This window comes from Homo sapiens, chromosome 4 (genome assembly GCF_000001405.40).
Source record: "Homo sapiens chromosome 4, GRCh38.p14 Primary Assembly".
Classification (NCBI taxonomy): Eukaryota; Metazoa; Chordata; class Mammalia; order Primates; family Hominidae; genus Homo; species Homo sapiens.
Genome location: NC_000004.12, coordinates 113450022 through 114011940, shown reverse-complemented (window position 1 = coordinate 114011940; position 561919 = coordinate 113450022). Strand labels below are relative to the sequence as shown.

General features: G+C 36.4%; 2 protein-coding genes and 3 long non-coding RNA genes across 68 annotated transcripts, besides 20 other annotated features; 3 read left to right on the top strand and 2 right to left on the bottom strand.

The window, feature by feature from the left end:
• Positions 1-13738: 13738 nt before the first annotated feature.
• Positions 13739-31046, top strand: LOC124900762 (uncharacterized). The gene is made up of 3 exons (XR_007058237.1): positions 13739-13809; positions 19406-19468; positions 30977-31046. It is a non-coding gene; the product is annotated as an uncharacterized LOC124900762 (long non-coding RNA).
• Positions 30413-32128, bottom strand: LOC107986305 (uncharacterized). The gene is made up of 2 exons (XR_001741794.2): positions 31955-32128; positions 30413-31571 (listed from the first exon to the last, which is right to left on the bottom strand). It is a non-coding gene; the product is annotated as an uncharacterized LOC107986305 (long non-coding RNA).
• Positions 32129-32293: 165 nt separating this feature from the next.
• On the top strand, positions 32294-111657 carry ARSJ (arylsulfatase family member J). 10 transcript variants are annotated; one of them, XM_047416157.1, is made up of 7 exons: positions 32294-32485; positions 38137-38229; positions 40994-41111; positions 41431-41466; positions 105196-105245; positions 108266-109632; positions 109729-111657. In XM_047416157.1, the coding sequence occupies exons 5-7, from the start codon at positions 105196-105198 to the stop codon at positions 109752-109754; spliced, it is 1443 nt and encodes a 480-aa protein (XP_047272113.1). In that variant the 5' UTR covers positions 32294-32485; positions 38137-38229; positions 40994-41111; positions 41431-41466; the 3' UTR covers positions 109755-111657. The 10 variants fall into 10 exon arrangements, with proteins under 10 accessions (XP_047272113.1, NP_001341140.1, XP_047272111.1 ...); NM_001354211.2 differs by having other exon boundaries at positions 32294-33504; XM_047416155.1 differs by having other exon boundaries at positions 108266-111657.
• Positions 92210-93409: an enhancer, noted in NCBI's record as "BRD4-independent group 4 enhancer chr4:114839688-114840887 (GRCh37/hg19 assembly coordinates)". NCBI's record gives its function as "activates an origin of replication core promoter dependent on BRD2, P300/CBP, MED14 and CDK7 cofactors, and independent of BRD4, by STARR-seq in HCT116 cells {active_cell/tissue: HCT116}" and the evidence as "EXISTENCE:reporter gene assay evidence [ECO:0000049][PMID:35650434]".
• Positions 126892-127393: an enhancer, noted in NCBI's record as "NANOG hESC enhancer chr4:114805704-114806205 (GRCh37/hg19 assembly coordinates)". NCBI's record gives its function as "activates a minimal SCP1, AML or CMV promoter by ChIP-STARR-seq in naive H9 embryonic stem cells {active_cell/tissue: H9 hESC(naive)}" and the evidence as "EXISTENCE:reporter gene assay evidence [ECO:0000049][PMID:30033119]".
• LOC105377375 (uncharacterized) lies at positions 134856-140195 on the bottom strand. The gene is made up of 3 exons (XR_939087.3): positions 140119-140195; positions 138248-138358; positions 134856-135386 (listed from the first exon to the last, which is right to left on the bottom strand). It is a non-coding gene; the product is annotated as an uncharacterized LOC105377375 (long non-coding RNA).
• Positions 141701-141860: an enhancer, noted in NCBI's record as "active region_21839". NCBI's record gives its function as "activates an Ori minimal core promoter by ATAC-STARR-seq in GM12878 lymphoblastoid cells {active_cell/tissue: GM12878}" and the evidence as "EXISTENCE:reporter gene assay evidence [ECO:0000049][PMID:35858748]".
• Positions 222809-222868: a silencer, noted in NCBI's record as "silent region_15648". NCBI's record gives its function as "represses an Ori minimal core promoter by ATAC-STARR-seq in GM12878 lymphoblastoid cells {active_cell/tissue: GM12878}" and the evidence as "EXISTENCE:reporter gene assay evidence [ECO:0000049][PMID:35858748]".
• Positions 248936-249474: an enhancer, noted in NCBI's record as "H3K27ac hESC enhancer chr4:114683623-114684161 (GRCh37/hg19 assembly coordinates)". NCBI's record gives its function as "activates a minimal SCP1, AML or CMV promoter by ChIP-STARR-seq in naive H9 embryonic stem cells {active_cell/tissue: H9 hESC(naive)}" and the evidence as "EXISTENCE:reporter gene assay evidence [ECO:0000049][PMID:30033119]".
• Positions 249475-250013: an enhancer, noted in NCBI's record as "H3K27ac hESC enhancer chr4:114683084-114683622 (GRCh37/hg19 assembly coordinates)". NCBI's record gives its function as "activates a minimal SCP1, AML or CMV promoter by ChIP-STARR-seq in naive H9 embryonic stem cells {active_cell/tissue: H9 hESC(naive)}" and the evidence as "EXISTENCE:reporter gene assay evidence [ECO:0000049][PMID:30033119]".
• Positions 250007-250416: a silencer, noted in NCBI's record as "silent region_15647". NCBI's record gives its function as "represses an Ori minimal core promoter by ATAC-STARR-seq in GM12878 lymphoblastoid cells {active_cell/tissue: GM12878}" and the evidence as "EXISTENCE:reporter gene assay evidence [ECO:0000049][PMID:35858748]".
• CAMK2D (calcium/calmodulin dependent protein kinase II delta) lies at positions 250203-560909 on the top strand. 55 transcript variants are annotated; one of them, NM_001321571.2, is made up of 21 exons: positions 250203-250937; positions 252527-252621; positions 350169-350228; positions 402735-402789; positions 459845-459910; positions 464225-464297; positions 474498-474600; positions 480642-480725; positions 494284-494378; positions 496750-496872; positions 498028-498111; positions 498571-498613; positions 502266-502303; positions 506906-506965; positions 508964-509005; positions 511430-511478; positions 546337-546412; positions 551700-551794; positions 554378-554606; positions 556120-556215; positions 557426-560909. In NM_001321571.2, exons 1-20 carry the CDS (start codon positions 250873-250875, stop codon positions 556184-556186), a joined length of 1602 nt encoding a protein of 533 aa, NP_001308500.1. In that variant the 5' UTR covers positions 250203-250872; the 3' UTR covers positions 556187-556215; positions 557426-560909. The 55 variants fall into 55 exon arrangements, with proteins under 55 accessions (NP_001308500.1, NP_001308498.1, NP_001308502.1 ...); NM_001321569.2 differs by lacking the exon at positions 464225-464297 and adding an exon at positions 463212-463284; NM_001321573.2 differs by lacking the exons at positions 464225-464297; positions 506906-506965 and adding exons at positions 463212-463284; positions 503673-503705.
• Positions 318818-318887: an enhancer, noted in NCBI's record as "active region_21838". NCBI's record gives its function as "activates an Ori minimal core promoter by ATAC-STARR-seq in GM12878 lymphoblastoid cells {active_cell/tissue: GM12878}" and the evidence as "EXISTENCE:reporter gene assay evidence [ECO:0000049][PMID:35858748]".
• Positions 365745-366249: an enhancer, noted in NCBI's record as "NANOG-H3K27ac hESC enhancer chr4:114566848-114567352 (GRCh37/hg19 assembly coordinates)". NCBI's record gives its function as "activates a minimal SCP1, AML or CMV promoter by ChIP-STARR-seq in naive H9 embryonic stem cells {active_cell/tissue: H9 hESC(naive)}" and the evidence as "EXISTENCE:reporter gene assay evidence [ECO:0000049][PMID:30033119]".
• Positions 365844-365988: an enhancer, noted in NCBI's record as "145 bp enhancer 297 fragment used in the MPRA reporter construct; PK_construct_1420". NCBI's record gives its function as "activates an SV40 promoter by MPRA in K562 cells {active_cell/tissue: K562}" and the evidence as "EXISTENCE:reporter gene assay evidence [ECO:0000049][PMID:23512712]".
• Positions 365910-365921: a transcriptional cis regulatory region, noted in NCBI's record as "FOXA motif; enhancer activity is reduced when this motif is scrambled". NCBI's record gives its function as "necessary for full MPRA enhancer 297 activity {active_cell/tissue: K562}" and the evidence as "EXISTENCE:site-directed mutagenesis evidence [ECO:0005528][PMID:23512712]".
• Positions 368094-368388: a silencer, noted in NCBI's record as "tiled region #15168; HepG2 Repressive non-DNase unmatched - State 23:Low". NCBI's record gives its function as "represses a minimal TATA promoter and a strong SV40 promoter by Sharpr-MPRA in HepG2 cells {active_cell/tissue: HepG2}" and the evidence as "EXISTENCE:reporter gene assay evidence [ECO:0000049][PMID:27701403]".
• Positions 418132-418181: a silencer, noted in NCBI's record as "silent region_15646". NCBI's record gives its function as "represses an Ori minimal core promoter by ATAC-STARR-seq in GM12878 lymphoblastoid cells {active_cell/tissue: GM12878}" and the evidence as "EXISTENCE:reporter gene assay evidence [ECO:0000049][PMID:35858748]".
• Positions 418194-418488: a silencer, noted in NCBI's record as "tiled region #13729; HepG2 Repressive non-DNase unmatched - State 16:ElonW". NCBI's record gives its function as "represses a minimal TATA promoter and a strong SV40 promoter by Sharpr-MPRA in HepG2 cells {active_cell/tissue: HepG2}" and the evidence as "EXISTENCE:reporter gene assay evidence [ECO:0000049][PMID:27701403]".
• Positions 423396-423565: an enhancer, noted in NCBI's record as "experimental_72247 CRE fragment used in MPRA reporter constructs". NCBI's record gives its function as "activates a minimal promoter by MPRAs in K562 erythroleukemia cells, with activity observed for both the introgressed and non-introgressed 4:114509617 variant alleles {active_cell/tissue: K562}" and the evidence as "EXISTENCE:reporter gene assay evidence [ECO:0000049][PMID:34662402]".
• Positions 450210-451409: an enhancer, noted in NCBI's record as "MED14-independent group 3 enhancer chr4:114481688-114482887 (GRCh37/hg19 assembly coordinates)". NCBI's record gives its function as "activates an origin of replication core promoter dependent on BRD2, BRD4, P300/CBP and CDK7 cofactors, and independent of MED14, by STARR-seq in HCT116 cells {active_cell/tissue: HCT116}" and the evidence as "EXISTENCE:reporter gene assay evidence [ECO:0000049][PMID:35650434]".
• Positions 454002-454171: an enhancer, noted in NCBI's record as "experimental_72235 CRE fragment used in MPRA reporter constructs". NCBI's record gives its function as "activates a minimal promoter by MPRAs in K562 erythroleukemia cells, with activity observed for both the introgressed and non-introgressed 4:114479011 variant alleles {active_cell/tissue: K562}" and the evidence as "EXISTENCE:reporter gene assay evidence [ECO:0000049][PMID:34662402]".
• Positions 464029-464118: a silencer, noted in NCBI's record as "silent region_15645". NCBI's record gives its function as "represses an Ori minimal core promoter by ATAC-STARR-seq in GM12878 lymphoblastoid cells {active_cell/tissue: GM12878}" and the evidence as "EXISTENCE:reporter gene assay evidence [ECO:0000049][PMID:35858748]".
• Positions 464129-464298: a silencer, noted in NCBI's record as "silent region_15644". NCBI's record gives its function as "represses an Ori minimal core promoter by ATAC-STARR-seq in GM12878 lymphoblastoid cells {active_cell/tissue: GM12878}" and the evidence as "EXISTENCE:reporter gene assay evidence [ECO:0000049][PMID:35858748]".
• Positions 559105-559652: an enhancer, noted in NCBI's record as "NANOG-H3K27ac hESC enhancer chr4:114373445-114373992 (GRCh37/hg19 assembly coordinates)". NCBI's record gives its function as "activates a minimal SCP1, AML or CMV promoter by ChIP-STARR-seq in naive H9 embryonic stem cells {active_cell/tissue: H9 hESC(naive)}" and the evidence as "EXISTENCE:reporter gene assay evidence [ECO:0000049][PMID:30033119]".
• Positions 560910-561919: the final 1010 nt, after the last annotated feature.

The window sequence follows — 561919 nt, the reverse complement described above, 5'->3', positions numbered from 1 at the left end:
ATTGATCAAGCATATCAGAGGAAGAAAGGATATCAGAGATAGAAGATCAACTTAATGAAATAAAGTGTGAAGACAGTTAGAGAAAGAAGAATTAAAGGGAATGAACAAAGCCTCCAAGAAATATGGGACTATGTGAAAAGACCAAATCTATGTTTGATTGGTGTACCTGAAAGTGATGGGGAGAATGGAACCAAGCTGGAAAACAAACTTAAGGATGTTATGCAGGAGAAATTCCCCAACCTAGCAAGACAGGACAACATTCAAATTCAGGAAATACGGAGAACCCCACAAAGATACTCCTCGAGAAGAGCAACCCCAAGACACACCATTGTCAGATTCACCAAGGGTGAAATGAAGGAAAAAACATTAAGGGCAGCCAGAGAGAAAGGTTGGGTTACCCACAAAGGGAAACTCATCAGACTAACAGTGGATCTCATTGCAGAAACCCTACAAGCCAGAAGACAGTGGGAGCCAATATTCAACATTTTTAAAGAAAAGAATTTTCAACCCAGAATTTCATATCCAGCCAAACTAAGCTTCATAAGCGGAGGAGAAATAAAATCGTTTACAGCCACGCAAATGCTGAGGGATTTTGTCAACACCAGGCCTGCCTTACAAGAGCTCCTGAAGGAAGCACTAAATATGGAAAGGAAAAACCGGTACCAGCCACTGCAAAAACACAAACATGTAAAGACCATCAACATTATGAAGAAACTCTATCAACTAATGTGCAAAATAACAAGCTAGCATCAAAATGACAAGATCAAATTCACACATAACAATGTTAACCTTAAATATAAATGGGCTAAAATGCCCCAATTAAAAGACACAGACTGGCAAATTGGATAAAGAGTAAAGACACATTGGTGTGCTGTATTCCCGAGACCCATCTCATGTGCAAAGACACACATAGGCTCAAAATAAAGGGATGGAGGAATATTCATCAGGCAAATGGAAAGCAAAAACAAGCAAGGTTTACAATCCTAGTCTCTGATAAAACAGACTTTAAACCAACAAAGATCAAAAAAGACAAAGAAGTGCATTACATAATGGTAAAGGGATCAATGCAGCAAGAAGAGCTAACTATCATAAATATATATGCACCCAATACAGGAGCACCCAGATTTATAAAGCAAGTCTTTAGAGGCCTACAAAGAGACTTAGACTCCCACACAATAATAGTGACAGACTTTAATAAACCACTGTCAATATTAGACAGATCAATGAGAGAAAATTTACAAGGCTATTCAGGATTTGAACTCAGCTCTGAACCAAATGGACCTAATAGACATCTACAGAACTCTCCACCCCAAATCAACAGAATATACATTCTTCCCAGCACCACATAGCACTTATTCTAAAATTGACCATATAATTGGAAGTAAAACACTCCTCAGCAAATGCAAAACAACAGAAATCATAACAAACAGTCTCTTATACCACAGTGCAATCAAATTAGAACTCAGGATTAAGAAATTCACTCAAAACCACACAACTACATGGAAACTGAACAACCTGCTCCTGAATGACTACTGGGTAAATAATGAAATTAAGGCAAAAATAAATAAGTTCTTTGAAACCAATGAGAACAAAGACACAATGTACCAGAATCTCTGGGACACATTTAAAGCAGTATTTAGAGTGAAATTTATAGCACTAAATGCCCACAGGAGAAAGCCGAAAAGATCTAAAATTGACACACTAACATCACAATTAAAAGAACTAGAAAAGCAAGGGCAAACAAATTCAAAAACTAGCAGAAGACAAGAAATAACTAAGATCAGAGCAGAACTGAAGAGGATAGACACATGAAAAACCCTTAAAAAAATCAATGAATCCAGGAGCCAGTTTTTTGAAAAGATTAACAAAATAGACAGACCACTAGCCAGACTAATAAAGAAGAAAAGAGAGAAGAATCAAATAGACACAATAAAAAATGATAAAGAAAATATCACCACTGATCCCACAGAAATACAAACTACCATCAGAGAATACTATAAACACCTCTACACAAATAAAGTAGAAAATCTAGAAGAAATGGATAAATTCCTGGACACATAAACCCTCCCAAGACTAAACCAGGAAGAAGTCGAATCCCTGAATAGACCAATTACAAGTTCTGAAATTGAGGCAGTAATTAATAGCCTACCAACCAAAAAAAGCCCAGGACCAGACAGATTCACAGCCGAATTCTATCGGAGGTACAAAGAGGAGCAGGTACCACTCCTTCTGAAACTATTCTAAACAGTAGAAAAAGAGAGACTCCTCCCTAACTCGTTTTATGAGGCCAGCATCATCCTGATACCAAAACCTGGCAGAGACACAACTAAAAAAGAAAATTTCAGGCCAATATCCCTGATGAACATCGATGCAAAAATCCTCAGTAAAATACTGGCAAACCAAATCCATTGGCACATTAAAAAGCTTATCCACCAAAATCAAGTCAGCTTCATCCCTGGGATGTAAGGCCAGTTGACACGCCAACCAATAAATGCAATCTATCACATAAACAGAACCAATGACAAAAACCACATCATTATCTCACTAGATGCAAAAAAGGCCTTCGATAAAATTCAACAGCCCTTCATGCTAAAAACACTCAATAAACTAGGTATTGATGGAACATATCTTAAAATGATAAGAGCTATTTATGACAAACCCATAGCCAATAGCATACTGAATGGGCAAAAGCTGGAAGCATTCCTTTTGAAAACTGGCACAAGACAAAACCCTCACCACTCCTATTCAATATAGTATTGGAAGTTCTAGCCAGAGCAAGCAGGCAAGAGAAAAACATAAAGGGTATTCACATAGGAAGAAAGGAAGTCAAATTGTCTCTGTTTGCAGATGACATGATTGTATATTTAGAAAACTCCATCATCTCAGCCCAAAAATTCTTTAAGCTGATAAGCAACTTAAGCAAAGTCTCAGTATACAAAATCAATGCAGAAAAATCACAAGCATTCCTATACACTAATAATAGACAGAGAACCAAATCATGAGTGAACTCCCATTTACAATTGCTACAAAGGAATAAAATACCTAGGAATTCAACTTACAAGGGATGTGAAGGGGTTCTTCAAGGAGAACTACAAACCACTGCTCAGGGAAATATGAGAGGACACAAGAAAATGAAAAAAATACCATGCTTATGGATAGAAAGAATCAATAGCGTGAAAATGGCCATACAGCCCAAAGTAATTTATAGATTCAATGCTATTACCATCAAACTACCATTGACTTTCTTCACAGAATTAAAAAAATACTTTAAATTTCATATGGAACCAAAAAAGAGCCCATATAGCTAAGGCAATCCTAAGAAAAAAAAAAAAAAAAAAAAGCTGGAGGCATCATGCTACCCGACTTCAAACTATACTACAAGTTTACAGTAATCAAAACAGCATGGTACTGGTATCAAAACAGATATATGGCCCAATAGAACAGAACCGAGGCCTCAGAAATAATCCCACACATCTATAATCATCTGATCTTTGACAAACCTGACAAAAACAAGCAATGGGGAAAGGATTTCCTATTTAATAAATGGTGTTGGGAAAACTGGCTACCCATATGCAGAAAACTGAAACTGGACCCCTTCCTTACACCTTATACAAAAATTAACTCAAGATAAATTAAAGACTTAAATGTAAGACCTAAAACCCTAAAAACCCTGAAGAAAACCTAGGCAATACCATGCAGGACATAGGCATGGGCAAAGACTTCATGACTAAAACACCAAAAGCAATTACAACAGAAGCCACAATGAATAGATGGGATCTAATCAAACTAAAGAGCTTCTGCACAGCAAAAGAAACTATCATCAGAGTGAACAGGCACCCTACAGAATGGGAGAAAATTTTTTCAATCTATCTATCTGACAAAGGGCTAATATCCAGAATCTACAAGGAACTTAAACAAATTTTAAGAAAAAAAATCCCATTAAAAAGTGGGCAAAGTATATGAACAGACACTTCTCAAAAGAAGACATTCATGTGGCCAAAAAACATATGAAAAAAAGCTTATCATCACTGGTCATTAGAGAAATGCAAATCAAAACCACTATGAGATACCATCTCACGCCAGTTAGAATGACGATCATTAAAAAGTCAGGAAACAACAGATGCTGGAGAGGATGTGGAGGAATAGGAATGCTTTTACACTGTTGGTGGGAGTGTAAACTAGTTCAACCATTGTGGAAGACAGTGTGGTAATTTCTCAAGGATCTAGAACTAGAAATACTATTTGACCCAGCCATCCCATTACTGGGTATATACCCAAAGGATTATAAATCATTCTACTATAAAGACATGCGCATGTATGTTTATTACAGCACCATTTACAATAGCAAAGACTTGGAACCAACACAAATGCCCATCAACGATAAACTGCATAAAGAAAATGTGGCACATAAACACCATGGAATACCATGAAGCCATAAAAAAAAAAAAATGAGTTCATGTCCTTTGCAGGGACATGGATGAAGCTGGAAACCATCATTCTCAGCAAACTAACACAGGAACAGAAAACCAAACACCACATGTTCTCACTTGTAAGTGGGAATTGAACAATGAGAACATATGGACACAGGGAGGGGGACATCACACACTGGGTCCTCATGGGGGGTGTGGGGCAAGGGGAGGGATAGCATTAGGAGAAATACCTAATGTAGATGACGAGCTGATGGGTGCAGCAAACCACCATGGCACATATATACCTATGTAACAAACGTGGACGTTCTGCTCATGTATCCCAGATCTTAAAGTATAATTTAAAAAAAAAAGAGAAACAAAAATTGAATCAACAGAACATAAAGTAAGAGAGGCGCAAAGCATGGTCAAAAGGTATAAATCTGTTTAGTTGGAGTCCTGAAAGGAAAGGAGAGAATAGGGCAGAAGCAATATTTAAGGAAAAATAGCCTATTCCACAACTTTTTCTCTTTATTTCTGAATTCAATATTCTGTCCTTCAATGACAATTTTTGCCTCAAGTGTGATATCTGGTATCTGGTAAACATTCTCTTCTATTTTTGAATGGCTGCTGTGTGTATTGAGTAAATGGAAGAGCTGAGCTTGAAGGACAAGTCTTGCTGATGCCGGAGTTTAAGGATTGCCCTTTCTCCTGTACCATGCTGCATCCTTCTCACCCTCTAGCCCCTGCTCCAATGCTATATTCTCTCTCAGCGACATTCTTTTCATCTATGCAAATAGAAAGGCATCTTTTCATTTGCCACATTCCTTTCTTTTCTCTCAGGGATCACTGTCCTGTGCTGCTTCATGTTCAATATCTGAAAACCAGTGTTTTACATACTTTGTTTTTCTAATTGTTGCTTAAAAGGATAAATCTTGTCCCTATTGTTTTATCCTGGTGGGAACTGTTCAAGTCCATGTACATAATTTTTGTAACTACAAATGGTTGTTTATACTTTGTAAGGACTTCTTACAAATGGGGTATTTCACATAAAGTCAGTTCATGTAAAAAAAATCCAAAAGATATTGAACTGGTACCTGCGAATAATTGTATAAGGCAATTTCTTGTTAAAGTGATCATGCTTAATAAGTATTACACAATCAGATAAGGTCTGGGCAAGCCTTTCACTTGTCAGACTTAAAAGAACATAGTCCTACTCAGGATGTTAGTGAAGGCACACATCTACACTCAGGTGTGGGATGGCAACCATGCAAATTTCCTGAAAGAGGGCTTTAGATCATTCTTTGCCGGTGCTTCAGTGTTTTCTGGCAGTCTTTTCTATTTGCCTCTTCTACAGGGAACAGCAGAATTCCATGCATCTCACTCATAACTTTCAAGGTAGGTCTGCTTACCATTTGCAAAAAGAAAAAAAAAAAAGTAATTTTTTAAAAGCTACTGCCAAGAGTTTTAGAACATTTACTTAGAGCCAACTGTGAATCACAGGAAGTCATTTTGTGGCCAAAGTCTGACTCTAACAATCTAACTAGGTTAGTAGGTCATTGAAATTTTTTTCCTTTACTTGAAGCTGATCTTTTTGGTGGAAGGGCAGTGGGGGGGAGAATGCCATAATCAAATGTCAACAGGATTCATTTTTAATAATTAGCTAGGAAAGACTGACAGTCTATGAATTACATTTTAGAGTCTAAAAAGAAGCCCCCATTTTGCCCATCTCTTTCGAGGTATGCTGCCAATGGTAGTGTGACTTAGGGCTCTTTTTCTAGCTCCTGTCTTCCGGTAACTTGCTATCTTCACTGAACCAACTCACAACATAGGTAAATGTATAGTCTCTACTTTTATTTTACCATGACAATGGTGAAAATTCCTGAATTTTCCCCTCAGTGCTTCTATATTCATCTGCATGTTTTAGCACTGAGATGCATGTTCTTAGTTTTTCTATTTACACAATTCAATTTTGAACAATTGATTTTTTATTACTTCAATTATTATTCATTTCCAATTTTTAAATGTGAAGTTAAAATTCTTTTGTTTCTTTCATTTTTATTAAAAGATAAAAGTGCCTAGAAGAGAGGAAAAGGCAGCAAAATGCGTTAGAAGTCGTAGCGGACAAGAGGGTAAGGGACCTGAGTCTAAAGCCCCTCATTCATTCAGATATTCCATAAGAGTTTCTATATCTCAAATTCTTTGCCAGATACTGGAAATACTATTGCGCACAATACTGTCATCATTCCTGCTCTCATAACACTAACAGTCTGATGGGGAAGGCAGGAGGTAATCACATAAATCACAAAATAAAAATGTAACTAAAAAATGTGATAAGGGCATTATAATGCAGAAGAACTTGAGAGAGGTTAAAGAATGCTTCCTGGAGGAAGTGATATCTAACCAGAGATATAAGATATAAGGTGGAGAAGGGAGCAGGGAGCAGGGAAGACTGGTCCAGGCAGAGGGAAGAGTTTAAGGAAAGGCCCTGAGCCAGCAGAGTGGTTTAAAGTAAGAATGAGAGTGGTTTAAAGTAGTGTGTCCAGAATTGGTGGGTTCTTGGTCTCACTGACTCAAAGAATGAAGCCGCGGACCCTTGCGGTGAGTGTTACAATTCTTAAGGCCGGCGTGTCCGGAGTTTGTTCCTTCTGATGTTCGGATGTGTTTGGAGTTTCTTCCTTCTGGTGGGTTCGTGGTCTCGCTGGCTCAGGAGTGAAGCTGCAGACCTTCGCGGTGAGTGTTACAGCTCTTAAGGCTGCGCGTCTGGAGTTGTTCGTACCTCCGGGTCGGTTTGTGGTCTCACTGGCTTCCGGAGTGAAGCTGCAGACCTTCGCAGTGAGTGTTACAGCTCCTAAAGGCAGTGTGGGCCCAAAGAGTGAGCAGTAGCAAGATTTATTGCAAAGAGCGAAAGAACAAAGCTTCCACAGTGTGGCTGTCACCTCTCAGTAGGTAAGGGGAATAGAGGTTCCAGACAGGACAGGAGAAGTCAGATCTTGCAGGACCTAATAGGACTTCTTAGCGATTTTGGTCATAAAGCTAGCAGCATTTCAAAGGAATTGAATTGATGTGATTAGATTTTCATTTTGAAAGAATTCTTCTGCCCACTCTGTGGAGAATAAATTAGAAAGGTGTAAGAGTAGAAGTAGCAAAGAGACTTTGCAGGGTTTCAGAATGTAGCCTGTGGTCCTTTAGGATTTCATGATGGATTATATATGTAGTGAATGAGAGTGTCAGCAGAGACCTGCATCTTGCCATTAACTGAAATGAGGAACATCTTTGTAAGGGAATATCATGGGTTTGGGTTTAGACTATTAACACTTTAAATATCTTTGAATGATATCTTTGAAACTGAGGCTTTCAGGGATTCACTTTCTGTATCTATAAAATGAGAAAGTAAGTAAATCACCTCTAAGATACTTCTTTTTGCTATCTACTTTGACTTTATTCTGTCTCCTTTAATTCTTATCCATAGAAGAAACTGAGATACATTGCCTGATTATAACCAGAAAATTTTAGAATTGGAAAAGAAGGGACTTTATGCTAATCTTGACCAAGTATATTTTCAAAGTTAGAAGAAAAGATGTTCGGGGTCCAAACTGTCAACTATAGTTTATTGTTCTTGTCTCTAAACTGAATACGACATTAAATTCCCTATCTGATTTATTTGCCACCTGTTCTCAATCGTTACAGGTCTCTTTTTCAAAGGAAGTGTGGGTATGTTAGTTTGCTCTCACACTGCTAATAAAGACACACCTGAGACTGGGTAATTTATAAAGGAAACAGATTTAGTTGACTAACAATTTCACATGGCTGGGGAAACCTCACAATCATGGCAGAAGGCAAATGAGAAAAGATACGTCTTACATGGTGGAAGGCAAGAGAGCTGTTCAAGGGAACCCCCATTTATAAAACCATCAGACCTCATTAGACTTGCTCACTACCACAAGAAAAGTATGGGGGAAACTGCCCCCATGATTCAACTACCTCCACCTGCCCCATCATTGACATGTGGGGATTATTACAATTCAAGGTGAGATTTGGTTGGGGACACAGCCAAACCCTATCAGTGGGAGAACCCCAGTTATACCAAAGAATTTTTAAAAGAAAATGCCTTTAAAAAATAGTTAAAAGGTAGTAAATACACAAAAATAAAAGATCGATAAATAAATTTTCAGGTCAAGTCTACAAATGCATTCATTAATGGTGCATATATCTCAGAACATCTAAATCATAATTAGCTCAAGAAAATACTGCATTTGCAGTGATAATACAGGATTCTTCCTGAAAATAGTGGCAATTGCAGCTACCTACATGGGAATGCTGAAAGTAGGAATTCAGCTATTGTAGCAGGCAGCCTCTAAGATGGCCCCTAATGATCCTACCTCTTCTCATTTACACAGTTCAATGAGGGCTATACTTACTGACTCTCTTCTAACAAACAGAATATGGCAGAAGTGATGGAATGTCATTCCAGTATGCAGTCTTAAAATCTCAAGGGAACAGCAAAAAATTTACCCATGCTCCAATCTCTCCCAAATTCCACCTCAGGCAAGTCTTCAAACAACATTAAAAAATCAAAAGACCTTAATTTCTTGAGAGACCTTGACCTACAGGCAACCAGCCAAGACATGCTGGGATTTTGTACTCAGAAACTGTGACAGAATACATGTTTATTGTTTTGAAACACTAAGTTTTAGAGTAATTTGTTATGCAGCAATGGATAACTAGTAAAGCTACGGGAAATATTCACCAGACTTCATTATAAAACACTAAATTAGATTCTTCATGTAGTAGAACCATGCCAGTTTGGTTCATGAAAAACAAAATTTTATTACTCTTAGTAACTCATTTTGCTGTACTAAATCATCCTTCGTTGTATTAAACCATGAGTCTGTAGAATTCCCAAGCCATTTTTCCATAAGAAATAAAGAGAGGATGTGAATTTCTGAATCAGTTCTTGATTGCTTGGCTGACAATGACTGCCTACCAGTCATAAACTTTACTTAACACAAGAAATAACCAAAAACAAACACTGATCTATATCATCTGTGCTTCCTTTAAAATAAATGCAAAGTGGAGAATCTTGGGCTGTGGAGATCAGTATCTTCTGATGGGATTATCACTTTTAGTTGGAGATTGAGTACAGTTTAGGAAGAACCAAATTAGTGTGTTTCCCCAGAGAGCAAGATAATATCAAATGGAAATGAAGGAAGAAGGCCACACTTCCACTTAGGATGTACAAATATAGAAAAAGGGCATCACTCTCAATATAACAGTGAGAAAAAACTGGATAATCTATTATGTAAAATAGTCACTTTAATTGAGAGCTTACATCTCAAGGCAATCAGGTGAACTCCATTCCAAAGTGTGCCAAGCTACTCAGGAGAAATAGGACACATGAACTGTTTACCTTTGGCAGAGTACAGGAGGAAGAAGTGACAGTCACAAAAGCAGTTAAGAAAAACTCTGCAAAAATTGTTATAAACTGACAGTTGGCTAGCATGAGCATTTAGAATCTCTGGGAGCCCCAAACACAAGGGGAGCCCCTATCCATTCATTAGCTCCACAAACCTCCTCTAGGTGCTCAGAAGGAAGATTGGGGACAGGGCAGGAGACCTGAGAGACCCCTTCCTTGGTAGCGAAGTTTTAGTACCTGCCAAAGTCTGAGGGAAGAACAGGAATACCTAGAGAAGCCCATCCAAACTTCAGGTTCTGCTGCTGGGAGACAGAAACAAAACCCACCTATGCTCCAAACTTTTCTCAGATATGAAGCAAAAATACCAGAAGAGCAAGAAATCCACTCATGCCCAGGATCTGACCATACTTTGACATGAGGCCAAAGGTGTTTGCTACAGTTATATGGGCATTCACACCTCTCTTCTTTAAAATCTGTTCTTACCAGATTTGCATTCCTTTCATGTTATTGAAGTTTTCATTCTGTTTTTTTTTTTTTTGTTTTACTTCCTCCATTAACTCCAGCAACTCTCCGATCTCTAGAGCTGTGCGATGTGTGAAGAAGTGCTCCTTAAGCCCTTTTGCCTTCTCAAATGTTCTCTGAGGTCTGTTTATGATGCTGATGTTCACCTTTGGCAGGAAGGAGCACTCTCCCGCCAGCCACCCAAACAGCCTTCCAGCTTCCATCCTCTTTGTTAGGGTTGACATTCCTAATGAAAACCTTTTTTCTTGGGGTTAGCCCTTAGCAACTTGCTTGGTAAGGTGTGCAATAGGAAGCAAATGCATTGTCTTCCACTGAAGCTGATTTGAACAGGGCTTCACTGTAAGCTTCCAGAGGGAGATGGAAACTCTGCCATGTGGGTGGTGGGTTTTATTTTTCCACATGGGCCCCTATTCCTAAAGAGAAAAGAACATCTGCTGTACCAGGAAAATTGCACGTTAACTCTTATAACCACCCTTTGGAAAGGAAAAACAGTCCTCCAAAGCAAGACAACCTCTGATCAGGGAAGGGGGCCTGTGGGCCAAAGTGTAATTGCATTTTGCTACAATATTGCCATAGGTGAAACAGGACTTGGCTAAATGGTCAAAACTCTATTATCCTTTATTCTAGTGGCTGGTGTGACATACTTCTTTAATGTTTGTCGAATAGAAATGGAAGAAAAAAATAATAAATACAAGAGTTATGTTATTTTAGTGTTCTTGTGAAAGGCAACAGCAATCATTTTTCAGCCAGACATTTGGTAGAATTTAGCAGCAAGAAATAGCAACAAGACATTCCCAACCAAGCTTTCATTTCCAAAAGTGGGAGAGTGGGGTTATTCAATGAGGCATTTTTAGAAGCTAAGAAGCAATAAGAAACATGCCAGAACTTTCATATTCGCTGAAGATACTTAGACAATGTAGGAAGGACTCTGTTTCACGCAACATCAATTTCCGTGGTCCCTTTTGATTCAGCTAATATTTATGAAGCACTTGCTATGGAACAAGCATGGTGTTAGGCCCTGGGACTAGAACGGTGAACAAAAACTGACCTAGTCCTTACTCTAGTGTGTGTGCTGGCGGGGGTGAGTAAGGACAGGAACTAATCAAATGCCTACACTATCTTTATAAACTGAAATAAACATTGTGAAGAAAAGAAACATGGAGAAGATAAAGGGCAGAGCTGATGCATGGTCAAATATATGATGTTTTAAAAAACGTAATTGCTGATTATAGAAAATGGATTGGAGGAAAGTCAAATAATTACAGACCTCAGTAAGCAGTAAAATGTTCTGATGTCATTTTGCAAGAGGATTGACTTTTATATTAGGTTAATAAAAATATACATAGAAGGAAACTCTTGCACTTGTCTGAAACTTTGTAAGACAAACTATATTCTACATGGGAAAGCAGTAAATTGGGCAATGTTCATGCAGAGTTTCTCTATGTTCTTAGTGCTTTTGATGTGTTATTATATATTCTTTTCATGCATGTCTTAACTGGAGTAGGGACTGAGTGGGTGGTAGGCAAATACCCTTAGTTAAAACTTGTTCTAATTATTTGCTCCAAAATACAGTTCCCAGTGAGACCAGATTCAACTAGTTGTTTGTTATTTCTGAATCAAAGAATTAGGTCAACAACATGAATCCTTAAAAGAAATCACAATACAATATATACCTCTGTAAAGTAGATCCCTCTAGCTATGTCCTGAAAATAACATTGGTTTATAAAATGCAACTGATAGACATGACGTAGAAATGTTAAAATTAAAATAGTATATGAAAATGTTATGCTTTTATTGAAAGTTATTTAAATAAAACATTTCAAAATGTATAATAAGACAACTATCACATTTTTATCTTTCCATCTACAGTATTCTTTCAATTTTATCTTTTCCTATATAACCTAGAATTATTTAAAACACCACTATTTGCTTACTATTCCCTATCCAGTCTTGAATTAAAAAGGCTTCAAGCATCATAAAGAATTTACTTATTTTCCTAGCACTTTGGCCTTTTACTGTTTCACAAGATATGAGCAAAAAATTCTTTCATTTCAAACATCTTCTAAGTTGACAGCAGTGCAAAAAAAAAGAATAATTAACCAAAATCAAAATTTTCTACTTAATAGTTTATGAAATTGAAAAGCTCCCATCCCACTAGCTATACACATATAATTATTGATTATTTTATTTTAAATTCAAATACATGTAAGTTAATTGGATGATTCCCCAAGGAGATACTATATATTTAAATGTATATTTACATGTAATTTTTTTTTTTTGCTAAAACTATTAACATACCCTTGTAAAGAAAGTACAGGTTTCTTAAATTATTTCATACAAAAAGAAATTCATGAAAGTTACAAAACTAGTTTCTGTGTGGCATTAAACTGAAACAGAAAAAAATATATTCAACTTATTCCCAAGGGTTTTTAAGGTGGATATTTTTAATTAAACTTAAGTCAGACTTTGTGGCTCAGAATACTCAATATGCTAATAGAAACATCTGCAGAAAATCTGTTTTCTTATTTATTGCGGCAAGAAAGCACAAGATAATCACAAGGGGAAACATTTCCCATAAATTTATTTCTATGAACCAGATCTTTGATATTAAAAGGAAATTATATCAATTACAGTAATATTTAAATCAATGAAGTAATCAACATATTTCTCATGGGATTATTTTAATATAAAAATTTGACAAGCCACATTTTAAAATATGAAATACTGTTTTAAAAAGTATTTCTAAAACCTTATCAGCGAAATAAGCATTCCCTAGTTTGGGCAAGAAATGTTCTAAAACATCTGCATTTGTTTTAGTGTTGCCAAACCACAGTCTTATTGCTTCAGTTGACCCAGTGATTTAAGATTAAATGCTTCCTAAGAGGCTGGGATGAGGGGCTGAACAGGGAAGGGAAGGAGGGGTACTCCCCAAGACTTTCATCATCATAGAAAGCATATTCCTTGACAATTCAACTTGCTTTTTGAAAATTAAATTCCTTCTGAACTAAGTGTAAGAATTGACCTAATAATTTACCTATAAAATGCTGTGCTTTAAATTTTTTTCTAAATTAAACTCTTCTGGTTAATATATGATCACATAACAAGGAAGACACGTACTTTAAAATAATAATAATAAAAGCATGACATAATAAAAAAGCAAGCATGGAAGCCAAGGCAAGAGGCCCATACTTTTATTATCACTTAGGCAATGATTTGCTATATACTTCGAGAAAGTCACATAACAATTCCTAGCCTGCCTTTGCTTATCCTGAAGCAGATACATGGAAATAGTTACCAGCTGTTTCCAGGTTTAATGAGTCTGGGTGGGGTCTTCCTACATTACATAAGTACACTCCTGCTGCTAGGCCTGGCTGGGCCTGTACGTAGCAAAAAGGGACAAGCTCGATCACCAGAGAGCATCAGGCCCAAGCCAGAAACCACACAGGATGGCGCCAGGCAGCTCAGGTGAGTGTGCAAAGATCGAGGCTGAGCATCCTGGGAGACAGACTCTCTTTCAGTCACTGCAGAATCATGAACAGAGAGGGCAAATAAGGGCAAGGGGCAAAAAGAAAAAGGCAGGGCACACAATCAGCACATTTTGAGCACCTGCTGTAAAGTGCAAATAGCAATAGTACCTTAGAGAGAAATTATGAGAATTGAATGACTTGACTTTTACCCATTAAAACCTTAGCAAATTCCTCAAATAAGAAGTACTAAAAAATTGTTGGTTTTTGAGGAGTGGCTTGGAAGCCACACTGACTGGGTTCAAATCCCTATTCCAATACATTAGCTGTGTAAATAACTTCCCTCTGGCTGAGATCCCTTAATTATAAAATGGAGGTAAAGATATTACCTATTCATAGGGCTGATGCAAGGATTAAATGTGTTAATACATACATAACACAAAGAAAACAGTCCCTGGCACCAATAAGCCATTCAATACTTGTTAGAGGTACAATGAGCACATCACATCCTGCCAGGTACTGTGAATGATGCTTTTACAACTGCATCTCATTCCCTATGCCCAATTAGTGTTCTCTGGGGGGAAAAAGTCTATATGGTAATTTGAACTCTCTTAAAGCAAGATATTACGAAGACTGAATAGTGTTTCCAACCCAAATAAATATGATATACAATATTTTTAAATGGAGAGTATTGCACAACTTACTATTACTAATCTTGGAGTATCCCAGTAGAAACATGTCCATTGAATTCACTTCTTTTCCACAAATATTTACTAAATATCCACCATGTGGCAGATGTGGGTTGAAACTCTATATATCATATTAAAGGAATCTCTTTCAAAAAAGGATCATTTTATTATTTTACAAAGATAAAGATCAGAACAAAGTTTCTTCCCAGTTCAGTATGTTATTACTTCCATTCCCAGAAGCCTTTTCTCTGGATGGGATTTTTCATTTGTCTTACAAGTTCTTCTTTTTGCATCTTCTTTCAAAGGAGTTTTGCATCTACTTTCAAAGAAACCATTCCACTCTATTTTCTCCTCACTCTGGTCCCTGGAATCAGTTCTTATTGGTATTCCCCTTCTCACCTCAGGAGGTTCCTCCTTTAGGATGAGCCTCCACCGATGCTGACCCTTTGCTGTCAGGTAGATGTCTGTGTCGTAACCTGGGCACAGCCAGAGCCAAACTTCCCACTCAGCAGGAGGACGGGTACTGAATAACAACCCCACCCAAGCTGGGCAGCGTAAAAAACCACCAGTTTATATGGTGATTCTGTGAGTAAACAGGGCAATTCTTCTACCCTGGGCCAACTTGCTGAATCTCTCTGATCACCTAGTGTGACTCAGCTGGGGTGGTGGTCTGGGGTGACTTCATTCATAGCCATTAGCAGGCTGGCTAGGCCTAATGAGCCTCATCTCTGAGACAAGGGACAACTCATCCATGTCTCATGTTGTCTCTCATCCTCCCATAGGCTAGCCCTGGTTTCTACCCACAGTTGTCTCCAGATTCTGAAAAACAAAAACAGAAATGCCAAATCTCAAAGTACAAGCACTTTTTAAACCTCTACTTGCAAGTTTACTCATGTCCCATCAGCCAAAATGAGACAAATGGTCAAGCCCAGATTCAAGAAGTGGAAAAATAAATGCCATCTCCTGACAGGAGGAGTTTTGCAAAGCAGCTGCACACAGAGATGGGAAGAATTTATAACCAGTTTGCACAGGAGACAAAGCCAAAAAAAAAAAAGGATAAGATGTTACAAATCTTGAAGGGAAAATGAAATTTTTGATATTTCAAAAAGCATTTATGTGGTTATAATGGAAAAATCTGCACTTAGTTGAATTTCCTTATACTTATGATGGCACAGTATCTTGATGTTTTAAATTACATATGGAGCAAAGTTAGGCACAACTTCTTTTCATTACTTAGAAACTCTTTTAGTTATCCTCCTTCTCTTCTCCCTCCTCCTCTTCTTCTTCTTCCTCTTTTCCCTCCTCCTCTTCTCTTTCTTCCTCTTTTCCCTCCTCCTCTTCTTCTTCCTCTTTTCCCTTCTCCTCCTCTTCCCCACTCCTCATTCTCTTCTTTCTTAGTATCCATAGTTGATACAGTTTTAGAAGAAGCAATTTCAGAGTAAACTTAAAACTTAACAGCTCATGTTAGTTTTATAGGTCAGTAATATTAACATGGATCCATGATACATTCTTAGCATTTTAGGGTCAGAAGTTCTAGTTCTATTGCATTATTTCATATAAGCATAAGCAGGTAAAAAATTTATGTGTAAGCAATTTACACTAAAACTATAAGAAAATGATTTTAAAAATCAGAATGTGGCCAGGTGTGGTGGCTTGCACCTGTAATCCCAGTGCTTCAGGAGGCCAAGTTGGGAGGGTCACTTGAGCCCAGGATTTCCAGGTTTCAGTGAGCTATGATTGTGCCATTGCTTTCCAGCCTGAGTGACAGGATGAGACCCTGTCTCTAAAAAACGAAAACAAATCAGAATGCCAATTTGTTATTTGGTAATGGATATGTCTTTTCAGTAGCCAGACAGATTGCACTTGCTATTTGATATGGTTTGGCTGTGTCCCCACACAAATCTCACCTTGAATTATAATCCCCATAATCCCCACGTGTCTAGGGAGAGAGCCTGATGGGAGGTGATTAGATCATGGGAGCGGTTTCCCCATGCTGTTCTCGTGATAGTGAGTGAGTTCTCATGGGATCTGATGGTTTAATCAGGGGCTCTTTCCCCTTCACTCTTCTCTCTCTTGCCGCCATGTGAAGAAGGTCCTTGCTTCTCCTTTGCATTCCACCATGATTGTAAGTTTCCTGAGGCCTCCCCAGCCATGTGAAACTGTGAGTCAATTAAACCTCTTTCCTTTATAAATTACCCAGTCTTGGGTATTTCTTTATAGCAGCGTGAGAACGGACTAATACACTATCGAAGGTAACTGCTTTTTATTTTCCTTGTACTATGAATGCTAACAAAAGGTCAATTTATATGAAATAAATCAAGACAAATAGATGTGATGATTCTTAGGAGATATTTCACTAGGCATAGATAGAAGCTTAGAGTAGCAAGGCTCCAAAATGAGGAGAAAAACAAATCTGTGTGTTCTCTGTATTAAATTTAGCTATATCCTTTTGGTATGAGATTACCACATGCATGTAAGCATGAATTACATCACAGCCTATTTTACATTGATTACATTTTAGCCTTTCTTCTTTTTTTCTTAAGATGAAGTTTAGCTCTTGTTGCTCAGGCTGGAGTGCAATGGCGTGATCTCGGCTCACTGCAACCTCTGCTTCCCAGGTTCAAGCGATTCTCCTGCCTCAGCCTCCTGAATAGCTGGGATTACAGGCATGTGCCACCACACCCGGCTAATTTTGTATTTTTAGTAGAGACAGGGTTTCTCCATGTTGGTCAGGCTGGTCTCGAACTCCCGACCTCAGGTGATCCACCCACCTCGGCCTTCCAAAGTGCTGCGATTACAGGTGTGAGCCACGGCGCCCAGCCTTAGCCGTTCTTTAGTTCTTACAAAACCTGTGAGAGTGAAACTTCAAAATCATTAAGTAGCAAGGACGACCCAGCTGTGATTGAGTAGTAGCATTAAATCAAGGAATATGCAGCAGCATGGAAACCAAAGTAAAGGAAATAGGATTGTTTACCTAAAGTTGAGGTGCAATTGCTCCCACATTATGTTAGGACCCTGTTTTAGACTCTCATATAACTTTGTACATCACCTTCACAGCACTCATCAGAATTGTATCTAATTACTTAATATCCATTCCCCCAGTAAACTGTGATCTCCATGAAGCATGGGCCATGTTTGTCTTATGTCCTGCTGTATTTATCTCCAATGACTGACTCATGGTGGACCTTAAATGGAAATAATAAAATGAAGAGCAAGGTAGGAGGAAGAAAAGAACAAAGACAGCAGCATATCTCAGAAACTGATTGAGAGAGTTTGGGGAGGGTGTGGCTGAGTTGAGTGAATGCATAGCAGAAAGGCCTGCCTGCATAAGTTAATAAAGGAAATATCATCCACTGGTCTGATAGGAATGAAAGTAGAGGAAAGGCATGAGCAAAGATTTTCCATTTTGAGAGATTAGGAGGCCCAAAGTGAAACTGAGCCTAAGGGTGGTTAAAGTGGAGCTAAGTAGGAGGTTAAGCAACTAAAGAGGTTAATCAATTAAGGATCCAGCAACAGGACTTTAGACTTGGGCAAGAAGGACACTTGCCCCATGTCCCACCCTATAGAGGGGCTACTTTCTGTCCCTCCTCCAGTCCTGTTTCTCCCCAGAAGGCAAAGAGCACAGAGTAAACATGCCGCCTTCTAGATCACATTTTTAATATCTGAGACTCCAATATTTTATACACAGTTCCCTTTTCCAGGTCTGTCCCCCTGAGAGGGACCACACAGCTATTGTCTGCTCCCTGGATCAAGAAGAGAACAAGAGGGGACTGTCTGGGGCAGGGATGGTGGGGTGGTAGGAAAGTTTGGACATGTGGTCTAGGTTATGTTATGCCTTTGGATCCAAAGGCCTCAGGAGATGCAGAGCAGGGACAGAAAGAGAAAGAAGTGAGCATGGGCTGTTGCCCTACCACCGGAACCACCAACTCATGATGTGGAACTCCAGCAAGCCCAGGTATTTGAATCTTGAACCAGGCCTCCAGATCATTCTGAAGGGAAATATACCGTCCCTTTCTTCTAAATATACCATCTAATTCAAACTAGAATTTGAACTTGGTCTTCAACAACCCTTTTATTTTTCAATTAAGGAAATAAGTGATAGCTTTACAAAATGTGAAGGTTTCTGTTAACAAAAAAAGGTATGTAAATGTAGGTGAATACATATATGTCATTTTACCATGAGACTATGATGTGTTAGTCTTTGAAAAGATCAATTTCTCAGTTGGCTTCTGTTTGAAATCTCTCTGACTTCATCAGTGTAACTGGAGTCCAACTGGCTTCTGCCCTAGAAATCCTGCACTTTCCTTTATTAAGGAGAGAGAAAGGAATATAAAAGGAAATCAAAGAATATAATTTTAAGGCTTGAATTCAGTAACTCTTTATATTTACTTGAGGTCACTGAAGTTCAGAAAAGTTAAGTAAATTGCCGTATATCTCAAAGACATAAAACAGAGAGCTGGGCCATGAAACCACATCAGATTTAGAATTCTCAGGTTTCCCTTTTCTCTGTGTCCTGTGAAACAAACTTCACCCATCCAGTGAATTTTATTATTTTTTCCTTACGTTTGTATCATCCCCTATTCTGTTTAACACTGTCTCTGCCAATTATTCAAAATTACCAATTTGAAACTATATATATCTCAAGTAGAAATAAATATGTATGTCTTATATAGTTAACATATATTTAATATATGTTATAGTTCTGATATACAAAATATCTTTTTCAGTTTCCATATGTATTACATTATAAGCATATTTTAGGTTTGTTTATTCAAAATGATCACTTCTAATGGTCATAGCATCACATCAAATTAATTCATTTCCTATTATTTAATATTAAGGTTACTTCTTTTTTGCCATCTTAATGTTTACCAAATATTAAGGTTATTTCTATATTTTCTATTATAGATGGTTTAATCATGACCACATTCATGAATATACCCTTGAATTCTGCTGAATCATTTTCTTGAGGTAAATGTCAAAGGATGTTATTACTAAGCTAATGTATAGAGATGTTTGTATTATTTGTGATTATTGCTATGTTATTTTTAAAAGGACTGTATCAAACCAATGTTCTCAGTAAATAGTTGGTTTCACTCCAATATTACCAGTATTACATATCATATACCATTATTTCTACTAACTTACTAGATATAAGTATATGCCATAAATTTGCTTATTTTATATTTCTTTAATTATAAGATACATATTTTTACTTTTTTATTCATTTCTATTTGCATTAATTGTTTGCTCAAGCTCTTTACATATTTATTGTGGTTAAGATATTTTTCTTATAAATTTAAATGAATTTTTTATGAAATACATATTAAACTCTTTGTTAATTTCCTGGAAATATTTTTCCAGTTTATTTTCCTTTTTAGGTTTAGTTTTTAAATTAATTTTCATACAACTAAAAACTTTATATCTAATTGTTACACTGAACAAGCAAAACCAGTTATTTGAGCATCTTTGTTTTTATTTCTCAATGTCACACTAAATTCTGTGGGCCTGACTTCTCTGACCTCTGAGACTTCTGGAGTCACTCTCAACCAACAAATGATCTCATGGTTGCTGAACATCACAAAACCTGATCTCAATTTAGAATTCGGATGTCCAAAAAGATATCATTATAAAAACTGTAGAATTTAGTTAAAGTAAATATTTTATTCTTTCCCAGGTCAGTACTACTTCAGTGTGGAAAACTAGAGTATGTCTACCTTTCTCTGCCTAGTATTGCTACTCCTCCTTCCCTAGCTTGACAACCTCATGAGGAGCCAGCCAGCTTCTGTAACTGCCTCTCTTCCTCTGGTTCATCAGCAGCCAGTCCTGAGGCTTTCCTAGTATTTCCTAGCTTGTTAACTTGAACTTCTCCTCCTCCAGGATCAATGTGCAGACAGAGACAAAAGTTCTTATATGACCAATATGGTGCACTCTGGGGCTGGTAGGTGTACAAAGGTGATCTTTTGAATACAGGCTCCCCACCAACCTCTGAGCATCTCCTATCTACAGTTCCCTTGAAATGGGACAAGGTATCTCCAAGCATATTCTGTGGAGTCAACACTTTAGAGTGGAGAACTACCCTTGATTCTCTTTGTAGAGGTCTGTTCAAGATTGCAAGAAGCCCTCCTGCACAGGACCGAAGGCAACCCCAGGCCAGCTTTTTTCACATGTGGCCCACACCTGGTTTCCAGGGAACACTCAAGTATCCTTCACCCCGACAAACTCGTGGAGAGCTACCCAGCTTCTGTAACCTCCTCCCTTCCTGTGCTTCAGCAGCAGCCAGTCCTGAGGCTTTCCTAGGCAGAAGCCAGATGCCACTTGAATTTCATGGGTCAGGTCAGCACCTTCCATCTTGGACTATGTAGGCAGGTGTAGGTGTACTCAGGGCACATTAACTTTTAAAAAATGTCTCTCACAAATCCTCTGTGATGTGACCCTTTTATTACCTTGATATGAATAGGAATTTTCAGAGTTGTCCAACTGGTTTTTAATAATCTTTGAAAATTGGCACCTTGTTCTGGCACACTTCTTTGGAAAATCACAGCGTTGAATCTTGGCACCTCAGTTAAGACTTTTGATTTAATAGTCTATTTAATGTATTTTATAATCAATCATGTGCTATTGAAATTTCTGTATCATTTAAAAACTGAAAATAGAACAGTTTACCCACATATATTTCAATTAAATTTTCTGTTGGGTTTCTTTAATTTGATATTTTTTCATTTAGCTTTCCAATTTCAACTAGATATGTTTTTCTTTTGGCATGTGCTATAAGATGCGGATCAATTTTTTTAGGATAAGGTCTCTGGGAATAGATAACTAATGCTTTTTTCTTATATGTGAATTCACAGGCATTAACAAAGATACAGTTCCAAAGTGTCAAAGTATTAATAAGTACAAATGAGCTTGGAAAGAAAACAGGGCTTTACCCTGAAATCTACACAATTATGCAACACATATCAACACATTTATTCAAATGTTGTTTATTACTCAGAATGCTTACCCTTTATTTCATTTTGAAAAGTTTATGTTCACATATTATTTTCATATAGCATGAGATTTATTTTTTGTCTCTCCTTTCTTTCATTAACCAGTATTTATTATTGGTGTATAATATGTTCTACTTATCAGCTTGAGGAGATTTTGGGCTGAGATGATGGGGTTTTCTAGATACACAATCATGTCATCTGCAAACAGGGACAATTTGACTCCCTCTTTTCCTAATTGAATACACTTTATTTCCTTTTCCTGCCTAATTGCCCTGGCCAGAACTTCCAACACTAGGTTGAATAGGAGTGGTGAGAGAGGGCATCCCTGTCTTGTGCCTGTTTTCAAAGGGAATGCTTCCAGTTTTTGCCCATTCAGTATGATATTGGCTGTGGGTTTGTCACAGATAGCTCTTATTATTTTGAGATACGTCCCATCAATACATAATTTATTGAGAGTTTTTAGCATGAAGGGTTGTTGAATTTTGTCAAAGGCCTTTTCTGCATCTATTGAGATAATCATGTGGTCTTTGTCTTTGGTTCTGTTTATATGCTGGATTACATTTATTGATTTGCATATATTGAACCAGCCTTGCATCCCAGGGATGAAGCCCACTTGATCATGATGGATAAGCTTTTTGATGTGCTGCTGGATTCGGTTTGCCAGTATTTTATTGAGGATTTTTGCATCAATGTTCATCAAGGATATTGGTCTAAAATTCTCTTTTTTGGTTGTGTCTCTGCCCGGCTTTGGTATCAGGATGATGCTGGCCTCATAAAATGAGTTAGGGAGGATTCCCTCTTTTTCTATTGATTGGAATAGTTTCAGAAGGAATGGTACCAGCTCCTCTTTGTACCTCTGGTAAAATTCGGCTGTGAATCCATCTGGTCCTGGACTTTTTTTGGTTGGTAAGCTATTGATTATTGCCTCAATTTCAGAGCCTGTTATTGGTCTATTCAGAGATTCAACTTCTTCCTGGTTTAGTCTTGGGAGGATGTATGTGTCGAAGAATTTATCCATTTCTTCTAGATTTTCTAGTTTATTTGTGTAGAGGTGTTTGTAGTATTCTCTGATGGTAGTTTGTATTTCTGTGGGATCGGTGGTGATATCCCCTTTATCATTTTTTATTGTGTCTATTTGATTCTTCTCTTTTTTCTTCTTTATTAGTCTTGCTAGTGGTCTATCAATTTTGTTGATCTTTTCAAAAAACCAGCTCCTGGATTCATTAATTTTTTGAAGGGTTTTTTGTGTCTCTATTTCCTTCATTTCTGCTCTGATCTTAGTTATTTCTTGCCTTCTGCTAGCTTTTGGATGTGTTTGCTCTTGCTTTTCTAGTTCTTTTAATTGTGATGTTGGGGTGTCAATTTTAGATCTTTCCTTTGTGGAAGGATCCTTTAGATCTTTCTCTTGTGGGCATTCAGTGCTATAAATTTCCCTCTACATACTGCTTTGAATGTGTCCCAGAGATCCGGGTATGTTGTGTCTTTGTTCTCGTTGGTTTCAAAGAACATCTTTATTTCTGCCTTCCTTTCATTATTTACCCAGTAGTCATTCAGGAGCAGGTTGTTCAGTTTCCATGTAGTTGAGTGGTTTTGAGTGAGTTTCTTAATCCTGAGTTCTAGTTTGATTGCACTGTGGTCTGAGAGACAGTTTGTTATAATTTCTGTTCTTTTACATTTGCTGAGGAGTGCTTTACTTCCAACTATGTGGTCAATTTTGGAGTAGGTGTGGTGTGGTGCTGAAAAGAATGTATGTTTTGTTGATTTGGGGTGGAGAGTTCTGTAGATGTCTATTAGGTCTGCTTGGTGCAGAGCTGAGTTCAATTCCTGGGTATCCTTGTTAACTTTCTGTCTCGTTGATCTGTCTAATGTTGACAGTGGGGTGTGAAAGTCTCCCATTATTATTGTGTGGGAGTCTAAGTCTCTTTGTAGGTCACTAAGGACTTGCTTTATGAATCTGGGTGCTCCTGTATTGGGTGCATATATATTTAGGATAGTTAGCTCTTCTTGTTGAATTGATCCCTTTACCATTATGTAATGGCCTTCTTTGTCTCTTTTGGTCTTTGTTGGTTTAAAGTCTGTTTTATCAGAGACTAGGATTGCAACCCCTGCCTTTTTTTGTTTTCCATTTGCTTGGTAGATCTTCCTCCATCCCTTTATTTTGAGCCTATGTGTGTCTCTGCACGTGAGATGGGTTTCCTGAATACAGCACACTGATGGGTCTTGACTCTTTATCCAATTTGCCAGTCTGTGTCTTTTAATTGGAGCATTTAGCCCATTTACATTTAAAGTTAATATTGTTATGTGTGAATTTGATCCTGTCATTATGATGTTAGCTGGTTATTTTGCTCATTAGTTGATGCAGTTTCTTCCTAGCCTTGATGGTCTTTACAATTTGGCATGTATTTGCAGTGGCTGGTACTGGTTGTTCCTTTCCATGTTTAGTGCTTCCTTCAGGAGCTCTTGTAGGGCAGGCCTGGTGGTGACAAAATCTCTCAGCATTTGCTTGTCTGTAAAGTATTTTATTTCTTCTTCACTTATGAAGCTTAGTTTTACTGCTTCCTGGATGCCACATCAGGCACTTACTCTTATGGATTAGCCTGACCCTGGATTCCACATCTGTCTAGACCCATTGAAACTAGACAGCAGCCCACTTTAATCTCAAGAGGTTGGTGCCTCCCACCTCTGGCCCATGCCACAAGGAGAATGCCAGGAATCTTGCCTAAAGACTTCACTTTGGAGCAGCTGGATTTAGAATTTAGCTCGTTTCCTGGTCTTTTGTTTGAATGTATCTGAATTCAGCAATGCCTGCATGGACTGTTGCCTCTGGCATCCACCCACTTAGGCTTTAATGCCTCTCCCTTCTTTTCTTGATCCTGGTGACTTGGCCATATCTCAACCTTGCTGCTTCCTGCCATCTGACAGAAATTAGGTGCTCAGCCCTCAGATGTTTCGACTCTAGCTTGCCCATTTGTTTTTCAGCTGTTTCTCATATTGCATTTGGTAAATGACTCCGTCTTTACCAAGTAAGCAGTCCAATTAAAACTTTTTCATGATTTAAATTGTAAATCAGTGGTTTTCAAAACTCAACACACACAGGATCATCTGCAGCACTATCTGTAACATAAATAGTTGCAGACTATGGGTATTTTGATTTAGGTCTTGGGTCTGGGAATTTTCTTTTTTAAAAAAAGATCCTTAGGACAGACATGGTGGCTCACTCCTGTAATCCCAACACTTTGGGAAGCTGAGATGGGCAGATCACCTGAGGTCAGGAGTTTGAGACCAGCCTGCCCAACATGGTGAAACCCCGTCTCTACTAAAAATACAAAGTTAGCTGAGCATGGTGGCGGGCACCTGTAATCCCAGCTGCTGGGGAGGTTGAGGCAGGAGAATCACATGAACCCAGGAGATGGAGGCTGCAGTGAGCTGAGATTGCACCATTGCACTACAGCCTGGGCAACAAGAGTGTAACTCTGTCTCAAAAAAAAAAAAAAAAAAAAAAAAAAAAAGATCCTGAATGGATTCTAATGTCCAGATAGGTTCAGGACTTGATAGTCTAAACAGAAAATTTCTATGTAAATAATATAGAATTTTATTTACAATTTAAGCAATAGGAGTGGATTTTTAAAATGTAGAAATTTTAGGATTTTCTCATCATAAAAATTTTGTTTAAAAGTCTGCTTTTGGGTAAAGATGTTTGTTGAATGAAAGAAAGATCTTTTTGACAGTTTAAATTGTCTGAGTTTCTGATGTCAAAAACCTTGCTGCTTTTGGGTAGCTACATTTATACATGTTTGGAACTTTAATTCTCCCACATCATTCATCTTTTCTTGACAAATTATTACTGTTACTAATCAACAGAGACTTTCCAAAAAAAGGAAGCTGTATTAGTCTATTCTCATGCTGCTAATAAAGACATACCTGAGACTGGGTAATTCATATAGGAAAGAGGTTTACTGGACTCAGTTTCACGTGGCTAGGGAGGCCTCACAATCATGGCAGAAGGCGAATAAGGAGCAAAGTTATGTCTTACATGCCAGCAGGCAAGAGAGTGTATTCAGAGGAACTCCCCTTTATAAAACCATCAGAGATCATGAGCCTTATTTACTATCATGAGATAGCAGCACAGGAAAGAGCTGCCCCCATGATTCAATTACCTCCCACTGGGTCCCTCCCATGAAACATGGGAATTATGGGTGCTACAATTTAACATGAGATTTGGGTGCGGACACAGCCAAATCATATCATTCCAAACCTGGCCCCTCCCAAATCTCATGTCCTCACATTTTAAAAGCAATCATGCCTCCCAACAGCCCCCAAAAGTCTTAACTCATTTCAGCATTAACTCAAAAGTTCACAGTTCAAAGTCTCAACTGAGACAAGGCAAGTCCCTTCTGCCTATGAGCCTGTAAAATCGAAAGCAAGTTAGTTACTTCATTCAATAGGGGTACAGGCATTGGGTAAATGTAACAGTTCCAAATGGAAGAAATTGGCCAAAACAAAGAGGCTATAGGCCCCATGCCAGTCCAAATTCCAACAGGACAGTCATTCCATCTTAAAGTTCCAAAATGATCTCATTTGACTCCGTGTCTCACATCCAGAGGACGTTGATGTAAGAGGTGGGCTCCCATGGCCTTGGGCAGCTCCACCCCTGTGGCTTTGCAGGGTACAGTCCCACTCCTGGCTGCTTTCAGAGGCTGGCATCGAGTGTCTGCAGCTTTTCCAGGCACATGGTGCAAGCTCTCAGTGGATCTACCATTCTGGGGTCTGGAGGACGGTGGTCCTCTTCTTACAGATTCACTAGGCCATGCCCCAGTGGGGACTCTGTGTGGGGGCTCCAACCCCACGTTTCCCTTCCACATTGCCCTAGCAGAGGTTCTCCCTGAGGGGTCCATGCCTGCAGCATCGAGGCATTTCCATACATCCTCTGAAATCTAGGTGGAGGTTCCCAAAGCTCAATTCTTGACTTCTGTGTACCCACAGGCCCAACACCACGTGTAAGCCACCAAAGCTTGGGGCTTGCACTGTCTGTAGAACAGCCTGAGCTGTATGTTGGCCCCTTTTAGCCACAGCTGGAGCTGATACAGCTGGAACACAGGGCACCATGTCCTGAGGCTGCACACAGAAAGGGGGGCCCTGGGCCTAGCCCAGGAAACCATATTTTCCTCCTAGGCCTCCAGGCCTGTGATGGAAGGGTCTGCCACAGAGGTCTCTGACATGCCCTGGAGACATTTCCCCCATTGTCTTGGTGATTAACATTCTGCTCCTTGTTACTTGTGCAAATTTCTGCAGCAGACTTGAATTTCTCCCCAGAAAATGGGTTTTACTTTTCTATTGCATAGTTAGGCTGCAGATTTTCCAAACTTTAATGCTCTACTTCCTCTTGAATGCTTTGTGGCTTAGAAATTTCTTCCCCCAGATACTCTAAATCATCTTTCTCAAGTTCAAAGATCCACAAATCTCTAGGGTAGGGGCAAAATGCTGCCAGTGTCTTTGCATAGCAAGAGTGACCTTTACTCCATTCCCAACAAGTTTTTCATCTCCATCTGAGACCACCTCAATGAGGACTTCATTGTCTATATCACTATCAGCATTTTTGGTCAAAACCATTCAACAAGTCTCTAGGAAGTTCCAAACTTTTCCACATTTTCATGTCTTCTTCTGAGCCCTCCAAACTGTTCCAACCTCTTCCTGTTACCCAGTTCCATAGTTGCTTCCACATTTTCAGGTATCTTTACAGCAGCATCCAACTTTTCTGGTGTCAATTTACTATATTAGTCTGTTCTCATGCTACTAATAAAGACATACCTGAGACTGTGTAATTTATAAATAAAAGAGGTTTAACTGATTCACAGTTCCACATGGCTGGGGAGGCCTCACAGTCATGGTGGAAGGCCAAGGAGGAGCAAAGTCATGGCTTACATGACAGCAGGAAAGAGAGTATGTGCAGGAGAACTCCCCTTTATAAAACCATTAGATCTTGTGAGACTTATTCACAGTCATGAGAACAACACGGGACAGACCCTCCCCCATGATTCAATTATCTCCCACCAGGTCCCTCCCATGACACATGAGAATTATGGGAGCTACAATTCAAGATGAGATTTGGGTGGGCACACAGCCAAACCATATCGGAAGCAAACTCAACTTAACATTTACTAAACCAGCAAGTTAGCCATCCTACTTGGTCGTGATCAGAAAGTGGATGTTGCTTGTGATAACTTAATGGCTCAAAGCAGCCTAAGTTCCATAGCCTAGTAAAGAGTTAATAATACTTAATAAGGAGTTTATTATATGTCATGTCATATTATATCTCATGTCAAAATGATCATATTAGGGTAAACATCTGTTTTAGACTATTTGTGTATTAATTTAAACACAGTGACATTCCTTCATTTTGAGTATTTAATGTACTTATAAATGCAACCAAGCAGCAATCGGGTTTTAAATCTTTTTAATAGTCTGTAAATCTCTGGATTGGCTGTTTTCACTATTTTTAAACCTACACTTAGCTGTATCTTTTTGAAATTTGAGTATATGTTTAGCTGAAAATAAGTACCTACAGAAGAAATGGGAATGGTGTGGCAGGCATGCTGTCCTACTAGGCATACCTTCAAATATTTTTTTAGGTATATGAAATTCATAAGCTATTCAGTCCATGCATATTGGGAGGCTGTGGGAAATGTCATTTTAACGGTGAGATTTAACATCGATGTTTCAAAGAAATACTGTTTAGCTACCCACTTTACTGCTTGCTTGTGATTTTCTTAGCTTTTATGTTGACTGACAGGCTCCCCATACCCAATCCGTCACTCCACCCTCCAACCTCTGGGCATCCAGTACCCTTGGTCTGTCCCTTGAGGAACCCCGGGCACCCTGTTGTGCCTTATTCATACCATCCCTTTTTGTTAACGGCCATTCTCCCAATTTAACCTACTCATTCTTTTCTATTATCCAATTAAACAAGGTCCTATCTTGGGTCCCTTATTCTTTTGTCCCTTTTGCCCCCCTCTTAGTTGATTAAATCTAAGTTTTTAATAAATGCTCTTCTCCCATCAGGTAACAAAACCAAAGCATAGTTTTTTAACCTAAGGAATATTTTGCTGTACAGTTTTTACACACCGTGGCAATTGTGTGATTCTAGTCTTTACTCCCTCAAGTCTCTCCCTGAAAATGTCCTGGGAATTCTTTTCCTATATTTTTCATCATGTCTTACTCTAATCAAGAAAAAAAAAAACCCAATAAGAAGTCAACAGGTTCAGTACTCTCAGAGTAAAGTTACAACTCTTCAAATTTTGATGGACTGAAGCAGCTCATTTGTAACTTCTATCCCTATAAATCCATCCCAGAAATCACCTCACTAAAATAGTTTGTCATGTTATGTTCTACTCAAAGGATTTCATTCCTCCTAATGACCTCAGAATCAAGTTCCAGCTCTTCATACTTTTTCAAAGTCCCTCATATCTGGTGTCACCTGAATTTCCTAACATTGTTTCCCATAATCTTCCAATCCAAACATGTGTTCAGCAAACTGGCTTTCTCTTTTCTTTAATTTGAAATATCCTTCCTTTAACTTTCTCTCCTCCTTCCTAAATTTTTATCATACTTTAAGGCATAGCTTCACCTCACCTCCTGATTAACCCTTACTTGAATACTCAGTCCATACAGATTTCATTTCTAGGCAATTCTATTTTTCTTTCCTTTTTTTTCTGAATCAAATAACAGCTTAAATTTTTATATAACCATTCCACAACTACAGTTTATGTGTAATATAAGCATATTCAAGCTGAAATAAGCCTAAGGGCAGCTGATGCCTGAATACTAAAATGCTGATTCTAAAATCAGGAAAGATCTAGTAAGTTACAGAGGGTCTTTAACTGGACACTTCATGAGAACACTAAAACTGTTGCTTACAGCGCATGAAACCCAAACCTATAATGAGAAATGCAAAGCATATGTACTTATAATACCAGTATATAAACTATAAAGCTTAGGGTGTTCAATAGACTCTGATGTCATTCCCCGTGTCTTCCTCAGGGATGTGAAATAAGTCCTACCTACTGTGGGTAGGGCACTCAGCTGACTTTGATTTTCCTCTTTGAGTCACATCTCATTTGGTCTACTGTGGCATGGCCATTCTTGTTTCTCGGCTCTTATTACTAATTGTTAGTAGTTCTTAGTCTTTCTTAGGGTTAGTGCTGTTTAATCCAGAAATGACCTTTTAGGGCCTGAATTCAGTCCTTCTATCCTGAGCGTAGAGTGTCTGCATGCCTCATGTGGGGATTAGAATTCTAACTCTGGCAGCTGTGTTGTCTCTGTGCTATGTGGCTGGCAAAGACTTTAAAGCCCATTTGTAGGAAGAATATCTTTTGTAAACCATCAGCTTTGAAGTCAGATTTCTAAGTCTAAATTTTCTATAGAAAGCCAACGGCAAACAAAATAACATGCCCTCAGTTTAAATATCACTCCCCTGAACCACCTCACCCAGTAATTGTACCCAGTCTAAATCGTTTTTTGTTTTAAAATTTCTTTGAAAATGTTCCTTTTTTCAGAACATTTGTATAGTAAGTAATACAGTAAGTAACTATTGGAGTTGTAGGGTGATTCATTGATGAATGTATTTCTTCTTCACTCTGGTGTATATTCCAACAGAGCAGAGACTGATTTATTGCATCATTACCTTCCTGTCCTCTAGCATTGGCCCAGCTCCCCAAATACTTGTTGAGTGGAAGAATACCTCATAAGGTTGATATAGATGGAAAAGAAATAAACTGTATATAGCACTATATAAACAAACATACCCAGTCAGTCCTCTGTATTCGCAGGGTCTACATTATGGGACTCAACCAACTATACACTGGAAACATTCAAGGAAAGAAGAAAAAAAAATAACAATACAACAATAAAAATAATACAGTCCAACAACTATTTTCATAGCATTTACATTGTATTAGGTATCATAAGTAATATAGAGATGTTTTAAAGCATAGAAGATACATTAATATGTAGGTTTTATACACATAGTGCACCATTTTACATAAGGGACTTGAACATCCATGAATTTTGGTATCCCTCAGGGTTCTGAAACTAATCCCTGATAGATGCGACTGTATATGTGTGTATGTATCAGTATATAGAATACTATGGTTAGCACATGGTAAGTATTCCATACATTTTGATTGTTTTTTATTATTATTGCTTGGAACCTCAACTGAAAATGTGTCTCCTTCTTGCACAGAACATGGATACTTCTTGTGCTATGTCACAAGAAGTCACTATCTCCCCAAATAAAAGGCTAGATTGACCAGAATGTTTGCATCTTTCCCATTCAAGCACCTGGCTAGGCCCATTAAGCCTAGGGCCCTACCTCTCAATGCTTTTCAATCCCCTGACACTCAGTACTCTCATTACATATTTGGTGACTTAATTTACAGAATTGCTAAACTCACATTTCTGAACATGGCTTCTAAAACTGACTATCTCTCCCCAGCTTAGCCAGAAGGGCTGCAAGGAAGAACAGAGACCAGAAGGCCTACAGCAGCTAGCAAGGTTAACTTCATGGAGCACCATCGTGCCTTTCAAAGTTCCCATTTCACAAAGTTTTGCCTGGGAACTCAGCAGGAACTTTAGCAACAGGAGAGAATTAGAAATAAATGGCTAAATGAAACCTAGATTTATGTTTCAGTCAATTGAGAGAATCTGACATGTTATGTGCCAGCCCACAGTAGGTATTCAGTAAGTAACTGTTGAATAAATTTGGTGGTAGAAAAAAATATCTCAGTGGCTCTTGGCATTCATTGCCTCTTCTATAGAGACTATACTATACATCCCTCTGCTGCCTTTGAGCAGGACTTTAAAACTCTATGACTCTAGTAAAATCAAGAGTATTTTCACAACCAAGATAAGTTTTTACAATGGTTTTCCTCCACATGGTAAAAAAGAAAGAAGGAAAAAAAATGATGAAGCTCCCTGAATTACTGGATGGGAAACACTGGCTTCTTTAATGCAGGAATGCAGACTGGCTTCGGGGTTCTTGAAGGAGAAATGCATAACTCTTCCTCTCCAGGCTTTTGGCTGGAGACACCCTGTGGGTAAGTTAGGGGAGAGGTAAGAGGGAGCGGGCAATTCCAGTATTTTCACATAGGGAAAGGGTAACGAAGAATCAGGCTGTAAAAGCCAGCTATTGGGAGAGGAAATAAAACTTAAAAATTTGTCATCGTTACTGAAAAAAAAAAAAAAAAAGGTAGGGACAAAAGGAATAGGAAAATGATGGGGGTGGGGGGACTAGTAAAGGAAAACCTGCAAAGGAAGTTGGAAAGAGGAAAGAGTGTCATACGCATTTTGTTTTTATTCCTGCTCCTTCTCTCTCACTCCCTCCAGAAGCTAGAAAAAGTTTGCAAGCGCAACTTTAGGGATGGGAGACGGGGCTCTTCACCAACAGCCCCACGAAAAGAAGTGCCCGCTTTACCCTTCCCCATTCGCGCCGCCGTCCTTTCCCTCTAGCGGGGTGATGGGCAGGAGGCGACACTCTTGGGACGCGGTAGCCCAGGCGGATCCCCCGGAATCCCGCTGGGCTGGAGCAGCACGCAGCTCTCTCTCTGGCAAAGCCTCCTCTGCCTTGGCCATCCACCTCCCGGAAAAGAAAAAGGAAAGATCGAGCCTCTAAACAGTCCTTTTCCCCCACCCCCTCTTCCCGGGGGAGCTCAGGAAGAAAGTACCGTTCTGTGATTCACTGGAGAGAAAAGAGGGAGGAGGCAAAAGAACTCGGAGTGCCAAAGCTAAATAAGTTAGCTGAGAAAACGCACGCAGTTTGCAGCGCCTGCGCCGGGTGCGCCAACTACGCAAAGACCAAGCGGGCTCCGCGCGGACCGGCCGCGGGGCTAGGGACCCGGCTTTGGCCTTCAGGCTCCCTAGCAGCGGGGAAAAGGAATTGCTGCCCGGAGTTTCTGCGGAGGTGGAGGGAGATCAGGAAACGGCTTCTTCCTCACTTCGCCGCCTGGTGAGTGTCGGGGAGATTGGCAAACGCCTAGGAAAGGACTGGGGAAAATAGCCCTGGGAAAGTGGAGAAGGTGATCAGGAGGCCGGTCCACTACGGCAGTTTATCTGTCTGATCAGAGCCAGACGCGACGCGTCCACTTCGCAGTTCTTTCCAGGTGTGGGGACCGCAGGACAGACGGCCGATCCCGCCGCCCTCCGTACCAGCACTCCCAGGAGAGTCAGCCTCGCTCCCCAACGTCGAGGGCGCTCTGGCCACGAAAAGTTCCTGTCCACTGTGATTCTCAATTCCTTGCTTGGTTTTTTTCTCCAGAGAACTTTTGGGTGGAGATATTAACTTTTTTCTTTTTTTTTTCCTTGGTGGAAGCTGCTCTAGGGAGGGGGGAGGAGGAGGAGAAAGTGAAATGTGCTGGAGAAGAGCGAGCCCTCCTTGTTCTTCCGGAGTCCCATCCATTAAGCCATCACTTCTGGAAGATTAAAGTTGTCGGACATGGTGACAGCTGAGAGGAGAGGAGGATTTCTTGCCAGGTGGAGAGTCTTCACCGTCTGTTGGGTGCATGTGTGCGCCCGCAGCGGCGCGGGGCGCGTGGTTCTCCGCGTGGAGTCTCACCTGGGACCTGAGTGAATGGCTCCCAGGGGCTGTGCGGGGCATCCGCCTCCGCCTTCTCCACAGGCCTGTGTCTGTCCTGGAAAGATGCTAGCAATGGGGGCGCTGGCAGGATTCTGGATCCTCTGCCTCCTCACTTATGGTTACCTGTCCTGGGGCCAGGCCTTAGAAGAGGAGGAAGAAGGGGCCTTACTAGCTCAAGCTGGAGAGAAACTAGAGCCCAGCACAACTTCCACCTCCCAGCCCCATCTCATTTTCATCCTAGCGGATGATCAGGGATTTAGAGATGTGGGTTACCACGGATCTGAGATTAAAACACCTACTCTTGACAAGCTCGCTGCCGAAGGAGTTAAACTGGAGAACTACTATGTCCAGCCTATTTGCACACCATCCAGGAGTCAGTTTATTACTGGAAAGTAAGTGTTCCTACTTCTTATATTTATTCCTTGGAGAAATCTTAAGCATTTAATGAAGATCCAGCTCCAAATTTAAGGGAGTAACAGAAAGTATGGGGAACAACTGAATGAATGAAGAATGAATGAATGATGTATGGTATTGGGGTACCGTGTTAAAATGGATACAATGTTAATGATCTTAATTTTCTAGTCACTAGTGTAGTCTAGTTTTCCTTTTTACAGAGCCAATTATAAGTTTCTAAATGAGATGAGAACGTATAAATACCCACAAACCAGAGATTTCCAGAAATGGTCTCCTGTTTCAAATCTATTCTACTTTTGAGCATGCTCAGATTTTGTTTCAGATGTCATACTAGAATTCACACTCACCATCACTGATAAGAAAGATCAAAAATTTTTTTTACTCTTGGTGCATTCTTAAATCTAGAATTATCAGAGAAAATGAACCAACGAAACAGATATAGAGTAATGTAAAATATGACCAGTTTATGTATGACTCTGCTTCGGTCTTTGATGGGTCATTTTCTCTTATGAGACCCCCTAATGAAGGCCATATTTAATTAGCAAAGCAGTTCTCAAAATGCAAGGAAATACAATGGTAAGTGCTCAAGAGGAGTCAAACTTCATCTGCAGTTTTCTGTTGCTCTTCACAGGTCTGGAATTTTCTGACTAACCAACAGAAATCAGACTATTTGGATGCTTAAGTAAAGTGCTTTTCATATTGTTGCTGCTTTGCTAAGTAGCTAAATCTTCTACTTAAATTGTTCAAACATTTTCATATTTTTACTCTATCCTATCAGAACACAGGCTACTGTAATTGATTTGGATGTACAAATTCAGCCTGTGGAACGAAGATAAACTAGGAAGGGCAGGGGTTAAGCTGGACAGAGGTAGAAGAAAATCCTTAGCCATTTCAATCTATGTCTTGTGATTTCAGTTGCAGGACAGGGAACCCTTGCTTCTGTGAAGTTGTTCTTGGAATTGGATCCTATAAAAGTAGCCAGTATCCATTGGAAAAATAAAGACTATTTTGTAAGAATCTCTGTCTCGCAGAGACTTTTGCTTACAGCATGATTTCCACTGCTTAGCAAACTGTCAGAACTTAGCATCATTGCCAGAAAAGAAAAAAATTATTGTCCTTCCCTCTCCTGAGAATGAGAAAAGTCTCACTGTACTTCAGGGTCATTTTAAAGGTTAACTGTGGCATCAGAAAATCAAGGGTATTTGATATTTATAAAGGAGTAGATTATTGGCTGGAAAATAACTAGTCCATCTGGTGGCCTAGAGGTCAAGTTCTTCATGTCTGATTCCAAACACCCTTATATATGGCTCATGAAATAAATGTCTCACAAAGCCTCACTGGACCTCTTCAACTAACTTATAGAATTTAGATTTACACAGATAGCCAACTGTGGTTGAAAATAAGTAACTGAACTATATGAATTTATTTTTCACAATAAAGCATATGTTCAAGGCTTTTCACCAAACAAGAAAATTTGTTCTTAAACATTATCTTGCACTGAAACAATATGTAGGTTTTATCTTTTAACCATTATGTTTACTTAATAAAATGAAAGAGAAACTAAGCTGGAAATATTTCCTAATTTTTCTCTTTGGTGAAAGATTAACGTCTCTGTAATTTCAATGCAATCAAACATCTGATGAGATTTCTTTTCTCATTAAAAATTTTTATTTAGTGCAACAGGTTGTATAACTTTTATAGACAAAAAGTACAAATAGCTACTGTGATTTGATTTAAATTTCTATTTGAATTAAACATTTGAATACTTTTTCACTTGCAATTTCTCCTTTTAGACAAATTGCTGGAACCTTCATTTAAATGAACACAGATGTAAGAAATAAAGCAGTTATGGAAGCCCAGTTCTGGACTCATTATTAACCCATTTATGCCTGAGGTTGCAATGTTTTGAATTTTTGCAATCAGCCCCTGGCAATGATCTTGGGCAGTAGTATATAAATTACTCCCACATGCTTAGAATTCCAATAATGGAACACTAGGCATAAATGAGTTAATAATGCAGGTCCCAGAGAATATGGTCATTTGTTCTCTCTATGAACACATGTCTATGCCTTGTGGATCTTCTAAATTAAAAAAGGAAGCCATAAAAAAAAACTGAAATGAACTAAACTATTTTAAGGGAAATAAAATGGGTTATGTGAAGTGTGACATGATTCAAATATCTTCACATGACAAAGAGTTTACATAATTGAAGCTGAAGTTACTTTTGATTCTATTAACAAAACAGCCCTCCCTTTATATTTTTCTGGAGTCAAAAATTAAAAATCCATTTTCTTTTACTACACGAATCTGTAACAAATTGCAGATTCCCTTAATAATTTACATCATACTAGTCTGGCAATATTGATTATCAGTCAGCCTGTCAATAAGCGTTCATGTGTACAGACCCCTGCATTGGAGCCATGAAGAAGAAACAAGAAGTGAGCCCTAATCTCTGGATAGTAGTTCTCAAGTTGTAGTGTGCAAAAAGAATCAGTCCAAATGCTAGTTAAAATGCAGATTTCAGGGCCCTTCAGCTTTGGTAGGTCCGGGGTTGAGTCTAGAAATCAATAGTGATTTAATGAGCATGTCAGGTTATTGTGATGATGACATCATCAAAAATAAATTAAGACTGTTAGTATTAAATGTTAGCGTCTGCTGAGCAGTCACTGTGTTCTGGGGTAATGAATTTTATATGCATTGTCTCATTTAATCCTTGCAACAACTTTAGATAGTTGCTCTTGTCATGCCCATTTTATATTGATGTGGCAACAGATTCTAAGAGGGGTAGTGATGTAGGGATTCTATGCACTGGGCTTTGAGAAACAGCATTCTAGGTGTTCACAGTTGTCCTGATGAGATAAAAGGTTGATTGGGAAAGTGACTGCCTGTGTTTGATTTATTTCAAAGTAATTTACTCACTTCTTTTTTTACAGTTTTGCAAATAAAGATATGGATTAAAAATATCATTTTTTTCTTAAAAGAGAATATAGTGAAGGCTTCATAAAGTGAATTATAAGTTTTGCAAAACCTAGACATGTTTTATGCAGACTTTAGAGGAGGAAAGGTTGACAATCTGAATTGAATTTGTATCTTTGATAGTAATTTTGTGTTTTTACTATTTTGTTACTCATTTATCCCACTTGAAATACCATGATGATCACTGTTAACAAATGTGAAGGAAACTCAAATAATGTTTATTTCTAATAGGATATTTGATAAATTCACTGTGCTTAAAACAACCCCCTACCCAACTGGTATCCCTCACCATGGATAATCACTCTCCCAGTTTCTCATACCTTAAATTAATTTTGCCTGGTTTTGAACTTTATACAAATGGAATTACAGAGAGGGTACTCTTCTATGTCTGGTTTCTTTTAGCATTATGTTTGTAAAATTTTTCCATGTTGTTGCCTGTACATACTCACTATCATTGAATAGTATTCCTTTGCATAAGCATATTACAATTTATTTACCCATTCTACTGTTAATAGACATTTGGGTTGTTTTCATAGTTGGGTTATTATAAACAGTGCTACCATAAAAATACTTGTATATGTTTTTTGTGAACATAGGTTATGCATTTCTCTTAGATATCTATCAAGAAGTGGAAATCCTGGGTTAAAGGGATGTCTGTGTTCAGTTTTGGTAGATACTGCTCAAGTTTCCCAAAGTGATTCTACCAGTTTGTACTCTCACCAGTAACTGTATGGAATGTTCTACTTGTTTCACATCTTTGTCAACATTTAGTATTATCTTTTTTCATTTTAGCCACTCTGGTCATTATGCACTGCTACATCATTATGGTTTAAATTTGCATTTTCCTGACAACTAATAAAGTTGAGCATCTTTTCACATTTTTATGGACCCATTTTATATCCCCTTTAAAGAAGTATTTATTCAAGTATTTTGCCTAATTTCTCTTTAGATGATTGTTTCTGCCTTATTAATTTGTGGTAGTTATATATTCTATTCCTTTGTTAGATATTTGTATTGCAAGTCTCTTTTCCCCTACTGTGGCTTGCTTCTTCACTCTCCTCAACAGTGTTTTGGTTTTTTAGTGTATGTTTTTTAGTGGTTTTGGTGTGTTTGGTTTTTTTTAGCGATTTTTCATTTTTTTTATTAACGGGAGGTTTTAATTTTCTTGTAATCCATGTTATAATCTTTTTCTTTTTATGTCCTATTTAAGAGATTCTCCCTACCCCAAGATCATGACCATGGTCTTTTATCCCTAAGAGTTTTATTGTTTTGTTTTTGTATTTAGATTACGATTCATCTGAAATTAGTTTTTAGTATGGTGTAAATGAGAGTTCAAGATTATTTTTTCCATGTGTATACCCATTTGACCCACACTGTTTATTAAAAAGACCATACCGTCTCCATTGCACTGCAGCATCACCTTTTCATAAATCAGATGAATGCACATGTTTGATCTGTTTCTGCACTTTTCCATTCCAATTCTCATTGTTTTCGCTATCGATTTGTTGTGTCAATGCTATGTTCTCTTAACTACTATAGGTTTATAATAAATATTAATATCTTGAATGTAAAACCTCCTGCTTGTTCTTCAAAATTGCCTTGGATATTTTTTACCAGTTCATTAATTTTCCTAGGAAAGAAGAGAGAGTATAGATGTACAGATGCAAATAGCTTGGAAGATTTGGTTTTGGGACTCTGAAGTAATTCTCTTCTGAATTATCCTACAGGTAATTAGCTGAGAAGGAAGATCTGAAGGTTTAACGAGAGAGGGCGAGAGATACAAAATATCTGCTAGGAGAGTAAGAAAGTGAATTGGGTAAAGAAATGCAGTAAAAATACTGGGATGTAACGAGAGCCCACTTGAGATTTGTGGTCATAAATTTTAACAGACACCAGGCATTTTTTGTTTGTTTTTCTCCCACCCTGCTTGGTGCTTGTGTGCAGAAGTACAGTTGAAGAGGTGGAATTAACTAGTTTTTGAGATTTGCCAAATAATTAGCATGGTGGATCATGGACCCTTTGCAAAGAAAGGGGGAATACTATGGGGGCTTATGTTCTCTTAAAAAGTGCTGAGGTCAATAAATTAACTGTCTGGATGTCATTGAAATGAGAACACCATAGTAAACTTGGAAAGTTGAAAACATAGATAATAGTGATTGGGAAAGTATATGCAGGGGATCAAAATTTAGTTATGTAGTACAGGTTTTGAAAATTATATGGTAATGAGTGCTAAGGTCAGATGGGGTAAAACATCTTTGGAAGTAAGGAAGGCAAAGTATTTCAAGGACAGAGTGTTGAATAATCACTCCCATGGATATCCATTGAGAAATCACTGAGAATAAAAAGAGAAATAGTAGCAAAGACGACAGCGAGCCAGTGCTGGGATCATCTGTGAATGAGGGATCAGGTTCCGGAAAGGCCTGAAATTGGATGAAGGACTCTAACAGCAAAGATAATGAGTCTATTGTCTGTTGCCTTACTTTTCAAAGGCATTGAGCTTTTAAAGGGAGACAAGAGCCAAAATTGTCTAGAAGTGCCAGTGAGAAACTAAGAGAGCACCCATACCTGCTCCAGGCTCTGTGAATATTGGGATGTGAGTAAAAGCCCGGCCCCAACTTGAAAATATGGCAGGGACAGCCAGCAATTAATTACAGCAAAAAGGTACAGGGGCTGTCCAGGGAAGAGATGAAGTTAAAGAGGATTTTGCTTTGAGACCAGACTGCACAACATAGTGAGACCCTGTGTCTAAAAATTAAAAATAATTAGCTGTGTGTGGTGGCATGCACCTGTAGTCCCAGATACTAGGGAGGCTGAGGTGGGAGGATCCCTTGAGCACAGGAATTTGAGGCTGCAAAGAGTTATGATTGGGCCACCGCACTCTAGCCTGGGTAACAGAGCAAGACCCCATCTCTTAGAAAACAAAAGTTTTAAGGAGGATTTTGCTAAATAACAGTGGGCATATTGGAAAGGGTTAGGGAGTTGGGATGGGGAAAGGACTGAGTGAGAGTAGAGGAGGGACATAGACATATAGATATTAGAATCTGAATGAAAGCAAATATATTGGAAAGTTTGAAATTTTGGTAAAGACTTAAATAAATAGGGATGAAAATCATGGTGGGGTTTTTTTTTTTGTTTTTTTTTTTTTCCAGATCATCTCTTAGAAAGTAATGAGTTTCTGGTTTTAATTATAGCCTCTTCCTGGAATTGCCTCAGCTGGGCCTTGTCAGCTATAGCCACACTGTACAGTCAGGCACTCAGTCGGGAGCTCTGGTGGCCTAGTTTGGTCTAGGAAGATAGAATCCAGATAGGCCTCCTCTGTGGATGGTAGTGGCCTGTCAAGGCAGGGGAACGTGTCTTCCAGTTTACAAAATACTACAAATATTTTAGATATTAAATTTTCAAGTTATAATTGTCCTAGTGTTGGAAACCCTGAAAAGGTAACTGAATTCTTTCAGCCACTCTGATAGGAGAAGGAGTCAAGTAAGCTTAGGGCAATAGAGTTTGATTATTTCATTTGATAGGCATGTGTGTACACACACACTCATTTCCCATCAGCTTATTGTAAACATCATGGTCATGCATGCTTCCTCTTCCATCCACTTCTTTCATTCAAGGCCTAGTTTTAAGCAGCATGTTACATCCAGACAAGACTCAATAAATATAAATTACATTAGTTATATGAGTTCAGTCATTACTTTCATATATATTTAGTTGATACTTAAACATTTAGAAAAATGTACATGTTTACTGTTAGAAGTTCAGGAAAAACAAGAGTTTTCTTCAAGCCTTACTTTGACTCTGGAAAATGGATATAACAAGTGGAGAGGGTGGCTTTGACACCTCACACATCCATTTCAAAAAGAATGGCTCAATAGTCAAACCATTTGACAAAGAGCTGCCAATTCCTATTTGACCATATGGGCTTTCTGATAGTAGAATTATGGTCAAATAAACTATTGGCACACTCTTAAGCTCAAAGTCCATAATTTTAAAGAGTCTTTAAAAAAAGCCATTGAAGTGAATTCCTATTTAGATAATTCTATTGAGTTTCCGAAATAGCTGTTCTTAAAGGTGGAAATTATCCAGGCGCAGAAGGCTGACGATGTCTTGTGTCATCCAAATGACAACTCTTAGAAATCAAAGATAGGAGAACCAAAAGACCTAGGGCCCCTGCCTTTAATATGAGCTCAGTATAAAAGTCTTTTTATTTCAAAGTTTGGTTTCATTCAGTTTTTTCTTATAGCAATATTCTAAAATTAATTTTGATTTCATCTTTTTTGTAAGACTTTACCTTGATATAATTAGAGTTTGTTTCAGTGTTCTTTTATAATTCTAGTTATATTCCCAGTGGTGTTACCTCATTGAGGCATTTTTTTCCATGCCCTATTGTAAAAAAAATAATAAAAATAAAAGACTTTCTGCTTCTCATCTTTTAATCTCTCTCTTCTATTTTATTTTTTATTTTTATTTTTTTACTGTTTTTTGAGATAGGGTCCTGCTGTGTCGCCCAGGCTGGAGTGCAGCGGCATAATCATGGCTCACTGCAGCCTCAACCTCCCAGGCTCAAGTCATCCTCCTGCTTCAGCCTCCCAAGTACCTAGGACTACAGGTGTGCACCATCATGCCAGGCTAATTTTTGCGTTTTTTGTAGAGACAGGGTTTTGCCATGTTGTCCAAGCTGGTCTCTAACTCCTGGGCTTAAGTGATCCACCCACCTCGCCCTCCCAAAGTGCTGGAACTATAGGAATGAGCCACCTTGCCCAGCCCCTCTCTCCTCTAATTTACCCAACACATTTGCTTTACTAAAACAGACTCTCATGACATCACCATCCTCAGCGAACACCCTCCCAGGTCCCCCACTGGCTACCAAAGAATAGGAAAAGAAATAATTTTATGCTGAAGGCCTTCTTGTGCCATTTGTTTTTCAGACATCCTGTTATTTGATCTTCACATTCACGCTGAAGGTAAAATTATTTTTATTTGAAAAATATTTCTAAAATATTTCACAAATGTCCACATTTTATGGATGGCATATGAAAATTTTAGAGAAATTATATAAATTGGTTATGGTCACACAGCTTCTTAAGCAGCAGAGCTATTTAAACCTAAACTTATGTGACTTAATTATTTTTCATCACCCCATTCTGCCTCCTATGAAAATTATAAACACCTCAGTCCAGTCTTTAAACAATATTTTTAGCCAGATCTTTCTCCTTCTACCTTCAAACTCTACTCCAGGGAAATGGATGATTCACAGTTTCTCAAGAACATCTCAATTTCCTCTCTTCTTTGGCTCATTCTGTTTTCACTCCTTGGAATGTACACCCTATCTCTCTTTGCCCAAATGCCAACCACTCATTAAAACTCACCTAAAATACCACTTTGCTTATACAGCTTTCCATGATTCCTTAGCCAGAAATGATTTATCTCAACGATGAGCTTTCTTACTCCTTTCTGTAACTGTCTCATTAGGCATGATTTTCCACTCCTTCACAGCTATTACTGAACCTCTTCCTTCCCTTGCTGGTCCCCTAAGCAGCAAAGCTGATTTATAATCTCCATAAATCTCACAGCACCCAATCCAGTGCTTTGTGCTAATAGGCACTAAGTAAATGTGTGAAGAATGAATGAATGGATGAATAGATGAATAAATGATTATTTATTTCCCCCTGGCAGGCAATGTGATTGAGAAGAAATAGCATATAATTTATAGTAAGGAAATCTGAATTACAGTACAGTGCTGATTCAACAAATTACTGACTTTGACCTTGAATACATTTTTTGATATTTCTGAGATGCATTGTTTTCATCTATAGAATCATAGTAATGTTATTATTGACTTACCAATCTTAAAAGTTATTCTACTCATCAATTGACATAACATATGTGAAAGTACTTTGAGAATTTTACATATTATGTAATTTTAAAGTAAACATTATTTTAAATTTATAGTTATGTCTTCGCAATATTAATCATATAAAAACCTTACAAGAAGTGGCTTTTATTCTTTTTAAAGCTTTCTGTAAGTATAGTCATAGCTCTCATCCAATTTTAATCTGTTGATTAAAAAAAGGGTTAAAATTAAACCCCATGTGTTTTAATTTTAATATATTTTATCTGGCATGGTGTTCTGCATGATATTGTTAGTTCTGAGATGTCCAAAAAGGTGACTGGGGTGTATTTTTTAAGGTCTCTGCACTTGCAAACTGTTTTAGTTGTTGTTGGTTGTCATGTTTGGCAGAATCTATTGGAACCCTGCTAAGCCTGTGACAAGTGAGAGGAAATGTGTATTTAAACAGTGATGTTAAAAGTATAACACTAAATGAGAAATTGGAAATAGGGTAATGGAAAGGCCAGTGATTAATTACTTCAAATTCCTTCAATCAAAAATCTCAAGACATGTTATTGAATATTATTAATATATCTTATCCAGCTTTGAATTCCAACTCACCCCTGGGGCTACAACTTAGAAGGTACATAATAGTTTTGAATTAATATATTGTTTTAGGGTTCATAGGTATTGAGACATCTGTGCTCTATTATCACTATTTCAATAACCTCCTAAATGATTATATTGCTTACAGGTTCTGAATCCACCTCTACAATAAGACCTGAGTAAAATTCCTACAATAGTCGAAATCATGACACTTCCCTGCTTAAAATTTTTAGAAGTTTCCACTACTTGGAGACTAAAGCATAATTCCTAAGCATTCCATATAAGGGCCTTCAAAATCTGGCCTCTGCCAAAGTTCTGTTGCAATCTCCCAACAATTTTCCATTTATACCTTCTTTGGATTATCACTGCCAGAGTACTTGTACTTTCCCACTAGGCCCGCATCCTCATTTTCCTGTTTCCTTCTAAGCAGGGCTTCCTTTGGTAGAGTGTTCTTCATTCATCTCTGGGAAGACATCATTGCATCTTTCTAGACTCTCTACCACCCTCATCTCCTCACCAATGCTTTTCTGGTCATTTTCTCACCCCACCTCAGGCAGAGTCAAGTGCATTCTGCTCTGTTCCTACCGTCTTTTCTGCATACTTCTGTTTCAGTTTTTATACTTACTTACTTCTTTCCTCTTAATCCCTGAGTGTACAAGAATACACTAAATTATAAACTTCATATAGTCTAATTAAAAAATACATAAATATTATATGTATATACATATCTCTCATATATTTATCACAGTGATTAAAAGCAAAGAACTTATGTGACATCAGCCATATAACTTAAACTATCTATCCTTCAGTTTTTTCATGGGAAAATGGGGATGATCATTATAGTACCTCATGGGGTTATTATGAGGATTAAGTAGAATTGTGTACCTAAAGCGTTTAGAACAGAGCCTGCCACATAGAAACCCATATAACCTTGATAATCTTGGTTACCTCCAGGCTGGGAAACTTTAACTTAGCCCATAAATAGTTAATGAATGTTTGCTGATAAGCAGACTCTCAATAAACATTTATGCAATAATTAAACCAAGTGAAAAGCTCTGAAGGAGAAAATATTCAAAAACTATGTTAAGTGTTTTATGACTGACATATTGAAAATGTCAGAATGACATTTTATATTCATTATGAATTTTAGGAGCTTTCAAATTTTTCATCTGTTAGTACAATAGCTTAAAATTTAAGAGGAATGTTTTGATTTAAAAATTGTTAACATCATATTACCATTGCTCATCAACTGAAATATGATGCCATATTTGATAGAGTTGGATGAACATAGATATTTAGATTGGTAGCAACCTTTAGTAATTGTTCAAGCATAATTTTAAATTATATCATATTCAGAGAAAGCAGTTATTTTAAATGGAAGTTATTTGAGAAGCAGGAGGCATAGGATTGTACACCTATGTCTAACCCCAGCTCCACACTTCAAGTGAAACCTTAGGTTACTTAAAGCCTGTAGATCTCCTCATCAAATGAGAGTAGTAGGAACTTAAAAGACCATTCTTTCTTATCTTATTAAATAAGACCATAGGGGCAAAAATACATAGAGCATTACCTGGCATATAATAAATGCTCAATACATTCTAAGTTTTAGATTTAACTGAATTTTCAGGGAATTTATTTTGAATAGAAAGAGAAGAGTATTTCCAAAGTCTCAACTACTCCTATAAATTTTGTTCCAAATGGGCATATGTAGAATCCATATCAGAAATGACAGCATACTTATGAACCTTTTAGGTTTACCTTGTGTAAGCTTTACACACTTTTTCTTGGGTGTAATAAGATGTGGCAGCCAACAAAGAGTGATAGAATTTTTAGAGCTCAAAGAGATGTTGAAAATTATCTTTCTCAAAATCTTCATTTTATAACAATGAATTCTCTCTCCACTGACTGAATATAATCCATAATAAAATTTCTCTATCCTATCACCCACACCAAACCTACCAACCAACTGAGCCTCGTAGGGAGACATGCCAGAAAATAATCACTAGGTCATTGTCCCCTTCCTGAGGAGATACCATGATATGCTTTTCTTGAAACTTGGTTGTTCTCAAGCTTGGTAGAGAGGGTAAGGACCAGCCATAGATGAGAAAGAGGATGTGGTAACTGACTGGACCCTGTCAGAGTGCTGAATTGTTCCGTGCACAAAGCCCAAATGGGCTTGATAGGCATGGTTTTGCAACATTCAGTGCCCAAGAAGGTGCAGCCAGCAGTTGGACACAGCAACAAAAATGTGGGTGGCAACCAATGTTTGATTAAATTAAATTCATAACCACAAATCTAAAATAGGCACTAAAAATGCCAGCAGTTTTTTTACCTTCCTATATTATGTGTCCCATTCTTCAGAACTACTATTTCCAAATTTCTCATCTCCTCAAACTGCTAATATCCTTTCATCAGCTCATTGCCTTACTTCAAAATTCCATTGAGAATTAGAAGCAATAATAAATTAGCCCTTTCATTACCAACACCAAATTTACCAACTGACCAGCATTGACAGCACATGTGCAGCCTTCTTCTTCCAGTAGGCATTGAGATAGATGCATCAGTCAAAAGACCCATGCCTCCCCAAGCCACTTTTTTCCTCCTCAAGGACTTAGTTTTTACAATTTTACATTCTTTCTTTGTCATTTTTTATCTCTACTAAAGCATTTCTACCATCACATAAATGAGTATAAGTTCCTTCTATCTAAAAATAAACCAAAACAAAGTGCACAATTTACTTGACTTAATTTTTCTGCACTTCTACCTAGCAAAAATTCATGAATTATATATACTAACTCCATTTCAATTATTAAGCTATAATACATTAATACATACTGTAAATTTGGTAGCATACCTGTATTTTAATATTAATTCATCTCTACTATAAATTATCTATTCTATAATTGAAATTTTTAAAATAAATTTATAATTTATTAGAAATTTATTTAAAACATTGTCCCTAATCTTCAATGTGAAACCAAATAATCTTTACATTGTTTTATCAGATTTTTTAAAATTACCTTTGGAGTTGAACATTATGAGGTTAAAGATTGTGTTAGATCCTTTGAACACACCAGGTTCTTGCACAGGATAAGATCATAATGAATGTATGTGAACAGAGTGATTCAGACTCAAATTAAAATTTAATTTGGTTTAGATATTTTTAAAATACTTGAAAATATAAACTGAAACGTTTGAAATCAATTTTTTACTTTGTTCCTAGTTTGGCTGTCTTTGTAACTCTATAGTTTAATCATACATTTTTCCTAAATAAAAGATTTAGTTGAGCATAAAGTCTTGTTAATAGCAATTTAACATTTATTTGGCATGTATGTGCTAAGAAATATACCTTATGTACATTACCCTCTAATATATATTCTTAGTACATCTATCTCTAAAAATTATATTAATCTCTCTATATATGTGTATATCTATATCTGTATCTCTTTTATATATTCTCCAAGTCTTGTAACTCTAGAGTAATTATTATTATCCACATTTTACACTTGAAGAAATCAAGCTCAGAGAAGTAAGGTATCTTGGCCAAGATGTAAGTAATGAAGCTAAGATTCCAACTCCAACACTAGGATTTTTCAATGACATTATTCAGATGGCTGACAGGATGGGTTTGTTATCCCTGCACAGCTTTCTTTAGAGTAGAAAACAATAAATATCTTTTGTTATTAAAGTAAAGCAACAGCAGGCTAAGTAGACATAGTTATTCTACAAACCAGAAACTCATATTCAAAATTGTTTCCCATACAGTTTTGGGAAGTTGGAAGAAGTTCTTGTTTTTCATTTGTTTCATATATAAATTAATGATGTCAATATTACCTTTCAGAGTTTCTAAGAATACTTAACCTATTAATCAAACTATGTTTCTCTTATTGAGAGATGAAATGAAGAACTTAAATATTCCATAAGTGTAGATGCCACAAGGCATTTAAAATATAATTCCAGTTCTATTTTTGTTACAGTGTTTTGAAGTAATACCTAGTTCCTATACAATCTTTTGTTTAAATTTGACTGTGAAAAGTTTTTATAATTTTTTTCCACATATATTATTGATCCTAACAAATATTAACAATTAGATATTTAGGACTGTAAGATGTATATAATAGAGCAATGTATAAGAATTACTCAGAGAACTTGTTAAAATATTATGCCTCTGGTCCTACCCTAATATTTCAGAAAGGCTAGGGTGGGGGTCTTGGTTCTGCGTTTCCAATAAGCTCTCTGGTGAAGGTGAAGTTGCTGGTCTGGGAACCATACTGAATAACACTGCGGTAGAGTTTTGATCTTTAACGCTCCATGGTGATTTATTGCCATCTTTGTCTCTTTTATTTTTCTCCCAACTGTTTAACACCTGCTATATGCATATGACTATTTAATTCAAGTACTATCTTAGAATCAAGTCAGTTGACCTGTGTTTTTCCTCCTAAAGTCTGCAGTTGAAAGCTTATTTAAGGTCTCATAGAGTTCAATCTTGGAAGAAACATCCCTATTAATGCATGTCTGTTCTCTCATAAAATAAGTTTATATATTCTTATTTTAGGCTTAGTAATTGGTTCAAGAGCAAAAAGCAACTGATAACTGAATAATGAGTTTCTGAGAACTGTATCATGAAATTAAAGGTACTAGGAGATGTAAACATTTTGGAGTATAGTTCTTTTTTATGTGCTCCTTTTCTACTACAGTGTGAACTTGAAGAAAACAAATGCTTATTTCAGTGTGTTGTTTAAATCAGGAAGCTATGAATTTTATCTGGTTTTCATCAGTTTCAGAGTGTGTGCATATACAGTATATCATAATTTTCTAAAGTGTTATGGCCATCTTAGCTAGATAATTCACTGTCATTATTTATCTCTAAAAGAAAAATGGGTCAATTGGATCAATAGTCTGAGATTTGCTAAAATTAAAATAATTCAATGGTTCGTTTCCAAGAATAGAGCTTTTTAGATCTGTTTTCTTTTCCACTGTGTCTCTGAATGATTCCAGATGTCAAAATAATAAAACAAAAAAAAAGCAATTTAAAATAGTGTTTTAAGATCAATGTTAATACACTGGATTATGTCATTTAATCCTCACCTCAAACCCATGATGTAGCTGAGTGTGATTATTTCTTAATTACATAAAGGAAACTCCCAAGGTTAAATGTATACCTTTAGAAATTCTAAAAGGAAGAAAACTATTCATCGGCTAATTTGTAACCCTTGTGACACTCCACTACCAGCTAATCATTCATTAAGTAATGGCCCTTGATTTAAGTGGTGTCGTTTTTATTTCCCTGAAATTCATCCATCATTCATTCATCCATTCATTCAATATTGAGAACCTACTCTTTGCCAGGTGCTGTTCTAGACACTGGGTGATTATGGTTTGGCTTTGTTCCTACCCAAATCTCATCTTGAATTGTAGTTCTCATAATCCCTAAGTGTCCTGGGAGGGACCCTGCAGCAGGTAATTGAATCATGGTGGCGTTACCCCCATGCTGCTGTTCTCATGATAGTGAGTGAGTTCTCACAAGATCTGCTGGTTTTATAAGGCGCTTTTCCCTCTTTTGCTTGGCACTTCTCCTTCCTGCCATCATGTGAAGAAGGACATGTTTGCTTCCCTTTCCCCCATGATTGTAAGTTTCCTGAGGCCTCCCCAGCCAGGTGGAACTGTGAGTCAATTAAACCTCTTTCCTTTATAAACTACCCAGTCTCAGGCAGTCCTTTATAGCAACATGAGGATGGACTAATACACTGGGAAATATATAAGTTGACAAACCTATAAAAATCCCTGTTTTCATGGTGTTCATATTCTAGTGCAAGAAGACACAAATAAGAAAACTATATAGTATGCTAGAGGGTGACATGCTCTAAGAAAGAAGATAAGGCAGGAAAGAGGATTGGGAGTCACAGAAATTGAGAGGACAATATTACAAAGGTCACGGAAGACCTTGATAAGAAGGGAGGCAAGGAAGGGATCGTTGTATGTAGCTTCTCCAGGCAGAAAGAAGAGTGAATGCATAAGTATTACAACAGGAACACCCCTGGTGTGTTCAAGTACCATTACAGGACAGCCCCACTAAGCTAGTTCAGAGACAGACCAGGAGAGATTAAGAGGAAATGGGGTCAAAGCAGTTAAAGAAGCCAGATCCTGTAGTGTAATGTAGGCACAGGCAGGGGCACTGACTTTCACTCGACTAAAATGGGATCCACTGGGAAGCTTGGAGCAGAAGGGGAACCTGATCTAACTTCATTTTTAACAGAACTGCTTTAGTGGCTGTGTTGAGGATAGATCATGCAGGTCGGATGGAGAGCAGGTGGATCTGTTAAAGAGACCATAGCATTAACCTGTGTGAGAGATCATGGGACAGAGGGAGGGGTGATGGAAAGTGATGGATTCTGAGTATATTCTGCAGATAGAGCAGACAAGATTTTTTGATGAACTACAAATGCAACAGGAAGAAAAGGAGGAGTCAAGGACAAATTCAAGTTTATTCATTCAACTATTAGAAAAAAAAAAAAAAAAGGTGCCTGCTCCAGCAGACATGTATCACAAGTTACAGGAATCTCTTTGACAATTATATTTCACATTTCAAAGCCTACCAATAAATAATAGTCTTTGTTTCTCCCTTCTTTTTCTGACTCCCTTAGGTTTTATATTTTGAAGGATTGCAGTTATAGATTTTTTTTTCTTTTATCATAGTAAGTGGTGTCAGAAGGTCTGCATCTGAGTTCTGGCTCAGCCACTCACTAATATTTCAAAAGAAAGAAAAAGCAGCACAGGTGAATGTTGGGGCAGGGTGCTACATTAGGGCAAGCATGCTTGTCTGGCCTCACGGCTGTCCCAGAGTTGAATGAACTGGGTGAATTCACCATTCTCCCTTACTTCACTACGTTGGACTTGTAGCCAAAACTCTGCATGTTATTAGTCCATCCATATGGTCAGATGGTTGATGATTAAAAGAAATCAACAGAAAGAGCCAATGTATGCACTCAACATCCCTATTTTCATCAAAATGAAAATGTTGCTACTTCAGACTATTGATTGCATCAAATATCAAGTGTTTACACACACACACACACACACACACACACACACACACACACACACAGAGAGAGAGAGAGAGACAAACACAGGCACACATACATGTTTTTCCCTTTCTCTTGGATTAATGTCAAGGCAAAAGAGTCTGAGCAGTAGTTGGTGGTCCTGCACTTACATTTTTAGAATTATAATTTTTAAGGATTTACATCTGGCAAGATTTTTGTTAAAACTTGAAGTCCACCTATTTTGCTTCTTATTTTAAAATAGCTAAAAATAGGTCATTTGCTTTAATTTATAGAACATTGTCATTTATTACAACTTTTCCACATTGGTGATCTCTTCTTTTTGTTCTCCAAAAGCAAAGTACTCACTAAACAGTTTATGGGCCAACCTGCATAAGTTGTATTACTGCTGGCTTTTGATGCAGTTTTCTGGGCCAAAGAGTTAACAGCTGTGCAGACATTGAGAAAGATTTCATTGAGAGGAATGTTTGTTTTAATGCATTCACCTTAGTTACCACACACAGTATTGAAATCAAAACGTCCAACCTCCATCTGATGTAACATGTTAGCCCAAACATTCCCTTTCTTAGATTTTAAGAACAAGCACTACAGAACATATCCTGCAAAAGAACATTTGTGATTGTTTATTTTTTAAAGAATAAGAATCTCATAATCTTTTACAAGTTCAAATCCCTTCTCTAAGCCCCTTTATTTTAAATCTTAAAGTGTAAAACTTTAGGCAACCCAGGTTATGTTGTTGGGTAAGTGCTACTTCACTTCCAACGTGCTGGATGCCTCCTCCAGGTGTGATCAGAGTGTGGGTGTCACTTCTCCATGGTGTCTGCTCAGGATCTGCACTGTAGTCTCTCTCTCCCATTACTTATTTTTCACCTAGAGGAGCTGCCCAGTTCACGTTACCTATGTTTGCCAAAGGTAAATTGGTTTATTTCTCTGTTGGACTTGAAACTTATTCTATAATTTTTCAAACTCTTTTTCAATGTGTCACTTTTCAGTCAAATGAATTTCTTGATGGAAAAGAAGTCCAGCATATAAAACAAAAGAAAGTAGATCTGCTAGTGCAGGTTCCAGCCTCAACCCCTTCCTTCTAAGGCAGGCTCGGGGCACTTCTGCCAATCTCCAGGGCTCCTGGGTCATTGTTTGAAAAACACTGCCCTATTCAATCTACTTTGAGGGAATTTTCTTAACATATCAAGAAAATAAGTTACTGACTTAATGCTACAAATAAGTAATATGTTAATAAGGCAATCATTCTCAAGAAGTACCAGCATCAAGTTATAAAATGTAAAAATAATGAATCAGCAGCAGCAATAATAAAAAGCTACAGATCTATTAAACACATCTTTTATAAGAAAATTCTTTGATTCTTTTTTTTCTACAAATTATAGCTGTCATTTTGATGAATACACCAGAATCAATTATAGCTATTAAAGTTGAGGCAGTTCACTAATAATCCTGCGGTTTTATAACACCACCATGGAGATGAAAATGAAATACTTTAACATTCAAACCAGGATACTGGAGGTACACAGAAAATAATTATAAAACAGCAAGGTTTGTGAAGTAGAGAAGCTTTTTCAGATGATCTCAAACTCTCAAATTTTTCACTTGTCATCAAATTCAATAGCCCAGTAGTGAGGAAAGCATACAAGGAAACTATTATTCAATAACTAAGCTGTAGTTAGGCATACCAGAACAGGTATAGGGAACCACACATAAAATTTATTCTCGATCAATGTGTATTTTGTAAAATGCCCACTACAACTCATTGTCAATACCTTGTTTTCTTATCGTTTTATCATTGCCTAATTGTATTTTATCCATGTCTCATTATTATTTCTCCAACTCTAAAACAGGGAAACCAGTAGGAAGCTGTCTGAATGAGAAACAAAATACTGAAAAAAAACCGTAATGATAACACTAAGAATGGAAAGAGAACAATAATTCAAGAGAGAAGCAATGATAGAAGGTACATTACTTAATACCCCAATGAACATAGTCTTGAAGACAAGAGAAACTAGAAGGCTTTCAGAAAAAAAATCTATTGGGTGGCTGATAGATCACAGTAAAATTAACTAAAATACAAGGTTGGGAATATTCTGACTTTTAGCTCTGCCATTTTGTTCCATACTTTCATTCCATTTTTCAGAAACCAAATTCCATTTGATAATATGCAACCATATAAACACATTCTGATGAAACAGTTAATCTCATGTTGATTATAGTTGCCAAATGTTCAAGAAAAAAACATGTTTAATATACACAAAGTAAAATATACTGTCTGTGAAATTTGTATTTTAATGCTACACATGATCATTGCAATCTCTGTAAATAAAAAATCATAGAACAGAGGTTCTTCTAATCAATGTTACAAATTCAGAAAAGATAAGACATGAAAACAGGGAAGTGCTGGTTCTCTCTTACCCAGCTTCTCATAACAGCTAAAAATTCTTTCTTCAGGCTGTGAAATCGTTCACAGGTTTATATATGTCCCTAAAGTTCAAATAGTGAAGTGTCTCGAGAGCTTTATTACTCTGACTCATGTTTGGCCAGATGACTCATTATTAAGGAATTGGTTTACTAAGTCAGATCTAGTGTGTGCATTTGAAACATTAAACAGAAAATTTTTGAAAGGAAATGTCATGCATATTTAGAGGTAGAGCTGTTAATGGGACAGAACACTGAACTGAGGGTAAACAGAAATTATTCCCCCCACAGTATGCTGTTGGCTTTTAAGGTTTATGTTCTGTGTGAGCCATTCAGAAAAATGTCTACCGCAACATGAAACAGATTACTTAATTTCACATTTGCCTGAAAAGAAATGTTCTCTTCAGACAGCTCTAGTTATTATTTAAATTTTATCGTGCTTTTAAATTGCTATTTTAAGAAGAAAGTCATCATTTTTATCTTCCCACCCCCATCCCGCTCCCAAAACACAAATGGTTTGATTCTGAAGAGGTTATTAAAAGGGTTGGTAGAGTAGAAATGGCAAGAGTGGGTGTAGCCTGCGTGCGGGGTTTAATCTTGCAAGAAAGGAAAGAGAAATGTGGCAATTTAAAAAATAGCGGGTTCCAAGAGAGGATATTTTCAAGATAGAGAGAGACATATGCTTGAAGGTGAAGGCTGAGGAGAAAATATAGGGAAATTAGTGGAAAGTAGAAGATTAAAGAAATGAGAGAGGTAAATTTATACCACAATCACCCTCTTCTCAGCCTATTTGAAATTTTATTTCTCTTCAAAGAGCTACATCAATGCCACATCCTTCTCCCAACCTTCCATGCCTTAAGCTCTGTTATGTATCTATTTGTATATATGTATCGGCTAAAGTCAAAACATGCAGGTTAATATCCATAGAGAAAAAAATAACCAATCTATGATGTAGGAGCCTGATCTTTATCAAAGTTAGGGGTTCAAAGACCTTCTTTGGTTATCATAGGTGTCTAGTTTGGAGAACATAGTGCAAATAGAAAAATAATTAATGGATTCTTTCATTTTTCTACAAATAGGTGAACATTAGACACCATGCTGTCTTTAGTCATAATATTGATAATGCCTTTTGTGCTGCTGGTAATGCACTTAAATTTTTTAACGTTAATTTTGCTTCTATACCTCTGTCCTTAATTCGACTGAATTTTCATTGTACATTTTATGTACAGCAACATTTAATAAGGAGGCTGATTTTTTCATCTCCTTTTTGCCAGACTGCCTAAATCAGTTCATGTTGCGTCAGGCAAGAGAACTGGTGTTCAGCTTGCTTTTCCATGGTTTGTTTGGAAGGAGAGAGTAAGAGGAAATAGAGGCTCCAGGCAGTGGCAACAGCTGGAAGGCATCTCTAATTAGATTCCAAGCAAACTTGGGCTCCATTTATAACTTTCCATATGCTGGCTTACAGTTTCTTTTAAAAGGCTCCCAAAACAACATGCAAATTTAAAAAGATTTGCTGCACTTGTTTATGTCACTCAATATGAAGTTGTTTTTCTTGAGCACCTTAGCATAGAACGTAGACTAGTAATCACTCAGTCCTAACTTTGAAGATGTTATCCAGACAAGATGGTCTCAGAAGGTGTGTGTGCTTGACTGATTTTTTGTTTGTTGATAAAAATTTTTAGACTGCTGTTACATCATAACAATTAAGAGATGTTTTAAGCCTTGTAGATGAAATTCTGTCTCACTTTTAAGTTTGTTCCTACATAAGCAATTTGGAGTCTTTTTTGCAAGTTAATGTTACTTTTTTTAAAGAAGCACAAAGGAAGAAAATCATTGTGTTCAATACACAAATCAGTCACCGTGAACTATGAAAGTAAATGTTGTGCATTTGTGATTTTGGTTTTGTGCTCAACAGTAGAGAGAGAGCTCAGAGTTGATGGGTTTTGTTTTTTAATGTTCTATCCTGGAAAGTTTGATTTAAGATTTTCCCACTCAATGTAACAAAAGACCACATTTGTTTCAGAAAAAACGACTTTAAAGACTTATTTCCATTTTTAAATAAAAGGTTCTCTACTTATTTTTATATTTTTTCCCAATACAATGTATTGCTTATTAGCTTTGCAAGCATAAAGAGTTTCTTTCTATTTTTTTCTCAGGAGAGGTCTCTGAAATTAAGTTTTTTAAAAGAAGAAGAAATCCCTAACATATAAGGATGCTAATAGAGATATTTAAATAAAATGGTGGAAATACTTTTTGGAGAGCTAAAACTAAAAGAACTGTCACCATCCTAAGACATCGGACATCACATTGAAGCCTTTATTCCTATTAGCTTACTATATAATGAATCTTCCTCAAGGCCTTCCTCCCCAAACCTGCCCTTGCTTGAAAACGTTTTATATTATGAACTGCCTACAATTATTAACGGCATTGATTATTCTAAAGTAAAATACACCCTCTAATTTAGGACAATATACATAATTCTATAGGTCCATCTTGCTGCTACAGCTGCAACAGCCTATAAAATACTGCATTGCCACCAGTCTCTTCCCACATTAAGCCACCGGAATTGTCTTTCTAAACTGCACATTCCATGGTGCTATTGCCTGCCTGAAAAGCATAGGCTGTTGGCACCCTGGAGCCTGCAAAGTCACTACATCTCGTCGTGTCATCAAAGACCCCTCTCAAACCGGCCCCTGCAGTCTTTCAGACTCCTTTCTCACCACTCGTTCAAGTACCCTGTGATCTACTTGCAGTGACCATGTCACCATTGCATGAACTTAATCTCTTTCTCATACTTTTATGCCATTGCGTGAGCTGCTCCTTTCCAAATGCATTTTACCCATTTCTCATCCTGTGAAGATACAATTTATCCTTCAGAACTCTAATTTAATTTTACTTCCTTTGCTTATTCCTGCAGACAAGTTTCTCCTTCTTAATTCAAACATTTTATTCATTGCTTTCTTCTCCATTGCACTTTGAGCTCTTCAAAAAGATAGGCTTTGTCTTCTAAAATTTAAATTTCCCCAAGTATTTGGCATTATATGATACATAGTAAATGGCCAGTAAAGATTTATTAAGTGAATGTGTGGTCCCACCGATTTCTAGTTTATTTAAAACATTTCTTCCCATTTTTGCTTTTAATGTCGTAGAACCCCTTCTCCTAGTCTTCCTGTTAAGTGATTAACAATTAACTCTTTATGTTCTAGGGGAATATATTAAATATTCCCTATAAGGAGAGGTGGCGTGGCTCTTTATTATTATGGGTTTAAATCCTAATCTATTTTATTCCAAGCACATGTTTCATAAAGTAGGCTTTATCTAGCTTGCTTTCGCTTTCAAAATCACTACAAACTCTTTGAAACCAGCCTAGGCAACATGACAAAACCCTGTCTCTACAAAAACTAGCCAGGCATGGTGGTGCATGTCTTTAGTCCCAGCTACTCGGGAGGCTGAGGTGGAAGGATCACTTGAGGCAAGGAGGTTGAGGTTTACAAATTAACCAAATAACAGTTTTTAAATAGATTTCAATAATGTTTTCAAATGTTCAGTTTCCATACTACAAATAACTCAGAAATATGACCTCATAAAATATTAGCTGCTGTGGCTGGAAGATACTAAAAGGCAACATTTTCTAAAAATTACATTGAAAGGTATAATCACAACATTATTGTTGTTAAAACATTTTCAGAGAGGCACCACAAGGTAGCAGAAGCTCTGGATTTGGAATCAAAAAACTTCATTATAGAGTCAAAATTTATGGTTTAAAAGTTTTTTGCTGTGTGCTCTTAACTAGATCACTTTACCTCCCTAAGCCTCAGTTTCCTGAGCTATAAAAGAGGATTATAACAGTTATGAAGGTTAAACAAAGCAACATGTAGACCGGAAAGCACTCTACAGATGTTAGTAATTATTATGTGCATGGTATTTATTGAGTTCTACCCATATGGATTTAGTGCTTGGAAAAACCAGTCCGACTGCATCCTAATAGTAGTTTCTTTTATAATAAAAACGGTGGCACAGCTCCTGCAGATGGCATGGAACCTGGGCTTGAGTATTGCCACTGATTCTTTTTTTTTTTTTCCTAAATATCCTGATTGGTTATACAGTCATTTGGATTACCATGAGTCCATGCAAATTTACGACCTAAAAGAAGCTGGCAAATTGGGTTAATATTTAAATAATAACCAATCTGTTCATTTATTTTGATATATTTTATTTAGAATTTGGGGTGAGGAGAAGGTAACTGTATCTGCAATAACTGCTAATGGACTTTCTCAATCTAGATTTATGGCAGTGCCATTGGATCTATGGAAACTCTGAGAAGTGGCTTTAGTTTACTCCTGACAGTGTCTCTGGTTTTCAATTTTTGTTCTACCCTTTCATTATCTTCTGCTGATGTTAAAAGTGCCTTGATCTTCCTTTTCTCAGATTTCTCCAATAATTATTTTCATCCATCTGGTATAGGCTTGGAAACAGATGCTGTATGCTCACATATGCTCAAAAAAAAAAAAAAGAAAAGAAAAAGAAAAGTCAATAAATTGAGAGGGAGAAGAAAGGACATACTTCTGTTTACAGCAGGGACAGAAGGAACCAAACCAAAATAAGACAAGACAGATAAGTGCAAAGAAAACAGCAAAGGGAAAGATATGACTGTATTAGAAAAAATAAAAATCATCTCTAAGAGCTTCCAGACATCTGGCTCAGACTACAGGTTTAGAATGCCCATGGACATTTTAGAAACAGCCCAACTTTTATAAGATTCCATTTTCAGCAAGTAGGACATTGCTCAGTAAGTGCCCAGTGTGAGCTGGGCTCATCTATCCTGCTGCTATGAGATAAATTATCACCTATTGGTTCCTTGTGCATCAAAAAAATGCCATAATAACTATGTAAATCTTTGGGACAATTTGTACAGCCCAAGTTAAGGGAGATAGATGTGAACTTTTAAAGCACACTTCTATGTTTAACCTTAAATAAAATTAGAATGAAATTTCAAGTTTTCGAAATACAGGGCTTTCCAGGTATTTGGATTGAGGCAGAATTTAAAACAAACATCCCATTTATTTTTTACAAGTATTTAAAATCTGTATTTTCAGAAAAGATGAAAACATAACAAATAATATGAATTATGGGTCTCCAGTCTATAAACCTGAAGTTGTTTTCTATTTCATATTCCTTGCAAATTACTTTTTTTGGATCAGAGAAATCTGCTAAGAAAACATTATTAAGTTTAAGGAAGAAATTTGTATTAATTGCAAGGAATCTTGTATTCATATATGTTGTGGAGGAAGAAGACAAACAGGAGGGAGATCATTCTTAATAGGTTTAAACACATTGAGATATGTAATGGATATATTCAAATATGTACTGAGATGTCGGTGACTTGAGGAAACCACAGGAAATCCCATCAGAAGACCTAACATAGATTTTGATGGTAATATATTATTTTAATTACCTCTGTCTTGAGAAAAGCATTAGAAACCCAGAACAGGAAAACTATAAAGAACCATGCTTATTACTATAGTACTCTAGCTTGTTTTAGAATGCTTCCAGTATATTTAGAAATATTGCCTTTTGAACCTCAGATTTCTTGAAACAATTTTATTCAAACATATGTATACATCCTTGAAATCAGGGACCTTATCGCTTGAGCTATCTTGTGAATCATTTTTTGAACTTTCTCTTTACTTCCATTGAGTTATTTAAGGTTCAGTGCTTTTAAAATCCTTTTATTATGCTGCTACTGATCATTTTATCCCTGAATTCATTTACCTGTTCACCTAATATTGGCTTTACAGATGCTAAAACTGAAAATTCTTTTACCCCCTATAAACATTTGCTGCCTTAACTACTTAATATGCATTTTTACCAGATAGATCTGGTGCCATGTTTATGTGGCCAGTATTTCGGCCAAGAGGTGCAGATCCTATTGGAAATTCAAATCCTATTGGAAATTCAAATCCTATTGGAAATTCAAATTGTCACTGAGAATTTTCACTGTACTAAGTTTGTATCCATTACATATAACTTTTAAAAAGCCATACATTATGTTTACAAAGTATTCATTTGCCTTGACTTTAAAGAAAATGAAATGTATTAATAGGATATATTTTGTTTGCATGGTCCTAAAAAAGCAGAATGAACTTCAAATCTGTGAAGGACTGATGAAATTTGATTACAGAAAATAGAAGCCTATGATAAGTGAGAAGATGTGTCCACTCACCGCAAATTCTAAGACAGAAGGCCTTAGAGTTGAGGAGAAGATTGCTCCAAGCTTTTCCACAGCTCTCTTCCCAGAGTTCTAATTATTGAATCAGAATACGGTATTGTCCAGTCTTTCAGCATAGTGAGTACATGCCTTGCAGCTCAACTAATCTCTGTTGAGATCCCAGTTTTGCCACTTAAATTTCTTAAATCCTGTTCTTCAGTTTCCTTTTTGTGAAATGGGGAAAATATTACTTTCCAAAGCTTGTTCCAAGAATGGGAGATAATATTGGTTCATTGCTAGATATATAGTAGACAGTCAATAAATTGTAACGATTATTGCTGAATTGATATAATTTTGATCTTAGCTTGGACTGCAGATTTCAACCATGACACTAAGACTCCTGCTTCAAGGTCATTTTCTGGCATTGATATCAAACTTCCTAAAAACCTTGTCATTGATGTGTCTTCCAACTGAGTGCTGACTGGCTGATCTGTCTTGATTGCGTCCCAGCTCTATCTCTGTTCTTATGTGAACCATATCTAAAGTGGAATTTCGGGGTAAACCTGAGAGTAGCCTCTTCTACAGAGGTTTAGCCTTCTCCAGCCTATCGTTCTCTTGGTCCTTCTAACCAGGGGTCGACCATTCCTGTACCTAGTTCTCAGCCCTCTATTTCCCTCTAGTGACTGCTTTCAGCATTACCTCACCCAAGCGTTTAACCTTGTATTAAAGCGCTTGGTTTCATGGGTTAACAGACTGTAGGAACAGTTCGCTAAATTGAGAACCCAGAGTGCATTACATTACATGCCATATTTTAAATATTGATATGCGTATGAAAATATTTTAAAGCATTCATTGAAGACTCATAAAAAGCAAGGATATGGAAGACTAGTATCTCAATGTCAAAAAAGAGAGAAGTCTGGATTTTAGAAATAAAACTAATTAATAGGTTGACTGTGGTTCCCTGATTTTAAAAAATCAAGTTGGCTGGGAAGTTGGTTTTTATTCAGTAAGTTACTACAGGAATTGGTGATTATTAGAAGTGGTCTTAAATTGTTTGAAAATAATTCAAGCCCAAAATATATCACTTAAATTTCTTGCAGTGGTGCCAGCTACTTGAGAGGCTGAGATGAGAGGATTGCTTGAGGCCAGGAGTTTAAGGCTGCGGTACACTATGAATGCACCTGTGAATGGTCACTGCACTCCAGCTTGGGCAATATAGTGAGACCCTGTCTCTTAAAAAATGAAAAAGAAAAGTAAATTTCTTCCAGCATGCAAAATCCGGGGAGGTTATACATATGCTATGTCTCAGTTTCAACAAGCCTTGTAGAAAAGACAATCCTTTTAATCAGAAAAAAAATAAACTGAATGATAAGTAAAAAGTTGAACGTGACATTAAAAAGGGAATTGAGTAACAAATCAAAGTTAACCTAAGGGCAGTTATTCAATAACAATTTATAAGGCTTTGTTCTGAGTTAGTTCTGTCCCCTCAAACTCTTAAACGCATGATTCAGATGAAGACACATATTTACCAGAATTAACAGGAGGGATAGCTAACATATTGAAGGACAAAATTAAGTATCTTCTAGATCTTTAAAGAGCAGGAAGAATGAGAGAAGGCGTCAAGAAACAAAACATTCTCTCTGTAGATTCATAAAATAAACTCCTCTTCTACGAGAGAGGACAACTGGCTTAAGAACAGTGAATATAGAAAAAAGAAATAACTTGGGGTTTTAGCTGCCTGCAAGTTCACCGTGTGCCAACAGTATGACGTGCTGCCAAATAAGCTCGTGTGAGTCTTAATAAAGTGTCGACTTCAGATCAAGAAAGGGAGTAGTCCCATTGAACTTTACACTGTCCAGACCACATCTGAAGGATTATGTTCAATTCAAAGTGCCAGATTGTAAGAGGGACACTGACACACTGAAGTGTGTGCCAAGGAGATCTGGCAACCAGAGAGCATGAGGATTGGCTGAAATAACTGAAACAACTCAGAAACGTGGTAACTGTCTTCACATATTTGAAGAACATTAACATAGAAGAGATTCCAGATTTGTTAAGATTCCAGACAAGAAGAGCCTGGATTAATCCAAATGAGAACCTTATATTAGTAAACTCTTCAGAAATAAAATGAGCTGTCTGGTGAGATATTGAACTTCCCCATATTGGAAGCATTTTTGACAGCTGTACTACTAAGTAACAAGTATGGGCCTTTATAGCTGTACTGCCCTGGGTTTCTAATGCCTTCTCATAAATCTTTATCTTTTATGATTCTGGTTTCTATTTGTTTCTTCAAGCATTTTTAAAACTTCCATTTATTTCCCTTTATTCCCAATCCTTTCTCCCAATTCTTAGTCTTGGGCAGTGTTGGCAGTGTTTGGTGCCATAAACAGAACAACAGGACACCACGTCAGTATACCAGTGCTTCAACTGTATGCAAATTTCTTTAAGAATAGGGTGCTGCCTCATAACAAACTCCAGAGAAAATAATTCCCATTCTTATGCCTAGTCACGGTATAATCAGGAAAGCATACGCTCTTAATGTGCAAGACTTAATAGCTATAAAAATAAAGAGAATACAGTCACTTTAGCATAAGTTTAAGGGGCTGATGTGTAATATTTTAATATTCACATTACAAAACCAAACAGAATTTATATACTTCCAGAATTTGCAGGCCTTTTGAAGCAAAATTACTATCTCTCCCCTCTTCCTCTCCCTCTCTTTCTTCCCTTTCCCTCATCTTATATTCACCCTTTTTCCCTCTTTCTCTCTCTTTCAAGATTTGTCTCACAACTGTTGGATAATGTTTCTCAGTGAATAGTTCAATGTCCCTTTCCCATGCTTCTCTTGAGCTGTTTCCTCATTACCAAACCAAACCTACTGCCAGCTCCAGGGCTCATCTGGATGGGGCTTCCTACATCTGCTATGCTAGGAATAGCTTTTCCCTTCACCAGCCAGTCATAAAGCAATGATGAGGTTGCAGCAGAGGCAGGTATTAGGGGAGCATAAAAGGAAGGGGGAGGGTTAGAATAGGACTATTCTTTCTTTTCTATGATGGATTTCCTTCAGGGCAGCTCTGGGCAGCTGAAATCACTTCAAAGGGAGGGAAAAGGAGAAGCTGTTCTTTCAGAAACAGGTTTCTCCTTTCAGACAGTCCCACATTATTAGGGCCGTGTAATCACTTTTCAGTACATTTTATTAGAACTTCATTTTATTTCCCGAGAACCATATAGCTTACATCTGTATAGCATCTATTTCTATGAACCCCCAGAGCCTGGGCTTCTACAGTGTCTGCCTCCATTTCCAGATTAAAAGTTGGGGGGAAACTAGAGGAAAGAACATCTCCAACACCTCTTTTATGTCCACCAAAGAGCTTTTAAAATTAAGGGGAAGACAAACTGTGTGCCATAGCAATGCTCTTCTACTTCTCAAGGGTGTTCCAAGACATAAGGATCTAACAAAATATACTTGGAGTGGAGTACAGATCGCAAAAGTGCATTAACAGTGAAGAGATCATCAGTTTTCACTCTTTTTGCCTTCATTTCTTCATATTCAGATGACACTAATATATCTATCCCATGGGGCAATGAGGAGCAAATAGGGAAAGGGAGGTAAAGTCCTTAGTACAGAGACTGGCATGGACTAAATCCGCAATAACACTCAGCTAGTAACATCATCTCTGTCTACGTTTAAGTTGGGCCTTAAGGGAGCCATCAGTAAATACCTATGGAATGATGAAAGGCTAGTCCTTGTTCACTGGGTACAGATTCTTGAACTTCTTTCGGAAATGGCAAGGTCCAGCGTCCACCACCTCAAGTTGTGTCCATGAGCCTTTTTTTACCGCCTTTGATGAAAGTCAAGCATAAAGGAAAGAGATAGTCTCTGGTACTCACCAGATCTTCAATTCTAGCCAGAAAAAAAGTGCTAGGGAAGATGTAGCATATTTCGTTTTGTTGTTGTTGTTTTATTATTATTATTATACTTTAAGTTCTGGGATACATGTGCAGAACGTTCAGGTTTGTTACATTAGGTATATTTATGCCATGGTGTTTTGCTGCACCCATCAACCGCCATCTACATTAGGTATTTCTCCTAATGCTATCCCTCCCCTAGCCCCTCACCCCACCCGCAACCCCCTGTTATGTTCCCCTCCCTGTGCCCATATGTTCTCATTGTTCAACTCCCACTTATGAGTGAGAACATGTGGTGTTTGATTTTCTGTTCCTGTGTTAGTTTGCTGGGAATGATGGTTTCCAGCTTCATCCATGTTCCTGCAAAGGACATGAACTCATTCTTTTTTTATAGCTGCTTAGTATTCCATGGTGCGTATGTGCCACATTTTCTTTATCCAGTCTATCATTGATGGGCATTTGGGTTGGTTCCAAGTCCTTGCTATTGTGAATAGGATGTAGCACATTTCTTAAAGGTGGATTTTAACAAACTCTTTGAGCATCTGTTGCAATGAAGAGATACAGAAAATTCCAAGAACAAAGCCAAATACCAAGAGGCCTAGAAGAGGATGTGGAATGGCTACAGCCAACTCCTCCATGTCACAGTGCTGGATTGTTTCCTTTCAGCTCCTGCACTAATATAATTGTTAGGTTTTCCAATATGTGCTATGAAACTTGGTTCTAAAGTATGATCACTTAGACATATACATATAGCTAAAATCAGTGAAGCATAATAAATGACTCAAGACCAATGATAACATTAACAATGTGTCTGGAAAAAAAATTCTAGAATATAGTACGCTTGCAACTATTATCGTAGCATAATAAAGGATAAGTGGTTTAGTTTTAAAATAAATAAAGCTGCCTAGATACTGTAAAATATGACACTTAATATACCTTTAGGGTTCCAGAGAATACTCAAATCTTTGTTAATGCTAAGAAAATTTCTGAAGAAAAGAATAACAATTTTAAAGTTTTTCCTGATTCAAATTTCCTGTTGATGTCAGTAAACCATTTGGATTTACTGATCTATAGTTATGAGAGAATATAAATTTCAACAGGTAATTTCCTACTCAGGCTAATATAAATAAGACAGTGGGTTGAAGCTGTAAATAACTCACAAGCCCACTACTTCCTAATATAATAAACAAAATACTATGTTAATTTTTTTTTAAGACAGAATCTCGCTCTGTCACCCAGGCTGGAGTGCAGTGGCACAATCTCGGCTGGCTGCAACCTCCACCTCCTGGATTCAAGAGATTCTTGTGCCTCAGCCTCCCAAGTAGCTGGAACTACATGTGTGCACCACCACACTCTGCTAATTTTTGTATTTTTATTAGAGATGGGGTTTCACCATGTTGCCCAGGCTGGTCTCGAACTCCTGGCCTCAAGTGATCCACCCACCTTAGCCTCCCAAAGTGCTGGGATTATAGGCACGAGCCACCATGCCTGGCCAATGTATTTTGATTAAACATTTAAAAGCTTACTTTTGAAAATGCCGTAATTAAAGAAAATATCCATATTCAGACAAATTGGATAATATGTTTTGCCATACTACACTTAAAAAAGTATATAATTTCTCAAGCTTAATGAACAAAAAAGGGTAAAATTTATGAAATAACTTATAAAATACAGTCCATATACTTTTTAAATTTTAGTTGCTCAGGTAGATTATTCTCTACCCAATGAAGATAAAAGTTATTTTTCAATTTTTTCTCCTTCCTTCCTTCCTTTCCCTTCCTTCCTCCCTCCCTCTCTCTCCCTCTCTCCTTCCTTCCTTTCCCTTCTTTCCTCCCTCCCTCACTCTCCCTCTCTCCTTCCTTCCCTCCCTCCCTCCCTCTCTCTCTCTTTCTTTCTTTTTTCTTTCCTCTTTCTTTCTTTTGAAACAGAATCTCATTCTCTTGCCCAGGCTGGAGTACAACTGCAGAATCTCGGCTCACTGCAACCTCCAACTGCCAAATTCAAACGATTCTCGTGCCTCAACCTCCCAAGCAGCTGGGACCACAGGTGCATGCCAAGATACCCAGCTAATTTTTGTATTTTTAGTAGAAATGGGGTTTGCCATGTTGCCCAGGCTGATCTCCAACTCCTGGGTTCAAGTTATCCTCCTCCCTTGGCTTCCCAATGTGCTGGGATTACAGGTCTCAGCCACCACATCTGGCCTATTTTTCAATTTTAAATCCCTATTGGAAGACCTAAATATCACAATTTAAAATATTTGACTATATATGTCTATATTACAAAATATCTTATTGGCAAAAACTTAATCTAATGGTTTTTACCTAGTTTATGGAATTGATGAGAGGTAATACTTACAATTATTTTTTAGTGAATCATCAAATATTGGATATATTGGATACCACTTCATTTTGCTGATGCCTCTCCTCTAATGTATGAAGGTTTAAACATCAGAACTTCTAAATTATATACATAACCTGAACTATTAAAATACCCTTAACATTTTTATAATTGATAAAGTAAACAAATTTTAGAAGAGAAAATAAGGAATTAGAAATCACTATACAGAAAAACAAAACAGCTGTAATTCAAGTCGCCAAAATAATTTTAATACTGCCTTTGTTTCCTCATGGAACGGCTACTGAACTCAGCTATAATAACGTGTGTGAAAATAAATTGCACAATTTATGCAAAATATTATAAGTGCATTATTACTATTATTGAGGTCAAGGAGAAATGTAGATTTATGTAAATTAAAATAGAACTTGGAGAGTCTGGCATATCAAATATATAAATCATACTTACTGACGTGTGTGTGTGTGTGTGTGTGTATGGTGTGTGTTTAAAACCACTTCCATTGCTTTTTTTTTTTCCTTTTTTACTTTGAAATTCTCATTGGAGACAACGTGCAAAGTCAGGGCTCCTAGTCCACTGTAACACATGGTGTTTTAAAATTATCTTTAAGATCTTAACATTCTTTTCTTTTAGGCACAATTTTTTATGCACCTAAAAATGCCGTTTGATGTGCAAAGGAGTCCTCTTGGTGTGAAATTTCAATGTGTGCCTGCATCATTGTCTTCATGCATGGTGATTTGCAAGTCATTAAAACATGGGGGCTACATTTAGGATTTCTTTTCATTTTAACTTTGGAGAGCAAGCACAGCCCCTAGTGTCGACAGTTCAAGAAAAGCATAAAGCAGGCAGATGAAAAAGTGAAGAAAAAGACAACTAGAAAAGGATGAAGGGATAAACTCTGGCTTTCTTTTTACTTTGTTTCACCCAGCCAGGGGAACATAGTTAAAAGTGACTTACAGAAGTGACTCACATCCCAATAACCACAAAGCAAATTATTTTTATACCAAGAAGAAAAAGCAATTCTTAAGGAAAAAAAAAATGTTTAAAGAGAAGAAGAAAAGTATTTTATGAGAAATTGCTTTCCTAGATCACTCTGCTTGAAACTATGAACAAACTGACATTTTTAAGCCCTCAGGAATCCTGTCAACAACCAAGATTGTTGGTTCAAATCAGAAAATAAGTTGTGTGGAATTACTTGGGAGAATTATTTTTCTTTTCATCAGGAAGCAAGGGAGAAGAAATCAAAGGACAGACAAAATACAAGTATACAGTGTACTTCTAAACAATGGTTGTTATATCTATTATATAAATGTCAGATACATAAAAGTAAACTGCATTGGGAATTTTAATATGTAAATGTAGCAACGGAATTTATGACAGCAGTTAAGCTGGTTTTCTCAGAGCTGTTTATAATGCCTTTTATGAAATAATGAGCTCCCTCAAAAAAAAATTCCCCTATAGGATGAATGTCTTAGGATCAATTCTATTTGTACTCAAATATTATCCATAACTCTACCAATCAATTTTGATCCTAACTATTAAAAGTTTACTTACTTCTGTCCTCTCTTGTGTCATTGTCAGGAATTAGCATTTGAAGAGACACCACAAAAGGGCCACGTATGGTGGCTCTCACTTGTAATTCCAGCACTTTAGGAGGCTGATGTGGGAGGATCACTTGAGCCCAGGAGTTTGATACCAGTCTAGGCAACATAGTGAGACCCCCATTGCTACAAAAAAATACAAACAATTAGCTGGGTGTGATGGCACACACCTATAGTCCCAGCTTCTAGAAAGGCTGAGGTGGGAGGATTGCTTGAACCGAGGAGGTCAGTGAGCTGTGATTTCACCATTGCACTCCAGCCTGGGTGACAAGAGTAAGACCCTGTCTCTTAAAATATGTATGTATATTTTTAAAAAGAGACACCAACAAAGAGCATATAAGTTTCTATTTGGACTTCAAAAATGTCTGCACTATTTTTACTCTTGTTAAAATGTAACTTCAAAAGCTAAATAAATTATTCCTATTCAGATATAAACACGCCAAATATTTTATTTATTTAAGTCATTAATTAAGGCCAGAACAATTAAGATGCCAATACAAATTCAAATGGGAATTTGAAGACAGATAGATAGATATACAGATACGGATATATATATATGTATACAATCAGGAATGTTAAAATGAATTTGTTAATAGTTACAAAATGTTAATATTCATAGGCAACAAAATATAATGTTAGGACTCATCTTTTCTAGAGGGTAGAAATCAGTTGTACCTCTACTGAATAAAATTCATTTACATTGCTATGGCAAAAATCATTTGTATTACTCTCATTCTTCTACCACTTAACTTCTACACCTATTAAGCTGTAAAACAGTCTAGTCAATCATAAGACTCACAACCCTATAGAGTTGATAATCCCCTGAGAGCTGCTAGAACACTCTACCTCCTGGCATTTTCCTGAAAGGAAACCCAGTTATCTCTTTTGCCCGTTTCTAGATCTTCGACAATATGTTCTCGACACTGCATATAATTTTATTGGACATGTTGTTTCAACTAATTTTATTGTAGTTAATAGATCTCTTTTGGTAACTAGATGAGTCCAAAATTATGAGATCATTTTTCTTGAGGAAACCTAAGATACCTGCCTACCTGACAGGGAACTATGAGATTAATGTAGTGGTCTCAGACTTTTAAGAGAGCTATTCATTTCTCTTTCTTTTTTTTCCATCATTGGCTGAGTTGTTTAAACAGGAGTCCTACATGTCATCCTGCCTCTTGTACATTCATCTTCCGCAGCCCAAACACATAGATCCATACAGATTCATAAATAAACACACACATATACACATGCATCCCTTATCTGGCCCTGTCACTTCTACCTGCAAATCGTTTCCTAAAGATCACTTCTCAGAGTTTCCTGGTTCGAAGCCACAGCCCAAACCACAAACATCACTTGCTTTTGCAGCAGTGTTCATATTGTTTCCTCTTTGCTACCAAAATTCCATTCTCTATAAGTCAGCCAGGGAGATTTGGAAAACTTAAATTAGATCACATTTCTCCCCAAATTTTTCAATGTCTTTGCCATTTCAATGAGAATAAAATCCAAATTACAAGACTCAGCCTACAAGGCATGACATACTCTCATGCCTGCCTACCTCCCTGGCCTTGTTTCCTGCCATCTTCCCTAATTCTGTTCTCCAGCCTGTCTTTCCCTCTGTTCATGAACATACTGATCTGATTCCCAGCTCAGGATCCTTATGTCTATCATTCCTTCTGTTTGAATGATTTTTCCCATATCTGCACTTGACTGGCTCCATCTCATTACTCAGGTGTCAGCTCAAAAGCTACACCCTCAAAGAAGTCTCCCTTCCCACCTAATTTAATGTAACTGCCTTCTGTCACTCTCTTGATTAGCTTATTTTGCTTTTTCCCATAGCAGTTATCACTACCTGAATTTTCTTGGTTGCAAAGTGGTTTAATTTTTTTATCATCTGGCTCCTCCTGTGGGAAGTGAGAAGCCCTGTCTCATCTATACTAGTACCTGGCACAAAGTAGTGTTCACTGAATATTTTTTAAAAGAAAGGAGAGGTCAATCCCAGGAAAATGTATTTGAGATATTTACAGAGGAATTCTGCTCAGTTGGGGAATCCAAACTGCTTCCTGGCATGTGATGGAACATCACAGAATGGTACTCAGGGCAGTCATGATCCTAGGCCCCTGTGTCGCAGGAGAGCAAGAAGTGTGGCAAGGATTCCTGCACAGGGCTGTGGCAGATAATGTAGGAGTAGGAGACACAAGTCAAATCTTAAGATGTGAGCTAAGATATGAAGCACTGATTCAAGGACATATGATTCCCAAGAGAAAAACAGGAGCAAAGAGGGTTGAAATTGGAGCCTATGGCACAAGCTGGCTCCTCTTAATTAAAGTTGTCTAAGCAAGTTTCAGCCCACAGTGATGTAGTTTGGCCAAAAGGAGGTTAGTGGCTTCCATATAAACCTTGACACTGATTGGGTTTGAGATGTATTGGGATCCACCAAAGAGATTCAAAATCTACCTTTATGAATGAATATCTTGGAATTCTTAGGAGACAGATGTTTTGCACTGCAAGTTGTTACTTTTTTTTAATAGCTAGGTAAATTTCTGTCTCATAAGGCAAAATATTTTCTTCACATATGTCTATTAGCTGCACCAAAGGGATAACAATTATTCTTGGTTATGATAGAACATACATCATGCATCCTATTTAGTAATTTTAAAAGAAACGTGGTAAATTTTCTTCATAATTTTAAAATCACTTTTCCATTTTAAGAAAAACCTCTGAAATTCTAGCAGAACTGTTTGTTGTGCGTATGCCAAGTTAAAAAGGAAATCTGGAAAGATCACTCATAACCACTGCATGCTGAAATTGAAGAACATTCCAAGTTCTTGTTGATTGTATACTACCTTGTGCTTAAAGGAGAGAGGAAAGTCCATGACAGAGATGGCATTCGAAGTAGCCTTTAAATATGGAAATGGTTCCAGATCAAAGATTTATTCCAAATGAAGTCCTAGGAGTGATATTGTTTGGAGTTTATTTGGAACAGAGAGGAAATAGGCATTTGTGACTTGAGTTTGTGAAAGGTTGCAGCCATAATTTCAAGAGCCTAGTATTCTGAGATATCTATATTTTAGGTACTTTGTAGGTTAACTGGTTTTATTTAGCAGTAGGATTATATCATTGGGCTTTACTTATAAAATATTGATCTGGAAGCTGTTTGTTAAATTAATTTGAGCAGAAGGACATGGGAAATGAGAAGTAGGAGTGGAAACATAAATTTAGATGCTATTAAGGTAGTTTATATCTTCAAGTCCTGCCATGATCTGACCTTTCTTTGCTTTTCCAACCTTTATCACTCACTACTTATTCTTTACATTCCAGTTAACTTGACCGTTCTTACACTCTTGGGCTCTTCAAATTCACCTCATTTACTTAACAAGATTCCTTGTAACTGGAATCCAATCTGCCTTCCTAGGTATCTTAACATTCTAAACAGTCTAGTCATACTTCAGGGATTTCAAGTGGTTGATATCTCTGTCACCTGCTCCACCCTCTACCCCTGAACCTCTGCTTTCTGGAAACATGTGCTTCTTACATGTTTTCACTTTCTAAAACTCTAATTTCTAATCCATAATAATAATGTTATCTGCCTCAGAATTCTGCTAAAGTAGATAATGAATGAAAAGATTTTTAATCATTCTTGTTTTGAATTGTTGCATCTTAACTTGGCAATATTAATTTAACATTTTGCCTTGCTGACAGTAATTTGTATATATAAATCAGTGATTTATCTAGATCATAATTTAATTAACATTGGAAATTGTATGTTTATTTTTGTTTCTACTGCAGAGTTTCATTTGGTGCCTTACACATTATATATTTAATTCATGTGTTGAATTTGAATTAAATGACATTTTGTAATTTTTAACAGCACATCTATCTCAAATTATTATTTTGATAATGTTCTTAAATGTTCTACAATGCTATTAAATTATGATTTTTAGGGGATTCTTGGCAACACACTGATACCAGACACAAGTTGTTTGAGGACCTATATGCCATGCCTCCTCATCTTTGCATTCTCCTATTAAATTCCTAGTAGATTTTCTTCCATGTGGTAGAAACCAAATAAACATTTTCTGAATCAAAACGTGAATATAAAGAAGTGACTCTTGTATCCTTTACAATTACCAGAGATACCAAAAAACTACACTTTGAATTGTTCATGTATGTAACTGCAAAGTGTTTGTTTTGTTTTGCAACTTAGCAATGTCCTTAGAAACTGAAAAGTGCATTGTATTTTCAGAATATGGAGTGTGTTCTCATGTTGCTGCACATATCACGTTTACATCTAGAAAGAACTCATTCACCCTCTTTAAAAATATATTTGTAGCCTCTGCAATGTTCCCAGCTCTGTGAGGAGTGCAGAAGTTTAGCTATAGAACCAAATAGAAAGATCTATTTGCTCTCCGAGATAACTCTTTGAAGGCTACTCAGCTACCTGACCACCTTCTTTTTCTCTGTAACCTGGAGGTTTACTTCAGAGAGGACATTGAAGAAACTGGAAGAGAACAAAGAAATCAGTTGTGTAGAGGACCTCTAAGACCTTACCCTAAGAGTAATTTGCCTTAACATATATGCCCAGACTCAACAAGTATGCATGTTGCCTGTAAAAAAATTTGAATTCAAGATGAAAAAAAAATTATCTTATTTTAAAATTTTAATCCATGTTGAATTTACTATTTAATATAACTCTTCTTAGAGCCAGTTCTAGACATAGTTTTAAAGTGGGCGAAATCCATCTTTGGTAGTTCCACCTCCTTCTCTGGATACTCTGTCTTTATACACATTTTTTTTTTTTTAAGTTCCAGGGTACATGTGCAGGATGTGCAGATTTGTTACATAGGTAACGTGTGCCACGGTGGTTTGCTGCACCTGTCAAACCATCACCTAAATATTAAGCCCAGCATGCATTAGCTATTTTTTGCTGTTGCTCTCCTTCCCCCGACCGCCCACTCCCTATAGGTCCCAGTGTGTGTTGTTCCCCTCATTATGTTCATGTGTTCCTATTGTTCAGCTCCCACTTGTAAGTGAGAACATGCACTGTTTGGTTTTCTGCCCCTGCATTAGTTTGCTGAGGATAATGGTTTCCAGCTCCATCCATGTCCCTGCAAAGGACATGATCTTATTCCTTTTTAAGGCTGCATAGTATTCCATGTTGTATATGTACCACATTTTCTTTATCCAGTCTATCATTGATGGGCATTTGGGTTGATTCCATGTGTTTGCTATTGTGAATAGTGTTGCAGTGAGCATATGCAAGCATGTATCTTTATAACAGAATGATTTATATTCCTTTGGGTGTAAACCCAGCAATGAAATTGCTGGGGCAAATGGTGTTTTTGGCTCTAGGTCTTTAAGAAATCACCACACTGTCTTCCACAGTGGTTGAACTAATTTACATTCCCACCAGCAGTGTAAGTGTTCTTATTTCTCCACAGCCTCGCCAGCATCTGTTGTTTCCTGACGTTTTAATAATTGCCATTCTGCAACAAAAGCCAAAATTGACAAATGGGATCTAATTAAACTAAAGAGCTTCTGCACAGCAAAAGAAACTACCATCAGAGTGAACAGGCAACCTACAAAATGGGAGAAAATTTTCGCAACCTACTCATCTGACAAAGGGCTAATATCTAGAATCTACAATGAACTCAAATTTACAAAAAACAAAACAAAACAAACAAAAAAACAACCCCATCAAAAAGTGGGCAAGGGATATGAACAGACACTTCTCAAAAGAAGACATTTATGCAGCCAAAAGACACATGAAAAAATGCTCATCATCACTGGCCATCAGAGAAATGCAAATCAAAACCACAATGAGATAACATCTCACACCAGTTAGAATGGCAATCATTAAAAAGTCAGGAAACAACGGGTGCTGGAGAGGATGTGGAGAAACAGGAACACTTTTACACTGTTGGTGGGACTGTAAACTAGTTCAACCCTTGTGGAAGTCAGTGTGGCAATTCCTCGGGGCTCTAGAACTAGAAATACCATTTGACCCAGCCATCCCATTACTGGGTATATACCCAAAGGACTATAAATCATGCTGCTATAAAGACACATGCACACGTATGTTTATTGTGGCACTATTCACAATAGCAAAGACTTGGAACCAAGCCAAATGTCCAACAATGATAGACTGGATTAAGAAAATGTGGCACATATACACATGGAATACTATGCAGCCATAAAAAATGATGAGTTCATGTCCTTTGTAGGGACATGGATGAAATTGGAAATCATCATTCTCAGTAAACTATCGCAAGGACAAAAAACCAAACACCGCATATTCTCACTCATAGATGGGAATTGAACAATGAGAACACATGGACACAGGCAGGGGAACATCACACTCTGGGCTCTGTTGTGGGGTGGGGGAGGGGGGAGGGACAGCATTAGGAGATATACCTAATGCTAAATGATGAGTTAATGGGTGCAGCACACCAGCATGGCACATGTATACATATGCAACTAACCTGCACATTGTGCACATGTACCCTAAAACTTAAAGTATAATAATAATTTAAAAATAATAAAAAATAATTGCCATTCTGACTGGCATGAGATGGTATCTCATTGTGGGGTTTTGATATGCATTTCTCTAATGATCAGTGATGTTGAGCTTTTCTCGTATGGTTCTTGGCCACATAAATGTCTTCTTTTGAGGAATGTTTGTTCACCTACTTTGCCCCATTTTTAATGGGGTAGTTTTTTTTTCTTGTAAATTTGTTTAAATTCTTTGTATATTCTGGATAGGTCTGTAATCTACCTTTGTAGATTCTGGATATTACACCATTACAGATGGACAGATTGCAAAAATTTTCTCACATTCTGTAGGTTGCCTGTACACTGTGATGATAGTTTCTTTTGCTGTGCAGAAGCTCTTTATTTTACTTAGATTCTATTTGTCAATTTTTGCTTTTGTTGCAATTGTTTTTGATGTTTTCATCATGAAATCTTTGCCCATGCCTATGTCCTAAATGGTATTGCCTAGATTTTCTTCTAGGGTTTTTATGGTTTGGGGTTTTACACTTAAGTCTTTAATCCATCTTGAGTTAATTTTTGTATAAAGTGTAAGGAAGGGGTCCAGTTTCAATTTTCTGCATATGGCCTAGCCAGTTCTCCCAGCACCATTTATTACATAGGGAATCTTTTTCCCATTGCTTGTTTTTGTCAGGTTTTTTGAAGATCAGATGGTTGTAGATGTGTGGTCTTATTTCTGAGTTATCTATTCTGTTCCATTGGTCTATGTGTCTGTTTTTGTACCAGCACCATGCCGTTTTGGTTACTGTATCCTCATAGTATAGTTTGAAGTTGAGTAGCATGATGCTTCCAGGTTTATTCTTTTTACTTAGGATTATTCTGGGTATACCAGCTCTTTTTTGGTTCCATATGAATTTTAAAGTAGTTTTTTTCTAATTCTCTGAAGAATGTAAACAGTAATTTAATGGGAATAGCATTGAATCTGCAAATTACTTTCATCAGTATGGCCATTTTCATATTGATTCTTCCTATCCATGAGCATAGAATGTTTTTCTATTTGTTTTTGTCCTCTCCAATTTCCTTGAGCAGTGGTTTGTAGTTCTCCTTGAAGAGGTCCTTCCCTTCCCTTATTAGCTGTATTCCTAGATATTTTATTCCCTTTTTAGCAATTGTGAATGGGAGTTCATTCATGATTTGGCTCTCTGCTTCTCTGCTGTTGGTGTATAGGAATGCCTGTGATTTTTGCACATTGATTTTGTATCCAGAGACTTTGCTTAAGTTACTTATCAGCTTAAGTAGCTTTTAGGCTGAGACGATGGGGTTTTCTAGATATAGGATCATGTCATTGCAAACACAGACAATTTGACCTCCTCTGTTTCTATACGAATACACTTTATTTCTTTCTCTTGCCTGATTGCCCTGGCCAGAACTTCCAATACTATGTTGAATAGGAGTGGTGAGAAAGGGCATCCTTTTCTTGTGGCCGTTTTCAAGGAGAATGCTTCCAGCTTTTGCCAATTCAGTATGATATTGACTGTGGGTTTGTCATAAATGGCTCTTATTATTTTGAGTTATGCTCCATCAATACCTACTTTATTATCCATATTTTCTACTCATCTGGAGCTTTCCTGTGGCTTTGATCCAGCAGGATCTAATTCTTCCTAAGGGTTCGTGTTCTTACGTGTCACTACAGGATTATTAGCATGATTTGAACAATTATTCGTGGTCAGAAGTGGTGGAAAAAGTATAACCTAAATAATGTGTGAGCACTGAGAATCTCTGGCCCTTGCATAGAGCAGATATTGAAGGAAATGAATCTTCCCAGTACCACTGAAATTACAACCAGAATATATTCATAATCAGTGAATATTACTTATTGAGTGAACACAGTTATTTATTAATAAATAATGGCCTATACTTTTCTATGTTGGTTAACTTTCTTTGAAAATAGTTTTGTGTGTTTTTTGAATTTTACAAGATTGCAGGCTCTTAGCTGCAGTAATGTTCTTGTGTTCTCAGACTCGGTACAATACAACTAAAAGCAAGGATGTGAACATATGAACAGATGTTAAAGACACATTAATATTTTATTTGAAATAACCAAATGTTTATTGTATTCTCAGAGGTGATTTTTTTAATGTTTTGCTTCATTATTATTCTGCTTTTATGAGTTCCAAAATAAAAATAGTTTGGTAATTGAGCTATAATAAAGTAGCTTCACCTTTATGATTAATGACAGTGCCCTTCCAATTATTTTTAGATTAAGGAAAGCCTACGATGAATCTGATTCTGATTTGACAGGGATGCATGCTGCCTTTTAAAATATTTTTAATAACTAATTTTGTGGTTAGATTATTTTAGTGTAGTACAAAAAGTAGAACTAAATTTTTTTTAAACTTAGTTCACTATTTTTCATTCTAGCTGTTAAAAATTTGTCTTCTTTACATAGCAACATTCTCTAGTCAAATCAAAATGTTTAATGAAAAACTATTTTTCTGTCTTGATGGCTTATAGTGGAGAAGATTATATTGTCTTCATTTTATGAATATGAATTATAAACAAAATCTATAATTTTTCATATTCTTTTTCTGGTTTTTAGTATTTAAATCCCATATAGTATCCTGCTCAATGACACATAAACCATAAAAACTCAACAAATATCACTTATCAGTGATGAGTCTGTTTTTCAAGGCAAATTTTCTTGTTTATAATAGTGAATTTTACTGTCTTCTCCACTCTGCCATGCTTCTACATTAATGCTTTTACTCATACTGCACCATTTGAGTTACACTATGCATCGGGCACTGTACAATACATGAACAATACAGTGATAAAGATGCCAAAAAAGGCCCTGCCTGCATGGAGCCTGACATCCTAGTGGGCAGCAAATGAGGGGCAAGTAACAATAGTATGATCATTTTAGAATATGCTAAAATGGAAATGAACAGGCTGATTTGATAGCAAATACTGTTTAACATTCAACCTTCACTTCTGCATATATTTATACATTTATTTGTTGAATAGCTATTATGTACACCAGAAATTACACATTCAAGTGCCTATATATGAAGTGTGGGAAGCAGCTACCTAATGGAAGTTGTACATGTGTTTTTCAAGTGGTCTTCATTTCATATTTTACTGCTAAATCAGATTCTCCCTTGGAATACATCTGACCCACTTCTGGTTACACAACATGCAAATGTCTTTTTTAAGAGGGTAGCAGATACATCCTTTTTCTTTTGAATGGCAGCCTGTTCCGTGGACATACATATACACAAAATGCATTCATCTACTCATTTACTCATACATTCAATGACCTTTTAAGTGATAACTTTATTTCAGAATGCATGTACAAAGGGGAGAGCCAGAATGGTAAGACTCAGATACTACTCTTTACTAACTTATAAGCCTCATGACATGAACCCTTTCCTTATTTTTCTGTATAGTCAGCCAGAAATAGGTTCCTCCTCTTTAGAACACCCAAAGGGTTTTCTGTCTTGTGTACATTTCTATGTCTTGTCCTTCTTATTTAGCTCCTTTTTATATATCTTGACATTCCTCATGGCAACAAAAACTGTGACTTACTCACAGAAGTTGCTCAATAAATGTTTACTATATGAATGAGGAAAAGATCAAACTAAGTCAGAGCTGTTGCCCATATTATCACAGTGCTTTTTGTAGGTTACAGAATCATATTTTGCATTTATTTACATTGCAAATTATCATGAGGATATAACAGACAGCACCTTCTCTGATTATTTGGTTTTCTTTGACATTTAATTTCCTGACTAGCTATCTTTAGTTAATTACTTCAGTGTTGAAAGAATGTTTAAAATACATTTTAAAGTTTTATGCAGACTTTCAGGAGAGTAATTTGAAATCCAGACATTGCTAATTCCCATTTTAGGGAAAGTTTGAGAATCATAGTATATACTTTAGGCTAAATCGGAAAGCAGAGGAATAATTGACCAATCCATCAAATTAAGAAAATAGATTAATTTCTAATTCAGATTTGCACTGGAAAAGTGGTTTAGTTTGCTCTTACTTCTTGGGTCAATTCATATTCCAGTGTAGTAAAAGATGAATCCCAAGGTTTAGAATACACGATTTTAAATTATTAATTAAGAATTTTTTTGTTGATACCTAGTAGACATACATATTTTCAGACTACATGTGACAGTTTAATATAATTTCACATGTACCCTGAAAATATGTACATCTAATAGGTATCAATAAAATACACTCATATAATCCAATCAAGGTAAATGGGATATTCATCTTAAATATTCATCTTTTCTTCATAATAGGAACATTCAAATTATTCTCTTCTAGCTATTTGGAAATGTACAATCAATTAATATTAACCATAGTCACCTTACTGATCTTACTTGTGGTCACCAATCTACTTCAATCTCAAAGACATGATATTTTTTAGCTCCCATATATGAGTGGAAACATGCAAAATTTATCTTTCTGTGCTTGACCTCTTTTACTTAATATAAAGACCTCCAGTTCCATCCATGTTGCTGGAAATGACAGGAGTTAATTCTTTTTTATTGATGAATAATATCCCTTGTGTGTACATATGTACCACTTTTTTTGTCTATTAATGAACACTTAGGGTGATTTCATATTTTGATTATTACAAATATTGCTTCAGTAAACATGGGAGTGCAGATGTATCTTCAATATATTGAGTATACACCCAGCAGTGGAATTTGCTGTATTACATGGTAGCTCTATTTTTAGTTGTTTTGGAAACCTCCATACTGTTTTCCATAGTGGCTATACTAATTTATATTTCCACCAGCAGTGTATGAGGTTCCCTTTCTCCACATCCTTGCCAGCATCCGTTATTTACTGTCTTTTTGATACAAGTCATTTTAGTTGGGATGTATCTTAATTTCGTGTCCTGCAACTTTACTAAATTTCTTCATCAATTCTAACAGTTTTTTGATAGTCTTCAGGCATTTCTAAATATGAGACCATGTTGTCTGCATACAAGGTGAACTTGACTTCTTTTTTGCCAATTTGGATCGCTTTTCTTTCTTTCTCTTGCCTAATTGCTCTGGCCAGGACTTCCACTATTATGTTAAATAAACATAATTCTATAAAAATGCTAAAAACAGGAATTCTTGTGCTGTTTCAGATCTTAGAGGAAAGGCTTTTAATTTTTCCCTGTTCAGTATGATGTTGACTATGGGTTTATCATATGTATCGCTTTTATTATTTTAAAGTATGTTCCTTCACACCCAGTTTGGTGAAGGTTTGTCATATGTTGAATTTTATCGGAAGCTTTTTCGGCATCTATTAAAATTGTCATATGGGTTTTTTTCTTGCTTCTGTTAATGTGATGTAATTTATTGTGATAATTGTTCTGTTAATATAATAAGTAATTTATTGATTTACTTATTTTGAGCCATCCTTGCATCCCTAGGATGAAATCCCACTTGATCATAGTGAAAACCTTTTTAATGAGGAGTTGAATTGAGTTTGCCAGGATTTGTTGATAATTTTTGCATCCCTGTTCATCACTGATATTGGCCTATAGTTTTCCTTTTTTGTTGTGTCTCTGTCTGGTTTTGGTATCAGAGCAACACTGGCCTGGTAGCATGAGCTTTAATATATTCCCTTTTCTTCAATTTTTTTTGAAGATTTTTAGTAGAATTGGTAATGGTTTTTCTTTAAATGTTTGATAAAATTCACCAGTGAAGCCATGAGGGTTTTTCTTAGATCAGAGACATTTTATTACAGTTTCAATCTCGTTACCTATAGGTTTGTTGACATTTTCTGTTTCTTCATGGTTCTATTTTGGCAGGCTGTACGCATCTACCAATTTATCCATTTCTTATAGGTTTTCTAATTTGTTGGCATAAAGTTGTCTGTAATAGTCTCGAAATATTCTTTGTATTTCTGTGGTCTCAGTTGTTATGTCTCCTTTTTTGTTTCTGATTTTATTTATTTAGGTCTTCTCTGTTTTCTTTTTAGTTAGTCTAGCTCAAAAGTCTGTCAATTCTGTTTCTCTCTTCAAAATACCAACTTTTCACTTAAGTGAACTTCTGTATTGTTTTGTTAGCTCAATTTTACTTATTTACAATCTGATATTTATTATTTCTTTTCTCCTATTAAGGTTGAGTTTAATTTGTTCTTGCTTTTCTATTTCTTGAGGTAAATCAGTAGATTGCTTATTTGAAGTTTTTCTACTTTTTTGACATAAGCATTTATTGCTATAAACTTTCCTCTTCATGCTGCTTTTGCTGTATTCCATAGACTTGGGTATGTTATATATCAGTTTTCATTTGTTTGGAGAAAATTTAAATGTTTCTTCTTAATTTCTTCTTTGACCCACTGGTCATTCAGGAGCATGTTGTCTAATTTCCATGTGTTTGTGCAGTTTCCAAGGTTCCCCTTGCAATTGATTTCTAGTTTTGTTCCATATTGGTCAGAAAAGATATTTGATACGATTTCTACTGTATTGGATTTGTTGAGACTTGTTTTGTTGTCTAAGAAATGGCCTATTCTGGAAAATGTTCCATTTGCTGTTGAAAATAATATGTATTCTGGGTTAAACATTCTGTATATGTCAGTTAGGGCTATTAGTCTAATGTCTAGTTTAACTTTTATTTTTTTGTTGTTGATTTTCTATCTGGATAATTTGTCTATTACTGAGAGTGGGGTGTTGAAGTTCGCTACTATGATTACATTACAGTCCATCACTGCCTTTGGATCTACTAATATTTGCTTTATATACATGGGAGCTCTGGTGTTCAGTGCATAGATATTTATAGTTGTTGTAGTGTCTCGCTAAATTGACCACTTTATCATTACACGGTGACATTTTTTGTCAGTTTTTACTGTCTTTGATTTGTAGTCTATTTTTATCTGATATAAGTATAGAAAGTATAGCTACTCCTGGTCTTTTTAAGTTTCTAGTGCATGGAATATCTTTTTCCACTCCTTTGCTTTCAGTTTATGTGGGTCATTATAGTTGAAGTCTTGGTTTCTTATAAGCAGCATGGAAGTATACAGTTCCAGTCATAGTTTGTGTATTTGTTATGAATTCTCACCATTCTTTACCGATTGGGATTGTTTCATTGCACCTGTGTTTACATTTTGGTTTATTTTGATTCAGGTATTAAAATTACATTTTAATGTCTCCTGGATCAAGCGTTTCTTGTGTTTCCACTTGATTCTAATGGTTTTTATTATTTTTTATATCTATTATTTATTTGGTCTTGCAATTATTACTTTTTTCTTGCAAATACCCTGAGCCCCTTGACATGAGGTCCTGCCTGCACGTAAGGCTTGCTTGCTCAGAGGAGAAACATACTTAACCTCTCCGGACTCCAAAATAATTTGAAATGTATTTTTAATCATAACTGGTAAAAATAGTTTCTTGAAGACATTTATTGTTATAGAAATACTAGTAACATAAAATGAGGCATGGAGTATGGGAGATTACATCTTCTTTGTTAAGGGTGGCGTTACTCTATTGTAAGCAGGTGGAAAACATAGCTGCTCCTTTCATAGCTCAAATAACCTCCTTCTTCTGTACCCTTTATGTTTTGGTTATCTCATTAATTCCTTCTCCTTCTTCTTTTCACTTAATCTTGGATCACAGTAGGTCCAAGAGGAGAGTAAAGTTGTTAATGAAGAAGAATATTCTATTCTTGTTTTTCTTCTTGCTTAAAATGTAGAATGTGAGCCAAAGTAAAGGAGGCTGAGCCAAGGGTAGCCTTTTATGTACATTTATTTATACTTTTTTTTTTCTATTTTTTTTTAAATTATACTTTATGTTTTAGGGTACATGTGCACATTGTGTAGGTTAGTTACATATGTATACATGTGCCATGCTGGTGCGCTGCACCCACTAACTCGTCATCTAGCATTAGGTATATCTCCCAATGCTATCCCTCCCCTTTCCCCCCACCCCACCACAGTCCCCAGAGTGTCATATTCCCCTTCCTGTGTCCATGTGATCTCATTGTTCAATTCCCACCTATGAGTGAGAATATGCGGTGTTTGGTTTTTTGTTCTTGCGATAGTTTACTGAGAATGATGATTTCCAATTTCATCCATGTCCCTACAAAGGACATGAACTCATCATTTTTTATGGCTGCATAGTATTCCATGGTGTATATGTGCCACATTTTCTTAATCCAGTCTATCATTGTTGGACATTTGGGTTGGTTCCAAGTCTTTGCTATTGTGAATAGTGCCACAATAAACATACGTGTGCATGTGTCTTTATAGCAGCATGATTTATAGTCCTTTGGGTATATACCCAGTAATGGGATGGCCGGGTCAAATGGTATTTATACTTCAAAATTTTAGAATTAAGTTATAAAAAAAATGTTCACTTTCAAACTGGGTGCTATAATAATTTACTAAGAGCAAAAACTACCAATTATTGAATGCTTATTGTGATGGTTAATATGGGGTGTCAGTTTGATTGGATTGAAGGATACAAAATATTAATCCTGAGTGTGTCTGTGAGGGTGTTGCCAAAGGAGATTAATATTTGAGTCGTCCAACCCACCCTTAATCTGGTGGGCACAATCTAATCAGCTGGCAGCAAATATAAAGCAGGCAGAAAAACGTGAAAAGGTGAGACTGGCCTAGCCTCCAAGCCTACATTGTTCTCCCATGATGCATGCTTCCTGTGCTCCAACATCAGACTCCAAGTCCTTCAGTTTTGGGACTCTGACTGGCTCTCCTTGCTCCTCAGCTTGCAGACAGCCTATTGTGGGACCTTGTGATAGTGTAAGTTAATACTTACTAAACTCCCATTTCTATTAGTTCTGTCCCTCTAGAGAACCTTGACTAATACAGATTTGGGTACCAGGGATGGTTCTAGAGGAATAGAATATTAAGGATGGAGTTCTTTCACTGGTTTTGGGGTTTCTGGAGTTGGCTGCTTAATATGATTAGACCCAAAAATGCTAAGGACTCTACTTCTAATAGCATAGAGAACACTGATAGCCCTTGACATGAACTGTTTAGAGAGTTATGCAAAATAAATGCATTTGACACCCTGATTCACTCACTGCTTGTGAGAGGCAAGGAGCTTAGTGACTCTATACATAATACCTTTGACCATATGTGGAGAACCAAGGAACATAATGAAGCTGGTTGATTGTTCCTAAGTTCCGTTGAAAAACTGATGAAAGAAAATGATGAACTAAGAGATTCTGTCCCATGGCTTCAGAAGCAGATACTGAGCCTCAAATCTGCTAAGATTGCCCTGAGCGAAACAGAAAGAGCTGAAATTGTGGAAAAACAGACACAAGCTCTTATCATGTGAGTGGCTGACCTGCCAAAAAAGGTGCCTGCACAGCCTCACCAGGTGTCTACTGTTAAAGTGAGGGCATTGATTGGAAAAGAACAGGACCCTGCAACTTGGAATGGGGATGTGTGGGAGGACCCTGATAAACCTGGGGACACTGAGTTTGTAAACTCTGATGAACCTTTGTTGCCAGAAGGGACAACTTCCCCATCCCCAGTAGTGGCAACATCCCTCCTGCCCCAACCCATGCTTCCATCAGCCTTTCCACCTTTGTCTGAGGAGATAAACCCTGTGCTGCCTGAGGCAACAGTGATGGCCTCCCCTGAGGCAGTTGCCAGGAAAGATAATGATTCTCCTCAGGAGCCACCCCAACACCCCTGTTTGTTTCTAGGCCTATAACTAGACTAAAGTCCCAGTGGGCCCCTAGAGGTGAGGTTGAGAGTGTAACCCATGAGGAGATGCTCTACACTCAAAAAGAACTTTTTGAGTTCTTTAATTTATATAAACAGCAATCTGGAGAACAGGCATGGGAATGCATATTAAGGGTATTGGATAATGATGGAAGAAACATAGAGTTGGATCAGGCTAAATTTCTTGATTTGGGCCCACTAAGTAGGGACTCTGCTTTTAATGTTGCAGCTCGATGAGTCAAAAAATGTTCTAATAGTTGATTTGCTTGGTTAGCTAAATATGTATTTAAAGATGGCCCACTGTGAGCAAGCTGGAAATGCCTGATCTCCCCTGGTTTAATGTACAGGAAGGGATCCAAAGGCTTAGGGAGATTGGGATGGTGGAGTAGATTTGTCACTTCAAACCTACTCATCCCAACTGGGAGGGTCCAGAAGACATACCCTTGACCAATGCCTTGCAAAACAGATTTGTGAGGGAAGCACCTGCATCTTTGAAGAGCCCTGTAATTGCTCTTCTCTGTATGTCAGATCTAACAGTGGGAACCACAGTGACTCAACTATAAAATGTAAATACAATGGGAATAATTGGATCCTGAGGTGGCAGGGGCCAAGTGGTGGCACTCAACCATCAAAGGCAAGGTGGGTGTAGCTCCCATAATGGACAGCAGAGACAAAGCAGCAATCAGAATGGCCTGACTCATGTAGACCTCTAGCATTGGCTAATTAATCACAGTGTTCCTAGAAGTGAAATTGATAGGAAGCCTACTGCATTCCTACTTAATTTATATAGTGAGAAAACTTCTAGGTAGAATGGACAAAAGACTATTTTGAATTATAAAAACAGAGAATCACAGCTCCTCAATCAATTTCCAGACTTTATCCAGTTTACAGACCCCAAACCCCTTGAATGAAGGGGAAGCCAGTTCCTCTTGAGGAAGGACCCCACTATATTACCGACATTTTATGCAATGAATCTTTCTCCCATCCTTCCCCAAGAAGACCTCTGGCCTTTTACAAGTGTAACTGAGCATTGGGGAAAGGGAAATAATCAGACATTTCTGAGACTACTGGACACTGGCTCTGAGCTGACATTAATTCCAGGGAACCCAAACATCATTGTGGTCCTCCAGTTAAAGTAGGGGCTTATGAATGTCAAGTAATTAATGGGATTTTAGCTCAGGTCTGACTTACAGAGGGTCCAATGTGTCCCCAGACTCATTCTGTGGTCATTTCCCCAGCGCCAGAATGCATAATTGTCATAGACATACTTAGCAGCTGGCAGAACCCACACATTGGCTTCCTGACTGGTAGGGTAAGGGCTATTATGGTGGGAAAGGCCAAATGGGAGCCATTAGAGCTGCCTCTACCTAGAAAAATAGTGAGTCAAAAATAATATTGTATCCCTGGATGGATTGCAGAGATTAGTGTCACCATCAAGGACTTGAAAGACGCAGGGGTGGTGATTCCCACCACATCCCCATTCAACTCTTCCATTTGGCCTGTGCAGAAGACAGATGGATCTTGGAGAATGACAATGGATTCTCCTAAGCATAACCAAGTAGTGACTCCAATTGTAGCTGCTGTACCAGATGTGGTTTCATTGCTTGACAAAATTAATACATCTCCTGGTACCTGGTATGCAGCCACTGACTTGGCAAATGCATTTTTCTCCATTCCTGTCCATAAGGACCCCAGAAGCAATTTGCCTTCAGCTGGCAAGGCCAGCAATTTACCTTTACTGTCCTATGTCAGGGGTAAATCAACTCTCCGGCTTTGTGTGATAATCTTATTCAGAGAGAACTTGATCACTTCTTGCTTCTGCAAGATATCACACTGGTCCATTACATTGAAGACATTATGCTGATTGGATCCAGTGAACAAGAGGTAGCAAACACACTAAACTTATTGGTGAGACAGTTGTGTGTCAGATGATGGGAAATAAATCCAACTAAAATTCAGGGACCTTCTACCTCAGTAAAATTTCTATGGGTCCAGTGGTGTGGGCTCCAGTGGAGTGGGGTCTGTTACGATATTCCTTCTAAGGTGAAGGATAAGTTGCTGCATTTGGCCCCTCCTACAACCAAGAAAGAGGCACAATGCCTAGTGGGCCTATTTGGATTTTTGAGGCGACACATTCCTCATTTGGGTGTGTTACTCTGACCCTTTTATTGAGTGACCCGAAAGGCTGCCAGTTTGAGTGGGGTCCAGAACAAAAGAACGCTCTGCAACAGCTCCAGGCTGCTGTGCAAGCTGCTCTGCCACTTGGACAATATGACCCAGCAGATTCAATGGAGTTTGAGGTGGCAGTGGCAGATAGGGATGCTGTTTGGAGCCTTTGGCAGGCTCCCATAAGTGAATCACAGCAGAGGCCTCTAGGATTTTGGAGCAGGACCCTGCCGTCTTCTGCAGATAACAACTCTCCTTTTGAGGGACAGCTCTTGGCCTGTTACTGGGCTTTGGTGGAAACTGAACGTCTGACTATGGGTCATCAAGTCACCAGATGACCTGAACTGCCTATCATGAACTGGATGCTTTCTGACCCATCTACCCATAAAGTGGGTTGTGCACAGCAGCATTCCATCATCAAATGTAAGTGGTATGTACATGATCTAGCTCTAGTAGGTCCTGAAGGCACAAGTAAGTTATATGAGGAAGTGGCTCAAATACCCATGGTCCCCACTCCTGCCACCCTGCCTTCCTCCTACCTCCCCCAGCATGCACCAATGGCCTTATGGGGAGTTCTCTATGATCAGTTGATAAAAGAAGAGAAGACTAGGGCCTGATTCATAGATGGTTCTGCACAACATGCAGACACCACCCAAAAGTGGACAGTTGCAGCACTTCAGCCCCTTTCTAGGACATCCCCGAAGGAAAGAGGTGAAGGGAAATCTTCCAGTGGGCAGAAATTTGAGGAGTGCACCTGGTTGTGCATTTTGCATGGAAGGAGAAATGGCTGGATGTGCAATTATATACTGATTCATGGGCTGTAGCCAAAGGTTTGGCTGGATGGTCAGGGACTTCGAAGAAGCACGATTAGAAAATTGGTGACAAAGAAATTTGGGGAATAGGTATGTGGATGGACTTCTTTGAGTGGTCAAAAACTGTGAAGATATTTGTATCCCATGTGAGTGCTCACCAATAGGTGACCTCAGCAGAGGAGGATTTTAATAATCAAGGGATAGGATGGCCCATTCTGTAGACACGACTCAGCCTCTTTCCCCAGCCATCCCTGTCATTGCCCAATGGGTCCATGAACAAAGTGGCCATGGTGGCAGGGATGGAGGTTATGCATGCGCTCCACAACATGGACTTCCACTCACCAAGGCTGACCTGGCTACAGCCACTACTGAGTGCCCAATTTCCCAGCAGCAGAGACCAACACTGAGCCCTCAATATGGTGATCAGCCAGCTACCTGGTGGCAGGTTGATTATATTGGACTTCTTGCATCATGTAAAGGGCAGTGGTTTGTCCTCACTGGAATAGACATTTACTCCAGATATGGGTTTGCCTATCCTGCACACAATGCTTCTGCCAAGACTACCATCTGTGGACTCATGGGATGCTTCATCCACCATCATGGTATTCCACACAGCATTGCCTCTGACCAAGGCACTCACTTTACAGCTAAAGCAGTGTGGCAGTGGGCTTCATGCTCGTGAAATTCACTGGTTTTACCCTGTTCCCTATCATCCTGAAACAGTTGGATTGATAGAATGGTGGAGTGGCCTTTTGAAATCACAATTACAACGCTAACTAGGTGACAATACTTTGCAGGGCTGGGGCAAAGTTCTCCAGAAGGTCATGTATGCTCTGAATCAGTGTCCAATATATGGTACTGTTTCTCCCATAGTCAGGATTCACGGGTCCAGGAAATCAAGGGGTGGGAGTGGAATAGGTACCATTCGCCATCACCCCTAGTGATCCACTAGCAAAATTTTTGCTCCCTGTTCCTGCGACATTACCTTCTGCTGGCCTAGAGATCTTACTTCTAGAGGGAGGAATGCTGCCACCAGGAGACTTAAAGATTCCATTAAACTGGAAGCTAAGATTGCCACCTGGACACTTTGGGTTCCTCCTACCTTTAAGTCAACAGGCTAAGAAGGGAGTTAGTGTTGGCTGGGGTGATTGACCCGGAATATCAAGGTGAAATCAGTCTACTACTCCATAACGGAGGTATGCATGGATACAGGAGCTCCATTAGGGTGTCTCTTAGTATTACCATGCCCTGTGATTAAGGTCAATGGGAAACTACAACAGCCCAATCCCGGCAGGACTACAAATGTTCCAGACCCTTCAGGAATGAAGGTTTGGGTCAGTCCACCAGGAAAAAAAACCACAACCTGCTGAGGTGCTTGCAGAGGGCAAAGGTAATACAGAATGTGTAGTAGAAGAAGGTAGTCATCAATACCAGCTACGACCATGTGACCAGCTGCAGAAACGAGGACTGTAACTGTCATGAGTATTTCCTCCCTCTTTTGTTAAGAACATGTTTGTGCATGTATAACACTTATGCTAAGAAAATATCTTCATTTTCTTTTCCTTTATCATATGCCATAAGATTTATTGACTTTCTATCAGCTTTTAAGTATTGTTGAAACTTTATGTAATAGTATTTGAGTGGGGATTAGTGCACTTCTGGTTGTATGAAGGAAGTTGTATTATGTTAGGTGTAATTATGACCTTATTATTGTCTTTATTTGAAAATTATATATCATCTCAGGAGATGTGTATGGGTTCAAGTTGACAAGGGGTGGACTTGTGATGGTTAATACCAAGTGTCAACTTGATTGGATTGAAGGATACAAAGTATTGATCCTGGGTGTGTCTGTGAGGGTGTTGCCTAAGGAGATTAACATTTGAGTCAGTGGGCTGGGAAAGACCGACCCACCCTTAATCTGGTGGGCACCATCTAATCACCTGCCACCGAATATAAAGCAGGCAGAAAAACATGAGAAGGAGAGACTGGCCTAGCCTCCCAGACTACATCTTTTTCCCATGCTGGCTGCTTCCTGCCCTCGAACGTTGGACTCCAAGTTCTTCAGTTTTGGGACTCTGACTGGCTGTCCTTGCTCTTCAGCTCGCAGACAGCCTATTGTGGGACCTTGTGATTGTGTAAGTTAATACTTAATAAACTCCCCTTTATATATATATATATATATATATATATATATATATATATATATATTTATATATATTTATATATATTTATATATATTTATATATATTTATATATATATATGTAGATTCTATAGATAGTAGATTCTATTTATTATTATACTATCTATGAGAAAACTAAAGCACAGAGAAGACAAATTCACTTGATAATTAGCTCCAGAACTAAATTTGAACCTATGCAGTCTTATGCTAGAGAAATGTGATCCAATAGAACTTTTATAGGAATTTTATTTTTATGGAAATTTTATTTTATAGGATAATTTTATTTTTGTAGGAATGTTCTACATCTTCACTATCCAATACAGTACCCACTAGTCACATATGGCTATTGAACATCTGAAATATGGCTAATATAACTAAGAAACTGAATTTTCATTTTATTTAGTTAAATCACTTCTCCCTTACTTTTAAACATGGACAATGGCAGTGCAAATAGGATGTTGGAAAGGATGCTGGAAATGTATACACCATTGAAAATATTTGTTTACTAAGAAAATTTAAAAAGAAACTAAAGAACAAAATCTTTCCTGTTTACTATTTTATTGAGCAATAGAGAAAATCTAACGCTAATTAGAGAAACTTGTTTACAACTTTCAGTGTGAAATAAAAGTTTTTTCCTCTTTCTTAATTTTTGTCTCATATTTTCTTTTGAAGAATAAGTAGAATTCAGTTTACTCTGATCTACATAGGCTGAAATCTAAGAGCTATTTTCCTCAAAATTTTGCTTCTATATTATTTTTTATTCTCTGAAAGTTCAAGAAATATTAAAGGCATTCAAGAATAATGTATTTCTAAGACACTTTAAAGGCATCTTTTATTATTCCAAGAAATAGTTTGTATTAGTCTTCTGTAGAGAAAGAGAACAGCAGGATGTATATAAACAGAAAGAAAGAAATTTATTTTAAGGAATTGGCTCATGCAGCCATGGAGACTAGCAAGCCCAAAATATACAGGATAGGCCTGCAGGCTGGAGACCCAGAGGAGAAAGACCCCAATGCAGCAGTGCAAGTCCTAAGGCAACCTGCCGGCAGAATTCCATCTTCAGGAGACATCAGTCTTTTTTCATTAAGGCCTTCCACTAATTCAGAGAGGCCCATCCATATTATGGAGGGTAATCTGTTTTACTCAAAGTCAACCGACTTAAATGATAATCTCATGTTTAAAAATACTTCCACAGAAACATCTAGAATACTATCTGGTTACCATATCCTAGCCAAGTTGACATATAAAATTAAACTTTACATAGGTCATTTAACATTTTTGTATGTAGTACAACAAATTGCACTGTTCCATGGAGTACACTGGAAAGAATCTGACTTATACTAAGAAAATTGCTTTCATATAACCAAGCAAAACTGGCATGTTTAACAAATCACCAGATAGAGCATTCTAAATTGTTACACTGTTTCATATTACTGTAAATCTTTTTGATGCTATCTAATTACTATCAAATAGTACTTTCTTGTTTTCTGTAATGTATAAGTAAAAGCATGAAGACAGCTGTAAATATTGTCATTTTCCAGGTAGTGAAAATATAACAGTGATTGGTCAGAGTTGAATCTACCATTACTTCCATCAACTGCAGAACATGTCTAATATATTTGGGGGAAATATATTGCATAGCAATAGAGCTGATGGGATGATATCATGTTACACATTTCATAATTAAACATGGAACAATAGTTAATCATGAAAGAATAATTAGAATATTTGTTAGTAATCCTGTTTACATATCAAATATGAAAATTAAGTGTTAAATTACATTTCTTTGTTGATTACAAACTCTTAGTAATTGAAACTTTTTAAAATTGAATAACAATATTTGATTTGGGCTGGTTTGTAATTTCACACCACGAATTTCAGCACAGTACTTTTCTAACATAATATCTTTGACTAAGGCATAAGATTTTACTTAATCAGAAGATGTCCCTTGGGAAGAGAATTAGAGACAGAGATATTTCCTTGATTTTTAAAATGTTCTTTCTTGTAGTAGACATTACTTCACCTTCCTCACAAACTATGATGTTGATACTGCTGTCTTTCACATTTGTATGGGGAAGTTGGATCACAAGGTAAAGAAACAACTGCCCTGTCCATGTTGTCCAAGCATGATGGCTGTTATTTGATTTCTTCTTAGAACTATTTGAGAATTCCTTACAAATAGACTAAACTATTTGCCCATTTATTTAGACTCACTGTCCACCTGAAGTTTTCACCAAGGTATTCCATTCTTGGTTGTTGTGCCCAGGTTGCCTGCATGTGACTATTGTGAAAGATGAAATTTTATGTCATATTTGGCCGAGAAACTGCTAGGCATAGTCTTTATTTCAGCAGTTTGCAAAAAAGAAAGCTGGCCTCAAAGTGCAGTAGCATTCTGACTAAGAAGAGAAGCTAGGCTATGTTACAAGTTGAATTAACACAAGGCTAGTGAGATTATTCCTAAAGTTAATATTCACTAAGCTGGTGGCTTCATTTACAGCCTGGGTGAACAAATTTCACCATAACAAGCCACTGAATCTAACTGGCTTTGTGAGATCTAGAGCCCAGAGCCTTGGTTAAAGGTTACATTCCTTATGCTTTTAAATAAATTTTGTAGTTTCAGGTGAATAACTTTGAGAGCCTTTGCCCCTTCTCAGTCAACGTTAAAACAGAAAAGCTATCATCCAAGATAATAAGAAAAAGAGCTTATATAAGCAAAAAGAATCTTAACTAAGGAATCTTAACTAAGTCTTGTACTAACACACATCCCACCCCAAAGTCTTAACAGATCTGTTCTTTGTAATCTTCCTTCTCTTACTGAAATGAGTAATACTCAGCACAGTTTATGGAAGTTGCAAAGCACATATGTCAGCAAGATTCTTTTCTCTCAAGGCTTGTAATCAATTTTTTATGGGCCATACTTTTATTTAAGTTTGAAGCTTATAATTTTTAGCTATTTATTTCGGTTTCACAGTTATGATTATTTAAAGTGTGTGTGTGTGTGTGTGTGTGTGTGTGTGTGTGTATTTCAGGGAATTATAAACAATATACTGCACTCTCTCTTTGTTGGATGAATCTAAATCAACTCCATGCAGCACCTATACAGTCCAGCTATCTCATGTCATGTAGCAAGCCCAGCTTTAATGTTCCAGTCTGTTATTATTAGCGCCATTGCTCTTTATTTAATGTATTCTAATGCTTGTCAGTGGTTCAGATTAAATTGTTCGAGAATATGAATGTGACATTTCTGGTTTCCTGGGCCTCATTGATACTTAAAACTTCTAAAACTTCATTTTTACTCTAAAATAGGATGATGTATATAAAATGCTTGCCAAACTGACTTTCTCATAGTTGACACTCAAAGTAGACAATGCTCAGAACTCTTGTCCCCTCATGGACTTTAATAATAACTACGTGCCACACTTCTGTCAGCCTCCAAAGAGACATGCAGCCTTCTGAATTCTTTAAGATTTGTCTTTTTAAACAAAGGTTTCATTTTAGGAGAATTTAGTCTATATTTCAGCTTTTAGTGGCTAAAAAAAGTCATTGACTTAGAGAATGTTAGAACTGAAACCCCCTTGAAGCTCCCTAATTTCAGACTCCTCATTTAATAGAAGAAATTTTGTTAGTGTTTTGAAGAGTTTTCTTAATATTGACTGGTATGTTTCTTTAGGGTATCACCAATAGTTATTTGGACTTGTTTCTGCAAACATATTATTGTCCACAGTGTATAGGGATGTTGCAAAGTGATCTGGATGATTTTTACTTTTACCGTTGTGTTTTATGAATGTGTGGTTTAAGTCTGCTCATCTGTACCTATTACCTACTGCTGCTTTTCTATAGAATATTTTATATTTGAACACTCATGCAAACATGAATACTCTGTGGAAACGTTTTTATCCTCACCAAAATCATCTTGTGTAAGAGTTAGAGAACAATTACAATCTTTGGCAAAACAGTGTTTTTAATTTTTTTAACTCTCAGAAACTATAACTGTCAGCTCTAAGGTCCTACTCCAACAAATACATGAGGGAATATTAATCTGTCCCCTATTTTATTAAAATGTGAAGGGATAGACAGCATGGTATACAATACACAAGAAGGAAGTGCTTTATTTCTATAGAAGCAGCTTGTTTCTAGCTCCTGCAAAAAAAAAAATCTTTAATAAAAATTGACCATACTCACTTTACAAGCAGGGTTCCTGCTAGGTACAAAACTGCTTCAACACCCAACATTTCTTAGCCTTTTTCAGGCTGCCCTCCTGCATTTACGCATCTTTCAGGTTCCTCTCCTTGTCATGCTGAGTCATGAGCCTCTTCTTTCTCCACAAGATTCACAGTGCTTTTCTAAGGCATTACTAATTTTTCTAAAAACATGGGGTTATGTTGCAGAGCAACAAGCTTCTGCCATCTCTCTGGCTCCCCACCTCACACACTGCCCCTTCCCAAAGCCCACACCATCACACATGTCCCTTCTACCTCATATGGATACAGAAATCTAGGTTTAGAAAGGATAAGCGAAGGAGCCAAATGATGGAACATGACCTGAAAGCCATGTGGTCTGACTACATTCGGGGCTCCTTTGGTTACTTTCACAATATCAACAATAACAGTTAGTTGAGCACGTTATAATTTATATAGATATTTCATTTACATTAACACATGTAATCTTTTAAAACAACCCTGTGAGGTAAGTATTATTGAGCCACTTTACAGAAGCAGATGTGAATACATAGAGAAGTGACTTACCTAAGTCTGTGGTGTAACCTTGCTGTCACCTTGGTTCGGCCTTTTCTTTGAGATTTCACTATATAAGACTGGTTTCGATTTCTAGGAGTCCAGTAGTCTTTCAGGGATTTCAGTTTATTATTAGGATTTCACAGCCTCGTGGTCACTTCTTTCTGCAACTGAGCCCTTGGTCTCAGCTGAATCTCTTCTTCTAGTCTAGGACTACACATCTCTCAGCTTCAGTGCAATCTAGATAGGAAAAAATGGTATTTTTATATTTATTTATTTTTAACTTTTTGTAAAAACCAAAGCCAAATACTCTAGAAGTTGAAGAGAGCAGTATGGAAAAATTTCACCACTGACATGAATTATGCCAGGATCAGCCCAATATTTTGGCATTAAAGGTAATTTAAAGAAAAAATGTTCTGGGCATGGCGACATGCGCGCTTAGTATCAGCTACTCAGGAGGCTGAGGTGAGAGGATCACTTAAGCCTGGGAGGTTGGGGCTGCATTGAACTGTGATAACGCCACTGCACTCCAGCCTGGGTGACAGAATGAGACCCTGTCTCAAAATAATAATAATAATAATTTTTTCATCTTACTACAGCATTAGCAATGGATTCAGTATTGGAATTTAAAATCCAAATCTCATATTCTTTTTACTACAAAACACTGTATCATAAAATCATTTGTTATTTCGGTTTTATAATGTGAGATTTTTGAAATTTAAAGAAAGAATGTTTGGCATAAATTGGCATTGATTAATATATCTATTCAGAAAATTTTAACCATAAAATAATTTAAAGAAATTTTAGATGTTAGCAGTTCTCAAACTGTTTGGCATCAGGATCCGTTTGTATTCTTACAAATCACTAAAGACCCCAAACAGCTTTTGCTTATCTGAGTTACATCTATTGATTTTTACCATAATAGAAACTAAAACTGAGAATTTTCAAAAATATTTATTTACTCATTCAAAAGTAATAACAAGCCTTTTACACATAACATAAATATTTTATGAATATAAATATATTCTACAAAATAAAAGATGAGTACTGAGAAAAGTAGCATTATTTGTCATTTTTTCAAATCTCTTTAATGTCTGCTCTAATAGAAGATAGCTGGATTTCTTGTTGCTAGTTATTGTTTCTGTTGAAGTGTGTGAGGACAATTCAGCCTCGTGGATATATGTAGCTGGAAAAGGAAGATGTGCCTGAGTCATGTTTTCTGATAATTGTGATATTCTTCTTTGTTACTGCATCAAGAGTTGACCAAAAGTGGTAGTTTATTAGAGATTCTTATTACTCATTGGTTAGGTAAGAGCAGACAATAACCAATAGGTTGGGAAATGTAAGGCTGATAAAATTCTAACAACCATATTGAACTCCGTAATTTCTTAAATATTGTGTTTCTATGTGCTAGGCATTATGTTGCGTACCTCACATTTATAAGCTCATTTAATCTTCATGGTAACTCAGTGAGAAAAGTGTTATTATTAATCCCATTTCATGCAAATTAGGAAACTGAGGCATAGAAATTCTTTGAAATGGATTTGCCATTTTGATTTTCAGCTATATTGTTTTACAGGATAACAATTCAAAGTAAAATAAACCTAATATAAAGGATGCATAATAGAACTTCAGAATTATTGGTAAGTATTCATATTGAAGAATCATATTGAAGATTCATAAGGATCATATTGAAGAGTCTAATAATATGCTGGTAAATTTCAAAGGGAAATAGTGTAATTCTCCTTTAGTAGGTCAAATCACTTATTATTCTCTTAATATTCTTCTAACTATATTGTGATGAATGATTTATTTTTAGCTTGTGTTCTAATATAATTTTTCTGAATGTGACATATAAGAATTGCATTAATATGGCTTCTGAATATAATTTTTAGCTAATCCTTGCACTTTTACATGCATTTTCACTTATATTATTATAAAATATCCTTAAATTAACTTTCAGAATCTGTGTCTTGTATCTTGGTAAAGAGACAGCTAAAACAACATTTTGCTTTCCAGGATTGCAAAAGCTCAAGAATATGGAGGTGACAGTTTTGGATGTTATAACAGAAATTTTGGAAGGAGGTGGCAGGCAAGGCATACCATGAGGACACATGATTCCTCTCATTGGTACAGGAAAGGGGGCAACAGGCACTAAGAGAAGCAACACTGTAAGAAACAACTTTGACTGCAGTGAATTTTAATGGTACTTTCTGGATGCTTCCCAGAATACAATCAGCTGAGAAACCTGTGATCAAAAATGGGTATGCTTTCCCAGGTTAATAGATACAGTATTTGTATAATATTTTGGAAACTTACCTGTTATGATATGAGTAAAGAATAAGAAAACAATTGGATGGAATATCCCAGCTGAGATGTATCCGTCAGTTGGTTTTTGATTATAAGTAATTACAACACAGCATACCATGAATATTCCTTTAGATTCAGCACCTATCCTCCTTGTTACAAAATTTTCTGTTCCACATATTTATTGTTTTGTAAAAATAAAGTTAATTGGCAAGGTAACATGTGTCTCCCCATAGAGCACTGTGAATTATTTCTTTGCATTCCTCCATAGACATTTAAAGAACTGACACATTAGTCAAATAAAAGGAAAAACAGAAAGCAACTCCATGGGTTGAACTTCAGTTTGGCAATTGGAAATTCCAATCTGACTACCAGGAAAAAGAAAGAGAGTGGGCAAGATAGTATTTCATGAGACCCAAGCAATGGTATCATGTTTTGCTTTGGTTTCGTTCTGATTTCACCACTTGCACACAATAGAGCAGAAGGGGGAGGAAGACATGGAGTTGAAGAGATGATGTACCAGAGGACAAAAAAAAGAGAGAACGTGTAGTAACAATTAGTTATAACTAGCATTTTTATAAAATTTTACAATTTGCAATTTGTTTAAAATATTTTATTTCACTTTATTCTATACCTCACCACCCAAAAAAAGAAAAAAATCCTGTGGCATTGGTGTGCTGCTATCATTAATATCGCCTTTATAAATGAAAAGACTGAGGTTCAGGTTGAGCGGCATGCTCAAGGTTACACAGCCTATAGAGGCAGAATTCAAATCCAGGCATTCTGATTTCTGATATTGTGGGTTCTCTCAATAGAAAAGGTAGGCCGGATTGTTTCCACAATACATGCTGGAGAAATTCCTATGATGTCAAGTCATTAGGCAGAATGTCCAGAGATAAAGTAAGCCCTCTACCAACCTCTCTACCCACCAGATTTATAACAAATATAAAATATTCATTTTCTCACATACCACCCAGGAAACACCCTGTGAGACATTGGGCTATGGATTCAACCCTGACCATAAGGGGCAAACTTTTCGCAGAAAATAAGAGAGTTGCTAGAGAGCATGTGAGATTAAAACTGCGAGCTTTCCAGTTAGTGTCCTTTCCAGTCTATAAGCAGTGAACCCTCACTGGAGGGAAACAGTCTGCCTAGGCAGTGATCACTTTTCACTTTACTTGCAATTTTGGGATGTCTTTTCTGGGAACAAAAATATGATCTCTATTGTTGTAGAAAGAGTGCAGACCATCTGCTTTTCATATTCAGTGATGACAGAAATGAGGCAAGTATTTTACCTGCAGCAGATGAAGGGTAACTGTGATACAGATGTTCTGATCCAGAGGTAGAGTGGGGAGAATTTCATCCTGGAGGTATTTCAAGGCAACACATTTTATTTATTAGAGATCTTCAGGGTATATTTATTTTTTCTTTTTATTTCTGGTTTTGAAAATTGTTATCCCTACAGTATATTTCAGACAAAAACTCTGGGTATTTTTCTACATAAAGGAGAAAGTTAAATGAAAATAATTATATAAAATTAAGTCAGCTATAACCATGCTACTGTACATGTAGTAGAGGAGGAAAGATGATCTATAATAAATATCAGGGCAGAGGGTCCATTTTAATTTGCTAATTTTCTTACTCTCTAAATGAGAGTAGCTTTAAATAAGCTACTTATAAAGTTCACTTCAGAATATAAAATGTTAATTCCATATCTTGATCTGCCAGGACTAATTGCTTAATAATACCGCCATTAATAATAAATCCTAAATAAACTATTCAAAATAGCTCAATATCTGTATTAGAGACAGAGCCAATAACCCTTACCATTGGAATTTAGAAAAGACACTAATAAAAGGGCAAAGTCACAGATAGATTACAAGTTCAGAGATTTATATTTTAGGGAAAGATATCTAATACCTGTTAATTGGGCCTATATACTGTTTTAATGATACCTGCAGCCTACATTGATAGTATCAATCAGGTATCACTGTAGCCTACAATGATACCTAGATGCCTGTAGCCTTGGGAGTCTGGTCATACCAAATTAATGCAGTGTTTACTCAATAATTCTCTTTATTTTTAGCTGAAACTGCTTTATAACACAGAATTATAAATGCCCTTTATAAATAATGAACGGACAGTGTAGGAAACTCAACTGTTTTGAAGAATAAGCAAATATATTCTCTTCTCAGCTTTCTCTAAATCATAAAAATTATTCTCTACTGTGGATATATAGTATACCACAATGTTTCTTACAGAGTTATTTCTCATAAACTCTCACTATTCTTTATGTTTCTCCGCAGTACAGTACCTGGAATAATGTGGGTACTTAATAGACTTGTGATAATTTTTTCTGGAGACTGCCTCATTTTCTCTACTAAGTTGTCTTGGATTTCAGTTTGTTGTCACATGGCTTGCAGCTAAGACACTGATATGTCCATATGAATTTGACATGAAATACTTTCATCTATGTGTGGCTAATTGCAGGTGCAAAGACACTCAGTTATTTGACAGATCTTTCCTAACCATGGCTAAAAGAAGGCAATTCTGCTCAAGAATGGGAGAACATTACCATTTTTTTTGTTGGGCTGTTTTCTGGAAAAACCACTTGGTGAATATAAATATGAAACTTTTGATAATTTTTCTTTCTTGAAAGTCAAAGGTACAAAGAAAATGTTAAACTTCTTAAATATGGCAGTCCTGTCCATATTAGGATAACTAAATATTAATGGACCAATTCATGTAAAGCAGAGTGAGAGATCATGTTTTCAAAATATTGAAAGGGTTTTAGGCCGGGTGTGGTGGCTCACACATGTAATCCCAGCACTTTGGGAGGCTGAAGCGGGTGGATTATGAGGTCAGGAGTTCGAGACCAGCCTGGCCAACATAGTGAAACCCGGTCTGTAATAAAAATACAAAAATTAGCTGGGCGTGGTGGTGGGTGCCTGTAATCCCAGCTACTCGGGAGGCTGAGGCAGGAAAATCACTTGAACCCAGGAGGCAGAGGTTGCAGTGAGCTGAGACCGCACTATTGCACTCCAGCCTGGGTGACACAGTGAGACTCCATCTCAAAAAATAAATAAATAAAAATTTAAAAATGAAAGGATTTTAAATTCTCTATATCTTACGTTGAGGATTCTAACTAATATTACGATGATATTACTTAAGGATATCTTCCTTAACATTTCCTGTCTATAGGGCAAAGTTGGTAGTATCAGGAATAGTTTAGTATTTAAGCTACTCCCTAGTCTACATATCTAAGTGCATTTTTTGCTTGGAATAGAGGAGATGAAAACTTGTACATTTGTTTAAAAATAATTTTACATTATTCTGTAGTCATATTGAAAATAGCAAGAAAAATACAAATATTATTTTGGCAGTGTGGGTACACTTGTTTTATGGAGTGTATGTATCCTTGAAATAGTCTCTATAAATTAGATAATTTTAAAATGTACCCCTAGAGTTCCCTCTTACATTTTATTCTGTAAGTAATCTTATAAATGAGAGATTCATTAATTACATAAGTGAATATTCATGTCAGTAGGTATTTGGTAGTTTGTAACTTATATATTAAATCTTATTTTTTTGAAGTATGGGTCTTCAAATAAATAATTCCAAAAAAGAGAAAAGAACATGAGATAATAAGAGTCAGGGAAGACTATCTAGTAGGAAAGAAACTTACTTTTGGATGAAAACTATTTCCAGAAAAGAATCACTTAGCGTGTTATTTGTAGCTGTGTTTCCAAAGAGACCAGGAAAATTGTAATCAATGTAGAAAAAGCTTTGGTGTCCTGAAGGTTCACCGACAGTGGATGAGTAAGGCAATTGCAAGGACAAATAGCAGAGACTAGGAAAGATTATCCAAAGGCAGAAATTTTAAAAGTTACTTGACAAGTTTCCTTATCTGCTTGTGTAGTGAAAGGAGACATTTTCTCTGGATTTGAGGGGTAATTACAGATTTATTTAGCTGATTCCATCCCCTTTTGTCTAGTCCGAAGGTAATCTCCTGAGTAGATGTCCCTGCTAGGCAGAACAGGAGATGAGTGAGTGTGTCCATTCATTTGACATTTATATTTAATCCTTTTTATTTCAAATTAATTAGTTGCCTTGATACAATTAGTCTGAGTAGAATAAGCTAGTTTTTTTGAAACCTAATCATATACATTTTATTTACATGTAAATTTACATAACAAGTTGAAAGCTTCTCCTCCCACAATTATTATGTTCCCAGAAATAATCATGTTCAACAGATTGTCATATATGTATACATTTTTTCTTTATCTTTCTCTCTTTATGCACACACACACACACACACACACACACACATTCTCATTTATTCATTCAACAATTGATGTGCTGTTATGAGCCACGTATTGTTTCAGGTGATATATATATACTAGTGAACAAAGTTCCTGCCCTCATGGAACCTATACATTTTTTTGTAAAAATGTAATAATACAATAGATATTCTGCCATAGCCAGATGGTCTTTTACTTAATAATACATCATAAACATTTTTCTACATCAGCACTTATAGTCCCACCATATTCTTTTTTTTTCCATCTATATATCTTGAAATAGTGTATGCTTACCATCTATACGTTTTCACTTTCCATTCATGTCTCAATCCACTATAATCTGGTTTCTTCCCACACCATTCTACTAAAGAATAGCTTATAAGGTCTACATGCTTATTGCCAAATCCAGTTGATGCTGTGCAATTCTCACTTTTCCTGGCTTCTCTATAGTAAGTGATGCAGTTGACTCTAAAACTCTTCTCCACTACTCTAGCTCACAGGGTAGCTGATTTACCTCAGACTCTTTTAATGCTGCTTCTTGCTTTTCTTCTAAATGATGGTATATCCTGGGCTCCATCTATGGCCTTCTCCATTTTGTCTTTAGATGACGACATGAGTTCCCATGAATTCGCCTACTGCCTAAAAGCTAATGAGTCTCAAATCTCTATTTCATAATTAAATTAACTGCATTTTTATGGTAACATTGCATTCCACTATTTGTCATTAAGAAATACCTATCATCTTAACTTTAATGCAGGTGAAAAACCTTATGGTGATCTAATTTCGGTAGCACACCACTCTTTTCTTTTAAATACATTTTATTGTATATATTTAAGGTATACAGCATGATATAATGGGCTAGCCATAAGTACTAAATTAGTTACTATGGTGAAGCAAATTAACACACTCATCATCTCACATAGTTACCCTTTTGTGCATGCATGTGTCAGGAGCAGCTAAAATGTATTCGTCAAATATTTATTTTACTTTATCCTATACATTTCCAAGTGGATATCTGACAGGTGCCTCTAGCTAAATGCAGGGCAGGAATCATTGTCTTCCTATTTATTCCTATCCCTTTTCTGGATTTCTTAACTCAATGCAAAGATTTCCTTACACCCGGCCACCCAGACCAGACACTTTGGACTCATCTTTAACATTTCCTTCTCCCACACTTCCCACATATAGTCTGTAACCCTATCAAATGTCTCTCTTTATAATATCTAATCTTCCCTTTACTGCATCCTCACTGTAACAAATCTCAGTCTTGGATATCATCCTCTATCTCTTAGATTAGGCCACTTCTCCCTGCCTAGGTCTTGTTCCACTCCAATCCATTCTTCACACTACAACCAGAGTTGATTTTTCCAACGCAAAGCTTCGATTGTGTCATTCTCTTTTCAAAAGTATTCTGTGACTTCCTGTGACCTTCACATTAAGTAAGAAAACCTTAGTACAGCTCTATCCTCTAATACAGCACCCTGTCATTGAGCACCTACTTACCTCTATAGACTAGTCAAGATATGTCTGAATCTCTCCCCTTATATTCTAATATTCTAAATTGTTGATCTACAGAGACCCAAATTCTCTCTCACTTTTTGCATTCAAACATTCTGCTTCTCTCACTGAAACACTTTGTCTTCCCTTCAACTCTTCACCTGGATGGCTCCTCCTGCTGCAAAAATCATCTCAGATTCACCTTCCCTTGTGAATGCTCTTTTGTCCAAGTCGTTTCAGCTGCTTGCACTACCTGCTTTCATTCCACACTCACCCAGATACTCCTGAATGCACTGAAACTCAAATGAAACATGGCCCCTTCTGAGAGGTGTCCTGACTCTACTATGAGCACTTATAAAATGCTGTGGTTCTCTACTCTAACACTTAGTCCTGTCATAATAATCCTCTAATGGCTTGTCTGTTTCTCCAATTATACTGAGTTCCTTGAGAGCAGAGACCATCTTATTCACCTGTTGTAATCCCCAAAGCTAGCACAGTGTAGGAGAAGGAGTGTTAAACAAGCAATTAATTCACTTATTCATGAGATTAAACAACTAGGCATATATTTGTTGCCACAGCCCGCCCCACTTTCACCCCTTTCCAGAAGATATAATTAACTGAAAGATAAAATTAAGGCCCATAAATAGAATTTATTTATAGACAAGAGAGTCTTTTGGAAGGCAGTCATAAGCAAACACCTTTCAGAATATGGAAAATTAGTTATATTCTTCCTACATAAATATCCAAGTGATATTTGATTTGTAAACTACAGTCTCTTGCATTTATTTCCTTCCCTTCAAAATATGAATTTCTACTCCACTATTGGCCTATTTTTTACTCGCTAACCATTCTGGACTTTAAAGTCTGCATAAAAGTATTAGTATTCATATTTTATCCCACTTACAAGAGTACATTAAATATGTAATTAGGTTAAAACAATAACATCTTAGACAATATTTTCAGACAAAGAAGAATTCATAGACTATAGTATCCAGCACCCAGTAATACAAATTAATACAAAAAATTATATACCTTCACATATTCTAATGCCAAGCTGAAAGGTCTACTTAGCATTTTTCTTTTAAGTTGGCAGTAAAGTGAGAATGATGGTGATTGCTTTTAACAGATTTGGCAACAACTCTAGGTTTACTATTATTCATGTGGAATTTTCTTCACATGGTAGCCAGACTGTGACAAAAAAACTTACTAAATTTCAAAATTATTTTATTTTTTAGCCAAGGTAATACAAGCATTTGGAATATATTATATGAAAAATCTATTTTTAAACTAATTTCATATTATACAAATAAATGTTAAATATATAATCGATGTTTGTGGAATCTTCCCTATGAAATATCTGTAAATGATATTATAAACTTGGTACTGTGAAGCTGTTCTGATGTTAAATGGAGACGCTTTACTGACACATTGAGCAGTAGTCTTTGACTCATGGATTCTTATAGTTAGGAAGAAGCTTAGAGGTGTAGTACTCTGTTCTCATGCTGCTCTAAGGATATACCTGAGGCTGGGTACTTTATAAAGAAAAGAGGTTTAATTGACTCACAGTTTCACAAGGCTGGGGAGGCCTGAGGAAACTTAACAAACATGGCAGAAGGGAAAGCAAACACATCCTTCTTCACATGGCGGTAGGAGAGAGAAATGAGAGCCAACCGAAAGGGGAAGCACCTTATGAAATCATGGGATCTCATGAGAACTTACTATCACGAGAATAGCATGAGGAAAACTGCCCCCATGATTCAATTACCTCTCACCAGGTCCCTCTCACGACATGTGGGGATTATGGGAACTACAGTTCAGATGAGATTTGGGTGGGGGCACAGCCAAACCATATTAGAGGTCATCTAGCACTTCGTTTCCAATTCAGGAATCCCTTTTACAAAATCCTTGGCAAATGCTTATCTAGCCTGTTTACTATTTTTTTGTTTGTTTATTTTCTTTTTTAGAATGTTATTTTCCACAATGGGTTGAAATCAGCCTCTTTATAATATTGACCATTAGTCCTAATTCTATGCTTTGAAATAAAACAGAGAGGAGTTGAACTATCCACCACTCTCCAGGTTATAAAAGCAACAAATCTAGAAATCATTCCTAATTCTTTTTTTTTCCACTCCTTCTGTACTTCTCTCACTGATTTAGTCCTATCAGTTCTAAATCTAAATATACATTTCATCCATCTACCTCTTTCCATTTTTACTGCCACTAGATGGTAGTCCAAGCCACCATCATCTTTGACCTAGACAAATCTAAACAATCTCTAAACAATCTCTTCTAAACAATTAGAAGAGATTGTTTAGAAAAATTCTTTTCTAAACAATCTGTGTTTCAATTCTCATCTTTCTAAAATCCACTTTCTATACCAGTGGTCTCCAAATTGGAATACATACACCAAAGGGTAATGCAAGATGATTCATTGGGATGCAAAAAGAAATAAAAGAAATTCTACTTACATTTATTTTTATCTCATCCCCTTTAATTTCTATTCTGTGTAAGTTTTATAATGTTCCTAAATTAATACAGTATGCATGAGTGTAATTTATAAATAAGTAAACGTGCATATATTAGGGGAACATGCTTAAATATTGAATACTATTTTTCAGATGTGTTCTAATTAACATAATGGGATTATTACTCGTCAGAATTTGCACACTGCCTTTATATAGATTAATTACAACTATAGCTCTCATTTGTCTCTTGCTTTTTATTAAATTTGTAGTCTGATATATTCAACTTCTCAGATCCATTTATGTAGTCTTATATAGCTGACGTGTAAAAAATGGATTTTTAAATAAAATATCTTTTATTTATCCCAGTTAGATTTTCTTACATCTTGTTTTAAATTTTGAGACAATCTTATAGAAAAATTGCAAGTGCAGCACAAATAGCATTTTTCCTGAATTAAGAGTTAAGAGCCAACGTGATGTCCCATCACCCTCAATACTTTAGTATTTCCTACCAACAAGAGTATTCTCCTGTGTTAGCCACAAAACCATCAAAATCAGGAAGCATTGTTATTCCATTTTAATCCTGAGATCCCATTTAAGTTTTGCCAGTTCTCTAAATACGTTCTTTATTGAAACTATTCCAATTCAAAACCACATATTGCATTTAATTGTCATGTCTCCTTAGTCTCTTTCTTTTAATTCCTTCCAGTTTTTATTTTAGGATCTAGGGGTTTACGTGCAGTTTTGTTACATGGATAAATTGCATGTCACGGAGGTTTGGTGTACAGATATATCGTCACCCAGGTAGTGAGCATACTACCCGATGGGTAGTTTTTCAAGCCTCACCCTTCTCCCACCCTCCATCCTGAAGTGGGTCCTGGTGTCTTTTGTTCCCTTCTTTGTGTTCATGTGCAATCAAAGTTTAGCACTCACTTATAAGTGAGAACATGTGGTATTTGGTTTTCTGTTTCTGTGTTAATTCACTTAGGATAATGGCCTCCAGCTGCATCCATATTACTGCAAAGGACATGATTTTGTTCTTTTTTATGGCTGTATAGTATTCTGTGGGTTATACGTACCACATTTTCTTTATCCAATCTCCTATTTATGGGGATTCAGGTTGATTCCAGGTCTTGCTGTTTTGAATAGTGCTGTGAGGACTTATTTTCTGAGTTGTTTTTCTTTCTTTTCTTTACTTTTTTTCAACTAAATGAAACACTCCTACCTGCCCCACAGACTTGTGGAGGCCAGAGAAGAGCATATCAGTAAAAAAAATTTTCATATTATATTCACTTTCATTAAAGTGTAAGATTATCATTCTTACCCCCAACTAAAGTGCTAACATACAGTTGATTTTTCATTATTTTATTGAAAAAGAATAATAGGCAGCCCTTTCAAATGCTAAATCATTCCTAAGCTATTTACCTAATGCTGATCCTTTTTAAAAAAAGACAATGAAGCTAACTTGGCAGGACTTTTCTTTTTTGACTTTGTCCCATTTGTTATTTTTGAAATGCTTACAAATCACATACTTTAAAAAAATCATTCTCAAATTTTTCTGGGATCAACATAAGTCTCACTATCCGGTTTACAAATCCTTCCTTTCTTTAATTGGAAAGTTAGAACAGATTTGCTTCTCAAGACTTCTGGCATCTTTCCTCTGCTCCTTGATTTTTCAAAAAGTACTGATATTAACTCTTAAAAAGAACAGAGAGTGCATCGGACTTTGCCACTGTTGATCAAGAATCAGTTTCACAGCCTGGTGGGGCAGGTTGAGGGTGCTGGGGAGAAAACCACAACTTCTCTACATCTCTATTTTCTCATCTATAAAATGAACTTAAAAAATCTGACTTCTCACTGTTGCAGTGAAACTTAAATGCAATAATGCATATAAAAAATCTATAAATTAAAAAGCGTTATGCAAATGTTAGTGACACCGATTCAGCATTCTGGGATAATTGTTAAAGCTATCGCTGAATAAATATACCTTCCTTACTAGACTCTGCTCCCTTCCAATGCTTGCAGCAACCCAATATGTATTATTATCCCTATTTTACAGATGAGGAAACTGAGGATCAGAGGGATTAAGTACTTCCCAAAACCATACAGGTAATAAGCAGTGGAGCAAATTCAAACCCAGGTCTGTTTGATTCCAAAACCTACACCCTTAACCCACACCCCAAATTACCTGAAACTTCCTCCTATTCCACCATAGAGGCTGGAACTCATTTAAGCAGGAGCTGCTCTGAAAACCTCTTCCCTGTTATAAGCTGCTGTCAAACTTTTATGTTGCTGGTTTTAAATTTTCCAATTTAAAAACCATTCTACTTTCTAGAGAAGACAGAAACCTCATAGTTGATTAGTAGCTCTGAACTCCTATTTATCTGCAGACGCTACACCATTTTCTGAAAGCAGCAAACCTCTTCTTACTTTCTTTTTTTTCTGCAAACGTTTCCTGTATTTTATGTTTTTCATAAGCCTCTTTTCCTGTTGCCTTTGCCAATAGGTGAGAAAATGACCAATTTAGTTAGAAATGCTTAACTGGTTTACCATTTGATGAATTAAATAGACATTCCAGTCAAATCAATTTTCTGCATAATTATTTTGTTAATAACTGATCCCCATAAATGATTCCCAAAATTTTTACCCGTATAGATGTTTCCCTTTTTAATTTCCTCCAAGTTTCCATTAATGGGTATTTACTAATTTGTCATGTACTTGTGTGAAAAATTAGTTTTTTTTCTAATTTTAGAAAACATTCACTTGTGTCTAAAACATTCACTTGTTAAAAAATTAGTTTTTTCACAATTGAATGTTTTGGATCCTGGACTGGACCAAAAATTATCAAGAACAGGCCAGGTGCAGTGGCAGTACTTTGGGAGGCCAGGGCAGGTGAATCACCTGAGGTCAGAAGTTCGAAATCAGCCTGGCCAACACAGTGAAACGCTATCTCTACTAAAAATACAAAAATTAGCCAGGCTTGGTGGTATGCACCTGTAATTCCAGCTACTCGGGTGGCTGAGGCAGGAGAATCATTTGAACCCGGGAGGCAGAGGTTGCAGTGGGCCAAGATCGTGCCACTGCACTCCAGCCTGGGTGATAGAGCGAGACTGTCTAAAAAAAAAAAAAAAAAAAAAAAAAAAATTATCAAGAACAGTAACAATGCCTTCTAAACTTGGTACTTATGATGTTTATGAAAAGATTATTTCTTTAGGAATTTCTTACATTTTAAATTACCACAATCATGACTATTGCAAAACTGACAGCTAAATGATCAGTGGAGTAAACAGGGTCCATGTGAATGCTGCTTTGCAATAGTGATCAGATATCACTCCAGTGCCCACAGAAACATCAGTGTGTGTTGCAATTAACACTTCAAAAAGCTCATAGTTTCATCATGCTATCATTAAAACATTAAAAATAAATTGAACTATTCATCCAAGGCATGTATAACATGTTGGCCTTTCAGGTTAAATCACTGTGAAAAAAGCTGCTTTTGACCTCAATATTTTTTTTGTAATTTGATTCCAAGATTATTTACATATTTACCCTAACAATTTTCTGCAACCTTAATTTTATTTTCATTTTTATATTTTCTATTTTAAAAGTGTTTTTCAACTTATAACTATAGAATCAATTTTTAAATGTCAGAAACTAACTAGTATATCATGGCCCAAGTGAAAATTCATACACTTGTGTAATAATAACCCCTTCTTGGAAAACGCCCTTGGCAAATACCACTGGAAAGAGAAAAATGCAAGAAATTAACATTCACTTAATTTTTAACATATTAGAAAGTGTTATGCTTTCTTAGACTATTTTATAAGTGATTATAGTTTTTTAAAAAGAGACACTGTGGGAAACATACATAAGGACTTATTACCTGTTGTTTTTGGAAAAATATAATTTGTAGCACTAGCTAAAACATTTATTCTAAAATGATTTTTAAACAATAATGTATTGTGTAGTCAGAAACCTCTATCTCGTTTCAGAGATCTAACAGATTAGAGATTAAGGGCCAGGCACTGTGGCTCACGCCTGCAATCCCAGCACTTTGGGAGGCCGAGGTGGGCGGATCACGAGGTCAGGAGATCGAGACCATCCTGGCTGCTACGGTGAAACCCCGTCTCTAATTTAAAAAAATACAAAAAAATTATCTGGGCGTGGTGGCAGGCGCCTGTAGTCCCAGCTACTCCGGAGGGTGAGGCAGGAGAATGGCGTGAACCCGGGAGGCGGAGCTTGCAGTGAGCCTAGATCACACCACTGCGCTCCAGCCTGGGCGACAGAGCGAGACTCCGTCTCAAAAAAAAGAATGAACTATTGTTTTACAATCAAACAGGAGATTTTTCTCTAATTTTTCCTTGTATTTTTAGTACTTAAGAGTTAGCTTGAAATAAATGATCTCAGGAAACTAGGAGCTAATGATTTAGAAGGCCCCTAGGTTAAAAGCAATAATAATAATAACACTCTGATTCCGTATATCTTTTCTCTTACCTTGTCAGTTTTCAGTCATGTAATTAAGAGATTAAAGTGTATTCAAATTAATTCCACTATAAGAACTTTAAAAGACTTTGAGGCTGGGCACAGTGGCTTCGCACCTGTAATCGCAGCACTTTGGGAGGCCAAGGCAGGTAGATCACTTGAGGTCAGGAGTTCGAGACTAGCCTGGCCAACATGGTGAAACCCTGTCTCTACTAAAAATACAAAAAAAAAAAAAATCTGGGCATGTTGGTGCATGCCTGTAATCCCAGCTACTGGGGAGGCTGAGGCAGGAGAATCGCTTGAACCTGGGAGGTGAAAGTTGCAGTGAGCCGAGATCACGCCACTGCACTCCACCCTGGGTGACGACTAAGACTCCGTCTCAAAAAGACTTTCGAGATAAGTGGCAAAATTTTACTTTCAAAAGTACTGGCTTAGATTGAAATGCATTTCAAATGTTAAATAGGAAGTTAATTAGAGTAAGACTTGTGAGTAAAGAGCAGAAATGCTGAATTGGTCATTTATCATTGGGGTCAATTATAATTTAACAATGATGCCCATAGAAACATTTTTTAATTTAGGGATCATTGTTTTATGTAGAATATCTCTTTTATCCTGCCCTGATAACAATTTTTTTCTCTTTTCTTAAGGTATCAGATACACACCGGACTTCAACATTCTATCATAAGACCTACCCAACCCAACTGTTTACCTCTGGACAATGCCACCCTACCTCAGAAACTGAAGGAGGTTGGATATTCAACGCATATGGTCGGAAAATGGCACTTGGGTTTTTACAGAAAAGAATGCATGCCCACCAGAAGAGGATTTGATACCTTTTTTGGTTCCCTTTTGGGAAGTGGGGATTACTATACACACTACAAATGTGACAGTCCTGGGATGTGTGGCTATGACTTGTATGAAAACGACAATGCTGCCTGGGACTATGACAATGGCATATACTCCACACAGATGTACACTCAGAGAGTACAGCAAATCTTAGCTTCCCATAACCCCACAAAGCCTATATTTTTATATATTGCCTATCAAGCTGTTCATTCACCACTGCAAGCTCCTGGCAGGTATTTCGAACACTACCGATCCATTATCAACATAAACAGGAGGAGATATGCTGCCATGCTTTCCTGCTTAGATGAAGCAATCAACAACGTGACATTGGCTCTAAAGACTTATGGTTTCTATAACAACAGCATTATCATTTACTCTTCAGATAATGGTGGCCAGCCTACGGCAGGAGGGAGTAACTGGCCTCTCAGAGGTAGCAAAGGAACATATTGGGAAGGAGGGATCCGGGCTGTAGGCTTTGTGCATAGCCCACTTCTGAAAAACAAGGGAACAGTGTGTAAGGAACTTGTGCACATCACTGACTGGTACCCCACTCTCATTTCACTGGCTGAAGGACAGATTGATGAGGACATTCAACTAGATGGCTATGATATCTGGGAGACCATAAGTGAGGGTCTTCGCTCACCCCGAGTAGATATTTTGCATAACATTGACCCCATATACACCAAGGCAAAAAATGGCTCCTGGGCAGCAGGCTATGGGATCTGGAACACTGCAATCCAGTCAGCCATCAGAGTGCAGCACTGGAAATTGCTTACAGGAAATCCTGGCTACAGCGACTGGGTCCCCCCTCAGTCTTTCAGCAACCTGGGACCGAACCGGTGGCACAATGAACGGATCACCTTGTCAACTGGCAAAAGTGTATGGCTTTTCAACATCACAGCCGACCCATATGAGAGGGTGGACCTATCTAACAGGTATCCAGGAATCGTGAAGAAGCTCCTACGGAGGCTCTCACAGTTCAACAAAACTGCAGTGCCGGTCAGGTATCCCCCCAAAGACCCCAGAAGTAACCCTAGGCTCAATGGAGGGGTCTGGGGACCATGGTATAAAGAGGAAACCAAGAAAAAGAAGCCAAGCAAAAATCAGGCTGAGAAAAAGCAAAAGAAAAGCAAAAAAAAGAAGAAGAAACAGCAGAAAGCAGTCTCAGGTTCAACTTGCCATTCAGGTGTTACTTGTGGATAAGCACAAATATTTCCTGTTTGGTTAAACTTTAATCAGTTCTTATCTTTCATCTGTTTCCTAGGTAAACCAGCAAATTTGGCTCGATAATATCGCTGGCCTAAGCGTCAGGCTTGTTTTCATGCTGTGCCACTCCAGAGACTTCTGCCACCTGGCCGCCACACTGAAAACTGTCCTGCTCAGTGCCAAGGTGCTACTCTTGCAAGCCACACTTAGAGAGAGTGGAGATGTTTATTTCTCTTGCTCCTTTAGAAAACGTGGTGAGTCCTGAGTTCCACTGCTGTGCTTCAGTCAACTGACCAAACACTGCTTTGAATTATAGGAGGAGAACAATAACCTACCATCCGCAAGCATGCTAATTTGATGGAAGTTACAGGGTATACCATCCGCAAGCATGCTAATTTGATGGAAGTTACAGGGTAGCATGATTAAAACTACCTTTGATAAATTACAGTCAAAGATTGTGTCACCTCAAAGGCCTTGAAGAATATATTTTCTTGGTGAATTTTTGTATGTCTGTCATATGACACTTGGGTTTTTTAATTAATTCTATTTTATATATATATATATGTTTCTTTTCCTGTGAAAAGCTGTTTTTCTCACATGTGAACAGCTTGCACCTCATTTTACCATGCGTGAGGGAATGGCAAATAAGAATGTTTGAGCACACTGCCCACAATGAATGTAACTATTTTCTAAACACTTTACTAGAAGAACATTTCAGTATAAAAAACCTAATTTATTTTTACAGAAAAATATTTTGTTGTTTTTATAAAAAGTTATGCAAATGACTTTATTTTATTTTTATTTCCTGCATACCATTAGAATAATTTTATTTCATTTCTTCAAATTACCAAGCACTGTAATACTATAAATTAATGTAATACTGTGTGAATTCAGACTATAAAAAACATCATTCAGAAAACTTTATAATCGTCATTGTTCAACCAAGATTTTGAATGTAATAAGATGAATATATTCCTTACAAATTACTTGGAAATTCAATGTTTGTGCAGAGTTGAGACAACTTTATTGTTTCTATCATAAACTATTTATGTATCTTAATTATTAAAATGATTTACTTTATGGCACTAGAAAATTTACTGTGGCTTTTCTGATCTAACTTCTAGCTAAAATTGTATCATTGGTCCTAAAAAATAAAAATCTTTACTAATAGGCAATTGAAGGAATGGTTTGCTAACAACCACAGTAATATAATATGATTTTACAGATAGATGCTTCCCCTTGGCTATGACATGGAGAAAGATTTTCCCATAATAATAACTAACATTTATATTAGGTTGGTGCAAAACTAGTTGCGGTTTTTCCCATTAAAAGTAATAAACTTACTCTTATACAAAGTGGACACTGTGGGGAGATACAGAGAAATGGAAGATACGGATCCTGCCTGGAGTAGGTAACCTTGCTTGGAAACCCCACATGCAAACGTCATGAGGAGAATTAAAGGAGTATTATCAGTAATGAAGTTTATCATGGGTCATCAATGAGCATAGATTGGTGTGGATCCTGTAGACCCTGGTGTTTTCTTTGAAGTGCCCTCTCCTAATGCAGAGGCCTTGAAGCTTACAGTATACACTTGAAAAGTCACAGATAGCTAGAATTATGATCTTTGAAGTTATAACTGTGATCTGAAAATGTGTGTGGTGGTATGACAGCATACCATTAAATACATTTACATCACAGCTCAAAGGACTGTGATATAATCCATTTATATCACAACTCAAAGGACTGTGATATAATCCATTTATATCACAGCTCACAGTTTCTGAAAATGTATAAAAGAATCTATAATCTAGTACTGAAATTACTAAATTGGGTAAGATGATTTAAATGATTTTAATTTTAACATTTTATTTCTAGAATATATGGCTCCATTTTATTTTATAGTGTAAAGTTGTATTTCCTAAAGTTTGTGTTTTGTCGACAGTATCTTTTAAATGAGTCTTAAAAATAAAGGCATATTGTTCATGTTTTTCTTTCCTGGTGGCACATAAATGACATGTCTTAAAATAGATGGCATCTTATACATTTTTTAAAAATAGACATCTTTACACTAAAAAAGAGTTCTGAAGAAAGTAAGTTTGGGAGATGCTGGGTTAAAGAACGTCAAAGGAGTCACTTTAATGCAGGTTTTTCTTTTAGAGGAGTTTTTAAAATCTTAGCTTGTATTGTAACCCTGACAGAAGGAAAATGTTATACAGTATTTCATAATTTCACCACAAAACTGCTGTCTGTGGCACAATGCACAGGACTAGGGTTCTGAGGAACTATACTGTTATTGGAAACATAGTGTAAACATAGAATCTTCTAGAAGTTCCTAGAAAGACAAAAAAAGAAGCAAAGAGGCAAATTAGGATTAAGAAATACCAGTAGGCATCACCTATTGTGATGTAATTCTAAGTTCTCTATAAATGATTATAATCTTCTCAGTGAAAATAATTTAGCCCACAGTGTTCTACTGGAAATGGCTTCATGGATGTTGATCACTGTTTTAGAGAGTACCTGCCACCTGCCCAGGGCTCTAGGCAGGATGTGGTTTACAAGAAGTCTCAGTGTCTTGCCCTCAAGAAATTAAAATATAATCTAATAGTCATGTATAAGTCATGAACAAAAATGTTTCTAAAAATGCTGGCAGCAAATCACTAGGGATTTCAAGATGGCCAGGAAGGAAAACACTGTGTCCTTGAGTTTTGTGCCCTAATCACTGATGCCATGTTAATATGAGGAATTCATTCTCAGGTGTTAGCTTCCTAAACTGTGATCTTCAGGATGTGTTTCTAGGCTGCCTGTGGTTCTTTCAAGTGTCAACTGCACCTCTTTTAAACCTCTGATCTTTCTTAGGGTTTCAAAAGAAACTCTCATTAGCTTTGTCAGAAAATAATTTTTGAATATGGCTATGTTTCTGGGTTGAGAAGGGATATAAAAACTTTTTTCCAATGAAAACATCAACAACAAAAATATTTGTAGTACCTTTCAGCCAGTGAAAACATCTACCTCAGGTCTGTCAAATTTCAAGTCTAACTAAAGAACTTGTTTCATCTGTTTTTACATACTCTTTCTTCCTTTTTTCTAAAAATTGAATGGATATTTTTGTTTTCTTGACCAGACCCCTTTTAAAATTCTTAAGAACAGAGGAACACTGTCATTGATAGTTGAATAATAATACTTTTTTGTACTTTCAACATTCCTCTCTGAGAATATACCATATTAGTGCGCACATCTCCACATTATTTCTTTATATTACTGAACAGTATTTTATTATATAGATATGCCATTTTTTATCTTTTCACATGTTAATGGACACTTGGGTTGTTTCCAGGTTTAAGCTAATATAACTAAAAATGCTATGTATTTTCAAGTGCAGGTGTTTCTTGATTTTCTAAGGCACATGAATTTTGCATCAGGATCAGCTTCCTAAGCATTTTATTCATACCATTTTTGAACATACAAATTGTGAATTTGTCAGTAGCAGAATGTGTGATGTTGGCAGGAAAAAATTTCCTTGCCAAAAGCAGCACAATTCCTCTATGGTAAACTAATAGCTAAATTGTTTCTTCATACAATGACTTCATAGAATTCATTCATTCATTCAACAAATACTTGCTGAATCTTACTCTCTCAGGCAATGTTCTAGGATCTTGGGATATATCAGTGTATGAAATGAATAAAAATTCTTACCCTTGGGCAGGTTATCTTCTAGCTGAGTGAAGCAGACAATAAATAATAAACATAACTAATTATAACATTATATACCATATAAAGTAGTGTGAAAAAAGAGTAGATCAGGATAAGGGGAGGATTCATTCTACACCAAGTTTATCCATCCATTCTTTCAGCATTTGTTAAGTGCCCCATGTAATGGTGTGCATCGGGATGTGATGGCAAGTGACATCACGCAGAGTCCTTGCCTTCGGGTAGTGCCCCTACGTTCAGGTGGTAGTGCACATTCTCCTAGAAGATGCAGCCATGAACCCAATAATCAAACACTTCATCTCCACCATCCTCCCACCATGGCTACCCCACTTTCCTGCTTGATCTTTCTCATTAGCATTTAATATCCTTCAGAGTTTACTCACAAGTTTTCCTTGTTGTCTGTTTCATTCCCCTAGAATATAAACTTCTTAAGAAAAGTGACTTCTGTAAGTTCTGTTTACATATGCATGGCCAGTATATAAAATGATGTCCTACTTATACTTAGCACTCAATGTTTTTGAGTGAATACATAAGATAATCACATTTATCCATATGTTCAACCACATTTGCCTAAGTTTCCACTTTCTATTTCTGGTACAGGGATTTCATTGTTGAAAAATAGAACTAATCATCCTTAATACCTTTAACAGCAATGATATGAAATGCAGAAATTTCTAACACTATAAAAAACTAACTCTAATAATGTATAGTTATAGCAACAGGGTGTTACAGCAAAAGTGAAGCAAAAATTACACAAAATTGAGAGCAAATTTTATCTATCATCTTTATTACATAACAGGATAGAACATGATTATTCTAACACTACTTGGAATATTACAGAATACATTAGCTTAAATGAGTTCCCAGAAAAAAATAGATGAGGGCTTAAATTGTCAATAATTTTTTGTACCAAATCGTGAAAGGAAAAAAATATAATTAGAAAATAAACCTCTATGTCTTCATAGAATTATAAAGCCAAATGGAATATACCTCACATCCTTGGGTATTTTATTACAAACCTCTCCAATTTGGCAGAGCAGAAATTCTGCTTTTTTTAAAGATATATTTTTCTTAAATATTTTACTAGTCATAGCATCTCTATGAATTTGGTTGATTCATTGGTTAAACATGGTATTATTTAAAGCACAGAACCTGAATGTTGCCTTTGGGGATTAGGTAGATTTGAACATATTTATCTAACTTTCAATTTCATATCTATGATTTGAAATTGCCTTATGCTCAAATTTACTGCAATCCTATAACATTTTTTGTCAGATGTTTTATGCAATATTAGATAAAATCAATCCCAATAATTGAAAAACAAACAAGAGAATAACAAAGTCTTATTAGAAATGTCTACCTATCCACTCTTTGTAGAAATTCTTCAGCCAATAATAAGTAGAGAGCATCTTATTGCATAATCAAAGAAAAGTAAAATTTGTCTTTCAGTATAAAAATCCAAAAATAATTTTTAATATCACTTCGGTCATATTAATCTCTCTAGAAACAATGCTTTAAGAATTAAAGTTCTTCAACTTTGAGAATTATGAACAGGGAATACCTTCAGCTGACCTTCTAAATCCTAAACAACTGTGAGAAAAAAACCTTTTTATAACCAAGGTTTTTAAAAAACTCTTGATTTAATTTAGTATCTGAAACCATATTTTTTATGTCATCATCACCAGAATTTCCAGAGGCTCCCTTTGGGCAAATAGCGTTAAGTCCTCAGTCAGAGAGTTATTCTGTCTCTAAGGCAAATCCCACTAAAACTTATCTACCTGTAGCTATTCTTAATTAAATAATCCCCTCTAGCACCTATGAGGTGGGGAATTACAAGCATAAAAAGTCCTGCAATTATTTCTACTATACAGTCAGACATAGTAGCAACAAAACAATACAGTGTTTTACTAAACTTTTTTTTTTCTTTTCTCCAAGTTTTGCTCTAAGTCCTAACAGTTAACATAGTGTTTCAGAGATTAAGGTCACAGCTGCTGAGGAATCCTGCTCTCTCCCAGCTGGGAGCAATGGCGGCTGCAGTGGCAGTGGAGACTAGGTGAGGCGGGTGGGTGGAGAGGTTTTTCCCCTTACCTTTTTATTTGGCCCCTTGCCTCTGCACTTCTCAGCATCCTGGCTGTGCTAGGGCTATTTCTTTCTGAACTCATATGCAACCATAACTCCGCATTTTACTTTCTTGGCACCCTTCTCCATACCTGAGTCCCACATCCGTTTCTGCCACAGAACTAGGCACATTATACCTATGTCCAACAGAGGTATCAGCAAGTGAATTCCTCCCTTCCAAAGTTCTCCCAGCATAAAGCGATGAGTGTGTAGAGCTATCTCCGCCTTCTGGTGACGAGAAGGCCTGAGCCCCACCCCAAAACCTTCAAGGAGCTGAGATCAGAGTGGAAGTGAGCGATCAGGAAGCCAACAAAGTGTTCCCACCTGAGTAAGTGAGATACCGCTCCCTTCAGGTCCAAGCAGTTTAGCAGCTGCAATGTCCAAAGCCTGCTTCAGCTTTGGGAACTAATTAATCCTTTCTCTTTCTGCCTAGAAGAGAGAGCAGTGAACAAGGTAACTTCTATTCGGGACCTATCCAAAGCCTACCTTGGGTATTTCTTCTCTTACATAGAAGAGTGAACAACATAGATTTCTCACATTCTCTACCCACCCACCCAAAGCCCAACGTTGAGAATTCCTAGATCCTTTCTTCTCTTGCTAGGAAGAGAGGGCAAAAACTAAAAGCCTTCTCTAAAACCTAAAACCATTTGGGCTGCTTGTTCCAACCTACCCCCAGCCTTCGACCAACAATTGTCTTCCAATCTTTTCCATCTGTCTGCTGTTGGCTCTTGCTGTCTTCTTTCAAATCCTGTTAGCCTGGGGGCCATCCTCTATGTCTTTCAGAAAACCACGTTTCAAACAGGATCTCATGCTTGTCAGTAAACTTGGTAAGTTTTTATGATCTGTATTTATTCCTTGTTATCCTGAATGCAAGCATGAAGTTTCTGGAACTCAGAGTCATCATTGTTCATTACAGCAATAACTGCAGCAGTGTCGCACAGGTGATGCAAGGAGAGCCACATGTTTAGGACTACATGTACAGGGGTCGCATCATAGGAGAGGAAACCTAAAATTATGAATCTGGAAATATATATATATAAAATGTCCTCCCTCTCCTCCCTTCCTAAGAAACATTTGCTCCCTGGTCTTTTACAATCCTTTGGACTGTAAATGAATGTTCTGAAGAAAAGAGAGGGGAAAGTACCCCAAAATGCAAGCTGTTGGCTCTGACAGAAGTTTTATTACTCTTTAAGAACAGATAATTCCCTATCTAACACCCTTTAACATCCAAGCTTGTCCTTTAACCCAGGTGCCAGTAACATTTGTCAGAAAGTCCTAACTATGCAGAAACATGAGAATATTCACTTTCTGACATAGATCAGTGGTTGCAGATGGAAGTTGGAGCATGTACTGACAGAAAACAGGAATGAGGGAAACTTCAGGGTGAAGGAGGTACCTTAAAACTGAATCGTAGGGATGATTGCATAACTGCATAATGTACTAAAAAAATCCCTGAACTGTATAGTTACAATGGGCAACTGTATGACATGTAAATTATTCCTCAGAAAAGCTGCTAAATGCAAGCCACTGGCTAGAATAATTATTCACAGTAAATATAGCAAAAAGTCTCCAGAATATATAATGAACTCCTACAAATCAATAAGAGAAAATAATGGAAAGGATCCTCACAATAGGTGATACACAAATGCACAATAAATATATGAAAATGTGCTCAAAATCATTAGGCATTAGAGAAATGTAAATTAAAATCGTAATGCTATGCCACTACATTTATATCAGAAAGGCTAAAATGAAAAAGATAATACTAAGTGTTGGTAAGTATGTGGAACAACTGAGTGGGAGTGTTGGTGAGAGTGTAAACTAATATAACCACACCAGAAAACGTTTTGGCTGTATCAATGAAAGTTTAACATTTATATCCCTATAACCCAGAAATTTCATTCCTAGGAATATACCCTGGAGAAATGCTTGTATAGATATTCACCAAAAGTTATGTGAAGGTATAATTCATAGAAGCACTATTTATAGTATCCTAACACTGAAAAGCACCCTCAATTATTCATCAGCAAGAGAATGAGTAAATAAATTGTGATATTCTCATATAATGGAGTGTTATTCTATTGAGGGGAACGTGTTGAGGGGTTACTAGAAGGGGCACAAGTGGGGCTTCTGGGGTTCTGCTAATGTTTTTATCTCCGTGCTGCTTGTGGGTATATGTTCAGTTTTCTAAAATTCATTAAGCTATATAGCTAGAGTTTATGTACTTCCCTGTGTTTGTTATACTTCTCACCACTACCGGAGTGTATATATATATATATATATATATATATATATATATATATATACACACACACACACATATATATATATACACATATATATATACGTCTATATATATACATATATATACACATATATATATACATATATATACACATATATATACATATATATACACATATATATATACATATATATATACATATATGACATAGCAATTCCACTCCCAGATATTTGCCCAAATCCAGGAATAAAACTAATACATGCCTAGCAGAGTGTCTTGCACACAATTAACATGAAACACAGAACAAAAAGGCCTAATTTACCCACTCTATGTTTCTTTTTCTTTTTTTTTTTAAATCATATTAACCAACATGCAGAAATTCCTGGGACCTAAATATCCAACCCCAATACATGTTTAGATGACTACCAGCAGGGGTCATGCTAACAGGTTTGTTTCAACAGGTTGAAGCTGAATGTAATTAATTTTATAATTTTTAATAGTTCAAATCCAGTTTTTTAAAATTAAATTATGAAACAAAGGTGATGTGAATAATCATATTGAATGGTAAGTGCAATAAAATCTGCATATGCATTGAATTCAGAATTGAGTCATGTCCAATATTACAGTCTAACCTCAATTCCTATCAAATAAATTAAAAAATAGTTGGTCCCATATTTATGGCTTTCTGATTATAGGGTCTTCTATGGAGGTAACATTATTCCCCTTGAATTCTTCTCTATTGTTCTTATCTTTGCAGTGACTATCCTTGTCTGTCTCTGCGTTGCTCCACTCCACCCCATCCCTATTTCCTCTGCCTATTCACCTCTCCCTGCTTCTCTGGCTCTTTTCTCTTTGTCATCTTTATTTTCCCTCCTCCCTCGTTCAGTAATTATAATCTCTTTAATATTTTTAAAAACCAAACTCATATGTTGAAATTAATAAATTAGAGTCTCTGTACCTATCATTAAACAAATCTTTGGGCAAACTTTTATACTAGGATGCATATTTCCACATAGCCACTTATATTCCAACCTAATCTAAGAGTGAAAATGACTGTTGACCAGAAATTAATACTTTTACCAATAGTCAAAAATAGTGATCATATTTCAACAATAGATAACTTTATTTACTATTGCCAGAAAGATTCATAATTATCTTTGTGTGTATATATTTAATTATAATCACACTTGATTGGATTACAGTTTCCAAGAACTAATTATGGCTGTTAGTGGCTATTAAATAAGAAAATGTGTTTGCAGCTCAAACATTTGTCTTGTTATGTTTCCTAGTGGAAAAAGGCATATACTGACAGGATGCCAATTTGTTTTAAGTGAATTCATGTTACTACCCTGCACAATAAAATAATATACAAGGCTGTGCTTTGTGAATTATGAGTTATATTAGTGAATATCATTTTCTGATTGCCTGCATTTTTCCTATTTTATATACATGATCATTTTTGTAAGTAAAATTAATATAAAATTTAAATACTTGTGAATAAAGAGATGTAGCACTGTTTTCTATCAAACTACACTAATCCTTTCAAGCAAAAAGTAGTTTATTAAATCATATTCCACTAATTTTAAGGTGTTGATGCATTTGTCATATTACCTAATTAACACTGTGTTATGGGAGAATTTTTGTAGCATATATTTTGAATTATTATTATTATTTTTTTTTTTTTTTTTTTGAGACGGAGTCTCGCTCTGTCGCCCAGGCCGGACTGCGGACTGCAGTGGCGCAATCTCGGCTCACTGCAAGCTCCGCTTCCCGGGTTCACGCCATTCTCCTGCCTCAGCCTCCCGAGTAGCTGGGACTACAGGCGCCCGCCACCGTGCCCGGCTAATTTTTTGTATTTTTAGTAGAGACGGGGTTTCACCTTGTTAGCCAGGATGGTCTCGATCTCCTGACCTCATGATCCACCCGCCTCGGCCTCCCAAAGTGCTGGGATTACAGGCGTGAGCCACCGCGCCCGGCCTTGAATTATTTTTAATTGTCTTAAGATAACTGACTTTGAAGAAATAATAGCTATTTGTTATCTAACTTCACTTGTAAATTTTGCCTACTCATTCTTAATAAAAACAAAGTAAAAATTTTAATGAACTTCAGGTTATTAATATACTATATTTCTCCTTTTCCCTCTAATCACCTTTTGACCATTATTTCTACTATAAATTATTCTGTTTTCTTTACAATTCATAAATAAATCTTGCTTTTCATCAAGATTTATTTGTTGTGATCAGTTCATTATGAAACAGTGAACACTGTGAAAAATGTTCTAATTTCCTTATAACTTGTTATTAATGCTAATTTACTCCACGATTTATTTAACCTTTAAAGCATCTTTCTCTTTTGACATTTATCTTTAAAATCCCTTTGTAAGCAGCTGTTTACTGAGTTGAAGCATTTTATTAGCTTATTTGCATGCTGTACATGCTCATGAAATACTGCCAAATAAATCCTTGAAAATTTACCTGGTAGTTGCTGTCTTTTCTTTTACACTAAAAAGCATTGTCTATACATTTCTGAAACCTGACTTCTAAAGTCTGTCATTTCAATTAACTATTCTCAAATGATCTAACGTGCCTTTATCCTAGAAAATGTACTGTTAGTAGTGTTCCTATTATTATTTATTTTTTCTTTAGAGAACTTTGAAGTATCCTTCAAGATACGATTCTACTATAGCTCTTATAAATAATAGCAATAGAGTCAAATTTGTCCTATTTTAGTCATTCACCTAGCTCTCACCTCACTTTCACAGCATGAGTTGTCTTTGAAATTCTCTAGTAGCAGGGATTAAGCCAGTATTACAGAATGAACTCCATATAATTGTGTGTGAAAAGAGAGAAAATGCCAATTACATAAAAACATCAATAACTTCATTTCATTTATTTTGCTCCCTTTCTCCAGATCAAACAGGCAATCTTGATATATAAGAGAAACCAAAATAGGAAGCTAGAGGCTTCATGTTGCTGGTGTGTATCCTCTACAGAGAAAAACAACAATAACAAAACACCAGTGTTTTATTAGTCAGACCAGGTTTTTCAGGGTTTTTTTAAGATGAGAAAAATGACAGCTTTGCAGGAAAGCTGTGGTGCTCTTAGACCAGCCATTTGTACAGAGGCTTAGTTTTCTACAAAAAGAGAGAGTTGGACTAAATCAAAACAAGGCAGCAAAAGGCAAAATTGATTTTTCACAAATCATAATGTTTAAAAATAAATGTCACTGATCCCCTCGAGCTTGATGCATCCCATCTGAGTCCCACCTGAGACTAACCTCATCCTTTGGCTGTAGGTGGTTAACAGAGCAACAAAGAATAAAAAGCCTGAAATCAATCAAATGATGAGTTCAACCTTACTTCTCTCCTCTCAATACCTCACACTTATTCTCCAGCCTGGAGAGACTCAAAGCCAGGGAAGTTGCTGTACCTAAGTGTTTATAAAAATATAAAATGATAAGTACCTAAGTGCAAATTATGATAGACTATTATTGCTAATAATAGAAATATATTATTCTTATTTACCATAGTTAATAAAAGTACAATTGCTAACAGACATATTTAAACATATCATGTTAAACACATTACTGTATAAGAGGCATTAGCTTAAAGTCATTAAAGCTCATGAGTAGATTAAAATGTTTTTAAAACTGCTATAGGTGACTAATTAAAGTTACTGGGAGTCAAATTTCAGCTCAGAAAGAACTTTCCAGAGAAAGTGCAGCTTTCGGTGGAATGCGGTGTCCTCTGAAGACAATGTGTTTCCTCATACTGAAAGAAACCTAATAGAAGTAGAATCATTGTATGCCTGGAAGATATCCCGTCTCCACATGCTAATAAACTAGAGAAGCATCCAGAGCATAGACTGCTGTGAGACCTTGAGTCAAAAGCCGCCTTACACAAGCAACCAGAAAAAAATGAGCTCCCACTGTTTCCAGTTGGAAACGCAGAAATCACCCGTCTTCTATGTCGATCTCGCTGGGAGCTGCAGACTGGAGCTGTTCCTATTCAGCCACCTTGGAAGCCCCAACCACTTTTTAATTTGAGCTTTTTCCGTTTTTTATATGGTTTGGCTGTGTCTCCACCCAAATCTCATCTTGAATTGTAGTTCCCATAATCCCCATGTGTCACGGAAGGGATCGGGTGGGAGGTAATTGAATCATGGTGGCAGTTACCTCCATGCTGTTCTCATGATAGTGAGTGAATTCTCATGAGATCTGATGGCTTTATAAAAAGCTTTCCCCCCAACTTTGCTCTGCACTTCTCCTTGCTGCTGCCATGCGAAGAAGGACATGTTTGCTTCCCCTTCTGCAATGATTGTAAGTTTCTGAGGCTTCCCCAGCCCTGCAGAACTGTGAATCAATTAAACCTCTTTCCTTTATAAATTATCCTGTTTAGGGTATTTCTTCATAGGAGTGTAAGAACGAACTAATACAGTTTCTGTTTTTTGGTTTTTTTTTTTTTTTTTTTTTTTTTTTTACGGAATTTCACTTTTGTTGCCCAGGCTGGAGTGCAATGATGCAATCTCAGCCACTGCAACCTCTGCCTCCCAGGTTCAAGTAATTCTCCTGCCTCAGCCTCCCAGGTAGCTGGGATTGCAGGCACCCACCACCATGCCCAGCTAATTTTTTGTATTTTTAGTAGAGACACGGTTTCACCATGTTGACCAGGCTGGTCTCAAACTCCTGACCTCAGGTGATCCACCCGCCTCAGCCTCCCAAAATGCTGGGATAACAGGTGTGAGCCCTGGTGCCCCACCTGATACAGTTTTATAATGGAATCATGTCTGCTTTAACAGACAACTTCTTTGAATTTAATTTAATCATTTTTATTTTCTTTTCTGATGTTACCTTATACACTGGGTCCTGAGAAGCCTTCTCACAGACCAGGGCCTCCTCCCCAGCCTTGCCCTTTTCCATATCACCTCTGATACTGCTGAAAGTATTCTTGTTTTTGAAAACATCAAGATATTTAAAGCCCATTCTTATTTATCTGATCTTAAAACATTGAATCAGCTATACTTCAAAAAGCCCAGGTTTTTAGGAATAAAGAATATGAGAAACCATGATATTGACATTAGCTTATACATTAAACCCTTCCAAGACTATAGGTGGCAGGAAGAGGGACACCAGATGACCCAAGAAGTGTCTGCTTGAATCATTAAAGCATGTTGAACATTGGAATAGGAAAGTATGTTCACAAATAACATAATGATGTACAATATTTTAGCTTTTCCAAAATGATAAAAAATGAACAAAAGTGAACTTTTATGACAGTAATGTTTTTTAGCCTATTGAAATGAATCATATACGTCCACTAGAGTTTTCTGGAAAAGAAGAATAGGAAATCAGTTAACAATAGTGTTTGCCAAAAAAGAATTCTGCATTCTTCTTTTATATATTCAAACCTGAAGAATGCAACTTGAGGAACTTAAATTAAGATTTGTTTCTTTCCATGAATGATAGGGTTTTTAAATAGGTGGGTTGGGAAAGAGGTCCTATGCATTTTAATCAGTTAATTACTTTAGAAAAAAATGCAAAATTACTAATTTAGGGAACCAAGATCTCAGGTGACAATCTAAAATTCTGTGGTCATAAGTAATATCCCACCACAAAGATAAATCAACCATTGTGTTTTTATCACCACACAACGGTTAAAATCTAAGCCTCTGTCACATCAATTATCTGGCCAAATAGCCAGTGGAAAAGTAAAAGGTCAAAGTAATTTGAAAAGAGTTTCACGAATGTTTGCTTTTGAATAATACATAAGGTAACAGGTATTTTCAAAATGAAGCTCTAGGAATGTATCTTGAAGATACATTTCTTCCATAAAATAAAACTTTTAAAAATGATTTCTCTTTTTCAGGGTGTGGCTTTGTGGAACTGTGAAAAGTATTGCCCTTTGTTTTAACTTCATCTGGAAACTTCAGGAACAGACCAACTATTGCTAATCCAGCTGGAAGCAATATATATGATACAGATACTTGTGATAAACCCTCCCCAGAGAGCTTGTTAAGTTGTTGCACCAGGCAAGAGTCATACATAAACCTTAGCTGTGTTTTCAAGAGCTATTGTTTCTCCCAATTACATCAACTACAGGTTTAATAAATTCATTCATAGATATATACTGAGCATTACATCAATCTTCACTTTGTTCTAACTACTCTTTGCTTTTCAATAATCGAGAATTTTGTCAATGGATAAGGCTCCTGTCATAATTTTAAATTAGAATTTCTCAATTTCTTTCTGTTTTCTAAAGAAATATAATGGTTTTGAAAGATACTGGACTTGACATGAATTTGAGTAGTTCATGTATACATCAATCTTAAAAGACAAAAGTCTGAAATTAACTATTAGTATGAAATCAGTAAGAACTCATGAATAAATAAACATTAAGTAAAAACAAATCTTACTAAACTTTGGCCATCAGATGAGAAGGAGACCTTAAATTGATTTTTTACTTAATTATACTTTTGGATCAATATTCTATGTGGAAGTAGCTTGCCGTTTTCTTATACTAATATATAGAAAGACTGGATTACAATACTTTGCATAGCTACCCAAAATTTATATTATTATTATACTAAACTGGTTAAGAAACAGAGACACTAGAAATGAAAATTTAAAAAGATTTTTCCCTCTAAGTTCAAAGTAGTGTAGAATAGGATACATCTCAGAAGCATAAAATTGAATTCATAAAGGAAATTAACACCCCAGAATCTCTCAGTTTGAATGGCTCTCTTCACAACTCATTCAGAACAATTGTGCAACTAGAATAATGATCTTACCCATTGATAGGATTTGGCTGTGTTCCCACCCAAATCTCACCTTGAATTGTAATAATTCTCATGGGTCAAGGTCAGGGCCAGGTGGAGATAATTGAATCATGAGGGCAGTTTCCTCCATACTGTTCTCGTGGTAGTGAATAAGTCTCACGAGATTTGACGGTTTTATAATGGAGAGTTTACCTGCACAAGCTCCCTTGCCTGCTGCCATGTAAGTTGTATCTTGTTTTCCTTTTGCCATAATTGTGAGGCTTCCTCAGCCATGTGGAACTGTGAGTCAATTAAATCTCCTTCCTTCATAAATTACCCAGTCTTGGGTATGTCTTTATTAGCAGAATGAGAACAGACTAATACACCTATATTTAACTGCACAAGCCTTACCTTTATGGTTCATTTCTGATATTATTTATATTTTTATACTATTTCCAACAACCAGTTTTCCATATTTTAAAACTTAAATTGTCATTACAAACGTTAGTTTTAATATGGTACAGATAATTCAATGATGTTACTTATATGCTAATATTTATGCGAATGACAATTTTTGTTCTTTGATGATAAGTTATGTTACTATAGCACTGTTGTAGAATACTGGTAGAAAACTTTCTTATTGTCCCAGAATTAATGCCTAGAATCCACAGTCTAAAGCCAAATAATGCAAATGCATTTTCTTATTTTCCCAGAATTGATGAAAGAATCCACAGTGTAATGTCAAGTAATGCCAAATTCTAAAGTCAGAAAACTACCGGCTGTGGGCTCAATCACATTCAAGAGAGGCTTGCTAAGGGGCACTATTTCAGCACAGTTGGAGCTCTTCATCATTCCAACCCTTTACTTCCTGACTTCCTCTGGACTGTATAAAATGAAGGCAGGCTAGAAGTCGTTATTGACGGGAATGAGAATTTGTGGAGCAGCTTCTCTTACTCCTCCCATTGGTGAGAAGCATCCAGTATATTCTCTGTCATCCTACAAGATGGAGGTTGCTAAAACCATTACCCCTTTCACTAAGTTGTGACTGCTGATCATCCCTTGTGTGAAATTTCCTAACTACTGAGCCAGCAGGATATCGGGTGCCCTAGACTTACAGCTGCTGATGAGAGAAAAGAAAGTCAAGAAAGATGTCGAGGAGAGAAAACAGCAAGGAGAAGGTGGGGAGGTAACCTGTATGCCTGTTCTGTTGTATGGCAAGGATACAGATATTTCTGACAATCACCTTAGGTGCTGGTTAGAAATTAATTTATCAGGCCAGGCACGGTGGCACACGCCTGTAATCCCAGCACTTTTGCGGGGGCCGAGGCGAGTGGATCATGAGGTCAGGAGTTCAAGACCAGCCTGGCCAAGATGGTGAAACCTCGTCTCTACTAAAAATACAAAAAAAATTAGCTGGGCCTGGTGGCAGGCACCTGTAATCCCAGTTACTCAGGAGGCTGAGGCAGAGAATTGCTTGAACCTGGGAAGTGGAGGTTGCAGTGAGCCGAAATCACACCACTGCCACTGCACTACAGCCTGGGTGACAGAGCGAGACTCCGTCTAAAAAAAAAAAAAAAAAAAAAGAAATTAGTTTGTCAATAAGATAAATTAATTCACTTCAAGAGAGCTACTAGAAGAGAAAATTCTCAACACGAAGTAATAGAATGCCCCTCCCACAGCAGAAATGAGCAGGTTAAGTGGTTAAGCCTCAGCTGACTCTCCCAAGCTAGGGAACTATAAAGGGTAAGGCTTCCTTAGAACCCTTCACAGAACCAACAAACATCTACCCTTTAGAAAACCAGCAGTTGAATGCCTACCATAGAAGTGTGGCTGCAAAAAACAGAAAAGGATAAGTAATCTACCTCATGGTGGGTTTGCTTAAGTAATGGAAGAGCGATTTCAACGAACAAAATAAACATCAGCTAATCAACTATGGGCAGTTGCATATGGAAACGGCTTTTTGACCCTTCTTCCTTCCCCCCACTCCCAGCACCAGAGAACTAAGTCCTGGAAAAGGAACAAGGTTGTGAGAAATTGTTTTCTCTACCTCCACCATAAGCAGAAGTTCCAAGCCACTGGGCCCTGAGGAAAGGAGAATTTAATTTGATTTGATTTCTGCTAACTTTGTTTATGACTTATTTCTTCATGTTTTTAATGGTATTTTGTTGTGAGATGATACTCACTGGAACTCTAAAAATTGCCTGGAAATTGTTTAAGTTCTTTCCCCCATAGCAGATTTGTCTCCTTTTGCCAAGCTCATGGGGCCATCACCAATCCAGAATCACTTTAACTTAATTATTGACTTGGGTTTTGAAGTCACATGGCAATGTGATTCTTGCCTCATACCTATGTATGTAAGGGCTTCTGGTTAGGAGTTTAAAGGATTTTCATTGTTCTTGTATTTGTTTTTAATTTTACATTCTGTTCTACCCAAAGCCAAGATGTTTTAATATGTACCTGGGATTTGTTTTAATCAGGTATGATAAAATGACAGACATGGAGATAACTGCCTTGAAAGAAGAGTTTATTGCTCACAGTCCCCCAGAGGATAGGGCATGCCACACCATGCAAAGCCACTTGGGGAAGCACCAGGGTCAATTAGGGGACAGAAGGGACAAAGGGAAACATGGACAAAAGCCGTGATTGTGTTCTTTCTTTCTTTCTTTGTTTTCAGGAACAAAGGGAGTAGGCAAGCTGAGCAAGTACAAGATTGAAATTGTTTTTAAAATTTCAGCAGGCCTTGGGCTATAGTGGTGGTCTCTAGTTACCTAGTACCTGGTTGGTGATTTAGAGCAGGGAGAATATTGGTATGGTGTGTGAGAGTTAATAAAGGAGGTGGCTGAAGGTAGAGACAGGATTGTTTGGCTTGCATATGAAAGGTATGCTCATAGGCAAGTTGTTCGCTATCTCTAGCAATTAGCTATCCTTGGAAGGGACAGTCTCTCCAAGATCAGCAAGACCCCAAGATGTCAAAGCATGATAAAATATAAAAATGCATAATTAATATTGCAAGAAGACAGACAAGTATTAACATTTCCTCCGCAAGGGTGTTTTCCCTCAAGTTCAGTCACTGAGGGTGTTGCTGTCTGGGAAGAGCAGTCTCAGATTTTTGAGGTTATCTCCGATCCAGCCTTCTATGAAACTCAAGTTCATACTATTAGTACTTTCTTTCCAGCCTCCATGCATGCAGGCAACATTATAATTCAGGCTCAAGGTTACCAACTACTGGCAGATGCTGTTCAGGTAAACAGCAAACACTGACTTCAACCTCATCTATTTTGGATTTGTGTTTTCTTATCAGTTCTGCCCTCTGATGGTTTTTCTTAATTTATCATCTTTACCATGACTTTTCAAAAGATTTTCACTTTTAATCTATTACTGCAGAGATTCCATGCTGGGATGGGTTTACCTACTCAGCTAGTCAACCATTTTCCTAAAATAAAAGTCTTACATTTACATGTTTAATGTCTCTTTGCTTGTTGAAAAATCATTCTCAATGAACTCTATTAAAACCAAGAAAAACAATCCTAAAATAGTATCTAATGAAATGTCAATCTTGGATTTTCTAGCTTTCAGACAGTTCTCTACATTTTGAACAATTGCCATTAAAGTAAAAATTACTTAAGATTTTTTACCATATACTTTGTAATTTTTATGTTTTCTAAGAAATTTTAAACCTTTCCTGTTATAATCTGAAATCTAATTTTAAAATGTGAGAATGTCAGTCTTCCCTTTTCACGATTTAAACTATTTTTGTGAGGATGTGAATATTTCTTAATGTACAGACGTTATTTTCTAGTTCACTGATTTAGAGGATAGAAGCCATTGACCCTATCTTCAGAATATGCAATATCCTCTAAATGGACAGTGGAAAAACATTTTAAAGGCCAACCAAAGAAGACTTAACTATGCATTAGACAAGAGCATAAATGTGTAGTCCATAAATTGTATCAGAAAATAAAATTTGAATTGGATAGAATGTTACAATTAAAATATATTAATTTCGTATCACTTTGCTTTCATTTTTGAGATCTGATACGCAAAAAGAAACAAAATAATTAGATAATTCAATAATCCTAAACCAGCCATTGGTATGTAGACTTTTTTTTTTTTAAGACAAAGTCTCACTTTGTCACCCATGCAGGGTGGTACAATCACGGGTCACTGCAAGCCTCGACCTTCTAAGCTCAAGCAATCCTCCCACCTCAGCATCCTGAGTACCTGGGACCACAGACACACACCACCATGCCCAGCTAATTTTTAAAATATTTTTTGTAGAGACAAGGTCTCTCTATGTTCCCCACACTGGTCTCAAACTCCTGGGCTCAAGCAGTTCTCCCACCTTGGCCTCCCAAAGTGCTAGAATCACAGGTGTGAGCCACTGCACCCAGCTGACATCTACTTTTGATTATTCAGCAGAACAGTTTGAGTTTAACTTATTGTTTCATTTTAATTTTAGTTAAACTGGAAGTTCATGAGTCATCTTAGCATGTTTTATGTCACCAAATAAACTTGGGAATTTAAATAACTACCATCAATTCATCATATTTCCATTTTCTTAGGAATCAAGCCAGGTTTGAGACCTAGCTGGTAATCAGGAAGCTTGGGAAATGCCTGCTTAACAAAAGAGATATGGACAAACATGTTTTGTATATAATGACTACACCAAAGTCATTTGCCAGTTAAGTTATCTGCCTTGTGAGAATTATTCTCGTCTGTTTATATGAAGATAAACAGAGAAAAGAGGAAGAGTTCAGAATAAACAAATACTTCTTTAATGAGTGTTGGTTCAATCTCAATACCAATCAAAAAGAAACACAATTTGAAATAAGATATTTTTCAATTATCAGCAGTAATGAAAATGGTATCATAATAACCTTATACAAGGGGGGAGTGAAATAGATGTTTCATGAACTGTTGGTTTACATATAAATTACTACCAGTCACAGGAGGACAAATTGGCATTACATAGCATCAAAAATCTTTTAAAAAAAGTATATACTTTAGCCAACTAAACTTTCAGAACTTTTCTCTTTAAAAAAGTGCAAAGATGTAGGTATATAAGTGTTTATCACAATTTTACTTATAATTGTGAAAATTTTGACAAGAATGAGGGCCTTTACTAAAGACATGGGCTAAAGAATTTGCATAGTTCTGCTCCTTTAAGGAAGAATGCACCTTCAAGCCACCTCAAACCAAAACCTTTCCTTACTAAGGACTCCCAGTAGCCTACCTACACTGTGGTTGAGTTTTCTGACTTTACTAAACATTGATTTCTATGGTTCAGCACCTCAAAATTGACTTAAAATGTATTATTAACTTGTATAACATTTATTCCTAAGTTTTATTCTAATTTCATTATTCTTATATTTTGGATTTTCTGCCTCACTCTTATTTTTCTTTAACTTAAATGGTGACTCCTACATTTTTAATAAAAACAATTTTACTTTATTTGTACATTCTTAGAAACTACTTTTAGTCTTAATAATCTCATTCATAACTTTGCTTTTTAGATCTAGCTTTTTATATTGCACATATTTTCAAACTTTATTGTTTTAAACTTAGTTGCTTTTTCCATATTTTAAAATTAATATTTTATTTTTAGAATAAATTTTACCTTAAAATTATATTTTGTTTCTGTTTTTTGTTTGTTTAGACTCATCTCTTTAAATGTCTGTTTTCAATTTATTATTTTTAATTTCTGTTTGGTTTTATTATTATTTTTTGACAGTTTCTTGCTCTGTTGCCCTTGACTTCTCAAACTCAAGTGATCCTCCTACCTCAGCCTCCCAAAAGTAACTACACCCAGCTAATTTTTTTTTTCTTTTTTGTTTTTTGTAGAGACCGGGATCTCACTATGTTTCCTAGGCTGGTCTTGAGCTTCTGGCCTCAAGCTATCTTCCCACTGTGGCCTCTCATAGTGCTGGGATTATAGTCATGAGCCACTGTGTCCAGACGATTATTTTTAGTTTGCTCTTCTGTTGAACAACCTGCTTCCATGACTCATATTCAAGACAAGAATCCTGGTCCAGCCCTGCTCACCAATGATTTCTACACCCATCTGAATGAAGAGGTTGGTTAGCTTTCTGTTCTTCTTAAACTCAATTTTCACAAGAAGTCAATTCTCCTTTTCAGTCCATTGAAACTTAACTGTGAGTTAACTTGAAATCTAACTGGCAACATGTTATAATTGCAATCTGCTTCTTAACAAAGGTACACTTTAAAGATGCATAATTGAGGACTGCCTAAAAGATATGCAATCCTTCCAAGTCTCTCTAGGAGCTTCAATGTGAGTGCATGGGTTAAGCCAGATTATCAAAAAGCTTGTACATGAGTACATAGTTTTCTGGCCCCATATAGATTAATTATATAAAATTACGTTTTGGTGTTCATTTATTGGTCTAATTTAAAGAATCATATAAGAAATTGCCCTATGAAAAGTACCTATATATTTACTGTGGAGAAATTACCGGTAACATAGTTTCTCTGGAGCAACTGCTTTGTTTTGATTTTGTGCTTATTGACATGATCAACTTTATTTTATTGACCCTCTGAGTTGTATAACCCATTTTTTTTCCTTTTTCATTGGCTGTTAAAGCACGTTGAGTTGAAATCGTGGCCTGTATCCAATAAGTACACAGTATCTCTTGGCAAGCAATTTACTACTCACTTCTAGGTTTATTTTATTTTTCTTATTTCAAGATATTTCCCTGAGTTATTTTCCTAGTTATATATTTTTAATTTGTCTGGGCACATTATATGCATTGTTACACTACACCTTAAAGAATTTTGAAACAAATACTCTGAAAGAGAAACAAAGGTCAACATTATAACCCCATTTTATGCTTAAGAAAAACAGGACAGTGTGATAATAATAGGCAGCCAGTCAGCAGTGAAACTAAAATTGGAACATCCATCTTTGAGTTACAAAATGACTTAAAACTCAAGAATCCAAAGCCATTAGACTGTATTGCTGTGTTATTATTGCCAGACTCCTATCAACACTGGAGACCAACCAACAGTCAGAAATAATCAAATACATTGTGCTCAATTCTCTACTTTATTTTGAATAATATTAAAGTTCCAGAAATGTATCAGCCCAGGCAAAGCCAGTGAGTATGAGTAACTGAAAGCATCATCTCCCACCTCTTCACCATATGCTCAGAAAAATCTTAGACAAGTTCAACTGGATATTTTGTGAACCACCCATCCAGAAACACTGTAGCCTTTAGGAGGTGGGGTTTTGTGGCAACTTTAAGGTACACAAATTTAGTCAAGTATATGTAGATGAGCATAACACAAAGATACATTTTACCATGAAGATCCATTATTGCTATTAATATTTAATGTTAAAATATTTAAAGAATATTGATAAAATATTTCAAATTGTGTATACAGTTATTCTGATGGACCCTATTTCTTTTCTTTTCTTTTCTTTCTTTTTTTTTTTTTTGAGACGGGGTCTCACTCTGTCGCCCAGGCTGGAGTGCAGTGGCACAATCTCCACTCACTGCAACCTCCACCTCCCAGGTTCAAGCGATTCTCCTGCCTCAGCCTCCCGAGTAGCTGGGATCACAGGCACGTGCCACAATGCCCGGCTAATTTTTTGTATTTTTAGTAGAGATGGGGTTTCACCATGTTGGCCAGCCTAGTCTCGAACTCCTGACCTCAGGTGATCCGCCTGTCTCAGCCTCCCAGAGTGCTGAGATTACAGGCATGAGCCACTGCGCCTGGCCTGACAGGCGCTATTTATAAGCCACAAATTTTAAAACTCAACCTCGCTCTATAGAACTTTATATTTGGAGCTCAATATTGAATTAATATCACCCAGAGATTTTTCTAAAGCCCTTCATGCTTTGTTTTGCTTTGTGATTATTAAGTAATTCTTCTCATTGTAGAAAATTGAAGAAGTAAAAAGTATTCAAAAAGAACATGAAAATCAAAACATTCTTCATATAAATGTTTAATGCCAACATTTATTAGGCGTTTACTTCGTGTGAGCACAAATCTAGGCATCTTATACATATTTTCTCTGCCTCCCAACAGCCCTACAAAGTAGATACATTATAAACCCTATTTTATGGCTGAAGAAACAAGGTGTGGTGAGACGAATTAAATTATTAAGTGAAATGATCACTAATAAAAGTTCTCCGTGGCATTGGATGCATTTCAGTTTTCATTCATTAATTTATGACAGAAAGAGAGAGAGAGTTATAGATCACAGGGTCTTTGGCCTCCCCTGTAATGGAAATTAACACGAGGCCAAGCAGATTTCCCAGACAAAGCTTTTATTTTGGGGCTTGTGCTGAAGTGCAAGGGAGACAGCAGAAGTGAGGTGTAAGAATCCTCTGGATGGCTCCTTAAAAAAATCCAGTAGGGTTTTTTGTTTGCTTGATTAGGCAAAGCACAGGAATTGACATCAGGGGTAAAACATTCAGGCTGAGCTGGGCAAAGCACATGATGGGTAGGGTATGCAGGTCAGCGCATCTTGTTGCTATGGTTATCTTGAGTAATGGGCCACCTGGTGGTCTGGCCAGCAACGACAAGGCTGTAAATCAATTGTTCAGCATTCTTTCCCGAGGTGGGACACTCTGCAATTGTGGTTCAGTGTTAAGATTTCCTAAGTCCAACTTTTAGAATATTTTAAATAAAAGGTGTGGTTAAACATTATGAGAGCACAGAAGAATGACTGTTTTCTATGTGTGACTAAAGCCTCAGGATTAGTTGGTATAGCATCAGCAAGATAGTGCTGTGGATTTTGTGAAGAGAATAAAGAAGAAAAAATATGTGAAGAGGGAGCCACATCCCACTCCTATTCTATCTCAGTTCCTCCCTGAGAGATTATATTCTCCTTATTCTTAGAGAGGGCCAAATATCTCATCTTCTGAAGCTACTTCCTACTGAATAGGATTGTCATCCCTGCCTAACCTTGGAGGGCATGGAAATTTTTCACTGACTGTTCTAAAGATTAGTAGGAACTAGGATCCTCCTGTGATGGTAAGGGTTGGACTCCTTGGGCCATCAGTAGCGTGACTTGGAATGGCTGAAGCCTGAAGACATAAACTTTAATTATCTGTACCCCTGTTGAATATAATAAATAATTATTTTAAAAATCAAATAGCACCCAGTGATTAATAAAATGCTTAAGCCCAGTTTAACAATGCTTATAAGAAGAGATCAGATGCCATTTGAAATGTAAGTGAATTGACTGGAGAACCAACCTCCTGTTGTCAAAATATAAGACAAATAGACTTTTAATAAGAGGCATTTATATGGAACCAGAAGAAAAACAAACATTAATCGTGGGCATAATCTACCCAGACGTTACACTCAAAGCATCTTTAGTTACAGAGGAGGAAGATGCTGGCAATCTGACACATTTTTCTTGCCTGTGTTATAAGAAATAAACTTTAGTCTGCAGGGCCTTAGAAAAGAGATACTAGCAATTTTATTGTGTTTAACTCAGAAAAATGGAAGAAAAACTTGAAAATGTTAGCTTGGATATTTGTTGCATAGAAAATAATATTTTAAAACTCAATAACAATGGACAAGACTAGAATCTAACAACAGGTATGTTATGGTCTTTTTGTCTCCAGTTTCACTTTTATCAAAGACAAATCATGGTAGTACTGATTTGTTTGCAATTAAGTTTTAGTCTTATTATACTTGGCCTGATTATTTGCATAAAGTGCAGCAAGAATAATTATTTGTCGTATAGACTCTCATATATATATATTTTTTATTTTGCGGGAACTTTGTTCTGTAAGGAACCTTAGCTTAGACTTTTTAAAGCCTTGAACCTAGCCACTGATTTATCTGTCCCTATAAATACTTGTATGAATTGTGTGAATTCCTCCCCTCTTAAGGTCCCAATACAACTTGGAGTTCCAGAACCTGTTAGAAAGTGACATTTTTTACTCTATACAGGGACTGCATAGACAAGGTATGAGGCCAGTTTCTCCAAGGGGCTTTTTATCGGCTTTATAAGTCAACCTCAAATTTTTAAAGCAGTTGGAAGCATGCCATTTCAGTCAAAAGCCTGGTAAAATAGCCAGTGTCCCCACTTGTGTTCTGTTACAAAAGAAAACAGATTCTTATTGAACTTATGCAAATAACTATATTGCCATAAGTTAAGAATAGTCACAAATAGTTTCCAAATTCTAAAGAAATCAGGTAGAAAGAAACATGCTCCAAATTTGCTTATAGGAATATATAGTAGTTAATTGTTAAAAGATATAACTAGTTCAACAGGAAAAAAGTTTTCTTGACTCTGAAAACCAAAACAAAAAGGATCAGCAGAATTTCAGGAAATTTATAAAAAGATTATTTCGATTTTCTATTAGTTTAGTCCATGCAATTAACTCTTGTTCCACTCAATATTTATTAACATGTAACATCTCCAGGAAAGTCTTAGAAGTTTTTTCCTCTATTCTAATAGTCCAATCTCCAAAGTTATCAGAGACTTGCTTTCAAGAACACCTGTCAGAGTTCTATAGCTGATTATAAACTGCCTTTTGAAAAGAATCAAAACAAGATAACAATTGTCTGTGGATGGCAAAAGTCTTAGGATAGCCATGACTAATGACACAATCAACAAGAAAATCTGGTAATCAGGCCGGGCGTGGTGGCACACGCCTGTAATCCCAGCACTTTGGAAGGCTGAGGCAGACGGATCACCTGAAGTCAGGAGTTTGAGACCAGCCTGGCCAACATGGTGAAACCCCATCTCTACTAAAAATACAAAAATTAGTGGGGTGTGGTGGTGCATGCCTGCAACCCCAGCTACTTGGAAGGCTGAGGCACGAGAATCACTTGAACCTGGGAGACAGAGGTTGCAGTGAGCCGAGATTGCGCTATTGCACTCCAGCTTGGGCAACAAGAGCAAAACTCCATCTAAAAAAAAAAAAAAAAGAAATCTGGTAATCTCTGTGGCACACAATAATTTAACATAACAATCACAATTATTAATAACATATAGTGAGGCATATCAGAATTATAGGAATCTCATATAATTTTCAAATACATATTAACACATTTATAGGAATATAATCTAATGAAGGTTAAACAACATTTTTTATTTAACAATGTTTCTTATATGGGTTTAATATACCAAATGAGCCAAAAATATCTCTTTTGGACCTAAAAGTACCCAATGCTTAATTTGATCTTGAAAAGTTTGTCAGATATCAAAAGGTTTAAAACACTTGATAACACAGAACAGAATCCCAGGCTACTATAAGCCATTTATTTAGCCAAAGTGATAACTCTAAAAATTTTTTAAGCCAAAAACCTGTACTCATTGATAGAGGGGAGACTCAGCTTTCCAAACAATAAGACCCAATAAAGACAGCATGAGGCCAGTTGAATTTATTTCCTCCTCTCTCTTTTTTCTATAGTTATTTAAAAGGTAAAGAAAAATCTTTTGTTTTCCATTTTAGGCGATTAGTCTGTTGACTACCTGTTCCCTGTCCTAAGCAATTGTCAGCGAGGCAAGTCTAATTTGTATATCTAAAGGGACAACTCTTAGGTGAAATAAGATAGAGAATTTATATTTTAATCAAACCAAGAAAATATGGTTTGAGTAAAAGTTCATGTGAGATCGCCAGGAAAAGCAGATACTCTTACGCATGGAGAGTTGTCAAGAATCCCATTTTTACACTGAATCTTGGGTCCCAAAAAAGAGACACATACTATGGGATGGGACATTGCAACACTTTCACAGTGTATTTCATTGCAAGGACATTTCTCCAAGGCTGGTGGGCAACCCAACTGCAATCAGCCCACTCTGTAATCAGCCCATCCCCCATTCTATACCTTCTAGGTGCTCAAGAGCATGTTTTTCTTATCTAAATGCACAAAGAAAGGAGTACCGGCTTGTAGTAGTAGCTACTCACTATAAACAATTGCCATTAGACATTTTTAAAAGTATATCTCTTATTTAGCTATTACAAATTAAGGTTTTTTTTTAAATAATGCAAAGTAATTTCTGATGCCCACAAAAGTCAAAGAGGTCGGGTAACACAATGCAGTGCAAAACACAGCAGAGCCTTAGGTTTTGAGAGGGATCTGTCCACTTAGAATTATTTGGGTTCCATGAGGAAAACAGATTTCTCCCAAAACAGGGCCTGTGAGACCTCCTCTGTTTTTCCCAAGGCTGTCAGAAATTACCTTAGGTCCTCTCATGTGAACTTGAGGGTAGCAAGAGGACAGACAAAAGTAAATGGAGAAACAATTCAGTCAACTGAGAAGAAAAAATATATATATAATATATATATAATATATATTCAAAAAACAAGATCCAAGAAGAGAAAAAACATAACGGCCTTTTAAGTATGCATATAGCTTTGATATCCCCTTTTAATTAAGCTCACTTCTAAGCATAGAGCTCTTTTATTTAAAAATTCTTTTAAATCTTTTATTACGAGACTTTGGCTGGGACAAACAGCTGACACCTCTAGCTTTTAAGCCTTTTGTTTTCCTAAAGGTATTTTCCTGAGTGAAACCAATAAGCCTTAAGTAAGGTTATGACTTAACCACAGAATCACAGGTTGTCTCCAAAAAGATGGCAAGTGGTTTTTACAAGAGCTAGAATTGCCCCAAAGATAACTCAGAGAAAGAAAAATTCAAGAGACAAATTCAGAAGCTGTTCATGGAGGAGAAAAGAATCAATAAGTATTAAAGGTTACATAATTATCAAAACAAAAAGAACCTATTCCTTAAGCTGAGAATTGAACCAAGGCCACACACCTCATGAAAGGGCAAGGTCTATAGCTACTGAGCTACAGCATATGGCAGTTGCCACTGCTCTTCCCAGAAGGAGCCTAGAGCAGTCATGTTTTAGGTTGCAAAATATTTTTAACTGCTCAATATAACTTTTTACTTTCTAAAAAATTTTGCATTTCACTCTGTTGACCAGGATGCTCAAGATCATTTTAAAGGCTAGCTATGACATTATTACACGTCCTTCTTTTATTTTAAACCATTTTTTCTTTAATTGTTGAGAATAAGAGATCTCTGAAGTCCTTTTTTTCTGTTGATGGTGTACTTAGTTCCAATAGTGAGTGAATCCAAAAGCCTTTTGAAGTTCAGATAGTAATTTTAGAGGTTTTTACTATATAAGCAAAAGGTATATCTAGAGGGAGTAAAGGAGGCATCTACATGGTTCCCAAGAATTCATTCTCAGAAATGACCTAAGACAGCAAAAGACAACTAAAGCCACATAGAAATGGGACCATTTAAGACAAAACTCACCCAAGGGCATGACACATTCAGGACAAAGAGTGTGCTGATGCAGCTCAGACTCCAAGTCCTTTCAGGCTAGCTGCCTGACATGAACCTGAAAATTCCAGCCCTCCAGATGGTAGAGACCAGGAGAGGTACCCCCACATGGTCACAAGGTCAAGCTCCCAAGGACGTAAAACAAGATGAGAGGGAAACCTCATCTGGCTTTTTTTTAAGGGACCAACAGCAAAGTTTGTAGCTGACCAGTCTGCAGGGCTGGCTTGCAACAGAAGGCTTACAGAGGGCCTAGGCTCGTATTTTATCCTATGGGGCCACACTTTATGACAGAACAACACAGAAAGACAAATTTATATAGCTCAAAGTACACAAGATTTGCTACAGCTGAAGACTAGTCTCACAAATCCCTTTTCCCATTAATCAAAACCTTGCAGGGGAGACAAACAGTGATTTTCACATTTCATCAACTGGTTTACACAGAGAGGCCAGGAGTCTGGCTGGTAAGAAATGTTTACCTTTTCTGGCATGTCAGGTTTTAGGGTTCCCTCTCTCTGCAGCTTCTGGAAGAGCAGAGTGGATTTTGATGACCCTGCTCCCTGTGCCATAGCTGTGGGGGCCAAGCCATGCTACAAAAAAAAAAAAAAAAAAAAAAAAAGCACATCTTTTTCTGTTTTATGGAATCATAGGCAAAAGTCTCTCACTTTTTACAAGATGCCACCCAACAGGAGGCATAGGGGAATATGTTGTCAAATCAAACAGGGAAAAATGGATTAGGAAGTCAGTAGCTCAAACTCTGGAACCATGTGCTGTCAATTCTCCCCTCAAAAGGCAGCACCCACAGTCCATAGGATAATATGCCCGAAAAGATAGACAACAGAAAAGCCCACAGGCTTCCCTTCCCCGTAGGTGTGGGAAAGGGAGGAAAAGCGCTTAGCAGACTTAAAGATGACAGTCCTACCAGCTGAACCAATCAGCCATTGCAATCTGTCCTGCACAGGTGTCTATTCAATTTGAGCTGATGAAGTTAATGAAAAGTGAAGGAAAAGTAGGAGGAAAGAGGAAGGAAAAAGACACAACAAATAGGGGACAGGAGAAGAGAGAAGCATTGTCTGGCAGTCTCGGGGAGGCAAGAAGAAAACTCACCAGTTGTGGCAATGCTGAATCAAAGATTCAGGTGACCACCTGTCACCCATGAAGGAGGCAGGCACACCCCGCCATCATGCTGGCTCACAAGCCTCCTCCTTGGAGAAAAATGCTCACCACGTCCTATAATCCCGTCATGGTTGCCAGAGAACCTGTTACAGACCACAGGCTCTTTGGCTCCCATGTAACAGAAGTTAACACAGGGCCAAGCAGATTTCCCAGACAAGATTTTTATTTTGGGACTTGTGGTTGAGCAAAAGGGAGACAGCAGAGGTGAGGTGGAAGGATCCTCTGGCTGGCTCTCTGAAAAAGCCTAAAATCTGCAAGAGGTATTTTTTTATTTTTATTAAGCAAAGCACAGGAATTGACATCAGGGGTAAAGTATGCAGGCTGAGCTGGGCAAAGCACATGAGAAGTAGGGTATGCAGGTCAGCGCATCTTGTTGCTATGGTTTTCTTGAGTAATGGGCTACCTGGTGGTCTGGCCAGCAGCAATAAGGCTATACATCAATTGTTCAGCATTCCTTCCCAAGGTGGGACACTTCACAAGATTCATTCAATGTTTAGTTCTCCTAAAGCCAATTTCTGGAATTCTTTAAGTGAAAGGCATGGTTAACCATTATGAAAGCACAGAATGGCAGCTATTTCCTATGTGTGACTAAAGCCTGGGGTTAGTGGGCATAGCATCAGTGAGATAGTGGTGCGGGTTTTGTGAAGAGAAGAAGAAGAAAAAAAAAAACTACATGAAAAAGGAGTAGTATCCCATCCTATTCTATCTCCAGTAGATTATAAAATAGACAGACAGAAATGGATACTTTTCTTACTGTTAGTACCATTATATTTGTAACCTGAATCTGCTATATACAATTATGTCATAAATTTTGTAAAGTCTTAAAATTCTAATGAAAATTTTAAAATCTGCTGAGTCCATTTAAATTACATTCAAGGGCAAGGAACAACAACCGTAATAGAAAAATTTAACATGCAAACATTTAAGTGCTTATTCAACTACAAGAATTCTATGGATAGACAGAAGTGAGGAAAGCATGGTAGTTCAGGGATGTCATTAGCAATGTCATTAGCATTGGCTCTGGCTCTCTCTCTCTCTCTCTTCTCCACTATCCTTAACTTATAGGTCTTCATCCTCGTGCTTTTCATTTCTTGATCATAAAATTGCTGCTGCATTTGCAACAATCCTGTTTCAGGAAGGAGAAAAAGAAAGGAGCAAAAAGAAAAAAAGGTACCTGCCCATCAGCTCTGTGCCTCAGAAGCTCCTCTCCTCATTAGCCAGATCTGGTTCACACAACATTTCAGTTACCTCCTATTGTATAACAAAACACCACAATACTTAATGGTGAGGACTAAAATCTGACCTTTTCTTCTCTTGCCAAAATTCCCATCTAAGGGGCCTAGAAGGTATTGCCCTACAAATCACAAAATCTCATTAGATGTTTATTATTAATCACATATAATGTGGCTTGCTTTCCAACCTGACTCTGGTGTAGCATCACATGATAGATAGCAAATCCTGAAGGAAATCAAAATATTTCATCCCAAAATACTTTTATTTGATGTATTTAGAAATAACTACCACAGGGCCAACAAATTGAAATGGCCCTGCAAAGTCATATTTTGTGGGAGAAATTTGCATCTGTAGAGAATCTCCATTAATGCAGGCAGGTCTATCCTTTCTAGGCCTTTCCTGGATCTAGGAGAGATTAACTGTGAGTCTTACACCTTTAAGGCTTGAAAAGAGATATTTCCCATCTATTCTCACCCAGGGCTGCTACCTGAGAGGCTTTATCTACATAAGAAAAACCTTAACTCAAGCATTCCTTTCTACCGAATCCAAGTCTTTGGACAATAGTTTAACTCTCTCAATCAACTGTCAACTAAAGAATCCCTAAAACCCACCTATGACTTACAAGTTGCCCACTACACAACCCCCAACTCCACACTGAGATGTCCCACCTCACCCTGCAGAATCTTCCACATATAAATCCAAACTATAACCTGACTACCTCAGATACACTTTCCCAGGACCCCTTGAGGTTGTATAACCCCAGGCCATGGTCACTCATACTGGCTCAGAATAAGCCTCTTGACATCTATTTTGGCAGAATTTCGTTTTATTTCATCATCAATGGCTTTATAAAAGAAGAAAATAGCAAACAATTCTTTCATTTGCATACATTTCACTAGGAAAGGCCAGAGGATCTAAGACGGCTTCATCTATAAATCTGCCATTCAACTGGGATGGCTAGAATAACTGGGAGTTGTCTGGACCTCTCTACTTTATGATCTTTCTTCCTCCAAGATTTTTGTCTCTGTCCCCATGGACTTTTTTCTAGCCAGTAGCTGGAATTCTTTACATGATGGGTGGCTTCTAAGAGAGTGACAAACGGAAGCTGCAAAGTCTCTAAAAACCAAACACCGCATATTCTCACTCATAGGCGGGAATTGAACAATGAGATCACATGGACACAGGAAGGGGAACATCACACTCTGGGGACTGTTGTGGGGTGGGGGGAGGGGGGAGGGATAGCATTGGGAGATATACCTAATGCTAGATGACGAGTTAGTGGGTGCAGCACACCAGCATGGCACATGTATACATATGTAACTAACCTGCACAATGTGCACATGTACCCTAAAACTTAAAGTATAATAATAAAAGAAAAAAAAGAAAAAAAAAAGAAAAAAAAAAAAACTTGGTAAATTAAAAAAAAAAAAAAGATCTAGGTCCAGGCGTCAACCAATATCACTTCAACACAGTCCACTGGTCAAAATGAGTCACACAACCAGCCTATGTTAGTCTGTTTTCACAATGCTATAAATAAATACCTGAGTTTCAATTGACTCACAGTTCCACATGGCTGGGCGGGCCCCAGGAAACTTACAATTATAGCAGAAGGCAAAGGGACTTTCTTCACATGGCATCAGAGAGAGAAGAGTGGAAGAGCAAAGGGGGAAGAGCCCCTTATAAAACCATCAGATCTCATGAGAACTCACTCACTGTCATGAGAACAGCATGGAGGAAACTGCCTCCACGATACAATCACCTCCCATGAGGTCTTTCCCTTAACCACAACTGAAGATGAGATTTGGGTGGGGACACAAAGCCAAACCATATCACAGCCCAAATTCAAGGGCAGAGGAAAACAGACTTTGCCTCTTCATAGAAGGAGAGGCATACATATACAGGGATGGAAGGACTTACTCATGGCTGTCTTTGCAAATAATCCACCACACGTACATATTCTATTCCAATTGCTGTTCAGAAAAAGTTTTAGTAGATCAAAGAATGGTCACAACAGCATCTGCCTTAATTCAAATACTGTTTTTTTGAGGAATTTCCATTCATTTTTTTTTGTAACACACATATATATAACATTGTTTACAGCTTAATTTTAACTTATTATACAGTTTAATTTTAACTTTAAAGATAGAAAGTGTTTGTGTGGATGAACTATAGGTCATTTTTTGTTATGTTTTTCATTATCTCTGATTTTTTTATAATTATAATGTTACTTCCATATTATTAAAAAAATAATAAATGCTCTTCTCCAAAAGCTAAATATTTACTAGTGGTATCTTTTATAGATGTAACAAAAGTGATACACACATTCCCTTATAATTGGATATTTAGGTTTATAATTTTCTTATTAAATCATGCAAAGATAAATGTATATAAATCAGTTTTCCTAAAAATCTGTTTTCTAAGAAATAATATTTCTATTTAGATTTGGCCAGCAGTATATAAAACAGTCTGTCTAATCATATCTTCAGCAACATTGAGGATTTCTGTGTTTTTGGCATTTATTACAACTTATTTTTACTTGCTTTTCTTTCTTTTTTTTTTTTTTAAACAAAGTCTCACTCTGACGCCCAGGCTGGAGTTCAGTGGTGCGATCTCAGATCTCAGCTCACTGCAACCTCTGCCTCTCAAGTTCAAGTTATTTTCCTGCCTCAGCCTTCTGAGTAGCTGGGATTACAGGCACACACCACCGTGCCGGGCTACCTTTTGTACTTTTAGTAGAGATGAGGTTTCACCATGTTGGCCAGGCTGGTCTCAAACTCCTGACCTCAGGTGATCCACCCACCTAGACCTCCCAAAGTGCTGGGATTACAGGCATGAGCCACTGTGCCCAGTCTTTTAATTGCTTTTCTATGATTAGTGAGTTTGAGAGTTTACACAGTTTTTTGTGGCCATTTGTCTTTTTTATTGTATGAATTGTCTACACCATTGTCAGTTTTTCTGTTGGGAACTAAAACATTTTTTCATTGCTCTTTGAAAGTCTTCATATAGTAAGCATATTAACTTCTTATGTATAGTTTATTACATTTTCCTAGTTTCTCATTCGCCTTTTGGAGGTTTTTCCCATACAAAAATTTTAAATTCTTTATTTCATTTGTATTTTCTTACATAGTGTATATTCTTAGATGATACACACCTATTCTGTTAATATTTAAATTTTCTTCTAGTATATTTTAGAGTTTTTTTATACTTAACTTTTTGATTCACTTGGGCTTGATATTGGTACATGATATAATGAGGTTTAAGGTAAATCCCCCATTCCCACTGTGAAGAAAAAGGCCATTTCTCAATGCCATTTGTTGAAGAATCCATCCATCTACCTCTATATGTATAAATAAATTTCAATGAATATTATATTACATAAACATATATACACAACATATACACTATTGTTTGATTAGTTTATCAATTCTTATAACAACAAATGATGTATTTCTAGTTTTATAATATTTTTTAAATCTATCAGGCCTATTGTCTTAATAGGCAAGATTCCAGTTTATTTTTTCTCAAAAAAAAGGCATTTAGCTCCTTTAAGTTTTTAATCATTCCAAATAAACACTCAAACCTTTATTTCACAGTCCTAAAATGATCCTACTATTCTTTTCACTTAGAATTGTAATGAGTGTATATTAATTTGGAAATAACTGAGATATTTAAAATACTCTCATGAGGAATATTTTGTCTCTACACATGAGTTTTCTCTTTTTTTTGGTGAAGTTCTGTAATTAATGTGAATCATGGTATTTCTTCTTAGAATTCTCCCTTGATAATATTTTCTTGCTATTCGAAATGAAATAATTTTCTTTCATTACATCCGCTAAGTAGTAATTATTACACTGGAAAACTCTTGATTTTTTGTATCCTTCATATACCTGATCCATTTTTAGAATCATTTTGTTCATACAAGGGTTTTCAAATCATTTTCTTGGATATTCTTTGTATATGCCATATTGCCAACAAATAAATGTTTTTGTCTTATTTACTGCAAAATAAAAATCTTATTTTTTTCTACTTAATGTCCTTTTTTTTTTCTGAGATGGAGTCTCGCTCTGTCGCCCAGGCTGGATGGAGTGCAGTGGCACAATCTCGGGTCACTGCAAGCTCTGCCTCCCAGGTTCACGCCATTCTCCTGCCTCAGCCTCCTGAGTAGCTGGGACTACAGGCGCCTGCCACCACGCCCGACTAATTTTTTGTAGTTTTAGTAGAGATGGGGTTTCACCATGTTAACCAGGATGGTCTCGATCTCCTGACCTCATGATCCGCCCGCCTCAGGCTCCCAAAGTGCTGGGATTACAGGTGTGAGCCACTGTGCCCGGCCTACTTAATGTCTTATACATTGGCTAGGATGTGAGAATAGTATCATGATCTATTTATTCATTCAACTAATATTTAGTGAGTACCTAGCCTTTTTCTGGCTCCTAAGCTGCACTAGAATTAGATCACTTTTTCAATTTCAGAACCCCATACTTGTTTGAAGTGCTCATCCCTTTTTTGTAATTAGGGTTCCCATACCATTATTCAGGCTTTTCATAGGGAAGATTTTTTCTTTTTTCTCTTTTTGACTTTATAATCTTTACACAGAACCACAGAGCTTGAAACATTAGATATTCACTAGATGTTTTATGAATGGTGAAATGAATGATGCAGTGTGTGGTCAAAGACATGTCTGTGGAGAAAAGCTAAGAAGGGTGACGTTTATTTAGTATAAATGCACAGCATTTCTACCCACTAAGCTTCATCAACCTGTAACAAAAGAGCCATAATTTTGGAGACCAAAAATATTATGAGCAGTACAGCTGAAATGAAGGGATTGTTATGCCAGGGAATGATCTGTGTAGTGAAAAGCAGCAGGAAGCATGGAGGTTTTGCCGAGAAATCTTATCTTTAGACTGCTTATACGTAAGATGTTTATGCCTCTCTAAGCACTGAGGACAGTCTAAGGAACAAGATCATAATAACTTCTCTTTCAACTAGTATTGCATTAACTGTGAGAATGGAAGGCAGAGTAGCTACACAAATGAAACTAAAGATTTAGATGTTGACTTGTAGGCAAAGTCCAAATTAAACAATGATAGGGTTGTTTAATGTGGAGAATTATGGGCAGAAGTATCATTTTTTAACCTAATTGTCAAATTATATCTACGGTTATCTCGAAATTTAATTTAGAGATTTAAGAATATATATAGTAATACTTTGCCTTCATTATATCTAGTTTTCAATGTGTATGCAAAATCTTTAACAACCCTAGTTATCAATTTGTATATAAAGTGATTGGGGAAAGAAAAAATGGATTCTCTAGTCTAGAACATTGGTTTTCAAAACAGGTCCCTTCTATTTCTGTTGGGATGAGATGTCTTAAATAAACAGGGCTCCAAAGATTTCATGAAAACTACTGCTGTAGACTAATTTTATAACTAAATAAGTTTTTCTGAGTAATAGTTCTTGGATTTGTGCTGGCTACCTTAGGTCATTCTATTCAAGCTGTAAACAAGATGATATTCGTGGTCCTTTTTAAAGAATACTTTGGAAGCTTAGTAATAATGGGCCAGGAGGAAAATATTTTCTAAAAACAGTGAAGTCTGCCCATGGAACCCACATTAAGGAAGGAATTCAAAGTAAATGTACTTTAGGTAACTGAATCAGCTTTTAATCTGCTTCAATAAAAATAAAAGATTTGTTAAATAGAAAAGGCTAGGGCATTCCTTCTTGATTAGTACTAGTGGGTAAATGTTGTATAATGGCCGAACTAATCCTTGCCTACTCAAAAATAATGAGATGATAAATTCAAACTAATTGTATTATTTTATTCCTTAAAATAGAACGAATATACCCTAAGTATTTATGAAAAAAGTTTCTGGCACATCCATCACATATAAATTGTCTCATGAGTGTAGGAAAAACAAGTTTTGTTTTCATTAGTTATGGATAATTAACATATAGTTACTTCACTGTGCTATCATTATAGCTTTCAAAATTGTAATAGAAGAAATTGCACACTGATACTATACTAGATAATAAAATGAACACAAAAGCATGCATCACTCAGGCACAGGATTTTAAATTAGTCAGGTATGATATTATGTTCAATATATAGGATCTGGAGATATAAAGAGGAAAATAAATAAAGAATTTTCCAATGTAATATTATTCATCAGAGAGAGCCTAGACAGTCAAAAAACAATATAAATAATACCTAAGGTTGACCAGGAAACTAAATAGTTTGTCCCCTAGGCTTCAGTATTTAAAAAAAAATTTCCTAAGTGACGCCAACCCTCTTTCATAGAAAAAAAATGTCAGAAGAAATCAGATATCCTTAATGAGCAGTGGCTCTGTAGCTATATTTGTATATTTAATCAGACCTTTCCTCATTACAGATTATAAATAAAATATGAAGCCTTTGCTTCACGCATTAGTAGCCAGATGCAACAATGCATACATAAATTATTTTTCACTTTATACATTGAATCCAAGCACGATAAGAAAGAAGCACCTACTATTTTAAAAGTCTCTAGCCTTATTTAATCTAGGCTACTGTGAATAGGAGAAAAATAGTTGCTAAAAGATGGCAGAGTTCACTCAATCCAATGAAATTTTAAAACATCTCAAAGTAAACAAAGCCAGAGAGTTCATCAGCTAATGCTGCGTCATAAGGTTATCTGCATATTAGGTGATCCCAGTGGCTACAGAACTGACTTTCAGAAACACTAGTGCTTTGAGAAAAAATGCGAACCATATTATGACTTATAAGATAAATACTGAATGTGTTCTGGGACCAATTTTCAATTTTAACTTTTTCTAATAACATTATCTCAAAGATTCTCATTTCCACTTCTCTATCACTTAGTAAACATTGTACTGTCTTCAATAGCAATCATTTTATGACTGAAAATTATGATTAAACATATTATCATTTTATAATTTAACAGTTACTAGCACCCTTTATATACATATATTTGTATACGTAAAGACGCTAGCAACTGTTATATATTTATACTTAAATATTTATTTTATATATTTAAATATATACTTACTTATATATTTATATATGTGTACGTACACAGATGCTTCTTGACTCACAGTGGAGTTATTTCCTGATAAACCTATCATAGTCAATAATATCGTAAATCAAAAATACATTTAATGCCCCAATAAACCTATTGTGAAGTCAAAAAATCATAAGTTGAACTGCCATAAATCAGGAACCATCTATGTATAACATACATATATATTATATATAACATATATATACACACACACATATTATATGTAACATATATATATATATATATATACACACACACACGCACATATCAAATCATATAAGCAGCTCCCATACTCATAATACAATGTGCCAGGCTCCCTTTTAAATACTTTATATATATAAATTAATTCTCTCAACAACGCTGTGTAATAGGTACTATTATTATCCCCTTTTTACTAAAGAAGAAACTGAGAAACAGAGAGGTTAAGTAACTTATCCAAAGTCATACCTGTTGTAGGTAGTGAGACTAGGATTTAAACCCAGGTGGTGCAGTATCAATACCCACACTCCTAACTATGTATAAAGGATATTTTAAGAGATTATAATTTCATTTGCAAATAAGGGAAGGACTTTAGTAAATAGTTAGTGACCAGCCAACAACAACAATAAAATGCTAACGTAAGGCATCATTCATTCTTAAATATCTGACCAGGAAATGACATGGTATGTGTTTGCCTGTAGGTATCCTTGTGTCCTTTTGTTTGTTGCATGTGAGATAATCCTAAAGGCAGGTTAGGCAGCACTTTTTAGAAGAAGATTAGTTATTTTTTAAGGAACATGTACTGTCTATCCATTTAGTTGAGAACTGGAAATTTTTTTTTACTTCCTAAAGGGATTTATAGACCCGAAGTATCTTTAGACATTCTCTTCACTTTGACATTTTTCATGTATTCAAATGTTTATATCTCTCAGGATTTAGTAGTCCCCCTACATTTCTTATAAATTCTTCCCTACTCTTAGTATGTGGATCAATCTTTTTCTCATTTTAGTTCCTATAGCACATATAGAATGTACCATTCATTGGCAAGTAAATGTTTCTTGTCCTACGAAATCTTCTTCTGTCTCATTTTTAAATCTCATTTCATAGTTTGAATTCTTATCTCTTTAGCTTGACTGAAAACTCGGGGCTTCTACTTTTTTCCATAATGCGTAGAATATTATAAAATAAATATTTGTTGATACGATTTTCATTAAATGAACTTGGACAAGCTGTTTATTTAGCAAGTGCGGAATTCATGCCACAAGGAGACTAAGTTAATTATCTATGATTGCACCAATATTTTTTAAATGATCAAAGATTACATTTCCTCACTCTTGATATAATTCCTATCTGCTTATAGATCATGCTACTTCTGCATTTGCAAAATAATTATCAGTATCTCAGTCTTTTCTTCACTCTGTACTACAAAAAAAGAAAATATATTATAAATCCAGTTAATAAACATTAAATGAAAACAACAATGATTGAACTTAGCACGGAAATCTGGTGAAACCTACAAATGCCACTTCTATGTCACTATTTCATAGAATCATACTAAACAATTTTGCCTATTCTTTTTCTTGGGATGTTTTAATAGCCACTCATGAAGTTGGATGTATTAGTCAGGGTTCCCTAGAAGGACAGAACTAACAGGAGACATATCTGTTTATTTATAGATATAGATTATAGTTATTTTTATTTATAGATATAGATATCCTATTTTATATATATATATATATCCTGATAGAGTTTATTAAGTATTAACTTACATCATCAGAAGATCCCACAATAGGCCGTCTGCAAGCTTGAGGAGGAAGGAGAGCCAGTCCAAGTCTCAAAACTAAAGAACTTGAAATCCAATGTTTGAGGGCAGGAAGCATCCAGCACGGGAGAAAGATGTAGGCTGGGAGGCTAGGACAATCTCGCCTTTTCAAGTTTTTCTGCCTGCTTTATATTCACTAGCAGCTGATTAGATTGTGTCCGCCAGATTAAGGGTGGGTCCGTCTTCTCCAGCCCACTGACTCAAATGTCGATCTCTTTTGGCAACACCCTCACAGACACACCCAGGATCAATACTTTGCGTCCTTCAATCCAATCAAGTAGACAGTTTAACCATCGCAGTGGGCAACTAACAGTTATATAACATTCTCCTCCATTATGGTAAAATTTCTAAATGAGAAGTCACGCCTTCCTCCTTCACTAGCACATGGGAGCCTGGTGCCTAATCTAAAGGTGTAAATAAATATTTATTAATATCAAGTGCAAAATGAATGAATAAAGACCATTTACATTGAGAACTTCTTCATGTATTATTTTTAGTTCCTACAGAAATGCTCTGGGATGGTTGCTGTTCCCATAAAAAGAAACAAACTGAGAGAGGTTAGCTGAGCTGCCCCTGGTTACAGAACCACTAGAATTGAAGTCTGTTTGCATTCTACAAGCTAACCTCACCTAGCGAATAATAGCTCCGAGCAGCCCTCCGTCTTGGCTTTTCCAGTTTGTATTTGAGTCCTTCTGCAACCACCAACTATTTTTTCTTTAAACTTCACAGGTGTCAAGAGCTCACATTTTGTATTATTTTAGGTAGTTGTGAAAGGATGTATTTTGTTACAAAAATTTAGTTGAATCTGTAAATATTCTGGACGAAATTCTTACAGTACAAAGATCCCTAACCTGAGAGTGTAGTCCTATCTGACACTGCTACTATTTAGTCATAAGTCAAGCTTTATATTGAAAATTAGGAAAAGAGAGCCAGGATTGTGTACTTTTGTAAAGAATTAAAAGATATTTAATAAATACTTGACAGATAAATGAATTGATAAATTATACTGAGGTTCTGGCCTTGAAACTATTTGACTTATGAGATGACTTATTACTGGGTCAATAACTAGTGAACTACCTAACGTAAAAGATGGTTATTTTATTTTTTACTTTATTAGAATACTTGTACTATATATTCAAATTCTGAGCAGGAATGTTAAACATTTCTCCATTTATCAGGTCTAAAACTTACAGCTAAATGAACTGAAAGAAGTATTTCAAAATCACACTTAGGAATAATGATTCCTGAAAGCTAAATCAAAAAGGATTCACTATAATGAAACAAAATAAGTAAAAATTGTTCTTAGGACATTAAATCTAATTTTTCTTTCTTTTAAACTACATTATTAATTTGTGTAAGTTTGGGACATTAAATTGAAAATATACTGTATATACTAAATTAGACATACTAAATATGCTAAATTGAAGATATACTAAAAATAAAGGACATTAGGTTTAGGACATTAAATTTAAAATATTTTAAAATAAATATACTAAAATATACTAAATTGAAGATATATTAAAAATAAAAGGTACCTAAAATTGTGTAAAATGGTGGTTTCATTTATGTCAGAGCATTTGAATGTGAAATTTTGTTCTATTTGATGTTACATTATTCCTTCTCATTCTTATTTTATATCCAACAGCCTAACCTTCAGTACCAAATGACCCTCAGGCAAGAAAGATGGCACAGCAAAGTAATTTGTAAAGTAAAACTAACTTTTAGTGAATTCTTTAAGGAATTCACTGCTTCTTAACATTTAAAATTAACCTTTTCATGTCACACATTATTAAAAGCAAATCCAATTAAATTACATAGCTTCTGTAAAGTAATTTCCCCTTGGACCTAGGTGCCATTTCTACCTCTCCAGGGAAAATGATATTTTTAAAAATTAAAATTAATACCAAACTTGAGAAATTATCATTTTAAACCTGTGTAATGCAAATATATATTTTGTATTTGAAACTATAACTTTCTTACACATCCATAATTTAAACAGCTCCCTTTAATCAAAAATACCTAAGAACATGACCTAATTCCCCCATACAACCAAGACATGGATAACCATCAATGTAGAGAGTATCTAAAGAAATCTTATAATTACACTCTTATTTTTTAATATTTAATTTCTCTTTTCTTTTGGAGTCATTTTTTTAAACAAGAGAAAGTAGGTAAAATAAGATGATGAATAAAATGAAGAGATGGTAGCAATAAAGTAATGAAGGAATTAATGTATTTTAAGCCATATGAAAGGCATGATTTTCTTTAAGTGTTTAATATAGAGTTAGTAGGAAGATTAGTGGTTGCAGGGTTACAAAGAAAAGAGGGATGAATAGTTAGAGCATAGTGGATTTTTAGGAGAGTGAAACTATTCTGTATACTACTATAGTAATGGATATATATTATCTACATTTGTCCACATCCACAGAATGTACAAAACCAAGAGTGAACACTAATGTAAACTATGGACTTCGGGTGAAAGTGATGTGTCAATGCAGGTTCATCGATTGTAACATATGTACCACTCTGGTGCTGGATGTTGATAGTGAGGAGAATGTGCATGTGTGGGGGCAGGGGCTATGAGAACTCTCAGTAATGTCTGCTCAATTTTGCTATGATCCTAAAACTTCTCTAACAGAGAAAGTATTTTTTTAATATTAAAAACAAAGCAATGAATCCTAAGAGATAACGTTGGTCCACAGACACTTTCCCCTTACTCCCTTTTCTGGGTCCTGAGTAGGAGATTATCCTGAGATACAAAGGATCTCATATTCCATACTTGAGATCCAGAGCAATGCTTACTTTGCAACAGTCATGCATCCTTCTAAATAGCCTTTTAAAATTTTAGTCATTTGTGTTCTTGTTTTCAAATCAGTGCACATTTTTGAAAGCACTAGCTATGTACTAAGTTCATACCTTGTGTACAGGAAACATGCTCTACATGCAGTTAGAATACCTGAGTTTGAGCTCAGATTTGGCCCTCCTTGGCCTGCAGTGTGGAATAAATCCTTTAAATGCCCTAAGCCTTACTTTACTCATCTCTAAAATGGGGATAGCATCTACTCTGCTAACCTCAATAAATGAAGGTCAGATGTATAATGTGTCTTGTCTATAGGAAAAGCACTGAACAAGTGGATGTTATCATCATATTCCTAGTATCAGAGATTGTGTCTTATTTATTGTTTTTCATCTCTTAAGGTCCTTGGTACAATGCTTATCATGTAGACAGTACTTAATGAATAATAAAATTAGAATCATGTCACATGTTCATGGATTGGGAGAATTAATGTTAAAATGTCCATATTACCCAAAGTGATCTACAGATTCAATGCAATCTCTATCAAAATGCCAATGACATTTTTCACAGAAATAGAAAAAATATTCCTAAAATTTATATGGAACTACAAAAGATTCCAAATAGCCAAGGCAATTTTGAGGAAAAAAAAGCCCAGAGGCATTACTATCTGATTTCAAAAGCCATTACAAAGCTAAACTGCTCAAAACAGCACTCTACTGGCATAAAAACAGACACATAGACCAATAGAACAGAATAGAGAGCCCGTAAGTAAACTCACACATTTATGATCAATTCACTTTGATCAAGGTGCCAAGAACACAGATAGGGGAAAGGAGAGTCTCCTCAACGAATGGTGTTGGAAAAACTTTATATCCAGACACAAAGGAATGAAATCAGACACCTATCTCACACTATATACAGAAACAAACTCAAAATGGATTAAACACTTGACTTGAAACTGTAGAACTACAAGAACAAAAAGCAAAAATAGACAAATGGGATTACATCATACTAAAAAGTTTCTGTGCAGCCAAAGAAACAATAAACAGTTAAGAGCTAATCTATGAAATGGGAGAATGTATTTGCAAACCATACATCTGATAAGGGGTGAATATCCAAAATATAAAAGGAACTCAAACAATTGAATAGTAAGAAAATAAATAACACACTTTAAAAATGGGCAAAGGATCTGGACAGACATTTCTTATAAGAAGACATAAAAATGGTCAACAAGTATATGAAAAAATGCTAAATATCACCAATCGGGTAAATGCAAATTAAAACCACAATGAGATATCACCTCACATCTGTTAGAATGGCTATCATAAAAAAAAAGATAAATGTTGGAGAGAATATGGAGAAATGGGAACACTTGTACACCGTTAGTAGAAATGTAAATCAGTACAACCACCATGGAAAACAGTATGAGGATTTCTTAAGAAGCTAAAAATTGAACTACCGTTTAATCCAGCAATCCCACTACTATCTGCCCAAAAGAAAAGAAATAATTATATCAAAAAGACCCTGCACACCTATGTTTATTGCACCACTACTCACAAAAGCGAAGTCATGGAATTAACCTAAATATCCATCGATGGATGATTGAATAAAGAAAATGTGATATATATATATAATGGAATACTGTGCAGTCATAAAAAAGAATGAAATCATGTCTTTTGCAGCAATGTGGATGGAGCTAGCGCCCATTATCCTAAGTGAAATAACTCAGAAAGAGAAAAATTAAATACTGCATGTTCTTTTTTTATTTCTTCATTTTGTTTTTTCATAATTATGTTCTTTTTCAAGCTTTTTTATTATTATTATTATACTTTAAGTTTTAGGGTACATGTGCACAATGTGCAGGTTAGTTACATATGTATACATGTGCCATGCTGGTGTGCTGCACCCATTAACTCGTCATTTAGCATTAGGTATATCTCCTAAGGCTATCCCTCCCCCCTGCCCCCACCCCACAACAGTCCCCAGAGTGTGATGTTCCCCTGCCTGTGTCCATGTGTTCTCATTGTTCAATTCCCACCTGTGAGTGAGAATATGCGGTGTTTGGTTTTTTGTTCTTGCGATAGTTTACTGAGAATGATGATTTCCAATTTCATCCATGTCCCTACAAAGGACATGAACTCATCATTTTTTATGGCTGCATAGTATTCCATGGTGTATACGTGCCACATTTTCTTAATCCAGTCTATCCTTGTGGGACATTTGGGTTGGTTCCAAGTCTTTGCTATTGTGAATAGTGCTGCAATAAACATACCTGTGCATGTGTCTTTATAGCAGCATGATTTATAGTCCTTTGGGTATATACCCAGTAATGGGATGGCTGGGTCAAATGGTATTTCTAGTTCTAGATCCCTGAGGAATCGCCACACTGACTTCCACAAGGGTTGAACTAGTTTACAGTCCCACCAACAGTGTAAAGTGTTCCTATTTCTCCACATCCTCTCCAGCACCTATTGTTTCCTGACTTTTTAATGATTGCCATTCTAACTGGTGTGAGATGGTATCTCATTGTGGTTTTGATTTGCATTTCTCTGATGGCCAGTGATAGTGAGCATTTTTTCATGTGTTTTTTGGCTGCATAAATGTCTTCTTTTGAGAAGTGTCTGTTCATGTCCTTCGCCCACTTGTTGATGGGGTTGTTTGTTTTTTTCTTGTAAATTTATTTGAGTTCATTGTAGATTCTGGATATTAGCCCTTTGTCAGATGAGTAGGTTGTGAAAATTTTCTCCCATTTTGTAGGTTGCCTGTTCACTCTGACGGTAGTTTCTTTTGCTGTGCAGAAGCTCTTTAGTTTAATTAGATCCCATTTGTCAATTTTGGCTTTTGTTGCCATTGCTTTTGGTGTTTTAGACATGAAGTCCTTGCCCATGCCTATGTCCTGAATGGTAATGCCTAGGTTTTCTTCTAGGGGTTTTATGGTTTTAGGTCTAACGTTTAAGTCTTTAATCCATCTTGAATTGATTTTTGTATAAGGTGTAAGGAAGGGATCCAGTTTCAGTTTTCTACATATGGCTAGCCAGTTTTCCCAGCACCATTTATTAAATAGGGAATCCTTTCCCCATTGCTTGTTTTTGTCAGGTTTGTCAAAGATCAGATAGTTGTAGATACGTGGCATTATTTCTGAGGGCTCTGTTCTGTTCCATTGATCTATACCTCTGTTTTGGTACCAGTACCATGCTGTTTTGGTTACTGTAGCCTTGTAGTATAGTATGAAGTCAGGTAGCGTGATGCCTCCAGCTTTGTTCTTTTGGCTTAGGATTGACTTGGTGATGCAGGCTCTCTTTTGGTTCCATATGAACTTTAAAGTAGTTTTTTCCAGTTCTGTGAAGAAAGTCATTGGTAGCTTGATGGGGATGGCATTGAATCTATAAATTACCTTGGGCAGTATGGCCATTTTCATGATATTGATTCTTCCTACCCATGAGCATGGAATGTTCTTCCATTTGTTTGTATCCTCTTTTATTTCATTGAGCAGTGGTTTGTAGTTCTCCTTGAAGAGGTCCTTCACATCCCTTGTAAGTTGGATTCCTAGGTATTTTATTCTTTTTGAAGCAATGTGAATGGGAGTTCACTCATGATTTGGTTCTCTGTTTGTCTGTTATTGGTGTATAAGAATTCTTGTGATTTTTGTGCATTGATTTTGTATCCTGAGACTTTGCTGAAGTTGCTTATCAGCTTAAGGAGATTTTGGGCTGAGACAATGGGGTTTTCTAGATATACAATCATGTCTTCTGCAAACAGGGACAATTTGACTTCCTCTTTTCCTAATTGAATACACTTTATTTCCTTTTCCTGCCTAATTGCCCTGGCCAGAACTTCCAACACTATGTTGAATAGGAGTGGTGAGAGAGGGCATCCCTGTCTTGTGCCAGTTTTCAAAGGGAATGCTTCCAGTTTTTGCCCATTCAGTATATTGGCTGTGGGTTTGTCATAGATAGCTCTTATTATTTTGAGATATGTCCCATCAATACCTAATTTATTGAGAGTTTTTAGCATGAAGGGTTGTTGAATTTTGTCAAAGGCCTTTTCTGCATCTATTGAGATAATCATGTGGTTTTTGTCTTTGGTTCTGTTTATATGCTGGATTATGTTTATTGATTTGCATATGTTGAACCAGCCTTGCATCCCAGGGATGAAGCCCACTTGATCATGGTGGATAAGCTTTTTGATGTGCTGCTGGATTTAATTTGCCAGTATTTTATTGAGGACTTTTGCATCAATGTTCATCAAGGATATTGGTCTAAAATTCTCTTTTTTGGTTGTGTCTCTGCCCGGCTTTGGTATCAGGATGATGCTGGCCTCATAAAATGAGTTAGGGAGGATTCCCTCTTTTTCTATTGATTGGAATAGTTTAAGAAGGAATGGTACCAGTTACTCCTTGTACCTCTGGTAGAATTCTGCTGTGAATCCATCTGGTCCTGGACTCTTTTTGGTTGGTAAGCTATTGATTATTGCCACAATTTCAGAGCCTGTTATTGGTCTATTCAGAGATTCAACTTCTTCCTGGTTTACTCTTGGGAGGGTGTATATGTCGAGGAATTTATCCATTTCTTCTAGATTTTCTAGTTTATTTGTGTAGAGGTGTTTGTAGTATTCTCTGATGGTAGTTTCTATTTCTGTGGGATCGGTGGTGATATCCCCTTTATCATTTTTTATTGCGTCTATTTGATTCTTCTCTCTTTTCTTCTTTATTAGTCTTGCTAGCGGTCTATCAATTTTGTTGATCCTTTCAAAAAACCATCTCCTCGATTCATTAATTTTTGAAGGGTTTTTTGTGTCTATTTCCTTCATTTCTGCTCTGATTTTAGTTATTTCTTGCCTTCTGCTAGCTTTTGAATGTGTTTGCTCTTGCTTTTCTAGTTCTTTTAATTGTGATGTTAGGGTGTCAATTTTGGATCTTTCCTGCTTTCTCTTGTGGGCATTTAGTGCTATAAATTTCCCTCTACACACTGCTTTGAATGTGTCCCAGAGATTCTGGTATGTTGTGTCTTTGTTCTCATTGGTTTCAAAGAACATCTTTAATTCTGCCTTCATTTTGTTATGTACCCAGTAGTCATTCAGGAGCAGGTTGTTCAGTTTCCATGCAGTTGAGTGGTTTTGAGTGAGTTTCTTAATCCTGAGTTCTAGTTTGATTGCACTGTGGTCTGAGAGATAGTTTGTTATAATTTCTGTTCTTTTACATTTGCTGAGGAGTGCTTTACTTCCAACTATGTGGTCAATTTTGGAATAGGTGTGGTGTGGTGCTGAAAAAAATGTATATTCTATTGATTTGGGGTGGAGAGTTCTGTAGATGTCTATTAGGTCCTCTTGGTGCAGAGCTGAGTTCAGTTCCTGGATATCCTTGTTAACTTTCTGTCTCGTTGATCTGTCTAATGTTGACAGTGGGGTGTTAAAGTCTCCCATTATTATTGTGTGGGAATCTAAGTCTCTTTGTAGGTCACTCAGGACTTGCTTTATGAATCTGGGTGCTCCTGTATTGGGTGCATATATATTTAGGATAGTTAGCTCTTCTTGTTGAATTGATCCCTTTACCATTATGTAATGGCCTTCTTTGTCTCTTTTGATCTTTGTTGGTTTAAAGTCTGTTTTATCAGAGACTAGGATTGCAACCCCTGCCTTTTTTTGTTTTCCATTTGCTTGGTAGATCTTCCTCCATCCTTTTATTTTGAGCCTATGTGTGTCTCTGCACGTGAGATGGGTTTCCTGAATACAGCACACTGATGGGTCTTGACTCTTTATCCAATTTGCCAGTCTGTGTCTTTTAATTGGAGCATTTAGCCCATTTACATTTAAAGTTAATATTGTTATGTGTGAATTTGATCCTGTCATTATGATGTTAGCTGGTTATTTTGCTTGTTAGTTGATGCAGTTTCTTCCTAGCCTTGATGGTCTTTACAATTTGGCATGACTTTGCAGTGGCTGGTACTGGTTGTTCCTTTCCATGTTTAGTGCTTCCTTCAGGAGCTCTTTTAGGGCAGGCCTGGTGGTGACAAAATCTCTCAGCATTTGCTTGTCTGTAAAGTATTTTATTTCTCCTTCACTTATGAAGCTTAGTTTGGCTGGATATGAAATTCTGGGTTGAAAATTCTTTTCTTTAAGAATGTTGAATATTGGCCCCTACTCTCTTCTGGCTTGTAGAGTTTCTGCCGAGAGATCTGCTGTTAGTCCGATGGGCTTCCCTTTGTGGGTAACCTGACCTTTCTCTCTGGCTGCCCTTAACATTTTTTCCTTCATTTCAACTTTGGTGAATCTGACAATTACGTGTCTTGGAGTTGCTCTTCTTGAGGAGTATCTTTGTGGCATTCTCTGTATTTCCTGAATCTGAATGTTGGCCTGCCTTGCCAGGTTGGGGAAGTTTTCCTGGATAATATCCTGAAGAGTGTTTTCCAACTTGGTTCCATTCTTCCCACCACTTTCAGGTACACTAATCAGACGTAGGTTTGGTCTTTTCACATAGTCCCATATTTCTTGGAGGCTTTGTTCGTTTCTTTTTATTCTTTTTTCTCTAAACTTCCCTTCTCGCTTCATTTCATTCATTTCATCTTCCATCACTGATACCCTTTCTTCCAGTTGATCACATCGGCTTCTGAGGCTTCTGCATTCTTCACGTAGTTCTCAAGCCTTGGCTTTCAGCTCCATCAGCTCCTTTAAGCACTTCTCTGTATTGGTTATTCTAGTTATACATTCGTCTAAATTTTTTTCAAAGTTTTCAACTTCTTTGCCTTTGATTTGAATTTCCTCCTCCTGTAGCTTGGAGTAGTTTGATTGTCTGAAGACTTCTTCTCTCAACTCATCAACATCATTCTCCGTCCAGCTTTGTTCCGTGGCTGGTGAGGAGCTGCATTCCTTTGGAGGAGGAGAGGTGCTCTGCTTTTTAGAGTTTCCAGTTTTTCTGCTCTGTTTTTTCCCCATCTTTGTGGTTTTATCTACTTTTGGTCTTTGATGATGGTGATGTACAGATGGGTTTTTGGTGTGGATGTCCTTTCTGTTTGTTAGTTTTCCTTCTAACAGACAGGACCCTCAGCTGCAGGTCTGTTGGAGTTTGCTAGAGGTACACTCCAGACCCTGTTTGCCTGGGTACCAGCAGTGGTGGCTGCAGAACAGCGGATTTTCGTGAACCACGAATGCTGCTGTCTGATCGTTCCTCTGGAAGTTTTGTCTCAGAGGAGTACCTGGCCGTGTGAGGTGTCAGTCTGCCCCTACTGGGGGATGCCTCCCATTTAGGCTGCTCAGGGGTCAGGGGTCAGGGACCCACTTGAGGAGGCAGTCTGCCCATTCTCAGATCCCCAGCTGCGTGCTGGGAGAACCACTGCTCTCTTCAAAGCTGTCAGACAGGGACATTTAAGTCTGCAGAGGTTACTGCTGTCTTTTTGTTTGTCTGTGCCCTGCCCCCAGAGGTGGAGCCTACAGAGGCAGGCAGGCCTCCTTGAGCTGTGGTGGGCTCCACCCAGTTTGAGCTTCCCTGCTGCTTTGTTTACCTAAGCAAGCCTGGGCAATGGTGGGCGCCCCTCCCCCAGCCTCGCTGCCGCCTTGCAGTTTGATCTCAGACTGCTGTGCTAGCAATCAGCGAGACTCTATGGGTGTAGGACTCTCCGAGCCAGGTGCAGGATATAATCTCCCGGTGCGCCGTTTTTTAAGCCCATCAGAAAAGCGCAGTACTGGGGTGGGAGTGACCCGATTTTCCAGGTGCCATCTGTCACCCCTTTCTTTGACTAGGAAAGGGAACTCCCTGACCCCTTGTGCTTCCCGAGCAAGGCAATGCCTCGCCGTGCTTCGGCTCGTGCACGGTGTGCTGCACCCACTGTCCTGTGCCAACTGTCTGGCACTCCCTAGTGAGATGAACCCGGTACCTCAGAGGGAAATGCAGAAATCACCTGTCTTCTGCGTTGCTCACGCTGGGAGCTGTAGACCGGAGCTGTTTCTGTTCGGCCATCTTGGCTCCCTTCCTCAATACTGCATGTTCTTACTTATAAGTGGAAGCTAAACAATAGGTGTATGTGGATATACAAAGAGAAATAATAGACACTAGAGACCACAAAAGTGGGAGGGTAGGAAGAGGGAAGGTTGCGAAATTGCCTATTGGGTACAATGTTCACTATATGGGGGATGAACACACTCAAAGCCCAGGCATCACCACTGTGCAATATATCCATGTAACCCCTGAATGATTTAGGCCCAGTCAAGCCTTCAGATGACTGCAGCCCTGGCTAACATTTGACTATAATCTCAGGAGAAACCCTGAGTCAGACCCACCAAGAGAAGCTGCTTCTGCATTCCTGACTTTAAGAAAACTTTTGAGATAATAAACATTTATTGTTTTAAGCTGCTAGATGTTGAGGTCATTTGTTACGCAGAAATAGATAATAATACAATGATACTATGATGTAAAATAATGTTCTATTATGAAAAAATACTATAAATGAAGAATTTTATATTATCTTTATATTTTGTCATAGAGAGTTTGGCAAATAACTGGGAGCTGTTGCTTATAGAACCATTGAAGACTCAAACTGAAAAGATACAATTCTGTTAGAAATACTGGGAAATATAAATGGGCCATATAACTTGATTATAGTCTTGGCCTTGACCCTGCCCAGTGCCATAATGCATCCCACTTGGGCAGTTCATTATCATATAATTTTGGACCAGCCTGTCTGGCACTCAGTAAGTATTTGTTGAATGAGGGAACAGTAGGAAAGATGAGGAAACATGTAGGTCTGGGGAGAGTACAGACACCCATGTTAGAGACTGCCTACTTTGTGCCAGACATTGTGATGAGGACTTCCCATGAATAAACAAGAAAGTCCTTATATTATTCAAGACAATTGATTTGAAATTATCTGCTGTCTAAAACTCGTTTGGGAAGAGGGTAAATAGAGAAAAGGAATCTGCTGGAAATAAAAAATATGTACGTATCAGGCAGAACAGAATAATTAATTACATGAACCAAATAATCCTAGAAAGTGTGCCTTGTCAATATCTCAGATGAAAGATGTTTTCCTAGACTATGTGATTTTTTTACAAAGAGAGAAAATCTTAGTAAACCAGTATGAATTATTGGAATGCAGTTTTCACCAGTGTTCATTTAAAACTACCTGATGCCCAAAACAATTGCGTGAATGAGACCTGCTTGCTTACCAATATGTTTACTATTGCCAGTATAATTATAGATTTTATTTTAAAGTTTGTTCTTTATGTCAGCATACTGACCTAAAGTAAACTTAAAGATAAAATAAAATGATGATAAATTAAAATTTAAAGGTGTCAAAATATGTATTGGTTATATACAAAAATATTTTATTTAAACTGTGTACTTTAATAATTTAAAAATGTGTATTCCATTAAATGTCACCCCCATTAGGATCTAAATATATTGTTCGAGTTCTGAAAGAAGAAATTTGGGCTTAGAAATAGACCCAATTATTTATTTTCACATCCTTTCTCTTCTACCTTCAACTGGAGTAACAAGCATCAATCTTGCTACCTATGGGGACTAAATATTCATCTATCAAATGACTTGAACCAGGTGGGGTGGCTCACACCTGTAATCCCAACGCAGGAGGCTGAGGTGGGAGGATCACTTGAGGCCAGGAGTTCAGGGCTGCAGTGAGCCATGATAGTGCCACTGTACTCTAGCTTGGGCAACAGAAGGAGACCTCAAGCCTAGGAAAAGTTAAAAATTACAGAATACACAAATGACTAGTTTAGAACATTTTAGCACACTTTTGAATTTTGTTGTTATACAACTCATGTTCCTTCTAATTCCAAAATCTATATACCTTTGAATTATACCTTTTACCCAAACAATAATGGCAATTAAAGATAAATAAATAAATGGAACTATAATTTATATAAAGATTCGGAGCACACATCTTTTATATACCTGGTTCAGCTCAATCATATGCCATACCTAAGAGGAATTCCATGGCACACAAGCGGCATTCACAGAATGACTTTCAGAACTGCCCCTCCATATCTTGCTCTTTTTTCTTGTTATCCCATGGTGGACCTTCGCCTTGTTCCCTGGTTTCCTTGCTGCTCAGCTTGACACACTGATTGGCTGCCATCCCAGTTCCAGATTCTGGCTTGATTCCCAGAACTCAAAATCACAGCTCTTCTTCCTAACTTCATCCCAAATTATTAACTGATAATGAGCTCTTTTTTGGAAATGACTCCCGCCCTGCTGCAATACACACTGTCCTCCTGGTGGCTGACATTTGGCTGCGCCTGGCCTGCAGAGTAGGGATGAGATATTGTTGGTTTGGCATACTTGCATATGTGAGAGATTATCTACCCATGATCTGCATGCTGTTGTTGGACCTGTCCAGTAGAAACTGAGCCTCTCGCCATCTCCAATTCTCCCTATATACCAGTCTCTAAGGAGATCCTGTTTCTGAAAGTGCCTGCTTCAATATCTCTCTCAAGTGACAGATCATTTACTCTCAGTCAAACCCCTAGGTCTGAAGAGTAAGAACAATCACATATTCAAATATATCCACACCTAATTTAAAAAAGTGAACTTCTGCCCCTGAAAAGAAAAGTTAAAACAAAACAAAAAACACGAGTTGGTAACTTGGCACCCAACATTAAATTTGCCAATTCCTGATACACACAAACACACAAACAATCCAGAGTGCATTGACTCAAGCAAATGAGTGATCGAAGCTCATAACAAAATCTTAGGCCTTCAATTTCTAAAACCTGGCAAGAACTACCTGGAAAGGAATATGTAAGAAAAATGACTCTGAGATCAATATTTTCCCTGTGTGAAAGGAGCTTGTATCCAAGAATCTATAGAGGGAAAACAACAACAACTTTGCACTTGGCCTGTGAGTATTTTATCTCTTCACATGGCCACATACTAGTATATCCCAAAGAAGCTGCAGGAAATGAATGGAACCTGGCAGTTAATGCAATTCAGCTTATCCATTCATTCAACAATTATCTTTTGCACCTCCACAATGTATGGGATCATCAATGCCCTTGCGTTCACAGAGCTTACATTCTCCTATAGGAGACAGACAGACAAGAATCTAATAAATAAGTTTAGAACACTTGACAAGTAGTGCTAAGTGCTGAGGAGAAAAATAATATAGCAGGTTAAAAAGGAGTGTTGCAAGTGCTGCTACGTTAAACAGTGCAGCTGGGGAAGAACTTTCTTAGGCACTGTCATTTGATCAGGGGTCAGAATGAGGCAAAAGAGAGGGAGCTGTGCAGAAGTGTGCAGGGAATTTCAGGCAGAAGTAATGAAGAATGTGAAAGTCCAGGAACAATATGCTGGGAGAGTACAAGAAGTAGAAGGACCAGAGCACCTGCAACAGAGAAAGAAAGGTAGGAAGTGGTAGAAAATTATTTCAGAAAGGTAGCCAGAGGCCAGATAACATAGATCCTTACAAGCTGCAATAAACGCTGCAGTTTTGGGGTTTTTTTCCAAGTGCCACTGGAAGCCACTTTGAGGAGACTCAGTTATTCCTCACAATGTTTCACTTGTCTGTAATAGAATTACACACTCATATCCTTTGCCATATTTTGTTGCAGTGTCCTCCTATGGAAGTAGAGTATATTTCCTCATACCCTTGATGCATGTGACTTGCTTTGGCCAATGGAATGTTAACAAATGTGACTCAGAAGCCTTAAATATGCTCACATTGGCTGTCTAGGCTTCTGGAGACATTACCTTGCTTAGCATCTGATATGGTTTGGCTGGGTCCTCGCCCGAATCTCATCTTGAATTGTAGCTTCCATAATTCCCATGTGTTGCAGAAGGAACCTGGTGGAAGGTAACTGAATCACGGGGACAGGTCTTTCCCATGCTGTTCTCATGATAGTGAATAAGTCCCACGAGATCTGATGGTTTTGCAAAGGGGAGTTCCCCTGCACCTGCTCTCTTGGCTGCCACCATATAAGATGTGACTTTGTTCCCCATTCACCCTCTGCCATGATTGTGAGGTCTCCCCAGCCATGTGGAAGTATGAGTCAATTAAACCTCTTTCCTTTATAAATTACCCAGTCTCGGGTATGTCTTTATTAGCAGTGTGAGAACAGACTAATACACCATTCGAAGAAAAGGCTCCAGGTCACTGCCTCTTCAGCAAGGGCTCCAGAATAAGATTCATGGAACACACCAGAACCCATCGTAAAGCGTGAAGCAGAGCTACCTCAGCTGCCTGTGGGTGAGAAAAATGAATGCTATTGTAAACCACTAAAAGTTATGGCGGTTTGTTAAGCAGAATTGTTGAAGCAAGAGCTGACTGATACACCACTGGAGGGTTTAAATTGAAAGAATAAAGTAATCTGAATTGTATTTGTAAGTGACTACTCTGACAGTTGTTTGGAGAGTAGATGGATGAAAGACAAGAGGGCATACAGGAGACCAGGGTGAGAGTGATGGAGTTGACAGGATTTGTTGGTGAATGGAATGTAAAGCGTGTGATAAAGGATAGTTACAGCATTGTCTTATAGCAATTTTATCATCCAGCTTGTTATTTTATCCATCTCACCAGCCCAGCCTACGTTTCTACGCATAAAAATCAGCATATAAAGAGTGTTTTTGTCAATTGCTATATATCCAGGGACACAGTTGCTATAGCAGCCAAGCAATTCTCTTTGGGTAGCCCAGTAGAAACCAAATCATCTTGAAGAATCCTAGAACTTAATAGGGAGATTTTTCTCCAATGCCATATGACAAACTTCATAATTGTCTTTTTAAATTTTTTATGAGACTATCTAAATCAGAAGGCTCTGGTCTGGCACATAATTATCTCTTCTGGAAACAACTCTTTTCCCATTGTGCAGTTTGTGCTGAGGATTTCATAGAGGTTGCCCCAGGCTTACTCTGCCAGATGCTAGGGCATCTCTCTCCTCCACTGAGTGAGTGCTTGTCTTGCAGTTTCTGCAGTGGCACAGGCCAGCATATAATCCTCATTCATAGCCAGGGTTTTGCCGCAAATCTTTATGTTCTCTCCTAGCTTAGAAAACTAGGTCAGAAAATACTGGAGCCTCCAAGACCACCTGGCCTCACTTTTGTCACTCTTCTTTCAAACTAAGAGCCACACTAGGCCAGGTGCGGTGGCTCATGTCTGTAATCCCAGCACTTTGGGAGGCCAAGGCAGGCAGATCACAAGGTAGGAGTTCAAGACCTGCCTGACCAACATGGTGAAACCCCGTCTCTACTAAAAATACAAAAATTAGCCGGACATGGTGGCAGGCACCTGTAATCCCAGATACTCAGGAGGCTGAGGCAAGAGAAACACTTGAACCCGGAAGGAAGGCGGATGTTGCAGTGAGCCCAGATTGCGCCACTGCACTCCAGCCTGGGTGAAAGAGCGAGACTCTGTCTCAAAAAAAAAAAAAAAAAGAAAAAAGAAAAGAAAAGAAAAAGAAAGAGCTACACTAGTCTTGGCAGTCTGATCTTCTCTTTCTTTCTCATATGGCTCAATCTAATACTCATCTGACTAAAACCAAGATCTCCTACCTGCTTAAAGTGCACCCACATCAAAGCCCTCTGCACTTGGATGATAAATTAATAAAGATAGCCTCCAGATCTCCTACCTTTATAATCCTCTGTCTCCCATAAAAGCTTTAGTCTCCAACTCCCATGGTCTGAGTGACACATTGTCTTATCATGCATCCCACCATCTGCATGTACATATAATATAACCATTTTTGGTGCTTCTGTGTCTATTGTGTCCACAGTGGTCCTTGACAGGCATTTGCATTCCTCCTCCTTGAGGAGATCAGAATGACAGAGGAACAGTAGTTGCCAACACTGATGAACATATTATTTCCATTTCTAATATCCACTTTACATCAAAGTACTTTTTTACTATTGTTTCTTATGGCATTCAGAATCATACAAGTTTTTAAAATGGCTAATGCCGACCTGCCAGCCCTGAAAGGAGTTGGTCTGGTAGATCAATAAAGAACTAACATCTAAAGCTCATGGCTGCTCATAGTAGACAGCATTGATGTAGGAAATGACAGCTAAACATTCATTAAACTTATTAAAGTCCTAAGGAACTCAAGACTACTCAAAATAAATTGCATTTTGCCACAAAGAATTTAAGGAGAAATCTCCTAGGAAAGAGTTTAGAATTGCTTGCAATCTGTAGGAGGGATACATTTCCTTCATTTTAAGAGGAAATCTCACAAATGTTCAAGAGAGATTTATTTTCTGTAGTTTCTATGCAGCCAGTAAGTGCAAGGAAAATAAGATGTCTTATTGGTAAGAAAGCTGTTACTTGTTCTTGTATCCTTGGTAAGTATGAACATGCAATACCATAGGACAATCAAATCCATATTTGGAAATGCTAATTAGGCACAAAATCTGCACAATACAATCACAGTCTTCAGGGAAATGATTCCACCTCATGCTACATACATCATAATTCTCTTTTCCTTCCTATTCAGGGAAACATGTACCACGTTGCTTCTTCAATTGCATTGGAGGTCATAAAGGACAGCTGCCCTTAAATGTCTCATCTAGAATCACAAGAATCTAGTTAAACTAAAAGGCTAATGTCACGGGTTTTCAAGACAGCCTAACATTCTCTGGAGACAATGTCATTAAGACATTATTGTTATATCTTGAATGGGAGAGAAGCGATGGATTCTTCAACATCTTTGGAGAGAGTTAAACTATATTTGTCTAATGCTCTCTTGAGTTAAAACTTTGGGGAGTTAAAATATGTACGTAAGTTTCACTATTAATTCCCATAGGACCTTGAGCAATTTTCCATTCTTGACTTCCGTGTATTCATTGCCTCTGTGGTCATGAGCACTGTGTGTTTGTGCTCTTTCTCAATGAGGAGGTCAGAATAACGAAGGGGTGAGGAGGTGCCAAACCCTCTGTGGACTTAATTTTTCTACTCCTGGTGACCTTCCAGGTACATTTGTCAGCAAGCATCAGGCTTTCCACTTCATTTTCTTGTGCGAAAGAGTTCTGCTAGTTCATAGCCTCCTTTTTCTGGGAGCAGCATCTACCTGCCTCCCTTCACTGAAGATATGATGCTGCAGAAAACATGATTTATAGGTTAAGGAAATAAAAACACATTGATTTAATAATGTCAAAATTTTCTTTTTTTACAGTCCAAGAATATTTTGGAATCTAGTTTTTTGTAGCCATTTAAAAATTCAAACTGCCTTTATTTCTTGGACTCCAATGTGCCCCTGATTCCTCAAGTGAAACACAAGGACAGGAATAATGACTCAGCTGTGAGAGGAATGAATGAGTTAGTAGATGAGAAGTGCTTTGAACCAGCAACTACACTTTGAGGAATACATTATATAGACCTAAAAGCACTAGTAAATAAGAATATATGTATAAGGATTTTCAGGGCAACATTGTGGTAGCAAAAACTAAAATGGGAAAAAAAAATATCTATCCAACTGTGTATTGTTAAACAGATGTGGTACATACACATTATGGAACGTTATGTGGTCGTTTTAGACATCTCTTGGGTATCATCTCACATACTCTCAGTCCACATTTTACTCCAGCTGTTGCTGTAGCAACCAGCTGCTTGCAGGTATGATTGACAGTACTTTGCTTCAGCTGCATGGCACACTTCCTGCTTTGTTCCCAGAGTCTCTCTGTCAACACTTTGGGACATTTGTAAGTATTAACTCAGCCATTCCAACACACATGCAAACCTGAAATTGCAAAGGGCATGGGACATACCCTGGCCACAAGAGAGTGGGAGCCCATAGGTAAGTGGCTTCTCTTCTGTCCCTTGGGCGGATCACTCCAAGATGCATTCTACACTGCTCTGCAAAATCCCCAGCTTCCCACAGTTCTGACCAGCTTCATATTGAGCCACTCCTCCCCTGTTCACTCTTTCCCTCCTCCTCTGCTTCACTATTTCCAGTCCTCCACTCTTCGTCCTTAGGATCACTTTCTAGAATAAACTGCCTGTAGACAAGCCTTTATCTGAGATCTTTTGTGAGAACCCAGGCTGAAACAGGAGCGATTTTTTAAATGAGAAATACGTCTATCTGTTGACCTATAGAGCTGTCCATAGTGAATTGTTAAAGGACGAAAACAAGTTGCAAATTCATGTGTGTTATATCATTTATAAAATCAAACAACACTAGCATGTCTTTGTATGTGTTTCTATAACCTTGGAGTTGTTGGCATTGGTCTCCTTAAAGAGGTAGAAAGACATCATTAGCTTTTTCTTAACAATTTTTTCCTTGTTTCACTAGCTGCAGTGAGCACATATTAATTTCACAGCTTAAAATACTTGGAAAGGAAAATGGTGTTTAAAATTAACATCAAATCAACATCCCAGGAAAAAGAACTTCCAACCAGGTGATAGGGAAGATAGCTGTAATGCTGGATTTGAGCTAAAGTAAGAACTCTATGATATGCCTTTTTATTAACCTAGGATAAAAAAATAATTTCTTGCTTGAGTCTATATGTGTAAAACAAATACCCAAAACTACACTCACAAAACTAACATCCTGTTTGTGACTGAGGTACACTCCAGAGATCCCTGAATGAAGAACGAGCTACTCGATAAGGACTCAGAATGATTAATAGATAAGCAAATGGAAGTCTGTTCCTGCAGTGTTTCCAAAGGTGTATACAGAAGGGGATCTGTTGCAGAACGAGACCAGTGATTCTCAACAAAAGCCTGATTAAAAAAGTGAAGGATTTCACAAAAGAAATTTTAAAACTGCAGCAAGGCTAGCATCAACTTCAGTATAAACCTCTTCAAACTTTGAACAAAGAAGCCAACAGTAAGATTCCATAAAAGATTTTATAAAAAGTTAAAATCTAACTGAATAAATTTCCATTTGCCTCATTTGTTTTTTATTCCTTTGTGGGTTCATTATGAATTACTTTAAGGGAAAGGGCATTGACTATGGATGTGTTTTAAGGAAAATGCTTTTGAATACCTCCCCAAAAGGCTGGATCTCATCTGGTTCCACTAGTTAAATATGCATGGGGTGAGGAAGAAAATCCTTCAAAATCATAAGAGACAAAAGAATGAAAGAAATATACTCTAAAAGACACACTCTCTAAAGAAATAGTTGACATCTGACATCCAATTATAAGTTTATTTTTCTATGGCATAAAATAAGTGATCCACGTAGTCAAAGACTGTGATGCAAAAGCTAAGATGATTTACCACTTTGATGGCTAATTTTATATGTCAACTTTGCTGGTCCATAGTGTCCAGATATCTTATCAAACATTATTGTCGATGTTTCTCTGAGGATGCTTTTGAGTGGGATTAATATTTAAATCAGTTAACTCTGAGTGAAGAAGATTGCTCTCCATAATGTGGGTGGGCCTCATCCAATCAGATGAAGGCCTGAATAGAACAAGAGTGACCCACCAGAAGCAAGAAGGAATTCTCCAGCAGACTGCCTTGTACTTCAACATCGACTCTTCCTGGGTCCCCAGCCTGACCGCTTTTGGACTGGAACTGTAACTCTTTCCTGAGTCTCTAGCCTGCCAGCCTCCCTCATCAAATTTTGGACTTGCCAAGACTTCACAATCATGTGAATTAACTTTTTAAAATAAAGAGATATAGATATATGCATAGATAGATAGATAGATAGATAGATAGATAGATAGATAGATAGACCGATGATAGATAGATTCACACACACACACACACATATCATATTGGTTTTGTTTCTTTAAAGAACCATGACTGATACAACCACAATATACTCAAATGCTCTGGAAAGTGAATTGTGTCATTAATATAATCAATGTTGTTTATGATAGCAAATATTCACAGAATGCTTACTATGTTCCGGCAACTGTTCTAAGTGCTCTACAAGTGAACTCATTTATTCCTCACAATAATGCTAATGAAGCTGTCATACCCATTTTACAGTTGAGAAGACTGCAGCACAGAGAGCACATTGTGCAGTGTTAAACTGCTTAGTAAATAGCAAAGACACTTATGAATTTACAGGTGGTGTTTCATAGCCCACACTCCTACCAGAATGTTGATTGTTCCCAAAGAAACAACTCTGTGTAAAGACACAATCCTAAGATAAAATTTGATATCCTTGTTATCTTGAATTCAAAACCTCCAGGTTTCCAGCTAGGAATGATCTTCTTTTCCTTGTGCACTTCTATTTTCCTGTCCCCAGACATGCAGAACTTTCACATTTCCGGGCAGGACTTTTGCTATAACCCTCATCTTAGTTCTGACTTCCCTTGAAGAGCCTTCACTGTGAACCTTTTACTCTTCATAAGTGGCAGGGGAGAGGGGTAAGTAGCTGCATGTATGGAATCACAAGCCCAAGCTCAGTCCTGGCTCTGACATTAGTAGGCCTGTGAGCCATGGCAAGTAACTTAAACTCTCTTAGTCTCTTTGTTCATAAGTGGAGATACTAATATCACCTACCCCATTGGGTTCTTGTGAGGGTAATAGAAGGTAATGCTAGGAAAATACCTAAAAGAGTGCCATGCACACGAACAGCACACAATAAATATTTATCATTTTCCAGCCTCAAAATTTACCAGCCCTGAGCCACATTTCCTCTGGGTCCTGTTATTCCTTTGACACACCAATTTGATAGCGTTAGCCTCAGAAAGGAAGATCTTACTTGCAAGGAAACATATTTTCATTTCAGGCACTTTCTAGAAACAAAATGCCTTATCCAATGATAAGTCTCTTTATACTGATATATAATAGGCCTTCTTTTGCCTGCATCCTGCTTACCACTCCGAAGAGCTCACTTCACAGGAGAAGTGCCCACTATTCTAGCAGAGTATAAATTCCTAGGGAAAGTATAACAGTAGAGTAGAACATGCAATTCCCACTGTGGAAAGTAAATAAAAGGAATGCAATTGGACAATTCCATTTAAATGGCACTTTAGACTCGATTGTATAAAATTAAGCTCATGTGGTTTTTATATTTGTCTATACTACTCTTATTTGCACAGGGATGGAAATTAGAAACTCACATATATCACACATTCTTCACTGTCCCTTGTAATTTCATGATTAATCATGAAATTATGTCCAGACCACATATTTGCTGTTACATTCCTTTCTCCTATACCATTCACACTATAGACATCCTATCCACCACTAAACAGACCTTTAGCCTCCATTTCAAATCAGCTTGCACAACACTATACACTGAGTTTTCTGATTATTACAACTTTATACTTTGTAGATAGCTAATAAAGATGCAAAATAAATCTTACCTATAGACATGCAAATATTCCGTCCAGTGAAGAGACACCCTCCTTATTCTAAAACAACAGTTCTGCCTCCATTTGCACATTCATTTCAATATTCCTAATCAATAAATGTGTCTGTTCTTTGAGTTTTTTTTAACATTTGCCTTTTCCCTTTATTATGAGTTACATCATCTATTTTGTCAGACAAAAGTTAACATTTATTTCAATAGTTCAAAGTGCAAATATAGCAAGTCAGTTCACAAAGTTTCAAGATACAGTTTTAATGACGATGGAAATTTGATATATAAAAATGAAAGGGTAAACAGCAGAAATAAAGCTTCTCAATTTAAAAAATGCAAGTAACTTGAAAAATCTTTAGACTAAAATACTCCACTTACATCAAGAAATGCTTTAATTCATAGATGCCGGTACTGCACTGCAATCAAAAAGGACTCTTCAAAGAGAGAATCAGCCCAAACTCTCAACTCCAGATAACAATGGAAGTTCTTGGTGTTGGTTTTTCATGATTTGGAAGCTTCAGTCATTCACTACTATCAATTGATAAGGTTCAATGCATGACATTTTGATCTTTAGGCAAATTCTAAATGATGTTTAAAGTTAAATATAAAGCCAACACCACTATTAAGGATTTTCTGAAATGACCGGTATATATCTAAAAGATTTTTCAAGTTACTTGCAGTTTGGAACTTTGTATAGTTATTCAACATGTAATTATACATTTTATTTTATTTCATATAAAATGCATATAGTTCCACGCATTTTAAAATGGTTCTTGCAGAGGATTCTCAGGTGAAAGTGAATCTACATACTCCACAGCCAAGGATGCTGAACTAAAGATGCTGACACTTTCATTTGTTGCCATTTTTCAAATCTCTGCAGACAGCCTTGTAATTCTGGATGGCCATGAGGTGACTGCAGGCCACCGTCACAATATCATCTTTAATGAATGTTTATTTTCTTCCTTGTAGGAGAGTCATGATTTTTATCTTTCTTTAAAAATTGTTTTTACCACCATGTTGATTATCCATTTTACAAACTTTCATTGCCTCTTTTGATGATTAAGATCCAACTTCTTAAATTAGCCTTCAAGCTTCTTTACCACCTGGATACACACTATCCTCATTTTTTTTTTTTTTTCATTTTGCCCTTACACACATATTCCCTTTAGCTGGGAGGACATATTTGCTGTCCTGAGCATGTCTTGAGGTTATGGCCCTGCCTCTAGATTTAGTTTATTGTATCCCTCCCGGCCTTTACCTCCTGTTCATCCTTCAGAAACAAGCTCAAAGCTCACCACTTCTATTAAATCTTCCAAAACAACACCACACAAATTCCTCTCTCTGTAAAGAATTTAGTGCTGTCAGTATTCTCGTGAGACTTTATAAGTTGTTCTTGATTTCTTTAAATATACATCTTTTTGTCCCAGGGACCATATACTTGTATTTTCCGTATCTGTCAAAGTACCTAGCCCAGTGTCTTGTACCACCCATCAATTAGTGGTTAAAGAATTAATTGACAAGACATCCTGGGGAGAGAAAAAGCGTCTGTCACATTCCCAGTCTCCCACAATACACCAAAAGTATGTGCTCCACTTATAAGATCTAACACTTTTTATAGTTTGGAAAATTACTTCCAAAAAGCTAGGTGAAAGATACACAAATGCAATAATAGCTTGATTGCACTCAACAGGGAATGCATCTTAAATTCCTAGTTATGAATATTTTAATGAACAGTATCAATAAAAGCCTCTTACCCCTTGGCCTATTTGTGATGCTAAGGATTCAGTTAGTAATAACAGCTCTTTAAGGACAGAGGGAACTCAGAATAATTTATTTTTTCAAGAGCATAAAAGGCAAAGATGCTCCAGGGAAGTTTTATAAGCCACTTCCAAAAAGAAATAATTACTGAACTTACTGAAAGCATGGATGAATTGTTAGTTTTACTAAAAATAGATTTTAATAGATTTGTCCATCTGAGAAAAGTACAGTGGACAGACTTTTAGAAAACAAAATACTTGCCGTTAGAAAGAATTCCCAAATTCTACAAAATAACGGTAAGTGCTCAAAGTACACTTGAACATTTTGAGGTTTTTTTGTTAGTGAAGGTTGCACATTTAAATGCAGAAGCTTTTGCCATCTTTGTTGTCAATCCCTCCCTCATGGTCATCTAGAAAGCTGAGTAATTAGAAGTGTGAAATTAGTAGCCAGAGTGTCCCAACTTCGCCACTTGTGTAACCCAGAGCAAGATAGTGACACTGTCAAAACCTCAGTTTACTCTTCTATAAAATAGCGGTACTGATAGCACCTGCCTTGCAGGGTTCCTATGAAGATTAAATGAGATAATGCAGCTCACCCACTGAGCACAGGGTGCCACATGCTACTCTTAGAAGATGTCAGTTATAATTGTTGCTTCATCATATATCATAGGAGAAAAAAAGCAAAATGCTTCTGAAGAAGTAATGATGACTATTGAGACAGATAATATGTACAAAGCCAGGAGTACTTCAGAATTTAGAATAGCTATAAGATTTAATGAATCAAGTGAAGTGAGAAGCTTCCAATATGAATCGTAACATAAATTTTGAAGCAATTCCCCTTATAGGCAGTTCTACCCTGTAATAGAAAATGGTAAAATACAATGTACTGAAAAATAGTCAGATCTCCCTCAGGCTTTGGTTCATTATAAATTACCTTATTTAATGTACACATGTTATAAATTGAAATCTCTACTGAATAGAGCCCATTATAGCACTGAATTTATGGCAGTGGACTTTAACCAAAGGTTTTTAATTACATGAAGTTCCCTAAGGACCTTCCTAAAATGTGGCTACAACTATCACACATTCCTCTCTCTGAAGGTGGCATGCTAGGGAAAGCCAAATATGGTATGTGATCATAGAATCATATAACTTATCAATTGAAAGGTTATTACAGAACTTATACAATCCCTCAATTTTTCAGCTAAGGAAATTAAGATCTTGAGAATCTAAGTGTCTAGTAATGTTCTTTAGTGTACATTTTTTAAAAATGCAATTAAAGGGATGATCCCAGTGAGAAATGACTTATTGTGACACATCTTCAGCAGCTTCTTAGCAGAGCAGAACAAGCCAGGGATGTTATAATAACTCTGAGAAAGACATAACAAAATTCTCAGTAGGCACGTATCTAGTTTTCTTCTTAAAACTTACAATGCTGGCTGCATGGTCTTGTATTTTCTCACTTCCCTTTTCTTGTTCAGCCTTAGCTTATGGCCTTTTCATTTAGAGTGATCCTTACTTACTCAGATGCTGAGTCATTCTTGGTAATGGCAAATCACACATGCTCAGCATAGAACCTATTTCAACATATCTGGAATTAAGCTTGTGGCTTTAAATTTTAGAGGAGCCCTGGTTTCACAGGTCTTCACTAATCACAGCTTTCTCATCACTGCCATGTTTAGCTCATGTAAATATTCTTGTCTTAATAACAAAAATAGTAGCAACAACAAAAGTCTTTTGTATGTTCATATAATGGCACAGATAATGATAATTAACCTCATTGATTACTATTACATACCCGGCATTAACAACAAACCCTAAAAGATAGGAGCACTTAGCTCCCCATTCACAGAGATGAGAAAACTGAAGCAGAGAGAATTAAGTAAAATTACCCAAATACATAAATTGGCATCCAAGGAGTCCGGTTCCAGAACCTATAATTTAATCTTTACATTCTCAGTCCCTGAATCCTTAACCACTAGATTCTACATCACATGATCCTCACAAAATATTCTGAACTAAGTATTTTTAGCTCTACTTTATCAGTGATTAAACTGAGATTTAGAGAGGTTAAACTTAAAAAGGTTACATAACATGACAAGTATGTGGGAGAGCTAGGATTATAATCCAGGTCTAACTGATTGTAAAATCTGCACACCATTTAAATAGCTGTGCTTTTCAGGCCTTCAGCAGCATTATCCCCTGAGACTAGAACACAGGGGCACTGGCTCAGCTTTTGGGGGCTTCATCTTGCTCCCTATAATCCTGGTCTACTGAGAGATCATCAGGAGCCACATGGCCATCTACCCAATACTGACTGTGGCTACTCTTGCAGATCTTTTCTGCCTTGCCCTCTGTCCAAAGAGTTCACCACCCTTTGAACATTATATGTTGGATGCTGGCCACCCTTCTGATGCGAACTCAGCAAAAAAGCCAGGTTAATTCCCTCAGCTCTGGCCCCAGTTTTCTGTCCTCTTCGCACAGAGGACCATTATTCCTTCTGGTCCAAATTATTGAAGTCTCCACATTACAGTCTCTGTATATTCCTGCTTTAAAATAGTTTGATGTGATGCTATTTATCAATTTTTATTTTCAGGTATATATGTGTGTATACGTTTAAGTATATGAGTTATATTTTTGTTTTATATATTTTAATAACTCAGGAAATCTAGAACACTTTAAGCAAAACATACTTAGTGATGTAAACATGTCTGCAATGTAGTCTTAAAAACTACTTGTTAATCTTCATCGTAGTGTCTTAGTACTTTCCTTTGTATATATAAACATTTGGCTGTATTGAATTAGATTTTTCCTAAGTCAAATGGGTGCCAAGCTACATTGTTTAACAGGGTATGATGTTTTATCCTTAAATCAATAAGCTGTACTTTGAATTAGCCATGTAAAACTAGGTAAAGTAATCCAGCTGTGTCCATTTCACTCGGGGCTGACTTACCAATGCTTTGAATTGGACATGTCAGCTCCACTGCTAATGAGCAATTGCCCTTGAAAACAGCGTATACTTTTTTATTGTCCTTGGGAATATTATAAGAGCAGAATATCAAGAATTTCGCTCAAGAGATAGCAAATGCCTTTAAAAAATATTTAACATGATTTTCATGCATATTTGTGGAAAAATGAGTAGTTGATATAATATTAAAGATAACTGCATAAAATTAGGTGCTGCCAAAAGTGAGAGAGGCAATTTGTTTATTTTTATGTACTTCATTTTCATCTATGTCATATTCCTAATGCAAGATTTTGTTAAACACAAAAAATAATTGCTTTGAACATTTAATATATAATTTCCTTTTATGTGAGCAGATTAAAAACATTTAAGCTGATGCCAATTCTAGAAGTGCTAACTGCTGAAAATATGTTTTCAACTAGACATCATTAATGTCTACAGTTCTAATGAATCTTTTTCTCTTAGATCCTGAGAATCTCTGAAAGTTATGCATTTTGCCAAAGTTGCAGTTGTTAAGAAGGAGCAATTGTTGCCTACTTATTCTTGTAAACACATTTTGGCATAATTATGTAATTGTAATCCAAAATTCTCTTCTCTGAACCAAAACTACCTTTAAGAGGTAGAATGTATAGAATTCATCACCATCTTTATTGCTTTGACTCAATATAATTCTGTCAGACATTCAGCAAAAGACTTTAAACTTACTCAGACGAAAAAGTATGCTAATTTGCTAGTAGATACCAATCGCATCTTTTTCCTTAAAGTGAAGTATTGTTACTTTCAGCAACATCATTTGTAAACTGTGGCTGTCACCATGAGAGTATTAATTCTTTTTTAAAAAAATTAATGTGATATTTATATTAACATCAGAGGGGCCCAATGTCCAGAACAAAAATAATCAGTGAGTAAATACAGGAATTCTGCTTCTACCACCAGGACAATTGTGAGTAATGCCTTCCACCCTGAATCCACTCAAGGGTAAGGCAGGAGGTATTTCCTGAGCCTTGAAGCAGCAGTGAATAAAGGAAACAGCCTCAGCTCAGAGCTCAGGTTCTGAACTGAACTGTGTACTGTTACCCGTGTGGGTAACATTGGTCAAATTACTTGTGCACTCTGTCTCAAATTATTCTCCATATAACAGGAATACATATGAAACATGTAGCATATTTCATAAAGTCCTAATTCTGATACTTACCTCTCTCCAGGTTTTTACCGATCAAAGCACCAGGATCCTAACTGTAAAAGCTAGATGTTGGATCATTCCACTTAGGATTCTATATTTAACAATATCTATAAGACTTTGAACCTTATAAAAATGATAAAAATGGTTATTTAAATTAGCTGGCCCCACATTTTATAATAAAAAATACATCCAGTTTACTGTGCAACCTCACGTATACGTGTGTGCAGGGTACTTGTACATTTTCCTAAGGGATTTGATGGTATATTTTAACTCTTGGTGCTATGATGGATTCTATTTCTATACAGCTCTTGCAGTTCATTGTTCAGCTAATTGGGTCCGGGGTATCTGTTTTCTTCCTCCTGGTTTCTTATTAATGGGTTTTAATTGTGCTGCTATACTCAAGTGATTTCTGCAGAAGGTTTCACTCACATAATATGCCCCAGCCTGCTGGCAGTGTGGTGTTCTTGTTCTTTAGATCAGGATTGACGTCTTCTGCTTTAATCATTGCATTCTCTCTGCAGGACCGATATTCTTCTCTATGCTGTGGGAACTTTACAACAGTTTAAACTCCTTTAGGCAAAAAAGTAATTTCCTGTTTGGAGCATAAAATGAAATAAGATCCATATGCTCAGTGTCATTACACTTTCAAGGTAATACATTAAATACTCCTAGCAACAGTACTTTAAAGTCATTTCTATTTAATCATTTCATGTTCACTGTCTCCTAATGGTCATAAAAAGTTACATCAAAAAATCCTGGTGAGATAATATTTTATTGAAAGTGCAAAGCTTTTCATCTCATCCAGAAGGACATTTAATGGTGGGTAACAGAAAACAAACAGGTTATGGATTTTTAGCAATTTGAGGGAGGAGAGGATAGGAGGTGTAGGGGTAGAACAAGATGGAGTAGCTTAAAGAAAGGTGTTAAAAACTGGAGAAAGATCGTTTTGAAAATCAGCCAAGAAGAAAGATGCTTTATTTTTTCAATGCTATTTTAGAGGTAGGTCATTGTGAGAGTGACTCTAAAAAATTCATTAATAATTCTCTGCTTATTCCTTTAATAATTCTCTCTTCCTTCAAGATTTTTGAAAATTTCAAGACCATCTACAGTATTATTAATTTCTCGCATAGTCAATATGTGGATGCAAAAACCTAGCAAAGACTCTGTCAGAAAGATAAGCAGTTTGTAACCAAAAACAGTAGCTTGCAGTGAGAGTGAGACCATTAACTGAGATGATTTTGAAGAAACGTATGCGATGATAAAGAGCTTAGTGACAATAAGTAGTCTCCAAAGATGGAAAATGATTTGTACATGAAAAATACTTAATATATTCTGTTGCATAGCTCTCAAAATAAAGGCATCATAGGCAGGCTTGAGACAATTTGAAGTGAATTGACTAACGTACACCTTCAGCTTCCCCTCTACTCTTTTTTTTTTTCTTTTTGCCTTATACTCCAGTCACAGTTTCTTCTTCAGTAGTAAACTCTGAACACAAGTAGTTTGTGCCTTTGCACATGCTGGAGAAGTTCTGTCTACCTTTTCCACCAATCTAAACATTTCTAATTCTTCAAGACTCTGCTTAAATACCACTTTCTCATCATCTAAACTAAGTGATTCTTCCTCTACATATTCTTGTCACTGGACCGTTATCATTAGCTCTTATGCCATTCTGCCTTTGGCTTTGTTTTCTGTTTACAACTTTGCCTTTTCCAGATCTTGAAAAAATATTTAACTCATCTTTGTATATTCATAGCACCAAAGAAAGTGCCTAATAACTAGTGAGCATACAATTTTATTTGTTTAATCCAGAGTAATTATTGGTAGTTTGAAGTATTAGAAGATCAATTTAAATGTCTATATATCCATTTCAGTGGTATAGCGTTTAGTTAGTTCAGACTCCTCTCAGAATTATTCTTCTTCTTTTGCTTTCTAGAGATAAAAGTAACTGTCCTGCATTACATCATGGAACTGTTGGGAGGATCACATGAGATAAGGCATGTGAACGTTTATTATAAGCTGCAGAACACTATACAAAAATAGCATCTTGTTTTTATGAAATGAACCGTGATTTGACCACATTATACAAGTGTTTCCTTCTGTGACTATGCAATCTTTTCTTTACCCTTCCATTATGGCTTTTAAAAAAATGGCTGCAAATTCTTTGACATTCCTCCCACGGAGAAGTGAAGTCTAACTCTAACCCCCCCCTACCACCATCACCCCTGGAATTTTGTCTTGGCCTAATGACTTTCTCATAACTAACACAATGCACAGAGCTGATGCCATGTGTAATAAAAGACCAAAAAGCTTCCACTAGACTTCTGGAATAATTGCTCTCTGGATGCTTCCTCTCAAATTCTTTTGATCATGTTGTGAAAAGCTTAAGCCACATGGAGGTGCTTGTTGGACAGGCCTAGCTGACCCTATCCTTCAGCCATCAAGCCCACGTGCTAGACATGTACATGAAGAAGCCACCAGGTTAGATAATTCTAACCCTGGTCATTCCAGTCCTCCCAACCAAGGCCCCAGCCACTGTGAAACAGAGAAGAGCCAGCCCCATTTTGGCTTTTCTGAATTCTGAGCCCACAGAATCCATAAGCATAATAGAACTTTTGTTATTTTTATGCCACTAAGTCTTGGAGTGGTTTGTTACATACAATGGATAACTGGAAAAACTTCTTATATATAGCCTGCCAATTTTACCCTCATCATTTATTAGCTATATTACTTAAAACAGGCTGGGCAACATTGAGGTAAAACACAAGCCAACAATCTCGGTGGTTTTAAATAACAAGGGCTCATTTCCTGCCCTGCATGTCCACCATGGATCAACTGGGAGGCTCACCTCTTCATAGTTACAGAGGGACCTGAGCTCATGGATATTGCCAATCAATGAGCCAGAAGGCACACCAAGCTCTGGAGTGTCTTATCCAAGCAGGTAAATTCTAGGCCTGGAAATGGCACATGCCACTTCTGCTGATAGCTCTTTGGCTGGAACTAATGACATGGCTCCCCCTACCCAAAAAGGTGCCAGAAGTATTAGTCCTATCATGTACTCAGGAGGAAGGAAGCCAGAAGTATTTGATAAGCAGCACTAATGACTACCATATAAGGACTTTCAAAGACACTGCCCGCCTGGAATTCCCAGCCAAAACCTCTCCCTCAACCTCTGGCTTCAAATTTGTTCCTGCCATCACCTGTGTTGGCTATTCCTATCTCCCAAGGCCAGTCACTTTTTTATTGCTACCATTTCACCATTGGTGAACTATATAGATATATAATCTTTCCTGCCTACCCTTCCTGCACATTATCTGCATATAAAGTAGTGGCTGTGGTGGTCTCCATGACAACCAAGGCTATCTAGTGCTTTTGCTAAACCCTAATCATAGGGTGTTTTTTTCTCTCTCTCTCTTTCTGTCTTTTCTTTAGCAGAGCCAAAAATCAAGCTTATTTAGAGTTCATCATTCCTCTTTCACCTCAATAAAAAGTATAGCTTGGACTCACATCTCTAGCCTAAAATGATTACTCATACAGGGTATCAATTAAAGATATTTATTTAAAAAAAAAACAAGGAGTAATTGAGATGCAAGAAGGGATTTTTTCAAATGAGAAGACAGAGATAGATTTCAAAGAAGGAAAGAGAGGATCACTAAAGAAGGGAATGTTTTGGTGCAAATTCTTGACTAGCTATTAATAATAGCTCTTAACTATTAAATTCAAACTCAAACTCTTTTCACTTTCTGACTTTTTAACATTTTGAAAGTTAAGGACCCTTGTATATAAAATGGGGAACTAGAACACTTCTACTTAACTAATACAGTAATTGTAAGGATAAAATTAACTAGTACAAGTAAAAATGCATTAAAATAGAAAGAGCCATTTAATTTCAAAGTATTAGTATTACCTTTCTTTTTTCTTTCTTTTTTTTTTTTTTTTTTGAGATGGAGTTTTGTTCTTGTTGCCCAGGCTTGAGTGCAATGGCACAATCTCAGGTCACCGCAACCTCCGCCTTCCAGGTTCAAGCAATTCTTGTGCCTCAGCCTCCTGAGTAGCTGGGATTACAGGCATGTGCCACCACGCCTGGCTAATTTTTGTATTGTTAGTAAAGACAGGGTTTCTCCAAGTTGGTCAGGCTGGTCTCGAACTCCAAACCTCAGGTGATCTGCCTGCCTCAGCCTCCCAAAGTACTGGTATTACATGCATGAGCCACTGTGCCCGGCCAGTATTACCTTCCTTTTAAGCAAGCATAAGAATGATGGCTACATTTAGAGTCTCCGATAGCTCTAGAAGGTTTGTAGAAAATTTTAGAAATTCTCAACCTATAATATGGCTGAACTCAGATGTTTAAGACTTCTAGGTACAAGGTGGTGAATGACAAACATAATTGACACCATGAAATGTGATACCACAAATTAAACAGTTTGGGGGAAGTCTTGCCAAAGACTAAAATCCAAAAATACTCCTCTGCTACATGCCTTTGAGTGGTACCATTGACCTAAATAATATTCAGTAGCCTTCTATTCACCCACATCCTCCTTGAGATTTTAGCAAAAGGTAACTAACCCTGCTCGCTAGTTCTTTTTGAAATGTACCTGGTTAGAATCCCACAAAGAATTTTTCCTCTGGCATCTCCTGTAACTCTTTCTCTGATACTATTAATGAATCCTATTCTTTCTTATCTCCTGAATGTGGCTATTTCCCCAAGGTTGGATCATTGTTTTCATCCGTTAAAGTGGCTTCAAGCAACCGTGAATCAAGGATGACAAGCAAAACTGTACTTTTAGTCCTAGCTTCTGTCACACTCTCCAAACTCATGTTTTCTCCTGCCTACTAACAGCAATGTTATCAGCAGAACTAGCTAACTGATATTAAGCCACATTATATCCCTCCTCATGAGAAGAATTTTACATAAATTACCTCATTTACTTGACACACAAACCTATATTCAGGTACTAAAGTGAGCTCTATTTTACAGATCAGAAACCAAGGCTCAAAAAGAAGTAATTACCCAATATGTGGTAGAGAAGCATTCAAACCTAGATGTGTCTTACTTCAGAGCCTGATATCTTTATTCTTATGCTTGAAGATTTTTCTTGTGGATATGCTATTAGCATCTCAGAATCAAAACATCTAAATTCAAAAATTCAAATTCAAAATTTTATCCTCTCTTTGCTATTTCTGTCAATGTTATTAATGTCTTATTAATCACCTAAACTTTAAACCTTGAAATTACTGCAAACCTCTCCATATTCCTTCCACTTTCCCTCCCGTACCAATACACTAAATTCTGTAGATTAAGTCTTCCCAATATTTTTCATACCATTCCATTTCTGCTACCATTATCTTCAGCCTCATACTTCTAACAGTTCTCTCTACCTGACATCACTCCCCTGAAAACTGTTCTCAGGCTGATTTTTCTAAAGAACTGTTTCAAACATCTCATTCTCTACAAACTCAAGTCTAAACCCCTTAGCCTGATGCTGAAAGCATATGCTTGATCTGACCCCAGACTTATTTGTAAGAATCCAACTGAGCGGATCTGATCACTATTTCTTGAACATTCCTCTCTCTCTCCTGCCTTTTTGAATGTCAGAATGTCATTCCATAAAAATCTAACACCCCATATTTACTTATAAAATCCAACTCATCCTTTAGAGCTCCAATCAAATGGTACTTCCTCCAGGAGCCCAATTGGGTCTCCTCAGTAAGAGGTCTGTCTCTCCTCTGATCTCACAAATACTTGGTTTATACCACTATTAACGTGCTTATCTGATACTATTATACCTTAAGCTCTGGTTCTGTGTAGTTATCTTATTTTATACTCCAATATTAAAATCACCAGGAAGAAAATGCCTTATTTTATACACCTTTGTATTCCTTAGAGTATCTAACACAGCTCTTTGCACATAGTAGGAAATCAACAAATATGTGAATGAATAAAAAACAAGAACTTAGACATGGAACGTATCTTCAGAAAGACATAAATCACAGAAATGAACAGTTTATAAAGCTTAAATTGAGAGTTTTATATGCCTTGTACATATAGTGATATATATATATATATATATACACACATTAGTCATCAGTGACTATGTTCAAGTATTTACATTCTAGAAGCAAACTCAGGCAGAAGGGGATTTTGTTTTGGAGAGCCTGCCTTAATTAAAGAGTATTTGCTGGATCTCTAGCAGTCAACATTGGAGAGAAAGAGAAGTAGTCATTTCCAAATTTTTCTACATTATCTAATGTAACCATGTTTTATGCCAAAAAATACACGATGCCTATTTTGTGTGCAATGATAAATTAAATTATTTGGCTTATGATGGAGTTGAGAACTAAACTTCTGCAAATTTCAACAAAACAAAACAGCATTTGGAGCATCAGACATTAAAAATACTATTAACGATTCTGCACTTTTTCATTTAGTCCCCTAACTCCTCTCCTAAGACATACCATAAGTGTTCAATGTAAAGCCAGAAAAATCTATCATACCAACTTGAAAATCAAAATCAAAGTAACACATTTCATTTTCAGTTGTATTATTATTTCTTAAATGTCTTGTCATTGTGCTTATAAAACAGTAAATTCATAAAAGTATACTGTAAAACCACTGTCCTTTGAAGGAGATTTTTTCGTTGAGAATGTTCACCCTAGAAATTGTGAAGTAGGAGGGAAGCTTAGAGTTCATTTCAATCCTGCGGTTGATGCATGAATTTCTGTTCATCCCTGACAAAAGGCCGTGCAGCCTCTGAATATGTTCACACAAGGTGCCTCACAAGGTATTCTCTTTCATTATCAAACAGCGCCCACTGTTAGAAAATTCCTTATTTGTCAAAATTCTATCTCTGCTCTCTGGATCCTGAACAATAGGACTAATGTTTTGAAGTATCACAGCCCTTTAATTATTTACAGAAAATGGTCACATCTTCTCTCTTCCAAAGTGTTGTGAGACAGGGACTTTCTTTTAGTTCAGCATTATAAGATATAATTATGTCAAAAGCCCTAGACAAGATCTGGGACTATATGATTTTGATAAGACTTTGCTAAGAGTTTCGTCTGAATCTCTTCACCCTCCCACCTCAGCCATGAACACTAATCACCTGATTTTGCCCACTCTATATTGGCAAATCTACTATGATTTGTTCCTGACACAGAAAACCACCAGAATGCCCACTGTTAGAATTTCATACATTTGTCAAACTTCATTAATGTAACTGGATTCCATCTTGCTATGATTCTGATCTTTTCACTCCTACAGATTGGTTCATCTGTGATTTGCTGCTTTGAACTCCATCCTTTTGTGCCTGACCACAATTCACTATCCCTCCTTCTGTACCAGATACCTACCTATGTGCTTTACTAATATGGTAGGGTTACACCTCAAAGAATTGCTTTGTGTATTTACTGAGTATTGTCTCTCCCTCTGCTTTCTCAGTAGTACTCTGAGGCACTTTTCCTAACACATGGCTTCCGTCAACCAAAAGACCTTTACAAAGAGTGAAGTCATCAGCCACTGTTTGAGACAGAAAGATTTGGAAGTCAGTTTGAAGCCTGAATTTTTCTGCTCCTAGTAACAAGATGATTCAGAGGACACAAAAGGAGAGGGACTTGATGGAGAAGCTACTCAGACTAGGGAAAAAGTGATGGAGAAACTGAGCGTTCAAAGTTTGGGTGAGGTCTCTGAAAGGCATTGAGGGATGGACTAGATCAGGAACAGGCATGAGAAAACTCTTCTATCAGGAGGACTTAAACTTGCTACCTAGCTGTAAGGGTCATAAGAGGACCCGCAGTCACCAGCAGCCATCCATATACAGTGCTCTGAAAACAGCATCCATGTGTCTTCCCTTTGTAATAATTGAAGGGTTGTGATTTTTACTTTTGAGCATGCTTATGTGATTAGTGTATGCCTCTCTTCACCTAAGACAATAGTTCCATGATGACTGGACTGTATTTGGTTGCACTTATTGTACCCAGGCACCTAGAACAGTGACTGGCATATAGTAAGCATTCTGCAAGTGCTTACTAAATGAATGAAATATAAAAATAAATGACGCTAGGGTACAGAGATTACAAATTAGTCAAGAATAGATAATTAGCTACATGTGTATGCTTAAGTAACTATTAGGAACATTGGTATATACTTTATCATAATGTTGTTTTGGTTTTCCTCAAGTAGCTATTTTGTTGTATTCCATAATCCTTCATTAAATAATTTACTTAGGCATTGTAAAACAAACACATTTGAAGTGGTTAGAAGCATTCAACCACCTGGAGACCACCAGTATAGGGTTCGTTAAAAGACAGCTACACTGTTGGCATCCTGGCAAGAATAACTGCACACATGGTATCCAAACAAGTACTATTCCAAGTGTGGATAAGCCAAGTGTTACATAATAAGTCAGGGTCATCCAATGTGGGCTGTTCTTGACCATAATCTCTAGATACTGCTCCACAGCTCATTTTTGGAACATCTCAGTGATTTTTTTTACAGCCCGTTTGAATATTCAAAGTAATAGAGCAACAACAAAAAATTTCTAAGAAGTTGATTCCATTCCAATTTTTGTTATTTGAAGCACTTAATCAAATGATTATGTGAAAATTGCTACTTTGAATGAGACTAATTTTAAAAGGAGTCATTCAGTATATGAACTCCTTATGTTGCACCCAGGCATACCTCCTTTGACCTTGAAGTCTGACTAACCAGACGATTTTTTTCTTCTCTATTTAACAAGGATTTCTGAGAACCAGTATACTTTTTTTGGAAGGGAGAGAAAAGGACTTAAAAGCAATTATTTTCCCTCATGATGTAGCTGTCAGTACCAACCATGCAGAACAGGTATCTTTCCGTAATCTTCTCTTTAATAAAAGGTTTTTGTTTTGGCATTGCTTTGTTTATTTGTTTTGTTTTTCCTGCTCAGGTTTGAGATGGAGGAACAAATAAAGGAGAATATTGTGCTTTCCCTCCTCCATCACAATCCTTCTTACCACCTTTGCCTCAAACCCTTTCTATATTCAATCCTCCTAAAGCAACACTGTAATTTGAGAAAGAGAGAGAAAGAACTAGGAAAGAGAAGACAGAAAGTCTTATTAGGAGAGAGAGTGACTGGGATCTCCTGAGAGTTTGCACAGGCTCAGCAGGGAGGGGACAGACCTTGTCTAAGACTTTTAAAATAATTTATCCTTTATAAAAAATATAAAATCCTTTAATGCTGGACTAAAAGTAAGCCTCTTTCTCACAACACCTTTTCTGAAAGAGAGAAGATGTGAAACTTGTCTTCAAATAATTAAAGGGCCATAAGATTCAGAAACATCAGGCCTGCTATTTTTAAGAGACACATATATAACAAGTAACAGAAAGGATAGAGGAAAATGCTTATGAACTGGAAATGGATGGAAATGTAACACAAGCTACTTTTACATTTACAAGTTACATTCCCCTCTGCTGTCCTTCATCTCATTTTCCCACTGGCTTTTCTAACTCATGCCATGGTAAAAAACATGTGTCACATATCAACCTATTCACAAAATAATCTCTCTGCTCTTTAGTTCTAACCACAGTTTCCCTGAAGCCTCTGCAGTGGAGGCTGCTGATTCTTTCAAGTTTCATGAGCCCTGGTTTAAGTTCTCGTTTTCTGTGGCAAATGCTGTTTCCTGCCTTATTCCACCAGTCAAATATAAAAATCTGCTCTTCTTAGATTCAGACTAGACAGCTATGTCAACTTTTGTACTCTGTTATTTTTTAGTGATTGCCCTGCATTTACTAAATGCCCTGCATTACTAAATAGAATGAAACTGGTTCATTCTATTAAGTTGGAAAACTTCAGAGTCATACTATATTGAGAGTTTTTCTCTTATCAGTTGAGGTGTACAGCTTCTAAGGTGAACTCATGATCCCCATTTTCTGGCATTCACATCTTTGTGTAATCCACCCCCCGCCCCAACTTTAATCACAGGGCGAGCCTGTAACTTACTTCTAACCAACAGATTATGGCAAAGATGATGGGATGGCACCCTAGCATATGTCTCCTTGCTGGTTTGATGAAGTAAGAAACCATGTTGGGAAAGCTCATATGGCAAAGAACTTCAGGTGACCTCTGGGAACTGCGAATAGCTTCTAAATGATGAGAATTGACTGTAGGAGCTCAAGGCAGTTTCAGCTCACAACCAACAAGAGGCCAGAGCCCTCAATCCTACAACTGCAAGGAAATTCTTCCAGTAATCCGAGTGAGCTTGGAAATAGATTCCTCAACAGTCAAATCTCAAATGAGAACACACTCCAGCCAACACATTAATTGCAGCACTGTAAGACCCTAAGAAGAGAATCCAGCTAGGCAGTAACTGGACTCATGACTCACAGAAACTGTGAGATAATTAATATCGTCTTAAGCCACTGAATTTGTGATTTGTAACACAGCAATAGATCACTAATGCAATAATTTCCCTTTGCATTTCTTTCACAACTACCCACTCTTACAGCTTTACCCTCCATCTTGTCATGCCCTGCAAACTAAAATGTCTGAAAATTTTAGCTAACATTCTCTATAAACATATTTCCTATTTATTCTTTGACTTCCAAGTTGAAGACTTCCAGTAACTTGGTCTTCCTCAGATATCAATCCCTCTTTTAAAAATAAACAAACAAACAAACAAAAACTTTCACAAGTTTCTGTCTTCATTCTCCATGCATCTTGGACCTGGCTGATCATCTGAATTTTCATTTGATTTGTACCATTGCTTCTCTTATACAATTATCCTTTCCTGTCCTTTCCAAACCAAATCACAAAAATGATAATAGTTGCATTATCAACACCGATCTCTGCATACATGAGCACTATTCAAGGAAGCCACACATTCATATTGACACCTTTACAACTTTAGTATGCAAGAAATTGCTTCTTAATCCCAAACTCTAATTCTGAAATCTTAGCCCCAGACACTTACAACATCCTTAATAGTTTTACTTTAATTGCTCATCTTGCTCTTTGTAAAACAAATGTATTTTTGTAAGAAATATGTAGATTATCCTGATTGCTTCAAATATAGTTTTCTGAGGGATGTTTAAAAAGATATGAATATGCTATTTTGAATTACCCTATTTGGACCTTGTTTTCACTAGTAACCCTGTTTATATTTGATATACAAATTAGCATTCATAGTCTTTATAAAGCCTCATTCGCGATATATTTAAATGCCCTGGAGTTCTTGTTTCTATGATACTTTCACCTTTAACAATGTTTTCCATAAGTTATTCATAAGTATTATTACTCAAAAGAAGATGTTGAATTTAAGACAACAAGTTTGATGCAAAAATGTGAAGACCTATTAGAAGAAGATATTATATATTCAACTTACTATATGTTGTACTATCCAGTTTATTTTTTCCCAAAGAGTATTGTTCAACCAATGTGGAGAAGGATTGATGTGAAAAGGGCAACGATTACTGAAAAGTACTATTTGTTTTGAGTTAGAGAAAAGGCATTAGGTAATAAAAAATCTTTTGAAACTGAATAAAATACTTTTAAGAAAGATATCCTCATAAGATACTTGAAAAGAAGAAGTGATTAGTCATGGTTTTTCAGAGGCATTCAGTGAGTGCGGTCAGTGGGTGAGGAAATTGAACTCTCAGTCTGACTTCTGGACCACTCTTTGACATTTGGCCTATCCTTGCTTAGCTGTACTTTACCCTAAAGAAATAATAATTATATGTGCCCCCACAATATTTTCCAAAATGCTTAACATCCTAAAACAAAGGATTCTAAACAAAAAAGCAACTTGATTATAAATATGGACAGTACTATAAATATCAGAGTTGAATATTTTCTGTCTCCAAGAACAGCTTTATTTAGAAAGTCATTATCTACAGATGGCCAAGAATAAATCTTATTAAGATGTGCATGTTTGACAGCATTAACACCCATCAGAATCCAGAGTATTGCATTCCACTGAAGTGAGAGAATTGATATAGTACTTGTTGCCTATGTTAACAAACAATTCATTGAATAATTAATTAAATGGTTGAGAACATTTTTAACTCGTTAGAGTTTAACTTCCAATGGAACATAATGATCAGTGATATTATTATCATTGATCTGAGCAGTTTAACCCTAAAGCACAAAGATTTTGACCTCCAACTTTCATCTTCTCTCTCCAGTATATCTAAGGCATTTCAGCAACTTGTCAGCAGTCAGTATCACTTTTCTTTTTCTACTTTGAGGGTGGCAACTTTAATTAAGTAGTTTCTCCTCCTACTTTCAGATGCTCTCTGTACAGTAATATTTTACTTGTGATTTTCTCAGCCCTCCTACTCATTCCATTAAAGAGTAAGCCAGGAGCATACTTTCTCTGACTCAAGTTTTTAGTTTCTCCTTTGTTTCTCTTGACAGATAAAGTTCCCTTATTATATGTAACACCTATGGTAATTGCCATTGCTCAAAAAAAAAAAAATCTGTAAACTCTTTTCTAAATGTTATGAAGACATGCAGAAAGAAAAGTTCTTCACAAAATACAGATATTACTTCTATTTTTTTTTCCAGCATTCTCTGAGGGGAAAAAAATGTAGAAAGCTTTTCACCCTGATGTCTCATTAATTCTGACAACACCCTTAGAGGCAGAGAAGTGGCGAGAGCCATTATTCTTGTTACAGTGGAGAAAACGCTGAAAAACCCAAAGAGGCTAGAGATCTTGTTGAAGGTGACACACAGTTATTGGGAACCTGCAGGGAAAAAAATATACACACAAACTTTAGGCTTCTGACTCCCAGGTATTTCAGTCCGCTCTTGAGTCTGCACATAGGTATCTCTTTATAAAGTCTCCTTTAATTTGAAATGGTACAAGTAATTAATTGTGTGGCAAAAACATGTGGAGTGACTCAAAACCTAGAAAAATCCCAAACAACACCAGACAAACCCCTGCATGTCCAAACCTGCCAGTATGAAATATCACATTTCTAAGCAAATATTCAAGGCATCTTAATGTAATGGGATGCCAAATACTAAGCACTGGGTTGCTAAGAATTTCTCCCCTCCTCCTGGTGTGCTATCATTCATTCGGAGGCTGGAAACCTGAAAGCTACATTTCCCCAGACTCCTTTGCAGTTGGTGTTCTAAGTGCAAACTAGGTGCTGACAATAAGGTGTACTTATGCAAAATTTGGAAGACAGAAGTGAGGAGGAGACCATCTCTAGGTTTCATAGTTTGCCGTTCCTAGCAAACATGGTGATGGACATGTTTAGTGCTTTGCCAGTCCAGCTGTACATTGAGGTGTCCAGCGCCAAGCTTCCTATCCTAGCAGCAGCAGTAGTTGTCACTTTCCAGCCCATAGATCACAGCTAAATGTTTCTGTGTCCTGCTTATGGGACATAAATGGTGCAACTAGGATAATCACAGACTTCAGAAAGGCTCAGAGTTAGGATACAGCTGCCTTTGCCCTTTATTCACTTTCTAGTTATTAGCAACTTAATTTCCCTGGTTAGGGAAAGAGAGCTTAGCTTTCTTCTCTGTAAAATAAGAATACCACTACTTACTTTGGAGGGTTAGGGTGAATCTACCTGGAAGCATCAAGCATAGTACCTTAGCTCATTCTATCTTTACCGTCCTATCTTTGCCAAAAGCCCCAAAAAAGCAGAAATGTTATCTGTTTGGTTCACCACTCCATATATGATAGGTACTCAATAAATATCTGTTTAATAAATAAATACTCCCATCAGATGTGGATGTAGGGGAGAGGTCATGTTTAAACATGGCTCACTGGAATCTGTCCATCTTGTTACTGCGTTTGTGAGTTTGTGAAGGGGATAATTTAGAGACTGACAGATGCTTCAGTGAAGTACACTATATTTATTCCCTATCTGGCAAATATTTAGTTCTTAGTACATGGCATCTTCTCATCATCTATAGCATCACTACCATAATCATCATCAATGGAGTGCTTTTTCCATTTTTTTAAATGGTGTTTCCCCGCACCCAATGCTCCAAATTTCTAATAACCACGTGAAGAGGTGTGTGGGTTTTTTTTTTTGTTTGCTTGCTTGTTTTATCTTCTAGGATTACAAATTATTCACCTAACTCTCAAATCTTGTCATGCTTAAGCCCTAGAGCTAATTTTTCCTGAGCCTGTCCTGCCCTAGTTAGGTCTAGAATATACATTAAATTTACTTTACTGAAAACCACAAAATAGCTCAGAACATATTAGAAATATGAGGACTATATTACAGGATTATAAGTTATCTCAAAGAACAAGGCTGCTGAATGCAACACAGCTTCTAGAAGGACTAAAATCCATGAATGTAAAGCCAACAGGGATCATGAGAGTTTTATCTCTTTCTGTGTCCTTCATTCTTCTGTCTCTGCAGACTGGACTTCTGGACTTCCCAGATGATGTGGCAGAATTTGGTTTCCAGCAGCTCCTAGTGTTCATGTTATAGCTCCAGATACACAGAAACCAAATCCCTCTCTAGTTCCCAGTTTCAAATTCCTAGAAAAAAGTTCTAACTGGCCATTCTTGGATCTGGGCACACGTGTATTGAACTTTAAAACTGCACAAGGGCAGCAACTGCATGTGTTTTGATCACCTATTACACAGTGCACATAGCAGATGTTCAATATATTTTTATTGCATGAGAACTCTGGCCAAGGAAGTGGGATTATATACAAACATGGTTGCCAGGAGTCTACCCTTGTGGATTGAGTCTGGAATGCAGTTAAGATTGCCTTCGTGAACTGGACTGACCTTCCAAAATTCTCCCTTTATACTTACTCCATAATTTGGCTTCTGTTTCCTCTTCAACTTTCAATCACTCTCTTCCTCACTCCTCACAATCCAGCTACAGTAGTTCACTGTCTGTCCCATATGACAACATTTATTTTCCTATATCCAAGTTTTTCTAGTTTCGGTTTAGGCTGGAATGCACTTCCACTGGCCTTTTCTGTAGCAGCATATTCTCATCTTTTAACTGTATTCTCACCTTTACTCACATCTTTCAACATCACCATCTCACCTAATCATCCTACCATAAATGGCTTCCCCCAGTTACTCTCTGTCTTACCATGCTGTTAATTTTCTTCATAGATAGCATTACCATAATCAATAAATATCCTATATATTAATTTGTTCTTTGTATTTACTCTCTCTCCTATTTCATAAACTTAAGGATGGTAAACATCTCATCTCTCTTGGTCACAGTTCTCACCCCAATGTCTAGCACAGTGTCTGTAAAACTGTAGGGCTCCACAATCATTTGTTATCAATCTGGCAAGACATCAGGCTCTACCCATGTCTGGTCACTCTTGAGTTATCACTGAAGGGATAGTAGTTAAGCATGAGAATAAAATCTGAATACTTGAATTTATATCCTAGATCTACCATTCAATAGTCAAGTGGCTTTATTTAAAATCAGTAACCTTCTGATTCCACATTATAAAATGGCAAAATGATACTAATGCTAGCTAACTTTTCAATGGGATTATTTAAGGATCAAATAATATATTACATAAAATTATTTCATGATTGGAAAATGGAACATAATGTTACTTATAGTATAGCTATTAATAGTATTGTAACATTAATTTCTTAAAATTGAACTTTGAAGAGATAGAACAGCTGAACAGACCAATAATGGTTTAGGAGATTGAATCAGTAATAAAAATTATCTCATCAAAGAAAAGCCCAGGACCTTATGGATTCATCGCTGAATTCAACCAAACATTTTATGAAGAAATAATACCAATTCTCAAACTATTTCAATAATTGAATAGAGAAATCTTCCAAACTTAGTCTGTGAGGCCTGCGTTATCCTGATACCAAAACAAGAACAGAATACAAAAAAAAAGAAAAAGAAAACTATATGCCAATATCCCTGATGAACATATATGTAAAAATCCTCCACAAAATACTAGCAAAATGAATCCAACAGCACATTCAAAAGATCACTCGCCATGACCAAGTGGGATTCATCCCAGAGATGCAAGGATGATTCAACATATGCAAATCAATAAACAAGACATATCACATAAACAGAATGAAGAACAAAAAACATATCATTTCAATAGATGCTAGGAAGCATTTGATAAAATCCAACATTTCTTCATGATAAAAACTCTCAACAAATTAGGTACAAAAGGTGATAAAAACAATAAAAAATCTCAACAAATCAGGTACATTGTGTACATCAACACAGTGAAGGCCAAATCTGACAAACACACACTAGCATTGTACTGAATGAGAAGAATAAGTTGAAAGCTTTCCCTCTAAAACCTGAAACAAGAACGTATCCTTTCACCACTTCTATTCAACATAGTACTAGAAGTCCTAAGTAAAGCAATTAAGCAAGAGAAAATAATAAAAGGCATCCAATTGCTTGAGCCTAGGAGTTCAAGAACAGCCTGGACAACATAGGGAGACCCTGTCTCTACAAAATATTTTTAAAAATTAGCTGGGCATGATGGCACATACCTGTAGTCCCATCTACTCAGGAGGCTGAGGTGGGAGGATCACTTGAGCCTGGGAGGTCAAGGCTTCAGTAAGCCGTGATGGCACCACTGCACTCCAGCCTGAGCAGTAGAGTGAGACACTGTCTCAAGAAAAAAAAAAAAAAACAGCATTCAAATTGGAAACAAAGGAGTTAAATTGTTCCTATGTGCAGATGACATAAGCTTGTATACATAGAAAACCCTAAAAACTTCATCAGAAAACTGCTAGAACTAATAAAGTTACTAAAGTTGCAGGATATAAAATCAACACACAAAAAACAGTAATATTTTTATATGCTAATAACTATCTGAAATAGAAATTAAAAAAATCCCATTCACCATAGCCACAAATAAATAGAATACTTAGGAATAAATTTAACCAAGATGAAAAATCTTTACAATGAAAACTGTAAAACATTGATGAAAGAAATTGAAGCAGACACAAATACATGAAAAGATACCTCACATTCATGGATTGGAAGAATTAATATTGTTAAAATGTCCATACTACCCAAAGTATATACAGATTCAATGCAATCCTCAATAAAATGTCAAAGACTATCTTAAAAAATAGAAAAAACTATCTTAAAATTCATATGGAACCATAAAGACCCTGAATAGCCAAAGTAATCTTGAGTAAAAAGAACAAAACTGGAGGCATCACACTACTTGACTTCAAAATATGCCACTAAGATATAGTAATCAAAACAGCATGGTACTGGCATAAAAAGAGACATAGACCAATGGAATAGGATAGAAAGCCCAGAAATAAACCCATATACTAATAATCAATTGACTTTTGACAAAAGTGCCAAGAACACAAATGGGGGAAAGAACAGTCTTTTCAATAAATGATGTTGGGAGAACTGCATATCCACATGCAAAAAGAAATTGGACCCTTATCTCTCACCATATATGAAAATCAATTCAAAATGGATTAAACACTTAAATGTAAGACCTGAAACTATGAGGCTACTAGAAGAAAACATGGCAGAAATGCTTCATGACCTTGGGCTGGACAAAGATTTTTTTGGATAAGACCTCAAAAGCCCAAGCAACAAAAACAAAAGTAGACAAATGGGGTTACATCAAACTAAAAGGCTTCTTCACAGCAAGGGAAACAATCAACAGAGTGAAGAGACAATCTACAGAATGGGAGAATATATTTGGAAACTATAAATCTGAGAAAAGATTAATATCTAAAATACATAAGAAACTCAGACAACTCAATAGCAAGAAAACAAATAACTAGATTTTTAAAATGGCAAAAAAATTAAACAGACATTTCTCATAAGAAGATACACAAATGGTTAATAGGTTTAAAAAATTTCCAGCATCACTGATCATCAGGAAATTTCAAACCAAATCCACGATAAGAGATGACTACACATCTGTTGGAATTACCAAAACCACAACAGGTAAAAGATGCTTGCAGGAATGTAGAGAAAAGGAAACCCTTCCATACTCTTGGTGAAAAGGTAAATTAGTGCAACTACTATGAAAAACAGGATAGATGTTCCTCAAAAATAGAACTACCATATGATCCAGTAATCCCACTACTGGGTTTATCTCCAATTAAAATGAAATCAGCATGTCAAAGAGACATTTGCACTCTCCTGTTTATTGCAGAACTATTCACAATAGCCAAAATGTAGAATCAACAGATGAATAGATAAAGGAAGTGTTATATGCATACACATGCATGCACGCACGCACACACACACACATATATAAAATATATATAATGGAATACCATTCAGCCATAAAAAATATGAAATTCTGTCATTTGCAATAACATGGATGAACCTGAAAGACATTATATTAAGTGAAATAAGCCAGGCACAAAAAAAAATACCACATGATCACATTTATATGTGGAATCTAAAAAAAAGTTGATCTTGTAGAAATTGAGAATAGAGTAGTGGTTACCAGAGGCTGAAGATAGGGGAGGGGAAAGATTGGTCGGTAAGTACAATGTTACAGTTAGATATGAGGAATATGTTCAGGTGTCCTATGAGACAGTAAAACTACTATAGTTAACAATAATGTACTGTATGTTACAAAATAGCTGGAAGAGGATTTTTGGACATTCACACCACAAAAAAAATTTTACTACTTAAGGTGATAGATACACTGGTTACCATGATTCAATCATCACATGTTGTGGGTGTATATAAAATCATCACCCCATAAATATGTACAATTATTATGTGTCAATCAAAAATAAAAATGAAACTTCAAAAATATTAACGGTAATTATTCATATTTAACTGTTTGCCTAGAGTTAGCCCTAAACCTATCCCGAGTTGATGGGACTATAAATTGTACAATTTTCATAAGAATAACAACCATTTTTACAAAAATCTTTAGAAGAGTCATAGCACTCAAAAGCTGTGACATTGCCCAACAATTACCAGAGAAGGTTCTTTCCAAAGGAACTATCAAGAGTGAAATGTATTGCAGCACATTTGTTTTTGATGTTTTCACTTTCCATAATGCTCTTCCCTTTCCTTTTTGCTCAGATCACTTCCTCCCTTTCTTACAAGACTCATTGGAAATAACTTTGGCTTACTTCAGCACTTTAGTGGCCTTCCCATGGACCTTCATCCCGTGCCACAGAGAATCTGAGGAGTAGGAGAGGGAGAATTCAAAGGCCGCCATTAAGAGAGGTGGTCAAGTTTGTGCTGCAGGATTCTGAGAAAGAGTAAGCTGCAGAGAGAGGTTGCTTTTATCGTCATAGTTGTTGGATTGTTTTATTCCCTGAGAGAGGAAGAGGTTAATAGGTCAGTTGCAAAGGAGAAGAAAGGAAAGTGATATTAACTAGAAAAAGCAAAGAGCCACAAAAACAAAAGAGGAAAGTAAATGATACTTGTTCTGGGAAACTAAAGGATCCAGGTTTTCTTTAGATTGGTTTCTGACAACTTGGGGAGAAACACTAAAACTAAAAAACAAACAAACAAAACCAAGATTCTATGTTTTCCATGTCTTATATAGATGTAATGATGATATTACAATGAACTTTTATTGAGTATTATATGCCAAGCATTATGCTGAGTGTTCTACAAATATTATTACCTCATTTAATCCTGTGATAACAACTGGATAAGGAGGTACCATTATTATACCCATTTTATAGGTTAGAAAACTGATGCCCATAGAGGGTAAGTAACTTGCCCAAGGCTTCACAGCTAATAAGTAGCAGATTGACTTCTATGATTGTGGTCTTAATCACTATGCTATAATGCCTGTCTACATTGAGATTTGCTTAGAAGGCATTATAATTTACACATATAATTCACAAATTTACTAAACATGTATTTCCCATTTAATTATTTTCTGTAGCTGTATTCTATGCATATTTGCAAAGAGAAAAGAAGAAAAGAATATTGCTGCCCAATACAGTATTCCTGGTTCTAAGTGGCCTGGATGGAGCTATTTCCAGCAATGGGAACACTAATAAGCAAAATCCCTGCCTTCTTTGTTGGATTTTATTTATTTATTTGTTTGTTTGTTTGTTTGTTTATTTAGTTTTGAGATGGAGTCTCGCTCTGTCACCCAGGCTGGAGTCCAGTGGTGCAATCTGGGCTCACTGCAACCTCTGCCTCCCAGGTTCAAGCGATTCTCGCGCCTCAGCCTCCCAAGTAGCTGGGACTACAGGCACCCGCCACCACAACATTTAGTAGAGACAGGGTTTCACCATATTGACCAGGCTGGTCTCAAACTCCCGACCTTACGTGACCCACTTGCCACAGCCTCCCAAACTGCTGGGATTACAGGAGTGAGCCACCATGCCTGGCCTCTTTCTGAGAACTTTTTATATGCACATTTTGCCTTCTGTACTAGACAGCTTGCTCTTTGTGGATAGCATTTACCAACACACAGTCCCGGTTGAAATCAATTTGTAGTTTGTGTGAAATTGGACAAGTTATTTAATCTCTCTACACCTTAGGTTTCTTATGTGTAAATGGGGATAATTATCATTGAACTATTATGAAAATTAAATTTCTATCTCCATAGCCCTTCATTGTGCATTTTCACAGAAAACCTCCAATAAATATTATGCTTGTGGTGGTTGTTGCTGATAGTGAACTATTGATGGTTAGTTGAATATTCTTTGGTGAGAACACAGGCCTCCTGATGAGTTCTTTCTTAGCCCACAATAATCTTGGACTTAGCCGGTATTAAAAAGTAGGAAAGCAAGGGCAAAAAAATTGAGCATTTGATTTTAGCCATAATTGAGATTTGGAATAAAAATATTTTCATAATCTACTGTCACATTTTATACAAGTGAGGCACATCAGTTTTTCTATAAATAGGGCACTTTCATCTAATTGTTTATTTTTGCTACTACCACACCCATATATTAGATAGGACATAGCTTTTCATTTCTATCATTTACACAGTGAGGAGCTAATGAAATATTTAGAATATTTATTCCTCCATTATTTAAATTCAATCAGCTTTGCAGGTAGGCTGTAATCATCCAAAGAAAAAACGTTTTATAAGCCAAGGCTTGTGTATGCCATTGCCATGCATTCACATCTAGACAACTGCAGCTATTTTCATTTGACCCTGATAAAGGAGCATGCATCTTTTTTGCAGCCAAAGAGCATACATCTTTTTTTTGCAGTTAAAATGCAATACACAAATTCACACACAGAAAATATGGCACACATCTTTTTTCTATAAAATTTGATGTAAAATTAGTTTATAATATGTATGAAAGTATGACTAAGATAATAACAAAGTAGAAACAGAGAATGGCTGTGGGGTAGATCATGAAGAAATCCTATCTAATCAAATCTTCAAGTTAGCATAAAGTCAGATTTTTATTTGTAATTTTAGCATCTACTGTACACAGAACTTGTATTATACATTGCAGAAGATAGAAGAGTAAATAAAATAAGTACTTCCTCTCAGAGAATCTTATAATATATCATTAATTAGCATAATAAAGTAACGAATCAAGGAGCAATGGAGACTAGGGCCTTCACATAGTCTAGATAACTTTATTCCATGATCATGATTATGATCATCGTCCTAGCTAACATAGACTTCTAAGGTAGCCATAACAAAATACCATATACTGAACAGCTTAAACAATGAGAATTTATTTCTCACAGTTCTAGAGGCTGGAAGGTCCAAGATCAAGGTGCCAGCAAGGTAGGTTTTATTCTAAGTCCTCTTCCCTTGGCTTGTAGGTCACAGTCATCTCCGCATGTGTTCACATAACCTCTTTGCATACACACAGAAATAGAGAAGGAACAAAACTTTCTGGTGTCTCCTTTTATAAGGGAACTAATCCCATCATGAGGGCCCTACCCCTGTGAACTTGTCTAACCCTAATTACCTCCCAAAGGCCCCGTCTCCAAATGCTGTAACTTTGGGGTTATGGAATCAACCTATGATTTGTGGGGAACACAAACATTCAGTCCATAACACAAACTGTGTATCACTTACTTTGCATGTCTTCTCTCATTTACTCTTCACAACGATTCAATAGGGTAGATGCTATTATAATTTTTATTTCTCTTTCGGAGATAAAGAAATAGGTTCAGGAGTTGGAGTTCCTTGTATAGAGTTCACACACCAGTAAATAATCATTCTAATATTCTCACAAAGGGTCTTTTGGTTGGCCGGTTGGTTGGTTGCTCGGGTGGATGATTGTTTTTCTTCAGCAAGTAATTTAAGTGTTAGAACTATGTATATTTTGAATGATACTTCAACTATCCCTTTCTCAACAAGAATGAATGTCTGGAGGGGCCCTATTTTTCTTCATATATAAAATGAAAGAAATGAAAAATCATATAATTTAATGGATATTAAATTGCAATAGCATATTGAGCATCATATGGACCAAAAGCACAAATTTACTCTGAATTTATTATTATTATCCAATTAGTATCAGAATCTTCTGAAATGTTCCAAAAATCAAAATGAAGATAATAATGCTGCCTATGCCCAATCCCTAATGTAAATTTGCTGTACAAAGGAAAATTTTTAATATTACATTTATTAGAAATCAAAATACTGAGTTAAAGAACATCGTCAGCCTAATCAGAGTTTGGGGTTGGGTAGGTTTTTTTTGTTGTTGTTATAGTTTTTTGTGTTTGTATAAAACTGTCCCCAGGAAGAATAGAAAGAAAATGATAGAGAACTAGAAAACATTAAGAGAAACCAATAATTTAAAGCACATCTTGCCACAACTCTTGTAACTAATCAAAGCAGGAAAAGCTCCCTGTTCTCTCTTGCTGCTTTGTGGGAATATTAATGTTCTGTCTGGTTTCTATGCAATTTTGCCATGCCTACTTGCCTACTTGAGCACATATCCATCCTTTAATTGACAGAGGAATATTTAAGCATTGAAAAAAAAGTAAGAAAACCCAGACCTGGAGCGACATGCTCATCCCTGGGAGAAACGGGATGTATTTTGTGAGAACTGATGTTTCAATTGCAGCATTGTTCAGACTTCAGTCAGTCTCATTCCAACAAGAGGCAGAAAATCAATGATTGAATGTTGTAACTTTTCACTTCAGAGCACAAGTTGTGTTTTTATTACTAGTGTACCAAAAGTCTTAATTTTTAAATGCTGACAAATTGTCTGCATCAATAGAACTACGATTCAACTTAATTTATAAATGTATATAACAGATAGGCTTCAATGTTCTAATGCTGCTTTCCACACAGTTTGTTAAATATAAAAGCATCTAGAAAGCATTGATCTTGTGGGATCTCCTCTGGCATTGTGATCTCTTCCTTGCTTACATGTAACACTTAAACAGTTTAGTGTTTGCTAATTGTTCCTGAAATATCACCAGCATTTATTCATATTTCTTGTATCATTGAGATGAAAGAAAGCAAACAGTCTATGACACCCTGTTTGCAAATAGCCTGGTCATAGTCTTCCTCTAGAAGGAACTATTGGTTCTTTTCTAAAAGGCATCATATGATTCATCATTTAGATTTCCTATGTTGAACTTTATTCTTGCTAGGTTTCCTCAAAAAAATGTCACAAGAAACTAGGAAGCAGAAGGTGTGAAAGGGAAGCTCAGAGAATTCTGTCATCATGAATACAGACTACTCTGCCATGGGATGATTTTCTAAATCAGATGGGTTTCTGAAGTTGGCAGAATGTTACCTAATCTTTAGTGAAACCACCTAAAGAGCTATGTTTGAGATGTTCCCTATTTTCAAGAACTTTGATATTCTTGTCATCTTATATCCAAAAGAAGTATAAAAGGAAATATAATGAATTGGTTCTTCAAAGAGACATTTTTAGATTTTATATAATAGAATAGGTAGAATAAAAAAGCATTTAAGGAGAAGTCCTGATTATATAACACTAAGTTGCTTTGCCAGCTATCTCCCTGAAATGCATTTTTCTAACACATTTGTTCCAAAACACTTTCCACACAATAAGTATTCATTTCAACCAATGTGGCGATGACTCTGTGGTTTATGTATGATGTAAGCATTCCAGAGTCCTTTCCAAAGTACTAATTTGACTCATAAAAACATTTTATTTTAAGTAGTTTTCAAAGAATAAAGGTTTGATTCTTGATTTTTGCTTCTAACAACTAGCATGTTTAAAATGTGTTCAAAACGCAACAATCAAATATTTTAACCTCTGAGGTTTTTTCTTCTTGCAAATTTCTTACTTAATTCAGATCACAAATAATAACATAATAAAGAAGTGTGTTAAAATATTGACCAAGGCAAAAGAGCCATCTTTTGTTAGACGAGGATAAAGAATTAAGCAATACTTTTTAAAGCTAATAAATAGTGCTTTTTATCTCTCAATTTTAAAAAGTATCCAGTTAAATGGCTTTGTTATTTAAATTAAGAAAAATGATGGCACACAAAAAGGGAAAAATGTCTTTAGTCGACAAAATGTTGGCTCATTTTGTTCATCAAGTTATTCCTTTCATGGCAATGAACAAAGGGAAATTTGGATTATTGAAGTGAGGGTTTTAAACAAACACACAGTGGAAAATGGGAGGATAAGGAATTTCTGACTCTCAATATTTGCTAACTTAAAATTTTAAATATAGGAAAACACTTCAACAATACTGACAGAGTTACCATCAACCGTGTATAATTTCTGCAAAATCATTCACCATCAAAATGCAATGCTTCTCCTAATGCTAGTATTCATTTCCAGAATGCAATTTGATTCAGAATATAATAATGCAAGAAAATAAATGATGAAGAAAGATACACACACACACACACACAAACACGCATACACACACACACACTCACACACACATACTCCTAAGGAGTGCAGTTCCTTGAAACAAGATTCCTGACAGTCAATACATTTCACATTATCCAATATCTCATAAATCTTCATCCAACTAATTCCTTCAATACTGAGAAGTAAAAAAATATATAGTAAAAAATGTTTGCACATTGTTGCAAATCATACTAAACATTTGCCAAAAAAAATCTGTAGGTCGGGAACTGCTGTTAATATCAAGATAATCACTACTAATGAGGTGATTATTCAGTGCCATTATAATGAGAACTGCTGTAATTTGGATATTATGCTTACCATTTCTCAAAACTATCAAAAGGTTTTCTGTTATGTATTACTCTAAAGGCAGAAAAGATCTTTTCTTTTTTCTCAAAAAAGAGTCACAAAGAATTATGTAAAAAAAATTTTTTAAAGGAATAAATTAGAATGTATTTTTAAACTTGGAATCTGTAACAATTATACCTAACAGTAGTAATTCGGACACTATGCTCTGAGTTCTGATTCATGTAATAATTTATTCTGACATATAATAGTTTTTCCTAAATTCACCCACCTTAAGACCTTTTTTCAAAGCACTTGAGTGAAAAAATATATATTCCCTGGAATGTTATGCTTCTTGGTGGCTTTCATAACTACTACTCTCTTTTCAAGGGAAACACGGGGAAAAATTGCATCTGCAAATTTGGTGTGGCAGATGAGACACTTTTGTGCCCAGGAAATGCCTCACTAAGATTATGCTAGTTTGGGGAATGGCCAAGTTTCTGATGGGGTGATGAGCATGGTGTACTTCCCCTAGGCGGGTACTCTGGTGATGTGACATTTCGCCATCAGCCCCACTTCAGAGCATGACCCGGAATGGAGAAAACTAGGGCTGTCCAGGCTTACAGTAAGCAGCATTCCTGTCTTTCAGCAGCAAGCTTTCTTCCTTCACTCTAACGCCTTTTTCTATTGCCCTTTTAAAGGGCAACACAGGAGGCAAAATGTTGCCATCATTGTTAGCTGGTAGCTATGAGAAAAGTTTTTTTTTAGTTTTTTTTTTTCTTTGAGAAGGGGTTTTTTTGTTTTTTTTTTTTGTTTTTTTTTTTTTGCTCTTTTGATTGGAGTTATTTAGGTCACGTCTAAATTGGATAATGGAAGCCAACATTTTGGTGATAAACTGTGGAGATACATATATATATATACATACACACATATAATTTTAAAAAAATTTTTTTACACAACCATCCTTAGAAAAACAGTTTAGTGAAGGCAAAAATTTTATCTCTACCTTTTTAGGGTTTTCAGCTGGGCCTGAGAATTAATTGACATAAGATAGATAACAGGAGAAAAGTATACACATTTACTGAGTATAAATTTTAGTTTTACATGACATGGAAGCCATCATGTGGAAATAAAGACCCAAAGAAGGAGTTAGAGTTGAATGCTTCTATATTGAATTGGACACTGAGTAGTAAATTACGAAAATGTGACAAGATGAAGGACTTGGGCTAGGGTAGTTAATGGTGAAAAGGGAACTAGGAAGATAAGGGTTAGTTTAACAAGGTTTGTTTGTACAGATTTTTCTCAACTCTGAGTCCCCATCTCTGCTAATGAGAATGTTATTTTCTTTCTAGAATGATGAGAATATCTTCTATATGGGAGTTCTGTCTCCTGCTTTTAGGGAAAAAAAAGGGGAGGTCAGAGTGACCTTCTTGTACTTGCTGTTTTTTAGGTGCCTTTAGCTCAAAATAATCCTCACGCCAAAGTGGCTTATTTTGGAGTGGCATATTATTACACACTTAAAAAAATCAATTTCATTTTATTTCCCTATATTTCAAAATCAAACAGATACTAGATGCACATATATATGAATACTGGTAAAATTATAAATGCAAGTAATATATTCAACTTAGACTATCACTTTAAATTGGCCTTTGGTTTAAGAAATAATTCAGATACATATAGTTCATTTAGTTTTTTAGCCATGTCCTTTTAAATTTGAAGTACTTTATGCTTTCTTCAAAATTAATAAATCCTATGAAAAAAGACAGAAGACCTTAAAGTCTCAGATAAATTTTAACTTAGAAATTTATGTATATGTGTCCAATTTCTTACATGATGAAATGAAATAAATGTGGAAGATATAATCATTAATGGCACATGTATGGCAGAACATAGAATCATTACAGTAAGAAATAATTTGCTATCTAAACTCTAAAACATATGTAGTCAGAGTTGAAATTTGCAATCCAGACATCACAAATAGTCTACAATTATCATTTTTAGCATCCTTGTATTTTTAGCTTTGGGTAAACTATAAACACATTTCAACTTCATGTTGCACTGCATGACAGTGGGCACATAAAGACATGATAACTTGCTGAACTCCTTCCTCAGAGAATATACTCCTATTCATGGCCCCTTTTTCTAGGTACCGTCCCATCCAACTATTCCTGGGCATCTCATACAGCCTTATTTCTGTCACTTACTCCACCACCCAGATCTCAGCTTTTATTCCAGTGTTGGACTCTGACTGAAGGGCATCCAGTCTATTGGCTGAGTGACACCAATCAGATTATCTCACAAGAATTTAAATGAGAGACAGAAATTGTGATTTGTCCGCAGAGCAGCCAATATCCTAAACCAAAGGAACAATTCCATCAACTTCCTTGCTGCAATCCTGGCTTCCAGCACATTTGTAGTAAGTTTCTGCTAGTTAATTTACTTTAACATGCTTTTAGTTAGAGATTTTTTAAAAAAATGAACATTGCATGTATCAAAGCTTATATTATACAAATTGCATGCAATAGTAGTCCTGAGTTTGCTACAGGGGAAAAATGGGTAACCTAAAATGATGCATCTCACTGAATATGCTATAACATGAGGGGAAAAGTTAGATACCAGAAATATTCACCAAATTTGAAAATGTGAAGATTTAGAGACTTAAATCAAAGAGAGGTAGAATCTAATTCTTATCCATAATGATAAATTAAGCTAGTAAAGAGTAGAAAAGCTGGTAAGGATGATGTAAATTTCCTCAAAAACCTTCTAGGGGGGGAAATACAAAAGAATACATTTTTTCACTTGTAAATATGTTGTATTGAGATTGAGTTAACAATTTTTGGGATCCTGCTCTGAAGTGAGTGCTTTTAGAGGTAAAAGTTTTAAAGAGAACAAAATTAAAGCTTAAAGAAGTGTGGTGACTTTCTCATCATCTCAAAGCTAGTAAGAATAGAACTGAGATTCATTTTCTATTTCCTGACTTCAGGTCCAATATTTCAATGTTCTTTCTATTTTTCTTACAGTGATCTAGAAAGCTGTGAGGCAGTGACAGACTATGTAATTTTTTTCCTTTTTGGTAGTAAAAACCTATTATCAGCTGTCACATAGCTTTATAGAGCAGATGAAAACATTTCTTTAAATGAGCCTAATACCCTTGTTTTATACTGAGAAAAATTAGATTTACAGATGTCAATTGATCTGTCCCTGTGGACACAGTTAGACAATGGTCAAGATTACAGGCCAAGTGTCAGACTTGTAGTCCACTACCTCCCATTCATCTAATTAACACAATACTAGTTATTGATGTTGACATGGACTTTTAATTCTTTTAAGACAGTGTGGATATAGGTGTCATACATCTGATTGATCACTTACTCTAATGCATTAGGTATAATCACAGTAAATAAAACATATAGAAGATACACACTCCCTTCTTAATTATGTCACACATAAAAGAAATATTGACATTTGACAATAAAATGCAAATGAATTGACTGGCTCCTTTATTCTGTGCTTAACTAGACTTAAGATAGCTGCAACAGAGCAGGTTTTCATTGCTGCCATCTCAGACCCTATATCAGGAACAGAGTTGGGTCTGTCCTTATTCTTAGGATGCTCTCCAGATCCTAATAATTACATACATAGTCTTGTCATCTTTGTTCAGATAAAACGCCCTATGCAAATAGGAGTCTTAAATTGCTGGCCATTATATAGTTTTATTCTTCAGTTAAACCAGATTATAAATTTTCATATAGGAAGAGAGAGTTGTAGAGATGCTATAAAATCAGGTTCCTGAATTATAATTATCTGGTATTCTAATTTAAAATTTTTATTTTCTGAGATATTTAAAATGTAATGAAACATCACCAGCACCTAGTTTTTTGCCTATAAATTATTTTTTTATAATAACATCTTCTTATAATCACCTATTACTTCTGCACAAAAGATATTATACTGTTCTAGTCATTGTAATCATTTCCATGCCCCATCCATATATTTGCATTGGTAAATTTATTAAGAAGTTTGTTCTCAGAGCTCAGATCTATATAATTGTCAATAAAAGCTTGTGTAACCTAAAATTCATTTTATAATATTCACTCCATTTAATTTTTGGACCTTTAACATTTTAGATTTAAAAAATACATATCCAATTCCATTAATCAGACTTTTAAATATTTTTAAATAAGTGTTAATATTTTCAAATAAATATACAGCTCAATGAATTATCACAAAGTGTAAATAGCCATGTAACCACCATCAGGATCAAGAAATAGACCAACTCCAAAATCCCAGAATCCCCCTTTCCTCCTCGTCAAGGTGTATTGCTATCCTGATTTCCAACACCAGAGATTTATTCTTACCTCTTTTTGAGCTGTATAAATAAAATCATACAGAATATATTATTTTATGTCTGGCTTCTGCCACTCAGGATTATGTTTGTAGGGTAATGTGTTGTTTTGAGTAGCAGTAGTTTAATCTTTTTTCATTGCTGTAGCATATTTATTTTCCCATTTTACTTTGGTAGACATTTGAATTGTTTCCAGTTTTGGGCTATTAAAATTATACTGCTATGGACATCTTAATGTATTTATTTTGGTGCACATATGTTCCATTTCTGCTCGTTGTAAACCTAGGATTTCTGGGTCATTGGTAAACATGTGTTCACCATTAGTAAATAATGCCCAAAGAGTCTTCAAAAGTGATTTCACTAAAGTACAATCCTATGAGTTTACATTATTGCCAATTGATATGGTTTGGATTTGGGTCCCCACCCAAATCTCATGTTGAATTGTGAAACTTAATGTTGGAGGAGGGAACTAGTGGGAGATGACTGGATTATGGGGACAGATTTTTCCCTCACTGTTCTCATGATAGTGAGTTCTCACAAGATCTAGTTGTTTAAAAGTGTGTAGCACCTCCTCCTTCACTCTCTTTCTTCTGGCTGGGGCCATGTAAGATGTGCCAGCTTCACTTTCTGCCATGATTGTAAGTTTCCTGAGGCCTCCCCAGCCATGCTTTCTGTACAGCCCGTGGAACCGTGAGCCAATTAAACCTCTTTTCTTCATAAATTACCCAGTTTCAGGCATTTCTTTATAACAGTGTGAGAATGGACTAATAAGCCAATGCTTAAGATTGTCAGTCTAATTTTGTTTAATTTTAATCATTCTTTAGGTGTGTTGTTTTGATTTTTCTGATTACCAATGAGGTTAATCTACCTTTTTTATCTATTTATTTGCCACTAGGATATCGTCTTATGAAGTACCTGTTCATTTCCCCGGCCTATTTTTTTTATTGGCCTGTCTTTTCTTATTCATTTGTAAGAAGTTCATTACAGATTCTGGATACCTGTTTCCTGTCCGTTGTAAATGTTGTAAATATTGCCTCCACTTTGTCTTTTCACTTCCTAGTGGTGTCTTTTGATTAACAGAAGGTTTAAATTTTTTGTGGTCCAATTTAACCATCTTTCCATGGTGTTGCTTTAGAGAAATCTTTGCCGATCTCAAATTCAAATTCGTGAAATTTCTTCCTAAGCTTTCCTCTAAAAGATTATTGCATTAAAATTCACATTTAGATTACAAACTAATGTTTGTGTATGCTGTGATTCACTTTGTTTCATATGAATATCCAATTAACCCAGTACCATTTACTGAAAATGGTACCATAACCCAGTACCATTTTCTTCATTGCCCTGAAGCACTACCATCATTAAAAATCAAGTGACTATGTGTGTGTTGGTCTGTTTTTTAGACTTGTACCTTTGGTTTACTTGGCTAACCTTGCACCAATACCACATTGTAGGTTTATGATCTTCACATTAAATGTAAATCCTCCAAATTATTATCCTTCTTCCAGGTAATCTTGGCCATTCTGGGACCTTTTCATTTCCATGTAAATTTTATAACAGTTGATGATCAATTTGCACAAACATACACACACACTCAAAAAGCATTCAAATTAAGATTTGGAATGAATTGTATCAATTCGAACAATTTAATTGATTTGGAATCAATTTAATTGTTTTGCTATAAAACAATTTAAGAAGAATTAGCTTTTTTACAATATAGTCGTTGAAACTATGAGCATGGTATATCACTCCTCTTATGATTGTCCTCTTGAAGTTGGTAGTTTGCTGATCATAGGCATTTCATATTTCATGATAGGTGTTTGATTTCTTATGCCACTCTGAATAATGTTGTACTCTTATTTTCTAAATATTTGTTGCTGGAAATTTAAATTCATTTAATTTTTTAAATTTTTTGAACAAACAAAATTTATGTATTAATTTCTAGTATTTATGGGTAGGATTTATATGAAATATTTATCTACACAATCCTGTCATCCTTCTACATTTGCTTTTTTCTAATCTACAAATACAAATAGTACATTCATGTTTGGGATGACCTCTTAAAGTACAACCTAGCTCATTTTGAAAAAAAATCTTATTAATATTGATTCTTTGACTTGTTCCAGTGCTTCCTCAGATCATTTAAACTTATTTTTTTATTACCATAGGAGTGCAATGTATTGCAATGTAAATACTCTGGACTTTGAAATCAATAAGATAACAATTTTGACTCCAGTTCCTAAATGTACTACTCATTTTGCTTAAAAATGTTACTAAAACTCTGAGTATTTCTTCACGTATAACTGGGCACATGGTGAGCAACCTCTAAGATAACCCCCAGTGATCCCCACCTTCTGCTATTCATGACTTTGTGTAATACCCTTCTCTTGAGTGCAGGCTGGAATTAGTAACTCACTTCTAACTAACAGCATATGCAGAAATGATTGTTACTTTCAAGGTTATGTTAAAAAGAGACTGTAGCTTCCATCTTGATGCCCTGTGTTGCTGCCCATTCACTCATTCTGAGGAAAGCAGCCACTCTCTTATGAACTGCCCTATGGAGAAATTCATGTGGCTGTGAACTGAAGGAGGCTACCAGCCACCAGCCAGTGAGGAATTGAGACCTTAGTCCAAAAGCCTATGGAGGACTGAGTCCTGCCAACAGTCACACAAACGAACTTGAAATTGAATCTCCTCCAGTCAAGCCTTCAGATGAGAACACTGCCCTGTCTGCCATCTCGATTACAGTCTTGTTAAAGACTTTATGGCAGAGGCACCCAGGTAAGCCACCCATAGATGCCTAACACACAGAAACCAGGAAATAATAAATGTTTTGTTAAGATACTAAATGTCGGGACGATTTATTCCACAGTAATAAATTACTAATAATATACAGAGTATATCCACCACAGACTATATGACCCTCAACAAGCATTCAGCATTCAATATTTCTAGTTAGTTTATAAATGAACAATTTTTATTGATCTTGTACAATATATACAATTCAATTAAAAATGCTTCAAGTGACCAGGCATGGTGGCTCATGCCTGTAACCCCAGCACTTTGCAAGGTCAAGGCAGGAGGATTGCTAGAATCCAAGGGTTAAAGACTAGCCTGAGCAATATAGTGAGATCCTTTATCTCTCTATATATTTTTTAATGCTTAAGATAATTCGATAAGTAATATCTCTGACCTCCAGAAGTGCTGAAGTGATCCTCTTAACATCTATACTTTTAAATACTAGAGGAACTAGAAATACCTGAGATAGAAGGAATCTTATAAATTTTAAAAGAATGAACTGCTCTATCAGCTTTGGGTGACCACTCCAATCTCACTACTGGATTCATTTTGTTGTGGTGTATAACACAAGAAAATTTCCCCCAAAATTAGCAGTAAATGGACTGTTCTTTAAATTTCATTGCAAATTTTTCCTATCACAAATCAACTGTAGAATGCAAATCAATCATGACTTCAGTATAAAACCTGATTAGTAGTAACTATAAAGATAGAAACTCATAGTTTCTTCAGGCTGTCATTCTTTTTATACAACTTAATGTCATAGTTATTTTCCCATCAAACCATTGACTATTACATTTCAATTTAATTCCATTGGTATGACATACAGTTTGCAGTTTCTTTCCATCATATCTTCCCCCAAAGAATTGTGGTCTCATCATGCCTTTATATAGATTTTTTCCTTCCTTAAGCAATGTTTCTAAAATAGAATGGCTTTTTAACATTATTTATAAGTACCCACTTTTCTAAACTGTTTGAAGATATTTTTCATTTCTAATTAAATTTCTAGAATAACACTGACAAAAGATAGTATTTAATGTATGTAATTCATTCAAGAATTCTTTGGATGTTAGCAGGCATACAGTCCCTAAGAGCATAATATAAAGGTGATGAAAAAAACTGGGAAGGAAAAATAAATAAGCAAATGAGCCAAACTGCATACTACTACAAATATTTATTGCAATGATTAAGATGCTTATATTCTGAATCATAAAACATAGCCATTAAGCTTTATGGAAATAATCCTGCATAAAGCTCTGTATATCTTCTTACATTTTCATAATTGATGGAAAAATATCATCTAAAATGAAAACTAACAATAAGTTCATAAATCATTCAGTGTTTCCTTTGCCATGCTTTGGGCTAATCATTCATAGAAAGCAACAGATATGTAATGCCTGGTATGTCCAGGGTAACAAATACAAAATATATCTCTTACTTTTATGCCTTCATTTTCATACTTTTGAATTAGATGGCTCCAATGCTAGCATAAATTTTTAAAAATATATCCATCATGCTTCAGACTCTTTCTTAATTATGGCCTGTGGGCCAGTCATCAACAACATTTTTCTTTCCTAGAACATAAGAGGTCTGGATTTTGCATGTCTTTCCTAGAACAGGGAAGCCTGTCTGCCAGCCAATCAGAACCTGCCAGTGGACTCAGTAAGCAGGCCTATTATTTGAATGCTTAGCTTTTCATTACACTAGCTATAAAACAAGAAACATCAAGACAAATAAGAACTTGGATTGGCTGCTAGATTTACTACCCAGCTGCTAAAGAAACCATCAGGATTCACTATATTTCACCATGTTAGCAAGAAACATCAGTCACATTAACAGCCATCTTTAAAAGCAGAGTGAAGCATAACTTACCAGTTCTATCAACGAGCCCTTTAGCTGAACAACTGCATCTGTCTGAGTTCATTTAAAAAAAAAAATTGTCAGTAATTAAATACATCTTGCAAATTTTTTTTTAACAGTTCCAAAAGCAAGGAATTGCTTCAGTTGCCCTTAGTTTATTTCTGGCCATTGTAAACATCTGGATAAGCATAATGTACTCTTAGGAGCTATTGGTATGTTAATCCTCCAGTGGAATTTAAGCAGGGTTTTTTGTGTATTTTTATAGATATATAATATTTGCACATTTTTATGGTGTCTGTGGGTATTTTGTTACATGCATGTAATATAATATGTACTTTGATTATATCGTCACACTTAATTTTATTTTATTTTCCCACTGCCTAAGTCTATTTTGTGCTGCTGTAACAAAATAAAACAGGATGCCACTTTGGGAGGCCGAGGTGGGCGGATCACGGGGTCAGGAGATCAAGACCATCCTGGCTAATACGGTGAAACCCCGTCTCTACTAAAAATACAAAAAATTAGCTGGGCATGGTGGCAGGCGCCTGTAGTCCCAGCTACTGGGGAGGCTGAGGCAAGAGAATGGCGTGAACCTGGGAGGCGGAGCTTGCAGTGAGCCAAGACTGCGCCACTGCACTCCAGCCTGGGCGACAGAGCGAGACTCTGTCTCAAAACAAAACAAAACAAAAACAGAATGGGAGATTTATAATGAATAAAAATGTATTGGCTAACAGTTCTGGAGGCTGGAAAGTCCAATATTAAGGTGCTGGCATCTCGTGAGGGCCTTCTTGCTGTATTATCAAATGGCATAAAGTGAAAGGGCAAAGAGAGGGCAAGAAAGGGCCAAATCAGTCTTTTCATAATGGTATTAATCTCACCCATGAGGGTAGAGCCCTATAGCCTAATCACCTATTAATATCTTAATGATCTTAATATCTTAGTAACCCCAACTGTTAATATAGTTACAATGGCAATTAAGTTTTATCATGAGTTTTGGAGGGGACAAACATTCAAACCATAACACCCACTGTTTTTTTTTATTTTGTTTTGTAAGATGCTAGGTTTGTGTTACCATAGCAGCTACTCTGGAGGTACAGACAATTCTTTCTTTATATTTATTAAATGACTTAAATTCTTGCATTGAGAAACTCTATACAAGCATGCCATGTTTTCATTTGCAAATATTACATGTATGTTACAAATACTAGCTTATATGTTTTAAAATCTTTACCTTGGTTAATGAGGAGAACTTTTAAAAATCCCATTTGAATTAGTGCCTTTCACAGGGAGTGACTTTTGAGTTTACCTTAAAGAATACGTAAGATTCCTCCAGCCATGAAAGGAATATAAAGGCACTGTTGCGTTGGAAAATAACCTAACCAAAGGCCTGGGAGAGCAAAAGTGCCTTGCACAGTCAGGAAGATCTATTTTACATCTAAATATATGCAAATAGAGATAAATCGGAGATAAATCTTAAAAAGTAAGACTGTATGTCATGCAATGGATTTCAAACTTAATTCGTTAGAATTTGAAGAATAGTAGATTTTTTAAACAAGGTAGTAGCATGTTTCAGACAAATCACTGTCTCCTGATAGAGAGAAAAGAGAGATAAATAATGGCAATAGAAAAGGCCATTTAAATTGTTATTCAAACAACAGTGGTGATGGTATTTTGGCCCAAAACATTTCTGAATTTATTTCATCTAATTCTCTGAAACTCTCTCCTCCTAACCAGCATTTTCCTTTTCTTTTAAGCTTGTTTTTGTTCTGACTTTCCATGTAGCTCATTATTTTCAAATTTAAAATAATTAGGACCACAAATAGACTTTTCATCTCCATGAACTTTTTTATATACCCGCCTATGCTAAGTTTATATAATCTGGAAATACTAATATAAATCATTAAGCTTTAGTTCAGTACCTTTTGACAGCTGATTAAACTTTTCTTTTCCTGAATGATAAAGTAATATTCTATTTATACCCAATTCCTGATGCTATACACTTGTATTTAGAAGAAATATGGTTATATTATTTGAATTTTGCCAAAGTAGAGTTTATTTCTTGGACACAGTATAGTTTATCTAATTTGCAAAAGGAATCCTAGGGAAAGATTAGACTCTAACTAAAGCCTATTAAGAAGTCAAACCTCGACAGCTGGCACATCTGTTCCTGTCTTCCCTTCAACTTCTACAGTCTTCCTTCTTTTAAAAAACTCTGTTTTCTTTATTTCATTGATATAGAAGAGATGTAAATATTTTGAGGGTGCATGTGATAATTTTGTATATTTATTTAATTTGTGAAGATTAGATCAGTGTAATTGATCACCTTAAGTCACCTTAAATACTTGTATTTTCTTGATGCTAGAAACATTTAAATTGTTCTCTTCTAGCTAGTTTGAAATATACAATAGATTATTGTAGAACACAGTCACCCTACTAATCTATCAAAAGCTAGATTTATGTCTTCTATTAAACTATATATTTGTATTCATTAGTCAACCTCTCCTCATCCCCTTCTCCCCTCCCCTTTCTGGCTTCTGGTAATCACCAATTTACTCTCTATCTTCATGAGATCCACTTTTTTAGCTCCCATATATAAATGAAAACATGCAATATATTTGTCTTTCTGTGCTTCACTTACTTAACATAATTATCTCCAGTTTCATTCATGTTGCTGCAAATGACAGGATTTCTTTCCTTTTTAATAGCTGAGTAATATTCCATTGTGTATATATGCCACATTTTTTATTCATCCATTGATGGACACTTAAAGATTGATTTCATATTTTGGCTATTGTAAATAGTGCTTCAATAAATGTGGGAGTGTAGATATCTCTTCAATATATTGATATCCCATCTTTTGGATATATACCCAGAAGTGAAATTGCTGAATCAAATGGTAGTTCTATTTTTTGTTTTTCTGAGGAAACTTTACAGTGTTTTTCATAGTGGCTGTACTAATTTACATTCCCAAAAACAGTGTACATGTGTTCCTTTTTCTCTGCATCCTAGCCAGCATTCATTATTCCCTATATCTTTGATAAAAGGTATTTTAACTGTGGTGAGATGATATCTTATTTTTGGTTTTGAGTTGCATTTCTCTGATGATCAGAGATGTTGAGCACTTTTTCACATACCTCTTGGCCATTTGTATGGCTTCTCTTGAGAAATGTCTATTCAGAAGTTTTGCCTATTGTTTAATTGGATTATTTGGGTTTTTTTCCACTATTGAGTTGTTTGAGCTCCTTATATATTTTGGTTATTAATCTTTTTTCAGATGGGTAGTTTGCAAATATTTTCTTGCATTCTGTGGGTTTTTTACTGTGTTGATGTGTGTGTGATAAGATTTTTAGTTTGATGTAATCCCATCTGCCCATTTTTTGCTTTGGTTGCCTGTGCTTTTGAGGTCTTACACAAAAAACTTTGCCTAGTACAATATCCTGGAGGATTTCCATGATTTCTTCTAGTAGTTTCATAGTTTGATAGGTCTTAGATTTAAGTCTTCAATGCATATTGATTTGATTTTTTGTATGTGGTGAGACATAGGGGTCTAGTTTCATTCTTCTGCATATGATTATCCAGTTTTCCAGCATCATTTATTAAAGAGACTGTCCTTTCCCTATTGTATGTTCTTGGCATCTTTGTAAAAAATGAGTCGGCTGTAAATACATAAATGTATATCTGGGTTCTCCATTATGTTCCATTGGTCTACGTTTCTGTTTTTATGACTGTAAACCATGTTGTTTTGATTACTATAGCTTTGTAGTATATATATATTTTTAATTTTTTTAGTATTTATTGATCATTCTTGGGTGTTTCTCGGAGAGGGGGATTTGGCAGGGTCATAGGACAATAGTGGAGAGAAGGTCCGCAGATAAACATGTGAACAAAGGTCTCTGGTTTTCCTAGGCAGAGGACCCTGCGGCCTTCCGCAGTGTTTGTGTCCCTGGGTACTTGAGATTAGGGAGTGGTGATGACTCTTAACGAGCATGCTGCCTTCAAGCATCTGTTTAACAAAGCACATCTTGCACCGCCCTTAATCCATTTAACCCTGAGTGGACACAGCACATGTTTCAGAGAGCACAGGGTTGGGGGTAAGGTCACAGATCAACAGGATCCCAAGGCAGAAGAATTTTTCTTAGTACAGAACAAAATGGAGTCTCCTATGTCTACTTCTTTCTACACAGACACAGTAACAATTTGATCTCTCTTTCTTTTCCCCACGTTTCCCCCTTTTCTATTCGACAAAACCGCCATCGTCATCATGGCCTGTTCTCAATGAGCTGTTGGGTACACCTCCCAGACGGGGTGGTGCTGGGCAGAGGGGCCCCTCACTTCCCAGATGTGGTGGCCGGGCAGAGGCGCTCCTCAGTTCCCAGATGGGGTCGCCGCCGGGCAGAGGCGCTCCTCACCTCCCAGACGGGGTGGCGGCCGGGTAGAGACGCTCCTCACCTCCCAGACGGGGGTGGCCGGGCAGAGGCGCCCCTCACATCCCAGACGGGGCGGCCAGGCAGAGGCGCTCCCCACATCCCAGATGATGGGCGGCCAGGCAAAGAGGCTCCTCACTTCCTAGACGGGATGACGGCCAGGAAGAGGCGCTCCTCACTTCCCAGACTGGGCTGCCGGGCAGAGGGGCTCCTCACATCCCAGATGATGGGCAGCCAGGCAGAGACGCTCCTCACTTCCCAGATGGGGTGGCGGCTGGGCAGAGGCTGCAATCTCAGCACTTTGGGAGGCCAAGGCAGGTGGCTGGGAGGTGGAGGTTGTAGCCAGCCGAGATCACGCCACTGCACTCCAGCCTGGGCAACATTGAGCACTGAGTGAGCGAGACTCCGTCTGCAATCCCGGGACATCGGGAGGCCGAGGCGGGCAGATCACTCAAGGTCAGGAGCTGGAGACCAGCCCGGCCAACACGGCGAAACCCCGTGTCCACCAAAAAATACAAAAACCAGTCCGGCGTGGCAGCGCGCGCCTGCAATCCCAGGCACTCGGCAGGCTGAGGCAGGAGAATCAGGCAGGCAGGTTGCAGTGAGCTGAGATGGCAGCAGTACAGTCCAGCCTCGGCAACAGAGGGAGACCATGGAAAGCGGGAGACGGAGACGAGGGAGAGGGGGAGAGAGTGGAAAGCGGGAGACGGAGACGAGGGAGAGTGAGAGGGAGAGGGAGCGGGAGAGGGAGCGGGAGAGGGAGAGGGAGAGCGCTTTGTAGTATATTTTTAAGTCAGGTAGTGTGATGCCTCTAGTTTTGTCATTTATTGCTAAGGAATGCTTTGGCTACTTGGCATCTTTTGTGATTCCATAAAAATGTAAGACTGTTTTTCTATTTCTGTGAAAAATGTCAGTGGTATTTTAATAGGAATTGCACTGAATCTGCAAATTGCTTTGAATTATATTGCCAACTTAACAATATTAATTCTTCCAATCCATGAGCATGGAATATCTTTCCTTTTTTTGTATCCTCTTCAACTTAACTCATCAGTATTTTATATATTTCTTGTGTAGGTGTTTCACTTCTTGGTTAAATTGATTCCTAAGTATTTTGTAGCTATTGTAAATGGAATTATTTATTGGTTTTCACTGTTTCTTGGTGGAATCTTTAGGCTTTTTAAAGTACAATTTTATGTTATCTACGAACAAGGCTAATTGGACTTTTTTTTTTTCCATTTTGGACGCCCTTCATTTTATTTGCCTAATTGCTCTGGTCAGGATTTTCAGTATTATGTTGAATAAAGGTGATGAAAGTGGGCATACTTGTCTTGTTATAGATCTTAGAGGAAAGGCTTTCAATTGTTCCGCATTCAGTCTGATGTTAGCTGTGGATTTGCCATGTTTGGACTTTATTAATTTAAGGTATGTTTCCTTTCTATCCAGATTGTATGGGGTTTTTTCCTAAAGAAATGTCCAATTTTACAAAATGCTTTTGCAGCATCTATTAACATCATTATATGATTCTTTTTTTTTTTTTTTTTTTTTCCTGAGACAGAGTCTCACTCTGTTGCCCAGGCTGGAGTGCAGTTGTGCAATCTCAGTTCACTGCAACCTCCACCTCCCGGGTTTAAACAATTCTCCTGCCTCAGCCTCCTGAGTAGCTGGGACTACAGGCGCCCGCCACCACGCCTGGCTAATTTTTGTATTTTTAGTAGAGATGGGGTTTCACCTTATTGGGCAGGCTGATCTCGAACTCCTGACCTTGTGATCCGCCCACCTCGGCCTCCCAAAGTGCTGGGATTACAGGCTGAGCCACTGCGCCCAGCCCAATTATTTGTTCTTGATTCTGCTTCTGTGATGTATCATGTTTCTTGATTTTTGTGTGTTGAACTATCCTTGCAACTCTGGAATGAATCTGACTTAATCATGGTAAAACAGCTTTTTAATGTGTTTTGGAGTTTGTTTTGCTTTGTTAAGAATTTTTGCATCTATGTTCTTCAGTGATACTGGCCTGTAGTTTTCTTTTGTTGTTGTGTCCTTGTCTCGCTTTAGTATTAGGGTAATGATGGCTTCATAGCATAAGTTTTTGGAAGTATCCCTCTTCTTAAGTTTTCTTGAAGAATTTGAGTAGAATTTGTATTAGTTCTTCTTTAAACATTTGGTAGAATTTATGAGTAAAGCCATCAGGTCCCAGGCTTTTCTTTCATGGGAGGCTTTTTTTTTTTAATGGCTTTAATCTCATTACTCACTGTTTGTTTGTTGAAGTTTTCTATTTCATGATTCAATCTTGGTAGGTTGTATATGTCCAGATATTTATCCATTTCTTCTGAGTCTTCATATTTGTTGGTATAAATTCTTTCATAATAGTCTCTAAAAATTCTTTATATTTCTAGGTCTACGTTGTTCTGTCTTCTTTTTAATTTCTGAATTTTTTTTGAGTCTTCTCTTTTTTTTCTTAGTTGGTCTAGCAAAAGTTTTCTCAATTTTATCTTTTTAAAAAACCACCTTTTGTTTTGTTGATTTTGGGGGGTTTGTAGTCTCAATTTCATTTATTTCTGCTCCGATCTTTATTATTTCTTTCCTTCTACTATTGTTGGATTTGACTTCTTGCCTTTCTAGGTCTTTGAGGTGCATCATCGGATTGTTTATTTGAAGTCTTTCTACTTTTTTTATATAGGCATTTATTGCTATAAACTTGTCTCTTTGCACTGCATTTATTGTATCCCAGAGATTTTAGTATGTTGTGTTTCCATTCTCATTTGTTTCAAGAAAATTTTAAATTTTCTTCTTAATTTTGTCATTGACCCATTGGCGATTCAGGAACATATTGTTTAATTTTCATGTGTTTGTGTAGTTTCTGAGGTTCCTCTTGTTGATTTCTAGTTTTATTCCATTGTGGTCAGGAAAAGATAGTTGTTGTGATTTCTACTTTTCTGAATATGTTAAGACTTTTTTGTGGACTAAGATTTGGTCTATTCTGGAAAATGTTCCATGTGCTTATGAAAAGAATGTGTATTCTGCAGCAGTTGGGTGAAATGTCCTCTAAATGTTAGTTAGAACTATTTGATCTAGTGTGTGGTTTAACTCTGATGTTTCTTTGTTGATTTTCTGTCTGGATGATCTGTCCATTACTGAGAATGATGTGCTGAAGTCCCATACTATGATTGTATTGCAGTCTATCCCTGCCTTTAAATCTATTAATGTTTACTTTATATATTTGGTAGCACCAGTGTTTGGTACGTGGATATTTATAAGTCTTATATTCTTTTGCTAAATTAATCCCTTTATCATTATCTACTGACCTTCTTAGTCTGTTTTGACAGTCTCTGATTTGTAGTCTATTTTATCTGATACATGTACAGCTACTCCTGCTCTTTTTTGGTTTTCAGTTGCCTGGAATATCTTTTTCCACTCCTTCACTTTAAGTCTGTGTGTGTCTTTATAGGTGAAGTGGGTTTCCTATAGGCAGCATATAATTGGGTCTTATTTATTTATTCATTGGGCCACTGTGTTTCTCTTAACTGAAGAATTGAGTCCATTTACATTGTGTTATTACTGATAGGTGAGGACTTAGTACTGCCATTTTGTTGCTTGTTTTCTGGGTGATTTGTAACTCCTTTCTTCTCTGCTTTTTTGTTAAGTGCTTTTCTCTGGTAGCATGTTTTAATTTACTGCTTTTTACATTTAGTGAATAAATATAGGTTTACATTGTGGTTACCATGAGGGTTACAAAAAACATCATATAGGTATGACTATTTTAAATAGTTGACAACTTATCTTAGAGCTCAATGAAAAAAATAGAAACAAACAAAAAGTGGAAAAATCTCTAAACTTTAACTCCATCCCCTCTACCCCAATTTTGGCTTTCTGTTGTCTCAATGTGCATATTTTATATGTCATATATCTTGACAGGTTGTTGTAGTCATCATTGTTTTAAATAGATTTGTCTTTTGGGCTTCATACTAGAGTTATGAATGAATTGCACCTGACAATTACAGTATTAGAGTATTCTGGGTTTTTCTGTACTTAGTTTTACCAGTGAGTTTTATACCTTCATTTTTTTTTATTTTTGTATGTTAGTTTTCTTTTTCTTTCAGATTGAAGAACACCCTTTAGCATTTCTTGTAAGATGAGTCTGGTGGTGGTGAATTCTCCCACCTTTTGTTTGTCTGGTAAAAACTTTATCTCTCCTTCATATTTAAAGGATAACTTAGCTGAATACAGTATTCTTGAATGGCAGAGTTTTTTTTTTTTTTTGCTTTCAACACTTTGAAAATGTCATCTCCCTCCCCACTGGCCTGTATGGTTTCCATTGAGAAGTTGATTGCCACACCAATTAGAGCTCTGTTATATGTTATTTGCTTCTTTTCTCTTGCTGCTTTCTGGATCCTCACTTTGTTCTTGACAAAGAGGTTGATTATTATATGCCTTGAGGTAGTTTTATTTGGGTTGCATCTGTTTAATGTTCTCTGGCTTTCCTGTACCTGGATATTTATCTTTTTCTCAAGATTTGAAAAGTTTTCCGTTATTCTTTCTTTGAATAAGCTTTCTACCCCTTGCTCTTGCTCAAGTCTATCTTGAATGCTGATTGTTCTTAGATTTAGTATTTTGAGGTAATTTTCTTTTTCTATCATCTTTTTCTTTTCTTTTTTACAGGGTCTTGCTCTAACACCTAGGCTGGATTGCAGTGGTTCAATTATCACTCACTGCAGCCTTGACTTCCTAGGCTCAAGCGAGTTGATGTCATTTTTTATATCTTACAGGCAATCTTTGTTTCTTTTCATTCTTTTTTTTTTCTCTTTTCACTATATATTTTCAAATAGCTTATCTTCTAGCTCACTGATTCTTTCCTCTGATTCATTGCACTGTTGAGAGCCTCCAGTGAATTTTTCAACTCAGCAAATGTATTTCTCAGTTTCAAGATTTCTGTTTGATTTTCATCCTATTACTTCAATCTCTTCGTTAAATTTCTTTAATTACTGAATTGCTTTTTTCAGGGGAAAGTCATAGCCCCCTGCTTGCTGTTGTTTCTTGTGTATGTACATCTATGTATTTGCATTGAAAAGTTGGTTATTTATTCCAGTCTTCTTTGTCTGGCTTGCTTTGGTTTTTATTGGATATGTTTCCTTAGGCAGTCTTTATAATTTATTAGATTATTTTCTTTTTGTCCCCCAGGTTGCTGCCTCCTTTTCAACACTAAATGACACCTTCTGCCCAGGTTTGCCTCAATTCTAGTAAGCAATCACCACCCATCCCATATGGGAGAGATCCCAAATGGGATATCCTGGTAGTGTGGGATGGCTTTCTAGGGGTTCATGCTCAGGGTACCTGTGGAACAAACCTCCTACAGCATAGGGCTGCTGAACAGCCACTCTAATTTGCCACCTCCTTTGGCTGAATTAAAAAGCAGAGTTTCCAGGGCTGGGGATGGTAATCCTGCCTCTCTCCTTTGTCTCTGGCTATCCTCAGGACATTTCTTCTTTTAGGCACTCTCAATGCTTCTCATGGGTTGAGACAGGGACATGTCTACTTCCAGGGATCCCCAGATGGTGGAGAATTTGGTTATTCAACTCAATCTTACTTTTTTCAGTTTAGAAACTGTGAGATGGGGGAAATTTTCCATGTACTTGGTTCTGGGCAGATTGGGAAGAGAAGTATCTCAGATATGAAAGGCTAATTCTTTACTTTCTTCTCAGAGTTTTTCAGTTCTCTGTGGCCCCTGAGAACTGTCTCCTTTTCATATTTGTGTTCTTGTATATTGCTGGTGATAATCTTGGTACTGTATATTTGATTTTGGTTTTCTTTTGGGGTAGTAAAGCCAGCTTGCTTCTACACCATCATTTTGGAACTGGAAGTTTTACAGACTTCCCTCTTTCATCATCAAAGTTCAAAAGGAAAGCAACAAGCACGGCAATATGAGGAAACAGGCCAGAGAACTGAGCTGTAGGTTTGAGGAACTTCTCAGTGGGAAGCTGGTTTTAATTGTGATCTAAATTAAGGAAGACCAAAGGTAGGGCTGGCAACTAGCTATGGAGGTTAATTGGAGTCAGGAAAAGTAAGTTTTAAGGCAGGTATTAGGTCACCATCTGAGGCCTAGGCTCTAAGGCAATAAGTGAGAGATGACTATAATCCAGTACCATAGACAGCTTCATGGACATATAGGGTCTAGGGAGAATGTTATGTCTCACAACAAAGTGACAATTAAAGAAGGACTAGAAAGAAATGGGAAAAGAAAATTATGTCTTGGCTATCTATGTCCTATGCCGAGAAAATGACAACTGCAAAATTAGGTGGGTACTTGGTGAGAGGGAAATAGCAAGGAGGCCAGTAAGGCTGGAACACAGTGAACAAAGTGAGAATAGGAGTAGTTAAATTCAGCGAAGTAACAGGAGGAAGACTATGTAGGGCACTGAAGGTCAGAGAATAGGCTTTGGATTTTACTGAATATAGAAAAAAAATGACATACTCTGACCTATTTTAAAAAATTCACACTGATTGCTAGGTGGAAAAGAGAGACTAGGAGTCTAGAGCACAAGTGGGGAAACCAGTTGAAGGCTTTTACAGTAATTCAGGCAAGATGTATTGTATCTTGAACCAAAGTAGTAGCAATGGAGATATTGAAAAATGGTCAAATTTAAGATACATTTTGAGGTATAACCAACAATATTTGCTGATAGTTTGAATGTGAGATAAAGAAAGGAGGCAAATACAACTTTAGAGTTTTGCTTAAACAACTGCAGAGATGGAATTTTAATTAACTGTATACAGTTATGTGCCATACAACAATGTTTTAGTCAATGATTGACCGCTTATACAATGGTGGTCTCAGAAGATTATATTTACACATGTGTAGATGCAGAAATACTTACCATTGTGTTATAACTGCCTGCAGCACTCACGCTGTTCAGGTTTGTAACTTAGGAGAAATAGGCCATACCATATAGCCCAGATTTATAGTAGGCTGTAACATCTAGGTTTGTATAAGTACACTTTTAGTTTGCACAATTAGGAAATTACCTAAGGACATGGTTCTCAGAACATATCCCCATTGTCAAATGATGCATAACAGAAATTACATACGGACAAGATTACAGAAAGAGCTGATTCTAGTGTTTATTGATAGAGGAATCAGGTGTCTGGTTTAAGACATGTAATGTTTGAAATGTCTATTAGACATTCAAATGGAGACATCAGGTAGATAATTGGACATACAAGAGTGAAATCTAGGCTGGAGTTATGAATCTTGAAATCTATAGCATTTAAAGCAAATTGGATTGAGATCACTTATGGAATGAGTTTACATAGAAAAGAGTGGTATTCTAACAATTGAGCTTTGAGATATTCCAAAGCTTAGAGATTGGAAAAATGAGAGATAACCCACAAAAGAAGGGAAAAGAATGAAAAGTGAGATAGGGGAGAATTTGTTGTCCTAAAGTCCAAGCACAAAAAGTAGTTCAAAAGTGAGAGACTAATTAACTGTGCCTAATTCTGTTGGAAGGGGTCAAGAAATTTGAGAACTGAAAGTAAACTGTTGAAATGAGCAACAAAGAGATCACAAAAGGTCTTGACAAGAGTAGTTTTGGTTAAATGGGGAAGAAAGATTTATGAAGTGGGTTCAAGAGAGAATGAGAAGAGAGGAAATAAAGATGAGTTTAGATAATTATTCCTTGAGTTTTGCTACAAGTAGAGTAGAATATAAACAGAAGATGATATAGGAACAGGGCAGGGTTTTGTAGGTGAGAGATATTACAGTATATGTGCATGTTGATTTAAATTATCCAGTAGAGAATGAAAATTTGATGATATGGAAGGGCAGCAGTGCTGGAATAATTAGATGTGGGAATGTTTTGGCAGTAGCCAGCAACGTTATTGAGGAAGGGAGCTAATGTAATCAGTTACATCGGACTCTTGTCTGTCTCTGAATTCACCCTCATATTAATCAGAATCACTTTATTCCTAGAGTATTAAACTCAAAATTTCTGACACCATCCTAGTATTTCATCTTCAATTTTTAAACTACTATACACACTTTCTCTCCTTGCTACAGCTGTTGTTGTCCCTGTTAATATTGTTAGAAATAAATTTTAACTCATTTTAAGTACCAACATAAATCTTTCTTTTCTCCTTGAAAGATGCCCTCCCCCTCCAGCATCTTTTCCTTTACGATGTCACCAACATGATAAAATGTAAAGAAAAGAGAAATATGTTCGGAGCGCCTTTGGTGACAGCATATTTAAAATCTATTCTTTCTGTTTTGTTGCAAGTAGAATTGAAAAGGGTATTGATTGCTCACAGAATCCCTAGGAAAGAAAATTGAGAAAGAATGCCCAAAATCATGTTGCATAACCAATTTGTGGAAGATACCACTCTGCAACCAATCCACCTAGCACTTTTGTTGGACTATGTCCCAGGGCCACTGCTGCTCCCAGCAGTGCTATCTTCCCCAAGTCCCTACTTGGGGAAGGAAATTCTTAACATGATCATGGCTGAGGGTTATGTATCTTTCTAGTGAAGTTCACATCAGCAGCAAAGGAGGCCAAGAAAGCAAGTGTCTAGTATTTTCAACTACTTTACTGGGAAGAAGGCCCACTTCTAAGTGTTTTAACTGACCAAGTTTCTGATTCCTATCACCACAGAGTTCCATCAGTCTAATTTTTGTAAATCTCATTGACATCTATCCTAGAAAGTATAAATGATGTATATATATCTTGTTGTTGTTAAGTCCTTGGTAAAATTTAGAATGTCTTAAAGTTTTCCATATTATCTTCCTATTAGGAAGGGAATATTTCCTTTAGAAGGGGAATACTTTCCAAACATGCTATATCTATAGAATACATTTTTGATCACCTACCATGTATCAGGTAGATACTAGTGATAAAATGCCAACACACTTTTCCTATTATCAAAAAGAGAGTTTATTGAGATATACAAGAATAAACATAATACTGTAAAACAAAGTGTGCTTAGGTGGTAGATGAAGAAGGACAGAAATTAACATTTATTGAGTGGTTACTCTGAATCTGACATGATGTCAGGCACTTATTTCATTTATTATCATAGCAATCTTCTATATTAAATATTATGAGAGAGGTTAAATGACATGAATTTAATCCATACAGGTAGTATGTGATGGAGCTGGGATGCAAATCTAAGCACTTCCTTTTCAGAAACATGTAGGTAGGAAAATTGTCTAGCTCTCTACTCATCAGTCCCCTATTCCATTCAGGTCTCACCTGCCGCTAAGTACCCATTCATTCAAGTCTAATATTTTAATAACATTTCTAGCCTTAAGAGCTCTGTAAGAACCTCTGTCTTAGTAGTTTTAGTATAAAGCTCATAAAAATAGTTAAGAATAGCTACCAGTAATAATTATCTATAACTATTTAGACTCTATGCTTCAGATTATAGCCTCCTGCTACACATACTGAAAAGTTTAAGTACTTGAACCATCTTAATTTTCCATCTCTCATAGGTCTCTGACCATTTTCCCTTAATCTCTCAGCCTGGTATCCTGATCCTTACAACCTGACAGTTTTAAACTGAATATTTTGTGTTATCACTCTGTTTCCTAGCTGACATCTCTGAACACAATCTCTTACCTTCCTATTTACCATTTAGCTAATATTACTTCTACATGGCCAACCCCAGATCCTGACTGCTTCTAACTTATCCTGCACACTTAGCATCCAAGACTCAGCAGGACAGTTAACTTTAGGAAAAGTCATAACAGCTCTAGTGAATAAAGTCAGCAAATAAAATTCAAAGGTAAACACAGAACTTCTGAGATTATAGTTGATAAGTTTAGTAACACCTGAGAATAGTTAGTAACACTTGTTCCTGTTTTCTGTCCAAATTTTTAAATACTCAACAGATAAATTTTATTGAGATGTGTCCAGCAGTTATTTTAGCAAATCTGCCTCATTTGACTTAGTCTAAATAGTAATCATTGGGTATTAAAATAGTTCAATCTGAGTAAGCATCTGAAGGTTTGTTCACAGTCCAGCAATTTTGGCAGATTAGAGAATAAAACATAAGTACTATTCTTTCAGAGACTGTGACCCACACAATTAAAAAATTCTAATTTTACCAGTCTGGCCTCTTCCATATCCTGCTGATTATATAGTGAAACTACTACTGCTCTATTTGCCCATGAACTTGAAGATATGGCTATGAAGCATCAAATGAAGTGAAGATTGGCAAATTATCTACCTATTTGAATAGGAATATCAACTATATAATTCAAACCCTCTATTTTCCTAGTTTTAGTCATTTTACTGAATCATTTGATTTAGCTGGCCACTTAGATCAAGTAATTAAATAAATGCTTAAACTATTAAGAACCTACTTGTGGACATCAAAACTTAAAACCATTCCCTGTTTCAAAAAATACTTGCTGCTGCTTACGTTACTTCTACTTGTATCCTAGGTATAGTCATGGCATCCATCACGTGGGCAATGTCAGCAACTGACTAAGTAGTAGAATACATTCAATGCAATGCCAGCAACTACTAAGTAACTGGGATACATTCATTTATCCAGGTTTAATGTGATGCTTCTGTAAATGTCCCAGAGGATAAAAATTTTTTGAAAAAAGGATTCTTTGTTGCTTCTGAGATATGAGGAAGTGCTCAAATCTTCCTCTTTCAAAATGTCAGAGAGTCCTTATTCCAGACTTGCACGCCTAAATTTTTACCAATGGTGGAAGTTGGTATGATTCTCCTGTGCAACTCAGAATATAGGATTCATATCACAGACCCTCTGGGACCCTGGCTTGTGCAAGCTCCACATAAGCCCTGGATATTCAATAGTATTTTCCTTAGGGAAGGAGAGTGTTATGAAATTGAAAGCACATGAAGCTATTTGGCATCTCCTATTTTTAAAAAATTTAGTATAATTTTAAATAATTTAAATGCAAAATAGAATTTCTAATTTCATTACCTATGCCAAAATTTCTGTGACATTTCATGACACTGTCACTCTAGCATTCTTTCTGTCTCAGTGAAATTGGTGTTTGAGGATTCTTTGCATATTCCTAGCTGAGTTTACTGTCAACCAGAGTCTAATTTGCATATTTCTCTTACAAACTCAAAATAAGTTTTGATCATATTTGAATCATGTAAGCCATTTTCCCCCTTTGAATCATTTTACTTTACAGAAAGTTTCTTGTCTTAAAACAGTTACAGTAATAAATAATAAACATCACAGTAAAATTAACACCTTCATTTTTTCTATTTTTGTCATTGCAGTATTTAACCTTTAGTTTGATTAATTAAAATTCTATCTCTTAGAAGAACATAAGCATAATCAAGAGAAAACCTACAAAATCAGGATTATGTATGTGCAGCTCCTGGCACAATGCTTACCCTTAAGTAAATGTTCAACAGCTAGTAATAATAGTAACACAACTTAAGCAGACTTCTAATTCGTTTACTCCTCAAAGACTATTGAAGAGTAGGTCCTGAGTTTGTCATCCAGTTTGTGGATATGATCCACTTTCTGGCACAGATACAAAGTAAACCACAGTTCTTGGGTCAAGAAGCTTAGTGTATAGTGAGAGAGACAGAAGGTTTGTGCAAAGTGCTATTTGTGCACTTTGTGTGTTGGGTAATAGAGGAAATGACTAACTATGGGATGTTGAAGCCAGAAAATAGTTCACAAAGCAAGGGACTTTTGAGCTTTAGAGATTCTGTGGGAGTTTTTCCAATAAATATAATTACTTAGTAGAGAGGGCTTTTGGGGGAATTAAAGATAACTGAATTATTGCTCTTTTGCCAGCAACATTGGGCACAAGATTTTCTGATATCCCAGGAATGAGACCCACCTCCTCCCTATCACCCCATCTTCAGCTGAAGGCAATAACAGCCACCCCATGACCTCCAAACTCAGTGCTCTGTGGCTTCTGAAATGAATTTCATCATGCTTCCAATACCAGTCCAATACCAGCTCCCTTGTATCACCCTCAGAAATCCAAGCTTCCCAGTTCACCTAATTTCACAGGTATTTATCACCACCCTGCTTTCAGCGTCACCAATCTGATCACATCTCCCACATTCTTGGTCATCCAAGTCCTTCCACCAAAGCTTGTTTCCAGTTATCAGAAAATTCCTCTACTTCCTTAATCTTTTTATTGAACATTTCCTTCAGATTCTTGTTGAAATTAACCTGACTCCAGCAAACCCTGCTTTCCCTAGAGCCCTTCAAGTGGAAAATGTCTTTATTTTTTCTTCTTTTTCCCCCCTGAGATGGAGTTTCACTCTGTTGCCCAGGCTGGAATGCAGTGGAGCCATCTCAGCTCACTGCAACCTCCGCCTCCTGGGTTAAAGCGATTCTCCTGCCTCAGCCTCCCGAGTAGCTGGGAATTACAGGTGCATGTCACCATGCCTGGCTAATTTTTTGTATTTTTAGTAGAGACGGGGTTTCACCATGTTGGCCAGGCTGGTCTCGAACTCCTGACCTCGTGATCCACCCACCTCGGCCTCCCAAAGTGCTGGGATTACAGGCGTGAGCCACCACACCCAGCCTATTATTTTCCTCTTATATGCTACATACTACATACGCTTAGAGCTTGAGGTAGCGTCCTCTCTGCTCCCTGTTGCTACTTCCAAACTGTCACTCCTATTTCACACTTCAAAACTCTGTCTTTTGAAACACACGTTATCATTCTTTGCCACTATGGATTCCCTTCTTGTTAAGCAACGTAGGGACCTCTGAGTCACTGCTCTTCACTCATTTATATATTTTCTGTCATCATGGCTATCTACTTCAAAATCCAATTAGATGACCCAACACCTTGACCTCAATCCCTTTGTTTCCTTACCTCTAATAATCTTGTCCTCTATCACTCTTCCGTGACCCACTCATGTGTCATATCTAGACATTGTCATCACCCTGTACCATCTTTGAATTTCTCTTTTAAACATCTCATTCTGTCATTTCCTATTCTTCTAGCCTACTTACTCTAGTACTCTACTCATGCAATTCACCAGTTCATTACTAGCACTAATTCATTAACCCCATAACTTTCCTTTATTCATCTTACCTCGTGTCCTCACGTCACTTGTACAGCTTGTTTTTCATGTTTCCATCATATAACTACTTTTTTTTTGAGAGAGAGAGAGAGAGACTGAGTCACATTCTATCACCCAGGCTGGAATGCAGAGGCATAAGCATAGCTCACTGTAACCTCACCTTTCTGGACTCAAGCATTCCTCCCCCCTCAGCCTCCTGAATATTTTAGACTACAGGTGCTCACCACCACACCCAGCTAATTTTCTTATTTTTCTGGAGATGGGGGTCTCACTGTGTTGCCTAGGCAGGTCTTCAACTCCTGGGCTGAAGCAATACTCCTGCCTAGGCCTCCCAAAGTGTTGGGATTACAATTATGAGCCATTGTGCCCAGCTTTACTTTCTAACAAATGTCCTTAATGCCCCTTTTTCTTTCTCCCTCAATTATTCTTCCCTGGCAAAACCTAAACACTGGTCAAATCCAACTAACTGTTAATATGTTCCTACATTCAAGTGGTTGAACACTACTGGAGAATGTTACATAATTACGCTTATTGGAATCAGCGTGAACAACATCTTGCTGAAGACAATGGCTAATTCTATGCTTTCATCTGTCACTTCCTGCTCGTTAAAAGATTTTTTTTCTCTAGGTATGTTACCTATTATTGTGTGTTTCAGCTTGAGTGTGCTTGCATTTAAAACCACCATAAGTGCATTTTTATATACAATTCTCTCAAGATAACATTCCATAAGCCAATGACTTGACCTCTACCTCCTTTTCAGCTCTTCAGGGAGTAACAAAAATACAGGATTTCCTTATGACTAGCTATAGCAAAAAATTGTTACAGAACACATATTTAGTGCATCGTGCGTTTGCTTTCTGTTGTGTTTTGCTTTATTTCCCCATGTATATAGCCTTTAAGAATCTATGACCTAGATAAGCCTTTAAATACCTAGTCATTTAACATTGTAATCCATTAACCATTTTATCTTTCCCTTGTCCCCCATACAAGATTTTGGACCACATGTAATTTCCATCTTCCAACTATCAGATATTGTTCAATGGCATTTAACTTCTTACTCTCAGATGTTGTTAAATGCACTGACTCAGTTCTTCCAAAGCCTATAAAGAATGCATCCTCACCAGGTACCTTTGCTTTGTCCTACATCTCAAACTCAATAAGCTCCAAATCTTTAGTCTCTACAGACTGCATCTGCTTTAGAAAAACTGCACTGTGTCTGCCACAGCCCTCATTGAATGTTTTTGGGTTTTTTTTTTTTTTTAGGGGGAGGAATGAGGGTCTATGAAGGGAAGATGTGATGTTTCCTTATTTGTAAAATAATAAGAATATAATAAATATCATGAGGTTTTTCTGATGTTTCAATGAGTTAATGCATGTAAATGTCAGCAGAGTCCTGGCATGTAGTAAGCATCTAATAAATGTCACTTTTACAATAATTATTAATACTTAGCCCAGTCTCTCTACCCTTGGCTTCACATTACTAATATTTACCAATTAACTCAAGGAAAAAATAATTTTTTTTGGTTGGTTCTCTTTGCCTCTTTGTCATCTTTTCTCTTATCTCCAGAGAGTCTTTTCTAGTCATCTGTTGGCCTCTCTTCTGAGTAGGTATTCTAAGAGCCTCTCCCTCGTGTTCATTCTAGTACTTCACCCTAATTATATTGTCTTCCACTTTCACTAAGGTGCTTTGGGAAATTTATCAAGTAATAATTGTAAAATAACCACCCTAATGCTACAGTTGTTTAGAAGTAAACATTCCAATAAACATAAACATTAAAATTAATTTTAACTACAACATTTGTTCTTTATATAATATCCATGGAGTCAAAGTGTCTATTTCTTTTCAAAATTTACCAGAAGCCCTTAATGAAATGTCCATCAGTATTTCTAGATTACTAACGGTGATCACAAATTTCAAGCCCTCTAGTGGTCAACATTATCTTGCTCATTCTCTAAGACTGACAGTATTCTTCAAATACATTGAAAAATTAGTATAACTTACAAAAACATTTCCACCAAGAGAGGATTAGATATTATCCATGTCCCCTTCTCAGTGTACTACAGCTCAAGCCAAATTATTCATTACAACAAAAAAGTTGTTGGATATCAATGTTAATTAAATTTTAATATTTATTTTTATTGGGAATAAGAAAAAAATCCCAAAACCAAGATAAATTATCAGTTCTTCCTGACTTGAAAGTGAGTAAAATATTTTAGAAATACAATAAATTTAGTTTTTTGGCTTCAGAACCAGAGGTGGCCACTTACTATTTATATGTTACTTAGAGGAACTAATAAATATTTCTAAGCACCAGTTTCTAACAGTTTTTAAAAACTCTAGGCTATAATATTTACCTGATAGAAATTATAGGAAGGAAACAAGATTAAAATACAGATTTTGACTAATTTACTACATAGAACAGAATAGGTGCTCATCAAATCCATAAAATAATCATGGTGTCATTACTTTTGAGTAATAAAGGAAAATTAAGAGATTTCTCTAATGTCCTACAAAATTCATATTCTTACTGGAATTACCTGATTAAATCTAACATCAAATGCATTTTGTGTGCATTTAAATAACAATTATTCCAAGTTATATATGACTTAATAAGATAGTTACCCCTTTTGCAAAACTCTATGATTTAAGTTTTTAATTTAACTCACAGTGTGCTATTTTTTAAACTGCAGAAACACGTCTTTTTCTTCCATTTCAAGAACTAAAAACAAAATTAGTTTTATTCAAAAAAATGGCCAGCTATAAATAACTGCAGTGATTCTGTGTAGTTAATGTAAGGCTATTACAAATATTTAGGATTAAAAAGAAAAAATAGAGACATGAAAATAGTAATGCATGGAAATGGTATCTGACTTTTTAATCTCTAAAAAACTAAATTAGTTTTTGATGAAATTATGTGATAATTATATTTTATTTGTAAAATATCCTTGCTGCATTGTGTGATTGAGTACACATATAATACTATGAAAATAAAACATATTATTCTTCTCTTATTTTTTTGATGAAAGAAAATGTATAGACTGAATTTCACTCATATAGACCAGGTAATAATTTATCCTATTTTACTGTAAAGTCACCAAGTCAAGCTTTAATGAATTTTATATGTAGGGACATATGTCTATTTCCTTGACCTAATTTCTCTGCCAAATTTAGATCTAGAAATGTGTAAACATGGTGTAGCGGTTTTTTTCTACAAGCCACGTAGATTCTTAATTGGAAAGGATCCCTGTTCCGAAAGACAGATAAAAGAAAAACAACACAAAAATTAATATGTATATTTCACGTATACATAGGAGACACCCAGGGAATGAGTAATTCTCAAAGGAGTGGCTTTGAATCCCAGCTTACATAGCATCTTCAACAAAGAACAGTATACTTTTTAGAGAAATAAGACAAAGGAAAAAGACTTTGAGTCGCTATAGTCAGCAACTTGGGGAAAGGCAAATAAATGATGGATAAAGGCTAGTCAGTAAAGGTTACTAATGTAGATCCCTTGGGTATTTCAGATGATAAGTGTCCAAACCTTTTGTATTTATAAATCTATATACCGCTTTTAAGCAAATAAAAACTAAAAATAAAAAAAGGGAGGACAGAAAGCTTTCCTGCATTTGCTTCTTCTTAATTGTCTTCAGCAAAATGTGAAAAATCCACACTTTGGGGCTGCATATTCTGGTCTCCTACAGTAAATCCATAGGGTTCAATCTATAATAAAAAGGAAGTAAGTATGCCAGATGAAATAAGGAATGCCAAGTTAAATTTGGATTTCAGACAGTGAATAATTATTTAACATCCATATGTCCCATGCAATAATTTTAAGTATATTGTATCTCAAATATTACATGGGCATATACTAAATAATTTATTGTTTATCTGAAATTCAGATTTAATGGGGTGCCCTGTATTTTTATTTGCTAAATTTGGTAACCTCAAAAGAAAGATTAAAATTATTCTGGGGAAAACATACAAAACAAATATTTCAACAATCATACCTTATATTTTAATTGAAAAATAAATGGATCTCCAGTCCCCTAGAAATGCAAAGCCAACCTATAAATAATTTTAAACACACGGAGGAAAAAAACCTAGAAACTAGCTCTTGCTCCAAATCTAGATCATTTTTATCATTTCTACTTGTTGTATTTCTCATTCTAATATAAACATAAATAATCAACTCTTAGGAAATTTGTGTGGTTGGTGGGCAGTCTGAAATATAAAAATTAGAACTGGGTGCAATGGCTCATGCCTGTAATCCCAGCACACTGGGAGACCAAGGCGGGAGAATTGCTTGAGCCCAAGAGTTTGAGACCAGCCTGGACAACATGGTAAAATCTCTCTCTACAAAAAAGTGCAAAACTTAGCCAAGTGTGTGGCATGTGCCTATAGTCCCAGCAGCTTGGGAGGCTGAAGCGAGAGGACCACTTGAGTCCAGGAGGTCAAGTCTATAGTGAACCATGATTGTGCCACTGCACTCCAGTCTGGGCACCAGTGAGACCCTGTCTCAATAAAAAAAAAGAAAAGAGAAAAGAAAAGAGGTTTTGTGAAGAACTACTGCATCTACCAAATTCTAATTGACAACTTCTTTTTTAAAAACATATCCTTACCTTCTGAATCACTGCTAATTAAGCCAGGACTGGGTAGCACATTCAATCAAAATCTCTTTTCTGGCGATTTGCAATTTATTCATTTTATTCATATTCATTTTCTTTGGGTGATTGGATCTGAAACATGCAAACCCATTTGATGGCGCCTCCACTTGACCATATGCTGCCTTTTGGAAACTGGAAGAGATACCCTTTCTAGGACAACTCAGCCCTCAGGGTTCACTGCATGGCTAGCAGAACTAGGACTGTATTTTAACTCCCTCAGCTGAATATCCTTGTGCAGTGAGCAACCCCTATACCCTTATGGGGTATCGTTGGACTTTTACACAACGTAAAATAAACAGTACGGCACAGAAAGAAGTACAAATGAGAGATGGAGTCAGAATACTGCTAACTTTTTGATGTTTTTCCATTTATAAATTCTAAATCTCTTTGAGACAAGGATTATTCCTGTCATTGCATTCTGTAAAATATTCTTGAATAGTTATAATAAATTCTTCCACTTCTTTCTGCCACTTGAAATCAAAGAATTGTATTAGTTACATAAATACCGGCTTTAAAGTAATGTCTAGGAATCACTGGCAGATTCTGATAAGATTCTGGCAATAACCTATATTGAATTGATGTTTGAATACATCAAAGTGCCTTCCTTTTACTTCTAGATTGATCTCTTGAAATCCCTTTTAGATTCTGGGTCTCTTAAGTTTCAGAGACTGATAAATCCTTCTTGAATATAGAGAACAAAAAGGATTGTCTTCAACTGCATCCAGAATGAGTTTAATTTTCATTCACTTCCTATGTATAATGGCTTCCTCAGGCTGGACAATAAGCCATGTTGTTTGACATAAAATGCCTTTTTTTTCCCCCTCTTTGGAACAATTCATAAACATAAAATTGGAGGGATGGTACTAAAAGAAGGAATCAGAAACTTATATACAAACACATATTAATGACATAAACAAAAATGGAAACAGAGAGATAAACAAGAACCAAAGTGGAACCACTGAATACTTTATTACAATAAAACCTCTGAGCAGTAGCTTATAGTTTACCAAAGTTTTTTTTTTTTCTGTTTTATTTTACTATGATGGTTGTGGGGGAAAGCCTTGTTTTCTTACACACTGTGACATCTTGGGCATTCACAGAACCATTTTCATATATTTACTTAGTTTCCTTCTAGCTGGAGGAATAGGTAGTCAGCACTTTATTATTGTGCATGAGAGGCAAACTCAAGCATGTAGTTCATTATAAACATCTTTTGTAATCATGTGTTTACAAGCATCAATTTCACATAATACCTTCCAGAAGAAGTCCCTGCCATTGTTTGCAGAGTAGTAAGATATTTTCCTTCTTATAGTTACAATCCCAGTTTGGATCTAAATAAATACTTCGCTGACATAGAAGTTACCATTTCATGAATCTGAGATAAGAAATTTAGAGCAGGTAAAAGTATCAATATTTTCTTGCTTTATACTTAATTTTATTCTACATCAACAAAAATCCCTAAAGAGTAAACTTCCTAACTTCATTGTATTAATTTTTAATTTTTTTCAGTATATAGTGACATATAATACAAATATTTTTATTTTCATTCAGTGATTCTCTAGTATATGCATCTTGGTAGCATCTTATATATTACATTTTCAGAATGAGCTTTGGGAATCCAAGAGATCTGGATCAAATGATAGAGCTATCTGCCTTCTAGTAGGTGTGACATTATGGAAGCAAATATATCACTAATTGAATCTTGTTTGCTAAAACCTACAATAGATATAATAAGCTTTAGTTTTCTGAGTTGTCGAAGAGGTTAAAAGTGATATATAAAATGTTGTTGGAAAAAAAACAGGGTCTTGTTACACAACCAGGAAAATTTAGGCACGCGGATGCATTGGAGGGTGAGTAGAGCAGGGTTTATTGGGCGAAAAGAAAAAAGGAAAAATAACTCTCAGCAAAGTGAGAGAGAGTACTGCTAGCAGGTTTCCCGCCTCACAGATTGAATCCCAGGTCACCACACAGGAACAGGAGAGGCCAGGTTCCTCCCCCTTGCAAATGGCGGGAACTTCCCAAGGCTCCACCCCGTCTTCCCAGTGCGCAGATGGGCATCATTCAGGAACAATCAGTCGGGAAAAGCCTGGCTTCATCCAGGACCTGCAGTACGGCTTTTCAGCCGTCAGGCTGCTTTAGGCTTAAAGGTGGGGTTTTGCCGGGGACCCTTGGCTGTCTCCTGTCTCTATCAGTAACATGGCTAATGATGTTTTTGGCACATAGTATATGCTAAATAAGTAATAGTTATTATGGAAGGAATGCATACGCTGGGAAATTTATTTTAGGACCTAATTTCTTAAGTTGTTCTCATTTTTAATATAGAAGGTGACCAATGGGAATCATAGAAGACTGAAGCCATAAGCTGGTAGTTTGGAAGAGGTGGCTCAATAGGTGAAACAGTCAGGAGACATGGCAGTCACTGAGCCATGATAATAAAAGCTCCCTTCATGATGATGGCATGTAAGTGGGAAGGAATAAATCCTAATGGACAGATGAAAGAAATACTTTTAATACAGAATCTATGGGATTTGATACTTGTTGGAAATTAATACAAGGGAAGAGCAGTCAAGCATTATTACTCCGATTGAATTTGAATAAATAGGAAAATTGTACCGCAAGCAGATATTGAAACTTTAGAAAGGATACACGTTGTCAACAAAAAGGAAGTGGGAAATAAGAATGAGCTATTCAGAACTACTGAGACTAATTATCACAATGTGTGATTTATCTATATGGAGATAATGGCTAAGGGCTTTGGCAGTGTTATACATGCCAAAGCAGTGGGAAAGACCCAAGTTTAAGAAAAAAGGAAAGGAAGAACAAGGCAACAAAATGAATAATGAAGGAACAATTCGTAGCAGTAGAAATACCAGGAGAACTGGAATTGAGAAAGTCCAAGGAAGACAGTTTCAAGAAAAGATGGTGTAATACGTATGTATTTGGTCTTTGTCACCAGTTTCTGGCACTCAGCTTCTAAAACCCTTGAAATCTCAGGAGTTGTCTCTTTTGTAAGCTAATGAGATGACTGGTGGCTGTGGTCCCCCAGATAGGATGGGTTCTGGTCACTGGAAAAGCTAAAGCATGAATAGAGGGTTAGAAACTTCAGCCCCTCCCCTCACTCCAGGGAGAGGAGAGGGAGCTAAAGACTGAATTAATCAATATGGCCTGATTTAATAAATCATTCCTCCATAACTGAAAACCTCCATAAACAACTCTAAATGATGGGTTTTGGGGAACAGCCAGGTTGATGCACACTTAAATTTGGTCCATGTGCTGGGAGGTAGCACACCCCCAATTCCATGGAACAGAAGCTCCTGCATTGGGAACCATTCTGGGCCTCTTCACCTGGCTGTTCATTTGCATTCTTTAATAAGGACACCCTCCGTAACCACATATAAGTGGGAAGGAATAAATCCTAATTGGAGTTGAAAGAGATACTTTTAGTACAGAATTATAGGATTTGGAAATTGCTAGAAATGACAAACAAGGAAACATCAGTCACACATTATTACTCCAAGGATTGTAAACTCCTATCTCTTATAATAAAATGGCCAACTGTTTTCCTGGGTTTTGTGAGTGTTTCTAACAAATTATCAAACCTGTGGAGGGGAATATGGGAACCCCTCCCCATAATTTATAGCCAGCTGGTTATACATACATGTGGCAACCTGGGACTTGGGACAGAAGTCCGAAGTGGGGACAGTTTTGTGGAGCTGAGCCCTTAACCTGCAGAGTCTGTGCTAACATTTGGTGACTTCATGTTGGAATTGAATTGAGTCAAAACAGTTCAGAAGTGGTAACTGGCTATGCAGATTTCTATAGATTCACATGAGGTTGAGGCTTAACTCAGTTGGCTGGATTTGATCATTGGGAGTCCTTGGTCATAAGCAGGATCCTCAGAGTAGACGGATGGAAGCCAGACCGCACAGACTTAAACAGAGGGCCGTGATAGCTATTGACAGAATCCACATGAACGTTAATCCTTCCTTCACATTTCTGAAAATATCCACATTCTGACCTTGCCAGCCTGTTGGAAGAGCCTAAAGATCAGGAAGCAGATCTTGGAAATGGGATAAGGATTTGAGATGGGGCTTGGGGGTGAAGCCAGGAGAAAGGCATTAAGAAAATGAGTTTTCTTAGCTGGGCGTGGTGGTGCATGCCTGCAGTCCCAGCTACTCAGGAGGCTGAGGCAGGAGAATTGCTTGAACCCAGGAGGTGGAGGTTGCAGCAAGCCGAGATTGTGCCACTGCACTCCAGCCTGGGTGACAGAGTGACACTCTGTATCAAAAAGAAAAAAGAAAATGAGTTTGTCTCTAGTTGCTGGGATATGCAGTGAGGATTTAGGAAGTTTATCATTCCTTTCCCCTCCTTACAACTTAGTCTAGATTTGCAGACCATTACTTGAATTATCTTAATATAAAATAGAATACTAAATTGGGGTATGGAGGTACCAGAACCAGGGAGAGGTAAAAACTAAAGGTGATCCCTAAAAGGAAGAGAGGAAAGACGGGCTTAGCCAAACTTCTATAGCAGGACATATTATAGTAACTACAGAAGTAGTGTGTTTAGAAAACAAGTCACCAATCTCTCTGGAAAAGCAGTGCTGACTGGCTGATATTATTTGACACTTAGGGACTAGGGTTGCTAATTAGCAAAGAAGGAAATTCAACTGATTTTCCTCAGAAAACAAATTACTTCTACAGTCCATTTGCTCACTTCACACTGCTCTTCCCCTTAAAAATCAGCCAAACTTAAATAGCTAAATATTTTCAGCATTGCCCATCTGAAAAGTATAGATATCTATGAGTATCTAGCTGTGGCATAGGAAATGAATAAAAATATGGAAGGTAATATGCAGTGATTAAAAATACAAGCTTTGGGGCTCAGCCTACCTGAATTTGCTTCCTTACTCAGTCACTTCCTTTGAACACACATGACTGTGCCCGTTTCCTCATCTATAAAATGAGGATAATAGACAACTATCTCAGAAGGTTCTGAGTCATATAGCAAACACCCAACAAATGTTACCCGTTACTATTATCTTAGATATTCTTGAGTATTAAATTTGAATTGACCCATATTTTCAGTGAGAAAGTTATTTAAACATTTTGTACCCACGTTTTCTCATTCATAAAATGAAAAATATTATATATCTTACCAGATTACTGTGAAACTAGGCCATGCAAAGAAGTTATTCCTGGTCCCTATCCTATTTCCCCATCACCAAATCTCAATCACAGAGCTTACAAATTCCGCACTTCTGATTCTGGAATCTACATTCTAATACACAAATATACGTAAATTCAGAAGTTGTATTTCTTTGTAGTACTCCTTGCTTTTTACTGTACAAGTAAAATATATTCAATGAAGGAAAATTTTAGGCAGGGCGCAGTGGCTCACCCCCGTAATCCCAGATGTGTTCGGAATTGGTGGGTTCTTGGTCTCACTGACTTCAAGAATGAAGCCACAGACTCCAGCAGTGAGTGTTAAAGTTCTAAAACATAGTGTGTCCGGAGTTTCTTCTTACGGGTGGGTTCGTGGTCCGGCTGACTTCAGGAGTGAAGCTGCGGACATTGGTGGTGTGTGTTACAGCTCTTAAAGGCGGCGCATCTGGAGTTGTTCGTTCCTTCCTGTGGGTTCGTGGTCTCGCTGGCCTCAAAAGCGAGGCTGCAGACCTTCTAAGTGTTACAGCTCATAAAGGCAGCACATACCCAAAGAGTGAACAGCAACAAGATTTATTGCGAAGAGCAAAACAACAGCTTACCCAGCACTGAAGGCGACCTGAGCGGGTTACCTTTGTTTGCTTGGGCAGCCTGCTTTTATTCCTTTATCTGACCCCACCCACATCCTGCTGATTGGTCCATTTTACAGAGAGCTGATTGACCCATTTTACAGAGAGCTGATTGGCCCATTTTGACAGGGTGCTGATTGGTGCATTTACAATCCTTTAGCTAGACACAAAAGTTCTCCAAGTCCCCACCAGCTTAGCTAGACACAGAGCACTGATTGGCACATTTACAAACCTTGAGCTAGACACAGGGTGCTGATTCGTGCATTTACAATCCTTCAGCTAGACATAAAAGTTCTCCAAGTGCCCACCTGACTCAGGAGCCCAGCTGGCTTCACCTAGTGAATCCCAATCCCGGCGGCGTGGAGCTGCCAGCCAGTCCCCCACTGCACACCCAGCACTCCCTGCACTCCTCAGCCTTTGGGCAGTCTATGGGACTGGGTACGGAGGAACAGGGGGCAGTGCCTGTCAGGGAGGCTGGGGGAGCGCCAAAGCCCACGGGGTCAGGGGGAGGGCAGGGGGCTCAGGCATGGCAGGCTGCAGGTCCCAAGCCCTGCCCCGCGGGGAGGTGCCCGAGGCCCAGCGAGAATTCGAGTGAGGCACCAGCAGGCTGGCCGTGCTGTGGGACCCGGTGCACCCTCTGTAGGTGCTGGCCCGGGTGCTAAGCCCCTCACGCCAGCTGCTCCAAGTGCAGGGCCCGTTGAGTCCGCACCCACCCGGAGCCCACCCGGAACTCATGCTGGCCCGTGAGTGCCGCAGCCCGGGTTCCGCCAGCGCCTCTCCCTCCACACCTCCCCGCAACCAGAGAGAGCCGGCTCTGGCCTTGGCCAGCCCAGAGAGGGGCTCCCATGGTGCAGTGGCAGGCTGAAGGGCTCCTCAAGCATGGCCAGAGCGGACGCCAAGGCTGAGGAGGCGCCCAGAGCGAGCGAGGGCTGCTAGCACGTTGTCACCTCTCACCAGCACTTTGGGAGGCTGAGGTGGACAGATCATGAGGTCAAGAGATCGAGACCATCCTGGCTAACACAGTGAAACCCCATTTCTACTAAAAATACAAAAAAATTAGCCAGATGTGGAGGCAGGCGCCTGTAGTCCCAGCTACTTGGGAGGCTGAGGCAGGAGAATGGTGTGAACCCAGGGGACAGAGCTTGCAGTGAGCCAAGATAGTGCCACTGCACTCCAGCCTGGGTGACACAGCAAGACTCTGTCTCCAAAAAAAAAAGAAAAAAAAATTAAAATTCTGGGCCCAGTGCAGTAGCTCAGCCCTGCAATCCCAGCACTTTGGGAGGCTGAGCTCAGTAAGAGGATTGCTTGAGCCCAGGAGTTCGAGACCAGCCTAGGCAACATAGGGAGAAAAATACAAAAAATAAAAACATTAGCCAGGTCCGTTGTGGTGCACACTTGTGGTCCCAGCTACTCAGGAGGCTGAGGTGGGTGGATTGCTTGAGTCCAGGTGATTGAGGCTGCAGTGAGCCATGATTGTGGCACTCTGCATTCAGGCCTGGGCAACAGAGACAGAGTGTGTTTCAAAAAAAAAAAAAATTCTAAAAAAATTATTCTTATTTCCACCTCCATAGGAGGTAATCATAATTAAAAATAGTTTTACTTAGAGAACTGAATATCTATCCATCATCTATCCATGTAAACAACCAAACACAAAACTGAGGTTAAAATATGTAAACTTTTCAATAACTTTAATTTTATTAATATATTGTGACACTTTTCTATCACAATACTTCCCTACAGCATAATTCAATGCAATAATAGCTTTATATATTTTATGGTATGACTATCCCAGTGTTTCTGAACTTCCTATGTTTACATTAACTCCCCAAAATATCTTTAAACAATCTGTTAATAAAGTGCTGCAAATAGGATACCGTCTTGTTAGAATCCTAGTGCTTTAGAAGGAAACTAGAGGTGAGATATTTATAGCATTTAAAGTCTGGCCTCAAGTGGCTTAATAAAGTCTTTCTCAAAGGGGCATTGATTGAGAATTGGGCAAAGTTCATGATCTACTAGTTTAAAATTGGTGGAAACAGTAAAGTAAGTCTTTATAACTAAACTGTTAAGCAAGCTACTTGACCAGGTGACAGGGTCCTCTCTCTAATAACTTGGTCTGATGGAATTGCCTGAAGCAAACAGTAATTCATTGATTTGTGGTTTTATATTTCCTGAGCAGAATTTAAAAACAAAAAGACCCCAGTCATACCAACATAAGTGCTCTACAGTTTTATCTAATTTATATTAACACAGAAGTTATCAATTGTCAATTTTAAAAAATTTTTTACTATTTATTTTCCAAATATATTTTAAATATTCATTGATTTATATTTTTACTACCACCACCTAAAGTCTAGCTATCACTTTTCCTTACCTTGCCTTTTAAAGTCACTGCTGATAGGGAAAATTCATTTTCCACCAGATAGTGATAATGAACTCTATCATATAGACATGTCACACCCATTCTTAAATCCTTTCAGTGTTTGCACAGTTCTTCGCCTAATTTTAAGTGCCCCATGAGACACTCTTCTGCCCAATTCTATAGAATCATTTCCCTTACTACACTCTTACCACATCAGACCCACTTGGTTCCTTGAATTTGTCCTGTTTCATCTACTAGAATGCTTTTCCCTGTACTTTCTCTTTAATTTAGTTATTAATATTAACTATTTAACTATTATAAACAAAATAATAGGATCCTTTGGATCTCATTTTGCTCATACATTCTCAGAAAAACCTGTGCCTACTCCACCAAGACAAATAATACACATTCTCCGTATTCTTCCTTTATATTACTTAATTTTTTAATGAGTAATTGGTTTAATGCCTATTTGTCCCACTGAAAAATAAACCCTATAAAAGTGGAGACACTATTTTTTCCACATTATATTCTCAGAGCACCTGGTCTAACACACACACACACACACACACACACACACACCAACTTATAGAATAAATGTTGCAAAATTAATTACAACAGTCTTCATATTTAAGCTGTAGGGGTCCTTCATTTTGTTTTCTATTACTATGTTGTTTGACAACCCACCATAATTACCTCTACCTTCAAAAACACCTTTTCACTCTTAAGTTGATAGCACTTTTTCCTTGTTAAACAAACCAAGCAGTTGTGAAAAAGAGGTGTTGTTCACATACGAGTTACTAATTGAGGCTCTTTTTTTTTTTTAACCACTGATAAATGAAACAGAAAAACATTAAAAATGGGAGAGCTTTAAGGATAAAGATGCATCACCTTTTTCAGTGGTATTGTCATAACTTTCAGAACCTTTAAAAATCTGTTTTCCTCATTGAATGGAAATCATGTGTGGGGGAAGTGGGGGAAGAAGGCGGGGAAAATAGGAACAAGAATGTAGTGTTTTTTTTTTTAATTATTTAACTATAAAGATACTTGTTCTGGTTGGAGTTGGGCCATTCTACAACACAGCTAACTCTCAATTACCACACTCATGGACACAGGCACAATAGACAAAAATAAAATATGGCCTTAATGCAAATCACATATTTTCATTTAATCGTAATTTTATTCTTAAGGTTTAAATTACAATAAATATTTGTATAGCGCTTTTGATTTTAAAAATTTGTTTCCATACTTTGTTTTAGATAGGGGAGGATAAATTACAGAAACAAATAGAATCCTCAAAATTCGGTTCCTTAAAGAACAGGAAGTTTATTTCTTTGGTCAGGGCAAGGGTTCCATATTAGCAGCAGCTCTGTTGTATGAAGTCTTTCAGGGCCCCAGGCTGACAGTGGTTCTGCAATCTTCAATATGATACTTATAAGATTGCCCTAGGAATTGCCATCCCAGTCGTTCAGAGACTGAAGAACATTAGAGAACATTCCAGAACATGAACCAGGTCTGGAAGCGGCATATATCACTTTTGCTCCATTTCTTTGCCAAAAAATTAATCTCAAAACAGGAAAATCTGGTATTCTAGCTATGTATTCAGCCCAAACCTTGTTTGTGTAGTAAGATGGAACAGACCTTGGTGGTTAGGTTTAGCCACATGTGTTAAGTCATTAGGCAAACAGATTTTTAAAACTTCTTTCTGCTTTTTGAAGGAATGAATCAACAAGTCTAAGCCAACTCTAGGAAACAAAAAAGCAGGAGAATAAGAAATAACAGGGCCCTTGACTATGTAGGAAATGAATAAGTAGCACCTGAATAATAATAAATTAGCACTGGTCGAGGTGGCTCACGCCTGTAATCCCAGCACTTTGGGAGGCTCGAGGCTGGCGAATCACCTGATGTCAGGAGTTCAAGACCAGCCTGGCCAACGTGGTGAAACCCCATCTCTACTAAAAATACAAAATGTAGCCGAGGGTAGTGGTGGGCGCCTGTAATCCCAGCTACTCGGGAGGCTGAGGCAGAAGAATCGCTTGAACCTGGGACTTGGAGGTTGTAGTGAGCCAAGATCGTGCCATTGCACTCCAGGAGAGAGTGAGACTCCATCTCAATAATAATAATAATAATAAATTGGCTGGACATCTCATTACGTAAATGAGACAGAGTACTATAATTCTGTAGGTTTGGTGATAATAGATTAAAAATATATTCTAAAGTCTATTTTGATTATAGTTTGTATTAGCTACCCGCTACATAGCATGTAGTGAATCCTTGGTATTGGCCCCTACATGATGAAAAAATAATTTTCGACTTTTGACCAAGGTAATTTAAAGGCTAAGCCATTGGCTTTTAGGAAAAGTTAACTTTTAAACACCAAGATTGTTGAGATAAATGCTACCCTCCTCTAAAGCTACATGAATCAAGAGAAGAGTACTGTTAAAGGAATTGACAAAGTGATAAACTGAACGTAATGAAGAGTAATGAAATAATCCAATGTAAATGAATATATGATTTTTTTTAAAGGTCTTTCAGGCCAGGCACAGTAGCTCACGCCTGTAATCCGTGCACTTTGGGAGGCCAAAGATTGCCTGAGCTCAGGAGTTTGAGACCGGCCTGGGCAACATGGTGAAAGCCTGTCTCTACTGAAATACAAAAAGTTGGACATAGTGGTGCATGCCTGTAGTTCCAGCTACTCAGGAGACTGAGGCACGAGAATTGCTTGAATCCAGGAGGTGGAGGTTGCAGTGAGCTGAGATCGCACCACTGCACTCCAGCGCCTAGGAAGCAGAGTGAGACCCCGTCTCCAAAAAAAAAAAAAAAAAAAAAGGTCTTTCAAACAAGTGGGAAAGGATAAAGATGGACAGATGGACTATTCAGTTAATGCATTGGCAAAACTAGCTATCCATTTGAGGGGAAAAGAAAATGAAAGTAGATACCTGCCTGCCTCAAACCATTCAAAAATTTTCAGACAGGTTAAAATACTAATCATAGTAAGTATAACAATATTGGAGGATCATGTAAGGCTTTTTAAACCTTGATAGATTTTGGTCTTTATTTCAAGATCACTGGAGGCATACCTGAAACATTTTAGCAAAGGAATGATGGGATCAAATTTATTTTCAAAAGATGTTTCTCTCAGCTGTGTGTAGGAGAGGGAAGAAAGCACAATTATTAATGCAGTTAAGAGGTTGTTTCCGCAAACTGGTTAGAGAAGACAATAGTTTGATCTAGAATGCTGGTAATGAGAAATGCAAGATAATTCTAGAAATGTTTAGGAGTTAGGGTATGTGTGGGTACAAGGAATGAGTATGAAACTAAGCAGTGAGTAGTTTGAAATGCCTGGTAGGGTGTACTAAAGACTTTTTGAACTTTTTTCCTAAAGATATATGGGGAGCTAATAATGATATCTATACTGAGAAGAGACATGATAGATTTGTTTAGTATGAATTCCTCTGAATCCAAGTGAGAAACGATGGTGGCCTAAACTAAGGCATTTGCAGTAGGAATGTTATGATGTATATGGACTTGTGATTGATTGTGGGATGACCCTGAAATTTCACTGAGATATGGAGGAGGTGCAGATGTAGAAGGAAGACATATTAATTTTAGACATGTTGAGTCAGAGGTGCAATGTCCAGGAGGAAGTTTCCTGTAGGGAGCGGGCAATATGAGTCTGAAGCTCAGAAAAAGACCTTTGCTACAGACAGAGATTGCAGGGTCATTAGCACTTTAGTATCCAGCTGATTCTGTTGGTGCTTCCACTCTCCGTTCTCTGGAATCCCAGTTCTGTGCCCATGCCCTAGTTCTGTGTGCATACCCCACTTCTGCAGTCTTTTCTTGTAATAGCCTCTACCTGTGACTTTTTCCTCAGTGGCATACTCTGGAGCCACTGGAGCTGTTCAACCCGCCAGGAAGGACGGCCAGACCCTGACCCCAAGGGAGTTTATGTCCGTTTGTTTCCCTCTTCCATTGCTAGTGATCAATGAATGACTGGTGAAGAAATAGGAAAGCCCTTGCTTTGAGGGTAACAAAACTGGGTATAACATATACTCCAGAGCTCCCTGAAAATAAGGCTGATGCTGGGACTTTACTTGAAGGCACATGCTGCTTTTTGTTTTTGCATTGTTTTTGTCCCATGTTCTCCAATTCTCTACTGACAAAGAGTCTCTCCTTCACCAAATTTTAGTTAGGCTTCTCTCAATCCTCTTTCCTACCCTCGACGTTTGAATTTCCATGTCAAATGTTTGCATCAGCCCAATTTTATTAAGAATCCTGCTAAGTTTGTTTATCCAGAATCTTCCAGCCTGCCTTCAGTAAGAATCTTGTTAGGTAGGTTTAGCCAGACTATCCCCTTACCTCAGAAGTTTCCTTTTAGTAATTTTCCATTCATCTACCTTCCTCCACTCCCACTCCTTAGATATAAATTCCCACTTTTCCTTTTTTTTTTTTTTTGCATTTGAAGTTCAGCCCAATCTCTTTCCCCTACTGCAAAACCCCCTTGCAGTGGTAACTATACCTACTGTGATAGTCTGAATAAAATCTGTCTTACTATACTTCAGCAAGTATCATTGAATGAGATTTTTTTCTTTAACATTATCCTTGTCCCTGGAAATACTACCTCAATAAATCCCTTTTCCATACATTCTTGTCTTAGGGTCTACATCTGGAGAGTCAAATTTAAGACATATGATAATTAACACAGTGATAGCTATGAAGGCAGCCTAGGAAAGCTGTGTAAAATGAGAAAAAAAGGCAACCTAAGATGGAATCCTAGGTTGAAAGCACTATCACTTACCACAGAGGCAGAGAAAAAAGAGACCAGGAATGATACTGAAGAAAAGAGGCAGAAATGTTGTGGAATGGGTGAGGTATTGTGAATAGAAAGTGTGGTATCAGACATGAAAACCAACAGAGAGAATTTCAGGTCAAGAGTATGAAATTATACAGAGAAGTCAAGTTACTTCAGGATTACAAAGAATCAACTAAATATTGCAACAAAGGGGCCTCATTATACCCTATTAAAGATTGGGCATTTTTAATATTTGGAAAGTCAAGACTGTTAATACCATAATATTGTTTTTTTTTTTTTTTAAAAAAAAGGTATTTTTGAGCACCTGTTGTGGCAAAAACCCTGTGCTAGTGATACAGTGGGGGGACTGAATGACAGTCCCTGCCAGGAAGGGTCTGACAGTCTAATTACAGTCCAGTGTAATAAGTGTTTGCAAAGTTGAAAGTCAATGAAAATCATTAGAGGTACACAGAAGAGTCAAAATCTGTTATTTTCTTTATTAATGACTCTATAACCTTTTATACAATTATTGTGTATTATACATCTTATTTAATGTACCTTCCTACTGCAATTCTTTTAGCAGAGTGTCAGGGAAACATGTATGTTCATGGAGGGTCAAGCATGCTGACCAATGTACTTGCAAGTAATGCAAAAGAGACATTTCTTCATTGTATGGATATCACTTGTTTTCTTATTTATTTGCACATTTATTTTTATTTTTAGGAAAAAGATTCTTTCAGCACATGATGAAACAAAGAAAATATCTTCTGTTGTTAGCTTTGCTTTTATGAATAGTTTGTTTTTTAACTGCAAATTCATCTTGCACTAATGGATGGTCTGGTAAACAGATTATCTGCTCATCAGTAGACTGTCTGGCTCTATATGGTTTAGTTATCATAGTTTGGAAAGGCAGCAACTTGCTGTTACTTTTTTCCCCTAGCCTCCAAATCTGCAGTGAAGAGTGGCTTCAACACAGCACCTGCTAAAATTTTCACAGGAATCTGCTATTTACTGATGGACTCTGCACTTTGGGGAGCTATAGAGATAACATTATCTCTTCGCTGTTTCTTATCTTATAACTTTGTAGCAGAGGAAATCAATGAATGTTAGTATCTGTTAATATCTGCCTTTGTTAATGTAAGCATTAGAAACTTGTACTTTCTGGGTGAAACTACTGAAGTCTTGGATTTTTTTAAATTCCAAGTTGCCAAAGAGGAAAGAGGGAGAATACTTAGTCATTTTATATCCACAGCCCTCTACCCTGCTCCTTGCTTGTAAATCCCCACTTGGCCTTTTAAGAGTTGAAATAGAGTCCAATCTCTCTCTCCTCCTGCAAGACCTGGTTGCAGTGGTTCTGATCACCATGGACCCCCTTGAATAAAGCCTGCCTTATTATCTTCAACAACTTTAATGACTAACTTTTTATTCACTAACTCTCCCTCTTAACTTTCTCTACCATGTTCATCAGACATGCAGTTAGTAAGGCATGTATAATGAAATGTAAATACATTTGGCACTAACATCCAGTGTTATTATGTTTATAGGTCTACATTTCTACACTTTTTAGAATTTATCTCTATTTTGTAGCTATTCCTGAAATGATGTTGAAGTAGAACAACAACAACAAAGTCTTTGATCTGACTATTTTTTTTTTTTCAGACAGAGTTTTGCTCTTGTTGCCCAGGCTGGAGTGCAGTGGCGCGAATTCGGGTCACTGCAACCTCCCTCCTTCTCCCAGGTTCAAGCGATTCTCCTGCCTCACCCTCCAAAGTGGCTGGGATTACAAGCATATGCCACCATGCCCGACTAATCTTGTATTTTTATTAGAGACGGGGTTTTGCCATGTTGGCCAGGATGGTTTCGAACCCCTGACCTCAGATGATCCACCCGCCTCGGCCTCCCAAAGTGCTGAGATTACAGGCGTGAGCCACTGCGCCCGGCTAATCTGACTACTTTTTAAGGAGGTTCAAACTTCAGAAATAACTGTAAATATTTGTTCAAATAAGAGAAATATTTAGTCTAAAATATAAATCAAAGAAAGGGTACGTACAGATTAAGCAGTGTTTGCTGTAAAAAATGTACACATTTATTGTCTAATAATACATCAGTATTAAAACTCAGTTATGTTTCCTTTATTGTACTCCACAATTATAACCATTTACAATTATTGGTAGTTTAAATAACTGAGATAAATACTGTAATTATGTAGACTTCATTACTTGAATATTTAAGAAACAATTTTCTTCCCAGATGTAAATTTTTATATTACCTTTATTGTTTTAATTTTACTTTTTCTGTTTCATTCTTAGATTCAGGGAAAAATATTAAATTATTTCATTATCACCTTGGAGCCACATTGCTAAATAGTTCAGATATTACAAATCTTTAGCCAAGACCAAATTGTGTTTTTTTTTTCAATTTATAGCCCAATTATTAATATTTAGAGACCATGTTTCTTTTATGCAGTTCTTGGTATCATCTTTTTCTATAGCACTACATTTTACACAGTTATTTCTTGCCTTTTACGGCTGGGAATCAAAACACATACGAACTTCAATTTTGTTGTAATAAACGTTAAAATTTGTGAACATTTTTAGTACTTCAGTAAAAAGCTCACTCATTGGCAGAAGCGTTCCCCAGATCAGGAAAAAAGGAATTAGGATTATCTATGACCACAAAGTAACATTAATTAATAGCAGTCTTTGGGAGCAAGCAGCAGCGCCTTTAAATCTTAGATTCTCTTGTGTCTGCAAATTATCTTTTATCTTTCAGCTGTGAAATTTTGTCTATGAAGTAATACCACGAGCAAATTAGCAATAGGATTGCAAGGTTTTTATAGTCCCGTGCTGTAGAACAATTGGCAGTAATTTGAAAAAGACCGTCCATAACGCTGTTTTTGGTCTGCGGCTAAATTTGCAATTGCATAGTTTCATTAAGGAGAACTGGAAAGAGGGCCCAGAAGTTGTTCTAGCAATCGGCAGCAGTTTATCTATTTTAAATCGTAATGCATACTTTTTTTTTCCTCCTACTGAAAACAATGGCAGATATGCTAAAGGGAAGGACACATTCTTGAACTGCTAAATGGTTTTTCCAGATAGCCATTTACGGAGTGCACTCAATTGCCACTATCTGGCTGAAAGCAAAAGCACACACGACGGCCCCTTTTCTTTTTTCCCTTTGCAAAGCGAAACAGTCTAGACGTGTTCACGTGATGTGAATGACGTCAGCCCCCGCCGGGTCGCGTGACCGACACCCAGCCTTCCTACTACCTCCCCCTGACCGCCAGAGTGGGAAATATCGCGAGAATTCGCCTTACTATCAGAACTTACTGAGGTTGCAGGGGAGTTACTCAGAAGGGAAGGGAAGGTGTGGTTGTGCGGCGGAGTTTTTGCTTTCATTCTTTTAACGTTCACAGCCAAAGCAAAGGCCTTTGGGGATTGCCAGAGTCTCAGCCACCATCCTGGAAAACAGCGGGGGAGGTGGGCCTGGAGGTGGCAAGTGTAATGTGGCTCAGGGGCCGTCATTGCCCCTTGCAGAAGGGGCTGCGGGGGAGGGAGAAAACCTGCGCCCGGTTCTGGGGAGCTGGCGACGCAGTGAACCCTGCTGAGGCTGGGTTTTGCCCCGACAGTCGCTGGTGGCTGTGGGAAGGGTTGGGACCCTTCTCTGAGAGCAGTGAACAGCCCACATCCGGCCCCTGCTGTGTCAACTCTGAGCGGCGTGGAGATGAAGTGGTTGCTCTCCCTTGCTCGGCCCACCGGGTGTCGTGGCCCGGGAACCGGCCTGGAGAAGTCCCTGCTGCCCGGCGCCCAAAACAGGGGCGTGGGCTTCCGCGACCCAGGGCGGCTGCCCCGGGCCATCCTCGAGTTGCCCTGCATCTTCCCGCTCAGTCAGCCCCAGATTGAGGCAGCCTTCTCTGTGCGGGTTTAAATGGGTAACTGTGACTTCTCGCCTCATTCACCCAAACCTCCAGTCTTCTCCCCCGCACATCCTCCTCCACCCACCTGGTTTCTCCCTAGACTGGTGTGCTCGTGTGTGCAACCAAAGGAGGGAGTGCGAGAGATCCACGAAGGGACAGGCTTGGAGTCGCTAGAGGGAGGTGTGGGACCAGCGAGGAGGGGGCTTCGCCAGGGAGGGGGTGCTGGCAGGCGGAGGGAGCGGCGGGAGGAGGCGCCGGAGGAGGAGACGGAGGCCTGGGGACGGCAGAAGAGGCTTCGCCTGAGCCGAGCGCTCTTTCTCTCGCCGCGCCGTCTTGAAGCCGCGCGGGCTCGTGAGCAGCGCGAGGCCGCCAAGGTGCCTCGCTTCGCCGGAGCCGCTGCCGCCCGCCGGAGGGAAGCCGGCCTCGGGCGCGCACGCTCGTCGGAGCCCCGGCGCGCCCCGCGCCTGAGCCTGCTGACAGCGGCCGCTGGGCTCAGGCTGTCCGCTCTGGGCTCCGCGGCCTCGGCCCCGCTGCACTCCACCTCCGCCCCCTCGGACTCCCTCCCCTCTGCTTCTACTCCTCCTGCTCCAGTGCGGATCGTTTCGCAACTGCTTGCCACTCGTCCCGTGCCTGGCTGTTTTTCCATTTCCCGGCCCCCTCTTCTTGAGTACTTTACCCCCTGCATTTGGGGACAGGGACTGGAAAAGGGGCGGGTGGAGCGTCCAGTGGAGAAGAAGGAAGCGAGGCCCGCAGGAGGAGGAGGATCGGCGGACTGTGGGGAGGAGACCCCACGCCACCCTTTCTGGTCATCTCCCCTCCCGCCCCGCCCCTGCGCACACTCCCTCGCGGGCGAGCTACTTTCGGACCAGGAAAGTAAGAGCGGCCCTGGGTGACAGCGCCGCGGGGCCAGTCCCGGGGTTAGCCGCGCGTCTGCTCGCTTCTGGTCCGTCGCGCTCCCAGCCAGGGCACAGCCCGGACCGAGGATGGCTTCGACCACAACCTGCACCAGGTTCACGGACGAGTATCAGCTTTTCGAGGAGCTTGGAAAGTAAGCACCTTTGCCCGGCATCCGCATATCCCCTTTCCAGCTGAGGGCGGGTCGCGTTGCCCCCGACCCACCGGCCTCCGTCTTGGGGCGAGGGAGTTTGGGAGAGGAATGGGAGGAGGGCCCCTGGTTTGTCAGCTCTGGGGAAGGTGCTGTCTTAATAAAGGGAGGGAGCACAGAAGGGGTAGGACCCTTACTCCAACTGTGGCTCATTTTGATGGTCCCTAGCCCACCTTCTCCCGGTCCCCCACCCTCCTGCACTGAGAGACTTAGTGAATTTACGATCTCTGCAGTTGTAGCTATCATCCTGAGAAGTGTGCGCGCGCGCCTGTGTGTAATGTGTGTTTGGAGAGGAAATTAGAACCCATGTAAAATGCAACATAGATCATGTTTTCTGTAAATAGAGATGCCTCCTGGTTAGCCGGCGTGTCGGCCGTATGACCCAGGTACTGATGAGAACTCACAGCCTCAGACGGTGCCATATTTATTGATGCCGAAAGTTCAACTTGGCATAGAGTCTATTTCGCATCCAGTAGTTGTTCTGTCCAGGAAAAGGGCCACCCAACAGAACCCAACCCCTTGCCCTATATCCAGTGTTGTTCTTTGCACCAGATTACCGCTCACCATCATTCTTCCTAGGATTTACGTGTGCATCTTTGCGTTCTCTGGGAGGATTTATTTATACAGGCAACGGAAAAGCCCTCTGGAGACTGAGAGCGCTCTTAAGCGTAGCCTAGCATTGTGTAAAACCACCTCCTTCACCCGACTGGCAGAACTACTTGGAGATGTTAGGGAAGGAGGCAGGAGACCTACTGAGGACTTATGCAAAGGGACCTAGGGGCCAAGCCGTGAATGCTGATTTTTGTAGCATGGAACCCAAACCCAATTCCTCTTTCACTAGTTTCGACTGTTACTTTTATGAAAGGAGTGCGTTTATATGTATGTTGTTGGTTTATACTGTAATTAAAGGAAAGGTAAATATTTTTAAAAGTAATAAAAATTACATATGTATATATTGTCTGGTGTTAAAACATGGAGAATATGTCGGAAGAGCAGCTTAATTCAAATCTCTCCCCTCCCCCAGTCCAAAACAAGGCATAGAGAAATCACCATACCAGGATTTGTTAAACCACACTAATGTGCTCAAGATTTATATTTTAATGAAAATAATCGTCATGTTTACTTACTTGGAACCACATTAATTTTTTGTTTCCTACCAAAATAAGTAGGCAGCAGATTTTTTTGCTGCTCCTCGTCTGCTCTGTTCTGTGCAGGGTTTTTCTCAGAGCATTTGGTGCTGTGAGTGTGAACTGTAAAATGTTTTCAAATTTCTTGTGCAAACAAGAGCGGTCATAATTGGCAGTTCCTTTCATTTTGTTGATTAATAATGTGTGCTCCCAGTTAAATAAAATTTACTTTTATTCTTCAACATTAAAGAAAGTCTGGGTTTCCAGGAAGAATTGTTCATTTACTGGATATTACTGTACTTCACTGGCAATCCACTAAAATCAATAAAAATGCTCAGATTTTATAAATTTTTAATGAAATATTATATCTGTTATATTAATGACCTGCTAATTATTGGTTTCCAGGGGGGCATTCTCAGTGGTGAGAAGATGTATGAAAATTCCTACTGGACAAGAATATGCTGCCAAAATTATCAACACCAAAAAGCTTTCTGCTAGGGGTGGGTATTTTCAACCACATATATTGGTTAATTTTGTATTTGTCATGTTGATTATAGGTTCTGTTGTATGTAAATATATCATGTAGTTATAACTGAACTTTAGACTTAGGTATCATATTATATATTAAGATTATTTTCTTCCTGAATGCTTCTTGGTCTGTACAGCTTAAAAATACATGGAAAGATATAATTATTATTTGATACATTGCTATTAAAATTCTATCTGTCCTATGAGCAATAGCATGAATAACTATATTTTAAAGCAAATAAATGTCAGGTGCATTTTGCTTATAGTTTAAGTATAAAACAACTTTTAGACCATGGAATGGAAAAATATAAGTCTCACAACTGTCATAATTCCCTTTTGCTTTTGAGAGGGAAGTAGGTCATAGCTCAGTTGAATCATACATTTCAATTGTAGTTACACTTGAACTTAATTCATCAAGGTATATTTAACAGTAATAGCTTTGGTAAGAAAATTTATGATTGCTATATTCTAGGAAGTTTAGTTTTATTTTGATGTTTCTGTGTGCAGCTCAGACCTTGGTCTTCGCATTAAGGCTTCACACAGACTCATGTAATGTATTTTACACATGTAGTTTATAGGTACAGAGATAATTCATACTCGTAAAATAGCTGTTGACATAACCAAAAAACTTGGAGGGCTCTCACTGCATTCTTTTTATTTAGTAGAACTCATGCAAAAGTACTTACGCTGAAATGTTAGGCATTCCAATTATTGTGGGCACGTGTCTGAGGTATTTCCATGGGAATTTATGGTATAAAAATGAAATGAAAATGAACAAAATACCATAGTGTACGCTCATCTCAGTGACCTGGTTTATTTTAAGTAATGAGAGAAGAAATTCCATTAGGTTTAGTTTTCCTCATTTAATATGTCTTTTCAAAAGTGCTTCTTACCAAAATCCTGGCATCATTGCTTTCGGTCTCTGCCATGATTAGTTTTTCCATATTTATTGCAAATTCTACTTTTAACATGCATTTTAGGTTTAGGTTGGTATTTTAGTTTATCCATTCACATGGGTTGTTGTTTTAATTTCCTTCATCTGATTTTGACATGATTCTGAGAAAGATCTATAAAGTAACCAGCACCATAGAATCATGGTATGAAAACTAATGAGAAGAATATTATGTTAATTATGTTCTCTTAGTCTCTACTCCACAGAAAGGTTTTAACAATGAAAAGGAATTGCTAAACTATAAGTGACATTTTAATTTAAAAAAATGAAAATGTGTAGTTAGAATCTTTCAGTGCTTCTCTTATTTTCTTCTGTGTGCTAGATACTTTTGGCTGTGGTGGGGGTATCATTTCTTTTGAAAGCATTACAATACCTATTCCAAGATTTTTGGTGGTGTTTCTTTCAAAACAAATCAGTGTAGTGCTTCACTTTTACTAACTTTCTTAATTAGAGCCATCCCTCTTCACTCATCTGAATTTGTCCTCCCTAAATCAGAATAACAAATGTACTTATCCCTGGTCACATACATTTTACTCTCTTTTCCCTTCAATCTGTGGAGAAGAAGCCTTCTTTGGCCTGATGGAATCTTTTCTCCTTGCTACTCCACCAGTGTTTCCTTACTTGCTCATATTCTGCTTCAAAGAACTACCTACATGTCCCAAAGCTTTTTACCGCTTCTGGATGTAATGATTTTCATTATTCTACTTAGAAAAAGGAACTAGGGTGAAGAGTTAGGAGACATTCTTCTTGCCCGTTTTCTGCAATTTTTTTTCCTTGTGACTTTGGGCAAGTTTCTTAACCTGTTGTAGGTTAACGTACCTAAGAGTGAGCTGGTGGTGAAGAACATTATTAACGCTGCAACCAGAAGCTCTTGAGTTTAACTTCTGCTGCCCATACCTACTGGCTGTGTGATCTTGAGCACATTAACTAGTTTCTCTGAGCCTCAGTTTCTTCATCTGTAAAATAGCAGTAATAACAGAACCCTTCCTCATAGGGTTTTGTGTGGAATGAATGAATTAACATAGCATAGAACAGCACCTGCCCCACTATATGCAGTCAATGAATATTATCTGCTATTATTATCTAATAAAATTGTCATAATGATCAAATTAGATTACTTTTATGAAAGAACTTATAAATCCAGTGGCAGCCTTGATTTAGCTGTGAGAACTACGTTTGAATCTTTGCTCTACTACTTAGGCATAAATTTCGTTTAGTCTCTTTCCTTTTCTGGATATCAGGTTCTTCATCAGTAAAATGGGAAATCATACTCATGGAGTCTCATGGGGTGTTCTGAGGATTCAGGGAATTCAATGAGAATCATTTCTTAAACTGCAAAGTATTGTGTCAATTTTACCTCTTATTATTGTTCTCCTGAAAAATTACAGAACTTTTCCTTCAAAATGGTCAACAATTTTATTTTATATTGTCACACTAATCAGAACTGGTTGTAGAATATTTGTGCCTTTGAATGAATACGTTTGTTTAACTTGTACTCATATTGAATTATAAACTCTTGAAGAAGAAAATACCATGCTTTCATTTTTTGATACAACATTCCACAGAATTGAGAGCATAGAAGGGGCTCAGTACAGAGTAACAAGAATCAAATGTGGTTGTTAAATGACTTGTAAGAGTTAAGTACTTAATTTACTCCTAACAACAAGCAAATACTGAAAATAAATCCGTGAAGTAGTATATTAAGAGGATATGTCTTAACCTATGAAGTCTTTTAATAACACTCATTTCAGAGAAGATGATACAAATCATTTTTGCAGAAAAATTTTTAAAATAATGAATACGTTCAAAGGCAAATGTAGAAAGAATTGCAAAATAGTATGCTTGTTTTTTCTAAGGTACTGATTTTTGAGAGTTGCATATGGAAGCTTTTGTGGAGCATACTTTTTTTGTGCAAATTTTTGTTTGTATTTGAAATTCCATGACTCTGTATACCCAAGCCTTTAGTCTATTTGTTTTAAAGACCAGGCAGGTCCTCCAACTCCACTAATGTTCTTTAAATGTAACATTACAGCTGAAAAAGAAAGGGCTATTGTTAATAAATCTAAGACCATGAGGGAATTGCCAAAGATTTGGCTACATTCCTGCATAAATTTGCACATCCAACTATACTATCAACCAGGCATTTTTCTGTGCCTAGATTTTAATGGATTTCCAGCAGACAGTTTCAGTTGTATTTCCTCTCAGCTGTTAGTCATACATACCATATTTGGGGAACTCTGAGTCAATTGAAGAATTTCTTACCTTTTGTGTTAGCATGTGCGTGCATAGAACATTCATTATACTGAGCATGTAGATGGGTACACTCATATATAATTTGGCTTATTTTGAAAATAAGTAGTATGGAAGCATCTCAAGCATCTTATATTTTATATGTAATTTCTATCTTCTAAAAAGTTTTTGTTAGATGGGCATTGAGGGCATGCTTAGTAAATGTTGAATAGTGATAATAGAATTTTTGCCTTATATTTTCATGAGAATTAGAAATTACGCCATTTTAATCCCAAGCACAGTTAGATTAGTACTTAACAAAAGCCAATTTTTTTCTGCTGCTTTGATATTCTGTTTATTTATACATGTTTAGAACTGTACACTGTTGTCAAATTATATAAAGTCCAAGAAGAGCTGTGACTGCAGTTCAGAATCCAGTGGACTGATGGTTCTGATGGCAGATAATTTAGAAATAGTACCTGTGATTTATTTTGCATTTCAAAGCCTCGTGGTGGTAAAATATTTTATGTGGAAGTAATGGCTTCTTGACATTCATCTCCCAGTGTATTTCTTGATCGTTAGAAACCATTTGACTATTACATAGATTCTGATGTGTCACAGTCACTGTTTTTGTAAAATATAATACATTATAGTATAGGGTTAAAAAATAAGTTATTACAACTGTATTTTACCTCTACTCCATTGCTAAAGTTAAAAGGGATTTCATTTTATATTTCTGTAAAACTTCAGGCTTAATCAGTTAAGTCATTTTGATATTCTTTGATTTTACTAGTTTTATTAATTCCTAAATTGGTGATATTAGTAGTACATGAATCAGGACTTTATAAAACTACTTGACCATGTATGCAAAATTAGGCCTCATCTATAAAATCTAAATGTTTTGTGTGTGTGTGTGTGTGTGTGTGTGTGTGTGTGTATCCCTAAGTAACCTTTTTTGATGTTGTAAAAGGGATGTTAAAAACTAATTCTTGCTACTTTTCTTTTATTTTTGGCTTCCAGGCAGTCAAGAAAGTACTGTAATTTCTCAACTTCATGGTTACTTGTCTTGAATTGGAAGTAGAACTGAGACTATGTAGATGGATTAAGTTCTGATTATACATTATTGATTTGGCAAATTGGAACAATTTGGACAAATTAAAATTTGAAGGTTTCTTGGCAAGAACAACATTTTAAGAAAAAAATTAGTAAATCATTTTTATATTTGTACATAGAATCTCCACAACTCTTCAGTTATGGACCCAGAAGTGGCATGTGTCATCCTTATTATTTTGTATCCTTTACTTACGTTTAGTTGTATTTACATTCTTCTATAGGTCTTGATATTAAACATTCATTTTCTTCTTTCATTGAATGAAAGCATTACTGCTCTTCAGAACTAGTTAGGAGACACAAATAATAAAAAAAAAAAGTATATCCACACTTCCAGGAAATAATAGAATTCTTTTCTGTATTTCATTAAATGAAGAAAATAAAGAAAGTGGTTGTCAGGTGCCATACTGTGATATTAATAACTAGTGTAAACCTCTACCTGATTGTGTGAGAACTTTGTTTAGACAATTAGATTAATACTTCTCATTTCCATTGAAATGTTGAATAAACTGAATATAAAAATTAAAATTTAGCAATATGTCACCTTTTATGGATCTTTTTAATGGTAATAATCACGAATTACTAGAAATCTTACATGTACTGGGCTTTTCTTGGGCATCTAACTTTTTTGTTAACTAGAATTTTAATTTATTTTTAAAGTCTTCCTTGGGCTTATACTGAGGTTGACTCATAGTATTTCTAGGGCTGGATTGGTATATTTTTTAACATCAGTCTTCCCCATTTATTAGGGTGTAATGTATGCAGTGTTTTAATAAATCATTGGCAATTAATGATTATATAGAGGCTGTGTTAAAGATTTTAAGTTACAATAGTATTTCTAGTAAACTACACTGCAATGCATTAAATGGAGTATTAGCAATATTTTAACTGTAAAACATATCTTTATATTTCAAATCACTTTATAGATCATTAAGCATATTCACATGTCTTTATGTGTTTATTTAATAAATATTAAATGATTTCAGTGGACAGTGTTAGGAAAAATAAAGGCTATCTACCTAAATAAACATAATAGAAGACATGAATGGCATTACAATTCAAGCATGAATAAAGTACTATGGGCTCTTAAAGGAGGACAAGATTATTTCTGCCCAGGGAGATAAAGAAAGCCTTTCATATAGTATTGATTTAAAGAAATTTTGAAAGCTATAATGTAGATGGGGCTTAAGTACCACCCCCGCCCCCACCCAACCGAAAAAAAAAGTCTAAATAAATGATTTGGGGAAGTTGCTCAAAGTAGTTTAAATATCTGATTATAACAAAATGTTATGTTATTCATATGGTAAATTTGTTGTAATTATCAGTATACAGTTATTTTTAGAATAAAATTATTTTAAATGACGTAGGCTGTTTCTTAAGTGACAAAATTCCTCTAATTCCAGTTGAGAGATTTAGCAATACTTAAGGAGAAATCATAGACCTTTTATCTGCCATAACTTCTCTTACTCTAGCATAGGGAAATTGGTAGGTTTGAAGAGGAGAGAGGGCAGCTTTTTTGTTAAGTTTGTTTGGTTTTGTTTTTAAATCTCTTAGCTATCATTGTAATTACACACAATGACACAATGACATCACTGATTTTTTTAGTTACCTGAGCCCCTTTTCTGGTGTTACAGTCTCATTTTAACTCCTTAGAACTATGTTTATTACTACCAAAATCAATAATGCCATCTTCATCATTAATAATAATTTAGAAAAATATAAATATTAATAGCCATTATTTGAAGAGCCCCTTCTATGAGACAATAAGTATATATTTACAAGATACTTTGTTTTATTTTATTTAATCCACACTGCAGCCTCCTAGAACAATATTATGTCCATTTTAAAAAAGAATACTGAGGCTCTTGTATAAGGCCTCAAAATTAGTAAGTGATAAGAGTCAGGATTTCAATCTGGTTTTCTCTGACTGTAAATTCTGACTCTTTCCACTGTCACCTCCTGTTGATTGCTATTAGAGAGGACTTATCTTAATCTGTCTGTATTTACCTGTGTGTGCTTAACTGATCTTACAAACTTCAGAGTCCTTCATACAAAGCACTATGCCTTACATTTTATCTTCCCATTGCAGTGTGGGGGATTGAGTATTTCTTTGGGAAAATACATTTAGAGTTCCAACCTGTGAGAGAAGATAGTCTTTTAAATGCTACTATAACAAGATCAAAGTGAAGTTTCAGACAGTCCCTCCATGCTGTCTTCTGGAAGGACAACAATATAGTGAAAAATGTTATTATAAAATGGTAGGAAAATGGTTAAAGAGGAGTTCAGTATTTTGGTAAACTTAATTCATTAACTGATTAAAAATATCTCACTATACAGTAAGTTTCTAGGATTACTTCTTCTAAATGATTCAGTTGTCACTGCAAACTAAAACTCAGCCCTTAACCGAAGCCCAGAGAAACCTACTCAGAAAGCTGTTCTACTCTTCTGGTTCATCTTGTTTAACCAGTGAACAATGGAAGACAAATTTTTGTTGTTTTGTAGTTTCCTTTTGAACAACATTGTTGTATGTAGCAAATTCTTACAAAAATGTGGCAATTTAAAGAAAAATATAAAATTGTCAAGTTCTATATTTGTTGAAAAAATAACTTAGGTGCAGCAAGTAGTATAAAGGTACACAAAGTATTGTGATATAATATTTATATACAGTTAATTGTTTTACAATAGGTTTCCTGTTTTCCTTCAGTTACATTGATTACATAGGAATGTTAAAAGTTTTATTGCATAAAATTTGATATATATAATTATATCATATATATTTAATTTTATAACAATAAGCACCCAATAAGCCTCCACTCAATAACTAGAACATTCTCCCTACTTTTGAAGCTACCTGTGTGCTTTTTGTTGATCCCTATCCTTTGTATCTCCCCGAGAGCTAATCACCATCCCTAACTTTTTTAGGAGAGAAACCTCTTTTTATTTCTTCATACCCTGGGGTTTTTTAATTAACTGGCTGATCTCAGTGGGCCAGTCATTCATGGAATAAATATATGTAGCCATTTTCTAGGTAAATTGTATTTTATTTTATTTTGTGTGGTATATGTGTAAACTCATGGAATAAAATACATTACTTCTCATATATTAGTATATAATTTTACCCTCTTAAATATAGGCAATGCTTAATTTATTTGGAATTTGTTTAGTAACAGGAAATTATTTTCTTCCTATGTCTGATAAAATTTTTTTTAAAATTATTTATTTATTTATTTTGAGACAGAGTCTCGCTCTGTCGCCCAAGCTGGAGTGCAGTGGTGCTATCTCGGCTCACTGCAACCTCGGCCTCCCAGGTTCAAGTGATTCTCCTGCCTCAGCCTCCTGAGTAGCTGGGATTACAGGTGCGTGCCACCACGCCTGGCTAATTTTTGCATTTTTAGTAGAGGCAGGATTTCACCATGTTGGTCAGGCTGGTCTCGAACACCGGACCTCGTGATCCACCCACTTAGGCCTTCCAAAGTGCTGGGATTACAGGTGTTAGCCGCCGCACCTGGCCAAAATTTTATTAATGATAATGTATACACATTGAAATAAAGCATGAATAACTTATATAAAAGTAACTTATTAAATGTAAATATAGTAAGTGAAAATTTATCAAAATTTTCTGTTTTATAAAGAAATTGTGGATAGTTGATATATGCCACATTATGCTATTAGTGTTTAAATTAAAATTTGATGTTTTGTTGAGGAAATAAGTACTTTTGCATTTTTTTGAGGCAATGTTCTGGATAATTTGAATTTCTGCTGAGGGTTATTTGTTAGTAATACAGCCCCAAACTCAGCATATTCCCAGTAGACTCATCAACTTTCCCCCTCTGTGAATGGCACAATAATTTTCCTAAGCTTTCAAGCATGCCTGATTTTTTTCTTTTTCTTATCCCATCTCAACACCTTTTTCATTTCTTCCTTTTCACCATCCCAATTTGAACTCTCTTTTCTTTTTGCTTCAACTCTTTGTTTTGTGTTTTGAGACACAGTTTCTCTGTTACCCAGGCTCTAGTGCATTTGTGAGAACCTAGCTTACTGCAGCCTCCAATGCCTGGGCTCAAGTGATCCTCCTGCCTCAGCCTCCTGAGTAGCTGGAACTACAGTCATGTGGCACCATGCCCAAGTAGTTGTTTGTTTTATTTTTTTTAAAGACAGAGTCTCTCTGTGTTCCTCAGGCTGGTTGGTCTTGAACTTCTGGGTGTAAGGCAATCCCCCTATCTCAGGCTCTGAAAGTCCTGGGATTACAGGCGTGAGCTACTCACTGTGCCTGGCTGCTTCAACTCTTTTAGATAGCCTCCTAAATGGGTTTGGTAGATAATAGTTGCACATTTTTTATTCGTTTATTCAGCTCATCATTAGATCTTTTAGCACTCGCTTTGCTGGGCAACTTGATAAGTTTTAGAGATCCAGAGGTAAAAGACAGACATTCCTTCCTCAAGTATTTCCTGGCCTATGAGTGTGGATGACAGCCTGGCATTTAGTAGAGTTAGTGAAAGGGCTGTGATAGACGCGTGCACAGGGCTTTTGAGAGCATGCAGAAACAGGCTTGGGGAGGTTGGTCTCACAGATTTCCTGAAAAGATTGATGTGTGAGGTTGTATTTTGAATAAATTAGGTGAGCCTGCTAGAGAAGGGAGTAAGCAATCTGTTCACAGGGAGGGAGAAAGTTCCTGCTCCATCTTCCTGATGGAGTGAGTACACCTGGTACTGTTGCAGTACTCTCTCCTTTAAGATCCAGTGCAGGTCCTGCCTCCTCCATGGTCTCTAACTTCTTCCCCCACCTCTCCTTACTTTCTCTAGCCAGAGAGATTGTTGTCTCCTTCTTTGTCCTTTCAATAGATATTTCATATCTTATGGAGCTTGCCAGATTTCTCCCTTTGTATTGCAGTCATACATGTTGTGGCCTTCAGGCATTTGGTGACATTTCTTAGTTTATCTTTCAGTCTGCGCCTGGCACAGTAATTAATATTGCAGATACTTGTAAATGTTTGTTGGATAAGTGGACAAATAATTGCATGACCAAATAAGATTCTGTATCTTGAAATAGACATGCTTCAAAGAGAAACTTATGACTGGCAAAGTAAATTGAAAATTGACTAAGACTTCATGTCAAATAGCATACAATAACTCTATAAATTAATTTGTAATTCACAAATTATTTCATAAGTTTTGTCATGACAAATTCTGCTTTATTGGAAAGAGTTTTGTATAATTCAGTATTTTCTTTTTGAGCAACTACTTGCAAATTCTTATTGCTGCTCTTTTTTTAAACCATGTATTATAAAGTGGCTCATTAATGAGGGCTAACATTTTCATGGTCTGTGTGTCCATCAGCACCACTTTAATAATTCCAGACTCATGTCATGATTAAATTATTTTAACATGTTTGAGTTTAAAAAAATTTTGATCCATTCTACAGAGGTATCTGATTACTTTTTCATTTATTTTTTGACAAAGCTTATTTTTAAGCAGTATGGTGACACTTTATAGAGTTTTAGATATACATATCATGGATGTTATTAGCTTAGAGGATATTTGATTTTTTTTAGTAAAGGCAGTTAGAGGCCAGCTGTTTCAACTGCTGTGTCTGTCAGTTGAGAAATTTGGTGAGGGAGAGTGTACTTGTTTCTGTATTGGAAGGCTCTTTAAACAGAATGCATGTTGAAAAGCACTTACTTGTGTTCTCTCCTCAAGGAAATTTCTTGTGTGATATGTTGCAAGACACTGGGTGGGGGGGGCGGGGTTCCAAATTCTATAGCTTTACAGTGCTAATACATATACTAAATTAGAGACATATTTCTAATACCTATTCTAATATATTTAATATTATATATTACATTCTATTTATAGCTATTATATATGAGAAAATATTCTTTTCATAAAAGTATTCCTATCATATTTTTAAATGATGACTTAAAGCCTTTAATCATAGTGGCAATAGTGATTTGGGGAGTTAGTTCAGGTGTACATTTTGGCAGTTTTGTAGAAATTGTATCCATGATGAATATTTTATTACTTTGATAAAGTGAATTTTATATGCTTTAATACTAAACATTAATATTTGTTAGGTATAGAATTACAAACTTCAGACATACCTCTGAAATAAATCTTTATTACAGTTTTGTATAAATACATTTTAAAATAATCATATCATAAAATATATATATTCTAATTACAGAATTTGGGGAAATATGGAAAAATAGAATGAGGGAAAGACATATTTGTAGTTCATTTCCCCCAAACAAGCACTGTTAACATTTTGTCACTTTCTTTTTCTTCAGAATACTGGACTAAAATATTACAATTTTATGTCCTGCTTTTTTACTTAAAATTATAAAACTTCCCTATGTACTGCAAATCTTTTGAATTCTTAATAAGTGAATTATACTTCACTAAGTGACTAGAAAACTGATTAATTATTTTGGTATTCCTAGTATTTTTTTTAATTTTTGCTTTTTGCTATGATGACTGGCACTATTATAGACATTCTTTTGTATAACTTTTTTTATAGTTCTGATTAGTTTCTTAGGAAATATTCATAGAGGAGAATTAATGGGTTAGAGGATTAAATATCATCAAAATTATTCTTGCCTAATTACTTCCTGTAAATTTTGTGTGTTTCCACCAATGACAAAGTATGCGAGCGAGAAATTGAATTTTAAGGAGCGTGATTCTAAATTTTAACTTCAATTTAACAAAAAATGCTTATTCACCATGTTCTGGTCCTTCTGCTAGGTGCTGGATAAATGAAGGTACAAAGGACAAAAGTCCCTCCTTTCAAGGTGAACAGATGTAAAGTCAAGTAAAATTACCATTCAGGTTGATAAATCTAACAATGGGAGTGTTTACTGGGTTCTGAGGTGTAGGAGATAACTGTTGGGTTGATGAGAGGTCAGGGAAAACTTCCTAGAGGAGCTGATGTTTGAACTGGATTTCCAAAAGAATCAGTTTTTGAACTGAGAGATAGGTAGGAAAAAAAACAAGTTCAAAGTATATGTTGAAAAAATACTCACGAGAAGCCAGAATATTGGAACGTACCAATAAAGACTGAACTTGAGAAAAGCACTTTCTAACTCTTGGTGATAGACTTATCAGGTATAGAGTTTCATGAAACATGCAAAAACGGGTGAAAAGAATGGGAGTTTTTTCTTCCAACGAATCATTAAGTATGGCAAGAGCTGTTGGAGGTTCTTAAATAAGGCAGATTGTAGAATTTTACAACACTGAGTTACTTGAAATGAACAGGTGATAAGAGAGGAATAATTAACCTCTTACCTACCTCATATTTTGTTTTAGTGAGCCTTGGGGCAATACAAAAAATTAAGAGTGACTAAGTAGAAAATAAAGGACGGGAGGATAATTAGAATTTGTTTTTAAAAATCGGCTAGTACTTTAAAAGGTAGTTCCTATAGTTGCAATATGGATTAATGACTGTTTAAAAAAGTTCATAAGTTTCTGCTCAAATCCAAAACTAAGATATCTAAAAATGGTACTGACATTATTAACTGCTTGAATGCCTATTGTCAAGAGTAGTGTTTGGCACCCACCACAGGTATTTATTGAAAACATAAAGGAATAAAATGATTCCCAAATGATATCATCTTATGATTAATGAATACACATTTGAGGACCTAGAACTTTTAGCAGTAAGATTTGCATACGCTTTTCCTATTGAATTTAAAAAAAAAAAAAAGTTCAAAATTCTGTTAGATTAATTCTGTGATATAGTTTATAATTTGGCATAAGCTGGTAGTAGGGAAATAGTCACTTCTTTATGCCCATGATTTATATAATGAAACAATCTTCCATTCACTTAGAAGACAACTTCGATTTAAATATTTAGCCTCCCTAGCAAGGCCCAGCCATGCAATTTTTTCCCTGTTAGAAGAATTTTAGCAACAGTAAAAAAAATTAATATGTAAGATTTTGCTATTTTTATTAGTTTTGAGGACTGCTTGCCTTGTAGTTTAAAGGGGGTAAAAAGGATCATTGTTTTACTCAATGTATATATATATATATATTATTAATGGTAGATTTTTTTTTTTTTTGGTTGATGTAGGAACTTTGGGAGTAGAGCAGAAAGCCTATTGACTTCAAAAATAGTGACTCAGGGTTGGTATAATCATTAGTAAGCAGGTTGGGAAAAATCCTAATTCCAGACCTCAAGTAGAATTTTAGTATCAGAGTCACTCCTGTTCCTTAAATGTAGATCTCCTGATTTCAGGCCATTTTTCATTCTAATAGAATTAGAGAAGAAAAATAAAACCTGTCAACGAGGACTATTTACCTCCTATAGATAGGATTGAGACCTACTTTTCTGTAACTTTTGAAGTTATTTTTGGGAAAAATTTCCTTGGGTTGACTTTGCCCCCTTCACCCAATGCATCTGTGTGATCAGGAAAAGGGAAAACAAGATTTAATTGTTAACTTTTAAAAAGTCCTTTTGAAAGAAAAAAATATATACTGTCTTATATTGACAGAGAACCAATTATTGGGTTACCTGCAACACTGTATCCTCCATTTAGTGCTGATAATCATAATGTCCATAATCTCCCAATAAGATAAAATAATAAAGAGGCTCTGAGGCATGAACAGGGGTGGCTAAAGGATCATTGAGATAACTTTTAAAATAATAATGATTTATAGAAATTGAGTTAATATTTGTTGACCTTCTACAAACTTTAAAACAGATAGAAGGTTTTAAGGTATATGTTTTGAAATAATCCAAACCAAATAAATCTAAACTTAGAAATACCATATTAGAAATATACAGTGAACACACACAAGGTCAATTTTAAAAACAGCACTTAGCTTTGAGCAGATAATTTCTCCTTCACCCTGAATGCAAATAATTTATTCAGCCCTTCTATAACAAGCTTAGGGGATAAAAGAGGCAAAGGGCATGAGAAATGAGTCTTTGGAAAATTATTGTAACTAACACTAATGCTTATTTAGCATCTTTCATTCAAAGACCTTCAGACATTTCCTAATTGAGTTCTGTAGTACTTCTGGAGTGTGGGTAAGGAACATTTAGAGACTCCTGTGCCCAGTGCTGTAAGGCCTGCCATCCCCGTGTGGCATGTTGCAGCTGTTTTGTAGGGTACATCATATTCCTTCCTGGGCCAGAGAATGGAGGAGACAGCGTTATCCAGCTGAAATCCCAGAAGGATTAGGGGAACAGGAGTGAATTACCTGGATTGGAATTTGGCCAGCTTTCTGGGTCAGAAATCCTATTCCTATAAAAATGTTCTATCTTTAAAACATTTTATATCCTGCTTTATCTCCAAGAAAATAAACGCTACATCACTTATTTTCTGCAAATACCTTTGGGAGCTTAACATTAATATTGAGGAATGTGACAGCCTATATCTACTATTAATGAGGAAAGAAAGCGAGGTTAACATTTTATCTAAAAGATATTAGAAGAGAAAAACTATTTGTATTATGCCTGTCGAAAGTAAGCTGTGGGGGACATGAAGATAATAACATATGACCAGTTCCCACAAAAAACTTACAAACTGGTTTGATGAATAGGAGACATACATAGATAATTATGGGGAAGATATATATGTATCTTCAGTATCAGAAGAAAGTATTATGAGAATTCAGTGTAGCCTAGTGATGACATTTAATGGCAGAAGCAAGAAAGGTAACATTGAGGAAGCAGAAGTGGCAGTGCATAGAAGGAAGAAAGAAGGACAAAGACACAGGAATGCAGGAAAGTATCAATGTTTAGGGAAGAACCAAAAATGTTTATTTGGGCAAAGGATAGACAATCTGGGAAATCAGGAAAGAAAAGGTTAAAAACACGTAAAGGTAGTTTACCAAATTGCAAATTTGCTCTTAAGTATACCAGAGACACATTAAAGAGAGCCTCTATGATGTTACTTGGTAGCAGTGAATGAATACGATGGATTGGCCTGGATTATGAGAGACACTGAGATTCTGAAACCTTAAGATAATAACAGATGTGGCAGGAGGGCTGAAGTTTCAAAGCTGAGTCATGGGGAGAATTAGTTTTCGTGTAACTAGTTGAGAAGTGAGAATCAAGAACTGATTTTGATGAGGGAAGATGATTAATTGATATGTATTTGAGGTATACACAATATATTCACACTGACTTATCAAAAAGACCTTTGAAAATTGGGTGTGGTCCTTGAAAAGTGCCTCTGGAGAACATGCAATGTACTGTGTAGGTTACCAGCATTGGCTGTGAAATCAGATTGCCAAGATTCAAGAAGTGGCTCTGCCACTTCCAAGTTCTTGTGACCTTCTCAAGCCTTGGTTTTCTTATCTATAAAACTGTGATAATCAATTTTGCGGCTATGATAATCAATTTTGTGATTCATTTGCACGGAGAAGATAGTAGAAGCTATGCTAGTGGATAAGATAACAATGGAGAGTATAGAAAGGAAAGAAAAGAGGGCCTAGGATAGTGGTGTAGGGAAATACTGCATTTTAATGGATGAAAAGAGGGCTAGTTTAGGATAAATGGAAGGATATGGCAGAAAGGTATGAAGGAAATTAGGATAATGCAGTGATTTGAATTCTGAGGGAGGGAATTTTTGCAAAGGAGGGGTGGCTAGTAATGTTCAGAATTGTAGAGAAGTAGAGAGAAATGAAGACCAAGAAAAGGCCTTGATTTCCCATATGGCAGAATTTCAATAGTGTTTAGGACAAGGTCACGAGGATTGGGTCATTAGACTGTTACTTGTTTTCGTATGCTCAGAACCTAGCACATTGCATAAAATAAAATAGGTATTTAATGTTTGCTGAAGGATAAAGAATTAATGACTTTCTTGGGATTAAGGAACAAATGGCGATAACATGAAAAAGCTTGCTTGTTTAACAAAATAGGGGGCTGGGTGTGGTGGCTCACGCCTGTAATCCCAGCACTTTGGGAGGCCTAGGTGGGCGGATCGCGAGGTCAGGAGATCCAGACCATCTGGCTAACACTGTGAAAACCCCTTCTCTACTAAAAATACAAAAATTTAGCCGGGTGTGGTGGCGGGCCCCTGTAGTCCCAGCTACTCAGGAGCCTAAGGCAGGAGAATGGCATGAACCTGGAAGGCAGAGCTTGCAGTAAGCCAGGATTGCACCACTGCACTCCAGCCTGGGCGACACAGTGAGACTCTTATCTCAAAAAAAAAAAGTAGGGAAGATAAAAGAGAAAAAGAGAATTGGGAGTAATTTCAGGGATTCCTCAGGTCAAGGGAATTAACTTTGGGGATAAATAAAACCAAAGCTTATTTGAAAGAAGAGGAAAAAGACTAAGGAAGAGAAGGACTGATAATGCAAAGAAAGAGGGTAGTATTTATTGGGCACAGATGAGGAGGTTGTGGGCATGAGTGAGAATAAGAGATAAGCTTGGGGAAAATGAATTCTTTTTCCTCAGCGGGCACCAAGAGTGAGAAAACAGCACATACCGAAAGGTTTTGAGGTGGAGAAGAGGGCAGTTATAGTTCTGCTGAGAAGAAGAGAAATAGAAGTGGGGTTGAGAAGTTGGATGGTCTTTGGAGACTGTAGAAAGGAGACAACCAAAAGCATTGTGCAGTAGTAGTAACAACCTGAATCATTAGCAGGTACAGGCCTTGAATCTAGCACCAAAGTGTCCAAAAATGGCTCCCAGAACCTGTGGCTCAGCAAAGTGAGACTGCAGAGAATCTGGCATTTTTAAAAGATTTAAGGAGAAGAGGTATCTTTTGTTTACATTAATTTTTCTTAATTCACATGGCTAGTAATAATAGAGCAACTAGAATTTAAACCCAAACTAGCTAATAGCAAAATCCTTGATATTGTCATTCTGTTATGTTCCTTCCAAGTTGCATCTAGCAGAGAGATGAGGTGAGGGAGGCAGTTAGAAAACAAAAAATTGAAAAGAAAATTTTATTCTCTAGGAATAACGGCCAGAATGATGTCATTTTGGAATGTTCAGTAACATATTTCTTTTTCTACTTGAAAGTGAAACCTGGGAAATCTGTAATTTACAATCTAAGTTTCCCTTATTACGATTCAATTTCATTCCATTTTTCTGCATAAACTAAGGACTCTACAGGCAGCTTTTGATGGCTCAGGGTTGTACATAGTTTTTATCAGTAGGAAAGTACTATTTATAGATAAAAATTATCATAGATCAGAAATAGGTAGTACATGCTATGAAAACATAAATTGGTTCATCCTGGATGTCATATTACCAAAGTTGAATATGGCTCATCATCATGAATATTCTATTTCTTGTGCCTTGCTTACATTCCTATCTATATGTCTCTGGTTTAGTGACTGTGACGATTGGGGCTTTTGGTTTGGTAAGTTTTCCCAAAAGCATTGGTATTCCTAATACCTTTTTTAAAAAGTCTGTCTCTTTTTAAAATTTGCTTTTCTAAGTTTACTACAAAGGTTTACTTTGCTCCTTGAGGAAAAAAAAAAAATGAACTCAAGAATTGTTATTGAGGTAGGTGTGATTAGAATGTGTTTGATGTTGTTTTTTCTTTTTACATACCATGTTTTTTCCACTTTATTATTCTTTTGCCCATTTCTTCTCCCATTGCTATTATTATTGATGTTTAAAATCTAATTATTCATGATTTTTCCCTTCTCTACCACCCTATTTTTCACAAAGAAAACAGTTTCTTGAGTTCAGACTTCAAAGTTCTGGAAGACATCTTCTTTGTACCTTCCCCAGTTATTAGCTTTTATCTAATAAGGAAAAGTTTGATATTTTTTATGCTGAAACTTTTGTAACTCTTGGACTTTGTTTCTCTGGTTCCCAAGGTCTCTCATGTCTTATATTGCCCTCATTATATCAGTCATCATTATTTGTTCATTCATTTACTCATCTATTTAACAAATATTTATTGAGCAACTGCTGTGTGTAGGCACAGTTCTTGATTCAGGGGGTAGGTTGGTGAAGAGAGTTAAGATGAGAGACATGGGAAAAGGCATTTGGATAGATAAGTACCATGCAGTGCTATGAAGAAAATATAGCAGGGCTATAAATTAGATAATGACCTCATTGGAGTTACTTTAGATAGAGCTGAGGAAGAAGCATTTGAGCTGAGGCATTAACGATGAAAAGAAGCAAACCGTGAGAAAATACGAAGAAAGAACATTCCAGGCCAAAGGACCAAGGTGACAGTGAGCTTGCACAGGAGTAGAAAGAAAGTCAATGTGGCTGGAGTGTAATTAGCAAGGAGAGAAGTACATGATGATGTTGGGAGGTAGGCAGGGGATGGATTGTGTAGAGTCTTTTAGCCAAGTTAAGGAATTTGGATCTTATTTTAAATGCATTGATAAGCCGTTTAAGGATGTGAAGCAGGGAAGTAATGTGATAGGATTTTGTTTTAAAAAATATCTCTCTGGCTGCCATGTGGAGAATACATTGTAAGGAAGTGTGAGTGAAAGCAAGACTATAGTAGTCTCCCCTTGTCTCTGGGGGATACGTTCCAAGACCCCCAGTTGGTGTCTGAAACTACAGATTGCACAAAACTATATATACTGTATTTTTCCTATACATACATAAATATGATAAAGTTTAATTTATAAATTAGTCACAGTAAGAGATGAGCAAGTACTAATAAAATAGAACAATTATAATAATATACTATAATAAAAGTTATTCTGTGCATGTAACTTTTGCAGTTTGAAGTGCGACAGCAAAACTGCATGAATTTCTTTCTCCTTCTTCACAATTTCATGGATAGAAGATTTATTCTTACCATAGATCTTAGCATATACATTTTTTATTTCCTTATTAAGGGGAGAACTTTCACCTTTGCACTTAAAGGAAGCACAGTTTCCTTTGCTGAACGGCTTCTCCTTGGCATATTCCAATTGCCAGTATCACTACTCTTGCACTTTGGGGCCATTACTAAGTAAAATAATGGTTGCTTGAATACAGCACTGTGGTACTGCAGCAGTCTGTGATAACTAAGATGGCTGACAGGCAGGTAGCATAAACAATGTGGATCCACTGGACAAAGGGATGATTCACATCCTGGGCTGGACAGAGTTAGGTGTTACAAGATTTTATCATGCTTCTCAGAATGGCACCCAATTTAAAATTTATTAATTGTTTATTTCAGAATTTTTCCACTTAACAGTTTTGGATGGTGGTTGACTGCAGGTAGCTGAAACCTCAGAAAGCAAAACTGAATTAAGAGGAGACTACTATAGTTAGGAGACTCTTGCAGTCTAGGGGAGATGTGAAGGTGACATTAGAAATAGTGAGAAGGATGGATTTTGGAGGAGGAAATTTAGGACTTGCTGATGGAAAGGTTGTGAGGTGTGAGGGAAAGTGAGGAAGCATGACTATTGATCTACATTAGATCTAGTAGTCATCTCATAGTAGATGACTACTAGTCAAACCAACTATCTAATGGTGGCACTGTAACTGAGAAGGGGAAAAGTAGAGTATACTAAGATTGGAATGGGAAATCAAGAGTCCAGGTCTTGACTTAAATGTGAGATTTATTACACCTTACCTATTAGCAATGATTCATCATTCTTACCTCTCCTCCTCTCCCTCAAACCCAGGCAACCACTCATCTATTTTCTGTCTCTATAGGTTTTATTCTGAACATTTCATGTCAGTGGAATCATACAATTTTTTTTTCTGATTGGCTTCTTTCATTTAGCATAATACTTTCAAGGTGCATCCATAGTATAGCATGTTTTATTGTTAAATAATATTTCATTATATGGGTATACCACATTTTGTTTATCAGTTCATCAGCTGAAGGACTTTTGGATTGTTTCTACCTTTTGTCCATTCTGAGTAATGCTGCTATGAACATTTATATCCAAGTTTTTTGTGTAGACGTAAGTTTTTATTTTTCTTGGGTATATACCTAGGAATGGAGGAAATGCTGTACATACACACATTCAAGAAATACAAAGGAAACATTTTATGAGATAGTACTCTATAGTATAGGATTCAATTATTACTAAACAGATTAATTTGCATTATAACACATGTGCATATAATTAATAGCCAAGACACTTGGAATAGTTTAGATATTTTGAAGTGTGAAAAAGAAATGGAGTGAAGAGGATGGAAGGGGTCAAGGGCTAAAAAACTGCTTATTGGGTACTATGCTTAGTACCTGGGTGATGGGTTCAATTATACCCCAAACCTCAGCATCACACAGTATATCTTTGTAACAAACTTGAACATGTACCCCCTGAATCTAAAATAAAAGTTGAAAAAAACAGGACATGGAAGTTGAGTTTCAGAATAAGAAAGTAAATTATGACCATTTTCACTTTGTAAATGAGAAGTATTATATCATGTAGGAAAGTTTTTATTTAACCATGATTTTAAATTAGCTATGCCTGGAGTTGAAAGAAACATCTATTTCATGTCAAAGAAACATCAACCTATTATTGAATGATCTCTTTACTCATGTCAATTATTACTAGAAAGAATTTGGCTTGGGAGCTTTATTTGTATCATAGACTTTTTTTAGACTATTGATGTAGATGGCTATTTTTCTTTTAATTGAGTGGAAAGTTTTATAAGTCTTATATTGGATCCACCCCTTCCTGTTCCTTTTTTGTTGGCAAGTGCCTGTTTTTGCATATTACTTGCTGGGCTGTGGCAGATACCCACAGCCTATGACACTGGCATAAAATTTGCTAGGCTTTTGCTTTTGGGGTAGGAAGCTGTGCTGGGGATTGATAGTGGGCAGAGGACTGAGGAGAAGTAGATTGAAATTCTCTTTCACTAAAACCTGGGGTTAGTTTGATGGTCAGTGAGAAGTTTCCATTTTAATCTTTTAAATTGAAGAGTACATTTAGGATTCATTGAAAGCCTAATAATGCAACACCCTGCCTTTCTTTCCAGTGAAATTTTGAATGTTGAATTTCAGTTCTTTTGCAGCATTGTATTTTCTTGATCTGCCTGACAAAACAAGATTAACACATCTATGAAGTATTTCCATTTACACTGTGGTTCTAAGTGCTATGAACAGTAAGGAATGGAAAAGAACAAAGAAAGTTGCATTTTTTGAAGGAATCTTTGAATTCACAGTTAATATTTATTTTTACAAATCAAAAACCCATTTTTGGGATGTGTTATTTATTTTTGTATATATTTAAAATTTGATGTATATTTCCAAGTGAGTTAGTAAATATTGTTCCCCATATTACATCATTCATAAAATGCTTCGATTAATTTTTAAAACTAGGCTGGATTAATAGCCTTTTAAAGCCTTTCAGTTGACTCTTCCCCCAAAATTTTCAGTGACATGGGAAAGTTCATATTGGGAAAATTTCCCTTGATATTTGAATGGTGAATATATACTAATATTATTTCATTATATTTTTAGTGATATATTTAGTATATGGAGATATATACATATATAGACAGGATTCTTAAGAAGGAGATACAGGAACCATAAAAAGTTATGTTTTGCCAGAATTATGTTTTGCCAGAGTCCACTAAAGAGGATAATAACACATTAAAAATATTTTTTTGCATTCACTCATTGTGCAATATCCTATTTTCATTTAAAAAAAATCAGGTTGGTAAGTCTACTGGAAACATGAGACTGCTTAACTTTCCCACACATTCTTTCTCCCTTGTGGGTTTTCATATGGGTATATTTAAACAGCTGCATGAAACCATTATTTGTGGAGGATGGATTGGAAGGGAACATTTACAGACCATCTTGTATAATATTTAGGTCTTCTTTAGGCAGAACCATCAGAGAACTAAGTATAGTGATTTTATAGATAGGAGTTTATTATTTCATCTAACTTAGTTTTTTCTCACAGTAGTTTTTTTTTTTTTTTCAAAGAACATATTTAGATTCTTCACTCATTCTTATGGGGTTGTGCTGTATAAAAGCTGTGATTTATCACTTCTTTTATAGAGAATTGGAAACTTTGATTTCTAACATTAGCAAGATGACCATACGCAATTTGGTTAACTTATTGTGATTTGAAAAAGCCTATTTTGAGGTTGTGAGAAATAATGAGGGAACCTGAAAGGCACATTGTCTTAGGCGCATGTTTACCATGTGACTATGGCTTTCCAGATGGAGAGAACAAATTAAAAATTAAAAATGAGTGATTCTAGACCTTGCCTAAATTCATTGACCCAGATGAGAGCTCTTCACTCTTTCCCAATGCATATTCTCATTTACTAGAGAGCTTGATGTTTTGTTTTGGATCTAGTTCCAATTTTATTATGATAAATAAATGCTATATTTAAAGATAAAGATTCACAACCAGATGATATGAAATGATTACTAAAGCATTATAAAAATGCTATTATGCCTTAACAAAAATATAAAGGACAGTGAAGGATAGATGCAGTTAATAAAGATTTTTTATATTATGGAAAAATATTTGTAACATAAAATCCACCATTTTAACTGTTTTTAAGTGTACAATTTAGTGGCATTAAGTATATTCACATCGTCGTACAACTTTCACCAATATCTATCTCCAGAAGTTTTTTGTCTTCCTTCACTAGAACTCTATATTCATTAAGTGGTATCTCCCTGTTCTCTCCCCCGAGTCCCTGGCAACTACCCTTGCACTCTGTCTCTGTGAATTTGACTACTCTGGGTACCTCATGTAGGTGGAAGCATACACTACTTGTCTTTTTCTGTCTGACTTGTTTTACTTTGCATATCTTCAAGGTTTTTTCATATTGTAGTGTGTGTCAGAATTTTATTTCTTTTTAAGAATGAATAATAGTTCATTTTATGTATATACAACAGTTTATCCATTCGTCTGTTGATGGACATGCAGGTTGCTTCTATCTTTTGGCATTTGTTAACAGTTAAGATTTTTTAGATTTGTCTTTACAAGGGTATATATGATTATTAAATTGAACATTCTAATTGGATGAAATGAAAAGAAAGAAAGTATATCAGTGATAAAGTTTATAATTTTGATTTCTTTATTGTACACAGGAAAGTGCTAGATCATTTTACCCCCAAATACTATTATTATGTTGTAGACTGCTTACTTTTGATATTCTATGACATAAATAGAGATGTTGGAGTATACATCATGATGCGTATTTATTTACCTGAAGGGAAAGATGGAATTCTTCATAATGCGCATATTGGATATTCTGATGAACTGGACATTGCCAGTTCTAAACTCTCATTTACGTTTTGACTTCTTAGTGTATGATAATGTGATTTAATGAATCACGAGGAACCAGAGGGATATTTTTGCCTTTTTAAACTTTTAGCTTTGTAGTATACATTTTTTCTTTAGCCCTTCATCTGTTTTTCATAATTATTTTTCACTTAACTAGTTTTATCATATTAGTTTTAATATGAATGAAAGGCCATAGTGTTTGTTATGTTTTCAAATATGAAATGCCCTGTACATTGCATTGCAGTGATATGGAGTGCTGTCAATGTCCTAGACTTGCAGGGAATCTGCAAACTTGATTGAACTTTTATGAGTAATAATTTAGAAAGATATTAATGTGGAATACGTGCCATTGCATTATCCGCTTCTTCCTTTGTTTCACTCAATTTAAAACAATGCAATACAACAAAACAGAAACAAACTTTGACAAAATCCAGCTGATTAACTTTTGTAGTAAGTTGCCTTTCTACATTAGTATATTTTAAATATTGAGGTATGATATACACAGTTTTGATTTCTGGGGTTAACTAGTTGAAGGCTATAGGGTTTAATATGTTTCTTTGTACACTCAGTGTCTAACACTAGATAGAGTAAAACTGTATTCAAAATATACCAGCATTGAAGAATAGCATCTAAAAATTGGATTGGAGTAAGTTGGATGTCTTGGAAGATCTGATTTTAAGATGGCAGTAACATAAAATACACTTTTATATAATTGTGGTGATGTTACTGGGTGTTGTTTTTTTTTTTTTAATTCTACTAGTGAGTCAGGTGGCTATTTCTATTTGAAAGTGAAGGTTTTAGATTTCAAATTCAGTATGGGTTGTAGATTACATACTTCTTTGTAAAGATTTCCCGTCTATATTTCGTTGCTGAATAGTCATATAAAGATGGTGGAACCTTTTTAAGTCTCTCTGATGCTCCAACAAAGAGGATAAACAACAGGATATTTTTATTTTATCTGATGTTCACAGTATTAGGTACTTTCTTTTGTAGAAAGTTATGGAAATTCTTATTTTTTGTTGCCATTTGCAAAGATGACAGTGATAATATATTTACATAAATATACTTTAATGCCATTTGTCTTTTATCTGGCTAATCTAGTCTTTTTGTTTTTCCTTTCTTCCAAATTGTTCACATTAAATGTAAAAATTTCTGAGCCACCTTACTGTTTCTTACAAAATTGCTGTGCTTTAAATTACTAGAGTATGTTTTAATTTTTTGAACATCATTTTATTACTACAGCTAGAATAATAACCCTTCTCCTGTGCATCTCTCAGTTATTGTAAGAATTAAATGATTTATTATGAAAACACTGTAAATTATAAAGCACCATATATACTTTATTGATCTCTGTAAGTTATACATAGTTGTGTATTGTACAAATTGTGTTTTGTTGTTGTTTGTTTTTTGAGACGGTCTCACTCTGTCACTCAGGTTGTAGTACAGCGGTGCAATCTCAGCTCACCACAACCTCTGCCTCGCGGGCTCAAGCGATCCTCCCACCTCAGCCTCCCAAGTAGCTGTGACCACAGGCGCACACCACCATGCCCAGCTAATTTTTTTTTTTTTTTTTTTTTTTTTTTTTTTTTTTTCCTGTAGAGATGGTTTTGCCATGTTGGCCGGGTTGGTCTCAAACTCTTGAGCTCAAGTGATCCACCCGCCTTGGCCTCCCAAAGTGCTAGGATTACAGGCGTGAGCCACCACACCTTGCCTGTACAAGTTTGCAAAAGGCAGAATTTTATATATATTTCCTGTGTATTATTCTAACTGGGCTCTTATATGCTATCGGTATTGTAGTTTCTTGGACAGGCAAACGTTTTTATTGTGTTTTGTTTGTGTGTGTTTTACTTTTTTAAAATGTCTTGGGTAGTTTTCGGAATCTGTTTTACTCATTTGGTGATTATAAATTTAGAAGTTTGCCATGTAAGATAGTAAAATGTTTTAGATCATTTGGGTTGATTTTTCTGCTTCTTTTTTTTTTTTTTTCCATTTTCCTAAACTTAGGAGTAAAACTGGTTTAAAAAACTTTTTGAGACACTTTAGAAGATTAAGTGGAATGGTCATATTATACTTTTTCCTTTGGTTTTTACTTTGTATTAACATGAAGGCATATATTGCATTTAGAGAAATATGAACACAGTAAAATGTTTTCCCATCAGCCTTTCAAATTTGTTGTATCTTGATTATGAAAGTGTTGTCATTTTAATAACTAGTCTAACTAGGCTGTCAGCTGGTTCTTGGAATAAGGAAGCTGCTTGGGCATTAGTGCTTGGACCTCCCACTCTCTTATTGTCAATAGATAACACTGAACAATTTGAACTATTTGATTTACATACTTGTTAAGTAATTTGTATATATGCCTTCTATTTGGAAAAATTATTTTTGAAGTGGATAAATAAAAAAATTACTATAGGAATAAAAGAGAACAATGTAAAAATTCTACTACCTTAGAATGTAGTAGAATATTATTTTGCAAATTTGTAAATTGTGATTCAAGAAGTATTTTTATGACCTTCCTTTCCATTTGTACACTCTGAACTAGATCAAATGAAAATCATCACGAGATTTTTCATGCCCATTTAATGTTTTATTTTAGAAAGAGTTAAGGAGAAAAAAAGTAAGTTGAAACAACTGAACTAATCTCTTGTAACCAACATTCAGAACAAAGCTTTTAAATTACTCTTCATCTTCTGTGTTTCTTAGGATTCCATGTGCACAGATTTTATTTTATGCCCTCAGTTCAAAGCTAAAACACATCAACTACCCCTATTATTTAAAAAAAAGTTTTTTCAACAAGAGAATTTTAAACAAAATGTCTGTTCTTTTATTCTATTACAGAACTCAGGTGAGAATCCTTCTCATATTTTAACATGGAAATAATGTTTTCCTTAAAAACAACATTTTTCTTGTTTAGCTTAAAAGCAGAATGGAAACCTGTTCTCATTTGTACATATTTAGCCTACCCTTTGGCTTACCAATGGTTGAGTCATGAGCAAAATTAGTTTGTGTATGTATTTTAAAAGTCAGATGTCAAGTAATCACCTTTTAAAGAGGCTCATTATAATTAGTTACATGTATGACAGTTTACTCATGAAGAAACTGCCATTTATGTAATTTCACAGTTTAAAAGCTACATGCTTGAGCAGAGTCTATGTTTCTGTATTTAAAAAATAAAGTGGATTTTGTCTTTGTATTAAAACATGTTAAGTAACTATATCTTTTTCATAGCTCTGCTTTTACAATGATATCAAAGCATCAATAGAAAGGCAAATTAATTTCTGATAATTTCAACGTTATTGGTATTTAATTTGGAGCCATACTTATACCTGATAACTTGACTTTTCCCTTTGTTTGAGGATATTTAACTCACTTAACTCACAGGCTGAAAAGAAGTAGAGAAAAAACCCAGATGTTCAGTTTAGCAATTAAAAAAGGATTTGCACTTGCTGAGTACAGTTTTTTAAATTAGACAGCATCTAGTTACTCTTTGATCTTTCATTTGTGGTGTTCATGCCTAGGCATTTTAAAACTAACTAAAGTAAAAATGCTTACTCAGGAGAAAAGACACTGAGGACCAAGGCTCCTTTAATAAATGGAAGGCAACTGTTATTACAGGAACATAGGAAAGTATTCAAAAGATTTCTTTTGAAATCATTTCAGAAGCTGCATTAAATGGTTCTTTCATTCCTGATTCTGGTTTGCCGAATATCACCATTAGTCATTAAGCACATTGCTTTATCATTTCAGTCTCTGTCTCTGCACATACAACTCTCACCCCTCAAGCTCTCCACTAGTCTACCTCACCTTTCTCTTCAAAACTTCTCCAGGGGCCAACTTTTTGTTAAAGCTGTCCTATGCAAACTCTTTTACTTTATATCCATTACTTATTTAAATTAATTTTTACCCTGTGTTTATTTGAAATCATTTGGAAATTATGAAATAACTGACCTTAAGTCTTTTTCATTTATATTGTACAGTGCTTCTAGTAGAGAAGCACTAATATATCTATATTCCTAATATATATATATTTTGATAGGATGCGCTGCATAGATGAAGATGAGATAGCTATTAACTCTAAATGAATAGGCATGAACTTTTCAGGGAGTCAGAGGAGCTATAGAAAATTCACGTTTAGCTCCTTTTATTTAAATAATATGTAAAAAGTCACATTTCTTTGATGACTTAAACCTGCTGTAGTTATAAAGTGCCTAAATTGTGAGTGCAGGACTCTTATCATTGAATTACTCCTAGAGGTCTTGAATTCATGCACGCTGATTAAAATATGTAAAAATATGTGAATTATCATGTAATTGATACCATAGTGAATTAATATCATTTTGATTAAAGTCAAATTTGTTTAAAAGTTTTACTGAATTCATAACAGCTCAACCAATAATATTAGAAACACCACTGCTGTCATGTGGCAATGCAAGTGTTTCGACATTAAAAAGGAGTGCAGGGTGGGGCACGGTGGCTCACACCTGTAATTCCAGCATTTTGGGAGGCCCATGCAGGAGGATCACTTGGGGCCAGGAGTTCAAGACCAGCCTGGACAACATAGGGAGACCCTGTCTATACAAAAAATAAAAACTTAGCTGGGCATACTGGCACATACCTATAGTTCCAGCTACCTGGGAGGCTGAGGTGGGAGGATCACTTTAGCCCAGAAGTTTGAGGCAACATTGAGCTATGATCGCACCACTGAATTCCAGCCTGGGCAACAGAGCAAGACCTTGTCTCTTAAAGAAAAAAAAAAAAGAAGGAGTGCTGATGTCCCAAGAGTCTAGACACCTGCTGGACTCTAGTTGCCTAACTTTAAAGATGAGAAACCCCGGCCCAAAGGAGTGAAATGACCCACCTCACATCACCCAGAAAGTGTTTAACATAGAACTAGATCTGGTTCCTATGGCCCTGTAATCATATTACTTCTCTATACGGCTGTGGACATAACAAATGGGAATGAAGTTTATGAGAGAGGGCCATATAAAAAGAGCAATAGGCTGGGTGCGGTGGCTCACACCTGTAATCCCAGCACTTTGGAAGGCCGAGGCAGGCGGATCATGAGGTCAGGAGTTTGAGACCAGCCTGACCAACATGGTGAAACCCCATCTCTACTAACATACAAAGAATTAACCGGGCATAGTGGCGCGCGCCTGTAGTCCCACCTACTCAGGAGGCTGAGGCAGGGGAATCACTCGAACCCGGGAGGCGGAGGTTGCAGTGAGCCAAGATCACGCCATTGCACTCCAGCCTGGAGGACAGAGTGAGACTCTGTCTCAAAAAAAAAAAAAAAAAAGCAATAACCCTGGCTTAGATTATCTTTTATACTTTGAAGTGTTTTTTCATCATCAAGAAATAAAATGATAGGAAAACTTGTTTAATGAAGATAATGTTATATAGTGCTTATGAAAATAGTTTCATCTATTACACTATTAATTTTTGATTCTTTAGAAACTCAGTAATAGCAGGAGCATCATTTGAATAGTACTCAAACTTTTTGACATTATTTCCAATTGTGATTTTATTTCTTTATAAGGCCTGAGAAATAATTAGGGAAGATTTGGTGAGTGCCTCTTTAGACCCGGGAATGCTAATACACAGAGTTATAAAATGAATGGCCTGCGGTCATTGACCTTCTTAGTTCTCCTAACCCTTAGTTCTATTTTATGTCCATTATCTTTGTTTTTACTTTGTGGCATGTCTTTGCTTTTTGGTGTTGCTTTAGTGAAAGCAGATTTATGGGAGAGAGGTGGAAATGCTAGTCACTCAGTTTGGCTTTTCGCTAGCACTTCTTGAAAATATTCAGTTGGTGAATATTGAAATGAATGACAAATAAAATCTGAGGGTTATATGAGTTTCAGTTTTTAAGTCAGTCATTTGAAATATGTGATGCCACAGTAACTGCTAAATAAGTGACTTTGTGTTTCTGGTTACAAGACTCTACTAGTTCAGTGGTAAGTCCTATAGCCGTTGTATAAGTTGGTGAGAAAAGATGTAAAGTGTGGTACCTGGTATATTGTATGCACAGGTGATATAAAAATAAACAAAGGTAGAAAAAGTCAAGTCAGGTATTCACTCTACAGAAGGAGAGTCAAGTCAGTGAGTTGAACCAATGAGCAAGTGGAAGAAAGTTGCTGTGAGGGAAGTGATTTAAACAGTTAACAGTTTCATTCTTTTCTATAGCCAGGTGAAGGAATCATAAGTTCCATGAATTGGGTAAAAAAGTTTTGTATGGTGGAAAATGTCTCAGTCATAGGCTTGGCTATGTGAATGAAATGATTTTGGTTCCTTTGTAGTTTGATCCTTGATGAACCTGATATTCAGTGTAAATGTTTCACTAACAATATGTGTACATTGCAGTTTGGTAGAAGATGTCTTTCTACCTACAGCAAATGTTTTTATAGTATATATGGCTAATACTATCTATGAGTACCTTAGTAAAATATCTCTAAAATACAGGAAAACCTTTCTGCTATGGATATAAAATTATTTCATCTCAGGAGACTTTCTAGCCTTACTACTCTCATTTTAATTCATCATATTATTTTGAAGAAACTACTATTGAAACACAAGACATGAAAACAAGAAGTGAACAGAACATGAAATGAGGAGCTTAGAAAAAAAGGTTAACAATAAGTATGTTGTTGAAATGAATTTGCTGTTAATGCCATCTGAAAAGTTAAAGAGTTGTAGTCAACCTTATGAATTCATTAATTAATATAACAACTTTGTTGAACACTTACTGTTTTTTAGGAACTGAGGATACCAGGTGAACAAAAGAGTTTCTGTCTTTATAAAGCTTATAATCTAGTGGTGGAACACGGACAACAAACATATACCTAAGATGTGCACGGGTGTTAATACGTGTGTCTTAGTCTCTTCAAGCTGCTTTAACAGAATGCCATAGACTGGGTGGCTTATAAACAGCAGCGATTTATTTCTCACAGTTCTAGAGGCTGGAAAGTCCAAGATCAAATCCCTAGTTGATTTGGTGTCTGATCAGGGCCTGCTTTTTTGTTCATAGATAGATACCTTTTCTCTGTGTTTTCATATGGTGGAAAGGGCAAGGGAGTTCTCTGGGGCTTCTTTTATAAGGACACTAATTCCACTCATGAGAGGTCTGCCTTCATGACCTAATCACCTTCCAAAGGCCCCAACTCTACACACCGTTAAATTGGGCATTAGGATTTAACATATGAATTTTGAGGGGACACAGACTTTCAGTGCAGCAAAGATAAAGTGCTATCATGGTGATGTAATAGAAATTGATTCAGAAAGACCAGCTTTGGATAGGGTGACCAGGAAAAGTTTCTCTGAGAATGAGGCATTTGAATTGAGACTCAAGAGAAGAGGAGCAGCCAGCAAGAAAAGAGCACGTGAGGCAAAAGAAATGGCAAGTGCAAAGGTCAGGAAATTAGACAGAATTTGCCATGCTGGAAGAACAAAGGAAAGGCCCAGTGTAGTTCATGTTCACTTAGTGAGGGTGGAAGAGCATAACTGAAATTGGATTGGTAAGCAAAAGCTATGTCATGGAAGGTCCTCCGGCTCATGGTGAGAAACGTGGATTTTATCTTAAGAGAGCATGGTCAGCCAAATTTAAGCAGAGGCATAACATGATCAAAATTATGTTTATTAAAAAATTGTTCTGGATTCCCTAGGGTAATAGGCTAAGGAAAGATGTAAGAACTGTGGAACTAGTTAGGAGACTATTGAAATAATGCAGGAAAGAGACGATGATGATGACTTAGGCGGGAGGTTGTTTGTTAATATATAATCCACTGTTATTGTGGCTGCAAATGCAATCCTGTGTCTTTCCATTGTCCATTTAAAAGCAATTTTACAAATATCACTTTTTTAAAACAGTAACTACAATGCCATAAGAGCCTTTTTTTGTTGTAAACTACTGTGGCAAGAAATTAGTTTTAGGTAGAGAATTGCATGTGTACTTAGCTGTGATTGTATTAGGACTGTTCTTTGGAAGACTTTTATTAATAATGAATTAATAATAGTGAAGGTTTTCTAAGCAGACTCTCTTGCACTGTAGTAAGTGTTTCCTATCCATTATCTCATTTGATCTTCACTAAAATCCTGTGACATATGTGCTGTTATTATTTCCATGTTGAAAATAAGAAAACTAGGGGACTGAGAAGGTAAGGAACTTCCCAGGGTAACAAAGATAAAAAATTATGCATCACAATTTGAACCTAGTTCTTTCTGATACCACAGCTCAAACCTTAAAAAAATCTAAAATACCTTTTATTGAGAAACTACTTACTTATAATAAAATGCACAGATCTTAAATGTATTCAGTGGATTTTCACAGTTGCATACACATATGTAGCTACCTCCCCAAACTGAATACAAAATGTTTCTAGCACTACAGAATGTTCCTTCATGCTCCTTCTGGTCAGTTTTCCCCCAACATCCTCCCACTCTACAGACTACTATCTGGTTTTGATCACCATATGTTAGTTTTGCCTTTTCTTGGACTTCATGTGAATGGAATAGAACAATCATAATTTTTGGAGTCTCATCTGTGTTGTTACTTATTGTTTGTTCTTTCTTATGGCTGAGGAGTAGTAGTATTTTATTATATCAATATAGGTCCATTTCACCTGTTGAGGGACATTTAGATTGTTTCCAGTTCTTAGCAATTTTATGAATAAACCAGCTATGAGCATATATGTACTAGAATATGTTTTCATTTCTATTGGGTAAATACTTAGGAGTAGAATTGATGGATTGTAAGGTAAGATGTATGTTTGCCTTTTTAAGAAGCTGCCAAACAGTTGTCTCAAGTGGTTGTACCATTTCAGTTTCCTACCAGCAATGTATGGGAATTGCAATTGCTGTATATCATACCAGCATTTGGTATTGTCAGTCTTTGTTTTAGCCGTTCTAGTGGGTGTGAACTGGTATCTCAGTGTGGTTTTAATTTGCATTTCCCTAAAGACAAATGATATTGGGTCCCTTTTAATGTGTTTAGTGGCCATTTATATACCTTTTCTTTTGAAGTATTTAAGACTTTTGCCCTTTAAAAAATGTGCATTATTTGGATTTTTATTGCTGATTTCTAAGAATTCTTTGTATATTCCAGATACAAATTCGTGTCAGATATATGTATTACAAATATTTTCTTCCAGACTGTGGTTTGCCTATTCGTTTCTCTAGTAGTGTGTTTTTTGATGAGTAGAAATATTTAATATTGATTGAAGTCCAATTTGTTTTGTCTTTCATAGTTACTGCTTTCTCTTTCTTAAGTAATCTTTGCCTGCTTCATAGTTACAAAGAATTTCCTCTTGTGTTTTCTTCTAGAAGATTTACTTTAGCTTTAGATTTCAGTCTTTGATTCATTTAGAATTTACTTTTGTGTATAATATGAGGTAAAGAGCAAAGTTCTTTTTTTTTCATGTTTGTCCAGTTGTTCCAACATCATTATTCCCTATTGAATTATTTTGGTGCCTTTGTCAAATTAATTGGCTATGTATGTGTGAGTGAGTTTCTGGACACTGTACTGATAAATTTGTATATCCTTATGCCAATATCACATTGTCTTGTTTACTGTCACTTAATCAGGAAGTGAATTTTATTCTTTTTCAAGCTAGTTTTATCTATCCGAGCTTCTTTCATTTTTATATAAATTTACAGAGAGTTGTCAATTTCTTTAAAAAATAACCTGTCCTGATGTTTCTTTGAATGGCATTGAATCTCTACATTAATTTTGTGAGAATGAACCTATTAATATGGAGTCCTTCAATCTACATACATGGCATTATCTCTCATTTATTTCATAGCCCAGAATAATGCACAAGAAAGAACACATGAGCGGAGACTAGTTGATCAATTACCTCTAGCAAACATAGGGTCTCCTCTCTCTTTTAAAGTCTATTTAAACACCAATTCTAAGAAAATATGCGTTTGGTGTTAAGAGAGGGTATCTCATGTGAAAGTGAGTGAGCTATACTTCCTTATATTAAGAGGAGCGGTTAAAACTTCAGAACTGTATCGGGTTTCAAAAAAAATTGTTTTCCAAAAAAATGTGCAGCCCTTTGACTAGTAATATATTTTCTGTACTAGTGAAAGTGTGATCTCTCGTAGTTTAATTCAATTACCTAATAAGCTGATATGTGATCACTAGTATTCTCATAAAACATCACATAAAAAGCAAGCAGTCGTGGTCAGGCTTGGTGGCTCACACCTATAATCCCAGCACTTTGGGAGGCTGAGGTGGCAGGATTGCTTGAGGCCTAGGGAGTTCAAGACCATCCTGGGCAACATAGTGAGACCCCATCTTGACCAAAAACAAACAAACAAACAAACAAACAAACAAAAATTAGCCAGGCATGGTAATGTGTGCCTGTAGCCCCAGCTACTCAGTTGGGTGAAGCAGGTGGATCACTTGAGCCCAGGAGTTTGAGGCTTGCAGTGAGCCATGATTGTGCCACTGCACCCCAGCCTGAGTAACAGAGTGAGACCCCAACTCAAAAAAAAAAAAAAAAAAAAAAAAGCCCAAGCAAAACAAGCAATCTTATGTGGAGGCAGTCAGAAAGTGCTTTAAAGTCGTGAATAGAGTTGCATTTTCTAAGTCTAGGGGAAATGTGTACAACAAAACTAATGAGAGTAAAAGCTTTTGGGACTTGAATTTTCCAGTAAGTCAATAGGGTTCAGAACATTCATCTTTCAATACTTAATTTTGGAGGAGTAATATAATATGTACCTCAGAGGATTACTGCAAGGATTAGAGCAGGAAATCTATGACAAGTGCTGAGCACATTGTTTGGCATAAAGAAGGATCTCAATAAACTTAAATATTTTCATCTTTATCTAGATCCATGACAAGTTCTGGGTGCAGGGGCAGGTTTTTAACTTGTTTCATCTCTATGCTTTCACTTTAGAATGCTGTTGTTGACCATAGTATTCAAACATCTTGCAGAAGCACCACTTTCCTCAAATGTTAATTTGGTTTTGATTTCTACTTTATAGGCAGATATATATGTATGTATATGGTATGATTTACTTCCTTAGATGGTATATATATATCTCCAAATTTAGTGTCCATTTAACATAAAGACTATTTTTCCTTTTACTGGACTTGAAACTATTGGAACTTAGAAGAATGAAACTCAGTAAATTTTTTTTTCTAAATCCAGTTAATTACAGTAGTTAATTTACAGACCATGGTATTTGTTATTAACACTAAAATATAATTTAGTGTTAGGTTTGTTGATAGTACATTTAAATATACTTAGGTTTGTTGATAATACATTTATAAGTGATTTGTTATAAGCAGATTAAACCTATTAGCATCAACTAGAAGCTACTTGTGAACTATTTAGGGCAAGAGAGGTTTACCTTACATTAGTGGCTTAGAAAGGCCAGAGGGACTTGTTCCTTTATAGGCAAAGTAAATTTGACATAGAACAGAGTGCGTTCACTTTTTAAAGTATATTTTATATTATTAGGAGTAATTTATTTTCATTAATAAAATTCGATAGGCTAGAGTTACAAAATGAAATTGAAAAGATTCTTTTTCACACCCTGTTTCCACTCTGCAAAAATAGTTGCTGGTTATCTATTAGTAGTAAACTGTGTATCTTTACATAATTATGTGGGCATTCATCTTTTTTAGCTTAATTGCTAAGATATATACATAGTTATATATACACATGATTTTGATGCTACTCAATCTGAGACCCTTCCTCCCACAATCTATTTTCAGAATTCTTACATAGTTTATTTTCATTTGATGTAGTGCATTTCTAGTTGCACATCTTAAGCCTATTAAATTAAAATGGGTTTTAATGCATATCTATTTTTAAATTTTCTGAGAAATGGATCCTTTGGAAATTAAATCGCTGAATGGAGAAAACGATCTTTATAGCTAAATGCGAGATAAAGTAAAATGAATGAAAAAACAGATTTAGTATGTCAAAGTTTGAAAAGGCAAAGAATTTTGACCACTGTATTGGTTAAAGAAGAAATTTTAAAACAAAAAATTATAGGAGAATATATATATTGTTGGAAGCTGTTATAAAAAGAAAAGTTATCATAGTGTTAAATGTATGTGCTAAATGACCTAATAACAAAAGGAAAAAAGATATTATCTAACGTTACCTTAAGGCTGTATGATAACAGAAATTAACCAAGGAAAGCAAGAAGAAAACTTATAAAGAACAAAATACAAAGACAAATAATAGGAAAAAATCAAAAGTATTTACAGTAGAACCAAAAGCCGCTTATTTCAAACAAATAATAAACAAATAACCAAAGGCATGGACTAAAAATCCAAGAGATTGGGAGGCTTTTTTTTTGTTTTCTACTTTATTGGTGCTTTATGCCTAGAGTATAGATGTACCTGGCTGGCAGTAAATGCTCGGTAAATATTTATTAAATACATTAATATTTCTTACATATTTTAATAGATTAATTGAAAATGAAAGCACCATGTAATAATAGATAAAATATTAACTGTTATAAGTTAATATTGTATACATTTATGTATTAAGCAAAGTATACATCTCAATTCCAAACATAATTTTCAGAGTGAAAACGATACAGTAACTAGTAAAACAATATGCCGAGAATCGTAAAAAGAAAAAAAGTATAATTTTAAAGACTTCAATAACAAATAATTAACAAAACAAATTTGTATTTTCATTTTGTTGTCGAAGCCCACAGTTTTATATAAAGTAATCCAAAACATACGAAAAGTAGAAAAATTTCTATTTCATTTTATGAAGAAAGTCTCTTTATTCCAAAATATTAACAGTTCACATGAATAAACACAGAATCCAAAATAAGAGCAAATGAAATAACATATTGAGTAGTGTTAATATCAGGAATGCAAATCTAATTTAACATTAGGAATTTTATTAACGTAATACGTAATATAACATCAATATGTTATATAACAAAAGTCTTACCCTGATAGGTATTGAAAAGGCAATTAATAAAATTTATTCACTTCATAAAGAAAAAGTAAATATTAATTGCAGAAACAGAAGGTTTTTAAAAATACTTTAACCTTGATAACAATCCTGTAAATTTAGTATCCTTCAGTGTTTTTCTACCCCATTCTTTGTATGTTGCCTGAATGCTACCTATGTCTTTTATGGTGAGTAATGTCATAGTCAAACAGTTATTGGAAATGTATAATTTCAATTGGTATAATTTTGCTCATTTTATATATATGTATACATATACACACATATAATTTTTTGCAGAGTTTTGAAATTGTTAATTGCTTATAATTTTCAACACTGGCCAGTTAGCCCAATTCAGATAAGGAGTATAGCGTGAAACCTCACTGATTTATTTTACTTTGTAGGAAAAGTAGTTACAATTATTTTTAGTAAAGTGGCCGGATGCAGTGACTCATGCCTGTAATCCCAGCACTTTGGGTGGCCAAGGCGGGCAGATCACTTGAGGCCATGAGTTCGAGGCCAGCCTGGCCAACATGATGAAACCCCGTATCTACTAAAAATAAAAAATCAGCCAGGCATGGTGGCACACGCCTGTATTCCCAGCTAGTTAGGAGGCTAAGGCATGAGCATCGCTTGAAACTGGGAGGTGGAGGTTGTAGTGAGCCGAGATCGTGCCACTGCATTCCAGCCTGGGTGACAGAGTAAGACTCTGTCTCAAAAAAAAAAAAAAAAAGTTATTTTTGGTAAAGAAATTCATGAAATAATATTCAGTAAGCTTGTGTTTAGACACTGTAATCTTAATGATTAATAAAGTAATAAAGCAATTGTAATTTTTTTGAAACTCAAAAAATTTTATATGTGTTTTCTCTTTAATCCTCAAAACAACTCTTTCTTAAGAGTTATAGTATTATTTTCATTTTGTATATGAGGGGTCTAGCTCAGAGATAATAAATTACAAAGTCGTTAGAGAAAGAGATTCTTCCCCATTTTTAATATTTCCTTCAAGGTAAAGGGACCTTAATTAGTGCAATTAGTGACCTTCTCTCTCTCTCTCCTACTTCACTTCCCCTTCATCTCTGCTTTGGTGAAGGTGAAATAGCTTAACGTGATTGATAAATTTGGGAAGAATGTATTAGGCAAGGGGTTTTGGAACAGGCTTAACTGCAAGGAGCACCAATTGGGCTCTGTAGTCTAGAGGAACTAGAGTCTAGGTTTCAACTCTGCAGAGGGAAAGCTGGGTTCTGGCTGCATGACCGTACATCTTGTTTTGCCCAGGACACTTCCACTTGATGTCGTCCCCAATATGATTATTCATAACACCATATTTCACTCCCTTGAGTACCCCAGTTGGAATAATAAGCTATATGTTCACCTTAATAATCCTGCATAATTCTAGGGTTCGGTATTAAGAAAGCACATTGCTTGCATATAAATAAAGAGCCGTGTACTTTAATATTGTCTTTATAAGTATTATTTTGGCCTCAGTCAGCTACTCCATTGTTTTATTTCTCCATTTCTGAATCTGAGGAGGGAAGAGGAGCATTTTTGAGACCCAGCAATAATTTTTGATTAGATTAGATTTTCAGTGTTTTACTGCTTTAGTAAACTTTCTAATGTACTGTGCCATTCCATATGAGATATCAAATTAGAGGTCAATTTAAGCAATTTAATTTCCAAACAACTTACTCTTTTAAGTTATTTGGCATCATGAAGACAAATAAGTTGATGGGCTATTTTCACCTTTTAGTTGTTTTGGTTTAGGATTTGAGAACTTTGGAGGAATGTTTGAAGGTTTAATGTAGGGAAGAAAAGCAAAAAACTTTTTCTATACTCTCTTAAGTTTGTACATGGAAACCTGTGAATTAAACTGACAATCGGTAGGTTAACAAGAGAAAAATGAATTTATGCATGCAACATACATATACATGGGCGTGCTAAGTGATGAGTAACTTAAAGGGATCATTAGAATTTGGAGTTTATATTCCTAACTTAGTAGGGGAAAGGCAGTGGGGAGAAAAGGCTCCTGTGGGAAGAACAAATAGGTTTCTTTAAGAAAGACAAGTGGGTTATTTTTGGTGAACAAACAGAAGATAACATTTGTTACAATGTTTGACTGCACCAGTACAAGTGGTCTTTATATCGTCTTAGGGCCAGAAAATGCCCCCAGATAGAGGATTTATGATAAATTTACTTTTGGGCTCTCTGCTGGGATTAGAAGCCACCACAAAGAGATAATTTACGGCAGTCCTCATTTGTTAGAAGTCTTTGCTTTTACTTTTATTCAGATAAGAGAAACTCTGAAGAGGCTTGTGTATCTGTTGAATCACAGATGTCTTCAGCTTAAAATAAAATTTATACCAACCATGGAGTCCCAAGTGGGTCCCCACATGAACATTGGTATTCATTTACTGCAACACTCTCATTTTCCAGCTTAGGAAACGAGGGTCTGGAGATGTGACTTAGACAAAGTTACATATTGTATTAGTGACACAATTGGTTGTAGAATTTCCCAGTCCTCAGGTTCCTGGGTAAAGTGTTTTTAATAATATCCCCTCTCTGCCTTTTAGGGTAGGAATAGGGAACAATCAGTGAGAATTATATTTAGGTAGCTGAATTAGAAGAGTAAATCTGATGTTTTTATGAAAAGCTTTATTTGCTATTTCTTGAATATCACCTTAATATCTCAACTTGATCTGTAGAATTTTGATCACAAGTTACCTTTCCACTCTCTTATTACTAGTAATTAAATTGAAAATTCACCTCTGTTATTTTGTCACAGCCTACCGCAGATGATTATCTCTAATGAGCTCCTTAGGTGCAGAGCCTAGGTTTATTCCTTCCTGACTGCTTAGTAGTGGTATTTATAGAAGTAGCGTTAAAGTGAGTAAGCGTATGTAATTCTTATATTTACCTAAGTGAAGTTTGGAAATGAAGTTTTTTATGTGTATTTCAGCCTGTTTATCCTTGCATATGTAAACCAATTACATCTTAACATTTGTTTCTGGAGAACAGGCCAGAAACAAAATATTCACTTGTACTTAATATGTTGTAATAATGGGCATATTCAATAAAATATGCACTGGTAATACAATTGGGCATCATATCTGATTGGATGAAACAGAATATGCTAAATGTGATCATTTTTCTGTCACAGAATTTCATATTGAGAATATGCCAGTTATTTTGAAGTCAGTATATTTGCTGGGATTACTTGGTTCTGCTTGAAAGGATAGTGGGATTTTTTTTTCTGTGATTATGATTTCTATTGTTAAAATTATTATTTTTTGCTTTTGCATCTAAATATGCCCTTTCATAAGCAGCTGAAATAATCTGGTCAGACAATAACCCATTTCTGGTTAATTTGATATTAGCTTTTTTTTGAAATTTGAGGATACTTTTTAGCATTTATAGATGGCCAATATCAGATTCAAATCACCAGTCTTCTTAAGAGGATTTTAATGCATTCCCACTTTTAAATATTCTCAGTATGTTTACTGCTCTCAGTAGTGGGATGTGTTGATTCTGAATTGCTAAATCTATTAGAAGGCGTTTTTTTAAAATGTGTGAGTGTGTGTGTGTGTGTGTGTGTGTGAGAATGTGATTGTTGATTTTCTTTACCAAAAATTGGTATTTGATTAGAGATGGGAAATACCTTTGAGTACTTTTAAAAATGCAACTTAAATTTGGTTACTACTACTGAGTTGTTAATCAGAACCCTTTAACTGGTGGCACAGGTAAATCATGGCCAACAAGACCTGTGGCCATCCCCAAATAGACTAATGATTTGTGACCCCTTCAAATGCTAGACATTTGAACAATTAATATTATCTGAGAACTGTTGATAGCAACTCGGCTTGTCATCTGCTATCATGAGTAATGTAGCTTTGCCTTTACATTTGCAACTCTGTTGTCCAAACCAAAATTTCACAGTTAAAATCTCTGTGATCCTTAGAATATAATTTAGTATTATTCTAATCAATCACCTCTGGTTATAGGAGCCTGAAGGGTTTTAATCTTCAACTTCAAGCTACTTAGCTAAGTATTCTTTCCAGCTTCTTATCAGTTCTGTAGTCTCTCTGAGTTCTGTATCTTTCTATTCGGTTACATTTTAGGTGATGTTTTAGATCCCATAGAGATCAGCGCTTTGAGTAGGTACTTGGCTTCATTATTCTTTTATTTAATTTGGGATCCCATATAATAAAATGTGACTAAACTTAGGGTTTGAACTAGATGTTAAAAGTGAGAACAGTGATCTTAGAGGTTTCTTCCTTCCCCATCCCCCAAGGGGGCCTTAAATTTTTAGAGTTAGCTTGATAGTGTTTTGTGAATCATACGTATTTAGCTAGTTAACTACCAGTTGTGTTCATTTCCATTCTGTTTCAAAGTAGTGCTTTGAGGATTGTCAAAAGACAAATTTTCAACAAATTTAGTTTAAAGATCTAATTGGCTTTTAATAGCAATTCACGAATTGAGTAGCATCTCACTGAAAAATTTAGAAAAGTTGCTCTGAAGGGCATGGTAGAATGGTCAGTTTTTATAAGATAGCTTGAGCAAGAACAGGAAAACAGCATAATATGAAAAGCAAATTGGTTAATATCAGGTTACTTCAGGTTACTGGGTTAAAGCAGAGGGGACTTACCATGTTGGCCAGAACTGGCCTATTTGAGAATTTGGCTATCATCTCTCTCCTGATTTCTGAACATTAGTATGAGGGACTCCATTTTGGTTTGGTCTATTCCGTTGGGTCCTAGTACAGGATCTCAGTCCAAATCAATGGCTTCCTATAAATTTTATTTAACAGGAATAAAGGATGCAAGACATAGGGAAATTTCAAGATGACAAACGTGAAGCTATATAAATAATCACATAAATTATTCATTAACAGTTTATGTTTATCTTGAATTTACTTTGTTATCACTCCATTTTTTACTTGAGCATAGATGTTAGCATATTGTTAAATTGTTATCTATTTCATTCATTTTTAATTTAGATTTTCACTGTTTTTTCTTAATATTTAGTAGTATTTAGGTTTCTTTCTCAAAAAAATTTGTCACTATATCCTTTTGTCTAAAATGTTGTCTAACTTTAGATAAAAGCATATAGTGACAAAATTTTCTTGAAACCACCTTTGCAAAAATTATAGCTGAGAAAATTATTACAGTGAAAAAGATTGGACCTAACCAACTCTTATCTTGCTTCTAACTTCCAAGCTGTCCTTGTTCATCCCTGGGCATAGGCCGAACTAACTTCGGGAGGAACTTAGTTTATAGTTTAGCTGTGAAACAAAGATGAAAACAGCCCTTTCCCAAACAAAACCCTTCCCTGCCTGGGGACTAGAGTGCCTTTGCAGGACTAACAAACGAACTAGCCACAATATTAGAAATTATGGTTTGGGAGTCATACAGTTGGAGGCTGCAAGATTCTAAACCTTCCCAAATTGCTCCTGGTGATAACATCACTATTGTAAAACCTAAGATCATAGTTTGAGATATTTTGCAGACCCTGCACTGATGGATCATCTGGCATCACTTAGATTGACAAACTGGCTCATCTGGTCTTGTGGCCACCACCCAGGAATTGATTCAGTACAAGAGGACAGCTTCAACTCCCTGTGATTTCATCTCTGACCTGACCAATCAGCACTTCCCACTTTCTGACACCCTACCTACCAAATTATCCTTAAAAACCCTGATCCCCAAGTTTTGGGGAAGACTGATTTGAGTAATAATAAAACTCTGGTCTTTATTATTAAGTAGTAATACAACTCAAATAAGACTGATTTGAATAACAATAAAAATAGCTGGCTCTGTATGAATTAAACTCTCTATTGCAATTTCCCTCTCTTGGTAAATCTTCTCTGTCTAGGCAGCAGGTAAAGAAAACCCATTGGGCAGTTATAATATTTATGTACATCTTTTGTTTCTATTCTGCTTGAAAAATAATTCCCATAGATTTGCTTTAAAAATTTAAGTCTTCTCCTTGTGCCACTTAACAGTATTAATTTTATTGAAGACTGTTGTGAAAAAAGTTAATGGACCCTCAAGAGCATGATATATCTAATGGTTAACAGCATAAATAACTGTGATATAGTAGGTTATACTCTTAGGTCTATATTATAATTGAGGTCAGCAATCTAACTTTAATATAGTTATATTAATATAATTCTGTAAGTATAGCTTTAAGGTTTAATTATTTAACTAAGACTATTACGAAGGAAATAAAAATAGTTAAGCATACGAACAATTCTCTCTCCAGTAATCAAAGATTTTAGGAATGAAAATTCAACTCTCTCCACCATCTTTGCTATTTAAAATTAGAGAATAGAGATTTAGTAGAATCATTTCAAGTGGTATTCACAAAAAGGTATTTGCCTTTACCTTAACACTCACTTTTGGAGATAAAGATTTTATTTTTCCTTTGCTTATGTACAATAAAAGTACAGTTGAGTTATATATTTATAACTCAAGCTTCAGGCAGTACCAAGTCCTGGAATTTTTTAAGAATTCAATCATGAGCATTCTATAAAAGTTGATTATACGAGATTATCCAAAAGGTTCCTGTAAATCTTACTTTATCACCTACATTTTAAAAACTCATATTGGGTAGAGACCAGCAAAGAAAGTTTTTCTGCAAGTAGGATTTTTCTCTTATTTTTTTAATAAACATTTTCTTTGGCTATTGATACTGTTTCTAATTGATTTTATAAATGAATAGAAAAGATAAGAGAATTCTGGAAAATATAAACTACTCACAAATTAAAATTTATTGCTCTTTGAGACATCTGCCTTTCCCTCTTAATTTGTGATGATAATTGCTGTTCTGAGAGGGACAGAAAAAACATATCCCAGTGGCTTATTTAGCAAAACACTAGAATGTTTATTTGAACCTGATCGCTTTTAAAACTTGGAAAAGGTAAAATAGGTCAGAAAGATGTAATCTTTTATGGGAATTCCTTCAAACATTTAATTCCCAATATTAAATGAAAATAATTGGAACACAAAGAGCTTGGAACACTATTCACTTGTTCAATTTTGTGTTCATAACTGTATCATTGGGTTGTTTTTGTTTTGGTGTGCAAAATATTCCTAAATGGCACCAAACATGAATTTGTAGGGATTCAGTTTTAGAAACACATAAAGCTAAACATTCTGCTCATTACCATGTGTCCTCCTTTATATCACTAAGTTCACTTTGCTGGATGTTACTACTTTTATGCAGTAATTTTATTAAGTATATCAAAGGAAATATTTCAAGTTAGAGATGAGTTCTACAGGCTTGTGTGTATGTCTTTTTTTTTTTTTTTTTTTTTGGATGGAGTCTTGCTCTGTCACCCAGGCTGGAGTACAGTGGCATAATCTCAGCTCACTACAACCTCCACCTCCCAGGTTCAAGCGATTCTCCTGCCTCAGCCTCCAGAGTAACTGGGACTACAGGTGTGCACCACCACATGTGGCTAATTTTTGTATTTTTTGTAGAGACAGGGGTTTTGCCATGTTGGTGAGGCTGGTCTCAAACTCCTGACCTGAAGTGACCCACTCGCCTTGGCCTCCCAAAGTGCTGGGATTTCAGGTGTGAGCCACCATGCCCAGCCCAAGCTTGTGATTTGTTCAAGATTCATCAACTGACAAGAAAATGTCAATCAAGTAACAGACTACTTTCTTTTAGTGTATAATAGAATGATACTTGGCTCTTGACATTTGTCTTTTTTTTGTACAATACTGTCATGACAGCCAACACACTTGTCTTTTGATTAGTAAAAGCTGGGGGCTTGATAGAAATCGTAGACTAAATTTAACTAGTACAGCAAATTGAGTTGCGATCCATATCTGTGAATCTTAGAAAATTTGTTCTTAATATTTTTGTACTACTGTGAGCAAATGACTGAAGTGGAGCAATTGTAGAGAAGGTTGATGCAAATACATACTTAGAAGCCTAGTACCTGAAATAAACTAGGAGCAAATTCTTCAGTGACTTCAGTCTCCGGTGATGTGGCACAAGTATGGCTTTTTCTCTGTTTCTGGCATTAGGCTTTTCAGAGAAACTAATGGGAGTAATGGTTCTCTAGGTGTGTAATAATTTTTTATGACTCTTGAAATTACTCCAAAACAAGGTCTCCCTATCAGTGATTTGTGGAATAGTAGTGCCCTGGAAATGCCAGTAAGTTGTTCTGAGAAAAGAGAAATTACTTGATCAAGCGAATTTGAGAAACTTTTTGTTACACAATCAGCTGTATACTGTTTCACTGTAGGATATCTCAGAGTCAAAACTAATGACATATATTGTGAATTGCTAAGAAGGAGGTATACAGTTCACAGCATTTCCCAAACCGACTTGATCCTGGAAACCACCTATAACATCTAGTAAGATGAGAATGCTCCATAGAAATTAATTGAGGAATGTTATCTAAAAACCTAACTATATATTAATGTATACTTTCTAGTTACTGTTGAATCTAATTTATATTCAAAGTTTAAAAAATGTTGGTAGAAATAACTTGATAAAATTGAATGGTCTTTTATGATATAAACTCATAGCATATGAGAATAAAAGGAACACCACTTAATAGTAACTACCAAAAACTCTAAAAAATAATATTTAAAAATGAAACCTAGAAACATTTCCTTTAAATTAAGGAAGAAGAGAAGAATGCTCACTGTTAAAAGGTTTCATACTGGAAAAGAAGAAACAAATTCTCAATATTTGCAGAGGTCCAGGAGAATGTACAGAGCAATCTTCAATATCAACAAAAGTTGCTAGATCAAGATCAATATAAAAAATTAAGTGTTCCTATACACCTAACCATACAGTTACGAAGGGTAATTTTAAAAAGAGACCATGTAGAAATTACATAAAAGAATGTAAAGTAATTGAGAAGAAATCTAATAAAGGTTGTAGAAGATCTTTTATGAAGAAAATTTTAAAGTATCATTGAAAGCTATATCTGTATGGATGGGTAAGAGTCAGTATGTTTAAAATGACAAGTCTCCCCAAATTAATCTATAAATTCAATAAAATTTTAGTTGCAAAATACCATAAGGGTTTTCATATAACTTGATAATGTAGGGAAGGTAAAATTTTTCTCTAACCCCCTGTGGTCTCCAGCTGGTACTGATATAAGACAGATCAACAGGAGAAAAACATACACATTTTATTTACATGTGCCTGTAAACAAAATGCTCTCACAAGAAAAATGGAGACCCAAAGAAATGACTAGCTCTAAATGCTTACATACTATGTGGAACAAAGAGTGGCAATTGTAGAAAAGTGACTAGGAAGAGAGGGGTTAGTTTAAGAAGGTCTGTTTGTACAGATTTCTTTCAGCCTTAACTCCCCTCCTCTTGTGATGAGACTATTTCTCTTCTCCTGGTATAGGGAAGGTATGGGAGTTTCAACTCCTGCTTTATGAAGAAAAGGGAAAATCAGAGTGCATCTCTTGCACCTGCTGTTTTTCAGGTGCCTTTAGCTCAAAATGATCAACATGTCAAATGGTGTATTTTGGGATGGCATCCTGAACTTGTTCAGTAGATAAGTTGATTTATGTGGAATAATAAGGGCCAAAAATAGCAAAGATAATTTTTAAAAAGAAGAAGAATGGAGTGAGAAGCAGCGGAATTGGAGTGTAATTGTTATACCAGATACCCAAACTTACTTGTGGTAAATAAAAGAATGTGGTATTGGTACAGGGAAAAGGAAACATACTGATATGGCAGAATAGAAGAGAGCACTGAAAATGGATCCACATATGTGGGAACTTGATGTTTCTTAAAGGTGGTATCATAAACTAATAGAAATAGGGACCACTGAATACATGATAAATTAGTTTATCCACAGGGAAAAAGATAAAACAGACACTATTTGAAACTTTACCCCAAAAGACTAAATATGAAAAGTAAAATGGTAAAGCTTTTAGAAACAAGTTACAACAAGTTATAGAAGAGTATCTGTATGATATAGTGGTAATGAAGGATATATTTGTTTTAAAAACTCACAAAAAACAGATGCCATCAGTAAAAAATTAATAGAACTTACCACATTAAGATACAAAAAAAACCAAATAAATGCACCCCCCCAAAAAAAAAGTTTGTATTACCATGAAGAAAGAATATGCTACATGTAAATATGTAAGCCACAGCCTGAGAGAAAAAAAATATCACATGTGAAGGATAGGTACCCAGGCTATTAAAAAACAAAAATTCTGCATATTGATAAGAAAAAGACAGAAGTCCTTATAGAAAAAATGAGGAAAGGATAAGAACTATCACATAAGAATTGATTGAAGTTGTCAGTAATTATATGAAAAGATGTTCAATGATATGAGTAATGTTAAAAAATGCAGGTTGACAAAAAGAGAGTCCAGGTCACATCCATTAGATTGGCAGCTACTGGCTGCCAATATTATTATTAAAGAGTCATATTAATAATACTATATATAATATTGTTATACTATATATAATATTGTTATCATATTATATATAATAATGTTGTTATATTACATATAATAATGCAAACTATCACAAGTTTACATTTAATTATATATAATATAATAATATTAATATTAATGTCATGTAACACTTATTGTTGGGGAAAGCATGGAGAAACAAACTTGTACCCATTTCTGCAGGAGTATAGATTTGCAAAGTCACTTTGAAAACCATTTGATAATACCTAGAAAAATTGACAATTTTCATTCATATACTCAAGGATTTTCCTACTAGTTTACAATGTAAGGAAACTCTCACAATTGTGTATAAGTAGGCCTGTACAGAGTTGGTCATTCAGGACTGTTTGTAAATGAGGGAAAAAGTGAACACAATTTAACCATCTCCTCAGTAGGGTAATGCCTAAAATAAACTGTGATATACAGTTATTTAGTAAAACATTATTCAATGGTTAAAATGAGGAAATTTATTTATTTATATCAACATGGTTAATCTGGAAATTAGAGTGAGTAATTAAAGTTTCAGAGGCACACTTACAGTATAATACCATTTCTATGAAATTTTAAATGCAGAAAACAGTATTGCATATTTGTGGATATACATGTATAGTGAAAGACTAAAAACATGCATGGGACTTATACCTATGCATTAAAAAAATATTTTATCCCTAGGTAGAAAGGAAGGAAAAAGATGGAGGCTTGAGGGTTTATGTATATATATGACTTTTTTTCCCTTTTTTTTCTTTTTGGAAACAAAAATAGGGAAATCTTAATATTGGTTTAAACATGGCGGTGGATAAATGTTTTTGTTATATATTTTTTACGTGATAAAACTTTCACTAGAATTTAAATTAAAAAAAATTCAAAGTATTCACAGATTTCCATTTTTACAATTTCAGAAATAGGCATAGGAAGAGGAGCCGTTTTCAGTTGATCACTGTAGCTAGTGCCTTGAAGATGAATGTGCCTTGAAACTTTCAAATTATGTAATTTGAGGTGAATGAAGTAATGGTATATAGCTTTTGCTGATTTGTTAATATTTAATTGGGCCAGGAACAGTTCAAGTCTTTAAATAGAAGTATATTTGTACAATATCCAGCTTAGCATCCAGCTTGGGAAACACTATTTCCCATCAGCTTTAAAGCATAAGTCTATAAATAATATATGAATTTGAACCTTATTCTAAAGATAGTGAGAGATTTAAAATAACAGTAAACAACCATAGTCTTCCTGGGTCATTCTTGGACACATTTTTGAGTAGGTCAAAGTTAATTCTTGGCTATTCTGGGCTTTTCTCAAGTTTGCTTCTATCTCTTAGAGATTGATGGCTGCATCAATAGGTGATACATTCACATACTTGAAAGTATAAGTGACTCAGGATGCATAATGAGTTTTATCTCTAAATGATACTTAGATTTTAAGAAAGTTCAATGACTTACACTAAAAGAATGAATTTCTAAAAGTGGAAGTTTAAGGCTTGTTCATTGGAGTGGTGGGTGGGGGTAGGTGTTTAGACAAGGGCCTTCACCAGACCTCCCAGTTCCATCCCCTAGTGAGTGGCTGCTCTACTTAAGAGATCAGTGTTTGTTCTTTTTACCTAGGAAAATAAAGTGAGAGAACAAGTATATTTAATGAAAATGGTAACGTTATTTTAAAAAATTATAAATTAGAGACCAATTAGAAATCACACAACCTCATCACTCTGAAAAATATTTTGTATTCAGATGTTCTTTCTAAGCATAGAATGAAGTCTAAGCTGAGATGTCACCGTGGAGAGTTAGTGAAGGCCCTGTGATAGGTTTTCAATAAGTTAAATGTAGGGTCCATTTCACTGTGATAGCCGTTATAAGTAAATTCCTAGATCATTTATTTTCATAGGTCAACATAAAGGCTAGTTCCATGTTGATATTACTCTTTGCAGAATAACCATTTCATTGTAAACCAATATTATTGTGTCATTTCAATTTACTTTTGCAGTTGCTTTGAGGCCAAACTTTATCAACTCATTTAAATATCTCTTTTAGCTCAAATAGGCACAATCTCCTTAGTAAAAATATGTTCACATCTATACAAATAGATATTTTAGCTTTTAGTTTAGGTTTTGAATTTATTTCTCAGTATTATTTTCTTTTTTAAGCTTATTACAGTTTCCATTGAGACAGTTGGGGTAAAGGGAGATTTAGTGGCATTATCTATGTGCATGTTAGTATTTTAAGAATGAATTGTGAAGGATAAGTTGGGAACTTCTAAACTGTGCATACATATAGGCTAATATATTTTCAACTTTAAGTATGTATGATAAGATAGATAATATAATGAAACATAATAGATGATGTATATAGTATATTTATAGATTTACTAATATATAATTATATTTTTATATTTAATAAAATATAATAAATTTATATTTTTTGTAAATTCATTGAAATCTAAAATTCAGTGAATTTTATTCAACCTAAAGGCTCTTTAACGTATGTCAGGTATTAGAATTTAAAACAAGATAGCACAACTTTGTAGCAATTCCACGAGATTCAGATTTCAAAGAGTTTGAGCTAGAAAGTATTTATTATGTAGAACACATTCCAGAATTAGTCCAAAGAAGACATGCATTAGAGAAACATTCGATCTCTTACTATTGAAGTTGTGTACTTGATAGATACTTGAGAGCTTATTAAAGCAGTTTCCCATTTTTCAGTATGAAGCTGGTATACCTAAATCAGCAATCTTTGATTCTATATTTTCTCTGAAAATAGGACAAACTCACCTTCCTATTCTGGTATTGCCTTGCCTAGCTGCTGAAGTTGTAGTGGCAGCAACAGCTGAGACAGCAGCAATATATCAATAGAAATAGTCTGTAGGATGGAACTGCAGCCACACACAAGATCTAAGACTTGTCTAAAATTTAATACAGACATTGCTTTGCTATATCAATCTAAATAATTATCCCTTAATTATCATCCCTTTATTTTCAATGTTTCTTGAATAAAAGGAAAGGAATAATCGATTGATAGCTGTGATTGTTGTGTGTTGTGAACAGTAGTTCCAGGTGTGTGCCAAAGAGCAAGGTAGTTTATTGTCTTTGTCAGAGGTTAGAAATACATGGTCTCAGATAGTCCTAGGAGCTCAGAAGGTCTCTGTATTAATAATTTTAGTTCCTTGGCTTTTGTTCTTCCAGTCATAATAAACAGTTTGCATATCTTAAATTTGCTCCAGAAACCTGATATGAATATCCTCTAAATTACACAATTGTCCTTTTTCACTGGGCTGGTTAGTGATGAGTTTCCAGCTCAGGTCCTATACTCTAGGAAATAAATATAACTTAACCTGCTATCATCTACATATATGTCATTGAGAGCTTTTGACAGGAATTTATTCACAAATATGTAAGTCTTGTCAAAATACCCTAGTTTTTAAATATCCTGAAATGTAAGAATCTCGGAAAATCTGTAGTTCTGAGATTCTGGTGAACCCAGAGCGATTGGAGCCTTAAATAGTTTTCTTCCAAATATCCTAATTTCTTTCTCTGTTTTGTTTCTCATAACAGAATCAAACCATGGAAATAAATGAAGTTAAAGATAAAAGTGCAGGTTTGCCAGTCCCACCACCCCCGTGCCTGGCATTAAATTAAAAATAAATGCCATTCTAAAACCTGGAGCTGCTTTTGCTCATAAAAGGGAGTTCTACCTAGTTAACTCCTGTTTATTTTCTGGGGCATTAATATTCAGTGTGAAGTCTCTCATATATATATATATATATATATATATATATATATATCGTTCACGGCTTTTAGCTTTTCACTCTACTCCACATATGAAAGCCTCCTTGAAAGCAGAGCAGATTGGAATATTGTTTATTCATATAGTTACCTTATGGCATTTGGCATTTCTGACTCTTTGGAACCAGGGACATAGGAATTTGGAAGATTGTAAGATAGTGATTCTCTAGTACAGCCTGCTTACATTCAGCCAATCAGCCCCCAAAATATTTAAATCATTCCACCCTGTACCTTTCACCTTCTAAGTACGTATACCCATATGTTAAAAACAATCTTCCCTTTTCTACTAATTTTTTCTGTTTGTCTTGTGTTGTAATTGAATTGCAAGATGTGGGACAAGTATTTTAAACACTTTTTTTTTCATTTCTGGTCCTGATATAATTCAGTGAATATTAATATATTTAAGTTAAAACAGATAATATTCTTAAGTCATAAAAAATGATAATCTTAATTTATCTGGAATTGAGAAAAACATTTATTTTGGATTACAAGTAAAATTTCTCTGCAGGAAAAGCTAGATTATAATGTGGATACTCAAGAGATGATTTTGAGAGAATGTAATTTATTTCACAGATGATGGAGTGATTTATTCTTAAAAACTAAATGGAAAAAGGATTTTCTGTCTTTATAGCCAAATCAGCTTACTGTATCAATATTTTTCTGTCCTTAAAATTTCACATAGTTTAGTTCCATTAAAAAAACAAACAAACAAACTTCTGTTTTGGGCCAGGCGCGGTGGTTCACACCTGTAATCCCAGCACTTTGGGAGGCCAAGGTGGGTAGATCACTTGAGGCCAGGAGTTCAAGACCAGCCTGGCCAACATGGTGAAACTTTATCTCTACTAAAAATACAAAAACTAGCCAGACATGGTGCATGCCTGTAGTCTCAGCTACTTAGGAGGCTGAGGTGGGAGAATTGCTTGAACCCGGGAGGCGGAGGTTGCAGTGAGCCGAGATTACGCCACTGCACTCCAGCTTGGGGCACAGAGCAAGACTGTCTCAAAAAACAACAAAAAGAACAACAACAACAAAACCTTTTATTTTGAAGGGAAGAAAACGTGTTCAGTTTGATAGCACATTTATGAGTAGAGTGTAGACTGTCAGGAATATTTAGCTTTTTAAAAAAGATTATTCCTACAGCTGAGGAAAAAAAAACTTTCTCCCACTCTTGATGTGAAAATTACTAGGTGATTTGCATGTGAGAATAATTTTACTGTAGCATCTGAGAAGTGGTCTGAATGAAGAGGTGAGCCCAGTTAGTTACCAGGCAACAGGTGGCTAAAGGACATGAACTCTGGCAAACATCACCAGTTCCTCGTTCATTTTATTGTCAGTTGGAGACTCTCCAGCCATGCAGCCCAGTTCTTGAGAATTGTTTATAGAATTGTTTGCTTCTGAAGGAATTTGTAACCACATTTTGTTTGATGAATACTAAACACCTTAGAAGCCTTCTGATTATACTGGCATTGACTTTGTCATGAACCACTTAAAAAGTGAGCCATGATGACTAGTAACACAAATGTGGGACCCTTTTGGATGACCACAATTTGCCTATAATATAGAAATATGGTGCTATTCAAAAAAAAGCTCAGACCTGTGAACACCAGGGAAGGGGGAGAGAATGGGATAGGAAATTACAGACTGGAGAAGGGACTTTTTTTTTATGGTTGGTATACTTATACTTTCCCACTTTTCAGTTGTGTGAATAATATGAGCAAAAATTCAGGGAAGTTTCATGGTGTTGTATCTTCATTCCTTTTGGAAAATTCAAAATCTTATGTATTGTATTCACCAGAGAATGGAAGGGAACTAACAACTGAGCCTCTAATATTCCAGAGAATTGGTATCAGATGCTTTATGCAGATTATCTCATTTTTATTATCACAGCACTTAGACAGGTAGATACTGTTACAGTCTCCTTCTACAGACAATGCCACTAGAGAGCTGAAGCATTCTGAGGTTAAAAATCTTACCTATTGCCTCACATTATGGTTTGATTTACAGCAATTTTCGTTCTATTGCCCCCTATCATTTGGAGTAATTGACTGTGTTCAATAATATTTAATAGTTCCTTTATGCATTTTAGTATATTTGTCTTGATAAAGTATATGCAGAAATTGGAGTTAAAAAGGATCTTGTAAATCAGATTATAGTTCTCACTCCTGTACTTGAGCCAGCCTAGGTACATTAAATATCTGTCTAGTTTAAATAATTCTAGAAAAGATTCCACAATTTTCCTTAGTAACCCAAATATGTCATTGCCTTGATTTAAGCCATTTTCTTCTGGTTTGTCCTAAATAGAGATGGAGAACAGCTGGTTACCATTCCCAATATAATAACCCATATATTTCTAGAACATTATAAAGCATTCCCTCAGGTTTTTCTTCACAGCCTGACTCCTTGTATCCTTTTGATCTTTCTTCTTTTTCCAACCCTTTCATCATCTGTGTGGGCTTCCTTCCTTTTTATTTCTCTGCATTCCCTTTCAGATGTGGAGATCATAACTGGGCATGGATAGCCAGCATGAGTCAAGCAGTGATGAGTAAAATAAGAAACTTACCTCAGAGTTTCTAAACTAATTTTCTATTTATGAACCCCAGTAATGTGCTTGCTTAAAACACAACGAGAATGGTGGCTCGCTATCATATTTCACTTGTAGGTCTGCTATGGTACAAGGTGTGTTTTTTCTGCTACATTTCAATTCTCGCACGTGGCCAGCCTTTACCTTGTATGCTGTGTCTTATATTCCAGAACATATTATTTTGCAAAATGACAGGAAAGACTTGCATAAGTATGAAGGATATTTTGATGTGAAAAAAAAAACTTTTTAAAAGATTTTAATGTATTCAAAGTGATTGTGTTGTTAAAAATGCTTTCTTTCTTTACACTGGGAAATAACTTATGCCTGAATGGTTGATAATGCAACTGTCTGAATCATTTCATTAATTACGTAGAGTTTTCTAATATACTAACCCCATTTTAAAAGCACTTCTAATCCACCAAAGTTATTTCTTTGTATCTATTTTATTTGCTGATGGGAATTTAATAAGCTTGCCATTTATTACATTACTTATTTTACTAAGGAAATGTTAAATAGCACTAAATAGTAGGCAAAGTTGTAGCCATACCATCCTTTAAAACTCACTCTAAAATGTACATATTTTGTTAAAATAGTGAGCCACATTTCCTTTTCACTTCAGAGCCTATATAGTTTATAAAATCTCATTGTTTCTTAGGAGTTACTAGCATAGTACCCCTTTCAGTTTTAACTTTTCTCATTTTGTTACTCCACGTTATGTCAGTAATTTAACTTTTTAGTTATAGACAAGGGGTCAAATTATCATTTTTATTTAGGGAATGTCCTATTTTCACATGACTTCAACAGAATAGTTTCTGTTAGTGCACCTACCATTTTCATTTTGTCTCTTACAGTGTTACACATTTATAGATTTATAATTTGAGTTTTTCACACATGCTTTTTTAGTTTAATTAAAAGTTCATGTTCATTCAGTAAGTGCTGTACAGTACTTGAGAGGATGTTCATCACTGGTTTAATAATACTAGTTCAGTCCTTGATAGATGTTAGCTTTTCTCCATAAGTCCTACAATTAGCCATTTTGTATAGAAAAGAATCTGTGGCTCAGTGCAGCTATTGGAAAAGCACTTCAAAATTTCTTAACTACTTTACCAGCCAATTAGCATCTCCTTTACTCATGAGGAGCAATTTTCTCTCTTTAGCCTTGATCTTAACATGAGACACACCGCCCGTGTCTCTGTCTCCTGCCCCCACCACATGCAGAAAGTTATATGGTGTTACAGGTTTTTGGAGCTCTTCCCCACAACTATGCCAGGGTTCCTTGCTTTGAGAAGGCTTCACTGAGACTGATAGAATGGTTTTCTTCTTTGCATTCTTGATGCATACATTACGTCCTTTTAAAATGTTGAGGAGGCTTATTAGCAAGAGAAATATATTTCTTCCCATTAAATTTCATTCACTATCAATTTTTAAGAAAATACAGTCTCCAGTCTAAGGAGATCTATGGAGAAAGCAAAAGCTACCTTTGAATAGTCTCTTAGAAGAGCACATTTGTTAAAACTTTTTATTTTGTAACAATTGTACATTTATGAGAAAGCTGAAAAGATAGTACAGAATGTTCTCATATACCTAGCGCTTAGTTCAGAACTAAAAACTTTTCAAGACCAGCTAGCTTACATTGTCTCCTTCTTGAAGGCCAGATACTGGCTACCTTTTAAAAGCAAATGCAAAGGCCTTTGGGTGGTTCCTTGTGTGTAGGTAGTTGTAGTGTGGAGTATATAGCTGCTGAATGCAGAAATCAGAGAACCTGAGGCATCTAAACAAGCTTTTGAAGTAGGGAGTGCTAGGCTCCATTTACCACTTTTCTTTTTTTTTTTTTTTTTGAGATGGAGTCTCACTTTGTCCCCCAGGCTGAAGTGCAGTGGGGTGATCTCAGCTCACCGCAAGCTCCGCCTCCTGGGTTCACTACATTCTCCTGCCTCAGCCTCCAGAGTAGCTAGGACTACAGGCGCCTGCCTCCACGCCCGGCTAATTTTTTTTTTTTTTTTGTATTTGTAGTAGAGATAGGGTTTCACCATGTTAGCCAGGATGGTCTCGATCCTGGCCTCCCAAAGTGCTGGGATTACAGGCGTGAGCCACCGTGCCTGGCCGGAATCTACCACTTTTTAAGGAGGAAGAGGTATTTCTGGAAACCACCCTGATATCTGATTAAATATAACTTGGTAACAGCAACTGAGCGCCAAAGAAATCTGCTCTTCATTTTTTTTTTTTAACCTGCCATAGTTTGTTTAACCCTGGTTCTAACTTTTGACAATTCTTACTTTATTCAGGCAGCTTGTTCTTGTGTAGTATAACTTCCAGAACTGTAAAAGCCTCGTTAATAATACCTTCTTGGTCATTTAATTTCAGTGCTTTATTTTTCACTGATAAATTTGATCTAGTTTTTAGTGAAAAGGTTCTTAACCTAGAGTAAATAAACTTTTGTGGATTCACGGTGGGCTTTATAGTGTGTATGAGAATTTGAATTTTCCTGAGGATCTGTAGGTTCTATGACTGTTTTCAAGAGTGAATGCAATCACTCTCTCCCTTCTCACTTCCTTCTCAAATAGTAACCTTTCTCCTCAGAAAATGTCAAGTAAATTAGGATGATGTTCCACAGTACTAATGGGATTTAAATGTGCATTTATTCTCTGTTGGTATACATTACAATATACGTGTTTCTAGTAAGAATAAAATGTGATTATGGACTTGCTTTAAATAAAATGAATTTGGGATAATAAAACTTAAATTGCTAGTGAGGAAAATTAATTTTCTCTTGTTCTTATATAAAACAATAAAGTCAATTTTTTTAGTAAAATATGCCAGAATATCCCAGTACAATCAAATAGCTTATAATAATGACATTTCAGTAGGCACAAGGAAAAAAAATTGCAGATTATCTTATTTTCATTCTAGAATTGTTAAGGACATAAAATCTGAGAAGCTTGTTAGATTATTGAGAGGGGAACTGATAGAAATGATAATCTTATATATTTATAGAAAATACTTAAATTTCACTTGGTATTCCTCTGACTTCCAGATAAACACTATGGGAAAGAAGGCCCTGTGATTCTTTTTAAGAATAATACTGTGCTTCTAAGGCTACTTTATATCAATTATGTTTTCTGATGAATCACAAAATGTGATTGTACAAAAACAAGCAAAAAGGTTTTCAGGTATTTGAGATTTAAGAAGCCATCATTTTGCCACATGAAGTACCTGGTTCTTAAAAAAAAAAAAAAAAAAAGGTCATAAGAAATAGAAAGCTGCAACCATGGCAGAAATTCAAAATATACTTTGAGAAAATACACCCTCCATTTTGTGCTTTCTATAAAATAGATCATCCATTCATCATGAAAGATTGTGCACTTCTTATCCAGTTGTAGTGTTATTCCTGTTGCATCCCAAATTTATTTCCTTCATTCAGAGGGTATTTGTAAAAAGAAATACATCTTTAAAAGTCCAAACATTTTAACTTAAAAAATTTTGATTTTAAAGAATCAACAGTGCATTGAAGAAGTTCTTATAGGTTTGGTGACCAGTTAAAACCTAATCCCTGGCCAGGCGTGGTGGCTCACGTCAGACTTTGGGAGGCCAAGGCTGGAGGATTGCTTGAGCCCAGGAGTTCAAGACCAGCCTGGGCAACATAGCAATACCGCATCTCTACAAATAAAAAAGTCAGTTGGGCATAGTGGCTCACGCGTGTGATCCCATCTACTCGGGAGGCTGAGGTGGAAAAATTGTTTGAGTTTGGGCCAGTCAAAGCTTCAGTGAATTGTGATTGTACCACTGTACTCCATCCAGCCTGGACATCAGAGCAAGACCCTGTCTTAAGACAAAAGCCACAAAAAACACAAAACAGACCTAACCTATTTTTAAAATTTTACTGTAGCATTTTCTCTACACCACTAATATACCACATTGTTATTATATCATCTATCTGTATCACTCACTGAACCCTCGACTACTTGAGGGTGAAAATTCAATCCTATTAAATCTGTATTCTCATATTTAGCACAAATCAATCTGTATTCTCAACAGCTAGAACTCAGTGAGTACTGTTTAAATGAACAAATTCACATTTATCAAAACATGCTCCCCTATTTTCTTTAGCTGTGCCGTCCAGTATAGCAGCTACTGGCTGTATGTAGCTAGTGAGCACTTAAAATGAAATGTGTCTAGTCTGAATTAAGATTTGATGTAAATATGAAATACACACTAGATTTCCAAGATTTTGAATGTAAAATCACTTATGTATATATATATATTTTAAGATAAGAGTCTCGTTCTGTCACCCAGGATGGTATTCAGTTGCACAATCACAGCTCACTGTAGCCTCTGCCTCCTGGGTTCTCATGACTCAGCTTCCTGAGTAGCTGGGATTACAGGTGCATACCACCATGCCTAGCTAATTTTGTATGTTTAGTAGAGATGAGATTTCGCCATGTTGGCCAAGCTGATCTTGAACTCCTGATCTCAAGTAATCCACCTGCCTCAGCCTTCCAAAGTGCTGGGATTACAGATGTGAGCCACTGTGCCCAACCAATATTTTCATATTAATTCCGTGTTGAAATAAGAATATTTTTTATTAAATACAATATACCATTAAAATTATATATTTTTTTGCTTTTTGAAATGTGGCTACCAGATGATTTAAAGTTATATATGTGGTTTGCATTTGTGGCTTGCATTAAATTTCCATTCAATAGTGCTATTCTTAAGCAAAAGTTGGCAAATGATGGTCCCTTTGGCCATATCTGTCTTGTTTTTATATGGCCAGTAAGCTAAGAATGACTTTTACATTTTTAAAGGATTGTAAATAAAAAATGCATGTGCACCAGAGACCGTATGTGACATGCGAAGCCTAGAATATTTGCTGTCTGGTCCTTAATATAAAAAAGTTTGCTTACCCTTGTTCTAAAGAAGTTATGAGGGTAGAACTCATGGACCTTAGCCTCTAGCATCTTACACTCTAGTGAAAGTAACCTCTTAGTAATGTTACATAATGGAAGTGAAATTTTATTAAGTGACAGTATTATGAATGTATTCAGGCATTGTATGATATAGAAGTACACTAGAGGGGATCTTGAAGGATGGAACAATTTGAGCAGAAAAGAGTGATAAAATAGTGATGCACTCCCCAGATCCCCCTTCAAAGAACTACTAATTGAGCTAGGCATGGTGGCTCACATCTATAGTGTCACCACTTTGGGAGACCGAGGAAGGCAGATCACATGAACCCAGGAGTTCCAGTCTAGCCTGGGCAACATGGTGAAACCCCATCTCTACAAAAATTTGCTGGGCATCATGGCGCATGCCTGTGGTCCCAGCTACTCTAGAGGCTGAGGTAAAAGGATCACCTGAGCCTAGGGAGGACAAGGCTACAGTGAGCCATATCAGGCCACTGAACTCCATCCTGGACAACAGAGTGAGATCCTGTTTCAAAAAAAAACAAAACAACAACAACAACATAAAACCTACGTACGGTCTCAGCTGCTTTGTAAAGAGGCCCCTTGTCCAAGGTCATAACTTTCCCAGGGTGGCCCATATTCAGTGACGAATGGCAGGGGAGGTATGAAGGTCCCATCATTTTAGCTAACCTGAGACAACTTTGGGATTCTGTATTTTAGCTCCAGAGCTCCTTAAGGTGTTGGCCAATTTTCCTTGGACCAGTGCTTTGGCCTAGCTTCTCTCCCTGTTCAATTCTGCACCCTTTTGCTTCTTTACTGAGGTTCTGATCCCAAGGGAATTCTCTAATCAACATTTTGCATACCACACCCCATCTCAGAGTCTGCTGTTACTGGGAGAATCCAACCTTCAATGGGCAAAAAGATGAATAGCATTCCAATTGTTGAGAGTTAAGTAAACAAAGAGACAGAGGGAAAAAATAAAAAATTCTTTTGGAGGTGAATGAGATTAATGACCTGAATAGCCCACAGTGTCTACGTTTGAAATGATAAGCTATAAGATTGCCCAAAAGGCTTTATCCTGGGGACAGCAGAAAGCTTTTGGAGCAGGGATGTGACATGAAGAAAACAGTGCTTTAGAAGAATTAATCTAGTAAAGACAAATGGGATTATAGGGAACAGAAACTGTTAAAGAAAAATATATCCATTTGTCTGCTAATTTTTTTTTATCAGTGCCTGATTTCATGCATCATCAGTAAGTGATAGTTGAATACGTTGTTTAACTAAAACCTTATTAGTTGAAATTTGAGAACTTGAAATTACTCTGATGATGGACTGTGATGGATATTTCCTGAAGGATGGATCAGGTTCCTTTCCCTTAGTCTATTCCTGAAGAGGGTAGGAAGGATACCCTTCAAGGGTGTCCTAGGCTCATCTAAAGGGTGGCCTGGCATTTTGCCCACTCCAGTTTTCCAAATACCAGCAGACACAGCTGAGCCTATTCTTGCCAGTTAGCTATGATTGCTTTCTTTTCCTTTTCTGCAGAGAAAACAGAGTTGCCCACAGCCAGCGTCAGGAGGGAAAGTGAACTGTGTGGTCACCCTAGAGAGGTAGCTGAAGCAGTTTACCTGGGACCTCCTGTGTTTGTTTGTTTCACAGTCTTACACTACTCTGGTTTTGAGGAAAGTGTTTTTTTATTTTTGTTGTTTTTTCTCAATTTGAAGGAGTTGGTTATTTGATAGTGCTATTTAAAGCTAAGGAGGAGGGCCCTTTGTTAACAAGGTTGGGAAGTGTGGCACAAGACTACCTTTTAGAATCATGCCCACAGAGCCAGCAGGAGTTGAAATAGCCTACTTTCTTACCACTGTTACTGCCTTGAGAACTGAACAAGAAATAAATATTTTGTCAGTATATGGTGATTTTTCTCAACCCGAAAGAATTTATCCCTCCTTGGTCTTTATTATGAATTGGTAGAATATACTTTACTTAAATTTTATTGACAAAAGTAAAGATGGACAATATACAATTATGAGCTTATTAAAAATAACCCATAACCCTTCTTGGGGGCAGGGAAATGGTTGCCTCTTTAAAGTTAGCAGGTTTTCTTTGGTTCCTTTTTGAAAAGTTGCCTCAATCTTGACTGGCTTTAATCAGTAACTCTGAAATAAATTCAATTTAGTTGCCCGTTGGATATTACATACTTGCGTTTCCACAGAAACAATTTAGTAAAATTTGATATTCAAAAAGTACCAGATGGAGATATTATAGACAAGCAGGAATGTAGGATGCTTAAGTACATAGTCATTTGAAATGAAATAAACAAGTAGTAGAACTATCTTCTTAACATGACTCATAATTCCTAAGGAACATTTGTATTATCAAAGTACCTAGTAGTTTTCTAAAAGAATGACTGTCTTTTGCTCATAAATTTATTTTTAAAAGTTAGTGCCTTGGTTTATCAAAATACAAGTTAAGACATGTTTATATCATAATGAATGCAGATACATAGGATTGAGTTTATTTCAGTTTGCATTAGAACAATTTAATCTCAACATTCAAAATGTATGTACTATGTATATACTATATTGGAGTTCCCACAATGTGTTTTGTTTTGTTATTTTGATGTGGGGCTGTTTTTTATTCCCCATAAATCTGATCTGATTATTTTTCTTGATGATGGGCAGAAAATGTTTATAGATTATGTAAATCACTGATTAGGCATAGAGGGTGACTGGAAAGTGGGGCAGAGTGGAAGAGAGTAGAAACGTGGTAGTGTCCTCTGTCTTCTAGAGCTTCTAGTTGATGTTCTGTGAGAGCCGACCTCTTAGTAAACCTTAGATTATATGCTTCAGTATCCACAACATAATGTTAAAGGAATCAATAGCACTTAAATATGTCACTTTTTTCTGAGAATACATTGTCTGGAAAGGTAAAGCCTTGGTAGTTCAGGTATGTGGGTGGTATCATAGATATTAAACAAAAGAAAAAACTATCAGATAAACAAAACCAAAGTAGCCATTTTTCATATGGTTTTTACTTTAATTCCATGGCCTATGAGAGATATACCATCCCCAGATATTTTCCAGCAAACCTCTTCTGTACTCTGTTCAGGTTGGCTCCTCAGTCAATCCCTTTTAGCTGCCTTTGCCAGTAGATAAGCCCAGGGATCACATTATATGTGTTCTCAGTTGATGGAATACCACTGAGAAACATCATTTCTTCTAGGCAATTTGGCAATATCTATCCAATGGAAATATAGATATAACCATTGCTCCAGAAGGCATACTTCTAGAATTTATTATCCGGACATAATCCCAAAAATGTAGAAAAAGTGAACATGAAATTCCCCTCTTCTCCACCCCTGGCGTCCTTAATTTCACTCTCCAAAGTGAAATTGCTATCTGCATGTCTTTTCAGACATGTTTTATGACAGGTGATATAGCTATATACCCATTTTTTAATTTATGTAAATTGGATCACACTCTGTAAACTGTTCTGCAATTAGCTTCTTTCATCCAACATGTCATATACCTATCACAAAATATGTTTGGAAAGACAGATGGTAACACCTTTGGAGAATGGGATTAAAGGAGCCAGGGGTGGAGAAGAAGGGATTTTCTTGGTTACTTTTTCTTTTCTCTACTGTTTGAGTTGTTTTAGCAGTAAATATATTTGTAAAATATTTTAAATTAAAATACAAACTACTAGAAAATAAAAGTGTGTAAGATAATAATAATGAGGATAGCTAACATTTTATTGAGTTCTTACAATGGACCAGACACTGCTGTATACATATGGCATGTGCTTTTCCTCATTAAATTATCACAGAAACTGTACAAGGTACATCTATTGAGATCCCCATTTTACGGATGATGAATTTGAGGCACAGAGAGATCTTTGGTTACATGTCCAAGTCAATGTATGAGAAAAGAGTCAAATAAGAGCATTGATATGGAATATAGATGGTATCCATGATGGTTTGACTTAATGATTTTTCAGCTTTATTATGGTGCAAAAGTGATACACATTGAATAGAAACTGTAATTTGATTAACCATACAACCATTTTATTTTTCATTTTTAGTGTAGTATTCAATAAATTACATGAGATATTCAGTACTTTATTATAAAATAGGCTTCGTGCTAGATGATGTAGGCTAATGAAAGTGTTCTGAGCATGTTTTAAGGTAGGCTAGGTTAAGCTGTGATGTTCAGTTAAGTTAGATGTATTAAATGCATTCTCGACTTAGCAATATTTTTAACTTCTGATGGGTTTATTGGGATGTAACTCTATAATAAGTTGAGGAACATCTGTACTGCCATTTATAAATGATTTCTCCTGTGTGATCCAGAAGAGTAAACATTGTGACTCGCTAGTTTTGTGAGCAGAAAGGAAGAAGGTGGGTTCTTTTAAACACCATGACTTCTGCATTTGTTCTTCGGAGTTTAATTCAAGGAGAAAATGGGCTATTTCATTAATTCCAAGGACTCTATTTGAGGGAGTCATTTTCAGAGGAAAAAAATCATCTATGCTTTGGAATTTTTTTTAGGTATCTTAAAACAGGTATTATATGAGTCATTTCTCATAAGAACTGGCTTAGTATAGTAAGAAAGACTCCTTCTCATATTTTCCAAGATTATTGGTGGGTTGAGAGATGTCAGCAAATGATTTCCTCTGTTGCAATAGTTATCCAAGTACAGAAAGAAGAAAATATATAGTAGGCCAGGCGTTTGAAAGTATTTTAGAATAGCATTTCCTTTATTCAACAAATATTTATTGTGTACCTCAGAAAGTTATAATTAATATATTTTTACATTCAAATTCAAACTCCTGGCTCTTGAAAATCTCCATAATCTCTTCCCTTTTTGTCTGTTAAGCTCTTCCTCCACTTTTCCAACAAACTGCATCTATTTAGGCTGGTTTCTTGATCATTCTTCTGTAACTATCTATGTCCTTAAGCACAGGGATTATCTGTTGGTTCTTAGTGCCTCTGGTGCCTATAGCATGGGAGGCTTAGAATGGCTAGTGAATGAATGAGTGAATAAACACATTCTTTTTTGTCTCCATGCTCTTGCATATACATGTTTCCATATGTAGATTTTGCCTTCCCTTCTTTCTTCAAAACCTTGAGACCAGAGTTAGTGTGCCTATAGTGAGACCCTCTTCCAGTACGACTGACCTCCTGGCTCAGATGCAACAGGTCTCTACTGTTTCCTGTACCAAATCAAGACTCCTTGGACATTGAGGGACATTGTGCTTCTTTGTATATCCAAGTGTTAGTTCTTATTATGCTGCTTTTCATACTACCTCAAAACGTTCATATGCATTACCTTCTCTGTACTCCTAATGGGACCATCTTTCCATTAGATGCAGGGGATATGAACATGACCTCTGGAGAGATGACCTGAGTTAGAATTCTGACTCTTCTACTTCCTAGCTTTGTGAAGGTTTCTTAAAATTTCTACAGTTCAGTTCCCTCCTCTGGGAAAGAATGAAAGAGAAGCCTGCCTTTTGGAATTATGTGAGGATTGAGTAATCTATTAAAGTGCTTAGAACAGTACCTGGCATATTGTAAGCATTCAAATGTTAGCCATTATTACTGTGCGGCTTCTGTGTATATTTTATCTCATCCGTGATGAAGATGAGAAGGCAAGGGCTGCTCCTGGCCCCTACAAATACACTTACCTAATAGCTATTATCAATAGATATTAGAAGGTGGGTAATAACAACCCTTGAGAAGACCAGGGAGATGACTGAAGATTGATTTTGGGTGATTTTTTATGTAGAGACTTTAATTCATCTCTCTTGCTTCTTAATGGATCCACCAACTTAATAAAAAATAATTATTGATTGTTATATGTGTTAGACACCATTCTAGGTCCTGGTGATATACCAGGGATCAAAACAGAAGAAAATGCCTACCTCCATGGAGCTTACATTTCAGTCCTAAGTAAACTAGAAGTATGTGAGATGGTAATAGGGCTGTGGAGAAGAATGATGCAAGGGAAGGGGGCTAAGGAGTATATGTGTATGTGTGTGTGTGTGTGTGTGTGTGTGTGTGTGTGTGTCTGTGTGTCTGTGTGTCTGTCTGTCAAGTGGTGTGCGTTGCAATTTTAAATATGATGGCTTAGCAAAGACCTCCCTTAGTATGGTGCATTTGAGACAAGTTTTGAATGAGGTAAAGGAATAGCCATGTGGATATCTGTGGCAAGAGCTTCCTAAGAGTTGTCAGGAGGTGCAAAGGTCCTGAGTTAGTAGCATACGTAATATGCTCAAAGAGAAGCAAGGAGACCAGTGTGTTTGGAGCAGTGAGTCAGAGGAGAGTAATAGAAGATAAGGTAAGGGGCAGGGGCACAGCTCATACATAGCATTGCAGATCATAGCAAGAGCTGTATCATTTACACTGTGAGCGATGGGGACCATTTGGAAGGTTTTGTGTGCAGGGATAATGTTATCTGTCTTAGGAGGCAATGGGGTCAATCTGGTTACTTGGTTGAAATTTGGTTGAAAGTAAACTGCAAGAAAGGAAGGGAGATAAATTAGGAGGCTATTGAAGTGATCCAGGTAAGACAGTGCTGGCTTGGACCCAGGTGGTTGTAGGGGAGGTGGTGAGAAGTAGTTGTATTCTGGTTATATTTTGAAAGCAGACCCCATAGGAGCTGCTGACAAATTGAAAATGGGGTGTGAGGGAATGAATTGCCTCAAAGATAAGGTTTATGGCCTGAGCAATTTAGCAGGCTGGAATTGTCATTTACTGAGATGGGGAAAACTGCAGGAACAATAGGTTTGGTGGGAAGGAACAAGAGCTAAGTTTGGTCATGTTAAATTTGATATGCCTTTTAGACATTCAAATGGAGATAGAGAGTTGACCCTTGGATATGGTCCAGAATTCAGGGGAGGAGTAGAGAGGTCAAATTTGGAGATAAAAATTCAGGCTTGTCAATATACAGTATTTGAATCACTGAGACTGAATAGGAAATTATTTCAAAATTTCTTCTGTCATTCCTTTTCCCCCCTTAGTTTATTTTTCTTTATTTTACTTACTCTTCTTACCTATCTTCCCATCCCACAAATTCCAAGGCAGAAGTTAGTATTGACAGTTATCATCCAGCTTGGGAGATGTGGAGGAACATTGTACTTTTCTTTTCTCACTTCGTGATGTAATCAGAGTAAGTGCTTATTGTAGTGAGGTGACAGCATCTTCTTGGTGACTATTAGGTTGTGATCAAATCATGTTCTAAATAGAAAGTGCGAAACTTATTTTCATGTTCCTTTTATTAGCAGTATTTATTTTTCCATCAACCATATGCTAATAATTCATGAATCAATCTATAAACACTTAAAGAACACTGTGTACCTGTACTGAGAATGAAATAAGAGAAATATTACTAAAAGTTTCTGGCCTCAAAAAATTTGCTAATTAGTAGAAAGCCTGGTCTCACGTAGTAAACCAATTAGAGCACAATGTATGATAGCACTGAATTGTGCCTTGGGTTGTATGGTGTGGCTTATAAGGAAAAGCTTATTAAAACTGATCTTTTGACATTTTTGACAATGTTCTTATAAATTACTTTCTTTTTTATCATATATGGATGGGATGAAGCACAGAGTAAGATAGAGTGCACAGCAAAGGGGATCTGCCCCTCCTATCTGTCCAATACCCCACAGGTTTTGGTGATAATCTTGGGCAATGTTCCAGTCAAACCTGCCTCCCACTTCTCACTAAAGTTAGTGAACATGTGACCCACATTCCCCAAATAAGAGCCTCTTATAAACTCCATTCTTGGCTTTTTCATTCATAGAGATAGCTATTTTATGAGACATAGATAAAGCATTTTTTAGTGATGTGCACGATGCCTTTTTTCTTAATTATTAACTTCTCAAAACATAAACACATTGGAGGCACTTAATAAAGGGCAGCTTCATTGCAAGAGCTGAAAGCATTAATGAGTTTGTGTTAATGCTTCATTAATAAATCATCAGTGGCTAAGAAACTAGATCTTCCTTTTCCTGAAGTCTTTAATGTATCTTGATGCTCCATTAATCTGGGGGTCAGGGAAACTCCTAAAGTTTGAGGTCAGATGATATCATATGGTATTTCCATTCTCTGAGCAAATTGGCTGTTTCTTACACCCCTGTATTAATCCGCCTACCCCTAGATAAACTGGTTAGCTGATATGGATAATGAATGCGTCTTTAATTTTCATGTGAGGTTTTTAAGACTAACAAACATGAGAAGATTGTATATAGAGGAGGAGTGTTTTGGTTTTTGCTTGGTAATGCTACTCTAGCATGAATAAGTGAGTAGATATATTAAAATTCATTTTTATTTAGCTTTGGAATGCTTATAGAATGGTTTGTGGCAGATATGTCTTCCTATTTGGGTTCATTTTGATAGACATGAAAATTAGAAAATATTATTTAGATAGTGTAAAAAAGTAAAAAAAAATTACCTTTCAGTAATCTCCAAACAATTTTAATCTAGACAAATGAAAGCATTTTTATTGATAGTAAAATATTGTTTTATTTTTATACTTGTGTTTGGTGATAGCCATATCTGTCCTCAGATTTCACAGCAGATCTTTTAAGTTATTAGGTCCTGAGCGAAAATTTCCAATAAATCCCTACTAACCTTTCAAAAAACAAACATTTCCATCCCAGGTGGAATGCAGGGAATATGAGAAACAATTAGACACAAAGAGAAGGGAAACAGGGCATTAGTTCTTTCTCCTCTGACACTTGCTGCCTTTACTTGATGTTTCCTTTTTCTCTGTGAGGATCAGAGTTTGAGGAGTATTTGGGTCTTGGCAAGTGAGTAGCTAATCTTTAGCAAGGTCTTAACTGAAGCTACCAATAAAACGCAATATTTTAAATGCTTTACACTAATAAAGTCTAAAAAAAAAATCTGTTAGCATTTTGGAATTTAGCAGAACTAGCTAAGGCCCTCTTTGGCTTTCTTGACTTCCAGGCTGGTCTCCTAGGAATTTTTTATGGGAGCTTTGGGGCTCATAAACTGTACAAATGTTGGTTCTGACAACGTAATGAAACCACACAGGCCAGGACTGCTGCTTGAGGAGATTATTTTAGGACTGGCTTTCTTATGACCCCTTACTCAGAATACTTCTTGCCTTCCATTCTATGGACAGTATCCCTCAGAAAGGTTGGCTTAGTACCAGTTTCTAGTACCTGCTGTAGACTTGTTTTATTTATTTTTTACATCTCCTGTAGGTCAGAGGGAACATAATGACTTCCTGTGGGTTTTTGCCTGAATACGGAAGTAAAAGTAAGAACTTTCATGAACTCTGTGTCTTTATGAAAACCATTATAAGCAGTTCTGCAAATTATATTAATAGAACTTGAAAAGATTTGTTTTAAGTGATAGTCTATGAAGATAATAGTTCTAAGAATAATGTAAAATGTATATACTTGTATCCAGGGAATATATCAAGATAGATAGATAGGTAGATAGATACACACACACACAGATATATACACTGAATATGTATGTATGTATATATGAATATGTATGTATGAATATATGTATGTATATATGAATATGTATGAATATATGTATGTATGTATGAGTATGTATGTATGAATATATGTATGTATATATGAATATGTATGAATGAATATATGAATGTGTGACTATATGTATGTATGAATATATGAATATGTGTGAATATATGTATGTATGACTATATGAATAGTGTGAATATATGTATGTATGATATATGAATATGTATGCATGAATATATGTATGTATGAATATATGAATATGTATGTATGAATATATGTATAGATATATTCCCTATTCCCAAATATTTTGTGCATGTATGTTTTGTATGAATATTTAGGGCAACAGGAATTACAGTAGTACCATGTAAATGTAAATAATCACAATTTAATATTACTCAAAATTTTCACAAACTTAGAAAATTATGGCCATATTTTAATGTAGTGAACGATATCAAATTGATGTTACTTATTTTAAATATATTTTATCAGGAGGTCTGAGGATAACTGTTTGCATTCTCCTTAGGTAGGGATGAATTGGTGTTTTGATTTGGGAATGGAAGAAATATGGTCAGTTGAGAACTCTTCTGCAGACACAAGGCACCTGGAATTTATGAAAGAACCTTGAGTGCTAGAGATAATCTTCTCTTAGAGAACAAGAGGTTGAAGATTGAGGCACTTAGCAAGAACTCTTAAATTATTCAGTGGTTTCCTCAGCAGCATTTTAATTCTTGCTCGTAACTGTTTCATGGTTGACTTTCTTCTTCTCATGTATTGCTATTTTTCTTTGTCCTTTTCTCAGGAATAGGAAGAAAATTTCATTAAAGCACAACACAGAATTATATTCATTGGCCACACTTCACAGAAGATTCATTGCATAATTTGGCCAGTTTCCCTCACCACCCATTTAAATAGTGTGGCAAATGTATTTGGTGGGATTTCCTCAACCATTCAGAAACATTTACTCATTTTATTTTTATTTTTATTTTTATTTTTTGAGATGGAGTCTCTCTGTCGCCCAGGGTGCAGTGCAGTGGTGTGATCTCAGCTCACTGCAACTTCTGCCTCCCAGGTTCAAGTGATTTTTTTGCCTCAGCCTCCCGAGTAGCTGAGATTACAGGCATTCGACACAATGTCTGGCTAATTTTTGTACTTTTCATAGAGACGGTGTTTTACCATGTTGGCCAGGCTGGTCTCGAACCCCTGACCTCAAGTGATCCGCCCACCTTGGCCTCCCAAAGTGCTGGGATTACAGGTGTGAGCCACTGTGCCCCTGACCCATTTGCTCCTTTTAGATTTAGATATATCAGTAGAATGATTGTAGCTCAGGAAAATCTACTCAGCCAGATAGCATTACCTTTATTCCTTCCATTAGCATGTGCACTTCTTTCCAGCTAGTTGTCCAATTCAGGAGGCACAGATAGCTGTAATCTAAAGTATATACCTTCATGTTCTGAACTATTGGTAGAGCAAGTATGGTAACTAAATCTAACACTCCATGCAAACTAGGTAGAGTTTTCAGTCTTGTAGATTTTCAGCCAAAGTGTTGTAATGGGTGACGTATGTCTTTTTAATATTAATGGAGGGTGTTCTACCCTTTAGTATCTTTTTTGTGACAGTGATGGTGGTGAATTGCTGTCATGGATTCTGGTTGTTATAGATCCAGAGTGTTCTATTAAGGAATATTCTGTGTTGTAAATCCCAAGACAATTGTGAATCTTAATTACTCTGCTTGTAATTACTTCTTTAGTGCAATAAATTAATCTTAGTTTATGTCTAAGCATTTTGGGTCTCAGGGCATTCATAAACAATCTCTCATATTTCCTGTGTGATCTGTTACTGTTATCAAGAGAAGTGTTCAGAAAGAGAAGACAACTGGCCCCAAACTATGTGGAAACTAATAAATACAGAACAGCCATTTTTGAATTTTAGTCTCACAGTAGCTTATAAATCTCTCAAATTGCACAGTGCATAATGAAATCAATGAATATGTGAATACATTAATTCAAATTAAAACTTGCCCAGGACTGATCTGGAAATTGTTCAACATTAGTAAGAAAGCATGAGATATTTTTAAATGGGAGAGAAGTCTAATCATCATACGTGGCAAAAAGATAAGGAAGTTGGGAAATGTGCAATAATATAGACATCATTTAGTAGATATTTTGAAAATACAACTTTGGCTCTTAATAATAATAAAATGTATAATTAAATACTGTTGCCTCAGTTTATCCAAGATGATACTTGTTTGGAGGCATAAGACTAAAGATCAGTGTAGGAACACATCTGCTCAGGGGGACCTTTGTGCCCACAACTGGGAGCTCATTTTTTTTAATTTAAATTACCTCCTTAAACATCCTGGGACCTCCTTCCATAGATTTTTTTTCTTGGCTAATATAGGAATTCAGATGAGATGTATTATTGGTCCGAGTAGTAGAAGTTATGGACCTGTGACCTTGTGTTCTCCCATCACAATTTTACCAACATCTTCAGTAGTATGAATTCAGGAATGGAGGTAGGGTTGCATTGGAGGTGAATTATAAATCATGTTAAATTGTTCAAGAATTTTCTTTTGTTTTCCTTGGTCATCAAATTTTGAGGTTTGCTAAGTTTTGTTCTTTTCTTTGTTTGAGCTACTTTTTGTTCCTTTTATCCTGCCTGATCTGGCTTCATTTTGTCATTTTTCATGGAGGTTCTCTTATGTCACCTATTCGCCCACCATGGTATTGGTGGTATTCAAACTTAATGTTAATTCTTTCATAGTAGCTTGGTTATATGTTCAAAAAATATTTATTGAGTGTTCATTATGTGTTTGGCACTTTTCTAGACTTTGAAGAAACAGTGGTAAACAAGACAACGTGTTCCCTGCCTTCAAGAAGTTAGTGTTCTAGTGGGAATGGAAAACTGGTAGGGCATGAGAACAGATTTCTTTTATACAAGTTGTCAAACTTGTGATAAAATGTGATAATTTCAGATTGTAGTAAGTGCTATGAAGGAAATAACAAAAGTGATGTGATTCCAATCAATAAAATGATAGTGGGGCTGCTTGAGAAAGAACAGTAAGGGAAGATGAATTGGTAACATTTGAGCAAGCTACCCGTGGAAAAAGCAAGGGGAGAATATTTAAGCCAGAGAAAAAAGGAAGTGCAAACTTTCTGAAAGAATAAGAAGGACAGGATGGAGGCAAAGAAAGGGCACTAATGTATCTGGAGTATCATGAACAAAAGGGAAAGTAGAATAAAATAAGGTTGGAGAGACAGGGAGTAGCTAGTTTAATAGGAACTTACAGACCTTGAATCTTAGGTTGGGTTCTGCATGAAACAGATTCTGGAGTGGAGATTTGCAGGAACAAATGTAACTGGAGAGTTCTCTTGTTCTCAGCATCAAACAGCTTTGTTCATGCTGGAGGAAGTCAGCTTTCTGAGAGATTGACAAGAGTAGGAAATTAATTGGAAAATAATCTTCTTTTTTGTTCTAATTTATCCTTTTAACCATTTTTTTTTGAGATGGAGTCTCGCTCTGTTGCCAGGCTGGAGTGCAGTGGCACAATCTCAGCTCACTGCAGCCTCCGCCTCCTGGGTTCAAGCAATTCCCCTGCCTCAGCCTCCCAAGTAGCTGGGACTACAGGTGCCTGCCACCATGCCCGGCTAGTTTTTTGTATTTTTTTAGTAGAGATGGGGTTTCACCATGTTGGCCAGGATGGTCTCGATCTCTTGACCTCGTGATCTGCCCGCCTTGGCCTCCCAAAGTGCTGGGGTTACAGGCATGAGCCACTGCACCCGGCCATCATTTTTTTTTTTAGTGTGCTCTTTCCTTTTTTTTTTTTTTTTTTTTTTTGCATCTTCTTTGTATATTAATCTGTTTTTGCTCTTTTTTCTTCAATGGTCATTTTGGGGTATAGGATTGATTTTGAGACAGACTGAAAACAGTTAAAAATCTCTCTTAGCTTTTCAGACAAGAAGCAATAATGAGGTGGCCTCGTTTAGTGGAAACTGGAAAGCAAAGATGTGATGGACTTCAGAGATATATAGGGTCCGGAAGTTGGCAATTCTGTGACTGAATGCAGGGATGAAGGAAACCAAGGAGTTAAAGGTGAGGAAATCAGTTGGGGCAATAGGAACTAGAAGAGGATGAGTTCTGTTCTGTGGAGGGTCCTTCTGAGGTGCCTCATAGGACAGCCATCTGGAGATGGACCTCTGGCAGCTGGAAGTGTTTAGAAATCAGAACAGAGTGCAGGCTAGAGACACAAATTTTAGAAACGTGTATGAAGGTAATAATTTTGTAAATAGATGAAGGTTACTATGCCATTTTTAATGTCAAGTACATATAACAGAGAGCATGTCATTTAACTGAAAAATGATGAAAAGCTATTTTATTTTCACATATTTAAAGATTGGGCATAGTTAGAAAGGTGAATGCACCTTCCCTCCCACTAAAGCTTCTAAGACCTTTTGAATGAGGTTAGTACCAGATGAAATTCTGGGAACACACAGACCTCCTTGTGAGGGACACACGTTTGGCAGATACATAATCTTAAGGAGAGATCCATTAGTTTGCTTCATGCTGCTTTTGGATGGCAAGAATTTTGTACTGTTTTGCAACAGATATAGTTTTGATAGATTACATTGGAGGGCAGAATTTTCTGGAAGGCCTTTTCAGATTTAGGAACCATGGAAAATCAGTCATTATTTAGTAATCAAGAGAATTAAATGCTTTTATTTTGCTGAGCCTGATCTACCTAGTGAATGTTTTATTTCTCTCCGTGTGTGTATTTCATTTTGCAAATATAAGTATTATTCTGTGTACTGCTTTATTAGTTATAATTCATGTATCATTTTGTAACAGAGAAGTATCTTAAAATTATAATGTTTGCACAAGATTCTCTGTGATGATTGAACCAAGAAGGGATGTAGGAAACAGGTAGGGTGCCTGATGATTTAATATTTCATCTTAAAGACAAAGGAGAATAAAAACAGTCCATTTGTATTTGGCTGCTTTTATGTTACTGGCAAGAACAGTCAGAAGCTCCCCATTTTCAACTGGTGGTTGGGTGTCCAAGGAATTCTTGAGTTTGTTATTTCATATGAAGGATGTGCCAGATAAAAACCCTTAGAGACCGAAAGTTTCCTTGTTTAGTCACAAGACAAACTTGCTCTTTTCTTGTAGCAAACTATATTACTACCCTTTGTCTGACTTGTTGATTTCGAGTTGGAGGGCAGTGTCCATTGGTCCATGTCAGTCACTAGTGCACCTAATAAAAGGCCTAACAGATATTTAGGTTGTCAGTGTTTGCATGCTAGTTGGTTAAGCCATCTGAATTGGATTTGATTGATGACCTCGCTTGCCCTTAAGAAGAGGGTTTGTGACCACAAGCCACAGAAAATGACATGTAAGATCAATTGATGGTTAGTAAGTTAAAAAACATCCCATCACCCATTTTGTGTGAATATTGTATTGCTATGGGTTTTACTTGGGAACATATAAAAAGGTTACCACATACTCCAATATGTGTTTTTCCTACATTTCAGTAACACCTGAATGGAAATCTAACATGAGGACTGTTGAAATTATTTTTTTCAAATGGGGAAGGGAGAAGAAGGTTAATAATTTTCCATACTCAGATTAGAAAGGTCACGACCATATCAGTTCAAAGAAGAGAATGCATGTGCTCATGGCTGGTTACCAGGTGAATTTTGCAAACATTTTATTATATACATAGTTGATTTTTTTTCCTTCCTGGGAAACTTATATCCATGAATCTGGAGTTTTACATTTTGGAGCTACATTTTTTGGTCCCTTCTACCTATATTATTTTTAAAAGATATCTTTATTTTAAAATTGAGCAACTTGAAGTGTATGTGTGTGTGTGTGTGTGTGTGTGTGTGTATACACATACCTGTATTGTAAATAAGAAAGGTGCTTAATAAGTTTGTCTTAAAACTCATGAAAGCTTGGCGTAAAATCTCACACTAATCACTATGGATGAGAATGGCTCTCGTTGAGAAATAAGGGCTGATGGCTTTTTTCTCAATGATCATGTTAAAAATATATTGAGAGCATTGTAGGACTCCAGATGCTTGGGTTGTGGCTCACAATTTTTACAGAATTAATTTCCAAAATTCTTGATTACTCCAGGAGGAAATTTATTCCAAAAGTAAGCTGTGTGCTTCCTTCTTAAATTTAAAAATTAATGCATCAAAGGTGTAATAAAAATCATCTCTTACAATTAGAGGTCCTAAAGAAATGTTTGAATTATTATGGCAATTAGAAGGGTACCTTACTTAAGATTTTGAGAGTTTTGTTGCTAGCAAAGCAGAGAAATAAAAAGTTAATTACTTTTGTAAGGGAAAACTTGGGAATATAGGTATGTCCCTGTACCTTTTCAGATATGTAAACAATATTTAGGTATTTTTACAGAGAATTGAGAAAAAGTACAGGCACTGACACTACTACAACCATAGTAGAAGACACTACTACAAAGATAGTAAAGGACAACTTTCTATGTAGATAAATATCAGTTATTTGGAGTTTATTATCTGAAAATATTTTGATAATTTCTTCCCATTTCTTTCAAGATAAAAATTAAGTTTTAATAGCAGATATCTTGCTTAGAATCAAGTACATTTTAGTGACTTGGCATTTATTCATTATTCGTTTATTTAGTTTATCACTTTTTTTTTTTTTTGAGACAGAATCTCTTTCTGTTGCCCAGGCTGGAGTGCAAGGCATGATCACGGCTCACTGCAATCTCCGCCTCCCAGGTTCAAGCAATTTTCATGCCTCAGCCTCCCGAGTAGCTGGGATTACAGGCATGCGCCACCACATCCAGATAATTTTGTATTTTTAGTAGAGACGGGGGTTTCACCATGTTGGTCAAGCTGGTCTTGAACTCCTGACCTCAAGTGATCCACCTACCTCAGCCTCCCAAAGTGCCAGGATTACAGGCATGAGCCACCGTGCCTGGCCCTTGCTTGTAGACTTTCATTCTCTGGTTCCATACTCCACAATATTATCAGCCCTATCTCTCAAAAATAGCATTGGTTATATTATAGCATCAATTAATTACATTGACATAAAATTAAAATGTCTCTACTTGTCACTTCTTGTAATATTACCTAATTTTGTTTTTCTCTAATTTTTCATAATTTATACACCTAATTTATTACCTTTCACGGGCTCATGTGTTTCCTATTTAAAGTCTGAAATGTGGCCAGGTGCAGTGGCTCATGCCTGTAATCCCAACACTTTGGGAGGCTGAGTTGGGAGGATCACTTGAAGCCAGGAGTTCAAGACCATCCTGGGCAACATGGTGAAACCCCATCTCTACCAAAAAATATGAAAATTACCAAGTGTTGTGGCGCACGCCTATAGTTCCAGCTACTTGGGAGGCTGAGGTGGGAGGATTGCTTGAGCCCTGGGAGGCAGAGGCTGCAGTGAGCAGAGATCGCGCCACTCCACTCCAGCCTGGGTGACAGAGTAAGACCTTGTCTAAAAAAAAAAAAAAAAAAGAAGTCTGAAATGTAAGTCATTTGTATCTGTTCAAATGATATAAGGTGGTATCAAGCATTCTTACACATGATGGTGGTCTTAGAAAATCATTTAGAGGATGCTAGGAGAAAAATTGAGCTGCCATCTGGAGAGGCTGCTGGATTGGCGACTCCCTCCTATCATTGGTTTACTCTCTCCAGGTGCCTTACTAAAGAGAATCAACAAAGAGAGAAGGACTTTGCTCAGTACCTTCTGCCTTAGAGGCCTGTCTGGTCATCTGCTGCCAGCTCTTTCCAGGGAGAGATGAGGAGCAGCAGGCCTGTGCTCTCAAGCCCTCAGGGAATGCACTGCCTCCAGTGGGACAGAGTGGAGCTGTTGCTTGTGTCATTGCTGCAGCACATTATTTGAAACTGACCTCAAGACTTGGATTTGCTCAGTTTATTTTTAGAAGTAATGACAGTATAGCACTTTGAGGCCTGAATGTTATTTCTAGACAAGAGTAATACTGTTTTTCTGAGAAGTAGAATTTCAGGATTTCAAATGGATTTTTTGGTAAATATTTCTGAAGCTTTTCCAGTAACTGAGACTTTCTGGGCAGAAAGGCAAGATGGGACATAGTGTGCATCCTCTGTTCTTGCTGACCTCAGTATCTCAGAGTGTGACTAGACGCTGTTACCGAGCAGCTGCATAGTCATCTTCTTCCCTTGTTCTGAGCAAGTCCTCTGTTACACAAAGAAGAAAAAAGCAATCATTCTTTTCAGTCATTTACCTTCCAACTTACTAAATTTGAAATTATAATTATACATACAGTACATACAAGGTTGTCTGTAGGGAGTATATTTGTTTTTATGTCTTATATTCTGGCATGTATATGAGTTTGCCTAAGAGATTTGGAGATACATACACATGCATACATACATGTGTCTGACTTTTTATGTAAATATATTTTGTATGACGTGTTAATTTATATGATACATGGCTATCCAATGTGGTTATCTCTACAAAGAAATGTACTCACAGATGCATTTAATTTTTACAGATACAATTTTCATTAGCTTTCTAACTGAAGTCCCTGCCTGTAGACTTTCATTCTCTGGTTCCATTGTGTACTCCACAGTGTCATCAACCCTGATTTTCAAAAACAGCATTCATAGCCAGCAGTTTTGTCTTGCTTCCTATATGCCAGGCACTGTTCTAACTTTTTATATATAAATCTCTCAACAATTCCATGAGGTAGGTGCTGTTAACATCCTCATTTTACAAAAGAAGAAACTGAGGTACAGAGAGGTCAAAAAGCTCACTCTAGGTCAGAAACAATCCTAAGTGGTAAAGTCAGTCTGAACCCAGGCAGTCTAACTCTAAAATCTATACTCTTAACTACTATATTGTGTTGCACACAGAATCTGGTTCCTCGTGCCTCTGATCAAAACCGATATTTCCTGCAGCAGAAAATCTTAACATATTAGCACAGGATTAATTTGTTAGCTTTTTATGTTTTTCCCTGCTCACATTTGAGGTTGTTATCCACAGACAAGTATATCAAACTATTGCTGTTCTCCAAACCTTCCAGATAGTTTTCTGACTCTGTGATGTTAATCATGCTATTCCTTTTATCTGAAATTTACTTCATCTTTTTCTACCCAGAAAACGCCTATTTATTCTTCAAAGCCCATATCAGCCTTCACAACTCTTTTATGCATTGTTGTAAAATTGTATTTTCTCTCATCTGTGTTTCCGTAGCACTTAATAAGTAACTCCGGTTTTGGTGCTTCTTTCATTGTATGGTGGTGTTTATTTGCCCTTAAGTGTCATGTGCTCTTCATTGGGAGTACCATCTCCCCTCTGCTGATTTCATTCAACTGTCTAGTAACCAGATTCACCTCTCAGCCATGTTCCTGTATCATCAGTGCTGCTCTGCGGTGCCCTGTCTGGTTTTCAGTCACAGTTTCCTGTGCAGGTGGTGGAGGATTTTGAAATGCTTGAAACTGAACCATTACACCCACTTGAGATAGTTTCTTTTGTCTGTGTATGATAGGAGGTGGGTGGGGAAAAATAAGTGCACACAGCCTATTACCTGGAGTTGAGATCACCAATTAAATGTCATGAATAGGGTAAGATAACACATATTAGTTGTGTTTAAAATATTTTGCTCCTTAGATTTTTATTCACTCTTCACTTTAATTTAGAAAGGCAGTTTTCAGATGTTGGATGAGCATTGACTAATTTCCAAATACCTTTTTATTTGTTTTCTGCATTATAGATCATGTGACTCAAATGTATTTAGGGTAGCTAGCAGATGATTGAACATGATGAAACTATGAGTCTTTTATTTATCTAAGTAAAGCAGTGAATGCAGATGGGTTTATTATAGTCATAGGGCCCCATGTACTTTAGTCCTTATTTCATCCAGCAAAACTTCGATGACTAATTTTGACTTCAATTGAGGAATATTTTATTTAAAACATTTGCTTAGAATAATAGTCATTGTAAAGGAACACTTTTCATGTGTTTACTGAACCAAATGCTAAGATGATACAATTCCTAATTTTAAATAAGATAAATATCAAATTATAGGTTTTTGCATAATTTTAGTAAAATAGATGTGAGAAAGATTGGAGATTATGTGAGGATTCTAGGTACTTAAGTTGGAGTAGAGGAGAAAGAAGGAAGAAATGGCCTACTCATAATTGCATTACAGTTTTTTTCAGTCTTGAACAGAAGTTGAAGTCTGAATGGTACTGAAGTAAATGAGAGATTCAAATCCAAAAGAAGAAAAAGTCCTCATTATAAATTTTGGAAATGCATAAAAATGGTGAATGATAATATTCTGATATTTGAAAAAATAAATAAAGCTACATTTTAAAATTTAATTTATAAAAGTCTGAGTGACTTTTTAATAAATTAAAATTTGAAATTATAAATTTATATGAGAAATTAATTTTTCTCATATAAAAATACATTTTTATAAATTTCTCATATACTTTCCTCTTAAAGCAGTTTATATGTGGCAATTTTTTAAAAAATGAATAAATTAAAACTGAAGATTGCTCTTCCTCTTCTATCAAAACAGCTAAAACATTTAGCTCCTATTCTGTGATGCAAAGTTTAACATATGTAATCTGATTTAATTCTTGCAGTTACCTGTACAGCATTATCATCTTCCATCATATATGCATGGAAAATTAAGCTTAGCAATTTCCCCAGAAAGGAAGGGGTAGAATAGGATTTAAACTCAGGTCCACTGCTCCTGTATCCCATGCTTTTTCTAGTATATTTTGGTAGAGAATGTCAGTTTTGAGTACAGACATACTTTGTGCTGGAGAAACCAGCAAACTGGAATTACAAACTAATCAAATGACAAAATGGAACTGGAAAAGGCTGTTTTTTTTTTTTAATTGAATATGTTACTGGCATATGTAAAACAGAAGTCATTTAAATAAGATATTCATATTTCAGTTGTCGTTTAAATATCAGTAGAGAGTTTGATTAAATAGTGGATTGTCTGGGTGTCTTTATCCATGATCTTTGCCCCTGCAGTTATGATCACTTATTTTTATAGCATGGAATTAACTCAGCATAAAATTTGAGGTGAGATTTTGTTACTCAAAATAATCTTGAAGTTTTCTGGGATTAGTGAATGTTTTCTTGGGACTGGCCATGTCACTCACTATCTTTGCACTGAAAATGAAGAATATACAGTATATTAGTCCATTTTCATGGTGCTATTAAGAACTGCCCAAGACTGGGCAATTCATAAAGAGGTTTAATTGACTCACAGTTCCACATTGCTGGGGAAGCCTCAGGAAACTTACAATCATGGTGGAAGGGGAAGCAAACACATCCTTCTTCACATGGCGGCAGGAGAGAGAAGTGCTGAGCAAAGGGGGAAAAGCCCTTTATAAAACCATCAGATCTTGTGAGATCTCACTCACTATCATGACATCATGGGGGTAACCACCCCCATGATTCAGTTACCTCCCACCAGGTCCTTCCCCTGACATGTGGGAATTATGGGAACTACAATTCAAGATGAGATTTGAGTGGGGACACAGCCAAACCATATCACACAGTGTATCTCATTTTTTACTTTTTATACAGAAGTATTGCACATAATATGAAGAATAAAGGGAAAGAAATATAGCTTAAATATGACTATCAGTAAAATACAATATTTGCTTCAGTAAATGTAGTCAACAGGGAGCTAAGAAATACCTGGGTCTTCCAGCACTTCATAATTTAATGAATGATTATAGGAAAATTACAGAAATCCTTTTGTACTTCATTCTTTCTGACTCCTAATTTAGGGGAATGGTCTTTGAGACCCACCTTTCTCACAGGGAGATGGTGAAGATTAATTAGCCCATGCTAGCCAAGTTCCCAGTGCTGCCCCAGAGAAAGGTGTTCCATAAATCAGACCTATCATTAAAATGCCTTCATTTGTGTCTAGTCCTTGCACAGGATGGTGCCATCACTCCGTATCCTAATGGGAGTCACCCACATTCAGGCCAAGGACAGGTTTTTCCATAACACAAAGAACGTTTGTTCTATGTGACTAGGCAGATTTCCTCCTCTGTGTGCCTCAGTGTCCTCATCTATCAAAGCAGCAGTCCATAGCCAGATAATTCCTAAGAGGAACTTACCCTAGAGTTGCTCTGATTTATATCTTTTTGTTTGTTTGTCCCACTCAGCTTCTTGAACCTATTAAACTTTTTTTTAAGCTCATGTCCTACGAAAGAACTGTAACAGACATAGAGATAGGCCATTCAGATGCCCCTCCAAGGAAGGCAGTCAGGAGAGCCTCCAGCAGTCAGGGTCAGCTTCAGCTGCACAGAGCTGGCCCTCCCAAAGTCATCTCCCTCTTGTGGCACCTCACATCTGATGACTAAGTTAAGACCCCAGCACTAGACAACTCTGATGGACAGCGTTTGTTCTAGAGTGCTCCACTGGTTTGAGACATTGGATTTGCCTCATGGTTGTTTCTCATGCTTCCTGATCTTTCTTCCTTCTCCTTTCCAGATCTGATAAAATCTTACAGGTCTTCTATGTAAATATCTTACGCCCTATAAGCCATCTCAGCATCTGCTTCCATAGAATCTGAACAATGACAAGAACTTAAATAATGTGAAAAAATTTGTGACTGGCTTGGGCAATGTAGCAAGATCCTGTCTTGATTTTAAAAAAAGAAAAAAATAATAATAATGTGAAAAAGGACTAGTAGAAGGGAAATCCTCAAGCCACAAATTACTAGACTTCTTTATAATGGGCTTGTTTCATATACTGTAGTTTATTAATTTGGAAATTGTATTTTCATATTAAAACAAAGCATGCCCCAGAAGAAAGGTTCAGTCACTTTAGGTAACTTTTCTTTAGCTGTCTTCAAATAAATCATTGTGAGAGGCCTTTCTTCCTTTCCTTTTTTCTTATTCTTTCTTAAATAGTTTAGATTTGCTTATCTTTGTCTTAAGAAAACTAGTAAGTCTGACACCTACTATGAAGTTGATCTGATAAAGTAAGTTGTATGCTGCGTATTTCCAAATTAGATTTCCTATTGTAATGGAGGGCTAGTATTTCTTTATTTGTTCTTTAATTCACAGTTTACATTTAGAAGTTTTGCTTAAAATTATTTTATGTTCTGAAATCAGAGTCGTCAAAACTCAATTCAGCGTTTTTAAAAATTTGCTTTTTCTCTACCCATGGTTAAGGGATATGACTTACTATTTCTGTGGGTTTCTTTTACATGTTATTATTGATTTTTAAAATCAGGACAGAAAAAGCAGAGACTGGAGAATATGTGGCTGGAATATATGATGGACATCTAGGGAAGAATTAAGAAAGAAAAGAAAATGGCTGGGGAGAGGCAAGTATTTAAAAAACAACCGCATGTGTTAGTAGAGAAGAGGATAAGAGTCTAAATTTTGACATACGTGTATTAGTAAACCTAAGCTACTTTTGACTTTGCACACTGTTTATTTATGTTGTGGTCACAGAGTTAATTATATCTGTTAGAACAAGCCTTTGAAAGTTTAATGAGCTCTTTAGCATTAACAACCTTTCATATTTCCTTATTTTTTTTTCACCTTTCCATTCATCCATCTTAAATTTTGCAGCTCTTAACAATGTTATTGCACTAGAACCCCAGAGCAGCATTAGGTGAGTGGAATGTGTTCCAGGGTTAAAATAAAAACAAGGCACAGTACATAGTGTGTTATTCCTATTACATAAAGTATTATATAAAAACAAGCTAAATTTCTGCTATTAGAAATCAGAATAGTGGTTATTCTGGTGTGGAGGTAGGGGCAGGGAGTAGGAGAGGCTTCTGGGTGCTGGTTATGGCACCCAGATCTGTTTCTTGATCTGTGTGCTGATCACATGTGTGTTCATTTTATGAAAGATCATTGTGCAATATACTCATGACATCTGCAGTTTTCTGTCTTTGTATTTTATACTTAAATATTCAAAAAATTGGGTGAAGGAAATGCCTGTGGGCTGGATTTACTTTGCTTCACTTAGACCTTTAAGAATCACAGAACCACAGCTAGTTAGATTTAAGTTCTAGTCTTCTACAACACTGTAGGGTTTAGAGTAACTATAGTTAATAATTTATTATATATTTTCAAATAGCTACAAGAGAGGATTTTGTATGTTCCCGACATAAACAGATGACAAATGATTGAGGTGATGGATATGCTAATTACCCTAATTTGATCATTATACATTGTATGCAGGTATCAAATATCACTTGATACCCCAATTATTATAATATGTGTCAACTAAAATTTAAAAACTAAAAAAAAAAAAATCACAGAACCAACTATAAAATCACAGAAATGGAAAAGGTCTTAGTTTAGCCCACTGATGTCACGAAGAGAATAGATGCCTAAAAGGCTTTGAAGTCTTGCAAGGATCCTAGGGAACGATGATTTCATGTCTTACAGCTGAGGAAACTAATGTCAGTAAGGTTAGGTCCATTGCCCAGGGTCTCACCAGAGCCTGCTAAAGAGCTCTCAGATCCACCTTTCTCTGCTGTTCAGCTTCTTTCTACTGTGTGGCTTAGCCTGTCTCCTAATAGCAGCTTCTTCATAGAACTATTCTTATTAAAAACGGGGCTTGAGTTAACCTAGCTTATGAGGATTTCTAATGACAACTCTTACAAAAAGGGTATTTTTCATTTAACTTGTAGGCAGCCTGATTTTCAGCTGACCAGAACAATCAAATTATAAAATATTCTAGTTATTTGAGATGTTACCATAGATAGCTTTAAAAAATCTTTATTTTCATGACATTTATTTTATCACATAGCTATTATTGCATAGTTTCGCTTGATCTCTGAAGCTTTATCAAGATGCTACTAGATACTATCCTATGCATATTTTCCACTTAACACAAGTATGATATCCCCTTTAGATTTATATGTATTCTGCTACCATGAAAAGCCATTTTTTTCCTCTGTATACATGAGATTATTTTTACTTGACTGACTTATCTCTTTAATTCATTGCCTGTCATTCAGCTCATATCATATATATCACATATATGAGATTGATAACCTAATAAATAATCCCATTTTTGTCAATCCAGTAATCATTGAATTTACTAGAATCTACTCAGTTCTTATCCAAGGGCCACTACTGACATGGGCCTTCTTATTTAGATGGTATTGCATCGCTTGACTCTTAGAGAAGGCTCTGGATGATTGACAGATTATCCTCATGTCTGACGGAAGTAAGACGAGCAAGTTCCTTCAAGAAGGAAGTAAGCCAAGTTGTATCAGATATAGTCTCCATTCTGTTACTTTCACTTTCCTGTTGATACCCCTTCTTCCTGTTTATTCTGAATGCATTTAATAAATATTTACGAGTATTTGCTGTAGATCATACACTGTCTTAGGAGCTGGTATAAAATGGTGAAACAAAAAAAATCAACATAGATCCTGCTGTCTTGGGCCTTATTTTGTTAGAGACAGAGCATTAAAAAAAATCTTTCAGCTAAATAGAAATCACAAATGGGTCAAGTATAATATAGAGGTGGAATTTGTGCTATGTATGTGAGCCAATGGTAGGGAGTCTGAGCACATTAGGAATGGCTTCCTTGAAGAAAAGATACTTGCTTTAGGATATAAAGAATGAATAGACAGACATAAATCAGACAGAGGAGCGATTAGTATTCCAGCAGCCAGGATAGCATGCACAAAGGTTCTAAAGGCAACCCAATAGTGTAGGGGAGTGAGGCTGAATTTTAGCTCTTCGCCTTTAGGGTTTTTTCTGGCTAGGCCTAAGAATTAAATTGACATAGGACAGATTAACAGGAGAAAAGCACAGGAATTGATTTAATACAACTTTTACAAAGCAGTGGGAGTCCTCATGAAGAAATGAAGACCCAGAGAAACAATTAGAGTGAATCAGTTATAGATTGAATTGGACAAAGAATAGTAAGTTGTGAAAAAGCAACTAAATTATGTGGAGAGGCTTAAGAGACAAGAGCTATTTTAGCAAGGTCTGTACAGAATTTTCTTTGGCTCAAATTTCCATCCTTGATGATAAGAATGTTGCTTTCCTTCTGGTATAGGGAGAGGACCTTTCAGTGTTCCTGCTTTTAAGAAACAGAAAGGAGGCCAGAATGATCTTGTACCTGCTGTTTTTCAAGTACCTTTAATTCACAATAGTCATTATGCCAGAATGGTATATTTTTAACTCCTTCAATGGCACATTTGAGGAACTCAAAGAAGGCCAGCATGACAGGGTCAAAGAGTGCATAGAGTTGTGTGGAGCAAAGTAAATAAAGTGACTTATGGATTGGGAACAGTGGAGGAGTCAGTGGACTGGTATTCCTGATGGTTTGAAAAAAAAGCCACTCTAGGAGACACTGAATAATCTAGAAAATGGGCAGTTTATGGCCAGCAACTGTGATTTTTAACTCCCTGATTCTGGAGGAGGATGGCCAAGTTTCAAGGAATGACTGCGAGAGTGGTGACTGAAATCGAGTGGAAATGAAGACCACTGGAGACAGGGAGGTCAAGGAACTGACAGGCTGAGTGTTGAACCAGTTATCCTTGTGTCTGTTGAAATAGCCCAGAATGTTGGCAAACTTTCAGTGAAGTAGAAGACTGGATAGATGCCAAGTCTTTAATACATAAAGTGGGTTGAATGGTGGTGGGGAAAGAGAACCACTTAGTGTGCCCAGTAAACATTTCATAAGATTTGAATGGTTTGTATGATAGAGATAAAGTTTCTAGATTTTCAATGTTATATTTTCCCAATTGTTCATTATATTTTGGCCATTATACAGATATATGAAAATCTGAACTAAAGGAGTTTCCTCATCTGGCTTGCATATTTCAAGATGATAGGAATTGTGTCATAATCACTGGTATAGAAGCTGTACAGATCTTGGCTTACCCAAAGACAAGTGGTAGCTGTGAATGAATAAAGCATAGGGATAAATTATGAATGAAGAAAATAGTGCATCAGCTCTATTAGATGGAAGGTGTTATTATTTTTAATTTTATGCACATGTGCAAATTTTATGAACTTTACATGGAATTTTACCTCTCTGACTACAATTACCTTTGCATCTACATTAATTACATAGTAGTCGCATGTTTTTTTTTTCTTTCAGAGATGAACTTTTTAATCAGAATACTTACTTTTCCTCTGATTCCATGGGAACTTTACCATTTATACTAACTTTTTGTGGAACCAATGAGTTAGATCCTTTTGACAGAAATTGCACGGAGGGGCATTCTCTGATATGGGGATACATCTTGTCTGGAAAGGATCTTCCCCTGTCTGCACCTCCATTCATGTTTGTAAACTTTTATCATTCTCCATTTGTTTATCTGGCTAGTGAGCAATCTCTCTGTACCAATAATTGCCTAAGGGATTTAACCAGCTTATGAAAGTATGTAAGTTATGATTTTTAAAGATGAAAGCAATATGTTATATATATGCCTAGGAAAAGACTGGCAAGACATTCATCAAAATGTAAATAGTGGTATATCTAGGTAGTGGGGTAGTTTTATATCATATTTATTTCTTTAAGCTGAAATATACATGTTTTTCAGTGAGAATCTATCATGTTTTACAATGAGATTTTTAAAGCCAATATTAAGGTGAAAGGAAAAGGTAAAACAAGGGTAGGGGAAAAGTCAGGAATTAGGCTATGTGAAAAGAAGAGTTTCTTTTTCTATTGTGTAGAAGATAGGTAAGTTGTCAAAGATGGAATATGCACGCATGGATGTTAGCAGTATGTTTAATTCTACTGCAAGAAGCTAATGCATGATGCTCTCTTCAGAGGCTTCTGGTCACAGTCCCTTATTTCCAGGTCACTTGGCAGAATTCCTAGAGTCTCAAGTTTTAAGGAGCAAATAGTAGAAGTTCCTCCTTAGTGCCTCTGTTGTTTATTCTCTCGGGGGGAGTAGTCATTGATTTCTGTTAACTGTGATACAAAAAACCCACTAAGCACCTGGGGCTTCCCTTGCCACCCCCTTTCCATTTGTTAGGAAGCCTTCTTTAAGCTCTGAGAATATCTGTGGATTAACACAAGTCAGAAATTGTTTTCAGTATCACTCTGCAGACAGACATTTAGCAGGTGGGCAGTAGATCTGTTAATTTCCCATGGGAGAGGAAATTAACTGTCCAGCCTGGACAGGTTTTTGTCTGCCAGCTTTGAAGTTTGTCACATAGAGGAATCTTCCTCTTTCAGAATTTAGAAGGAACCACAGACAATTTAAGTGGCATTGAATATGCTTCCTTGTAAACTGTGGGCATCAAGCCAGGCAGAGTTGCAATAAGCTCTTAACTTTAGGCCTGACCCACTTGTAATGCTATGACAATGCCAAATGTGTGTTCTAAATGATGCAGTACTTACCTGAGACAGAGCATTCTGGGTAAAAGGTAAATGTTCCTTCTCAATGAATGATGAACGATGACATCTAGAATGATGATTAATTGAGAATACCACTCTGCTCAGTCTGGGGAATTTTATTCTGCATTTCATATGTATCATAAATTCAATATCAGAATCAATAAGATGATACACTCCTGAAGTGTAGGTTATCTAGAAAAATTTTAGGTGATTTTAAAAAAATATGCAAGCATATTTAACAACTGCTTTAGTATAATCTACCTAGATTGTTCTTCCTAGCTCTGCTTCCAAAGGGTATTGGACATGGAATTGTGAAAGCAGAGGTATGTGATGTAAAGGCAATGATATTCAGTAAATTCAAACACTAGATGGTTATATATTTGTTAAATATTTATAATAAATCTGTAATCAGAATTCTAACCATCTAGCTTCAGTGGGATGCAAGTGGGAACAACTTTATTCCTCTTCCCACTGAATATATTTATTTCAGCCATGTAAGAAGTCTTGGTTAGATCTCAGAGCTTTGCTGTGTCTTTTAGTCACAAGAACAGTCTCATTTCAGGATTTTAAAAGTCCTGATCAGAGTAATCATTTAAAATTTCTTACCTCAGGTTGGGCCTGTTTCAGGCTTGACAGCCTCCTTGCACCAGGGGGTGTATGGTACTGACACTCTTTGTCACCTGACTTCCTCTCCCACTCACTGGCTGCCCTTAGGGCCTTTTAGAGAAGAGCTGTAAGGGACTGGGCAAGTCTGAGTCACTGGTGCAGTTCCAACCTGCACTGCTACCCTCTGTTAGATGCATGATTGCTGACTCTCTCTTCGGATAAATCCTCTTAGGGACCTCTGGGTATAGTTCCTCTGATAGTCATGCCGCCCCTGGCTGGATGTTTTTAGCTGTCTTTGCAGCTCCTGGGTTTCTGGCTTTACACCCCACTTTTGGGATTACATTGCCTTGCCAGGTGGTCCTTTTGGGCATTGTCCCTTGTGAGATCATTCCTCCTGTGGGCCTGTATCCTGTCCATGAGAATTTTCTTGCAATTGTTGGAAGCATAGCCTGATCACAATGGAGTCCTCTAGGCTTTGCAATTCCAGGACAGTTAGCAAGCCACAATTTCCTGCCTTTAAAGTCAGATTTAAAATAGGTAGTAGTTATTTTTCTCTAACTCCAGGAGATGCATTTTTTTCAAATATTTCTCTCAGAGACACTCATTCCCTTCCAATTTGGTACCCTTGAGTAAGCTCTTTTGTGGTGTGAAGTAGGAGGTGGTACAGAATGTTCTAACCACTCTATCCTGAGTAGTCCTCTCTGGGGGTCTCATTACCTTCTCTTGTAGAGCCAAAAGCAAACAGTGGGCTCATGATGACAGAATGGCTTCAAATGAACCCTTGGCAAGTTCTGGTTTGGCACCTGTATCTGATAATTATTTTGTTTTTAGCCTTCAAGGTTTCAGCTAAAACGGAAAATTTCATTTGTTTTATATTTTTTAATTGATATGTCATAGTTTTACATATTTTTGAGGTACATGGGATACACAATTTCATTTTAAACATCTTGACTCAGTAGTATTTTTTTTCATTTAGGTGGCTGCATTAAACCTCATTTATGTGTGTGTTTGTGTGTGTGTATGTATAGGAAATGAAAGCATTCACAAATGTGGTAAACAAAGAATATAGAATTAAATTAATTTTATTTTTAATTAATTAATTAAATTAATTCAATTAATAGAATTAAAATATATAGATGCAAGATTTTAAGTGTCTTACATTTTTTAACTTGGGGATTGTAGTTCAATCAATGATAACTTCATTTTCTTTTTTCAATTCAAAGGATATTCTTATAATTGCTAGTTTAATTATTAGTTTGCAAGTACTTAAACCGAAACATCTTACTTCATCTTCCAAAACAGCTAGCAGTTCCCTTGTGTTTGCTTAATAAAATATTAATTACAAATATGTTAAGTAGCATGTCTGATATAAGGACTTTTTCCCTTAAAAATAAATACATAGTATCTCAAACTTACAGTATCTTAATAGGATAGAGAGGAATAAATATACCTTTACACATGTATAAGATTTGCTTTTTTGTCATTCTTGGCAGAGTCTGTACTGGAAGCCAATTTCTTTACCTTGACTTTCAACTTAGTGATCATTTTACTATGGCGGGTCACTCATGACTAATGTAATATAAGATATGTATGGGATTTTAATGACTAGTTTTAGCAGTATAAATGAGATTCTATTCACTTAAAGAAGAAAGTTAATATTATAAATTATCTGAGGTATTTTAATATGCAAGTCTTTTTTGTGTTTAGAATTTAAACAATACATTCTCATCTTCTACTTTTTTTCATAAGCATAACAAGGAACATGCATCCACACTTAGCAGCACCTCACATGTATGCAATCTGGGAGGTTCTTCCTAAGGAAAAGATTACAAATAAAAAATTAAACTCAAAAGTGAATATATATTTAGGATGAAATAGTCATAAGAATACAAATTTTAAAAAGCTGACAGATACTACAAAGAATAACAAATTCCAGAAAAATAACAAAAACATTTTTCCTCCTCCTTTGTTCACACACTTGTAGGGTGATCTGTAGTTCAGGTTCATATGCTGATACCACCTCTGGTGTGTCAACATCGTTATCTCATGGCAGACTGGGAGGTGGGTGTATTTCCAAAACATCCCTACATTGGGATGGCTGGCAATAACATACCTCAACATAGAAGTGACTGCAAACCAGGTAAATATGTTTTATTAAACCTAAACTACATGTATGTTCAGTGCAGCTCAACTTTCCCTTTGTTAGATCTCAAAAATGTTCATGCTTGCTCCAGTGTCGCCCAACACAAAGAGAAGTGCGATGGAGGAAAAAGGAGAGTGGAAAGAAATAGTGATCATAACTGATTACTGTTAAGATATCATGTTTTGCAACTTTTATGAAAACATATGAGTCTGTAAACATTGCTAAGGTCCTTTCAGGAGTCTGTGCATATGAAGGGCCCAGATGCCTAAGCTACTTTAGCTTCACAGTTACCTCTCAGGAGAACTCAGTCACAGAAAAATGAATAACAGCATGTTCCAGATGCTTTAAAGGAACCATAAAAAATCTGTGTTCTTTTACATTTCATTCCCTTTATTCTTCTAAATTGTTATCCAAAGTTATTCTTTTATCTCTATTTTTAATGTGTTAGTATTAAACTACCTAAGGAAAATTTTCCTGTGGAAAACCATATAAATATTTTATACTTTTCACTTTTTGTATAAATTCGTGTACTTAATTCTTAGGAAAAATGCTTAAGAATAACAAAATATGTTTATCATACCACAATAAGAAAACAAAAAAAGAAAAACAAAATCCCTGAAGTAAGTGTTCTCTTGTGTTACTGTACAACTGCCTGTAAAAATCATTGGGGCCACTGGAAAAAGATGGTTAAGGGTGGATTGTGTTTATCTTTTTTTTTTTGAGACGGAGTCTCGCTCTGTTGCCCAGGCTGGAGTGCAGTGGCGCGATCTTGGCTCACTGCAAGCTCTGCCTCCCAGGTTCATGCCATTCTCCTGCCTCAGCCTCCCGAGTAGCCAGGACAACAGGCGCCCACCACTGTGCCCGGCTAATTTTTTTTTTTTTTTGTATTTTTAGTAGAGATGTGTTTATCTTTAGTATGCCTTGTTTCCATTCTGGGTCCTTCTAATCTCTAGATAGCCAAAGCTTGAAGGATTTTAATACAAAGTGTCTCAAGTGACTTAGCTCTATTATGCCTAAAAGTCAAAATGGAATTGTGCAGCAAATTTCTCACAAGCAAAATTACATCTAAGGAAAGTACTATTTGATTGTAGACTGAGGGTAGAGTTAATATATTATACAAAATTTATCTCATCAGTCCTCTATAATAGTATAATTGGAATAATTTTATATGAATTAAATTATTGATATACAATTAAAATAAAGATATAGACAAATTTAAACCTCTTTAATTCTTAACATGCACCAACTAATATCCTTATAACTTGTGGTTTATATAAGGGCTTGTTACTTACAATATTAACAATCAGTTGAAACATCATAGTTTTTTATTTATTTATTTATTTGTTTGTTTATTTATTTATTTTTTGAGACAGAGTCTTGCTCTGTCAGCCAGGCTGGAATGCACTGGCACAATCTTGGCTCACTGCAACTTCCGCCTCCTGGGTTGAAGCGATTCTCCTGCCTCAGCCTCCAGAGTAGCTGGGAGTACAGGCCCACGCTACCATGCCCAGCTATTTTTTGTATTTTTTGTAGTACAGACGGTGTATCACCATGTTGGCCAGGCTGGTCACGAACTCCTGACCTTGTGATCTGCCCACCTGGGTCTCCCAAATTGCTGGGATTACAGACGTGAGCCACCACACCCAGCCATAATAGTTTTAAATGGTACTGTTGACAGATGGTCATCTGTTCTGTGTGAACTCTGTCTGATACCATGTGTCCTAATGCCATCTGGAAGTTTTGATTTCCTCCTTTGGACAGGTCTTGACTCTGACCTACTGAGTACTGCTTGGATCCTCTTTCTCCTGAAGGTACATGTCCTGGCTATCTGGCCATTCTGCATACCACTCTCCTCTTCTTATGCTTCCTGGTTTACTCCTCCTGCCTAAATCCTCTGGTGACCTTCATAAGACATGTTTCATATCTTGGAACATGCAGTGAGTGATATAGCCATGTTAACAGAATGACAGACACACAGACAGACAGACAGAGGCACTCTCGTGAAAGGAAGACAGCAACACCATCACAGAAGGTATGAAAACTGAGGGGAGATCGCTAATGTCAGGTAGAGCTACGAAGGGTATAATCAGAGTTTCCTGCCCATCTCCTTCCTTGATCTTCCAAAGGAAATCTACAGTCCACCAACAGTCTCCATTCAATACTATACCTCCTCCAGTGTACCTGTTCTACACAATTATGCTCCCACTTTTCCCCTTCCCAAGGGATAAAAGCTCAATTCAGATTCCCCTTAGCCCATCACCTAGAAGTAGTATAAGGCTTAGTAAGAGGCTCTCTTGAAACTTCTATTAGGTCTTAGCAGAGTATGCCCATCTCCTTCTTAATAGCTATGTAGATAGTTTATATAATCAGACATTAAATAAACATTTATATGAAAATATTTTATATAAATTAGGATTCACTATAGTTTATAATTTTAAAAGGACTACAATAGGTTGTATCTTCACTTAAATTGCAACTGAACAAGAGCCCTATAAAATGTAGATTTTGCTTTACATTTTCATAATTTTGTGTAAAGCATTTTTAAATAACATATATAATGTTATATCTCTGAATAGATGCCATTATTGTTGTGGAAGAGGGAAAATAATTTCTTCTGTAGGACAACATAAGAATGGTGCCATCAAATATCAATATTTATTCCTTTACAGTCCTGTGAAAGAGAATAAATATATTATACAGCAGCTCCCTCTTAAACAATTTTATGATAAACTATTAATCAGAAGAGATGTTTCAGATATGCAAAATGGATGAATAAAAGAATATAGTAAGTTTATAGATAAAACCGAACAATTTTATTTATTTACAAATTTTACACTCAGACAAATAATAGTTTTTTCTATATTATTTTTGAGATGTTTAGCATATACTATAAAACTGAATAATTGTGAGTTTTTGTCCGTATTTTACTGTATTCAGTTTGTCTCTTTCTGACCATAGATACCAGTGGTTCTCCCACTATTTCTGTTATCGGTGGCCTGGAGGGCATAATCATATGATTTTATGAAAAACAGTTATTTTTATAATAGGATACATGTAAAATAAATAATTTTTATGGAATTAATATAATTTTTAATGTAGCTTTTAGGAATTTAGTTCTTTTAAAGTTGGACACATTTTTAGCAATAATAATGATAATAGTGTTGACACTATAATTTTTTGAGGACCTCTTTTGTTCCAGATACAGTGCCTGGTGCTAGGTATTTTATGCCCATGTTATGGAAGGAGCTTTGGAAAGGTCAAGTAACTTGGACACCTAGCTAGTAGTTAGTGGTAGAACCAGGATAGCAATTCTTGTCTGCTTCACTCTGAAGCCAGAGGTCTTTCCATTTCTCTGGCTTGTCTCTTACAGTGTGTCTAGTGTTCTACAAAATTAGGGACCTTCGTTATGGGTTTTTATTCCTCTGTAGTCAGTTGAAAATTCCATTTTCCTCCGTAGATGAAACTGCAGAATGAAGGTAAAATGAAGTAGAGGCTTGGTTCTTTTTTCACGTAATTTTTTTTTTCAAATGTTGGGGTTGAGCTTCTCCACAAGGAAGCCATGGTTTCCAGGCCATATAGAATCAAGGTTGGACTCACATCATAATTCATAATCTACATTTGTATGAGCTTCCAGCACAGAATAGACTTTCAAAAAGTTTCACTTCTAAATTAAGATATAGAAACTTTCATTCAAAATTAAGATGTAGGAATTTTCAGCATCTATATCTAATTCTACTTTGCCATGAAAAGAAGAACAATCATCCTATATAGTTGTAGGATCTTACTGATGCTTCCAAGGCATAGTGGGCAGCAGAAGGACTGGTCCCTAATGTCAGAAAGATTCTAGGTCAAATAGTTAAAAATTCAAATTTATGACACAATGACATAGCATAGTTTTGTAATATTTAATTATGAATTTTTAAAACTTTTTGTTAAATGGATATGACAGCTTTAAATTCATATACATCCTGTTCAGGTTTTGTAGTCAAATGGCCCTTTCCTTAGCCCCTTCTACCTTGCAGTCTGTTCTTAAATGTGACCTACTTAAATGGATAGATTCTATATTCTTTCTAGAGAAATGCCTCATTCAGTGAGACATAATTTCTCTAACAAGAAAAATGCATTCACTGTGTAATTCCAAAACCTCCAGGAAGAAGGCCTCTGAGTAGCTACATTATAGTGCTCCGGAATCCATGCACTAAAAAGTGCATCTTTCTTTAAGAGAGGATCTCTAGGTTCTCACTTCCAGCTTATTTATGATTATATTTTTAAGCTTTTGTTTTCTCTATTTCTCCGTTCACAGCAATTGTGAAAAAAGAAGGGGCATCCATCCTTCATTCATTTATTCAGTCAACAAACATTTATTTAAGGCCTGTTATGTGCCCCTGAAACTGTTTTATGTACTGGAGCCATTCACAGCACTAACAGCTGACAGCAATAACTCATGAAGAGATTTTTTAAAAAAATGTAATAAGCAGATGCAACAGTATAAAACTTCAAATAGTTTAGGTACATTTAGTATTATCTTCCCCTATTCTGAGAATGAGTAGCCAGCCAGGTTTCTTCCAGAGGGGCAAGTAGAATGTCTCTTACTCGAGGCTGTAGTTTCTTGGAAATGAAACAAATGTGAAAAATTTCAAAATCGAGTTGGGTTGGCTGTAGTAAGGAAGCCAGGGAGGCAAAATTAACCTGCCCTCAAAAACAGATCTGAGGCATTGATCTCAAACTGGAGCATAAGGCCAGGAAAGGTCAGGACTAAAGAGATAAGAATAGGGAACACAGCAGCTCAGCAGCTCAGCAGCTTAAGCTGACAAGCCGAAAGGCCAGCAAGGTAAAAATTAGTGATAGAGCTGGATTTTAAACATTCCATTTTTCATGCTCCCATGGGCAACTCCTCTGTAATTTTGATATAAGATTATTTTGGGAGTGGGATTCTCTTTGTGGGGAAGGGGAGTAGAAGAATTAAACCTTCTCGGCCATGGCAAATTCAAGCCTTCCTTAGGTTTTATGCTTATATGTGTGTGTGCCTGCGTGTGCGTGTGTGTGCATGCGTGCGTGTGTGTGCATGCATGTGTGTGTATTTGTTGGGAGGGGCAGTAACTGACCAATTATGACAGAAGGCAACCCCTCCTTTTGCCCAAATCCCTCCCTTGGCATTTGGTAGGTGGTGCAGGTACCTGTGGGTTTTCACACCTCTGTAGCCTCTGAGGACTTCACTGGATTACAGGAGAGTAATAATTAATGCTAATAATGAGGACTCAGTGGTGTCAAGAAAGATGAAATTCTTTTATATATGTCATTCATGTAAGAAAGCAATGACTGTTAGATCTTCCCCCAACCCCCCAACAAGGTTAATATTTTAATGCTTGGGTATTTGGAGGAGTAAATAAGTACTTTTGAAATTTGCTTATTGATAAGAGCTTATTCTCTGATATTGCCTGAGTAGATATATTGTTGCTTTATGTAGCTTTAGTGATATTTCTATCGTTGAGTGAAAGTGAATCAGGGCTAGCACTTTAATTTGCATTTGTGATCAGGATTATTCTTTTGCATAAAGATTAAAATTTGATTTGGAACAGGAGTCAAGGATTTACTTCATTAGGTCTGAATTCACATTTTCCACCTCATTTGAAATAAAATATTTTGTAAGTTAAAATATATCTTAGCTGGGAAGCAATGTTATAACAACATTTCACCAAAATTCTTGAGAAATGTTTTAAAATCCAAAAGTCTTTCTACTGGTAATATTATTCCCCCGCTGACTTCATGTCAAAACCAAATGATGATGTATTTTCCTTAAGGCATTGTTTATATGGCAGGTCTTCAACCATATATTACTAACAGTTTGTACCTTATCAGACCTGACAAGATTACAGCCTGAAGAGTTATATTTTGATTCATATAAGAGTATGGACTTGAGCTTCAAAGGAATAATAAGGCCAAACTATTATAGTTCAAGGACTTTAATAAATATTAAATGATAAATAAGGCTGGTTCCACACTGGCTTCAGGGCCTGTGGATAATAAAAGAAAATCTTCAAATGGTGCCAAACAGTATTATGGCTGTCTTGCCTTTTATAATCTGTCTTTACTGCTTGCCACTGTAGTTGTCAGAGCTGGGAATGATGAGGTAGCATATGTAGTTTTTGTTGCTGACAGAATTAAAAGTAAAGGAGACTTTAAAAGTAATCCATCTCTGTAGCAGGATAAATACAGAAATGTGCTTTTTGGTAATACTGTAGTAGGTATTTAATCACTCCTCACCTGCCTACTCTCTCTAAAAGTCAGGTTGTGGACTTGATGTTAAATGTGAAACATACCAGGTGATATGCATTTTCATTATTGTTAATTTCTAGTTTTAATGGAAACTAGAATTTACTTATATCATCATGTTTGGGATGTCAAAACATGTCCCAGTGGGAGAGTGCAGAATGCCTATGATTCATAGAAGATCACTAAGTTATGTGATTATATGGAGGAAAAGTAAATGAAGCTGCTTTTCAAGAGAAAGCCCATCAGTACTATTGTTATAAAGTCTACTGTGGGCTGGGCACGGTGGCTCATGCCCATAATCCCAGCACTTTGGGAGGCTGAGGAGGGTGGATCACCTGAGGTCAGGAGTTTGAAACCAGCCTGGCCAACATGGTGAAACCACATCTCTACCAAAAATACAAAAATTAGCTGGGCATGGTGGCAGGTGCCTGCAATGCCAGCTACTTGGGAGGCTGAGGCAGGAGAATTGCTTGAACCCGGGGGGTGGAGGTTGCAGTGAACCAAGATTGTGCCATTGCACTCCTGCCTGGTTGACAAGAGCAAAACTCTGTCTCAAAAAAAAAAAAAAATCTACTGTGGCAGACAAATTCTAAGATGCCCTAATAATCCTGCCTCCTGTTGTTCATGCCCTTGTACATTGAAATTGGGCCAGCCTAGGTTTTTTTTTCTAACCAATTGAATATGGAAAACATGATGGGATATCACTTCTGTGATTAGGCTAAATAAGATAATGACCTGCCCTTTTGCTTACCATACTCTTCCCTTTGGTGACTTTGATGAAACATGTTGCCATATTGGCACATGCAAGGAACTGAGGGCATCCTCCAGCCAACAGCTAGCTAGGAACTCAGACCCTTACCTCAACAAGTCCTGTAGGAACTGAGTACTGCCAACAACTATGCCAGCTTGGAAGCAGATCCTTCCTCAGTCAAGATTTCAGATGAGACCCCAGCCGTGGCTGACACCTTGATTGCAGCCTGGTGAGAGACCCTAAAGCAAAGGGCTCAGTTAAGATATGCCCAGGTTCCTGACCCACAGAAACTGTGAGATTATACATATGCATTGTTTTAAGCTTCTAAGTTTGAGGTGTTGGACACATAGCAATAGAAAACTGATACATTAGATGTATTAGTTTGATAGGGCTACCACAACAAAGTACAACAGACTAGGTGGCTTAAATAGCCAATTGTGAGAAATTTATTTTCTCACAATTCTGGAGGCTCAGAAGTCTAAGATGAAGGTGTCAGAAGCGTTGATTTCTTCTGAGGCTTTTCTCCTTGGCCTTGTAGATGCCTGTCTTATCCTCGTCTCTTCACGTGATCTTCCTTCTGTGTGTGTCAGTGCACTAGTCCCCTTTTCATATATGGACACCAGTCATATTAGATTAGAGCCCACAATAATGACCTCATTTTAACTCAGTCACCTCTTTAAACATTCCATCTCCAAATACAGTCACATTCTGTGGGAACTGGAGATTAGGATGGCTTCATATGAATTTTATGGGGAAACAACAGTTCAGCTCATACGATAATTTTTTTATAGTTATGTTTATCTCTATAGCAAAAACTCTGTAGAACTTACTGTCTGTAAAGGTCTTTTGCTTCCTTTTTATTCTTTATTTTAATGTAATTATATATTTTTCAGATGATTTATATATATAAAAAAATCACATAGTTCAGCACATATATTTTCATATCCCTGTCTCCATAACAAAATTCAAATCTCTGTTTAAGTATATGTCTTTCATGTACTTTATTATTATTATTATTATTATTATTATTATTTTTAGACAGAGCCTCCCGCTGTCACCCAGGCTGGAGTGCAGCGGCACGTTCTTAGCACACTGCAACATCCATCTCCCGGGTTCAAGTGATTCTTCTGCCTCAGCCTCCTGAGTAGCTGGGATTACAGGCACCAACCACCACACCCGGCTAATTTTTGTGTTTTTTTTGGTAGAGATGAGATTTTGCCATGTTGGCCAGGCTTGTCTTGAACTCCTGGCCTCAAGCAATCCACCCGCCTCAGCCTACCAAAGTGCGGGGATTACAGGGGTGAGCTACTGTGCCCAGCCTCTTTCATATACTTTAGGTATAACACTTTGCAATATTTATGGTATTGCTGTTAGAGGCATTTTCAAAATCTACCTTTACTTTTTGTGTTTGCTTGCATACTTCTAAATAAGTTGGAAGTAGCTTGTCTTAAGAATAAGTACTTGTTAAAAAGATAGGGAGTTTGAAGAATTTACATTTATTTGAAGTAGGTATAATTTTAGATAATGGTAGGTCCAGAGAGTATCTATCTTTGTATTTGGGAATCCAGATATAATGGAGATACACTGTTAGAGCCTATCTAATGCTGGGCTGATTTATTAAGACACTGTTTTTTGACACTTTGAGTTATTAATAGCACTATACGTGTTTAAAATATTTTTCTAAATGGCCAAAAAAAATCTACATTATATACATTATATACAACAGTTCATTATAGCACAGACGAGTGGTTTTCAGAGTGTGTCTGCAGACCCAGGGAGTGCCAGAAACTCTCTTAGGGGATCTTCAAGGTCAAAACTATTTCCAAACTAAAACTAAAACATTATTTTCCTTTTATTTAAAGAAGTGTTGACATTTTTATATGTGTTGACATGTGTTGCATCATAAATGCAAAAGAAATAGTGGATGAAATTGCTGGAGGCTTTGCATTAATCGAGGCAGTGGTGTTAAACTACTGGCATTTGTATTTTAAAATAGGGATAATATTGCCAATATAAGATGGTGGTTGTAAGATTTAAATCAGATATTTTGTGTATAAGTTTTCAACTAATGACCACTATACACTGCTACCCTTATCAGCAACATGTGTTTCTACCATATTTTTGTCTTCTCTCTATGATTTATTTTGTGTTTTGATGAGTCATTTTGGTTATATTTATGTTTATAGGTACCTCCACCAAAAAATCAAAGAAGAATATTAAGATAATTCTTAAAACACAAGTCTATAGTGTTTCATGTTTCTTCAAAGAAATGGTTAGGGAAACATAGAAAGGTAAAGATGAGCAAGCAATTAGGGATTTTTGGAAATCTTTGATATTAGGAAGAGCATCATATACCTAGGAAGTTGAGCCAACAATTGTAAGGAGAATGGTTAACAGAACATATGACTGAACAGAGAACATTCTCCATTAGGGATAAAATATAATTACCTGACTTAGCACTTATTCCATTGGCAATTCAATTTCCATATATGCATCCTCTGCTCTAAATTGGTATGTCTATACTGGGTTATTTAACTTATTACAATAATATATACTTGATGTAAAGATGAGAAAGAATAGTATTGTTTTGTGCAATTTCCACTATTTTCCCGAAGTCTAAATCTAGCACTGTTCTATACTGCACTCTGTCAAGCATCAAGTCAGTGAAAAATAAAATTAGATTGTTGAACTATGTGCTATTCACTTAATTCTAAATTTGAATTATCATTGTTTCAAAATGAAATCAAAGGATAAGTAAATGCAAAGGCCTTTTGTCATTTTGTTATGCTGTTTATTGTGTTTTATTATTTTTTGCTTTATTTTTGCCTTATTCTGTTTTTTTTTTTAACAGATCATCAGAAACTAGAAAGAGAAGCTAGAATCTGCCGTCTTTTGAAGCACCCTAATATTGGTGAGAACGTATTTTTAATGTTTTTTAAATGTTAATTTAAAATTTTATGTTATTTACCACAATAAAAATGCTAATTTTATAATCTAGAATATTTATAACTTTTAAAAAATAGGTTCCTAACTTTCAATCTTGGTTACATTTGATACCTCAAAGTTTTCCTGTGTTTGCTGTTTGTTTTTTGATGCAATCTTTGAAGTAGAAATGTGAAAAATTAAGTTTGTGGAAACAAAGATACTAAATTAATTAATAGTGTATGTTTTCTGTTGTGCTGAAAGTTGTGTACCAACCAGTGGAAAACCTGAGTGTAATTTAAAGAATAAATAAATAAATTTAGGTAATCCCTGGTTATATTAGCTTTATTTTAACCACATAATTTGGAGTCTGCTATGTTAATGAGTTCAATGTCCTTTCTGTAGAGTCGTATAATGAAAACAATAATCCTTTACCTAATTGGGAAAATAGTTGTGAAGGTAAAAATGAAACAAGTATAACAATTTTTTGAAAAGTTATATATATAGTTTTTCAAAAGGTTGTGATTATGTATAAACACTTCAAAAAATAATATAAGGTCTCATTTGAATAGTGCTTTTATGTGTCTTTAAGAATTGTTCAGCTACAGGCCGGGCGCGGTGGCTCATGCCTGTAATCCCAGCACTTTGGGAGGCCGAGGCGGGTGGATCACGAGGTCAGGAGATGGAGACCATCCTGGCTAACACATGAAACCCCGTCTCTACTAAAAATACAAAAAAATTATCCGGGCGTGGTGGCGGGCGCCTGTAGTCCCAGCTACTCGGGAGGCTGAGGCCAGAGAATGGCTTGAACCCGGGAGGCGGAGCTTGCAGTGAGCTGAGATTGCGCCACTGCACTCCAGCCTGGGACGAGAGAGCGAGACTCTGTCTCAAAAAAAAAAAAAAAAAAAGAATTGTTCAGCTACTGCTGCTGAAGTATGGAAAGACAGGATTTATGTCATCACTTTACTCAGCTAAATTACATTCCATATATCCTGTAGAAAGTTTACTTTAGGCCAGGTGCGGTGGTTTACGCCTATAATCCCAGCACTTTGGAGGGGTGAGGCAGAAGGATCGCTTGAACCTAGGAGTTTGAGACCAGCCTGGGCAATATGGCAAGACCATATCTCTACAAACTATTAAAAAAATTAGCTGGATGTGGTAGTGTGCATGTATGGTCCCAGGTACTAGAGAGGCTAAGGTGGGAGGATTGCTTGAGCCCAGGAGGTTGAGGCTGCAGTGAGCCATGCACTTCAGACAGCCTGGGTGACAAAATGAGACCTTGTCTCCAAAAACAAAAAAGTTTACCTTATAGTTATTGATTTGATTCTAGAAATAGTAAAAGGACTTTAGAATATTTATCCCTCATGAATTATAAAATTGCATGACTTTTCAAAATTTTTAAAATGTGATGAATATAAGAAACAAGAAAAACACAGGAAAGAAAAAGTAAATTCAGAAATATGTGTAAACTGGATTCTGTGATAATAGGTTTGATTATTTTGGAAAAATGTTACTGTCCCAGCTCCCTCAATTTTATTGTTAACCTAAGTATTTCTGATCTAGAAGCAGTGAGAAAAGGGGTAACAGTGATGTAGAATTTGCAAAATCTTTCACTGAAAAGTTTACAGGTGTTTTAATTTTATGTGTAGGGGCATTCAATTTCTATTCCTGCTTTGATGTTTTTAGTATTCTGCACTTAGTGGGTGCATCTTAGGGTCTTAAATGAATGGATACTATGGGTAAAAAAAATTGTAACACTGGCAAATTCACCTATATCATTCACTCACTCAACAAGTTACATTTCTAGGTGTATAGTAGGAACAAAACATACTGCCAGCTGATTAAAAGGAACCTTCTGGTTTGAGGAGAGAACAAAACAACTCTGACATATAAATCTACCTCTCTAGAAGCATTTTACTCTGACAAAAATTTATGGCATTTCTTGTTTGGCTGTATTGGTTTGCTAAGACTGCCAGTAAGAGAGTACCACAGACTGGGTGGCTTAAGCAACAGAAATTTATTTTCTCATAGCTCTGGAAGCCAGAAATCTAAGATGAAGGTGTTGTCAGGTTTGGTTTCTTCTGAGACCTCCTTCCTAAGCAAGTAGGTGGCTGTCGTCTCACTGTGTCTTCACATGGTCTTCCCTCTGTATAATGTCTGCGTCCTCATTTCTTCTTGTAAGGACACCAGTCATATTGGATTAGGGCCCACACTGATAACCTCATTCTCACCTAATTACCCCTTTAGACACTCTATATGCAAATAATACAGTCACATTCTGAAGTGTGCTATCAGGATTAGCATATCAACATAGGAATTTGGGGAGGACATCATTTGCCCACAACATTGGCTAAAGAGAAATTACGCAATGAACCACTATAGTTCAAAGATTACTTCTCTTGCTCAGGTTTAAGATAAAATCAAATCTTTGTTTAGTGAAGTTGCAATTCCTGTGCAGAAAGTTGTTATTTGTTTGTTTTGGTTTGGTTTGGTTTGTATCAGGTCCTCCTATGAAACTCAATTTTTGTGGATAATGAAACTAGTTTCCTCCATTTCCTCTAGGATACCAAAGTCAAACACTCGAAAAACTGCCAAGCTAAAACAAGAACTCTTTTCATTTTGACACTACATACAGACTAAACTTATAAAAAGAGAAAGAATGCTGGGGAAAGTTCTAAACTTTTGTGTCCTAGATAGCATTGTCAACACCTTCTGACACAGTGTACATCTTTTTGCGAGGATCCATAACAGCCAAATGTCATAATTCCTTGGTTACCTCACTGGAGGTTTTCTTTAACCTTTTAAGATTTCAGGAGTACAAAAGGAACTGTGACAATTCTAGGTCCTTGAACCCTAGGACCCATTTCTAACCACAAGAGAGATTTCGAGTGATCCTTTATCTCAGTGTATAAGTCATAGATGGATTAAATTTATGAGACATAATCTCAAAAATTGTAACACTGGCAAATTCACCTGTATCATTTACTCACTCAACAAGTTACATTTCTAGGTGTATAGTAGGAACAAAACAGACCAATATCCCTGCCCTCATGGAGCTTGCAGTTTTGGGGGAGACAGGCAGTAAACAAAGCATTGGATATTAGATGGTGATAATTGTTGAGGAAAAATAGGAAGCAGAGAGGGAAATACTGGGTGTTGGGGTATTCCAGTTTTAAATAGTTGGTCAGGACCATTTCATAGAGAAGGTGAAATACATTTGAATGCAGACCTAAAAGAAGGGAGGAAGGAAGTCATTTGGCTCTCTGGGGGAAAAACAAACAAGCAAACAAACGAAAAACATTGTAGGCAGAGGGAACCAATAGCCTGCATAAGGGCCCTAAGGTCAGTAGATTCCACCAAAGCTTTTTATCTAATGAGAGAAATAGGAGATGAGTTCTTTCTCATTTTATCTTACCTTAATTGATGAATCTCCATGACATGTAATCTGACAGTGTTGTGTTTATTCATGTAAAGAACGATTTTAAAACATCAATAACAACAGTGACTGTCATAAAATAGTAAGCAACAGCCAACAAAGGAGGAGTGTTTTAAAGACAGATGCCATAAGTGGACATCTGCAAATGCATTGGAGAGTAGTTGACCCAGGGTGTAAGGAAAGTACTGCAGTTCCTGTCGATCATCGCACTAGTTAACAGCACCACATGAATCACTAGTACTCAATCATGACTGAATCATATTACACAGGGAAAACAGCATTTGCTCTTGATTTCCCTGACATAGGTAATATGATATCTAAGTAATATCAGACTCTTATCCTCTTCTCCCTGTTCTCTATTTTATTATTTCCTTGGTTTTAAAATCAGCTAGGCTTTAGAACTTTAAGGAAGGAAATAACTATTTTTGACCATTTTTTCCCCTGTGAAAATGTGCTTGTTTCATTTTTATATTTGAATGTGTCTTTCTCTTGGCACAGAATCAATAATCTTGAAAACTTGCAGCAAGCAAAAGGTTTCTTCCAAAGAAACACATTTTAAACCAACTAAAAATGGTGATTCATTAAACTACTTTTTTTCATGTGTTATTTTTTATGTTTTTCTGACCTTAAAAGTAATACTGTTAGTGGAAAATTTGGAAAATACAACATTGTATAAAGAAGAAACCTGAGGGCTCAACTTTTAATATTTGATTTATTCATTTTTGCCTTTTTATAATCTTATATATATATGCTAATTTTCAGCATTCTCTTGTGTGCATTTTCATACCCCTTTAGATATATCATGAAAATGGTCTCACCCAACAAAATTTCTTGAGTGTGTAGCCATTGCCAAGCTTTGTTCTAGGCTATATGCACTGGTGATGAAACAGTGATTGAGAGAGACAATGGCCCTCTTTTCCCAAAGCTTTGCATCCTAGTGTATAAACAAAACACCATAATAATGTCGTAAGGATTTGTTCTATGCAGAGAATTAAAATAGGGTAATTTGATACCAGGGGACCGGGTGGCTACTATCAAAAACAAACAGAGCCAGACACCAGTTAAAGCCGATACAGATTTTATTTTGTACTATTGCAATTGAGGAAAGAACTGAACTTCATTCCAAACACAGCAATGACAGCTGGGGATTTATAGTCAAGGAGCAGAGTGAGGGGGTCAGTGGATGGAAGATTTTTAAGAGGAGACATCAAGGATAGGGAGTTGCTGAACTGGACTAACAAGATTCTTGCTAAAGGCAGGCCAAGGACTTAGACATTAAGGGTAGAGGATGAAGACCTTGATGAGATATCAAAGGTGGGAAATCACTTCGTAGGATTCTTCATTTAGGCTGGCTTAGGAAGGTTAGGGACATTGTCCAAGGATGAGATCTAGTTGAAAAGAGGAACCTGCCTGATGTTTGGTTAGGGAGAGAGTCTTGGTCACTGCTTTAGAGCGTTTTGTCAGGCAAGATATATCTATGGAGGTCACATTTAAACTGATATCTAAATGACAGGTGGAAGCCATCATGAAAAAGAGAAAAGAGTTTCAGGCACAGAGAGCCCTCCTTGTTAGGGGAAAAGTAGGGAAACCAGTAGATGGACTGCCATGGGGGAAAGGGAGTGACTGAACAGGGCAGGTAGATATTTAACCAAGTAGGGTTTCGTTAACCAGATTTGGGAGTTTGGGTTTCATTCTACATGCAATGGGAAACCAATAGTGGGATTTTAAGCAAAAGTGTATCATAATCTGCTTTGCTGTGTCTGCTATGTGTAAAATGGTTTCCTAGTTACATGAGCACAATCAGTGATAATAGTGTTCAGTCAGGATATCAGAATCTAGTCTTATCAGCCTAGTACCCCTGAACTACATCTTCTTGGATAAGAATTTAAACAGCTCCAGGTTGGTTCTCTCTTTGGTGTGGTCCACATGATCCAAGAAAGCACCATGCATCTTTTGGCTCAACAAATTGTAGAGTACAGCCCGTTTTTAAAGAAGCTCCATCTTTGCTGTGCTCTAGCCAGGCAATTTTTGTTTGAACCTCAAACTGGAAAGATTATAGCTGACATTAAGATGTTGAAGCAATTTGAGGAGAACACCTTACTTTGTGCTTAGCTTAGTTAATGTTTGATCATTCTGTTCACCTTTTATTTTAATAAAATTGGCTTATTTTTCTTTGAGGAATTAACAAATTTGTTGTAAGCCAGAAATTCTGAGCTATATGTCAACATATGTATCAAATAAGTAAAAGAAAAATACCTTTCAGGTATTGAAATAAAATATTTGAGGTGATAGCCAAATTCTCAAAATTATTTGATATTCATACTGTTTTTATTCTTGGTCTTTGATTTGAGGAATTTATTTAAACTTATGGTGAAGCTCAGATAACAAACAATGGTAAAGAGAAAATAGGAAAACAGGAAAAAAATTCATTTAATTCAACCATAAGAGTCCAAAAACAGCTGGGCCAGGAAAGGAAAAGAAAAAATATTGAGAACTTTGATCTGACTTATCTGATTGTCCCAAGAGAGAAGATATTCATGTATGGGCCTTTATTTGGGAAAAGATCAATATTTGAGACAACTTTGCAGTTCATGGGATGATGAATTCTGTTGCCGGGTTGTCCCATTCCCTAAAGACTTGTGTTTACATTTTGTGTAGACTTTAGAAAGAGCAAGGTAATTTTTTGAAAGTTTGAAGCAACATTTATATTTGTAGATTAACACTATCTTTATAAGGTAAGCGTTTCCCATTATAATATGGCTTAATGAACTTCAGCAGCTAGAGAGCAAATGGAAGAGCTATGTAACCTTTTGAATCTAGTCTTTAGTGATACCCTGGAACCCCTAGTGCAGGGAATGAATTAACCTTTCTAGATCACGTCATAGCTCAATGATTACCTCCTCTCTACTGGCTTTCCTACCCACTACCCCAAAATGCATAAACACACTCACTCATACACTACAAAGTGTAACAGATAATAAGAGGCATAGTGTTAATGGAAAGCTCTATAGATTCACTGGGCCACAGTTTATTCTCCTTCTGATGCTGGCCTGCTCTGTGATCTGCTTATACAATCCCATCCACTCACCAAGTTCTAGTTCCTCTCTTTGTAAAGCAGAGAAAATATTTGCCTTTTTTATTTCCTTCCAAGAATCAATAGAATGAGGTAATGCATCTTACTTTGGTGAGGAGTTAATATATTTTGTAAGACGATTAATTTAAATAAACAGTTGAGTACATTATTATGGGGTACTGCTTACCAAGTAGTAACTAATTAATTCATTTCTTAGCATTTAGTAGTGTCTTTCTGAGATGTGCGTATTCAACAATGGGGAAATATATTTCAGAAACTTTCAAATATCATATATTCTATATGATATATATGTTGTATATAGTATATAATATATGATATGTATTACACATAATCAGATAATTGTAATATTGCAACAGCAGATCCTATACATTATCTAGCATAAACTCTAATTTTTTTGTTTTAATATTTAGGAGAGCTAAAATTTTCCAAATGTATATGATTTGTCCAAAGTCACAGTTCTTTAATGATATTGCCAGACCTAAATTGTTGATTGCTTCTGTAAAGAGATGGCGATGTTTAGGGAACCTAACTTGAAGCAGCAAGATTGAAAAAGCAATGTTTTTGTTCCCTTTTGAGGAGAGTTTTGAGGTTGTTTTTGGTTCAAATCGATTCCTCCCCTCACATAAGATAAACATTAACTAAAAAACTTTCAATATTAATACAGGAAGAGAAAGCCTTTACATTTTAGACAGCATAAGTTACAGCTACCTACCATATATATTAGCCCTGGTATAGAACCAGTGTGTTTAAGAAAGATGCTCTGCTTAAAGATGATTTATTGTTTCACATATATAACAGTACATAAAATTTCATGTGCTGACAGGTGGAGATTAAAGAATATATAAGAGCCTTTACTTTCTATAAAAGCATGTTTCCCATTCCTATGAGTAATAATGGCATTTAGGATCTATATAATTTTCTTTTCCTAAAATTTAAAACTGGAAGAGCTCTTAGGAATTACCTAAGACCAACCTAGATTCTACAAATTGAAGGTTTAAGTAGTGAAGTAATATGCCCAGGATCATACCCAGATCTAAAAAGAGATGAAAAACACACAATCTGTGTATTACTTCGTTTAGCACGTAGTGTTTCTTCTTTTTGGTGACTTTGGAGATATGATGTCATCCTGTAAAAGTAATATTTTAACCACAATCTTAGATCTCCCTAGTTTTCACAAGAAATTTTTCGCTCAAATACCATTCCTCAAGTTTTTATGAAATAAATTAACTGTCATTTTTTGTTTGTTCTTTTGTCTTTAGCAGATGATTTTAACCATAAATTTTGCCTTTTTATCCTTCTCTGCATGCAGTTGTCTTCTAGGTTCCTCAGGTTCTGTAAGGAACCCATACAATCACATTGTACAGGTTAAGCTTACTAAATATTTCTCTTAAATATACCCAGTATTTACTTATAAATGAGTAAATTGCCTTATGTGTTTATTGTACCAATATTCCAGTTTTTGAACCCTTGGAAACAAAATCACATAGGAAAGAAGAGTAGAGTTAATGCAGAGTAAATGTTAATTGATCTACTGAGAAAACAAAGTTAATAGTTTTATGAATGACAATTAAAAGTCTTTTTCAATGGCATCAGAAGTTGAGCAACAGTCTAAGAAAGCGACGCAGTTTTTTTCTGTGACCTCTCCCTTATTGATGGTTCTGCCTAAAAATTAGAGTAGTTTGTAATCAAACAAGAGTAAGTAATTTTTCTTGTTAACTACTTTCTCTAGTGACTCTCTAACAGATTAAAAGTATTTTAATACTATTTAGTAGCAAAAAGCAAATTATCTTATTTTATATTTACCTTATTTGATTAAATCTCAGCTCTTTATTATGATTATTTGGTGAGAAGGCCAAATTACTTCTTAGAATATATAACAGTCTGCAAAATTGATTATTCTCTTTTAATAAATGTGAGAACTAGCACAGCGATATATTTTTCTCTTCAAATAAATATGTTCAAAAAATTCTAATTATCTGTTTTAGCTTTTTTTCCTTTGTTTATACAATATGGTGCCAGTTATGTATTCTTTATAATTCTTGGTAGAAAGTTAAATTTATCGTCTTTTTAAGTAAATGCTTATTTTACTAAAAAGACAAAATTTGAATATAAAAATTGTATATTCAAGATAATGCTTCAAAATCTTTTCCATTGGTGAATTTGAATCTGAGTACATTTGTTACTGGTTTCTTTGTCAATATTTTTTTCCATGTATCAATGAAAAAGCCACTTCACTAAGTTAATTTAGAAGTAGGTAGATTTATACATGAAACTGGAGAAAAAGAGTCCTTCTGTTACAAATGAAGGATAGTTTCATTTTTAGAGTTACTTATAGTACATAGATTACACTTTGATCTATCAATGCATAATATTTACTGAAATAGTTCTGATTTATTCTACTAAGCCTATTTGATTTCCATCTTGCCCTGTCTCCACTACATTCAGGGTAGAATCCCCTAACAGGGTATTGGAAGTTTATAGTAATTTCTTCAGCTCAGAAGTCGGCCCTAAACTGAAATTTGAAAGAAAAATAATCCCAAACATGAGGAGTACTTTGTTTTGTTGGGGCTTGAGTTGTGCAGAATCCCACCTCCACTCCCTTTTCTCACCATGGGGAAGAATAACTCATGTCGCTAGGGAGCCCAGAAGATAGTTGGGGAAGTGATAACACTTTTTGTTCACTTAAAAATCATTCCTCTTTTCCCTTTATTCCAGTAGCATTGATAATAAACTTGCCTATGGTAAGTACTTGTATTAAGATGTGAAGTAGGCCGAATTAGAAAAAAAAATTAGATTGGAATTCCAAAGAACTTCACCACTAGAACTAATGATAAAACTATTAACTGTGTTATCAGGCTCTGGTCTAAAGTGTTTTCCATGCATTAGTTATTTTAATTCTCATAACAAACAAATATCATTCTTGTCTCCATTTTACAGGCAAGGAATCTAAAGCCTAAAGAGGTTACACAATTTAATCAAGATCAGGCAGTTAGTAAATGGTGGAGTTGGAATCCAAACCTGCATATTCTGGCATGACAATCTGTGCTCTTCAATACTGCACTGTATCGCTGCTGTATAACTCTGAATTAGTCATACTATTCTTTAATAAGTGCAGAAAATAATTTTAAAATTTTATAAACATTGATTAAAAAATCCTTGCTTAAATTATCTAATTTTAGTATTTATTATTAGTCCTTGTTCCAGAGGGAAATATTAGCATGACATTATTATTCAAATGCTTATGGAAAATATAGGTATTATAGAACTAATTATATTTTAATGACAATTTTTAGTATCTTGGTAAAAAATCTGGCTTATCTTTTACATCTTTTAGGTGGTCACATCTGGCCCTGAATTAATTATTATCGCTGTACAAGACAGTCTTTTACTTTTCTCTCTTACTGATCATGAAAATGAATAAAATAATTGTCAGAAAACAATGAAGGCTAAGGAAACAATAGTAATTAATATAATTTGTACAATGTATGACAAAACATTTTAAAACTCTGCTTTACATTGTAGAAAAAGAAATCAGGACCAGATAGTAATGTGATGATGAATTCTTACATCAGATAAGCCCTCAATTTTTTTAAAACAATCATTGCTTATAACTTACTTAGAGTATACAGAGGAATACCAATTTAGGGGTTTGAGATAACTTTTGAAAGTGTACTTTAGAGTTCAATTATAGCATTTCTTTTTGTCACTTTTTTTCCTAGCTGCAGTTTACTTTGGTAGGAATTTGCCACAGTAGAAAAGGTAGCTTCATATTCTTATTATTTACACATTTGAACACAGGAATTTGTTTTCTTTAAAAATGCTCCATAGGTAGAAGTGTTTGCTCTCTGAATTTGATTTATAGTACATCAGTTTAACAAAATCATATCTAGCTCTAATGAGCTCACCATGGATTTATGATCATGTCAGGTTATTGTTTGAAATAACTTGTTAATTTTATTATTTAGTTTAGAAGTCTAATGGTCTATGTTGAAGGAAAGTAAACAGTGATATGACTTGAATTCTCTTAAAATATTCTTTCACGTTTTTCACTTCAGTAGTAATTTATAACATATCCTGTGAAATGACAGAAGATTTTGCTCACACTGTTGAAGTTCAGTAGTTTTTATAATTCAGTCTCCAAAGATTACTTTCAGTTTTTAGTGATGGGCTATTGTGTGTTTTAACCAAATGCATAGAATAAGAGGAAAAATTTTTGTAGCATACCAAGTTGTTCACCAAAGAAGATAACAGTATGTTTCGTGAGCATTATTTTGAAGTGTAGGATGTCTTTTCTTTCACTTGTTCTGTTCAGAAAATGATATTACTTACTAATACATGTGCAGAATCTCATTATTTTGTAAACACTTTCCTTGAGACATCCATAATTATTATTTCCATAGGCATAGGCAGTTTTGCATATTCACATGAATTTGTGTTGGATATTTGTCAAAAAACATGCTATGCTTTGTCTTATCTATTTTTCATTTAGAGCAAAATGCTCACTTTCAAATTGAAGTGATAAAACATCCCATTATATTTTGATTAGATCTGGAAATGTTTTTTCGAAATCTTTTGAAAAATTTAATAAATGAAATGTTAATTTAATTTGTTTCCACCCATTATATTTTTCTCTAATTTCTTTTTTTTTTTTTTTGAGATGGAGTTTCACTCTTGTCATCCAGGCTAGAGTGCAGTGTCACGATCTCGGCTCACTGCAACCTCTGCCTCCCAGGTTCAAGCTATTCTCTTGCCTCAGCCTCCCGAGCAGCTGGGATTACAGGCATGCACCACCATGCCTGGCTATTTTTGTATTTTTAGTAGAGATGGGGTTTCACCATGTTGGCCAGGCTGGTCTCGAACTCCTGACCTCGTGATCCACCCACCTCAGCCTCCCAAAGTGCTGGGATTACAGGCATGAGCCACCACACCCAGCCGTCTAATTTCTTAAACAATCATTAGATTAGTTTTATGTCCACATTTGATATTGGAATTAAAGGAAATTATATTAATCTGGGGAAAGGTAAAATGAAAGATAAGAAAAATAAAACTATACATAATTTGGAAGTTGTCTCCTATTTCTTTGTTTGAGTTGAAGTCTCACTCTGTCACTCTGGCTGGAGGGCAGTGGCACGATCTTGGCTCACTGCAACCTCTGCCTCCTGGGTTCATTCAAGCTATTCTCCTGCCTCAGCCTCCCGAGTAGCTGGGATTACAGGCACGTGCCACCACACACAGCTAATTTTTGTATTTTTAGTAGGGACAGGGTTTCGCCATGTTGGCCAGGCTGGTCTCAAACTCCTGATCTCAGGTGATCTGCCCACCTCGGCCTCCCAAAGTACTGGGATTACAGGCATGAGCCACCACGCCTGGCCAGTTGTCTTCCATTTCTAATGGTTAAGCTTGATTGAGTTGAATAGCGCTAACTCTGTTGTAGCTAAAGTACTGGTAGACTACAAAGATGAATGAGACATATTCCTTGACCAAAAAGAGTTCACAATTTTAAAGGACAAATAATTATGTATGCAACTGAAATATAGTGTGATTATATACTATAATGAAACTACTAATAAGGTGCCATGGGAGCACTAACATACAAGCTAAGAATCTTAACTGAAATATATTGGATGGTGAACAGAATTTTGCCATAAAGTTGTAGGGATTGGACTGAAGAGCATTATAGAAAGACAGGCCCACAAAAGAAAAAATAGAGTTAAAAGTCTTTGTCGCACTTGAATGACTGAAAACCTGTAATGATTGGCGTTATTATATATGTGTGTCAGAAATAAAAGTTGATTGAGAATAATAATGGAGAGTCTGGGAAGGAATTTGATTTTTAATCTGGAGAAAATAAAGAATTAATTAAGATTTATTTAGTCGACTCATGATTATATCAGTTTTTTAGGACAGATTTAGTAGTAATAAGCATAATTATGTGGTGTCAGGAAAAATTGGTGTTGAAAGAGCATCTGAAAGTCTCTGGAGTGAATGTAGGTGTAAGGCATGATGAGTTCCTCAACCATAGCAATGGGATCAGGGATGGCAAGGAGGGCAAAGCTACCAAAGATGTTGCTGTGGAATCAGATCTTGAGCAACAATTAACTTGTGGCAGATGGGCTAAGAGGTTTCTTTGAGGTTTCTAGTTTGCGTGACTAGAGAGATGTTGATCCCTTTAACTGACAATAGGCAACAAAGGAGGAAAAAACATTGGGAGAAATTAGAAATTTCACTGATTTGAAAACATTATTTTTTTAAGGATTGGAACATTTCCATTATGGGGGAACATGGACAAAAAAGGAAGACTAGAAGTCGCAAATGCCACTACCCAAACCCCTGATCTTTCACTTTTTGGCAGAAGATATAAGCTTCTTACCATGTGAGCATCCTCTTCAGGATGGAAATATTTGGCTGTGACTGTGATCATCTTTCTTAGACTAAGACTGAATGCTGCTGAGTCAAGAGCAGTCAAGTTGGGTGCTCAAAGTATCTGCTGAAAAAGCAACATAACGTCTGTAGCAACTCCATCACCACCTAACTGTGGTTGAGCACTTATTTCTAGGGTGCTTTTTCCCCCCATTCTGTCCACTAAAGTAAAGCTCACTTCTTACCGGTCCCTTGTGCCTTTCCCAAACATGTATCTTTTGTTGGCTCAACTACTTTCATTTGTGTATATCCCATCAGACTTGCATGTGGGATACCACATAGAGCTGTAGAGAGTATGAATATATGTTTTGAGTCATCTACATGTATGGGATAGTGAGAGCATATGAACGTGCCCAACAGTATATTACCAAGGGGGCCATAGACAGAATGATGAAAATGCTTATTTGTAAAAATTTGACTTCTTTTAAGGAGCAATAACAACAGCCATTTTCTTAGATTACTTTCATTCTGAATATATTTTAAAACATTTAATATATAAAACAGCTAAATTTTTATTCTAGATGAATAAAAGGAAATTATATTTGGGAACAAAATATTTTGAGATGTACAAAAATGCAGTATAGGCTTCTTTTTACAATAATAATCCAACTACCCCAATTTTAAATAGGGTTATATCAATTTATACTCTTAGAAAAGTAGGAAGACTATAAATTTTAACTACAGTCTTAATTTTGTTAAAGCTATAATGAGTTACTATTTTGAAGGTCATTATTTCCTTCTGCCAATCTCCTTCTCCCAAATAATTTCTCATTTAAAAGTTGTAGTGCCAAATGTGCATTTAAGCTTATTTGTTAGGAACTCTCTAAGAGAACTCTGATAAAACATGGTTTTCAAATGTTATTCTCATATGTGTTGATTATTCCAGTGACCTTTTCTTTTGATATTTCTTATATAAATCTGCCATTCAAAATTAAATTACATCTTCTGGTCATTTTCTAAGAATATATTCATAATATGGATGAGAGAAAAGAGATGGAACCATTTTTCCCCCACAGAAAGACAGAGGATCATTCATTTAAGGTAACAGTTTTCAACCTGGGATGATTTTGCCCCCTCTACTCTCTCTTCCTTCCGGAGACATTTGACAATGTGTAGAAACATTTTTGACTGTCACAGTTGTGGGTGCCATTCTGGCATCTCTTGGGTGGAGGCTGCTAAGCATCCTACAATGCACAGAAGAGCCCTTCACAATAATGAATTATCTGCTCCAAAATGCCATAGTACTAATATTGAGGAACTCAGTGATTTAAAGTAAGAGTTACAATTACAACAAAAAGATAAATAGCCAGCATTATTTGATTTACTTCTGGGGCCATGCAATTTTCTTTTTCATAAAAAAAGTAGGCAGTGCATCTTCTTAAGTAAAGGACAAATCTATTAAAGAAAATAAACTGCTTTTGAAACAATTTATATTGTATCTAATTAAATTGAAGCATAGAAATTGTACGGTAAGCAGAGCCAAGGTAGCATAGTCTGATGCTGACATATGCTAATTACAATCCTTATAAATCTATTCATCAGAACAGATTTTATTAGGCAACCTTGGCAATCCTGATTCCTTCACACACAAAAAGGTAATGAAAGCTATTTAAATATAATAGAATAATTTAGTCTTTTAACTAATTTTGACGGGTCTTTTCCCCAATTAATCTGAATCAGTGATGTGTTACTATGGTGTAACAACTGCAAAACACCTTCCAGTGAAATTTTTTAAAAAATTATGTAAGGCTATCATGAGGTTTTTCGGTAAACTAGAAAACATTATTTTTTGAGATAATAAATAGGTTGGAGGTTTATGATGCAGTTATTTGTTTTTCATTTGGGAAGGTTTTAATGTTTAAATGGTGAAGTGACAATATCCGATTTAATTTTAACAGGATTACTCTGGCTACTGCAAGTCTGACCATGTCTTTCCTCTCCTCGGAAACTAATCAGTGGCTTCCCACTGCACTCAGAGAACGAGGGGATGGCATGCAAGGCTTGCAAGGCCTTCCACAATGAACACCCTCTCTCCCTTCTTAGCTTATTGTTCTTCTGATCTTAGCTTCTCTCCCCCTCAGTTGCTCTGCTCCAACCCCTCTGGGCTCCTTGCATTTCTTCACCTGTTCCTGATATCCTCCTGCTGGGCCTTTGCCTGGAGTTCTTTCTGAGGATACAGCAAGGAGGCATGCTGGCTCACTTCCTGCAGGCCTTTGCTCATCCAAAGTGGAGGCCTGCCCTGACAGCTGTGTGTGAAAGAGCAGCCTTCCTCCCCCATGCCCCACCCAGCACTCCCTAGCATCCTTCTTGCTTTATCTCTGATGCACTTAACAAGATTTTGTATATTTACTTGTTGATTTGATTGTTTTCTACCCAGTAGTATGTAAAACTTCATGAGGGCATGGACTTTTCTTGTTTATTATTGTACCTAAAAAAGCACCTGCCGTAGAGTCTGCGCTCAATAAATACATGCTATAGGAGTTAAACAACGTGTGGGTACATATATTTTTTTTAAGTTCAAGTTTAGATTATCTGAAGAGGAACAAACACTTCTATTAAGAGAAAAGCATAAATTTTAACTTATGGCACAGCTGTTTTGTTTAAGTTCATCTGCAGGCTTTTGCTTTCCTTCTGGCTAAAATGACTATCAATGGCCCTGGGCTGGCCCACACCTAAAGACTGTAAAACAGGAGAGCAAACAATTGACTTCTCCCTGACTTGCTAAGTCAACAAACCACATGAGTCAGCAAACCTCTTTTTACTGCCTGACCTTCCTTAACATCTCCTTATCGTATTCTGAAATTCCTATTCTGCTGGCTGGAATCTTGGCCCAGACCCTTTTGGTGATCTTTGATGTGTTTCTCATACACCCTGCAGCATTTGAATCATCTTTGTCAGGAGTGTGAGGGGCTCATGGTCTCTTTTATGTGGCAGACACCTAAAACTGCTAGCTGCTTCCTTACCTTCCTCGGGAGCATTTTGATGATACTCCAGAAAGCAGAACAGCACTATCAATAAATGTCATGGATTTTTTTTTTTCTCCTTGCTGGATTACCTAGCCTTTCAGATAAGGTTGGATAAACCTTATTCTAGGGTAGCCCTTTATTTGACTACTCTACCCTTCCAAGCAAAAAGCTGCTTTTCAAATGAAGTTATCAAACTACAGTAGTCAGGAAAGAAAGAGAAAGGTTGGTTATCTCTCACTGTCACTTGGGAGCTCTGTCCTGGAACAAGGATTGACAAACTTTTCTGTAAAGCACCCAATAGTAAATATTTTGGGCTGTGCTGGCAGTGCTACCTCTTTGTCATTGTAGCACAAAAACAGCCACAGAAACTTCATAAATGAATAGGTATGGCTATGTTCCAATAAACCTTTACTTATGGACACTAAAATCTGAATTTCATTTAATCCATCTCAAGATGTAAAAAACATTCAGGCCGGGCATGGTGGCTCATGCCTAAAATCCCAGCACTTTTGGAGGCTGAGGCGGGCGGATCATGAGGTCAGGAGATCGAGACCATCCTGGCTAACATGGTGAAACCCTGTCTCTACTAAAAATGCAAAAAATTAGCTGGGCGTGGTGGCGGGCGCCTGTAGTCCCAGCTACTCAGGAGGCTAAGGCAGGAGAATGGCGTGAACCCGGGAGGTGGAGCTTGTAGTGAGCCGAGATTGTGCCGCTTCACTCCAGCCTGGGCGACAGAGCGAGAGTCCGTCTCAAAAAACAAAAACAAAAACAAAAAACAACAACAACAACAAAAAATTCTCAGTACAGGCTGTTCAAAAATAGGTGGTGAGCTGAATTTGGCAATTGAGCTATAGTTTCCTGACCCCTGCTCTACAGTGAGATGACTTCATCTTTGTGGATTACTTGGACCTTGGAGGTCTGCTGAACTCCCTAATGCTTTTTTTTCTTGGATCTGACAAATAGCTTTATTTGTGTCTCCCGGCCACTTTGTAGATTCTGAATCCTAGAAGGGAGAAGCTAAAATATCTGGGTGCAGTGATGATCTGCTTTGCTTCCCACTTCTGAGTTTCTCTAATTCTGGAAGATAGTGTCATTTCAACTCTGATTTCTGGTTTAGCTCAGCTCTCAATTCTAGGTCTAATGTGATACAAAAAGCCTTACACCTGTTGCTTGGTTTTGTTTCAGTCTTGCTGTTGGTCTTATTGTTACCTACCTTCTCGGTTGCCCATTGACTAGATTTCTTGCCTCATGATAAAGCTCTGGATAATAGCTGCCTACCTCTTGGTGCCTTCATCTGCCAACCACCACACCTAGGTAACCTATGAATTTTAGACTTAAGCTGAGACTACTCAAGGCTTCCCTTTATTCATTTTCCTTGGGAACTGATGATCTATTTCAGATTACCTTTGAATTTACACACAAGTGCTGCTTCTAGAATAATTTTGACTCCTGACTTTTGCTCTTACTTTTAAACTTTTGTCCCATTTATGATATAGGTCAGCTTTGTCTTCATTTGGCAGATTTGTAACCATCTAAGCCAAGAATCTGACAAGATATTATTTTTTCTGTTTCTTCTGATTTTATTGAGGTCTTTTTCTTTTTGAACCCATCTGTTTCCCCATCTTTCTCAAAACACCCTGAGTATACCAGGGTCTGCACGTCTTATGAAGTCAAAGTTAGAATCACTTCAGTTGTGAGCTTGCCTTTCTTAATTACACAAACTTCTTCTGACAATAATAGGTATAAACTAGAATGACATAATTTGATGTAATATAAGACCATTTTTCAGAGTACAGAAAAGCATATTGTATTCACCTTGATTTGCAAATATCTCATGAAGAGAATTACTTTATTCTTTGGGCCTATTTTTCACTTGTAAAGCTGGCCTGGGTCCCCATAAATACTCTGTCCAGTTTAATTTGAGTTTAACATGACACTGAGGAGTAGTCTGATATTACTCAGAGAGGGTGATACAACTCTGAACTTGTTGGCCCTTATCAGATATAATTTAAATTTCCCCTGGAAAGGGAAATAAGCACTTGGAATCAAGGCAAAGAGCCAAATCCAGCAGATTATCAAGATGGTCGGTGGGAGGAAAGTCTGATGGTTTCCGCTGCTAAGCGTGGGAGATACTGACCTACTCTCATTCACTTACTTTTGTACATAGATGTAGACTGTGAGCTGCCAAAATAGAGAACAATTCTTACTTTCTGTCAGCAGCTTATCAGAATTCCCTGACCTCCAAAAATGATGAACACAGTCCGGACCCTGTTCTTATGACTGGTGATTGATACAGCTGGCTTAGCTCTTGTTTTTTGACTTGCTTTTATTGGGCCCTGGACTATTTGTTCTACACACTTTAAATTTGGGTGCATGAGCACCCAGGTATGACTTCATAGACAGCCCTGTTTCTGATCTGAACCTATCATACTTGCCTCTGGCTTTGCCCTTTTATCCTCCCAACTCTCTACACTAGTGCTTCTGCCCTTGTTGGACTTTTTTTAAAAACTTTTTTATCATGTTTGTATCTTATATCTTGGAAGACAGAATTATCCCTTTCTATTGAAATATAATACTTTTAGCATATATTTGAATGAATATAGATTGAAGAAATGTAATGTCACTTGTCTTCCAGGAAAGACTTTCAGTTTTGTGGATTAAAACATTTGGTATTTTGATTGTTTAATTTCTAATCTTGATTTATAGGACACAGATAGTTTCTGCTCTTCTTTTGTTACATATCTATTTGTAAATGATTTGGTAATACTGTTCAGATGTTCCCTTTTTCTAGCTTTTCATTTTAAATTGTAGTATCTTTCTTTTATTTTATAGATATAGTTTAGCATGGTCTCTGCTATGGTTTGGATGTAACTTGACCCTGCCCAAACTCTTATTGCAACCATAATTTCCAGTGCAGCAAGGTGTAGGGTAGAAACTGTATGAGAGGGGGCCTAATGGGAGGCTTTGGATCATGAAGGCTTTGCCCTTGCCCTGGTGGGCAGTTGGTGCCTTTCTAGCAGAGCGCGACTCCATCTTGAAAAAAAAAAAAGAAAAAGAAAAAAAGAATGTCCCTTGTTCTAACCAGCTTCCACAGACAGCCTTATCAGAGGAGAAGTATGCTTTTGCCATCTCTTTATGGAAAAGAAAATAAGCCTTTAGCCTAGATGGCTATTGTTGCCCAAAAAAGGGAGGAGGGATAAATAGCTTCACTCCGCTGCTAAGTTGGTATCAGTTTGGGTTTAATTCAGCCTTAGCATGTCCATCTGTCCACTTCTGATGACACTTGTATGTGTGAGGAATGTGGGAGACAGGGAATGGAGGTGAGTGGACATTCTGGTAGTGTTCAGATATGCCTTGATTTTCTCCAACCCTGGAAGGGAGTAGTTCTGGAATCCTCCTACCTGTCCCTCAATTTTTCACTTTACTAAGATTATAACTTATAGCTTCCTTGAGATAGAAATGACTCTGCAGAGCCCATCCTGAATGGAAATCATAATAAATAATTCCTATATCCAGGGAAGTCTGAAAACTAATCTTGTTTCCTGTTTTTGGAGCACAGTAACTGGCAAAATACATTTGGGGTGAGTTTGACTTTTAGAGGGTGGTTCTGAAGCATTCTTATATGTTAGATTCCCTTGATAAAATGGCAGATTCTTGAGCTTCAGCATTACAAATTGATCTGGAGCGGGCTCTAGGAATCTACCACTTTTTAATTTTTTGTTTGCTTGTTTTATTTATTTATTGTTTATTATTTTTTATTATTTTTAAATTTTTTTAGACTGAGTTTCGCTCTTGTTGCCCAGGCTGGAGTGCAGTGGCATGATCTTGACTCACCGCAACCTCCACCTCCCGGGTTCAAGTGATTCTCCTGCCTCAGCCTTCCTGAGTAGCTGGGATTACAGGAATGTGCCACCATGCCTGGCTAATTTTGTATTTTTGGTAGAGACACGGGGTTTCTCCATGTTGGTCAGGCTGGTCTTGAACTCCCGACCTCAGATGATCCACCCACCTCGGCCTCCTAAAGTGCTGGGATTACAGGCATGAGCCACCATGCCCGGCAACTTATTATTTTTTAAATCAAGCACCCAGGTGATTGTGATACAGGTTTTCAAAGCCACAATTTATAAAAAACGTTGTGCTAGTGATAATGTTTTAGAAAACTAAATTCCCAGTAAAGCTTTGAGCCAGGAACTTTCTATTAAACTCTGTAGCTCTCTAGGCTCCCTGTCCTCTTTATCACTTTCGTAACAGGTCTAGAGAATGAAATCTGCAAGAAAGAAAGATCCTTAGATAGTGTCAATCTGAAACATATTGTATCTAAACACTTAACATAATTATCTTATTTAATTTTCTCAACTACTCTGCAGATATAAATATTATATCAAGTGTTTTTAATTTAGTTCAGTAAATATCGAGCCTTTACTATGTGCTCTGTACAGTGAAAAAGTTCAGTCTCAAATAGATATATTAATTTGACTGGGGTTGCTTAGTTTATGAAGGGTGGAACCAGGATTCAAATACATTTGTTTGATTCCAAAGTTCATGTTTCTACTCTACAAGCCTTCTGTTCTTCACTTCCTCATCTGCTCAAAGCTGTGAAAGCTCTCTGTGCAGCTGTATTACTTTTTATTTAAATAAAGCACTAGAAGGTGAACAACATGATACCAAACACTGTTGACTTGTAAGGGGCTTTCTTCCTGTAAGAGAAGTTAGGACATTTACACATGAAAATACTCAGCAGTTCAAAGAAGCATGTAATTAAGTGCCCAAATTAGAGATATAAAGAGAGAGGCTCATATTGTCTGTGGAATGTTTTCTACAGAGCATTGAACACATTTAAGAATCTGAAAGGATAAGATTTAGAAAGGAAGGAACAATGTTGTCTCCAAATTATGAAAGTTAAAATGAGTCTGTCTATGGATGATGCCAGGTAATTATCCTTCTACCTTATAAAAGTTGTCAACAGACAATTAGCTATGTAAGTAATTTTCCCCTCATTCCTTTCTTGTTGAACAGTTTCTGAAAGAGAAGCACTCTATTGTCATTTCCTTAATGCACATTTATTTTCTAAGCGTCTGCTTTCAGGCTTCTTCTATGTGTTCCTAAGAAATTGCTCTCATAGTGATTATCACCACCTCCTTATTACTAAGTCCAGTGGAACCTTCTTGTTCTGGTCTTACTTGATGTCTCTCTATAGTTGAATGCTCCATACCTTCCCCATTACAATACTGATTAGGTTTTGTTAGGACTATTTACCTAATCATCTAACTTTTCTGATAGATAGTAAGCTCTCTGAGGATGGGGATTGAGTCTGTCTTGTACGTAAGGAAACAATATGGCCCAGGAAACCATATGAGTTACCTCCTTTGGCTTTTGTAACATAAGTATTTTCTAGATTTCTTCTTTATCTCCAACCATTCATTCCTAATCTCCTTCGTGAATTCCCCTTCTGCCTACCTCTTAAATCTACGCAGGGCATTTCATTCATATATTAGTAACTCCCAAATCTATTTTAGAGGTTTTAACGTTTCTCTCCAGACACGTTTCCTACTAGCTAGTGGAATATTCACTTGGATGCTATTCTGGTACTTTGGTAATCATACTGTGCATAAAATGGAACTTGTTTTCCACCCTTGCCCCACTCAGCTCCCACCCAGACCTGCTTCTCTGCTTGTGTTCCCTGCTATAAGCCTTGCCCAAGCTAGAAATCTGGTGTCATCCTCTCTACCTCTCCTTCCCTTGCCAACTTATATAAGCACTTAGCAGTTCTCCCTTCAACTTTCTCAGTGGCTTTTAAATCTATCCCCTCCCCCTAACCCACATGCTTTAATAAGCCTTCCCTCTTCTGAATTCTTCCCTTTGCTATGAAGAATGGGGTTTTTTAAAAATGCAACTCGGATCTGTCACTCTCCTCAAAATCCTCCCATGGCTCCCTAATTTATCAGGCTAAATTCTAAAATCCTGACATTGCAAAGTCCTTTATATTTTGAGTTCCCCTATTTGTTTGCTACTCTCCAGCCATACAGACTCCCTCCCCAAAACTGTAATTTCTTATTTTTCCATCTTCTCTTGGTACTTTTCCACTTACATTCTCTTGGTGGGAGACGCTCTTCTTCTCCCTCCCACTTTGTCTGGCTGAACTCCTCCTTTCTGTTTAGGCCTCATCTTTGGCATCACCCCCCAGCCTTCCCTGATGCCCCTAATTGGTATTCTAGGGTGGGTGTTGTAGTGTACAAAGGTGCCTGGCTGAAGGAGTGAGTCAGCGCTGGTGCAGGGCTTCCTTTTTCTGATTTGCACAGTGGCCCTATGCAGGCTAGTAGTGGCTCTGGTACCACATTACTTATTTACATATCCTTATTCCCCCCACAAAAAGCCATTTGGCCTTAGGGACCTCATTCACTTTTTATCTTCAGGGCCTAGCAAACAAATTGTCATTAGATCCAGCACAGAGTATGGTATAATAATCTTGCCTATTCATATCCACTGCTTTCACAATTTACTATGCATTTTTTTTCTTTTTCCTTCTTTTTATTTTTGTCCTTAAGAGACAGGATTTTTCTCTATTGCCCAGGCTGGAGTGCAGTGAAGAGATCATAGCTCAGTGTAGCCTCAAATTCATGGGCTCAAGCAGTCCTCCCTCAGCCTCCTGAGAAGCTGGGGCTACAGGTGCACACCACCACACCGGGCTATTTTTTTTTTTTTTTTGGTAGAGGCAAAGTTTCGCTATGTTGCCCAGGCTGGTCTCGAATTCCAGGCCTCAGGTGATCTTCCCACCTTGGCCTCCCAAAGTGCTGGGATTACAGGCGTGAACCACCGTGCCAAACCTACATTTTTATATTTATTATTTTTTTCTGATTAACAATAAAGCTAGGTTATTAGCTGCCTGGGAAGAGGAGGAAGTAGATTTTTACATTCACTTTTAAATAAACTTTTAAATTCACATGAGAAATTCCACCTTACCACAATTGTCTCCCTAACATGTCTTTGGACTACCTCTGTTTCTCTAAGTTTTTGTTTTTTTCTGGTGTCTGAATTAAGTTGGTGACAGATTTGGGGGATATTTGAGTAGCACTTTATCTAGAGTTGCTTGCACAAAAGCTGAGTAGGAGCATAGCCCTAATGAGTTCGCATTACCGAAACAGGTCCCTGTTTGCTGAGAGTGAAATTCCTCTATTATTTTCTTAAACCCCGCTTTGCTAAGGTTATAAAGTGGTCCAACTGCATTCTACCTTTAACTCCAAACTGTTCTCTTAAATATGTACCTGGCAGAACTGAGAGCACATTGTGTTTTGCATCTCGTAGGTATCTAACCTACCCCCAAGGGAGATATTCTCTATGGGAATCACACCTCAGAAAAGAAAATAATATACTTTCTCCTACCTCTCTCATTGTTCGCAGGCTCATATTCTCCAAACCTCTATCTCATTTTTCTTCTTGTGCTCTGTGGTTCCCACTCTCAAATTTTCTCTCTCTCTGTCTCTATCCTTCTGTCTCTGACACACACACACATACACACACACACCTGTCTTTCTAGTCAGAGCTGTTTCTGTGTTCCTGTTCAAGCTCCATTGTTTTTAACCTCAGTCAGCCTTCCCTTTTCTTCACTTGAATTAGCTTCTTCATATTATGCATGGGTAAATGCACAGAATTATTTGAGTGCACTGTTAGCTCTTAGCTTCAGAAAGGATTCAGAAATTAGAGGAGTGATCAGGGGAGCCAGCTCTGAAGCTACAAATTGGAAGGCACTAAGAGATGAGTGGATGTGTAATACCATATTTGGGAGAAGGAGGATGGAGAGCTATATGTTTGGTTAAGGATGGGCTTGGACAAGGCTGCTATTCTTTCTTGCTTTTGGTCCACAAACTGGTGTCAAATCCTGGAAACTGTATAAAGATTTAGTATTTATTATTATTTAGTATTTATTATTATTTCAAAAACATTTCAACTCTGGTATGTCCAGGCAGCCTATCTCTGCATGGTAGAGGCCTGGGAACCAACCTATGGATTAAAAAAAAATGTGTACTTTTATAGTTTCTAGGAAAAAAGTTCAGATTATATCTTCCTAGGTAGATATTTTATAGAAATTTACATCCAAGTTTATACCACAGTAAATCTCTAAGGGACAGATTTCAAGGAAACCCCCTGAATAGTTGGATTACTGTTTTCTTGCAGCTAAAAATTTTTGATTATGTGCCCAAACCAAAACAAAAGATTGCATTTAGCTTCCTCGATGAGAATTTCTGAAACCAAATACAAATGAAACCACAGGAGGAAAGATAAGGACTCACAAGTTTATGAAACTTGCTAATGGGACTTTAACTCCCTCTTAGACTCACTCACTCAACTTTCTTATTCCATTTGATATATTTTATTTTACATTATTTTGAAAAACAAAATGAAACATTGGGGGATATGTTCCATTTTGAATATAGAACTATTTTGAGAATTGTAGGAAAATCATTGTATATTTAGAATTACACGTGTCCTACAAAATTGTCCTCATACATTTATTCATCCATTTAGCAAATCTTTTTTAATATCTGTCATGTTAGGTACTCTTCTGTACACCTGTGATACATCAATAAGCAAAGCTGACAAAATTCTTTGCCCTTATACTGCTTCTATTCTGGGAACAGGGGCTGTGAATAAACAAATAAAAAAAGCCTGTCATATTGTGGTCAGATTGTGGTCAGATTATGGTAAGTGGGCCAAGTGTGGAAGGAAGTCAGGGAGCATGCCTTGCAGATACCTGAGGGAGGAGCCTCTAAGGGGTAGTGAGATGGGGGTTTATCTGGCAAGGATGGGAGCAGCTTGCAGGCCATGCAGCATAGTGTGGTGTGGAGTGAGGGGACTGGAAGTAGGGCAGGGGCCCTAGGTCATTGTGAAGACCTTTACTTTCCATCTGAGTGGGATTGTTATGGACTGAATGTTTGTGCCCACCTCCCCAATTCATATGTTGAAGTTCAAATCCCCAATGTGATGGTATTTAGAGATAGGGCCCTTTAGAGGTAATTAGATTTAGAGGAGATCATGAAGATGGGACCTCCTTGATAGCGTGAGTGTTTTTATAAGAAGAGGAAGTGACTAGAGCTCTCTCTCCACTATTTGAGTTCACAGTGACAAGGGGGCCATCTATCTGCAAGCCAGGAAGCAGGTCTTCATCTGAAACCAAATTTGCCTGTACCTTGATCTTGGACTTCCCAGCCTCCGGAACTGTGAGAAATAAATATGTTGTGTAAGCCACCAGTCTAATGGTGTTTTGTTATGGCAGTCCGAGTAGATTATTAAGGATAGGAGGGCTTCAGCAAGTTCTGAAGAGAGGAGTGAGCTGATCTGACTTCTGGTTGAAGAGGATCACTCTGGCTGCTATGCTGCAAGAGGACTGCAAGGGCCAAAGCAGAGGCTGGAAGACCTGCTAGGAGACAGTTGGAGTAATCGGTGGCTTGAATTGAGGTAGCAGCAATGGAAATAGAACACAGTGGTCAGATGCAGGATGTGCTTTGAAAGTAGAGCTGAATGTACTGGTGGATTGGATATGAGTTATTATGGACAGAGAGAGGTCAAGGATAAATCCAGAGAAACTGTGAGGATAGAGTTGTCTCAGTGGAGGTGGACACAGCTGGGAGTGAGGTAGAATGTTGTGATGGGAAGATGAAAGGATTTGTTACCGGCACATTAATTTTAGAATACCTATTAGACTCCTGAGTTGGAGATGCCAAAGACGTCATTGGATGTGAGTCTGAAATCTGGTAGAGAGTTCAGGGTTGGGAATATAAAATCAGAAGTTGACAGCATGCAACAGGAATGTTATTTAAAATATTTGATAACCAGTATGACTTGAGAACCAACCAATCAAAGCAGATGCCTGCTTTAACCACAGGCATAGCTGTACAGCTCCTGTCAGCAGGCTATCAGTCCAATATGCACTTGCATTTGCTAAAACATATCCTTTCTACATTGGTCATTCTCAACCTTTACAGATAAACTACAAATTTTATCAATATACCATAAATGCAGATTACCCATTAAAACCAAAAAAGGCACCAACTAGAAAGCATAAGCAGGGAATATTTATTTTCTCCACTATTATATTTGTCCACTCCCTAATTCACATTATGCCCACTGTATTTTCTTGTAAGGGTTAAGTACAAGTATTTAACATACTAACATATTTGTGAAGGCCAGGGACTAGTTTGAAAGTACCAGCTTTCAAGTACAATGGACTTGTATTTGAGTCCTGGATACTCCATTGTACTGTTTTTGCAGAAATAAGCTCCTTTTCCTTCCTTTTTCTGAAAATAAGTCTGTAAAGCTGGAAATAAGACTACTTCACATTGTTATAAGGATTAGAAATTCTATATATAAAGGATCTATTACAGTGCCCATTAATTGCAGTACAATTTCCCACACAAATTGTAGGATTTTAGAGCTTGAAAAGACCTTAACTTGGCTTGTGTTCTTAATAATAACTGGTCAAATTATTATAATATATCACACAATATATGTTGGATTTAGGCTGTAAGCTACATTCAGAAATGCTTGGGCATAAATATGTGCACACTTGGACACCCTGTTTACCAGGAGGAAGTATAAGTTCTTATCAAAGGAAAGAATGATTTTGATTATTTCTTTCTCATAGGTCAGATTGTAAAAACCCAGCAAAAAGTGCTTTCGCATACAGCATTAGCAATCAATTATATCTTTATATAAATATTTGCCTATGACACCAAGTGACTTGCTAACCCCTCATTTTTGTTGATAACCTCTCATAGGACAAAAATTACATTGCCGCCTTGCTCTGATATTTCAGGGTTGAGCTGGTGTACTATTTTGTGAAGATAATTACAAGGCTAGGTAATGCATATTTTAGGTAAAGAGAGTCTGGCCTTCTAGGCTTCCAAAGATCCTATAAGTTCAAGTCCTTGGTACCTCTGTATTCTAGACAGATCTTGGGGGAATGCCTTGGCTGCATTCACAGATAGATAGTAATGTAAGTTCCATGAGGTTTTGTTTCATGACTGTTTATTTACTTTTGATTCTCCAATACCTATAAAGTCTCCTGGCACAGAATCAATGCCCAAGAAATAGATGTCAAATTAATATGTAGAAACAAAAACGCTCTAGTGCTAATTCTACCTCAATGTCATATGCAATTTTGAGGGAAGCAGACACTGAATGAGTATCTTATTTCTGTGAAAGCAGCTTGTAATTGATTTACAAATGTCATTCCTTGGACCTGTGACTGCCAGCATTGGACTCTGTGTCCTTTTATGCTCAATAATGCTTTTTCCCTCTCCTCATTAAATTCTGGATTTTTCTTACCTACTTTTCTCTCCCTACCAAAGAAATAGATAAAATACCATGCTCTTCATTTTATTGGTGGGTCAGTATTAATTGCCCAATTCTGTCTTTGCTTTGAAAGAATTCTTGCCTAAGAGGTCTCTCTCTCCATAAAGTCGATACCTTTTCCAGTTTCCCAGACAAGCCTGAATAAATATGTCAGAACCTAGCAGTGGACAGGGCTATGAATGATTCAAAACTGTCTATTCCCTACAACGTGTAAATGAAAATATAGACAGCTGTACAGGATCAGAATAGGGGAGAAGGAACAGGGAAACCTGGAAGGCTGCTCTTTTGTGAACAACAGCCTGGAAGGTTGGGAAATGATTTTCAGTGTTTTGTGGGACTGTACTACAGATTGGACTATGCCATCTACTTGTGCTAAAAAGCACAAAAGTCTTTTAAAAGCAAAGGTGACAAAAGTCTTTTAAAAGCAAGTAAAGACATTCTCCAGAAATATTTTTAATAAAACATGCACAATAATGCTGCTTTTTCCAACTATTGTGTGGTTGTAAGTTTTTGAACCTAATTCTTCAAATTATAACAACTACTAAAGATTTATCAAATGTAAATCCTGTGCCAGGCATGATGCTCAACCCTCTGATGGATTGTCTTGTTTAGCAGACACAGCTAGCACATTATATTATGTACATTTTTACAAATTGAGGGAAAGAAGGCAGAGATGCTAAGCACTTTGCCCACAGTTACCCAGTAAGTGGCTGAGCTGGTACTGCATGCCAGGTATCCTGCTTGTGGAGCCAACAGTCACTTCTGTACTATCTCAGTGACAGCTATGGAGGCCTGGGATTATTTTATTTATCCTATTGGAAATGACAGTTGTAGCAATGACTAAATATACTGTGACATTAATTCCCCCTGGAAGTGTAATTTGATTATGTTTGGTAAACTGAATGAGTGCCTGATCTCTATGAATGCAGCTTTTAATTGATTTACAAATTACATTATTTGGAGCAGTGACTGCTGGTATTGGACTTGGTGTCCTATTGCACTCTTTGTTGCTATTGTTTTCTTTCCTGCATTGACGTTGTTTTCTGTATTAAGCTGCCTGAATCATGTCCTTTGAAAATATTAATACCTTTTTGAAGAAAACCAAGGAATTGTGGTAACTCCATGGTGAGGTAGCCTTTGAGTGGAAATAACCAAAAATTACCTGCAGTGGGAATTACCTTTTGGTTATTGTGCATAAAAATGGCAGAGATAGATAAATGGATAGGTAGATAATGTTTTCTTAAATTTATTTGTATACATAGATAATCTCACAGCCCATGAAGACTCAACATATAGGCCTTTTAATGCCTACGTTTAGTTTCCTCGTATTGATTTACTTGCAAATTTTCTAATATATTCTTCAGTAGAATTTACTTTATAGCTTTATGTCCAGATTATCTTGGCTTTTGCCTTTGGATAACAAAACAACTATTCCTTCATTTGAAGCAGATAGTTAAGAAAACAAATTACCTTTTGAAAACCATAAGGCTGACTTTATGCCTAGGAATAGATTATTTCTCAGTCCTAGGGAAATATGCATTGAACATTATTTTATGATGCTTTTTAGTACTTTGAGATTCAGTTCAAGCTGACAAGGACCTAAGTATTGGATCTGAAACTCCTCACATTCTGTTCTGTTTCTCCCTGAAAGCACCTGTCAGTGTCTATAGACTTTGAAACCAAGATTTAACAGGGTAACATTTACTGACTATATTATGCTACATTATGTATAATAGTATGACAGGACAATGACTTACAGGTCATATGAATATTATTAGCTCTCTCTGCCTCCTTTGATTTTTTTCTTTTTTTTTTTTAAACTGAGCTACTGCACTCCAGCCTGGCAGAGTATCTCTCTATGGGGTATCACCCAGGCTGGAGTGCAATAGCACAATCAAATAATACACACACACAGGCCGGGCGTGGTGGCTCACACCTGTAATCCAAGCACTTTGGGAGGCTGAGGCAGGTGGATCACCTGAGGTCAGGAGTTCGAGACCAGCCTGACCAACATAATGAAACCCTGTTTCTACTAAAATTACAAAATTAGCTGGGAGTGGTGGTGCATGCCTGCGATTCCAACTACTTGGGAGGCTGAGGCAGGAGAATCGCTTAAACCCAGGAGACAGAGGTTGCAGTGAGCCAAGATTGTGCCATTGCACTCCAGCCTGGACAAGAGCGAAACTCCATATCAAATAATAATAATAATAATGATAATACACACACATATAGAATGAGAGGGAATTTATGAGAAGTTTGATATTTCATTGTTTTGGATTTGGAGAATGTTTCCACTTAGATCAGGAACCTCTCTATTCACATCATATAGGCTTTGATTGTATAATAAGTGATAGCAAGTATTGTTAGCCTGTAACTTCTTAAGCCAAAGCTCCTGAGGGAGGATCATAAATACATATGCCTATCATTTTCCCAATTCTACATAATACTGTTTCAACTAACCAAAGCAGGCTTGTATCTACAATTTCATCATTGGAGTCCCTATTCTCTTACATTTTCCTTCAAAACTTTCAAGTGTATGTAAACTCTATAAGGACACATTATTTTCACCATCATAGTAGTAAAGCATGCTCATCATCCAGAACACTTGTTTCTTCACTTAGTGTTGACGTGTATCTACTTTCTGAATTAATTTTCAGGTTCTGTTGCTAATTGCAAGCAGGTTTATGGTGCCACATTTTTACCACTGCACCCTGTGCTCATTGATCTCCCTGAAGCTCTAGTTCAGTTCCAACCTAATGAAAAGCAAATAGATGCCAACGACAATAGTTACCCAGCTAACATTTTGGTTTTGGTCTGGGTCATCCTTCTGAGGCGTATGACTTGCTGTTTTGTATGTTGGTGTGTAGAGAGGAGCCGATGTGTTCCAGAAGCCCTACATCTAATGGGCAATAACTCACAAAATCACTAGCTAGCAGATTCTCACAGTTAAAGGGCGAATGTTCATTGAATATTGGAAATGTCAACTGCAGCCTGTCTGGGTGATGTTTAAAATTATCAATGTACCACCTTCAACATAATAATTCCCTACATTTTCTTTGCTTTATTTTTTATTTTAATTTTTAAAAAATGGAGACGAGGTTTTGCCATGTTGCCCAGGCTGGTCTCAAGCTCCTGGGCTCAAGTGGTCCTCCTGCCTTGGCCTCCAAAGGTGCTAGGATTACAAGCATGAGCCACCATATTCAGTCTACAATCTCAGCTGAACCATTCTCTGCTCACAAATAGCACTAGTGATAGGAGATAAGAAGAGGTGATTTTTGAATGGCCTAATGTAAAAGACCATCACAGACTTTAGAATACCAATTTGTGGCTCTGGTTTAAATGAATAGATAGCCCCTGGACTCCATTAGTACAACTGAGGGGCTGGATTGTAATTGTTTTCTGAAGTCCCTGTCACTTCTGAAATTCTGAGATTTGATTTTTTTAATATGTCGTGATCCATGATATGTTACATAAAATGCTAATATGCTAGACAATTGGCATATCCACAGTATTTGAGTAGACTTTCTAAATTCATGAAATTACAACACTCTGAGTTATGTCTTAGCAACTTAGAAGTCAGAAGTCAAATTTCTAGTCTTTCTTGCAGCCAGTGTGCAGGCATGTCACTAGGCTTGTAGACTTGTCCCATCTAACAGATGTTTGCCATACTTCATTTGGGGATTCATCAGTGTCAGAAGGCAGATTTTGCACAGACTTTCCATTTTTCTCAGTGAATGTGGTGGTCGAGGGCTGTGGTTTGAGGAGTCAGCAGTATATTTAATTTTTGATATGAAAGTGACATTGGTCCTGGTGGCATTGGCAGTTGACATATATTATTGGTATTAATTGCAGCAGATGTAGCGGCAGCTGTTTTTCCATCAGGCTAGTTCTGAAGCTTAGTCTTGGGACTTTTTTTCTGGAAACTTATTCCTGAGCCCTCCCAACAATTCTGGAAGCTATTCAATATTGGTTTAATAAATTTCTTAGAATTGATGGCGTATACCCAAGTGTTTGCAGTCAACAATCCTAAGAACCCTGACTGAACAAATGTGCAAGTGATTTTTCTCAAAGACCGCATAACCCCAGGTCTAATAATTCATTAATTTTAGTGAGAATGAATGAATGAACAAAGTAGAAAACTAGCCATAAACATGCATTTGCAAAACCTCTGATCAGGTGTAAGGAAACATTCATTGATAATGTTTCTCAAGGCATTTTTAAAAACTATTCTATTTTATGCTTTGTCCTCCATGCCCAAACAATTCAACTCTGTATAAACAGTTCTCTTCATTGAAAATAACTACGCATTCATTTTTTGCTACCTAACAAATGGATATTGTAGTATAGTGATTTGAATTAGATGTGAATAGGAAGAAAGATAAAAGTGAACCTAAGTAAAATGTTGCATTTATGTCTGAATTCCCTGGTCTCTGGATTATATGAGCCTGATTCATCATACTGCTAAATTAAATTGCCATTCTTAATCAATATCCTAAATCTCCACTGAAGAGAGTTTTTTTTTTTAAACATTGTGAATTATACATCATTTCCTGTATGTAAGTCTGCCCAAAGTTAGAGTTGAAAGCTATCACAATAAAATAATAGAATGGAGAATTTGTTTTTCCTCCCTTTCTATTTTTTTTTTTTTTTTACCAAGAACATAATCCAATTGACAAGAGTAAATTTGTTTGATATATATTATCATCCAAGGAACTTGAGATGAAATTTTTTTTCACTGCTAAGTCAATTCACTACTAGCCATGAGGCCCCAAACTGAGAGAGGTATAACAAATACTGTTGTCTAGATGTTTTCAAACTGTGCATTATGACCCTTTAACGACCACTAAATATAGTGAGATAAATTTCATTAAATGTCAGAGTATATTACATGTAGTAAGATTAAGTATTGTTTTCTGTAACTTATGTTTTAGTTATGTATGTATATATATTATTTGTTTATATATGCATTGAGTCACTGTATGGAATGTAATATTTACTGAAAGTTATTTCTTATTTTAAAAAGTTTAAAAACCAGAAATTTACCTTTTGTCAGTTAATGCCATGTTTCCTTAAAAAAGTATTTAAAAAAATTTGAGTCTATTTTTGATTTTCAAAATTGACTATGGCAAAAATGGTTGCTCAGAAATTGTTATTACCTTAGCTTCTTGGAGTTTCTGATACAAATTTGTTTGTTCAGATGATTTAATTACATTAGTAGTTTCTAAAAGGTTTTCCGAGGCTCTGTCCAATGGGTAGTTCTGTTCAGCCTGATACTTAGCACAGTTTCTTCCTCATTATTCTTTGTGTTTAATGAATTATATAATTGAGGGAATATGCTGCAGATAAAAATCATTAGTCCCTTAATTCCAGTGCACTGCTGAGTTATATATATATATATATTTTACTGCTTAGGTATTTTGTTCAATTCTAGAAATAAATATTATTTACGTTGGTGGAAATGTTCTTCCAACTGAGCTTGGCATTGTTGGTGCAGTTTGGCTTTGTATTACTGGCAACTTGAAGCAAGAGGACCAGGTACAGCAGCTCTTTTTCTTGTTCACAGATTGTTCAGCCAAACCTTCAACTTAGTTCAAAAGCATTTTTGTTTAGGAGATATTAAAAATAGAAACTTTTCCAAAATGATACTGATATCATTTTATTTTCTATGATTTTATTGTCCTTAAAAGAAGGAAAAAAAATTACCTTTACCATCAACAGGGCATTCTTTTCATTTTTCATTACATAATACAAGACTTTCTTTTATACCCGTTTTATTTACGTGCATCATCTTCAGAGAGCTGTTTTTGCCAGGGAGCCCCAAATATGTCATGAAATGATGAATAATTTTAATGCCCAGAGGCTTTGTACCAGGAAAGATAAGTCCTTTGAGAGGATCAGAGAGTATGATAGATAACAAAATCACTTCAAACTTCACTGTTTCACGGCAGGAATCCAGAAGAAAGGTCACCCAGACTTCTGATTTTACTGCGCATTTTTAAATATAATTTTCACATTAATGTTAATTATAGCTTATATTAATATTAAAGATTGCTTTTTAAAATTAACAAGGCTATATTTCTTATTCCTTTTCTATTTCTTTTTTATTTCCTTTCCTGAATGGAAGCCAATCTTCTAGTAGGTTATAAACTGTAGTGTAATTTGCTAATGTAGTCTCTAACACAGTGTCATAATTTGTAGATACTCTTTTAGTAGTGTTTATAATTCATGCAATATTAAATATTTAGAAAGGTCGTATCTACAAAATGCAAACTTATAAAGTAGATTGATTAGGTGGTAATTGATTTATTAAAAATTTCATGAATGGTTAACCACATAGATTTGATTTCCTCATCTACAGTTAAGTGTGTTTATTAATCAACAGTTATCTTGATAGTAGTTCTAAAGAGCAGATAAATATAATTAAAGGGCTAAGAGCCATGATCAGTTGATAAGAAATAAATACAGTTGATCTTCATTATTTGTGGTTTCTGTAACTGCAAGTTTGCCTGCTCTTGGAAAATTTATTTGTAATCCCATCTGTACTTGAAGCCCTTTGGTGGTCACTCGTGGACCTTCACAGACATGCAGAGCAGCAAGATGTTTGAGTCACATTGTGTGCATGTGTGTACCCAGCTAAGGTCTAATAAGGCCCCACTTTGCCTTCTTGTTTAAGCTTTTATAAACACTAAGCAAATGCCCTTTTCACCATCTATGTAATGCCATGTTTTGGTGCTTTTCCTTGCTAATTTTCCTGTTTAAAATGGTCCCCAAATATAAAGCTGCAGTGCTGTCTAGAGTTCCTAAGCTCAAGAAGGTTGTGATGTGCCTTATGGAAAATATCTGTGTGTTAGATAAGCTTCATTCATGCATGAGTTGTAATGCCTTTTACTGTGGGTTCAATGTCAATGAATCAACAATGTGTATCAGTTAAGATCTCTTTAAACAGAAACACACATAAAACTAGGTTATATATTGATTAGTTGACAGAAATGTTGTGACTAGGGGCTTGCAGGAAACTAACCCTGTATTTCCCCCAGGAACAGTGGTTTAGTATATTGCTCATTCAATGTTCATGATGATTTTATAGAACATAACTACTGCAGATAATAAGAATCACCTGTATTAAGAAGTCCAAAATTTATTACAGTGAAATGTAATGGAAAAATGATATAAATTGAAAGAATCAAATTAACCTTCACTTATAGAGGAACACGTTTCTATATAGAGATGCAACCATCCATTAATGGCATTAATAGGATAATATCATTATTTTCAAATGTATTTTTTCTCTGCTTTTTTTCACTTCAAAGAGAGCATCATAGGACAGTCAATGATTAAAGGGAAATAATAAGAATTTTACATGTAATAATTTGCTGCTTTATTCATGTATAAAACAAGCCTATTTTTAAAAAACATTTTTACAAATCTCTATGAAAAATCTTAATTCTTCATTTGTATAGTGAATAAAAGTGAACCTAAGTAAAATGTTGAATTTGTGTCTGAATTCCCTGGTCTCTGGATTATATGAGCCTGATTCATCATACCGCGAAATTAAATTGCCCTTCTTAACCAATATCCTAAATCTCCACTGAAGAGAGTTTTTTTTAAAACATTGTGAATTATACATCATCATTACGAGAAATGTTGTTTAAAGTTAGATGCTGGTGGATTGTTCCAGTTGAAGAAAACAGCTGAGTCCCATCTAACTGAACCCTTCTATTTGCCTGCAAGGAATGGAGGTCCAGATCCGCTGTCTACTTTGCCAAGATTGGAGAGCAAGCTATTGGTAGTCAGGGCCTGAACCAACACTTCCTGATCCAGTCAAGTGCTTCTATTCTTCCTTGGGCTATCCATTCTCTGAAACCCTATTGTCCCACATGGTAAAATAACTGCCTAGTATGAAAGGATTTATTTCATGTAATATTTATTCATAACAAATGTATCAACTTTATTTAATGCAGAATTTAAAACAAATGTTTAATAACAATTTCCTTTAATGTAATTTAATAATAACAATAGTACACAACATTCATGCAGCTTTAGAGCTCTTGCTCTCAAACACAACATGTAATGTTCTGATACCTAGTTTTAAAGTGGTATATTCAGGTAGGCCAAGAGTAGATTTCATCCACTAAAGAATGAATTTGTTTTTCTTGATTTCTCCGTTAGATGATACATTTGGCATTTCCAATTTACTTCCATCTTTTCAACCTGTTACACCTCCATCTTCATATATTCCAGTATACCAGTTACTGAGGACATTGACATCATTCATTACTCCTCTCCTCTCACATCCCACTCTCTCAGCAGTTCCTGTCTGCTCTACTTTCAAAATGTATTCAGAATCTGATCTCATTGTACCTTTGGTGTCACCACCCTGGTTTGAAACTCTGTTATCTTTTACCTGACTTTTTTTTTTTTTTGAGATGATATCTCACTCTGTCACCCAGGCTGGGGTGCAGTGGTGCAATCTTGGCTCACTACAACCTCCACCTCCTGGGTTCAAGCGATTCTCCCACCTTAGCCTCTAGAGTGGCTGGGATTACATCACCTGACTTTTTACATGCATGTTTCTGTGTTTCTACCTTTGCTTCCTTACAGTGTATTTTCAACACGTCAGTCACGGATGTGTTCTTAAAACAAGCAGAGCATATCACCCTCTCCTCAGAACTCTACAGTGAATTCCCATCTAGCTCAGAGGAAGGGCCAAAGCCTTTAATAATGGCATACTCCAAGGCTCTGTATAACCCCTCATACTCACACCCCCGATACTCACACCTCTGATCTCATCTTCTACTGCCTTCTCCCCTGTTCACTCTTCTACAGACACACTGTTTCTCAAACTGGTCAAGTAAAGTCTTGCTATAGGATCTTTGTATTTGCTTTTGTCTATCTTCCATATGGTCTTCCCTGAGGCATCTCCATGGCTTACACTATTCATTTCCTTCTGGTCTCTCCTTAAAATTCACCTTATCAGTGATGCTTTTCCCAAATACCCTTTCTTTCCCTTCTTCTGGTACTCACTTCCCTCTTACCCTGCTTTATTGTTTTTCAGAACACTTATCAATTTCCTATGTATATATTTACATATTTGCTTAATATTGATCAGTCTTCTCATATTTGCACATAAACTTTGTGAGCTCAGGCACGTTATTTTGTTTCATGCTTTATTCTTAGTACCTATAATATTTTGCCCAGTGTAGGAACTCAATAAATATTCACTGGAAGAATAAGGAATTTATCACCAATGACTATTTATTGAGTGCCTGCTCCCTGTCTTCAACATTCCATGAATTAAAGAAGTATGTACATGTAACTAGAAGATAAGTCTGATCCTGCTGCTACCTCCTGTATCTGCTCCATTGATCACCAGACATCTGGCTGACTAGGCAGGTGGTCTCTTCCAACTGATTCCATGTGCTTGGTCAGAAAGAAGAGAAGACTTTGCTTCTATCAAGGACATACACAAAACTTCAGAACAATGCAAGGTTGGATAACTATTATTGTAGCTAAAAGGATGTTAAATTTTGTATAAAGTTGAAAGTCAGCTTTCTCTGCAATTCTTATGGTGCCTATTTGTTGATTATAGGTTACCATGTGTCTAAAGTTTGGACTTTCCATTTATTTTCTAATTACAAAATTATGGGCTTATCATTCACCAGAGATGATTTGGTTTAAGACACTGACTCAGCCTAAAACAACCCACTGATACACCAATCCATTTATTCCTTCAACGCAGTTTCTTATGTATGCCAGAATATACTAGCCACAGTAAATACAGAGACCAGAAATACACCACCAGATTTTGCAGACTACAGTTCCTTTTAGGGTACTACTGTGTTTACTGCTCACGTGTTGTCTCACTTGTATGAAAGTTCACATAAGAAGGCAAGTTAAGAACAGAAAGTTACTTAATATATATAAAGTCAGAGCAAAGGAATATGCCCACCGTTCCTGCCAAGTGAGCAAGAATGTTCATTGTAACTGATTAAGGCATGTAAGTACAACAGCAAATACTTATTTTCCATTTGTCTATTTTTTTGCCAATTAGCAAAAATATTATCTTATACCAAGCATGTTATAAGGTGATTGAAAAGATTCAAGTTTGCTTGCTTATTTTTTGTAGAAGTTATATTCAAGACATCTTTCCATGGTACATCTTGGCTGTGGATGGAAATTTGACATACTTTTTATTTTCTTTACCTGTTACATATCAAATCTTAGGATGTATTACTTCCAAGGCGGTTAAACTTATTCAAGATTGACTGAGTCTCCTATTTTCCTTAAATTTACTAGAAGTGAGGCTCCAAGAACTACAGAAAATAGAAGGAAAGTCTCCATTGAGCCATGAACTGTGAGCACCTGGCATTTAAGCATGAAGAGTAGGGCTTCTATGGTAGGGACTGGAGTAGGCAGCATTCCAGGAAAGGATCTCAGAGGTCAGAAACAATAGATTATCAGTTAAATACTTCTGGACCAAAGAAGACCTTGAAATCCTGGCTCGGTGATGTATACATATTTAATACACAATGAGAAGCTCCTTGAGGGTGAGTGAGAGTGATAGGGCTGAAGAACAGGAGACAGAAGACAATTCAAATGTCCTTACACAGAAGACTGATTATATAGATAATGGTACATTCATATAACATGATATATTTACTAATTAAAACATAACACACACACACACACACACACACAGTCACTGCATAACAATGTTTAGTTAACAACAGACTGCCTGCATTGATGATGGTCAGATAATACCATATTTTTACTGTTATCTTTTCTATGCTCAGATAAGCAGATGCTAACCATTATGTTAACAGTTGTTGCTTATTCAGTACAGTAACATACTGTGCAGGTTTGTGGCCTAGGAGAAATACACTACCATATAGGCTAGGTGTGTAGTAGGCTATACCATCTAGGTCTGTATAAGTACACTTTGATGTTTGCACAACAGTACCACCTAACAACACTTCTCAGCATGTATCTCTGTAGTTAAGTGACACATGCTATAAGTGTTTGTGTCTGTGTGGGTGTGTGTGTGTGTGTGTGTATATACACATCATGATAGATCATTGATCATCATTAATCTGTAGTCATTATTACTTATTTACAAAATACTTTATATTTTATTTTTTATAAAATACTTATCACAGAATACTTTACTAATGAGAGAACTAGCAAGATGCCAAAGCCAGTTCAAAAAAGTGTAGGAGTAACAGAAATATGCATAGTCACTGAAAAAAAGAATGCTAGGATGTAATTGCCATAAAACTAAACTGGTTATTGCTTTACAGGCAACAAGGGTATAACCTTTGAGAATCATTTTCAGCATCATCAGTTTTCTTAATCCAGAAGTTGGCAAACTTTTTTTGTAAAGGAGTAAATTTTTTAGGCTTTGTGGGCCATGTAAGTTCTCTGTTACGTATCCTTATGCTCATGGACTATATAAAAACACTCTCCTATCCCAAGTTGGCCCACAGACCATGGTTTGCAGACTCCTGATTAAAGCCTAATCAATAGCAAATAAAACAAAATAAAGATACCTATTCTAGAGAATTAGATAATCCTCAGGTGAGTCAGTTAAACAGTGTTTCATCATGTCATTCAATGGACATGTGTTCTTTTGGCCATTTGCAGGTTTTGAATATGGAGATACATATTTATATATTTTTGAGGCAGGGTTTCATTGTCACCCAGGTTGGAGCGCAGTGGTGCAAACATGGCTCACTGTAGCCTTGAGCTCCTGAGCTCAAACAATCTTCCTTCTTCAGCCTCCCATGTAGCTGAAACCAAAGGCATGCAACACCACGTCCAGCTTTTAAAAAATGTTTTGTAGAGATGGGGCGTCACTTTGTGGCCCGGGCTGGTCTCGAACTCCTGGGCTCAAGCGATACTTCTGCCTTAGCCTCCCAAAGCATTGGGATCGCAGGCATAAGCCACTGTGCCCAGCTATATTATTTTTTTCCTAACAAAGATGCCTGCTGGAGGGAGCTGGAGGGGAAACAGTGAGGGAGAATGTGAAGGAATTTGAAGAGGTAGGGCCTTGTGGGTGGGATAGCCACACTAACCTCTTTTCTAGGGGCTGTCCTGGTTTACTGGTATAAAAATTAATCACTCTCTTTTCACTCTCAGAGTGTCCCAGTTTGGATGATACATGATAAATGGGTCACGTTAAGAAGTTTGCTCCTCAACATAAAATTAATAGGAAGGGTTGACAAATTTTAAACTAGTCAAGTGTGATATAATCAGATTTGCATTTTGAAAGGATGACTGCCTTGTTGGTAATGGATTTGAGGCAAAGACACAGGGGATGTTAAATGGTTGTTTACCAGGAAATTTGTCTTTCAGGTTAAACAATTTGTTAAACTTTCTCAATAGCAAGTTAATTTTGAAAAAAAAGAAAAATCAGAAAAGTATGTTGTTTGATTTAATGAGTTTGTCAGTGGATAAAGACTGTTGATTTAGTAGCCCCATATAGATGAAGACATTTCGTAGTTCATTTAGTTAAAACCTATGACTTGTTAGATTTGTTTGCCACATAGTTATATTGTGTTCTTGTGCTTCCCTGGGCGTGGATAATGAGAAGACTGTAAAATGAAACATGCTTTATGGGATATGCCTTAGCTGCAAAGCCAATAATCCAGAATGCAGAATTACAAAATTAGTGAGAGGATTTTGTCTTAATGACTGTATGAGTGCTGAGATCACCATTCCTTGATTTGTTCACAGTTATATCCCCAGCAAATAGCATTCAAGAAAATTTGCTGAGTGACTGAAAGAATGAACCCTCCCAGAACCTTATTTCTTATAATACTGTGCTCTGTCTTCTTAAAAATCTTAGGTACAACTATTCATGAAGCTACTCATTTATCCCATTGGCTTAGAATCTCTGAATGAAGACTCTAGTCAAGAATATAGACGTAAATATATTTTCCAAGAATCTTGGAACATATTTTCTATTAATGTTTTTTTGTTCAGGGTTGAAGGACAGTTTGACAAAATAGTTTGCTTAAGAATAGAGGTGGCAAAACCAATTTTCATCAGAAAAAGAATTAATGTCATATGGGTGTTTTTATTGAGAACATTTAAAATGTATCTTCTTTATTCATTTTTTACAGTATTTCATCTGGCATATAAGAACTAGGAAGAAAACTTAATTAAAATGCATATTCAGACCAAGTATGAAGATATAGTATCTTTATATAATGAGTGAATAAAATCAGAGTAACTATTGATTGTTCTCTAAATAATTCAGATGCTATAAATACAGGACATATGCATAAACACTTAAAATCACAAGCCAAGACAACGTAGTGAGACCTCGTCTCTACAAAAACAAAAAATTATCCAGGTGTGGTGGTGTGTGCCTCTAGTAACTGGAAGGCTGAGATGGGAAGATGACTTGAGCCCAGGAGTTGGAGTCTGCAGTGAGCCTTGACCACACCACTGCACTCCAGCCTGGGTAACAGAGCAAGACTCTGTCTCCAAAAAATAAAAAATATGTAAAATCACAATCACACTTTAATAAGATTTAGAACCTTTGGAAATATAATAGTAATAAAATACCAAAAATTATATTTCTTAAATTTGGTTCTTAAAAATATAATTTACTTAAAAATATCGCTCATAGAAGTGTGTGGTGGCTTACGCCTGTAATCCCAGCACTTTGGGAGGCCAGGGCAGGCAGATCACAAGGTCAAGAGATCGAGACTATCCTGGCTAACATGGTGAAATCCTGTCTCTACTAAAAATACAAAAATTAGCTGGGCATGTAGGTGCACGCCTGTAGTCCCAGCTACTCAGGAGGCTGAGGCAGGAGAATTGCTTGAACCTGGGAGGCGGAGGTTGCAGTGAGTCAAGATCATGCCAGGGCACTCCAGCCTGGTGACAGAGTGAGACTCTGTCTCAAAAAAAAAAAAAAACTCTTGTAAAAAAATAAGAAAGTTTACCAAGTTTGAATCTTAAGCAATTTGAATAACTGTTTGGTTAATGCCTAGACTGTGAGAAAGTTGCCAACTTTTCACACTTTTCATTAGTTTTCTTTTTCCCTTTAATTGTACAATAATAAGTCTAGTATCATAATATTTGCAAACTGCCCCCTGTTCTCTAATAATCTCTGTTCATTTATTGTTGTGCTGACTGCAGTCTGACTCTCGAGTGAGCTGCTTTATCTGCAGCACCTGGAGGTGTTGGCTGTTTTCTTGGGCCTCTACACACCACAGAACCAAGGGATGGACAGATGTTTTCTCGCTCTTCACTGCTTTTATAAGACCATAGTTAACACCTCCTCCTTCAATATCCCCTACCTCCATCCTTACCCAACCCTATCTTTGAGAAACACATTTTTAGATTATAACATCCTACATTCTTAGTGCAGCAGTTTTCTATCATTCTCTTGGTGATTCCCATCATTTGTTGTATTATATAGTAACTGACTTACTACGTTCTCTCCTTTCCACTTCTGCCATCATTCTTCATGGCTTTACTTAGCCACATAGATTATGCATGCCAAACTCCGGCCTCTCAGCACCTATATTCTCTCTTTCAGCAATCTTACCCTCTACTCCAGCGGTCAACAGACTTTTTCTGTAAAGGGGTTTGTATTTTCAGTTTTCTGGACATGTCTTAGTTGCAATTATTAAACAATGAAATCCTAGCTTTATACCAACATGGATAATACGTAAACAAATTGATGTGGCTATGTTCCAAAAAAAAATCTGTATTTACAAAAATGAATACTCTGAAAAGCTGCTTAGGGACTTAAAACAGATGAGGCCATGAGCCATGTGAATATCGGGGAAATAATTCCAGGCAGAGGAAACATCAAGTGCAAAGGCTCTGAGACAGGAGCTTGCCTGGAGTTCTCCAGAAGCAGCAAGGATGCCAATGAAGTTGGAGTGCAATGGGCCAGGGATGAGTAGTAGGAGAGGTTAGGGGGATAATGAGGGTGGAGCGAGGGACCTTTTAGGCCATGAATGGAATTTGGGCTCTTACTCAGAGACAGTAAGTGGAGAGCCATTGGAGGATTCTGAACCTAAGGACAATAATCAGATTTAAGTTTTAACAGGATTGTTCTGGCTGCTGTGGTAAAGACAGTGAGAGGGCAGGGTAGAAACACAGAAATGAGATAGGAGGCTACTGGACTTGCCATAGATCAGGCTTGTAACAGTAGAGGAGATGAAAAGTGGTCAGATTTTCTATATATGTATGTATATTCCATCTCACCCTATTATATTTAGAAGGATTTGCTTTCAGATTAGATTTTGCTTTCACAGAAAGGGTCAAGAATTACCTTGGGGTTTTTATGAGCAACTGGAAAGATGGAAGACCATGGATGAAGCAGGTTTTAGGGGGACGATCACGAGTTCTTTGAGCTTGTTTGGTTTGAGATGTCTATGAGATAAGTGAAACAAGCAAATGCACCACACGTTTGAGATGTCTGACATTCATTATAACTTCCTTGATTTCATGATAAATAGATAATTATTCTTTACTTTAGAAACATCATTGACCTAGGCTGAACTAACTGTTCTCTCGAAGGCTTAGATAAAAATATATTAGGTGCCTGATAGATGCAGACTGGTGCCTGCAGCTATATTTACTAGTATTCTTCATTATTCCCATGGCATCTAATTCATGAGCAAGTTCATAAATAACTCCCATGTTTTTCCCAGATTGTGAGCCTAAGATTACAGAATGTATTTTTCATGTACTTCTTTTGCATGTATTATCCAGGAGAAATAAACTGATATTTTAAGTGCTTTCATCATAAAAATAGATATATAGAGGCAAATGTTATTGGATAATATAATATTATAGTACAATATGTCTACAAGCCAGTTATATTGCATTTCTTAACATGTATTAGGATTTTAAACTCACAGATTTCCTGCTTATAGGACATATCAACTTTGGAAAAATGCAATAAATGAATTTTCAAAAAAGGAATTGAAAGATGAGAGCATTTGGGCTAATGAGTCTCTAGGGAAAATACAGTTGCAAGTGTTAAGATAATATGGTAGTAAGTTACAAAGAGAAGATGATCTAATAAGATTTTCCATTTACTATTCTCCAGGGGCTAGTGTTATAAAAGCAGCTCATCTGCTCGGTTAATTTTTTGAAGAGCATATTTTTGGTTTGGCAAGATAAATGTTCTATGTTTTCTCTCTAGTTATTCATTAAAAACAATTCCAAAATAAAATGAAGTATGTTTTAAACTTTAACTCGAGAGTGTTGAAGAGAGAAAACTCTTACACTTAGAGAATCATATTCAGCTTTGTATTGGTAATTACTGTATTGTTTATTTCCTATACTATTTATTAGCCATATTCATCCAGGAATGTAGAAATGTAAAAACTTAGAAAGGATCTTATAGGATCTTCTTAAAGGATCATCTAATCCAGTGCTTATCAAGTATTACTTACTGTGAGCTAGAGTATAAAAAATGTTTTATATCATGGCCCAGTGTATATTTTATATATATATATGTGTGTGTGTCTGTGTGTTGTGTGAGTGTGTGTGTATGACCCAAGCAAAAGTTTCACAAAGCAATAGTTACCTTTAATGTGAAATATACTTCACCATGTTTGATTTTATTCTTGTTATTTTTTATCTCCTTTAAAAATTGTTTCTTCTAGCCAGGAATGGTGGTGTTTGTGTAATCCCAGCTATTCTGGAGGCTGAGGTAGGAGGATTGCTTGAACCAGGCATTCAAGAGGCCAGCCTCAGCAACATAGCAAGACCCCATTTCAAATTAAGAACAAAAAAAATTGTTCTGTTTTTCCTTACAGAAGTAACAACTCTTCATCAGCAAGGGATGTGCCTTCTCAGGAATACCTTTGCTTTTCCCATATATTGTCTGTCTTCCCTTACTTCTCCCATAATCATCAAAATTTCTGATAAGGTTCAGAGAGTACAGTAAGATAGACCACGACAGATGTCTCTCTTCTTTTTTGATTTTTTTTTTTTTTTAAGACAGGGTATCACTCTGTTGCTCAGTCTGGAGTACAGTGGCGATTTCTCAGCTCACCACAACCTCCGCTGCCCTGGTTCAAGCGATTCTCCTGCCTCAGCCTCATGAGTAGCTAGGACTACAGGCATGGGTGACCACACCCAGCTAATTTTTTGTAATAGAGACAGGGTCTCACCATGTTGCCCAGGCTGGTCTCAAACTCCTGACCTCAAGTGATCTGCCTGCCTCAGCCTCCCAAAATACTGGGATTACAGGCGTAAGTCACCGCACCCAGCCCTTTTTTAATATTCCTAATGGCTAAGGATATTGATGAGAGATCACTGACTAACTTGCAATACATAGTGGAAGATAGAATAACAAAAACATAAGGCAAGAAGAAAGGAAAGTTGGAATCACCAATCAAAATTCATAAAACAAATGATATTAATGCAAAATTTAAAGAGGGAAGGAAGATTTTTCTATATAAATGACTATTGTTTCAATACTCTTGAAATGAGTATCAACTTTTCCAAGAAATGAAATTACCTTTTTAGAAAACAAAATAAGCAGAATGGAATTATTCAATTAAAATATACAACAGGATAATCTCAAATTATTTTTCAAAGAAAACAAAGAATGTTTCCAGATATTACTAAATCTATTATTTACTTTACCCTTAAATTTATGTTTTTATTAAAAATGAGCAGGACAGAGTATTACATGAATTACCTATTTACTTTTATATTGTTTTAGTCTTCTCTGAGCTTCTATATTTAGCCATTGATGACGTTTTTCTTTCAAGCAAAAGAACTGATTGTTCTTTCATGCTGTTTGTAGTGTCATGTGATAGATGTGGCTGATACCCATACAGTCAACAGTTACTGATCATATCTCCCACTTTCTAATTTCTTCCCAGGTTGAAATTCTCCCAGGTAATAACTATTTTGACCCATCAGAAACCCAGTTGGATTATCTAGGCTTCTAATTAGTGCTGGCTTATAAAAGGCATAATGATTTCTTCTAGTCAGTACTGAATGCTATTATACTAATCTGATCCTGTAGATATTGAAGATAATCTAAACTTGGCTTTTAATCTTGAATCAGGAGTGGGGTGAGGATTTGGGAATAAGGATGGAGACCATAGTCACCAGAGTTGATATGCTTTGACCTTCAGGACTTATCTTGGGATCCAGTAACTTTCTTTGTGTACTTTTAGAATAGTTTTTAAAGTAATATGGATGGCATTCCCTATGAAGTTTTCATATAATAATTACATTTGATTATTTTAAAAAGTTAATTTTCATTCCTATTAAGTGTAAGCAGTCAATTGCTTTGAAATATAATTTAATTTTAGTTGATATTAAGTTTACAAGGTAGATTTTTTGTCATTACAGGAAGAATATCTGAAATTTTACTATAATTTTTCAATTTCTGATATAGAAATTAATTTTAACTTTTGAGTGATGAATAATTACTTATTTGGCATTTATAAATGGGGCATATTGCTAAATAGTTTTTCAAAAATACATATCCCTTATGTAACTTTATGTGTTCAAATAGCTAAAATTAGAACAGATTGTGGCTTCTAAGCCTGACCACTTCATTTGTTTGCCTTAGCCAGCTAATCAAACTCCCAATTTTTTATGCTCAAATGTTAAAGTTTCATGTTAAAACAAGTAAAAAAAGACAAAGTATAAATGCTATGTAGGACTCTTGACCTTAATAACAACATAAAAATTAATATGTATCTATACCTGTCTATATTTCTATTCAGTGTTTTAAAAATGAACATCTCTATTTCAAAAAAACAGCATATATTTTTTCTAATGTACTCAAGTTAATATATTTTATACTGGGAAAATGAAAATCAAATGGTGTCATTTTATTAACTGTATTACTTGTGTTATAGGAAATACTTTTTAAAAAACCACATAGAGAGATTTGGCTTCACTTTTCTAGAAGTGTTAGTTTGATTTTGAACTTAGTTTTCAGTGCTTTTGTGTTTTCTATTTGAAAAGTTTTCTCTCTAGAAGTGAGCAGCTTTGTCATAAATAAAGCCAGGAGAATAATGGTTGAGCTGAAATTTCTCTCCAGAGAGTGTAATTTGACTGTTAAAATGTTCTAATACTAGTGTGTGTGTTTTTACATTTTTAATGTAATATTGAAAAAAGTGTATGTAGATATAAAATTAATACATATATGTATATATTTATTATTTTTAATTTACAAATGAACTTAATGTTGGCTTCCCTCTTTTGGGGTAGACTTGGCGTGTTAGATGGCCTAACTTGGCTAGTGCTTGTTTTAGCTATGAATTATAATTAACTACTGATGGGAATATAAAAAGGATCTGACTTACAAGCTGCCATTTTTGCATCCCAGTATGTGAACCAAATCCAACTACCTCAATCTTTGAAACACAGCAAAGCTAAAAATGCAAATTCTGCCTCATTAATAACCAGGACTATTACTCAGAGCTGACAAACAATGATTATGAGGATATAATACAATCTGTTCTGTATGAATTACTCTATTAGTATCATGATAATATTGGCAGCATTGCCCTACCATGCTCAGTTTTAGAATTTTTACTAATTCTTTCTTACTTTCTGAGGTCAGACTCATTCTTTTTTTCTGCTAAATTTGCTTATGATATTGAAAAACGTATTTGAGGACAATGTGGTCAATCACACATTTCAGATTAAGTCTTTTCTGTTTATTTATCTATTGTTAGGTAACAATCCCCATCCCAGATTTAATGGCTTAAAATAACATCAGTTTATTATTTGTGATAATTCTATGAGTTGACTGGATTCAGTCAGTTGGGTGCTCTACTGTAGCTGAGGTCATTCATGCAGTTTCGTTCAGCTATGACCTCTGCTAGTAATAGAATGTCAGAATTATCTCTTATCCTCAGAGGTTTCTCTTCATGTGGCCTCTTGTCTTCCAATCGAACCTGATCTTTTCTTTTAGCACAGCAAGTGGTTTCCAAGATTACAGCTCCAATGTAGAAAACATATTAAGGTTTTGCTTGCATCACACATGCTACTCACTCAAAGCAAATCACATAGCCAAGCCCAGAGGTAATGTGGGAGGGGACTGCACAAGGACATGAATAATGATAGACATAGTCCACTGGGGTCCACCAATGTAATTGACTGCCTCCTCTCCATAATAAATTTTAGTGAAGAGGAACAGATAGTGAGTTTGGGTTGTATGGCAGAGTAAGAATCAGTATAATTTGAACCAAATAATATTTTATATAAATAATTTCATAAAATTATAATTAACAACCTTGGTTTTATTTTGTGTGGGGGGTACTGTTAAGAAATGGAGGAGGAAAGAAGTAGTACTGAAATAGAAAACATTGACTTTGTATCCTGTCAGCCTTTTAGGAAAGATATTAAGTCTCAATAAAATAATATATTCCTTTTCTTTTGACAGAAGTGTTTCTAACATGTGTCATCAAAATGGATAAGGTGTACCTAATCACTGTTGACACAGTTTCTACTTGGAGTTTAATTTTCCTACTCTTTTCCCTCTTCTCCCTTGCCCATTCATTTCCACTTCCTCTCTCTCTCTCTCGCTCGCTCTCTCTCGCACACACACACATACACACCTTTTTGTCCATGTTATCATAATGTCCATGATGTGAAAGTTAATTTTTGGAAATGAAAATGATTTAAATTTATGATATTTTGTATGTTGGGTAAGCTTTCAGATTCTTCAACTTGCTAGCATTTTTGGTACATTAAATGTTCTATCAGATAAAATAGCTGAGTCACTGGCAATTCTCATATTCTTAATTTGAAGTGGAAAAATAACAATTTTCTGGGGCTTTAGGAACTGTATAGAGAGACAAATGTGGCTTTGTATCCTAGACATCATCTAGCTACCTCTGTACCCTCAAAATTATAGCATCACATTTTAAACCTACAGTCAAAATGGTTTTCTTTTTCTGTGGAAATTGTCTGTTACGTACTTGTTACTACTTTTCTTTCTCTAGTCACCATAATAATTTTTTTATTTCTTCTCTTTTGAATTTTTTTTGAATATTATTTTACCCTGACAAACCAGTTCATATCCCACCAGGTATTTGGCAAGTAGTTTGTTCACAGAAAGGTTTCAGGGAGCCCACGTAGTATTCTCAGTAAGAACAAGGTCTTTGGAATCATCCAACTCTACATTTTGGTCCTAGCCAGGCCAATTACTTGCTGTTAACCTGGAAGTTTCCTCCATACCTCTAAGCCTGTGAACATTCATTTGTAAAAGCTTATGGCAAAATGTCCTTGTGGTGCTTGCATATATTAAATAATATAACTCTTGCAAAAATTATTTGCATTGTGCCTGACAGTAAGAACATAAGTTTTATTATATCTTTTAACCCCTTAAGTGAAATGAGGAATTAAATAGAAAACTTCTATCATATTTAATTAAAATTTCTCAGATCATACAAGGACCATGGTCTATTTGACCCCTTCTTTATGGAGCTAATATTTAGCTAGAAACTGCAATGGAATAATGCAAGAACACAGAACAGGAAGAGAAAGCAGCGATCCTGCAATCATTCAAATGTGATAATACATGCAGGAGAGAAAGGAAAAGAATTAGGCCATGGGTCAGCTAACCTTTGGAACTATTTTTAGCCTCAGAAGCACTTTTATCCCCCTTATAAATTCCATACTTAAAGTTCCAGAATTTAAAATTTGATGAGAACTGTTGTGCTGTTTCAGGTTGTGAAAATTCATTTATTCATACACGTAATTTTACCTTTGAGCAAACTTCAAAAAGAATGACTGCCAAAATGTATTATAACCTGTTTTCTCAAATGTTTTTCTCATTCTCTTTTTTAAAATTTCTCTCTAAAAACGTCATAGGGACAACTGTAATTAGGCTAATTGCGTCCACTCATATGTGCAGCTTATGGCAATAACAGAGCAGTCATAGAAAGAACGAGGTGCAGTATGCTTCAAAATGCAGCATCTGCAGTGCTGTCAAGGCCAGCCATGCCGTCAGTCTTGAGCTAACAGCTGTGATGAACAGAATGTTGTGTTATTCCTTTGGTGTGAAAATGAATTGACAGTTATTTATAGGGAATAATTAATGTAACATTTTGTAAAAGTAAACATGATTTTCAATCCTTGAGAAACTGTTAAAAAGGAAAAAAAGAATAGGAAATGAAGGATACTTTTGACCAACAGAAAAGGCTTGAAGAGAAATAGATGATGTCTACAACTAAAACACTATCTTCCAGACCGTTTAGACATACCATCAACTCTGAGAATAATAGTTGAAGAGTTAAACATTTTTAAAGGAAACAAACCCATCCTCACAGTAATTGTGAACATGTGGAATGTCTCTGTGAAGACTATAGTATCTACTTTTGTTAATATAGTAAGTAAAAATCATGACAATTTCTTATAATTCTGTTTTTTCAGTTCATTATTTAAAATAAGAGAGTGGAAGGAAGTAGGGTGGGACATAGGAAGGAAGGAATAAAGGAAGGAAGGAAATATGTATATATTAATCCCAAGTAAATATGATGCTGAATATGTGATATGAATAACACATTTATTCATAATCTCGCATGGTCAAATGGCTGGTTAGACATATTAGAGATTATTTTGGAATTGTGTGATGCAAAAGAAGTAAACTTGGCTGAATGATTTGTCTCAAACCCTTATCACATGTTAGCTGGTTAAGTGCTTTTGTATCATGTGTTTGATTATCATGTTTCCATCTGAACAGTAACTCCTGACTTGTTCAAAAAATAATTGATTTCTGAATGATGATATTTAGTATTAATTAGTATTAATAAGTGAATGGAAATAATTTTAAGAAAATGTTATTCCCAGGATAGACAGAAATTATTGCTACTTCTCCAGTTGTACCTGAAATATTCTCCTCTGTTCAGCTGTATACCTCTTCGATCTGGACACCTGAGATCCCACCTGCACCTAAGGCTTTTACCTTCAGACAGTGGAAGAAAGTAATGGTGATTTCCTCCTGGTCAGATTGTAGACTTTACTTTTCAGTTTAACTTTGATAACATGGGAACCCATCTTATTTTCCAGAATAATTGTTATGAGTTCTTTAAGAAGCCATGCCATTATTTAAGTTCATTTGAATACATACTGTATTATAGCTGCTAAGTGAGATATCTCTGAAACTGTGTCATTCAAGAAGCCAGTGAGCTATCATCCATGGCCCAGCTTTCTTTATTGTACTAAATGATCATTAGAAGATGCACCATCAAACCAAACTCTTTATATTCTTCAGCAGCATAAGTTTAAGCAAGGCTAGCAGGCATCTCTGATATTGGCAACGTGAAGAATACCTTTCACACCATTAAAGTGATGGAAGAATTGCTTATGTAGCCATCTTCTTATTTTATTTATATACATTGTGTGTGTGTGTGTGTGTGTGTGTGTGTGTTATGTGTATATATAACATATATATAGCTATCTTTGGTGAAAATTTCCATCCCAAAACCTTCTATAGTAAATGCTCAAAAACAATTTGATGAAAGACCATCTACTATGTGCCAGATCTCTGTGTGGGATGCAAGACTTATAAAATATGGTTCCTGTTGGGCAGTATTGGTGACGAGACTATATACTGAAGAAGGGAAAGGTATTAAAGGTAGTAAATAAAGATAAAATATGCTGCATGAATGACCTCAAGGGTGGCACTGTGACAAGTAAGATAAGCGTGGCAGGGCAGCGGGGACTGCAGTGTGCTTACATTTCATGCACTCAAGAGCTAAGTAGAGGGTCTGAGACTGAACTGTTGGCTGCATTCCCAGTCACCTACAGTATAGGCCTCCTCCTCATGTTAATAACAATAGAAAATTCATATTTTACAAACTATAATCTATCTAGAGAGGGATTCAGAAAATATTTTAATAGGAGGCCAGGAATGAGATCCAAAGGGGATGGAATTAGATGATAAAGCACAGAGATTATGTTAAGTCTATGAGCCTGGGCATTGAATGAGTACTACAGTCTCCTTGTATAAATAATTTTAGTTTGTGTGATAACCTGAATGTTCTTATAAATTCACATTTTCCATGTGGTGGTCATCAGTGCATGGGAAACATAACAGGTTGTAGTAGAAAATCATTATTATTTTGTGGTGACTTTTGTAAAAGCAGTTGTGTCCTAAAACTTTGTTGCTTTCCCTGCCTTCTTTTGCTCCCAGTGAAGATCAAGCCACCACTTCAAGTGATTTGGATACACAGGAAGAATTCACTGGGGCTACCAGAGGTTGGAAGGTGGGAAAAGGGAGAGGAGCAGAAAGAATAACTATTGGGTACTAGGCTTGGTACCTGGGGGACAAAATAATCTGTACATCAACCCCCGTGACATGAGTTTACTTATGTGGCAGACCTGCACATGTACACCTGAAGCTAAAATAAAAGTAAAAAATAAAAATAAATAAGCAAAAAAAAAAAGAATTCACTCTCTATGAAGGATAACTGGGACAAGGTGTGGGGCTTATGAACAAGTAAATAGCAGATACAGCGGTTTGTAGTTCTACATGTGTGATTTAGTTTAGAGTTATCAGTTAAAGTCTGGCTCATTGAAAATTTTAAAGTGGCATTAATTTGAGAAACTAGTAAATTATTTTAGCAAAAGTTCAAGCTGTACATTTTGGGCTAATGACTTGGTAAATGGATTTGGGTGACCTGAGTAAATAAGTAACATAACAAAAACTGTGTTTTGCCAGGTTGGCCAGGGAGTGCCACCTAGAACTTCTTGGACAAAAGGGAGAACACAGGGAAACCATTTCCTAGACTTGGAATCATTCCTCTTACTGTCTGTTGTAGTGACCAAGCATGAGTTGGTGAAGACTTGGACTAAGGTGATAGCAAAGAGAGTGGCAAGGAAGTGAAAGAATTGCCAGAACCTGGTAACTTTGAGTATATGGATATATATTATAATGATCCTTAACATTTGTTTAGTATTCACCTCAAAATTTGTGGATTTTTATCTCATTTAATCTCAACCATTTTATAAAGCATAGGTACTAATATCATTACAAGTTAAGCAGTTTTTTTTTAAGATCACATAGTTACCAGTTTTCAGAACCAGTACCCAAACCTTAGTTCTATCTGAACTCAAGCTATGTTGTAAAAGATACGGACGTATCAAAGGCTAAAATAAAATGTAATGCCAACATTTCTAGCTAGGAGACATATGTCCATGTGAAGTGGGGTTTAACGTTGATCGTTGGAATAGGTATAACACAATTTTTCTTCTCTTATTTTTTTCTAGTGCGACTTCATGATAGCATATCAGAAGAGGGCTTTCACTACTTGGTGTTTGATTTGTAAGTATATACTCTGTATTCATTATTTTTGCAATCTAATTGAGGACCGTTTTGAATTAATGATTTTTCTCACTGTACAGTCCAAATTACTGACTGCTACAATATTTTTTAATGTTCAAGTAACATTCAACTCTAATTCTTTTGAAAAGAGGATACTACTCAGCATTGTTTTATTTACAATTTAATTTAACCTTAATTTGAATTAACCTTAACCTAAGTGAAATAGTTATTTCTCTTTGCATTGTCCGTTGTGATGTCATGAGTGGTTCTCAATTCTACCTTGTAGCACAAAAATGTTTGACATAAGCAAAATTTTCCATTTAATTTTTAAGAGTATGTATAATTTATTATCTTAAAGTAAAAAGAAGACTCAAGGAAGAAACTTGGATTACCAAAATTGATTTAAACTAATCAAGACTTTTAAAGTGAGGCGCTGTCAGCAAGAATGAAGGGAAAATAATGACTCTTGGCAGGGATATAGTGGCAGGGATATAGTAAAACAGGCCACACATATGGTTGGTAGGAGTTTAATAAGAACATACTTTCTGGAAATCAATTTGGTGCTACTGTGCTCATCAAAGGGAATAAAAAATGTTTGTATCATTTGACTTAGTAATTTTACTCCTCAGAACAAAGTCCATGGAAAGTATACCCTAAATTCAGTTAAAATTTTATGCTGAAAGATGTTCATTGCATCATCCTTTATAACGGGGGAGAAAAGAAAAGAAAGAAACCAACTTAAGGATCCAATTATAGAGAAATAGCTACATAATTATAGTATATTCATATAATGGACTACTGCCTAGCATTTTAATTTGATGCCACAGAGTTTTGGGAAAGATTTAAAAAATTATTTCACATGATATGAGTTTGAAGGTAGGTTAATACTAGGTTTGGTTAATTCAGTACTTCAATGATATCATTAAGAAACCACGTTCTTTCCATCTGTCTGTTTTTAGTATTATGTGGGTTTGTCTTCATGTTTGAGTTCCCCTATGGTCTGAAATTGACTACCACATTTTCAGTTATCACAGTGACTTCCAAAGGCAGAAAAAGGGTAATCCAAATTCTATTGCATAAGTTTTTATTCATGGAGAAGTCTTTCTCAAGAGCCTCTCAGAAGATATCTGTTCAAGATTCCTTAATTAGAACTGCTTCTCAAGCCCACACTAAACCAGGTATTTGTTAAGGGAATGAAATTACAACTGGCATTGACAAATAATAATTTAGTCTGTAGATCTGGTGAGGGAACTGGCCTCTTAATCATGTGATACCCAGTTCAGAACTAAATTGTGATTTTGTTATTAAGAAAGAATGGGAGTTTTATCTGTTGGGTAGTGTCATGCGCATCCATGTGAAGAGACCACCAAACAGGCTTTGTGTGAGCAGTAACGCTTTTTAGTCACCTGGGTGCAGGTGGACTGAGTCCAAAAAAGGAGTCAGCAAAGGGAGATAGGGGTGGGACAGTTTTATAGGATTTGGGTGGGTAGTGGAAAATTACAGTCAAAGGGGATTTTTCTCTTGCGGGCGGGGACAGGGATTACAGGGTGCTCGGTGGGGAGCTTCTGATACTCATTGTCCAGGAGAAGGAATGTCACAGGGTCAATTGATCGGTTACGGTGGGGCAGGAACAAATCACAATGGTGGAATGTCATCAGTCAAGGCAGGACCTGGCTATTTTCACCTCTCCTGCGGTTCCTCAGTTGCTCCAGACCATCTTAATGCGTACCTGCAGGCTTGGGCTCAGAGGCCTGACAGGTAGGCAGCCAAGCATATCTGCCATATTTAGAATAGAGACTAAAGCGCTACTTCTGCACAATCCTACTGCACAGGCTCCTCTCCACAGTCCCAGTTCATCCATGTCTTGCTCATGTGGCCGTAGTTTCATCTGGCTCTATGTTGTTCTAGTAGTGCTTCCTCTTCAGTCCTTTCTCAGCTCTTGTTTTTACTTTTTCCATTATTTTTTCTTCCTTTCCAATGTTTGAGTCCCTTCTTTTATGATTTTTTTTTCTTGAGCTTTCTTTAGCCATTCTTTTAGGATAGGTATGCTAGCAACAAATTGTTAGTATTCCTTTTTCTGAGCTTGTCTCGATTTCCCCTTTATTCCTGAATGATATTTTTGCCAGATATAGAATCCAGGTTGAGAGTTCTTTCAATGTTGTGCCACTTCCTTCTGGATTCCTTGATTTTTGATGAGACATCTTTGTCATTCTAATTGTTTTTCCCCTAAAGATAAGGTATTAGTTCTCTCTGGCTGCTTTAAAATTTTTTGGTTTTTGTTTCTTTTTCTCGTTGTCTTTGGTTTTTAGGTTTGTCTATGATGTATCTTGCTTGGCTTGGATTTTTTGGAGTTTACTTATTTGGAGCTCACTTAGCCTCCTGAATGGGTCCATCTTTGTTTGGCAAACCTGGGAAACTTTTGGACATTGTTTCTTTGAATACCTTTTTAGCCCTACCTTCTTTCTCCCTTCCTTTTGGAACTCTGATGACATGAGTGTTGGATCTTTTGTTAGAGTCTAAGAGGTCCCTGAGGCTCTGTTTGTTGTAGTTTTCCCGTAGTCTGTTGTCTTTCTGTTGTTTAGTTTGGGTAATTTATTATTGTTCTGTCTTCAAGTCTGATTGTCTAATTCTTTCCTCTGTTGTTTTTTTTTTTTTCTGAGACAGAGTCTCACTCTGTCACCCAGGCTGGAGTGCAGTGGTGCGATTCAGGCTTGAGTGCAGTGGCGCGATCTCTGCTCACTGCAACCGCCGCCTCCTGGGTTCAAGCGATTCTCCTGCATCAGCCTCCTGAGTAGCTGGGATTACAGGCGCGCGCCACCATGCCGGCTAATTTTTTTGTATTTTTAGTAGAGACGGGGTTTCACCATGTTGGTCAGGCTGGTCTCCAACTCCTGACCTCGTGATCTGCCTGCCTCTGCCTCCCTAAGTGCTGGGATTACAGGCATGAGCCACTGTGCCTGGCCCATCCATTGAGTTTTTTATGTCAGTTATATTTTTCATTTCTGCAGTTTCCTTTTCTTCTTTATAGCCTCTATTTCTTTGCCAAGATTCCCTTTTGTTTGTTTGTTTCAAGTGTGTTCATAAGTGCTCTCTGAAGCATTTTTTTATTATGGCTGATTAAAAATCCGTATCAGATAATTCTGACAGCATTGTTATCTTGGTGTTGCTGCCTGTTGATTATCTTCTCATTCAAATTGAGATTTTCCTGGTTCTTGATATGATGAGTGATTTTTGGATTATATCCTGAACATTTGGGGGTATTATTTTATAAGACTTTGGATTTCACTAACTGTTCTTTAGCAGGCCTTCTCTCATACCAGAGTAAGCAGGTGCCATCTTATTACTGACTGATGGGGGCTGTAGTCCAGGTTCCCCCCACAGCCTCCACCGACATGCCTGGGTGGTGGTTCCTTATGGCTAGGTGAGGTTATTGGAACGCAGGGATTTTTATTTTTTCTATATTTACTGGGAGCAATACACCTACCATATTTTTTAAGCAGCAGACATGTTATTTCTTAATACATTTAATTTGTCAGATCTTTGTTTTGCAGATCAAGGTATGGTATTGTAAACTGAGATATGTCCTTCATGCTATGATGAATGGTGGAATAAAAAACACTTTTGTGAGTTCTCATTACTTAAGTAATAACATTCTGAAGTGAGTTTGATCACAGCTTGGTCAGGGAGGAAACACTTTTTTCTGTCCTTTTAGGTTCAGTGCCTGGGGCATGAGAATTAAACAAGAGAGAGATTAACAAGAGACAAGGCATATAATTTGTATTAATATTTATGTGCATGGGAGTTCACAGAAAAGAAGTGAAACTCAAAGAAGCAGTTAGGCTCAGGCTTTTATACCCTTAAAAGAATTTGGGCTTCAAGAGATAATGGAGAATTGACTTATGGAAAAGTGACTAGTAAATATATGAAGGAGCTAATGGAAGATAAGGGCTATTTTAGTAAGATCTGTTTCTGCAAACTCATCTGCTGTCGACTCCCTGTCTTCTGTGATGAGTCAATCTTTCTCACTGGTGTTGGGGAAAGAGAGCATCTTCCTTAAAGGGAAATTTATTCCCTGCTTTTAGGCAGATAAGGGAGGGCAGATAATTCTCTCTATATCTGTTGATTCTCACTTAGCTTTAGCTCAAAATAATCCTTATGCCAAAGTGGCATATTTGGGCGTGATATATTTTGATCTCCTTCTGCTGCAAGAAGCACTTCAGTGTTAGGTCAAAACCTTCTACTATGCCAGTTTTCCACAGTCATCAAATTATTTATATCTATATTTTAAAATTTATAGCTTCTGTATTCCTTATTAAATTAAGGGCATGATGAGAATCACACAGTTTATTTTTTCTTGTATCATTTTTTAGAAATTCAGCATAATATTTGGTGAAGAACATAAAGAAAGCAGTTCACATGGAAACAGAATAAGATTTTTAACTAAAGTGGATTATGTCTTTAGCAATGGTATTTGTTTGGGTTATTAATGTCTTTGAAACCAAAGTGAAGAAGGTAAAAGTTTACATACAAACCATAGTAATTTGAAATATGCTGCAACAGGCAACTGAACTTCTGCCTCTAGAATGAAGGGCTCAAATTCTTGCAATTATTCTTTAGTATTTAAAGTTTAAGAGGAGCATTATCAGCAGTTATCCTGAAAATGATCTACCAGTAAATGAGATTAATAAACTAAACACAATCCAATAAAGCATTAGAAAAATTGAAAAACAATGGTTAAAAGTATGCATTTTCAATGACTGAAAAGAGAGCATAACAGATATAAGTGTCTAATTTCTCAAAATTACGTGATCATTGCAGCAATAATCTATGAAAAGGAAAAGTAAGCAGCTTTAGAAAAATGCACATTTTAAATATAGTTAAGAAATATACATTGATATCTTAAAGATATCAATGAAATACTCTCATGGAAAATTAGAGCCACTTACCCAATGAGTTCCGAGATAAAATAACTACTTGAATTCCCAAAGAAGGAATGTTCCTTGTGTTCCTCCTTTTGATGATAGTTTTGGCAGTGTGGTGCTTGTACATATTTCCTGTGGAATGTTAGCTATTCAGAATCTAATGGAAGTTCTATTTTTATAGGTGCATTGAGTCTTCTTCTAATGAAATGATTTTTACTTTCTAAAAAATCAAAACAAAGAACATGAGTTCTATGAAAAAATTTTCTTCTTTTTTTTTCTTTTTAAATTTTATTTTATTATAGAGATGGGGTCTTGCTATGTTGCCCAGGCTGGTCTCAAACTTCCGGTCTCAAGCTATCCTCCCTCCTCAGCCTCCCCAAGTGCTCAGGTGTGAGCTACCATGCCCAGCCTCTTCTTACTGTTTTAAATATATATATATATATATATATATATATAAAATAGCAAGAAATATATAGAAAGATATATATAAAGAAATATAATAGCAAGAAACATATATAATAACAAGAAATATATATATTTCTTGCTATTTTAAATTTATATATTTTTATTCAGTTATCTAGCCATTTTTAACAATAAGGCATTAGTAGTCTCTTTTGCACATAGACTCAGGAATGAATGGGAAAGGCTTTTATGAAAGCAAAGTCATCCCCTTCCTGTATCCATGTGTTCTCATTGTTCAATTCCCACCTATGAGTGAGAATATGCGGTGTTTGGTTTTTTGTTCTTGCGATAGTTTACTGAGAATGATGATTTCCAATTTTATCCATGTCCCTACAAAGGACATGAACTCATCAGGAAGGGGAACATCACACTCTGGGGACTGTTGTGGGGTGGGGGGAGGGGGGAGGGGGGAGGGATAGCTTTAGGAGATATACCTAATGCTAAATGACGAGTTAATGGGTGCAGCACACCAACATGGCACATGTATACATATGTAACTAACCTGCACATTGTGCACATGTACCCTAAAACTGAAAGTATAATAATAAAATAAAATAAAATAAAATAACGCAAAGTCATCTTTACAGCAAATAATGAACTGCCCTGATTTTTTTCAAATAATCCTTTCCAGGGTTTGTGCCTAGCATGGTTTCTAGGCACACCTCAGCGGCTCTGGAGAACAAGGAGGGCTAAGTTTATAGAGATGTGAATTTACCGAAAGATAAGAGAAGTGGAGCTAGATTGTAGTCCCCAAGGGAGAGGCCTTCAGGCAGAGACTTCAGCCTTAAGCAGATAAGGCAGATCACAGATCAAGTTCATTTCTAGGGCTAATGGTAAATAAGGCTTTAACATGGGCAGTCACCTGAACATATGTGTTGGCTTGAAAAATTGTTTTCCCTCTACCCGTTTTAGGTTTATCGGCTGGGACCCCGCAAATTAGACTGACAGGAGAAAGATTAAGGAAAAAACAAACAAACAGACGTTTATTAAACTGTGTATAATACGTTCACATGGAAGCACTCAGAGATGAGTAACTCAAAAGGGTGGTTAGAACTTCAGCTTATATATCATCTTAAAAGAACAATAAATTCTTAGAGAAGAGACAAAACAAAGGAAGAGGACTTTGAGTCTATAGGAACAGCAAATTGTATGAAGGTAAATAGATGAGGATAATTAATGGCAGATAATGGCTGGTTGTAGTAAAGTTTCTTATGCGGATTCCTCTGGTGCAGTCTCCAGGCTCAGGCTCTAGGTTGTCACTAACTTCTGCCTTCCCTGGAGAGAGGGCAGGAGAGAAAACTCTACAAATTTATGTCATGCTTTTAGGCAGACAGAGGGAAAGCAAAGAGCTTTATCTGTATCTGCTTCTTCACAATTGCCTTCAGCAAAAAATAATTTTTACAAGTGGCATACTTTGGAGTGACATATTTTGTTACCCTTCATTAATGACATTTATTTCAGGAACTGTATGTCAGAGAAAATCCGTATTATGTGTTTGTTGAGTGAATACTTGTTCAAGAGACCAAAAAAAAAATTAGTAATTACAGTACAATACAACGTTTGCCACGATATTGTTCTGTGTAGACAGCTTCAAGCAAAAATGGACTTAGTTTAGAGATAGCTTAGCCCAGTTAGAAGTCACTGAAGTAAGGTGTTGGGAGAAATAAAAAAAAAAAGAACTAAAATAGTGTAATCCCTTTGAAAATACTTTATAGAACATAGCTGAGTCTACAAATTTTGTTTCAAGATCATCATTTGTATTTAAGAAGGAGGCTGGGCACAGTGGTCCACACCTCTAATCACAAGTGCTTTGGGAGGCTGAGACAGGAGATCGCTTAAGCCCAGGAGTTCGAGACCAGCCTGGGCAACATAGCAAGACTCTTTGTCTACAAAAAAGTTTTAAAAATCAGTCTGTGGTGATGGCACTTGCATGTAGTCCTAGCTGCTAGGGTGGCTGAGGCGGAAAATCACTTGAGCCCAGAAGTTCCAGGCTGCAGTGAGCTGTGATCACGCCACTGCACTCTAGGTGACAGAGCAAGAACCTGACTTAAAAAATGAAAAAAAAAAAAAAAAAAAAAAAAAAAGAATAAACAGTTAATCTACATAAAATGCATTATATTTTAAATAGCAAACCCTGATGCTATAACTATACTAAATTTCTTGTTTGTTTTTAGAAAATGGAATTTTGTTTGAATCAAAACATCTGGGCTATTTTAAAATGAAATTTAATGTTCATTATAGTGAAAACCAATGAATCTAGAATTTTAGTATGTCTCATGTGGGAAAAATACTGGTTTTCCAGTACGTATACTAACAATTTTAGTGGTTTTTTTTTTCCTCATGAAAGGGCATATCCGGATCGTGTTCCTTTTATTGAAAAATTAATAAAACAATTAATGATTTTGTTATATTTTTTAAGGAAGAACACTTTAAATGCTCATGACATTCTGTCCTTTTAATAGAAAGGGATGCTTTGTCATATACTTTTGATTCTATTCTGAGTGGAAGGCAAAATACACGATTAACTTCTCTCTATTATGGTGCTCCACAGTGGCAAATTAAATCCTTCTACCCACGTATCATGTTTCCTTTATGTTCGTGAAAACTTTCAGTTTGTGTGGGATAAGATATAAACTTGTCTCCTAAAGACTCTTTAGTTACAACCTACAGAAGGAGGTAGGTTCTTCGTGATAAATACTATTTGATATCAGAATTTTTTTCAGGGATAATTGTCATAAATTCCAGAGGGCCTATTTCTATTTTGTTTCTTTGCTTTAGTAATTTTTATTCTTTGATGAGAATAAGGATTTCTTCTTAACATATCTATACCATCACATTAATTCTGTGGCTCATGCTTGTAACCTCAGCACTTCAGGAGGCCGGGGAAGGAGGATTGCTTAAGCCTAGGACTTAAAGATCAGCCTGGGCAACATAGTGAGACCTCATCTCTACAAAAACATTTTTACAAAGTAGCTGGTGTGGTGGTATGCACCTGTAGTCCCAGCTACTTGAGAGGCTGAGGTGAGAGGATCACTTGAGCCCGGTTCATCAAGGCTGCAGTGAGACAAGATTATGCCACTGCTTCCTAGTTGACAGAGCGAGACCCTGTCTCAATTTAAAATAAAAATGGTAATTATTATTATTATTGCCCTTTTTAATACAGATCTGGATTTCTTGGTGTTATATCACCTCCCATATTTATTATAATTCATCTTCATGAAGTTAGATAAAATATTGTGGACTATAGGATTTTTTGAAACTTTGACAATTCTTTTTAAACTTCTAATAAACTTTATATTTTAGATCAGTTTTAAGTTTACAGCAAAAATGAGTGGAAATACAGAAAGTTTCCATATACCCTTATCTCTACAAGTTTACCACCTCCTACACTATCAAAATCCCCATACAACATTAGTACATTAGTTATAATAGTACATTGTACTACTGTATAAACCTACTTTGGTACATGATTATCACCTAGAGTCCATAATTTATGCTAGGGTTCACTCTTGGTGTTTTACATTGTATGGGTTTTTAAAAATGTGTGACGTTCTGTAACCACAATTGTAGGATCATACAGAATAGTTGCATTGCCCTAAAAATCTTCTGTCTTCTGCCTGTTCTGTCCTCCTTACCCCCAACTTCTGGCAACCACTAATCTTTTACTGTCTCCATAGCTTTACCTTTTCCAGAATATCATATAGTTAGAATCATACAGTATATAACCTTTTAGATTGATTTCTTTCACTTAGTAATAAAGTCAGCCCTGGGACAACATGGGTTTGAACTGCACAGGTCCACTTATACGTGGATTTTCCTCCACCTTTGCCATTCCTGAGACAGCAAGACCAACTTCTCCTCTTCCTCCTCCTCCTCTTCCTCCTCCTCCTCTTCAGTCTTCTCAATGTGAAGATGATGAGGATAAGACCTTTATGATGACCCACTTTCACTTAATGAGTGTAAATTTATTATCTCTTCCTTAGGATTTTCTTAGTAACATTTTCTTCTCTCTAACTTACTTTATTTTAAGAATACAGTATATAATACACGTAACATACAAAATATGTGTTAATCAACTCTGTTATCCTTCAGGCTTCCAGTCAACAGTAGGCTATTAGTAGTTAAATTTGTGGGGAATCAAAAGTTATACAAGGGTTTTCAACTGTTGGGGGGTTGATACTCTACCCCTCATGTTGTTCAAGAATCAACTGTACATATTTAGATTTCTTCTATTTATTTTTTATGGCCTTATAGCTTATTTCCTTTTGTCGTTGAATAATATTTCATTGTCTGGACGTACCAGAGTTTATTGACTTACCCAATGAAAGACACCTTGACTGCTTTCAAATTTTGGCAATTATGAATAAAGCTGCTATAAACATCCATATATAGGTTTTTGCATGGACATAAGTTTTCAACTCATTTGGGTAAATACCTAAATGTGCTGCTGATGAATCATGTTGTAAGTGTATATTTAGTTTTCTAAAACACTGCCAGTATTCTTAAGTGGCTATACCATTTTGCATTCACACCAGCAATGAATGAGAGTTCCTGTTGCTCCATACTGTCTCCATAGCTTTACCTTTGTAAGAATTCTCACCAGCATTTGGTGTTGTCAGTGTTCTTGATATTGGCCTTTTTAATAGGTGTGTAGTGATATTCCATTGTTACAATTTGAAATTTCCTAATGACATACAATGATTAACATCATCTCATATGCTCGCTTACCATCTGCATTCTTCTATGGTGAGGTATCTCTTCAGGTTTTTCATCCATTTTTTTATTAGATTGTTCATTTTCATGTTAAGCTTTGAGGGTGATTTGTATATTCCTAGCACTTCAAGAGGCTGAGGCAGGCAGATCACTTGAGTCAAGAATTTGAGACCAGCCTGGCCAACATGATGAAACCCCATCTCTACTAAAAAGACAAAAATTAGCTGGGCATGGTGGTGCATGCTTGTAATCCCAGCTACTTGAGAGGCTTGAACCTAGGAGGCAGAGGTTGCAGTGAGCCAAGATACTGCAAGCCATTATACTCCAGCCTGGGTGACAGAGTGACACTCCATCTCAAAACAAACAAATGGACAAAAAAGAGTTATTTGTATATTTTGGATAACAGAAGCTTTATCCGGTGTGTGTTTTGGATATATTTTCTTTCAGTCTGCAGCTTTTCTTATCCTCTCAACAGTGTCATTTGCAGAGTGGAAGTTTTTAAGTTTAAGTTTTTAAGCTTATCAATTTGTTTCTTTCATGGATTATGTGTTTGGTCTTATATCTAAAAAGTCATCAGCATACCCAAGATCATCTAAATATTCTCCTTTGTTTTCTGGGAAGTTTTAGAGTTTTGTGTTTTACATAAAACATAGGTGTGTGATCTATTTTGAGTTAGTTTTGGGGAAAGGTGTAAGGTCTGTGTCTGCATTCATTTTTTTTTAATGTGAGTTTTCAGTTGTTTCAGCACCATTTATTAAAGAATGTTTTTTCCAGTGTATTGCCTTTGCTCTTTTATCAAAGATCAGTTGATTGTACTTATGAGAGTGTATTTCTATACTCAAAGATCTGTTCTGTACCGTTGATCTCTTTGTTTGTTCTTTTGCCAATAGCACAGTGTCTGATTGCTGTAGCTTTATGGTAAGTCTCAATGTTGAGTAGTGTCAGTCTTCTATCTTTGTTCTTTTCCATCAATATTCTCTTGGCTATTCTGGGTCTTTTTTCTTTTCATATGAACTTTAAAATTGGTTAGTATATATCAAAAAATAACTTGCTGAGATTTTGATTGGGATTTCATTGAATCTGTAGAAAAGTTGTGTGTGTTCTGACTGCCCCCACTGACTGGCCATTCCCCCATTCTTTCCCTTTCCTCAGGCCTTCCTATTCCCTGAGACACAAAGATATTGAAATTAAACCAATAAATAACTTTTCACTGGCCTCTAAGTGCTCAAGTGAAAGGAAGAGTCACACATCTCTCATTTTAAATCAAAACCTAGAAAGAATTAAGGTTAGTGAGGAAGGGATATCAAAAGCAGAGATATGCTGAAAGCTAGACCTGTGCGCCAGTTAGCTGAGTTGTGAATGCAAAGGAAAAGTTCTTGAAGGAAATTGCAAGTGCTATTCCATTTAGCAAACAGATGATAAGACAGCAAAACAGCCTTATTGCTAATATGGAGAAAGCTTTATTGGTCCATATAGGTGATCAAACCAGTTATAACATTTCCTTAAGCCAAAGCCTAATCCAGAACAAAGCCCTAACTTTCTTCAATTGTTTGAAGGCTGAGAGGGGTGAGAAAGCTGCAGAAGAATAGAGGAAAGCTAGCAGAGGTTGTTTCTTGAGGTTTAAGGAAGGAAGCCATGTCCATAACAAAAAAGCGCAGTGTGAAGCAGCAAGAGCTGATGGAGAAGCTGCAGTAACTTATCCAGAAGATCTAGCTAAGATAAGTGATGAAGGTTTGTGCACTAAAAACAGATTTTCAATGTAGATGGAACAATCTTCTATTGGAGGAAGATGCCATCTGGGACTTTCATAGCTTGAGACAAGAAGTTTTAAAGGACAGCTTTCAAGAACAGGTTAACTTTCTCATGAGGGATTAATGCATATGATGACTTTAAGAAGACATGAATGCTCATTGACCATTCCAAAAATTTTAGGACCCGGCCAGGCGCGGTGGCTCATGCCTGTAATCCCAGCACTTTGGGAGGCCGAGATGGGCAGATCACCAGGTCAGGAGATGGAGACCATCCTGGCTAACACGGTGAAACCCCGTCTCTACTAAAAATACAACAAATTAGCCAGCCTGGTGGTGAGCACCTGTAATGCCAGCTACTCAGGAGGCTGAGGCAGGAGAATGGCGTGAACCCGGGAGGCTGAGATTGCAGTGAGCTGAGATCATGCCACTGCACTCCAGCCTAGGCGACAGAGCGAGGCTCCATCTCAAAAAAAAAAAAAAAAATTCTAGGACCCTTAAGATAGATGCTAAATCTACTCTGCCTGTACTCAATAAATATAACAACAAAGCCGAGACGACAGCACATCTGTTTACATCATGGTTTACTGAATATTTTAAGCCTGGCATTGAGATCTACTGCCTGGGGGGGAAGAAAAATGATTTCTTTCAAATATTACTGCACACCGACAATTGACCTAGTTGCCCAAGAGCTCTGACGGAGATGTACAAAGAGATGATTGTTGTTTTCATGCCTACGAACCCAACATCCATTCTGCAACCTCTGGGTCAATGAGTCATATTATCTTTTAAGTATTATTATTAACACATTTTGTAAGGCGATAGCTGCCTTAGATAGTCATTCCTCTGATTGATCTGAGCAAAGTAAATTGACAGCCTTCTGGAAAGGATTTACCATTCTAGATGCCATTTAAGAACATTACTTATTCATGGCAGGAGGTAAAAATAACAACATTAACAGGAGTTTGGAAGAAGTTGATTCCATCTCTCATGGATGATTTTGAGATGTTTGAAGCTTCCAGTGGAAGATATAACTGCAGATGTGAAAATAGCATGAAGACTATAACTGGAAGTGTAATCTGCAGATGTGACTGCATTGATGTAATCTCAGCATAAAACTTCCATGAATGAGGAGTTGCTTCTTATGAATGAGCAAATAAAGTGGTATCTTGAGATGGAATCTACTCCTAGTGAAAATACTGTGAACATTGTTGAATGACAACAAAGGATTTAGAATATTACATAAAGTTAATTGATAACACAGCAGCAGGGTTTGAGAGGATTGACTCCAATTTTGAAAGAAGTTCTCCTATGGGTAAAATGCTATCAAACAGCATCACATGCTACAGAGAAACTTCCTGAAAAAAAGTCAATCAATATGCAGCAAACTTAATTGTTGCCTTATTTTAAGAACCTACGACAGCCACCCTAGCTTTCAGCAGCCACCACCCCATCAGTCAGCACCATCAACACTGAGGCGAGAACCTCCACCAGTAAAAAGGTTACAGCTCACTAAAGTCTTAGATGATCATTAGCGTATTTAGCAGTAAAGTATTTTAAAATTATGATATGTCACATTGTTTTTAGAGATAACGCTATTGCACATTTAATAGACCATGGTATAGTGCAAACATAACTTCATATGCACTGTGAAATAAAGCTGTGACTCATTTTATTGTAATATTTGCTTTATTGTGGTGGTGTGGAACTGAACCCACAATATCTCCTATACTACTTCATGGGTAGTATCGGTATCTTATAATAACAAAATGTTAGTCTTCTCTCCTGTCCCTTGTATCACTGCTGTTATTTATTTCACTTATACATAAGTACACACACACACACACACACACACACACACACACAAGCATACATAATTGAATAAATTGTTGCTATTATTACTTTGGACAAACTGTTACCTATTAGATCAATTTAGAATATGAAAAATAGTTTTTATTGTCTTCACTTATTCCTTCTTTGATTCTCTTTCTGGCTGTAGATCTGAGTTTCCAATCTTTGTAATTTTTCTTCTCCTGAAAACTTTGTTTTAAACATTTCTTGCAAGACAGGTCTACAGTTTCTTTTTGTTTGTCTGAGAAAGTATTTATTTTCTCACATTTGAAGGATAATCTCACAGAATATAGAATTCTAGGGTTTTTTGGTTTTGTTTTCTTCTTAACACTTTGTTTCATTCCACACTCTTCTTCTTGCCTAGTTTCTGAGAATCTTTGTAAAGATTTTTTCTTTGTTTTTTCTTTTTCTTTGTTTTTCTGATGTTTGAATGTGGTATGCCTAGGGATTGTTTTTTAGTATTTATCATACCTTGTGTTCTCTGAGTTTCCTGGATCTGAGGAAACTGTCAAACTGTTATTGCTGTCTCACAATAATTATTCAGGAAGTTATCAGTCATTATTGCTTCAAATGTTGTTACTATTTCTTTCTCTCTTTCTTCTCCTTCCACTATTCCCATTACACAAATTACACATATTTACACTTTTTGTCATCGTCCCACAATCTAAGTTGTCTTGGATATTCTTTGCTTTCTTTTTTATCAGTCTTTTTCTTCCTTTGCTCTTCAGTTTTAGAAGTTTTTTCTATTGTCATATCTTCAGGCTTAGAGATTCTTTTCTCAGCCCTGTCTAGTCTACTAATGAGCCTATCAAAGACATTCTCCATTTTTCTGGTATAGTGCTTTTGATGGTCAAGCTAGCATTTCTATTGGATTCTTTCTTAGAATATTCATCTCTCTGTTTACATCATCCACCTGTTCTTGCATGGCATCTTATTTTTTCCATTAAAGCCCTTCATATATGATTCACAGTTTTAAAAAATGTCTGGTCTGATCATTCCCACATATTTGTCATATTTGACTCTGGTTCTGAAACTTTTTCAGTCTCTTCAAACTGTGTTTTTGCCCTTTAGTATGCCTTGTTATTTATTGAAAGGTGGGCATGATGTACTAGGTGATATGGTTTGGATCTGTGTCCCCACCAGATCTCATGTTGAATTGTAATCCCCAGTGTTGGAGGTGGGGCCTGCTGGGAGGTGATTCGATCATGGGGTTGGATTTCTCACGAATGGTTTAGCACCATCCTCTTGGTACTGTCCTCGTGATAAGGAGTGAGTTCTCCTGAGATCTGTTCATTTAAATGTGTGTGGCCTTCCTCCTTCTCTCTCTTGTTCCTGCTTTCAGCATGTGAAGTGCCTGTTGCTGCTTTGCTTTCTGCCATGAGTAAAAGCTCCCTGAGGTCTCCCCAGAAGCAAATGCTGCCATACTTCCTGTGCAGCCTGAAGAAGAGCCAGTTAAGCTTGCTATAAATTACTCAGTCTCAGGTTTTTCTTTATAGCAATGTGAGAATGGACTAATACACTAGGTTAGGAAAAAAAAAAGCACAACTCTGGTAAATAAGCCTTCAATAATAATAGTGGTAAGTTATGGGGAAAGAGGAAGCATTCTGTAGTCCTATATTTAGATCTCAGTCTTTTCATAAGCCTGTACCTCTAGACTGTGATCTACACTGGTGCTTAAGGGTACAGCTGGGTAGAATTGGGGATTTCTATTTCCCTAGGTTTGTTAGACTCTGATAAAACCCCAGCAGGTTGGGCTCTACTAAAGTAGTTGTTCCTGAGGGCAGACCTTGTTAAGACAAACAGCATTCTCTGCCATATTTCAAAGTTGTTTCTTTTCTCCTCCTTCTTCCAGAAGCAGAAAGAGATTTTTCCTCTGGTATTCACTGTGAAGCTCTGATACAACTCTTGGAAGTAAAACTCACAGAAGTGTGAGGATCCCCTTAAGATTAGGTCCCCCTAAAGTTTTTATCTTTCAGACTTGTCCACACTGATCCTTCAGCAATTCATCAGTTAAAAGTTTATGTTTTCCTACCTCATGATGGTTCAGAGGAGGTTTCTGCTCGTGGATTTCTGCTCTGATAAATTGTGACACTCTATCCTAACCTGTCTTACTCTCCAATTTTAGGGGCAGCAGTTTGCACTGTAAACTCACTTCTATGGCAGATCTAAGAAGAGTGTTAATTTGTCAGTTTGTTCAGTATTTTACTTGTTCTAATTACAGAGTGATGGACTTTTAAGCTCCTTACACACCATACCGGAAACCAAAAGTCCTCATAATGCTTTATTTAAAATGTTAAATTTAGGCTGGGCACAGTGGCTTATACCTGTAATCCCAGCACTTTGGGAGGCCAGGGTAGGCAGATCACTTGAGGCCAGGAGTTGGAGACCAGCCTGGCCAAGATGGCGAAACCCAATCTCTATTAAAAATACAAAAATTTGCCAGGCATGGTGGCACACACCTGTAATCCCAGCTACTTGGGAGGCTGAGGCAGGAGAATCACTGGAACCCGGGAGGCAGAGGCTGCAGTAAACTGAGATCATGCCACTGCACTCCAGCCTGGGTAGAGCAAGAGACTCTGTCTTAAATAAATAAATAAATAAAATGTCAAATTTTATAAAAATCCAGTTATAAACTACTAAATGGTTTGGATTTGAAAATACAAGCAAGGCATAATAATTCATTAGCTGGAGGTCAGAAATCAAGACTAGAAATTTACATTTTTAAGACATGTTTAAGATTATTAGTTTGATCTGTTTCTTATATATTATAGGTTGCCGAGACGGATAATAAAAGCAGTTTGATATTTCTCAGAAAAAAAAATCTGAAACTTTAAAAAAAATCATACTCCATTGGAATTTGATGTTGAGGCATTAAAGAGATTTACTACCTCTTTTGTTTAACTAGATTTTGAAAGCACAATTTTCTCAAAAAGTTAATTAAATGTAAAATCATGGATGCTTATTAAATTGGTGCCTTCTTAAGTAAATTCTTTTCAGCTTCTGGGTCAGATGGTTCTCCTTGAAAGAGGCTAGAATTGCTGTATTCAGTATTAATTGCCATTTTGGAGACAATATCTGTGGACTGTCAGTGACATTCTGCTATGAAAGAGAATCTGGAAAAGTTACAATTTAAAACATGTTAGGCTAAGTTTAGCAGTCAGCTTCTTCAGTATGTGATGATATTTTCTGCCATGCACTCATCCATTTCATCTCCCAGCCTGGACTTTGCAGACAGGAAGCCCAACTCCCACTTAATCCCTGCTTACTTTTCACTTCTACTTGAGACACCCAAACTTGGCAGGTTCTGCTGTCGGCTTGCAGTTAACCACAACCACCAACCCCCCTCAGCTTTGGTACTTTAGACATTCTCTGTAAATAGATTTGCTATTATAATACATTCATTCAATGAATACTTATTAAGTACTAATTATATGCAAAGAACTTTGCTAAGTACTAGAGGTAAACCCATGAATAAGACATATCTGCCTACAAAGAGCTTACAACCTAGTAGAGACAAGAAACCATAAACTGTGGTGAGCCCTAAGACAAGGTGAGCTCCCAGAAGGAAATGGTGTCTAATGAGCTGGGGAATGGGAAGACACAGAAGACTCTACATTGAGTAGAATTTACTTAGTCACAGATTCTAGCTCCTCCCTGCAATGCCAAGAAGAACAACATGTGCAAAGGCCCAGAGGGGACAGACGTGGAAAATTGTAGAAATGTAGAGGTTAGTGTGGATGAGCTATTACATTTAAGGGTGAAAGGAGAGCACGGTAAGGCTCTGAGAACTGAAGAAACCAGCTGGGAGCAATTTCCAAAGCAACTTCCAGTTTTACCATCCTTGCATTAAAATGTGATCCTGATTTTTTAAAATAGAGTTAAGGGGAGTGACCTGATGAGATACACATTTAGAGAAATCATTCTAGCTACAAGTTGGAGAACATTGGCATCCTAGTGAGAGATGCTAGTTTTTGGAACTGAGCAATGCAGTGGGAGCGAATAAAAGTGGAAAGTTTAGAGAGTAATTAAAGGGGTAAAAGTAATAGATATGATGATTAATTGGATCTGAACCTCTTCTATTGAAGCCTTCTATTTAGAACATTTCATTTCTAAATAACTACAATAATCTGATTAGAGAAAAGAAGATTTTATCTCTCATGATGGTTTGACTAGCTGATAGCTGTGTCATTGACAACAGTTAATGCAATGACATTGTGTTAATAGACATTTAGCAGACTCAGAAATAGGTACTTATTCCCTTTTTTTTTTTGAATTTTGACTACGTGAATAAAATAAGTAAAACTTCTAAAATAGGAAAGATAATGGCAATAGGTCCCAGGAAGCTATGTGACTTGACAAACAAGCAGATTTTGAGAGAAGACCTTCCTTCCCTTTACTAACTAAAGCAAGGATGTAAACAGCACTAAAACATACCAGGCACTCAACAAACATCTGTTGAATTGTTGACTTATTAGTTGTTTAATGTTGACTTATTATTTCACATTTTAAATAAGTCAAAAAGTAGAAGCAATTATTGAGCATACATCAGCTGAAATTTAATATATTCATTCTTGATGTATACATGTATTTTACCTAATATACAGTCATATTGTGTGATATGTGTCAGTTCTGTGAGGTAGTGAGGGCAAAGATCTAACTGAGTAGAGTTATTCTGTCCCAGTTATTTTAAGTAAGATGTTACTTTTGTTTTAAAGAATATATGAAAGAGAAATATTAATTAGATTTTTCATAAATGCTTTTGAAGTTTATAAGTTTTGAATTACAAATTAGTAATCTAAAATTAACCAGAACTTTTATTGGAGCCTCAAAAAAAGCTTTCAAAGTAGAACTGGAAGAAAATTATAATTTATGATCTTGTTCATCTTTCTTCTTTGCTGTTCTCGTGTAGTGATAGACGTGTTAATGAAAAGTTTTATGCATAGGAAATTGACTATCTTGAATCATGATTATCCATTGACTTTCACTGTAATTTCTTATATTTCTTGTTAAAAGGGAGGATGGGGAATCAGATTTTAGAATTTTCTTTAAAGGAGTTCTGTCATTCTCCTAAATAACATACTTTTTTCTTCTGTGTCTGATATATTTCCATTTAATTGCCTGATGTTTCTCTTAGCAAGAAATTAAACCAATATACTATCAAGTTAACCTGTCTGTCTTCCCTATCAGATAGATCTCTATCTATATTTGTTTTCTCAGTGTCTTGCTCAGTTTCTGGAACTAGAAAATGCTCAATAAATATTCATTGAGCCAAAGTGAATGTTTAAGATTCTACATTCATTTATCCATTCACTTATTCATTCAACAGATACATTTAGTGTTTTTTTATGTAGCTGGTACAGTGCTGGTCCCTGAAGCCCAAAATGAGTAGGATTTTGTGCCTCTCTTCAAGATATTTTAAGTCTTTTGAATATTCATTTAACCTTATTAACATGCATATATTCAAAATATCATAGAGGTAATTTGGCCATACCATAGAGGTAATTTCCTTCCACCCTTTTGTATCTTCTTTGCGGGTTCTTCCTCATCTCCCAGACATTTAAACGTAGGAGTACAAGGGCTTGGTCCTTGGGCATCATGCATTCTCTGCTTATACTTGCTTCTTAAGAATCTCATCCAGTATCATGGCTTTAAATTATTCCATCTATAAGCTAATGATATCCAAATTTACAACTGCTACTCAGACCTCTACCCAAACTCCAGACTTGCGCATTCTGTTGCCTACTCACTATCTCTACTTGCATGTCTAATTGGCATCTCAAATTTAAGATATCTAAAACAGTTCTCCTCATCTCTCTAAGGTCAAAGTTACTCCTCTTAGTGGCAACTCCGTCTTTTTCAGGCTCACAGTCCAAAAACCTTAGAGTAATTATTGACTCATTGCGCCCTTCTCTTACTTACCATATTTGACTCATCAGCAACTCCTATTAGATTCAAAATACATTCAGAAACTGAATATATTTCACTCCGCTCCAGCCATACTGCCTTACTCATAGCCTGGTGCATGCTAGGCATATCTCAACTTCAAGACATTTGCACTTCTTGAATCTAATATATTCAGAACTTGAATCTGTCAGAACTTGAATATATCTTGAATCTCCACAGCACCCCCTTGGCCAAAACCATTATCATCGCTTGCTGGATCACTGTAAAAGTGTCCCAACTAGTTTTCCTCTTTCTACCCTCACCTTCATATAGTCTTCTCTCAACACAGTAGCCAGAGAGTTCCTATCAAATTCCAAGAGCATGCCACTCCTCTGCTCAAAACACTCCATTGCCACATTGCCTACTGCTCTCCTTCTGACCCACTCAGCCCCAGCCACACTGCCTACCTCACAGCCTGGGACATGCTAGGCATATTGCAGCTCAAGGTATTTGCACTTCCTCTTTCCTTGGCCCTGAGTGTTCCTCTCCCAGAAACCTGCATGGTCTCCCCAGCTCTCCTCTCAGAGCTTGGCTCACAGAGGCCTTCCCTGCCCACCAATCTAAAAGTTGATCTGCTTTCTTCACCAACTTTTCTTAATTCCTTCCTTGGCTTTTTTTTTTTTTCTTTTTTGACACCACTATTAAACTACCATGAATTAATTTATCTGGTTAATTTTCTATATTACCAACTATGACGTAAGCTCCATTAGTGCAGGGACTTTTTTCTCTTTTGATCACTATTATCCCCAGTGTCTAGAGCACATAACAGATGTTCAATAAATACTTTTGCAGAAGAGCACATGAGAAAACTTCTGGGAAGAATATAGCATTGTTTTGCAAAGGGTTTAAAGAGTTGTAAGTGAATGTTTTAGGTTTTCTTTCATCTACTTGCTACTTTGGTTACATAATGGTGCCTCAGTGCCAACTATTGCCTAAGTAATAGTTAATTAGTATGCTCAGAATCATAGAAATTGATTTTTGGTCAGTACTAAAACTAGAGATTTGGTTTAGCCAAGTATCTGCTTTTGAGCAAAATGAGACATCATGATACGTTTTAAGAAATGAAAATAGTTATGCCTGTATGGTCTAAATAGAGGCAGTGTTGTCTCACATGGTATTTATGATGTACTTAAATTGAAATATGATTTTTCTTTATTATTATGATGCTTAATGATTTGAAGTATCAGTATGTACCATTTACCTTGTCTTTTTCTTAGAAACATTTGGCTACTTATTTTTAGCCAGCAAGTAAAGTAGGATATTCAATTACCCGGGGAGCCTGATACTAATGGCTATAATTATTTAAGCAATTGAAGTCTTTCCTGTCATTTTCTTTCTCAAACCCACAAGGTGCCAAGACTGAAACATGCAACGTATATACATGGATTAATATATTTTCTCAGTGGTTGCATTCTTCAATGGAGTCTCTGGAAAGAAAGACTCTTTTGTTTGCTTTTTTAATCTCTTATTTTGGAATCTGAAAACTATTCAACCCTTTCCAGAAATGTTGACCCAAATGGGGCATTTTCATGGGCAGAAAGAAATATTTTCTGCCTGCTCTTGCTTGAACAAAGAAACCTACTGATCTGGATGACATCATCATCATATTTGGCTTCTTTTCCTAGTATTATTGATGATACAGACTTTTTCGAAGGGTATGCTTAGCTGATAATTGTGAAACCCAAAACACTTGGGGACTATGACTAGCGTGTACTGATGATAGACAGCCTCATGCCATAGGAATTGCAATATTTAGACCTTTAAAATTTAGGCCCAGAGTTTGGAAAAACTTTATAACTGACTGTTACTAATAGTCTGGAGAAGGAAGAACACTTTCCATATACACTTAGATTTAAAGCATTGTTTCTGTAACTTTGTGTTTCAATATTAACTATTTCTCAATGAAACTATTTCTCAAAGCAACCTCAATCCTTCAGTTCTCTTTAGTTGTTCAGATAATCTCTTCCTAAAGAAAGCAAAAAATAATTAAGAATAAAGACCCTGCTCTTCCTTTTGAGTGTTACGGTGTGAAAGAGAGTTTTAGAGACTGGGATGTTGTCTCTGCTGAAAAACCTAACTATGTGAATAAGACCTAAGAGTAAAAAGCCATAGTCACAAATGAAATTTGCCTCAGGCGCATGTTACTGAATTGCCTTTATCAGCATGTGAAATTACTTGAAAGTCATTTTGATTTTGTAAAAGAATGTCTGGCCTTAATAAGAGTGAACATTTGTTAAGCACTTACCATGAACTCCTCCTTCTCAAACTGACAAGCATATACACATTGTCTCATTGACAGTAACTCCATAAGGTATATAGTATTATTCTAATTCTTCTTTACAGATGAAATTGAGGGAGGAGAGTTTATTTGCTTTACCTAAGGTCACAGAGTAAGTGGCTGTGCTAGGATTTAAACTTAGATTTGCCTGACACTGAAAATAGTGCTATGAACAACTGTAAAATATTGCTTTATATTTACTCTTTAGCAGAACTTAGATGATGGGGTATTATGTGCTTGCATTTAGTTTTGAATGGTTTGTTTTTATCTCTTTCCTTAAAACAAAAGTTAACAAGAGACTTTCTGAAGTCTTATTTTTTATTCAAACTGTTTTTTGTATCCCTTCCTTGTTCCATGACCCTGTTCTTTTACCTGCATGCCCTGAACATGGAGCTAACGGACCACCAATTTTGTCTCTTTATTACTATAACCAGCGAATATTCATAGATAGAGGCTTTTCTGTAAGCTTCTGGATGTTATAAGCTCTCAATCAGTAGTACTGGAGTGGGTTTGTTTCTTAAATAAAGAGATAAAGCCTAGGTTTGTGAGAGCTGGTTCTATTTGGACCAAAGCATGATCAGAAGGTGTTTTAGTAACAGAATTGAGCTGAGCCTCACAACCTAGGTTGTTCTATTGAGAAAAGAAGTGTGAACAAAACCTTTGTAGCTAGAATCACATGGATTGATTTGGGGGTGTTTTGCTGAAAAGTGGTTGACAATAACATGTAAAAATTAGTGCATTCTTCAGGACTCTTTATATTGCAAGGGGCAGCAATCCAAAATAGCTTTGGCCAAAAAGTTAACTTATTTCCTCAAATAATTGAGAAAAATCTGTGAGTTGACCTGGTTTCAAATGTTGCTCAATGGTGGCCCAAATTCAGCTGGTCTCAGGTCCTCTTTTCTACTTTATTGCCAGGCACATTTATCCAATATGGTGACCTCCAGCAGTTCCAGGCTTACATCATTCTTACAGCAACAAGTGTTATTGCAAAGATAGCCTTTTGCCAGTTAATTCCAACAACTCTATGAAAATTGAGTTGTATAGTTCATCCTTGAACCAATTACTCTCACCAAGGGAATTACATGCTAGCTTGTGGAGCTGGAAACAGGTGGTTGTCAAACCAGTACAGGACACATGGACCAAGAGTAGGAGAGTAGTTTACTAAAGCAAAAAAAGTGAAACAAAAAACAAATTAAAAAACCGCATAGGTCCACTACAGTCAGACAGAAAGAAGAGGCAGCCAGGATTCAAGCCAGGAGCAAAATTTCCTTTGAAGGAAAGGAAACAATGTGGCCAAAAGTGGGTAGTCTAGGTGAATAGCAACAAGGCATATACATGCCAATTAAAGCTCTTTTCTTAAACACAATTACTTCCAGTTTAATACTGGATGCAATACTTAAGTTATCTTTACAAAACTGGAACTGCATTTTTAAAAAGTGCTTTTATTTTTTGGCACAAAGTTCTATATACTAATCTATACTATACTATATACTGTACTATATACTATCTATACTATATGATATACTAATCTATATATACACTAACCTATACTATATATATACTAATCTATACTATATACTAATCTATACTATACTGTATACTAATCTACACTGTAAGATTGCATATTTAATTCAGTCATTATCAGAGAAACTGAGTTTTCCTCTGACCATATGCCTTTCTGATTCAAAAGGTTAAAAAGGATAAAGATGTATAAAGTAGCACACACAATTTTATGAAATCAGATAACATCTGTGAATTACCCTGTGTATACAAAATACATGTGTATACAAATATGTGTGTGCATATATACACACATGTATATGTGTGTATGTATGTATGTTTGTGTCCGTGCACACACATGAGGCTGGGGAAGGACAACGAGTGAAGTCTAGGGAAAAAAATCACTTTAGAGGTTCAACTGCAAATCTGAAATTCCTCACGTTGATTATATGAAATATTGTCTTTTTTGTTAATTAATTAATCAATTACTCTTGCCTGAATTTGAAATTCAAATGATACCTGGTCTTATTTTACCTATAGATAATTTAATGCACAGAGATAAATATGTTAACCTGTTTTGTCTCCTCTCCTCTAGTGGAAAAATTGTGGAGACTATTAATTAAGGAATTGAACACATTATGTTTCTCTACCAGCTACTAAAAATAAGCTGAGAAGTCTCTAGTTACATTTGGCCCAAAGTGAGATGATGAGAAAGGACAGCAAGCTGGTGTGGGACCCGGATAAACAGCAGGGGAGAGTGACTCAGCCCTCTGGTTCCCAGCTTCAGCAGGGATCTGTGAATATGAGTGAGCCCTTCAGTTTTTAATGGGTCTTTAGGCAGAAATACGTAAAGAACCAGAAAACTTTTTTTTTCTTAAGATAAAAGATAGGCATCATTAATATCTTTTATTTTTGTTGCTTAGCTATTGTGTTCTTTTGGAAACCACCACAATTTAACTGCAAGACCAACATTTCCTCATTATATGTAGCCTGCTGGGTCTGCCCCAGCTATCTTTTTCTCCCTTATCTAAGGGGTGAGCATAAAACCTGAACTAAGCTTGTGAGGTACACCCCCTTCTCTGGAATTTGTAACCTGAGCCAAATAACTTACGGACTGAAAATAGAAGTGAACTGACTGGTGGAGAGACACATCTGTTCCCACCACCTGAAACCAGGAAGCCTCTCTGGTTCATGATTGCTGAGCCTGCTTCCTCAGGCCTACCTTTTGTTTTGTGAGCTACCCCAAAGCCTTCCAAGAAACCTCTCTTCTTCCTGCATAAACCAAGAAGGCCTGGCTGTCCTGTGTTTTCTCTCCTCATCATCGGGGTGAAGAGAGAAGCTCAGGAACATCTCCAGCTCCCATGCTTCACATTCTACAACTCACACAGCCTTCGGGCTTTGAAACCGTTTGGACTCACTTAATTATCCCTTTTTTATTTTTGCTTATGGTAATCACCCCAAGAGCTCTCACACTTTGAGGTCAATCTCCATCTCCCACATTCTACTCCCCATAGGTTCTTGTACAACCTAATCCTAATGCTGAAAACATGAGATCCCAGAATTCACGTCCACTCAGTGCAGTGACTCTTGGCCCACATTCTGTAGATAAGAAACACCTTTTACTGACAATGGAAAGACTGCTAGAAATAACTTGAGATACCCAGGCATAGTCTTATATTATGTTGGGGTTTTATAATGTAAATGCAAGAATCAGATTTCTCCATACCCCAGCCAATGATTAAGCTTTATGGAAGACTGGTTTAGGTTTTTCTGATCTGTAAAGGCAGACTAAAGGCTGCAGTACATGGTGGCCTTCACTCAGGCATTTCAATCTGTCTGCACTGAACACTGAGACACTAGTACCTTAGTCCACAATGGGAATAAAATGCACATGCAGGTGATGTTAATCTACATGAAAGATGCTGAATTCCATAACAGAAAAAAAAATTACATGTGTGTGTAATATGAAAGAATTAAATAACTTCAGTAAGTACATTCTATCTGTACCCTTGTCTTTTATAAGGGTAACTGTATATAAGTTAAACTAGAAATTTTATTTTTAAGGGGTCCCATTTCAAACCATAAGTGCTTTAAACAGCAATTATCAGCTAAATTTTCCTGCTGGCAGCATTACTAGAGATATGTTGTTTCTGGGCAAAGTTATCCAGAGGAATCCTGCTCCCTCGTATTTTGGAGGAGTTGAGTTTCATAGCATGTGATAATTACCCATTTTTACCAGTTGAGTCCAAGTTGCAACTCATAAGGCTGCTACAGTGTATTTCTAAGTATTGTTTAAATTGGAACTTTAACCTTTTATCCTGGGAAATGATTGGTTTTGTTTTTAATCTCTTCTTAGTGGATTCTGTTATTGCAGAGAGCGGTATCAGTAGAGATTGATATTTTTGTAGGTTAGCTTCAGTATACCACATGAAATACATCCAATGCTCATAAATGAGGCTTTTATTCAAATTCTTAATCAACTTGCATTTTTTGTGCCCTATGAAGGGTATTTGCTAAATAATGCACATTGGAATTCAAAACCCTGGAAAATTCTTGTTTAAAACCAGTGGTACATCTCAGCAAACTGGGTGGAGACTGAGGGCAACACTCAAGATAAAATTTAGCATGGCAGCAATTTAAAATTAGAAGCCCTTGATGAAAGATGAGACCTGTTTTAGGCCACTTGGTGAGCCCCACCTTTTAAAGGCAGGATTTGACTCCACTGAAGAGCTGAGCAGTCACGGGAGGACAGACTGTCTCTGCCCCAATAGGGAATGCCTATCTTCCGATTTGGTGTGTGACGGTGTTAAATAAAGCTGTGACCTTTGTTTATCTCCCAAGCATTTCCACCCCTCCACTGGCAGAATGCCATGGGAGAGTGTCCATTTATCGGCAAGCTGTGGTCTAAATTCAGATACTGTCTAAAGCTTATAACAATAAGTGTCTACTGTATATACTGTACAGAGATGCTTCACCTGAGCCCTTATACATTACATGTTTCATGAAGTTCTAGCTTAAAGAAGTCCCTTTAATATTTATTTAAATAACAGCCTGAAATAGGCCATGAGTAAAAATACTCAGGTCTCAGTATCAATATATATAATGTTTCTGTTACCTCTTAAAGGCAAATTTTTTAAAAAGGAAAGTTCCTCAGTAAGAGCAGCTTATCAGCTCGCTTCTTTAAGGTAAAAGGAGGGATACTTAAGGTGTACATTTTTCAGAATTTTTAGATATGAGTTAATGATAGAAACATACTTTGACTTGATCACATGATGGTTACACGACGATATGTGTTTGTCGAAACTCAGAACTATACACCAAAAAGAGTGGATTTTGCTATATGTAAATTGTACCTCAATAAATTCAGGTTAAAGAGACAGCTCTGCTAAATAGAAACGTGTGTCCTAGATTTAAATGCTTTTATTTGTCTTATGGTTTATATATAAATTTCCTTCCTACCCCTATCCTATTCATGGAGAATAAATCCTACGCACACCCTATGTGGGTGGGCCACCCTACATGTCACATGATTCTGACCTAGACAATTTATTGGATCAAATGTAAACATCTAACTGGTCAACCTGGATGTGAAACCAAGACAGACCAAAATTCTAAAGTCTTGGAGATTTGCGGCCAGAGTCAAAATATGCTCTCCAAAAGCCATGGTTAAGTGAGAGTTATGAGGAGCTGCAAAAATGAGTTATGCAAAAGAAGCCAATCAGAAGGAAGGAGAATTGAGCAGGCAGACAGAGAATCATTGAGCCAGCGTCCCTTTCTCGTCATGGAAAGGGAGATGAGCATAGTACCTTGATGATATTCTAGTTTCCCAGAGGCCTAGCTGAACTTATAATTGAATTATCTGACTTTCCCCTACAGATCTACTTTTACTTAATATAGCTGGTGTGAGTTCTAGTTTTCATGAAAAGACAGGAAAATTACCCAATGACATTTAATGTTCTTAATCCCAAATCACAGGCAAATATCAATGTTTTGCTAGCACCACCACTTTAATTCCTAAAGTAGAAGGAGTAGAAGGCTGTAGTAGTGGGAAGGAAGAACATAATCTTACGGAAGTCTGGGTTATTTCTGTGAGCTCAGTTTTCACCTGAAAATTTCAGACCTTTTAAAGAAAAAAAAAATCAAATACCTTCTAAGGACTAAGTTAACACATAGCCTGGTCTTTTTCTTTTCTTTTCTTTTCTTTTTTTTTTTTTTTTTTTTATGAGAAAGTTTTGCTCTCATTGGCCAGGCTGGAGTGCAATGGGAAGATCTTGGCTCACCGCAACCTCCGCCTCCCGGGTTCAAGTGAATCTCCTGCCTCAGCCTCCCACGTAGCTGGGATTAGAGGCATGTGCCACCACACTTGGCTAATTTTGTATTTTTAGTAGAGACACGCTTTCTCCATGTTGGTCAGGCTGGTCTCGAACTCCTGACCTCAGGTGATCCACCCGCCTCGGCCTCCCAAAGTGCTGGGATTACAGGTGTGAGCCACCGCACCCAGCCAGTCTTTCTTTTTTTCTTCCTTCTCAGTTATTTAGGTATAGAAAAGGTCAAATAGAATAACAATTATTGATTCTACCTCCTTATATTAATAAAATTATTCTGTTTGTGAGAAAATTATTTTACCTCTACTTTCACACTGCATTTTTATTTTTGTTTTTATTTTTAGTGCTGGGGCACATGTGCAGGATGTGCAAGTTTGTTACATAGGTGGACGTGTACCATAGTGGTTTGCTGCACCTATCAACCCATCACCTAGGTATTAAGCCCAGCATGCATTAGCTATTTTTTCTAATATTCTCCCTCCCCCCACCCTACCCCACATTCCATTTCTGATGACTGATATATTTAAAAAAACAGAAAGGTCACTTCTTCTGAATACTATAGTATAGCTTTTAAAAATAATTATAGCCAACTTGAATTAAGTGCTTAAATATGTGGTATTCATTGCACTCAGAGCCCTGAATACATTATTTCATTTAATCCTGATAATCTTATGAAGTAGTTGCCATTATTATCATGATTTTACAGATAATAAGCCTTCATGAGTTAAGATAGATACCTGTAGCTCTATGGTAGTAAGTTTTTACACCTGAATTTGATACCAAACAGACCTACTTCTGAGTCTGATCTCTTAATCACAACAAAGAGTATATGCAACAAGAAGTATGTATGTTTTACAGCTAAGGAAGTAATCATAAGGTAATTGTTGGATTTTAGTTAGTTTTCTGAATATCTTTTCTAACTAGAGAGACAGTTATATCTACGGTTAAGAAAATGTGGTACATCTTACTGAATCAGTACTAAATCAATACTAAATGTGTAACATTATCATTGTGCTATATTTAAAAGGTTGATATATTGTAGCACTTTAATGAATACAATATGAAAAACCATTTCTGTTTATGTTCATGTGAGAGTATAAACTATGTATTTGAGAACACTCAGCAACTGTGGCATAACAGAATATCCCAAAAGTTAATGAACCAACTGAGGAGTGTTAAGTTATTCATGCACATCAAACATGTCATTTTCTCTTGCCTTTTTAATTGGTTAAGTATGTCAGAGTTTGAAAGAGCTTCATTAATAAGGTCATGGTATTTGGTTTTAAAATAGAATAAAATAAATGAGGGATTACACTTTTGTTTAGAAAAAATGAGATAGTATCTTTCATTGTAAAATCTGGGACCTAGGAGGAAAGGAAACCACATAGTTATGTAAGTAGCCATGCAGGCCAAATTTGGCCTTACATGTGGGTAGGACATGGAACTGTTGGTTGAAGAAAAACTCTTCTGTACTGTCAACTGGAAGTCTTGGGATGGGAAACCTGTATTTGGAAAGCTGACTTTTTCAAACAGTGGCTGTATTTTCAGTAAATATTTCAAGAATTCTTTTTCTGGTTTTTAATAAAGTTCTCTGTTTTAAAATGTCAGGCTCTTTCAAGCATGCTGGGTTAGTCTGTTTTGCATTGCTGTAAAGGAATATCTGAGGCCGGATAATTTATAAAGAAAAAAGGTTTATTTTGGCTCATAGTTTTGTAGACTGTACAAGAAGCATAGTGCTGGCATCTGCTTCTGGTGAGGGATTCAGGAAGCTTCCAATCATAGTGGAAGGTGAAGGGAGAGCAGGCAGTGTCACATGGCAAGAGAGGGAGCAAGAGAGAGGGGAAGAAGTACCAGGGTCTTTTAACAATCAGCTATTTTATGAACTAATAGAGTGAGAACTCAGTCACTGTTGTGGCAGGGCAGTGGGCAGAGGGCACCAAGCCATTTATGAGGGATCCACCCCCATGACCCAAACACCTCCCACTATGCCCCATCTACAGCAGTAGGGGTCACATTTCAACATGAGATTTGATGAGAACAAATATCCAAACCATATCACATGCTAAGGGGAAACATGCTTAAGGAAAAGTAAAAGGAAGAGCATCATGTTACTTTGAGAATTGGTGTTGTAATTCCAGAGAGAAGGAGCAGCCAAACCTGGATGAGAAGCAACAATTTTAGCAAAGACTCAACTATAATATAGCACCTGTCTAGCCATTTCTGCTTACAGAAAAATTCCTCTGCATAGCTTAGTCTCCAAAAACAGTCAGTGGAATATAGTTTTTAAACTGGCCTTTTGTTATATCCGTGTTAGGAGAGCAGATAATGTAAGTGATTGGTACATATAACTCAGGCTGTCTCCTGATTTGTACAGTTTGCCTTTTTCCATTTATTCTATAAAGTTAAGAGATAGTCTTTGGTTTTTGAAGAAAGGAGTTTTTATTTTGTAGCATATTTTTTAATTGTTTGTCATTCTTCAGATATACTCAGTTTTATGGAAGAATTTGATTGTGTAGCAATGGTAGCAGACAGTAGCTCAATGCTATTTTCTGCCAAAGGACAGGACATGCCTCTGCAAATTGCTCTTCACTGCATTAGATGTGGATTTTTTTACTCTTAACCTTCTCTGTTAAAATCTTACGATGACTTTTAAAATTTGCAAGTGTTTAGGGGAAGAAATGAGAAGAAAGAGCTTTGGCTACATCTATGTATTGTTAAAGTTATCTCTTTAGCTCTGTGAAAAACTGCTTATTTACAAACTTGAGTAAAATTTCTGGTTTAAGATATCATATTTAAACTGTAACATAAAATCCAATGGCACACTTTCCCCCATACCTACCAAACGAGCAAAACTAGCTGAAACATTTTCATTTTGAACTGATATGAACCCAATAGGGAATGAGGGATAACTTAAAGCAATACACTTGAAAAACTTGTCTCCAGTATAAAAAACAAACAATTCCGAGATGGAACAGAGTGAGTGGCACAGTGTGGCTTGGTCATTAACCTACTCTGTAATTCTAGAGCTATACAACTGAGTTGACCCAATCCTGACAATTCTCACAAATAACCAAATATGTAGAGAGACATTCTTAGTGAGTCCTTTTTCTTTTTCTCTTCTGGCCAACAAGAATTAGAAACAGAGTCCCAGGATACTTGAATAAAGGGGGAAATGTGAACAAAGGGGCTGACTATGACAGGATTGAATGGACATTTCATTGCTGGGAAAATGATCCGAAATATTAAGATACTGTTCCTTGGGAACAGAATATCTTTCTTCAATGAAGTGGGTTGAACCCTGGTACAAAGCATCTAATTTAAACGACTTTTAGAGTGGAGCTCAAGTATTCTGACAAAAACACAATACCAATACTCAGCCAGATTCTGCAACCATCTTCCTCCTGTCAGTCTTTCAAGCTATAGAAGGATGGTAGGACTGTGAAACTCCTAGCATTCCATATGTGGCTCATAGTGGTGGAAAAGCATATGATGTTATTTATGGAAGGGAAAGACTTAAATCAGGTGCACTCTTTCATGACAAATACAGAGTCTTGTCTGAAATGTCCAAACACATGGAACATGGGGAAAAATATGCCATGGCACAACATTTATGCAAATAATTATACAAGCTTATTAGATCTAAAAAAAAAAAATAGTATACGAAGAGCCCAAAGGAAAAAACTGTAACACAAATGAGCCAAAGAAAATCTCACAGTTGTGTCACATTAAAGAACCACTCACTAAGGACACATATTCAATAAAGAGTGAGCTCAAAGCCTAGAAAATAAAAGGTATATCGTATGTGTGAGAAAACAAATCGAGGGCCAAGCTAACATCATTATTGAACTAGTAACAGACAAAATACAAGGCATTTGATAAACAGTACTGATTATGTAATTAGTGACAGTGAGAAGACTTATGATCAGTATAGTGTATGTGGATGAAGGAGGGGGAGAATGGAGAGTTTTAGAGAATCTAATGTCTATGGAACAGAGCTAAAGCTAATTCAACATAAGGGTAATTGGTGTTCCTGAATAGAGAACCCAAAATATGGAACAACATATGTAACTCAAGAGAACTTTTACAAAATGAAGAAAGATTGAATCTGTATATCGAAAGAACACAACATATTCCAGGAAATTTTGAATCAGAACATGAATCTGAGAGATGTTCTAGTTAAGCTGATAAACTTTTAAGATTATGGAAAGAATTCTTTACGCATCCAGGCAGCAAGATGCTATCTAATGAAAACCACAGCAGTAAAAATTCTCAAATGTGAAAACCAAAACCCCAAAGTAAAGAATTCATTGGACTCTTCCTGGGGGGAGGGGAAGGAGAACTAACAAAAAACAAAATACAAATCAATGAAAGTAAATAATTTATTAATGAAAAACCTGTGGTAAAACGATTGGCTATGAGCATTTAATCCTCTTTGAAATGAAATGAATACTAAACAATTCTGGGAATTAGGAAAACCAAGAGAATGTGAATGTATAAATCTAGGCAGTTTCACAATTATAATTAACAAAAATAGGGAAATGAGGGAGGGGAATTAGAAGGGTGCATGAGAATGCTAATGTCTTCATCTTTTGTTGAAGGCAGGATGTCAGTTGGTACCGTCTAAATTAAAACATGTAGTTAACAAATTATTCTAGCCTCTTAATTTTTTTTCAAAATTCTCTTTTAAAAAAAATTTAAAGTGATCTTCTGAGAAATACATCTGCAGTTAAAAAGTATTTTTAAGGTTCACTTTGTTTTTTCTATTAATTTTAAATTGAGTTAAACTTAATGCTCAGTAAATTAAGATTAATAATCATACGAGTTTGTTTTTTTAATGTGTATGTTTCTATCGTCTGTATACCCTTCTGTGTACTTGTGTGTGGGCACATGCACACACACACACTCTTCTAGATTACTGTCTGATTTGATCTTCTAATATTGATGATTATTTCTGTTTTGGATTTAAGATAGCTTTTTCTTCTTTTTGCTTTCATTTTTATACTATTCTTCATTGTTTTAAGTCTCTATACTGAGAATATCTTATTTTCATTAAAGTAATTCTGACTGTTTAAAAAGGTGAGGGGTTGGTAAAGGAGATTAGAAGCAAACGTGCCAATAAGTTAATGGGACTAAACATCGGAGATCTGTGAATGTAGATTTTCAGTCTATTATGTGTTTTTTAATGTCAAAAATAAAAAATATTTTCAGGGGCCAGGCGTGGCAGCTCATTTCTGTAGTCCCATCTATTCAGGAGGCTGAGGTGAGAGGATTGCTTGAGACAAGGAGTTTGAGGATGCAGTGAGCTATGGGATCTTGTCACTGCACTCCAGCCTGGGTGACAAGAGGGAGAACCTCTGTCTAAATATATATATTAAAAGAGCTTAATAAGTGATGACCGAGTATTTTCTAACTTTAGCTAGAAGATACTTATAAAAAATATGTGAGGCTTCTCTTTTAAAAAATAGCAATATAGTTTATGCTTCAAATTCCTACTTACTAGGAAGTCAGTAAGCAAAAAAAAACTTTACATAACTAAAATATTTGCCAACAAATATATTCACTGAGGCTCATGCACTTTATTCCACAAAGACTCTCAGGCCCTTCATCAGAACACATCGCTTTCATGCATTTTAACAGGTTTTATAATCTAATGTCCAAGCATTTAGGCAATTAGAAACTGGAAATTAAAGGGGAGAAATACAGACCAAAAAAGACAAAGACATAGATACACTGATTGCAATAACAAGAAGAATAAAGAGCTGACTGACTGAGGGTTTAAATGAAGCACAGCAAAGAAATTAGAGCTACAAAAACATTGTGGTTTGACAGGACTTGGTGAGGGGCCAAATATTTCTACTAACCTCTGTAGTTCTTAAGCACCAAAAACTGCATAACACAGAATTGTATAATCATAATTATGATCCGGGGTCTTTAAGAAAATTATATTTTGCATATTTAAGAATTCAGAGAAATTTAAAGTATATTTTGTTGTAGCCATCAAAATTAATTAAATAAAGTTTTGGAGCTCAAAGGAGCTTTTGTTATTTTGAAAAATAATTTAAGAAAATAGCCCTGTCCCTAATGATACCAAGTGAATGAGGTGTTTCTTTAATTGTTTTACATTTTGTTGCATAAAACACTGCAATTTATCATACAGACACATAATATTAGTTCTTCTATTGTCTTTCTATCCATGGAGTGGATGGTAATCTTCAAATAAATAATTACCCTTCTTTTTAAGTTCCTTAAGACAGCAAATGAGTAGAATAAACCCCCTCACTTCTGTAGTTTAACAGCCTACATTCTCCAGAGGGGAAAAGTGATTACATTTACTACCTGAGTTTTGTGGAGCTATAAATATTACTGTAGAAAGCCTAATTGGCTGTTAAAACTTGAAGAAGTGAGTGCACAGATGCTGTGTTCATTTTTTTTCTTCAACTGATTTCACCATATGCTGCTGACAAAGGAAGACTTACCCTGGTAAAACTGGGCTTATAAGACCTCCTGGAGTTCTCAAATTCAGCAGTGACAGTGTCTGTCTGCTGCCTATGGGATTAATGTTTTCATTTATGTGTTCTCTAGCCATTTGGAACACATATGTAACATTTAACAGAGTCTGAGAGTTGGCAAATATGCCTAGCATTTTTCCACTGACGTCAACAGAGAAAAATGTTGTTCTCAATAAGATCTGTCCAGTGAAGCACTTTAGTCAAAATCTAACTAAGAGCTGAGGCTTATCTTGCTTCACAGCTTCCTTATAATGTAGACATATGGTTGAAAAGAACATTTAATGATTGCATGGCATTAAAAGTGAAAAAGAAGTATCTCAGTTTGTAAACCAAAACTCAAACTTGGAAATAAGCTTTGCCTAAATGCAGTGAGGAATCAGGCTTTTGGGTTCTAATACTAGCCCTTTTCCTTCGTGACTGATGACCTTGGAAAGATTATCCCACTATTCTGTGCTAAAATAGATTATTTCAACAGTCCTTTCTGAGCTCTAAAACCTCATAATTTATTTAGATGCTATTTATGGAATCAAATATATTTTTAATCAGAGAAATGCCCTGATTGCACTGCATTGAACAATAACCATGGCAGCAATGTGAAGAATATATTTGTAGAAAGGAGAGGTGAATTGGGAGATTGATTAGGAGGCTGTCTAGTAATTTATGTGAGACACGGTGAAGCACTGAACTCTGTGGGATAGGGAATGAAGAAGAGGGGATCAGGTCCAGGAGTATTTTGGAGACAGAATGTGGCAAAAGGTGGTAAACCACTGGATGCCACAGTACGGAACTGAAAGTGGAGCTAAGGATTTAGCGTGATTGGTGCACGGGTAGGAGTTGTGATATAAGAATGTAGATTAAAATGAATATATTTTGCGTACCCTGAAATGCCTTCAGAATGTCCATGAGACATCTACTGAAGATAGTTAAAAGGTAAGAGAGTAATAGGTGGAGAGAGAATGAGGGTAGACAGGGATATTGATGAGAGACTCTCACTTATGGGCAGATGAGAAGAAGCCAGTGAAGAAGTAGATAGTAAAAACACAGGCAAAAGGTGGGGGAGTCAGGGAGAACTGAAGAGTAAAGCTCTGAAGAGCAGGAACAAACTAAGATCGGAAATGAAGCCTTTGATCTTCAAGGAGGAAGCCTTCTTTCTTTTAGGTAGGAGGGAAGGAGGAAATAGTAAGTGAGAATTTACATCAGTTCAAGGTGTGCACTGGAAAATGTATGGAAGTAGTTTTATAAAGCCTCTTTATTTGTTATCTGGAGGCTTCTGGTTGCCTTATTATACAATGCCTGAAGGTTATACTTGGATTCATTATTCAATTAACTGTTGCACCCACGTTTTTGGTATTTCCTTGCCTCTTCACCTGCAGATTCTGTCAACAGACCTAGTGTGCTTTATTGGAATATCCAGAGTAGGCCATGTGGGCTGAGTTTAGTCGAAGAAATGGTTGATGATTTTTTAAAAACTTTCATGTCATGTTCGTTCCCAAAAGGAGAGCATCAGTACTAAAATGCTCAGGAAAATCAAAACATAATTGTAGCTTCTGAATAAGTTAATTTTTAAAAGATTACCTCAAACAACAAACAACCCAGCTCTTGATATAAAATCTGGTGACTTAGAGATTGTATGTGTGTGTATGTGCATGTATGTGTGTACACACAAAACACATGTTTTGTTGTTTGGAGTTTTTCTTTCCATTTTTATTTTAGGTTTGGGGGTACATTTGAAGGTTTGTTACATAGATAAACACGTGTCACTGGGATTCGTTGTACACGCTATTACATCACTAATGTATTAAGTCCAGTCCTCAATAGTTATTTTTCTTCTCCGCTTCCTCCTCCCACCCTCCTTCCTCAAGTAGACCCCAGTATCTGTTGTTTCCTTCTTTGTGTTCATAAGTTCATATCTTTTAGCTCTCACTTATAAGTGAGAATATGTGGTGTTGAGTTTTCTGTTCCTGTGTTAGTTTGCTAAGGATGGTAACCTCCAGCCCCATCCATGTTCCCACAAAAGACATGATCTTGTCCTTTTTTATGGCTGCATAATATTTCGTGGTGTATATGTACCACATTTTCTTTATCCAGTCTGTCATTGATGGGCATTTAGGTTGATTCCATGTATTTGCTTTTGCTGGGTCGAATGGTAGTTCTGCTTTTAGCTCTTTGAGAAAACACCATACTGCTTTCCACAATGATTGAACTAATTTACACTGCCACCAACAACGCATAAGGGTTTCTCTTTCTCCCCAATCTCCCCAGCATCTGTTATTTTTTGACTTTTTAATAATAGCCATTCTGACTGGTGTGAGATGGTATCTCATTGTGGTTTTGATTTGCATTTCTCTATTGATCAGTGATATTGAGCTTTTTTTCATATAATTGTTGGCTGCATGTATGTCTTCTTTTGAGAAGTGTCTGTTCATGTCCTTTGTGTTTGGTTTTTTTTTTTAAATAAAAATTTCATTCCAGTGTACCAAATTAAAATTGCCACCAGTAAATACTTTAAGCATCCTTTCCTGTGTATGAGATTAGGCCCTTTTTACCATATTTTTTAAATCTTATAAATAGTCTCAGAGGGCTTTTAATGTAAAATAATGATTGAAGGTCAATCAATCCTTGTCAGCTAATGATATGTTTCTAGGTACTTTTCCCTTTCCTCAACATTTTTATCAACACAATTCTTATGTAAATGAGTTCTATTTAAACAGTTTAGTCTGGTTTAGTAAGGTATCCTGTAGAAAGGAAGAATGTGTCAACTCTGGAAGTTTAGCACAACCCTATTCTTTTAAAATAACAAATAGTGAAACACTTCCTTTTTTTTTTTATGAAAACTGTTTTCATGTTGCAGGGTTTTACCCATCTTCAAGTAAAATAATCTTTCAGGAATTAGGCCCAACATGTCTCTCTACATAAACAAGATTGATGTTGGCTCTTGAAGTTTTTCGAGAGTATGTTGTTTGAGTTAATTGAATTTATTGTCTCCAAATTGGTTTTCACACTTCTCTAGTGCAGTCTGTATTCTGTTAATTAAATTTATGAAACTCGTGTCTCACATTGAAAGAATATAATACAGATAGATAACTAGACTCCCAGATAGACAGCTAGTTATAGACAAATTTTTTAGCCTCCTCAGTAGCTGGGATTACAGGTGCTTACCACCATGCCCAGCTAATTTTTTTATTTTTTAGTAGAGATGGGGTTTTGCCATGTTGGCCAGGCTAGGCTTGAACACCTGACCTCAGGTGATCCACCCGCCTCGGCCTCCCAAAGTGCTGGGATTACAGGCGTGAGCCACCGCGCCCAGCCGAGTTTGACTTTTTTAAACTGCACATTATAAGTTAGATCATGCAGTATTTATCTTTCTGTGCCTGGCTTTTTTCTTTTAACATAATATCCTCTAGGGCCATCCATGTTTTTACAAATAACAAGATTCCCTTCTTTTTAAAGGCTGAATAGTATTCCATTGTCTTTATATGCCATATTATCTTTATCCACACATCTGTTGATGGACACTTAGGTTGATTTCTTGGCTATTGTTAATGCTGCAGTGAGTATGGGAGTGAAGACATCTCTTCAACGTATTGATTTTATATCCTTTGAATATATACCCCATAGTGGAATTACTGGATTATATGGTAGTTCTATTTTTTAAATTATTGAGGCACTGTCACACTATTTTCCATAATGGCTGTAGTAATTTACATTCCCACCAGTAGTGTACCAGGGTTCCCTTTTCTCCACATCCTCACCACTTATCTTTTGTGTTTTAGATAGTAGTTGTTCTAACAAGTGTGAAGTGATATTTTATTGTAGCCTTAATTTGCATTTTCCTGATGATTAGTTATGTTGAACATTTTTTCATACACCTGTTGGCCATTTGTATGTCTGCTGTTGACAAATGTCTATTCAGGTCCTTTGTCCATTTTTTAATCAGGTTATTTGTTTTCTTACTGTTGAGTTGTTTGTTTCTTATATATTTTGCGTATTAACCTATTATCAGATGTATGGTTTGCAAATATATTCTCTCATTCTCTAGGTTGTCTCTTCACTCTGTTGATTGTTTCCTTTTTTGAGCAGAAGCTTTTAAGTTTCATGTAATCTCATCTATTTTTGCTTTTGTTGTCTGATCTTTTGGGTGTCATATTTAAAAATTCATTGCTCAGACCTATGTCAAGGAGCTTTCTCCCCGTGTTTTCTTCTAGTAGTTTTACAGTTTTAAATCTTACATTTAAGTCTTTAATCTATTTTGAGTTGATTTTTATATGTAGTGTAATATGAATGTCTAATTTCATTCTTCTGCATGTGAATATCCAGTTTTTCTGGCACCACTTACTGAAGAGACTCTCTTTTTCCTCCTTATGTATTCTTGGCATCTTTGTTGAAAATTAGTTGACCATAAATGTATGTATTTGTTTCTAGGCTCTCAGTTCTCTTCTATTGGTCTGTGAATCTGACAATATGCCAGTAACTCTGCTGTTTTGATTACTATACCTTTGTAATAGAATTTGAAATCAGATAGTGTGATGCTTTCAGCTTTGTTCTCTTTGCTCAAGATTGCTCTAGCTGTTTGAGGTTCCATACACATTTTAGTATTTCATGGTTGCATACAAATTTTAGTATTGTTTTTTCTATTTCTGTGAAAAAAAATACTGTTAGAATTTTGGTAGGGATTGCATAGAATCAGTAGATCACTTTCATTAGTATGAACTTAATTAAACAACATTAATTCTTCCAATCCATGAACAGAGGATATATTTCCATTTATTTGTGTTGTCTTCAATTTCTTTTATCAATGTTTTATAGAATTCAATGTACATATCTTTCATCTCTTTGCTCAAATTTATTCCTTTTTGTAGTTATTGTGAATTAGATTGTTTTCTGGATTTTTTTCATATACTCTGTTGTTAGTATATTGAAATACTACTGATTTTTGTATGCTGATTTTGTATCCTGCAACTTTACTAAATTTGTTTATTAGCAGAACTATATTCTTAATCATCTCGATTATATTCACCATAAAGAGTAAAACAAGAATAAACTTGCTTCACTGTAAAATACTTATAATCTAAAGGAATCGACTCATATGTTTATATTTGCTACAAATGGATTTTTCTAAATTACAACAACATAAAAGCCAATTTAATGTTTTTGTAGAGATATTATTCTTAAGAGGGTAGAATTGCATGAATTCTGACCTTTGGGGAAGATCTTGTATGATAATGGTTTAGATTAAATATTGGCCAATTCTCTCAAATTCTTGTGTGAGATATTTAGAAGTTAATTACTTAAAAATCTGGTAACAGGTATATTGTTTTGTTTTATATTCTCTATTTAAAAGAAACTTTGAATGCATTTTTAATTAACCTCTATAGATATATACAAGTTGTACATGGTCCTTTCAGCCATTTTCCTACATTGTACCAGAATTATTAGAACAAAACTGGATATCCCATGCAAAATTTAAAAGTTGGACCCTTACCTTACACCATATGCAAAACTTAAAATGGATCAAAGACCTAAATGTAAGAGCTAAAGCTATGAAACTCTTAGAAGAACATGTAGGAGAAAAACTTTCATGACATTGGATTTGCCAACAATTTTTTTGGATATGACACAAAAGCACAAGCAACAAAAGAAAAAATAGATACATTGAACCTCATCAAAATTAAAAACCTTTTATGCATCAAAGGACACAATCAAGAGAGTAAAAATATGGGCTAGGCACAGTGGCTCAGGCCTCTAATCACAGCACTTTGGGAGGCAGAGGTGGGAGAATCACTTGAGGTCAGGAGTTTGAGACCAGCCTGGGAAACATAGCAAGACCCTGTCTCTACAAAAAGAAAAATTAATGAAAAGATAACCTATAGAATAGGAGAAAATATTTGCAAATTATACATCTAGTAAGGGGTTAATATCCGGAATATATAAAGAACTTCTGTAACTTAACAACAACAAAAAAGCAATTAAAAAATGAGTAAAAGGCTTGAATAAACATTTCTTCAAAGAAGATATACAAATGACCAATAAGCCCATAGAAAGACACTCAACATTACTCATCATTAGAGAAATACACATCAAACCACCGTGAAATAGTACTTCACACCCACTAAAGTGACTATTATAAAAACAAAACAAACAAACAAACAAAAGATGGAAAGTAACAAGTGTTGGCCAGGATATAGAGAAGTTGGAACTCATGTAGGTTGCTGGTGGGAATGTAAAATGGCACAGCAGCTGTGTAAAAAAGTTTTGTGATTCCTTGCACAGTTAAACATAGAATTACCGTATGATCTAGCAATTTAACTTCTCAGTATATACCAAAAAGAATTGAAAGCAGGGACTCAAACAGATACTTAACAATGTTTATAGCAGCATTATTCAAAATAGCCAAAAGGTGGAAACAACACAAATGTCCATCAACAGATAAATGCATAAACAAATTGTAGCCTGTACATACGATGCAATATTACACAGCTTAAAAATGTAATGAAATTCTGACACATGCCACAACATGGATGAACCTTGAAAACATTAGGCTAAGAGAAATAAGCTAGACCCAAAAGCACAAATATTGAATGGTTCCACTTATATGAAATAATTAGAATAGGCAAATTCATAGGGAAAGACAGTAGAGTGACAGTTACCAGGTGCTGGAGGAGAGGGGGAATGGATAGTTTTGGGGTACAGAGTTCTGTTTGGAATGACCAGGAGTTCTGAAAATGGTCACACAACATTATGGTTAATGCCACTGAATTGTGCCCTTAAGAATTTTTTAAGGAGTAAATTTCATCGTGTGTGTATTTTGCCACAATTTTAAAAACATCACTTTTCCATAAAAAAATAACTAGAGACCCCTGAACATACACTGTGGACAGATTTTATTAATAAATCTTATGGTTTAAGTATCAAGCTATTGTTAATTACTTCTCCTAAGTAAATAAACCTAATACCTGGTAAAATGATGTCTAGTTATGTGGTTGCAGTATATTAACCAAGGAGGACTCGTTGTTTTGAAGCAATAATAATTATAACTAATGTTTATTGGGTACCTAGTGTGTACCTGACACTGTTATGTTCTTCAACTATTTTAGCTCTTTAATTTTACATCAATACTATTAGATACTTGTTTTAGCCATTTTATAGATTAGGACACTGAAGTTCAGAGAAGTTAAGTTATTCTTCTGAGTCACACAGCTAAATAGCTAAGTATCAAAGACAGTTGTTCTAACATAAGGTGACTAACTTCCATGCTTGTCATTTTAACCAATTTCAAATTTCATCCATATTTGCTTTGAGATACCTGAAAAATCAGACTATTTTATATAGTTTTATAAGAATTATAAAGCTTAGAAATGTAAAATTTTATGTGGGGATCTAAGATTTCCCCCTGTATAACAGGATCATAGATGTCAGATCAAAAGATCTCAGCTGGCCGGGTGCAGTGGCTCACACCTGTAATCCCTGCACTTTGGGAGGCTGCGGCAGGCAGATCAGCTGAGGTCAGGAGATCGAGAGCAGCCTGGGCAACATGGTGAAACCCCGTCTCTACTGAAAATACAAAAATTAGCCAGGCTTGGTGGCGGGTGCCTGTAATCCCAGCTACTGGGTAGGCTGAGGCAGGAGAATTGCTTGAACCCAGGAGGCAGAGGTTACAGTGAGCCAAGATTGCACCACTGTGCTACAGCCTGGGTGACAGAGCGAGACTCCATCTCAAAAAAAAAAAAAAAAAGGAAAAGAAAAGAAAAAAAAGATCTCAGTTGTTATGTTTGGGGTCTGAACATGTATAATGTTCACGGCTTGACTCTAGTCTGCTTTTTTGGTTGTTTGATCTCAGTGTTAGTGCATCTGATTTTTTTTAAGTAATTCAGTCAGTAGACGTTTATTGCATGCCTGCTATATGCATATACTCTGCCAAGTCCTGGAATACAGTAATGGACAAGACAGAACTGACATTGTAGTAGTTGAAGGAGGAGGGGATGGATAATGAGTAAATGACCAAAGAAACCCAGCAAATCATTTTAGTTCTAGTGCTATGAAGAAAACAGGGTGATATTTGGTGCGTAACTAGGGGCTGATGGCTGATTTAGAGGGTGATCGGGAATGGTTGCTATGATGTTTCAGGAGAAGAACCTAAATGTTGAGAAGATCTGTGAGTAGATATTCCACTCAGTGTGAACAATGGGTACAGCCCTGAGAAAATGTGGCTTCAATGAGGAGCAGAACAAAGGCCAGTGTGGCATGAAACATCCCAAGTCCTAGGGTGCAAGGATATGAAATAATACATGAGATAGGTGTGGGCCAGAGCTCAAAGGCCTTGTAGGCCAGAAAGAGGAATTTAGATATTATGCTGTGTGTTCTAGAAAGGTGTTGGAAGATTTAAAGATCGGAAATATGAAATAATCCGATTTCATTATACAAAGCTCTCTCTTGCTGCAGTGTGGCAAGGGATTATAGGAGGGCAGAATGGAAGTGGAGGAAAATGGATATTGGAGGAGTCAAAGAAAAAAAATGACAATGATTTGGGCATAGGTGAGAGCAGTAGAGGAGAAAACTTATGTTTCATCTTCAAAAGGTAAATTGGACTTTTAAAAATGACTGAACTCTACACATATATTGCAAAAGTACAAAGAATTGAACATTCAGAGCTTTAGGAAGATACATGGTTTTTAAAAGAAGGGGATTCCTGCTCTTTGAACTGGACCAGTATTACTAAGCTGATTCACAGTCAGAAAACAGTCTCTTTTGCTACTTTCCATTGTGAAAAAGGGAGAGACGTTTCTTCTCTTCAGCCTTCCCCCTTTAGCATGAAACTCTCCTATTCTTAGTGGCAACTGAAGATAATATTGAAAAGAAAAAATAATAACTTCACAGAATAAATAATAGAAAGTAAAACATTTTACAATGATGAAAATATGTAGAAATTCTGATTGTTATTTTAGAATATCAAATAACACCACAAAATCTTCCAAAAGTGCATCTAAACTCTGAACTCATTAATAGCCTCTACTAATTTTTTTTCTATTCTGTAGGAAAGCAGACTGTTGAGTTCAGAAAAGGCCAGGAAAGTGAATTTATCCTAGTTTTCTGTCTTTTCTCCATGTTTCAACATTCCCAAAAGTGATTTAAACCTCAAATTAAGGTGATTCTGTCATCTGGGTGGCAAAGATTATGATCTATGGCATCTTATCTTGCACACGTGTGTTCAATTATTCGTTTTTTTTGTGTGACTTCTTTTTTTTTTTTTTTTGAGACAGAGTCTCACTGTGTCTCCCAGGCTGGAGTGCAGTGGCATGATCTCGGCTCACTGCAACCTCTGCCTCCCGGGGTCGAGCGATTCTCCTACCTCAACCTCCTGAGTAGCTGGGATTACCGGCATGCACCACCACGCCCAGCTGATTTTTGTATTTTTGGTAGAGACGGGGTTTCACCATGTGGGCCAGGCTGTTCTTGAACTCCTGGCCTCAACTGATCCACCCGCCTTGGCCTCCCAAAGTGCTGGGATTACAGGCGTGAGCCACCATGGCCAGCCTTTTTTTTGACTTCTGCGTGAAAGTAACTCTTCTAAGCATTTGGCAGCCAAAATAGAGAGGTATTGTACAGCCCTTTGAATAAGCCCTCTTTAATTTGTTGTAATGGGTAAATTTATAGGATCATGGCCACCCAGCTTCACTTCTAATCACCAACCCCCTACCTTGCCTGTTCTCTTTCACAAACCAATACACTGTGGTGCTGGCTGAAAACATTTCTAATCATAGACTTATCTGCAGCTGGTGACTATTTGTGGTCTGACAGGAGATTGACCACATCCTGTGGTTAAATGTTATTATTTTTTCTGAAGACTCTTTGAACTGACTTAACTGCTTTCATTTGATGTTTCAACTGACTTATCTGTAGTAATAGCCAAGCATGTATGCTTTGAAAATTTGAATTGATATCCTTTATGTATCACATGGATATCTGTTATATCCGTTGATGTCCTATTACATTTTGTATTTTCTGAGTATTTTTTAAAATTTAGGGGCCATCATATTCCTCATCTAATATAGGCTCTAATACATGGACACTTGGTATATACTTGTTAAAAGAATAAATATGCAAATGACTAGAAGAATAGGAGTTTTAAATCCTCCTTTTAAAGGAAAATGTTAATAATAAAAAATACCCGTAGTTCCACTTCCCTTTTTTAACTGATTTCATATTGCATCTTCCCTTTCGCATACTGTTCAATTCAATTAATGTTGATTGAGCTGCTAATATGTCTCAGGCAATGTGTTAGGCTCATGTTAGGTTCAAGGGATACCAAAAATAAGTAAGACATGGTCCTTGCCTTTCCTTATCTTGAGGTTTAGTAGGAGATATGGGTATATAAGCAGATGGTCTCGGTGTGAAATTTAAATCAAACAAGCACAGTATGCTGTGAAAGCACAGTGGGTGGATTTCAGAGAAGTATTTCTGGAGGAAACTTGGGCTCTTTCTTGAAGAATGTATAAGCTCATGGAAAATTAAATCAAGATTGCCTAGCTAGGCGTTACCAGCAAGGAATTACATTAAAAATGCTTGGTGAAATAGGCAACTAACCAAAGTTCAAGGTAATTGGTGTGGAATTAAAAAGGGAGAGAGCTCAGTAAGAGTGTGCCACGTTATGGAGGTCCATGCATGTCATGGTAAAGGCCTGAAACTATGTACTCTAGGCCAATCAGTGTTAGCTTTCCAAGGAGGAGGTCACTGATACCTTGAAACTGAGCTTTAAGTATGCGTATGCAAATGAACCTAGTAAAATTGCTTCAGTATAAAAACTCTTAATATAGGGAACATTTTATAAATGGAAAAGTAGACATTTAATAGTCACAAATGAGAGTTTAAAAGAAACTAGTTATCTCCATCAAGAGTCTCTATTTCATAGATTCTCTAAGGATTTTTTAAATTCTAGGTTAGCTTCCTTCAACACTATCAGTCTGTAATATTTTTCACTAAGTTCCCTCTTCCCCTTTTCTGAAGCTTCCTACCATTAAAATTTGCTTAAGTGAAACATAAATCTCGACATGAAGTATATTTGGGTGGGATAGGATACTGTGCCGAAGTTGTTTATTTGTACTGTTCTTAACACAATAGTTGAGTACAGATACACTCCAGACTTGAATAATGTGGCTAAATAGATAGTCTCCAGGTGATCAACTAAAAATAATTGTATTCTGTCATCACTTCTCCCATTGATCCCAAGAAGTGCCTCCAAGAAAATTACCTTTCCTTCTCCAGTATTAGAAATCTGTGGGATAGCACCATCCACCAAACTACCCATTGAACCACTATCTTAGAGTTGGAAACACTGAAACATCCTCATTTCCTTCTTAGGGTCCAGCAAAATGGTTCAGTACCTTGGCAACACGCCCTTCCCTATAGAACCAGAGGGAGGGAGTGGGGAAAGAAAATATAGGAAGAACCAAAAGTGAGGATTCTATGAGAGACAAAGTGAAAGAAAGCTCTCAATGAAAGAAAACCCACACATTAAATGGCTTTCAGTACCCAGATCTAGAGTGCCTGGTTTGCATTGTAGTAACTTAACATTTGTCAGTAATGATGCCTACAAATACTGTGTTTATTATGTGTGTAAGAATGCATTTTATTTTGTTTTTTTGTTTTTTTGAGATGGAGTTTTGCTTTTGTCATTCAGGCTGGAGTGCAATGGCGTGATCTCGGCTCACTGCAACCTCCACCTACCAGGTTCAAGCAATTGTCCTGCCTCAGCCTCCTGAGCAGCTGAGATTACAGGCACCCACCACCAGGCCCAGCTAACTTTTGTATTTTTAGTAGAGACAGGGTTTCACCATGTTGGCTAGCCTGGCCTCGAACTCCTGAGTGTATCTACCTGCCTTGGCCTCCCAAAAGAGCTGGGATTACAGGTGTGAGCCACTGTGCCCGGCCAGAATGCATTTTATTTTTAAGTCCACAGCTAAAGATTATCTTGTTGTATTGTTGAATAGTGACAAAGCTACTACTAAGTGTGAATAAAGAGTTTGTAATTTTGCAGGCATTCATTAAATTAAATAAAGCCATATATGCCTATAAACCTAATAATCTTCTTTAAAAAACAATTTATTGAACCAAACTATTAAACCAAGTTTCAGTAAATTAGTTGCCTAACACTTGCACATAAAAAGCAACAAATGTTTTTTGATTCAATGAACAATTGATTATTAAAATCAAGCACATTTGTCTTACTGAACTGTTAGAATTATTAAAAATGGAAGCAATGTAAGGCTGTATAGATCTTTGTAGGCTGCAGTTAAGTATAAATCTGTTGCTCCTTCTTTCGTATGTTAGCCTGAAAAAGAAAAAAGCATGCACTTAGAAATCACATGGGGAAATTTTATAATTTAGATGATTTGACAGATGATAAGCTGTCTCAAATCCCTTTAAGAAGATAGTGTAGTATAAGTAACACACAAATACATGAATAAGTGAATAATTTTTAAATTGACAATAATTTGAATGATCTAGACTTACCTCAATCTCTGTATTCTAAATAGGCATTGTGCTTAGAAAATGAGTATAAATAAGATTTTAGATAATTACTTAACACAGTAATTTGCATGTGGCATGCCTCTGCTTGGCTGTTTCTTAATGGAGCTCTGGCAGAATTTATAATTTGTAAAGGAGTCAAATAAGACTTTATCACCTTTTACTTAAAAGAAATGTGTTTTCATTTCCTTAGAAAAATATTCCATAATTTAGAAATATGGCTATTCAGACTAGACTCTTTTCAGATTAAATTGAATTATGCAGCTTTACAGTGATGCTTTTTCTTTTAATTCATTGAACATTTTATATCCAGTAAAAAGTCAGCTAAAATTACTAGAGCAAATCAGGCTTTTCTTTAATGCTTACTAAGTGGGCGTGTATGCTTGTGTTTACACGTGTATGCAGGCACACATACAATAAACCATTTGGTAATATTCCAGAGACCCAACTATATTGCCAGTAAAAAATAAGAAATCTGTTGTCTGATGATATGTGTAGTACATGGCAACAGAACACTTAAGCTGAAGCATGAAGAACTTGTGAGCATGAATGTTAAACCTAGAAACAATTACTAAGTCACTTCTTAGCTACTGACAAAATCAAAAGGTTGGGAATAAAACCGGCAATAACTCTTGATCTTTTTTTAAAAAATGGTATTACTATCTCAGACATCCCTTCAGAAAGCATCGTTTCTGTTAAGCCTGTGTAGAGATTAATCTGGCATTATCTTTTTAAAAATGTCTAGATTGACTTAAGCCTTTATTCAGATAAATGGGAAAATTTTATGTAACTAGAAATGAGCTACTAGTTTTCATTGTAAAACACAGTCACTAGAGTATACCAAAAAGAATGTTGAGCACATTTGGGAAAAGGTAGCTTTTGTAAGCCTTTTTATTTGTTTTTAAGAGACAGGGTCTAGCCCTGTCTCCCAGGCTGAAGTGCAGTGGTGTGATCGTAGCTCACTACAACCTCTACCCTCTGGGCTCTAGCAATCCTTCTCCCTAAGCCTCTTGAGTAGCTGAGATTACAGGCATGCCCAGGCATGTCCAGCTAATTTTTAAATTTTTTATAGATACGGGGTCTCACTATGTTGCCCAGACTGAATTCCTGGGCTCAAGTGATCCTCCTGCCTTGGCCTCCCAAAATGCTGAGGTTACAAGCCTGAGCCACCACACCTATCTTGTAAGTCCCTGTAGTAATAAAATATATCCTGAATATTGTGAGGAATGAGAGGAAAGTTAGAGATCAAATAAGGGGAAATTGAGATTCCTGTTTCCAACTCTTTTGTTCCTTTTTTCTCTCCTCTTTGCAGTTGAACTCCTGTTTCTTCCTAGGTGTTCATGTCTCACATTTCTTCCTGGCCAACTCTTCCTCATTTATGTAGGGTCCTCCTTGGATAGCACCTCCTCTATGAAAGTTTCTCTGACCCACAGAAGGAATTCATTATTCTCTCCTCTCTTTTCCCTTAGCCTTTATGAGACTATTTTTTCCTCTTCATTTTTTGCTTATCCTTTGTATGGAGTAACTTCCTGAATCTATATAGCAGTGGTGTGGAGCCCTCTAGGAAGCATAGGAAATAGGGGAAATAGCAAGAATTCTTCATAAACTGCAATAAGTGACAAGATGCAGCAAGACTCCCAGCCTTCCTGGCTGGCATGGGGCACTGATTGGTGTAATGTTCCAGTGTGGATGTTACTGTGTATTCATCAGTGAGTCTACACAGATAGAGTCCACATGTGTCCCAGTTGTGCTAATTCTTCTTCCTTTCATCATGCTAAAAAGGTAAGTATTGGGTGAAACTTTTTTACTTACAAGTATACATATTTCCTCTGTAAATGGGACAATTCCTGAGTCTAGGATTTGCTAGGTCTTAAGGATTATGGCTTTAAAAATAGACCTATGCTTTAAAGCATGTTCCACAGGAACATAATTTTTTATTTATGTTTCTATTTTCTCCACGAGACTAGATGCTTGATAGAGCTTACAACTTGATTCTTTATATTCTTGTCCATTAGCATGGGCAAAGCTCACACATATTATGAATAAAGTTGAGTAATATTTGTAGAATTAGTAGATAAACGACACTGCTTAATGACAAAGTTTAACTCTCCATGAAGCTATTTGTATTTTCAGGAAAAAAAAAAAAATGCTGTGAGAACAAATGAGTCGCTCACTGGAGAACTTGGTAGGGGATGTCCTGGTATCCGCAAAACAAGAAGGACCATTTAAATAGCTTTCAGCCGACTGTAGCCTGAGCCCTTCCTTTGTAAGCATCTACACACTCACAGGGATCAACAGTAACAGTATCTCCTCTCCAGCAGAGGATCTGTTGGTCTTCTGAGTATTGAAGACTGATAAATGATAGAATCTCTTCTTGTCTGACATCTTTGAAACCCCCAATGTTCCAGAACCTGGAAAACCTGTTGTCGTATAGGGGCGTATCAACAAATCAGTGGCTTCACTCATCTGTCACCTCTATTTCAGGATTATTTCTGAAGTATTGATGATTAGAAATATGTTAGAATCTGAACTTTGGGGTATAAATTCACCCATTATCTACAGTAGCTTTCCTGCTTTCATAACATGATCTACACATTTTGTGGCTAAATAAATGCTCATTTTTCTGATGACCAAAGCTAACTTTTAGATGAATTACTGATACACAGAAACGATTTCATCCCAATTAACGTGTGAAACACAATTTAACTGTGATGATGTTTTCAGTCAAAGGCAGTTGCCTTGGCATTAACAGTGAAATCTTACATGCACAGGAAGGTTCAGCCTAACCCTGGTAGGATTCCTAGGCTGTTTCAGTACATGTGACGTTAATAATATGTAGCTTATCAGGTAATGATGCTCAGTTAGTAACATTCTTCAGTGAGCCAATGGCAGATATTTTTAAAAGTGATTATAATTTTTCTCTAAGGATTACCCAAGCATAATAAATAACAAAATATGAGCAAAAAATGTGATAATACAAGGGATTTTTAAATGGCAATGATTTTAACATATAGATAAATAAAAATAATCATGTCCATATTATAGTGTTTGAAACTTAGTCTAGTGAATGACAAGAGATAGCATAGGTATTGAGATTTTAATTTATCTGATAGGCTTACCGAATTCCAATAGTTAATACATAATTCCTCTGTGTATTCAAATTGTTTCTAATTAGATGGACTTCTCTATTCTTTTAAAATATATTTTGTAAATATTCTTGTTATCTTTAGAATGTCTGTGGTGCTTGCAAAACCATATACAGCGATTTCTTTCATTTGTTTTTTTTTAATGCACAGTAGAGTATATAGGTCAGATAACGTTTGAAATGCATGACATGTTAGTAATCTTCCATTTACCTCTTTAAATTAATATTCGATTTTAGTATTTATTTATTTTTGAGACAGGGTCTCGCTCTGTCATCTAGGCTGGAGTGCAGTGGTACGATCATGGCTCTCTGCAGCCTCAGCCTCGCAGGCTCAAGCGATCCTCCCACTTCAGCTTCCTGGGTAGCTGGGACTACAGGTTCATACCACCCCACCTGGCAGGCTCTCACTATGTTACCTAGGCTGTTTTTGAACTCCTAGGCTCAAGCAGTCCTCCCATCTCAGCCTCCCAAAGTGCAGGGAGTATAGGCGTGAGCCACCACACCCGGCAAAATCAGTATTTTATAAGTGAAATTACATATATATATACACACATGACATAGTAGTGTATGTGTGTGTATATGTATGTATTACAGTTGTTCCTCACTATCCACAGAAGATTGAATCGAGGACCCTCTCAGATAACAAAATCTGCAGATACTGAAGTCCCTGATATAAAATGGCATAATACTGTATTTGCCTATAACCTATGCACATCCTCCTGTATACTTATTTATTTTTGAATACTATATTTTTGATCCTCAGTTGGTTGAATCTGCCATTGTCAAATCCTCATATACAGAGGGCCAACTGCATATATAATTTAATGATAGCAAATTACTAAAAATATCGAGGCCATAATAAAAATTATTGATAGCAAATTACTAAAAATATTGGGGCCAATAAAAATTAATGACTTCAAGAATTAAAAACAGTTACTATACATATATGAAAATTAACTCTTAAAAATGTGACTTGGTTATTCAGTTAGCTTGGATAGATGAAGCAGAAAGTTAAATGGTGATTATGAAAACTGAACTTTTGTATATGTGGTTTAACTACATTGTGAGTTACGTGAGTGTGTTATTTCTCCTTTTGTCTCACTACTTTAATGGGAGATTATTGTTGCCCAACTCTGGGTCTAGTATGTAACCAACTCTTTTCAGCCAGATTCCTCACCTCCAAAAGAGTGTCTTGCATCTTTGGGTCTGGGCCCAGGTTCAACTCCAAGAACTGTACATCTCAGGGACCAAAGGTTATGCTTGGCAGGGAAGCCTAATGCCCCATCAGGGCACTCACTAATCTATCTGAGTAGACTATTAGTGTTTTTCTATTTTTAAAATGTGTTTTATATATGCACAGGTACTCTGGTATCAGCTGTTGTGTTTTCCAAAGAGTTGAGTGCATTATTATATCAACTCATCCATGCTCATAATATACGTATATGTGCCCAGGGGAATTTTGGGGAGCTAAGGGTAGGACTGGTGCAAAACTATGCAGTTACAAATTATAGGCTTCTGAAGAGGTAATCTGACTCAGTAAACCAGCCTCAAATCAAAAAAGATAAGTACTATGGTAAGACATAAGAGCTAATCTGCAAAACACAGCTTGCACAGCCCTGAATTCATTATTAAGATTTCCATAAAGACATAGAAAGGATGCTATAAATGACTGTCACCTCACAGACACTGCAGAAAGACCACTTACTTTCAAATTTGACATTCTCCTTCTCCATGAGTGTTCTTGGGAATTCCCGGAAGAGAGACAAGCATGTGAAAAGGCCCTAGGGCAGGAAGGAGCTTACTATGCTTGAGGAACTGGAGGAAGGCCATCACAACTAGAGCAAGAAAGAGAGGGCCTCAATTGGAAGATAGGTGGGATACAAATTAAGCGGAGACATGAAGGTCATATCAGGAGTTGGCCTGAAAAATCAGTGTACAGCCATTGAAGAGCTTCATGCAGACATGTGACAAAATTGGATGTACATTTAAAGCTATTGTGTGGAGAGTTGATATGGGGGCTGGGGGGCAAGATAGGAAATGGGGCCCATTAGGAGTTATTGCAGTGGTACATGTGAGAGATAGCAGAGACTTAGGCTGGTGACATTGTAGTGGAGATAGAAGTCTTGATTCAAGTCCTGTTTTGGAGATATAATCAGCAAGATTTAGTTAGAGATCTGTACCTACATAATAGAAAAAGTGGTTGGGCCTCTTCACCCTGAGGTACTAGCTCAAATAACAGGTCAAACCAGAAAATCATGAAGTGGTGCTTATAGTTTCATTCCCCCATTTAATTATTTAATCACTTATTCACTCAGAAAACATTTATTAAGCTCTTCCTGTGAGCCAGGCATTGTGTAAGGTGCTGAAGAGACAATGTCCCATTATCGGTCATGTGCTCTGCCTGACAGACCCTTACACCAGTGGTTGGCTTGATTTACTTTATATCTTAGAACATGGTGCTAAGGAGACCCACATTTTTCATTGTATCCCCATAGACTTTGTTCATTTAGACACATGGTTCCCTTCAGGGGTCTTTGGGGAGCCCCTGGGGTAACTAGAAATGGATGGACTTGGCACACTGGTTGGCACGCTGACAAGGTAGTTCTGCCGCACCTAGAACAGGGCCTGGTGCTGACAGTCTTGCCTTATACAGGACATCTGCACACTCGTAATATAGAATCATCCAGCCAAGACACCCAGTAACACTCCTACTAATGAGCCCTGATCAGCTTCACACTGACCAGTGACTACTCTCCTGCCCTCACCAGTACTCAAACTGTCTGACTTTAATCAATGATTAAAGGGCACATAAGTGGGAATTCTTTATGTCTGTATTCTTCCCAGTCTTTCTGCATGATCCTTTGGGGTATTCCGAGCCCCTTGTCTTACCCTTCTCTGCTCCCCAAATTGTGTCCAAGGGGCAAGCTAGTAGGGCAGCACAGACAAGAAAAAGCTAGTCCTTTTCCTTTCTTTTGTGTGTGTTCTTGGGAAATGACCTTAATCTCCATTACTTTCATTTCCTTGTCTATAAAACAGAAATAGCACTAGTATCTACTTCATAGGGTTGCTGTGTTGCAATCTCTAGAGCACTTAGAACAGCACTTAGTCTTGGCACATTTTCTTAGTCTTTTGGGCTGCTTAACAGAATACCATAGCTTGGGTGGCTTGAACAACAGACATTTCTCACAGTCCTGAAGGCTGGAAGTCTGATATCAGCGTATCAGCGTGCCAGCGTGGTCTGGTTCTGGCAAGGGCTCTTTCCTGGATTGCAGGCTACTGACTTTTTCTTATATCTCTACACGGAGAAAAGAGAGGAGAGAGCTCTCTGGAGTCCCTTTGGTAACGACCCCAAATGAGGGCTCCACCCTCATGACCTCATTACCTCCCACAGGCCCCACCTCCTAATATCAGCACTTTGGGAGTTAGGATTTTAACCTATTAATTGGGGAGGGGGCACAGATATCCAGGTAGTTGCACACACAATAAGCACCCAATGAATATTTATTGTTATTGTTATTGTTCAACAAGTGGAAGACAGTGTGTTGGATGACCATGCAGGTGACGCGGATGAATCTGTCACCATTACAACTTCTGCCTTCATCACTAAATGAAGAGATACCAATTGCTTAAATGCAAGGCAGCAGGAGATATGTTTTTTTACAAATAAAAATCTGATTGTGGTGATTCTTCGCTTAACTGCTTAATGAACCTCTGTTACCACTGCTCAAACGCTTGGATTTCAGGTCTGGCAATCTCATCTCACTAGGTTTGTTCTTCAGCTTTAAGTTAATTTCCCAGGGGAAATTACTCCTTTTTCCAGAGTTAGTCCCAGTCCTACCTTAGCAAGATTGCCTCCTACTTGTGCATTAACTGGGTGCCGCTCTTGGTTCCTGTTTCCCATCAGCTCCAACCTGAAGTTCCTGGCTTTCCCCCACCACCTCGAGCACTGCTTTTAATCTCCAAGTCAGTGCTATTCCTTGGGTTAATGTGGCACCATTTTATTTTTTAAATCCCAGTCTTTGACTCTACTTGCTGCTCAGCCTCATGGTCAAAGATCTATTACTGATGAAATTTTACAAATGTTGTATTCTGGATGAAATTAATTTTGACCATTTCTGATGGGAATTGCAAATTGTACACTAGAAACAGAAGAACAATTTATTATACAGGGTAATAATACAGTGTGAATCAACATCACTATAAATAACAACAGTAACAAATATTTATCTTTCTGATACATATCTCATTTTTTCATGTTCTAGAGTTATCTTTTTTTTTCCTTGTGAGCCCTAATGTTCTGGAGATTTCATAAATGGTAATTAATGCTTCAAATTTATAATTGATATCCTTCATATCATAGTAGAACTCTGACATCAATTTATTCACAAAATCTCTAATTAGTTAATTAACAATTTATTCATGAGACTGATTTAATTTGGGCATTATATGAAATTTCACAAAGCACAGTAAAAATTTTCAAAAATATCTAATAACTATGGCTTAATTTTGTGTTCTATTAAAAAATAATGTGAGTATAAAAATATGTTAAAGTTAGAAAATTCAGTAGCTTCTCTTCAAGACATTGAATTCTATTATAACTGATATTTTTTCCTTTTCAGACATTTATCATACATATAGAAGAAATGATAAAATGGTTTCATTTGTGTAAAGATATTTTTAAATAATGGGACGAATGAATACTAGGAGAGAGAATGTTGTCAGACACAGTTAACTACATAATCTAAAACTCAACATGAAACTCTACACCCCTCAAATTTGTCTAAAGCTATTATGATTTATTGAAAACTACCAGAATGCTAGTCCCCCTGACTTTTTAAATATTCTCCTTTAAATACGAACCCCTTAGGAAATAAAATCTATTGCCATGTATAGCTAAACTTTGGTATTTGTATGATTTTTTTTAAGCTCATGTAAAGTTCAGATTTACAGTAAATGAAATGGATAGCATGATTCTCTAACTGGGTTAATTCATTTAATCATTACTTCAAGAGTCATTAATTAAGCAAATATGTATTAATGCTAGGTTAGATGCTAACATAACAAAGATCAGTAAGTTGAGAGCCCAGTGATCCAGGATCTGGTATTTTTCATAGGCCAAATAACATGTTTAAGGAGCCTATAAATAGCAGCAATTTTATTAATGTCAGTAGACTTTAATCAATGTTTATTAAACATTTTAACAATCCAAAATTGTCTGTAATGTATGTAGGTTTTCTAGGTACTTATAGTCAAAAACAAGGATAACTACGAGTATATATTATATCTATAATACATCAGTCACATTCAAAGGAAGAAATCTCACAAAATTGTTATCGTCACTATACAGGCAACAGTAGACTTGTTGAAAGTGTTTTTTGTCTAACTATTTTGCATTGTAATTTATGTAAGGTACATTGTGTGATTGCCTTATTATAGATTCTAATCGGAATAAATAGCTATGCTATTAAATGGAATTACGTACATGTAACCATGGTTTTTAGAACATGCCTATATGAAGATTTATATGATAATCTTAGGTAAACATTTTATATGTGAAAATAATAGAATTGGAAATAATGACGGACGTTAAAGGACTTTGAGGTATCCAGAATGCAATTAAGAGAGGCAGAAGTTGCATAAATGTTCAGACATGTTTATAATTTTTAGCATCCCATCTTTTCCTTTTGGAAAGGAGAATAAGGGAGAGAATACTAACTGGTGATCTCTAAAACATGCTATCCTTTGATGATGTTTCAGAACTTAATAAAGCAAAAAAGCAAACAAGTGAACAAAAAGAAAAACTAATTTAGCATCCTTTTATCTCACTCTATAGTATTCATACATGAAGCTCTATACCTTTACTTGATGCTTTTCCAAATGACTCATGCCTTCTAAACTGGAAAGACTGGCAGTGTCATTATTGGAAAATCTGCACTGTGGAGTGGTTGAGGGCATGAGCTGTGGAGTGGATGGCCTGCCTGTGTCACTAAACGCTGTGTGATCTTGGGCAAGTTACTTAACTTCTCTGGGCCTCCATTTTCTCATCAATAAACTGGGAGGGGAATTGCTCGGCGGGCAATTGTGAGGATTTATAAGTTAATATAAAGCTTAGTACACTGTGTGGTTTATTGTAAGAACTCAGCAAATGTTAGCTCTTACAAGGTTAAACCCCAAAGATGAAATGTCCTTTTAAAATCAAGCCAGATCATAGCAGAGGAAGAAATGGTTGATAAATGAGAAAATGATCTACCTCGCTAATAACCAAGAAATTCATATTAACTTTTCCACAATTGAATAGGTGTTCTGTATTTATTAATAATAACTATTATTAGTAATGATTTGGGTCTGTGAGCACCTTCACAATTTTCAGGGTGCAACCATTTTGGAAGGTGATTTGCCCTGTCTGCTCTACAAAATTTTAAATGTGGGTACTCTTTCACCCAGTAATTTTACTTGTAAGAATTTCTCTTTCAGAGATACCCTCTAATATGCACATACACGTGTGTGCACGCATGTATGTACGCATATGCATATCTCTATTAATTGCTATGTTACGTTAAATTAGGGGAAAATGCTTCTGATATGACATGGTGCCCATAATTTCATGTAAAATGACAAATACAATTAACTTAATTATTTACATATAGCACGTGATCCCACTTTTGTGGGAAAAGCATCTATTTTTATGTGTGTGTTTTCAAGGGGAAAAATACATGTTTAAGGATGCACACATGCAAAAATAGCAAAAGGATACATGGAAACTCATACTCAATAGCTATGATGTGTATCATCTCCTTTTGTTCAGAAAGTGTTTCTAAACTGTGCCAAAATTTTGTCAGATATCATTAATATTTGAAAAATTGAAATGAAAACCATTTTCTGCGAAAGATATTGCCTACTATATTTATGGCATACAGAAAATTGTGACCTCATGTGTCTAATGATAGACAAATAAAAAAGATAAAAATGTTTAGTGTAGTATAGATTTGACTTACGAACACTGTCTCATGTTTTAAAAAGTTTTGATTTTTTTTAAATCATCTAAGAAAAACAGCTATATGAACACATTTGCAAATCTATTGATGCTTATTTTTTTTTGCTTCTTTTTAAAAGTGATTATGTTTTTTATCTTCCCAGAGTTACTGGAGGTGAACTGTTTGAAGACATAGTGGCAAGAGAATACTACAGTGAAGCTGATGCCAGGTAAGTGACTTGCCCTGGGCAAGATACAAGACTCAACATTCAAATAATACTTTTTCAGCATATTTCTTTACAAATGCATGTTTGTACAAACAAATGTTTTAAGGATCTCCGGGATGATTCTTAGAGAAAAAAAACTCCATGAATCTGGTCTATATTTTTATCTAGCATCTGTAGTTAGATTACATATTTTATCAAAAACAACAAGGAAAAACAAACCAAAACACCCCACCTAATTGGAATGACTTCTGCTAAAGCAATATATTTTTTAGTGAAAGTCAGAGATCAAAGATTGAAATCCTCTAATCCCTAGATAGATTCTAGGTTGCCCAGTGGTAGCCAGTAGTCACATGTGGCTATTGCAATTTCAATTAATTAAAATTAAATTAAATTAAAAATTTATTTCTCAGTTGGTCTAACCATGTAGTTGGTCTAGCCAACTGCCTAGTAGCCACAAGTGTCTAGTAGCTACCAATTGGCCAGACCAGATATAGAACATTTTCATCATCACAGAAAGTTCTACTGAACAATGAATATCTAATCAGAAAACAGAAACAGCCTGAAAAAAGTCTCAGTGGTCTCTTTAAGGAACTATTATTAGCTAATTAACTCTTTGGAAATTTCATTAAAACCCTTGAACCCCTGAGTTGAAATATATTTATTCAGGCATTTAAGAGAGTTCAAGAGTAATTTTTCAATCTTGTTAATTGGCAAAATCTTTACAAAAGTTTAAAAAAGGCTAAGTTTTTTGTCTAATTTGCAACTTCCTAGGCTATCCAAGGCAACACTTTTGGAGTGGAGTAACATTAACCACTTGCTTAGATGTTACTGGATTGCATGGTGTAAATTTTCCTGTGTACTTTTATATATTCTGTAGCTGTCATTTATTTTTAAAAATCTGATCAAGAGTGATTGGCTCATTATTAGCAATGTAAATGAGATGTTTGGGAGCAGAGATTGACTCTGCTCCCATTCTCCAATGCCATCAGAGCTTCCCAAGGCTTGCTAATCCCATTGTAGCCTGACCCTCAACAGATGTCCAGCTGATATTAAGGTTCCCAGCCCCTCCTTGCCCTCAGAGGCACACTTCTAAGTTTCTAATTTTTCTTCTTGGTTTAATGCACTGTTTATGGCACTTTGTGAATCTATCTGTACATGACTACGCTCTAATTTTTTAATGGAATTTTTATGGCCAAAGTCAAATAGAAAATTCTGTGTAATTTATACTATGATGAGTGAATCATCACTTGCTCAGTTTACCCCAAATCCCCACATTAGGGTCCTGAAAGGGGCCATGGGGAACCTCTGGAAGTAGCTATTTGGCCACTTGCCAAGAAACAGTAATACTTTTAATCAAGGTACTAAACTAGGGAATTTCATTAATGTTACCCTTCAAAGTTATGTTAAGCAGGCTGTTACTTGGTTTGAAAAATACTGGTTGAAATTAAAATAGAGACTATTTTTACTGCTAAAGAGCTCTAAGATATTTTTTATGAAAGCTCTCCGATAAAATCAAAGAGAAGGAACATTCCCTTCTAAATACATAAAGAGGCTATTTCTCAGTCAGATGTGGTGGCCCACTCCTATAATCCCAGAACTTTGGGAGGCCAAGGTGGGAGGATTGCTTGAGCCCAGGAGTTCGAGACCAGCCTGGGCAACATGGTGAAACCCTGTCTCTGCTGAAAATACAAAACTTAGCCAGGTGTGGCAGCATGCACCTGTAGTCCCAGATAATCAGGAGGCTGAGGCAGGAGAATCACTTGAACCTGGGAGGTGGAGGCTGCAGAGATCATGCCACTGCACTCCAGCCTGGGCGACAGAGTGAGACCCTGTCTCAAAAGAGGCTATTTGATTGTCAAAAAATTGTAAAAATTTTTTACTAGTTCTCAAAAATTTAAGAATTGAATCCATTCTCACTAGTAAAAAAAATGGTGAAGTCCATTTAGTATGTGTTATTGTTTACTTCTTTATCTTCTGTTATTCCCAAGATTCAATAATTTATGCTTGTTGTTTGAGAACAGGAAGAGAAATATTCTTAAAGAGTAGTGCAAAGTGAACATTATTGTAAAAGAAAAAAGATTCCTATGGTTTAAAAATAATGACCAATACTCAAATAAACAATGTAGTCAACAGCAATGAATGTGAGACGCTTTTAGTGGTATTGTTAATAAAAGAGCTAGAAAATCATAGTCATGATCAATTTTTAAAATATTTACATTGTAATAAATCAGATGGTGATTACTTTTTTAAATTCAAGATTTTTCTTTAGAATAATATTATTTTATACATTAAGTGGTTGAAAATGTCCTTATTAAAATGTTTGCTTCATCTTTCAATGAATAAATGTAGTTCAGGATGTACTTGCATTTGAATTGCACAGTGAACTTATACAAAATTCATCAGTGTGATGTGTTCTGCATTATTATATGTCAGATGACAGTTCACAGGACCTTATAGGTGCCAAACAAGGATTTCTCCTCTCTAATTAGCAGTCCCATTTGATATCAGTGAACCCTTAATAAGAATAGCATAAAATGTGCATTTTGATATAGTATGAAGCAAAAGTTTTTCTTCACTGAAGTGTATGGAAGTGGGTTTAATAATTACCAATGCTCCAGGGGATTGTAAATTTGTATTTATTTATTCTTTGAAAGCTCCCTAGCTCTTCCCCAAAGTATTCTTACACTAAAGAGGGGTTTATTTTATTCATGAGTTTACTTTAAATTCTCCCTTTATTGTTGGAGACTTGCATTTGTTTTCCTGTTATATACTTTACAAAAAGCAACGCTTCTAAGGCGAAATGGTAAATGTGTCCCTCCATTTTTTTTGACCCTTGTTTCACCTGCCACTTCATCTGTGTTTACCCTCTTGTTTCAACACCTGTTTAATTGTGACCTCAGATTTTAAACAGTTTAGATGTGTATAAGAAATACCTGGAAATTTTATATCTCTGAAGAATTTTCCCAGAACATTATGGGAATTCTTTATAAATTTTTCTTTCTAAATATGGAGATTTTACCTTCTTATACATATTATTTAATTTGTACACTTACAATGAAAACAACACAACTCAAATTGTTTTGTCTGAACATGTCACAAAGTCTATGTTGGATGTCATTTTTGTTAGAACCAAAATTAGCTTTATTCAGCTTTATTTGATTCCAACGTAAAGCTAAAAAAAGTGAAGAAATATAATTTTTGTTTGTTTGTTTGTTTCATTGGGACTTTCATTTTATTTCATATTCAATGTGATTATGTGCCTTTAAAATGTTCTCCCTTCCATTCTGCCCTTGTATCTTTGCAGTCATTGTATACAGCAGATTCTAGAAAGTGTTAATCATTGTCACCTAAATGGCATAGTTCACAGGGACCTGAAGGTCAGTATATGGAGTCCATAAATCTGAATCAAAGCAGTTTTATTTTTTTTTCTGGGGAAAGGGCAGAGGGTGGGTATTTAAAATGGTTCCCTTGCCTTTCCCAACTTGTTTCTAAAATGAGTAAATGATGAAATGATAATGCATGATGCCTCTTCCAGTTTGCTCATCTACAGGCTAAATATACATCATAGCAAAAAGGGAAGAATACTAAAGAATACAACCTGCTAAGTTTCCAAGCAGTAAACTACCTACCAAAAGGGATTGAGGAGCAGGCTTTCTTGAATTGCCCAGCATTTGCCTGGAGATAAACTTGGCCTGTGATGTATGTCCGCCTGTAGATTTTAAACACCACTTCTGTTCTGAGACCATGGGTTGCTGTAGCAGAACAACTGGTTACGCATTGCTCCATTTGAGTCTGATGAACCCTTAGGCAAGAGATATTAATTGCCAGCTAAATTAAAGCACAAGAAGTTAATGATTTATCAAAAATTCATTAGGTATCTTAATTTAACCTTAGTGGTGCCCTGACTGTTAATGTGACAGCTTTTAGAACAATACTGGAAAAATGGGAGAGAAAAGGGAAACAATTTATGTGACGGGGTGGAGGCGGAACACCACAGCTATAAAGATTATATTTGTGTTCCACTTTATTTCCTGGAAGAATTTATAACCAGGAAATGATCTCTTGAATGACATAAAGTGTTTTCAAAATGGATTTTTCTAGAACAAATGGACCCACATTCTGGCTCACATCTGGTAAGATCTGATTGTTCTGAGGTAGTAGTCACTCTACTTGAGCAATATGTTTACATGACTGAAGGTGGTACAATACAACCCCAGTTGTCTGCTAGCTCTGCACTTTAACCCAGTCTCTCTGAGGGTATACAGACAGTGAGTGTAAGCTTGGAACTAACACACGCCCCCTGGTGTTTGCATGCAGTCATTGCATTCAGCAGATCCTGGAGGCTGTGCTACACTGCCATCAGATGGGCGTGGTCCATCGGGACCTGAAGGTGAGTAATGCGGTTGAAGAAGATAAACCACCACACAGTTCCTAATGACTGTTCAGCTGCAATTATGCCTGTAAAGGCAAAAATATGAGCAATAAAGTTGTGTGGACTTATTCCAGCACGTTACTCAGGAACTTTCCCTCACCACAGTCTCTCTTATTTCATCTCTAACACACACTTGAGACATATAAATCTTGATTTATCCAGATAGAAATAACTTCCCAACATTAACAATAAATAGGATGCTATATTTCTTTCCTTGTAAGGATGGATATAGCATTAATGTGACTTTCAGTAGGGTTTGATGATCTTCACTCTAAATTTGTTCTGTGTACATTGATCAAACATTTTATATTCATGTGATATATACCCAATATTATGTAAATACTTAGTAAAATTATAAAGTGTGTAGAGATAAAGTTATTAGGTGAAGTTTTAGCCTAAACGATTATGTGCTAAAGAACCTCATTTTGAATTCTGACATTCTCTTTCCCTTAACATTAGTCCTAGGAATTCTGAGGACACTGAGGCCTCTTAGTTTTTTATTTATTTATATTCCTAAAGACCAAGATAATAGTGTCTTCTAAAACTACAGATGTAAAGAAAGCAAAACAAATTTAATCATCAAATAATATTTATGTAGCAAATATATATGGATATCCCTATATACATATTCTCATTTGAATGCCTACTGATACCCTTAAGACTTCACTCAGCTTCTGATACCCTTGAGGACAGAGAATTTTTAGATCATTTAGAAATGAAATAGCTCACAAGGGGAGTACTTTTTCATTAATTTTCCGTCTCCATTTCCCAGCACTCTAGTTTTACCTGTGGAATTTCAGAAAAATAGTGAAGCCTAGAAATCGAAAAGAAAAACTACTGGATGAGTAAAATAGTAAATGTGAGCACTGTATATAGTTTTGATTCTTTCAAACTCAGCATTTTCTAGGCATTAGGACAAAGGTGACAAAGGATAATTTAGAATGTCTAAAACTATGTGTGTTTAGTGAGAGGACCTAGACTTATTTCTCACGTGCAGACTTTTCTGGTTATAAAAAAAATTATAAATCCATATTTCCAGTCACTTAATGTTCTAGAAGACTATATCTCTAAACCAATTACATGAAGATGTGATTTATAAGCAAAACATTGCCTTAGTTTTCTGCAATCTTTTGATTTCATTTAATTCTGAGAGTTTTAAATATCAAAAGCAAAGGTATGGTTAAGGGCATTTTCTTCTGAAGAGCCAAGATCGGACTGTATATCTGCTAACACTTACCAAATGTACCCATTAGTATAAAGCAAAAGCAGTGTGTTTCTTTGAAAATTCATGTATTTTACAGTCACCTCAAAAATTCTTTACTGGCCATTTACAGACAGAGCCCCTTTTGTTACCTCTCAGAACCCACAGCACTACTTTCCTTTTAAGTGAACATATATGAACATGCACATCATTTGTGCAATTTTTTTTCAGACACTTCTATAAATTTATTATTTGAAACATTTTACTCCATGTTATATAACCATAAGTGGACTTTAAAAGCCAAGTATTAAAAAATGTGAATCCTCTTCCATAACTTTAAAGATATTTTTTGTGGAATCGTAATACAGGACTTCTCTAAACATCTGGAATCAGGTGAGCACTTCAAAGACTGGAACTTTAATAGGACATGGGCTGTGAAGAAAAATATATTCTCTGACGTATGAGCTAACGTCACTAATTAAAAACTTAAGCAGATGATTTTTAGGGAGGCTTACTAGCAAAAGAAATAACTTGCTGCATTCCCCACCAGATTTCTTTAAGGCAGGGAAAGTACTTTTGCTCTCCATTCTTATTCTGATTCTGGGAAAGGACAGAAATGAGCTTTTGAGAGAGCTTGTTATAATTTTTTTAGTTGTTGTCTTAGTTTGTGTCAAATTGCTGACTTGGATGGATTTCAGTTGAGTCTGGTTCTCAGTGCTTGCTTCAGTAGGCCATTTCATAAACACACTGAGAGAGTTCAAAACACGTGCATTAGAGGCAGTTGATGAACCTCTTGAACGTGCCAAATCCCTGCCTTTGTTTTGTGCCTTTTATACCCATGATGTATACTCTGATAAATATATTGCTTGTGATAGCATGTTTACCAATATAGTAAAGTTAAAAAGATCAAGTGCTGAAATTTTTTATTACCAGGCCTTAAACAAAAACTTGCCTTTACTATTCCTATGCTATTTATTTTTGTGTCCATATACTAATTAATATGTTAATTGATGTGCGATAGAAATGTTTGATGCACATAGTTTAATTTGTCCACATCAGTGAGAAAAAGAAACACAGGAAATGTCATGTTTATCATGATCAACAGCACCTATAAGGATATAAGTGCTGTACAATTTGTATATAAGCCCTCTGGAACCATAGCTGTTTAACGTAATGCGATACTCCACAGTACCTAACGTAGGGGCTTATACCTGGCCAATACCTGCAGCATATTCCTTCAATTTAGAAATGAATGAAGGTCAACCAAAAGTACATCTATAATATAAAAGGCAGCATTCAGTAAAATAGCTTATTAAGTGTTCATTAATATTTGAATAACATAAAGAAGATAAGTATATCTTCAGAATAAAGATCACTATTTAGTTGAATAACTGCTGCTCACTGGGGCTCATTAGACAGTGGGAAATTATGAGGACCTATAATCAAGACTGAGGTACAACAGGCAATTTCAGGATGTCCCTGAAACAAGCAATAGGAGAAGAGTCAGGGTGGTGGGATATCAGCATCAAGAAGGTACATCCATCGGCACCAGGCAGAACCTAGTGGATACATGGACCACAGCCTTTTGTCTGAGGTGTGTCCAGTGGCAGGCCAATTAATGTAGATCTAGATAATATTAGGAGGATCTAGTGGTGGTGATAAACAGTACAGTACAGTTCAGGGATAGGACTGCAGTCTTTGGGAGCGTTTGGATCAAGTCAGGGTCTTAATAAGCAAAATGGTAAAAGATGCCATTTATCAAGCAGTTACCATGTACCCTGTGCTGTCTTATCATACAAATCTTCAGAACAACTTTATGAGGAAGGTGCTCTGATCATCCTCATAGTATGTAAACGAAAATTTAGCAACCACAAATGAAAGAACTTAAGATCACTCAACTAGTAAAATATGATTGGTGCCTAAGAAATTTGATTCCAAGTCTGCATGCTTAATAACTACTACTTCTCAATTTAGTTGGTTGGATGAATTAAAAGCCTGTAAAGAGACCAAAGAATGAGTCAAAACGATAGGAAAATAATTTTGCTAGCAACATCCACAATAATTTGTGGAAATGGTTCTAAGTTTAGTGAATCAAAAGGTTAAAATAGTCCTGCCTATGGGTCTTCCAGAGATAAACAAAATCTGTGTCATTGGGAATAAAGAAAATAAGATATAATGTAGAGTAGGGGGCAGTACAATCTGGTAGTAGACAGGTGTATGAAGTAAAACTTTTTCATTTAGAAAATCAGTAAGGTAGCATTGACCACAGCCTTTGGAAAACGAGACAAAGAAGAATAAAATGCATTTGCCACATTTAATTAGTAATTGCCACATGAAGACAATTAGTATTGGGTGCTTAAGGCGGGTGGATCATGAGGTCAGGAGATCGAGACCATCCCGGCTAACATGGTGAAACCCCGTCACTACTAAAAATACAAAAAATTAGCGGGGCGTGGTGGCGGGCGCCTATAGTCCCAGCTACTCGGGAGGCTGAGGCAGGAGAATGGCATGAACCCAGGAGGCGGAGCTTGCAGTGAGCAGAGATCGCCCCACTGCATTCCAGCCTGGGCAACAGAGCGAGACTCTGTCTCAAAAATAAATAAATAAATAAATAAATAAATAAATAAATAAACTTGATAGATAGATAGATTCTTTATGAAGAGCTGAGTGCTGTAACTCAGTGTTGGATATTTGTGAATTGGTGGTTTAAAGTTCAAATACAAAAAGAGAAGAATGAATATTCATCAAACATTCCTTCAGGAACCACGAAGGCATCATTTTAAATGTGAGCATACATTACTGAGCAAAACAAGAACAGACCTTGTGTGCATGAAACCCTGCTGGCCATTGAATTAAGGATCATGTAAAAATATGTATGTAGGCCCGGTGCAGTGGCTTATGCCTGTAATCCAATCACTTTGGGAGACTGAGGCAAGAGGATTGCTTGAGGCCAGGAGTTCAATACCAGCCTGCGCAACATAGCAAGACCCCCCATCCCTACAAAAAAAAAAAAAAAATCAATATATATACATATGTGAAAAGCATATTGATGATGTTCTTCCCAGAAAGGAGGAAGTACCTCAGACAAGTACTGCATTCAGAAAAATATTAGGTCAAAGTGAGGTTGCAGTAACAAATGACAATTTTTAATGTCACAAGAAATAAAGGAATGTCAGATCAGATATATTTTCTCATTTAAGAACCTGGAGAATACAATTTCTATGACTTAGTTGACAGAATAAGTAAAGGAGATAGTTATAAAGCTATGCTTTTTCAAATAACTGTGTTTGAAACAAGGTAGTAAGATTTCTGCAGTTCAAATGTACCCGAAATGGTTACTAAACTATTTCATGAACAACAATCTGGATAGGAGGCTTTATACACACAACTGAATCTTTTAGCAACAAATTAACACCCTATGAATTGCCTCGGCAGAGAATGCTGCCTTTACTATTAGCCCCTATTCAGAAGAACATTACTTAATGGAAATGTCATTGGACGGATGGATAGATGAATATGAGAGAGAGAGAAAGAGAGAGATTTTAATGAAGAGAATTTGGAGATGTGATGGGAACTTTAAGGCTGTTTCATAGGAATAAATTAAATTTATGACCAAAGTAGAAAGGAATTAGTTTTCAGGGAAGGGGGGAGATGAGAAGTACTTAGTAAATTTTTTTTTTTTTTTTGAGACGGAATCTCGCTCTGTTGCCCAGGCTGGAGGGCAGTGGCGCGATCTCAGCTCACTGCAAGCTCCGCCTCCCTGGTTCATGCCATTCTCCTGCCTCAGCCTCCCGAGTAGCTGGGACTACAGGCGCCCGCCACCATGCCCGATTAATTTTTTGTATTTTTAGTAGAAACAGGGTTTCACTGTGTTAGCCAGGATGGTGTTGATCTCCTGACCTCGTGATCCGCCCGTCTCGGCCTCCCAAAGTGCTGGGATTACACGCACGAGCCACAGCGCCCGGCCAGTAAATTCTTGTTAACCATGGGTAGTAGATATATCAACCTGTGAAATTTATATTTTGGATAATTATAAAATCACAAGTATTATACTTTTCTCAGAGCTATGTTTAGATAAAAGTTTAAGGAACACATCATCTGTGTATGTATATTTAGATATTTTTGAAACAAAGTATGTATTTGATAAATTTAATAATTCATTTAGCCATTCCAGTATTTCTTTGTTGAGTGCCTAGTGTTTGTCAGGCAGTGGAGAAGCTGTGGGTAATTGGCACTCTCCCACTGCAGTTAGTTACACTCTGGTTCTTTCAGTCTACCCAGCAGTGTGTGCTGATAATGTGGAAGTAAATGAATAAACAGGAATGGAATACAGAAGGATTCTTATGAACTTGCTCATATATGCATAGCAATAGAAAGAGTACTTCCTAATTGCAAACTTATAGCACATACATCTGCTAGAAACTCCTTGTGCTAAGTACATGAATTCAGGCATTAATTCCACACAAAAATAAAAGCTAAAATCCCTTGTACCATGTATACAAATGAGACAAGTGAGCTTGACATTCAAGCTTTTCAATTCATGCAAAACTAAAAAAAAAAGAAATAGTTTATATTGGGGAGCTTCATTTGCACCTTCTTTGGCAAAAGATAAGTGACAGAAAACATGCCAAGCAGAGGATGGTTTTCTGTTAAAAGAGTGAGATTCTCCAATAGAGGAAAGAAATTTTAAAAGACAAATTTTTAGTCCTTAAAAAATAATATCCAAAGGAATTTAAGAATTAAATAATATGGGATAATAAAATTAGTAATTTGCTCTTTTTATAATATTCAAAAATTTAAAAACAAGTAAAACACACATGATTTTACATATATATTCCTAATGGTTGAGTCTTTTAGATGGCACATCTTCTAGATGTGCACAAATAAAAGCCTGATATGGTTAATGCTAAAGGCTATTGCCTTTGCCAAATCAATTTATTAATAAAGATTATGATAATTGGTAAAGCAAGGTTAAAACTATGTTTTTTTCATAAGTTTTGGATATGGGTAGTAAATATTTTTGAGTACTTCAAATTCTTCTAAAAACATCTGCTGAATGGACTACCTTTTAAAAATAACTTTTTATACAATTGGTGGAGCTTCTTTAGTATCACGTCTTTAAAAGGAAGGAATTAGAAAATCTAGCTTCAGGTCTCAGCTTCATCTTTTTGGGCCTCCCTACCTCATGTAGAAACGGAAAGGTTTGAGTTATTTTATCTCCCAAGTCTCTTCCAGTTCTGAAAGTGATTCCATCAACCTGCCTATGTACTTTGAGTCATTTGAACAGTTTCAAGAAAACTTTGAATCATATTGAAAGAAATTGCCATTGTATTCATATGAAAGTACAGAACAAAACTTGGAAACAGTTGCTGCTCATTACAGCTGATATGCTATAAATGGTTGTTGACACTGAGACCAGATGTCATGGAAAATCCTGCATCATTAGGAAGCAGTGGGGGTGGGGAAGGAACCTATGTGTAAGAATGTCTGTGCACTCTATTTAAAAACCAACCTAGAAAGGGATTGCATTATAAGAATCTAAAGATCCTCTCAATATATAAAGAGTAACATAATAGATTGCATTAAGTTGGCATCATTAAAAAAGACATTCCTCAAGTTACAAATATTAAATGTTCTGCACATTGAAATGACCAGCTGCACTGGAATGTAGTAGCTAATCACTAATGTGTATGTTGTCACCACAGAGGACAGAGCTCCTATGATAAAATCCAGTGTGATTTTATTGTTTCATAGAAACTGTTGTGAGATATAATTTAGTACCCTTATAATGTTCATTTGAGAGATTAAGGAACTAATTAATTAGCTCCAGGCATTTGTGAGTTGCCCAAGTCCATATAGGTAATAACAGTTAGGGCCAGGACATGAACCCAGGTCTTCGCATTCTTTCTAGATCATCACCCTGCCTGTTTCTCTTACAATGCTGTGGTCCATAGTCAGCTAGCTACATTAGAAGACCTGGGTTTCTGATCTCACCTGTCTGATTCGTGTTAGAAAATAGAAAATCAAAATAGTGGAATAGTAGCAAATAATTGTGTAGTGGTGCTCCTGTCTAAGGAGGTAATCATTAATTAGGTGAGAAATACTACCCTTTCAGCTTGGGTAAACTATATTTGCAAATTATCTTCCTTTCTGTAGGCATTCAGAATTTAACCTTGTCAACAAAATTTTGTAGTACAATATATTTTTAACTTGGAAGCTATATGAGTGGTAGTAATTCAGGAAAATTAGAATAAATGTGCTTGCCCTGATTAAAATGTTGCTTTAGAAAGTCTTAGTGATTAAGCCTCCCACACAATCACAGAACATGATAGGAGGATTATTCAAACTAATATATACCAAACAGTTATATAGAAATCAAACTTGTGTGATTATTTTTAATGTTTCATTGGAGCTGCCCTTTAAAGCAATCTTGTGATGAAATATTAAAAAGTGAATAATCCCTTAAACTCATCATCCTAAATTTTTTAGTTTTCATTATATAATTTCATTTTAGAGCCTAAATTTTAGTAATCATCCTAATTTTTACATTTTCGTTATATAATTCTGTATTTTAGGTTTGCCTAAAGATATACATAAACATGAAATCATGTTAGTCTCTTAATTGTTACATCTACACAGTCACCTTCAAATAACCCTGCCTTTTCTTCTACATAACTGCAGCTGAACAGTCTTCATGAGTATAAGGTGCAACTCTGGTCCAGATGGATTTACTATTTTCTGGATGACTCACAAAGGCCCTACAGTGAGGTCTTCGTTAGTTATGAGTATTTGCCCCAGTCATTCAGAGGATATGCATGATAAAACTCTAAGATGTTCCATTTCTTCTGAATCGGCAGATACTTGGTGCTTGAGGCACAATGCACACAAGCCCTGCCCAACAGCTTTTTCATTTAGTGATAAGAGTGAAAACACACTCAATTTTTTAAAAGGTTATTTACCAGTTACGCTGACAGTTGCTCAACAAACTTATCACCTGACTTCAAACACCTAAAATGTGATTTCTAAAGTGATTGGAACTCTTTTTTTGAATGAGTCTGTGGTTAACAAATTAGGACAGATGTGTATTAACAGAAATCTCTGACATGCCAGTGCTTTTGAAAGTGAAGAAAGAATTAGAATCAACCATTGCTTACAGTTTGATGAGCTTTTTCCAAGTTAATTATTCCATGAGTTAATAGTTGGAACTTAACTTCTTGATCAGATTAGGAAATGCATGAATGTGGTAGACCATAAATTTTCATTGCAAAAATAAAATGTCAAATTAAAATAATTTAACATGTGTAGATACTATAGTATATTGATAAAGTTCCAAATAATTTCAAGTGTTAGGTTTTACTAAAAGTCATTTCAGCATAAAAGTCTTTTATATTCTTGAGATATCTTTATCCCATACTCCAAATTAAATTACGTATTTAGTGTTGAGGTGGTTAAAAATCCCTATCAGCCCCACAAAATTAGAAAAGTTTTCTCACATTTACCGGTCGTCATAATAGCGATGAATCTGATGGCAGTGAGCAACAATAGCCTGAAGAAGTCTGGTACTTGATTAAAACTTACTCGCCAACACTCTAATTTCTTGTAGATTTAACCTAATTTCTTCCAAGTTCTGGTTATGGGTCTTTGCTAATTTGCATGGCTGGCTTAATTAATAAATTAGATACTGGTTTAGGCTGTGTTTACACAAGGTCAAAACTACCAACAGAATTGACAAATTCAGTGGGAAAAATTTAGCCAATTTGATTTTTAAAGCATGACATTACTTGTTTATTAACATATAAACAAAATGAATTTGATTGACTGAATTTTTAGATTTTCAGACAATCGTTTTGGCATTTGTAGAGTCCATTGTTTCCCAACTTTTTTCAGTCTGAGACACACCTCTAAATTTGCTGGGTTTTGTCCCCAAACCACTCTCCCATATACATTCTAACCCAATATATTTATCGAGTTTGGGGTTGTATATCCTTAACTGTATATATTAATCAGTCTCCTTTTCCTGATCATCTTCATTTCTTAAAATCCACAAAGGCGATTCATGGAAATTGAAGACTGTTCCCTGGTGCTTATTTTCAAAGTACTGATGTGTCTTGATGCATTGGTTGGGAAACAGTGGTATAGACACAGCCTTATTCCAAGACTGAGTTATCAGCCCTTGCATAATGATAAGTACCCAAGAAAATAAAAATATATCTTTCTCATAGTACTCTGAGATGGAAAAATAAATATATAAGTAATGCTCTGAATCACGCTTTGAAGAAATGTAAATTATGTTTTAAAAGCTGGCTTATAAAGAAAAAAAAAAGCTGACTATAACATTTGGCAAATAGTAGTATACTCTTTCTGCCTTTAAGAATAAACAGATTCTTAAAGACAGCAATTTTAATACATAATTCAGAGTAAGTCTCCAAAATTTGTACCAAAATTGTTTGGAAACATTGAGGAATCAAAATCACTACATTTGGGTCCAAACTCTTGAAGTTAACTAGGATTTAATTTGCACAGTTTCATTTGCCAAATGTCTGTAGATTGGTCCAACTCTTGTTATTATTTTGCCAAGTTTCCTTCTGCTGAAAATGTCTGCTCTGTTAGGCTTCTAAGTCAATGTCCGTGGCCAAGTCTGAATCCTGAGCAGTCCTTGGAAACATGTGAGCAGGTCAAGACAGGTGCTCTCATTCATTTGATCCCTCCCCAAGTGTATTCTCTCTTCTACCCAGTATCTCTCTAGGACAGTTATGCATCTGTCTGAAGCCTGCACACATGATAATATTTAATCATTTTCTAACTGTATTTTCCCTGGGATTTAGGAATGGCAGTCTCCAGGAAAGATGACAGTGCATGAATTTTTTCCCCCTAATCCTGTAAAATGTTGTTAGTTTTGAATAGTCGCTTAAAATAGGTTCTCACTTCAGTCTCTTTTTTTTTCTTTCTAAATAAAGCCTGAGAATTTGCTTTTAGCTAGCAAATCCAAGGGAGCAGCTGTGAAATTGGCAGACTTTGGCTTAGCCATAGAAGTTCAAGGGGACCAGCAGGCGTGGTTTGGTGAGTAGGGCCCCCTCCTTCATGCTACCTATAGTCTTCTGGCTTCTGAATTCTGGCTCCTAATCCCACTTCCTAGTGAAAATAAAATGGAAAACTTCATCCTAATAACAATTTGACTAATTTTTAGATATTGTGCCTTTATAAGCATTTAATTTTGTTGACATAAAAGGTTATATAATCTAGAAATAATTCAAGGGAAAATATTAATGGGAGAACAAGAAGACATACACTTTTTTCTTCAAAGGATGATTGAGAAAGTACATTATTTAGTAAGCATTAATTAGAGGATTACAACATTCAAAGAGTACTTTTTTTATTTGAAAGAAAGTTGATTGTTTGCATACAACCTCATATGATGCCAAAAACTGCTGTGTAAATAGTAGATGCTCAAGAAACACAGGATATTTCACATATAATACTTTATGATTTATGATTTAAAGATTGTTTAAAAATTATGAAGCATCTATTTATGTGTATATTTCACCTTAGTTATTTTGTATGTCTTCAACATGCCAGTTTCCTCTCAAAAATTCTGATAATTTAGAAATTTTTATATGATGAAATTTCTGCTTCTTTACAATTAAGGAAGAAATTAACTCTAAATAAATTTAAATTATAGTATTTCTAACCAGACTTATGTTTTGTTTCAATATTCAGTCTGAATAAATTATTTACTCATTAATTTTCATATGCCTCTCTCTGCCATTTTCCAATATCCAACCCACTTCCCATGTATAGTTCCAAAAATATAACCTCTCCCCAAGCCTGTCTTGTCTTCTGACTTTCGGTGTGTTGAGGTTAGATAATTGTTTTAATGCCCTTCATTTCTGATTTATTTTCCTCTGAGCAACAACAACAAATAGAGGACTAAAAACATGCTATTTCTTTGTTTTATATGCAAATACTTTTCTGAGTCCCTAATGTACACATCTCCCAAGATGTACATATGGCTCCCAGGATTCACCACATCTCCCTTTTCTGCCCCAGCTGTTACTGGGAGTGGAGGGTGTGCCAAGCCTCCCTGGCAGCCTAATGCAGGACCTCAGTTCCTGCTGCCTGTCCTTTTTCAGTAGTACCTGACAGTTATTCTTGGTTGAAGTCTCTCTCATGTTTAATATTATCTTTTACATTATCTTTTTACCCTCCAATCCTAGATGAATTTAATACCTCCAAACTTGTCATTCTGTTTATAATATTTTAACTTTTTAATAAGCTTGTACCCATTAACTGCAAACTGAACGAAGGTAGGGCCTAGATTAGGTCTGTAAATTAGAGATTCAGATGATCTCTGTATCCTGGAAAAGAGTACAATTAACACAGAAAGAATATATTGTAACAGGAGTTAAGGGTTGAACAGGAAGTAGTGGGGCTATCACAGAGATGGGCAAAGCAAATACTAGAGATACATAAATTAAGTAGGAAGTCCTGACCCTGGAGGAGCTAAGGCTTTTGTATCTATAACTATTTACCATTCAGGGTGGAAGTATCTTAACATAGGAATGTATGAGGTGCTGTGGGAACACAAGACAGGAAGTACAAAAACCTGCCTCTGGAGAGAGGTTCAATAATTGCCTTAACACTTATGGTTGCCTAAAGGATGAATGGGACTTTGCTCACTGTCATGCAAGAAGATTAAGGCATTCCAGACAGAGGGATCTGCACATGGAAAGGCTCAGAGGCATGAAACTATTTTTTCTATTACAGTAAAACAAGAAGTTTGATAAAGCTAAAGTATACTCGAGTGAGTAGTAGTTAATGAGGCAGGAAATGATTTTATGTTTTTTTGAAGGATTTGGATTTCACCTTAGAGATTTTGGGATCTGGTGAAACATTTTTAGAAGAGAGGGACATAACTGGGTGTATGTTGTTTAATAATGATTCCAGTAGAAGTATAGAAGATGATTTAAGCATAGTTAATCTGCAAGCAAGGACCCAGTTAGACTAAAACAATCGTTCAAATTATGCATGATGATAGCGTTGACTAGGGAGGGTGTAGGAGCAAGCAAGTTCCAAATAACATACAGATCAGACAGGAAATATGAACTCTAAGGGAATCTGTTTAGGAAACATGAAAGTCCCAGACATTGGGTTCAAAGACAGGACTCGAGTCCTGTGTAGAGCAAAGCAGGACCCCACTTCATGAGAGACTTGGGGTATGAGGCAGGATACAAAAATGGGAACTTAGGCCCAGGGATATAATTGCCAGAAATTGGTAAAGATGATGATAGGATATCAGGAATAAGACAAGCCTTTGTTATCAGGTCTGAGGCTCAAATTAGCATCAGCAGCTATGTTTGATGATTACAAGAATGTTGGAATCAAGCTCCTTAAATCTCGTCTGTTTTTGAGCTTAATGTTTTATCTCCTCTGCTATGACACATATAGTTTGAGAGCAGGGCTATGTGTAGTGGAAAAAATTTTACTTTATGAATCAGAATATATGAATTTATATCTTGGCTCTGATTCTTAACAGCTGTATGATATTGAGCAAGTCACTTTAAATCTGTGAGGTCACTATCCTCTTTGTAAATGGGATAATAAACACTTCTTCACAGGACTGTTATAAGATTGAGTGAAATAGTCCATAGAAACTTGATTGAGCTATAAAGGATGTTCAATAAGTTTTCAAAATTGTCTTGGTGTGAAACAATGACATAATTCTTTGCATATTCAGTGAGAGTTGTTTAGTGAATCAGTGAGTAGAGGACTGAATATCAGGTCAGTAAAAGCAATAGCATCCAAATAAAAGTACATAGATTTTCAAATTGTTACTGATTTCTAAAAACAAGCTGGTCCCAAAGAAGCAGTGACAGCTCAGCAATAAAATTTCCACTTCATCAGCATGGTGCTATCAGCAATTAAGTTATTGTTAAGGTACCTGTTAGAGTAATAACTTTTAAAAGAAGCAACATCTTAAGTTCTAAGGCAATTCAGTATTTCAGAAGTACAGAAAAACAGAGTGTCTAAACTTGGGAGAATATACTTCTTTTTTCTCTTTCTTTTTCTTTTCTCAAGTTCAAGCGAATCTTCATGGTAATCTGAGAAAAAAGGAGATGTGGTGTTCTACGTTTCTTTCAGATGAGCTGCCAGATATATTTTAAGTATTAGGAGTAAAGGCATGTTTTAATAATGAATGACCTGTTTTGATGTTTATTCATTATGATCTGCCATTATAGTCCCATATATTTTTACTGATTAATTTTATCTTTCAAAATGTAATATCAGTGTTTATGGAGGAAAAGCTTTGTTATTTTAATTTTGATAAAGAGCAGGACTCTTTCTTCATTATGTGGAATACCAGAGCTTCAGGCTTTTACATAATTTTATTTTAATAAATATACGAGGTCCATTACAAATAAGAAAAAACATAGTATGTATACGAAACAACATAATAGATAATACAAAGCATTATGGAAGCTGTTTATTGTTTTTTTTTTAATTATCATTTTTCAAGTCCCAACTTGTTTGTTTTTTCCCATATTTACTTTTCATTTTCTAGTCTGGTCTGTTGGAATACTAGCCAAAACTGGTAGAAGTAAACACCCTGTCACTATACTTGATAAGATGGCTAGAAAATTTACCAAAAAGAAATATTCAAATATATTCTGTTTCTCTTATGGAACTGGACATGTTATTTGCAATACATTTCTAGCATTTTGTTGCTGCTAGAAAAAAAAAAGATAACTACCAAGATCTTGGTTCATGGAAGAATTATTTTGCTTTGTTGCTGTTATGTCTCTTTTTTATGATATTAAGGTTCTTTTTATGCCAATGTGTTACAATGGATACATTTCCAACAGTCAGTAATTCTCTTTTCTCTTTGTGTTATCTATTTTGATTTTCTTATTGGTTTTTCAAAGTAAGAAACATATGCTATCCCTAAAAAAGGCAAGCTCTCATTACTTTTTCTATTGATGGCATGTAGTATGATAATCCTAGATTCTTGCAAGTTTAATTTCCCACAGAGAAGGTCTTCTCTATTTTACCCCCCATATGTCTGTATTTATGAGGTCACATTGTACCGTACATTCTTTCCTAACGTCCATGCATTTAGATATATGCTTCAATATTCTTGGGGTAAGGACCCCATTGACTGCTCAAATGATGGTTGTAACTAAATAAGAATGAGCATGCTGGTATTCTCTTAGAATTTTAGTCTCCAGAAGAGGTTTGTAATAATTTATATTTTAAATGATCTTTTCATTTCTTCCTCACATAGTAACTTACTTCCCTATCTTAGGGAAGCTTAGGAGAGGTATTGTTAACATTTCGTACTTCTGGCCATGTATTCTAAGTTATTGAAATCATACATTATTAAAGTTTACTGATTTAGACAGAAGAGTACAGATTGTATATAAAAGAGTCATTGAAATTCAGGGTGAGAAGGGACCACCGAGAACTGTAGGTAACTAAGGAGAGCTCTAAGATGGAAATAACTTAGAGCCACTCTCTGTTAGAAAAGAGGTAGAGAAAAAATATTGAGGATTCAAGGAACAGAAAAAGTAGTATCAAGGGTGACACTGAGAAGGCCATTTTTAAAAGACCTTAAAGAGATTAGTCAGGTCAAGGGCTCAGAAGGAGAATGAAATCATGTTGAATGAATGAAGTGTAGCCGGATGATAAAGGATCTGAAAGTGCACACTAAGAACATTGGATGTAATCTGGACATTAGCATCGATTTCTCACTGGAGTCTCATTGCCTGTCAACTCTAGAGAAGTTGGAGAAGGATGGTGAGAGTGGAGGGGACAGAAGTGCTGGCAAACTCTTTAAAACAATTGTGTCCATCTCTACCTTGGAATTCACAGAGTGCATATCACTCCTTGAGGAAATCTTCAAGCTTTAGGCAGTGGAACCACCATTATTGCTCAGTAATTCTCTGTACCTCACAACTACCAACCAAATATTTATTTCAAGTCGAGTTTGAGGTACAGATGGATTACCCAGGGTCCATTTGAAGCTTAAATTGCAACATACAGGTCTTTTCTTGGAATCCCTTCTCATTGTCTATCCAATCTTCCCCCAAAACAAACAGAAAAAGAAGAATGGTAATAGAAAAGAAAAAAGATTAAGTGCAAAGTTTTTTTCCTCATTTTCTTTTTTGTTCAGAGAAGTAACTGTGTTGTATATATTGTCTTTTAATACCTCTTTGCATGTTGTTTGTACTTAATAAGTATAAATTTGTCACAGAAATGGGGAAAAAGTTTCTTTCTTGGACACTTTGCATTTCAATAAGTATACAGTGTGTTTCATCAGTGATCTGTGGTTGGAGAAATTCCATTATATATACTTTTAAAAAGTTTTTTTTAGTTTATTTGTGCTTTTAAAGAAAACTTCCAAATGAGGATAGTTATTTTTAGTATGTTTCAAGTAAACATTTTTATTTAAAAAACTGTTATTTTCAGAAATAAATATTTTACTCTAGATTCTAGCTATAAATTGTTTCTAAGTGTAACTTATTGAATTCTATACCAATATGTATAATATGAAGTTTTCTTTCCCCATCTAGTTTTTCTTACCACATCCCTTCTTAAGTCGAATGTCTAGTTGATACTTGTTCAGTAGTGATTCATCTGAATATTCCTGCATCTTCTCTTTAGTTGCCAGTTACAAGTACATACTGATTATTTAACAGTACACAGTGAGCTCTGTGATATATTTTCGACTTATATCTTCTCCTGGTGAGTTCTTCTCCATATTTCTTTTCAGGTGTAGTTTTAACTCCCATATACATAAAGGACAATAAGAATTGCTAACCAAAAGTGGCCTTAAGTATACACAGTGACTTTGCAGCATAGTAGATTGGCCTTCATATCTGGAAAAAAAGATGTATTTTTTTTCAAATGAGTTACAGGGCAGGGCATACTAGTGTTGATATTTCTATAAAGAGAAAGTCTACACTATTTATTGCTCTGAGAACCTTGTTGTGTTTTGAAAAACATATAATCAGATAAAGAAGCCCCCGATATTTTTCTTTCTTAGTTTCCCATTTCATATTGTTTTGTCAAATCAACTGTGACTCATTAACATCTCTTTTCCCTAGGTTTTGCTGGCACACCTGGATATCTTTCTCCAGAAGTTTTACGTAAAGATCCTTATGGAAAGCCAGTGGATATGTGGGCATGTGGTAAGCAATTATATTTTGAAGCAAATTTTGTGATAAGCTAGTGTCTTAGTCCATTTGGTCTGCTATAACAATCTGTCATAGACCAAGTGGGTTAAATAACAAAAATGTATTTCTTATTTATTTATTTATTTTGATACAGTGTCTTGCTCTGTCGCCCAGGCTGGAGTGCAGTGGTACAATCCCGGCTCACTGCAACCTCTGCCTCCCAGGTTTAAGCAATTCTCCTGCCTCAGCCTCCTGAGTTGCTGGGATTACAGGCACGTGCAACCATGCATGGCTAATTTCTGTATTTTTAGTAGAGACAGGGTTTCACCATGATGGCCAGGCTGGTCTTGAACTCCTGCCTCAGGTGATCCACCTGCCTCAGCCTCTCAAAGTGCTGGGATTACAGGTGTGAGCCAGCATGCCTGGCCACAAAAATTTATTTCTCACAGTTGTGAAGGCTGGGAAATTCAAAATCAAGGTGCCAGGAGATTCGGTGTCTGGTGAGGGCCTGCTTTTAGTTTTATAGAGAGTTATCCTCTCTTTGTGTCTTCACATGGCAGAAACAGAGAGGGGGCTCCCAGGGTCTCTTTTATAAGAGCATTAATCCCATTCATGAGGCCTCCATCCTACCAAAGACCTCACTTTCCTTCCTTCCATCATATTAGGAGTTAGGATTTTAACACATGCATTTTATGAGGGACACAAATATTGTCTATAACAACCACAATTTTTATAATTTAAAATACAAGTTGAACATCCCTAATCAAAAAATCTGAAATTTAAAATGCTTCCAAAATCCAAAACGTTTTGAGTGCCAACGTTGATTGCCACATGTGGAAAATTCTGCACCTGACCTCATGTGATGGGTTGCAGTCAGACACAGTCCAAACTTTATCTTATGCTAAAAAATATTTAAAATATTTCATAAAATTACCTTCAGGCTATGTGTTTAGATGTGTATAAAACATAAATGAATTTCATGTTTAGACATGGGTCTCATCCCCAAGATATCTTATTATGTATGTATAAATACTACAAAATCTGAAAAAATCCAAAATCTGAAACATTTCTGGTCCTTAGCATTTTGGATAAGGGATACTCACCCTGTAATATCTTTTAAATTTGAAGTTGATATTCTCTAGTGATCGACTTACAGTAGAAGTTCTCAAACCTCAGTCTACAGCAAGATTACATGGACAGCTGTTTAAATGACAGATTGCTGTGTTTCTGATTCAGTATATCCAGGATAGAAACTTTTACCTTTTTAACAAACTCTCAGGTGATGCTAATGCTGCCATTTTCTGGAACACTTTGATAACAGGGATGTGGAGCATTGCTCCTAGTGGTTATGTATTTATGCTGCTATCTTCTCAATGGATCCAGCCAGTCCTTCCAATAAGTATTATGTTTGCCCATGATACTTGGCAGAGTTTAAGAGTGAACTAGTAAATATTGGAAAATAATGAAATTGACCATCCCGAGGGGACAGAAGTCTGATTTAGGCCTCTATCAGCCAACTCAAATCAAAAACAGTATCCTATGCAGGCCCAAAGACATATAATGGGGAGGATTTTCACCCACAGTTTTTATAATGGAATTTTTATGTTTCAACATATATTTTGAATACAGGAAAGACTGAAAGAATGCTGCAACATTACCCTACTAAGATTATCAACATAATCACCTAAATTCCTGATACTATGTCATTGCTACCAGCCTACAAGTAGATACCTAACTATCATAGTTTGGCTTTAGTGTGCTGCAGACAGATTTCAGTGCCTTTGGTGTTTGTCAGCAAGCTTGGAAAAGTTGATTTAAAAAACTTTACTTGATTCTGAAAATAATTTTTTAGACTTGTTTTAGTTTAAAAAGTTAATAAATTCATCATCACTACTTTATAGTGATAGGCTGTTCCTCACTATATTTCTTGTCAGCTTTACCTCTTTGGTAACAACTTGATGTTTGATCTTAAACTGATTGAATCTTGGGCTTTCAGAGTTACCTCCATGCCTGGGAAGGCAGTGGTAAAATAGGGCACTATATTTATAGTTTCAACCCCTGGGGTTCAGTCTTTACGTTTTACCTACTAACCCAGTCTCTTTAATATATCTGAGTTGGTTTCTTTACCTGTAAAATAGGAATATGTTACCCTCATTGAATTGTAGGAGGGTCAAATGCAGTGCACTTTAAAGGAAGACAATTGACAATTGCTACTTAATTAATGGGTAAGGTCTTAGGAATGCCCCAAGCTCTGTCTTCCTGCTACCTACCTGAGAGTATCTTCTAAGCATGAACTCTAAGGCATGAACTCTAAAATGCCTTGAATTAGAGCATTGTCACAAAATATCTTTGTTCAAATCTAAATGTTAATGGAAGATATCTCAGATATTTTCCTTGCAATAAATCAGCTCCCAGCATACATAGATCTGTTTCTGCTGATGAATTTAAAAAGCAACAGAGTGGCCTGAGACTCAGGCAGACACAGACAGGTTTTGTGAAGGATACAATCATATTTTTTAAAGTATTTTTAAAACATGATAAAGCTATATTTTTGTAAAGATAGGGGGTTGTAGCTAAAACGCTGCATTTGGACCTTGAACACTAGAGGGATAGTGTGGCATACAATAGTCAGTAACCAAGGGAAGCAGGACTCAGCATAAGGGACATTTCATACTCTTTCTTTGCCTGCTTCATCAAAGGCCTTTTCCAGCCTCTTCTGCCTTTGTGTTTATCTCTCCTTGTTTTCCTAGTTTCCTTCCTATTTTCTACTTTTTTTCTTCATCCCTCCTGTCTACTTCATAGGTAAGAGGCAGTATGTATAGTGGTTAAGAGAACACACTTAGCTTCTCAGTTCACTTGCTGTATGACATGGCACAAATTCTTTAGTCCCTGTGTCTCAGTTCCCTCTTAGAAATGGAGATCATCAAAGTTCTTGCCTCATGGGACTGCAGAGAGGATTTTTTAAATACAGTAAGTGATAGTTATCATTGCTATTATTATACAAAGTCTTTATTTATAAATGAAGTTTCTAGATAACTGATATATGCATTATAGTAGGCTTAAAAAACAAAGTGTATTATATAACTCAGCATTATTGGCGTGATTATCAGTAGAATGCCCTCATCTGATGACCTGAATACCAAATTCTCTCTCTCCCTCTCTCTGCTTTCTTTCTTTACTTTTAAATTATTTTCCCTTGTTTTATTTTGTAAAAGGTGTTATTATGGACAGATTTCACAGCTTCTGAATCATATTTTACTCTGCCAAAGAATTTAAATAAATTATTCATTTGTTCTTATATCGAAAACATTTTTTCATGTTTCAAATGTGTCACCATAAAAAATGATAGACAAGTGAGGTGATAGATAGGTGAGTTAGCTCTATTTAATTATGCCACATTGTATATCTGTAAATATCAAAACATCATATTATACCCCATAAATGTATTCAATCATAATTTGTCAATCCAAAAAAATTAAGAATTTTTTGAAAATTTAAAACCTTTTTTTATAATGTATAAGTTTTATTGGTGTTGAAGAATATCAGATCCACTAAAAAGAAACCCAAAAAGCTAATAGTTTATGCTAGGGATTCTTCTCTGGCTGTGCAGAAAAATCAATGATGAAGCATATACAGGCAAACCTCAGAGATATTATGGGTTTAATTTCTGGTCTCACAATAGAACAAATATCAAAATAAAGTGAGTCACACAAATTGTTTGGTTTCCCAGTACATATAGAAGTTATGTTTACAGTGTACTATAGTCTATTAAGTATACGATAGCATTATGTCTAAATGCACATACCTTACCTAAAAAATACTTTAAAATAGCCAGGCCCAGTGACTCATGCCTGTAATCTTTGCATTATGGGAGGCCAACCCAGGAGGATCTTGAGTCCAAGAGTTTGAGACCAGCCTGGGCAACATAGGATGACCCATCTCTACAAAAAGAAAAAAGAAAAAAAAAAACTGTATTGCTAAAATATCATCATCATCATCTGAGTCTTCAGCAAGTTGCAATATTTTTGCTGAAGAGTCTTGCCTCAGTGTTGATGGCTGTTGACTTATCAGGATAGTTGTTGCTAAAGGTTGGGGAAGCTGTGATAATTTCTGAAAATAAGACAACAATGAAGTTTGCCACATCAGTTAACTCTTCCTTTCATGAAATATTGCAGTACTCACCAAAATGTGACACAGAGACACAAAGTGAACCCAAGTTGTTAGGAAAATGGCACCACAGACTTTCTCAATGCAGGGTTATCATAAACCTTCAGTGTGTAAAAAATGCAATATCTGCAAAGTACAGTAAAAAAAAAAAAAAAAAAGCACAGTAAAACCACATATGCCTTTCTATCAAAATGCCCAGATCCTGCATGGGCCTCTGCTTTAGTGGATCTGTGGTAAACACAGGCAACTGCATTTTTAATAACCTATGATGTATTATCAGAGTTTGGATTCACTGTCTTAGACTCACAAAACACACTATGTTCAATTTTAATATTACTTTGGAATATTTGATTTTATGTGGATTGTCTGAGTACATTTCTGTAATACAGTTCATATATCTAACCTTTTAAAATAATGGAATATCTTATAATAGTGAGATTTCATATCTGTGAAATGTGAGAGAACTTATAAGTTAGAAGCTCTAACTTTCTTGTCTGGAAGAGGGAAAAAGGATAGGTAGAGAGTAGTTTCCATCTTTGTTTTCTAAACTATATAACATTTTGTTAGGTGTTAAGCAAATATTAGATAGATACTACGTACACATGTGCATACATGCATGCACACACACACACACACACACACACACACATCAAGAATGACTCCTTAGAAACTTATAGCCATAGGGCATCTCATAGATTTTTAACCCCAATTTTGCCACCTTTCACCTTGCTATATTGTATCCTTTCTTCACATAATATTATGCAAACAGCCAAATTCCTTTGTGATGAGCCTTGCCCCAGTTGGAGCATGTATGTGCCACCAATTTCCATTTCTTTAGAGACTGTGTGGACGCTTTGTCTAGAAATGCACTTGAGATCACACAGCTATGAAAATGTCTTAAGTGTTCTAATATCACATGTTGAGGGGAAATGACTCCCACTAGAACATTATAATGTATTCTTTTGTTACATATCTTGGTCATTGTTGTGGGATTTGGAATTGTTTTACCATTTTATTATATATCACCTCACTCGTGTGACATGAAAGTGACATTAATTCACTTTATTTGTAAGGTGATGTACCCTTAAACTCATCATCATTGTAATCACCACCACAGTAATGGACACACTATTTGGTTGCTTTTAGGTTGTGGCTTATCCTGAGGGAAACTCTTTTTTAGCCATTCATTAGCACTGTCTCTTGCCAATTAAGTAGTGACTTATTTTCAAGAGTAGACACTGGGTTGAGTGGTAAAAAATTACACTACTCAGAAAACAAAAGAAATGCAAAACAAGCCATTTAGCAGAAAGGCAGCTAGCCTTCTATATGAATTAAGCTCTGAACCCTCATTACAGCAGAGCAGAGTGAAGCAGGGCATTGGTATAATGACTAAAACAAGCCTGTACATTATTTTTATTAGAATCATGCAATTATCTGCACACAGGAAATCTCGAATTCCAACATTACCTTGCTTTTGTGATCGCACACAGAGTATGGTCTGACCTGTACTCTCTCTTTGGAAGCAACTATTCCATTACTGGAAAGCAAATAATAAACATTAATGAAGCAAGAACATAGCCTTGTGTTCTGCCATTAACAGCAGTAAATTGATTTTTATGACTTAATTGTATGTATAACTGCTTCCATAATTTCCTAATGGGATGAGGAAATGTTTGTGGATGTCACTGGATCACAAATTTCTAACAGAGCTTCTTCTACAATTTGGCCTAAAAATAAATAAATAAATGCAAGCCTATAACATAGGTCTCTCCCGCACCCTATGTACATATGTGTTGTCTTGCTACTTTTCTGCCTTACTTAGGTATCACTCTCAACAGTTATGAGTGATAATAAATTAGTGGCTGTCACAAATGTACCTTGACTTCGGACAAACCTTGGGAATTTTATGGAATATGTTTCTTCTTTTCTTGTGTGGTGAATTTAGGTTCAGCAATGATGTGTTTTCTGGGGTTTAACCTTTTCATATTTCAGCTGGTGTAAGTCATTATCAGTTACTTTAGTCATTTTGAAATCCCAAGCCTACTGGATATTCTGTTGCTATTACCAGTTCTGAGGTTACCTTACACTTGGCCAATCACAGATAGGCCTCCAGATTAGAAGCCTTCTGCCTTCATCCATTCTTACCCACATCTCCAACAGTCTTCAGTTCATGGAGCCTTACTCCCAATCATAGTCTTTACCAATATTCTCTTACTCTGAACTTACACACTGTCTTAAATTTCTCTACATTTACTATGTCTGGTTTCCCTAACTTGGTGTTTTTCAAACTCTGAAACACAAACCACATGGTTCATTCAGAGTGACCTAAAGTGCACCCTCCTGAGATCTACCTCAGGACCATTGAATCAGATTCTCTGGGGCCACAGGATGCAGCAATCCCACTTCTGGTTATATATCCAAAAGAATTGAAAGAAGCACCTTGAAGAAATATGTGTACACCTATGATCATAGTAACACTATTCACAACAACCAGGAGGTGGAAGTAACCCAAATGTCCATTGACAGATAAATAGCTTAAACAAAATGTGGTTTATACGTATAATTGTATATTATACAACCTTAAAAAAGAAGGAAATTCTGTCCCGTGCTACAACATGGATGAACCCCAAGGACATTATGCTAAGCAAAATAAGCCAGTTACAAAAGCACAAATATTATTATGATTCTACTCACATGAAGTATTAAAACAGTCACTTTCATAGAAACAGAAAATAGAAAGGTGATTACCAAGAACTAGAGAGAAAGGGGAAATTAGTGTTTCATGTATATAGAGTTTCAGTGTTGAAAAATGAAAACAAACTGGAGATCTGTTTCATGACAGTGTAAATGTACTTAGTACTACAAAACTGTTCACTTAAAAATTGTGCATCTGGCTGGACATGGTGGCTGATGCCTGTAATCCCAGCACTGTGGGAGGCCAAGGTGGGAGAATCACTTGAGCCCAGAAGTTTGAGACCAGCTTAGGTAACATATAGTGTGACCCTACCTCTACAAAAACAGAAAAAATTAGCCGGGCATGGTAGCACACACCCGTAGTCCTAGCTACTCTGCTCGAGAGGCTGAGCCCGGGAAGATCATTTGAGTCAGGGAAGTTGAGGCTGCAGTGAGCCATGTTCATGCCACTGCACTTCAGCCTGGGTGAAAAAGAGTGAGACCCTGTCTTTAAAAAACAAAACAAAACAAAAAAACAACAAAAAAAAAGATCTGTTTTATGTACTAATTATTTATTTATTTGTTTGTTTGTTTATTTATTTATTTATTTATTTATTTCGAGACAGGGTCTGGCTCTGTTGCCCAAGCTGGGGTGCAGTGGCACCATCTTAGCTCACTGCAACCTCCACCTCCCAGGCAGAAGTTATCCTTCTGCCTTAGCCTCCCCTGTAGTGGGGACTACAGGTGCACACCACCACACCCTGCTAATTTTTTACTTTTTGTAGAGACAGGGTTTTGCCATGTTGCCCAGGCTGGTCTCAAACTCCTGAGCTCAAGCAGTCTGCCCACTTCGGCCTCCCAAAGTGCTGGGATTGAAAGTGTGTGGGACCTTTTTTTATGTACAATTTAAAGTCACTGTGCGGGACCTTTTTTATGTACAATTTAATGTCATGTGTTTAAATTTAATGTTAGGTATTTTTAGCATAATTTAAAAAAAAAAAGATTCACTGAGGTGAGGCTCAGGAATTTGCACTTTAACAAGCGCACCAGGTGATGTTGATGCAACACCAAAGCTAAGCAATACTACCACAGCTAATTTCAGATTCCTTTAGGAGAGCAGTTTTTAGGATTATTACAGGATATGTCAGAGGTTGCAAACAGGTGAAGTCTTAGTTCAGGCTGCTATAACAAAGTCACATAGACTGCGTGGCTTATAAACAACGAAATTTCTTTCTCATAGTTCTGGAAGCTGGAAGTCTGTGATCAGGGTGCCACCATAGTCAGGTCAGGTTTTGGTGAGGGCCCTCTTCAGGGTTACAGACTGCCAACTTTTTGTTGTATCCTCACATGGTAGTTAAGAGAGCTAGCTAGCTAGCTGCCGTCTTCTTAAAAGGGTGCTGTTCCTGTTCATGAGGGACCCATCCTCATGGACTAAATATCTCCCAAAGGCCCCACCACACCAAATACCATCACATTGGGATTTGGATGTCAACATATGAATTTTGAGAGCCGTACAAACATTCTCTCCATTGCAGGCAGTCTGCTGTCTTAGTCAGACATGCGGACATTTTATTCTTATGAGTGTTGATGTTAATTATTTATCTTTATAATTTATTAGCAAGTAATTTCTATAAAAACTATCAGTTTCTTGCTTCTCTAAAATAATCAAAAGAACAGGTGATGCAATGCTTTTGCTCTTTTATAGTAATTGTACCTGTCAGACACATGAACACAGCTGCCGCCCTGGTGACCACCCCACCCCATACACAGTACAGGTGCAGGCCTTCATCCCTGCCTGCTGCCAAAAGGCCTGTCAGTTTGCCACTCCTACTACATGGCATAGATAGTTTCCATCCTCTGAAACATGCCTTCCTATCTTGCTGGCATTGATCTTCTAGCTCTTTGTTCTGCCCTTCATTGGCCATTTAGGTCAGAGTGTTAGTTGAGCACTTTCTCTACTTGAAATGTATGATGATTTTCCATTAATCATACTACAACAAGGTAAGAGAGAGCCATACTTATCACTCATGTAATTAATTGTGTACTTCCAAGTTCCACATGCATTTTGCTTATAAGTTTATAATGTACCCCTTTATTTACTTAGAATATTCAGTAACTGTCTTAGATTCTTCCATTAACTTCCTACTATCTTCTCAGAGTTCTCCAACATTCCTTCTTCATCTCTCCTTTTGTAAGAACAGCATTTAGAATGTTTAATTATTAACAAGATTATAGGTTTAACAACTTTTTTAACATTAACTTTTATTAAAATCAATTTTGAATGTTCTCGATGATATAGTCTTTCTACCTAATTGTAATCAGTGCTTCTCAAAAGTCTTATTAACCGGACATCTCTAGCATCTCCCAAGCACAAATATATACATAAGATAAGGAAAACTAGTTTTAATATCTACCTGTATATGGAACCAACTCTATCAAAAATAGTTTTAACTGTTTGTCATGGAACATGTGAAACATAAAATGGAGAGAATACTATAATAAACTGATGGCTAATCTTATTTCATCTATTTCCTCCCTTTCATTTCCCACTCCAATATTATCTTAACCAAATTGAAACATTGTATCAATACATCTATAAATATTTTAAAGTATATCTCTAAAAGAAAAGGACTCTAAATATGACAGTAATATTAGTTTTAAAATTTTAATAATTATTGCTTAGTAACATCAAAATATCTAGTCATTTTCCTATTTATCCTCTCCTGTCATAATCTTGTTTGGTCTCTTAGGTCTCTTAGTCATTCTTAATTTGTAATTTTTGCTCCATTCTCTCTTCTGTCTCCTTATTTCTTGATTTATTTTTCAAAGAAAACTGTAGCTCCAAGACAGCACATGTAAGTGCTCAATCTTGGTCTCTAGATACTATTTACCATTAAAAGGAACCAGAACTTTCTGTAATAGCAGCTGATTTCAAGTTTAGAACAGGAAAAAAGCAAGATGATCCAGGAGCATCTTGTCATACCACAAAGAAAAACTATTAAGGACCACAGAGTTTATATTAACAGATGCAGGAACCACTTTGAGGAGGCTGGCACTAGCCAAAGATGGGGCAATTGAGAATCAATAAGAAAAATAACATAATAGATTGAAATACATCAAGTAAGTTTAAATCCAGGAATTGATAATGATAATCAAAATTCAACAGAAGTCCTAACCTTTGGGGGATGTTGGGGAGCCAATGCGTTATTTTAAAAACTGGCTAGTAAAGAGGAAAATAAATAAATAATAGCCTATCTTTCCTATATGAACTGTATCTTAGGCCAACCAAGTGGATAAGGAGCAAGATTTTCTTAGTCTAAAGAAAGCATGATATAATTAGAGTATCATCATTTTGTTTGTTTGTTTGTGAGTCTCACTCTGTTGCCCAGGCTGGAATGCAGTGATGTGATCATGGTTCACTGTGGCCTCGAACTCCTGGGCTCAAGTGATCTTCCCACCTCAGCCTCCCAAGTGGCTGGGACTAGCTGTGCATTCCACCACACCTGGCTAAATTTTTCTATTTTTGGAAGAGACAGGGTCTTGCTATGTTGGCTAGGCTAATCTTGAACTCCTGGGCTCAAGTGATCCTCCTACATCAGCCTCCCAAAGTGCTGGGATTATAGGTGTGAGCCACCATGCCCAGCCATCATTATTTTGCAACCCCAGTAAAATTATGTAGGCAGTAATCATAAAAGGCTGCTAGTGTCATGAGAGATACCCAACATTTGGAGGTCACATCATCACCCCTCAAGTGGTCTCGCAAAAAAAAGACTTCTTCATTGACTTTTAATGATTTTAGTACTTTAGGTATATGGGCAAAGAAAAAGAGCTAGTGATTTTTTCCTTTCTTTTTTCTCTGACATAGAAAAAAGGTAAAATTTAGGTTTATTAAAAAGATAAATTGGGCTTACTCATGAGGCAAGAACTCAATTAGAACAACAAACACTTTTATTTTATTTTATTTTATTTTTATTTTTGAGGCAGAGTCACAAGACTCTGTCACCTAGGCTGGTAGAATTCAGTGGCACGACCTTGGCTCACTGCAACCTCCACCTCCTGAGTTGAAGCGATTCTCCTGCCTCAGCCTCCCGAGTAGCTGAGACTAAAGGCATGTGCCACCATGCCCGGTTAATTTTTTTGTATTTTTAGTAGAGACAGGGTTTCACCATGTTGGCCAGGCTGGTCGTGATCACCTGACCTCAGGTGATTTGCCCGTTTTGGCCTCCCAAAGTGCTTGGATTACAGGTGTGAGCCACCACGCCCGGCCTAGAACAACAAACACTTTTAAAATAAGCATTTGTTTAGAGGACCTAGCTAAAGGAAAAAGTAGCTGCAAGGAACATTTAAGATAGGACCAAATGGACATCTTTGCTAGTATGTCAAGGTCTCTCAGTTAGACAACACAAAGTTTTAAATTTTATATTATCATTCCTACTAAAGTTCATAGATAAAGAAAAAGTGGCTGCAGGGAATGTTTAGAGCATCATTATGTCTGTCCTGCTTGTGGTTGAAACAGTTACTTAATCTCTCAGCCTGTTTCTTCATCTATAATATAATGCAGATAATAACAATATCTACCTCATAGCATTATACAAGGATTAAATGAGATAATGCATTAAAGCACACATAACTCTGAATAAATGTTATCTACAATAAAATTTATTAGTATTACATTATCCTTATGCCATGAGTCTCATACTTGTTCTATACATTCAGAAAATAGAACTACAAAATAGCATAACTCAGAAAGGTTTTAGATGCTTGTTTAATAATCAAGTTGAAGTAAACTTACAAAACGGTGTTTATTTAAATAGGCACTGACAATTTCACATCAGGCTAGTCAATAGCACCTATAATATGTTTTTTTTTTAAGTCTTTGGGCCTAAAAGTGTTTTTTTTAATCTTCACATTTATGCTATTATTTTATTTAAAGTACATGTTTTTGTAAACACTCCTCCATCAAACAGCTAAATTGTGGGCATCTATTACATATTGCCTGCTTTTCTCATGGAATGAGCCCTCTGTGAGCTTCCTCTTCCCAGAGAAGCACCACATCAACTGTCAACTGCAGACATAATTCATAAGGACAAACAGCCTATGTTGAGAATGCTAAATGTCTCAGTTGAGCCACTATTTCATAATTCTATAACAGCCTAATTCCAGATGTGTATTAGGAAAATGTTCATATTCAATGGAAACTATCACTATTACAAAGCAAATTTTCTTCTTAACCTCCTGGAACCTTATATAGCTGAGGGCTAAAACTACTCAGGTACAGCTTTTTTTCTACTTGCCTCCTGAGAACACAAAGAGAAACACTCATCATCATCATTACTATCATCATTTTCATTAGATGTATGGAAAAATTATTTTTATGTCATGAAGGTGAGGTACCAATATACTGTGGTTTTCTTCATGGTCTTTTTTTTTTCCTTAAGAATGTTGTTTAAAATTTTTTATCCTTGTATTGATTCACATGACTTAAAAAATCTGCTTATGAACTGTATCTTCCTGAAGCAGGCTATAAAATTCTAAGATGATTAAACCATTGCTTAAAAACCATTTCAGCTGCTACAGTGTCTATTGTATAAAGATGTCCAGACTGCTGGACAGGAGCAGGGATAGATCTCCTAGGTACAGAGACCAAGAGACCACCTTGGATAAGGGAAAAAATAAGTCTCAGGGTACACCTGGCAAAGTGTCACCTGTCTTACTCTTCTTCTCAGGTTTCCTAGGCTTAAGGAAACATAGCAAGAAAAAAGCAAACAGGAGAGGTCAGAGGAATGACTGCCTTCCTCCAGGATAATGAGCTAGGAAAGAAACCAAAGGCCTTAAGCAAGGCAATAAAATACGTGAAAAGTGGCAGGAGAGATATTTGATGACAGAGAAGACCACTGTATCAAAACAATCTCAGACATTTAGACTGCAGATATGATTTCAGGGAAATTTACAAACTGTGAATACAGAATTTTTTTAATTTTAAAAGTGAAATTAGATTTTGGTTAATTTATAAATAATTATGTTTGTGAAAAATTTTAGCAAATTTTATTACAGCCATGTGTTTATTGTTATTATTACTTTGAATTTTCTGTGGAATTTCTCCCTTCTCTCCCTTTTTCCTCTCCCATAATATATATTCTTCTGTAGTCTTGTTGGTTTAGTTGTTTGACTGAGAAGGCTTGAAGTATTTGAAGACTAAGATTACTGAAAAGAAAAGGGTTTTGTCTCTATGGGGTACCCACATTTGCAGGGACTATGGTTATTTAGAACGTGGATTTATAACCAGGACACCATCACTCAACAAAATGTCCCAATGACCATCAAAACAAGTATGAGGAAATAAAAAACATGCTTAGTTTTTAAACTTCAACCTCACAGTGACTAAAATCATAGTCTCTATATAGATAAGAATGCAGTAAGACCCTCTATAGACAAGAGTTCAGGGGGGCCAAAGAATGTTGCCCTAAATGAATGTTGCCCTGCCATGCCTCTTTAGAATTCTTTGATGCATGCATTGACTGACACATTGTCAGAGTTCTGGAGCATAGGAGGAGAAGCATTCACCCTCCAGAGACTGCTCTAGACTAGATCATAACACATCTTTCTGAAGTTTTCCTACAATCCAGTTTTCTCTGTTTTAACAACTACGGCTTAATATCATTGTGGATCAGCCACATTTAATTTACTGTTGTCTATATGACTTAAATTGTGTTAACATTATATTCTCCTCCAGGTGTCATTCTCTATATTCTACTTGTGGGGTATCCACCCTTCTGGGATGAAGACCAACACAGACTCTATCAGCAGATCAAGGCTGGAGCTTATGATGTATGTAATAACTATTTATATCACTTTAGATGAAGGTTTGTCTTTTGCCTGTTGACCAAGAGCCAGATCTTTTCATTTTTCTTTTAACCATAATTTTTACCACTTTCTCATATTATTTCCCTCTCTCTTAAGGAAAGGGAGAAAGAAATGCAGCATTTGTATCCAGTTTACGTTTCCTTTTAACTCACTGTCTCCTAAGATTGAAAGAAAAGCCATGTGAAGTCTCTGAGGAAGAACTTTGTCAAAATATTTGGACCTTAGTGCATTTTAAAAACATAAAAATTAAAATATTTCTGCTATAGAAATGATTATTGCCTGTTTAGTTGAATTATATTCTCAAATATCTATCACATAATTTTATATTATATACCAACAATATTTTGCTGTGATCACATATCAAATAGAACATTATCCCACTATACCAGTTTCTGGGTTTTGTTTTTTGTTTTTGTACTGTTTGGGATACTATGCAAGCTTTCATTTGAAGAATGAGTTTCACAATTGAAAAATTTGAAAATCATAATTCTAATAATATATTTAATTTATAATTAGAATATTTGAAAGTAGATATATATATATACATTCATAAATTAAGTTCAGAATCTGAAGAGGAAGGCTTTATCTACTTTCTCTTTATGGCTTAACTTTGTGTTTATGATATAATTTGCTCTCCTTTGATACATATTCTTGTAAATATGATTTACCACTTTCTCAGGTTTCCCCTCATACAGCCCTATGGAAATCCATGTGCAGGGTCTGGGCATGCTTTCCATGTGTTATTAAGTAGAGTAACTACAGAGTAGCAATATTGGGTTCACCTTTTGTGCACAAGTTGAAAGCTCAATGTGAAAGTGAGAGGAGAAGATATAAAATGTCTTTATTATATTCTATAATGTCTCGTGAACTCTTCAATGCATTTCTGATAAAAATTTTCTATTTAGATGGATGTGTGTGTCAGCAAGAATTAAAAATGTATATTCTTTGAATTTCAAAGCATTGCATTATTCCTAGACTAGTAATTGGAACAAATTATTATTTACATGGCAATAGCTAGCACATTCACCATCTTTACAGACTAGAACCAGCCCCTCTCTGGGCAGACGTAGCCCTGAAAATGCACTGCTTGGTATACCTAGAGGAATGCTTTCATGAAAATTAGAGAACTGAGGAAAATGTTCACCTTTCTTCATGCTGAACCTACCGCTCATTTGCTATCAGAAGACCTGTACAACATTAAGAAACAGCCTCGTGTGTTTCTTTAACAGCTCCTAATAGTTAGCAAGCTTTTACAACTGCCAAAGATAAGCTTCAGGAATTAAAAAATGGCAATTGTTTAGCTGGCAAAAATTACAGATATTAGAGTCAATATCATTTTTCTCATGCTTTATTATGCCAGTGAGTCACAAGTTCCCCATTTTAAAACTACTAAAAATGGACTAATTTAATTCCATGACACAGTGGCAATGGCTTTATTTTTCAAGATTGTCCATACAAATTCATGAATTGGGAAAATAACCTGATATTCTATCATTTTGCAACTAATGTGGTGTAAATTTCCCTTCATCGTTGAAGGACAGTATTTCTACTAAATATGCTAATCATATAAAAGTAAGTTAAGTAATTATCACTACAAAAAATAATGTAAAGAAAGGAGAAGTAGCTTTCTTATATAGTCTTAATATAAAAAAGTATTAGTAATGGGAAGTTATAAGATTTGATTACTTTCATATACTTTGGTGAAATTTGTAATTGGGCAGATTAAACTTCTTGAAGGGTTAAAATGAAATCTTGCTGAAGCTCCTGTAGTCTCAGATTCTTCTCACTACAGCACTCCAAGTAGCCCTGATTAATAGGTCAGTTTTGGCACAGGAATTGAAGCTGTTTTATTACCTCTGCTATTACTGCTTATGAGTTGTGAAAGTATATAATACCTCATTTTGAACCTTGGCATAATATCATGATGACATTGGTACATGTAGCAACCTGTTTGCTTTTATTAAGTTTTGCAAATAATTATGAGAAAGATTGTATAAAATTTCATTTTCAGATCAAAGCAGAGATACTTTGAGAAGAATAGAAGATTCTTAAGTTCTTTTTTTCTGAATTTTAAAATGTATTTACCATATGTGATATGCAGCTCAGTACATATGTTGGTCCCTTATCAGATACTCTTTAATATATATAGTTGTCTACATAGAGGGGGAGAATAGATCTAAATGGTTTTATTTATTTTAGATACAACTTAACTTATATAAAAAGTAAATTTATGAAGAAATTCACTACTTGAGGGAATGATTCATGTAGTTGACTCTTCCCTGTTTGATCGAGTGTGTCTATTTTTTAAACTTTTTATAAATTTATATTTTTGAAGTTTCCATCACCAGAATGGGACACGGTGACTCCTGAAGCCAAAGACCTCATCAATAAAATGCTTACTATCAACCCTGCCAAACGCATCACAGCCTCAGAGGCACTGAAGCACCCATGGATCTGTGTAAGTAAAACTTCTCCAAAACTTCAAGAACTAAAATGAAAAATAAGCTCTCCTTTAATATATTGTTTATGGATTTAAAATAGCTTTGCAAAAAAAGATGAAACTCAGAATGAATGAATTTTTGACTCGAGGTGTTTAAGAAAATTAATTTTATGATGGTGAAAAAATGCAATTTTCAGTAGCAAAGTCTGAATTGCATAGATTCTTAAATAAATATTGCTTGCAGTAACAAAAGGAATGAGTATTCTCCATATCAATTATTAACAATACTCATGAACAAGGTTAAGAAAATAACACCAAAATTAAATGTGTCCCAGAAGAAAAGATTTAACAAAGTTCAATTATTTATCATTAGGCAACTTTAGAAACAAGTATGAAGTTTGGCAGCTGACAGTAGAGTTTCAGTGGCGTAAAATAATGGTCATAGTAGTCTGAATATATTTTAGAAATATTAAGAAGAATAGTGTGAAATTTGAGGGGGATCTGGAGACTTCAGTAAATTTCCAAATGTGTCAAATGCTAAGGTGATAAATGTGGCACTAAGTAAATGAAAGGCAGCTCAATCAAAATGTGATTGAAGACATTAAAATAAAGATAATTTGAGAAATTATTAATATTCATTTCTATACTTTCTGGTTTGGTTTTGTTTTGTTTTGAGACAGAGTCTTGCTCTTGTCACCCAGGCTGGAGTGCAATGGCACGATCTTGGCTCACTGCAACCTCCACCTCCCAGGTTCAAGCAATTCTCCTGTCTCAGCCTCCCGAGTAGCTGGGATTACAGGTGCCCACCACCACGCCCGGCTAATTTTTGTATTTTTAGTAGAGATGCGGTTTCGCCATGTTGGCCAGGCTGGTCTCAAACTCCTGACCTCGTGATCCACCCGCCTTGGCCTTCCAAAGTGCTGGAATTACAGGCGTGACCCACCGCGCCCGGCCCATTTCTATACTTTCTATACGTCAGTGTTGCATCTTGGTCACAAGTAGTCTTGGCAAAACTAAAATTTTATTTTTAGGTAACTTTGGCAATTGAATACTTAGAAGTTGATCCTGCAGGTGCAGCACCATTAATAAATATTTGATGAAGTCAGGGACATTATTATACTTAGTGTGTTTTAAATATTCTCAATTAAGTTACTTTTTCTCCTCTTCTTCTAGCAACGTTCTACTGTTGCTTCCATGATGCACAGACAGGAGACTGTAGACTGCTTGAAGAAATTTAATGCTAGAAGAAAACTAAAGGTAAGAAATTTTACATTTTTATGGGGAGGTAGATTTGACAGACTAAGAAGTGAAATACTGTGTGAGGAAAATAACTTCTAGCAAAGGCTTTCAATTATGTAGACCTCAATACTCTCATTATTCTTTTTGGGGCTCTTGGGAAATGGAATATACACCAGAATCAAAACTATGGTGAAAAGCTGGAATCATCCTGGCAACACATGCTGTGGATCCTTCCTTCAGTGGAAAACAGCTGTGCAATTTGATAATCAGAATCTGGCCCGCACACTAGGGCCGTCCCAGCATCATGAGAGACAAAGGCCTTTGACTCTCAGGAAACCAAAAAACAAAAACAAACAATAAAAAATCCCCTAACTGAAAGTAGGGCCAGGAAAAGATTTGTTATCAAAGACTCTATATTTGTTAGGTCCAGAATTTGCATAGGCAACACTGACTTTTGTGTTCTAATTTTTTTCACAGGGTGCCATCTTGACAACTATGCTGGCTACAAGGAATTTCTCAGGTACATGCATTGGGAACTCTGCTTCTTATCCCTTGGTCTTCTTTTTAAGTAGTCTCTGTTTTTTTGTCTCTGGAATTTTAAAAATCTAATAATTAGAAAAACTTCATTGTTCAGGGGTGGCAAATGTGTGGCACAGATTCCTTCTACACCTATGGCTGCCATTAGCAGTCTACCTGGGTGCTGTCTGCTGCCGAGCCTCCGTGACTGAACCCCTCACAAGACTGCTTCTGGCAGCAGTGGCCACCAGTCAGTGCTGGTGCAGGACTAGCCTCATCTGTCAAGTGCTGGGGTGCGCACGAGTTGTGGAAATAAATACTCCCTCATTTACGATCTCAGCGTTTCAAACCTAGAATTTATTACTGATATTTCATAAAGTAATAACTTTGAATAAGTTATTTTTGGTCTCATTTTCATAGGGAATCCTAGTATGCAAGATTTTTAAAAGAAGACCATTATTGGCCGGGCGTGGTGGCTCACGCCTGTAATCCCAGCACTTTGGGAGGCCGAGGCAGGTGGATCACAAGGTCAAGAGATCAAGATCATCCTGGCCAACATGGTGAAACCCCGTCTCTACTAAAAATACAAAAATTAGCTGAGTGTGGTGGCGCGTGCCTGTTGTCCCAGCTACTTGGGAGGCTGAGGCAGGAGAATCACTTGAACCAGGGAGGTGGAGGTTGTAGTGAGCAGAGATCACGCCACTGCACTCCAGCCTGGCGACAGAGCGAGACTCCGTCTCAAAAAACAAAAAAAAGGGAAGACCATTATTGAGGAACCCAGTTCTCTTAGACCTAAGTTCATTCAAAAGTATAGTATTTTCTTGGTGTACTATAAAAGTGATTACAACTGTCAAAGGTATCTAACTCAAGAATTTACAGAGCACCTTGCACTCAGTACTATCAGAGCATAATAAATGTCCCTCAAAATGATTCCATGGTAAAAATAAGTTTGTTAAATAATAGGCTTAAAGAAGCCAAGCCATTTCTTTATTGTAAGCGTCACTCTCTAAAAGTGGAGATAAAGTATATATTACTCCAAGAAATTACTTGAGTTTTGCAACCTCCTTCTTTGATAGATTGTCTCAAAGGACCAGGTTCCCAAAAGTCAAATCTTGTTCAATGCTAAGCAGTCTTATGTAGGGGGAAGGACTGGAGCAGCAATTAAGCCGCACTTGGTAACCTTTGGCCCTTTAGACTTGGAACACTTGTCAGCCAAAAATACTACCAGTTTAGTTTGGATACAGTTTACATAACAGTGATCTGCAGCATCAAACTGTCCAGCTATTTTTTCAATTCTTTATTTTGTTTTCTGCTACATACTTAGCCTGGGTGTTATAGTGTTATCAGGTAATAATCCATCATATCATTATTAAATGCTCTTCAACCAATATCTAGTTATTATTTACAACTGCATTAAGTGGTCACCTTTCTCCCCACCTTTGCATTTCATTACAAATAATGGGAAACCATAAGAGGCCTTTCAAAGGCTGTTAAAAAATAGCAACAACAGTAGTACAATGAATAATGCTACGAATTGAGGGACTGTGTTGGCCAGTTGTATGTATTTTGTCCAATTCATTTAGTGTAATAATACCTTGTTGCTGCCTTTGTCAAGTTACCTGTTTCATAAACCATTGATTAATATAGTTGACATTTATATGGGTGAGTTCAATGCCATATCATTAAATATTAATTCATATATATGATATTCAAATAAATTTCACTGTGGCCCAGTAATTAGTGAATCATTAAAAGGTAGAGTGATTTATATAGCATAAATTGTTAATGGCAAACTAACCCAAACTTTAAAAAATCTTCACATTTAAAACTGTACATTTTGTTAAAGAAGTGTTAAATACACTCTTGGGCATAAATTGGGCCTTTATTAATGTATGTACCCATATATAGAAGCTTTTTGTTTACCTCACAGTTTCCTTTTCATCATCATGTAAACTAAAAACTCATGACTAATATGTGAATTTTATATTGTTTCTGATTGTCTTAGCATGAAAAAGCAATTTTTTTAATCCATCACTTCAAAATCAACTGAAGAATATTAGACCCAGTTACAACATCTTGTACTTGATACTGCATTTTAGAGTATTTTATTCATCCTATTTCATTGCCAAACATGCTCTTTAAAGTAATTTATCCATAAGTATATGGTTATAAAGTTGTTGTTTTTATTTTTTCTTTTCTCCCTTTATGTGGAATGTATTTCTTGTGAGGTAAGGTGAATAGTAACCAAAAGGGACATTTTTGCATCTCCCAGGCCAAATCCCTGCTTACCCTGAATCATCATCTTCTCTTTGCTTGCTATTGCAATTTCAATTATTCTGAGTTTGCTTTCTAACCTATTAACTGCCACAGGATTGATTTAATACTGCTTTTTAGCTCCAGGCAAACAATATAATGGCTAAGGCAACTATTTCTTACAATCTCAATTAATAATAAATTAATAGCTGTGTTGCTAAAGATTAATGAAGTTAACATTTTTGTATCTTTTAAGTAAATTTAAAAATATACCAATATGATATTGAAATAATGGCCCAAATCAATGAATGTCAGGAAATTACATGTTCATGCAGTTCTATTCTAGCTAGGTATTTCCACTTTCGAAGCCAAATTCTATTCTGATATACTTAAATAAGTATATGTAATTAATATTAAATGAAAGCATAAGTGTGTATCATGTCCTGCATATTTGTGAATGTTCTACACTTGGTGTACTAATTGTCATTGACAGTTATATTATCTCTTCACTGTGTATCTACACATTCCTTAGTAGATTTTTCTGAAAGGGTGACTTCACCTTTTCATATACTCAAGAAGTTTAGTAACAGAAGGAATGTTAAAAGCTCCCTTCCAAAAAAAATGAAGTTTCATATAAGACCCATATGCTTTAAGATTTCTCTAATTTCGTTGAAGATTTTATTCTGGTTTTATGTTGTCTCAAATTTTATGATTTTTACTTTTTCATTGTAAAGGCTTTTGTTTATGAAGCCTTTGTATTCTGATTTTAATGTATAAAAGAATACATAATGCCATTTTTTAGAGATCATGTGCTAAACATTTTAAAAATTTGCTCTAAGCCAATAATATGCCATTTTATTTAAATAGTAATATTTTTTGTAAAACCAAATTGTCTGACTTCAAGAATGTAATGAAGATGTTATTTAGCCAGAGCAAATTTTACAAATGAATTTTCAACCTCTGGAAAGCAGGGCTTAAATGGCAGAACTGACATGGTCACCATATGTGGTGTGAATGAACATGTAATACAATCTGTCAGTCAGCTGATGTCCAAAGACTGAATTCAACTTTCTGGATTACAAAAGGATAGTCCAGTTAAAGTTCCAGTATCCTTTTCACAACCAACAGTGAAATAAAGTCCAATAAACACAACTGGCAAAGTATTCAATTGTATGCAACGAACTACTCTTTAGTTCTAAATTTGCTGTGGCAAACCAAGAAAAGTGATACTGTATTTCAATGTCCTGTAAGCTCGCGTTCATCAGTGTGACTTTGATAACTTGCCATATGTTGGCCAGAACTCAGCAAAGGTGGTAGAAGGAGACAATAACCTGACTGCTTTGTTGTCTGGCTGTGGGTTTCTATGGATAACTCACTAAACTGATTTTACTCTCATTTTACAGCAGCCAAGAGTTTGTTGAAGAAACCAGATGGAGTAAAGGTAAGTTAAACAGATGCCCCTAATCCATTTCTGACTTTCAGATGCTGGATAATCTTTAAATGTTATATATAATTCCTAAGTCTTTGCAAGTTCTATTTTTTATTGTTTCTGATAAAGGTTGCAGGTTGAAATATGAAATGATTTAATATACAAAGATGACTAACATTTATATCAAGAAAAGCTGTATTTCTCCTGTTGGATTATATATGAAATAGTCATGAAAAAATAATGTTGTTATACAATATAGAGTTCCTATAGAAATAATTAAATGTCTTAATCTCTCTGATTTACTACAGTTCCAAACTACCATGGTGACCTAAAAGTCTGTAAAAACCAAATGCTTTTCCAAATAATTATGCTGCATACGTGAAGGCCACTGAAATATATAGCCTGAAAAATACTCACATTTGGGTATGGAAAATAGAATGTCAAATGTCTAAATTAATCTGCTTGGGCAGTTTTTATAAAGGTCTTAATTATTCCTTGTTTCTGTCATAAGGTGTTGAGATATATTCAAGATGAATGATCTGAACAAATATTAGAAAAATCTTGCAAGAAAAATAACAGCAGGATATTTTTACTTTCTGGCTTTCTAAACAAAATAATACAGTTTCTTTCCTACTGATTGTATTTTGTTTCAAGGGGATTTACTCTTGTTGGAATGTAATCTTATGGTACATAATGATGTTTGTTATCTTTTCAGAGTACCACCTAAATGTTTTATTTCTTTAATCCTTTTCTTTCTCTTCCAAGGACAGATGCATACATTCTTCATCAACACTTCAACGTTCTTGGGAATTAATTAATTTTCTAACATTTGAATTTGACCCAAAGTCAGGTGGTCAGTTCATATTGAAAACATAGAAAATCATTTGTCACTTTAAATGTTCATGCTCAGTCATTTCTTTACCACCTGTCTGTGTGCAACTTGGAAATTTCTGGAGCACTGATGACTGTGCATTTGTGATTTCCTTTAGGATGCCATTTCCATTTACCAATTGCTTTCCTCAGCCTGCAATTGTGTCTTCATTCTGATTAGTTTATTCCATTTAGATTTTAAGAATGATAGTTGATGACTGCCTTTTTCCCAATGTTACAATAGTAGAAATGTGGTATCTTACATTTTCCAAACATTTTCTTCTCCTGGGCTTTCCTGTACCGTTCAGTGATGGAGAGCTCACAGTTCCTATTGAGATATTTATTTTCATTACTATCCTTACATAGAACGCATTTCCAGAACTTTTTCCTTCCATTCAACTTATAGCTCCTCTTTAAAAACAAAATTATTCTATACTCCATGCTTTGATACTCTAAATTCAACCGGTCATATTTTTTTTTCTTTTCCTTTCTCTTTGACTGGTCAATTCAGAAAAGGAAGTCCAGTTCGAGTGTTCAGATGATGGTGAGGATCTATCTGCCAGATTTCTCCTCCTGTGAAAATTCACACTTAGGAATAAAAGTCTTATTTACCTAAGATAGTGTAAGTAAGTGGAGAGGGTGTAGGACCATTACAGGTCAGTGTTAGTCAACTATCAAAACACGGTACTTCTCTTACATATTACATTGTTTTTTCTCTGAAATTGAATTTGTTATACATGTAGATAGTATATTAAGAGGTTTGCTCTTTTACAAAGTCAATTTTCTCTTTGAAAATAAAAAGACCATGACAGAATGAATGTCTGTATAGTGATCAGTAAAAACAAACAAACAAAAAACTATATGTTTTTTTTAATGTTCTTTATGGTTGCTAAAATAGGAGTGATTTATAGGACACCATAATACATTCACCATGGAGTTTATAAAGGTGTGAAAGTGATCTTACAATGTACCAATCCTAGTTAAGTACCTTTAAAGGAAATGTTTATTAACCTTCAAACAATAAATTTAACACCTGAGAAATAGGAATATCTTGCCCATGCCTCATAAGAGTAATTCAGTGCATCATACAATTATCTGATTTGATTGATTCATGATTTTTTAAAAAAGAAAAACACCTTGCTTCTATTAACATAAAATAATTATATCACACAAAAGTGCCAGAGTTTTTGTATTTTTAAAAGACATCTATGGGCCAGGAGCGGTGTCTCACACCTGTAATCCCAGCAGTTTGAGAGGTTGAGACAGACGGATCACCTGAGATCAGGAGTTCGAGACCAGCCTGGCCAACACGGTAAAACCCCATCTCTACTAAAAAAAAAAACAAACAAACAAAAAACAGAAATTAGCCAAGTGTGGTGGCCGTACCTGTAATCCCAGCTACTGGGGAGGCTGAGGCGGGAGAATCACTTGAACCCAGAAGGCAGAGGTTTCAGTGAGCCGAGATCGCGCCATGGCACTCCAGCCTGGGCAACAAGAGCGAAACTCCATCTCAAAGAAAAAAAAAAAAGACATTTGTGGTTGAACCTATACTTATATTTGACTCTTTGAAAAGAACGTCTTCTTGCCTTTTGCTTAGAAATTATCCTATTATTTTTCAATAAATTAATATTATAAATAACTGCAAAAGATTTTCCATAGGAAAAAAATCATTTAGTTAGTCTTTACATTAACAAAAAAGCTTTAACTGCATATTAAACATGACCAAAAGTGTGGTTGAGGCACATATTCATTTAACTCATGTTTCCCATACCTAACAATAAAGAATGGCTCACCCAGACAGAATGGCCTTCATCTGGAAGAGATGATGGTGTGTGTATGCTGTGTATCTGTGTGTGAATGTGTGTAGGTGTGTGTGTGTGGGGGGGGGAACATGTGCACTTGTACAGATAAGTTTGTGTGCACAGGTGTGCAAGTGGGACATTTTCACTAAAATAAAGCAGTTCTTGGCAACCACATCCTAGAAAAAAGTCAAGTATCATATCCCAAAATAGAAATAAAAGTATCTCAGAATATTTCTTTCATTTGCATTCACTGATAAAAACTAAATATAGCATATTAAATACATGTGGTGCTTTAACCATAAGTGCCCCTGTTCATTTGACAGGAAGCCGGCTATGTTTTGCCTAGCATGTTTCCCGAATAGGAAATTATTCGTGTGTGCATCCCTCCCCTTTTCTCACGTACCCTGTACTAACATAAATACTGAATTTTGATCCCTCTTTAATAGACTTTTTACCTCTTATCTCTTTGGCTCTTGCACAAATATCATGTTAAATTCTGTGCACTTTGATTTAAAGGAAAAAAAAGGTTTTAACTATCTGCAGAATATAGATTGATGACAACATTTATAGAATTTTCCAGTAAAGGAAAGTTTAGAAGTTTTCTCATCCTTTTCTGTGGGTCAAGCAGCACAGTGTCACAACTTATTGTAAAAATAACGATACCAGTAATCAGACAAAAGGGAATGAAAAGAAAGGAAAAATATTACATATTTAAATTAATTTATGTTACTTTCTATCTTCCTCTCAATACTAGTTTTGACAGGATATATAGTTATCAGATATAGACTTCCAGAAAACCCGAACAATTAAACTGGTGTCACCACTTGAAATGCTCATTTGATACTCATTTATTTTATATAGTATATGTTTCTCTTTACATCATTATCTATATTTATATTAAAATCATGGAGGTATATTCCTTTAGAAAATAATAAATAAAATACCTAGATAATATAGTATAAGAAAATGAACGTTACCTTACATTTTTGTTTGAGAACCGTAATGTAAGTTGTCATGCATGAGTTTAAAAGAATGTTGATTGATTATTATTTTTCAGTCCTTGATTCTTAGTGCCCCGACTCAGTTGTAGTTTCTGATTGCCACTTGTCTACAAAGAGTCTTCTCTGTGGACCGTTAGAACACTTATTGACCCTCTGAGTTGCTTTTACCACGCAGCTTCCACAGTGGTAATGATATATTCTTTAAAGTCAAATCCAGTTATGTTAAAGCAAGGGAATGATATTACCAAATATATTCTGCAGTGATAGCAGTAGCACATTGACAGAAAATGTAGTATTTTCCTCTTACACAACTGTAAAAATTAAAGTCCTTTTACATTCAACATAAAAAGTTTGATTTCCCCACTAATAATTGAAGATGTAATTTTTAGAGGAGATCTACACTTGTCATTTTTAAAAGCTATTGTGACACCAGCGTTTTCTCAGAAGATCTAAATTTTCATTGGATAATTTAATTGCTCCTAAGCAAAGTAATGCTGGATCCCCAGAGAAAGATGTATGTGTGTGTGTGACTTCAGGCTCAAGAATAAAATGAGGGAAGAAAGAAATATATTTATAACTGTGAACAATTGGAAGCTTGGAAACAGAATCCAACTTGAACAGTATGAGAATGGTTATATTAATTTCATACTCTGAAACCTGATTGGAGCTCCACTGAAGCAGCTCTTTGTTTGCTAAGGTGGCATAGCAACAGCAGACACGTCTGTTTTCTCATTGCACCATCACGGACATGGTCCAGCCTGTGTGTGACCATCGGAGACTAGCGATCATCATTCCTGTCAGTCATCACCATGTCTTTCACGTTCATCTTCAGTGGCTCTTTATCTTCATGTCTACATCTCTATGTAGACATGCTGCATCTAGAGACATTGGCTACCAAGGGGTTTAAGGCATCTCTGTTTCTATTTTCTGCATACCCACAGATAAACAACAAAGCCAACGTGGTAACCAGCCCCAAAGAAAATATTCCTACCCCAGCGCTGGTATACCTGGACTCTTTGTAACCCTTCTTAAGTTCTTTACATTTTTTTTTTTTTGTGGTTTCTCTCATTTGCTTTCACTATATAGATACATATATATAAATATTTTATTTCGTTGGGTGTTGGGTTTTGTTTTTTTTTTTTTTTGCTTTCTATGATATGACCAAGTTCATTTCTTTTGGTTTTTTTTGGTTAAGTTAGTTGTCAAGCAGTGTGTTCTAACATGAGATTATCTCATTTCGTTGTTGAACATTGTACTGATAGCTGTGGTCTCTGTAGTTGGAATTACTGCATGCTGCATTCAAAATACAGCGCTTTGGTTGCTCTTAGCTCTTCTGATGATGATAGTTCTAGATTATGCAAACAATGGTTTCTTCTTTTCATGATGCAAATGCTTACATCAAGGAGAGCTAATGGGATTGTTGCTAGACAACATGAAAGTAGACCTTATTCAGAGTTCTCGTTTCCCTCTTATTAAAACACAACAGGGCTTTGTAAGACTTCACTTTCTGAGATAAAGAGGCACTGGATAATTTAGAGCTTTCTGTTTATTATGTTTTAAATTAAATTTTCACTGTTTCACTTTAATCCAAAGAATGAAACTGCAAAGAATAGAGGTTTGAATTATCAGTGGAAACCAGTTATGTCTATCTCAATCAAATCCACACAATTAACGACTAAATTAGTCTAACACTTTGAGATGGTATTATGTTAAAATTCAGAATTTGAATACTGTCATTCAGTGCTGAGTTCCATAACATTTTCCCTAAACTGTTTCATATTTTGATTTATGATTTTCAGAAATGTTTTTCAATTATTTGCTCTTCTCATACTGTTATTTTAAATAAATTTAAAAATGTTAAGGAATCATTTCACTTGAGTTAACCATGAGGCTCCATTTAAAAACATTTAAAAGGAGGACACATCAAAATAACAGGTTATCTACTAGTAAAAAACAATGTTGATCACAGCTGTAGCCAAGGGAAAGGGAGAATGGAAGCAGGAGATATGTCTCTCAATATTACAGCAGTGTAAACTGTAGTGGTGGGGGAGTGTCCATGATTGAGAACTCCCAGTGGGTTGCAGTACCTCCCCATTGCCAAGATATCACACAATGAAAGTGCCAAGCATGTCACTGATGTATGCATATTGAATCTTTTTTTACATCAGTTATTTGAATGTTATTCTCCACTTGGGAATATTTCTTTGCTTTCTGATAGAAAACAATAGAAAACCCATACTTTCTTCATAAAAAAGCATGACTTTATAGCCAGATATCCTGTATATATAGTCCATAAAGTAGAAGTTTTTTAGATATGAATTAATACAGGATTTAATAGCAGTATGCCTCAAATTATAGTGATTACATGATTAGTTCTAGATTAGTAGATTAGTTCTAGTTCATGATTAGTCCCTTAAACTTTTTAAATGTTCCTTAAAATTTTTTTATGGTCTTTTGAAATGGATTCTTTAGTATAGTCTTTTTTTAAGTGTTGTCCAATGGCTCTAGATTTTATAAGGGTATTCAGTTACGTATTAATTAATGACACCATAATCGAGTTTCAAACCAATATAACTGAAAAAATATCTTCTCTGAGAATTTGAAATCATCTCAGAGTTTTAGCTCCAGTGTCCTTGGCCAGTTCTCTATGGGACAGACGTTCACAGGCCACTCATTAAAGAAGAAAGGAAAGCATAGGATTAAGTGAAACAGTGAGTGCCTCTTCAGATCTCTAAATATCAAAGCCTTGTTTGAATGCTGATCAAGAATAAGGTCTTTTGCATGCTGCTTCTGGGTAGGGAGGTTCCTATCTCATGGCCTCGCCAGGGAGATCTTTCATCAGAGATATTGTCAGCTGCAACTCTGACAGCAGTTAACATCGCTTTAGCTCTTGTCACTATTTCATTTTGTCAGCTGGCTCACTCTGCTCTGTCCTTCACACTAGAAAGAATGTACTTACCAATGCGAACTGTTTCTTTCTCTATTTTGTTCTCACTCAGGAGCCCCAAACTACTGTAATCCACAACCCTGATGGAAACAAGGTATTCAGAAAGAATCAACATCATCTTGCTTTAACAAGACTATACATCTCATCAAATATTCAAAAAAATTAATTCGTTATCTAAAAATAGGAAAGAAAATTCTAACCATTTTCTACCACACTTCCTTTTGGGCCTAATTTATCTAGAACTATGGACATACTTCTTGCAAATAAAAATGAATGACATCTTGAAAGAGAAACTAATGTTACCATGAGTCAATAAAAGTCAGGCTAAACATGAATGAAGTCTTTATGTCAAGATGACTGTGTGTCTTAAGCAATTCCATCTGGTCATTTTTTTCCCCATGACTTTGTGCTTTGTACTGTAGATATATTGTGCATGATATTTTAGAATTTCTGGCAATATTCCATTGTCTTCAAAAATATCAACTTGACTTTATAGGTTTTTTTTTTTGTTTAGTGTTACTTTTGAGTTTTATTCTATTCTGTTGTCAGAGTGGTGTTTTTTTTTTTTTTGGTTTTTGGTTTCTTAATTCCTTGTTGGTGATGATGTTGTTATTGTTGTTATTGTTGTTGTTGTTGTTGTTGTTTGGCATGAATTTGAGGTGAATCAAGGAGTTTCACTTTTTGTGAAATATGTTTGTTGTTGAGTAATATATATTCCAGTAACAGGGGTTTAACTACTTAGGTTGAAAGAAGACTAAATGTTTCCTATACATTGTAAATTATTTGTATAGCATGTTAACTAAATAACAGCACTAGCATACATGTCTATAGGATGAAAGACCTTTTCTGAATGTATTCCATGTGTCCAATTTCTTACTTTTCATATATTATTATATCTCTAAGGGAAGAAAAAATACTAAACTTTTCTCAAATATTAGATATAGTCATGCATCTTCTCCATACTCTTATCAATGATGTTTAAGACTTAGAAAGCACATTTTATCTTAAGACTCAGAAAACACATTTCCTCTCTGGTTTAACATTTAATTGATCAATATTAAAACCATTAAAGTAAAAAACATGAAGTGTTATGTTCTTTAATATGAGATTTATTTTATAGTCATGACACTGCAAATGGTCTAGGTCCCGAAAAGCCTTGAGGTAGTCAGGACCATCACATATGAGAACAATTTTTTTAATAGCATTAGCCAATGAAACGCCAAGCATAACAGCTGGAATGGACACTTCAGTAGTTCTAGCTATATCATTTGTAAGAGTTGCTGCATGATATTTCTTGCTGACATGAATTAGTTTAATTTTACAGTGCATGGGTTTACCTTCATTTTCAGCTTACATTTGAATACTAGGTCACATTAAGAAATGCATGAAGATTCCTTTCTTTGGTTTTGTGTGTATGGAGACTCTGGGTACACCTTTAATTAGTTTTTCCCTTGGTTTAAATATTGTATATGATATTTATATAAATTGATCACTTTTTTGAATACTGAATCTCTAAAATGATACTGGCTGGTGTTTACATTATTTTCCAGAATCTGTTTTCCATTACTGAGCTATTGATTGGAAGTTTGTTTCCAGTTATTTTTGGCTCTAGCATTTAATCATTCCAAGTAGAAAACTATGTCTTTCTTATGAATATTGCAAAATTTATTTGCTAGAAAATATTTTACTCATACATTATTAATGAGCACATTTATCACACCATTTTAAGAAATGTATCTTAATTCTGGCAGTTACAGTGTACTTTTAAGTGTGCTTAACAATCTTCCACTTAATTTGTAGTTTTACAAAGAAAGAGCTTTGTCTTTTTATTATGGAGTAGGTTTCTTATCAATAACAGCCAGTTGCTATTTTTGAAAAGAATGAAAAAAGTCTAATTGTCCTTGAAAGTAAATTATTCATTATAATTCCATTGTGCTGAGGACAAACATGAAAATTCTTCTCAAAAGTACTTTCAGCATATCTCAGCTTAACCCCCTTAGCTTCTTCATTAAATGATGCGGTGAAATGCTTTCTCTCCCTATAAAGGTGTAAGGCATACAGGCCTTAACATAGTGCCTGACGCAAAGAAGGTACTCTTTATTGATTAATTAATTGGGAATAGAAATTTTTTCTATTTTAAGTATCAAATTCATTCGGCTAACATATTCAATTGCTTGTAGACACACAGAAAAAGCAAACCTTATAGGGCACTGTAACACAAAACACATCCTTACACAGTTTCTAAAATAAACTGCATACTTCCGCTGCTTCTACAAATCACCTGGATTTATACAGCTTCGGAGATTAGGCAACCAGAGTACTCCGTTTGAAATGTTTGCAGCATCAGACATTTTATTTCTGTTAAAAACCACTTAATGTGTTTGTCCATTTGCATGTCAGCATATGCACATAGCCTGCTGAAGAATTTTGCATGATATGTATGTCACTAGCCAATTTTTAAGGAGGAAATCAAGCTATTCATTGCGTGCAACCTAAAAATGTGTTTTCTTCTCATCAGGAGTCAACTGAGAGTTCAAATACAACAATTGAGGATGAAGATGTGAAAGGTATGATTTAACCAGAAATGGAAAATCCTACCTCAGAGCTTCACATATATATATGAAAAAAAAAGTGCTTCAAATAACTAATAAGTTTAGGAAGTAGGCCTATCCTAAAGCACAAAAATATTTTATTTATGAGTAAAAAATATTTTTATAAGTACATAATTATTTCAACAATATGTTACTTTTGTCATTTTTCCTACATATTCTTTTATATATTTTGAACTGTAGACATGTAGCATATTCTAGCACATTGCAGTAATGACAACTAATAATGAGTTACTAGTTATAGGAACATAACAAATTGTAAATTTGTCAGTCAAAAAGTAATATAAAATGTATACACATTGGGTACATTCATAAAACCTATCTGGAAAACAATTTATATTCAAGGATACAGTATAAAAATAACTTTTTAACTTTTAGTCATCTCAAATAATATCAGTAGAATTTTCTATTTGGCCGCCTTTTTATCCTAGCTTTTTGTGTACATTCCAAAGGTATTCTTGACCTCCATTCACTTTGGTTGCCAAGGTTCTTTTAGCTACATGTATGAGTCATTGGTAGTGTTTCTACAGACATCTTCTCAGTGCCCCTGCACACACATACTGAACACACATTTGCAGTTAGGTCACCTCCTTTGGCCACATCACTGTTTTAGAAGTATTACTTTTGTATCAATTGCATTTGCAGTTTTATGTTGTTTTTGTAATTCATTATATATAACTACAGTCTCTATAGACCAGTTGTCTAGAAGATATTCTGACAAACAGCGGTAACAGTAGGATATTTGAAACAGAAATATTAAAGGAAAAGAAATATAAATTGGGAGCAATGATCCATAAATTAATTAAACCTCATCTGAAAAGATTACTGACCTAATAGTATCACCATAAGCTTTAATTCTAAAGGTAGTGTTAATACAATAAAGTCTTGTAAAGTTGTATTCATATTTTAGAATAAAGGATTTGGAAATTCTCAGGTCAAGGAGACGTGGGGTCAATTTAGGAAATAAAAATGGCTGTAGATCACAACTTGGCAGTCAGCTCTGCTGACTTTTTCCTTTTTGTTTGAATAGAACAGCTGATGCTGTTAAAGTGTACTCTCTATTTATATAACTAAGCACACTGACCTAACTCTGCTAGAGGTAGTCAGTCATTTTTTACAGTGGAAAGGTAGATAGCTGTGTCAAGAATTTTATTTAGTAGGTCTATTCATCTCACTCTTTGCACTTAAGCTAAAATTTGAACTGAAGTAGTTTTATGAATCATTGATACCAGTCATATTAGATAAAAATATTCTTTTTTTTTAGCCAAATAAATAGATATGCCATTTAGCTTTCCCACTGATTCAGGAAGCATTATCTTTGTGTTTTGGATTCATTAGCTCTTTAAGCTAAGCTAAATGTTTCATATGAATTTTCACATTCTTCCCTTGAGCAAGACTAAGAAAACTTGTTCATTGTCCACTGGAGAAACTGAATCTTTAAATAACCAAATAAAATTAGGAGAATACCAGCACCTTACTATATGCAGTTCATCTGCCAAGGAACGTAATCATGAGAAGGGTTTTAATAAGTGGTCTTTCTCACCTGAATTTGGCACTCAACTGTACTAAGTATTGGTTCAGGATCATTGCTATTAATCTATGTAAACATTAATGTATAAACAGAGTTCCTGTCAGTGTTACCTTGTAGTTTGTAATTTATTTTTGATAAAATGAAATAATAATATCAGTTCTTAGAAAACAGTTCTCCAATTCAAATCATAACAATGATATGGGTTTCATCTTGCCTCTGGGATTTCATAAATTGAGATAGTATTTGTATTTATAATTACATTGAGTCTGTATACAAGTATTAGAGGAATTCAGCATCATATTGAGATCAAAAGAAATGTCCAGTTGATCGTTTAACCCAAAGTGCTTAGCTTTATTACCTTAATAAATACATTATTTAAGTTTCTGCTTAATTTTGCTGGTGTGGATCTGGCCAAAAATGTCATAACCATAGCCCATTAGGACTCATTTGTGTTCTCTGTAAGACCCAGACAGCCTTCTGGAGACTAACCCTTTTAATATTGAATGATATCAGAAACCTTTAAGACTAGAAGACACTTTGAAAGATTGCCTAGGCCCCATCATTTTTACTGGGACAAGTGGTAGATAAAATGGTCTTAAGTGATTTTAAATTATTTATTATGCTGATGATCTGTTTGTGTGGGAATCTCTCCATTTATCAGTGCATGGTCCTCAAGAAAGACCCTATATGTGAATAATTATGCTCTCTTATTTTTACTTTAGAATTGCTGTGGCTCTCAGTAGCTTGGTAGGGAATGTGTTTATTGTCCAGCTCTGTTGAAACCAAAATTTACCTATATCTAACATTCTATAACTAACATCCAAGAACTCACAATTACTATCAGTTAAATAATCTGACCAAAACTGTATCCCATCTACAAAACCATGTCATATCTACAAAACTGTGTCTTCCACACACATACTTTTCAACCTTCTCTTTTCTGTAGACAACATTGTGATCAGTGAGACACCACACTTTTTGACATATTCTTAAAGGCATACCCCCATACATACTTCTGCATGCGAGCACTTGCTCTACCCATTGCTGCTGGCTGTCCCAGCTATAGTGCATCTAACACCAGCACCTAGACTTACATTGTTTTATGGTGGTATATGATTCCTTGAATACCATGTCACATGCCTCCCATACCAAGGCAGTGCACATTCTGCCCCATCCCCAAGGACTAACCTGGCAGGGACAGCTTCTGTGTCCTCTCCAATGTAAAGAAACATGGAGTTGCTGGAGGAGGGGATTAAACACTGTGGTAACCCGGTCAAAGGAAGAAATGAGGTAAACTAACAACAAAGTTTTTCTTTCTGGCGTCTTTGAATGGGAAAAGGCAGACAAGGCCAGCTGTTCTCAAAGAAAGATAAAAGAAAGCAAAAGTAGTCAGAGATTAATGGTTCCTCAGTCTGGAGCACCTTAGAAAGCCAAGATTTAAAGGCCCATTTTCCTTCAGCTCTTCTAATTAGTTTCCATTGAGAAATCATGTCCCCAGTCTGTGTAATACTTTTGAATTGTGTCTAGGCTGTTTCTTCATTCAGCAAATATTTATTGAATCCCTTCTCTTTACCTGACTTCCATGTGCTTCTCTTTTTGAACTAGCCATGTTCAAGAGATTTGAATGCACCAGAGTCAAAATGCTGTTTCCTACCCTTTATATGAATCTTGTTATGCTATAATGTAGGCCCATTTATCTTACTTAATACAATAACTATCAAGAAAAATTAGTGAAACCCAACATATATGCATGTTTTACCTAAAAAAAAAAAAACTCAGTGAAACCCAGGAAAAAAGTGAGACCCAAAATAAATACATTTTTTTAAATCTAAAAGTTCTTTTATTTCCTTTTTCTTAAAAACCTTCAACATTTAGCTCTAACCACATTTTTCTTCCCAAGCTCGTAATCATCCCAAGGGACTGGCATTGTTTTACAACTCTTCTTTTTAAAAAGCTTCCAGAGTTCATTGTTTTCTTTCTCCAAGGCAATGTGTTGACACCCTAGTGTTGACCTCTTGAGCAGCTTTCTAATTTTGTTCAGTGTTTAAAACCAAATATTATCTCTGATGATGCTATGTCAGGAAACTCAGCAGCAAACTCAGTGTCATGGAGAGTTACTAATAGTTTAAAAGCAAATGGGAGTCTGGGAGTGGTGGCTCATACCTGTAATCCCAGCACTTTCGGAGGCTGAGGCAGGCAGATCCCTTGAGGTCAGGAGTCCAAGACTAGCCTGACCGACATGGTGAAACCCTGTCTCCACTAAAAATACAAAAATTAGCTGGGCACTGTGGTACGCGCCTGTAATCCCAGCAACTCGGGAGGCTGAGGCATGAGAATCACTTGAACCCGGTGGGTGGAGATTGCAGTGAGCCGAGATTGTGCCTCTGCACTCCAGCCTGGGTGACAGAGTGAGACTTTGCTTTAAAAAAAAAAAAAAAAAAAAGCAAATGGGAGTCCCAATAAAGCATAATTACCATCATGGAAGCACTGTGGTAACAACTGCCCATCCTATATAAGAAAAAAAGTTTTCTTCTTACAACTAACTGGTGTTTTCAAAATATACAATTCTTTAGGCCAAAAATTGTTGAAATAGTCATTTCCATTTTTAATCAATTTCCAGTAAAACAGCTACTTCCATTGATTTAAGGTGTTATCCAACAGCTGTCATCATTAGCTCTTAATTAGCAGTTAACAGTACAAACTGCACTCCTCGCCAGGGGTGTGGGTGTGCCTAGAGTCAGTGATGTGTAGCAGTAGTTCTTTCCACACTGTATACATGTGAAGACCGTCCTTTGGTTTGTGGCTGTAGCCACAGTTTGCAGGACCTGTCGCTGTATGCCGCAATGCCTCTCCGCCTCATAACCCATCCAGCACCATTGTTCAGAGTCACCCACTTCCTCCTGATGGGTACATGTCCATATGGTCCATCTGCTTATGTTTCCCAGCATTCTTGTGCAGCACCTGTTGAAGTTGGGCTCCTGTATGCCCTTGTGTCATTTCTGTCACCATCCTGTTTCCAGTATCTCACTTCAGCTCACCATTCACCACGAGCTTGGATCTCTTGCTGCATTTCATCCTTCTTACACATCTAGGAAAGTGGAGCCCTTTACAACAAGCAGATTCTATGGCTATGAGACTGTGTGTGGAGACTTCATCCTTCTTGAATTCCTTTTTACTTTTCCTGATTACTAGGTAGTAGTAATGAGGATGTTTGCAAAAGTCTCAATTAAGGACAAAGTTGTTGGCACCCTTATTACTTGAATGGTGATTCATGTTTGATGACCTGGATATCGTGGTCTCAGCTAATTTATAGAATCACTTGATTAATGAGCTCTCTGTGTGGGTCTTCTATAAATATGTACATTAGTGAATAGTATGATGACTGATTACCCAGATTCAACTATTCTTAAGTTCTGTTTGATCACTGAAAACCTTCTTTTCTGTGTGGGATTTCCTAAGGCAGATGATCTCATGGTACTGATCTTCTTGGTATCTACATGTAATTTATATTTCAGGACTTGTCTTGCATACATTTCTCACTTCCAGAAAAATCTGCAAATTAAGAAACTCTTGGGTATTTTATTGAGGGACTTTTGATAATTATGTCATTCCATTAGGTTAAAAATGTCTTAGAGGAAACTGTAGTGTAGTGTATAATAACTTCTTTCAGGTTTCTAATCCAAAATTTGATTTTACAACAAGTTTACTTAGAAAAATTACTGGGGGGAGGAGCCAAGATGGCCAAATAGGAACAACTCTGGTCTACAGCTCCCAGCTTGAGCGACGCAGAAGACGGGTGATTTCTGCATTTCCATCTGAGGTACCGGGTTCATCTCACTAGGGAGTGCCACACAGTGGGCGCAGGTCAGTGGGTGCGCGCACCGTGCGTGAGCCGAAGCAGGGCAAGGCATTGCCTCACTTGGGAAGCGCAAGGGGTCAGGGAGTTCCCTTTCTGAGTCAAAGAAAGGGGTTACAGACGGGACCTGGAAAATCGGGTCACTCCTACCGGAATACTGCGCTTTTCCGACGGGCTTAAAAAACGGCGCACCAGGAGATTATATCCCGCACCTGGCTCGGAGGGTCCTACGCCCACGGAGTCTCCCTGATTGCTAGCACAGCAGTCTGAGATCAAACTGCAAGGCGGCAGCGAGGCTGGGGGAGGGGCGCCCGCCATTGCCCAGGCTTCCTTAGGTAAACAAAGCAGCCGGGAAGCTCGAACTGGGTGGAGCCCACCACAGCTCAAGGAGGCCTGCCTGCCTCTGTAGGCTCCACCTCTGGGGGCAGGACACAGACAAACAAAAAGACAGCAGTAATCTCTGCAGACTTAAATGTCCCTGTCTGACAGCTTTGAAGAGAGCAGTGGTTCTCCCAGCACGCAGCTGGAGATCTGAGAACAGGCAGACTGCCTCCTCAAGTGGGTCCCTGACCCCTGACCCCCGAGCAGCCTAACTGGGAGGCACCCCCCAGCAGGGGCACACTGACACCTCACACGGCAGGGTACTCCAACAGACCTGCAGCTGAGGGTCCTCTCTGTTAGAAGGAAAACTAACAAACAGAAAGGACTTCCACACCAGAAGTCCATCTGTATATCACCATCATCAAAGACCAAAAGTAGATAAAACCACAAAGTTGGGGAAAAAACAGAAAAGAAAAACTGGAAACTCTAAAAAGCAGAGTGCCTCTCCTCCTCCAAAGGAACGCAGTTCCTCACCAGCAACGGAACAAAGCTGGATGGAGAATGACTTTGACGAGCTGAGAGAAGGCTTCAGATGATCAAATTACTCTGAGCTACGGGAGGACATTCAAACCAAAGGCAAAGAAGTTGAAAACTTTGAAAAAAATTTAGAAGAAGGTATAACTAGAATAACCAATACAGAGAAGTGCTTAAAGGAGCTGATGGAGCTGAAAACCAAGGCTCAAGAACTACGTGAAGAATGCAGAAGCCTCAGGAGCCGATGCGATCAACTGGAAGAAAGGGTGTCAGTGATGGAAGATGAAATGAATGAAATGAAGCAAGAAGGGAAGTTTAGAGAAAAAAGAATAAAAAGAAATGAGCAAAGCCTCCAAGAAATATGGGACTATGTGAAAAGACCAAATCTACGTCTGATTGGTGTACCTGAAAGTGATGGGGAGAATGGAACCAAGTTGGAAAACACTCTGCAGGATATTATCCAGGAGAACTTCCCCAATCTGGCAAGGCAGGCCAACGTTCAGATTCAGGAAATACAGAGAACACCACAAAGATACTCCTCGAGAAGAGCAACTCCAAGACACATAATTGTCAGATTCACCAAAGTTGAAATGAAGGAAAAAATGTTAAGGGCAGCCAGAGAGAAAGGTCGGGTCACCCTCAAAGGGAAGCCCATCAGACTAACAGCTGATCTCTCGGCAGAAACCCTACAAGCCAGAAGAGAGTAGGGGCCAATATTCAACATTCTTAAAGAAAAGAATTTTCAACCCAGAATTTCATATCCAGCCAAACTAAGCTTCATAAGTGAAGGAGAAATAAAATACTTTACAGACAAGCAAATGCTGAGAGATTTTGTCACCACCAGGCCTGCCTTACAAGAGTTCCTGAAGGAAGCACTAAACATGGAAAGGAACAACCGGTACCAGCCACTGCAAAATCATGCCTAAATGTAAAGACCATCGAGACTAGGAAGAAACTGCATCAACTAACGAGCAAAATAACCAGCTAACATCATAATGACAGGATCAAATTCACACATAACAATATTCACTTTAAATGTAAATGGACTAAATGCTCCAATTAAAAGACACAGACTGGCAAATTGGATAAAGAGTCAAGACCCATCAGTGTGCTGTATTCAGGAAACCCATCTCACGTGCAGAGACACACATAGGCTCAAAATAAAAGGATGGAGGAAGATCTACCAAGCAAATGGAAAACAAAAAAAGGCAGGGGTTGCAATCCTAGTCTCTGATAAAACAGACTTTAAACCAACAAAGATCAAAAGAGACAAAGAAGGCCATTACATAATGGTAAAGGGATCAATTCAACAAGAAGAGCTAACTATCCTAAATATATATGCACCCAATACAGGAGCACCCAGATTCATAAAGCAAGTCCTGAGTGACCTACAAAGAAACTTAGACTCCCACACATTAATAATGGGAGACTTTAACACCCCACTCTCAACATTAGACAGATCAACGAGACAGAAAGTCAACAAGGATAACCAGGAATTGAACTCAGCTCTGCACCAAGTGGACCTAATAGACATCTACAGAACTCTCCACCCCAAATCAACAGAATATACATTTTTTTCAGCACCACACCACACCTATTCCAAAATTGACCACATAGTTGGAAGTGAAGCTCTCCTCAGCAAATGTAAAAGAACAGAAATTATAACAAACTATCTCTCAGACCACAGTGCAATCAAACTCGATCTCAGGATTAAGAATCTCACTCAAAACCGCTCAACTACATGGAAACTGAACAACCTGCTCCTGAATGACTACTGGGTACATAGTGAAATGAAGGCAGAAATAAAGATGTTCTTTGAAACCAACGAGAACAAAGACACAACATACCAGAATCTCTGGGACACATTCAAAGCAGTGTGTAGAGGGAAATTTATAGCACTAAATGCCAAAAAGAGAAAGCAGGAAAGATCCAAAATTGACACCCTAACATCACAATTAAAAGAACTAGAAAAGCAAGAGCAAACACATTCAAAAGCTAGCAGAAGGCAAGAAATAACTAAAATCAGAGCAGAACTGAAGGAAATAGAGACACAAAAAACCCTTTAAAAAATTAATGAATCCAGGAGCTGGTTTTTTGAAAGGATCAACAAAATTGATAGACCGCTAGGAAGACTAATAAAGAAAAAAAGAGAGAAGAATCAAATAGACGCAATAAAAAATGATAAAGGGGATATCACCACCGATCCCACAGAAATAGAAACTACCATCAGAGAATACTACAAACAGCTCTACGCAAATAAACTAGAAAATCTAGAAGAAATGGATAAATTCCTGGACACATACACCCTCCCAAGACTAAACCAGGAAGAAGTTGAATCTCTGAATAGACCAATAACAGGCTCTGAAATTGTGGCAATAATCAATAGTTTACCAACCAAAAAGAGTCCAGGACCAGATGGATTCACAGCCGAATTCTACCAGAGGTACGAGGAGGAACTGGTACCATTCCTTCTGAAACTATTCCAATCAATAGAAAAAGAGGGAATCCTCCCTAACTCATTTTGAGGCCAACATCATTCTGATACCAAAGCCAGGCAGAGACACAACAAAAAAAGAGAATTTTAGACCAATATCCTTGATGAACATTGATGCAAAAATCCTCAATAAAATACTGGCAAAACGAATCCAGCAGCACGTCAAAAAGCTTATCCACCATGATCAAGTGGGCTTCATCCCTGGGATGCAAGGCTGGTTCAATATACGCAAATCAATAAATGTAATCCAGCATATACACAGAGCCAAAGACAAAAACCACATGATTATCTCAATAGATGCAGAAAAAGCCTTTGACAAAATTCAACAACCCTTCATGCTAAAAACTCTCAATAAATTAGGTATTGATGGGACGTATTTCAAAATAATAAGAGCTATCTATGACAAACCCACAGCCAATATCATACTGAATGGGCAAAAACTGGAAGCATTCCCTTTGAAACCTGGCACAAGACAGGGATGCCCTCTCTCACCACTCCTATTCAACATAGTGTTGGAAGTTCTGGCCAGGGCAATCAGGCAGGAGAAGGAAATAAAGGGTATTCAATTAGGAAAAGAGGAAGTCAAATTGTCCCTGTTTGCAGACGACATGATTGTATATCTAGAAAACCCCATTGTCTCAGCCCAAAATCTCCTTAAGCTGATAAGCAACTTCAGCAAAGTCTCAGGATACAAAATCAATGTACAAAAATCACAAGCATTCTTATACACCAACAACAGACAAACAGAGAGCCAAATCCTGAGTGAACTCCCATTCACAATTGCTTCAAAGAGAATAAAATACCTAGGAATCCAACTTACAAGGGATGTGAAGGACCTCTTCAAGGAGAACTACAAACCACTGCTCAAGGAAATAAAAGAGGATACAAACAAATGGAAGAACATTCCATGCTCATGGGTAGGAAGAATCAATATCGTGAAAATGACCATACTGCCCAAGGTAATTTACAGATTCAATGCCATCCTCATGAAGCTACCAATGCCTTTCTTCACAGAATTGGAAAAAACTACTTTAAAGTTCATATGAACCAAAACAGAGCCCGCATCGCCAAGTCAGTCCTAAGCCAAGAGAACAAAGCTGGAGGCATCACACTACCTGACTTCAAACTATACTACAAGGCTACAGTAACCAAAACAGCGTGGTACTGGTACCAAAACAGAGATATAGATCAATGGAACAGAACAGAGCCCTCAGAAATAACGCCGCATATCTACAACTATCTGATCTTTGACAAACCTGAGAAAAACAAGCAATGGGGAAAGGATTCCCTATTGAATAAATGGTGCTGGGAAAACTGGCTAGCCATATGTAGAAAGCTGAAACTGGATCCCTTCCTTACACCTTGTACAAAAATCAATTCAAGATGGATTAAAGACTTAAACGTTAGACCTAAAACCATAAAACCCCTAGAAGAAAACCTAGGCATTACCATTCACGACATAAGCATGGGCAAGGACTTCATGTCTAAAACACCAAAAGCAATGGCAACAAAAGCCAAAATTGACAAATGGGATCTAATTAAACTAAAGAGCTTCTGCACAGCAAAAGAAACTACCATCAGAGTGAACAGGCAACCTACAAAATGGGAGAAAATTTTCGCAACCTTCTCATCTGACAAAGGGCTAATATCCAGAATCTACAATGAACTCAAACACATTTACAAGAAAAAAACAAACAACCCCATCAAAAAGTGGGCAAAGGATATGAACAGACACTTCTCAAAAGAAGACATTTATGCAGCCAAAAAACACATGAAAAAATGCTCATCATCACTGGCCATCAGAGAAATGCAAATCAAAACCACAATGAGATACCATCTCACACCAGTTAGAATGGCAATCATTAAAAAGTCAGGAAACAACAGGTGCTGGAGAGGATGTGGAGAAATAGGAACACTTTTACACTGTTGGTGGGACTGTAAACTAGTTCAACCATTGTGGAAGTCAGTGTGGCGATTCCTCAGGGATCTAGAACTGGAAATACCATTTGACCCAGCCATCCCATTACTGGGTGTATACCCAAAGGACTATAAATCATGCTGCTATAAAGACACATGCACACGTATGTTTATTGCGGCATTATTCACAATAGCAAAGACTTGGAACCAACCCAAATGTCCAACAATGATAGACTGGATTAAGAAAATGTGGCACATATACACCATGGAATTCTTTGCAGCCATAAAAAAATGATGAGTTCATGTCCTTTGTAGGGACATGGATGAAATTGGAAATCATCATTCTCAGTAAACTATCGCAAGAACAAAAAAACCAAACACCGCATATTCTCACTCATAGGTGGGAATTGAACTATGAGATCACATAGACACAGGAAGGGGACTATCACACTCTGGGGACTGTTGTGGGGTGGGGGGAGGGGGGAGGGATAGCATCGGGAGATATACCTAATGCTAGATGACGAGTTAGTGGGTGCAGCGCACCAGCATGGCACATGTATACATATGTAACTAACCTGCACGATGTGCACATGTACCCTAAAACTTAAAGTATAATAAAAAAAAAAGAAAAATTACTGTCCGCATATACTACCTGCTGATTTTTTAAGTGTTGTATCAGAATTAGTAACTTATATGACTGATGCAGAATTTATTCTATTCCACCACTAATGTAACACAGTTTCATTTTCTCTATTTTTATATATTTCTTCTATTTTACCTCTATACTCAATTTTTCTCTTTATTGCTTGAGTCCTGCCAAGTTATCCTAAGTTTTCAGTGATAACCTCAAGCTTGTTTAGCTCTGCTAACAAAATACAGGGTCAAACTGTTGCCAACCCCATTTTAAAACAAGGTCCAAAATCAAGACAAATGGAACCAACAAACAAAAACATGTAACTTCTCATTTTAACATTAGGAAAACATCAGCTCACTCTATAGTAATAAAGTTTTTCTGCTCAAAATTTCTATAAATAGCTTTTCTTGTGAGTTTGTGAAACCCTGTAATGAGTTTTAGAACTATCCACAGCAAAAATAATGTAGCATTGTTTTATAAAAAACTACATAAACTCTAAAGGCATATATATGTTGTAAGATTTCTTCCATCAGATTCTAAACTTTGATTGAGCTATCAATCAGTTTTTAAACTGTGAATTCACTTTAAGAATTAACTTTAAGAATTCAGAGTTTAAAAACCTGACATTTACCCACTTATACCTACTGTTCCATTATCGAAACGCTAAGCATGTGAGAGTTATTTATATCCTACTGCTCAAGGTCATCGCTAAGGTCTGATTTTCCACTCACGCAAAAATTCAAAAAATTGCAACCTCCAGCATAAATGGGTTAACTATTCATAGATATTACTTTATGTGGGAGTTAAAAATACAAGAGGTAATCAGACTCACACTTTGTGTAATCAAAAATTTCATAGTTATCCAAATATAATTTACTTTATAATATAGTTACATAAATGTTGATTATAAAACTTTCTCATTTTTGTTCATGTATCTATTTTTTTCCCATTACCTAACAAAAATTGTCCAATTTAATAAGCTACTAAATCTAAGGTTTGTGTAAATTTTAAAATATTATTCCTTCTATCTTCTTTATTTTTTCAGATTATGGCTTTATCACTTTTTTTAAGTGATGTAAAATATAAAATGTCAGCAAGGATCTGATTTGAATCTGAAATCTATATTTGAGCAAGTTACATAATTTACCTGTGGCTCAGGTTTCCTCATAACAGCAGAATGTAGATATTGAAATCAATAATACAGACTTTTAAGCTCTTTTTCTACTCTACTGTGATGCAATACTATTAATAGATTATTGTAAGATCTCTTTATATAAAATGATACATTCTAATACATATTATTATAAAACAATTAGATGTTAATAATATAAACTATTCAAGCAGTCACAGAAAGACATTTAACTCAAAGTTTAAAGAAACAATACACTGCTACAGTTTTAGGAAATCTTATTAAAACTGGGAAAAAATGGTGTTCACCAACCTGAATATCCAAAATGTTATCAATAGCACTATAGGACTATAAAGTTACTACTTTAAACACATTCCAGTGAGAATTATTATGAGGTCAAATTTTATGTTTCTAAAGTTTCCATACAAAATTTCTTTAATATCTAAAATTAAATTAATATTTGAGCTCATTCATTTCTATATAGAAGTTAAATCCTAATTATTTGCTATGTTTTTCTTAACTATGAATTTTATGTAATTCTGAAATTATTTATTAGAGTAAAATAATTGCTTGAGTGAAATAATGTCTCCTTTGCTGAGTTTGTATTATTTTATACCAATAAATATATCTATAAATTATGTAAAGTTATATGTCTATATCATGATTCTTTTTGTGAGTAAGTGGAGTGGCCCTAATTTTATTTTCTGCTATGGATTTCTGCTATAACCCCCTTGATTTGGTCAGGAGGAATTAGGTCTAAAGTATTTAAGAAATTAATCTCAATCCTGTGCAATTTTAATATCCCACCAGGTTACAGGTGATTTTATCTCAAGCTAATATGATAGATGATAAAGTAAGGAAAAGCAAGATATTAGCAAGTGAAAGCAGAGAAGACATTATTCAGTGAGGAGCTTAATGAAAGAGCTTGTGTAGAAATAAAGAATTTTTATTTTTCACATCCGAAACAGTGGTATTTTCACTTTTCAATTTAGTGCAACAAATATTTTATGAACACCTGTAATGTATAGTCTTCTAACTAGACTCTAGAAGATTTAGAAAAGAAAGATGATTCTACAAGATAATGTTGCAGGCAAAGACACAAATGATTGAGAGAGTTTCAAACGGACTGGGCTAATTCTGAGTGGATTATAGGGACTGTATTCTAGTATAAATCAATAGAGAGTGAATCGTGATCAATAGCACTTAACTAAACTACAATAGTTGTGTTCAGTCCAGGGAGGGAAACTCAACAAGGCAGCTTTCCTAAACATTTCCAAGCTTTGTTGTTATATTAAAAAATAATTTAACAGCATTGGCTATCATGTAAGTATAGCATCAGGAAGCAGAGATTGGGTATAAGAAAAACATAAACATGCCAAGGATTCAGGCTTAATATTCTTGTACTTGGAGGTATTTTTGGCCATAAAGTAAAAATGCAATCAATGTATTGGATAGATGTAATGGCACACATTTTCTGTCTGTGTCTTTGCTGTGAGTTTTCCTTTCCAAAGTTCTGCAATATATTAAAACTGAAATATTGAGTTTTCTTAATAGTTCTGAGGTAAGAAAAGATTATAATCACCCAAGCCCAGTGGCTCATACCCGTAATCCCAACATTTTGGGATGCTGAGGCCAGAGGATCTTTTGAGGCCAGGAGTTTGAGACCAGCCTCGGCAATATAACAAGACCCCATCTCTACAAAAAAAGAATTTATAAAAATTAGGCATGGTGGCACACACCTGTAGTCCCACCTACTCGAGAGGCTGAGGCAAGAGGAGGCCAGGAGTTCAATACCACAGCGAGCTATGACTGCACTACTGCACTCACTCCAGCCTGGATGACAGAGCTAGACTCTGTCTCTTAAAAAAAAAAAAATCAAAGGAGGAACTACTTAATCTCTTTTTTGTGACTTTCTTCTGAAAATTGAGTTTATAGAAAGCTGGTCTAATCTGAGAGAGTTCATTCACTCTTCATATCTCTTCACCAATGGTCATTCTGAAAGGACTCCTCAAAGATAAAACTCCTGAACTTAGCTTTAAAGGGGAAGGTACTATTAACCAGGTGAAGAAGGTGCGAGAGGAGAAACATTACCAATAGAAGGCACAGAAACAAAGCATGGTATGTCTGAGGTATTGCAGGCAGTCAGGATATTACTGAAGAATGAAATGCAAGTTGGAGAGTGGTAGCAGATCAAGCTTGAGAGGAGGGAAGGTGCTAGTTATGGGAGCATTGAGCCATATGAAGGAGCTTGAGCTGATCTAATATTAAGAGATGAGAGGCATACATCATAGACAAGGATGATTCTGCAAGATAATGTACCAAGCACCTGAGGAATATCAGAAAGTTTTAAGCAGAGGAAAGATGTGGTAAGATGTCCATAGGTAGAACACTCTGGTGATTCTGTGGCATATGTATTTGAAGGCTATAAGACCAAAGATGGTTAGACCAGTTTTAAGACTATGTCTAAAGGGAGATACATGGTCAAGGGAGGGTTGAGTTTTGTTTTGTTTATGTTTTAGGATGAATGAGTCTAGATCAAGTTTGTAGGCTAATGATAAAGGACAAGTAGGCATGAAGAAATTTGCTGATCATTTTTACATTTATTTAGTAAGTTACTCTTTCAGCAAATATTTAGTGAGGGACTATTGAGTGCCAAGCCCTGTTAAAAGCGCTGGATATTCAGAGGCAACAACATAGATAGGATTTCAACTTTCATGAAAGTTAGATTTTAGTGGGCAGAAATAGCTAATAAACAAGGCTCATAGTTTCTACCAAAGACTTACCCTTGGGATAAAAATGATCACAGAGTAGCTAAAGACTTTACCTTACATTATCCTGATTAAAAACTCCATTTGTTAAGTAGGTCTTATTAACCCAGTCTTTCAAAAGAACAATCTGAAGCTTAGAGAGGTTAAATCATATAACCACTAAGTGCTTTAACAGGAGCTGGGATCATGCTTTGAACCACTGCACTGAACCACGTGGGGATTTATGGAATCCCTCAGCCCTCACATTACTCCAATATTATATCGTATGCATTTAATAATATGTAAAAGTATTCCAGAAAGGTTAGTGGCAAAGACACTTGCCAGGGAGGTTTTCTATCAAACATGAAGACTTCCAAGTTAGGTAGCACAGTCTAATCTTACATCTGCAGGAATCATCTTTTGCTCCTGGGATCAGGTATGAGGTCCTAAATAATGAGGAAAGATGAAACATAATTCAGGATAATAGCTTATCTTTTGTAAAGAGCCCCCAAAGAACCTTAAAACCATTTCTGCTTATAAAGTTTAGCTCTAAGGCTATAAAGGAATGTGTTGACTTGATTGATAACAGCATGTTATTTGTCAGTTTTTGTGAAGTTAATTCTACTGAATAGAACCAATTGGTGTCTTGCATCTATATATAAAATGCTGTACCATTGTATTTGTAAAACATTTTACCACTATGTTTTAGGGCTTTTTTAAAAAATCTCATTTAATCTGTACAGCAAGCTTGTAAAATCAAGAAATACAATAAAGAAGGGACTCAGGACATTGCAACTATGTTTGCAATGTCCTGAGATCTGGAATCATATAAGCAGAGATCTGGAATCATACTAGCCCTAATGGCCTCCTTTCAGAGAAGATCAAGCACTTTGACAGGAATTAGGGATCTAGACTCATTCTTAGAGAGAGATAGAGACATTTTAAAGCTATTCCTGGACTAGTCATCTATAAGAGAAGTGGAAAAAGGACTATAAATTGCTCTTTAGGAATTAGACATTGGGTTACTAAATTCCATGGCTGGGTAGAAGGGATGAGGCTTGTGAATATCACAATGGAACCAGGACCCAGGATGGGAGTGGGTAAGAAAGGGAAGTTTGGATAGAATGGGTATATAGGGAAAGGTCTTAGCTTGTTGTGTAAAATGTGTAATTTTCAACAAGTCTGTAATTAAATTCTTTGTTTCAGAATGCCCCACAGATTTCATGAGTCTCTCGGTATCTTCCCTACCTAACACAAAATTCAGATTCTTAGTAAAATATCCATAAAGTGACTCTGTTTACTTGACTTAACCAATTATTGCTTATATGGAAACAGACATTCTCATAGATGCACCCCTTTTTCATTTAAATAAAAATTGGGCATTTTCTTTACACCTTCCACATTAGTTCCCTTATGTATTTCTGCTTCTGATTTTGACCTTTTACTGTTTTCTCATTTTTTTATTTTTTAGAGACAGGGTCTCTCTCTGTCATCCAGGCTGGAGTGCAGTGGCTAAAACAAGAAATAATATGTGCATTAAAAAAATAAATACGGCCAGGCACGGTGGCTCACACCTATAATCCCAGCACTTTGGGAGGCTGAGGCGGGTGGATCACCTGGGGTCCGGAGTTTGAGACCAACCTGGCCAATGTGGTGAAAACCCATCTCTACTCAAAACACGAAAATTAGCCGGGTGTGGTGGTGCATGCTTGTAATCCCAGCTACTCAGGAGGCTGAGGCAAGAGAATCGCTTGAACCCGGGAGGCGGAGGTTGAAGTGAGCCGAGATTGTGCCACTGCACTCCAGCCTGCGCGACAAAAGCAAAACTCTGTCTCAAAAAAAAAAAAAGAAGCATAAGGATATAGCTGCTATCATATGTGAACAAACACAGAATGCTTCAGATGAATGTAACACATGATGTAATGCCTAACAAAGAGACCTCTATTTGAAATACTTGGATTCATTCATTTAAAAACAAGAAAAAAAGATTGAGCACCTTCTGTGTGCTGAATATAGTAAAATAGACTGAGGCTGAAAAGGCTTAGCTTTTTCCTAAGGGAGTTTTTAGTTTTATAGTATCCTCTTCAATGAAATTATATCTGCTAGTGCATTTCCCATTCCAGTGAATAGCTATTTTTTGCATTAAAATTTTATTACATGTTAAAGTTTCTTCCAGAGTACATGAGTGGATAAACTATCTTGCCTTTGAAACTCAGTGAATTAGGTAGTCTGTCTTTATTTCTTTTAAAATGGAATAGCGTAACATTTTTCCCTTGGCCAACGTTGTTGAGCAGAGTTTGCCAATCCATTATATGAAAGTGAGCAACATGTTTAGTACAAAAAGACTGATTTAAGTATTGGCATTGCTATGATTTATTTTACTGTGGTGAAACTAACTTCTCTGCCAAAGCTATATTATCCCACTGATTACATATATGTGACTACTTCAGTATCCAAAGGAAATTCTTTGCAATATGCAAATACCTTTGGATGTTTGATTTCGTCTCTTTAGATTAGAACAAAATTTAAAATCTGTGATGAGTTCTGAACATTTCCAAACTACTCAATTGTGTTTTCTTTAAAAACAAATATAAAACCTCTCTATACAACTATTTTATTTAATATAAGTTATAGATTAAGTTATATTTTTAAATGTCACCTCCAAAGAACATTTCTCTTTCATTTCTCCTCACTTCCATAGTACTATCAGTGCAGTCTGCACTACTGCATTACTCATTGCAATACTCCTGTATAGTATGTCTCAACCATTTTTAATATGTTTGTGTTCAAATGCATCTAAGAAAACTGAATTGATATGACTATGTTATATTCTAGTGCTTTTAACACACCTTCATCATCATCCTTAGTCTTTCTTTGTCTCCTCAGTTTCTTTTAATTTCTTTGTCTCCTTAGTTTTGCTTATACCCCACATGCGGTCTCAGAAAATCCTACTAGTTCTTCAAAATGCACACTTTTTTTTGGAATTGACTGCTGCTCACCAACTCCATTGCCATCACTCTAACTTAAGATATAATCATCTTTTGCTGATATTATTGACATAGCTTCTTAGCCATTGACCTGCTTCTGCTTACAGTCTATTCTCAACAGAGAATAGAGTTACACTTTCAAAAATACATTAGATCATGTGCTGCTCTTGCTCTGTATTCTCCAGTGGCTGCCAAAGACATCAGAATCTATTAAAAGGCCTACCATGACCAGGGCTCCTTCAGACATGCCTTGCCTTGCCATCTGACTTAATGTCCTATTATTATATGTGCATCAGGAACACTGTTTCTGAAATGTATCAAGCAGGTTCCTGCCACAGGGCCTTGCACTTACTATTCCATGTCTGGTATGTCCTGATACACATTTCCATGTGGCTTACTGCCCTTTCTCTTTTTAAGTCTCTGACCAAATGTTATCAAAAGTTACCCTCTCTGTGAGATCTTTTACTACCTTATTTTAAATTACATCCCTCCAGACTGGGCATGGTGGTTCATGCCTGTAATCCCAGCACTTTGGGAGGCAGGCAGATCACTTGAGGCCAGGAGTTTTTGAGACCAGCCTGGCCAACATGACAAAACCCCATCTCTACTAAAAATACAACAAAATTAGCCAGGTGTGGTGGTGCATGCCTGTAATCTCAGCTACTTGGGAGGCTGAGGCACAAGAATCACTGGAACTTGGGAGGCAGAGGTTGCAGTGAACTGAGATGGCACCACTGCACTCCAGCCTGGGCAGCAGAGTGAGACTCTGTCTCAAAAAATAAAATAAAATGAAAATTTACATCCCTCCAAATCCAGCACTCCCCATTCTCCTGTTTTACTTTTCTCTTTATATTTATTATCTGAAATATCTATTTTACTTGTTTCCTGTTCCTCTTCCCCCTACTAAAATGTAAGTTTCTGTAGAGCAGAGATTTTTGTCTGTTTTGTTTATAGCCATATTCATAGTATCTAGAATAGTGTTGGGCAATAGTGGGAATAATAAATATTTAATTGGTAGAGGAAGGAAGCATAGTGGATACCAACCATGACATGTCCTAGCAGCCACTAAAATGATCGGAATTCTCCTGAAATTGTGATCAGTTTACAACTTTTTCTGTGTAGGTTTTTGTACATATAATTACCTCGCTCCATAATTTAGGAGTTAAAAACACCGAAAATGCATGTTTTAAAAGTGTCTTAGTCCATTTGTGATGCTATAACAAAATATCACAGACTGGGTAATTTATAAATAGTAGAAATTTATTTTTCACAGTTTTGGAGGCTGGAAAGTCTAAGATCAAGGTGCCAGCAGACTTGATGTCTGGTGAACGCTTGCTCTCTGCTTTAAAAATGGCACCTCTTGCTGTGTCTTCACATGGCAGAAGGAATGGAAGGGACTAGCCAATCCCTCAAGCCCTTTTTTTGTTTTTGAAGAGGAGTCTCACCCTGTCACCCAGGTTGGAGTGCAGTGGCACAATCTCAGCTCACTGCAACCTCCGCCTGCTAGGTTCAAGCAATTATCCTGCCTCAGACTCCCGAGTAGCTGGGATTACAGGCACCCGCCACCGTGCAGAGCTAATTTTTGTATTTTTAGTAGAGACAAGGTTTCACCATGTTTGCCAAGCTAGTTTCGAACTCCTGACCTCAAGTGATCCGCCCACCTTGGTCTCCCAAAGTGCTGGGATTACAGATGTGAGCCACTGCACCCGGCCCTCAAGCCCTTTTATAAGGGCACTAGTCCCCTTCTAATAACCACTCAAGGGCCCCACCTGTTAATACCATCAATGTTTGGTATTAAGGTGCAACATGGACTTTGTAGGGACGCATACATTCATATCATAGCATTAAGTCATAGGATGTTTTTTCCTATTGGAATGGAGGACGCGCTTTGGTGTCAAATATACTAGATTTGAATCCCAGCCCAGCTCTCCATTGAATATGCATTCTGACTGCTCATGTAAACCATTCTGAGTCATATGTACAATAGGGATAATAATATGTCAATGCTGGCCGGGTGCGGTAGTTCACGCCTGTAATTCTAGCACTTTGGGAGGCCGAGGCGGGCGGATTACCTGAACTCAGGAGTTCGAGACAAGCCTGGGCAACACAGTGAAACCCTGTCTCTACTAAAATACAAAAGAAATTAGCCGGTGTGGCGGCATGCACCTGTAGTCCCAGCTACTCAGGAGGCTGAGGCAGGAGAATTGCTGGAACCCGGGAGGCAGAGGTTGCAGTGAGCCAAGATCCCGCCACTGCACCCCAACCTGGGCGACAGAGTTAGACTCCATCTCTAAAACAAAAATAATAATAATATGTCAATACCTAACCATTTTTTACCTACAAAAGTAATTTCATATGGCTCAACCTGAAAATAATAATAACAATAAGAGAGCATACTCATGTTGAATAGTGATACAATCTATTAAATGCCTAGTATAATTCCTGGCCCATGATTTAAAACAGTCCATAAATCCAGAGAGAACTGTGTGTGTGTTTTTAAACATCGTTTCTATTTTCTGAAACATTTATTTTAGATAAGTAGGTATAAATGTTAAGACCCACATCCAGCCAACCTATGTGCATAAATACCCAAACTACATAAAGCTGCCCAAGTGCAGAAAACAAGTTCATTTTTGCTTTAAAATCGAAACTGATGGTTTTTTTAAAGTGTTTGTGAAGATGACGGTGTTCTTTTAACTCATTATGAATTTTAAACAATTAAAGTATTTTAGTTCACTACTTTTGGCCTCCATAGTACCATATAATAGGCACTTAATAGATTAATGAATTAATTATGAGGTTTCTACATTAATTCTGAGTTGAGACATATTTTGTACTTATTAAACATGTTTTAAGTAATAACTCAAAGTCATCCCTCATTTGAAGTAGTCCTTTTATCTCTGGATATGTTCAACTGTTTTGAAAAATTGGCTCAATTTTGCCTGTGTCTTGATTATCACTGCTGAGAGGAAAAGAAAAATATGTAGACTGATTGTTTTCCACAAAAGTAAAATGTGAATTTAAAAAGGAGCATATCTATGCAAAATTACTTAAACACTTCTCAAGCAAAATATCTCAAGAACGATAACATATAATGTCCCTTTTAGAAATTGTGATTACCCGGTTCAGTGTTTCCTCAAAAGAAACTAACTATCTTGATAGAAGTTAACAGATTAAATGTGAAAGACCTATGATTTGTTTTTGAATTGACTGTGTACAGGATCATTGGTTTCTTTATTAACATCACTGCATGTGGTTATTTACAGCATGTCTGTCTGGCAAAACACAGATGGTAAATGTTATGGAGAGAATTTGGATTTCAGGAAAAGTTGGGATAATAGACAAAAACTTATACCATTATGTGTTTTCAAATTTAAAAAGAAAGAAAAAAAAATCCTGCTCCAAATGTCATTTTTTTTACAATTGTACAATTTGAATTAGGAAATGTTTTCCACTGGAGAAAATAATGTTTTGGGGCCGTGAGTATTTTAAGTAGAGTATTTTTACTCCATGCCTAGGCCACTTCACACAGAATTATAGCATTCTGATTAAACATTGTACCACATTACACAAAGTTAAGCTACACAAAAATGTAAACATATTACTAAACAGTAAAGAAATACCTCTGGAAAGGTTAATGGTCCGTAATGACAGAAAAAATAACTTACTTCCAAAAGAGTGTTGTGATTTTTTAAGTGGTATTTTGACCAATGTAGGAAGAGTGTGAGCATATGAGATTGTATATTTAAGTCTCTCTTCAAGAAATAGAAGCTCTTCACTCATAATCTTTATAAGAAGAGAGAAGCCTAAGAAGGAACTTAGGGCTATTTAAATATATGAAGAGTTAATAAACATGAAATGTGTTTACCTGTCACTGAGAATAAAACTAACAAAAACACATTTGTTTGAGATGTGTGTAAACATCTGTACCTGAGTTGGTATTCTTTAAATCTGTACTACAATTTTGTAACAGGAGCAGTGTTGTAAGTTATTGAGGAATTTCATCATCTGGGTTAGTTAAATTAACCTCACTTCGGTAAGTGCTGTGTGGTTGTAATCTGACTATGCAAGTGCCAGCGATAACCTTTGTAGTCATTCTCAGTAGTCATCCTCTCTGAAACCTCCAAGTCAATATTTTCATGTTATCTCCAGTTTTTTTTTAATGTAAAATTCTTACTATTGTCTTAATCTCAGTTCATATAATATAAATGCAGATTTCCTAAGTGTGGAATATTAATTACTTATTAAGTAACTTGAATGGTGTCTTTGAAGACTGTTCATCTTTTGAAGGAGTCATACTCACAAATATGTATCTACTATACATTAAATTTTGAAATAAATTCATAATTTATGGTAATTTACATTTATAATACATGTTGGAATAAATGAGAATACATAATATGTTGTTGGTTCTGAAATATATGGCTCATAAATTTAATTTTTACTGCAGTTGCATTGGTTAAACTAAGAACACCTTTACTGGACCTGTAAAACTGGGCCCCAATATTCTTTTTTTTTTTTTTTTGAGACAGAGTCTCACTCTGTTGCCCAGGCTGGAGTGCAGTGGCACAATCTCGGCTCACTTCAACCTCCACCACCCACGTTCAAGCAATTCTCCTGCCTCAGCCTCCCGAGTAGCTGGGACTACAGGCACCCACCACCACACCTGGCTAATTTTTGTATTTTTAGTAGAGATAGGGCTTTACCATGGTGGCCAGGCTGGTCTCGAACTCCTGACCTCAAGTGATCCATTCACCTCAGCCTCCCAAAGTGCTGGGATTACAGGCATGGGCCACTGCACCTGGCCAACTGGGCCCCAATATTTCAACAAGAATTTTTAAATTAATTATCTAAGCTGAATTTAGAGGCAAATATCCCAGAGCTAAACTGATTATACAGTACCAATGTGAGGTATCCTTTATTAAAAAGCATGTGTTACTGTGAATCATTTAGTAATTTCTGGTATGATAGGATATTTTTAACTTCCCAAAGTAAGCTTTAACCAATGTAGTAACTAAGCACGGAAATGGCTCTTGGGCCTACGAGTCTTATCATTGCTTTCAAATGCATGACGACATTGGAAGAGTTATAGGCATTCACATGGGTACAGCCCAATGGATTCTTCTCATCTGCTGTACAGATAAGGCCAATACACTGAGACAGTGATGTTGCAGTAGAGAAACAGTTTAGTTATTGCAGGGCATCCAAGCAGGAAGACAGGACATGTTTCTGAAATCTGCCTCTCTGAGAACTTGGAGGCTTGGGTTGTTAAGGATAATTTGGCAGGCAGGGGGCTAGGGAAAGGGTGCTGCTGATTGGTTGGGAATGAAATCATAGGTGTGTCAGAACTGTCTTCATGTGCTGAGTTAGTTTCTGGGTGGGGGTTGCAGGACCGGTTGAGTCAGTTCCTTTGTATGAGTCACATACAAAGGGTGGCATCAGTTGGTTCACCAGAATGCAAAAGTCTGAAAAATATCTCAAAGACCAATCTTAGGTTTTACATTAGTAATGTTATCTATTAGGGGTAATTGAAGAAGTTATATATCTTGTGACCTCCAGGTACATGACTCCTGATCAGTAAGCAAACTAGGGAACAATAGCTGGTTATTGCTTAACTATTCATAGATCTTAGCAAATTCAAGACTCTACCATAATTCTAACCTTGTGGCCTTTTATTAGTTTTATGAAGGTAGTTTCAGTCCTGAACAAGGAGGGGGCATAATTTTGGGAAAGGCCTGTAATCATCCTTGCTTTAAAGTTAAACCGTAAAGTAAATTTCTCCCATAGTTGGCTTGGTTTACACCCAGGAATGAGCAAGGGCAGTTAGCTTGTGAGGTTAAAAGCAAGATAAAGTCAGTTATGTCACATTTATCTCGTTGTCGTAATTTTTGCAAATGCAGTTTCAGCATCACTATGTGAATGTGTGTGTGGTAAAAATGGGAAGTATAAATAATTTTCCTCCAAACCTAAATAAGTCTTGCAAGTTGTGACAGACCATTGTAAATTTACACAGATTTACAATGCTGTGCCTTTTCAGTCCAATGGTCTGACATCTGAGAAAGCTACAGTAATCATCAAAGTTGGGCATATAGGCACACATATTACGTTGAGCCCTGGCCTTTGGATCTACAATGCCATAGATGAATGCAACATACTCCTGACATATCAAGAGGTTCTATCATTTTTTCATAATTTTCCAAATTGGAAAAATTCTCCTTAATTATTTTATTTGTATTATAAACTTTTTTCCACTAGTTCCCCACTTACTGTTGACTACAGATGCTTTAGTAGTTTTAAACAATGAATGGGAGGAGACTGATTTTCCCATATGTTTTGTAAATTGGCCTTTCTTCTTCCCACTTCACTGAAGATAATCTGCCCTTGCAGATTATCTTTTATTGATTCAGGGAGCTATGGACTGGATAGTGATGGACTTTGTAATGAAAGCACAAGCTACTATTTTTGCAGCTGCTGAAGATAAGAATAAGCTAGAAAACATGAAAGTACAATGATCGGAGATGCTGCTGCATATTCCTGTGTAGTAAAAGATCTGCTTTGTTATCTGGACAGTCTCTTCCAGAAGAAGAGACTTCTTGAGTCAAAATAAGATAAGAAGTATGCAACACAAAGAAGTGAAATGACATTCTTACAGTTGAAATATTCATACTATGTTAGTTGGTAAAACTGCTTAGCTTCTACCTCATTGAGGCAACATTGGTGTGAGAAACACTGAAATATGACTGAGAGCCTACACTAGCAAGAAGATGGGGGGAAGATACCTTTAAAAAGATCACTTGGAGTTCAATAATTATGGATGCATAATAACATTTTGAGTACTCTTAATATAGTCAGCCTAGTTCTTTCTCAAAAAATAAATTCAAGGACATAACAGTTCAGTTGATACTATGGAATTTTGTTTGTTTGTTTGTTTGTTAGTTATTCAAAACCAGCAAAGGGATATGATGCTTATTTGGTAGAGAGGACATGCTCTTCAGCTCTTTCTGCCTTCTTGATCCAAGAAAGCATTCACAAATTTACCAGTTTATTTACTCAGGAAAATGTGGCTATAAATGAATTTACCCAGGAATAAACTAAATTCTATTATTTACTAAGTTCAAATAGTATACTTTTCATAAAGGGATGAAATCAGTTATTGAAAAGAAGCTAAATTAATTGTAAGCTAAACAACAGCAACTGAAATCACTGAAAGAAATTAAAACCTACTATCATGACTGTAAAGGATTTTAACCATTCTCACTTTTTATATTTCTAGCTATTAATACTGAAGGGAGGACAGAATATTAACACTTTGAAATTAACTCTCCGCCAGGCACGGTGGCTCACGCCTGTAATCCCAGCACTTTGGGAGGTCGAGGCGGGCAGATCACCTGAGGTCAGGAGTTCAAGACCAGCATGGCCAACATGGTGAAACCCTGTCTCTACTAAAAATACAAAAATTAGCTGGGTGTGGTGGCAGGCACCTGTAATCCCAGCTACTCTGGAGGCTGAGACAGGAGAATCGCTTGAACCCGGGAGGTGGAGGTTGCAGTGAGCCGAGATCACACCTTTGCACTCCAGCCTGGGGGACAAGAGCAAAACTTCTTCTCAAAAAATAAACAAATAAATAAATAAATAAACTCTTGACCTGAAAGATATATGCTCCGTTTTGACTAATATAAAATTGATTAGCAGAGTTAGTTGAAATCATTACAGCACCCAGGGGCAGCTGGATTGCTTTCATGACCAAAAAAAAAAAAAAAAAAAAAAAAAAAGGCCAAAAAGGACTTTCCAAATATTTTAAAACTTTATGACTAATTGGTCTCATTGTCTCTTTTCCACGTCTGAATTTTTTTCTTTCAAGAAAATAACTGTGGCCATCACCTTGGTTACACAGTGGAGAGAAGAGATACCCTTAGAGAATGCTTAGAACATCTCTGATCATGCAAATGTGTAAACTTGAATGCCAAGAGACTTTATAATCTTAAATCTGAGCAGAGGATGTGAGTCTTTGACCAGTTTCTTAAAATCTTTTTCTTCCATGTCATCAACTCTTAACTGGAAATGGTACCACACCTATGTGATTCATGGAACATCTTAATACTTGAAATACTCAATGGTATTCACAATGCTGTGCTATTTCTAGCTTCTGCAAGTCAGCTGGGGGTGGCAGAATAGTTACCCAATTACTTTAATGTGGCTAGAGTGAATTCTTTCACATAAGCAAATGTTCTGTGTAATCATAGTTTCTTTAGACTCTAAAACATTTATTTAAGTCATTTTTTAATGAAAATCTTTATAAATACTTTATACCTCCTTTAATTTAATAGTAAATATTTTATTTCCATTTCCGGTCAAAGGTAATTTTAGGAATAACATGACCATATTTTACTGTAACCCGTGATATCCTTGCAAACTAAAAAAAACATAAACCTATTTGTACTTATTCTAAATGATCCCAATGCTAGATCTTTCTGATCTTAAAGATTTGTTAATTATTTATTATTAGGCTATAGCAATTTAACAGGGCTAAGACTGATATTACTTCTTCCCCAGTTAACTATCATTTTGTACTATGAAACTACTCTGCATTATATAGCAAAGTTCAAAGATGGTTTGAATAATTTATTTATTTTTTTTAATCCTGAAAGCCTCTAGTAATTAAAGGGTGAAAAGTTGATGTTATTCAACAGGTGACTTCTGGATAAAAGAGGTTTACAGTAAACATTCGTGAATAGAAATTTAGTAATTGCCATGTCTTATATTTGAATAAAATATTAAATCACTCAACTTTAGAATCTGTGATAAGTTTGATTTTAAAAGCCAAAATTATGAAAATTCCTCTCCCCAACATTAACTGCTACATCAGTCTAGTGAAGTAAAAATAAAGTCACAGAGAAACAAGCCGCTAATTGCACAGAGAATGCCAAATATAACTGAATTGATAGGCACCTTTTTCTGTAAAACTACCAAGAGCATAATTTGTATAGTTGCCTAAAATAGTAACTATTCCCAAGGGTTAATTTTGTTAATGGCAGCATGGAAAAAGACAATAAAACCACGGGGCACCCAGTTGTGTGAAATTGATGTAATAATTAATTACACCCTTAGCCTAGTAATTAAGTAGTCAGTCACCTTGCCAGAGTAAGTTCAAAGGCATTTAGGTGGTTCATTTAAGTTTATGATTTCAAAATATTGAAGTAAAGCACTGTGGGCTGGAAAGGAACATAGATCAGTGAATTGAACAGCAGAGGGGAACCTTAGCCAAATAAAGCTCTAACCCTGGCACAGCCTCTGAATTTGCTAGATGACTTGAGCAAGTCACTTAACCTCCTTGTCCTTCAAGTCTCTGACAGCCAAGTACCCAATAACCTGTAAGAAATGTAGAAAGAAGGATTTAAATTAAATAGAACTAGACATATTAAGAAAGTAAATAAATAGAATTGCTAACTTAAGATGATACAAAAATTGTTGCTATATAACAATTTTAATTGCACAGCTTTTGATCATTGAATAAGTGCTTTTTAGGCACAATTCACTAAAAGATTTCAACATATGACACTCTGCAAACATCCCAGTGAAGACACATTTGCAGGTATAAATTCAGTTTATTTTGTGGTCCAAGTTTCATTGTAGTCAGCTAGACCTCTCAATAGGGCTTATCATCAAGTAGTTTCACTTCAATGAACTGATTAATCCAAAATCTAAACAACTGAAAAGCTCAAGCTCAAATACTAGAATTTCTTTGCACTCAACCCTCTTGAAAAGAAATATTAAATGTAAACATTGACTAGAAGTATCTGGTTTATCTTACTAAACTTTTAAGATTAAATCTGCTGCTATTCCGGCATCTGAAATACTGCAGCCTCATAAACTTTGGTCCTGATGCAGACTCTGAAGTATCCAAGGTGCCTTCTCAGCACCGCCACATCCAAACTGCTATCATACATGATAATTGTCTACATACTTGCATTTATCTAGTGATTTAAAATGTACACAGTATTTTATATATATTGTCTAACCATATACTGATATTTATTCATACATGCATGCATTTATGGACGTTGACTCAGTACTAGGTGTTCAGACTATAAACTGGTCAAGTTCTAGTTAGATATATGAACATCCCGTGATAATGCAGTAAGATCAAAGTAACGTAAAGTAGCTGGGTCTGAAGCACGCAGGAAGAGCAATACAGACAAAGTGACACTTGAGCAAGGTATTGAAAAAGATTTTCAGGCAGAAGAGGGAGAGCTTCTGGCAGAAGGAAAAATGGCAGGAAAAGTACAGTTATCAAAGAGCCAGGACTAGCTGAGGAAAGGTGAGCCCCTTGGTGTGGCTGGAGAATATATAAAAGCCCTAGAGGACAAAAAGTGTCAAGAGATAAAGCAGGAAAAGTAAGAAGATCTTTAAAACAGAGAACTTTGGGCTTCAGCTTCTAGACCATGAGAGGAGGGGGACTAGAAACCTTAAAGGGGTGGGGGACAATGGCAGCTCTGTTCTATAGAGTGATGATTCTGCAACAGTGAGGAGTGAGAGAGGCCGGTGTGGGAGACCTGGGAGCAGGAAGGGTCAGGAACTTCCGAGAGCCTGAATCAGAGTAGTGGCAGTGAGCCTAGAGAGGAAGAAATGGCTCTGAGAAAGAGTTGGAAGAATGTAGAATGGCTAAAGATCTATGAGGAATAAAAAGAAAGGAGATAGCAAGGCTTCCAGTTTGGGCAGCTGAGTAGATTATGATGCCACTATCCAAGATGAGAAATTCCAGAGAGGCATCAGACTTTGTGAGAAAAATACTGAGGTTCATTTTGGGCACCCTGGGTCTGAAATGCCAGGACAAATTCAGATGTTTAGAATGCAGTTAGAAATATGAGCATGGAGCCTAGAAAGATTTAAGGTCTCCGAGATAGAGAATTGGCAGTCTTCAGCATGCGGTCAGAGCCAGAGGAGTGAATGAGATTGCCAAGAGTAACCAAATGAAATAATTAAGAGGCTAAGGATGTATCCTGGGAAACATCATCAGAAGTGCTAAGGAAAAAGAATGATCCATGGAGGATTGGATATGGAAACAAAGAAAGAATTGAATCCAGAAGAAACCCCAGGTTTTGAGCTGGGAGACTGGCAAAATTGTGGTTTCATTAGCAAAAATGAGTAAGTCAGGAAAACAAAGGAGTTCGATGATCAGTTTTAGACAAGTCAAAAAGTGTTTTCTGTCATTGTCAATAAACGATAAGACATACTACTTTATACTTAAATTATTTCCATTTGTCAATTTTATATTTCTTAAAGGCTGTCTGGTTATCACCAAATAATGTACCATCATATATTTTAAAAAGGTCATTGGATTGGGAATCGAAACCAATTGAGTTTGTTCTGGACCTACTATTCATTCAAATACTTATTAAACATTTCCTATATGCCATGCACTGTGTTATCTGCTAGAGATGCAATGGTGCAGTACCACCCTTCTAGAGTAATAGAGAAAACTGATTAATCGGTTACATGCAAATAAATATGTAAATACAAGTGTACTAAGTGCTTTTAAAAATCAGGTGCCAGCTATGTATGAATTCATAACATCGCGGGGACCTGACCTAACATGAGGCTCAGGGAAGACTTTTTTTTTTTTTTCTTTTTTTTGAGACAAAGTCTCGCTCTGTCACCAGGCTGGAGTGCAATGGTGCAATCTCAGCTCACTGCAACCTCCACCTACCGGGTTCAAGTGATTCTCCTGCCTCAGTCTCCCGAGTAGCTGGGACTACATGTGCGTGCCACCACACCTAGCTAAGGTTTGTACTTTTAGCAGAGACGGGGTTTCACCATGTTGGCCAGGATGGTCTCTTGACCTCGTGATCCACCCGCCTCGGCCTCTCCAAGTGCTGAGATTACAGGCATGAGCCACCGCGCCTGGCCCAGGGAAGGCATTTTTGAAGAAATAATAGTTGAATTGAGATCTGATAAAAGAAGTAGGAGCAAAATGGGGGGGGTGCAGTTTTCCAAGAAGAGAAGACAGTACATATAAAGGGCTGGTAATAGGAGGCAGAATGTCCATTTTGAATTGGTAAAACAAAGGAGCAAGAGTGGATTGGAGAAGATAAAGTCAAAGAGTCTGAATGAGTCTAATGAGATGGGCAGAGTCCAGATTACGCAAGGTTTTGTAGTCTCTCTTCAGGTACCTATCCTGAGAGCAGTGAGAAGGTTTTAGAAGAGTTCAAATAGAAGGTTATCTGAAGAGATAGGCATTTAAAAAAAAGAAAGAGAGAGAGAGAGGTGGTTGCATTGTAGAGAACAGAATAGTGAAGAGCAAAATTGGTTGCAGAAACACTAAATCAGAGGGCTGTTACAGAGCCTGGACAAGAAATGATGGGTGCTTATACCCAGAGAGAGTGGGGGTGAAGAGGAAAAAAAGTCAAAAAGAAGAGGAAGGCAAATTCAACAGAACTTAATGGATTGGCTTGAGGTGCTGGATTTAGGGAGTCAAATATGATCCTCAGGTTTCTTTCTGGCTTATGCAACTGAGAGATGATCTTGCCATTCACCAAAATGGGGATCCATGGAAGAGCAAGCAGGCTTGTAGTGGTGGAAGTTCTTAAGCTCAGTTCAGTATATGTTGGGTTTGAGGTCCATTTGAGATACCCAAATGGAGGCTCAAAAATAGCCTTGACACATAGATCTGAAGGAAGAGTCTAGAAAGGAGGTTAACAATTTGGGAGTCATTGGAATATAGATGACTATTTAAAACACTGGTGTACACAGGACTTTAGGGATGCAGCATGAGATAAGGAGAGGGACTCAAATTGAGTCTTTAGAAGGAATTGAAGCATTTAATATCCAGGTAGAGAAGGATAACATGGCAAATGAGAATGAGAACATGTAGAAAAGCAAGAGAGTTAAGTAAAAGGAGAGTGTTCCAAGACAAGAAGGTGGGAAGGAGTGATCAGCAAACTCCATACCTTTGGGCAATGCGCATAATCCCTTTATTTATCTGTTAAACCAAGAAATAATCACTGCATTCCTGAGTATTGTTATAGTAACCAAATCTAATGTTTGAGGAAATGTTGAAATCTGTAAGTTGTTTTATTATGTAGTTACTCTCAGTTCTTGGGTTTTATTTTGTTTTCAAACACTGGGATCATTCACACCCTTATCTTACTCTTCCAGGCCTCTTAGAACAAGAGCCAAAAATATATGAATTTGAAAGGGAAAATGTTCCCAATTCTTTGTGCATAATTGCATGGAAAGTAATTCCACTCAGAACCTGGAACATCTCTCCCACTTGGTTTTCTCTTTTTCCTTTTCCTAAGAATCTAGAAATCGCCAGAAAGTACTTTGTGTCCTATGAGTATAGGCTTGAGCACTTCAGTTCTAGAAATAAACCTAGTAGGTAAACAGCTTCCTGCGATTAAATGGCTAGCTCTGGAGTGGAAGAAGCTTCTGGTATTCAGGGAACACCTTACTGGTACATTCTGCATTCATCGTGGTATAATTAGGGACACATCACAAGCTCTCCACTTTGACTTTTGGAGTGGTTATTTATTACTTGGTGTTCAGGAAGAGGGAAGGCCAGATGAGAATGGACCCCCTCCCCACACAACTTGTCTGTCCAAGCCACTGACACAGTAACTGTTCCTCAACCTCACTGCTGATTGAGAGTAGAGCTAGCTAACACCAAACCCTCGCTCTTCCTCTAGGTCAGATGCTGGGCTTGTGGCAACAGTTCCAACAACAAGCTGACTACTATATACAAATGATTCATTTCCAGCCTTCTGCTTTCCTTTAAAGAGTCAGCTGTCATGTGCCGCCTGTGACTCACTCAAGCTCCTTTGCCCCAGTGAAATAAGCACTCTAAAGATTCCTGAGTTCCAGGCCCCTCCTAAGCCAAACGAGTCACATTGTTTTTATGGTGATACAGCACAGAAGCATCCTGGCTAATTCCCATTTGTTGTCCTGCCAGCAAAAGCACCATCGTTTCTAAGCATAAGAAGTGAGAGAAGGCAATTTGTGTTGCTTTGTTTATGCAGGACAACCCTTAAGCCAGTTGTGGCATGCAAAATACTTAAGAGTGAATGCGTATTTCCACAGTGGTTCAGAAAGTAAAAGATGGCCATATACACCCGATGATTCTAATTCCATATTATGCTTGTGAGGCAGTGCAGAGACTTTCAGAAACTTTAGGAAGTGATCCTAAACTCTTCACACTCTATAAACTGAAGCCTACCCTAATGAAGCTCCACGAAGGACGTTGATCTTATGCTCATTTCAAATTGGCCATGTTTTCTAAACTGTAGTTTTTCCTATCAGCTGTATATCAGACCAAAAAAAAAAATCTGTTAGTTTGAAATGAGGATTTCATGTGAGAGAGAAGTTTTGGTGGCCACATTTTTATAATCTCATTTTCTGAGATCCTCCTCACCCGTATCCCTTATATTCCAGAATCGGGTCAGCTGTCATTAGCTTTTGCCAAATGTTCATACTGTTGAGGGCACAGACAGATGAATCACCTATTGCCTAACTGAATTAAGCTAAAATGTGTCACTGGCAGGATCCTTATTACAAAATCATGCCCTGATACCACTTCTGTCACTATGTTTTGCTGTTGAATGTATTATTGATATTCATCAATCAAATGAGCAAGGGCAAGAAATGTTTTGGACTTCTGTAGGAGCTGTGTTATATTACTTTATATAAATGAAAAGTAATTATGTAACTAAATATGAATTCTAACCCATATAGTGATTTTTTAATATTATAGACCTTGACATTGTTAGCAACCATATTATGGACTAACTTAATCACATTTTATAGGATAGTTTATTACTTGTATTTGTTATGATATAGTCTCATATAGTCTCGATGAAGTAAAATGTGGTTTATAGAAAATTTATTTTTAAATAATGTCATCACCTAGGTAACCTGAAGTTTCAGAGTGAAAGTAAGCATTTAAGCTTGTGGTTAAAATCTGCTTGATGAAGATCAGATTCATAAAAAATGCAAACTGGTTTCTTTAGTCAATAAAGAATAAAACCTGAGGTCAGCTTTCTTCGTGATCAATAGCCTCACTACCTCAGTAAGATAAGATGGGAAGTAACATTTTGTGATTCCCAGTCTATGTTCAGTGATTTTAAGGGAATATCGCAATATTCTTAAAATCCAGTAAAATTTGATTTCTAAAATATTTCATGCAGTAATTTTATAAATAAGAGAACAGTGTTCTGAAATCAAGAAAAGTTTATTAGTCTCAATTGATTAAATTCACAAACATTGAGCATCTATTCCATAAAAGACACTGAACAAAGCTTTTTAGGCTATACAAGAAAATAAAATGTTCTTTGCCCTCGGGAAGCTTTTAAGTTAACAAGGAAGACACATTACACAGTACAGAAAGTTTAATAACAATTTAAAACAAGTAATAATGTGTTTTAAACTAAAGAAGGTATCAAGAGATAGCATATGCATAATTGCCGAGTGATACAGATGCTGCAGGCTTTCAAAAAAGAGAAAGAACACTTGAGGCAGATGTCAGTAGAAACAAATTCACTGAATAGATAGGATTTGAGCCAAACCACTATTAATAATTTCACCAATTATGGGCTAGGAATAGAAACAAATCATGATTGGTGTTGGGTTTGACAGCTATACCTGGAGGCTTTCATCTTATTATCTGCCTACATCTACAGTATTGATTCATATGTCACTTCTTCAATTTGTAGAGTTTACTAAAGGCCATTTGTCTAAAAACAAAGGCCAGTCACAGTGTCGGCATCCTTTTGTAGAGTTTGTCAAGCAGAAAAGTGAGAAAATGCAAATAATTATATAAAGTTCAATATCTCAATGCAAGATATCATCTTTACTCTGAAGATAGACATATTATTAGAATGATACTTTTTAAGATTGTTTTTAATAACACTTGTTAACTATGAAGAGAAATATGTTTACTAATCCAATCAAGTTAAGGTAGTAAAAACTAATTTTATTTTATTTTATTTTATATTTATTTATTTATTTATTTATTTATTTTTGAGACGGAGTTTTGCTCTTGTTGCCCAGGCTGGAGTGCAGTGGCGTGATCTCGGCTCACTGCAACCTCCACCTCCCAGGTTCAAGCAATTCTCTTGCCACAGCCTTCCCAAGTAGCTGGGATTATAGGCATGCGCCACCAAGCCCGGCTAATTTTGTATTTTTTTTTCAGTAGAGATGAAGTTTCTCCGTGTGGGTCAGGCTGGTCTTGAACTCCTGACCTCAGGTGATCCGCCCACCTCGGCCTCCCAAAGTGCTGGGATTACAGGCATGAGCCACTTTGCCCAGCCTTAGTAAAAACTAATTTTAAAAAACATAGCCTTGACCGACCTTTCAGGTGACTGTTGTTTTCAAACAAATGGAAAATAGCAGTGCTTTCCAAACATGAATGTACTCAGAGGTCACCTGAGAGTCATGTTAAAATGCAGATTCTGGCAGGGCACAGATCACACCTGTAATCCCAGCACTTTGGGAGGCAGAGGTGGGAGGATCACTTGAGCCCAGGAGGTCAAGGCTGTAGGGAGCTGTGATTGCGCTACTGTACTCCAGCATGGGTGACAGAGTGAGACCCTATCTCAAAAATTAAAAATGAAAAAGAATATTTAATATGACTTTTGTCTTTTATTCTTACCCAACTCCATATTTTTGCCTTTAGCACGAAAGCAAGAGATTATCAAAGTCACTGAACAACTGATCGAAGCTATCAACAATGGGGACTTTGAAGCCTACACGTGAGTAGCGGACGTTTACTTTGCTTTCATGCATATGGTAAATATATTTTTTATATGAATGCATTATTCAACATGTCTGAATTCACATATATTTAATTCAAGGTTTGATATGTTAACAATAGTTTTATTTCATAAATGACTAAGTGCCCCTAGGAGAGAAAAATTTCAGAGAAAATTTCAGAGAAAAGATTTCAGAGGCCAGGCACAGTGGCTCACACCTGTAATCCTTGCACTTTGGAAGGCCAAGGTGGGAAGACTGCTTGAGGCCAAGAGTTCAAGACCAACCTGGGTGACAAAACAAGACCCCGTTTCTACAAAAAGTTTAAAAATTAGTCAGGCATAGTGGTGCACACCTGTAGTCCCACATACTTGGGAGGCTGAGGCAGGAGGATCACCTAAGCCCAGGAGGTCGAGGCTGCATGGAGCCATGGTCACATCACTGCACTCCAGCCTGGGTGACAGAGTGAGACCCTGTCTCAAAAAAGAAAAGAAAAAAGATTTCACAGAGAGAAGGCTTGACTTCTGATCCAACGATTGGAGATTTCTTTGTAAATATACAGATGTATAACCACTCCCACATCACACATACAGAAGTCCAGATGAGAAAAGGTCAGTCCAGGCAGAGCAATTCATGTGAGCAAACACACAAAAAAATATGAAAGTACATAAAATGTGCATTTCAGCTTAAGAAATGTTTTCCCTTGCAGTTCTGCAGAGGTTCTGGGGCAGAGAAAGAGATTAGGAGGTGACATGAGGCAGCCTTCTCTCTTCAGCCAGTACAGCTCAACTTTATCTGCATCTCTTTTATATGTTTGTATCTTAAGGAAAACTTTACTTGAAGAATGGGTTTTAATGCTTATTTAAAGTTTATAAACTCCTGGATCATAGGAACTATGAAGGAAATTACTTTGCTGAAGTTAAAATAAAGCATTCAATTTAAATAGGGCCTTCTCCTTACACCATGCAACTAATGAGTTCCACCCCAGTGAAAGACTTAAAATGCAAAACGGAGATTGAATCTGATCTCTGGCTAGAAAGATCCAAAAGCTGAAGATATAATCATAAATGAGAACATAATATGATTATACCTAAATAGATAAAACGTGTATACTTTAATTAAAAAACCAAGAATAAAAGAGACAAACTTAGAAAAACATTTGCAAAACATATATCAAAATTTAATTTTTTATATTGCGTGAATATGATTGAAAAGTAGAAAAATAGGTAAAGAACATGAACTGACTATTATCAGAGGAGGAAATATAAATGACAAGTAAACTAGTAAAGGCATATTCATGTTTACTAATTAAGTATACACAAACTTGAATGCAAGAGCCTCTTCTCCCTATAAAGTCAGCAGAGATGTAAATTCTGCTGATAGCCAGCAAGGTGCAGATACTGCAGGACAATGGTGACTTTCCTCCACCATGGAATAAAACACAATTGGGTGCAAACTTTCAGGGTGGTGGTGGTGGCAGATATGGGGGGATTAGTAATATATTTTGTTGTATAATCTGTTATTATATACCTGAAAGCTTTTATAAAGTCTCACTTTACTGTAATACTATAATTCTACTTATAAGAATTTAACAAGTATAAATTTTTTATGTAAAACATGAACAAAAATTTGTGAACAAAGATATATACTGAAGCAAAATTCATAATAGTGAAAAATTGGAAACAATGTATATGCCCAACAGTACCATTCCCATTAAATCATCTTTGGTACAATGGTTATGTTGAGTTTCTAGCGACCTGGAAAAATATTTATGATGTTTTTACTGAAAATTAAGCAGGACTTAAAAGACTATGTACATAATTATTACAACTAAAAAAGTAAAAGGTATTAAAAGTGCCAGGTGCGATGTCTCACGCCTGTAATCCTAGCGCTTTGGGAGGCCAAGGCAGGCAGATCACCTGAGGTTGGAAGTTCAAGACCAGCCTGACCAGCATGGAGAAACCCCATCTCTACTAAAAGTACAAAATTAGCCAGGTGTGGTGGTCCATGCCTGTAATCCCAGCTACTTGGGAGGCTGAGGCAGGAGAATCACTTGAACCCAGGAGGCAGAGGTTGCGGTGAGCTGAGATCGCACCATTGCACTCCAGCCTGGGCAACAAGAGTGAAACTCTTTCTCAAAAAATAAACAAATAAATAAATAAAAAGTATTAAAAGTGGAATGAAACATGCCAAATTAGATTTTAAAAAGAAAAAAAGAAGTTGCCTCTGAGAGGTAAAATTATGTGTGAATTTTTTTCCTGCTTTTTTATTCTTCCCAAATTTTACATAAGCAAGTATTACTTTTATCATTAGTTATAAATAAACACAAAATATAAAATATGGACGAGATTAGCTAAATGTAAGACAAACTATATCAGGAGCTTCTTCTTATAACTTAAATATGTGTGCATATATGTATAAACACATGCATATACTTATGTATGAGTGTATCCATTCTTTATCATGACCTAATAAGACATACTTGGAATAAAAGAAATAGTAAAAATTGGAGTTAAGAAGAAGTCTGTTTTCAGAGACAACCGTTCCCTATTAAACAATTGTTTATAGCTGTGCCATAGAACCTGCTTTTTAAAAATTCTTGTTGCTGTTATATCCTTGTTAGATACATATGATTATCCAAAGAATAAGATTATTCTCTTTTTTAAAAAATCTTTTTTTTTTGCAATAGCATTTCCTTGTGGAATGATAAAAAGTTGTGTTTGTTATTGTTAAAAAGAAGTTGCCTCTGAGAGGTAAAATTGTGTATGAATTTTTTTCCTGCTTCTTTTATATTCTTTCTAAATTTATAAACAGATACTACTGTTATATAGGGAGCAATTGTAGCCAGGCAAAAGTGTATGTTTCCTATATTCTCAGTTTAAAATAGGGTATTTTAAATAATGCTAAACCTTGGGATCATACCAGTTCACTAATATCTTTGCCTATGGAGACTTATAATCTGGCCTGATTTTGTACTTTCCAGCCAGAGCTAATCCAACAGGGCTTCCATTCGAGAGCTTTTGGGATGGTAGAATGTACTGGTGGATCCCTGTCAGCTGGTCCTTAGAACACCTGTTCAGATCACACACACCCACATGTCAAATGGCAGCTTTGTGGATCTTTCATTAATACAAAGCCTTTTATGGGGTAGATGGATGATTAGATAGATAGATAGATAGATAGATAGATAGACAGACAGACAGACAGACAGACAGACAGACAGACAGACAGACAGACACACACACACACACACACACACACACATTTCCAAATATACTGACTCTTTTTCATGGCTGGGTAAGAAGATCCATCATGGCACAGTGATTCCCAGATTATGTTAGTACTGATGTAAGGCAGTAAGAAATTTTGGTTCACTGATAATGACAACCAAAAACCATATTTATAGAGGAAGTAATAGCCCCTGGCAGAATAAATTCTTGTTACCATAGGAACGCTGTTCTTCCCATTTTGCTTCTTAGAAAGAGACTATATATATTTGATTTTAAGCTTAAAAATGCCTGCCCAGCAGGCAATCTGAAGTGAAGGTTACTGTAATCCTTGCCCCCATCATCTTTAAGGCACAAAGGATATCCACTGTGATTTCTACTTTTTAAAGGTATTCTTTAAATAACACCGGTTCCACGTTCTATAAACAGTACTGCACTTTGAGGAACTACAGTGAGTTAGACTTTTGAAATTTGTATTTCTGTTGAACATTTAAAAAATTTTGCTCCCCCTCCACCCAAATGGGGAATTTCTCTATGAAATTAGATGTGGCCCCATCCACTGTATTACCCTTTGGGGCAAATTAATAAACAGTCCAAAATCCTTTGATTTGTACTCCATTTGATCTACCTTGTGAACTCCCATTCATTCTTCAAATCCAGGTCTTGTCACCTTCTCTGAGAAGCCTACCCTGATCACCATAGGCCCAAAGGAAATATTTTCTTCTCTGCATTTCCAGGGGCCTTACACACATAACACAGTGACCCTGCTTTCCATATCAAGCAACCAGTCATCATTCCCCAAGCATACTCTGCATTTTCACAGCAGCAGACCATTGCACTTGCTGTCCTCCCCCTGCCCACCACCTCCCACACACCTGGAAAACTCTTACTCATTCTTCAAAGCCCAGCTCAAATTTTCTTCCTCTCTTAAACCTTTCCTGTTCATCTATTCTAGTATTGATTATTGTATAATTGCTTGTTTTGAAGAATATCTGCCACATAGTAAGTGTTCAGCAATTCTTTACTGAATAAATAAATTTCTCCAAAGAAAGCTCATTGGTTTTTTCCAAATATTTAAAATTGTGCACCCCTTTATTGAATCATATTTCTAGGATTAAGAAAGAAAACCAATATGAGCATTTGAACCTTCTGTTGATTTCATTTTAAAAATAAAATAAACTTAAACACAATAATAAGATGTAAGTCTTGTGGACATTGCCAGGAAGTGTAGGGTGTGATACTTTCTTTCAAGTCAATTGTAATATACATGTTTGACATGAATGTAGGATATGTGGTCCATCAAAAATTATTCCAAGGCTAAGCATGGTGGATCACCCCTGTAATCCCATACTTTGGGAGGTCAGGTGGGAGGATCACTTGTGCCTAGAGTCCGAGACGAGCCTGGGCAACATAAGGAAACCCCATCTCTACTAGAAATAAAAATTTAAAAATTAACCCAGCATGGTACTGTACGCCAATACTCCCAGCTACTAGGGAGGCTAAGCCGGGAGGATTGCTTGAGTCTGGAAGGTTGAGGCTGCAGTGAGCCATGATTGCACCAATACACTCCAGCCTGGGCAATGGAGCAAGACCCTGTCTCAAAAATAATAATAATTATTATTATTATTATTGCAGAAGTATTTAATTTCAGAATCAAAGATAGTTTTATAGGATTTGGAGAGTGTCTTACACTTGGACAATAGGACTTGGAGAGCATTTTTAAAAAATAGTAAACCTCAATCAAGAGTTAGAAAAACTGGAAAATTCACCTTAAAAATAAAAAAGTAGAAATTATAAAAAGGGGCCTCCTAAAATATTGTGTATTATCATCTGCTTGAACTGGATAAATTAGTTTGTTCCTATCAGAGTTCTCTGCAAAATGTCTTTTTAAGAGTCTGCTCCTCAACCCACCTTGCCAAGGTTTATGATAGAACTTTTGTATGTAAGTGTTTTTAGAGGCTCTTTCCTTCAGTGACTGGTAAATCAGAATGTTTACACATGAAACAACAAAACACATTAAAGCACCTATTAATTGGTTGTTTTCATTATTTTTCTTTTACAGAAAAATCTGTGACCCAGGCCTTACTGCTTTTGAACCTGAAGCTTTGGGTAATTTAGTGGAAGGGATGGATTTTCACCGATTCTACTTTGAAAATGGTACATTTATTCCTAATTTAATAACATGCCCTTTTTAAACCTCTCTGAATTTTCCCAAATTTGCAGATTATTTTGCTCTTTTCTACAATGAGAGTTTTTACCTTCATCCAGCATTTGAAACCATACAATGGTTTTGTATTCAAAATTGAAAAAAAAATATGTCAGGCTTGGCTTACAGTTTTGGTGTGTTTTAAAAAATATCTTTGTAAAAAAATTAATGTTGACTGGGCACTGTGGCTCATGCCTGTAATCCCAGTGCTTTGGGGGCCGAGGCGGGTGGATCACTTGAGGTCAGGAGTTTGAGACCAGCCTGACCAACATGGTAAAGGCTCATCTCTACTAAAAATACAAAATTAGCTGGGCATGGTGGCGCACACCTGTAATCCCAGCTACTTGGGAGGCTGAGGTATGAGAATTGCTTGAACCCGTGAGGTGGAAGTTGCAGTGAGCCAAGATCGCAAGCCTGGGCAACAAGAGTGAAACTCCATCTCAAAAAAAAAAAAAAAAAGTAATGTTGATTGAATACACTTCAAGCAAGTTGCAGTTAATGTATAATATAAGCTATAAAGCAGTTACAAAAAATGTTATTTCACATTTTCATAAAACTATATATAAAAAAATTAGGCAGGCACGCTGGCTCATGCCAGTAATCCCAACACTTTAGGAAGCTGAGGTGGCAGGATAGCGATAGTTTAAGGCCAGAAATTCAAGACCAGTATGAGCAACATAGTGAGACCCCATCTCTACAAAGAATATAAAAATTAACCAGTCATGATGACAAGCACCTATAGTCCCAGCTACTTGGGAAGCTGAGATGAGAGATCACTTTGAGCCCAGGAGATTGAGGCTGCAGTGAGCTATAATCATGCCACTGGACTCCTGCCTGGGTGACAGAACGAGACCCTGTCTCAAATTTTAAAAATAAGAAAAAGAAAAAATAGGAGGAAAAAATTTTTAAAAACCACACCATGCCAAAATATTTAACATAGAAGAGTGCTTTCAAGCATATGTGATGCTTATTTTCAAAGTAAAATGAAAATGAAGGTGAGTAATCAGATAAATCTTTCAATTCAAATTTTAAGACTTGTGGTAGTTTCAGAGGAAACAGCCACTTTTCAAAGAAGGTGACAAAAGAAGTTCATCCTGCAGAAATCCTTCAGGTCATCAAGAAAAATGTAAACCAGGAATTCCCTTTATCCTTCTCTTTTTCCTTACACCTAATGACATTAGACATTATGCTGTGTTTGCATCTTGCATTAAGGGAATTTACTATTTTTGCAGAGATCTTATTGAATTAAAAAAGAAATGTATTATAGGAATGATTAGGATAATCACATCACTTTCAGTAATTATAAGCTTTGATAAGAATGTCTGCCTTGGCATGGATTTTCGAATTAAGATGTGTTGGATGAGTTACTTTTTCTTATATGCATTAGACATTTACAAACAAATAAACAAAAAGAACTATTTGATAAATTCTCTTTAACAAAATTTCAGTAAATGTTATCATATTCCCTATATTCCAGTGTTCTGATAGCATCTCATGTTTCCTCCAACTAACTCTCTATCGACACCATCTGATCCCTAATGAAAGAATTAACTCATTAATATTTTAACCTATTTCAGTATAACACTATATATCATGTTCCATAAATATAATTCCTTCATAATGGGGTATTTAGGTGACTATAATAATATTTTATATAATTTGAATAGATGTTTTCTGAGAATGGAAAGCATGTTTGGATAATAGCCAAAAACAATTCAACCTTTTCTAGTGATCTAAGAAAGAAACAGCATCAATAAGTGATGTGCACTAAATCCTCCTCGTATCTCTTGGTGACTGAATAATTAGAATTGGTAACTACTGTCAAAACCAGAGGCTGGAGCATAGTGAGGGCTACTCAGTCAAGGGAAAGAGCTGGAAGACCAGAATCAGGCTATGTGCCAACACCACATTTTGAATGTTTATCAGATGATCACAGTGGACTATCATGGAATGGACTCTAGTATGTGGAGGAGTCAGAGAATGAGATGAGAAACAAGTTCATAGGCTTGTTCAAAGGCTACCACCAGCCTTATTTTGAAGACAGTGATGTCTATACCTGAAACTTGATATATTTCCCTTCTCCCACATACTTCACCAACTAACAAAAACAACCACCACCACAAGATCCCTGGTCAGCTGTCCCAGCAGTTCATTCCTGGAAAAGACAGGGGCAGTGCTTGGCACACCTGGGCCAGGCCTTCTTCACTTCTATTCATGTTGTGATTTCTGTTTCTAACCACTTTCCATTGTAAATAAATATATCTCTCCAGCTTTTTCACCCAATCAAAATTTCCAGAGAGCATATAAATGCCTGTAAAGGAAACCAGATAAAATAAAGACTGTATCCACTTTCATTCTTTTTTTGCTTTGTACAGTGCCCAGTACCCAATTAGTACAAATAGTAGATTAATTAACTAATTAATTAGTGAGTGAATAAATGTCATTTCATTCATTGGTCCTAACTGAAGTTATTACTGGTTTTAGTTTCCTTTACATAGAAACTAAATTTTGCTTTTCATGTTTTTCTCTTTCAGCTTTGTCCAAAAGCAATAAACCAATCCACACTATTATTCTAAACCCTCATGTACATCTGGTAGGGGATGATGCCGCCTGCATAGCATATATTAGGCTCACACAGTACATGGATGGCAGTGGAATGCCAAAGACAATGCAGTCAGAAGAGACTCGTGTGTGGCACCGCCGGGATGGAAAGTGGCAGAATGTTCATTTTCATCGCTCGGGGTCACCAACAGTACCCATCAAGTAAATATTTCCAGGCTGTCAGCTTCTTTGTTAATACACCCATGGTCAGCTCCTTCTACTTATTCCATTGTTAATAGCATGGTATATGTTATTTAACGCTAGTAGTTGGTTACACTGATGAAAATAAATGCCTTCACGGGAAAGGTTTATGATTCTCTGGAAAGATCAATCAGATCAGCCATTTGTGGGTTGAAACTTGCTATAGAGCAGTATATGATAGGTTTAGACAGGACGAGAGACTACGTGATCAAAATCTCACAGGGTTAAATCTAGAGGACTTGTATAATAAGGCAAAATATTTGTGACTTCATCTTCTCAATTGACAGAAGAAGGGGATATCAGAGGAAAACATAGGGAGGAGTTTCTAAAATGGCCAATATATTATCAGGAGTTTCATTTCATAGATGATCCCCTAAAGCTCAGTTAGAGAGACAGCATTTAAAAGGCCATTGTCAGGTAGTGCAATGTCATTCTCACCTCACCACTCTACCTCAGATATCATTTGCTTTTCCAGTCAGCGATTAGGCACATATTTATTGTGAATCACCTAGGTGCTTAATCTGTGCCAGATTCAACACAAAGTACAAGATATTGCTTTCAAGAAACATGTATTCTCATTTAGCCAATCATTGATTCTAAAGAAAAAAATGATATAATAAAGTTTATCATCAACTTCAGAATACAGTAGAGTTAATGAACAGTGTAGTAAACTGTTTATAACAGTTTGGAAGTACACTTTGTATATAAGATAGAATTTTGGACAAAATCTTAAATGATGAGTAGAATTTAGAGACATAGACTGAAAAAGCAAAGGAGGATGGATAGTCCAAGCTAAATGAGCATCATGAAGAAAAGTACAATATCAGGATTTAGTTTAATATGATAGAACATTATTGGTAAGGAAGGCCGGTTACAACTAAAGAGGAATAATTGAAAATAGGCTTATTGGTAAAGTGGAGTGAGATGAAAACAAGAAGAGTTTAAACTCAGTGTAGAAGTTGGGTCCACTGTTGATCTCTTTCCAAATTCTCTCACCAGGATCACCTGTTAATATTTGAGATTTGGAATGGGGGTTCATACAAACAGCCATTCAACTCACTCCAGAGAATCCATCATGATTTCTTAGTTTGGTAGCATACCACAGTGGTTTTCAGAGGCCTTCTGTATAGCCTTAATAATTATATATCACTGTTAGATTTGTAAAAAGTGGGTCAACAGGGACAAAAATCAAACCAAACCAAACAATAGGCTGAAATTTATTCCCAAAACCATAGCTATGTAATTAAGAGAAAAACACAAGAGGAATATGAAGATAATGAAGACACCCGTTTTTGTGTGTTTTTCACCCCAAAGAGGTACAGCACAAATCGCCAGTTAATATAGAAGGGGTTACATTCATACAGTACCAGGGGTTTAGGTTTTTTTGCAGTTCCCTGAAGTGTTTATGGGATGAAGCCTATTCAAGAAAACTTCATTTTATGCCAGGTGGCTTAAATGGGGCTTCTCTTAATAGGCCACCCTGTATTCCAAATGGGAAAGAAAACTTCTCAGGAGGCACCTCTTTGTGGCAAAACATCTAAGGCCTGAAAACCATTCACATATGGGTCTTGTAAGTAACATCCTGCTCCGTGATACTTTGTGACTGGAGCTGAATGAAAAGCTGCATGGCTGTTTTCCTTCCTTTTGAGGATATTTTTTATTGCATAATATTCAATGAAAAACGCACAAGGTCTTTGAAAATTCATAGCAATTTTGCATGAGCTTTTGAATCTAACATTCAGCCCTATTTGGTAGCATAATCCTTATTTTAAAGGTAATAAACACTGAAAAGAATTTTTTCCAACATGTGGATTGTGTCATGTTAGAATCCTGAAGTTTTCACATCAAAAGTAAATTATGTCTGGGTCAGTTCAGATAACTCTCAATTATCCGGACTTAATTTATATTAAGCTTTAGAATCCTTTGGTGTCTTAACCATTCTTTCAAGAGGTTGCAGTTCTGTAAGCAGCTGGCTATGGCGAATGTGTAAATCAATTTGCTGTGCCTGACTGAGTATAATGGTACTTGACCATGAGGACAGGCCACAGGAGGAAGTCAAGCTGAAATTTAAAACTCACAAAATGGGTAATTCCAGAGGATAATTGAAAGTTGACTGTAATTAACTTCATGCTTTTGTTGTTGTTTTTAATTAATTGTTTCTTAGACTTGGGTTACAAGCATTCAGATATGTATGGTGCTGTTGTGAATATTTGCCTCATTCAGAGAACTAAACCTTATCAGAGCTTTTAACAAATAGTGCTCCCAGCTGTTGCTTTCAGCAAAGGAGATCTCCAATTAAAGAGAGTAATCATGTTCTCTCTACTTTCGAGACTATATTCCTTGTTAAATTGACTTCTAGGTTTCATTTCCCAAGGAATCTAACAATAATAACAGAAGCTAAGGATGAACTTGAATTTTAAGTCTATTTCAACAAAAGGATTATATTCATTTACTAATTTGTCCAGTAAACAGGAATGCTTAAGATGTATACTTAGATTTAATAATGTGACTGAAGACTGTGTCTCTGTCTCTTTATTTTTAGCTTAGCTTTGTGTGAAAAAATAATTAATACTGATCTTCTAATTTAATACTCTCTTTGTGTAACATTGTATGTTTCTTCTTGTAATGATCACAAGCAAACATCTCTTATACATAGTGTTTTCAATCTATTTGTTAGCCAAGTTATAAAACTGTAGCCTAGTCAAATCTATGGCAAAGCAATTTGATGATATTTTGTAAAACAATATAATTTATTTCTTCCTCCCCCTTTCTCCTTTCAGCTAAATTTCAACAGTGCCACTTCTGCATTCTCTGTTCTCAAGGCACCTGGATGGTGACCCTGGGCCGTCCTCTCCTCCTCTTCATGCATGTTTCTGAGTGCATGAAGTTGTGAAGGTCCTACATGTAATGCATATGTGATGCATCATCTTATCATATATTCCTTCCTATACATTGTTTACACTTCAACTACGGGGATGTTCCACACAAACTTAAATTACTGTTGGCAAAACAATAGGGGGAGATTAGACAAAAAAAAAAATCCACAATATTCCAAGTACAACTCTTCATCAAGTTTCTCTGTTAATGCCAAGATTTAACAGACTTAAGAACTATTGTTCTCTGAATGACAGTTGTAAGAGAAATGTAAATTTTTTAGAACTCTTTGCTGTTAATCTGTTTTGGTTTGTTTGGTTTTTTTTTTTTTTTTTAAGGTAAAAAAAAAATACACCTTCAGTTTCCTGGTGTGATCCTGGTTAAAATGGATGATTTTTCATTGAAAGTTTTGCTGATTAACAATTAAAGTGGGATGATATGTGGGCAAAATCACTTATGAAAGTAGAAGCAAGAATCAGTTGGTTTGCTACCACATAAAGCCATGCTGTTTTTGGTCAAACTGTGTAAACTGGAAAAATTCACATCATTTCTGAGTTTAATCACTTTAGGATATATTCACATTGTTTTGGTGAATTTGCTGAATTGAATTGTTTTTCTTTCTCAAATCTGTGATCTCTTTTCTTTATCCTGTTTCTTTGTTCCTTTCGTTTGCTTTCTTATTTTTCTTTTGTTCCATTCTTTTCTTACTTTTTTCCCTTTTCCTTTTTTGGGGAGGCTGGCTAGTAGTGTGTGAGAAAAGAATAGAAGTGAAATTTGCATAATGAATGTAAAAGGGAAATAAAAGTCTTTTGAAGGTAGCTATACTAGCACTTTTGATCATCTTCAGGGCCCACAAAAATGTTGTCAAGATTTTAAAGGTTTATAATTCTGCTTAAGCTCTAGTTTGGACTTAGGTATCCTAACTATGTTGGAGGTATTTGCATTGTTTAAAGTTAGGATAAAAGCAAGTTCCTCCTGTGACTGCAACGTCTTACTGATTGGGACAGTTGCCAGGAGGATACCAACTTGATAGCAGAGGGGGTTTTATGCAAACGCACTCACCTCCGCCTTGGGGAATGAAAGGGTCACTTCTGCATCATCACTAGCTAGTTTTCTAGTGTTAGAGAGGCTTACAAATGTTTGCCATTCTCATAAGTGTTTTGAACTTGATCTTTGTGACTTGTGCTTTTTTAGCTTCTCTCTTGAATCAGAGTATCATTGTCTTCCTCCAAGGAGTTAGAATTTCCCAGTTTAAAACAAAAAGGGAAATGTCCTAGGTTTTCTTTGTGCTTCTCATTTTTCCTTTGTTGATTCAATTCCTGTGATTTTTGTTCTCTTCCCTGAAGTGCTTTACAGTGCATGGAATCTCCATCATTGTTATTTTAACGATAGTAATTCACAGTCCTCAGAAGCCTATTTTTAAAGCAGAAGCAAAAAAGAAAAACAAAATAACAAAAACAACCCTTCCTCTTTTCTCTCATCTCACCTCTCTGTGTTGATTACTAATCATCTTAGATATTATTGCTAGTGGATGTATGGTAGATGGGTTGAAGCTTTTCTGATAATTATTACACAATTTAAAACAACATATATATTTAAAATAAATATATACAGTAAATATATTGAGCCATGTTAACCTGCCAATGAGATCTGTGAAAAAATAATGGCCTCATTTTTCTCTTTTTAATTTCTTTTACCCTTTTGTGAAGCAGCTATACGTGGCATACATGTATTTAAAGAAAAAAAAATAGATGTAGAGTGTTTTTTTTACACTTTTAACTTAGCATGTGGTGTTGAAGTATTACTGTAGATCAAGTTTGTCTTCCGCACTAAGATGTGAGGAAATTGTGATTTGTTCTCTCCACCACAAATGAATTACACATTTATTATCTTCTATCATTTTGAAACACTGCAGTTTACCATGGGACACTGTATATATTTCTTGCCATAATGGTAAAGGACTGATTGATATATTTAAGAGTTAATAAATTTGTGATTTCTGCTGACAGTGCGTCCATCTTTATTTCTTCAGAAGAGGTACTGTATGTATGCCTGCATAGTGCTGGCCAGTGTCAAGGGCAGTGTGTCCTACTCTGGTCTCATTTAGTACATAACAATTTGCACTTGGTGAGAATGGCAAGTTAATTGTTCTCTGTGAGCAAAACAATGGTCTCTTCTGGGAAAATGTTGCTGAGAACAATATAGTTAACAACTAAGACTCCTAAAAGCTTCTCTAAACTGTACCCTCCAATCCAGCCTTCACATGGCTGCTTTTTTTTTTTTTTTTTAATACGAACCTGTCCTTGTAACACTTTGATGTTATCATTTCTGGGATACAGGCAAGCACCCCAGCTCCTGCTACTCCCCAGCTTGAACTTGAGCATACATGGATGCTCAGCTTCTTTTGATTTGCTAAAAACATCACACTTGCTCACATGCCTGTTTATGCTGTTCATGTTGTTTATGTTTCTTACCTAGAATAAATAGTCTCTTCCCCTACTTCTTTTCCCGACTTCTTACTTTTTCCTAAGATTCAGTGTACAGCATCATGCTCCACAGCAAACCTTCCTAGGCCCTATTCTGGGCTTGCCTTCCCTCTCAAAACCTACATAATAGATTGTATTTACCTCTCCTGTCAACCACATTGTTTTGAAAATATATTTCTATTTGTGTCTCCTCTACTGCAGTATAATGTCTCCATGGGCAAGAACTGTGTATTCATCATTGCATTCCTAAACCCAAACCAAGGCCAGGAATGGAGATATCATTGATAAATAGTTGTTGAATTGAGGCCAAGCCCTTTTGATAACAGAAGCCTCAAGGGGTACCCAGATAGTCCTTGTTTTAATGATGGGTTCTCTCACCACTGTCTTGATGCTCTGAGCAAGTTACCTCTTCCCTCTGACCCTCAGTTTCCATATTTGTAAAATGAGAATAAACATACCAACTTAATAAAGATATTGTGAGGATTAATGGGTACAGAGTGACTAGAATGATATTTGATAGAAATTAAATGGTAGCAGTATAACTATTCTGATCACTGACATTAATATTCCTATTGTTATTATTCTTTGCTCACGAGGGTATACAACTCTTGTTTTGCTGTTGGGCTGCCCTCTTTATGTAGGTTTACTGTTAATGCTGAGGATATACTCGGACTCAAATGTCTCAGCAGAAGGCTGAGAGACACCAAATGAAGTGGTCATCTAGCTGAATGTAGGAAAAATGAAATGTAGTAGCAAATCAGTATATTCTAAGGAAATTTTCAAGGAATATTAATCTTCACCCAAATTTTGAATTTTTATGTAAAAAATTATAATTTAAGGGTAAACATAGATGACACAGCTTTCGAGTGATTTCATTGAATAAAATTCTACTGACTTCTATGAACCTTTCATGGCTCTGTGGTCTTTTTATCAGATTTTTTAAAGGTGAGAATGTACAAAAAGATTACAATGAAGATCAGCGTACTAGACCATGTGTCCATGAACTGAACAACAGCTGTCATAAACCACCCTAACCTGAGAAAGCAGCAGGAAGCATTTACAGCATTCCTGCTTTTCTCTCAGACAAAACCAATTCTCAGAAGAGAGCTAGAATGTTCTCCTGCAGACTGGAGTAGGAAAAGTTGATAACAGATTAAGCAGTAATTGTACTCCAGAAGGATTTGCATTTAGGCTTTTGCTGCTTTACAACAGAAAAAAAAAATTCTTGTTTGTCCGTAAAAAGTGTTTTTATGTTTTTTTAAATGTCACCAACATTTAAAAATTGGATATGTCATGTAAAAGTCAAGATTTCTGGCTTAATTAATTTGAAAAAGTGTAAGGTCTGCCCCACTGGTTCTGTGTTCACTACAGCAGCAGTCAGAGAAGCTGCTGCCTGTTTCAGAAGGGAGCAGGCACTCCCCTATCCCCACCAGGCACACACATACTTCACATCTGCCCCATGAGTTTGCTGCTGGCTCCTGTGGACACTGAAGACTTTGATCTCTTTCTTTTTTTCTTTTCTTTTTTTTTTTTTTTTTTTTTTGACAGTCTCACTCTGTCACCAGGCTGGAGTGCAGTGGCACGAACTTGGCTCAGTGCAGCCTCATCCCGGGTTCAAGCCTCATGCCTCAGCCTCCTGAGTAGCTGGGATTACAGGTGCATGCCACCACACCCAGCTAATTTTTGTATTTTTATTAGAGACATGGCCAGGCTGGTCTCGAACTCCTGAGCTCAAGTGATCCACCTGCTTGACCTCCCAAGTGCTGGGATTACAGGCGTGAGCCATTGCGCCCAGCCAGCTTTGACCCCTTTCTTAAAGCCAAAGGGCACCTCTGTTGGCACCTCAGGCCCCAGTGAACAGGTATGGGCATTGGTTTGTAGAGGGATTGTTCTCAGCATCCCTAAAACCATGCT

Excerpts from the sequence above, each read along its gene's own strand:
- ARSJ (XM_017008592.3), top strand. The coding sequence starts at position 33,107 with ATGGCTCCCAGGGGCTGTGCGGGGCATCCGCCTCCGCCTTCTCCACAG. Across the intron at positions 33,505-108,265 it reads AGTCAGTTTATTACTGGAAA|GTATCAGATACACACCGGAC; the intron begins GTAAGTGTTCCT and ends TCTTTTCTTAAG.
- CAMK2D (NM_001321571.2), top strand. The coding sequence starts at position 250,873 with ATGGCTTCGACCACAACCTGCACCAGGTTCACGGACGAGTATCAGCTT. Across the intron at positions 474,601-480,641 it reads GGACCAGCAGGCGTGGTTTG|GTTTTGCTGGCACACCTGGA; the intron begins GTGAGTAGGGCC and ends TCTTTTCCCTAG. Across the intron at positions 480,726-494,283 it reads AGTGGATATGTGGGCATGTG|GTGTCATTCTCTATATTCTA; the intron begins GTAAGCAATTAT and ends ATTCTCCTCCAG.